Source organism: Caretta caretta, chromosome 3 (assembly GCF_965140235.1).
Source record: "Caretta caretta isolate rCarCar2 chromosome 3, rCarCar1.hap1, whole genome shotgun sequence".
In the NCBI taxonomy this organism is placed as follows: domain Eukaryota; kingdom Metazoa; phylum Chordata; order Testudines; family Cheloniidae; genus Caretta; species Caretta caretta.
The window spans coordinates 69822570-70399285 of record NC_134208.1 but is presented as its reverse complement, the minus strand read 5'-3'; the positions used below and the strand labels follow the sequence as shown (position 1 = coordinate 70399285).

The window sequence follows — 576716 nt, the reverse complement described above, 5'->3', positions numbered from 1 at the left end:
AGGACTATAACAGGGTTTAAAAGAGAACTGGATAAATTCATGGAGGTTAAGTCCATTAATGGGTATTAGCCAGGATGAGTAAGGAATGGTATCCCTAGCCTTTGTTTGTCAGAGGGTTGAGATGGATGGCAGGAGAGAGATCATTTGATCATTACCTGTTAGGTTCACTCCCTCTGGGGCAGCTGGTATTGGCCACTGTCGGTAGACAGGATACTGAGCTGGATGGATCTTTGGTCTGACCCAGTATGGCCATTCTTATGTGCTTATGTTCTTATGTACTATGAAAATCAGAGTTGATTAAGGGATCAAGAATGGATCGGGCCAATCAAATTTGCATGTTGGGATTTCTAGTTGCAGTATATGTGTGTGAAGTGTGAGAGAGTTCTCTGAAAACCATAGAACTGATTCTTTCCCTTGGTTTAGAGTCAGGTTGGAGGTGAGTCAGTCGTGCTTGAAGTAGAAAATGATCTGGTTCAAATATTCTCCCTTAAATCATCATAAAAGTTCTGTGAGTCACCAAGTGGTTGGCATCCTTGGAAATGTTTAACCACAGAGATCACAATACAATGTTCATCTGGAGACAAGGTTAATGTATTAACTTTTCTTCTTAATAAACACTTTTAAGTTTTTTTTCTTGCTCTTCTCCAAATTCTGTCCAGTTTGTTGTTCACTTTCTGGTGTTGAGTGGCCCATAAATGTACACAGAATTCTAGGTTCTTTTTCACCAGTGTCCTACAGAGAGGCATTTTTGTGATGTGATGCCTCCAAAGCTCTAGGTGGTACATTTTATATGAGAGAACTTCACCTGGAAGACTGGACTTTTATTGAACTGAGTATTTAAATCAACTTTTTCAGTGGAACAAAAATACATAGCCATATGAAGTGTCTGACAATAACTGGTGATGTTAAGGCTAATAATTCTTTTGTGCCTTATCAGCGATTTTTAAATTAGTTCTCTGTTTTTACACATCAGGTTAAAATAAAATTGCCTGACATTGTTCATGCCAAGATCAGGGCTTGGGTTTGATAGCAACCTGAGGACTACACTTTTTCATCCTTTAAAAACCCAAACACTTTACCAAAGCTGGAGGATTTTAATTAGGTTTGAACACTGCAGGCACAAATTCAACACGAGGCTGGGCGGATTCAATAGACCAACAAGGATAGCTTTTTCTCTGGATTCTTATGGCCAGCTTCATCACTGATATGTCCTACATCATAATTAAAGCTACATATAAATATAATCCTTCATTAGTATTAGTTATATTCTACGGGATGCATCTATATTCCATATAAATGATCCATATAAAAGTTAAAAGAAAAGGAGTACTTGTGGCACCTTAGAGACTAACCAATTTATTTGAGCATAAGCTTTCGTGAGCTACAGCTCACTTCATCGGATGCATACTGTGGAAAGTATAGAAGATCTTTTTATACACACAAAGCATGAAAAAAATGGGTGTTTACCACTACAAAAGGTTTTCTCTCAAACACCCATTTTTTTCATGGTTTGTGTGTATAAAAAGATCTTCTATACTTTCCACAGTATGCATCCGATGAAGTGACCTGTAGCTCATGAAAGCTTATGCTCAGATAAATTGGTTAGTCTCTAAGGTGCCACAAGTACTCCTTTCTTTTTGCGAATACAGACTAAAATGGCTGTTACTCTGAAACCTGTCATAAAAGTTAAAGTTAACAAAATATTGGAAGATACATTGAATCTTATGCTTTAGTTTAAATCAATTTCTAACTGTAAATGTTTGGAAGGAGACCTGATGTGGGGGGAGCAGGTTATCCCACATCTTTCTGCTGCATGGTTCTTAAACCATCCCCTGAAGCATCTGCTGGTGGGCGCTGTCAGAGACAGGATACTGGATTAGATGGACCATGGGTCTGATCCAGCATGGCTATTCCTGTGTTTCCCATCAGCAAACATAGAGCTCATCTGGAGGTTTTGATAGAGCCCCCCATGACGGGAAAATAAGCCATTGGCTTTCAACCAAATGAAGGTTTCACAAACCTGTTTAGTTTCTTCAACTTTAAAGGGACTGATGTTCAAGGTAGGCTGAACAGAAACTTGAACCAAAACTTGTTTTCCACCCCCAGCCCTTCATGCACAGGGACCCAACCTTCCCTTCATTTAAGTGTTTTCTCTGTAGCAGAAAGCCACTTCAGAATCATGGAGGTGGAGGGGGTGATTTTTTTTTTTTAGGCCCTTCCCAGTGATTTCCACATGTGACGCCATACAGGTTAAGGTTCAGTTTTGGTTCAGCCCAGCTTGAGCATCTTACAGTCCTTTTAAAGGTTAAGAAATGAAAGAGGGTTTTGAAGCCTCCACTCAGTTGAAAACAAAGAGTTTTTCCCCTCTCAAGTGCCAGAGGACAGCTCTATCAGAGTGTCCCAAATTAACTGCTTTCCTGTTTGCTGGTGGGTGGAACGTCTCTCCACGGTACCACTGATGACAGTGGTGACCTTTAAATAACATGAAGATAATTATACAGCATAAATAGGGAAATTACTCACTTTCTTTATAGTCATTGATATCATTTGTCTTGGGAGTGAGGAAACTTTGATAAAACTGATCAGCATTGCAGTGTTTGGGTTATAGTAGAACACTAATTCCTGTAAGGCTGAAAAAATGATACACAATAATGCTGAATTCTATTCACTCGTCTCAACTATAGGGCTTCTGATTTTCAATATAAATGTCAAATCTAGGTAATGTTTCACTGTATGTTTCACAGTATATTATCTGGTATGTTATCACCTTAAATATGAGTGTCATGAGGAATGCAGAATATGATCCAAATGTTCCCTTCTGATTCTGGGATCCAGGGCGTGGGGCTACAGAAGTGAATGTGTTCTTCGGGGGGTACTCCTGACCCTGTGGAAACTGTTCTGAACATTGGGAGGATGTGTGGCTATGGGGTCAACCAACTTTCTACCAGATTCCCTCCTTCCCTCCATCCCTCAACCTGCAGGCAAAGCAGCAGAGTTAATTCATACTTAGTCCCTAGTAATTTACTTGGTCTCCACTCCCATGCTGATGAACCCCTGACCCCATCACAAGCTTTAGTGACAGGCATCCCCTCCTCCTGTAGAAGTTGAGCTGTCAGAGGTGTGTGGTACAAACAAGGGAACTATCCATGTAAGCACCTGGCTTCCAGTGGATCCCTCAGTACTCATAGGTAGAGTTGAGTAAAAACAAAAATTAGATTTCAAAATCTTTTGACAAAAACCGGAGACAAACATTCCACTAAAAATGTATTCAAAAATTCATCCCATTTGGAGTTTATCTTCCACCCCTCCCCCACAGTGGCAATAAAGTGCACAGGAAAGAAGAGGCCCATAATTTGGATAATTCAGGTAATTTTTGATGTAATAATTTAGATATTTAGTTTTCTTGTAGTATGAAGAAAATTAATGTTACCATCTGTGTAGAAGAAAAGAAAGTCCCAGCAAACTGATGAAGCAGACTAGTTAATACTTGGACTGTCTTCTGTTTCAGCCTCACAGCCTGAAGGATTGGGCCCAGCGGTATAGTATATTCATGTGATGCATTCTAAGCATATATAACTGTTTGGCAGTTGCTTTTTTTTTCACTTGATTGCTTTATGTTTAGAGAAGCAATCTAAGCTAATTGAGCATGGATTATATCATTTCAGTCAGCAGCACAGATAATGTCCAGCTTGCCCGCATGACGTAAATGTGTAATGCTGAGTAGTAGTCTCAGTGTCTCTGTTTCCATTAGATTTAGAAGAGTAATCAATTTCATTTGTCAGAATAAGGTCTCAGGTGGTGCAGAAATTCTTTACTGGAGCATATACAGGTTGTGTGCAAGTAGGAGTGGCTGTGTGTGTGCAAATCAACTTTATGCATGCAATGCAATACTAGGATTTTGTGCAGTGCCAACCTGAAATCAAGTCTCAAAAATCAGGAGTTAGAGCTTCTACTACATTGCTAAAATAGTTTGGTATGTAAGATAACGTTAACTTAAATAAGGTTTACATTTTTCAAGAAAAATGGGTATAGGCAAACTGTTTATGCAATGTGACCAAGTTAACAGGTCATCAGAAATCTCATTCCACTTAACGTTTTATTAGTATGTAGTAGCAGTAGTTTGGACTCAAGATTGCACAGGCATCAGCTTTTGAAGAAATCTTACACAGATCACTACTGCTGCTGTTCAGCCATATGTTGAGCAAGCCATTGCGGCAGGGGTGTGCAGTTACTTACATTAACCACTTAAATATATTGTGAGCTGTCCATATGAATACTTGAAAGCAAAAATGAAACAGTGTACATACTGGCCTGATGTTGAAAATTTAACTTTTGAATTCTTAAATTCCCCCATAGCACATCCAGATTACTTCCAGAAAATGTGGAACATCTTGCATTTTGAAAATTATCTTTTGCATTTATGTATGAGTAGACTGGTGGAGGTGATTTGGCTAATGAACAGAATGATCACTTACCTATGTTATACTCTGGGGTTAACTTCTTTTGCCATCATGGTTTTTTCTGCACTCAGTACCCACCCTGAGCTTTTGGTTTGTTTGCTGCTTTAGGCTTTTGGCTTTTTTTGCATTTATTTTTGCGTGTGGTGAGGAGCAGAGCTAAAAGTACTTAACCCTCAACTAAAGAAATCCATGTATTTAGTTCTCTTGTTTCTCCTATCTTCTTTTTGATGGCTTACCTTATTCTTCATTGGAGCAAGTTTAGGGCTTGTCTCCACTACCGGTAGGATCGACGCTGCGGCGATAGATCCACCGCGGGTTGATTTAGTGGGTTTAGTGAAGACCTGCTAAATCGACTGCCGATCGCTCTCCAGTCAACTCCGGTACTCCACCTGAACAAGAAGAGTAAGGGGAGTTGACGGGAGAGTTTCTCCCGTCGACCCAGCGTGGTGTGGGCCCTGCGGTAAGTAGATCTAAGCTACATCGACTTGAGTTACGCTACTGATGTAACTCAAATTGAGTAGCTTAGATTGATTCCCCCCCCGCCCCGTAGTGTAGACCTACCCTTAGTTAGCATTTCAGCAGGCGAACACTTCTCACATTTCAATGAGGAGCAGTGTTGCCTTGTTACTGAATCAAATGTGTAAACAAGACAGATTTATCCAGACATAAACAAGACACATTATTTATAATCTGCTACAGTGTGCTAGGTACTGATAAACAATAAACATCTTAAATACTGATGAATCAGTTTTGACCATAATCTTTTTTTACACATGGAACCTTACAGAAGTATTCTCAGTAAGAAAATGTATTCACTTGTGATATCACGTACGAGCTAGACTGTGATTAGAAACAACAAAAGCGTCTGTTGTAAGATTTATCTTTCCCTTTAAAGTGGGTGGTTGGTTGGTTTCCATGGCCATGAACAGTTAATATAGAATATTTTTCACTGGTCAGGTCTAAATGTGCTTGGAGGTAGGAGAGCATGAGCATCATGCGAGGTTATTTTTCATAGCATTCTTCATTGTTTACATAGCACAGGCTTCTTGGAAGGTAGTAAAGAATTTTTTAAAAATTGAATCTTCATGAAAATAAGCACAAGTTTAACTGACAGGGAAATAAGTGTCACAGGTCAACATGTTTTGTGAAGCCCAAATATTTGTGAAACTTGCACACCCTCAAACTTCGCAAGTTTGAGGGTTTGCACCCATCCCTAGTGTTAACTGTGAGGTGGCTGAAGAGACACAGTGTAACTTTTTTTTAACTAACAATTTATGTCTCTGTCAACACATGACACAGTTTGTCAAAGCTCTCTGCAGCTGCTGCTGCTGCTGTGAATTAATTTTGAACATCAGTTGTGAGTCACAAACATTTTCTGCAGTGTGAGCAACTTTTGGTATGGTGTGAGTTGTCAGACGCTTGATGTCTGTCTTAAGAAAAAAAAAAAAGGCAGAACAACTCATTGACTATAACAAAATGTATTCGAGATAGAACGGCAGAAATATGAAGTGCTTTTATTTCTTCCAGCCCAATCAGTTAAGCCCTGACACTTGGGATTTGGGTTTTCCTCACACAGTCAGCTAGTGTTTCATGTTAAGTAAGCAGGTGTGGCTAGTGTCGGGGAACCTTGACTTTCAGACCCATAGCCCTAAAAATGTCTGATAGTAAACTTTGTTTCTACACACACAAGACAGTTAGATTAGATGGGGGTCAGCTTTAGTCTTTTTGGAATCTGGAATGTATCTGTATTTATTGATTGCTTGTTTTCAGTGCTATAGAAATGAAGGCTGTTGTGTCTGATTCAGCTAAAGGAGTAAGGAATCTTAATAAAAGTTCCTAGATCATCAGATTCAGCTGCAAAAGTTAGAAAATACGTTTTGAACTAGGACATCACCTTCCCTCTTTTAAATGAGTATGGTAACTAAAGGTGGTCACTAAGCCCCCTTTTTTAGAACTCTTACATAGGGTTAAAACTTCCAAAAATTCATCTGAAGTCATATGCCCTTAGACCAGTATCTGCATGTGGATGGGGATCTAGTCATTTATTTTTAAAAAGGACTTAAAGCATTTAAGGAGTTGCAGCCACAGACAAAATGGATGGGTGAAAATCTAATATGGACTGTGTGGTATTGTCTCCTCTTTCCTGGGCTCATTATGGCAGTAGTATTGGCAGTAGCAGTTCAGCAATAGGAGGTGATATGTTGCAGATGGAATAAGGGGTTCACTACAGTCCAAGAAGGTCAGGGAACAAGAGGATGCCTGCCTGGTCCTGGACTTGACTAGCCACATTAAGTCTGAGCAAGGAACAGTTTCACTTCTTGGCCATCAGGAAGGAGGAACTGCGCAGAATATAGTGCTAGATATAGGCCAAGCTGCAGAAAGAAAGAAGGACAAGCATGCTGTGCATGGCTCAGTAGCTGAAATGAGAGCTGAGGAGCCAGGGATTCCCTAGGGGGGGCCACATCTTACACAGCAGCAAAAGTCCCAGTGTTAGGCAAACATTTTATCCTGTATATAGAATTAAAAGTCTCAGATGCATTTGAGCAAAATATTGCTGTATCAATGTAGCAAAGCCTCTTTTAAATCTTGGTGTGAGTAGAAGTTCAGTTTAAGTTCACATCTGCTGAATCTTGTTCAGGATTTTCTGTTTGAAATGCCTGATAAAATCATCCTTTGCTGCCTGCAACAGATTAGCACCCACTTTTAGCATTTTTCTGCTGAGTCATGAAGCATCTCGGTATCACTTGAATTCTTGAGTTTCTACGGAAACAGCTTCAAGGACTATGATGCACCTCATGAATGAATACTGTGTCACTTCATGTTATTAATCACTGTAACTACCAGAAATTTGGTCTGTACCTGCTTTTCCAAAATTACAGGAAGAATGTCATGACTGACAGATGGCCATGGGTTTTTTAATTTTCTATTTTTTTGGCTTCTCAGTTTGAAAGTAGATTTGTTTTTGTAAATGTCAGTTTGATTGGTAATTCCATAGCAAGTCCCTTTTGTAAGAATTCACATTAATTTCACAAATAAGACCGAAAGCGATTATTCAGACATAAACTGACAGATTTAAATAAACCAAGCAACAGTAACCTCCCAACACGGCGAGTATACATATTTGCATTAATTTGCCTAATCGCTGAATTGCTAACACGAATAACAATTAAAGAACATAGCTGTAAAAAAACCCCCAACTTTCTGCCTTTTATCAACAATGGTACCTCTTTTTTCATAGAATATCAGGGTTGGAAGGGACCTCAGGAGGTCATCTAGTCCAACCCCTTGCTCAAAGCAGGACCAATCCCCAGCTCAATCATCCTAGCCAGGGCTTTGTCAAGCCTGATTTTAAAAACTTCAAAGGAAGGAGATTCCACCACCTCCCTAGGTAAAGCATTCCAGTGCTTCACCACTCTCCTAGTGAAAAAGATTTTCCTAATATCCAAGCTAAACTCCCCCACTGTAACTTGAGACCATTACTCCTCGTTCTGTCATCTGCTACCACTGAGAACAGTCTAGATCTATCCTGTTTGGAACCCCCTTTCAGGTAGTTGAAAGCAGCTATCAAATCCCCCCTCATTCTTCTCTTCTACAGACTAAACAATCCCAGTTCCCTCAGCCTCTCCTCATAAGTTATGTGTTCCAGTCCCCTAATCATTTTTCAGAGTAACAGCCGTGTTAGTCTGTATTCGCAAAAAGAAAAGGAGTACTTGTGGCACCTTAGAGACTAACCAATTTATTTGAGCATGAGCTTTCGTGAGCTACAGCTCACTTCATCGGATGCATACCGTGGAAACTGCAGAAGACATTATATACACACAGAGACCATGAAACAATACCTCCTCCCACCCCACTGTCCTGCTGGTAATAGCTTATCTAAAGTGATCATCAAGTTGGGCCATTTCCAGCACAAATCCAGGTTTTCTCACTCTCCACCCCCACCCCACCCCCACACACAAACTCACTCTCCTGCTGGTAATAGCCCATCCAAAGTGACCACACTCTTCACAATGTGTATGATAATCAAGGTGGGCCATTTCCTGCACAAATCCAGGTTCTCTCACCCCCTCACCCCCCTCCAAAAACCACACACACAAACTCACTCTCCTGCTGGTAATAGCTTATCCAAAGTGACCACTCTCCCTACAATGTGCATGATAATCAAGGTGGGCCATTTCCAGCACAAATACAGGTTTTCTCACCCCCCCACCCCAATACACACACAAACTCACTCTCCTGCTGGTAATAGCTCATCCAAAGTGACCACTCTCCCTACAACGTGCATGGTAATCAAGGTGGGCCATTTCCAGCACAAATCCAGGCTCTCTCACCCGCCCCCCCACCCCCCCGAAACACACACACACACACACACACACACACACACACACACACACGAACTCACTCTCCTGCTGGCAATAGCTCATCCAAACTGACCACTCTCCAAGGTTAAATCCAAGTTTAACCAGAACGTCTGGGGGGGGGGGGGGTTAGGAAAAAACAAGGGGAAATAGGCTACCTTGCATAATGACTTAGCCACTCCCAGTCTCTATTTAAGCCTAAATTAATAGTATCCAATTTGCAAATGAATCATTTTTGTTGCCCTCTGCTGGACTCTTTCCAATTTTTCCACATCCTTCTTGTAGTGTGGGGCCTAAAATTGGACACAGTACTCCAGATGAGGCCTCACCAATGTCAAATAGAGGGGAACGATCACGTCCCTCGATCTGCTGGCAATGCCCCTACTTATACATCCCAAAATGCCGTTAACCTTCTTGGCAACAAGGACACACTGTTGACTCATATCCAGCTTCTTGTCCACTGTAACCCCTAGGTCCTTTTCTGCAGAACTGCTGCCTAGCCATTTGGTCCCTAGTCTTTAGCAGTCCATGGCATTCTTCCGTCCTAAGTGCAGGACTCTGCACTTGTCCTTGTTGAACCTCATCAGATTTCTTTTGGCCCAATCCTCTAATTTGTCTAGCTCCCTCTGTATCCTATCCCTACCCTCCAGCGTATCTACCTCTCCTCCCAGTTTAGTATTCTCTGCAAACTCGCTGAGGGTGCAATCCACGCCATCCTCCAGATCATTAATGAAGTTATTGAACAAAACCGGCCTGAGGACCGACCCTTGGGGCACTCCACTTGATACCGCTTGCCAACTAGACATGGAGCTATTGATCACTACCCGTTGAGCCCGACGATCTAGCCACCTTTCTATCCACCTTATAGTCCATTCATCTGGCACATACTACTTTAACTTGCTGGCAAGAATACTGTGGGAATCTTTTTCTCTTTGTTTAGTATATTTTAATCTAAACACAAGTCATGAAATCCTGGCCCCACTGAAGTCAGTAGGAGTTTTGCCATTGACTGTAATGAAGTTTGCATTTCATCTCACTATTATTTCAGAACATTCTAGGCTAAGCTGGCTGAAAAACAGTAAAAATGTCTTGCTAATTTTCAACATCATTTTTATTTAAATTCTTAATGTTGGAAAAAATTTCAACTTGGTCTACATGCAATGGTTAGAAAATCGCAAATATTTTTCACAAAAAATTCATCCGTTTTTGAAATTCAAAGAATTTCAACTATCTCCAATTCTAAGCAACCCTCCTGCACTTTCTCTATAAGCATTTATGTTCTTTACAACAGCAGATGTGAGGCTTGGTAGCTTGCTGGCTTCTTTGATGCATAAAATCCTTTATTCTTTGTTCCTGGGTGTAGTTAGATTTTGTAGTGTTTGTTGTAAAAGGAGGCTTGAGAATTTTATAAATTTCCCCATCAAGCTGCTTTTGGCCCAATGTGGTGAACAAAAAGACAACTAAATTTGAATATTTCTCACAAAAGATTTTGGTTTTGTTTCTGTTTCTAGGTATAACTATAGGTGTTTCTTAACGGCAAAAGAGTTGAGCCACACAACATCCAGTTGGAGATTGTAAACTGCCTAAAGGAGCAATTTGCTTGCCTGAAAAGAGTTGCCAGGGACTGTATGTTAGGTAAGTAGTTTTGCACAAGTAGTGTAAAGAGGTTTGTTTTTTGGAATCTCTCCTTATAATTTAATATGCTATCTATTTAACTGTAGCAATGAATATTAAAAAACTGCATCTAGGGCACTTACCTAAGACTCATCCCTTGGAAGCATTTCCAGAACGTTGCTGGCTAATTTTGAAGCTCCTGGAGACCATACATTTAAAACACTGTTCTAGGAACAAGTGCCCCTACACTTAAATCTAAAAAGAAATCTTAAAAAAAAGATCCATGTGGATCTCTTTGCCCCTTGCAGTTCACGTTTTCACCTCAGTGTGTTTGTCAGATAAATGACGATGTTGTTGTCCTCAATGGGTTGATCTTTTTGTATTTGTTTTTGCACCAGTATATTACAGTATTCTCCACTGCAAACCCCTAATACAGACGTGCTCCACAGGAGTAGATGGTGATTTGCTTTCCCATACAGTTTCTTCACTGGTAGATTTTTAAGTCCAGAAGGGACCATTAGATCATCTAGTCTGACCCCCTGTATATTAGAGGCCAGAGTATTTCACCCAGTTATAAACGAGGGTTCTCCATTACTGATGCTGATGATGCATGAACCAAAAAGAACATCGTTCCCCTTTCAGGTTTCAGGCTGAGTGTATGGGTGTGGCAGTTACAAGCATATTTTGTTTTATAAACTCAGCAAAATTGCTCTGGAAATCCATTAAGGCACACAAAAAAATGAAATCACTTCCCAGTGCCATTTTTAAAGTCACTTTCCAAAGTAGAACCAATTTTGATGTGGTTATGAGTTCAATTAAAAAAATACTTTCTCCTTTCCTATTTACATTGTCCCCCATTTTGTGATTATTGTGCATACAACAAATATTCATAACACTTCTACTACTTCTTAGACTGTAAGTTTCTCAAAATGGTCTTGTAACAACAATTGTCTCATCTCAGCTGAAGGGCGCGGCGGTAAAGTGTCCTAAGACTCAATCCTACCAAGTGTGACTCTCACATTTGAAGTTAAGCATGTGTTTTAAGTGCTTTGCTGGATTGGGCTGGAGCACTCAGCCCTTACAAGGTAGAGTCTTACATCAAAAGTTTTGAATCCCAGAACAGTTCACTGGGTCGTTCATCCTCCTGAGGTAAATACATTGGATCAGTTCAGTCTATTTTTTCTGGACTAGGTCTTTTAAAAAAAATCCCTTCTGCTCTGTGTAGACACTGGACACTTCATGTAAGAATAGAGCTTGTCCTGATGAGCTTGACTAGAATTTCCCCTCTCTCCAGTTCTGCATTGGGCTGTGTCTGCCAGCTGTCCCTCAGGCAGCCATTTCATTGGCGCTGTACATCTATAGAGCACTTTGGCAAAGCTATGCCAAGCCTGATTCTATATCTGTGTGGAGGCAAGGTAGAAGAAGGACCCATTCATTGGTGTGATGGTGCAATATGTTGGCTGAGGCACCTTGACAGTGGAATAGAGTGGGGAAATTCTTTGTGGAAAATTATATTTAAAATAAAAACCTACCAAGATATGTACCTTTTGACATTTGCTTATAATTTTTCTTGTCTGTTTGAAGTGTAAGCTCTTCTGTCTTGTCCTGTGTGTTGCTAAAGCACTTAGCAAAAGGATGCCTTGATCCTAAATGGCCCTGTGGGGTTTACTGCAATCGAAATACTAAATAGCTGTTATGATCGATTTTAAATAGAAGTTGGTTTAATGCTATTTTATATTTTTATTCTTGTAGTTCAGGCTTATTGGCATTCATAGTAAAAAGCTGGATTGTATTTTTGATCCAGTTGTGTATATAACTCACCTTGCAGTAGTCACAGCTCAATCCTAAACCAGATTCAGACTAGGTATCCCAGAAGAAGTACTGCTGTAGCAATTATAATGATTCGTTAAATCTCAGCTTTCCGAAGACCTTGATTCTCAATTCCAATACAGCCTTAGATCTCATGTCTTTGAGTTGGACTATATGTCCATTCAAGAATATGAAAAGGTTGCTTGTCCAGCCTCTGAGAGGTCTGAAATGTTACAGACCTCCAATATTTTTCGGAAGCTAAGTAAATGTTAATTGTTTCACAAGTAGCTTTTTCCAATTATTGAATAATGTTGAGTGTTTTCTATAAGCAATTGTTTTTTCAGCTGCAGCGTGGTATTAAATATTTTAGAAGGTTATTTTTGCGCTGTTCAGTTGCTTTATACATTTTAAGTTTCATGTTATTTTGTTATTTGATGGCTCTGCACACACAAGCTAGTGAAAGGCTGTGGTAGCAGAAAAGCACATGTGTTTTCCTGATGCCTTTATACGTTGTGGATATTTTAGCTGTAGCCCAATAAGCAGTTATGTAGTACATGGAATTCGTGCAAGTTTGTGGTATTATAGCATTTTTTCCTCAACTGTTTAGAACTTTCTTACAGAGTTGCATGTTGCATGCAGGCCACAATGACCTATTTTCTTTCCTCCCAAAAGCAAGAGCAGAGGGATTCATTCTGTGGGAATTGTTTCTTTGAGTATTGTCAGCTCATCATGAGCAATCTTTTCGTTATGAACTATGACATGTTAACATAGCACTGTGCACATTTATAATAATAGTGCCTTTCACCAAAGGCTCTCAAAACATGTTCAGATGTCAGTTAAACCACAGAACACCATTATAAAGAGAGATAAGTAAGTGTTCTTACCCACTGGGAAGTTTAATAAACTGAGGCACAGGGAGGTTAAGTGACTTGCCTAAAGTCATAGAGCCAGGAGAATACATTCTAGGTGTTCTGTCTCCTTGGTCTAATCCCTGTACTTTCTCCAGCTTGTTGCACATGCATAGAAATCCTAACCCTACTTACATGGACTGCAGCTTGGAAGTCTGTTTAAAAATTCAAGACTCTGGGCCTGATTCAGAAAAGGATTGCTGTTCAGAACAGAAGTTAAGCACTTCCTAGGTCCCACTGAAGTCAATGCACATGCATAAAATTAAATAAACCACTTGCACTTGCTTAATTGAGGCCTCTATGTGCAGTTTATAGTTCTGTTTTTCCTCCATTTATCCATTCTTATTCCATTTATTGCCTTATGAATGTTTCTACCTTTATAATTATTTTTACTGTAGGTCTGTGAAACTGCAAATGTAACTACTTTTAAATGTCCCTAAAATGTTTAAATGGAGTTATGGCTGTACAAGAAGGGAGAGATGCTGATAAAAGTAAATGTGAAACTGACGGCAAAAGAGGCTGATTAGAGGCTAATGTAAGCAGAAGAAAATAAATAGCAAAGGTTAAATTTTGATTAATATTACATTTCTTGGGTTTTTTTCCTTATTCTTTAGTATTTTCCTTTATTAATAATTATTTTACTGATTTTGTCCGTTGTTTAGCACAGCTTGTGCGGGGAAGGGGCGCTCCCCCTTCTCTTCTTTCTTTTCCCGATCTGGGCCTTTGTTTGTTTTTCTTGGGCCTCAGTCCCCAGCTTTGAGTACAGGTTATGCTTAAGACCTTGGGCTTCAAAACCTGCCAGATCTGCCATCTGTCTTTTCCTTGAAGCAATGGACATTCAAGCTGCCTCGGTTGCCTGGAGACTCCCATCCCCTCCAAATGTAAGATCTGTTCAGGATTTAAGAGCAGATCTAAGAAGTTGAGAATGAGCTTAAACTCCTCTTGATGGAGCACTCTCTGAGACCCTCAGGATTCAAGTCAACCCCTATACATTGGATCTGCCAACAACGTTTGCTTTGGTTGTAAGCAAAGATCCTGAGGGGCCCTATCGTACCATTCAGACCATAAAAGAAAAGATTCTGTTCTCCAGAATGGGACAAGAGAAGGGGAAAGTCACCCCCCTGGTGTTGAGCTTAGGAGACTTTGCATCTCAATATGGGTACTGCTGAGGGTTTCATTCCTTCTGGTACGGACACCACAGCACCAGCTAAGAAGCCGTGTACTGAGAAGTCACTTAAAATAGCACCGGCATCGGCACCAGAATTCAGTGCCTTTGAAACATAAGTACTCCAGAGCTGAGTCAAAAATCATCATCACACAATGATAGTACTTCAATACTGTCCCCAGTTACATCCAACATATTGACTCCTGAGGATTCTGTCCAGAATTCTCAGTGTTTTCCAGGCTCCTATTCCAAAAAGACCTAACACTGGAAGAGCCTGGATCATGGCTACTGACAGTTACCGAGAGACACTCTCCACCAGTACTAACTCACTTTCCGGAGCCTCGGTCCCTATCATCTTCAGTGGTGACTCATCCTCTGGTATCAACACACTCTCCACGCAGGCTCTTTGTAGGTAGCGAGAGAGATTTTCAGCCAGTACTGACTCATCTTCCAGAACCACTTCACCAGCCAACCAGCTTTTGGGTCCTGCTGCACAGCAGGATCCTACAGAAGAGCAAGAACCCCCTGAAGAAGATGAAACCCCACCTTTCCACAAATCCTGCTCCCCAGATGAAGTTGTCAGGCTTCCCCAACCATCTTACCCCGATGATTTTAAAGTCTTCCAAGACCTTATGTAACGTGTAGCAGACACTTTACAGCTTCAACTGGAGGAAATAAAGAAACCCCAGCGTTCCCTGGTGGACATCCTTCATATGTCTCCTCGGAGCAAGTTCGTCTTGCCCATTAATGATGCTCTGCTGGCTCCAGCATGCGCAGCATGGCAAACTCCAGCTACTATCCTGCCTACATGTAAACAAAGCGACAAAAATATTTTATTCTACCCAAAGGCTCAGAGTATTTTTTCTCCCACCCTACACCAAGTTCTCTGGTGGTCAAGGCCATTAATGAATAAAACAGGTAACATCAGTTATATTCAACACTGTCGGACAAAGAGCTAAAATGACTGGACCTTCTGGGCTGTATGAACTACTCCTCGTCCTCTTTGCAGTTTAGAGAAGCCAGTGACCAAGCTCTGATGGCAAAATATGATTTCACAAACCATTCTAAGTTCTTGTCTTTTACTGAACACTTCCCTAGGGATCAGAGGGAACAATTTCAGGCACTCATTACAGAAGGCCAGACAGTTGCCAGTGCGTCTCTCTAGGCCTTGCTTGATGCAACTGACACAGCTGCACGTTCCATGGCTATGACAGTAATCGTGCTCCAAGCTTCCTGGCTCTCTGATCTCCCACAGGCAGTACAAAATGCTGTCGAGGACCTTCCTTTTGAGGGTCCCGAGTTTAACAATGCCATGGATGGGTTCTTCCATTCTCTCAGACTCCCAGGTGACATAAACTCTGGGCATCTATACACCTGTGAGAAAAAGAAGACACAGCAGATTGCAGACTTTCAGCCTACAAGGCCAGCTGAACCACCCAGGAAAAAGCCCAGATTCACTAAGAAAGGGCTGTCTTCGACAGCAACTTCGCAGTCAGTGAGATTCTCAACATCTCTCTTGACCCATTGGTCATGGGTCAGGAACTATTTCCTGTTCCAGATCCTACATTTCACCCTTCCCCTCTCAACCCTTATGGGGATCGTCTTTCCCATTTTCTACCTTTTGGGAGCTCATCGTCTCAGATAGATGGATCCTGGAGGTGATTTCCACAGGCTATTCCATCCGGTTCAGCTCCTTAACACCCGCTCATCCCCTGTCCCTGTTCCTCTTCAGGAATCTTTCTCACAAGGAGCTCCTGAAGCAGTAGGCACAATCCCTCCTAACCCTAGGGGAAATCAAACCTGTTCCACCGATCTTCATTGGCAAAGGGTTCCGTTCTTGGTACTTTCCAGTCCTGAAGAAAAATGGAGGAAGAAGACCAATTCTAGACCTCAAGACTTAAACATGCTTGTCTGTGCTCAGTGGCTCAGAATGGTAATCCTAGCAATGATAATTCCTTCTCTGGATCCAGGAGATTGGTTTGTCTCCATCAAGCTTCAGGACTCCTTTATTTTCATATTACCATACATCCCTCACGCAAACAATTCATAAGTTTCGTGGTAGGCAGGGAGCACTACCAGTATCATGTCCTACCTTTCGACCTCTCCGCTGCCCGAAGGGTCTTTACCAAGGTCCTGTCAGCCGCCCCAGCCAGTCTTCGCTAGGTGGGGATAATTGCCTTTCCCTACCTGGACAATTGGCTCTTGAAAGGTTGCTCGTTTCTAAAGGCACAGACAGCAACCAGCAAAGCCCTAGCTCTGTTCCACTCACTAAGCCTCGCTTCACTGTTCTACTCTCATGCCCACTCAACACACAGGCTTCATCAGGATCACTCTTCTGCTACCAAGGTGTACTTGTCTAAGGACAGTTTTGCCACAATGTCTAACTTTGTTTCAACAATACAGCAAAGCCCATGAAATGCAGCAAGGGCTTGCATACAACTTCTGGGCCATATGGGAGCCTGTACAGTTGTGACACCCTTAGCAAGACTACGCACTTGATGTCAAGCCTGGCTGAGAACGGTCTACATCCCCAGCAAGCACAATCTATCCAAACAGCTGTCCGTACTTCAGAAAGTCCTTGATTCTTTAGATTGGTGGAGAAATGCAAAAAAACGTGCGTGGGAGTTCCATTCCTTTAGCCTCTTCTTATGAGGATCATCATCACCATCAATACTTCCCTGATAAACTGGGTCTCTCATTCCCATAACCTCACAGCTCAGGGCAAATGGGCACCTGAGGAGGTGATCCTCTATATCAACATGCTAGAGCTCAAAGCAGTTCACTACACTTGCCAGCACTTCCTACCCCATACCAGGGGCCACCCAATCAGAGTAGTGCTGGATAACGGAGCAGCAATGTATTATATCAGTTGACAAGGAAGAGCAAGATCCTAGTCCTGTTGCACCAAATCTGTAAAACTATGGAATTGGGGCATATCACGCTGCATAGAGATCTCAGTGGTTTATCTAACAGGATGACAGAACATAGTGGTGGACTCCCTTAGCAGGCACTTCTGCACTGACCAAAAGTGGAAGCTGAATAACGAGGTATTCAGAAAGAAATGTCTGTCTTGGGTTCATCTAGCGATAGATGTCTTTGCAACTCCATCCAGTCTGAAGTGCAGATGATTCTTCTCGAGGGAAAGGAGCAGCCACAAATCAATGAAAGACACCCTGATCATTCTTTAGCCTTGTATATTGTTATATACTTATTCCCCTCATGCTTCTCCTGCACAAGGTCCTGAACAAATTGAAACAAGAGATATTCATAGCCATCATAGCACCAGCATGCCCAAGCCAAGTGTCATTTGCAGAGCTGTAGTTCGTATGCCCCTGTAACCAGTCCTCTGTCTTCCCCTGATAGCAAATCTCCTCATCCAGGAGTCAAGATCCATCACCCACCCCAATCTCTCAGTGCTTCACCTCAAAGCGTGGCTCCTAGTTGGCTCTCTGGTGGGAGTGTTTTATCCCAAGCTTCATTCTTCAAAGGAAGAAACAAGCCTCCATGCACTAGATGTTAAAAGATCCTTTGCCTGTTACCTCAACTGGACTCGGCCCTTTAGGACTTTCCCTACACTCTTCATCTCAATTGTAGGACAAATGAAAGGGCATCTGATTTCCTCCCAAAGACTGTCTAAATGGGTTGCAGGATGCATCTTGTCCTGTTAAAAGTCTCAGGGGTTCATCCCCCACTGATAGTAATTGTTCACTCCATCAGGGCTCAGTCTACCTCTGTTGCCTTCCTGAAAAATATACTTGTTTCAGATATCTGCAGGGCAGCCACCTGGTCTTTGTTGCACACATTTTCCCAGCATTATGCTCTCTTGACTGTTTCCAGAGATGATGTGGCTTTGGTGATGCTATAAATTATACTGAATCCGCCACTTCAACACCTTCCTCTGTAATGGAGGTACTGCTCGGGAATCTCCTGACATGGTAAAGGACACTACTCAAAGAAGTAGAGGTTACTTACCTTGTACAGTAACTGGAGTCCTTCAAGATGTGTATCTGTATGCATGCTCCATTGCCCCCTCTCCTTCACCCCTGCCTCAGTCTCTCACTGGACTTTCGTGGGTGAGAAGGAACTGGAGTGGCAGTAGTCTGCCCCCCCATATACCTCATACCAGAGCATGAGGGTGTCTAGGGTGTAGACCATGGATAAATATCTTTGAACAAGAGTGTACAGATGCATGCACATGCTGATATGGAGCACCCATAGTGGGACACATCTCGAAAAACTCCAGTTACTGTACAAGGTAAGTAACCTCTTCCTCCTGAATTTCAATATTTTAGGGGTGGAGGAGGTGATTCTCCAAATAACTTGTACATAAATTCCCACCATTTGACCAGATTTCTAGTAACACAAATTCTTTTTTTAAAAAGAACTAGATGCTACCATGTAGCAACAGCCATTTTAAGCGTCAGCTGCTCTCAGCCCTCTTCTTCCCATTGCCCTGCTTTGCTTCCGCCATCACCTTCTCTCCATAGTTTTCTGAGTCATCTGTATCCATTGGATACTCACATACTTGCATGTGCACACATGCCAAAAACGTAGCCATTCACAGTATTTGGATTGCACATGGATATCTCTGTGTATTAAGACAGTAGTAAGTCTGGCAGAGGTGAAGACAGCTTTGAAACTGAATGATCTCTCAAAGATGAACTCCAGTAATTCAGGAAGGAAACAAAAAAGGATGCTAGGTCATCATCTTCAAGACCTTCTGGCAGGCCACACATTTGCAGTAGTGTCCTTTTAGTAGCAATCATAAGAGCTTAAACTTATCTTGAATAAAAATTAAGTGGGTCAGCTGGCCTTTCAACCTCTCTGTTCCCCTTTTCAGCCTCTGCTAAGCAAATACTCATTTTGGAGATTTTGATATGAATGTAACACAGTTCTCATGCTAATTCTGATTAAGGAGTCAGAAATTATATGTAAAGTGCCTTTGATATGCAATTTTACCTGTTAGTGACAGTTCTCCCCCAAGTGCTTGAGTACTTTTTCTTTTAGAAGAGAGTACAGAATGTTTAGAGTGCTTCATTCTCCAAAATACTAGGAAGGCTACTTTACAGGCAGGCTCATGCTCAGCTTGGAGGGACATTTTTGTTTGACCTCTGATTACAGCACAGCAGCTCTTTCCCTTCTTACATGCTCCTTTATCCTTTTTTTCCATCTCCTCTTCTTCTGTTCTTTTCCAATCTCCATGTCTACATCTTTCCCATCCATCACCCAGTCACTGCTCTTATTAACTAGATTTATTTCTTCCTGTTCTCCCACATTTCTACTGCTTTCCTCTCTTCACTTTCACAAATCTTCTATTCACCTGCTCTTCTGAAACTTCCTTTTAGCTGCTGATGATATCCGTCGTCCTAATCCTGGTTCCTGGCACAGACCCACACTGCCCTCCCATCTCTGCCACACCTCCTTACTTTTCTACCACAAGTCTTTTTTAAATTCCTATCTCCTGCTACTCCTCCATCCCTCATTCTGCTCCTTCATGAGCTCCTCCTCTGCCTCTATTAAGCTGTCTACCATTTATGGTTTTACATCTCTATATTCTCATCCTCACTGACCTCCAGCTGCCTCCTATTGACTATGTCTATCACTTCCCTTTCCTTCAGAGATCTCTCCTTTCCACACACATCATGCTCTGTAGCCTGCAGGCATGGTAGCCTGGGACTCATCCCTTGTGTCTTGCCATTTTCAGCTCCTCCTTCCTCGTATTTATCCCCTGTCTCTGAACTGCATTCAGTCTGGCTCTTCCTGCCTCGCTGTGTTACTATGATGCATGGACATTTTTCTCATCAAGTCACTTCGCTGTCTTTTCCTTCAGCCTCCTAAAGCTCTGCCCCACCTAATAGGCCAGCACTCCTCTATAATTGCTCCACACTTTGTTCCTAGCACCATGTTACTTTTTTGCTTTATTACTCAGTTGGGCCCCAATTCAGTAGAGCACTTCCGCAAATGCTTATATACCACTGAAGGAGAAGGAAAGGGAAACCTTGTCCATTTCTCTTTAATCAGAATGATCCAGCGAACCTAATTCTGAACTTTGACACTGGTGCAATTCCATTGACTTCAATTGGGCAACTCCTGATTTACACTAATAAAGATTCAGCATGAGACCCAGGGAGGGGAGAGGTGGAGGTTTGGAGCAGGCACCTGGATCTAATCCATTTGTTTTCTTCCAAACCTCCAAGTCTGAAGAAAGAGAATTCTCAAATAAGAGAAAAGACATGTTTCTATTCAATAAATTCAGTTTGTAGCTATCTTAGGGATTCCCCACCGCTTGAATTTAGTTGGGGATTGGTCCTGCTTTGAGCAGAGGTTTGGACTAGATGACCTCCTGAGGTCCCTTCCAACCCTGATATTCTATGATTCTGTTGGTGACTTAAGAATATTAAGCAACATGCTTCAGTCACCAGTCTCTACCTCCATGTAAAATGGTTAAATTTTAAAAAAAACAGTAACTCTCCCACTTGGAGGCATGATGAGCAAGTTGTGGCTATCTAGCCAAAAATTCGCAGGCATCAGATGAAACACAGTAAATTCGTTACTGAAAAAAGCAGGAAACAACTGTCGTCATCCCCAGACACTTCTCCTATTCTTCTTGCTCTCCAGCAAGATGAAACTTTATTGATCTCCAATCCTGGATAAATATGTCGAGTCTTGGCTATCAGTTATTCCATGTTAAATAGTACCCTTCCTGATTTACAGAGGAAAATTACTTTTTCAGTGTGCAGATCAGGGCTTGTATACACAGCGGGGTAATGTGCCTAACAGGAATGTGATTTCTGAGTGAATTCATACGTTGTGCATTAATTGGTCCGTGTAGACCCTGCTGGTGTGCTCTAAAGGTTCTCAAGTGCCCTTTAGCATAGTACTGTCTCAAACAGCACCACATTAAAGCGCACTAGTGCGCACTACCAGGGTCTACATGGACCAATTAATGCACAACACATCTGTGCACTTCAGAAATCAAACCCTTATAGTACATGTTGCTGCTCCACGTAGACAAGCCTTAAATGACTTTAATAACTGGTTACTTCCAGTAAGTGTGTGGTACTAAAACAGCAATGGACAACTAATCTAGCACCAAGTTTTTTGAGCTTTACTCGACTAAGATCTCTACTTTCCCTCTAACTCTCCACTACTTCCCACTCAGTTGTTCACACTGTAATACAGGCTGCTCCAAAACCCCACTCCTGTGAAGACTGGCAGCACTGATTCACAGAGGCCAGACAAATGACTCATAACTAAGACAGAGGGAGGATGAGAGAACAAACAACACGTGAAAGAAGTGTAGTCACACTGTGTAATGTGCTGTTGGAAGGTGCTCAGATACAAGGTGATGAGCATGCTTTAAGACTCAATATAGAGCAGAACAGAAGAAAGCTAATGACAAAAGTGTCAGTGCTGGTAGGTCATCCCATCCAGGGCTCTGTCAAGCCCGACCTTAAAAACCTCCAAGGAAGGAGAGTCCACCACCTCCCTAGGCAACGCATTCCAGTGCTTCACCACCCTCCTAGTGAAAACGTTTTTCCTAATATCCAACCTAAACCTCCCCCACTGCAACTTGAGACCATTACTCCTTGTCCTGTCCTCTTCCACCACTGAGAACAGTCTAGAACCATCCTCTCTGGAACCACCTCTCAGGTAGTTGAAAGCAGCTATCAAATCCCCCCTCATTCTTCTCTTCTGCAGACTAAACAATCCCAGTTCCCTCAGCCTCGCCTCATAAGCCATGTGTTCCAGTCCCCTAATCATTTTTGTTGCCCTTCGCTGGACGCTTTCCAATTTATCCACATCCTTCTTGTAGTGTGGGGCCCAAAATTGGACACGGTACTCCAGATGAGGCCTCACCAATGTCGAATAGAGGGGAATGATCACGTCCCTCGATCAGCTGGCAATGCCCCTACCTATACATCCCAAAATGCTATTAGTCTTCCTGGCAACAAGGACACACTGTTGACTCATATCCAGCTTCTTGTTCACTGTAACCCCTAGGTCCTTTTCTGCAGAACTGCTGCCGAGCCAGTCGGTCCCTAGTCTGTAGTGGTGCATGGGATTCTTCCGTCCTAAGTGCAGGACTCTGCACTTGTCCTTATTGAACCTCATCAGATTTCTTTTGGCCCAATCCTCTAATTGTCTAGCTCCCTCTGTATCCTATCCCTACCCTCCAGCGTATCTACCTGTCCTCCCAGTTTAGTGTCATCTGCAGACTTGCTGAGGGTGCAATGCACACCATCCTCCAGATCATTAAAGAAGATATTGAACAAAACCGGCCCCAGGGCCGATCCTTGGGGCACTCCACTTGATACCGGCTGCCAACTAGACATGGAGCCATTGATCACTACACATTGAGCCCGACGATCTGGCCAGCTTTCTATCCACCTTATAGTCCATTCATCCAGCCCATACTTCTTTAACTTGCTGGCAAGAATACTGTAGGAGGCCGTGTCAAAAACTTTGCTAAAGTCAAGGAATAACACGTCCCCTGCTTTCCCCTCATCCACAGAGCCAGTTATGTCGTCATAGAAGGCAATTAGATTAGTTAAGCATGACTTGCCCTTGGTGAATCCATGCTGACTGTTCCTAATCACTTTCCTCTCCTCTAAATGCTTCAGAATTGATTCCTTGAGGACCTGCTCCATGATTTTTCCAGGGACTGAGGTCAAGCTGACTGGCCTGTAGTTCCCTGGATCCTCCTCCTTCCCTTTTTTAAAGATGGGCACTACATTAGCCTTTTTCCAGTCGTCCGGGACCTCCCCCCGATTACCATTAGTTCTTAGAGATAATGGCCATTGGCTCTGCAATCTCATCTGCCAACTCCTTTAGCACTCTCAGATGCAGTGCATCCGGCCCCATGGACTTGTGCTTGTCCATCTTTTCTAAATAGTCCCAAACCACTTCTTTTTGCACAGAGGGCTGATCACCTCCTCCCCATGCTGTGCTGCCCAGTGCAGTAGTCTGGGAGCTGACCTTGTTCGTGAAGACAGAGGCAAAAAAAGCATTGAGTACATTAGCTTTTTCCACATCCTCTGTCACTAGGTTACCTCCCTCATTCAGTAGGGGGCCCACACTTTCCTTGACTTTCTTCTTGTTGCTAACATACCTGAAGAAACCCTTCTTGTTATTCTTAACATCTCTTGCTAGCTGCAACTCCAAGTGTGATTTGGCCTTCCTGATTTCACTCCTGCATGCCTGAGCAATAATTTTATACTCCTCCCTGGTCATTTGTCCAATCTTCCACTTCTTGTAAGTTTCCTTTTTGTGTTTAAGATCAGCAAGGATTTCACTTTAAGCCTGCCATATTTAGTATTCTTTCTACACATGGGATGGTTTGTCCCTGAAACCTCAATAAGGATTCTTTAAAATACATGACTAACTCTGCCATTACAATACGTCCTTCAGGTGATTGTAAAATAAAAGGAGAAGTGAACTGGTTTGTCTGGTTTATTTATGATGGCAATAGAATCCATAGTGCATCTCTGAGACCAGAAGCCCTGTTATGTTATGGACCAAATTATATAGACTGGATAAACTCTGAGATCAGCTTACTCATAAAACATCCTCTTGTCTTACCTAAACCTGAGTAGAAAAAATAAATGTGGGGAAACAAATATTTATTGAGAACTTCCTCTTACTATTTACCAAATAGGAAGCTGTCTTATGCCAGTTTTTGCATAGAAACATTTGTTGGCAGGTTTACACCTGCTTTTATACCCATGTGTACAATAATCAAGGAGGGCTTCTTTACCTAAGTACTCATTAGTTTTCCATTAGTGTACACAGATGTCCAGCATCGGATACAGTAGGATTTTGTTTATCTGAAAGTCAAAGGGAGCACTGAATAAGTGTTCGGCTTGCAGAACTTAAGGAGAAGCGATGGAATTTTCTGTCTGAAATACTATTTGGCAAAGAGAAAGAGAGAGACTTTTGTGCCTAGTGATGTGGTATTTTTGGGTCCTGCCCACTGGCTCCATGAACAATAATACACTACAATATTGCATTGTACAACATCCACCATACAAATTCTACCCTAAACACCTTCATGTAATTAAAAAACACAGCTACAATGATAAGTAATAGTAGAATGAGAAGAAAATTAATGGGTAGGTTTTTCAGGTGGGATTTGAGAAGAGATTGAGAGTTGAAAAGGGAGAGAGAAACCCTCAGGTTTTTCCATGTGGCCAATGTAAACTTTTTGGGTCAGGGAACAGCTTTTTGGTGTGTGTGGCAGGGGGGTATCACAATAATAGGCGCTATCACAATAATAAACAATTATTTAAAATACAAAGAAAAGGGCTCTTTCACCAACAGTAGTGAGGTTGTGTGATTCTTTACTTGAGAATTTCAAGTGAAAAAAATTAAACTATTTCAGAATGCATTTTGATACAAGATTAATCCATATTGATAATTACTGAGCAACTTGAAAGTAATAGAAGACTTCATCACTGTGGCACAGTTGGTATGTATATATTTTTTAAAATCTTCACATTTTCCTTTTCCATGTAGGAGGAAGCGGGATGGGGAGAGAGAATACTGTACTGTTGTTTTTTGTTTGAATTACATTGATATGGAGAAGCAGAGGGAGATTACAAGGTAGCATTAATTATTTTTAACTGCCTGTATCTGTTCTTGTCTTTATAAGGAATGATTTTGTTTTGTTCTCCAGTGCCCTTACTTTTTTTTATCATGATATTTAGGAGTTGTTGCAAAATAAACTAAACAGGAACCACAACAGACACAATTACTCACCTCAAATTTTGCCTACCTATCCTACAGCAAAGTTAACATTTACATATGTTTGTACACCACCCACTGGTATGCAGCACTAGACTGGAAAGGTTTTGTTAGTGTTGGCAATGCTTTCTTGAAGCCCGCTGCTAAGTCTATGTTGCATGCCTGCTTGAATTCCAAAATCATTGTACCTCCTCCTTAATCCCTGTTCCTTTTTTACTCTTGCTTTCTTTTTAGTTTACTTTGTATCTTGGGGCAATAAACTTCAAACACTTTATGGAAGTCAGGGTCAAAAAGCCCTGTTGTTTTGTGTTTTGCTAAACCTGGTTGTCCATACTGATACAGGGAACTAATTAGATGCACAGGCCATTTTCGGATCTGGCCAGCATGATCTGTCTCCTACCTCCAGTATGGGAATATCTCCATCCATTTCCTTCCAAATTTAGTTGAAAGTAAGTGAACTATTGTAATGTCCTCAGGTAAAATATGAAAGATCCCCTTTAGGAATCCCTAAATGAAAGTTTGAAGATTGAAGCTACCCACTGGATTTTAAGTTTGTCTAAATAAATGTGTGGTTATAAACATGATTTTTAAAATAGAGTTTATATGAGAAGCCATCTTATAGTCTCGTCATAGCTTTCTTTCATTAACCAGCTTTAGTCTCCAGTTATCTGCTATGTTAAAGGGCTCGAATAAGAGCATGCATTAAGATGTTTTCCCATCATACATACTCATTACATGTTTCTATTGAAATACCCTTGTGTTCCCATCCAAGCATTTTTCAAAAAGAGAAACTACACTTTTCGGACGCATTTTATTAGTTTCCAGCCAACAAGTCACCTGTCTTTTTCCTCTTTGCTTTGTTCATCTCTGCCTTCTCCTTTCCCACACCTACTCCTTTTGAATTTTGTGTATTTTCTCTACCTGCTCCAGCACCCTCCTTGTTCCTGCCTTTGCTTCTCCTCTTATTTCTATGCACTGTCTCTTCCTTTCCCCTCTTAATTTCAGTGCCACCCCTTTTTTGTTTCATGCTCATTTTTCTTTTCACAGGCTCTTAATATTATGTTGTTCTCATCCCTCAAAGCCTTACTATGAAGTGCTGGAAATGGCTCCCTCTATAGCCCATCAATACTGATTCCTTCCATCATCCATTTGAGGATATGTTACTATAGAGAATGTAAAGTGCAACCTCTTAAAGGCTCAGTGTACACTCTCATTAATACTCCTAGATCTTACTGGCCTTAGGAGCGACAAAGACTGCATTTAGTCCTGAGTTAATATGTGGTGCCTGTAGGCACTGGTGCACCACCCAGTATCCTCCCCCTCTCCTCACTGTTGGTGTCTCTTCCCCGTAGGTTCCCCCCCCCGCCCCAGTCTGGTTCTTTCTTTCTCCTTGATTGATCATGTACCTCTGCTGTTCCTACATGCAGCTGTCCTGGCAGGAGAAAAAGAAAGAAGCTGACTAGAATCAGAGATTAGGATGATTTGGTTCAGTTCTGCTACTGCCACTAGGAAAATACATGCAGGCTTCACCACAAATGTTTCTCCCACTGGAGAATTTCTAAAGTGCAGGTTGGCATAGCAAAATGGAGGGGTCCTTTGCTATGTTGGAACCTTGTATTTAGAAAATGAGTCATAGTATTGTCCCTCTTTTGTTGTATAGATGATTACCTAGGTATGACATTGCACCAAATGTAATTGTTACAAATACATTCCTGGTATAGGAATTCACATTTCCTGAATTATCCCACTTATCCTGTCAGTAGTCTAATTCATTTCTCCTAAGTTAGCCAAGAACATGTCTTTGTATGAAAGTGCTACTCCATGGATGCTAGATGATGTAGTTTGAGCAGAGTGCCTGTGCTTCCTCCATCAACAATAGCCACAGAAAGGCCATTACACCAGCTCCCAGCACGAGCACCATGGTGTTCCCATGCTTGCTTGGGACAAAGGTACTTTCCTAGAAAGCATCACAAATGGAACAAAAGAATTTTAAGCCCAAAGCAGATTGCGAAGAGTTACAAAGGGATCTGACAAAACTGGGTGACCGGGCCACAGAATGGCAGGTGGAATTCAGTGTTGATAAGTGCAAAGTAATGCACATTGGAAAACATAATCCCAACTATACATACAAAATCATGGGGTCTAAATTAGCTGTTACCACTCAAGAAAAAGATCTTGGAATCATCGTGGATAGTTTTCTGAAAACATCTGCCCAAGGTGCAATGGCAGTCAGGAAAGCTCACAGAACGTTAGGAACCACTCGGAAAGGGATAGATAATAAGACAGAAAATATGATGCCGCTATATAAGTCCATGTTGTGCCCACACCTGGAATACTGCCTGCAATTCTGGTAGCCCTATCTCAAAAAAGATAATTAGAACTGGAAAAAGTACAGAGAAGCAATAAAAAATGATAAAGGGTCTTGAACAGGTTCCATTTGAGGGCAAATTAAAATGAATGGGACTGTTCAATTTAGAAAAGAGACGACTAAAGGGGGATATGATAGAAGTCTATAAAATCATGACTAGTGTGGAGAAAGTGACTAAAAGAAGTGTTATTTTGCCCTTCAAATAACACAAGAACCAGGGTTCACTCAGTGAAATAGGCAGCAGGTTTAAAACAAACAAAAGGAAGTACTTCTTCACATAACGTACCGTCAACCTGTGGCACTTGTTGCCAGGGGATGTTGTGAAGCCAAAAGTATAACTGGGTTTAAAAAAAACAACCCTAGATAGGTTTATGGAGGATAGGTCCATCAATGGCTATTAGCCAGGATGGTCAGGGATGTAATCTCCTGCTCTGGGTATCCTTAAATTTCTGACTGCCAGAAGCTGGGACTGGATGGCGGGTTGGATCACTCGATAAATTGCCCTGTTCTGTTCATTCCCTCTGAAGCATCTGGCACTGGCCGCTGTCAGAAGGGAGAATACTGGGCTGGAAATACTATTGCTCTGACCCATGTAAGACCATTCCTATGTTCTTATGAACAACTGCTACTACCCTATAGAGCTGCTCCTTATGTTAACAGGTGAGAGTCCAGTCCCTCCCTGCTCTAAAATGTGTTAAATAATTTTCTTTTTCTTTCCTTGTCTTTTGCTAGCAGAACTGGTTTCACTGTGGGGCTGAAGGGAACAGAGGTCCTTCCACACTCCCATGAGCTATTTTCCAGAGGAGTTCCTGCATGGAGACTTTAAATTTAATATTAATAGCACACTGTCCAAGGAAAGTACAGTAAGATCATGCTGATAACACTTAGAGGTGGTGGTATAATCTTGCCATGATAATAGACCTGTTTTGGGCTACCTTTTTTGTACCACAATTAAAGTGATTCAGAATATGCTAGGTTGACTAAAGAGAGCGATATCTGTTTCTGACAGATGTTCCCCATGATTCCACAAATGTAACCCTGTCTGCAAGATGACAGAGCGCTTGTTTACATAGGGAAGCTCTTAAAAATACAAACACAAAGTAGCATTTAGATCAGTCATTCTGATCAAAGTGCCGACGATTATTAGGGTGTAAAGGGAACTGATGACTCAACTTAGACACAACACTGCGGCGGTCTCCGAATTTCAGTTTCGTAGCAAATTCTTTTCAGGAATGTTTTTCGTTCCTCCGTGATTCAGATTTGTTTCTGGAGTGTACATTTTGTTTTATATTTCTTAACCAGGAGAGTGAAAGCAGCTTTTAGGAAAAGGCTACCAAACATTTCTGAATAACACTAGACACTGCCCTATACTTCCAATGGAAAGCTCGACTTTTTTGTGGAAGATGGTTTTATCTTTTATCTTTGTTTTCCCCACGGTTGTATCTGCCCAAAAATAATTTCTCTGTCCAGTCATCACTTAAAAAGTTCCTGTGTTGCAATTTAAAAGAACTTTCTGAATCAAATTGCAATATTTTGATCAGCTCCTATTCTTAGTAATTCCAGGCAGTGCACTTGCTGAAATTGGTGACTCAGAAACTGAAATGCAAAATATTTCTCTGAACGGTGGCCGGAAGTCAGCTTTGAAACCTGAAACAAAGTGCAGACCGCAATTTTATCTATTTATTATATGTGTAAATACGCTTTGTCTTCAGCAGTCATTTAGATTCCTTTTGGTAGAGCCCGTGTGATCCTCAGGCTGTACAATAAACCATGTCAGAACTGTCTGGCACATCTAATTTTTGGATTAAAAAATGAATTCCTAGTGAATGATTTCATTGCCTGTAGTGCTGTCTGATTCTGTCACGGCATTTGATAGAACTTGTTAGAAGTATTAGGTAAGACAGGATGTTGGTACGTTTGAGGTCATCTAATATTAAAAAAAAGTAGAATGGTGTGTGGTCTACACCAGTGGAATTGTACTAAATGGCATGGTTGCTTTTACACAATACACTGACATATTTAGAATGCTCTGTGACACCAGTAGGTCACATTTTAAGTGTGGAGAGTCTCATCATTTTGTAACAGGGTGCTCCATCTGCCAATGGAAAAAAAGGACAAGTATTAACCTTTTTTTTGCTGCGGCTCCTAGAGGCATGATGGGGTGTGGATAAACTGAGCAATATGGCTGTAAGAAGCTTCAAATTAGCATTTAAGCAAATGATACAAAAGGTACAGAAAGCTCTTTCGAGGCTAACTTTTGAAAGGAGCAGCTGTACATGCTCTAGAGGTGCTGGGAGATAAGACTTGCGTTCTCTTACTGCTTCTCTCACGCTTATGTATTTGTGCTGCTCTCATCACCATGGTATCCAAGGGTCTTGTATTAGTCAAGCCAAGCCACTCTACTCTATTTTCACTGCATGACTGTGGGCAAGTCTCTGTTGGTTTAACATGTGCGTAATATGGGACTTTTATAGACTTTGTAAAGCACTTTGAGATCCAGGTATGGAAATCACTATATAAGAGCAAAGTAGGCTATTGATTGATTTATTTAAAGAGCATTCAGTTCCCTTTGAAAGACTGGTGCACCAATAGTAAATATTCTACAAAGGAAGTAATCAAGATCCAGAGCTTTTTATTAAATACAGTTTACAATAAAATCAAATAAAAGCAATGCATATTCATAACGCTTGTTAAAGTAATTCCTGGTGGAATGTTTACTGCTCCAAAGGATATTTATTTTGGCGACGTGTGAGTGGGTGATATATAAAGCATTTATAATAAAATATCTAAAGAATTAGAATAGTAAGTTAATAAACGCAGATGTAATAGAACAGGAGTGGCCAAATTTACTGACCCTCCAAGATGTATACAATAATCTTCGGAAGTTTGAGAGCCACAAGACATGCACAACCTGCCCCGGGGCTAAAGTCCTTACCGTCTCTGCAGGACTACACCACCCCACCACTGGGTAGAAGCCCCTAGTCCTACCACCCACCGTAGGGCAGAAGCCCCAAGCTCCCTACCCCCGACCAGTTTTGTAGGTGGAGAATTGGGGTGTACATGGGAGCTCCAGGAGCCAGACTGTAAAAGAGCTGCATTCGGCTCACGAGCGACCGTTTGGCCACGCCTGCTATAGAAGTAGAATATTGTTAAATAAAAAAATACTGTACAGAGAACCTGCTGAACTGAAGTGTTTGGTAGAAAGATTTGTTATTTTGTTATACAAAATAGATCCAGATACCTTCCTTGAACCTGGATTTGGATGTGGATTTTACATTTAGTGGTATGGTCAGTATCTTTGTAGGTTCTCCCTGAGCTCAGGATTGGAAATACATATGTTGGCACACTCATAGATTTGTCTGGCAGCTGTAGAACCCATTACCACTGTTTAATCTACTGCATGTTGCTACTTAAGCCAAATGACAAAATTTAGAAGAATTTTTGTCTGTCTGTTGAAAGAGTAAAACAAAACCTTTGTTTGTATTGTAGCTTTTCATTTGGTCCAGTACTTTGAATGAGATTTCGCACTCTGTTCCATACAGGTTAAATTTGGACCCATCTTCATGTCTTTGACCATGGTCATTTATCCAGTTAATCAACTCAGTGGGAGCCAGTGATGTGTTTAAAGATTCACCACATATCACTAGGCTGAATGTTTAAAGAATCATAATTGCAGTTTAACACTGTACATTGAGATTGGCCCTGGAGTTTAGCGATTGCTAGTAGGGCATCTGCGTTTTGGACTCGAGCATTACCTCTAAACCCTGTGCTGGCCGGAGCTGACAAACATTGTGGAGTCAGCATGTTGTGTATTTCTCCAGTGATCTCTCAGGCCAACAGGGGAGTGTGATTTGACTGAGCCGCCATGATAGTTGGCCTTGCATGGGGTTGAAGCAGAATGAGTGGAAAGCAGGGAGAAAGCAGTAAGCACAATCAGTATACTTCATTGGGGCCATAGCTAGCAGAAAGCAGCCTCCATTGCTGCTAGTCTACAGCAGCTCCTCTGGACTCCTGAGCTGCATAGCAACAAAGCTGACCATATTTTAAGAAGTTGGTTCCCCATTAGCCATGACTGTGCACTGCCTAAAGGAAAATTTTGCTACTGCTTATGACTGCTTCTTTCCCACTTAGAGAGCCTGTGACTTACCCAGATGCTCAGGGAACTGGGAATGACCTTGAGCCAAGTTCATTCTCAAATATCCAGGTGAGAGGGGTGGATTCTCCTTGGTTGACTAGACTTCTGTCAGCCAGGGAATAGTTTTAAAGGGAGCAAGTTGCTGCCTTGACAGTTCTGTTCTTGACTTCAGCTGGGAGGGAGAGAGTCCTTTTGGGCTGAGGATTTCCAGATCTGCCATACCTCAATATCAAACCACTATCTTTACACAAAATGCCAGTGTCCTGGAGGCTTTCAGAGAGATGGCGCTATGAGGGATACTCTAATCCAGCGTTTCTCGAATGCCTCCACTGTGGCCGCATGCGGCCACCAGGGGCTTTTCTTGCTGCCACAGCCTCCTGGGCAGTAATGGGGGTGGGGAGGGGCAAAGCAGTGGTCCCTCCCCTGAGGCTGCCAGGAGGGATTGGGTCCCGCCCCCCTCTGGAGACACAAATGCTGAAGGAGCAGGCTGCTAATGAGTTCCCCACCTTCCCAGGGTGGAGGACAGCAGGCTCCAGGCCTGGGCTCACCCACTGCCTCCCCTGACCTCCCATCCATTCTCCACATCGCCTCTGGTCACCACTGCCTCCCTACCCACCTTCCCATCCAGGGCTTAATTTGTCCCTGGGCTTGCCAGGGCTGAATAAATCTGCTGCTGTGAAAAGTGATATTTGTATGTTTGTTAATAATACTTTTCACAGCAGCAGACTTACTAGCTAGCAAGTCTTTTAAAAAAGCAAAATAAACAACAAAAAGGACAAGAACATGCAAAGCATGTGTTATTTGTGTTCTTATTTGTGTTCTGTTTAGGTCCATAAAGAATAGAGACAAGTGTACATTATTTTTATTAGAGTCTGCAAAAAATCCCAACATAAATAAATTGCAATGATTTGGACATGTATATCTGCATATTTATGTGTCTTTCCTAAACTTAATTAGGAATTTTAGTTAAAATTGTAACAGTGGCCACCAGCAATAGTTGGTGGCTTCACTCTGAGGCCACCAAAAATTTTGTTGTGAGAACCCCTGCTAATCAACAGGTACTGCTATAGAATACTGTATGCAATGACTGGGAACAGATTTTTCAAACTATCACCCCTTTCTAGCTATTCGGGTTAGTAGAGTCCCTCTCACATCCACCAACAACTGAGATATTTGTCATTTTAAAACAAAATCAGAGGCTATCCAAGCACAGGACCTGGCAGACTCCCTTCTTGAGACCATGTGGAAAACCGTTGACATGATTTCTCTTCCCTCTAGGCAGCTCTGCAACTTGTAGCTGCCGAACTGTTTCTCATGTTCCTGTTTGGGCTTGTTCAGGAGGCCGACCTTTCCCCTTGATAAGCCAGCCTGCTACACATCCAGTGTCTGCATCCTTTGGTGGTTTGCACATCTAGTGAGGCATGGCTATTTTCTTCTGGATTAGGCCTGTAAACCCATCTTCTGTTTTATCCATTCCTCCTCATGGCAGAAATGGATTATGAACACAGTGCTGCCAGGGCATTTTCTGCTTTGAAAATCTTTCTCAGTTCTTCTTGGAAGAATTTTATTATTGGCTTTATGTGTAGCAAAAATATCCATCTGAGATAAGTCATTTTTATAGCAGTGGGAGTTTCAGCCACGCATCTCCCAGTCAAGTCAGTGGTAATCAATGCTAAAACCTCACACAATACTTTGAACATTTGGGAAACAACGTACAGTCAGCGCTACCAGACACAAAATACACAGTACAGTAAACCCGATCTCAGCTCAGAACTAATTATCTGTTTATAAAAATTCCCCTGCTTGCCATTTTGCCGTTAGAATCTGGCCTGTAAGATTTATGACTTTGGCTGAAATGAAGTACCATTTCCTTTTTCTCAGCATTAGTGTGCATGGCCTTATTGGCTTTTCTTTTTAAGTTCACACAAGTTCACACAACAGAGAATTATTGTTGAGCCCCTTTCCTCTTATGATTCTACTTTTCATTGCAACAGAATGAGAAATAACCCATAAACTGACATCTTAATTTTTTTTAAAACTTCCCCAGCTTAATCTGAGAGTAAAGGTGGAGAGATTTGGCCTGATTCTGAATTTGCATCTATTTTTACACATGGATAACTCCACTGACTTCAGGTAGAGTTACTTTTGATTAGCACTGAAATCAGAATCCAGCCCATTGGGCAAAATCTACTCTTTAGTTACATTCATTGCAACCAGTTGACATTACTGGCTTTCCATTAAAGAAAAGAGCAGCATTTGGATGATAACAGAAAAGATGACCTGAACTGGCATGATTAACAGATGAGTCCAGCAATATAAAAATATTATCTTTTGGTCTCCTTTAGTACAGTATCTATCCAATTAAACTGCATTCATCACTGTAGTCGTTTGGGACCTAAAGTATCTCTGTACTATACTTTGCCGCACATCTACTTCCTTAGGTGTATTCCTAAACTAAAACATAATTCCTTAACAATGTTATAGTCAGATGTGAGCAAGGCGGCAGAATTTCACTTCAGATAAAACGTTGCAAAATTTTACAACTTTTTGTTTCAGTCTGTTTTTCCCTTAGTTTTACCTACCCTAATTTTAAGTACATCTATAGGCATTCAACTGATAAGTCAATGGAAGCTATGGTCAGCCGATTGTGTAACTTTTTTGGATTCTCAAATGTTTATCTGACTTGAAAACTATCAGGTTTCAGCCAAATTTGAAATTGTCTGAAATTCAGCTCTGCTTTTGTTATAAACTGCTGGGCCACAGCCATATTTCCCGCTTGTGTTTAAACAGTTATTTTTGTAGTCGAATTATGGCTTTATAGAAGATTGACAAAAATGTCCTAGAAAACCCTTTTTAAAAACAAAACGTGAAAGGGGACATGGTTTATACTTATACTTACCTTTTTAGGTTTTTCATCTTCCATGGCATTTACAGTGCCTCTTTCATGTGTTAAAGTTTATTGGGGAAAGTGGCTTCTTGAGTGGTCCATTCCTTTTTGGGACTGTTTATTTTATGTAGACTACTTTTAAAAGAAATAGTTGTAAATGATCAGTTAGATTATGACAAGCATTGAAAATATTCAGCCTGCAATAGGACTTCAAGTAAATCCATGTGGTCTACATGTGCCATGGAATGAATCCCAAAGCATAAGCCCAGTGGGCTGTCATGAAAAGTGTAGAGTCCTAATTGAAGAGATTGAAAATACTGTCAAATCCCACATCAGACCTGGGACTCCAGTTTTGATAACAAGATTCTGTGGTAGTTTTTGTGATTTCAGTCTAGTCTCCAATCCATCTTACTTTGGCATGTTAGCTTTTTCATTAACTGAACTCTCTAGCCCTTCTGGAGAAATATATCTCACAACTGAATCATTTGTCAAATTTAACATGATTTTCTGTTTATCATTTGGAGGGGTTACTTACAGAATATATTCATTCCCCTTTTCAATCTAGTAATTACTTCTCTCATAGATCATGCTGCTGAGGGGGTGTAGTGTTACAATGGAAGTGTTTGTTTTATTTCAAATATATTCCTACATTAAAATATTCAAGGTTATATATCAAGTCTTACAAGTTTTGAGTCATGTTCACCAAAGGTAAATTCCACCTCTATTGCCCTGTCTGGCTGGTGTATCCTGGGAGGAATTTACTCCAGAAGAGGACAGATGGTGGAAAACCTGCTTCCCTGCCTTAGAATTTTCCACTTGGGACTGCTGTGTGCTGTTGAACACAGTTCTGACTGAAGAAATCCAGTTAGCTGACATAATACTAAAAACAATTTAGCAGTCAATGTAGACCAGGACCAATTGTGTTTCAGGATCAGGTCAGCTGACAACTGTTCTGAGCAGTTTAATCATGGTTAGATGGTTAGCTGGATTGGTCCTAAAACACAGTTTTCCCTGGTCTGCACTGACAGCTAATCATGCTTGGCATCATCTTTACTAACTCGATCGTTTGTAACAGTTGTCCAGATAGGGTAACATTGTACAGTGTGGAACAGGTCTGAGTGTGGGGAGCTTTAATTTGTGGTCAGTGCTCCCTACCTGCTGAGACTGTTGAGGTGATGCACTGAATCAGTGCGTCTCCTGGCTGACCTGCACATGCTGTCTGCCCAAGCTCCTTGGGTGTCCTACCTGCTGGAGAGGAAGTTGCAGCCATTCTCTGATCTTGAAAGCTCCCACCATTCAGACTTTCAGCCTGGGGTGCCCTCTTCCAGGTGCTACTATACACAAAATGTAAGTTTTGGTTGAATTTGTCCCTTTGAATCTAAATATAATGAGACTCTAGTAGATTGTTATATGTACGTGAAAATTTTTTTAACCAAAAAAAGTACGATTATTTATCTCCTCTAAAATGGGATGTCCAAGCTATCTCAGATTTTCCTATAGGTTTCAGGGTGGGCTATGAACTTGCTAGAAATGAGAGTAATTAATTTTTGGAACAGTTTACTAAGGGTAGTGCCAGATTTTCTTCCAGCACTGGATATTGTTAAATCAAGATTGGAAGTTTTTCTAAAACATGCTCTAGGAATTATTTTGGGGAAGTCTTATGGCTTGCGTTATACAGGAGGGCAAACTAGATGATCACAGTGGTCCCTTCTGGTCTTGGAATCTGTGATAAAAACCAACACCGTTACAGATGTCTTCTGAACCCCAAATAACCCTTTCTTCAGTAAAAAAAAAAACTTTTTAAAGAAAAGTTACAATAAAGCCATTTCAACCAAAAAGAAATATTCTGCACTTTTCCACAAAAGTCGCATAGAATGTGTTAACAATGTTTTCTTGTGTCTGTACAGCACTGAACAGATTGGGGCCCCAATCTCAACAGAGACAACTAGATGCTAGTGTTATAAATATTAAATAATATAAATTGAAATGCAGACCTTTAGAATCCTCTGCTTTTCTTCACACCTCTGTGATCATTGCTGCCCCTCCCTGTCCCAGTCTTTGGTCTCTTCCCTCTGCCAAGCCATTCACCTAACCATGCCTATTAGAAACTTGTTGATACCGTTGACATAGGTTTACTTGTCTTGCTTGATGTTATATTTATATGTAAACACAACTGTATATTTATTGCTGTACTTCCCTTTACTCACTGTATGTCTAGAAGCCACTCTAATTATGGGCAAACTAGGCAGCTGCTTAGGGCAGCTTAGGGGTGGCTATGCCAAACCTGAGCAGTGCATGACCCCATGTGGCACATCACAACACCATTATCGCACAAATAGGGCCTTGTTGCCCATCCCTCATGAATGAGTAGCGCTGCAATCTCCTGGCCCTTGACCCACCCAATCTTTACCATAACTACCAAATCATCAGAAGGCTCAACACCCCCATCCCCTTGAAAGTCTGATGTGTACCCCCCAGTTGAGAACCCCACCTGAGGGGGGGAGCATACTGAAGTTTTGCCTTGGGTGGCAGAATGTCTTGAGCAGTCAGTCAGTCTGTCTTCAAACTGATCAGATTGGGACAAGGATCACACTAGCTCCTATGTTTGGAAAAGTGTCTAGCAAACTCTGGATACTACCAGAGTATATACAGAGGTGAGAAAACTATGGCCCATGGGTAGTGTCCAGCCCATCAGACCTTTTAATCTGGCCCTCGAGCTTCTGCTATGGAGGACTTGCTCTGCTCCAGCTAGGGAGCAGGGTTGAGAGCTTGCCCTGCTCTGCAAGTGCCGTGGCTCAGTGCGGCTCGTGGAAGCAGTGGCATGTCCCCCTCTGGCTCCTACATATGGGGCAAGCAGGGGGCTCTCCATGCTGCGCCCCACCCCGAGCGCCACCCCCTGCAGCTCCCATTGGCCAGGAACCGGGACAGCACGCAGAGCCGCCTGGCCACACCTCCGCATAGGAGTCAGAAGGGGGACATGCTGCTGCTTCTGGGAGCTACTTGAGGTAAGCGCTGCCCCGAGCCTGCACCCCTGGACCTCCCCCCGACCCCCCCCCCCCAGCACTCTAATCCCCTGTCCTAGCCCTGATCCTCCTCCTACCCTCCAAACCCCTTGATCCCCGCCCGGAGCACCCTCCTGCACCTCAAACCCCTCATCCCCAGCCCCACCCCAGAGCCTGCACCCCCAGCCAGAGCCCTCCCCCTCCCGCAACCCAACCCCAATTTCATGAGCACTCATGGCCTGCCATACAATTTTGATACCCAGATGTGGCCCTCAGGTGAAAATGTTTGCCCACCCTGATACAATATAATAATAATACAATATAGTGAAAGTCTAACTCAGAAATAAATCTTTTTAAAACACCGTTTTAGCCTGATGCTTTATCCTGCCAGCTGAGGTGTTATGGTGTGTTGTTATTTTACTGTATTGTTCAGTACAAACTCAAGCCCCAAGCAGTATTGTCAGCCTGACGTGTTCAAAACAATTACAAGTCAGGCTCCAAAACTCATGAGATTGTCTTAAAAAATTATATTTTTTTTCAGTAATAAATGTAAGTTTCTTTTCATTTGCTTTCTGAGCCTGTAAAATACACCTAGGGCCTACATTCAAGCTTTCCTCTGCACCTATGAGAATCAGAAACTTTGTTTTTTATGAAAGTTGAGGTTCTCTTGTACATACATGACTCCAGTACTTGGGTCTTTAAGAAAAACTCCAAATACTATCAGAGTTGGCAACACTGCCCAGTCTTGTAATTGGATCCCCACAGGAATCAAGGACTGCCCATGCAGATCTGATTGCAGGATTGAGGCCACTTGGTAAGACCCCTGGAGGCATGGACTGCATCCTCCTCTGGGGGTGGTACAGCACTGAGCACCCTGATTTAACTCAGGAAAAAACAGAAAATGAGTGGAAAGTTTTGTTCACTAGATCATTTTTGGTCCTGATTCTCCATTTCGTGTATGCTCTGCTTTTTCGTATCTTATGTTTGAGTTGTGTGTTTTCAGGAAAACTTTGCTTTAATCATTCCCTACTTTCACAAAGAAAAAGCCTATATAAAATGGAAACATGCAACAGAATATACATTGAAGAAACCATAGTGTAGGGGCTTAGTTTCATCCTCCCCTCGTCTGACCCCTGGGCAGAGAGATTCCTGCTTTCATGTTGTAGATCATGTGTAAAACCTGATGCTTTCTGGCTCACCCTGTGTAATATAAGGCTATCTCAGAACACAGAGAGAAACAGAGTGAGACATTTGCAGAAAGGAATGAAATGTTTGGGATGTGGTCTCATGCTTTTTACAGCAGTGAACATCAATCACACCTTCCAAGAACAGGGTAGCACTGAAAGTCTCTTTTTTTCGTTTCACCTTCCCTCCCTCCATCTCCTCCTCCTGCTTTCCCAACATACCCGTAGCAAGTGTAATTTTAGAGTGAAAGTGTCATTTTCCCTTGAAAAAGCAGAGACCTCCATTAAATTTTCTAGTTTTATTGTTTCTTGCACTGAGACAACGACAGTTTCTTTTTTGTTTTACAAATGATTGATTTGTGATTTGACAGAGTTAATATTTGTATTATATTTCCATAGTTTTAGAGTCCATTTGTGATCAGAGATTTCCCCCTCTTCCACTGCTTTCCTAGTCTGTCAAGTTGTCCTCCCTACAATGAAATTAGAGGAAAATTTTATAAATTAAAGGGGCACTGTCATTTTATTTTTACGCTTTTTTAGAATATATGTGTTCAAAAATAGCAGGTATGAGCATCAGCTGACAAATCATTCAGCAAGTCACTATCCAGAAGATTTAACCTGTTTCCCATGAGCACTTGTGTACAAGGTTTGCATTTGTGGTGTTCAATATTTTTCAAATTTTGTGTTACCAAAAATAATTATCCAGTTTTTGTCCAACTCTGACAAATTTTCATTGATTTTTGAGACCAGCTTAGAGAGCTAGTCAAATCTTTTCCCCAAATTTCTGACGCATAGATTTAAAAAAAAAAAACCTTCTTGTAAAATTGTTTTTTTGTTTGGATATTTGTTGTTTTTAAGAGCTCTAGTTTGGGATGAGTACACATGCTACCAATGGTGAATGATAGGAACATGCCCTTATTATCCTGTTGAGGTCTCCTTCAATCCAGTAGCAAGTCTTGTGAATTTTCACTTGTATGCTCTCCACAACTTTATTCATGCAGTTGTTTTTATGGGCAGATGGGATGGAGACAGTTGAAACCTCTAACTGTAGAACATAAGATGAGGATTTGGAGAAAAGCTAGTTGCTTTTTCAAATTTCTAATTATGATGAGCTTTCTAAATTTGAAATTTCAAAGTCAGATTTTTTTAAGTGAATTGTCCCTCCCTCCTGTTTTTTCAGCCCGTTCTACTTCAGAGATAACTCCCCCTTCAGAGTCAATTCACATGTCCTTTATGGGTAAATCCTGCTTACTCCACTGTGGAGCACAGTGTAGGGTGGGGCTTGGGGAGGCAGTGCAAGCTATGTGCACGCTACTCACCACAGGACCCAGCTCCATGAGGATTCCTTGCACACAGATGTGCAACTGTTCATGTGTGGCAATTGATCAACCTTTACGTGTACCTATCTGTCATTCTTACCCCACCTAGTGGAGGAGCCAATGGTACAGTGGCTACCCTAGCTATAAAGTTGGTGTAGTGGGGACAGAGTGGCTTACGGGAAGGATTTCTTCTTCCTCCCAGCCTAATTGTTTGGCCTGGTCTCTAAGGCCAAGATATGGGCTGTAGCTCTCTTTCATTTCATTGACTATGTTCATCTGTGTTCTCAGAAAGCAGTGCTGCATTGGTTTACATACCATTCACATTCATAAAGATCAAAATCTGTAGAAATTAGTGAGCCCCTTGCTCATCAGTGAAAGTTTTCTATTGCCACTGACCAAGTAGATTTGTCGAAGCCTCTCCTATAAAATCACTTTTTGTTAGATACTGACTTGCATAGTACAGTTTATTTTTTATTTTTTTGGCCATACTCCTTGATCAACCTTAATATTTGTTGTCTCAGATGAAAAGGAATAAAATAATAATTTAACTTTCCTTCCCTGAAGCCTTCTAGAATAATGCTTAAACAAAAGAACAAACTTCAGGCGGCAGTTTAAAAATCCTAGATGAAATCTAAGCTAAATTTTGGCAAACTTCAATATTAACAGTTCTTTAAATCCTCTACAATCTGCATATTATAAAGATTTTTTAAATACTCCTGCATGTGTGATATGCACAGTTCTCTCATTGGATATAAAACTGACCTCTCAACAGAATCACAGAAGATGGAGATATCAGTCACTTTATAGTTTGTAACTCGCCTTGTGCTTATAATGACAGAGGAAAAGTTTGTTGATTTTGCAAATGACCTTACTCCCATCACCAAGATTACAGAAAACAAATTCATTATTTGTATTGCTGTGGAACAGAGGTGCCCAAGTCATAAACCATAGTGGGCTAGGTGCTGTACAAACACAGAACAAAAAGATGGTCTCTGCCTCCAAGAGCTTATAATCTAAATGTAAGACAAGAGGCTATAGCAGGGGTTGGTGCTTCTCGCAGCTCCCATTGGCCAGGAACAGCGATCCACAGCCACTAGGAGCTGTGGTTGGGCTGAGAGGCGTGCCTCCGGATGGTCAATATAAACAAAATGTCTCGCGGCCCACCAGCAGATTATCCTGATGGGCCATGTGCCAAAGGTTGCTGACCCGTGGGCTACAGAATAGGCATAAAGTCTGATGGAGCCACAATGAATTGAGAAATATGCCAATAATTCTGGCCTACATAAACACCTTGAAAATACTTGGTTCCTTCATCTACTTCTGATAGTCAACAGGCAAGAACCCTATAGCCTGATTTGTGAAGATTCTCCAGGCAAAAGAATGAAAACGTATAAGCCAAAAGTAACATCTAATGTAAATTTGATGTCTGAATTTTAATTATTGTCTTCATTTTGGTTTAGGTTTATATCAACTGAGCTGTCAGAAATTTGCCTCATCAAGCTTTGGTGGTTCACGTCTTAATGGATTGCTGTAGCCTCTTAATTTCTCCACTCATCCAGTTCCCGGCATCGTGAGAAGATTAGCCAGCACAGAACCTAGAAAAATTACATGTAAGTCTTGATTCAAACTCCTCTTCCATAAAAAAAGTGTAAAAAGAATGAAAATGTTTCAGACAAAAAAGCAAATAAGTCATAAGTCAAGCAAATTTTAAATGTCATAAAACATTAGGTTGTGAATAGATGGATATGAAGTCCTATGACTGGCTTTGTAAACTGAGCTGTGACTGTAATTTTGTCATTTTGAAGGATTTCTAAGTTTTCTGCGAAGAACTATAATAGCTAATAAAATACATTGTCCACTTTAGTAATCAACTGAAGACATTTTGGGGTCTTTCATACCTGTTAAGATGCTCCCCACTTTTGCCCATTCTCACTTTTGGGAGCAACAATGCAGCTCCCTTTTGATAAGACTGGATCTTGCATTGCTTATGATCCACACTCTCTCTGCACAAACATGTGACAACTAGCAGCTGGTCAAATAACTCTACCAGAAAAACCTTAAGGGAATCCATGGAATGAAAAGTCATACTGGCCCAAGGTCTGGGAGTTGCTGTAGTCTGTATAAGGACATCTGCCATCCGCGCTACTCGTGTCCCCATCAGGAGACTTTAAATCTTACTCTGTTCTTGGCAGTATTCATGCTGTTATGGCACTGAATGTTTCAACATACTAGGTATAAAGTAAGCTAAAGGCACAAGTATGAATTTTACCATACTCATGGGGAGATGGGGATATCTGCAAAAAATCTCCCTAAGGGACCAAGAGTATAGTATAGTTTTAATAAAAACAGGCTATCACAGGAGTCATTGGAAGCAGGAAAAACAACCTGCTTATGTCAGTGAAACGTGTAAATACAGCTGAATACTTTCCTACGGCAGCACTCTTAAAAAACTATCCGTTGTCAAAAGAAAATTTTCAAATATGTAACTATTATTGTAAGAAAGAGAAGTGTGGGAGGTGAGTTGGTGTGTAGAGAGACACATAATACGTGTTTGTCAGTGTATTCCCAAGATCTAGAAGGAGAGCGGTTGGTCAAAATAAATGATTGTACAAAAAAAACCACAGAATTAGGAAAATGAAAAGATGCTGGCTGGCTGAAAGGGTCGATAAATAGAGCATTTACCTCTAGGTAAGTCACAGAATTCTAGCCGAGGCTGGTAGTGAATGAAAGTCATTATCATCAGAGAGATGCTGAGTGGCCTGTGTGACATGAGGTGTGACTTTTGTTCGTTTTCTAGTGGATGCAAACTACTTGCAGACTTTTGCAATTCTGTTATGAGTCTCGCAATATTTGGTGTTTTTCATAAAGCCCCCATACTTGGAGCATGTGATTGTGAGCATCTCAGCTTTCATTTTTTAAAAAAAGTATGCTTCTAGCCCTTACTGCTGCAGGGAAAAACCTTGGAAACTTGAATACTGGAGGCTTAAAAACCACAAGGCAAACAGAAATAACCCAGATTTTGTTATTTTTAAATTTCTTAAACTTTTGGGGCCTTGCTCATGATTGTTGAATGCTCATGGTTAGCAATACTGCAAATCCGTGACAGAGAAATTAACTTAAAAATGGCACCTTAAGTGGCAGATTTAAAAGAGCAGTCAGGACTGAATGGACATAACTGAAAAACTCTTTCATCCCCTGGTCATAGCTGACGTACACAGGAATGCTTATAATGCTGCTGCTAGTTCCATGGTTAATCAGTATTGTCCATTCTGACAGTGTAGCAGTGTTAGAGTACAAACGTAACTTGAAAAATGGGACATGGATTTGAAAAATGTTGTAAAATCCTTTCATATTTTTTTCTTGCCAACGATGTGCTCATGACCATGCAAAACTTGGAAGAAGACACAGGCCGTCCCAAGGAGTATGGCTAATTGCAATGTCATAAAGCAGCTGGTTACTGGCTTACGCTCAAACCTGCATCTGGATCCACACTAGTAGATTCTGATGCAGAGTCAAAGCTTTAGTTGATTGATTAATGTCACACCATCATTCACAAACCTACATACAGTGATGGAGGTTGGGAAGGGCTGTTTTCATCCCTAAACAGCTCATACTTCGTTGCATTGCGCTATCTAATGGCACAAAACAAATGTATAACATAAAAGGGCTTTGATCAGATGCTACTGGAATTGCAATGTTAGGATGTGGCTATGCAGCTGTCCTGTTGACATCACCATGGAACTATGCTGCATTCTGAGCTGCAATTTAAATGCTAAGTTTAAATTTTTTTGTTTTGATTTTTCATTATTTCTTTTTAAAAGAAGCAAAAATAACATACCAAGCAATAAGAAAAGGAGTATTTGTGGCACCTTAGAGACTAACCAATTTATTTGAGCATAAGCTTTCGTGAGCTACAGCGAGCTTATGCTCGAAAGCTTATGCTCAAATAAATTGTTTCAGAGTAACAGCCGTGTTAGTCTGTATTCGCAAAAAGAAAAGGAGTACTTGTAGCATCTTAGAGACTAACCAATTTATTTGAGCATGAGCTTGAAGTGAGCTGTAGCTCACGAAAGCTCATGCTCAAATAAATTGGTTAGTCTCTAAGGTGCCACAAGTACTCCTTTTCTTTTTGCGAATAACACGGATGTTACTCTGAAACATACCAAGCAATGGCATTCTGAGGAATAATGGACTGCCTGAATTTATACTACTTATGCAAATTCTTGTCTTGACAGTTCGGTAAGACTCTTAAAGGGTTTGAGCTAAACAAAATCAAATAGAAAGTCATTTCTATAATATGTAGGTAATAAGAGTTCTCATAAATAAAGTATTTTTTTTAAATCTAATTTTTAGGTTTCTAAAACCTGCCCGTCAGCAGTCTGTGGGCAGATGTAAATTAATTTAAAAATTTGAAATGCGCCATTTGATGATTAAATGTCTGTCACACATCTACCATCACCCAAATAATGAGAAAACAGATAGGCTTTAATGTCTATCTACAGGTAAAAAAACACATGCTTCGTTGGACCAACAGGGAAATCAGATTTCCAAAGGTGACAACTCAACCATTGGAACGCTTGGGTGGTAGACATTCATATCCTCTCTGTACTGTTATCAAGAGCAGCCCAGCTGATCTCAACTGTCATGATAGTAGGTAAGAAGAGATGTGGTCTTTGTGCCACTGGGCATCCAGGACCAGATTCTAATTTCAGATGTGCCACATATTCCATGAAATATTTCATGGGGAAAAAATCCTCTCCTTCAGTGCTTGTATTTTACATGACTATAGAACTATTATATTCACATCAGGCCAGGGGCTTCAGAGCACCATTTAAAGCGTGTGGAGGAGAGGGATGAGGGGCAGGCATAGATTTGAAGTCCTTATCCCCCACCTCATCATCCTCTTCCCCTCTCCGGCACCGTCCCCTTCCAGAAGCCCTTGCTTCCCCGCCCCCTCCTTAATTTACCTTTCTCTGCTGGTGAGTCTTACCTTTGGGTGACAGGTCTTGCTGTTTCCCAGTGCTGAGAGGAGCTGGCGGGTGAGGGGGACCCAGGTATCAGCCATGGTGCGCTCCTAGCCATAATATGTGCGGGCACTACATACAAGATCACTGCTCATGCGTGCAGCAAAAAAACCTGGGCAAATTGCATCTGTTGACCAGCAAGAGAGTAGAAAAACTGTCCAGGCCAGTCAAAAACTAGCCAGGTGGCAATGCTATTTTCTACCTGCATGCTTAAAAATGGTCAGGCCATGGTCTGGGTGGGCCTCCCACCGCAGATCACCCCCCCCCCCCAAACCTCTACACCCTATGCATCAGGCTCACTTCTTCAAAAGTGCACATCTGACTTGCATGTAAGTAACACTCAGTGTGTGAATGAGAGCTATGGGTTTGTGCACTTACATAGCTGTACATACATGTAACCCCAATTTGGGCACACAGATCAGGTGTTGTCCATGCACAAATCAGGCACACACGCAAGTGTTCATGCACTTCTGAAAATTTGGGCCTTCGTATGTGGAGAAGACGGCCACATATTCACGCACATTTACTTTCATGGGCAGTCTTGTCTGAAGGAGAGTACTGTACTCTCACTCGCTCTCACTCTCCGTTTTATACTGTTGCCCATCACCAGTATCTGAACACCTTCCACAGAAAATCATTAGGAAAGTCCCTAGTGGATTCCATGGAGTCTCTGGTATAGCTGCCTTTTTGGGGTCAAAACTCTGCTGGGTGGGGGGAGAGGTAAGAGTTTATTTATTTATTTATTTATTCATTTGTTAGATTTTATTAACTTCCTTTTTGGGGGTGGGGATGATTTGAGGATTAAGGTTAGAAGCAGATGTCAGTGTTGAGAGCCTTTCTTAAGACAGAAGGGCTTTTTCCACTGCTTTTCCTTACAGCTTGTCCGTTACACAGCAGTGATACAGGAACCAGCATGTCACTAGCTAGCCATTCTGATAAAGCTGGAAATATTGGCTATACATTTGTTTTTGTTTAGAAAAATTACATAAATTTGCAGCAAATATGTCCTATTCCATAATATAATCTGGAAAATATTAAGTGTACACCCACCAGGCAGCAATTATACATTAAAGTATAAGGTACATAGGCATCTATGTGTGAGAACATCTTCTAAAATAGAATGTGGAGAGGGAGTGAACCAAAAACCCCTGGTACAATGCTGGTTGGAACAGCTTCACTGTTGAAAATATGGCAGGATAGTTGGAAGAAACAGCCATCTCCCTTTTCATTTGATGACTGTGTTAAAAGTACTACTATGGAGCCATTAAATTAAGGCAAATATCGCTTATACTCTTTCTAGAGGTAATTGCTAGGCTTGAGAAGAGCTGAGTTCGTATGACACACCAAAGTTGAATTATTTTGACTCCTCTTCCCCGTCTGCCATTAATTAATGTTTGTGTCTCGCTTCCAAGGTGTGAAGTGCTGCATACGTGCGAAATATCATTGATTTATTTACTTTCTATTCACGTGGCAATGATGTTGTGACAAAGTTTTTCTCCGTGGTGTTGCAGGTGGAAGTCTGTGTGTCAGCCTGCCTGAGTCAGAGCTCTCACTTCAGCCCTGGTAAAGCTTCATTTTACCACAGGGACTCTGATAACTAGCATTTCCCCATAGGTGGGACAGTACCTTTGCCAACTCTCCAGTGTCCCACAGAGTATCATACCTGCCAGTGCTTGTCATTTATTTTAAGAAAATACTAAAAGACGGTGACAGTGAAATCAACTTTCTCTAACCTAAACCAGTAAAAACTAAAATACATCTCACCACATAAAAGTTTTGTTTTCACTGCTGCTGAAATCCATCCCTCCCTTTTTGCAGCACAGTGTACAGTCATCTAGTGCCCGACATGGGGGTGGTGTGGTTGAGACTCAGTGGCGTATGACCCACTTTTCATAATACTTAGATATCTGTGCTTTTACAACACATTACAGAAGTTCATACGACATAAAATCACCAGAAAAGCATGTCTCTGATTTAAACAGTATTGTGTAAACTGCGGTATGTTCAGAGCAGCTGGCTGTGCATTAGGTTCCATGTTAATTACTAGAAGATGACAGGCAGTTTTGTGCAGTAGGTTGTTAATGAGAATGCTTAGGTAGTCACATTTTCTGGAGTTGACGCTTTGTGTCTTAATATTATTTTGTTGAAATAATACTTTCACACGTTTTCTGTTATGATTTGCAGAGAGTTCGGGCAAGAGTATTGTAATTGATGCTTTAGTAGCCATAATACTTTGCATTTTCAAGAAGTGAGGTAGTTAATGAAAACGTACTGTCAGCTTTCATTCCCACATCCCCAAACCTCCTTGACTGATCCTCTTCTGCAGTCTGCTCTGCGTGGTCTTTTTATTTTATTTTATTTTACTTTATTATTTAAACAGATCAAATCAGTCAGTGTGGGTTAGTCCTGTGCAAGTTTTCATGTGATAATTATGCTCATACTTGTATCTGTTCAAATGTGTGCAGGGTAAACAGAAAAATGTCAGGTATGGAGAAGACTGGTGAATGGAACCAGTGTACTGCTAGGTTATGATTTGTGCCATGTATGAAATTACAAAGTAATTTGCAAAGCAAGTTTAAGTAAAGTGGAATTTTTTAAGCATGATGAAATCATTCTTGACAGCAGGCTCTCTCATTCTTCTAATACTACTATTCTGAGTATAAAGGGATTTTTTTTAAAAAAATTACCACTCTCTGAAGTAAAATAATTAGGATAATTTCCCACTGATAAACCCATCAGTAACCCCTTTATAAATCACTGGTTTGAAAAAGCTAGTAAAGGAATTGTGCCTTTGTTATCCGATTGCATCCTCATTAATGACTTTAAAATTGGTCAGTGGTTAGCCATCCTGAATTTGAGACCTGTTTGCCAGACAGTGAATAAGATCAAAGAATGGAAGATGAATGCATGAAAGCCCCATTTATGTCCTATTGCAGTTTATCTACATTATAATCTCTGTCCTCGCTGTTAAAATAGCACGATGAAACCATAAATATAAACTGGAAAAATATGCAATAGGTTTTTAGCTACTTTGCATCCCTTGTTAAGATGAGCCATCAGTACTGGGTTTTTTGCATTTGTATACTTGCGCTGTAGGTGTTGGAAGTGTGGGTGGCCAAGAAAAAGCAGTGGTTACAATAAGATTTTCCATTTATTGCCCTTTGTGTACAACTAAAAATAAGACTCAGACGATTCAGAATCTGTAGAGCAAGCAGAATCATTCTGCTAGCTCTGATGACTGGCTTGCATGCAGCTTTGCCTCTGTCTGGTAAGTTCTACATTTGAGTACTTGTAAATGTGTCTTTGTTGAAATAAGAGAGAGACAGACAAGTTACTTACACTGTTAGTCTTCATGTAATACCCTATCAGCATTTTCTCATTCTAAAAAGCAAAGTATGGCTGATAAGAGATGGTGATGAAAGTATTTTGGAAGCAGAATTCTCCCTGTATCTGAAAAAAGTAGCTGTGAAGTGCTCACAGATTTTTAAAATCAGCCATCCAAGAGTACAATTGTATAACTTAAACTGTTGATCTATAACTTAATCTTTTTGATATAAATGCTCTTTGCCAGCCTTCTGAACAGCAAGTAAGGGAATGCCTAATGTTGACCATTGGCATGTAAAACCCCTTTGTTTGCACTATAAGGTAATAGCATGGGTAACTGCTGACTTGGTAGCTTTTCCAGGTAGCCACAGCTGTTAAAGAGTCTGCTAAACTAGTTAAAATGTACCTTTATTGAGTTGCTAAATCTATTGTGGCCACATTAATTAATAGCATGTCAGCTTGTGGCCAAGAAAAACACAAAAGAGAAATGTCGGCATTTACAGGGAAATTCAGAACTTTATGGTCCCTTCTCTGGTGCTGTCCCTGTTTCACTCATTAAGTAGCTGTGGCATTTCCAAAGAATGAGTGTGTCTGTGTATTTTTAGCTTTTCAGTTTGATATGATTCTTGAAATGGGTGAGTAAAGATGCTCCTGAATTGTTTGCCTCTTTATGAAGCCAGCTTCTCCTTCATAGCCTTTTCTCACTTAAGAAGCTATGTAACTCCATGAAGTAAAGAGGATGTGGTATAGTGCAAGCACTTAGAGCCACACACAGTTGTTCCATGGATTATTGATGCTGTCTGTGGTGGGGGTTTTTATTATGTAATATTAAATCCCATTTAAATTAGCTCAGTGTAAACCCTCACCCTTCTCTCAGGAGCAGAACTGTGTTGTGTGTCATTATTATTCTACACTTATCTCCTCATCTCTGCCTTTTTATTTAAATGCATATTTCTGTTCTAGCACTGGCTGATATATAGTACAAAAGGCAAGAGAGTTGATGATGTAATCAAGGTTTTAAATATTTGAGGTGGGAATGAGCAAAACTTCAGGAGTAATTAGCTACTGTGGTGGTAGTGTTTTCTGCAGGGAATTATGTTACATCTGTTATAATTATCTACGTGTCTTAATCCTGTAGGTGACCAGATGCTGACAAGCAGTGAAACATTTGTTCTCTTTTTTGTTATGGATTCTCCCTATTTGATACAGATGTAGAAATGTTTTCTTTCTGCTGCTAAGCCTGATATGGATGAGGTCATATCTAATTGCTTTGAAGAAAATGCCAGGAGAGTCTGTATCATACACTGAGAACTCTCACTTGATTCAGTGCTTTCCGATGAGCATGATACAATATTTACTTTTCTGTGGATATCTCTCAGATGATATTTTTAGTAATGGCAGGTAGGATGCATTGTACAAGAGTCAGTAAACAATGTAGTTGTCTTAATTTTTTTAAAAAGTAATAATACTGTATTTTCTCCTAGGAAATAGGAAGGATCCTTTCTAGTTTTACCACTTCCTTGTTTAATTTGCCCACATTTTGTTGTATAGACTGTCCAAACTGAACAGTCGCAGGTGAAGGAGTTGAATTGAAATTGCTGTCAGAGAAAGTGGTAGAGTTCTTCCGTTGGAGGTCAGTAACCTGTTAGGATGTACTGCAGGTCATCTAATCTGGAAATCAGCAAGACTTGCTATTTAAATCTCCCTTTCCTTCCCATGGCAAACACACCTGCAATCAGGAACTTTTTCAAGCATAATTTTTCATAAATTCATAAAATTTGTGCTTCAGTTCCTAGCATGCCAAGCCAAGCTGAAATGCCCAAGAATGATCTTCTAGCACACAAAGATTTACTTAATATAACCATCCCTGCCTTGTTGCACCTTGTCATGGCCTGGAGCTGCTGTGAAAAGGTGCAAAATGAGGTGGTGGCAGATCATACTGAGGCTGTGATGCCCCTCCCACACGTCCGTACGGAATGGCAAAGGCTTAGAAATGCTACCCAGTGATACAGTATAAACAGACTCCGACTTAACAGTTGATTATTAGCTCACGCCTTTTATGTGCTGGAAGTATAGAATTGGCCAGTCATGTGCTCATTATTACATTACTTGAATAATGCAAAACATTAGCAATGGAGATTTACTATAATGATGTATCTCTGCTCTGTTGGTTTTGCTTTTAAAGCATTCAGTTAAGGAATGCTTTAGAGGTTATTGCTAATGGATGAATCTTCAGGAAAATTGGAATTTTCAAATAAGATTGACATTTGGAGTGAGAAATATAAATCTAAGGAGAGTATTTCAGCAGAGGTTTGTAATTAGGGATGAATGGAGTAAATTTGTACATGCACTCTACAAAAGGACACAATGGAAGGTGAAATTGCACACTCTGCAGTGAATGAGGGATGAAAGCCAATGTATCAGTGTCATAGCATGACAGTGTGGAGTATAAATGATACTGTCACTGAGTGCTGCAGAAGGTATCAAGGGAATTCCACTCCAGTAAATTACATTACTTAGACAGACCTGAAGGCATTGTGTCTGAATGAGTGCAGGGAAAAAAGGTTGTCAGCACAAAGCAGAAGATATTACAGAACAACTGGCTTCAGGGTTAGAAATAAGTGTTTTTCTGAGGTTTATTGTGTAAAGCTCTTTAGCTGCTTTTTTGTTAATATTTTTAATTTTAATTACAGTTTATTGATGAGGCAATAACATTTTCCGGATATTTCCTTAATACACAGTGCATAAGTGCATAACACATCTGACTTTCAGAGGTGCTGAACATCCACAGCTCCCATTAACTTAGGTGGGAATTGTGAGTTCCCCGCACTTCTGAAAGTCTGACCCAAAATTGGTGTGGTGGTCTTTTAAAATATCTTTATTTGGGGGAGGGGGAGGCCCTCTGGATTCTATAGTTTCAGATGCTAGGAACTGGAATGCCTGAGCTTTTATTTCTCCATTCTAGTTTTTAGGCATTCAGATATTGTGGTGATTAATAGTGGAAGTACCAGGATGGATTATTTCGTGATGGCAGTCCAGCAAAAATGCTAAGGTTTCATCCATCCAAATGTATACTGTACAGGCTACTTTCCCTCTTTAATCTTTTTGCTGAACGTAACTCCATGTCCGCACAAATGTCTACTAGCTGCTGCTGTTTCATTGCCTTATCTAAGGCTGAGAAAACATACTTCCAAACTTTCTCCAAAACTGTTTCTAAATGCCATTTCTTGAATAAGTTGACAGAGCTACTTTAAAATAAGGCCAGCACTTCCCCCAAAGATCATGTGCATCATTTCTGTGGCACTGAAGTCTACTTGGGTCTTCTAGTAAAAGGTTAACAGTTTTGTATTACTTAATTACATCTTTTCCACCCACGTGCTCATTAAAACTCTCATTGAATGTATCTCGGTAAACAGTAACGTGGGAGTACACTCAGTAGCTTCTCTCCAGCATTCTGATGCGCACATTACCTCTGAGGTGAAGCTAGCCTCCCAAATAGCAGAATAGTGTCCACACAGCACAACTCAGCTAACAGTTTTCTATTTGTTACTATATTATTTTAGTCATTCTTCACCTGTAATTATGGTTTTAAGCTGTGTAAATATTAGTGCAGTTCAGTTTTGCCAAATTACTTGGCTGTCTATAAGAACCGAGTTTGAAAGGGGATGACAGAGAAAGGAATAAGCATTTAAGTTTAATAATATATTTTTAAAATGGCATGAAAACACCCACTGAGTCATTTATAACATGGCACAATTAAGCAGACGTGAGTGCATTACTTAAAACAAATCAAACAACAAACAGTTTGTATAATAAATGTGTCAAGCATTATTTGACCAGGTCTAATAATAACGATCAAATTCCTCATTTGCATTCATTTAACTCCCATTGGCTTCTGTGGAGGTTGTATGGCTATGACTGAAAAGCAGAATTCTGCCCTAAAAATTCATCCAGGTGAGAGGGAGGGGGCAAAGCATAAGTACATCTAATCTGAGTGTTTTTCTTATTTGAATTCCATTTTTTATTTTATGCTAATATGTATTGCTTTGTGTAGGTGTATCTCTGTATCTGCATGGATAGATGTATACAGTTGTACATGCGGCATAGGTGCTGGGACTAGGGGTATAGGGGGTGCCAGAGCACCCCTGGGCTTGAAGTGGTTTCCATTATACACGGTTTGGTTCAATGGCTCTCAGCATCCCCACTATAAAAATTGTTCCAGCACCTCTGACATGCAGTCTGTGTTGTTCTGTACGTCTATAAAAATGTTGTACTTTAACATGCCTTACATATGGTATTTTAGCTCCAGAAAACTGCCATTTTTGGATACTGTACATATTTGTATTTTTGCAGAGCTCCATAAGAAGTACGCTTCCAAATAAAACATTTTTCTATCATGCAATTTCAATCTCATGAAGTAATCCTTCCACATTTTAAAATGTGGCTTATACCCAACGTAGTCTCTGCATTCTGTTATGCAAAGCCATCCTCATCCTTCATTCTCTCTAAAATCCTTTGTTCCTGCCTCCATAGCTACGTATGCTGTGGTGTTTTCCTCTTTCTGGAGCTGATCCTGAAGCCCTTACTCACATGAGCAGTCCCACAGAAGTCCTCAAGGTGAGTAAGGGCTACGAGATTGGACTCTAAATACTACTGTTGCGGAGGGTGGGGTAGAGAGAGAACTAAAGTGAACGTGTGTGCCTTAAGAAGAAAGAGACTAACAAGTATTCCTCTGACTTAAGAAAACGTTCACTTCCTGAGAGAAATTGAGCATGTTGAATCATCTTTGGATCTCACGCTAAATTATTTTGTTCTGTAAATGGCTCCATTCCCTTCCTCCCTCTCTCAAAAAGGCTGCTGCTATTGTATCTTGTGTAAAGGATTTATAAATAAATATGCCTGTGGAAGAAAGTGTCTGTAATTAATTGAACTCAGCCCTCTAACAGTTCAATACTGTAATCTTATTACAAACACTTTTGGTAATGCTGTACCATGAAATTTGCCTTAACAGAAACTTGTCTGTAAGCTTTGATTCGTTTTTTAAAAAGTCAACCCGTAATATTAGTGTTACTCTTACATATATCATATGTTGTTATACTGACAATTGATGTGTAAAAACTGACATTTGCATGAAGTTCCCAAAACTGCAGTAAAAGAAACTTTTGTTCTGACTTGGTAGGAAAAAAATGCAAAATAACACTAGTCCTAACAGCAGAGATGTTCGTATAAAGACATGTTCTAAACAATAAGGTCATTTATTCATGTATGACATAAGTACGTAGGAATTTAAATAATGAGAAATCTTGTGAAATGCAGTAAAATGCACACCACTGGCATTGTGAAGTTCCCCATCTATAAAGCCCTATTCTCAGGAAAAGCAGCTTTACTTTTGCTTTGAAAATCCATTATCATAAGCCACTCTTTTTAAAACACTTTTCTCACTGCAATATTGAAGTAATTTTATATCCCAAGAGCAGCTCTTTTGTAGGACAAAGTGGGTGGGAGGGCTGTATTTTAATTGTGGTTTATAATGCTTCTCACAATCCCGGCTTCCCCAAAATCTGGAAAACCATCTCACTCTTTGGCTTTCCTCTTCTCAATTAATTTTACTCCCCTCCAAGAAGACCCTTTTTAGAATGTCCATCTGTTTAAATGGCTTATTCGTTCTCCGGGCACCCTTTCTGGATTCCACAAAAAATATTGTTTGGAGGGGAAATTATTAAAGGCTTAAGTAAAATTTTCTCTTTTTCAGATTGTAAGGGAGATATTACTACTTCAGGAGGCAGTGTTGTCTACTGATAAAACAGGGGATCTGGCCTTTACTCTCAGTTCTACCACAGCCTTTCTGTATGATCTCACACAAGGTTCCTAACTACTCTCTGCATCCGTTTCCCCATCTGTAAAATGGGGATAATAATGCCCACCAACCTTAAAGGAGCATTTTGAGCCAAAAGGAAAATGTGCTATATAAGGGCCTAGTAGCACGATTATACAGGACAGGACCTTCACAAGGCACTTAACAGTAGATAAAGCATGCCATATAGTGAACAAATTCCCCAGTCTGAGAAGTCCACAACCTAGAGAGTCACAAGCAAGGAAAATAGGGTGTGAGGCAGTGTCTCTCTAGTGGTCACTACAGCTGGATTGCTTAATGGAACAGATGGGTTTTCAGGAGGTTTTTTGAAGTAAGAAAGCGAGGGTTCTTGGCACGTGGCAGTTGGCAGTCTGTTGAAGCATTAGGCCTAGCACAGAAGGATGCATAAAGTCAAGAGTTACAGAAGAGGACAATGAGAACAGATTGGAAGAAGGGCAGGGGATAGGGAGTGCCTAGGGAATGTAGGAGGTGGTAAGGCCATAGACTTAATCAGGGACAGGGGAATGGGTATATAGAAGGTACCTCCGTTCTTTGGAAATGGCATGGGAGAGCACTGAAAAGATTTTTGAAGTCTTGGACCATTTCTCAAGCACTGATTGCTGTGCTTGTTCTGCAAATGTAAGCCTTCATCGAAGTAAGGCAAGGTACTGTAGTTGCCTGGAAGTGATGAAGATCTTTCTCAGAGATGACTGAGATTTAATCTATAATGGTGTTAAAGTATTTGCAATTGCGTTCGCAGCACTGTTACAAAATCTTCATGACCAGAGAAATGTTTCATCCCTATCTCTGTTGACACAAAAGATTGCCTACTGATAATTGCTTTGCTTAAGTGTCTGATTATATGCCAGAAATGAGAGCATTCTATGTTAGGTCATCTTTAATTATGCATGTACCACCTGTCAGCTCTAAATCAGGAGAAGATTAGTTTTCTCTTTGGATTAGTTTAGGGAAAAGAAGAGATCTTTCAGACAGAGGAATAGACTGTTGTAAACAATATCTATATACTGGAGTTTTAAAGGAATCTTCTTGATCCTCCCTGGTCATTAATAAGCTATTGGCCCATCCAAAAATATTTGAAATGTTTGCCTGAGCTAGATGGTGATGATTCTCAGGGAGAGAGGATTTGGGTCCATCTGTTGCATTTCCTAATTTTTCCTTTTCACCATTTCATATGCACAGGGTAGGCAGAGATATGGGGTGAGTAGGAAACGTATTGGTGAACTGGTGATACTGTAGTTAAGATTTCATTTATCATTTGATTGTAAGCCTCTACCTTCCAGTTGTATTATTTATTTAGCTCCAACAACGTGATGCTAAAATAATGCTATAAAGACAAGGCCTGCCTAACAAAGTTTACCATCTAGAAGACAGAAAAATTAGGAGGGGACGTGAGGCTTCGCAGTAGAAGTGACAATTGAAGAGGAACTTGAGTGAAGAGACAGAAGAGGCCTGGGAGACTGAGATTGGGAGGATGTTTGATGTATAAATGGTATGGCATTACAGTACCTACTTATAACCTTCTCTTAAAAATACGTTGGGGCTGAAACTTTTTATAGTTTGTGTCAGGGAAACATGAATTCTCTGGGAAGTTCGAAGGCATTTTTGGTTAGCAGGAAGTTTGGTTAGTTAGTTTTTGGGGGTTGGTTTTTTATGTTATAGAAATATAAATAATGCATCTGCCATTTTATGTTCAGTACATACTGAGGTGGGTTCTGGGCAGAAATGGAGAGAAGGTTGGTTGTTCTCTGCTCTTAGTTTCAAATACCAAGAGTTTAGTTACATTATATAGTTTTAAGCAGGTAGAGTTCTCACCCTTCTCAAACACAGTACATCAATTTATGTATAGAATCATAGAGTCGTAGGACTGGAAGGGACCTCAAGAGGTCTTCTAGTCCAGTTTCCTGCACTCCAGGCAGGACTAAGTATTATCTAGACCATTCCTGTCAGGTGTTTGTCTACAAATCTACAATGACGAAGATTCAACAACCTCTTTAAGCAATTTATTCCAGTGCTTAATCACTCTGACAGGAAAGTTTTTCCTGATGTCCAAACTAAACTGCCATTGCTGCAATTTAAGCCCATTGCTTCTTGTCTTATCCTCAGAGGTTAAAGAGAACAATTTTTCTCCCTCCTCCTTGAAACAACCTTTTATGTACTTGAAAATTGTTATCCTGTCTCCCCTCAGTCGTCTCTTCTCCAAACTAAACAAACCCAATTTTTTTCGATCTTCCCTCATAGATCATGTTTACTAGGCCTTTAATCATTTTTGTTGCTCTTCGGTGGCCTTTCTCAAATTCGTCCACATCTTTCTTGAAATATGGCACTGAGAACTGGACACAATACTCCAGTTGAGGCCTAATCAGCACGGAGTAGAGTGGAAGAATTACTTCTTGTGTTTTGTGTACAACAATCCTGCTAACACATCCCAGAATGATGTTTGCCTTTTTTGCAACAGTATTACACTGTTGATTTATATTTGGTTGTGATCCACTATGACCCCTAGATCCCTTTCCACAGTACTCCTTCCTATGCAGTCATTTCCCATTTTGTACGTGTGCAACTGATTGTTCCTTCCTCAGTGGTGTACTTTGTATTTGTCCTTACTGAATTTCATCCTATTTACTTCAGACCATTTCTTCAGTTTGTCCACATCACTTTGAATTTTAATTCTATCCTCTAAAGCACTTGCAGCCTCTCTCAGCTTGGTATCGTCCACAAACTTTATAAGTGTACTCTCTGATTTATGAAGATATTGAATAGAACCAAACTCTGAATAGACAGATCTCTGTGGGACCCCACTTAATACGCTCTGCCAGCACTGATAACTACTCTCTCGTAATGGTTTCCCAACCAGTTATGCACCCATATTATAGTAGCTCCATCTAGGTTGTATTTCCCTAGTTTGTTTGAGAAGGTCATGCGAGACGGTATCAAAAGCCTTATTAAAGTCATGATATACCACATAGGTTATCATACAGTTTTGTACTGCTGCTCATCACCACAGTAGCTAAGCACCTTCTACATGAGAAATTGGCAGTAGCAGAGTCTCTAGTGGACTTTGTGGAATCTGTGGTAGTATACATACATAGATAGATAGGTAATCTATAAATTATATAATCTAAATTTAACCCTTTTTCTGGGATTTGGCTTTACTGCTGCTCCAATTACCTCCTCAGGCTTCGGAAAGTAATATTTCAGTACCAGAGAGATTGATTTACTAATGCTGAAATATTTTCAGCAGTAATGCTGTGAGAAGGTATTATCTGGAGAAGTGCAGTAAAACAACTAGCAAATGTGGGCAGTGGACGTTTGATGATGGTTATTACAGCATTACTGTTCAGATCACATTAGGCTTTGACTGGTGCATCTCAGTTGCACAGGTATTTTAGGCTGTCATTTTGCATTTGTTAAATGGTAGTGTTCTCTCTTTTTGAGACATAGGGTTGGATTCATCCGCACTGGCATAGGGAAGTGCAAATTGCCACCTTGGTACTACTGGGGAATGGAAGCTATAATCGTTACACAGAGCTCCACAGCTGGTGTGCACTTCAAGCTGCCCTAATAACTTTTGGGGATATGCTTGTGGGCTCTACCTTCCAGCAGATGGGATACTGTAAGCACCTTATGCCGCTGCATTTCTCCTACCTCCTGCAGGAGGACATTTTACCACTAGGGGGCTGTGCTAGTGACTGCATTGGTGGACACTTAGCTAGCTGTTGTTTCCTTGTTTAGTATGAGTGTGCCATAGCTACATTATTTCTTTTTCTTAATGAGATAAACTACACCTGAATTCTGTTCCTGTTTGGTGGTGGTGGTCTCAGGTTTTATAGGGTTGTTCAGGTTGGCAAAGTTTTGGCTGACTCCTTTCTAATTTTCTCCTGGACAGCCAGTGGTCCTAGTGGTAATGCTGTATGTAACTTGTTCTGTTTCACTGAATTTGCTTTGCACATATCTGGAAAGTTTATTTTCCTTTGTGTTCAGAGTTTGAGATAATTAGCTTTGCTGTGTATGTAGATTTGACCTGTTGATGATGTGCATTTTTCTGAGTTGGTTTGAATTTGCTAGTGACCGCCAATTGTTACAAGAGTTCATTGTGCTATTCATAGTTCATGTGCATTATATAACTTAAATTAAATGGATTAACAACTGGCTAACTTATAGGTCTCAAAGTGTAACTGGATTCTTCATCATTGGCAATTTTTAAGCCATGATTAGTTGTTTTTCTAAAGATACGCTCTAGAAATTATTTTGGGAGAGGTCTGTGGCCTGTATTATATAGGAGGACAGATGAGGTGGTTTCCAATAGTCCTATCTGGCGTTGGAAACTAGGAATCTGTAAAAGGAGTGAATCCACTGATGATTAAAGAAGGCAGAAAAATGATAACCCTTTTATTAGTGCCCAACAGGGTGAAGCTTTTGAATAATAGATATGTGCCAAATACTTCAGCATTTTGGGTACCTGCCTAAACCACAGGTAGAGTGAATGTTTTCCTGCCTCTTCACTGATTACTCTGCCTCCAGACACAATACTGGAATCTTTACTCTTCAGTTTCTTAAAAGAACCTTCTTTTAAAAAGAAGAGTTTTTTACATTTTTATGTTACTTTCATGCTGGTGAAATCTGCTATGCTATGTTCTTTGTCTCTCATCTGTTCTAAATTATGCATATTTTTCAGATTGTCTTGTACTATGTGTTTATATAGCACCTTGCATCTTGGCTTGGGCTTCTAGGCACTACTGTATTACAAATAAATAATAAGCCCTCTATTATTCACAGTATGGGTCACCTCTTTTTTTGTCTATTAACAACATGGATACTGGTCATGTCTTTTTTCAAAGAACAAAAGTGTTCTCCATCATTTGTTCACATACTACTTTATTGTAGGATTGTTCACATATCCTGGACTGTTAGCGATGACTTTTTTTTTTTTATTAAGCTCATTGACAAATTACATATATTTTGTAAACAGTTACAAGAGAATTAACCGTATCTTGGATTTTGGGCCTTCCTAATCATAACAGTATCTCTTTAAGAATTGTGGTACGTTTTGTTTTTCTAATGATGGAATTAGTATTACATTTTTAGATCGATTCCACCATGAGAAGGGCATAGCTTCTGGAGCTAGGTGTGTTGCCACCCCCACCCTGTATTATACACAGGGTTTGCAGTTTAGTTCAGTGGCTCTCAGCATCCCCACTTTTCAAATTGTTCCAGCACCCCTGAAGAGGGGTAGTCCAGACTTGTGCTCTAAACCAGGGATGGCCAACCTGTGGTTTCGGACCCACATGCGGCTGTTCAGAGGTTAATGTGCGGCTCCTTGCATAGGCACCGACTCTGGGACTGGAGCTACAGGTGCCAACTTTCCAGTGGGCTTCAGGGTGCTCACTGCTCACCCCCTGGCTCTGCCCCAGGCCCCAGCCCCACTCCACTCCTTCCCCCAAGGTCCCCACCTTTTCCCCTGAGTCTGCCATGATCTTGCTCCTCCTCCTCCCCCCACAAAACAGCTGATCACGGCGGGTGGGAGGTGCAGGGATGGCGGGTTAGATGCTGATCGGTGGTGGGAGCGGGTGGGGGAGCTGACCGGGGGCTGCTGATGTGTTACTGTGGCTCTTTGGCAATGCACATTGGTAAATTCTGGCTCCTCCTCAGGCTCAAGTTGGCCACCCCTGCTCTAAACACTGGAACTGCGGAGAACTGAGTTCAGTTCTTTATTGTGCCGCAGACTTCCTGTGTGACCTTGGGAGAGTCATTCTTTATGCCTCAGTTCCCCATTTGTGAAATGGGGATTTAGTAATTCTCTACCTCAGACTGTTATGAGAATTAAGCCATTAAAGATAGTGAGGTTCTCAGATATTGCAATGATGGGAGCCATATAAGAACCTCAGATAGACTTTGCAATCTCTCCAGGACAGGACAGTTGTCAAAAGAACACCGTTGAAGCAATGGTAAGTAAATGCAATCTTCTTGAAAAGTGCAAGTGGGCAATCAGAGCAGGAAACGTCATTTCTTTTGCACGGTGGATGCAATGCAGTTGTGGAGTGATTTCAAGGAAATCTCTCAGTAACAGGAAACTGTTACTGCAGGCATTCAATGAATAAACTGTGTAGCTTTGCTTTGTGCCTTGTGCCTCATTCAAAAGAGTACTTAGTAAATACAAGAATATGTCCATAATTAGTCAGATTTAGTTTCTTTTCCCAATGGTAATGTGTTAGTAATTTGTATCATAAAAAATGGGAAGGGAAAGCAGAAATACACTTTTTTCACCTAAACAGGATGGATTGCCAGAGTTTAACTGCATTAATAAAACCAGACATTTGACTTAGTAGTGACACACCCTGAAATGTTCAGTAGCAAATCTGTTTGTTTTAAAAACAACCCGTCTTATTTTTAGGACAGTTGTTCTAATCACAAATACTACCAGCTGGCTCTAATTGGTATCTAAAGAAAATAAATGCCTTTGGAGACATAGCTACCTTATTACCCTTGTTGGTCCATCCATGCAGGCTTGAAGTACACCTGCAGCACAATGTGGGGAAGCTTGCAGTGCTTAGGCTGTTCAGCCTCCAGGATTCTTGATCTCAGTGCAGTATCTAAGGGGAGCAGTGAAAATTCTCATGCTTTTATATGCAAGTGGTTGCCAGTTCATATCACATCTCACTTGTCTGAGGCAGTGCATACTTCTTTAAATGCAGTAGCTTAGTGGGGCAGTAGAAATTCTCCTGTGCAAGTGGTCATAGGTTTGAATTCTGTCTTATCTATCACACAAGAGGTGACTGCTCCCTGACAACTTCCATAAACACTGCTTACACTTAAATGTATCATCAGCCAAACCCTCTGTTGCTACAACATTATCTTTCCCCCCTCAAAACTTTGTGCAAATCAGTTAGTTTTAATTTCTTTTCCCAGCTACTTAGTTTTGTCACATTACTTGAGTAGCATCCTGTTGTTTCACATGATGTATGAGATAATGTGAGTTATATGCCACTCTACTTAGCAAAATGTTAGAATGGCTGTTGGCAACCTTAGTTTTCTGAAAGAGTAATTAGCAAGTTGAATTACTTATATGGACCTACTAGCCTGAGTCAGCATTTTCTAGCTATCTGTAAATTAGCAACTAGTACAGGCTTTTCAAAATCTAGCATATTATTAATTACTTACTACGCCAAAAAAATAACATTCATAAAAATATGTACAATGAAATTTGGGCTACAGTGTCTCGCTTTTTAACTTAGATATCAATTTCTCTGTCAAATACCATAGTTCGTGAAGAAGTAAATAAATATTAATTTTCATGAGAGGGCGGGCACTTTTAGTATGGAAGATGGCAAGCTGATACTTAATAAGTATACTAATCACTTTTTCATGCCTCCATATCCATTAATCCTCATACTGCTGGATATAAGGAAAGCATACCTTTCCATACCTTGCAGGAAAATAGAACCATGAAAGCATTTTATGTTAGGTGTTCAAATTATGATCCTTTATGCACCTCCTTATATAGACCAGTACATTGCAGTTTTCTTCATATCTTTCTAGTATGCTGGAATTTCAGTCAGTCCCTTCTGTAGCAGGTCATTTAAAAGTGCTGTGCCCCCATGGATTTTGCAATCAAGCATGGCCACACGTGTATTAAATGCTCCACCTTGCTCTCCACAGGCAGCTAGTGCCTCCAACCCCTTTTCTTCCCCACTTTTTGTTAATTGAGAATTAGCTGGAGTTGTTTTCCTGGCTGTTAGGTCTTGTACTCTATTCTAACTTGGTCCTGCCCAGAGATGTGTTAGGCACTTGACAGAACAAACACCTACCCAGCCAGGGTTGTGAGAGCAAACGAGAGACATGAAAAGAAACCAAGCTGGAGACATTGGTTAGTGCTGAGCAACATCGGGCCTCAAGGGTGAGATCTGGTTGGCCTTATATTTGGGCTGCTTGACCTTTTATTTTGAAGCTTATTCTTTTGTGTTCTTCTGTTCCTTCACCTCTTCTCTCTCTGCCTCTGCCTCCCACTTGTCACCCACCATGCTTCCTTTTCTTGTTGGTTTTATCTGTTGCCATTGCCTCCTCACCCACTTTTCACCTTTCTGCAAAGATGATCTCTGTCGCATCTTACCTCTCCAGCCTGGCACTTTTTTGACCCCCACAGCCTCCTTTTGCCTACCCATCTCATTTGGTGCTTCTCTTTCTCCCCCATCTACCCCTTCTCTGCCTTTTCCTCCTCATCTCTGACAACATTTCTCTCAACATTATCTCCTCACTGTCTGTCTCCCAAACCCTCCATCACTGGCATCACTCTAAGCAACATTAGTTTTCTCTGCTGCCTACCCTTCACCCCCTCTCTACTCTCTCCTGCTCCGCTCCTAATAAACTGGCTGAAGTATGTAATTTATTATCTCCTGGTCTTTTCTTTCATTGGAAATAGGTTTTCTGTTCTGATTCAACTTCCATAGCTGCTCTCACCCTCAGCTCTGTCTCCTCTCGCACCTTACACCCCGGCCCTGGAGGCTACAATGGCAGAATTTGGCTCCTGTTCTCAATCTCCTATCACATCCAACCTTCCTTTCTACCTACACCCTTCTCTTTTGAAATACACTCCAAGCATCTCTTCTCCCTTTCCCTTCACTTTGGCTGTCACCTGCTATTTCCCAGATTCCTCATTCTCCTTCCTGTGTCTGGCTTAGAGCTTGGTTCTCCTCCTACCTCTGGTCTCTGCTGACTTTAGACTCCATGTTGATGTCCCCTCTGGCTTTTCCCCCTCGCTTTTTCCCTTTTGATGGTCAGCTCTGGACCAACTCTTTATCATATCTTTTTTTCCCCCTGTATTTCTCTCCCCTTTATTTTTTGTTACTGAAGACATTTGCGAAACATTGGCTCATTTTTTTCAGGTCTTTCATTTCTCTTCTGTTTATTACCCACTTGAAATCATAATGTTTTCACAAGCAGGGAATATTTTTTCACTTCTTGTGAGGAATAAACGGAAGGGTAATTCTTATAGGTAATAATGAGAATGTTAACATGTAAATTCCTAAGAAACAAAGGGCCATATCCCCAGGTCATATTAATTCGTGTTGCTCTACTGATAGATATGGCCCAAAGAGCCTATTTCCAGAGACCATACCTTTCTTATGTCTGAAAAACTTATGCCAGACGCTGTGGGCAGTACTGGAAACAAATAGTAATACATATCTCCCAAGTTATTAAAACAAAGGAAAAAGCACAGGTTCTTTTCAAGTCCGTATTACTAATCGAATAGAATATAGTATGTTATGATTATGGTGGAAAAAATGTCATACAGATTAGTAAATATCTCCCTTACTTTACCATTCAGAAGCTTTTTTTAAAAGTTATGCCTAAGAGTATATTTAAAAACTATTTATTTCTATTAGAATTCTTGAAATAACCATATGGATATATGGATATGCTGACTTGATCTTGACTTCAGATAAATATGAATTAACTGACTCTGTCTCTACAAAACGTGAATTGTGCTAATGGCAAAGTCTATATTGAATCTGACTGGAAAACTGTCTTTTCACAAAGATAATATGTTGCATGTATAGTAAAGTTTATCAAAAGATATTGTATTTGTAACTTTTTTCACTTTTTTTTTTTTTTTTTTTTGTCTTATGCAACAGTACTATCTTTCTTGTTACAGTCCTAGCAACATGGTACATCGAAGATGTAGTCACGGGGAAATATTTGTATTACAGCCTGCCTTGGGTTTGTTTGGGATGCACATTTTTCATACATGTGGAGGAAAAAAGCAGATTTTAAACCTTTATACTTCAGACTGCTCTCTCTCTCTCTTTACATTTACACAGAGAGACAAAATTGTTGTTGATCACTCGAAGTTGCCATCTGGGGGTTGGTCCGAGTGGCAAGAGAAATGCTTTAGAGCTCTACCATCTGTGGGATGTATTGATTGCCCCTTTATCTGCTTTTTTTATTATATTGTGTAGTTGTTAATAATTAGGAATATACTTCGATTAGCTTCATCTGAAATCCAAATCAGAGAGCATCCTCACTTTGCACATAAACATGTCAGTCACTAATGGAACAACAGAGATCTATTTAACCCCAAATTATTTATATTGTAGAATTATGAATCCACTTGTCTCCATACTTGTAGAGATTGATCCTGGTGGATGTTGAGCTCCCTCAATTTCCATTGAAGTCAGTGGAAGTTGAAGGCACTCAGCATCTTTCCAAATCAGGTCCATAATGTGCCAGTGTAAATCAGCACACAGTATAAATCTCTCAGCACTTTGTACTGTACAGCCAGCATGTAGTGTATTAGACTTCAGCATATCTTAACATGAGATCAAAAACTGTTTTTTATTTAGTACCAACCATGTGCTCTGTGTTGAACAATGCATGAAAAATACTATATTTTTAAATTGTATGGACATGAATGAGAGTATTTTCCGTGGTGTAAGCATGTGAATTCAGTTTTTAAATATAATTACTAGAAGTTGTAAGTAGGGCTGTCAAGGGATTAAAAAAATTAATCGCGATTAATCGTGCAATTTATTGCACTGTTAATAATAGAATACCATTTCTTTAAATATTTTTGGATGTTTTCTACATTCTCAAATATTTGATTTCAATTATAACACAGGATACAAAGTGCACAGTGCTCACTTTATATTGATTTTTGATTACAAATATTTGCACTCTAAAAAAACAAAAGAAATAGTATTTTTCAATTAACCTAATACAAGTACTGTAGTTCAGTCTCTTTATCATGAAAGTTGAACTTACAAATGTAGCATTATGTACAAAAAAATAACTTCATTCAAAAGTAAAACAATGTAAAACTTTAGAGCCTACAGGTCCACTCAGTTCTACTTTTCGTTCAGCCAATCGCTAAGAGAAACAAGTTTGTTTACATTGACAGGAGATGGTGCTGCCCGCTTCTTGTTTACAATGTCACCTGAAAGTGAGAATAGGTGTTCTCCTGGCACTGTTGTAGCTGGCGTTGCAAGATATTTATGTGCCAGTTGCGCTAAAGATTCATATGTCCCTTCATGCGTCAACCACCATTCCAGAGGACGTGTTCATGCTGATGGCGGGTTCTGCTCGATAACCATCCAAAGCAGTGCAGACCGATGCATTTTCGTTTTTATTAATTGAGTCAGATGCCACCAGCAAAGGGTTGATTTTCTTTTTTGGTGATTTGGGTTCTGCAGTTTCCGCATCGAAGTGTTGCTCTTCTAAGACATCTGAAAGCATGTTCCACATTTCATCCCTCTCAGATTTTGGAAGGCACATCAGATTCTTAAACCTTGGGTCGAGTGCTGTTGCTATCTATAGAAATCTCACATTGGTACCTTCTTTGTGTTTTGTCAAATCTGCAGTGAAAGTGTCTTTAAAATGAACAACATGTGCTGAATCATCATCCAAGACTGCTATAATATGAAATATATGGCAGAGTGCAGGTAAACCAGAGCAGGGGACATACAATTCTCCTCTAAGGAGTTCAGTCACAAATTTAATTAACTCATTATTTTTTTAACAAGCGTCCTCAACATGGAAGCACATCCTCTGGAGTGCTGGCCAAAGCATGAAGAGGCATATGAATCTTTAGCACATCTCGCACGTATATATCTTGCAATGCCAGCTACAACAGTGCCATGTGAACCCCTGTTCTCACTTTCAGGTGACATTGTAATTAAGAAGTGGGCAGCATTATTTCCTGTAAATGTAAACAAACTTGTTTCTCTTAGCGATTGGCTGAGTGGACTTCGTAGGCTCTAAAGTTTTTAATTGTTTTGTTTTTGAGTGCACTTATAAAACAAAAAAAATCGACACTTGTAAGTTGTACTTTCATGATAAAGAGATTGAACTATAGTACTTGTATGAAGTGAATTGAAAAATACTGTTTCTTTTGTTTATCATTTTTACAGTGCAAATATTTCTGATCAAAAATAATAATATAAAGTGAGCAGTGTATACTTTGCATTCTGTTTTGTAATTGAAATCAGTATATTTGAAAAAGTAGAAAAACATCCAAAATATTTAATAAATTTCAATATTCTGTTGTTTAACAATGCGATTAAAATTGCAATTAATTGTGATTAATTTTTCTGAGTTAATTGCATGAGTTAACTGTGATAAATCAACAGCCCTAATTGTAACAAAAGGAAAACAAAGGTTCTACAGTTAAATTTAACGAGGTTGGTGATAAGGGTACGCTTTGAAACAAAAGACCCCACTATAGGATCCAATAAGTCAAATGACTAGTCTCAGTGAATGTCAAATTTTTAACCTTTTGATGGTCCAATAGGCACTTCCTAAATAATAATAATGGGCAAAGGCACATGTATTTGTACTTTACAATGTAGAATTCTTTTTAAAAAATTTCACTTTCATTCTCCTGTTATTACCCACTAATCACATGGCTTCTCCATTCAAGAAAGAGTAGGCACATGGACCTTTCCCTGTTTAGAAACCAGTGATTTTTCCTTATTAGAACTAATACTGCTTAAACTCCTAGCTCTTTACCATTGCACAGAAGCTCACATGTGCCCCTCAGGATCTTACCCATTTTTTTTATCTCTGTCAATGCCTTCTGGTTTTTTCCCCACACAGTTCTCTACCACATGTGTAGGTACTAAACCGGCAGACTTATCCTCAGGACAGGAACAAGCAGAGTTGGACCCTCCTAAATACACAATATCCACCCCTTTCTTTGCTTCTTGACTTCATTTAAATTTCTGTAGTTCATCTTTGTTTATTATTTGTGTTACTGTAGCACCTAGGAGCCCTGGCTATGTCCCTTGTTACAGTCTTGTTCAAGGTGCACAAGCAGAATGAAAATCTGGCTGTTGTGACAAATTCAGGGCTGGTCTATACTACAAAGTTGAGTTGACTTAAGTACATTGCTCTGGGCTGTCAAAATGCTCAGATTTTTGTCCTCCTCCTGCACCTTGAACAAGAATGTAAGCATCTGCTGAGTCATGGAGAAAATGAAAAACTTACAGAGCTGTCCAAAGCATGCTAACAAGGAAAGGTTTATTCTAAGTAATGCAGATCTTCTCACGGGAGAAAATCTAGCAGAAAAAGCAAAGAATTCTGATTAACTTAACAGCCCTGGTTGCATCATCTGAAGATTTACTCTTAAGGCCGGTCTCCAGAAATTCTACCAGTTTAACAAAACACTAGCTGGAGTCCTAGTAGACCAGGTTTAAGGGGCCTGAATAATTTATATTGAACCAGTTACCATCTTAAGATTTTAAAGCCAGTTGGAATTTTTGGCAAAATCTACCTACTATTGACAGACATTGTGAGATTCAGCCCCCTAATCTATGGCCACTACCTTATTTATGAAAAAAACAAACATACATTTTTTTCAAGTGGGTAGATAAAATAATCTTATCCACTTAGGCTCTATGTGCAAAGGAAATGTCATCAGCACATGGACAATCTAAATAGAACTTCAGTCATGAAGCCTTCCACTCATTTTGGAAAGTGCTGATCAAGCAAATAGTGACTTTGTATCCATGGGGAATGAGACACCTCTGTTCATTTTCAGAAGGAGAAACCAGGAAGCCATCGCTTTAGAAACTCTACCACATATATGACCCTACAAACAACTGTATGCCTTCCCTTTCTTCACATTAATGAGAACAGATAGGCAGGACTCAAGAGAATCCATAGACATAGGGAGTATGTACAATTTTCTAAATGCCTGCAAGGTTACAGTGAAGATAAAAAGCTTGTGAAATAGTCTAGAAAATATTTATTCTAAGTGATGCAGATTCTTTTCAAAAGAACTATATAATATGTCAAAAAGGAGCAAGACATGGTCATCCTCGTAGCTCCCTAACAGTTGAGGTTGTTGTAACTAATGAACATGTTCTTGGGGCCTGTATGCTCCTACCATGCAGGACCTCCTCAACCAGGGGCCCAGTTTTGCATACAGATCTGGAAAGCAATATTTGATTAACTGTATAGTAAAAACTGAAAATTAACCTGGAAAAGGAGGTAAAAGCCCAGTAGTTTCTTCAGAAGGAGTCTGCCAACAAGAACTATTATAGAAGTTGGTTCAGTTTTAAGCACTGATAATATCTAAAATATTAAAGTACAATTCTTCAAAGTTTAACCCTACTGGAGTTAGTACAAGCCGGGCTTAATCTGGAGCTAAAACCCAAGGAAACAGTAATCGAGTTTATCTAGGTAATCTGTTGTCCTTAATTTGTCATGTGAAAAGATTGCTGAAAGCAACACAACAAACCTGTCTGCCACCTGCTCATAATATCCAGCATGAACCGTAAACTTAGTATTGTCAGCTTTATACTTAGTATTGTCTGCTCTTTCAACCTTTGGACTGTTTATATCTACTCACAATCAAATTGGCCTTCCTCATTGTAGTCTGCCCATCCAACCTACCCAGTGAAATAAGTCAACAAAGTGCCATGTGATCTCTCCCCAGTGCACTGAAACTTTTGGCCATTTAAAAATACATATTTATATTGTTTTGTCTAACTGTCATCCTGACACTATTACTGCTTTGGACATACCCCACTTTGGACAGTTTCTGAGTAGGCAATACTTAGCAGTAGTGTGATGGATCTGGTTCAGCCCCCAGTTGTCATAATCAGTGCACTGTAAGGAGTAGCCGAAATGGGAACCAAGAGAGGAGACATTATAAGTAATAAAAATTTTCTTCCCAAGTTTCAGAGTAACAGCCATGTTAGTCTGTATTTGCAAAAAGAAAAGGAGTACTTGTGGCACCTTAGAGACTAACCAATTTATTTGAGCATAAGCTTTCGTGAGCTACAGTATGCATCCAATGAAGTGAGCTGTAGCTCACGAAAGCTTATGCTCAAATAAATTGGTTAGTCTTAGTCTCTAAGGTGCCACAAGTACTCCTTTTCTTCCCAAGTTTGTCACTTTCTACAAAAATATTGGAATATTCGCTTATAGAATCAAAGGGATTTATTGAATATTGCAAGTATCAACCCCAACGCACACAGGCAGGAATGAACTTCCCGCTGAAACCCACAGATCATATACAACAAAATATCACAGGCAACAACTTGATAGTAAAATAAAAAATACAGCACCATCTACTGCTAGACATGCTGTCTGCACTGATCGTTACAATTTCTTCCCTCCATTTAAATAATAACTTGAAACAGTAACTCCTAGGAATCCAGATAGTCTGCCACCCATATAGTTACCATGTTGGTCTGCCTGCTTATATTCAGTCATGGAGACATCACTTAGAGCTGGATCTAGATTATCAGTGCATGCAGGGTTCATGTTCTCTAAGTCAGGCCTATCTGTTGTAGACCAACAGTTTCAGACTGCAGAGTGCTGAAGTCCCAAGAACAGCCTGGCAATTCTCCCCCACAACCAGTCTCCTATTAAAAGGCACAGGAACCTGCTGGGGTAACTTCAGATCCTCTTCTCCATCCACCTGAGATGATCAGCATGCTCAGTATTTGCCCTGCCCTTTCTTTTAATGAACCTGCGCATGAGTTATCGATGCACTACAAGGGACTTGCTTTTTGTGTCAGCACAGATACATTGTTTAATTTTTTTAATTATCATGTAAGGTCCCCTCCTAAAAGGAGTAAGTTTGGCATTTTTTCCAGGCTGCTTTTTCCAGTTGCATAGCCACACCTTCTCTCCCTCCTGGATGGGACTGTAATTCTCTTTTTTTTCCTGGCGTGTTGTGCCTGGCATGCTTGCTTCCGGCTCATTATTCGTCCCCTTCTGGAACATTCATATAAGACTTTGTTCTGTCTCCTATCTGTGTAGGTGCAGGGGGTCTTGCCTGTTCTTACTGCCTGAATATCAAGTCTGAGGGAAACATGGGTTTACTGAGTCCAAAAATAATCTCAGAAGGAGAGTAATGAGTAGTTGAATGCTGGCTGCTGTTACATGCAAATACAAAAGGTATCTTCATATCACAGTCTTGTTGGTCTTCACTGACTAAGATTATAAGCACAGAACTAGTGGTGCGGTTTAGTCATTCCACTCCTGCTTCTCCATTACTCAAAGGGTTGGTGACACTGTTATTCACCTTGGTTATCTGGAGTTATCAACAAACCTTATATAATAACCACAATTCAAATTTCTTCCTCCGATCACTGCAGATGCAGCTTGTTTCGTACGTGTTTCATCAATGCAGCCATGGCTGTCTGTCCTTTTATCCTTTAGTAACTATATCACCATATAGTCTGAGAGGATGTCATGCACTACATGCAAATAATGACAGGTTTCAGAGTACCAGCCGTGTTAGTCTGTATCTGCAAAAAGAAAAGGAGTACTTGTGGCACCTTGAGACTAACAAATTTATTTGAGCATAAGCTTTCATGAGCTACAGCATCTGACGAAGTGAGCTGTAGCTCACGAAAGCTTATGCTCAAATTGGTTAGTCTCTAAGGTGCCAAAGTACTCCTTTTCTTTTTACATGCAAATACTAATTTCTAGCTGGTATTTCTGCTAGTGGATCTTTCAAGTCAATCTGTATGAACTCTCACAGTTTACTAGATTGGGGCATTTTTCCTGAAGAGTACTGCCTCTCCTTGCTTGTGCTTTCCTTTCTGGATGAGTAAGACAGGAAAGTAACCAGTTCTTAACATTTGCAGCCATGCCCACCCAAAAAAAATGTCGACCTCAGCTGGCCTGCCACTTCGTTGTCATGAAAATACTTTAGTACTGTTTTCTGTAAGCTTGCTGGCGAGACAATCCTGTTACCTTCGTACACCAGCGAGTTGGTAGCTGGATCAATGGATAATTGTTCCTGAATTATGTTGAACCTCCCAATCTGGGAGGCAGGGTCTTAGATTGTTCTTGCCAGATGTGCTCATACGACTAGGCTCTCACTGCCCTCATGTGGCTGAAAGCATCTGCAACCACGCTCAGGTTTCCAGGTTTGTGGTGAACTGTGGCTATATAGTCAGACAGTTTGTGAATCCATCTCCACAGGTGTCCTGGATTGTACTTCATAAGGAGCCATTGCAGGGCACTATGGTCTGTGAAAACCATCTACTGTATATAGAGACAATAGGCCTTGAGGGCCTCCACAATAACCAAACACTCCAGTTCTGCAGCCAAATACTGGTTTACCTGTCATTTTATTTGCAGGTAAGCGCCTACTAAGGTCATCAGTTTGTTCAAAGGCAAATCCAACAGCAACTGTTGAAGCATCACAGGTTACCAATAATGGATGGGGTGAATCCAGGAATTTAAGCACAGCATGGCTTAGAACTCCTTCTTTCCATCACTGATATGCTTTTTGGTGTTGCTCTGTCCAGACAGAATTGCTTTTCGTTTGCAGAATGGGCAGTGCCCTTATACCAGCTAAATGTCATACAAACCACCGTAGAATCCGCAAAGGCCCACAAACCACTGTATTGCCTATACATTTGTCGGAACCTTCTAGTCCATTATAAGTTCAGTTTCTGGGATGGGAGCTCCAACCCATCCTCACTTACTGTGTCCTGGGAAGGTGATGCAACTCCTCACATGCTGACATTTGTTGCCTGAAAGTTTAAATCCTGTCTCTTTAAAAAGCTTTAGAATCATTTTCACTCCCTAGCAGATGTTTCTCCCATGTTTTGTGGAAACAAATGAGGTCATCTAAGTATATGAGGGTGTCTCCGTTTCACAACTTAGGTTAGATCATTTACTACCCTCTGAAATGTCCCTGGTGCATTCATGAGTCTAAAAGGCATTCTGTGAAATTGAAACAACACACAGGGTGTCAGAGAGGCAATTTTTTCTCGCTCCAGATGTCCCACTTTAATCTGATGGTATCTTGGTACCGGATCAAAGCTAGTAAAATACTTTGTTCCTGACACTTTACCCAGATTTTCTCTCTTCCGCACATGACAGACACCATCTCGACCTATCTGCCGCTCAAGTCTCCTGTAGTCAAGTCTTATCCTCAAGTCTCTGTTAGGTTTTTCACAACTACAACTGGGGATGCCCCACGTGATGTAGATTACTCAATCAGGCCATCCTCCAGCATGGGATTTAGCTTCTCTTTCACTGCGACCTGGTACACCAGAGGAATCTAGTGTGGGGGCTGCCTCACAGGAACAGTCCCTGGTTTAAGCGCAATTCATTGTTGCATCTGATCATATCTCCCAAGCTCTTCATTATTTTTGGAGAACGCATTAGCATATCGTAAGAGCTGCTGTTCTGATTGCTTCCATCTATTGCCTTGTGTGGATGCTTCTGTCAGGTCCACCCCTCGCTCTTTCACTGACTGGGCTGCTTCCCAGCCCTCAACCTCAGCCCCGTGAGAGGCTTTGAGACATCCGCTACGTTAAACACTATCCGTATAATCTGATTTTTCGCTGGCAGCATTTCCTAGTCAATCACATTACTTACTCTTACACAGAAACCGCCCCATTCCCCAATACACTCGTATATGTGTTTGCGTAACTGTCTGTAAGATCTATGATCCACACTGGGGAAGCTGCTAGTAAAATGTTTTGTCATGTGAGGAGGTATACAGACCTCACATTGGGCCTGACTGAGTTAAAAGGGACTACTGGACCCAGGTAGCCTTGCCCCATTGGGCCTGCCAAACATGCTCCAACTGGAGGAGTGGATTAAAAGGAGCTCAGAAGCCCAGGCAAAGAGTGGGTGGACAGACTGCAGGAGAGATGAATCTTTCTCTGAGAAGCCAGACAGAAGGTTGAGCCTGAGATGGGATTGCAGAGCAGGTAAGGCTCCCTGGCAGCACCTTCCCCAACCACCACCCTCTTTGAGAATCTGCAGGGCCCTGCTCATTTGGATTTTTTACTTTCGTTTTGTTGTTGTTTAGTGATTGACTGGACTACAGGGGCGACATCCCAAACTGAAGGGACATATAAGTAGGAAGTAGCCCAGGTCAGCAGCCTTAGACTGCCTGCAGTGAGGACCCGGCCAGTGTTACTTCCCAAAAGGCCCTGGGCTGGGACCCAGAGGAGAGAGAGGGCCTTGGTCCCCCATCCCAGCCTCTAAAGAGCCACGGTCCAGGTGCAGATGGAGGCCAGAAGATTCCTGGCTTAGGGTCAGGAACCAGGCACCTCTACCGCCCTGAGAGAGTGTCCAGGGACCAGAAGCCAGATATGCTAACCGTTAGGCCACCTTGCCCTCCAAGCACACTATCCCATATGGTGGAGAACGCAGGCACCTTAGTATCCCAAGCCTGAAAGTAGGGTGGGGTGGGGAGAAGCAGAAATGGATTTTGAGACGCTGCTGAAGTGGGTCCTGGAAAATCAGCAACAGCAGATGGCCCAGCAAAAGCAGAACCATGAGGAGAGTGCCCCAGAGGAAGACATGGGAAAGACAGTCATCAAGTGAATGACTATGCACCCGGGCCTAACCAGAGCACAAAGGGCCTACCACCGCCCCTCAACGTGGACATGCTGTCTAGTGAGGCAGACTTCTTTTAAGAACAAAGGAATGATCCAACCTTGGGTTGGCTTTATGAACAGCTTACTCTCACAAATTATACGATACTAGAACCTCAGCATTTGAAACAGAGGCCTCATTTTGAGCTGGTCGAGGAGAGGGCATGTAGGAATATGAAGGATCCCAAGACAGGCGTGGTGAGAATGCAGGTGCTAGTACCAAGAAAGTTCTGAAGGAGTGTGCCTATGCAATACTGTGCAGCGGCTACCTGGGGAGAAAAAGTTACTCCGCAGAGTGACTACTACTGGCTGAGTGCCAACTCAGAGGTGCAGAACTTTTGTGTGTCAGGTCCAGAGTGTCAATAGACAGGTCAGAAAAAAGGTCCCAAAGGCCCCCCGGTACCACTGTCCATCATAAGAGTGCTTTTTGAAAGGAGAGCCATGGACCTGGTGGGCCCATTAGAAAAGTCCACAGCCGAGTAAAAATACTACTAGTGATCCTGAACTATGCCACCTGATACCACAAGGCTGTCCCCTCTCTGATCGGCTACAGCGGCCGTCATCGCCAGTGAGCTCCTGAAGGTGTTTTCCTGGGTGGGGATCCCTAAAGAGATGCTAATAGATCAGGGAACCAGCTTCACTTCACAATTATTGAAGGAGCTATGCAACCTGCTAAGAGTCAGGTTCTTGATAATATCTGTATACCATCCTCAAACTGAAAGATCTGTGGAACAGTTTAACAAGACATTGAAGAACATGTTGAAGTTCATAGCTGCTGATCTATGACACTGGGACTGGCTGCATGGAAAATAAAAATTCTGATTTCCTTTCACAGGATGGGGGAGAGCTGCATCAGCCCCATTACACCAAATGCTCAGGGGCTTAGGGAGAGGGTATGATGGGGTGTAAAAACCCCACATTGGGCCCAAAGGGGTTAAAAGGCAATACTGGGCCCAGGTAGCTCTGCCCCTCCGGGCCTGCCAAGCATGCTCCAACTGCAGGAGTGGGTTCAAAGGAGCTCAGAAGTCCAGGCAAAGGGTAGTGGACAGACCGCAGAAGAGAGAAATCCTTCTCTGAGAAGCCAGTCAGAAGGTTGAACCTGAGCAGGGACCACGGAGTGGGTAAGGCCCATAGGCAGTGTCTTCTCTAACCACCCACCGAGAACTGCAGGGTCCTGCTCGGTTGGACCTTTCGTTAAGCGATTGACTGTTTGGACTATAGGAGCCGCGCTCCAAACTGAAGTGACATAGAATCATAGAAATGTATGGCTGGAAAGGACCTTGAGAAATCGTCAAGTTCAGCCTGCTGCATTGTGACAGGAGCAAGTAAACCTAGCCCATCCCTGACAGGTGTTCGTCCAACTTGTTTTAAAAGCTTCCAATGATGGGGACTCCATGACCTCCCTTGGCAGCCTATTCCAGAGCTTAACTACCCTTATAGTTACAAAGTTTTTCTTAATATCTAACCTGAATCTCCCTTGCTGCAGATTAAGCCCATTACTTCTTGGCCTACTTTCAGTGGACATGGAGAACAATTGATCACAATCCTTTTTATAACAGCCCATAGCATATTGGAACACTATTGTCAGGCCTCCCCTCAGTCTTCTTTTCTCAAGACTAAACATGCCCGGGTTTTTTAACCTTTCCTCATAGGTCAGGTTTTCTAAGCTTTGTCATTTTTGTTGCTCTCCTCTGGACTCTTTCCAGTTTGTCCACATCTTTCCTAAATTGTGGTGCCCAGAACAGGACACAATATTCCAGCTGGGCCTCACCAATGCTGAATAGAGTGGAACAATTATGTCTTGGATTTTACAGCACTCCTGTTAATATATCCCAGAATCATATTAACCTTTTTTGTAGCTGCATCACATTGACGAATCATATTCAGTTTGTGGTCCATTATAACCCCCAGATCCTTTTCAGAAGTACTACCACCTAGACAGTTATTTCCCATTTTGTAGTTGTTCATTTGATTTTTTTCCCTCCTTTCTTTATTGAATTGCATCTTGTTTAATTCAGATCAATTCTTCAATTTGTCAAGTTGTTTTTAATTTTAAACCTGTCCTCCAAAATGCTTGCAGCTTGGTGTCATCTTCAGCTTTTATAAGCACACACTACTCCACTATCCAGGTTACTAATGAAAATATTGAATAGTACCAGAACAGCAAACCATTGTTAACTATTCTTTGAGTACAGTCTTTCAACCGGTTGTGCACCCACCCTATAGTAATTTAATCTAGTCTGCTTATTGGAATGTCGTGCTGAACTGTGTCAAAAGCCTTCCTAAAATCAAGGTATATCACATCTGCTGTTTCCCCCCATCCACTGGATTGGTAATCCTATCAAAGAAGGAAAATAAATTGGTTTGGCATGATTTGTTCTTGACAAATCCATGCTGACTATTTCTTATAGCCCTCGTATTCGCCAGGTGCTTACAAATTGATTGTTTAATAATTTGCTCTAGTATTTTTCGGGGTTTTGAAGTTAAGCTGACTGGTCTATAATTCCTCGGGTCCTCCTTGTTCCTATTTTTAAAGATAGATGCTATATTTGTCCTTCTCCAGTCTTCTGGGACCTCTCCCGTCCTCCAGGAGTTCGCAAAGATAATTGCTAGCAGCTCTTGAGATTGTTTCAACTAGTTCCTTAAGTACCCAACGTTGAATTTTATCAGGCTCTGCTGACTTGACTATATGTAACTTATGTAAATATTCTTTAACCTTTTCTTTCCCTATTTTGGCTTGCATTCCTTCCCCATGAAAGTTAATATTAGTTGTGTTGAGTATCTAGTCATCGTTAACTTTTTTTAGTGTAGACTGAAGCAAAATGGGCATTAAGTACCTCAGCTTCCTTGATGTCATCAATTATTAGATCTCTTTCCAAACTAAGTGGAGGATCTATACTTTCCTTTATCCTTTATCTGTCTCATGCTGCTAATGTATTTAAAGAACCTCCTCTTACTGCCTTTTATATCCCTTGCCAGGTGTAACTCATATTGTGCCTTTCTGATTTTGTCCCTTCATATTTGGGTTGTTCTTTTGTACTTATCAATTTGACCATGTTTCCTCTCTTTGTAGGATTCCTTTTTGATTTTCAGGTTATTAAAGAGCTCTTATTATTATTCCTGTCTTTCCCTTTGCATCGGAATAGTTTGCAGCTGTGCCTTTAATATTGTCTCCTTAAGGAACTGCAAGCTCTCCTGAACTCCTTTTCTCCTTAGATTTTGTTCCCAAAGGACCTTACCTACCAGTTATCTGGGTTTGTTAAAGTCTGCTTTTTTGAAGTCCCATTTTCCTTGCTCTGTTGCTCTTACTCCTGCCTTTCCTTAGAATAATAAAATCTATCATTTCGTAATCACTGTCACCCAAATTGCCTTTCACCATCAGATTCATTACCAATTCCTCCCTGTTGGCCAGTCAAGTCTACAATGGCTGTCCCCCTGGTTACTTCCTCCACTTTCTGAAGAAAAAAAACATTGTCCCTGATACATTCCAGAACGTACTGGAAATGTTGTGTTTTGCCATATTACTTTTCCACCATTAAAGTACCCCATTACTACCAGGTCTTGTGCTCTGGATATTTCTGTTTGTTGTAGAAATGCCTGATTCACCTCCTCTTCCCAATTTAGTGGTCTGTAGTAGCTCTCCTATGATGTCACCACTATTTTTAAATTCTTTATTCTTTACCCAGAGACTCTCTTGACTGGTCTGCCTCCCACCTCCTTCTGGACCTAAGAACAAGTGTATATATCCTTTATGCATAATGTAACCTCTCCTCCCTTTTTCCCCTGCCTGTCCTTCCTGAACAAGTTTTACCCCTATATACCATATTCCAGTTATAAGACTTATCCCACCAATTAAATAATAATTTAGTTTAATTACTAATACTTCCAGTTCTTCCTGTTTATTCCCCATACTCCTTGCATTTATGTACAGACATCTAAAATGTTGATCGTATTTCCCCAATGATTTCCTTCTTCTTGCTCCTTTGACCCTTTTGTAATTTTCCATGTTCTCTCCTCCACCACAACATCTAACCCTCTGTTAAGGTCACCTTTTTTATACTTATCTGTGAGCTTTTGTCACCTGCCCCCTTTGAACCTAGTTTAAAGCCTTCCTCACTAGGCTTGCAAATCAGCGTGAAGATGCTCTTCCCCTTCTTGATCAGATGGACCCCATCTCTTCCCAGCAGCCCACCTTCCCAGAACAGCAGCTCATGTAGGGAGTAGCCCAGGGCAGCACACTTGGACTCTATGCAGGAGGACCCTTCTGGTGTTCTTTCCTCAGGACGGTGGGCTGGGAACCAGTGAAGAGGGAGGGCCTGGGTCCCTCTTCCATGCCCTCTTAAGGGCCAAGGCCCAGTTATGGGTGGTGCCCACAAGATTTGCAGTTTAGGATTAGGAACCAGGCACCTCTACCACTGTAAGAGGGTGGCCAGTGTCCAGGTGTGCTATCCACTAGGCTGGTCAGCCCTCCAAGTACCTTATTACATGGCATCATCATCATCCAAAAATACTGCCACCTATTGTGCTGCTTTTTCATCAGGCCTGGTCTTAAAAACTTCCAGAGACGGAGATTCCACAGCATCCCTAAGTAAGTTGTTCCAGTGCTTAACTACCCTTACAGTTGCAAAGGTTTTTCCGAAGTCTAACCTAAATCTCCCTTTCTGCAGTTTAAGCCCATTACTTCTTGTCCTGTCCTCAGTGGTTAAGGAGAACAATTTATCACCCTCCTCTTTATAACCACCTTTTCTATTTGAAGACTGTTATCATGTCCCCTCTCAGTCTTCTCTTCTCCAGACTAAACAAACCCAATTTTTTTCAATCGTTCCTCATAGGTCATGTTTTCCTGACCTTTAATCATTTTTGTTGCTTTCCTCTGGACTTTCTCCAGTTTGTCCACATCTTTCCAAAAGTGTGCTACCCAGGACAAGAGACACTAGCTGAGGCCTTATCAGTGCTGAGTAGAGTGGAAGAATTATTTCTTGTGTCTTGCTTACAACACTCCTGCCACTACATCTCAGAATGTTGTTTGCTTTTTTTTTTTTTTTTTTGCAAGACTATGACGTTAACTCATATTTAGTTTGTGATCCACTATATGTCCCTAAACTTTTTCTGCAGCACTTCTTCCTAGGCAGTCATTTCCCATTTTATGTTTGAACAATTGATTGTTCATTCCTAAAATTTACTACTTTGCATTTGTCCGTATTGAATTTCATTCTGTTTGTTTCAGACCATTTCTCCAGTTTGTCAAGATCATTTTAAATTCTAAATCCTGTCCTACAAAGAGCTTGCAAACCCTCCCAGCTTGGAATTGTCCGCAAACCATAAGTGTACTCTCTGTGCCATTATCCAAGTTATTTATTAAGATATTGAATAGAACCGAATCCAAGACAGATCCCTGCAGATTCCCACTTGATATGCCCTTCCAGCTTGAATGTGAACTATCGATCGCTACTCTTTGGCTAGTTTTCCAACCAGTTATGCACCCACATTATAGTAGGTTAATCTAGGCCTGGGGTGGGCAAACTTTTTGGCCCGAGGGACACATCTGGGAATAGATGTATGGCATGGTGGGCCATGCATGCTCACAAAATTGGGGTTGGGGAGCAGGTGAGGGCTCTGGTTGGGGGTGCAGGCTCTGGGGTGGGGCCAGAAATGAGGAGTGCAGGGTGCAGGAGAGGGCTCTGGGCTAGGGCGGGAGAGTGAGGGTGCCGTCTGGGGGTGTGGGCTCTGGGGTGGGGCTGGGGATGAGGAGTTTGGGTGTAGGGGGGTGCTCTGGGCTGGGATCAAGGGGTTTGAAGGGCAGGAGGGAATCAGGGCTGGGGTTGGGGCGTGGGGGGAGGCTCAGAGGCGCAGGATCTGGGCAGCGCTTATCTCAAGCAGTTTCTGGAAGCAGTGGCATGTCCCTTCTCCAGCTCCTATGCAGAGGTGCGGCCAGGTTGTGTGCTTCCCCGTCCTCAGGAACCGCCCCTGCAGTTCCCATTGGTGTGCTGGAGGGGGCCATTGGAGCGCTTAGGAGCTGGAGGGGGAGGCCATGCTGTGGCTTCGGGGAGCCGCGTGGAACAGCCCCCGACCCTGCTTCCTGGCTGGAGCGCTGGAGGGGATGCCCCATGCCGCTGCTTCCAGGAGCCACATGGAGCGGCCCCTGACCCTGGTCCCCGGCTGAAGTGCCAGAACAGGGCCATGCAACTGCTTCTGGGAGCCATGTGGAGCATCCCCCAACCCTGCACCCTGGCTGGAGTGCTGGAGAGGAGCATCATCTTCTGCCGAGCAGCCATGAGATGTGGATGGCATGCAGTCCTTCTGCACCGTCTGCTGCCAGCCAAAGATGTAAAAGATAGATGGAGTGGATCAAAACAAGAAATAGACCAGATTTGTTTTGTACTCATTTGCCTCCTCCCCCGTCTAGGGGACTCATTCCTCTAGGTCACACTGCAGTCACTCACAGGGAAGGTGCAGCGAGGTAAATCTAGCCATGTATCAATCAGAGGCCAGACTAACCTCCTTGTTCCAATAAGAACAATAACTTAGGTGCACCATTTCTTATTGGAACCCTCCGTGAAGTCCTGCCTGAAATACTCCTTGATGTAAAGCCACCCCCTTTGTTGATTTTAGCTCCCTGAAGCCAACCCTGTAAGCCGTGTCGTCAGTCGCCCCTCCCTCTGTCAGAGCAACGGCAAACAATCGTTCCGTGCCTTTTTTCTGTGTGGACGCCATACCAAGGCAAGCATGGAGGCCGCTCAGCTCACTTTGGCAAGTAGGAGCACATTCAACACCACACGCATTATCCAGCAGTATATGCAGCACCAGAGCTAAGCGATACCGGGCGAGGAGGTGACGTCAGCGCGGTCACGTGAGTGATCAGGACATGGACACAGATTTCTCTGAAAGCATGGGCCCTGCCAATGCATGCATCATGGTGCTAATGGGGCAGGTTCATGCTGTGGAACGCCAATTCTGGGCTCGGGAAACAAGCACAGACTGGTGGGACCGCATAGTGTTGCAGGTCTGGGATGATTCCCAGTGGCTGCGAAACTTTCGCATGCGTAAGGGCACTTTCATGGAATTTTGTGACTTGCTTTCTCCTGCCCTGAAGCGCATGAATACCAAGATGAGAGCAGCCCTCACAGTTGAGAAGCGAGTGGCGATAGCCCTGTGGAAGCTTGCAACGCCAGACAGCTACCGGTCAGTTGGGAATCAATTTGGAGTGGGCAAATCTACTGTTGGGGCTGCTGTGATGCAAGTAGCCCATGCAATCAAAGATCTGCTGATATCAAGGGTAGTGATCCTGGGAAATGTGCAGGTCATAGTGGATGGCTTTGCTGCAATGGGATTCCCTAACTGTGGTGGGGCCATAGACGGAACCCATATCCCTATCTTGGCACCAGAGCACCAAGCCGCCGAGTACATAAACCACAAGGGGTACTTTTCAATAGTGCTGCAAGCTCTGGTGGATCACAAGGGACGTTTCACCAACATCAACGTGGGATGGCCGGGAAAGGTACATGACGCTCGCATCTTCAGGAACTCTGGTCTGTTTCAAAAGCTGCAGGAAGGGACTTTATTCCCAGACCAGAAAATAACTGTTGGGGATGTTGAAATGCCTATATGTATCCTTGGGGACCCAGCCTACCCCTTAATGCCATGGCTCATGAAGCCGTACACAGGCAGCCTGGACAGTAGTCAGGAGCTGTTCAACTACAGGCTGAGCAAGTGCAGAATGGTGGTAGAATGTGCATTTGGACATTTAAAGGCGCGCTGGCGCAGTTTACTGACTCGCTTAGACCTCAGCGAAACCAATATTCCCACTGTTGTTACTGCTTGCTGTGTGCTCCACAATATCTGTGAGAGTAAGGGGGAGACGTTTATGGCGGGGTGGGAGGTTGAGGCAAATCGCCTGGCTGCTGGTTACGCACAGCCAGACACCAGGGCGGTTAGAAGAGCACAGGAGGGCGCAGTACGCATCAGAGAAGCTTTTGAAAACCAGTTTCATGACTGGCCAGGCTACGGTGTGAAAGTTCTGTTTGTTTCTCCTTGATGAAACCCCCCACCCCTTGGTTCACTCTACTTCCCTGTAAGCTAACCACCCTCCCCTCCTCCCTTCGATCACCGCTTGCAGAGGCAATAAAGTCATTGTTGCTTCACATTCATGCATTCTTTATTCATTCATCACACAAATAGGGGGATGACTACCAAGGTAGCCCAGGAGGGGTGGTGGAGGGAAGGAAAATGCCACACAGCACTTTAAAAGTTTACAACTTTAAAATTTATTGAATGACAGCCTTCTTTTTTTTGGGCAGTCCTCTGTGGCGGAGTGGCTGGTTGGCCGGTGGCCCCCCCACCACGTTCTTGGGTGTCTGGGTGTGGAGGCTATGGAACTTGGGGAGGAGGGCGGTTGGTTACACAGGGGCTGTAGTGGCAGTCTGTGCTCCAGCTGCCTTTGCTGCAGCTCAACCATACACTGGAGCATACTGGTTGGTCCTCCAGCAGCCTCAGCATTGAATCCTGCCTCCTCTCATCACGCTGCCGCCACATTTGAGCTTCAGCCCTGTCTTCAGCCCGCCACTTACTCTCTTCAGCCCGCCACCTCTCCTCCCGGTCATTTTGTGCTTTCCTGCACTCTGACATTTGCCTCCACGCATTTGTCTGTGCTTTGTCAGTGCGGGAGGACAGCACGAGCTCAGAACATTTCATCTCGAGTGCTTTTTTTTTTTTCTAATCTTCACTAGCCTCTGGGAAGGAGAAGATCCTGTGATCATTGAAACACATGCAGCTGGTGGAGAAAAAAAAAGGGACAGCTGTATTTAAAAAGACACATTTTATAAAACAGTGGCTACACTCTTTCAGGGTAAACGTTGCTGTTAACAAAAAGAAAAGGAGTACTTGTGGCACCTTAGAGACTAACCAATTTATTTGAGCATAAGCTTTTGTGAGCTACAGCTCACTTCATCGGCTGCATACTGTGGAAACTGCAGAAGACATTATATACACAGAGACCATGAAACAATACCTCCTCCCACCCCACTCTCCTGCTGGTAATAGCTTATCTAAAGTGATCACTCTCCTTACAATGTGTATGATAATCAAGTTGGGCCATTTCCAGCACAAATCCAGGTTTTTCTCAGCCCCCCCCCCCTTTTTTTTTCAAAAACCACACACACAAACTCACTCTTTGTGTGTGTGGTTTTTGGGAAAAAAAAGGGGGGGTGAGAAAACTGTTTCAATGAATCAGCATTTACCGACCAAAAAAATATTCTTTCAAAATTCCCAGCTAGCTCTATTATTCAACCTGCATAGGCAATAGTGATATGGGATATAAAACCTTTGCTTCTATTCATTGTCCTCTAGTATAGTCCATGATCTCGTTTCTTAAGTATTGAAGAATATTTTTTTATTTTGTGAGGTTTTTTCCACTTGGCAATTTACTTTGTGCTTTGCAGCATAGGTTATTTAAACAATACAAGAAGCTAATCACTATGGACTCAGTTACAAAGGATCTAAGGCCCAGGTACAGTATATTTGGCAGTAGGCAGGCCCCATGCAGTCTTGATTGGTCCATTGTTGTATTTTCAATTATCTTTGGTGCTGAAAGAAAAAGACATTAATGTATCTGAAGATGACCTAGCAAATTACTCCTGCTCTCTAACCTTTTTGAATTGCTAACACGGTTGTAATCTGTAATTACAAAAATCAGTGTGAGAATTGTGGCACTGTATAATTATCTTTCCTGATACATTATTGCTGTATGAATTATTAATCCAAATCACTCTTGTATAGTATTTGTGGCAACTAAGAAGAATAATGTATAATTAAATTTCATTATTTCTATTTTTGTGCTGATATTTTATGATGTTGTAATTGATAATTAATTGGTTAAAACACAATACTTGGGAGTTTCATATGACTCTGAACTGTTTGGTGTTCAACATTTATTAATTAAATAATGAGTTCACTGAAGAGACCTTTGTGTATAGTCTACTGTTGTTAGTGAGCTCTCGAAACTGCTGAATTAATCATTAAGTTTTTCAATAGTTTCTTTTAAGGGAATGCAGCAAATATATAAATGGTTTTATTGATTATAAATGATTCCTTTGTTGTTATGGGAATGTAAATAATTAAGAGCTCACAATAATAGATTTTAACGCTGGTCATTTTTCACAGCTCTAAGGAACTTGTTAACTGATGGGTCAAACTTTGATAGGTTTCCTCTAAGACCAAACTTCTGCTATTATTAAGCAAGTAATCCTCATGGAGCAAGATATTTAGGAGAAAGCGTGGGGATGGGACCTGTTAAACAGTTTCCCTTATTTCCACTTTAGAACTACAGTGCATATTGTCTGAGGCACTAAATGGCTTCCCTCTACAAAGATGTGTGGGATTTTTAATCCTGAAAGGAGTATTAAATATTTCTTGACTAGCACTTGAAATAGCTATTTTCGCATGAATTCCCTGTGGTATCTTTTGCAGTCAGTGTAACAGCAGAAAAGCTCAGAATACTGTCTGCATCCTGTTGGATAAGAAATACTGTCAGGCAGTTTCTGTGCACTTCTGCTGTGTAGTCTAACTAAGTCTAACCCTATTCTTACTTGTGCTCAAGCAGTTCTTTTAACAGTTATTCATAAGACCCTTATTCTAAGTGATTAGTTTTTGAAAAAATTAATTAGAGAATGTAATTTATTAAATGGAGCTAAAAAATACAACACTTCATCAATCCTCTTAACTTGATCAAGAGAAAACTGAGAGGAACCTTTTTACAGGGCTTAATGCAGTCTCTGTAGTATGTTTGCGAGCATTTCATTGTATTCATTTTGCACTGGATCCAGTGCTGTGATTCTAAATGGTAAATTACACAGTTTCACTTGCTGGCTTTCATGCTTAAATTGAATGTTGTAGTCAAATTGAGGCAACACCCAATAAACCTTTTCTGGCATATTACAGCAGATGTGTTTAGACCAGCGGTTCTCAAACTGTGGGTCGCTACCCCCTTTGAATGGGATCACCAGGGCTGATTTAGACTTGCTGAGGCCCGAGATTGAAGCCCGAGCCCCACTACCCAGGGCCGAAGCCAAAGACCGAGAGCTTCAGCCCTGGATGGCAGGACTCAGGTTGCAGGCTCACTGCATGGAGCTGAATCCCTTGAGCTTCAGCTTTGGCCCCCCAGCCCGGAGCTGTGGGGCTCGGGGCTTTGGCAAGGCTTAGGAGGGCTCAGGTTTCAGTCCCCCGCTCCTGGGGTTGTGAAGTAATTTTTGTTATCAGAAGGGGGTTGCGGTGCAATGAAGTTTGAGAACCCCTGGTTTAGAGTGTCTGTCTCTCTCACTGACATATCCCTGACCTAATGCGTGCGCATCATTGTGTAAATAGTCATCTTTGTCTTCATATGGGCCAGATGATGCCCTCACACAATACTTGAATTAATAAGAGCCTTTTCTGCCTCCCCTCTCCAACATGGTGGTTTGGTATAGAAAGGCTGCCTGGGCCCTCCACTTCCACTGCTATAGGACATGGCAACAAATAACTGTCTGGAGTACAAGAAACTATGCTTAGACCCCAAATTCTTTTCACCTACTAGCCACTGGCTGCAGTGGAAATGGCTGGTGGTGACAATCAGTACAGGTCGCATTCAAATCAGGGACCTCCGTAGGCCAACACTTTTCCTATCAGTTAAAGGCTTGCTGAGTAACCAGTGGGGAAACACATGGTGGTGATCTCACCATTCCACTAGCTTTATCATAAATATTTTTTAAAAATTTGATAAGAGCAATAGTTAAAGAAGGAAATTACTAACTAGTAACCAAAGAATTCAGTGTTTGATTCACACAAATATTTGCTTATTGTGCTATTACTGTACTAAACGGATTGCAACTTAAGGCAAAGTGTCTTTTTTTTTTTAAAAAAAATACTGAAAATATAGTTGATTCTTTTTATCTGCCAGGTTTCAAGTTTCTGGTACAGTTTCAGAATCATCTCAGACATTACTGACATGAGATTTGCCTGAAAAAATATGCATTCTCCATTTAATTGTCATTTGCAACTTTCAGATTTTCCCACTAGATTTTTCTTGTAAAATCTTACATTTCACACCACTTATGAGTGACCACTTAAAACATTATTTTACGTTATCATGAGTATCTAAGATCAGTTATACAGAAAGCTGTGAGTGGGCTGAGCTAAGTATCATTTTCTCTTTTACATTACCATAATCCTAATAAAATGATTGCAATCATTTCTGATCATTAATCTCACTTCATGAGAATTTTTGAGTGTAAATTTTCTCAATTTAAGAACACAAACCCATAAGAAAAAGTAAAACTGCAGAAAACCAAAATGACACCCCTCAACTGTAGATAGATAGTTGTGTGTATGCCTATAAAAAGACACAATCAAATGAGAGGACGATGACTGGTATTTAGCACTTCTGAAAATCTAGCCACTTATTTAGGAGCTTAACCTTAGGCACCTACTGTTGAAAATCTTGGCCTTCATCAGTAAGTGTAAAATAGTCATAAGCATTTCGTTAGGAATTCCCACAGTAGTTCTGAGATTCCAGAGTCAACAATCTGGATGTCTGTATTGAAGCAAGATCTCAGTCATGGTCTCTCTGCTTTACAGAAGTCTAAAACTTTATTTTTATTAATCCATTGCTGCTGTCCCTAATCAGACAGAATATCATCTATGTATATGGTCTAGAATTACTTTGGGGAAGTTCTAGGGACTGTGTTATACAGGAGAATCAGAGTAGATTATCACAATGATCCCTTCTGAACTTGGAATTTATGAATTCCTAAAATTAGTTGAGTTGAGGAATATTCTTTGATTGAAAATGTGAGTATACATTTACGTGTAGAAAACAGGTCCATTCTGAAGCCTTTTCCTGCTAGATTTTTGAATGCATAGGATCTTTTGCAGCATGATGATTGTTAGGAAAAATACATAGATTTCAATCTGGAGCAACAGAAATAGCACTGAATTGAGTTTACCAAGTACAAGTGCCCACAAAACTATAATTATTCAAGTAAAAATTGTCTAAAAGACCCGCTTTTAACAAATGAGGAATTTTGCATCAGTTTCCTACTGTAGATTCAAGTATTTGTAATGTAAACTATATTGTATCAACAATTGGTTTGTAACCATTACCTGTAATGACTCTGAATCTTCCCTGATAGGTAGGCTTGGAAGGATTAGATTTTTGTCATTAAATGTTGATTTCACTGTACACACAAACCAACAACAACAACAAAATTTCAATGATAATTGAAATTTACAGATAGGCAAAGTTAAAAAAAAAATTTGCTTCTTGAGAACTTATTAGAGTTTGATTTAAGGATATATACTTTGTGTATTTTGATATGTGATGTTGACAATGTGTGTTGTATTGGTTATAAAGCTTTAACTTTTTGAATCTTTATGTCTAATGTCAGTAAATTATTCTTGTCTGGATCCTCCCTCTCCCCTATAATTTCCTACAACTAATTTGTAATTCATTAATTTAACTAATTTGTTAATTTGATAATCTAAAAAAATGCTTAACAATAAAGATCAATATTATCCATTGAAATTATCAAAAAATTAAAATTAAAATTAAATTCTGCCTGCCAAGGCTAAATATAGCATAGAATACATTTCCATTGTTTTTCTTGCCACAAAAATTAGAACAAGAAAGCAAAGCAAACAATAAGATTGACTTCAGTACTAAACAGAACTCTCCATAAAGCTATGGAAGGGTGGGGAATAAATTGTTTTAATTATTCAGCTACACATGGGGTCCCTCAAGTGATGATGATGATGAAAGTAAGTGAAGAAAAAATAATTTTGTTCAAATGTGCAGGGAGTTGTATGTCAGGAACAGATCAGGAATCTCCCTGTTTGCACTCTTGCAGTGGATATTGTGCATCATATAAATAGAAATTATTTAACCCATGGTTCTACAAATTTCTAGACAGGGGCAAACTCTTCTGCACCCACATGATACCTTGGTCTTGTCTTCGCTACTGGGGAGATTGACACTGCTGCAATTGATGCAGCGGGTGTTGATTTAGCGGGTCTAATGTAGACCCGCTAAATCGACAGCAGAGCGCGCTCTGGTGGACTACAGCTCCCCCAGAAGAGTAAGGTAAGTCGACTGGAGAGCATCTCCCGTGATTGCAGTGCAGTGAAGACACCACGGTAAGTCAACCTAAGCTGCGTCTACTCCAGCTATGTTATTTATATAGCTGGAGTAGCGTAACTTCAGTCAACTTATCCTGGTAGTGAAGACAAGCCCCCTCAGTGACTTCACTGCTGCTTTGCCCTGGCTCAGAATTTCTCCCACACATGAGCTTGAAAGACTAGGACCTTGGATTCTTAATTTGGAAAGATAAGAAATAGAAACTACTTTTGCTTTCTCCATAAATGTCTTAAACAGCGAATGAATTTTTATTGCTTCAGCCATGGAACCTGGTAAATAAAATTAATTCAACCTGGTAATAAATTAATTCTAAATTCTCTGAAAGTCTTTCACACACCCCCATTGATCTTTAAAAATAACTAGATCTGTTATTGAGACAATAAGAAATGAGATCATCATAGTTAGGTGGTTCTTTCTGTCACGTACAGCTCCCGGCTCCTTCTCAGTTAAGCCTGGGTTTTCAGTGTAAATTCCAAAAGCACTGCCCAGCTGAATGTATACATCTCAACTTAAATGTCAGGCTTCTTGGCATAACACAACAACAGAAGGACAAGGGTCAAAACCTGCTGTCTCTGTGGAAGACCCAATATTCTCATGTTTTTATTTTTCCTCTAATTTTCCAAAGTTTTATGTGTAATTACTTAAACAATTAAAGAATTAAGTATTTATTTGTAGTCTTTTATTTGTACACATTTTGTGGACTAATCTGAAGTCTAGTTTGATTTTATATTGGGTGGGGGGAGCCTACAAAGTGGGGTAGAATAAAGGCTTGTAATGTAAACGTCTTTCCAAGTAACTTTTCTGAGTTCTTTGTTCAGACTAAGAATTAATGTGCTGATCAGCAGTTCAGCAGTTTGCTGCCTAGATCTTGCAGGACGCAAATTATGATGTTGTCTCGCTCTTGCTGTTAAAATTGTGATCGCTGTAATAACTCTTCAGCAATATATCTCCTTATTGTTGCTATTTCTATTTTAGGGTGTGAACGGAATGTCTGTGGATGAGAAGACTGAATCCCCCATGTATGTGTATGAGTCAACAGTCCATTGTACCAATATCCTCCTGTGCCTAAATGACCAGCGGAAGCAGGATATTCTCTGTGATGTGACTTTGATTGTGGAGGGGAAAGAGTTTCGAGCCCACCGGGCTGTGCTGGCTGCTTGCAGTGAATACTTCTTGCAGGCACTGGTTGGGCAGACGGAAAATGACCTGGTTGTCAGCCTGCCAGAGGAGGTACAGTATGTCATTATTCCTCTGTTATAAAAACAAACCCATCTTACATGGCAGTAATGGTGTACTCGCTACTAGTCAGCTAACCCATCAAGGTCTTAAAAGATAAATTCAAATGTAGCACAGATTCTAGGATCTGACTGTACGTGACTGTTGCTTTTTACTGTTTTGGTTGGTTAAGAGTTGTTGGATGCCCCTTGAGAGTTAAAGAATGAACGTATTCACAGAGCCATCTCTGCTGGAAAAAAGCAGCCAGCATTTCAAACCAGTTACTATAGCAAAGCTTTAAAATGTTTGAGCTTCCTTTTCTCGCCACTGCTGAAAGAGTAGTACCCAAACAGAGGTCACTTAATGACTATAGCACCATTCAGTACTTTATGTGGACCCTGATATTCTTCTGGTTTTCTAGACAGGAAATTTAAAAGGGCCATTTGGCTCTGAGAAAGTGGGTTACTGTTTAAAAATCATTTGTATTGTCGCATTATTTTGGGTCTCATTGCCACCCTCCCCGTTTCAGCAGTGAGTATTTTGGTTCTTGTTCCTTTCTCTGTATTTCTCGCTGAGCATTGTTTCCTTTTCCTTCCGCTCATCACTGGTATGATATTTTACTGCCTCAAGCCACGTGATTTATGCTGAAAAAATGTGCTGAACAAATTATTTCAGAAAATAATTTAGTAGGTGTTAAAGATACAGAATGTCCCAAATAGCAATGGACAGAGGGCATTAAAGACCAAACTCACTGCAAAGCTTACCTTTTGTTGTTTTCCCATGAAATAACACCTGCTGGCTCCCACTACATTGTGATTCCCTAGCATGCATCAGTCTGACTTAACAGCTACACAGGGCTTACTTGTGGCTTTGCCATGAGGATATGTTATGTTGGACTGAAACCCCTGGACACATCAGAGTCACAAAATACTTTGCTTCCCACTACTTTGTGGTGAACATACACTATGCCAGGTAACTCACCTGGTGCACTGGGGCTGCTATGTCCTCTTGCTCTCTTGTACAGGCATGCAATGGTAGTAAAGATGTTATCTGTGGAGTGTCAGAGGAGCATGAAGCTACCTGATCGGTAGGTAAATGGTGTTCTAGGGTCTGATAAGAGACTAATAAATTGTTTCAACATTAATTACTTTATACCCATTGGAATTAAAATAACATTTTTAAAATAAGGCCATTTACATAAAATTTCTACATACCTGATTCCCTGTGGGCTGGCTCTACTGAGGCACCATTTATTGTTGATATTAAAACAATTATTAACAACAATAATACTGTAGCTTTGATGTTACATCATGGTACAAATTAATGAATAACAGTGGAAGTCAGTGAATGTGAGTCCTGAAACTAAAACAGTAAACTTCAGTCAGTTATGTGTTGAATGCCCCTTTGCCTCTGGCTCCTTCAGATAATTTTGTGTCTAACTTCTTAGCTCTTGTCTTTAAAATATATTTTTTAGGTTGTCTCTAAATTTCTTGGCTTTTGAAGGTTTAAATTGACCTTAAAGCATGTTTAGTTGTACATCACCTTTGTGTTTTAAGGCAGTCAAAAAGCTGCACCTTGAGCAGTACAGTTGTCACTTAAACCATGTCAGAGATTAGAATAGTCTTGCTATTCATTATATTTCTATACCATATTATTGCCGGTTATGCTGATTTACACACAGCTTGATTGAAATAGATGATGCAAGTACCCGATTAATTTCAACGTGACTTTGCAAACTAAAAATAAAACAGGGTAAAAAATAATTAATCATAAATAAGCTGTAGTCCAGTGCCATTTCGTTAAGATTTCATTCATATCATATAGGACACACTAGTACCTGCATTATGTTTCTACACAATGTTAGTTAATAATCTTACTACAGAAAAATCTATTTAACTTAGTGATGTATGCAGTCTCTTTATTGCAAAGCAACTTTTGGTAGTTTTTTACAAAAGAGAGAATATGAAACATACCTAGTGACACGGCTGTTAAAATATAAAGACTATTCCTTCCACATAAGTAACATCATTCTAGCCATACATGATTTCTATTATGTACAATCACCATTAAAATAAATAGTATAAGCATTATTTTCAGTTTAATATGAGACAGTTACTTAAAAAAAATAAGCAAAATGCAAAACAGCTGTAGCGATTTAGGACTAAATTCTCTGCTACCGTACTCCATTGAAGTCAGTGGAATTATACCAGCAGAGAATCTGGCTTTTAATATTTTTCAGCGGTCTGAAAATATAAAGTACTATGTAAGGGATAAGTGGTGTTAGTTTTTCATTGACGTAGATTTATTACATGGCAACAGGATTTTACTTCTTTTAGATGGACTGAGATAATGCTATTTCAGTCAGAGCAGGGATACGGTATAGGTACTTGTTTCTTACATATGTAAATCCCTGTGCTGACAGGCTAAGAAGTCTGATTTGTTCAATCACTGGTTTATTTGAATAAATATATGTATGTAAATTCTTTAATTGTCTAACAACCATTTTTAACCAATTGGAGCACAAGGATATGCATAATCACAGTACAGTAATTTCTCAGTTACTATAGGGTGCATATGCAGATTTCTCTACTTTTGTTGGCTGTTCTAATCTGGCTGTTTTGATAGACTCCTATACTTTATATGTTTGAAGCTGTATGCCATCATCAAAGATGGCTGCCTGGGCTTCTTGCTTCCTTTAGCAGAATCAAAAAACCTTCAGATTTTGCAAGAGGGGTCAGGAAAATACGACAAAGCATTTAATTACGCATTTATTATGATAATTTTGTAGTCCTTCTAGTTCACTAGGTAATACCTGTATCCTAGGCAAAGAAACTTTTCAGACTCAGAGGTTTTCTATAAACACTTAATGCTGTAGTGTTTTTAGAAAAGGCTAATTTACTTTGAGATATAGTTGATACCACAAGAACAAAAGTACCCTTAAGTTATCCTTTTTAAATAGCCCTGATGGCTCAAAAACTCACTAAAGGGTAAGAAGCACTTGTAATATAACAAAAATATTTCTAAACCAGCCACACAAGCATCAAGTTTTAGGTTCTCTTTGTGCTATCATAAATGTGAAATCATAAAAATAGGAGTTAGTGTCCAGTGAAGGCTTAAATGTGGCACTGGTGTACAGAAAAGCATAAAATCAGTTGCCAACATACTTACCTAATGTTAATTCTTAGCTCATCTGAGTTGCGTTGTTTGGTTTTGTTTTATTAAACAGAAGCTTATTTTTAACTATCCAAAAAATAAATCTTCCTTTGAAGACTAAGTTGCAGATTTGTTTTCTGTTTAGAAGCTGGAATTAGGTCATCTGGACCCTTCTCAAATTTATAATGGTTGTCTAGTTTAAACAATGGATGGACTGATTTAAAATCATTTGTGTTTTTTAAAAAATCCATTCATTTCTACAATATTGAAATTAATGAAATATCATACCTTGCCTACCCACAGAAAGTGGAACTGGTTTAATTGAAATTGTTTTTTAAACCAGTGCAAACCATTGTGTTAGATGCTCTTATGTTGCTTTAAGAGTAGCTTATTTTGGTTTAGTTTAAACCTTTTCCTAATCAACTTAAGCCAAATTAGTACAGGCTATTTTTATATCAACTCAAGAGTGTCCACACAGCCTTTTACATTGGTCCAACTAAATTGATTTCAGATAACACCATTAGTTAATTTGCATATAGACAACCCTTAGAAAAATGAGCATGTAATAAATCCATAGATTGTTGCAAAGTAGAATTATTAAGAACCACGTCTATGAATGTTAATTTTATAAAAGTTTTCCTCTCACTTGATTTTATTTGTTCTCCAAAAATTGTACATTTATTTTTTACTGTCCTATTTTTCAGTAGTTTTCTGTTAGGTTCTTATCCTAGCAGCTCTTGTTAAAAGGGAACCTAATTAATTCTTTTCTTGGAAAATATTAAGTTTCTGAAATTATTCATATCCCTAACTGTTGTGTTTTATTTAATCACAGGAACTGGTCTTCGTTCCTTTAACAAGGCACTTAATTAAGCTTTTAATTCATGATAAGAAGTTAAATATCACTTGGGAGTTTTTTTTAATGGCTTCCACTTCCCATCCAGATTACAAAAAATAAGGTGTGATAGAGAGACATACGTGGCTGTCAGCCAAGGGTATTGTAGGTCATGCCAATATTAGCTGGCAGCAGGCCATTATCCAATTAACATTGCTTCATCACTGCAAGTAATAGCTCTTCAGTAGATGATTGAGTCATTCATGCTGTAGTGGTACTTTACTTGAGAAAGAGCCAGTACTTCTAAGAATAGGTTTCTTATTCACGGTTATTACCTGCCTTGCTTTGCCAATAAAAGTGCAGGGGCATTTAGTCCCATCTAGAAGCCAAAAGGTGAACAGAAGAAAAGCATTGATTATATATCTCGTTTCTCTTTGCTTCCTGAAAATTGAGACTTCACTTAAACTCTGAAAGCATTTAAAAACAACTGTCACAAGAAAATAAGAATCCCAAGCTAACATAACCAAAGCCAGAATCCACAGGTCTGCTTTCAGTTTTGTCTTTTCTTTTAGATTTTAGTGTTTGGAACAAATTTTAGGAACTCAAGAAGGCAAATCCATTAAGAGTCTTAGGTAACTTTTTGAACGCTACGGAATTCTCTCTGGCATTTTTGACTTGTAAGTGTTAGATGCAAGAACCTGGAATGGCAGGTTTGTCGCTCTACCAACTGACCAACAGGTACGACTGGCATTATAAGAATGATTTTCTCCTTCTCAATTAACTTTTCTATCTGCATCCTTTTCCTCCCTTGAATCTGTTTGATCTTGTGGTTCCCAGTGCCTCTACTGTCTGAAGTGGACTTTAATGTCAGAAAAAATCCACAGGTGATGCTGAGTGGTTAAATAAGCGTTTCTACGGCTAATAAGCACCACCAGGAGAGAGAAAGAAATGTCATTTTCTTTTGTTTTTTGTTTTTCACTATTTGGAGAATGATGTTTAGAAGTGAGATAACTCACACTACGTAGTAAATGCCTTTGCCTTCATAAAGGCTTTTGCCCTTAACCTGGGGCCCATTGTAAAATTTGCCATTTTTCCATGATGACCAGTCTCTAAAATCTGTCATCTGTTTCTTTAATTTTCATGGACTCGCTCCTGGGGTAGTTAATCTTTCCAAGGAGAAATGCAAAGGAGAAATGCAGGCTGAGAGAGAGATTCAGACTGCCAAAGGCTGAGTATGCTGGAAAGTTAATGTATTCAGCACCTAGGGTGGGATGGAACCAGGCATCTAACCTTAGTGTGTTTCTTAACCAATAGCAATGAGAAATACTGGCAGCTGTTAGTTATCCATGCCAGCGTGCCGGCCTGAGGAAAAAATGCTTGGAATTAGCCAACAAAAGATGAATAGATGAATTGGGTTCAGGAGAAAATCAAAGGCAGGATGCAGGAGGTGAACTATTACAGTACCCTGATGGCTGAAGGAGATTACTATTCCTTTTTATCTTTATAGAAATAAACAGTATTCTCTTACTGTGCCTCCTTTCTCTCTGTGTACACTGTGTGTACATATGAATATAATATTTTTAAGGAATTCATTGACTGGCCTTTGGAGGAAGCTCCTCGGGAGCTTGGAATGGAAGGGTTCTGTATAAATGTGGAAGGGGAAAGACAATGTGAGGATAAAATAATCTGCATGAATCCTTGTTCCTCAGTTGGGGAGATACTGTCCAGTGATGGACAACTACAAAAGCTCCTCTTCCCTTGGTGCTCCAAAAAGCAGCATTAGGAATATCTAATGTTAACTCTCAGAGAGTAATAGGCTTTAAAGCAGTAGTCCCTTTTCATGTCTGCATCAGCTATTAATGTTCTTTGCAAATCACAGTCGCTGGCTGGAATAATTTCTGTCATTGACTCAGCAGACTACACTAATCTGACTTGCATCCGCTACCCCGACCCCTCTGTTTGCAGAGCTGTCTGTGGAATGACAAGAGTTACAGCCATCAAACCCTCAAAGCTACTAATAAAGCCAAGCCCTGTACACATTTATATTTCATGAGCCTGAGACCACCAGTGCCATTCTCATTAATGCTCAAGCATGGAAACCACTTCTCTTAAGGATTTTTACTTTGCATTCAGTTTTATAGATTCATTGTGTGGAATATGTACCATTGTTTAGATTCATTCACTGCACACACATCAGTGAATCCAGAAGAACGACTGCAGTGTGCACTGGAGAGGTATATTGGGAATAATGTTTAGTATACATATAAATCTAGATGGGTTTAGTAGCATGACTCTGGGTCAGGAGAAGTGACAAGGACATAGCAATATATATAATTTAATACAGAAAATTAAATCATAACTCCCTCTCTACCTCCTTCCCTGAAAACTGCAAGAAAGTACATATTTAAATCTGAAATTCCAGCCATATCCCACCCATTTGTGGCTGGGCATTGTAGAGCACTCGAGCATTGTGTGATTTCACATATCCTGCATGATGCTATAGCTGTCCACAGTGGAATGGAACCTGAATGCTTTGATATTGGCTGATATATAGCCACTTCGTGGATGTCATGACTGCCTCTACTTTTGTATGTGCAACTTCAGTGTCAGTAGTTAGCTTCTGATCTCTTCTGATGAAGAAAAATGAAATGTGTTCCTGTTCTGATCCACTGCATTATGAAGAGAACTAGGTAAAAACACATACTAAGGAAAACATTTCGAAGCTTGGAAGTAATTGCTTTCCCTCCCCCTGGTGGTGGTATGTGCTTTTTTTTTTTTTTTTTTTTTTTTTTTCCTTTTCAATGACATAAAAATTCACTACTGAAATAAAAATGAAAAATAAACACATAATGCCAGTTCACCACTAGTGTCAGTGGGCGCAACCCCATTGCCTTTGTTAGAGTTGAACCCCTTGTGCCAGTGGTGAATTTGGCCGATGGGATTTAACATACTGTTGGAAAGACACCATGTAAAATGCAGGCTCTCTTGCTTGTAAATCACAAACACAATTTAAAAGGAGCCCTGCCAAGTATTGCTACTTGAAGAGAATGCTAAATGCATGGGTAGTGATAGGTATGTATTCTTGTATAACAGTAGGGATGTCCTATTTTATTTACATTAAACATTTGGGAATGGATAGCATGCATGAAAATAAGATGGCTGTAAAATGATGTTGCTTTCCTTCTTCAGTACAGTATTGTTTAACTCGCTTCCCTTGCAACTCTAAAGGTCTTCTCCATTTCCCCCCCTTATACACCTGCTTCCTTCCTTCCCTTTCTAAAAGGCATTGCCTTTGTTGTGGTGCAGCAGGACTGACTATCAGCTCTTCATAGAGCCCACAAACACCATTCTTTTTGTGTGCCAGAAGGAATTTATAGAGGGCTAATCATGTGGCGGCCTGATCTAAAGTCCATGGAAAGATTCCCATTGACTTCCACTGGGCTTAGACTCAATCCTGTAGGGGGACCTTCCCTCCCAGTGCTGAGCACACCACCTCATCAGCATGCCTAGAAACTCAGGATAAGAGTATCTTACCCTTATATAGCACCTTTTGTCACAAGGGATCCCTGAGTGCATTTCAAACTGCATTGGCTAATCATCTCAGCTACCACTGAAATGCAGCCCCTTCTGGGATTAAACATGACAGGTTCTGGGGTTAAACATGACATAGCAGCAGTCCACAAAAGTTAAGAATGGGAAGTGAAGAACATCATATCCAGTCTGAAACTGAAGTGCAATGTGTAGGTGGGCAGAATACAACTTACCCGTATTGGAATTTGCAAAGGACACTGAGGTAAATGCACCTCTTATGAATAATACAATAGGGTTTTTAATGATTGCAAGTAGACAACTGCTCGGTTTTTTGCATTGTGCTGCATAGTGCCCCATTCCACCATGCTGGGGCTTTGGGCCAGTACTAAATCATCATCACTGCTTCTTGCAATATCTATGGGTTTTTTGAGGTCTCCTATCCAAATACTGACTCAACCTAACTGCTGAAAGCTGTGTTGCGAGACTTCAGTTTGGGAGATACATGCTAGAGGTCTTATGCAGTCAGTAGTAAAACATCCAATTTTCTAAAACTTATAGATGATGATTTTTCAACACAAAAGGTATTGCACTCAACACAAGGTAACTGATCTGGAACTCATCATGATAAAGATGGATTAATCACTAAACTGAAAGTTGGTGGTTTCCTAGGGATCAGTCATCGGGATAAACAGTCCCAACCAGTAAAATATATATATATAAGTGCTTTGTGCTTCAAAAGGGTTAATTTCCCAAATCTGAGGAAACTTATGTGTTACATCAATAGGGGAGGACTAAGTTAGATGGAAAAGGGGAACAAAAATTAGAGTTTTTACAAGCTTACCAAAAAGATACAATTCTACAATCAAGAAAGAGGACAAGTGTGGGTAAAAGCCCCGTCCTGGTTTAGTGGCAATGTGAAGGCCACAGTTAGAATAAAAAAGCAACATATAACAAATGGGAAAAAGGCAAAATAGATAGCAATCAATATCAATTAGAAGTTACAAAGTGTGGAAAATTGATAAGGGAAGTGAAGGTCATTAGGGAAAAATGCATGGCTGGCCAGGCTAAGGACAATAATATCATGACTGGGGCTTGAGCAATTATATCTAGTGGTTGGAGCAAGAGACAGCATAGGAAATTAGTAACCCAAGCCAAGAGTCAGAGCCTGAGTCAGAGTCAGGAGTCATGCCAAGGGTCAGAGTTGGAGTTGGGAGGCAAACCAAGAGTCAGGCAAGAACCAGGAACAGGTCAGGAAAGCAGGAACCAGGAGCAAGGTAGGGAAGCCGGAATCAGAGATGAGTTGGGAAAGCAGGGCTCAGGAGTCAGGTGAGAAGGCAGGGTCCAGTGTATCAGCCAGCCTAGAATTCACCCAGTTGCATGGACAACTTCCTGTGCCTGCTTCTGACTAAAATAGCTCAGCTGGACCAGTCGTGGGGCCGGGCGCTCCTCGACTCAGAACTTCTGTGCGTGGTACCTTTGGTGGGTCTGGAGTTCCAGTAGCCACTCAACCCACCAGTTACTCATGGGCTCCTGTACAACACCTAGGATATGGAGGTTGCCTGGGGAGCCATGGATCCTCACAAATGAAAATGATTTGTTTTAAAGTATATTAGGAACAAAACAAATCCTAGCAATGGTACAGGCTCATTATTAAATGGAAATATGAAATACTTCTGCCTTTCCTGCATCAGTCTTATCAATTTTAATAAGTATTTCTGCTGTGCATTGGATATACAGGATGATATACTCGTATCATGAGAGGATGAAGAAGAACCTCTAGTCCATTAGTAACTGAGGAGGATGTTGAAAAACATCTACAAGGGATAATCATTTTTAAATCAGCAGGCCTGGTTAACTTGCACACAGGAGTCCTAAGGAGTTGGCTGAGGAGATCTCTGGCACTAATGTTAATATTTAATAATGGAAGACTAGGGAAAAGTGCTAATGTTGTGCCAAGATTCAAAAAGGGCAAGCATAATGACCTAGCTGTGGGCTGGTTAGCCTGACTTCAATCCATATAAAATAAGAAACCCCTTTTGCCATTCCCTGCCTAAATTTCCTCACCACTCCTGAGCATTCTTTGGAATTTAGGTCTGTGCCTTTTCTAGGTTCCCGGTACCTTCTGCTGGGATGCACTTCTCCAGCTCTGGGCTTCTGTTCTGAATCAGTGTCTCTCTGACCTCTGCAGTCAGCTTCCTTCAGCTTTGACTGGTCCCACAATTCCTGGTTCCCTCTCCCTCCTAAAGCCTGCTTCGTTATGTGCCTCTCTCTCTGAGTCCCTTCTACATTTTTAAATGGAAGTTAGGAGCCTGGGTACCTTTGTGGACCTGGACCTTTTTCGCCTGCTGCAGAAATTCCATAGTTCCTCTCCCCATCCATGCAGACAAGCTGGATCAAACTAGATCTCCTAGCCATCAGCCAGCCCATTGGTCTAGGGTGCTCTCATTTGAACAGGAACCATTCAGGTTACCGACTCTCCATTGTCCTTGGTCCAGGGGCAGTGAAACTGTGAGGGGTGGAGGAAGATGTGAGACAGTGGGGCTTGATCTGTTTCTGCCCCCACATGTTGTTCTGCTACATATTCTGGGAACCAGTATTCTCTGTAAAAAAGACATGGAGGCGAGAGCAGGACCCACAGGACTGGCCTGGGGATCATAGGCACTGACTCCACGGGTACTCTGGGTCTGAAGCACCCATGGGGAAAAATTGGTGGGTGCTTTGCACCCACCAGCAGCTCCCCACCCCGCCCCCCTGCCCAACTTGCCTCTACCTCCGCTCTGTCTGTCTCCTCCCGTGAGCGCGCCATGTGCCCGCTTTTTCCCCCTAGTTCCCAGCGCTTGTGCCGCAAAACCACTTTTTTGCACGGCTGGGGAGGAGGGGGATCACAGCGCACTTGGGGAAGAAGCGGGGCCAGGGCAGGGATTTGGGGAAGGGGTCCAATAGGGGGCGGAGTTGGGGCAGGTACTTTGGGGAAGGGGTGGGGAAGGGGTAGAGTTGGGGCCGAGACTGGGGGGGGGGCACAAGCACCCACCGGCGTCAGGGAAAGTTGACACCCATGCTGGGGAGTAGAAAGGAAAAAGGGTGATGGGGCTGGGAGCAGCTTTCCCCTTTTGGTCGGCGAGAGAGAGACAAACCACTGGAACCACCCCTTCCCAGCTTAGAGTTGGCTGCCCACCCCCCGCCAATTCTTAGTAGCTCCCTCACTCCAGTTGTATTAATTTAGATGGAATATATGGGCTAAAGGTGCTAACATAACCCAGTCACTGTCCAGCATTAAACAGCATAAAACAAGGTATACAAAGATTTCAACCTGCTTAGTACTACGGCAAACACACCATTAAAAATCCTTTTAACTTTTGATTAAAGATACAAAAAAGAAGGAAAAACAGATGAAGCATTTGAAATGTAAAATATTATATAAGAGTTTCATTTTAACAGTATCCCTTGTTCCCTTTTCCTTTAGCTGTAGACAGTTTTTAAAAAGAAAACCCTCCTGTTTGACAGTCAAAGATGATAATAATTGTCCTTTTTGGGGAAAAGAGGAGACGTTAATTGAGATAGGCTGGACATATCATTGCTTCTGCTGTTAAAGTCCAGTGTTGTTTCATCCCAGGTGGTGTTTAGGAGCGGGTAGGGGTAGTGATGTCATCAAGATCCCTCTCTCTAACCTGGTTTAGTCAGGACTCCTCTCAGGATCAGGATGGCGAAGGCCCTGGTCCCAGGAGACAGTGTTAGTGGCAGCCGTGATGGTGAAGCTCTTTCCATAAGCCTCCATCTGTTTTCTTTGTTTGTTTGCATACTTACCCCACAAAATATGACCTCCCAATTTTAGCTCATCGACTTCAGGTTCACATCTACTGTTTTTAACAAGTATAATTTCAACACAGTCGTTGAATCATATTAGCTTGGATTTTTTTGGTTTAGACTAATCTAGCTGCATTGTCTGGTTCTCTTGCACTTGATACAGTGTTCAGCTTTGTAAGCAACTTGACCTTTTTTCAGGTTTATTGTAACATCTTATGAACTTTCGCATATTTTTTTTTAACAGTTGAGCTCGCAATAGGGATAAATTTGTAGGCACAGTTGTCACAACACTCCTCGTGGAGAGGACCCACTCATATCACCCTCCTATCCCTCCGCCGCTGCATTCAAAGCAAGCTTCCATCACCCATGCCCTGGTCTGGAAGAGATGCGACACCAGCCTAGGGTAACCAATCTACAGGGACAGTCCCGATATTTGGGGCTTTGTGTTATATAGGCACCTATTACCTCCCACCCCCTGTTCCGATTTTTCATACTTGCTGTCTGGTCACCCTACACCAGCCCTGATAGCAGATGGCTGATTCCATGTCCACTGAGGCATTCAGTGGTACAGCAATTTCAAAATCAACTAGAATTCATAATTGGTCCATATACAGGTTCCCCAAACGGTCACACCTGGATTGCCAAATTCTTTGTCAAATCCAGGCTCAGAAAGAAACTTGATTTGTTTGAATCCAGCTGTGTTCTTAGGAATACATTTTAGAATGTAGATGCTTAACTGTAAGCATCTAAGTTAATTTTTTAAATTGTTTTTATTATTCATTTGTATTGCAGTAGTGCCTGGGAGTCCCATGTATGGTCAGGAGCCCCATTGTTCTAGGCACTGTACAAACACAGGACAAAAAGCCAAAGAGATTAGCAATAGAAATAAATGAAGGTTGTGGGAGTTCAACACCTCTTCAGATCAGCCCACTTTTAGTAAGGGGCCTAACTGTAGGCATCAAGTTGTGATAAATTTGTGCTTGGTGTGTTCCTAATCAGCTTTACTCTAGCCTCAGTATTTTCTTTCAGCAGCTACTGATCCTACCAGGCACTGTCTAGCAAGAAAACATCTTCCTCATCAGAGACTGAGGAACAGGGTAGGATGTCTTTGTCTCATTCACAGAACTCTGTAGTCCCTTATGCAGATAATTCCATGGAGATTAAGGTTTAATAAATTAAATGATCTATATCACACTTCACAAACTTCAGTCTCCATCTAGGGTAAAAGCCCCTTACGGCTAGTGCTCTTTGTAACAACCGGGCAAAGGAGAGCATTGCCTCTCTATCCATCCTCTTTGTTAGTCAAAGGATCTGAGATGCCTCTGAAGCACAGTTAACCAGAACCTGTAAGTCAGTAAGAAACACTGAAGTGTATGAAGGGGACTGGACTAGAAGACCTCTCGAGGGCCCTTCCAGTCGTATGATTCTATGAGCTTACTGCTAAGAGCATAGAGGTTTGGCAGGTATTCCCCAAGGCAGTCAGTCTGTACCTCCTCTTTTTCCCTGTTGTCCAGTTTATTTTGATGGTCCCCTCTGTGTTTTGCTAAAGACAGCTCAGTGTAGGATTCAGGAAATACTCTTCTAGCTAGGATGGCCATTATACTATTCTAATATTATCAAGGCTGAAGGTATAGTAGATGTCCATTCTGCTCTCCAATGAGCAATTTCAAATCCATGCTTTCTAAAAGTGCCCATAAGGCCCTGGTTGGTGCTTAGTTGTTTTAGAATTGTTATTACCAAATTTTCCAAACTGGCTCCCTAAATAATGCACAGACCCATAGTGTTTATATGCACAAAATGGGTAAGCATGTGACCTTTGTTTCATGTTCAAATGTAAATATGGTGCCCATGCAAATTTTGTAAATGAAACTTCAACAATCAGTTTTGGAAATGTTGGCTCCTGATGACTTGATCAAGGACTTTCTCAGACTGGCAGCTAGCAATGTGGAGATATGTTTTGTCCAGCAATGCTTCTGGCAGTATATATGGGGAGGTAATTTTATTTTTAAAATTTAGACTTGTGGTCTGCAAGGGGCCCAGACTATACGGGGACAGCTCTGAAAGAAGATTGAAAACAAAACATCCCTTCCATCTAAGACAGACAGCAACAGAACATCCTTGTGAGTGCTTGGACTATGTCCCCTTACCACCACCCACACTCTTCTGAGAAAATTTTCCAGTCCAGAGGCTCCTGATCAAGTAAAAACAGAGTAAGCTAAGTTATTTCCTGTTCTTTCAAAGGTCAGGGCTCATGCCAAAGGCCTTTCATGAGAGGTCAGAATTTGTCTTCTCACAGCTTTTTCAACTTCCCTTCCACATCCAGGGAGGAGTAAAGCATACTTTCAGCTTCCAGAAGGACTGAGAGTGAGCCCCATTAGGTAAATAGATCCTTTAGATTGTTTAATCTGGCTATTTAATTAAACTAGTCTTTATCTTCCCTATCTCACCCAGTGGCGTCTAAGTAAGGCCTTCTTCATTCACACATAAGGGATTTCTGAATGAGCTGTTTAATCTTGTGGACATACAACCAAATCAGCCAGTTCCTAATCCTGGAACATGTCTGTTTGCAGAAGACTGTGTATGTTAAGCCAATGCTAGATTTAAAATGTCTGAATAAGCCTGTCACACCCAAGAAACTAGAAATGGAGATTCTGCAGTCCACTGTAGGTACTGTCTATCAATTGTACTTTCTCATCTGTTAACACTGAAGATACATGCTTTCATTTGCCCAGTTTATGTAGTCACTGGCCAATGAGTAGAAATGATATCTAGACAAATGTCCAAACAAGTGAAGAATAAAAGAGGAGCTGTCCCTGAAGAATAGGGGACAAGGAAGGGGAATATGGGACATGCTCCAAATGGACATGTTCACACATACAAACCCATCAGAACATTCAGTAGCAGGAAAAAGAGTAGCTTGCAAAGGTTGCAGAAGTGTTTACCTTCAAGTATGGCTCCAATCTAAACTAGACTTTCTGCCCCACTCTCACTAAACCTGCTCATGTGAAAGATTCTGAACAAATAACTGAGTGACAGTTATTTTTGTTCCAATTCTTCTTTTGCTGGGTTTTCTACACTCTGATCTAGGAACCCTCAAACTGAAGACCTAGCATGTGAAGGGATAGCCAAGTGGACTGTCAAAGACAAGAAGTTCCAGTCTCATTCTCTTTCTTTGTTTTCATCTTGTTCACAGCCAAAGAGATTCTGGCTAGAACCTCTGATATTCTCACTATCCTGGACTTCATCCAAGAAGATCTGTAGAACAGGCTGGCTCTACACTTCTTAAGCAGCTATTAGTGCTCTTCACAACAGGCTTGCAAGGGCTTAGACTAGATCCCATCGTCTTATGCTCAGATACTTTGAGATATCTGCTATTCGAGTAACAATTTAGTTTTAAAGCAGATTTCTGTTTTCTTGAAATGGGATGAGGTCTCAGATCCTTTGAAACTGTTTTTCCTGATAGCAGTTGCTTTGGCCAAGAAGGTGGGAAAACTTTATAGTCATTTCTTATCATTGCACCTCATCCCTCTTCTCAGAAAGTTAAATTGGTCTCAGTCTCTTCACCTGTCTCAATCTCTTCCTTTAAGGAAGGTTTTCAGATTTCACTGTAACTAGAATTTGGGAGAAGAAAAGACCTACTCTCACTTGCAATTGGAGAAGAAGAAAAGGTGATTGCATCTTGGATGTCTGCAGAACACTTCCAGGATATCTTCAAAGACCTAAAGAATTAAAGAAATCAGATGCCTCTATATTATTATTGTCTTAAATTTACTTATTAAAAATTTTAAAAGGAAAAAATATTCCATATTCAACCCATAATCTAAGTATATTTTGTGTGTATGTATATTTACTTGTAGTGTACACAGTTCTGTCTAGTTGGATTCTAACTTCTTCAGAGCAGGCTCCATTGTAGTCTGTTTGTTATTTATTGAGCTTCAACGTGGTGCTCGGCATAGTACAAAAAAACAATCAGAAGAACTAGACGAAATTTTCAGTCTTTGATATTTGCCCAGGTCACACAGATGAAATCTTCAGCAAACCCCAAAGTGCTTTGTTTGAGATTGCTTTAGAGAGCTCTCATGAGCAGGACTCCACTTTATGAAGGGTATGTGCATCCTCTGGTCAACTCCCCTCCATCTCTGATGAAATTGAACTGCACTTATTCCACTGTGCGTGGGAAGGGCTCCCCAGCCTAGAGCTGTGTACAGGATTTGTACTTCACTGCTCATGTGGGAAGCAGCAAGTCCCTACCCACTGCATGGTCTCAACATTCTCATCCTGTTTATGCCCATAACACTGGTACTCAAAATCTGTTCAACAACACTAGCATCAACAGTCACATAAAAATATGTTATGGGGTGGGAAGCAGGGGTTGGGTTTGAAATTATGCAGCCCCAAATGTATTAAAGTTGCTTTTTTATTAACGATTGGTTTTATTTATTGCCTTAATTCCTCCACCTCAGAGTGGTGGTACTGTATAGACCTATGTGTTATCAACTAGGCATCCTCCCCCTTTTAGAAGCAGACTGCAGTCAGCAACGCCTTGGGTGACAATGAAGTGAATTATCAGTCATTTGATGTTTAGGGGGCTTATTCCTTCACCCACTCACTTCCCTGGTACTTCTCGCATGAACAGACAGCAACAATACCCAAAATCCAAAGGTGCAAACAATTTGATGTTTATTGGGGTGAACTTCCAGCAAGCATGAATACAGTTTCCTTCCTTAGTATCCTCCTTCCCAGCTCTGACACCACAGAGCCTTACACCTGTGTCCCTGTTCCCATTCCTGCCCTTAGCCAAACATTATTCCAATTTCCCCAGCCCCATTCCCTGTTCCCATTTCCCCTTTTAGCAAAACTTGATTCCAGTTTCCTTACCCCTATTCCCATCTCCCTCACCCACACGCCCACCCCCTCCCACCCACACCCACTCACTTCCTCATTGACTACAGATTATATAGTAAAACTTGAGTTCTGCTTAGCTATACCTTAACCAATCATTTTCCTGAAATTTAACTAACCAATCCTAACATATTGTAACATGATTATGTAACCAATTATATCCCACCACCTTAATTAGTTTACACCCAGCAAAATTAATTATACAGCAGACAGGAACAATCACAGAACCAGACAGAGATTATACAGACAAACAATAGCAAAGTGGGAACTATAATGACAAGACAATACAGAAATGAGGATTTCACATCCCAGCTATTGATAAGTGAGTTCTTGCCAGACAGGATGCTATCAAACTAAGTTTCCTTTTACATTTTCTAGGCACTTCCCTTTCTCTGGAGGTGATAGGAATACAATCCTGTCCTGATAGTGCCTAACAGCCCAATAGCACCTTATTTCAATGTGACTAGTTTGGAATGTGAGGATGTGACTGTTTGCTTCCCAGCTTATGGCTGCCTCTGCTGCTTAGCCAAAGGCCTTAGCTAAGAACAGGGCCTCAGACTGTCACAGTAAGAGAAGGCCCTTACACCAGCAGACAGTGATTTTGATTCTTTCATACCTCTATAATTAGCCAAGTGATAAGAATACACCTAAATTCTTAGAGTATAGGCCTTTACAGACAGGCCTGAATATCTATATCCTAACACAGACTGCAGTCAGCAACGCCTTGGGTGACAATGAAGTGAATTATCAGTCATTTGATGTTTACGTGGATGATTAGCTCTACACACTTCACTAGTGCTTGGTTTTGACAGTGATTTTTCAAGGTCCTTAAGAGGCCTCTATGGCAAACAAAGTAACCTTGGCAAGATCTTCTACTACACACTGCCCTTCCCAGCATTCCTTTAGTTCTTGCCATTTCCTGCTTTTCACAAGACATCTTTGTGGCTTTGGACAGCAAGTGGCTATGCATGCCCAATAGAATGACTTTAAAATGCTTTTATTTGCCATCTTTCTAATTGTGTGTTTTTTGGATTTGCTTTCTTGTGTGGGGATTTTTGCTTTGTTGAGGGGTGCTGCTACCATTTTTATTTCTGCTTTTATTCCTCCCCTTTATACATTAAATTAAATTTAACAACAACATGGCAGTAGATTTAGGCAGAGATTGCACTTGGCCAGGTTAATTCCCCAGTGGCTTTAAACTGCTGGCTGCAATACTGCTAACAAATTTAGAATCTGACATGGCCAGCTATTCTCCCAGCTATCTGCATGTTAGCTCTCCAGGCTTTATTTTACCTATGGTATTTGAGACTGTGGAGTCACAGCCTATGTCTAATTGTTATGCATGAATGGGAAATATTCCTGTACTTATTTGCATTCATTAGCTGTTGGTAGTTCCTCTGTTGGGGTCTCTAGCCTTGTTTTTACAGTGCTTTTGCCTGTGTTTTTGTGCTCAGTGTGTGAATTTTTATGATCTGTTGCATGTTGTTCATGCAATTTCCTGCCCTGTAATGGTATCAGTTTTCCAGACACAGAGGAATACACACTAAAACCCAGGAGCCCACATTAGCATAAAATGTCCCAGTTCTGTCAGTTTGATTAATTTGTCTCTTTGTCTCCACTCTATATGATAAGTGCTATTAATGGTTGCAACACTTCATATGTCAAAGTCTTTCTTCCTAATGACTTGAAAATGTGGTTTATTTCCCCCCTTTTTGTGTTATTTTTCTCATTTAGCATTCCACTCAAGTATAGATTTATGCCATGCTCTTTCATTATCTTACTGGTTGCAGCACTGGAGTGATTACATATGGTGTAGGGTATGAGTAAAGATGTGATCCCAGGGGCAGCAGCTGCTGATGCAAGCTGAAAATAGACCCAGCGTACGCTCAGCACTTTTCCCAGAGGTCTTTTATTTATTAGTAACAGTCTTGGTACAGGACAGCTTGGATCCTCATATAGCAAGATGACTTTTTGCCTTTCAGAACAGTGCAATGACTTTGCTCTATTTACTGATTGCTGTGTAATTTTTTTTTTGCCGCCTTGTATCTAAGCAATGACTTAACCTAACATAAATTGTAATATAATCCTGATTTATAATGAAGCCAAGAAATGACAGGCTCCATTTGAAGCTTGACAGATCTATGGTTTAAATTAAATAATCCTGTTTGTAAGACAGCATTTGTACATGGTCCACTGATTTAAAATGAACTTCAGTTCTTCTCCAGTGATTCCTGTACCACTTTCTGTATTTTGCCTTCCAAAGGGGCTTTTTCAGTAATTCATTTGAAGAGAGTTCATTCGTCTTTGTAAATATGCAGATGAAACAATGCAAAGGAACTCTTTTTAATGAGGGGAAAGTAAACACAGGTGGCTTGTGCAGGACAAGCAATGCCTATCCTGCTTAGACTGCCAAATGTGACCAACGATTGAGACTTAGGGAGAGGAAAATGAAAAGTTTGAGAGGGATGCTGAAGACTTGACACAACTCTCCTCTAAGAAAACAGTGGTGCATTTAGTAGTGGTATTTAGGAAACACAGTAGGGGCATGTCTCCTCCTAAGCACCCACTCCCCTTGAACCTACCAACCAGGGTAGGCAAGTCTGCTCTAAAGCAGCTCTGTCTTTGCTACCCTGCCTCCTGCTTTGCATCACATTTTTCTTGCCCTGTCCTGCCCTGCCCTGCCCCAAACAGTGTGAAATTGGTAAGGGAAAGAAGAGCTATTGGTTTGTGGAGGGAAGGAGGCAGGGTGTGAAGGGAGATGCAGTCTGGCAATGAAGCCCACTTTGGAATTTAGGGTGAAGGGGCCAGGGAGGAAAAAAGGGGGGACATATTCTCTTTAGGTGGGGTCAGAGAAACAAAAGGCAGATGGATACAGACAGGAGAGCAAGAAACACAGGAGAAAAGAGGAGGAGGGAGTGAAGGAACAAAGGTGAAGAGGAGAGAGAAGGCAGATGTAGCTATAGAAGACAAATGTGTAAAGAGGAGCTGATGTAGTGGGCATCTATTTATTTTGCTATGTTTTTGTAGCACAGAAGGAAGAAGAAGGTATCTTAGACAATTCCTTCCTCTCTCTCTCGCCAGCTGCTGCTTTTTGCTCTGGTTTTTTGTTTCATCCATCTCCTGCTCTTCTCCCTTTCCCCCCACCCTGCCATCTCCATCTGATCTTTCCTCCTTCCTTCAGAGCTGCCTGAGATGTGGCCCTTCCCTGAGTGCCTGGCAAACTTTTGCACCCTGGGGCCGATCTTGTCCTCTCATGCAGAAACTTGCATAAAACAGTCAAGCTTGTACTTAAACTTACAGCATGGCTAGTGGACATCAGATTGCATCAATACTATCCAAAATAGCCAATATTTTTGCAAGGACCTCTGGAGGCACATGTCCGTTTTACCACTTTCTTCTCAGATGTCACCAGCCTTCACTGAAACAAAGGGCTTGATCTTGCAAACGCTACAGAGCATATGCTTACTGCTCTGAGTAGTCCCCATTGACTTCAAAGGGGCTTCTACTCCGTCTCTATCCCCACTGGTGGTCAGATACTACCATGGTGGGCTCGGTCTGAGAACCTGAATAAACAAAGTGTTTTTATTCAGTCCTTTTTTGGAACCTTCAAGTGAGAATATATCGCTGTTAATCTGTTCAGTTAGACTTGAAAGGGTGCAGTGTCTCTTTAATCGGGATAATGTGTCGACAAAAATGGAATGATGACTTGACTCAAGGTTTAACGTAATTACTGCTCTGTAGTACGTGGTCTTGAACCCAGATAGCTTATTTTCATAAATTTAACAGCTCCAGTAATGAATGTGCTATTGCTTTCCAAATTAAACCCAAAAGGGTACCTTTAGAAGAAGAAAACAGCTTAGCACCTTTCTGAGAGACAGTGTCATGGAGTTATGCAGGTTAACAGATTATAGACCAATATCAGGATAACAACACTGTGTGGCTGCTTGGCAACACTGTGCGTGTTAGTTCTTCAGTCACTCTCCGGCTGCCTTGCTAAATATTAAATAAAAAATTGGACATTTGTAGTGAAATGATAAATTATGTTAATAAAACCCAAACTGAGTTTCCTAACACTGTCAAGGAAAGACACTGCTTGAGTATATCATTCAGAATCTAACGGTGCGGTGGGGAAGCATCAAGAAAAATGAGCGTGCAAAGAGAACAGGCTTTGGTTGGAGAAGAAGGGGAAAGAAAGGACTATCATCTTAGAAGCAGGTTTTAGAGTGGTAGCTGTGTTAGTCGGTATCAGCAAAAATAACGAGGAGTCCTTGTCGCACCTTAGAGGCTAACAAATTTATTTTAAATTTTTTAGCCTCTAAGGTGCCACAAGGACTCCTCGTTACCTTAGAAGCAGTTTACTGGCTTTGCTCCATTTTGACCATTTCCCTTGCTTGGAGCCAGTGAGAAAATGGCAGATGGACAAAAGGTGATGTCTAACTCCCCTTTGGTCTCTGAGAGCACAAGAATGTTGTATACGTTCTGCTTTCCTATAGGTATCTTTAGTTGATATTTCTCCACTGGTGGTTGTTCGTATAGTTCACCAATTTCTTCCTGTGTCAAAGCTGTATGTTGTTATGTGCATGATTTTCTTGTTGAGTTGTGTTGGGAATTAATGGCATTTTATGTGACAGGAAAGGAAATGGAGCACATTGAATTCAGCAAATGAAGGGTCTTATCTTATGAGTTGAAAGACACTAACTCAAAATATCTTTTGTTTAAAAAAAGAACACATTTTAGGATGATTGTGTGCAAAGAAACTGTTTTTCATCATACACAGCAGTAAATGCACACTTGTAGAGGAGATAGCAGAACGACGCTTTTTACTGTTCATTATTTTATCAGACAGCGATAATTGTAGTGAATATTTTTTTACCAGTGTCTCTGAGTTTATTTATTCTGTTAATAAGCTGAGCAGCTGTAATGATGTTGGCTGACAGAACTGTAGCCTTTTAGATGCACTGTAGTGTAGCAATAATATGATGGTAATAGAAATCCAAGGAGAACACAATCCTTTCAGAATAGATGGGAGTTTCTCACTCTCTCTCTCATATATATATATATATATATATGCACGTGCATATTCTCTCTCTTTTTCCATACATGTGCAGATACACACTTATCAGATGTCACTGTGTGTGTGTGTGTGTGTGTACATACTCTCTCTCTCAAGCACATACACTCAGTCAAAATAGCATTAAAATGTCTCACTTGAACCCACACAGGACAAGAAAGAATTAAAACTGCATTACATTGGGTCATATTCCAGTTGGAATTTTCTATATATTTCACTTTCTCTATAGATCATTTCGGAACCTAAATGAAACAATATGTATCATTGCTTACTATTATACTGTATGTCCATTGCTGGTATTGAAGGCCTCGAGGAAAGATGGAAAGACTTTAAAAAGAATCTTTTTCCCTGATTCTCCACTACTTTGCATCATATACTTTGTCCTTTACACATGTGCACAGTGGGTATCAAATGCTTCCATTCTGACTTGGTAGCATCTTACACTAACTATGCACTAGAGTTGCCAACTTTGTAATATTTAAAAACCAGGCACTCCAGGAGGAGTGCCGGAACTCCCCTTCCCTGCCTCTTCACGTCCGAGGCCTGGCCTGGCCTGACCCAACCCCATCTTTTTCCCCAAGGTCTTGCCCCTGAGGGCCATGCCCCTGAGGCCTTGCTTCACCTCTCCCACCATGGCCCCACCCCTGTTCACTCCTCTTTCCCCCGCCCCCTATCGCTCGCTGCTTTTTCCCCCTCTGTTGAATCTGGGCTGACTAAGACACTAGGATCTCCATTTTTCTGGTGGTTGTATAGATCAGAGTAGTAGTTTGTCCACCTATTGATGATGTCCCTTTCTTCTGTAAGACTGTTCCCTTCTTTGTCTTGAATTGCATTAGCTTTGGTCCATTTTTCCTTCATCAGATGTTACAACCCAGAAGGCTCATGAGCTATTTTTATTATTATATACTCTTCAATTTTAGAGCATTGTTTTTCAATCCATATCTCCTTGGCCCCTTCATTCCTTTCTTGATCTTTCTGCCAATCACTCTGTATTTATCAGCTCCCTCAGTGCTGTTCCTGTCTCTCTTAAGTTCTCTTCTAGTGTCAAACATTTGTAGTATGTCATTTGTGACTCATGGTTTTGTCTTCTTATGATGTTTCCCAAGGATGTCCATTGCTACCTCATTCATTACAGTGTTGAAATTGTTGGTCATTGTTTTTACGTCTTCCGCTAGAGCAAGCAGCGGGACAAATTTTCCGCCAAATTTGGAATGACTCTGCAATGTTTCGGTCTCTGAGTCTTTTTAAGTCAAACTTGGTTCTGGTGAACTTTGGCCTGATTATTTTCCTTAGCCGCAACCAAAAATTTAGCATCACAAGGCTGTGATTACTCCCAGTATCAGCACCAGGGAAACTCCTTGTTTTAGCTCTGTTAATCCCAGAATGAAATCGGTTTTGCACCATGATGTAGTTGATCTGGCTGTGATGTAGACTATTAGGTGGGTGCCATGTTGATCGTCTGGATACTTTGTGCTCCTAATGTGTTTGCAAGAATCAGATTGTTGTAGTTGGCGAACTCCAAAAGTCTCAATCCTCTCTCGTTGGTTACCGCATTACAGAAAGGACCACAATAATCTCACCAATCTGCCTGTGCGTTAGTACCCACTTTAGCACTCCAACCTCCTTGTATAATCAGGATATCTTTCTTGTGTACCTTATCGATGATGTCTTAGAGCTGATTGTAAAAATCTTCAATTTGCTCATCATCATAGACTGTTGTAGGGGTGTAGACTTGTACCACTGTGATATTAAACGGTACTGCCTTTAGACAGATGGAAATAAGCCTTCTGGACATTGGGCGGCATCCTAATACTGAATTCTTGATATCTTTATGCACAAGAAATCCTACGCCATTGACATGTTTGTCCTCTCTACTGTAATAGAGTACATGGCCGCCTTCCGTTAGTACCTCTCCAAAGTTCTTCCATCTGACCTCAGAAATTCCTAGGAGGTGCCAGGTGTATTGTTCCATTTTGTACGTGAGTTCTTTCAACCTCCCTATTTGTTTCAATGTCCTTACATTCCATGTGGCTATGGTGATGTTATCTCTTCCACGGATCCTCTTTGTTGGGGTTACACCAGTAGTATACTTGTCGCTTCTGCCCTGGTGGGAGATGGATGGCGCGGTCATTATTAATTTGGGCTGTGATCAATCCGGTATGGACATCATTGACTTGCTCATCATATGGTGTGTCTTGGGCAAATTTCTAACCTGGCAGAGCCCATCCTTCTCCAGGCAGCCCCTTTTTAGTCGCCTCTTATAACATGCAGGAGGAGCAGTGGTCCTGTTCTGTCCCCATACCCACAGTGCCTGGAGAGGGATGGGCTCCACCAGGTTAGAAATTTGCCCAAGACACACCATATGAAAGAATCCTTTAACAACACCATTTTCATCTGTCCCTATTTTTGCAGTCTTATCCCGCAATAGCCCTGTTGTCTCCTTCCTTCTCGGTTTGCTTCTTATAGTATAACTTTGCTAATTAGCATTTCACTGAACCATATGCAATAATGTACATGTCTTTGCCTTGCCTGCACTCAGCAAAATGTAATAGCAGATGCTGTAGTGAGATGTCTTGCTGTGAAGATTCTATTGTATTTACAAAATATATTAGTGTATTTATCAGAACACTATGAAGAATTCACATAAATAACTGAAACTTAACTCCACTTGCAAAAAGAGAGACACAAATAAAGTGTCATTTGTGGTGCATTGCTAATTTTTCCTTGTATGTTTCCTTACTTGCAGCTTCCAAAAACTCAGTCCTCCAAATCAGCTCTCCTAGTCACCACTCAGAACGGCCAAGTTTCTTCTGTGTGTCTTTACTTTTCCTGTTTTTATTCTGTTTGCTCGTGTAACCTGACAGCTTTTGCATGTTCCCTTTTCATCCTAGATATTTTAAATGTCCAAAGCTGCTTTTGGTTTTCCTCCCAGGAGGCCTTTGAACATGTCATGCTCGCAAACAAGTCTTTTACGTACTTTCACCTATAATCTTTATTTTGTGACCACTTAATTTCCCCCCTCTTTAGGACTGTTCCCCTCCCCTTCCTCATCCCATTTTATTTTATCTACTGTGTCTTACACACTGCTTAATTTTCCCCTTTCAAAATGTGGCTTGTTTCTCTTGAATCTGAATTTGAGTTTCTATTTTGGTCTTGACATTCTTGCATTAAACTCTTTCTCTTTGTGGGTGTATGTGTCTCACCCACTGATTTCAATGTGAATTTTGTATGTGCATCCAAGGATGGAATGCTGCATGCACCTGCTGACCAAGTTGTCCTTTGTCTTTCTGTATTGCTCCATTCCATGTCTGTTAAGGCAAATATTGTATTGAAAAATAAGTTTTGAATCAGATGATCTGTAACATCCTTGTGACTGATTTTCTCTTTGCATCATCTCCACCCTTGATTTGTAAGGACTATAACAATCAATAACAACTTTACACTTCAATTTCTTCAGCCATTCTTCTACACAGGTATTCTCCTGACTGTCCTTTATGAACCTTCTGTATCTTTTGATTATTATACCCTAGTCACCTAACAGGGGAAATACATTGGTCCAGATCCTCAGCTGGTGCAAGTTGGTCTAGCTCAATGGAGCTGAGCCCAGTTTCTCTGAATGCAGAATGAATGTTTTCATCAGATCACAGGCATCATTATTACACCTGTTATACAGCATCCTTTACTTTTTATTAAACTAAGGTCAAGTTTATGGTTTTCCGTTTTCAGGGTTCTGAGTGCACAGAAAAGCACCAGATTTTCCAATTCAGTAGTGTTCCCATATTTTTTTTAAAGATATGTTTCCTAACTGAAAATTGTAAGTGGCAAAGTATTCGGGACCAACATGTTTAAGAATACTTCAAAGGTACACATTGCTATGGCAGTAAACTTGATTTTGAGGGACCCAAACATATGTATGTCTTAAGTTTTGCACTCTAACGTGTATGTCAGACTATTGAAATCTGACAAGACCAATAATGTAAATATTGATTAACTTATCATTTATGCCATCTCAGCACTTGGCAATCATTTCTGAGCCATGTGTGCTTGTCAGGGTTCCCTCCCCACTCTGAACTCTGGGATACAGATGTGGGGACCCACATGAAAGACCCCCTAAGCTTATTTCTACCAGCTTAGGTGAAAAACTTCCCCAAGGCACTAATTTCTTCCTTTCCTTTGGTATTGCTGCCACCACCAAGTAATTTAAACAAACATTCAGGGAAGGCCACTTGGAGCCCTATGTCCCCCAAAATATCCCCCCAAACCCCTACACCCCCTTTCCTGGGGAGGCTTTAGAATAATATCCTAACCAATTGGTTACAAAGTGAGCACAGACCCAAACCTCTGGGTCTTTAGGACACTGAAAATCAATCAGGTTCTTAAAAGAAGAATTTTACTTAAAAAAAAAAAAAAAAGTAAAAGAATCACCTCTGTAAAATCAGGATGGAAGGTAACTTTACAGGGTAACAAAAGATTTAAAACACAGAGGAATTCCTCTCTATGTTTAACTTCGAAGATACAAAAAACAGGAATACACCTCCCTCTAGCAAAGGGAAAATTCACAAGCTAAAACAAAAGATAACTGAACACACCTTGCCTTGTTTACTTACACTTTTTCTAATATCAGAGACTCGTTTCAGGATTGTTTGGAGGAGATATATTTCCCTGACCTGGTGCCTCTCTGCCTCCTGAGAGAACACACGGAAACACAAATCAGAAACCTTCCCCCACAGATTTGAAAGTATCTTCTCCCCTTATTGGTCCTTTTGGTCAGGTGCCAACCAGGTTATCTGAGCTTCTTAACCCTTTACAGGTAAAGGAGGGATTTTATGCTACCCTTAGCTGTATGTTTATGACAGTCCTGCTGCCAGTAATGACACTGTTTTCACAAAGCAATGTCCATAGTTTACGATTTTTTTTGTCCTTGGGGAAAGGCAGCTTCTGTTCGGAAAGGTGTTTTAAGTGAGTCAGCCTTTCCTTCTTATCATTCTAGTACTTCGTGCTAGTGAAGCACCTGCCATCCAGGGATCTCTGTGTTTTACAAACATTTAAAGAATTAAGTCTCCATCTCCCTGTAAAGTAGGGAAATATTATTATCCCTATTTTACATGGCATGAAACTGAGGTACAGAATGGCTGAGGCTTAGGCGGTGTCACGTAGAGTTGCCCGGTGTCCAGTTTTCAGCTGGAATGCCTGATTGAAAAGGGATCCTGGTGGCTCTGGTCAGCACCGCTGACTGGGTCGCTAAAAGTCCGGTCGGTGGCACAGTGGGGCTGAGGCAGGCTCCCTGCATGTAGTGGCTCCCAGAAGTGGCCAGCATGTTCCTGCAGCCCCTGGGCGCAGCGGTGGGCAGGAAGGTTCCGCGCTCTGCCCCTGCCCCAAGCATCAGCGCCACAGCTCCTATTGGCCAGGAACCACGGCCAACGGGAGCTGCGGGGCTGGTACCTGCAGGCAGGAGCAGCGCACTGAGCCACCACGCTGCCCCTGTGCCTAGGAGCCAGAGAGATATATTGTCGCTTACGGGAGCCGCCCGAGGTGAGCGCTGCCAGGAGCCCGTGCTCAAGCTCGGAACCCCCTCCTGTACCCAAACTCCCTCCTGGAGCCCACACCCCCTCCCACACCCTAACTGCCTGCCCCAGCCCTGAGCCCCCTCCTGCACTCTGAACCCCTCGGTGCCAGCCTGGAGTCCCCTCCTGCATCCCAAACTCCTCATTCCCGGCCCCACCCCAGAGCCCATGCATGCAGCTGGAGCCCTCACATCCCAACCACCTACCCCAGCCCTGAGCTCTCTCCCACACTCTGGACCCTTCATTTCTGGCCCCACCCCGGAGCCCTCACCCCCTCCCGCACCCCAATCACCAGGCTGGGGCAGGGGGACTTGAGTGAGGTGGAGGGAGAGTGAGTCACAGAGGGAGGGGAGATGGAGTGAGTGGGGGCAGGGCCTTGGAGGAGGGAGGCAAGGGTGTTCAAATTTGTGCAATGAGAAAGTTGGCAACCCTAGTATCGCACAGGGAGTCTGTGTCTGAGCCAGAACCTAAATCTCCTCACTTTCAGGCTTAGCTTCAGCCCCATGACGATCCTTCCACCTTTGAATATTAATTTCAGTCCTGTTGCTGAAACCTTTCATTTGCATTTACTTTTGGCAAGATCCTTATAAACCATAAATAAGGTGTTCATTTCACTTGACAGGAATGAATCTTTAAAAACACTAAATGTTAGTTTTGACTCCTGAAAATCGCAATCCTCATTTGCATAAACAAATACCCAGACTCCAGAGACCCCAGTTATAACAAAGTTTCAGACCCTGACTGCTCAAAGCTGTGGCTCCAGTCCTGAAATCTGAACCCACAACTGGTCCAGTTGAATTCAGCTGGCTGGCTGCCAGGTTCCACCAGTGAAGATCAAAATGCAGGATCAAAAAGCCTGAGTTCAGACTTGCCAGTCAGGTTTTATTTTTAGTGAGGTTTTTTAAATACCCCATCCTCAGTAAGCATGAGCAGCTGGAATTTGTGCTTGAGTACTAGATAACTTTGCAAACTAGCATTTAAACAGCCAGTGATCTGCTAACAAGTGTGCAAGTGGGTGCCTCTGTGAAATGTTGGCCCACTACATCTTCATTATGTCAAGGAGATGAAGAAAATGGAAATAGATTTTTTTCCTTCTCCAATTTATAAATACTACTGCATAGGTAATCAAAGGCTGTAACAGACCTCTCTCCTTCCTGATCAGAAGCTTGAGCTTGCAAGAGGGGCTACTATACTTAAAACTTCTACAGTAAAAGCAAAGTTGGATGCCATAAAAGTGCTCCCATTTGGCCTCTTAAGTAAAAGTAAAACAACAAAGGGAGTTAAGGCACCTGAAGCACTGTAGCCTGACCTCTTAAGAGGCATTTGAAGTGGATGTACTTCAAAGAGAAGCAGCCCTCAGCCTGGCTGCAGTGCTGCTTTGCAGGTGGTTAGGCTTTGCTTTTTTAGTTTTTATTTTCACTAAAAAAGATAAATCAGCATTTTGGAGAAAAGAGCTTTATGGTCTGGGTCCTTCCCTTTCATTAGGATGCATGGATGCAGAGATGTTTTCATTGTGATGCTGTCACTCACACTTTCGAGTTGATGTCAAAAAGTTGTCAGACTATCAATTTGACGTTAGATCAGTCTTGTATCAAAGTTTGTGATCACCAGCCTGAGTGGGTAGAAAGTAAAACTCAAGATAAAAATACGCTGAGCACAGAAGGCGTTTTTCAAGCAAAACTGCAGGCCTTGCCTAGAGCTTTCATTACTTCAGTACCAGCACGGGAACTGCTTTTAACGTTGTATTTAAAAGTCCAGATACAGATTCATGTAGCCTCCCTGCTTCTGAACCAAACTGGATTTTAAAGAGTGATTGCTGATTCCTTATATGAAATGAAATTAGATTAATGGATCTAACCCAGTGGCCTCTTGATAAGGATCAGACAGGGGAAATGTGCACTGTTGTGATTGCAGGGCTACCATTCTTTAAACTTTAGGGATTGGAGGATACTTAAGCCACACAATTAAGCCAAAAAAGTCAATATAAGGTTGGCATATTTGTCTCTGGCTTAAAAAATAAATACTGTATTATTTTATTTGTATCCTATTCGTCTTCATCTTTGGGTCTCTTTTCCTGCCTACTGTGCATTGCTGTATTATCGTAAAAGATTGCAATCTGCAAAGCAACGTCTAATCTTGCACACACCAATCTTATGCATGCTGATAGGCATTTGTATATGCAAAGCATGAAAATCTGCAACTGTCTATTTTACACATGCAACAGAGAGTTTGCCTGTGCAAATATAGTAGGATGTTGGGCAAACTGTCTGAAAAGATTTACAAACAAGCAAACAAAAAACTCCAGGCTGGGAAAAACAGAATCTGCCAAGAAACCCCATTCCAAGTAAAAATAACTAAGTAAATAATCAGAAAGTCACTTAACTCTTAATGAAATAATATCCTGGTTACTGATCTTAGTTATTAAATTACACTCTGAAAATAATGCACATGCTATGCATACACAATGCCTGCAAAAGAAAAAGAATAAAGTGCATGTTAATTATAGCAAATAAGATTAGAGGTGTTGTTTAATCCCTGAGACCTTCTTCGGGCTGCAGAAAAAAATAGGAAGGGTTAATTGTCACTAATCTGATCTTCTATTTTTAGGGTGTGCTTGATTATATAAATTGTAGCTTTAGGAACTTATTGGCCTAGGAGACACTTACTAATTTGACTAATAAGGCTGAGGATTTAGGAAACAATCTTCAACTCTGAAGTTGATTAAAGTCTTTACACATGCCTCTAAATTAGTGTTGGGTATTATATCAACTACCACCATATAGCAATAAAATAATGAATAGATGGTTTCTGATTTCTCTTTAAAACAAAAACACACCTTCCTATGTTTATTACTCAGTATTTTTAATTAATAGTTAAGTTTAGAATTTGATATTCAAAGTGTCAGCCTCGATCTGCATTTTCTTTTTCCCTTGCCTTGCAAAAAATGCTTTAAATTAGTTAAATCACTTTTTGGAGATAGAGATGAAGGGAAACTATTTGTACTGTTTTTAGATGCTTTTGTGATGCCCTCAGATTACAAATTCTGAATATTATAACCTTAAACTGTGGTCCTGCAAGCACTTTATATGCATGCTTTATCTTTCCACATGAGAGTGTAAAGTTAATTGTCTGCATAAGTGCTTTCAGAATGAAGGCCTTCAGCTGTTCTTATACCTATCCCTAATTCTCAAAGCATTGCAAAGTTCTGACCTAGCAATTTACACTACTGCTAAAGGCAATGAGAGTTATGTGGCTAACACTCCAGAGAACTTTTTGCATCCAGTGGAGCAAGTTAATGCCTCTTGCTGGTTTTTAAAGAATTATTATTTTAAATACCCAAGACATTTTTACTAATGAATCAGCTGCTTTTGGTTATTCTCTGATAAGTTATGAATGAAGTCACTCACACAGTCCTAGAAATTAGAGCTGGAAAAGACCCACCAAATCATCTAGTCCATCCCTGCCAGGACAAGATTTTTTTCTCGGCAGTATATTCTTCACTGCTTTGTCAAGTTTCAAGGAACAAGGTATTCATCACTTTGCTTGGGAAGCCATTCCACAATCTTAAAACAATTAACAACTAGCTTGAGTATAAAAGGAATTGTCTACATTTTCCCTTTTTCAGTTTTATCCCATTGCACCCAGCAGTACCTCCTTTTAATATCTTCTCTCTCCTCAGCGTTTACACCCTTCAGACTATTGTAAATGGAATCTCATTCCATTTTAGCTATCACTTAGCTAATTTTTACATATTAAGTTATTTCACTGTTTCCTCATAAATTAGTCTCTCCCAGCCCCTTAATCGCTTCTCTCATTCTTCTTTGAGTTTAGCTCCCATTTATTGACATTTTGGTAGTACTGCTATGGAGCATTTCCAGTGAAGTGTCACAAATGCATTTAGAGAATGGCTACTCCTAGAATACTGCAGGCAATTCTGAACATTTCTATACAAGAACGATACCTCACTCCCTTTGCATGTGCAGCCACAATGGGATTGGTCTTTTTTGCTAACATTTTTGCATTGCCAGCTCAGGCCTAATCTGCTTCCCATTCTCACCTCCGAATGTCCCAGAGTACCATTATTTTCCAAATATTTCCCTTAGATTATCTAGTTTTTGGTTTATTGAGCATTTAATACCAAGTAAGGACAAGTGGAAGGTAGGGAATATGGTAATTCTGCAAGTATTTGAAATGTCTAAATGCCCAGGAGGGAGAGGAATTATTTAGAGTGAGCCAAGGAGATAAAACAAAAAATAGTGTGACTGAAAATAAGGGAAGCAAAATTTCCTAGCAGTGAGGTCTTAAGTAGGTTCTAGTAACAGTCTCCTAAAGGAAGTAGTGGAAGTCCAGTCACTCAAGCCAATTAAAATTAGATAGAACAAAACACTCATTACTCTCTATGTAACAAAGGGAGAGACAGAATAATCTAAAATGGGGTTTGCATCCTTGGTTTCCGAGAGTCTATAAATTTATGGTCTTGTCAGTAAACGTATTTTCTAATGCTAATCTTTCTAAAAGATATGCTGTAGTTCAAACAGGAATTAATTTAGTGAAGGTCCTATGGCCTGTGTTATGTAGAAGGTCAGACTAGATCACAGTGGACCTTTACAGCCTTATAATCTCAGAATCTTTTGATAATCATCTCCCCACTATACACAGTTTCTAGAATGCTCCTGATGATCAGCATCACACTCCTCCATTCCATCGCTAGCCAGGTCTCATGTTGCTTCATAAGACAAAATTGGCTTAGAGTTCCACATTAAATTTTGATCATTGGGAGCAAGCGTGACAACTGCCATTATGGCCAACATGGGAGCCGAACCAGGGACCTCCTGAGCTAAAAACAGGAGTGTCTGTAACTTGAGCTAAAGAGCCAGTCTCTGTGGGTGGGGCTGTGACAGTCTGGTATCCAATGTGGCTGGGGCACAGAGTGAGATATTTAATGCCCACAGACCAGGGGGTTACACAAGAAAATCAAAAATAAAATTCTTCATTACTTAGGTTGTGGTAGAGCCCACAGTGTGCTAGGCACATTTCAAATATATAGGAGGACAAAGCCCAGCTTACAATCAAAAAGACAGCAAAGGAATGAAGGGTAAAAGAAAGGGATACAGCAAACGGTCAGAGAGCTGGCACACATATATTGTTCCAGAGCTTGTTTGTTTCCTAGGTTAGGGTTTTGTACACACAAACTTTTAACTACTCTGTCTAGCAATGGTTGTGGTTAATTTGATAGAAGTGGGTATTCAGAAGAGCTGTGTATGATGAGAAACTAGTGGTGTAGTGACCTGGCATATCAGTTTGGAGAGGATACTCCATACTTATTCCCACAAACTGAGCTGTCTCATTTAATGCTTATTTTTATTGAAAACACCTCTCAAATTTGGTAGCAAATAAATCCTGGAAATCGGACATCTTATTTGTAACATCAAAAATAAAGTTTGATTGTGGTGTTGGTCTGTGAGTAGCATTGAATCCATCTACCCAAAGTTTCTCTAAAATATAAATGGGGAGCATTATTTTGGGTTAATAAACCCCAGTTCCATTAGTAAAACGTATCACCTTGGATTCACTAATTGTACTGTGACATATCTGTAGTGTGATCTTTTTAAAGGACCATTCCTGCTGTAAAAACCCAACCCACAGATACAGAAATGCCTGGGTAGCTGTAATATATGCAGCTTTTAAATCTTCCTTTTCAAAATGTGCAGTATGTATAACCATACTCCAGTGCCTGAATATCTGCTTTCTTGTCACAGTGAATTAAATATAAGTAGTTCCAAAGGCAGTAAGATGGTGGACCCACAATAGAGGCCAAATCAGTATTTAGACAGCTTCAGGCTACTGAGATTCTGCTAGTTTTAACACTAACCAGCAAGTGTTTGAACACATTTATTATCGAAGTTGTTGTTTGTATAGTTTAAAACATTAGCTCTGAATTGAAACATTTCAGAGACCCCTCCCTGAGGGCGTCTATTAGAGCTGAAAGTATGATCGTTCTGGTACGTTAATGGTAAATTTACTTCTCTCTGGCTGTAAATGACTTAGGACAGTGATAGTTACAAAATTTCTATGTCCGATCAAAATTAATTCAAGGTGCAGGCCTGACCATCTCTCTCATCTGCCGTTCATTCCAAGTTTTTTCCACATATCTTAAAGGGGTCTCTTCCATATTTCCTCCTTAGCCTGGCAAGAGCTCTGCTTCTGACATTTTCTGCATTAAACGGGTGTAACAGATGTCCTGGATGCTGTGTATTTATCATCTGGAGTTATTAGGAGTGAAAGACAGAGTCAGCCTGGAAGATAGCTTTATTGTGGAATGTTATAAGTCAGTTAAGGTTCTTTAGACTATCTACACTATAGCAAACATCACAAGTGAAAACATAGTAGAGCCACCCAGTGCCTCAATTTGTTTTGCAGTCATTCCCCCTAGTGGTTATGTTAGATAACTACTATGAGAACCTTTTTATTCCACGGAGTCTCTTCTGATCTCAAATACACTATCATCTACTGCTCTTACAGACGCAGGTTGTAGCTGATTTTTACAAGATATGCAGTGATACAAAAACCCATTTATTGAAGATCTTATCAAGAAAAAATTGGCTTCTGAGTGGCTCATTTAAATCATCTAAATCATCTTCTGTACCAGATGACTGGAGGATAGCTAATGTGATGCCAATTTTTAAAAAAGGCTCCAGAGGTGATCCCAGCAATTACAAGCCGGTAAGACTAACTTCAGTACCAGGAAAACTGGTTGAAATATAGTAAAGAACAGAATTATCAGACACGTAGATGAACATGATTTGTTGGAAGAGTCAACATGGTTTTGTAAAGGCAAATCATGCCTCAATCTACTAGAATTTTTTAAGGGGTTGTCAAGGCTGACTCTCTCTCTAGCACTTTGAGTGCAGAAGATGGGGACCCACAAGGATTCTAAAAAAATTAATACCTGCCACTCCACGCTGGTATTAAACTCCAAAGGTCACAGCTTCTCTCTGACCTTGGAGGGGTAGGTGGTGCCACCACCCAAGTGCAAACCTTCCCCCTGTCCCCCCGCTTTTGAGAACCCAGGAAGAAATACTTGGGAATTCCTTCCTGTGGGGTACCCCCAAGCCCTTTCACCCCCCTTCCCGTGAAGAGCTGAGAAAAAAACAAAGGAAATCAACTGTTGCCACCAGCTAATTAAAGAACATATGCACAAACCTCTTTAAAAAGGTAAATTTTATTAAACCCAAAAAGAAAGGAAATACATTTGGAACTTAGGCTTTTTGCTAGATCTTAAAAGAAACAATTATAAAAATTAAGCACCAAGATAACTCTTGAGGTTCAGCTTAAATGTTACAAGCAAAATAAAAGCAGCTGGGGTTAGCATAGAGGAGACCACAAGCCAATAAGAAATAAAAGAAATAACCCTAATCATGTCTTTCTAGACATTTTCTGATTTACTTACATATCTGAGGCTTCAGATAAGCAGATTCAAGGTATGAATTGATGATCTATGATCATACCTGGTGTGATAGACCCAGGCCAGTTGGGTACAGCAGAGTAGTCGAAGGCAGATATACTGGCCACGGGACAAGCAGTTTTCTGTTCCCTGACTAACCAGAGCAAAGGCTGCTCCAGGCTAGGGTGGACACCTGACTCCAATTAGCCTGCGAAGAGTCAGTTGAAGCTGTTAAGCTAATGAGAACACCTGACTCTAATTAAGGTCCCTCTGATACTCTAAAAGGGCTCACTCCAGTCAGGTCCAGGAGAGTCAGGGAGCCAGAGGCGAGGAAGTGTGGCTGAAGGGCTGGGTAATGAAGACACCCTCAAACCACTGGAAGGGGAGCCCTAAGGTAAGGGTGAAGGAGTCTTTAAGAGAGAGAACCGGGGGAGCTGTGGGGAAGTGGCCTAGGGAAATGTAGCAACTCTGGCAGTAAAAGGTCGGCTGCCAACAGCTGCTGCCATTAAGGTCCCTGGGCCAGAATCCAGAGTAGAGGGTAGGCCTGGGTTCCCCCCAACCTGCCACTACAGAAACATCTCCTGGGAGGGGAAGACAGGCCCCTGTCAGGACAGGAGGCTAAACTGTTCTTGAATAAGCCCTTAGGGACAACAGAGACTGTGCGAGTTCTCTCACCGACCTTCTTGTTGGCTTATGATGAAAAGGGCTCAGTAGACTGTAACCCTGGCCCTAGAGAGAGAAGGGCTACATGTAGGGTCACAGTGAGCCTTTGAGGCTAGCATAAACTGCCTGGAAGCACGGGACCCACAGGGATACAGTCAGCGCTCTGCCACACTGGCTTAAAGCTGCTTACAGCATTGCTGCTCTGTATCTCTGCTCTCCGGAGAACCACAACAGACAGACAAAGGGAAGTTTTTTCCCAATTTTAAAAAGTTCTAGCCCTCCCATTGGCTCTTTTGGTCAGATGCCCACTCCTTGTCCTTTACCTGGGGGACTTTGTTAACCCTTTACAGGCAAAGCAAACAGAGAACAGCCACCAAGAGGGACTTTATAGCTAACTGCTTGGCTGGGTGTCCATAAAAGGGAGCTACCCCCGCCTTCATTTATCACAGGGGTCAACAAGCATGTGGACAAGGGTGATCCAGTGGACATAATATGCTTAGATTTTCAGAAAGCCTTTGACAAGGTCCCTCACCAAAGGCTCTTAAGCAAAGTAAGCTGTCATGGGTTAAAAGGGAAGGTCCTCTCGTGGCTTGGTAACTGGTTAAAAGATAGGAAACAAAGGGTAGGAATAAATGGTCAGTATTCATAATGGAGAGAGGTAAACAGTGGTGTCCTCCAAGGGTCTGTACTGGGACCAGTACTGTTCAACATATTCATAAATGATCTGGAAAAGCGGGTAAACAGTGAGGTGGCAAAATTTGCAGATGATAAAAAAACTACTCAAAATAGTTAAGTCCAAAGCAGACTGCAAAGAGTTACAAAGGGATCTCACAAAACTGGGTGCGGGGCAATAAAATGGCAGATGAAATTCAATGTTGATAGATGCAAAGAAATGCACATTGGAAAACATAATCCCAACTATACATACAAAATGATGGGATCTAAATTAGCTGTTACCTCTCAAGAAAGAGATCTTGGAATCATTGTGGATAGTTCTCTGAAAACATCCACTCAATGTGCAGCGGCAGTCAAAAAAGCAAACAGAATATTGGGGATCATTAAGAAAGGGATAGATAATAAGACAGAAAATATCATATTGCCTCTCTAAATCCATGGTATGGCCACATCTTGAATACTGAATGCAGATGTGGTCACCCTATCTTAAAAATGATGTATTGAATTGGAAAAGGTACAGAAAAGGGCAACAAAAATAATTAGGGGTATGTAACGGCTTCCGTATGAGGAGAGATTAATAAGACTGGGACTTTTCAGCTGGGAAAAGAGACGACTAAGGGGGGATATGATTGAGGTTTATAAAGTCATGACTAGTGTGGAGAAAGTAAATAAGGAAATGTTATTTACTCCTTCTCATGACACAAGAACTTGGGGTAACCAAATGAAATTAATAGGCAGCAGGTTTAAAACAAACAAAAGAAAGTATTTATTCACACACCACACAGTCAACTGGTGGAACTCTTTACCAGAGGATGTTGTGAAGGCCAGGACTATAAACAGGGTTCAAAAAGAACTAGGTAAGTTGGAGGATAGGTCCATCAATGGCTATTAGCCAGGATGGGCAGGGATGGTGTCCCTCGCCTCTGTTTGCCAGAGGCTGGGAGTGGGTGACAGGGGATGGTGATCACTTGGTGATTCCATGTTCTGTTCGTTCTCTCTGGAGACCTGCCGTTGGCCACTGTTGGAAAACAGGATTCTGGGCTAGATGGACCTTTGGTCTGACCCACTATAGCCATTCTTATGTTTAAAGTTTACGGGCAATCTTGCTAATCAAGCTGCGTGTAGATAAAATGCAGATATGCTTTCAATGAACTGACAATCTAGCAGGCAAAAAATGTAACACTGACTGTCATGAATATAAAGGGAAGGGTAACCACCTTTCTGTATACAGTGGTATCAAATCCATCCTGGCCAGAGGCAAAATCCTTTCACCAGTAAAGGGTTAAGAAGCTAAAATAACCTTGCTGGCAACTGACCCAAAATGGCCAATGAGGGGACAAGATTCTTTCAAAACTGGAGGGGGGGGAAAGGCTTTTGTCTGTCTCTGTGTGATACCTTTGCTGGGAACAGATCAACGATGCAAGCCTTCCAATTCCTGTAAAAGTTAGTAAGTAATCTAGCTAGAAAATGCATTAGATTTTCTTTTGTTTTTTGGCTTGTGAAATTTGCTGTGCTGGAGGGAATGTGTATTCCTGTTTTTGTGTCTTTTTGTAACTTAAGGTTTTGCCTAGAGGGATTCTCTGTGTTTTGAATCTGATTACCCTGTAAAGTATTTACTATCCTGATTTTACAGAGGTGATTCTTTTACCTTTTCTTTGAATAAAATTCTTCTTTTAAGAACCTGATTGATTTTTCATTATTCTTAAGATCCAAGGGTTTGGGTCTCTGTTCACCTGTACCAATTGGTGAGAATTTTATTATCAAGCCTTCCCTAGGAAAGGGGGTGTAGGGCTTGGGGGGATATTTTGCGGGAAGACGTCTCCAAGTGGTCTCTTTCCCTGTTCTTTGTTTAAATCGCTTGGTGGTAGCGTATCAGGTTTTTAACCTAAGCTGGTTCCCAAGGCAAGAAAGAAATCTGTGCCTTGGGGAAGTTTTAACCTAAGCTGGTAAGAATAAGCTTAGGGGGTCTTTCATGCAGGTCCCCACATCTGTACCCTAGAGTTCAAAGTGGGGAAGGAACCTTGACACTGACACTGGAGGCAACTGACACAAAGATCAGTTCAATAGCCAACTCCTAAATCTAGGCAATTTTCCACTAGAGGCATATTGTAAAGGGGGAATGTATAGGCTTTGTTGCAAGAATTGTGTAAGAAATAAGCAGTCAAGTTAGAAGTTTTCTAAAATACCATTTATTGCAGTACTGTTAATATAGAAAATCTATTGGGAGCAATTTTAAGAAGTGTCTAAAAAAATAGTTGTTTTCCTCTCCTTCCAAGGTTTATATAGTAGGGCTCTTGACAACCTGGCTTTACAATGGTTTCTTAAAATTCTCTCTCTCTGGTTTTTACTCTTAAAATATGTGGCCTGTACAAAGTACCTGATGGTGCTGTGTGGCCAAGGATTTATAAGCACTTCTTTGGAATGACCTGCACGACTCATTCATGGCTTTAGCATTATGAGTGAGTGGATTCCAAACATACATAATTATTCCCATAGGGGGAAGCAGTAGGCATGATATATCTTGATTTTAGTAAGGCTTTTGACACAGCCACACAACATTCTTATAAGCAAACTAGGGAACTGTGGGCTAGATGAATTAATGTTAGATAAGTGCACAAGTGGTTGAAAGATCTTACTCAAAGAGTAGTGTGACGGGGCAAGGCCAGATGGCTATAGAAAAGTAGTGGGAGATAGATATATTAACTCCAGGCTAAACAAATCCCTGGTACCAGGATAAGTGAAATGGCAACTGCTCCAGGTCAATTAAGACACCTAGGGCCAGTTAAGAACTTTCCAGAAGACAGGGAGAAGGCTAGGTTGATTGGGGCACCTGAAGCCAATCAGGGGCTGGCTGAAACTAGTTAAAAACCTCCCAGTTAGTCAGGTGGGTGTGCATGTCAGGAGCTGGGGGAGGAAGTTGCGCTGTTGGAGAGGCTGAGTAGTACACACCATATCAGGCACAAGGAAGGAGGTCCTGAGGTAAGGGTGAAGTGGAGCTTGAGGAATTGAGGGCTGCTATGGGGGAAGTAGCCCAGGGAATTGTACATGTCATGTTTCTAAAAGGTCAGCTACCATAGCTGATACTATTAGGGTCCCTGGGCTGGAGCCCGGAGTAGAGGGTGGGCCCGGGCTCCACCCCCCCTTTGCCCCCTGATTAATCACTGAGACTGGGAGACGACAAAGACTGTCCAAGGAAGGATAACTTCTCCTCACCTCCCTCGCTGGCTTATGATGAAAATGGCTCAGTAGACTGTGACCCTTGTCTCTAGAGAGAGAGAAGGGTTACGCGGAGGGTCACAGTGAGCCTCTGAGGCTAGCAAAATCTGCCAGGAAACGCGGGACCTACGGAGGCAAGGACAGAGCTTTGTCACAGTAGTTATCAGTGGTTGCCGCTGGGGTCTATCCTGGGTCCAGTACTAGTCAATATTTTATTAATGACTTGGATAATGGAGAATATGCTTATAACATTTATGGAAGCTGGGAAGGGTTGCAAGCACTTTGGAGGACAGGATTAGAATTCAAAAGGATCTTGACAAATTGGAGAATTGGTCTGAATTCAATAAAATTAAATACAATAAAGACAAGTGCAAAGTACTTCACTTAGAAAGGAAAAATCAAATGTATAACTACAAAATAGAGAATAACTGGCTTAGTGGTAGTACCACTGAAAAGGATCTGGGGGCTGTAGTGGATCACAAATTGAATATGAGTCAGCAATATGATGCAGTTGTGAAAAAGTCTGTCATTCTGGGGTATATTAACAGGACACAAAAGGTGATTGTTCTGGTCTACTTGGTATTGGTGAGACCTCAACTGGAGTACTGTGTCCAATTTTTCATGCCACACTTTAGGAAAGATGTGGACAAATTGGAGAGAGTGCAAAGAAGAGCAACAGAAATGATGAAAGGTTTAAAAAACGTGACCTATGAGGAAAAGGTTAAAAAAAAAAACAACAAAAAAAGAACTGGTCATGTTTAGTCTTGAGCAAAGACTGAGAGGGGACCCGATAAATCTTCAGTTATATTAAGGGCTGTTACAAAGAGGACTATGATCAACTGTTCTCCATGTCTGCTGAAGGTCAGACAAGAAGTAAGGGGCTTAATCTACAGCAAGGGAGATTTAGGTTAGATGTTAGGAAAAACTTTCTAACATAAGGATAATTACACACTGGAACAGGTTACTAAGGGAGATTTTTGTCATTGGAGATTTTTAAGAAGAGGTTAGATAAACACCTGTCAGGGATGATCTAGGTTTACTTGGTTCTGCCTCAGCACAAGAGACTAGATAATCTCTCAAAGTCCCTTCTAGCTCTACATATCTATGATTACTATCCTAACTTTTCAGAGTTAAAATTTGATTTATCAGAACACTGCACGGATAAAACAGGTGCTGTGTAACTCACTGGAAAGCTATCTGCCTATCTTAGAGTACTTATCTGTCTCCTGTTATCATCCTATCGGTGTGCCTCGTGATCTTTAATGTATTTATCTTCACAACACCCCTGTGTGATAGGAACCAGCTTCCCTATTTTACAAATGGGGACCTAAGGTACAGAGAGGCTAAGCAGCTTGCCCAGTGTCATACAGGAAGACTTAGGTGCTGCAAGGAATTTAATGCTGTTTTTTTGAGTCCCATCTTAGTGCCCTAACCACTGGACAGTCCTTCCTGTCTTAGAAATCTTGTTCCTTGAGCCACAGCTTTGGACTGGTCTGTCAGCCAAAATTTGGGCAAGTCTGTTTTTCCGAATACAAAGGATGGGGACCAGAAAAAGCTAGAAATCTCCCTTTCCCATTAGGATAAAGCTTCCATTTCTAGTCCTGGATTAGTCAGGACACATCAGATCTTAAACCTCGCTCCAGGAACGAGTAGTACTTGTGCTGCGCTTCAGTCCAGAATAACTTGTGGGGGCGGGCAGATGGGGAAAGCCTTTAGTCGAAGTCGATGGCAGTGGCTTAATGGGCAGGATGCAGGCGGGGTACAGTAGTCAAAAGTGCATGATAGATGCAATTTATCACACGGCTATGTATATGGATCTCACCACAACATATCTGAGGAAGCGGGGGTTGGGGGGAAGTGTGCATGTACACATGTGGGGGTATGTATTCCTTATATACAATATGTGTGTGGTGTATATGTATAATACGATCCAGGAAATAACTATAATTAATTCTCAAAGAAAAATAGAGTAAAATTGTGTGCCAGGCTAGGGCTCTGTGTGGCTTGTAGCAGTTGAATATGAATGCAAACCTATTCTCTGTGTGCTGTAATTCGTATTCACTGAAACCATAAATAATGCAATTCCTCTGATTGAGGAGAACCCAAGTGCAGTACAAATTCAAAATCTTCCATTATTTGTGAAATAGAAACTTGATAAATGGTGGCTAGCAGAGATTTGAGGAAACATTAGCCTGGTTGCCTTTCAAACTAGGAGGAAAAGTTTTTATCTGAATTTTCATATAATATTCAGCGTACACGTTTCCCTCCCAAAACACTGTTCAGATTAAATGACACCTTTATCCTCCAACCCATTCTGCACCAGGGTTAGAAGAATCATGCTTTCATTTGTATCTTTATGTTGCAATGTATCATGTTAACGGAGAACTGTGAATTCATTCATTGACGGATTAACAGTGTGTATGCTAATAGATATTTTTAGATCTTTTAAATGCCTTGTTCATAGCTCTTTAAGTCGCTCAGGCTAAGTAATATTTAGTTCAGCCTGTAATACAAGGTATAAAAGCAACACAGAGCAAACAGCATTAATTATTGGAAGTAGCATCATTGCTGACCTGATAAAAGATTAACTGGTACTTTACAGTATTTATTTATGGACAGTAGAGCTGTCAGGTTATCTAACTACACTTGAAAGGCTTGGGACAATAGCTGTGCTGATGGTAATGATGTCAATTTCCCTGTTGGTTTTTTTTGCAGGTCACTGCCAGAGGATTTGGTCCATTGTTACAGTTTGCCTACACTGCTAAGCTGTTACTCAGCAGAGAAAACATCCAGGAGGTCATCCACTGTGCTGAATTCCTGCGCATGCACAACCTGGAGGACTCCTGCTTCAGCTTCCTTCAGACTCAGCTGCTGAACAATGAAGATGGCCTGTTCCTGTGCAAAAAGGATACCACCTGTCAGAGAATGCATGATGAAGAGAACTCTGATGGAGAAGAGGAGGAAACTATGGAATCAGAAACTTCAAAGATATCTTGCCCAAGGGAAAGAATGCATCAGGAACCCTTTAACTTTGAATCCGCTAGTTCTGGAGCAGACAAGGAAGAAGGGATGCTGCCTGACTCTGACATGCTGAGAGATAGCAAGGACAGTTTGGACAAAGACACAGTAACACGGTACCCCAAATATAAGAAATACCAGCTTGCTTGTACCAAGAATGTCTACAACACATCACCCATCAGTACCTCAGGTTTTGCAAGCACATTCAGTGAAGAGAGTCCTGGAAATGGCCTCAAATCAGGACTTGCTGTGGGGCAGATAAAAAGCGAGCCTCAGAATGAGGAAAACGATGAAGAAAGCATCACACTTTGCCTGTCTGGAGATGAGCCTGACATCAGGGATAAAGAAGGGGATGTCGAAATGGACAGGAAACAGCCAAGTCCCACTTGTGTTGACAGGTCTAAAAGTGTGTCTTCTCCTTCTTGCTTAAGGTCTTTTTTCAACAGAACAAAAAGTGTAGATTTGGTTGGCTTCCCCAGTACTTCCCAACAGCACTTTGCCAGGAGTCCAGCATGCCCTTTTGACAAAGGGACAACTCAGGGTGACCAGAAAACTGACTACAGCCCTTTCACAGGGAATTATGGACAGTCCCATGCCATTCAGAAGGATACTTCCAACTTCACAATGGGATCGCCACTCAGAGGGCCTGGTTTTGAAGCACTCTGTAAACAGGAAGGTGAACTGGACAGGAGGAGTGTTATATTCTCTTCAAGTGCTTGTGACCAAGTAAACACTTCAGTGCATTCATATTCTGGTGTGAGCAGCTTGGACAAAGACCTCACTGAGACTGTGCCAAAGGGTCTGTGGGCTGGAGGCAGCCAATCCCTTCCTAGTTCACAGACCTATTCCCACAGTGGACTGACAGCTGATCACTTGCCAGGAAGGATGCGGCCTAACACCAGCTGCCCGGTGCCAATTAAAGTTTGCCCTCGCTCTCCTCCTTTGGAAACCAGAACCAGGACCTCTAGCTCATGTTCCTCCTACTCATATGCAGAGGATGGCAGTGTTGGTTCTCCCTGTAGCCTCCCTCTGTGTGAGTTTTCATCTTCCCCCTGTTCCCAAGGAGCTCGATTCCTGGCCCCTGAACATCAGGAGCCAGGCATGATGGGAGATGGAATGTACAACCAAGTCAGACCCCAGATTAAATGTGAGCCATCCTATGGAACAAACTCCAGTGATGAGTCTGGGTCGTTCTCAGAAGCAGACAGTGAATCATGTCCTGTGCAAGACAGAGGACATGAGGTAGGGAATTAAGATAAGTACACATGTAACAGTCATTGTGACCCATTGAATAAATCCTTTATTCTCTCAGATAACTTTTGGCATTTGCCCAGCACTTTCTAATTTACAGAGGCAAAGGGTAATATGTATTCATCTCCTCATCAGCTGAATCTGCATGGTTAACAGAGGAGAGATCATGAATAGCTGTGTTGAGTTCCTAGAGACTTGGCACTTACTGAAATTTCAGTATTAAGCAAGCAGCAGCAAACAGGTGAATGATGAGAGTAAATTCATGTTCATAGAAAGTCTGCCACCTCTCTTTTTCCTTCTCGCACCTAGCAAAAAGTATATCTATTCTAAGGAATTAAAGTATATTTTCACTCTTAAACTGTACTGTTTCCTCCAGCTTGGTTTATAAAGTATAATATTATGGTAGCACTTCAGGGCCCAGCCAAGATTATGTCCTTGTAGAGGTAGGCACTGCACTGTATAAACAGAGGGTCCCTGCTCCAAATCTCTTGCAATCTGTATGAGACAGACAAAGGGTGGGAGGGGAAACAGTGTCACAAAGAGGTGAAATAACTAACCTAAAGTCACACAGCTGGTCAGTGACAGAACCAGGAATAGAACCAGGTTTGCTTCCTCACAGTCTCATGGCCTATCCTCTAAACCAGTAGTGGGCAACCTGCGGCCCATCAGGGTAATCTAATTGCGGGCTGTGAGACGTTTTGCTAACATTGACTGTCCGCAGGTATGGCCCTCCACAGCTCTCAGTGGTCGCAGTTTGCCATTCGTAGCCAATGGTAGCTGTGGGAAGCAGCAGGCCACAGGGACATGCTGGCTGCAGCTTCCCACAGCTCCCATTGGTCAGGAATGGCCAACCGCCGCCACTGGGAGTTGCAGGAGGCAGTGCCTGCGGGCGGTCAACGTCAGCAAAATGTTGCATGCCCCATGGGCCACAGGTTGCCCACCACTGCTCTAAACTGTGCAGCCTCCCTATGTGTTGTCTTTATTTGCAACCAGTGGGCTTTGCTTCTCATCAAATTGATTATTTGGATTGTACTTTCTGCCTAGGACCACACTTTCCTTGTTACTGAAGAATTCTAGCAGACAGTTGCATAAAACATTGAGGAATGTTATTCATGAATTTACAGGATCGATTGAGAGAAGTAGGGAAAGTGTATGGGACCAAGAAACAAGCTGTGAGTTTCAATGCAGCACTGACAAATGTTCTTCCATCAGTGAGAGAGAAATAGGGTCATTTTACAAAGGCAAAAAGGCCAGGTATAAATGCTGTGGTGGCAGTTCACTAACTAGGAGTGAGTATTTCAATGTAAATTTATAAGCTTGGGAGAATGAAGGTGCAGTGCATAGCTTGAGAGCTGAAAAGAGAATGGATGTTTTTACAGAATTCCATTAGGGAATTGAGGCGAGTGTACTAGAGTAATTTCTGTACAGAACTGCACATCTGCTGTCCTGTGTCGGAACAATAAAATGTTGCCTTGAGACCTACTGCTCTAGCATGGAAAGCAGGTAAGTTCATAGCATGTGTTGTGAGAGCCTAGGATAGAACGGACTGGACTCGGGCTCATAGGAGTAAAAAGAGAGAGGGAGGGACACAAAAAACCCTGTTTTATTTTATCCCCCACATTTTGTAGAAAGTCAATTAATTTTTCAAAACTTCAACCAATTGCTGCTATGTATTATTCCTACATTCTTCCTGAGGTGTGGTTCATAGAATCATAGAAGATTAGGAAGAGACTTCAGGAGGTCATCTAGTTCAATCCCCTGCTCAAAGCAGGACCAACCCCAACTAAATCATCCCAGCCAAGGCTTTGTCAAGCTGGACCTTAAAAACCGCTAAGGATGGAGATTCCATCACCTCCCTAGGTAACCCATTCCAGTGGTTCACCACCCTCTTAGTGAAATAGTTTTTCCTAATATCCAACCTAGACCTCCCCAACTATAACTTGAGACCATTGCTCCTTGTTCTGTCATCTGCCACAACTGAGAACAGCCGAGCTCCATCCTCTTTGGAATCCCACCCCCACACCTTCAGGAAGTTGAAGGCTGCTATCAAATCCCCCCCTCACTCTTCTCTTCTGCAGACCAAACAAGCCCAGTTCCCTCAGCCTCTCCTCATAAGTCATGTGTCCCAGCCCCCTAATCATTTTTGTTGCCCTCCGCTGGACTCTCTCCAATTTGTCCACGTCCCTTCTGTAGTGGGGGGCCCAAAACTGGACACAGTACTCCAGATGTGGTCTCACCCATGCTGAATAGAGGGGAATAATCATTTGCTTCGATCTGCTGGCAATGCTCCTACTAATACAGCCCAATATGCTGTTAGCCTTCTTGGCAACAAGAGCCTTCTTGCTCTCCCAGCAGATATCAAGGTGACTGTTGACTCAAATCCAGCTTCTCGTCCACTGTAATCCCTAGGTCCTTTTCTGCAGAGCTGCCGCTTAGCCAGTCGATCCCTAGCCTGTAGCGGTGCCTGGGATTCTTCCGTCCTTAAGTGCAGGTCTCTGCACTTGTCCTTGTTGAACCTCATCAGATTTCTTTTGGCTCATTCCTCCAATTTGTCTAGGTCACTCTGGACCCTATCCCTACCCTCCAGCATATCTATCTCTCACCCCAGTTTAGTGTCATCCACAAACTTGCTGAGGGTGCAATCTATCCCATCACCCAGATAATTAATGAAGATGCTGAACAAAACTGGTCCCAGCACCAACCACTAGGGCACTCCGCTTGATACCAGCTGCCAACCGGACATCAAGCTGTTGATCACTACCCGTCGAGCCCGATGATCTAGCCAGCTTTCTGTCCACCTTATAGTCCATTCATCTAATCCATACTTCTTTAACTTGCTGACAAGAATACTATGGGAGACTGTATCCAAAGCTTTGCTGAAGTAAAGATATCACGTCCACCACTTTCCCCATATCCACAGAGCCAGTTATCTCCTCATAGAAGGCAATCAGGTTCATCAGACCTGACTTGCCCTTGGTGAATCCATGTTGACTGTTCCTGATCACCTTCCTTTCCTCCAAGTGCTTCAAAATGGATTCTTTGAGGACCTCCTTTATGATTTTTCCAGGGACTGAAGTGAGACTGCCCGGTCTCTAGTTCCCGGGTTCTCCTTTTTTCCATTTTTAAAGATGGACACTATATTTGCCTTTTTCCGGTCGGCCGGGACCTCCCCCGATCGCCATGAGTTTTCAAAGATAATGGCCAATGGCTCTGCAATCACATCAGCCAACTCCCTCAGCATCCTCGGATGCATTAGATGCAGCCCCATGGACTTGTGCATGTCCAGCTTTTCTAAATAGTCCTTAACCTGTTCTTTCAGCACTGAGGGCTGCTCACCTCCTCCCCATACTGTGTTGCCCAATGCAGCAATGTGGGAGCTGACCTTTTCTGTGGCAAAAAAAGCATTGAGTACTTCAGCTTTTTCCACATCATCTGTCACTGGGTTGCCTCCCCCATTTAGTAAGGGTCCCGCACTTTCCCTGACCTCCTTCTTGTTGCTAACATACCTGTAGAAACCCTTCTTGTTACCCTTCACATCCCTTGCTAGCTTCAACTCCAATTGTGCTTTGGCCTGCCTGATTACCCCACATACTCGAGCAATATTTTTATACTCCTCCCTAGTCATCTGTCCAAGTTTCCACTTCTTGTAAACTTCTTTTTTGTGTTTAAGCTCACCAAAGATTTCTCTGTTAAGCCAAGCTGGTCACCTGCCATATTTGCTATTCTTTCTGCACATTGGGATGGTTATTCCTGCGCCCTCAAAAAGACGTCTTTAAAATAGACCCGGCTCTCCTGGATTCCTTTCCCCCTCATAGTAGCCACCGAGGGGATCCTACCCATCAGTTCCCTGAGGGAGTCAGAGTCTGCTTTTCTGAAGTCCAGAAAGTTCTGAAGTCCAGCAGTTTCTGCTGCTCTCCTTTCTTCCTTTTGTCAGGATCCTGAACTTGACCGTCTCATAGTCACTGCTGCCTAGGTTGCCACCCACTTCTACTTCCTCTATCAATTCTTCTCTTTTTGTGAGCAGCAGGTCAAGAAGAGCATGGCCCCTAGTTGGTTCCTCCAGCACTTGCACCAGGAAGTTGTCCCCAACACTCTCCAAAAACTTCCTGGATTGTCTGTGCACTGCTGTATTGTTCTCCCAGCAGATATCAAGGTGATTGAAATCCCTGATGAGAACTTGGGCCTGTGATCTAGAAAATTCTGTTAGTTGTCCGAAGAAAGCCTTGTCTACCTCATCCTTCTGGTCTGGTGGTCTATACCAGAGTGCCCACCACGAACAGACCCAGGAGGCATCGTGACTGACCCAGGAGTCACAATTTGTGGCAGTGAAGTAGTTTTGAAAGTGTACATCTTATTTCCCACGTCTGTGATGGGAGCAGAGGTGTGTTGTAGTGGAGACAGTGTTCCTCCTCCTCTTGCCCCTTTGCTTCCTGTGGGGTGGGATATCCAGATCATTGAACTGGACCCAGATCTGAGATCCAGGTTCTAAAGCAGCCACATAGGAGTGGGTGAGGCCTCATGCCCCTGCATGGCCACGTCACAAGCCCTATATTAGATGTCACATTTACAAGGGGAGAACAAGACAGCAGGGAGAAGGTGGAGGAGGGAATACAGCAATAGCACAAAATCATTCCTTTACTTGGTGAGGGCAAATGCATAGCATGGTGTAGTAAAGAGAATGGGAGGTTGGGATTTTTGTTTGTTTTAAATGACTCATTAGCTGTCTTTGTTGCTGTGTGTAGATGCTGCAGCAGAACTGGGTCTGAAGGAGTTGAATGAGGAGGATGGGGGGGGTCTTGTGGATAGTCTTAGAGAGAGCTTTGTATGCATACAGGGTGGCGAGGACAAAAGGAGGAAGACATTCATGGGAGAAACAGACAGATGGGGTACTGAAACTGGCTTCAGAATGCCCCTGGCTACAAGTTGTGGTCTAGTGGACTGAGCACAGGGCTGGGCATTAAGATGGTTGACTTCTATTTCTGATTCTGCCATTGACTTTCTATGTAATGCTGGGCAAGTCAACTCTCTGTGCCTCATGTACAAGACAGGAATTATGCTCATGCTTGTCCACTTTTGCAGGACACTTTGAGATGTATTGATGAAAAGTATTGCTAGTGGGAGTAAATTAATACTCCATGGTGTGGTATTGATCTCTGAACCCAGATAAACAATCGAAGGTAACAGGAAATGAGACTCTGTGAGCACTAAGTCTCAGTTCAGATCTTAGATTGAAAAGAGAATTTGGGAAGGCCATTCAACAGAACATCTGATAGAAATACAATGTAATCTCATTTAAGAAGAGTTTTATCATATAGACATCTTAAGAAACTCTATAATATCCATGTCCCTGGAAATTAGCTTCCGCCAGCCTTGAAAATGTGATTTTTTGCCCCTTGCCATCTTTATTACTTTGCAGGCTGGTCTGTAGTTCCTCAGTCTCCATGCATCATGAGATAAAATTATTCATGGGTTACTTGTTTGTATTTTAAAGTGTAGCTGATGAAATAGTCGAGTGAGTATAATTAATCCCTACTACCTAAAGGGCCATATTCTGCATCCTCATTCACACTGAGCAGTACCTTGCTCCTTGAGTAATCCCATTGATTGCAATGGGACTGCTCAGGGTAAGTATGGCTGACGGACTCTGACCCTCAGTTATCAGACAAAGTATCTAATGTCATTTGGATTTTAAACCGGTCATTCTTGATTTGGGTCCCAACATGTCATCAGTGCCCAGACTTCAGTGACTGCTCTCTTGGGGATTGTGGGCCATGCAAAAGCACATGTACTCAAATCAGTTAATTCAGAAAATAGGTGGTGGTGGGAGGGGAATGCCTCTGTGTTGTATGTTTTCTTCCTTTGGAAAGAATCGTGTGGGTATGATGGGATTACTGAGATTTTTGTCTTCCATTACCTTTGAGAGATAAAATAGCAGGTGCAAGCAGAAATATCCCTGTTACAATGCAGTACAGTTATAGGAGCAGGAAGGAGAAACTATCTGCACCAGAGTCCTTTGAGCTGGATTTTATGGAATTGGCATATTGTTTAATATAATGGCCAATTTCATACAAATCCTTCTCTTCACTCGTTTCTCTCAGCCTCTGGAGAGTACTTAAAGTCAATTATTGGAATGTAATACCACTGACAAGAATACAGCTGTTTTTGCTTCATGACCAATTTCCAACAGTCTTGCTTAAAACAGCAAAAAAATAAGACCGTCCAGAACAGAAACGTTCTCCCCAATGGTACTTTGCTTTCGTAAAATGTATATTCCTAAATATCCTTTTGCTGCTATAAAACAATATGGGTGCAACCTGTCTCTAAACATCATTTGTAATGAAATCTATGTATTTGTTGCACCAGATTCTTCTGCATTAGGTAAAAATAAAATCTAAAATCAGGTCACTGAGATACAGTTTTCCTGAAAAGAATAAACAAGGGCAGAAGGAGTTAGGAGGCTGTTTTCCAAGAACTATTAATATCTAAGGAATCCTATTCAATATGTCTTTCTTTTATATTTAAGAATTTCCCACTTGGATTTAGGGATTCACATTTCAAAGGAAATTTTCACAAAAGCAGTGCTGGTACAATTGAAGATGTTAAAGGCAAATTCTCTTCAATGAGAGTCCAGAAGCCTTCATGTCAAGTGACAGATGAAACAGTTCTCTGCTCCTCTGGTGACCAAAAACTAAATATTAAAGTTTTTGAAGGGAATCAGCAGTTTGAGAGGGGAGAAATATATTTGCTCCTATGTTTGGGAGTGTTAATGGATTCCAGTCTGTGCCATGTAAGGTCAGCCCAGACAACCCGGTACTGAGTCCCTATTAATAAATGCAATAGTAATCTGTGATTTCTGGAGAGTTGTCACCCTTGTATCCAGTCTGATGGTCACATGTCCTGAGCAGCAGTGCTGACTAGGAGCTGATCAGCTTCACTAGTCCACTGAAGTAGCACCCACATAGTGAATGGTGGAAAGACTGGCTGCAGAGGGAGGGAGAAATGGCAGACAAGTGAAAACTGTTGTCTATAGAGGAACTGTGGATGGGTGATAGTGACTGGCAGGATCCAGGTGGGAGAAGGACTGTGGCTGGTGGGGGGAAAAAAAGAGAGAAGAGTATACTGAAGGGCAAGACAGAGTGAGCAGTCCCTTCCAAAACTCTGTTATGCATTATTATCCCACAGATGGCTTGGCTTTCATCTTGTTAGGTTTGTTTGCCATAGGCTAGAAGGCCCCTTGTAGAGAAAATCCTTCCTGTTTTTGTTCTTTGTTCTTTAGGCTTTGGCTTCTCATGGGTTTTCCACTGGGTGAGGAGGGGAGATTATGGTCAGAAAAAGCAGTTTCTGTTTCTGAACGCTTTCACCACAGTGTACACTCACAAATCACAGTGTTTGTGCAGGGGAGGCAGGGTTTTCAAAAGCCCCATTGTTGGCCTGACGCTGCTCCCACTGGGGGTCAACAGTATGATTTCAGTGGCAGTCGAGTTGGGCCAGTCGAGTTGAGCGCTTTTGAAAATTCCCCTCTAAATGCATTTTAGGAAAACAGTATCAGAAATAACAGCAGTGATTGTATGCTCAGGATATAACAAACAATTCTCACTCCCCACAAAAAGTCACTCCTAGGATACAATCCATACTTTAGATCAGGGATTGGCAACCTTTGGCACGCGGCCCGTCAGGCGGCCCAGGACACTAGCGGGCTGGGATGGTTTGTTTACCTGCAATGGCCAATCGCAGCTCCCACTGGCCGCAGTTCACCGTTCCAGGCCAATGGGGGCCTTAGGAAGTGGCGGCCAGCACATCCCTCAGTGGCCCATGCCACTTCCCGCAGCCCCCATTGGCCTGGGATGGCAAACCACGGCCAGTGGGAGCGGATGCGGCAGGTAAACAAACCATCCTGGCCCGCCAGTGGCTTTCCCTGATGGGCCGCGTCCCAAAGGTTGCCAGTCCCTGCTTTAGATGCCCTCACCAGGAGCTGCAAGCTGTGTCAGGGCCAAGCTATTTAAGTACCACAGGCTGTCACTATGCTGCTGCTCTCCGTTTAAAAGGAACGCGGTAGCAATTTTTACGTTGTTGTGCAAACAAAGCAAATACCAAAAGAGCAAGATTTTTTGGGCCCGTGTTTAAAGGTGCTGTCCGTGTCTAGGGGTCCCTGCTTTATTACACACCTTTCCCTGTGGGCTCCTTCAATTGTTTTAATGTTGCTGCTAGGGCCAAGGAGGTTCAGCCACCTTTCTAGTATTTTGTTAAAGAGATTTGGCAGCCCAAGTAAGATGCTGTGAAAATTCAATTAGAAATAAAAAGTGAAAAGCTAAAGATGTTCACGTCTCTCATGTGGATTGTACTGTGCTTGATTCTGTCCATTTATTCAGAAGAAAAGCAATTATTAGTACAGTACATGAGCAGTGCAGTAGTAAATGGCACACTGTCCAAGCTGGCATTAGCTAGTGAAGCTTGAAAGAATTAATTGGTTATGTATGCGCCTTTCACTTGCTGAGTCAATGGCTGTCCTTGTTTATCTAGGTCACTACTAAATTGCTTAGCCATTCGATGTAATGACATTTATACTGACATTGTCGTGGTAATGATGAAGGAAAAAGTCCCCAAAATCATAGGCAGAGTTTAGTTTTCACAAGCATTGTTTGGCCATCTTTCCTGTGAATGTATCATCCATAATTTAGGGGATTTAGGGATCTGCAGCGATAGCAGAATGGGTTGGTATGCTTAGTGATGTAGGCTGCAGTATTTATGAGGTATCTTTGGTGAAGAACAGGGCCTCTGCTGTGATGTAAAAATCCAGCAGAAGTAATTGTACAGATAGTTACTTATATAGCTCCCTTCTCCAGCGGTATAGCTTCTGCTGTAATAACTCGCTGAGAGAATGGGGCTTCTGTGGATGTTTCTGACTTGAAATATCCCAAACTGGGGCTAGAAAATTCCTTACTCTCTGAAAGGCCGAGTTCAGAAAAGTTTCCTTTTTCTTTCAGAAGCAGCTCTGTTTTGTTTTATACAGCAGGCTACTCACCTTTGAGAGATTGCTAGAGACATGACCAGATCCTCAACTTGTGGAAATCCACATAGCTCCATTGCAGTTTATATCAGTTGAGAATCTGGCCCACAATCAGCATAAAATATCACTAGCTTTGTTTCAGAGGAACAGCCGTGTTAGTCTGTATTCGCAAAAAGAAAAGGAGTACTTGTGGCACCTTAGAGACTAACCAATTTATTTGAGCATGAGCTTTCGTGAGCTACAGCTCACTTCATCAGATGTATACCGTGGAAACTGCAGCAGACTTTATATACACACAGAGAATATGAAACAGATTGTTTCATATTCTCTGTGTGTATATAAAGTCTGCTGCAGTTTCCACGGTATACATCTGATGAAGTGAGCTGTAGCTCACGAAAGCTCATGCTCAAATAAATTGGTTAGTCTCTAAGGTGCCACAAGTACTCCTTCACTAGCTTTGTATAACTACACTATAGAATAGTTACCCACAGCAGCCACTCCCCAGAAGCCTTTTTTTAGCTGAGAAATAGTTTCACCATTTAAAGGTGAAGAAAGTGGCATTACATTAAAAATAATGTGTAAAATGAAGGAGGATGAGACTGATGTTCTCCCACTGTCTTCCTTTTACTTTTTTTAATCTCATGTGACTCTGCATGTTGAAGTCAATGGAATCACTCTAGTTTTCCTGATGGAGAGCAAAGTTGGGCCCAGTACGTCCAGGTTTGCACATTCAACCCACATCATTTCTGAATCTTTCTCTTTATTTTCCTGTCTCCTTGCCCTGCTTCTCGCTGGAGTTTACAAGTAGATTCCAATGTATTGCCACATGAACTTTTCCCTGTGACATTATGTGCAGACAGGAAATTTGCCTGCATTTCAACAACTTTTTGAGCAAAACAATTAAAACTTGTTTTCACTCTTGGTGTCAAAACTTGAATGTAAAAGCCTTATTTTTACTGGTTAAACTGTGGTGTTTTCCAAAGGAATGCACAGACAGGTTTTTTTGTTTTGTTTTCCAGGCACTGGCTGAGGCTTAAGAGCAAACCAAATGACACTAAGTTTATGTTTACTGTCCAAAGGGTATGAAAGGGAAATCAAACATTCTTCATATCAGTAGGTAGTCATTCGCAAACAAGGTAGTCCACATCACCATGTCTAAGGTCAATCTCTGTGTATATACGCTTAGTATTGTTTTCCTTGGCAGCACCGGCTTAGTATTTCTTCTTCCATTAAACTGATCTGCAGTGTGATCTGTTACAATATTAAGCAGTTTCTGAGCCATAGTTTCACAGGGACAGGGGGAAAAATTCATTCCATGAAACCTGTGTGAAAGGATACAGTAGGTGCTTGTGCCAAGTTTCACGTGGCTGGGGCTGAGTGAAAAATGGAGCAATGACATTAGAGTGCATGGAAATTCAAGGCAACAATAAAGAAGTGACGAAATTGCTGGCATGTTTGCCGACGTGAAGAGATTAAATTATCAAGAATGTCAAAGTATGTTTTGTTATGTGTGTGTCCCTAGCATACTATTGGATGTAAACAAACCGGAAAAAGGTGTTTTCATTTTAGAGTTATCTGTGCACTTAATCTCTTTATCTCTACATACTTTAAGGGCACTGGTTGAGGGTAGTAATTGCATGTTTGAATATCAGAGGAGCCTTTTCACCAGAATCTTTTGGTTGGCTAGAGAAACTAAATGTATTTTCTCTGATAGCCAATTATTAAGTACTGTATAGTCTGCTTCTTTAAATAGGAGTTGAACTGTATAATCACAGTAGAAATTAAATGTTTACTGCCATCTTTTGGTCCATGTAGATACGACACTAAAAAGACAGCATAGCCTTGTAGGTCCCAGAATATTAGAGAGAGAGAAGGTGGGTGAGGTAATATCTTTGATTGGACCAACTTCTGTTAGTGAGAAAGAAAGAGAAGCTTTTGAGCTAACAGAGTTCTTCTTCAGGTCCTGACATGTGTAGCTTGAAAGCTTGTCTTTCTCACCCGCAGAAGTTGGTCCAATCAAAGATATTACCTCACCCACCTTGTCTCACTAAAAGGGAAGTAAGGCTCCAGTTTACAGTTGTTTGGTCTTTCTGCACACAACTCTCATTTGTTCACACAATTTGTGAAACAGTTTTTATGCCAGAAATTGATTGTGTTTAATTCATCCAGCAACATTTCGGTTTGCACAGACATATTAGCTGTCTCAAAGACTGTGTTTACAGCTTTAACTTGCATTAGAACATAAGAACAGCCATACTGGGTCAGACCAAGGTCCATCTAGCCCAGTATCCTCTCTTCCGACAGTGACCAATGCCAAGTGCTTCAGAGGTAATGAACAGAACATGTAATTATCAAGTGATCCATCCCGTCTTGTGTGTTTGGGGTTGTGTTTTTTTGTTTTGTTTTTTTCTTTTTGCGAGAACTGTGGGAGAAAGGGTTAGAATCTCCGAAATCAAGAGATGACTGATGTGTTTGCATTCAGCTATGACATCAGAGCAGAAGTACAAGAGCTTAGAATAAATGTTTCAATTTCAATAAATGAGGTTTTAGATTTTTTTTCTAGTAAATGTGACTTTGTCATACTTTTTTTAAATGGAATATTAGTAAATGTCTTTTTTTTTTACATATTTTAGTAAAGAAAGAATAAGGATTGTTTTCAGTTACTCTGACCCTTCCAAATGACATGGTGCGCTGTTAATTTGGACTGCTTGTAAAACCAATCCTAGCTGCTGTTATATATAACTTTGTGATCCCATTGATGTTTTCAGGTTGCATTTTTAACATGGCAGCTCGTCTGGGACTTAGTCCCATAGTTCATTTGCAGATAAAACTCCCACTGCAAAATTGGATCTGATCCTGTGTGGAGTTTGGCATCCTCTACCCCCATTGAAATCAGTAGCAATTAACTGCTCCCATAACACATTTCCCACTTGAGAGGATTAGGCTCCATGTTTGTGTAAGAGATTCTATGAGAATTGTTTTGAAGTACTAGTTTCATAGGGCCAGATTTTTAGCAGGTGTAAATCAGAAAAGCATTGTTGATTTCAGTGGAACTACATGGGTTTACAACAGTTGAGAATCTGGCCCAAATAATTTATTTGCCCCACAAAATCAATCACATGGCAGCAGTAAGCTTTGGTGGATGGGTGGGTTGGTTGGTTTGTTGGCTTTGATGGGGTGTTTGTTACAAAAGAGATTATGAAACTTTTGCTGCTCCATTTGTTTGGGGAAAAACAATTAAGTGACTTTTACAGCATTGTTCCTACTGTATTAACCAAGCAAATTGTAACTTTATTGGTTGTTTTTGTTTTAGGTGAAGCTTCCTTTTCCTGTAGATCAAATCACAGATCTTCCACGGAATGATTTCCAGATGATGATAAAGATGCACAAGTTAACCTCAGAACAGTTAGAGTTCATCCATGATGTTCGCCGGCGCAGTAAGAACCGGATTGCAGCTCAGCGCTGCCGCAAAAGAAAACTGGACTGTATCCAGAACTTAGAATGTGAAATCCGCAAATTGGTGAGTTACTTGTTGTTGCATCAATAAATCTGATAATAGGGCTGTCGGCTGAATGATGGACAAATATTCAAAACAATTCCAGTGCAGTTTTTAGTTAATTTAAGTTCAATGAGGTAAATCTCAATAACCAACTTACTTTTATTTCACAAAGGCAGGTAGCTGAGTGGGGTTTTTTGTTATTGTTTTGGTTTTGAATCAAAGCAATTACACTTCACCCAGATTCATGCTTGCATGTATATGTCACTAGTTATGTCAATCAAAATACCTTATGATAATCTCAAGGCAATGCTGTGCATAATGGCAGGGAGGAATATGTTCTTAATTTTATTTAATTTCAGTACACAAACTAATTTTTCAGTGATACTTGATTTAGAGTGTCAAGCACTGGACTCGAAATCCAAAATACCAGTCTCACTGCCTCAAACCAACCCTCTATGTGGCCTTGTACAAGTCACTTCATCTTTCTGCCTCACACAATTGGGTAGTAACAGGACGATGTCTTTAAAATACTTCAAACATGCGAAGTATTTGTAGACCATGATTATTATTACTATGATGGAGTGGAGCACTCAGGTGTATGAAATAATCTCCATGTTGAGATTATTTTCTTGCGTTTAGTGCAGGGTGGTTGTTTTTTTCTGAATGTTTCAGCTCACCACACATTATTTTCAACAACTTAATTTAGCAAGTAGACTGAAAATATAGAAAAGAAACCGAAAAAGCCTCGAGACAAAGAATCTAAATATCCAAAGAAATGAGAGCTACCCAGCAATAACACTAGAAAATCTCGGAAACCAAAGTAATGTAGTCCCAAACTCATTGCCAGAGTTTCATTTCATGGCTATGACCTGATCAGAAAGCCTTGTCTTTTGGTCGCAATAGCACTGGCCTGAAAGATAACTTCAGAAAACATCCTCTGTTCTAACACTGCTACCTTTTTCCATAACGCATTCCATGACATTTTTTGCCATACAGAATACATTAAAATAAGAAAATGAAGTACAAAGGTTAGGAAATGCCAGAATTAAGGTAGCTCATGCAACCTTAACTCTGCCCTTTTGCATATACACATTGTAAGACAGTGTTCAATTTCAGGATCACATACTAATTTTTGTATAAGAAAACCAATAGCAAAACTCCCATTGACTTAAAGACTCAAGGCCTTTATTTGAAATTAATTTGTCACACTGTGTACCCCAATGTGACCAGTAAGTCTCCATTTTTTCATGTATATAATATCACCTGGAGTGCTTTATTTTTTATTAAGGATGGAATTTTTTTCATTATCCTTATTTCGCAGACCTCAGCAACCTCCTTTACACTGGTGATCTAAGGATGGGCAATGTGTGAAATGCTATTCCCTGCTCATGACATTACATGCTTCTCACAGACCCATCCATCCATCCACTTACATTCTGCCTTGTCTGCACACACATAATATACATTTTCTTACATGATTTATTCATCTCAAGATACACTTGGGCATCTGTTTATTTTTGTTTTCTTGGTGGATTTATCAATATTTTGGCAGGTGGTGTTTTTTCACGTAAACTGTTCTCTTTGTCTCTTTCCCATTCTCATAGCTGTGTGGAAACGATATAGACTCATAGACATTAAAGTCAGAAGGGACCATTATGATCATCTAGTCTGACCTGCAAAATGCAGGCCACAGAATCTCATCCACCCATTCCTGTGATAAACCTCTCACCTATGTCTGAGCTATTGAAGTCCTCAAATCATGGTTTAAAGACTTCAAGGTGCAAAGCATCCTCCAGCAAGTGATCCGTGCCCCATGCTACAAAGGAAGGCGAAAAACCCCCAGGGCCTCTTCCAATCTGTCCTGGAGGAAAATTCCTTCCTGACCCCAAATATGGCGATCAGCTGAACCCTGAGCATGTGGGCAAGATTCACTAGTCAGATACCCAGGAAAGAATTCTCTGTAGTAACTCAGATCCCACCCCATCTAACATCCCATCACAGGCCACTGGGCCTATTTACCATGAATAGTTAAAGATCAGTTAATTGCCAAAATCATGTTATCCCATCATACCATCTCCTCCATAAATTTATCGAGTTTAATCTTGACGCCAGATAGGTCTTTTGCCCCCTCTGCTTCCCTTGGAAGGCTATTCCAGAACTTCACTCCTCTGATGGTTAGAAACCTTCATCTAATTTCAAGCCTAAACTTCCTGATGGCCAATTTATATCCATTTGTTCTTGTGTCCACATTAGTACTGAGCTTAAATAATTCCTCTCCCTCTGGTGTTTATGCCTCTGATATATTTATAGAGAGCAATCATATTTCCCCTCAACCTTCTTTTGGTTAGGCTAAACAAGCCAAGCTCCTTGAGTCTCCTTTCATCAGACAGGTTTTCCATTCCACAGATCATCCTAGTAGCCCTTCTCTGTACCTGTTCCAGTTTGAATTCCAGTTTGATATGCTCTTCTTTGAGTGATTGCTCATGTGTTTTCCACAATAGGTGTGCATGCTCACCACGTGCACTGGTGCCAGAAGTGTCTCCCCTAGTAGTACCATTAGGGGGTGATTGACTCCTGGAGTGGTGCAGGCCTGGCGTGGTGTAAGGGGATCCGCGCGCTGCCCCAACCCTCAGCTCCTTCTTGCCACCAGTGAGGGTGCGTCGGAACTGCTCTGCTCCAGCTTTGCTGTAGCTCATCTCCAGAACCGTCTGTTCGTTCGTTTGTTCAGTGTTAGTACCTGCAGTTAGCTGTTTAGTTAGTTTAGTTAGTCAGTGAGCCTGGGCCGGGACATGCCCAGCACCCTGCGGTTTAAGTCATGCCACTCTTCTAGCGTTCTGTGCCAAGCAGTGACCCGCACACAGACTGTTTGCGCTGCTTTGGAGAAACCCATGTCAGCGAAAGGTGCAAGATTTGCAAGTCGTTAAAGCCTTGGACCAAAAGAGAAAGGGACATTAGGCTCTGGGCCATGCTGATGGAGTTGGAGCTGACCCCGACCCCGGGACACCTCTCCGAATCGTTATCCAGCGCTGCTCCGAACCAGTCGGTACATGGCGACCCTCCAGTGCCATCGACCTGTTGGCACCGCTCCCTGTCCACGGAGCATGCCAAGAGGGCCAGGAAGACTCTCCCTTTCGCAGCGGCACTGAGAGAAGTCTGGGACAGAGGCTAGGCCCATGTCAGGCAGTCCTCGATCCCCACCACAGGATCTCCCATTCAAAAGGAAAGCTCTGTTTCTGGAGGAAACAGATACAAGGCTGCAGGGCATGAAAGACTCCCGCACGACCCTCCAGACTCTGAGCCCCTATGTCCCGGCTCCAGCAAAACCTAAGTTCAAGCCTCAGCAGACTCCCGCCCAGGCTGCCCTCCCGAAGTATGAGGCCTCCCATAAGAAGCAGCAGGACTACAAGAGACACCCTCACAGGCAGTCTCGGCCTGCCCCCGCCAGCATGGGTCCTCCAAGGGCAAGCAGGCGGGGAAAAGGCGTTTTTGACAGGACGCTTGGGGGCACCGCACCAGTCCTCATCAGGGATCCACCCCCAATAAAGCTTCCCTTCTCCAACTGATTGTGTGCTTTCCTCCCAGAATGCTCATGGCTAACCTCGGACTGATGGGTCCTCAACACCATCTCCCAGGATTACACCCTCCAGTTTACTTCCTCCCCACCTAACCACCCCCCACCCCAGTCCCCCTTGGGGGACCCCTCGCATGAAGCTCTGCTCGAGAAGGAGGGGGGGTGGCTCCTAGGTCTGGGAGCGATAGAGGTGGTGCCCAAGAAGTTCATGGGCAAGGGGTATTACTCCTGTTATTTCCTTATCCCAAAGGCCAAAGGGGGGCTCAGGCCCATCCTGGACCTCCGAGGTCTGAACCAGTACATGGTGAAGCTCAAGTTCTGCATGGTCTCCCTGGCCTCCAACATCCCCTCCCTGGATCCTGGGGACTGGTATGCTGCCCTCGATCTACAAGACGCATACTTCCACATCCACATATTTGAGGGACACAGCACTTCCTCTGTTTCGTGGTGGGACAGAATCATTACAATTCCTCCCGTTTGGTCTGTCCACTGCCCCCAGGGTGTTTACAAAATGCATGTCGGTGGTAACGGCCTACCTCAGATGGCGGGGGGTCCAGATATTTCCCTATCTGGACGATTGGCTTGTCAAGAGCACCTCCTGGTCGCATGTGAGGGATCACGTGGCGCTCCTCCTGTCCACGTGCACCGCCTTGGGCCTGTTGGTAAAAAACACCAAGTCCCATTAGTCCCAGTCCAACACATAGAGTTTATCAGGGCGCTCCTGGATGCAGTGTCAGCCAGGGCCTCTCTCCTGGCAGACAGATTCAAGATCCTGAAAGTCTCATTGACTCCGTCGCAGGGTTCCTGGTGACAACAGCCAGGGTTTGCCTACAACTCTTGGGTCACATGTCAGTGTGCATGTACATGGTCTGTCACGCCAGACTCAGGATGAGGCCCCTCCAGCTCTGGTTCACCTCAAAGTTCTCCCAGGCCACGGACAGGATGGGCAAGCTCCTCACTGTGCTGGACTCTGTGATCACCTCCCTACGGTGGTGGTCCGCCCCAAACAACATGCTCCAAGGGGTCTCATTCAGGGACAGGGCCCTGTTGTTGGAGCTGGTGTCCGATGCGTCGGAGGGCCCATGTGGGGAACAGTCTTTCATAAAGACAAGGTCCAGTTCCACCCACATCCGGCGTTCTTCCCGAAGGTGGCCTCCGCCTACCACATGGGTCAGGACATTTTTCTACCAGTCCTCTGCCCCAAGCCTCACGCGTCCAGTGAGGAACACAGTCTCCACACGCTTGATGTGTGGCGGGCTCTGACTTTCTACCTCAAGCAGACCAGGCCATTCAGAAAGTCCTCGCAACTGTTCATCGCCTCAGCTGAGCATGCGAGGGGCCAGCCGATTTCCACTCAACGGCTTTCCAATTGGATCACATTATGAATCCGTTCCTGTTATGAGCTGGTGGTTGTCCCCCCGCCACCCATTGTGAGGGCACATTCCACTTGGGCGCAGGCCTCATCGGCTGCCTTCATGGCCCACATCCCTATCCAGGACATTTGTAGGGCCACCACGTGGTCTTCAGTTCACACGTTCACCTCGCACTATGCGATCGTCCGCCAAACCAGGGATGATGCCGGCTTCGGCAGGGCTATCCTCCATCCTGGGAACTTGTGAACTCCTACCCACCTCCAACAGATATAGCTTGTAATCACCAATTGTGGAATACATATGAGCAATCACTCAAAGAAAAGACAGTTACCTTTTCCGTAGCTGGTGTTCTTCGAGATGTGTTGCTCATGTCTATTCCACATCCTGCCCTCTTTCCCCTCTGTCGGAGTTGTCTCTCAAGAAGGACCTGAGGGTGGGGGGAGCGTACAGCTCCCCTTATACCACGCCAGGCAGGCACCACTCCAGGGGTCGCTGGGGGGTGCTCCCCCCTACGGGTACTGCTAGGGGAAAAACTTTCGGCACCAGTGCACGTGGCGAGCACACACACCTGCTGTGGAATAGACATGAGCAACACATCCTGAAGAACACCAGTTATGGAAAAGGTAACTCTTATTCCGATAATGGGTCTGAAGCTGACATAACAAATTGATGCCCATTGTTGTCTTGCAGCTAACTTTCATACATGCACTTTTTTTAAACGATCAAGAGCATCTTCAATATATAGCATGAATTACTGGGTGAAATGCAACACCTTGTTTAATGGAGGCGGTCAGATTAGATGATCATAATGGTCCCTTCTGGACTGAATCTGCTTTTTTTTAAACTTTGTAATTTCAGGCCTTTTCTTTACATTTTAGCAGCTTTTTGTATTTTTGACAGTATTTTTAATTAAGATAAACCCTGTGGTCTCCTTTAGAGTGTGTATGTGTATGTGCACTGTCTGCCTACTCAGCAATACAAATTGTCAGAAATGTATCACCCTGGTTCGCCACTCTCTCTATTGAACACAGAGTTCAGTCCCAGATCTTTGTCCTGATTTTCATAGCTCTGCGTGAACTGGTCCTGGCTACTTGAAATTGTGTCTCTAGCCCTGGCTACAGCCACCCAGAAGAGCTTTGTTCCGCTGGAATAATGAAACTATTGTCTAATGAGAAGAGACTTATGAGGACAGGAGACAGCTTTCACCTGAGCCTCTAGAACTTGCTGCCAAACAAAAGAACCATGACCATTAACTTTGCTGCACTCAGAGCAAATTATAAAACCCAGCTATCCTTATTCTTGCTTATACCTTAATATTTTTCTATGTTAATTAAAAAAACAAAGCAAACCTGTAAGCATGTCCTTGCCAGCAGGGAAAGGAGAGAGATCTCACTGGTGTGTTTACTTGTGGGACACATACTGGTACGATAGTGATAGGTGCCAATATAAGATCCTAAGTGGAGGGATCTTAGATAAATAATGCAGAGGTCAAGTGTGACCACAGTTCACTAGTTCCTAATGGCTAATGTAGAAGAATTGCTCATCTAATTCACGTATAATGAAATTCACTCGTGGTGCATGAGGGCAGCATGAGATCTTCTGCATCACATAAGGCTCACTTAAAAGATTTGCCTGAGAGAGCACAGCGTACCCCGTTTGCTACAATCTCCCTGGAAGTCACACATGCCAGCTGCACACAGGCAGGAACAGAAGCCCGCAAAAGGAGCAGGCTCTGGCAGGGACCACGGGATCACTTTTCCATTAGAGCCTGTGGTCCCAACAACCTGTCCAACTCGTGCAGAAGGGTGTAGTTATTTGTAGGCTGGAATGTAAACCACAGAGGGAATGCACAGTTGTCCCACGGACTGATCTTGGGTTTTAGGGTAAATTTTACTTCCCCAGCCCTTCCTCATTCCATCTGCTTAGAACCCAATTTCTCTGACTTTATGCAGCTAGTGGATTTCTCTCATAGAAAGTAGTCATCTTCCAAAAGTGTGTGTCCTGTGACCACAGTATGACTGAGGAAAACAACGGCCTTCCAAGAATTAGTGGCTTTATTCTCTTCAAACCAAACATCTTGCAGATGGTAGCATGCAATTAACAAGTCCATGCAGAGCAGGTGGAGGATGAAGTATTGCATGTGTCTGTGACTTACTCTGTGCCATACAAAATCAGAATGTTGTCTGTAATTTTACACAGTGGATAAAGCAACATGTAAAACTGGAATAGAGCCTTAACTGCAGTCAGTGGCCTTTTGTGAAGCTAAGATGCCTTCTTTCTCTTTCAGGTGTGTGAGAAAGAGAAATTACTGTCTGAAAGGAACCAGCTGAAAGCATGCATGGGAGAATTGTTAGATAACTTCTCATGTCTTTCCCAAGAAGTGTGTAGGGATATGCAGAGCCCTGAACAGATCCAAGCCCTGCACCGATATTGCCCTGTTCTCAGGCCTATGGATCTACCAACAGCCACCAATATCAACCCTTCACCAGCTGGAGTAGAGCAAAACCTAGTGACATCCCAGTGTGTTGGGGAAGGCATGCAGTGCTGCTCAGAGCAAGACTCTGTGCAAATAGGAGCTCACTGGCTACCTAACAATGTCTCAGAAAATTGTACAGCTGAAAGAGGGCTTGATGGAGCTGCCCAAGGTACTTACTCAGAAAGAGAGCTTCCTCTAGAACAGAGTAGCCAAACAGTGACAGTAGACTTCTGTCAGGAAATGACTGATAAATGTACAACAGACGAGCAGCCTAGGAAAGATTACACCTAGTGACTTGTAACCTTACATTACACCTGGTCAGGTGTTCTTCAGTCAGCCAGTGGCAGCATTCATTTGTTGTCTAGAAGAACGTATTTGGTGCACACTACAGTGGTCTTAGCAGCAATACTGTTTTTAAGTATTCCCTCCTCTCTACAAGCAGGAGTTATCTTCACAATGGTGCTATCCCTTGCTCAGGCAGGGAATTAAACAGTGGCAACACTGTCTGTTTTTGTATGTTAATTTCAATCTTAACAGGGATGGACATAACACCTCTGAGGACCCCACTGCAGCTTTTTTCTCGGTGACCCATGTCACAAAACCCTAACTCAGGAATTTCCTCTGAATGTTCAATTTTTCATTGAAGACAGCTTCTTTACACATCAAAGTTTTATAGCGAAACTGTACATATTATATATAATATATATATAAAATATATATATCCATATGCAAAAGTCCCTGCATGCCTCAATTTTTCTCATCCTACAACTGGAAACTTTCATTTATATTGTATAAACAAGTTCCAACATTCCTTTTTTGTCTTTAATGCTAGAAACTAGTTTGGTAACTTGTTACATGATTTGTTTGGGTTTTTTTTTCTTGGTTCACAGTTCAGCAATATCATTCAGTTTGTACTTATTTATAAAATTTTAATATTGGAAGCTTATCTGAGATTTTTATTATAGCCAGGTTTTTGTTTTTGGCACAGCCATTTTGTGCCGTTTGAGCAATGTGGATTTATTTTATTTTCTTGCAGATACTGTACAGTAATGGTCAACTTTGCCACTTGCACTGAGTTTCTGGTCAAACCTCTTTTCATAATGAAGTTGTGACTTCAGTATAACTTGAGTATACTGTATTCTTTACTTTATAGTTGAAAGAAAATTATAAAGTTTTAGCTAATAGAAAAAACACTCAGGAGATGATTATGTAGGAAGAACAATCTTGCCAAATACTGAATTCACCAGATAATGTGTAAAAGAAAATCTGCTTGAATATTTTTATATTCTTTTTCTTTCCCAAACAAAATTTAAACGCTGTTAATGATGCTTTTGGACTATATGGTAAGCTGTATTTTGCTCTTTAATCAAATATAAAAAGCAGCTCAGTCAAGCATATGTTCCTAAATTGGGGTCCAAGGTCCTCAAAGCCCATCGAAATAAATGGAAACACACGCATCAATTTCAGTGGGTTTTGGATCAGACCCCGAATCTGCACCCCTTCCCAGGCAAGTAGTCACTACTCGTACATATAGTCTAGTGGCTCTCAACCTACTTACCATTGTGGGCCACATGTGCAGCTCTCTTGTGTGTTTTGTGGCCCACATCCACACAATATATATACTACCTGTATGGACCTGAGGATGTCACATGGGTTGCAGCTGTATGCTGAGTGGGCCACAAGCAGGCCGCAGGTTCAGAACCACTGGTATAGTCCCATTGGCCCTGATTTTGATCTCCCACCAGTTTTACCCAGTTGTTACTCCATTTACTTCAGGAGACTTACTCTTGATTCTCACGGGTGTGAGATCAGAATCAGGCCTATTGAAATCTATCTGACTAGTCATGTAGGAAAGAATTGCACGATCAGGCCCATTACTGAGACTTGCAGATGTTTGCTTACAGAAGTCAAGTGAACGCTGTATCCCCTAAGGAGCAAAACATTACCTGATTTGGTTGCTTACCCTTTGAAATGTTGTGTTATAGAATCCTCTTACTCTACAGCGTTGTCATCAGCACAAGTCAGCTTCTAAAACAGCGCTGTCTCACGGGAGACTGCTCAGAGAATTGGCTTAGTTGTAACTGTATTGAATTTGTATCTCAAGTGATCCGGTGAAACAGGTAATGAATGAATTACGTTATGATAGCGTGGGACAGCAGCTTTCCGAGCATGACATCGATGTACGGCATAGACGACAAGTTCTCGGAACCGTTTTATTATTAAGTAGTAGTAGTAGTATCAGTATTAGCATTCTGATAAGTGTATTGAATTTTATTTTGTGATCCTTTGCCCTATCTGCGCCAGGGTGTGTGACTAGTACTGAGGCTTTATCCTGGACAACACCACCCATGCTCTACAGTTGACATTGTTCACTCTTGCTGCAAAATTGACCAGCTGGGCACACCTGTTTGAAAAAGCAGCTTTTCACAAGCACTAAGTGACAGTAGGTTCTGTTGTGCTAATGTTTACACTACGGGTGTGTCCTGGTGCTTTTTTGAGGCACTCAGTAAATCAGCATCTTTTCCTGGAGGAGGAATCAGCTCCCTCTCTCCTCTATTTTTGTGTTTTGAGATTGTGCTCATGGGCCATCACGGACTTGCCAGTCTTGCTTCTGCTCTCTTCTCCCAAACGACGGTAGCCTAGCTACAGAGGAGGAAATGCATATAGCATGTGCCATGTTTGTTGAAAAATGTTTTTTTTTCTGCATGTACAAAGAAATTAGTATATAATGTAGGATATGTGATTTTTTTTAAAAAAAATCATAATTTATGTTTAAGTATTAACCGTTTCTGTGCAAAATCCTTATCTTTAAATGTTCAGAGATATCCAAATGCCACAAATTCCTAATTCACACAGTTGAAGAAGGGGGGACGTCATCCTTTCTTCTAAAATATAGAGATCTAAATATATTTGGAACACTTCCCACCCCTCCAGCCATGTTGTGCAGGAAACTGATCTAGAAGCTCTTTCTGAGGAATTTGATTTTCCTTTGAATTCATTGACATTGCAGAGCAGCTCTGTGTTTTGCAGAGTTGTCTTGTTTCTGTGAGACCATAGTGAAAGCTAGAGTTTAAAACTAAATGTGAATCACATTCTAGCGTCATAGCTATTTTTTTGGTCAACTGACAGTATTTTAAAGACTTTCTGTCGCCTTTTTTTTTTTAAGTGACCTCCTATATATAGATAGATAGATACAAAGTTTGAATTAGCTTCCTGGCATGAAGATTTACCCTGCTAACGACTCATGTGCAACTGGTACTCTTGACCTCATTCCAACTGTTAAAAACAAACAAACAAAGCCACCACAGAACGTGTGCTGCAGCTCTTGGGATCGACCCGGCTCACTCTGGTGCTGGGCCTCCTGGTTTTCTTTTTCATGGGAACTGATATTTAAAACCACTGCTCAAATAAGTGTGTGTGTGTGTGTGTGTCTCTCTCTCTCTCTCTCTCTCTCTCTCTTTTTTCAAGCTTTTCGTGATGTTTGATTTCATTCTTCGCCATTAGAAGTGACTGATTTGTCATTGCTTCCTTGACCTATATATTTACACACATATGTTTTTGCTCTTCTGAACCATGTGGCTCTCAAAACTGTTACTGGGTTAACTTTAAAGGGAAACATCTGGGAGAATTAGCTTCAGAACTGGACACGAGTCGAAATAAACAATCTGTGGTGAGATATTAAAACAGTTGACCAAAAAATGCAATTTTTAAAAAGTTAACTACAATATTTAGCAAATGAAGGGGTTTAGCCAACAAAAATGCATCTTTTAAAATAAGGGTCATGCAGTTATTCATGAAGAAAGCTGCAGTTTCTGGTCTCTAATGTAGTGCTTTGAAATTTTGTGCTAGGGTTGTCATGTTGAATGCTGCACCAATATAGCATGAGTGTGAATTCTTGAGCATCTAGCTTTGTCCAGTCTACATCTAGTTCTCCTTTTTATTTACCTTTGCTATACTTGTATTGCCAGAAAACCTCATTTCATTTAGGCTTATTATACTTGTGTCAAATGAATACTACATTATATAATGTATTTGTTTCTCTGCGTTATCTGGAGGTGCCTTGGAAGTAATTAAAGTTCATTAAAAGCTGATTCTGGAACAAAGAGGTAGCGATGAAAAAAAGTCAGCCATGTTATCAGGACATCGCAGTATTTATATCACAGACTTCCTAACATATGATGACTCAGGCGTCAGAGTTTGATGCTGCAGTATAAAACTATTATTTTATATATTGTATGTGTAATTTATTATGTCTTTCTAAGGATATATGCTGCTTATAAGATGCACTATATTTTTGGATCTAATCCTTGTATTTTTCCCCCCCAAGGAAGTAAAAAAACGTTGTGTTGCAAAGGCAAACCACAGTGATTAGTATGCCAACTGCTGCCTCTCTTTAAAAGGGAGAGTGGGAACTAGGTAAAAAGAACTTTGTCAAACAGAATAACTGGCTGCCAGAGAAGTTATTAATGCTGATAGTATGGTTGTTAATCCTAACTTCAACACTTTGTCGAGTCTTTATTTTAAAAAGCTTAAATAGAAATACATATTTGTATAGTTAGATTTTTAACATTTAACCTTATGATTGCCAATGAAAGAAAACAACAAACCTGTATGCTGGAGTTGGCATAATCCTAGAAGAGAAAATTTGACCCTTTAAGGAAAACATGACGAAACACTCTAATTCCAGAAGTTAGATCACTTCCTCATTGGTGTCATATATTCCATTGCTGTTCATGTTAAAATAGAAATAAGTCTGGGATTAGAGAACAGAACTGTAGTGTGTTTTACCATAAAACATAGGGAATATTAGTCAAGCCTACAGAAGCTTGTATTCTAATCTACTTCAAATCCTCCACAGTTAAGCTGATTACCTTGATTTAAATGAGGAGCAATCTTTTCATCTCCTGCCAATTTGAAATATGTTTTGTGGTGATTTGTTAGCAGGTTCCATTGTCTACATTTTCATCATTTTAAATGTTTTAAATCTTTTAGGTTCTGTCTAGGGAAGGTTTAGCTTCAGTAAGAGCAATGGAGTTGATGATGTAGCCAAGAGGATCTGCTGAGTATGGCATGTCTTAATGTTTCTAGTTATACCTTACTTTAGATAAAAATAACACAAAGAATTTATATTCTGTTGCCTCCTACAACATATAATGTGTTTTCTCTACCCATCAAAGTTGTATTGTAGTTTGTCTCTGCCAAGGCAATCCAAAACTTAGTTATATATGTAGTTACAGTTCGAGTGTGTCTGTTCACCTGTTTATAATACATATATGTAGATTTATAATACTGTTTGGAATATTTCATGACACAGGCATCAGAGTTGATGCTGCAGAATACAATAGATGTGTATATACATGTGCATTCAAAAAGTGTCTTTATATAAAAAAATCTATTGTTGGTGGATTGTAGAATAATAAATTATTCTCTTTAGTGTGAAAGATATAATGGCATTACTTACAATGACAAAGTGTACAGTATTTTCCTACACTCCACCAAGATAGGTAGTATTTATGTCAAATTTTTTACTGTAATACACATATAATGCTGCCATTGGGCAAATAAAATCCCCTTTTTTGGCAGTGAGGAATCCTTAAAACGCTTTTTAAAACTGTGACATAATAATTAGCCAAATCAAACAATAGGAAAAATAACAGTTGGGTAAATCCCATTCTTATTCCAGTTTTGTTAACTTTATATGAAATAGGCATTCATGTAGGTGTAATCCACCCACATGATTAAAAAACACACATGCAATGCAGAAACTGTCCCTTTGGGCTGATTAGGGGCATACAGAAAATAACTGACTCTGAAAAAGTAGATATGACAGAATTGTCAGTATTTGATTTCATCTGCTTCTTAGAACTGGAGATGGCTCCAAAATCAAACAGGAGGATGCTTGGATCCACAGACTTTTGGGAGAGTCCAGAATCTGAACTCAAGGCCTAGGTTTCACACCTGGGCCCATCTCTATAACAGGGCCAACCCAACAATCCTAAAGTTTATGGTGTGATGGGGGAGCAATTTCATTATCTGGATTGTTATTCTCTCTTGGACCCATCATACTTAGACCACCGCATTTTCCTGAGACAATGTTACCTTGCATTTGTACTATAACCGAGAGAATTGTATGTGTGTAGATACTGTACCAGCTACTCATGCTCTGACCGAAAGTATCTGGATCCTTCAGACTAGCAGAAATTATACTAAACACTTTGGTGATCTTTGATGCTTGTTGTTTGCTATTAATTTCAAGCATCACCTTCTGATTTCAAGAGTGGAATTGCCCTAAGAGTTTGTTCCAGAACCAGTTGGATACAAGTGCACCTCTAATATATGCCTTACAGATTTCAGAGGCCATATTCAAAACAGGGTTTTATCCGTGTATGCAAGGGGGTGCAACCTCTCTTCTCTTCCTCCACAGGTCAAACAGTATATGGACAGTTTTCACACATATCTACCTGTATAATCCTCTGTACCTCTCATAACTGGTCAATGACTGTAACAGGTTACATCAGGTGTTTTTCTACTTTTTACACAGATTCTATGCGATTAATGTAACTTAATTCAATGCATCATTTTATTGTACTAGTTCTTAAGCTTGTCTTTATTTTTTTCTAGGTGACTGTGGTTTCTTGTGATTTTTATTGTATAAACGAGATGGCTGTTGATGCTTATTCTCTGTTACTAAGAATTTTTACCTTTTTGGAAAAAAAAGCATTGTTATGAACTAATGAATTTAAAACTCATTTACTCATTGTAAATACAGTATTGTGCGCAAAAAAAAACCTTTCCATTCATTTGAATTGCTAGTGTTAACTGAATTTTGTCTAGACACCATTTCTGTTGATGAAATAAAGACATATCATTATGTATGATATATCAACTTTTCTTGCCTCTGAAATTAATGTCCTATTTATTAATGCAAGAGTAATGGTTTAATTTCTGGAGGATATATGAAACGTGGTTAATCCTTGACCACATGACAACCTCCACCTATGTAGGCCCAGTACAGCACGACTGGTTATCTGTGCTCCAGGCAGGTCCATTGCATGACTACCAGAGGTGTGTTGCTGTATGACTGAGTGCACAGAGTAACTCACATAACTATATCCCCATAATACTGATTCAAGCTAGTTCTGCTCATCCTTCGTTCTCAACATCACTTAAGTAACCACTGTATTTTTTAACAAAACCTAAGAGAAAATAGAATTGTTTCTATGGAAATGCAAAACAAAGCAAAAATTCCAACCCAGAACAAACAAGCAAACAAAAATCCTTGCAGCATTTGCAACCCAAACATTGCAGCATTCCACGAATGAATGGAAATCTGGAAATGAGACTGGCTGACGTGTTAGCATTGTTCAAGCTGAGAGGAATGCAAAAAATAAAGAGCGTAAACAAAAGAAAGTACGTTATATTGTTTTAATAATGTTAAAGGTGGTGGTAACTCAGACAAGTTTACTGCGGTTTTTTAAAGTCTCTTAAGCTGCAAGCCCCCCATCACATTAAGATTGCCAGGAAGAAGGAGACAGCAATGTGAGCTGCCTGCAATCCCAAGTCCAGCTGGAGGCCAGGAGCTGGCCAGCACAACCCACAAAGGCATTGATTCAGTTTGACTTAAGAGCTTGCTCAGTGCTTTGCTGAATCAGGGCCAAAGTGGGCGTGACCTTGCCAGGCCTGCTGGGAGATGCACACTAATGCAGCGCACTGCCCAGGAAGGCTCCATCGGGGGAGAGCTCCTATAAAGCCTTTGTCTTTTTATAGACAAAAAAGTATACCACAGACTGCCCGGCTTTGAGGATAAATGCCTCTGCCAGTGCTGCTGTCCCTGGAGATGTAACTTACACCCTTTTGCTTCTACAGTAGTAAACCTGGCCTGTGATGTTTAAACCAGCAGTGTCCTTTAGAAAAAAAGAGCGGTGATGCTACGCTCCAGAATCTTCCTGGAAAAGCTGGCATATATATCAGCAAAGGCCCCTTTCCTTTCAAGTTTGTCAGAAGATACTTCATCATTTATATCTCCATACAGCACAGACTCTACTCCCGGTCTGTAGTCAAGCTTTGTTTATCCGTCCGTAAGAGGTCATGGCTGCTTCTTTAGTGGCTGGGATTTTTGGTTTCATTTTTCAGTTTAAAAAACAAAACAAAAACAAAAAAAACCCAAGCAATAGCTTAACCAAACAGTGTGTAACTGAGGCATACATCCTTGAGGAGTATGGATGGAAGTAATTAAAACTAGGATAAAAGCACTATGCAAGCTCAGTGAGCAGTCTAACGCTTTTTACACTCAGTGCTTTTTTTTTTTCTTTATTTTTTGTGCTTTTTACTACTATTTCTGTGCAGCTGTCAGAGCCACAAAGGTGTTGCATGATTAGGAAGACTGACATACCAACCACCTAGCTTGCTTAAAAATGTGATTCTTCACTGGAACAAATGGAGCATTGATAACAAAGGCAAGAGATGAGAGTGTGTCGTTGAATAATGAATTGGAGGAGTTGATGAGCACGTGAGCGGGGACTGATATGGATAGTTTGGGAGAGGGTGCCTTATTTTTAAGGTACATGGGTTGGAAGTGCGATTGTCCTGGGTCATGCACATATTAGAAATCTAATTATCCAAAGCAGCTATTTCCTATCAAACAGTGAGGCCACGTTTTTTTTCTTTTTTACAGCCCATATAGGAACTGATGGAATGAACAAAAGAATGCGATCTTTATGATCCTGGGCAGATGTTTTGGGATCTCTCATTTAGCAAACTGAAGAAGAATGCATAAGCTTCACATTAAAAAGCAATCAGCCAATTTGATTTTGTGTATTGTTTTGCAGTGAGGGTGTTGGCAACGCAGGAGACAATGTCAGAGTGGAAATTAATCCCTAAAAGAATGTGAGCTTCACCTTAGCCCAGGTTGCTGAGCAGCAGCGTGGATTTAGATCTCTCTTTGTTCAACCTGGAGGACGGTGCTACAAAGTCCTGGTGTGCTGCTTTCATCTTTTATTCACTGGCTGGTGGGCCCCAGGGAGTGAAATGTAAAAGAATCCTTCAGAAAACCTTCATATCTAACTAAGGTTTCCTTGCAAACGTCTTCGGTCTCACCACTCCTTTGAAAGTATAGAGCTTGCATCTTACAGAGATAAACACTACAGGCCTAAACAACAAGTTGTGCCTCCCAAATATTCTCCAAGGAGACAATGCCATTTCTGCAGTAACTGCACACACAAAGCAGCTGCTGCTTGGTATATATGAGTGAAATCTTGAGTTTTGAAGCAGGTTGTCGGCCCACAGCGGCAGTCAGGCTACGTTGCTACATGTGATGTCATAAAACTTGGCGGTGTGTGGAGCAAGGGCTTTCTTCCATGAACTGCATCATGCTTTTTAGCTTCAGAAAAAATGGAGAGGCTGGTTTTTTGCTTCCTGCTGAGGATTGGTTCGTACACGATTCCTTGGTTTGTTTCTTGTCCCCAGAGTGGCATTATTTTTTCATGATAGATGATAGTTCTAGGAGCATGCTCTGAAAGATGACAAGAGAAAGAGAAAGTGAGACTGAGTGGTCTTAAAGAACACAGAGAGGTGTTTTTTTAAAAAAAAAAACAAAAAACACCGTTATTAACCCAGGTTCCATCAAAATATAGTTGGAATTTTTAAAAAATCTGTTTACGTTTTAATACATTTACATTATACTGCCTTTTGCGGTCGTAACAGAAAGGTCCCTCTTGCATTTATACATTAATCACTGCTGTAACTCCACTGAAGGGCCCAATCCTGTAGTCCCGATGCTGGAAACATACAAGCAAATGAACGCACAGCTTTTTTGTAGCTTTGCTAGAAATGCATGGACAAAGCTACATTCAGCAGAGCTCCAGTTTCTAAAAATCAGCCTGATCTGTATTAACGTACACATTCCTCAGACAGGAGATCCCTGAGTGCCAATTTCTTATCAGCCCACAAGTTTGTCATTTTGAGTCTGGATGGTCTGTGAACCTGCTGGATGGCTAGTTTAGTGGATCAAGTAAACTGTACAGGCCCTTGGTACTTCGGGTGTCTTCATCACAAACTACATTGGAGCACTCCTGGGCAGAGTTCAGTTTGCAGCATAGCAATAATCCAGAGCATTCAAGAATTAGGACAGTCATGTAGAAACAAACTGCACGAAAACAACCAGCAAGAACTGATGGAGGAACACAACCATAAAAAATTAATGTTTAAAGCTTTTCCAACATCTGAGTAGAACAGAGCAACTTTGCTCAGTTTGTCATCACAATGCTCTGTTTTGATGGGGCTTAGCTGGCATATTCCATGTTGTTCTGAGTATCAAACAGACACAAAACATTATTTTAATATACAGTCGTTTCCATTGGCTGGTTTAGCGCCTTAGGTTGTGGCAGGTTTCAGTTTAAACTAATGGCTGTTTATTCCATAGGTGCTCCCACAAGGCTGGTGACCATTTGTGTGTACTGAAAAGATTGTAAGAGCCCAAGCTGAATAGCAGGCTCTGCAGCTGTCTGCATTATCTCCAGTCACTACTAGCCATTTGCCCAGTGGGAAAATAACTCAAAGCTAAATGGAGAAGTAAGCAGGAGGGGGGGAAAAACAACTCTCACTGACTTCAGTAGGGCCAGGATTTCACCCATTGATACCTTCTCCCTGGCAAACGAAAATCAGAAATCCAATTTGGGCCTGATTGTGTGAGGTTCTGAGCACGTGCAACTCCCATTATCTTCACTGAGGATTGAGGACACTCAGGCCTGGTCTAAACTACAGCGTGAGGCAGCTTACGTCAACCTGATTATGTCAGTGTATCTACTACAGCCTTGCTCCCACTGATGTAAGTGCCCTACTATACCAACGTGATAACTCCACTTTCACAAGAGGTGTAGGGCTTATGTCGGTGTAGTTAGGGCAGCACAGTGTCCCTGTAAAACAGTGTTACTTACATCTATTGCCTGTCATTCTTCTCAGTTTCCAAATTTCGAGTCTCCGCTTCAAGCCGGACTGCTGCCCAGGCTCCCTGTGGGGAGCTTTGCTTCCCCCTGGGATCCTGACTCCCTGCTCCGAGCCGGCCTGCTGACCAGGCTCCCCACTCCAATCTGCACTGCCAGCTCCCCGCTCCCCATTGGGAGCACAGCAGCTGACCGGATTCCAAGCACGGATCTCCCTGCCGGAAGCCTGGCTGTCTCCCCCCACTCCGCTCCTGGGCTCTCCAGCCCCTTCCAGGAATGGGGCAGCTGCACCAGGCTTCTCAGCTCCTTCTTCCCCAGCGGGAATGGGGCAGCTGACTGGACACCACATGCAGATCTCCCAGCCAGGAGCCCAGCTGCCCCACCAGGCTCTCCGCTCCCCACTGGGTAATTACTGCGATGGCTGTAAATCGACCTAACATAGTTTATAAACATAAGTTTATAATGTAGACATACCCTCAGCAACTAATGGGATCAAGCTCAAATAGGGTGTGTCTACACTATAAACACTATTCCATGCATTAGCTCCACTTTTCTTTATTTTTGTTCTTGCTGTATCCCAGTCAGCAAGGGTAAGTGATCTTGTCCTTCCACTCATGGTTGCTTGGAAAGTAAATTTCTCCTCTCTCCCCTTCTTCACTGTTTCAAGGGAGAATTCTGATACCTCATTTTCTGCTCCCCATTGAGAAGTTTCAGGTAACTCCTACGCCATGAACCAAATAGCTCCAGGTTGCCTGGCATTCGGTGTAGACAAGCACATTGCACTCGCTTGCTCCTGGACACAGACATGGGAGAAGTTCTACTGAAATCAGTAGGCCTCCTCATGAGAGTAAAGTTACAGGCATAAAGGTGTGCAGGATCAGATCCTTCACTGGCCCACTTTGTGTCTGATCTAGTTAATATCACAATGAACCCAAAGGTTAAAATATCACTAGTGTAGAAAGTAAGGACTCAAGCCTCAGTAAACCCTCACTCATGAACATAATTGTGTTGAAGTCAATGGGTCTTCGCACTGACATCAATGTGACTACTTGTCCAAGGGCGGTCTACTGATCTTAGGAAGACTTGCAGGATCAGGCCCTGAGGCAGGATTCCATTTTCCCCTCAGTTACATGGCTGCAATCCCCCTTGATTAAAATGGGGATGGGGGGTTATAGCTGTGTAGCTGAGGGCAGATCGGGCCCAGAAAAGCTAGGTGTAATCTTCCATGTGAGTCCTGGGCAGCGGTTAAGATGGAGCCATATCGATGTCCCGATTTCCCTGCTGCACTGCAAAGGTTCTGTGGGAGCTGATGAAATTCCCCACTACTGTGGTTTTGGAACCTCTGCGGCTGATCATTCTTGTTGATGTCAGCATCCACGTAGATGACGAACTCCCTGAGTCAGCTGAGGACTTCATGACAACAATGATAGCCATGAGACTATCCTAGCTTGTTGCAAGCTCACTCATACAGCAGGTCATACTGTAGTTGTTGTGTTTGGATTAGGTGAAGGCAACTGAAAATTATACAAAAAGAAAAGGAGGACTTGTGGCACCTTAGAGAGTAACCAATTTATTTGAGCATAAGCTTACTGAATACATCCGATGAAGTGAGCTGTAGCTCACGAAAGCTTATGCTGAAATAAATTGGTTAGTCTCTACGGTGCCACAAGTCCTCCTTTTCTTTTTGCGAATACAGACTAACACGGCTGCGACTCTGAAACCTGAAAATTATACCTGTATCATGGACTGAATATTCTCTCCCAACTTTGTGGCTGTGGTACTTCTCTCCTGTCAGAATGAAGGGCCCATTTTGGTGGACTGGCCTTATAGGGTAATGGAACTAAAGGATTTTCAGGGAACTGTGAAGGAAAATGTTGTTTCTCCAAAGGATTGCTCTGTCCAGAGGATATTTTAACAATCTTTTGACCTCCCCTACCGAAGTGTCCCCTTGATGTTCTCTTTCCCAGGTTCAGTCTTCCAGGTTTATGAATCACCTCTGACAAATGAAGTATATAGGCTGCTCATGGTAAAAGTCTTGGATAAAAGCTGTGTAAAGATTTTTAAAATTCTTATGACATGGCTGTGCGTGAAGCAAAGGAATGGCTCTTAATCTCTACCAAGTTTCAGACAGGGGTTCTTTAGACAGCTTGACTAATCAGGACTGTCTCTGCTCAATGACTGGTCTGAGTCCCACATCTGGTGATGAAATTCATTGTTTTGCAAATATAATCTATCTGATCCAGAGCAATGCATTAGCATTCATGAGAACAGAGCTGTATCCCAAGTGGCAAACTCAGTTTAGGACAGCATTGCTTAGAGGTACTCCAGATGTTGAAGAACTTTGTGCTAGATCTATGTTTAGGGTCCAATTTTTTCCTGACTGGTGAGGGCCAGTTGGGAAGTACTAGGAAGATGCTGCTAGTCTCCTTGACCGTTGTCAATCTGCGTAGAAATTTGTGTTTGGCCAGGAGGCTGCACTGGTTATATTGGTCAATGATCTCCTGGTAATGGATAATATCAAGCATCTATGATGATATTGTTAGTTCTGCCAGCTGCCTTCAATATCCCTAATCATGGGATGTTGTTGACTCACATTCAGGCCCTAGCAGCAGTGGATGGCATTGATTTTTTGTAAATTCAAACTTTTTTATCTGAGAGAGAGATTGGACAGCAGTTGTAGGCAATTGATTTGCTTCTCCTAGGAATCTCAAATATGGGGTGCAACAGGGTTCTATCTATAATGAGGAGGAGTACTTGTGGCACCTTAGAGACTAACAAATTTATTTGAGCATAAGCTTTAGTGAGCTACAGCTCACTTCATCGGATGCATTCAGTGGAAAATACAGTGGGGAGATGTTATATACACAGAGCACATGAAACAATGGGTGTTACCATATACACTGTAACAAGAGTGATCAGATAAGGTGAGCTATTACCAGCAGGAGAGTGATTACAGACCTAAAAGTGATAATTCTTCAACAAAAAAACTTCAAAAACAGACTCCAGTGAAAGACTGCTGAATTGGAATTAATTTGCAAACTGGATACAATTAATTTAGGCTTGAATAAAGACTGGGAGTGGATGTGTCATTACACAAAGTAAAACTATTTCCCCATGTTTATTTCCACACACACACACACTGTTCACACATTTTTGTCAACTGCTGGAAAGGGCCCACCTTGATTATCACAACAAAAGGTTCCCTTCTCCCCTCCCCCTCCCCCCCCCAGCTCTCCTGCTGGTAATAGCTCACCTTACCTGATCACTCTTGTTACAGTGTGTATGGTAACACCCATTGTTTCATGTTTTCTGTGTATATAAAATCTCCCCACTGTATTTTCCACTGCATGCATCCAATGAAGTGAGCTGTAGCTCACGAAAGCTTATGCTCAAATAAATTGGTTAGTCTCTACGGTGCCACAAGTACTCCTTTTCTTTGTGTGGATTCAGACTAACACGGCTGCTACTCTGAAATCTATAATGAGGGGCTCATGGAAGGATTAACGGGGCAGAGACTGTGATATTTTCAGATGCAGATGATAACCAGCTTGGCTCTATCTCATCCAATTGAGGTTGATGTGCCTTAATCAAAATCTGGTAGAGATTAGGGCATAGATGAAAGGAAAAAAAATCTATCTGAGACCTATTCTAGCCAAGATAGAGGTGATGGTGGTAGTTTGGGGAAGTAATCAAAAAAGACAGAAGAGATAATATCAACCCCTTTGTCTGAGGGTGTTTTCCCTCCATTGGTTGCCCAAATTAGAAATTTTTTTGATCAATGGCAATGCAGAGTGGAGAAGTATATTTCTGGCTGTTTAAATTGTTGTTTGAAAATGTATTTAGGTTTTGTGCTGTGCAGATTTATCAGGTTTCAGGGTGGCAATTCTTTGTCTGAATTATTATTTTAAGTCATTATTAAACAGAAGTAGAAATAGCCGTTTTTGTACTTCAGTTTAAATTTTTTGATTTTTTTCATTTTTGTTGCCTTATATTAAGATCAAATAATTTAATCTTCTCAATGCTCCTGACAGGGAAGTAGGTAAATAATACCATTTTTAAAAAATCTAAACCTTATTGTATGGTAAAACTCCCACTGATGTAAATGGGAACAAAATTTGGCCAATACTAAGTACTTTTTACAATTCCAACCATAATGTATAGAAATCATAAGGATAGGGAGGCATTAGACACATTATGGTATAGTTTTTTTGATTTCCTAGGGCAACAGTTTTTTGTGGTGCATTGGAAAATTTTTATTGTTCTTCATCAAGTCTCTTAGCAATATTTGTACCAAATAGCATTTGCTGCAATAGTGATCAAATTGTATGTAACAGCATGTCTGCCTTGCGATCTCATGGACACATTGTAGGCAGGTAGTGACAGATTAGCTGATGTGTGTATACAAATTTCAAAATGCTGGTGACATTCACACAGATAGTGATCCATGAAGGGTGTTTACCACAAACACTTGCATGCTGAGCAAGGTGTGCTGCTTTCAAGAACATTGAAATTGTTTAGTTTTGCAAGTTGAATATAATTCTTTCGAAGACCTGACCCAAAAGGCAAAATAGCAGCTATTGTCATGCCCTGTATTTAAGAATGGCAGGCAAGGCTGTCATTAATTTTCATTAAGATGCTGCTTAAATTCTGTCTTGTTTGTTCTGGTTTTACTGTTTACCTTTTAAATAATCCCATTCTATTATATTCCAGTCCTTATGCTGCACTTATCATCATAGTATCTGAATGCCTACCAGTAGTGCATTAAGCATCATGACTAACATCTATCATGTGTTTTTTCTCTCATCCTCTCTCCATGGGAGAAGCATGTGCAGTGGAGTGTCTTGTTTTGGTAGGGGTTTTGGTTTGTTTTTTAGAAATATGCCTGTTGCTATGTATTTATATAGCACAGTCAAAGAAAATGAACTTTGTACGTGTAATGGGAGGTTTGTCTAGTTCCTGAGGGAGTTCATTCCACAGACAGATTGCCCCTGAAAAAGCTCTGACTCCTGCACAGATGAGCTTTACCCTTATCATAGAGAGTCCCACTGTGCGAGAGGATCATAGTTGTTATCCAGTGTTTTCATCCTGGAGCACTATGCAGTTTTTCAGATATTCTGGGCCCAGGCCATAGAGCTCCTTGAAGATAAGGACCCAGACCTTGAACTTGATTCGGAATTCTATGACAAGTCACTGTAGGGAGCAGAGGACAGGTATGATTTGCTTGTGATAGCCTGTGTTGCTGAGGAGAAAAGAGACCTCAGACTCAAGCAGACACAGAAAACCAGCAAGATGGACTCTGATCCCTCTCTCCCTCCAGTATTGGAAACAACAAAGGGGAAAATGATGACACTGTATTTAAGAGAATGAGAATTTTCTTCTGTATGGTATTTGCTGATTGTCTATACGTTATAGAGACTATGGCACAATTGAAACTGGCGAATACAAATGGTAATGTGCTGAATAATGTACAAATATACTTTCTGCTCATTAGGCAGAGGTTCAGACATACATTTTTAATGTGTAAAAAGGTTAGTTATTAAAGAATGGGGGAAATGGAATGACATGTATTCAAGGGCCCACAGTGTTTTGAGAGTAAGCTTGTTTTCTTTTAAAATCATTTTTACCTCAGATGGTATAAGATAATATCTGAAGGTCTGCAGATCCATACTTACTGTGCCCCCACCCCCAAGCCAGTGAGCCTGACGAAGGGTTTGCAACTGCTGGGCTTAAGCTATTTTAAAATTCAACTTTGTTGGCATCTGGATCCAAACTACAATTGTTTATTAAAATCAAAAGTAAACAAGCTAGTTTCAGACAGATTGTGTGGTTACGGAATATGAACAGGTGCTAAATATGAAATTACCCACTTGCGGTATTATTCAGTGTTTTATGGCAAAAAAAACAACCCTAATCTAGCAGAAATTTTACATTTTTGATAAAGATTTAACAATCTAATTTAGGCAATGGTTTAACCCAAAGTTACAGTCCAAGAGAAATCCTGCCCCCTGAAGCTGAGGGGAATTTTCTCATTGATTTCAGTGGGGGCCAGGATTTTAATTTCTTGTATTGTAAAGAAACCCAGAGTGGAATGAACCTCTACTAGGATATGGTAAAATCCTTTAAAGATCAATTGGGGGATATATTTATATTGTTTAAATATATAAGAAACCTCAGTGACCGAAGCCAATAAAGTGATGAATGATCTGTTACTGGTAATATTCACTTTAGAGGCAAAAGACAATCCCATTTAAGCAGAGAGAGAGGTTGATTTGAAACCTTCAAGGATTGTGAGGGATGTGGTCATGTGAGGCATGAGGCCAGGTATGTTGTTTGTTACTGTATCGGAACAACTTCCCAGCCACATCCTGGCCATCCTGAGGCCTCGCCTAAGGCTCAGACGCCCTCCGAAGAGCAGTAAGTCACACTAGCGGCTATAGAGGGCAGGACACTTGGCTCTACTTACCATGGACATTCTACGTCCCGTTGCACAAGGGGGTGGTGGGGTGATGGGCGGGCTGCTCTCCTCTCTGCATTTGGCTTCAGAGCTGGAGCCATTCCTGGAGTCAGAGCTCTCCGAGTCACTGGCCAGCTGGCTCTCAGACAGCACCCTAGACAGGAAGCTGGCCTTGCGATTGCCCTGATAATGCCCGCTGTCCGGAGAGTCACCGCGATCGTCCCCATAGTCTTTGCAGCTGCCCACCCGGCTGTGTTTGCGGAGTATATTGCGGGGGGCTTGGGGGATCTCCAGCGGACCGGCACGAGTGGGTGTCTTGGCTGGCTGCACGGGATTCCTGGGCAGCTCTGGGATGTGCTGTTCATTCCCTGGGCAGCTCTCCATGTCCTGCTGGGGCTGCTTGTGGGTCTCCTCGCTGCTGGAGGAAGGGTGACGGGATGGCTGTCCCAGGTGCTGGTTGGAGAGCTGTCTATAGTGCTGCTCCCTCTCGCAGGGGTTTTCCGGGTGCTTGTAGAGGCAAGGGACCTGTCCATGGTGCTGCTCACTTCTAGACCTATCTGTGCTGCACCGGCGCTGCTCAGCACCCATCCCTACTGCCTGCTGGCATTGATCAGCAGGTGCCTGGAGCACTTTGTATCCTTGCACTGGGGGCAGATAAACAGGCAGCCCACCCTGCTGGTTTGGCAAAAGTTTATAGCTGCTCTGGGGGGAGGAATTGCTCATGATGCAAACTTGCTGCACCACCGAGTTCTTCTTCAAGGTGCAAATGCTTGTCTCCTCTGCCATCACTGCCTCTCTTCTCTGCCTCCCATGCAGGGTCTTCTTTATCTTCCTTATCCCCAGGTGGATAATCTCTAGGATGTTCAGGAACAGGGAGACAGCTGCGATGCTATGCATGAAAATCATAAAGATGGTCTTCTCTGTGGGTCTGGACACAAAACAATCAACCGTGTTGGGGCAGGGAGGACGAGTACATTTGTAAAGGGGATACATTTGAAGCCCATATAAAAGATACTGACCTATCATAAAGCCCACTTCCACCGCTGAGCGGGTCAAGATATGCAGGATGTAGGTGCGCAATAGGGACCCTCTCAAGGGCGCTTTGTTCACTTTCTTCTGTTCTTCTAACTTCCTCAACTCCCTCTCCATTCTCTTGTGCTCCTCTGGGACAGGTTCCAGTTCTTCCAGCTGGGCTCTAAGATGGGTTTTCTTCTTCTGCCTCTCTTTCTCAAGGGCCCTAAGTCTATAAAGTGCATGTCCCATGTACACTAGGGATGGGGAAGAGACAAAGATGATCTGTAGCACCCAGTATCTGATTAAAGAGATGGGGAAGGCTTTGTCATAACAAACGTTGCTGCAGCCAGGTTGCTCTGTGTTACAAATGAACTCAGACTGCTCGTCATCCCAAACATCTTCAGCAGCCACTCCCAGCACCAGCATCCGGAATATGAAAAGGATAGTGAGCCAGATTTTTCCCACGATGGTGGAGTGGATGTGCACTTCCTCAAGGATGCTGCCTAGCAAGTTCCAATCCCCCATCATCAGAGGCTCATGTCTGAAATGGAAAATCCCATGTCATTAAAGCATCCCACATTAAGCTGGATTTCTATAGGAACTGGAGCTTTTCAGCTATGTTCAATAACGCTTTTTCATATTTCCTTATGACACACCCATGAGGGAAGAGATTTTAAAAGTTCCTGAGTTTTCCAATAAATGGCTCATTACTACACGCACCAAATTAACATCATATTAAGGATGTGGGTGAGAGATACAAAGGCAAGATCATACTTCGACCTTAGAGGCTGATTTCAGTGATAAACTTTTGAAGCTTTCCTCACTTACTGGTTTACATCACATCCTTACTATTACGGAAGCAGTTGGTTTTCTTTTTCATCATCATTGTTCATATAATCGTGCTATAGCTGGCAGCAGCTTCACCCACTCAATTTCTGTGGCAGTGGTTCTGCCTTTGGCTTTGAATGCGAGACAGCCACAGCAGTGTGGCGATAACTCAAGCCGGCAAACTAAGCCCATTGACGGTACTTTGAAAAGTAGGCCTGACATGAGACTTTTATTGCTAATACCTTACATCCATAATAGAGCCTTTCATTCATTGGCTTCCTACCAACTATGGGCACAAACCTGAAGTTTTCATGAAGGCTCCAACCCTGCAAACATTTGAGCACATATCTAACTTTACACCTCTGGGTAGTCTCATTCAGTTCAACAGGAATACTCACATAATCACATGCAGGATGGGGGGCCTTAGATTTTATTAGGGCAAAGTCTTACTGCAGTCAGTGGGGCTTTGGCTTGATCACTAATTTTAGGATTTGTGAGTATCTTTACAGATAGAATGGGGAACACAACTGAGTGGTATAAAGACTTTTATCAGTGAGTGTGGGAAAGTCCATTAATTAGCTGAAGTCCAAAGGCCCTTGTGCTCTTCACCAAATGGGACCTAAATTCTGCAACAAGAGCCCTTGGTTTCTGGGGCACCTCAGTGCAGCTGATTATGGAAATTCTGTGGGAGCTTCATATAAGTTCCCAAATTGATATTTTAAAAAAATGTAATGTGAACATGGATGTTATATTCAGTATCACTTCCCTTATATTTTACTAACATGGTAAAATACTGGAAGCTACTGGAACCTCATTTACACTAGGGCTCTCACTTGTGCTTATACCAGTTTAGCTGAACTGGTCCTAGCACTGGTGGGAATTTTTTTGCTAAAATTCCTTAGTGTAGGCAGTGGAAGATGTACAAGTGTGGCTTTTACTAGCCTGAGACTTTGAGAGTATGTTCAAATGTTTTTTCTTTGTGTTTCTTCTCTCTCATACAAACAGTGTTTAAATGAAGTTATAAATTGTTCTTCACTGCTAATGTTGAAGAACAAATTCCAATAGAACATCCTAGGAGTAGAGAACATCTTGACCTTTGGAGGAGGAAAAAACAGGTGGGTTTATCTGTGTAGGGAACCTAAGCCATATTTGGATTTAGACTTGAGTAACTTTAGTTGGCCAAATGTTTAATGAAAGTTCGATTACTAGGAGATGTTTGAAGCAGCTTTCTGGTTCGTAGGCAAAAGGTTATTAGAATAAGGTCATCCACTTGCCATAGACTTTGCCCCACCTCTTAGAGTTCTTTTCCCAGCGTCTTAACTCACTGTCACGAGGATGTGTGGGAATGTGTGGATAAGTAAACACTGACAAGTTATCAATTATATTTAAACAATGAAGACAGTGATGTCTTTGGCCTAAGTGAAAGTCTGTCTATCCTCAACACATGGTACTTTCTTGTATCCTGTTTTCAAGAGACATTCATTTGTGGTTATTGTTAAAGACATGCACACGCTAACCTGGAATCTTTGATGTGACTTCAAGATCAAGATGACAGGTCATTGGCTCACATCAAATTACAACTACCAGCCTCTAACATCTAATTGGCCTGTGAAGATATTGACGTATCCCCTGAGGCGGAGCAAGGACATTGATCACTACAAAAGACTAAACTTTGTAGACAGAAAGGGAGGGAGGTGATCTATTGCATCAACAAGGACACCCAGAGTTGTTATATCCTGTTTTCTTCCCTAGACTGGCCATCCAAAGAACAAGAGGTGAAAGACTGACCATCTGCTAAGCCAAGCCTGAAGTCTACAACTGAGAGAGAGGAGAGACCAAACTCTCCCTCCCCCACATGCAAAAAATCTTCATTTCATCCTAATGATACCAGTAAATATCAACTTAGTTCCAAACTAATACCAATCATATGAACTGAAGACTTTTAGTATGTGTGAAAATCCTTCTGCAGAGCAATTGAAGAACACTAGAATAGCTCCAAGTTCCATTAGTACAAGTGTGTGTGTGTGTCTTTCTTTCTCTTTGTTTGCCACTAACTGTTCCCCAAAGTAGACACTACACCCCTTAGTCTGTTACCTACTCAGCAAGAGATCTCTGGGTTAAATGCGTGTCGTTCTAAGGAGTATGGGATTCTAGAAATAATTTTGTATTTGTGCCAGACTGCCAGAAAGATATGAACATTGTCTTCAAGTGGGGTGGGGAAACAGATTAAATAAACCACAGTTTGATGTAGTTTCTGTGAACAGTAAAACTCAACAAGAGAAGGCCAAAGGAGGAAGTTACTAGGAAATCAGCAAAATTGCTGAAATCAAGGGGAACAGTTTATCCCCTTATCCTTCCTGTGACATACTAAGATAATTGTTTTCCTTAATTTATCATTTGATTTAGTTACTTACTGTAGTAATTGACAAGCCAGATAAATTAAACCATCAATGTATTGCTTATACTTTAATTATAATCTTGATTTGATTATTGCATTTTTATTGTAAACTTGGTGATAAGTTAAATTAGCTAGTGACATTTTGCTTAAACTCACATTTGTTTGCTAACTGCATGCTTAATCTTTTAATAAATGGATAAAAGATCTGCTGGAATGGTTTATCTCCCAAAACTTCAACACAAACAAAGTAATGTATGTAGAGATAAAAGGTGAAGCTATTAAAATAATTCCTGAACCATCATAAATTTTAATTATTTAAAATAACACCCAATTATCCCTCCAACTGGGTCTTTAAAGAAAGCAAGAGGCAGTTGGGAGGGGGGAGGTCTTGAGAGTGGTATCTGTCTCTAACCATAGAGATAACACAACCAGTAGATGGTAGAAGTGGTTTTGTGCTGACAAAAAATGAGAATTCTGACAATGGCTCATTGTTACAGTACTTATAGTCTTGGCTGAAAACTCTCAGTAACATGCACTATACTAATAAGCCACATTCTTTCGGTCTTTCTAGCCATCTTCACATTTCTGATCCTCTTTGGGCCACTCTCTCAGCATTTCAAGGTGCTCTGGACTTTTCTTTTCTTTCTACATCTTTTATGGTTAGGGATGACTGGAAAACAAGAATTCCATTTTCATGGAAAATGTTTGAGATGTTGGGATTTGTTTTCATTCCAATGTGGAATGAAACAGACATTTCAGAAATGTTGAATGAAAAGTTGAGGGGGAGAGGCTAACTACCCTCACCCTCCAAGATTGGAACAGGGACTTCAACATTGGTATCTCACATTTCAGGTGAGTACCTTACCTACTCAGAGCCTTGGCTATTCTGGTCCTTTCCTCTAGCTCTCTGATTTAGAACAGAAATTCTGTCCTGAACTTGAGAAAGTTTCTGTTTCCTGACTATTTGAATCCTCACTTGAACTTTCCTTTTGACACTGAGAATTTGTTCAGAAAACCTAATTATTCTGGGTATTCTATTAGCTTTCCTGACGTATCTGGGATACCTTCTCTGCTCCACTCCACCAGAGACATGGGAAATCTTCAGAAGAAAATAGTAATGAATTTTCCCTCTCTTTGTGGAATATTGTCTGGGTATTTCTTATGCTATATAACATATTTCTATTAAATTAAATATATTATTATATAATGTCAGAATCCACAGAAATCTAGGGAGAGAAAAGGTTTGCCAAATTCTAGAAAATGTTACATCACAAGCTTTTTTAATGACCTATTTTTCAGATCTTGCAAATGAGATGCATAATCTGTGAATTCAACAAGAACAGTAATGCCATGTTAGCAAACTCCCCTAGACATCAGTGAATTCAATCAAATTATAAAATATCCAGCAGTAAAGCGGAAGATCCAGTGATACACCTAATCACAAGCTTCCACTCCTAAGGCATTCAAGGGGCTGTGTATTCCATAGTGGTGTTTGCTGATGCATCGGATTTTGTTACTGCACAGCTTCCCTGGAAAGGTGATTCACCCTATGGAAGGTGCAGCAGTGAAACTAAGAAATTTCATGTAACATTTGCTGGGTTGCAAGAGCCTGATCTAATGCTTGTTGAAGTCAGTGGGCTTGGATCAGGCCCTAAGTGAGATGCTGGCTTTTAAATGCAACAGCAAAGGGGAGACAAGGCCTTCTTTTAATGCCAAGAAAGCAGCAGTAGGGGAAACCTAGTATCTTTCGAGCAGAGGGAGAATGGCAATAGTGTCCTTTGGCTAATGGAATGCCAAAGCATCCATTTTGGGGAGGACATAGAGGGGCATGAACATACTGCCTTGTCTCTGGCAAAGTATTTATTTTTTAGTTTGCCTTTGCCAATATTTAAATAGCTGTATCCTAGACTCTCTGGTATAGTTCACACTTTTACTGCTGATATTATTTGAAGACCATTTACTTAAATGGCTGGGTTGGCAGAACAACAATTCAGTTTATATGGTGAAGGCTCTCCCTGCAATGGAAAATCCAGTCTGTTTATGAAAGCCATCATTCTGGAGAAAAAGCTAAAACTGCGTTAAGACCTAAAATGAAAGGATCAGCAATATTGTTGCAATAGTAATTTTCCAGTGTCCCTAACACACTCGCTTTCAGTGATATTATCTGGGCACCTTTTAACAATCTGATCTTCAGTATCAGTCTCAGAGTCAAAGTATCTGGGTGCAAAGGGAAAAAACACACATTTAAAAATATCCCCTTACAATACACTGGTGAGATTTTTTTTTAATTATGAAAAGTACAATAGTAGTTATATATCTTGGACATTTCTAATTACACTTTTTGAAATACCAAAAAGGCTCACGTGACATTCAGGCTGTCCAAATGTGATTTTTGTTTTTATATTAAACTTTTAAAAGTCATGCACAAATATGACTGACATTGGGGAAAATCAATTTGTCTTGTGGGGAAAAGTGAGTTTGTTTGGCATTTTTTATTGATTTATTTTCTAATTAAATTTTAGTCTCAGTCAAATGTGTGTCAGAGTTTTGTCCACTATGATTTGCAAAGGCTGGTTACAAACCGGTTAAATGCTAACAGATTTTTTAAAGATATAAGTATTACCATGGACTACTGTTATAACCTATCACTAAACTATTTACAAGATCCCAGCTTTTCTGAAGGATAATTTCTATGCAAAAAGTGAAATATTAATTTACAAATTCTTTTTCTGTATTATTTCTACATGTTTTAATTTAGATCTCTTCATTTCAAGCACATACACATATCTATCTGCTCCACACTTTCCCCATACATGAGTTAAGATGTTTTTCTGCTGCTTACCTTGTGAGAAATTTCTTGGTTATTAGTAGCTTAGAACATTACAGATGGATTCTAGACTGTTGTTGAATGTTATAGCCCAGAGAGCTTCCTTTGAAATTGATATTCTTTTCGTTTGTTTGTTTTTGAAGACCAAAAACATAGATGTGGAACAGCTGGCACTCTGAACACAATTCATAGTTCTGTGAATGTGAATGCTGGGATCACTGAGCCCAAACTATATATGAAGAGTTTGGTCAGCTGGTGATGGAATGGTGCCCCTAGCCAGAATTATCATGCAATTATTTTAGTCATTGGCTTCTAACAAAGCCATGTCCCAAGGCTCAGGATGTACTTCAATGCTTTATAATGTCCCTGCTAATTATTTTCTTCAAATCCACAAAGGCTATGCCTCCTTGCTGATCCGATTCATAAATGAAAGTTTATTTTGTAAAATGCATAAATAACCTCCCTTTACTGTGCTAAAGATTCATATGTTTTCTTTACATTCCATTAGTTTCCATGAGAATCAATGGTGAGTGATCAATCGGTCATGTCCGATTTCACAGTCTGTTGCCTACTGAGTTAAGGGCAACAAAAATGATTAGGGGTCTGGAACACATGACTTATGAGGAGAGGCTGAGGGAACTGGGATTGTTTAGTCTACAGAAGAGAAGAATGAGGGGGGATTTGATAGCTGCTTTTAACTACCTGAAAGGTGGATCCAAAGAGGATGGATCTAGACTATTCTCAGTGATAGCAGATGACAGAACAAGGAGTAATGGTCTCAGGTTGCAGTGGGGGAGGTTTAGGTTGGATATTAGGAAAAACTTTTTCACTAGGAGGGTTGTGAAACACAGGAATGCGTTACCTAGGGAGGTGGTGGAATCCCCTTCCTTAAAAGTTAAGGTCCCCCAGGCTTTACAAAGCCCTGGCTGGGATGATTTAGTTAGGGATTGGTCCTGCTCTGAGCAGGGGGTTGGACTAGATGACCTCCAGAGGTCCCTTCCAACTCTGATATTCTATGATTCTAAATTGGCATCTGGTAGGGGGATACTTTGAAACTATAGGCGGTTGAACGTGGATATATATGAAAGTGGAAACTTGTAAAAGACTACATTTTCCCTGAAAGTTAACAAATTCTGATGCTGTGTTTGTGATCCAAAGAGACCCAGATTTTCAAAGATGCAGTGTAAGGTGCAAAGTTCACAATGGTTTTCTGTAGCATAGTATATTTGCTTTAGCACAGGGCTTCTCTTTTTTTTACCCCCCCCCATAGAGTGGAATATTTCTTGAGAGAGATTCTTATGTGGATCACTTCCCACTTCACTTTCACAATCTCAGTTCCACAATGTCAGTAAGATTTTCCATGTATTTTTTTCTAACTGTGCTCTCTGTCACCATGACTGACTGTAAATGTTAATTAAATTCCTCACCTTTTGTCTTTAACTCCATTATCTCTTGTTTATTCCATTTCCTCTCCCCTCTCCAGCAGACGTAATATGACAGCCTTTCCCTACAATTACCCTGGACATAGATGCTGCATTTTTCAGCCATTCCTCATGAAGATACATTGGGCTTTTCTTGTTTTATTTAGTTGTACTACAGTAGCACCTAGAGGCCCCAACTCAGATCTAGGCTCCATTTCACTAGACATTATACAAACACATTATAAATCCCAAAGAGCTTGCAGTCTAAATAGCACTTCCTTTCTTCCATCATTTTTTTATCTGATATAGACACATGGAGAACTGAGCCAGAGCATATGTTTTCATGGCAGAGTTAACTCGAGTGATTGGCATCTAGGTTAGCCTAGCCTGGGTGTGACCAGCCACACTGTAAGGCCATACCCGGGTTACTACATCCTCATTGGTATGGGGGACTTCTGGGAGTGTATCCCATGGTTCCTTGTGTTCTGGTAAACTGAGCAGCAATATGATTTTTTCCTAATGAATCGTGGGAGAACTTGGCAGGACTTCTGAGCACATGGGGAAATTGTGAGAAGCCACTGGAGGACTGTCAGCATTCAAGTGATTTAGCCTGCATCCTCACTCCAAAGGGAGCAGTTTACCAACCCGCAAGGGAAAGCAGCACCTAAACTCTAGCCCAGGGGTCAGCAACCTTCAGCATGTAGCCCATCAGGGTAATCCTCTGGTGGGCTGTGAGACATTTTGTTTACGTTTACATCCCTGCTGCCCATGGCTTCCTGCAGCTCCCATTGGCTGGGAACTGCGAACCATGGCCACTGGGAGCTGCGGGGGGCCATGCCTGTGGATGCTCAACATAAACAAAATGGCTCACTGCCTGTCAGCGGATTACCCTAATGGGCCATGTGCTGAAGGTTGCCAACCCCTGGTCTAGCCCATAATCCCAGCCAGACCAGATAACCCAAGTTTAAAGCACCATCAAACTTGGGTGAGGGGGGGTTGTGTGTGAATGGGAGGAGGTTTAAGATTTAGTGATTGGCCCAAGGAAATCTGTGGTTGAGCTGGGGACTGAACCCCGATTTCCTGACTGAATTTCAGTAGCTTGTGGTCATTAGTGCTGAACTTCCTTGTTGTGATGATTTGGGGAATCTGTTTATGTACAACTGATGAATTCTCTGTAGGATTATGAATTCTCTGGATGTTTCTTTATCAAGCTACAAACCACATTTTGAATGTGCAGCTTGTTTGTCCTCTGTTGTCCTTTTACTTCCCCATGAGACTGGAATTCCAAGGAGTAGTGATACACAAGGCTAACAACAGAAGGTTGTTAAATCTGGATGGTCCTCTATTTAAAAGAAGCATTCTAGACAAAAAACTAGCTTCCACCCAGGAGAACTGGTTCATCAGAGGAGAGTTCACCTGGCAACAAAGTCACCTGGTAGGTTCTGTGATCACGTGATTAGGCAGCTCATGGCGTCACCTGACAAAAGGGGATGGAGAGTATAAAAAAGAGGGTCTCTGAGAAGCCACACGCTCTCTGTTTTGGAGGAGAAGCCTGACTCTGTCCTGAAGATCCAATACCTGAAGAACTTTCCAGAGTAGTGAGGAAACCAAGGCAGGGAAAATGCATGTAGGTATGTTTATTTTGCCTAAATCTCTTTCTTTCAGGCTTAGCAAAGAGCAATGAGGTTTTTAGACTCCTGTGCAAAGTACAGCCATGTGTATGTTTTGCTGGAGTTTATCATGTACCCAATAACAGGTGAACTGTAAACCAGAAGGCTCATGCCTACGGTGGGATTCTGGGGAATGTGTAATAGCTGCTGGGGAGGCTTGGGGGAGATGGCATGAGCTTCAAGACCTAGGCAATTGGACCACTGGGAGTCCTCATTGCCAAGAGGAAGAATCAGGCATGAGGTCTGTACCTAGCATGCCTGCCTAGAGGGCCAAAGCCAGGAACAATGCCTAAATTCTTCCCAGCTTCAGCAGGCTCAGGGCACATGTGATTCAGCATTAGGATCCCCTTAGAGCACTCTGGTGAGTGTCAAGCAGGGGAGCTTGACCAGATCTTTGATTGTTATCAATCAGAAAGAAGTGGATCCTGGATAGTTTCTTCCCTGGTTGGCCCACTACTTTATGGATTGTGAAACTGTCCCCTATGAAACAAAACATTTACAAAGAAGGTGCAGGAGTTGCAAGAGAATATTTTAAATGAGACAAACGCATCCTGAACATCTCTACTGCTGATCGTACTACCCAAAGTGTTGTACCAATAAAATAAAAACCAGCAGGATCTTATTAAAGGGAAAAAGGCAAAATACCACATTTATTGTGAATACAGAAAGAATCATAGTAAGCAGTTAGTTCTAGTTATAACATTCCATTCAATCTCATATTTATTCACACATTCATTCATACAAACTCACACACACACACACACACAGGTTCTGCAAGGTTGTTATCATAGTTACCAGCCTTAGAGTTGCTCATGCCAAGCCACTGGCCAGGTGGCCTGGACATGAGGAGGGAGCAGGGCCTTGTCAGATGCTCATCTGTTGCTCCTGGAAGTTGGTTTGCAGAATCAGACCCCCAAAGTTCTCACTTTTTAGAGTCTATTTTTATAGGAATTTCTTCCTATGCCAGTCTATGGGAATTGCTTCATCATGCTGTTGCTGAATCAATCAGCAGATAGCACATTCCTGACGGCTCCAAGATGTTATCTTGTTCTTTGGTTCTCCCATTCTTGAGGCTGTTGGGTGGATTCCAGTCTGCCCTCCGGGTGGGGTCCTCTGGTTATTTCCACTTGACGCCTTCTTCAGCCGATGGACACTGGATTCTTAGGCTGGCACCTCCCTGATCATTCAGTTATTATCCACACCAAGCATCCATCCACATACATCCTCTATCTCTATTTTAATCACAATTGTTAATACAATTAAATTAATATTAAAATGTTAAATTGTTAAATATTAACAAAAGGGCGGGGAGTCTCTGGGTGCTGTTTCTGTTGTTAGAGTATTGCTTTGAGTCTCTCTCTCTGTGAATTGCTTTGAGAATAGACTCTGTCTTAGAATGTACTAACACAATTAGCAGCTTGCAAGTTTCACACATAGAGGGAGAGAAACAGTACCAAAACCCAAGAGACCTCTTAATTAGTAATACCCTGGAATTTAAACTCTGGGGAATCAAACTCATTTGTGATTTTAATACAGAACTTCTTTAATATGATCCAACAAAAGCAGAATCCTGTAACTAAGCCACAATACACTAAGAAACAGTGTTCTGACTCTGATGCTCATCTTCCTGGGTGAAGACAACTTCCCTTTCCATAGAGCTGTGGAAATGTAAACATCTGTAAAGGGGCAACTTATTTACACTGATCTTTTTCTTCCTGCCCCATCTGTAGTTCCACTGGCAACCTTGTGGGATCTCTTCCATCTATAGCCTGCTAATATCCAGAAACAAAGGAACCTGTAGTTTCGCTGTGCCCCACCTTGGCACCTCCACCACCTGTAACTCTGACCACATCAAGGAGGGTGAGAGTCGCTACTCATGGCTGATATCCTATTTAGGAAGTAATTTTGTGACTGAGGTTGGTGGTGTCTAGAAGGTGAGAGTTTCACTTGGCAAAAATAACTTCATCAAAGTCCCCAGACCCAGCTCTTCTGTGACAGCACTGGGATGTGCCTTTAAAAATAGTGCTCCCAGAAAATATATCATTGTTTGGTTCAGGACTTAAGGATGATGATGATGATGATATAGGGACGTGGCTCTCCACAGTTCCAGACTACTGTACCCCTTTCAGGAGTCTGATTTGTCTTGTGTACCCGCAAGTTTCACCTCACTTAAAAACTACTTGTTTACAAAATCAGACATAAAAATACAAAAGTGTCATAGCACACTATTACTGAAAAATTGCTAACTTTCTCACTTTCACCATATAATTATAAAATAAATCAATTGGAATATAAACTGTACTTGCATTTCAGTGTACAGTATATAGAGCAGTATGAACAGGTCATTGTATGAAATTTTAGTTTGTACTGACTTCACTATTGTTTTTATGTAGCTTGTTGTAAAACTAGGCAAATATCTAACTGAGTTACTGTAACCCCTGGAAGACCTCTGCATGCTCCTGGTTGAGAATCACTGCATAGGGTAGTTTTGTTTGGGGGTAGAAGGAAGCCGGGTTTGACTGTAGGACAGACAGAGATGTTAGCATATTTCTCTCTCTCTGTCATTAGGCTTTTCTGGGTTTATTTTTTGTGAAAGGTTTCCTGGGTTATAAGGGATAAAGTTTCATCTTGGGATTTGTAGCGTGTGTGTGGCAAAATGATAGAAAATCACCTCCACTTACATTATGATAGAAAATCATAACCACTTAGATGACTATTCAAGGTCAGGAATGGGTGATAAGCAGGAGGTGGCAGAGTTGGGCACATCTACAGCTTCTTCACCATCTCACTGAATGAGTCTGTCTGGGGGAATCTGTTCAAGGAAATAGGAGTCTCATTGTCTTTAGAGCTTGTACTGAGAGAGCAAAATAAAGGTTATATGCCCTTCACAACTATAAAAAGTGAAGAATTTGTTGATGTGGGGAAATTATGTACCAGTTAGTCAGGCCTGGTCTACACTAGGAAATTAGGGCGGTAAAACTATGGTGCTCAGGGATGTGAAAAATCCACATCCCTGGGTGACCAGTTAAACCGACTTAACCCCTGGTGTAGACAGCACTAGGTTGATGAGAGAATTCTCCCATCGTCCTAACTACGGCCTCTCGGAGGATTGGAGTATGCTGGTGGGAGAAGCCCCCCTGTTCACATAGGTAGCAACTGCACTGAAGAACTACAGCGGCACAGCTGTAGCACTTTTAGTGTAGGCAAGCGCTCAATCTCTTCTTCCCTGTTCTACAGTAGAAGCTGCTGCATTTTATACAATACCCGGCAGCAAGTGATAAGGGAGTTGCTAATCACTCTTTCTTTTATATAATATGTCCATGCTCTACCCACCTCCCTTAGAGTACTTTGGGGCCATTTGATCACCAAAAAAACAAACAAACGTGTAATGGACTGATAAAACTATACTAAACCCAGCACTTGGAAGAGAAGACGGTGATCAGAGCAGTCAGCATGGATTCACCAAGGGCAAGTGTCAAGGTTCCTCCCCCACGCTGAACTCTAGGGTACAGATGTGGGGACCTGCATGAAAAAAACCTCCTAAGCTTATCTTTACCAGCTTAGGTCAAAACTTCCCCAAGGTACAAAATATTCCCCCCGTTGTCCTTGGACTGGCCGCTACCACCACCAAACTAATACTGGTTACTGGGGAAGAGCTGTTTGGACGCGTCTTTCCCCCCAAAATACTTCCCAAAACCCTGCACCCCACTTCCTGGACAAGGTTTGGTAAAAAGCCTCACCAATTTGCCTAGGTGACTACAGACCCAGACCCTTGGATCTTAAGAACAATGAACAATCCTCCCAACACTTGCACCCCCCCTTTCCTGGGAAATGTTGGATAAAAAGCCTCACCAATTTGCATAGGCGACCACAGACCCAAACCCTTGGATCTGAGAACAATGAAAAAGCATTCAGTTTTTTACAAGAAGACTTTTAATAAAAAATAGAAGTAAATAGAAATAAAGAAATCCCCCCTGTAAAATCAGGATGGTAGATATCTTACAGGGTAATTAGATTCAAAAACATAGAGAACCCCTCTAGGCAAAACCTTAAGTTACAAAAAAGATACACAGACAGAAATAGTTATTCTATTCAGCACAATGCTTTTCTCAGCCATTTAAAGAAATCATAATCTAACACATACCTAGCTAGATTACTTACTAAAAGTTCTAAGACTCCATTCCTGGTCTATCCCCGGCCAAGACGACTACAGATAGACACAGACCCTTTGTTTCTCTCCCTCCTCCCAGCTTTTGAAAGTATCTTGTCTCCTCATTGGTCATTTTGGTCAGGTGCCAGCGAGGTTACCTTTAGCGTCTTAACCCTTTACAGGTGAGAGGAGCTTTCCCCTGGCCAGGAGGGATTTCAAAGGGGTTTACCCTTCCCTTTATATTTATGACAGCAAGTCATGCTGGACTAACCTGATTGCCTTCTATGATGAGATAACTGGATGCGGGGAAAGCGGTGGCTATGATATACCTTGACTTTAGCAAAGTTTTTCATACGGTCTCCCACAGTATTCTTGCCAGCAAGTTAAAGAAGTATGGGCTGGATGAATGGACTATAAGGTGGATAGAAAGCTGGCTAGATCATCGGGCTCAACGGGTAGTGCTGAATGGCTCAACATCTAGTTGGCAGCTGGTACCAAGTGGAGTGCCTCAGGGGTCAGTCCTGGGACCGGTTTTGTTCAACATCTTCATTAATGATCTGGATGATGGGCTGGATTGCACCCTCAATAAGTTTACAGATGGCACTAATCTGGGAGGAGAGGTAGATACACTGGAAGGTAGGGATAGGGTCCAGAGTTTCCCTTGTCTTTCTCTTTCCCAGCTTTCACCTGAACATCTGTACCTGGTGCAGTTGTAGCAAACTGTAAAACTAAGGCAGTGGGTGTACATTAAATAGCAGACTGGCACAAACATCTACTGTAGTCTTCTTCAGCAACAGTTAGAAGGTCCAACTGCTAGTGGTAAATGAATGTTAGACTACTTACATCCATTTGCTGCTGTTGTCTGTAGATGCCAGCCCACTCTGTCAAAGATAAACACCCCCTCTACCAAGACTGCCTGATAGGTGGCCTGTGTAAAATTCATGTCCACACAAGAGTGCCAGTGGAGGGGGGTAAAGTATGGGGCTTTGTTGTGGGGCCCTGATAGTGTCTTGGCAACTGAGAGACGGGAAAATAGAGAACCAGGGTTGCAAGATATGAGTTAGGGGGCTTGATTTTTATCTAGGGTGGAGGCTTGGGAGATGTTTTGGGGAACGTGTCATTGTGGCGTTGTTATCTCACCCACTCTTCCAAACCCCTATTTAAACCACCGTCCTGAGGCTTCTCTATTGAGTGCTGCCTCAACACATCATCAGCGCCATAGCCGCCGCCAATCAAGAGATAAGGTAAGGTTGCAAAACAAGAGCTATGCTTTAAACCACCAGGTAGGAATATATATATAATATTTTAATATCACAATGGGTGTTCTATAGTTTAGTCTTACAGCCACTATAGCTTTAAATTTAACTTGAGGTAATGTGTACTAAAATTCTGACTTGAAGCTGTTGTAACAGATTGGCCAGCTAATGCCGACAAGGGCAAATAGTACTAAAACCTTTTTGTTTTTGTTTTTTTGGAGCCAGGAATGACCTGGATTAGGTGCCTACTTCTCTCTGAGGGATGAGGCTTAGGCCATACCCCTTTCCTGGCATTTCCTCCTGGCTAACACAGCCAACTCCCTGCCTCAGCATGAGTCTTCTGTGAATCCCCTTTGTAGGTGCCTAACTCTTTCCATGCAATGTATGGCACCTGCCACTTGGTGGCAGGGCCTCTTAAATTTAGGCATTGGAATTCTCCTCCTAAATTCCCCCTGTGCTTAACTCACTGAACCCATCTTGACTCTGGTGGCCACTGAGAAAGGAACAGAGAGCTGGATTGGGAAGGAGAGGCACCACGACTATACTCTTACAACAAAAAATATATAAAGCTTTCTCAAGGGCTGTGACGGAGGCTGACAACCTCTCCACCTGAGCCTTTTTAAATAAGGACAACAAATTACTGTGGACAGCCTTCATCTGCTACTAGTCCCTTCATTTGCATGCTGTGATAGTTTTGCAATAGCCTTTGCAAATAAATAGATCAGTACCAGTCCTTTATGATTATGAGCACTGCCTTCTCCTGCAGACTGCTATCCATTGGCCACATTTGATTTGTTTTCTGCTGAGATGTTGATACCATCTTGAGTTCCTTGAATCCCATCACTTATGGCTCTAGCCTGCAGTTGACTGTGGTTGCTTACAGTAGTGACTTTATGGACAGGAATGGTCAGTGCTACATTTAGAGAAGACTACCAACCATTCTTAAACAGGTGGAGGTCTAATCTCAAGAAAACCACTTCTGCTGCTGAACTGCGTGTTCCTTGCTGCTCAATTTCATATCTATATATAGGGAAGCTGAGAATTCCCTAAATTTAATTCCAGGTGCCTTGGACCCTACAGTAGGTTCCAAGTTTCCTTTATAAGGAAGACTGCATTTTAATCATGATCCATCTCAAGCTGGCTTTAGGTTGTCAGCTGTCTAGAAGTTTTTGATACAAATGATCATGGGTTGTTGGTTTGGTAACTAACTAGTAGCTGAAGAAGTGCCTTCTACGTCCAGTCATAACTTCCAAATGACAAACTATTACATTCCACATCCACTGCTGATGCTATCTATCTCTCAAGGTTCTGTCCTATCTCCACTTATAGTAATAGGGAAGGTTTCTTAATGAGATCATTACTACACATTAGAGCATCACAATGATATACAACTAACTTTGCTACAGAGCCCATGAGACACATTGGGGAAATGCCTGAATTTTTTATTTTCACTGTTCAAGTCTGTATTACTGCCTACCTAAATGCAGTGTGTTAAATCAAAAGAGGCTGTAAAGCAGTGGGTAAGGAGCCAAGCAGGAAGTGTTGAATAATGACATTGGCTGATCACCTATCAGTAACCCAGCTTCAAGGGCACTAAGACAACAATGTCTTGGCCAGCAGCTGGTAGGTTAGGATGTTTTACTCTACCCAAGGCTAAGCCTGAGATCAGAAGACCCTCACTATTTTTTGAAAAAAGCTCCTGGCAGAAAGGGAGAGGGGTAAGTGGTCAGAATGGTGAGCCAGGCTGTATCAGTGAAAAAGCAGACTGACTGAGCTACTCTATAAATGATGTAGACTGGGGAATAAGCCAACTCCACCTAAACTATTGCTGAAGAGGTTAAGCTTAGTTAAATGAATATGGATGTAGGTGGGATTTTTTTGTTTATTTGAAAAACACCTCTGAGCTGTGTACACCTCTTGGGAAAAATAAATCATACTTTGTTTTAAAGAAGCTGTTTCTATAACACTACAAATATGTTGCCTCTGACTTCCAAAGGGAACTCCTTGCAGACGCCGACCCCAATTGGACCTGCTCTATTAGTCCCGATTGGTACACAGGAGGTTGCAACCCAGAGACTTGATCAGAGTGTGGATGGACTGTGCAATCTCACCCCAAAGAAAAGTGGAGGCACAGACCTGCCACGTGAAAGGAGTACACTTAGGGTATGTCTACACTGCAATTCAACACCCACAGCTGGCCTGTGTTCACTGACTAGGACCCAAGGGGAGAAGGTCCCTTCAGCTTGAGCATCTACACCACAGTTAAACAGCTCCTTAGCCCAAGACCCATGTGACTGAGCTGAGTAGGCTGACAGGCATTTAATTGCAACGTAGACCTCCCTTAGAGGACAAGGGCTTCAGTATGGGCAACCTACCCAGAGACCATGCCTACAAGTGGAATTTCTGATTTGGAAAACTCCTTAATGCTATTGCCAACTAAATGTATTCGTTTCTACCCAACAGAATGGTTCAGCTCTGTCTATATGAGGTGGCTTGTGTCTCCATGCTCCTACCTGCTGGAAGGATTTACTCCTAAATAGCAAGTTAGGTTAAGATTTTTTTTTTTTTTTTTGGAGAGGAGGGAGGGAGGGAAGTTACTAGATTATCTGCTTTCCATGGAAAACCATCTTCCTCATGTGGTACTAAGTCTAGATGTTAATCTCACAGCAGCAACACACACACTTTGGAAAGAGGGAGGGGAACTATGTAATTCTCAAATATTTTAAGAAACACTTGAGTTTGTTTTTAAGGAGGGTCCAGTTTCCCATCTATTTGTTTTGTAGACACAAATGTTTAATACATTAATAGTTCACTTCAAAATAAGCCAATACATAATTCAAGTAACCAGAGTGCTGGCTAAGCACTTTCATGTTTATTGTTCATGTGGAGGAAAGAGAAGAACTTTCCCAACATCCTCATTATTTATAGAAGCAACTTTAATGCTGCTGCACAGCAGTTGCCACACCATTAACCAATAGTTATTCAGAGAAGTTGTTTTCATTTACATGAGGTTTTACAAGTTAGACTGTAGGTTTATATACAGTACATTTTGCATATATGGTATCAAAATTCTTAATGAAGAAATAAATTACAAACAATGGTACAAAATACTTCAAGCCAACATTTGATCAACAAGAACGTAAGTGTGAACTTTACAAAGTTTTATTATTTTTTGCATTGCTCTTTAGTAAGCAAACTAATAGTTTATACAAAATAAACTTGGAGTTTTACATAGTTAAAAATCTTTGGCTAAACAAAGCTATATATACACATATATACATAAGATATTTTACATAGCCATACGGGAACCTGTACACATACTTACAATAGGTAACATTTAAAAAAATAGTTTAACAATTTACAAAAAAAGGAATTCAAGTCAGAACTAAACCAATCATTTTTTAGTTATGAATGTAGAGCAACAGAAAGAGGGGCCAAGTGTGCTTTATAATAATATTTATTGCTTGCCTTTGTAAGGGGGAAGAGGAGGGTCAAGCACTGAAAGCCATTAGCTTTTCTTTAGTGCCTTTGATACTGTACACATTTTGTTCTATAAAGAGAATTTTTTTTTTAAACCATGCCCCAGCAGTAATTTCTAATTATTCCAATAGAACAAGCAAATGCAACTCTGCAAACTGAATATACAGAGAATAGGCTTGTTAATCAGTTTACTTATAGTTTTAACAATTGGCACAAATAATGTTTAGGGACAAATATGGATACACATACAAAAACTCACTGAAATCACTGGGAGCAGCCTTGTGTGCCTTAGGACAGAATTTGATCATTAAAAGCAATCAAGTTTTAGCAGCAAGTATCTCTAAGAGGGATCAGGAACCTTTGGCACACGGCCAGTCAGGGAAATCCACTGGTGGGCTGGGACGGTTTGTTTACCTGCAGCGTCCACACGTTCGGCTGATCGCAGCTCCCACAGGCTGCGGTTTGCCGTTCCAGGCCATTGGGGGCTTGTGGAAGCGGCAGCCAGCACACCCCTTGGCTTCCTGCAGCCCCCATTGGCCTGGAACGGGGCACCACAGCCAGTGGGAGCTGCGATCAGCCTAACGTACAGACACTGCAGGTAAACAAACGGTCCCGGCCCGCCAGCGGATTTCCCTGACGGGCCGTATGCCAAAGGTTGCCAATCCCTGATGTATAAGATGGAAAACTGCCAATTGCAAAGCCACAACCTATGTTTAAATAATTCACTACTTCTAACGTTGTATAGGGTGCTGCTATCTAACACATAGGTTACATACTTTCCGGCAATGTAACAGTCATGACTCCATAGGTAATATTTGCAAAACAGAAAACATAACAGCACAATTGTCAAGGAATAATCAATCCAACAGTCTATTGGGCTTCTAGTTCTAATATGTTTGTTACTGTTCCTCTTAGGATGTATGTGGCAGGGGAATAACATATGACATGCTGATGGTATAATAAGGGTTCACTGGCTTTTGGAAAAATGTAAGCCAACCTAAATTGTAGCACTAAACTGAAGTTAGTAAACCACGGTGAGGTTCTTATTCAGGCAAAAGTCCAGGTAATTTCAATTTATGTTTTGATGCAGTAAAGACCACAGAATCTGGTCCTGAACCTTGACATCTATTTATTCAAATTACAAATTTGTCCAGTGCATAATTAGCAGACTGTGACCAAAATAGGCATCTGTAAACTTATTAGAAATCTATGATAAAATGGTAATGTGTATTTTAAAGAGAGTATACTAATATTTAAAGATAACAATTTCTAAGATTTTAAAGAGTTAAACACATGCACTTAGACATCTGATGCAAGGAAACTTTTGAACATTGACATGATGCTGCCCAAGTATATTAAATGGACGTAGGCTTTCAGTGGCTGTTTAGGAAAGGATTTTCCCTCTGGCAATCAAATATGATATTGCCTTTTACAAGGCAATTACAAAGAAGTCCATGTTTCTAAACCATTTAAACTAATGTGATTAATGCATATTAAATTTTAGTGCCAAAACCCTACACATATTGAAGGATGCTATTTAAATAAATGGCTATTTCTAAGATGCACGTTAGAGAGGATAAACTTTTGGCAAAATGACATGAACTTTTTGTAAATTTGTATTACTTAAACATTTCTTCTGAAGGAAAAATTCAGCTGTTCAACATTTAACAGACAAGGCTTTTTGAAACAGAATCCGAACAGCCACTTTTTCACCTTCAAAATACCCCTTAATAAAGGAATACTCCACAGCAGTCAATCTCAGAAGGTAAGCACTGGCCATTGAATTAATGACTAGTTTAACTCCTTGACACAGTGTCCGATTTTCCCCCAACATGAATTCCACTGTTAGCAATTCATGCAGTAGGAAAGGACCAACTATGTCATTATGTGATAATCCAGCTACTAGAACAATTGACTTCAGGATTATTCCTATTAAGAACTGTATTTTAAAGTCACATTGGAAAAAAAACCCAAAACCAACTAAAACAGTATTTTGATGTTTTACACACCCAAGATTTCCTAGCAGTTGGACACCAGGCAATTATGTAGGTTTATAAAACCCATGTTTCACATTGTCACGCAAAGTCTGTTTACAGCACCTTTAACAGGCTTCACTAGTTTCATCAGACTGAGCAGGTTTCCTCAGTTATGTAACAAGTTTAACTAACAACTGAGTCTCCGCAGTTTTGAATTCACACTGTTCTATTGTACAGGAATTTTCTTCCTTCATTCAGCCTGCTGGTTTTGTTTGGCTTTTGTTTTCCCCACATATGGCTGACATACTATTGAGAGGCTATAAGAATGAATGCTTGTTGCTATTTGAGCCAAGATAAAGTATATGTCAACTATATGGAGAAGAGTGGGCTAATAAATGACAGTTAACCAGTTTACTGAACTAGGTGTTCTGACTTGGATACTTCCCAAAGTATCCATAAGTGTGTACTTGGAGTGGTCAGTCATTGCTGACATCAGCAAAACCCTGTACCACAACAGCAACTTGCTTAATAGCTACTTGCACTTTGACTTTTTGAACAACTTCATTAACTGCTTGAATCTTTCTGAAACCTAAGGAGAGAAAAAACAAAACACCACACATTATTAGCACTCTGGATTTCAACATCTACCAGTTCAGATTAATCCACCAATATTAGAATTTCTAGATGTAAATCTGACTGTCTCTCTCAACTGCTCGTTAGTTCTGTGAATTTTAGGGGGAGATTTTTCAGAAGTACCCAAAGGATTTAGGAATGTGACAGCAAATGGGTCTTCTGCTCCACTTTACACTTTCAGTGATTGAAATCTTCATTCTCCATCATAATTACTGAGATTCAAAACAGCTGGAGTCCAGTACTACTTTATTTTCCAACATAGTATTCCTGCCTAAGGACTTGAGACATACAAAAGATGAATGCTTATAATTCAAAATAATAAAACCCAAAAGAGTCTGAAAGATTTCCCCTTCTTCCAATCCCCAGCTACATGTGGTTACAGGTTATCTCAAGTGCTTATATACAAATGCACAAAGCCTTGGAAACAAGCAGGGAGAACTGGAGGTCCTGGTGATGTCAAGGAACTATGACGTGATCGGAATAACAGAGACTTGGTGGGATAACTCACATGACTGGAGTACTGTCATGGATGGGTATAAACTGTTCAGGAAGGACAGGCAGGGCAGAAAAGGTGGGGGAGTAGCACTGTATGTAAGGGAGCAGTATGACTGCTCAGAGCTCCGGTACGAAACTGCAGAAAAACCTGAGTGTCTCTGGATTAAGTTTAGAAGTGTGTGCAACAAGAGTGATGTAGTGGTGGGAGTCTGCTATAGACCACCGGACCAGGGGGATGAGGTAGATGAGGCTTTCTTCCGGCAGCTCACGGAAGCTACTAGATCGCATGCCCTGATTCTCATGGGTGACTTTAATTTTCCTGATATCTGCTGGGAGAGCAATACAGCGGTGCATAGACAATCCAGGAAGTTTTTGGAAAGCGTAGGGGACAATTTCCTGGCGCAAGTGCTAGAGGAGCCAACTGGGGGGGCGCTTTTCTTGACCTGCTGCTCACAAACCGGGTAGAATTAGTGGGGGAAGCAAAAGTGGATGGGAATCTGGGAGGCAGTGACCATGAGTTGGTTGAGTTCAGGATCCTGACGCAGGGAAGAAAGGTAAGCAGCAGGATACGGACCCTGGACTTCAGGAAAGCAGACTTCGACTCCCTCAGGGAACGGATGGCCAGGATCCCCTGGGGGACTAACTTGAAGGGGAAAGGAGTCCAGGAGAGCTGGCTGTATTTCAAGGAATCCCTGTTGAGGTTACAGGGACAAACCATCCCAATGAGTCGAAAGAATAGCAAATATGGCAGGCGACCAGCTTGGCTTAATGGTGAAATCCTAGCGGATCTTAAACATAAAAAAGAAGCTTACAAGAAGTGGAAGGTTGGACATATGACCAGGGACGAGTATAAAAATATTGCTCGGGCATGTAGGAATGTTATCAGGAGGGCCAAATCGCACCTGGAGCTGCAGCTAGCGAGAGATGTCAAGAGTAACAAGAAGGGTTTCTTCAGGTATGTTGGCAACAAGAAGAAAGCCAAGGAATGTGTGGGCCCCTTACTGAATGAGGGAGGCAACCTAGTGACAGAGGATGTGGAAAAAGCTAATGTACTCAATGCTTTTCTTGCCTCTGTCTTCACTAACAAGGTCAGCTCCCAGACTGCTGCGCTGGGCATCACAAAATGGGGAAGAGATGGCCAGCCCTCTGTGGAGATAGAGGTGGTTAGGGACTATTTAGAAAAGCTGGACGTGCACAAGTCCATGGGGCCGGACGAGTTGCATCCGAGAGTGCTGAAGGAATTGGCGGCTGTGATTGCAGAGCCATTGGCCATTATCTTTGAAAACTCGTGGCGAACCGGGGAAGTCCCGGATGACTGGAAAAAGGCTAATGTAGTGCCAATCTTTAAAAAAGGGAAGAAGGAGGATCCTGGGAACTACAGGCCAGTCAGCCTCACTTCAGTCCCTGGAAAAATCATGGAGCAAGTCCTCAAAGAATCAATCCTGAAGCGCTTGCATGAGAAGAAAGTGATCAGGAACAGCCAGCATGGATTCACCAAGGGAAGGTCATGCCTGACTAATCTAATCGCCTTTTATGATGAGATTACTGGTTCTGTGGATGAAGGGAAAGCAGTGGATGTATTGTTTCTTGACTTTAGCAAAGCTTTTGACACGGTCTCCCACAGTATTCTTGTCAGCAAGTTAAGGAAGTATGGGCTGGATGAATGCACTACAAGGTGGGTAGAAAGCTGGCTAGATTGTCGGGCTCAACGGGTAGTGATCAATGGCTCCATATCTAGTTGGCAGCCGGTATCAAGTGGAGTACCCCAAGGGTTGGTCCTGGGGCCGGTTTTGTTCAATATCTTCATAAATGATCTGGAGGATGGTGTGGATTGCACTCTCAGCAAATTTGCGGATGATACTAAACTGGGAGGAGTGGTAGATACGCTGGAGGGGAGGGATAGGATACAGAAAGACCTAGACAAATTGGAGGATTGGGCCAAAAGAAATCTGATGAGGTTCAATAAGGATAAGTGCAGGGTCCTGCACTTAGGACGGAAGAACCCAATACACAGCTACAGACTAGGGACCGAATGGCTAGGCAGCAGTTCTGCGGAAAAGGACCTAGGGGTGACAGTGGACGAGAAGCTGGATATGAGTCAGCAGTGTGCCCTTGTTGCCAAGAAGGCCAATGGCATTTTGGGATGTATAAGTAGGGGCATAGCGAGCAGATCGAGGGACATGATCGTTCCCCTCTATTCGACATTGGTGAGGCCTCATCTGGAGTACTGTGTCCAGTTTTGGGCCCCACACTTCAAGAAGGATGTGGATAAATTGGAGAGAGTCCAGCGAAGGGCAACAAAAATGATTAGGGGACTGGAACACATGAGTTATGAGGAGAGGCTGAGGGAGCTGGGATTGTTTAGCCTGCAGAAGAGAAGAATGAGGGGGGATTTGATAGCTGCTTTCAACTACCTGAAAGGGGGTTCCAAAGAGGATGGCTCTAGACTGTTCTCAATGGTAGCAGATGACAGAACGAGGAGTAATGGTCTCAAGTTGCAGTGGGGGAGGTTTAGATTGGATATTAGGAAAAACTTTTTCACTAAGAGGGTGGTGAAACACTGGAATGCGTTACCTAGGGAGGTGGTAGAATCTCCTTCCTTAGAGGTTTTTAAGGTCAGGCTTGACAAAGCCCTGGCTGGGATGATTTAACTGGGAATTGGTCCTGCTTTGAGCAGGGGGTTGGACTAGATGACCTTCTGGGGTCCCTTCCAACCCTGATATTCTATGATTCTATGTGCAAGAACAATAATAATTCCTAATTTGTGAAGCCTAACATCTCTGTCCTTAAGTGCTTTGAAGAAAAATATTGTTCCAGGACTATGGAATCAGAAATGTAACAATACAGGAGCTTGTCCAACTAGAATAAATATACATACCTGATCTGGGCTTTTGTTTAGCCTGGCAGCTATGGAAACAAATGTTTTTCCTGATGGTCCGTTTTTTTGACACGCCAATAGAATTTCTCGGTCATCATTTCTAAGAAAAAATTCCAAGATTAATTTAATTTTTAAACATTACTTTGACACACAAAACCCCACTATTCCCAAACTATGAAGCATTAATTAAAACAGTGATATGAAACTGATAACTTTACATCAGCAAAAGGAAATGTCTGCTATCAGCAGTGTTGTTGCATACAAGCACATGTTAATGTAGATATATAGGCAGACTAAATTTTTGGAATAAAAGATTCTCACTCTGCCCCTATATTTGTACAATAAAAAGGGCAATCAAGTTTACTCAGCCTAGAGACCTAGAACGTAGGACAGCATTCAAAACCATGGTCTTCTCATTTCATAGGGCACTGTACTACCATGTTAACCTCTAGTGTTCTACCATTTGTGCAAAACTCAGAGATCCCACATTTTGAAGTTTTGAATGTTCCAGACTCAAAAAGTCAAACAAACACGCTACTCTTAAGAATACCAGTTGTTTCATTTCTCTACACTCCTATTATCTACATAGAAGTTTAGTGATCAAAGTAGAAAAGAGTTAGGATTCTATTCCCAAATTTGCCATTGATTCACTATGTGACCTTTGGATAGCTCATAACCTCTTTGTGCCTCAGTGTAGCCATCTGTAAAATGGGCATATATACCACCTTCACAAATCGGCTAAGAGGAGTCATTTGTTTGTGAAATCTTTGGATGAAACGTGCTACATACACCAATAAGTGCAAAGTATGTTATTTAGAAATTCCACAAGAGTTCAAAGTATATAAAATTAAACGTATGTGATGACTAGCTATTTAAAATGAACTCTTCATTATCCTTTAGGAGGTAGTTCAGCAGGAGGAGAAAACTTCAGGCATTTGAATTAGAACAGATTTCATAAGTCAGAAATTGTAGCGCACTCTCAATATCTTAACTGATTTGCTTGTTTCTAGCAACAGTTATGATGCATTAGATTTTAAAAATCACACTCTTGTAGGAATAATTAACTTTCTGAAGAAATCAATGAGAACTTCAAAATAAAACATATGGTTAGGTCAAAAGGTTTCATGTTAAAAATTTAGGAGTGTTATATAAGAACATAAAAAGGGCAATATTTGGTCAGACTAATGGTCCATCTATCCCAGTATACTGTCTTTTGACAGTGGCCACTGTCAGATGCTTCAAAGTTGTATGCAGTGCAGCTGCATCTGTGTCAATACCCAGATATTAGAGATGCAAGGTGGGTAATCTCTTTTTTGGACCAAAAGCCACACAAACCCAGACCTGAAGAAGAGCTCTGTGTGGCTCAAAAGCTTGTCACTCTCACCAACAGAAGTTGGTCCAATAATAAAAGATATTACCTGACCTAACTTGTCTCTCTGAGATGCTTCGAAGGGAACAAACAGAAAAGGACAATTATCAAGTGAGCCATCTCCTGCTGTCCAGTTCCAGCATCTGGCAGTCAGATGTTTAGGGACACTCAGAGCACCAGGTTGCATCCCTGACCATCCTGGTTAATAGGTCCATCGATGGACCTATCCTCCATGAACATATCTAATTCTATTTTGAACCAAGTTATACCTTTGGCCTTAACAATATCCCCTGGCACTGACTGCCATAGATTGTGTGTGTGTTGTGTGAGATAGTATTTCCTTTTGTTTGTTTTAAGCTTGCTGCCTATTAATTTCATGGGCTGACCTCTTGTTATGAGGAGTAAATAACACTTTCTTATTCACTTTCTCCACACCATTCCCGATTTTATAGACCATCATATCGTTGTCTCCTTTCCAAGGTGAACAATCCTGGTGTTTTTAATCTCTCCTCATATGGAAGCTGTTCCACACCCTTAATCATTTTTGTTGAACTTCACTGTATCTTTTTCATTTCTACTATATCTTTTTTGAGATGTGGTGACCAGAACTGCATGCAATATTCAAGGTGTGTGCATACCATTGATTTATATAAAGGCATTATCTATCCCTTTCCTAATGGTTCTTAACATTGTTAGCTTTTTTGACTGCTGCTACACATTGATAGGATATTTTCAGAGAACTATCCATAATGGCTCCAAGATCTCTTTCTTGAGTGGCAACAGCTAATTTAGACCCCATCATTTTTATGTATAGTTGGGATTGTGGTTTCTAATATGCCCTACTTTGCATTTATCAACAGTGAATTTCATTTGCTCAACACTGAATTTCATCTGTAATTCCAGACATTTTAAAAAGAAAAATCACTACTGGGAGGCTAGATAAATCAGAAATTATGAGATCTGAAACCTTTCTCCGTTAGCACACCTGTCTGACTCCAACCCACATAAAGTGACTGAAAAACACTATCTTCCAATAGCTGTTCAGTGGATTGTGAAATGAGTTAGTGTCTCAGACCTGTTTCCAGTGAACAGATGTCAATATGGTTAAAAAAAAACAAAAACAAAAAACAACCCACGCAACCACTAGCGCCATTAAGTGGCACCCCCAGAAAAGAGATCAAGAACTAAATGGATATGGAGACTAGATCACTCTCACAATCTAGGAGGTCTTTTCTGAACAAGGCTGAGGGAGGGTCAACTTATAGCAGCAAATGGGGAGGCTTGCACTGCTGTGGCCATTACTGTGTTTATTCTGTAGAAATATGGAACTTCAGTCACCAACTAAATTAATTTTTAACCCCATACTTCAAACATGTCCCCTGACCCCACCCCCCACCAAAATAGTATACTGTCAATACTCTTACCTTGTCCAAGAAACAACTACTTCTCCTTTCTTTTTAATGATGTTTTTGGCATATAGACTACGTGGCAATGTGGAGGAAGTTGAAGGATCTTTTTTCTCGGGCAATTCAGTCCTCTCACCGGAAGACGATCTTTTGAGAGCTAAACCTTTCTCCTCAGACTTCTTACTACTTTTATTATTTCTTTCACTAGCTGATTCAGTTTCCTTTTTTGGTTTTTTTGACTTGGAGTTGTCTGTTACAGACTCCTTTTTTCTCTTTTTGCTAGTTTTATCAAGACTTGTCTGGCATCCCAAATCAACATTTAAAGTGGATTTTGTTTTAGAGTTGCATTCATCTGCTTTAATCTCACTGGAAAGCTCTTCTGTTAAATCGATATATGCATTGATACTGCACTCTAATGGTTCTTCCTTTGTATCACCTTTATCTAAGTTTCCTGTATGAATTTCCTGTTCTGTAACTTTTAAAGTAGATTCCACTGCAAGACTACATAAATCTGCTTCACTTTCATTGACAATATCTTCTGTCAAATCTATATATGCATCAACACTACATTCAGAAGGAAAAGCAACTTCAGCTTTAACAGGACTTTCTACTGAAGTATTAGATATTTCTTTCTTGTTTTCAGGCACTTTCAATTCATGCATCTGAGACAGCTTAAAGTCTTCACTTGTGTTTTCACTACCATGGCTATTTTTGTTTGATGTTTCTGAAAAGGGTTCATACAAGTTAGGAGCTTCGTCTTTTCCAGTGGCACTATGGGGCTCCTTAAGAGGCTCAAGCAAATCATGAGCTTGTTCTTGTCTAGCACTGACATTACACAGCTCATCAGTGGAATCAATGGCATTCATATTGCTCTTAGAATCATTTTCTTCAACAGTCGTGCCTGTAGCAGCCTGATTATCTTTTCTTATTTTGGCAGATATTATTTCTTCCTTTTCTTTCTTGGTTAAGGATACCAGTGACTCCTCTACCAGGGTAGTCTGACAAAGGGTCGGTGATGTAGATGGCACTGCACGCCTTATCTTAACAATGAAGTGATCATTGGATTTCTCCATTATTACTGCTTGCATTGGTAGGCTGGGGTCACAAGGGAAACCTGGAACAATAGGCCGACTTGTCCATGAAGAGCAACTTGATCTGCTGCTTGAGTTATCAGATTCTAAAGCCAAATGAATGTCTTGTTCGGTGGCATCCTCTTCTTCAAGAAGAGCATCTTCACTGTAATGTGCACTAAGAACTCCCTCAGGAGTTGAACCGGATGTGTTTTCAGGTTTCAGAAAGCTAAGATGAGCATCCGATTTCAAAGGTGATGGAATAGTTAAAGAAACTGCTAGATCTTCAAGGAGTATAGAAGAAACAAATGACTTATTCCTTTGAAAACTGCATTCATCATCTTTGCTAGAAGCTGCACTTGGGGGAACTTCAAACATACAGCTTTCATCCAACACATCTGGATCAACTGGCATCTGAAGTCTAGATGATAAAGATGAGGCTCTTTCAGGTGAAACTGCAGGCCAATTAATACCCTCTACTGGTCTAGATTTCACACCGGATGCTATTGGAACTGCCTCTTCTATAACAGAAGCAGGATTATTTCTGCATTTCTGACTTTCCAGGATCTGTTTTTCTGGTGTCCTGAACTCCCACTGATCTGCATCAATGCTGCTGATGCTTTTTTCTAAAAGATCAGAGCCTTGTAACAAACTTTTGAATATTTCACCCATTTGTGCATCACTCACTAGGTTGAATGTGAGGCTAGAAGTTTGCTGTTCTGTGAGAAGTTCATAATTAAAATCAGACTTGTGAGCATCTCTGACCATGTGAAACCCTTCCTTTTCGTATCTTGCACTTTTCAGTGGAGTTAGGGTGCCTTGTAAATTATTTTCCTTAGAGGGCAGCACTTGGGTTTGGGAGTTCCTTGTATTATCAATGGAATTTAGACATTTTGTAATCACATTTTTTGGTGCAGCTATTTTATTTTTGTCATGGTGACACTTGTTAAATGGTTGATAACTTACCACTGGTTTAGGAAGGACATATTCTTCAGACTTTTGAGATTTTACTTTTAGGGACTTTTTCCTGGATTTCTGTATGTCGTTTTTATGACCTGTTATGCATTTCTGTTTTTGTGTAGTTACAATTTCAAGCTTTCCCTCATCACTCTCATTTCTGATGCTTACTAAATCACACAGTTTTACTAAAATTCTCTTTATTTTTTCAAATAAGTAATCAAGCCGTTCATCCACAAATTTCCATAACTGTTTTTTCATATCTGACAGCTGTTGTTCAAAAAGTTGTTCCACTGTTGCATTCTTTTTAACATGCCTAAGTTTAGACTCTATAGTTTCACAGAGAGTCAGTTTTAAAGTCTCGCCTAATTTAGACATCTTGGAAAAGTTTAGGTACTTTATCAATGATGTAAAATTCAAAATGGCTGATTCTATAATTCTGTGAAAATGCTGAACTGGGAAATGCATCTTGAACTTCATATAATTTTTCCTTATCTGTTTTCGTATAGCTTTTAACATCTGCATAATTTCTTGTACTGTAGAAGGTTCAAGAATAATTTGAACTATTTTTTCAAGGCAAGCAATGCTCACAGTTTTATTTTTCTTTCTTTCCTTTGACGATCGGGTAGCTCCAGTTTTATGTCTTTCTCTACTTTTGTTTGCATTTACTTTTATGTAAACTAATTTTCCACTATCTTCATTGCAAGATGCAGTTTTATTCATTTGGTTATGTGGACTGCTGCTCAAATTGTGTGTTTCAGGAGAAGCTCTTCCCCTTGATATTTTACTATTCTCAGAGTTTCTTTCTGATTTGGATTTTTCATCATCACTTACAATTTCTCCTTCTTCTAATTCATCAGAGGATATACTCAGCTGGGACTCCATCTCTAAGTGTTTGTCAGGTGAGCAAACTGGCTTTTGATTTTCTTTATTTACTTCATTTGACAGAGTCTTTGAGGGACAGGCAACTGTGCTTTCAGGAGTTAAATCTATAAAGAGAGAATAGTTTGTTAAGCATCTATAAAACAAAAATTCCACACAGAGCAAACATTTTAGGAAAAACCCACAAGACTCAGTGGTTTACCTTTTATTAGAACTGGGTGCTTAACTGTTTAGAATTGTCAGCTTCTACTCAGTATACTTGATCTTAAACTCTGGTAGCTATGAACAACACTGAGAAAGCAGATTAAAGATAAAAAATAAGTACCTCATTCTGCTCCCATTGATGTTAGTGGGATTTTTTCAGTCTTTATAAACAAATATGGATTATGCAAGTTTTGTTTGGTGAAAATATTATGATCGGCACTGAATTTTTTGGTTGAAGAAAAATAAAATACTTGAAAATTTTCACTATTTTACTCTTTACACAAATAAAGTTATTTGTTATGCTAATATTGTGCAAGGCTGTGTCTTTAGAGTCCAACTATGAAACCACAAAGCATATCAAGATTTACACCTGAATTCTGGTTTTCCTTTACTGGTTTCATAATAAGGTCAAAATATGTAACATAAATCACTTATTTACTTTGGCATTCATTTCTCTGAATCAGGGCCACTAAAAGGGATGTAACTGTCCTTTCAGTATTTAAAAATCTATGAATCTACTAACTAAGGGTTGGGTCCCATCACACTAGGCACTATAGACACAATAAGTTAATTTCAGTTGCGGATAACTTTAAGATAAAGATTAGTCCAGAGGTTAAACCAAATGCTACAGCATAAGAGACTGTTCCTCCTATTAATTTTTGATAAACAAGTATTTACTTTAGCTGTTTGAATTACAGAAATGTGGGAGACAAGGGGAAAGGTCAGGATTTTTTTTTTTTAATACTGCTTTCTCAAAAATTACTTATTTTTTCCCCCTCACAATCAAGTTTACCAATTGTTTGATCTTTCAATTTTTAATACCTTATTGTAAAACCAATCCATTGGGCGTTTTTTTTAAAAGGCTTCTGGTTAGAGTTAGTGCAATATCAAGCTATTAGAGACAAATTTTGGCTCCCCATTATAAAAAAAAAAATCAAAAAAATCATCTACATACGTGTAATTAAGTGGTAAATACTATTCGATTAAGATTTGTAGCTGTTTGGGTTTGTTTGTTGGGCACCCATATTTATTAAATTCTTTTATATTTTTAATTACATAGGTATTAAATATCCTTTTTCTCACTGAGATCTCACAACATTTCGTGTCAAACACAAAAGAAAATATGAATTCAAAATAATTGCTTTCCACAAACAAACATTCTCCTGTGGCCACCTCTTTGAAGTCAGTGTTCTTGGACATTCATTTTGTATAGCTTCCAGAGCAGTAAAACTGTTATTCCATTAATGATTTTTGGAAAGGAATGGAGACAAAGATATTTGACAGTTACATAACAATTAATTACCTTCTACAAGTTTTGCAACTTTTACTGTTATTAAACAATGTTTTTCAGCTTTCTTTATGCAAAAACTCCTGAACTTTCTACCTAACCAAACTTTTAACAAACTAAAGCAGCAGCATATGCATAAAGTGTATCCTGGGACACCTAAGCAGGAATTATAATAGAGAGGAGTACTGAATTTCAGGACTAAGGGAGACTATAACTTCTTGCCTGTCAAAAACAGATGAAATGGCTATTACTATTAGAGAGTCTAACTTAAAGATAAAAATTACTACTTTGAGGTATGTGCAGTGTTGCTATAAACGTGCTGGTCCTGTGATATTAGAGAAACATGGTTGGTGGGGTACTGTAATATCTTTTATTGGACCAACTTCTGTTGGTGAAAGAGACAAGTTTACACAGAGCTCTTCTTTAGGTCTGGGAAAGGTACTAGTACAGAGGTGGACAAACTACGGCCCATGGGACTGTCCTGCCCAATCCCTGAGCTCCCAGCCGGGGAGGCTTGCTCCCAGCCCCTCCCTCTTAGCGGCCTGCCGCTCCTTCCGGGGAGCGCAGCTGGCTCTGGCCTGGCAGCGTGCTCCTGCTGCTCTGAGCAGCATGGTAAGGGGGTGGGAGGTCCCAGGGGGCAGTCAGGGAGCAGAGGGTGGTTGGATGGGGTGGAGGTTCTGGAAGGGGGGGCAGTCAGGGAACAGGGAGGGTTGGGAGTGGGAGTCCCGGAGGGCCTGTCAGGGGGCAGGGGGTGTGGATAGGGGTGGGGGTCAGTCAGGGGACAAGGAGCAGGGGGGGTTGGATGGGTTGGGGGTTCTGAGGGGGGCAGTCAGGGGGTGGGAGCCAGGCTGTTTGGGGGAGGCACAGCCTTCCCTATCCGGCGCTCCGTACAGTTTTGCAACCCCAATGTGGCCGTCGGGCCAAAAAGTTTGCCCACCCCTGTACTAATAGTTTGAAATATGGCAGCTCCAGTCCTGGACCAGATGGATACTTTTTTTTTTTTTTTAATAAACGACTCTAGGGATATGCTATAGAATGATAATCCTTCATTTGGCATTTATCTACTTGGGTTCTAATCTCCTCAGGTCCCCTATTTCTATTTTCTTATCAACTAGTATCAGCTATATTTGCTGTTATGTTAAATATCACGTTTGCAAATTTATGAATGGCGGTTCAGATGAAAAGATTTAAGAATTGCTGGTCAAGTGTGATAGAGTTCCACCAGTACACTGAGTTTTGCAGAAAGTAATGATTATACAAGTGTAGTAAAGTATGTGAAAAAGGATTTAAAAACTCTTCACCCTCTCCCATTTCTCCTCTGTGAATACACTAAAAGCTCCATTAAATCCCCCATTATAGTAATGGAAAGTGAAAGCTGAGATTTAACTACACAGGAGTCAGGAAATTCAGAAACAGGGTTACTGACTTTTCCCTAACTTCTCATGTTATTGTATCTCACGTGTACTTGATAGGACAGCTCTTCTGTCAATTTATGGTACACTCTAATGATTATTTGTATGTGAAATTTTCTGCTACTTTCATCCTGACTGTCTCATATTTGTAAAACATATTTAGACATTCAAATTCATTTAACTGAGGGGAAAAATAGTTTGGTGGCTAATGCACACCCCTGGAATTTCGGAGATTCAGCTCCAATTCCCATCTTTCCCACAGATAAGTCATTTAGGGCCAAATTTTTTAAGGTATATAGGCACCTAAAGAGGAGATAGACATCTAGTAGGGTTTTCAAAAAGCATGTAGGCACCTGACTTCCATTGCAATCACTGGAGTTAGGCATTAACCTGCCTCTTTAGGCCCCTCAGTACCTTTAAAAATTTGCCCCCTTTGATCCCAGTCTCCCATCTGTAACTAGGGATATCACTAGAGGTGATCAGAAAGCGTGTGCATATTCCCCCACCCCAATGGAAAATTTTAAATTTTAGGCAAGAATTTTAATATTTTGGTTTTCTGCTGAAATACTGCAATTCTGAAATGCTGCTGTGGTGCCTTGTCCTACCAGAAAGGTCAGTCTGTAGAGGAGAATGGGAGTACATCTCCCATAATGCACCAGTCTCCTTTCTTGGAAAGAAGCCAAGGTGCATCATGGGAGATAAAGTCCAGCTGCAGATCCTAGCTCATAAGAGAGAACGGGAGCATGAGGCACCAGAACTGCAACTCCCATGAGACACTGCAGCAGCATTTCATAATAATTTATTAAATATTTTAGTTTGTGAGCATTGTGTATTTCAACAAAAATCTAAATTTTCCACAGAAAACCAAACACTTTTTGCAAAACAATTAATTTAAACAAAACCCCAATCTTCTGTTGAAAAACAATGTTGATGGAAAACTTTCAATCAGACCTAGCCCCTTCTACTTTCTACTCTACTTGGATGTTGGAAAGCTTAATTCACTAATGTTTGTAGAGCAGTGAGATCGTTTGCCACAGAAGTGCAAAATATTTTGGAGATCTCAATAGTTTGGGTTACTATCAATTTTTCTATGTAAGATAGGGTTTAAATCCTTTTGAAAAACAGGTATATAGAAGCCAACAAATAAAATTATTGCTGTGTATGTTGGAAGAGTTTATGCATTCATTATGGATCAAAGTTATGTTTGTCAATGGATTGTAGAAAATGAATTTTCATGAATCAATCCTAATTGAATGTATAAACTAACATAACAGATGCTTACATGAGATCCCTTCATTGGTCTGTCCATCCCTTTAATGACTATGTTTTATGTTTACGCAATGTTGTGTGTTTATTTTGCATAAGGTTAATACAAATTCCTTCACTCCTTAACTCCAACGTATTGTGTGTGAATCGTAAACACTGAAGTCCAATTGCCCACTGCAATCAGGCAATCAGATTCCCCACTATAAAGTGTGCATACAAAGGGGAATATGAAAGAGAAAGCAATGGCATAGACAAAGCCATTCTCTGGGTTTAAAAATCTCAAAAAGACAATCATCTTTACTTCCCACTAATGCAGGGGTGGCTAACCTGAGCCTGAGAATTTACCAATGTACATTGCCAAAGAGCCACAGTAATAAATCAGCAGCCCCCCATAAGCTCCCCCACCACTCACAGGGCCTCCCACCCACTGGCAGCCCGACAGATCAGGACCTCCCTCTCCCCCCCATTCAGCTGTTTCCTGGCGAAAAGGGGAGAGGAGCAAGGGCATGGCAGGCTCAGGAGAAGGTGGAGTGGGGGCAGGGCCTGTGGCAGAGCCAGGGGTTGAGCAGTGAGCACCCCCTGACACATTGGAAATTTGGTGCCTATAGCTCCAGCCCAGGAGTCACTGCCTATACAAGAAGCCAGATATTAACTTCTGAAGAGCCACAGGTTGGCCACCCCTGCACTAATGCATAGTTTGGAGAGATATCTAAAATTGAAAACAAAACTAGGATAAAATATAGATGAATACCTTTGTTATAACTCTTCACAAGTCCTTTGCAAGGGCTCTCCATCCTAAGTACTTTAGCCAAGGGTCGCATTGGACTATTCAGTGGGCTGATAACCTTTGGAATGTACCTCAAGTGATTGAGATCAATGCTTAATATTGAATTATCATCAGCAGGAACTGGGTTAGTTTCTCTTGCTTTAGTTCTAGGATCTATTTTATCACTATGAGAAGATGTTACTATACTGATTTCTGGTTCTGGCAAGTTTTGCTCCAAATTACAAGTGTTTTCATCAACTACTGGTATGCCTCCATCAGCTGGTATATCCCTGTCAGTTGGCTCAGACGTAGTCACGCCCTCCTTGTAAGGTACAGTTTTCGAAACACTGTTTTCCTTGGCAGGATACTGAAAACTTTCTCCAGATGCACCATCATTGGTATCTACCACTTGCATTAATGAGTCTGACTTCATTTGTCTGATATCATCTGTGACACTATGGGACTCAAAATCATCAGAACTAATGGTCTCCAAGTCATCATAATCAATGTTCCGAGCTTCATGATTCATAGGGCTTGCTAACTCAGAAACTCTGCATGTTGTGTCTGCCTCTTCCATCTCTTGTCCAGCCTCAGGAAGGGACACAGTGTTATCATTAGTCAGTTCAGGTTGCAGTGCATCCACTGTTTTTGTCAAAGCTTCAGGCTGCAGTAGGTCTAGAGTTTCTGCCAAAGCTTCATTTTCAGTTTTCCTTTTGATCTCAGAAACAGGTGTCTCTGGTTCCAAGTCTGTTTGAACTGGAACCTGGGTTTGCTCTACTGAACCAATACTAATAGGTTGGGCAGGTGTTAACATTTCTGTATGCCCTGGGGTCTCTGTACTACCTTCACTACTGGCTTTTTTGGAATCTGTTTCAATTCCATTATTTTGACAGAGAGGCTGTGTTTTAGCAGGAGAAAGAGTTAAATTTAGCTTTTCCATAAAGCTTAGTTTTAGATCTTTCTTTTTTGTTCCATTTTTATCATCTTTAGCCTTTCCAGCTTTGTGCTCTTTTAAACCATCTGCTACTCTGGGTGTTCCTTCTGGTTTAGATGATTTGTTTCTCTCATTTTTTGTAGCATCTGTATTCTTGGATTCTTTTGTAGTCTGGTGTGTAATTTCTTTTGTTACTTTTCTTTCATTTCTAGGATGCCTACTTTCTTCCTGGTTTTCTCTCTCTCTTTTCCTTTTTTCTTCAGTTCTGTGTCTCTCTGATTTTGAATATGTAGTTTCCCATTCATATCTGCTGCTACTTTCCTTGGAGCGTGTATGTTTGTGCTCTCTGTTGCTGGAAGTGGAAGGTGAAGATCTTGCCTCTCGGGAACTATGATCATTTGCTCCCCCATCCCTCTTGCAATCTCCATCTGTTCCTCTTCTACAGTCTTCCATGGGGAACTTATGTGATTTGTGTGGGCTCCTTGCAGTTTCATTCTTTGAATGTGGACTATTCACTCGGCAAGACCTTCTTGGTTGTTCTTGTTGCTTTTCAGTTGATTTGTTTTTCTGTTCAAAATTTCTCTCATCTTTATCATGTGTTTCAAGGTCCTGTTTGTTTATGTATTGTGACCTTTCAACCTTTTCATCACCTTGAGATTCAATTGTTTGTGATCTCTCCTTAATGGTTGTTTGTTTCTCCCAGGTAGAAATGCACCTATCAGTTCTATTTTCCACAGGTGGGCTACATTTCAGCATTTTGCTCTTACTTTCTTGCTGCAGCTCACTTTTACCAGATTTTTCTGAATATATTTGCAACTTTTGATGAGAGTCTGTGTTTCCCTGTTCACTATCTGTACTATTGCCAGTGCTCTGGTATGTATCTCTTTTGTACCTGTTGTCATTAGCCCTGCTATACTGCTCACCATTTTTCATTTCTCTTTCCTTCCTATTACCCTTATTGGAGTAGTAGTCAAAGTTTTGGAAACAGATAAGAGAACTGTCATTACAAAGCTCTTTAGGAGGATATCTGAGTAAATATGGAGAGTTTCTTCTTTCTGTATGTGATTTTCCATCCTCCATATTGTGAGATGAATAACTGTGATGTATATCTTTGGAACAGTCAGTTTTCAATCTATGATCTGTCTTTGTATTGTCTACTAAAGAAGCAGCTCTGAATTTAGGATCTTTTGTTTTAGGTATCTTGGAGCACCTGGTGTTAGTTGATCCTGGAAGATACGTTCTAGCGTAGTTATTTCGATGACTGGAAAATTCTGATAACCTATTTGTAAACAGAGAGAAGAATCATATTAAGTCTTGGTGTTTGTTTTTTTTATAAATTTAACTAAAGCCAAAATTCTATGAACACCTTGGTTCTTTCTTAAACTGTTATTCAGTGGTACTGATTAAAGGACAGCAAAGCTCACAATACAAGGCATTTATCTTAAAATTTCTAAGTTTGCAGCTTTTATACGTGAAATTCTATAGAGTAAGAATTGCAGCTTAAGGGTCTATGTAGCTTGATCTTTCACAATTTACAGTGAATGTTTTTCGTATTTATTTTTCTAAATTCTCAGTTTGAAGGAAGAATTGGGTAAAACTACGACATTAATAAAAAAACATTTTTAAAGTACACCTAGAATTTTAAAAGCTGACAATCAATTCACTTGGCCTCAAAAAGCAACTCATTTGAAAAAAAGACTTGTGGTGAAATATCCCAAAAACAAATGCACAAGGAACCACAAGGCAAGAAAGATAGAATTGCATATTCTACATATTAGTTTTATTATTTGAAATTACTGTTTCATTGCCAAGCAGTGAAAAAGCTATAACCATCAGCACAAGACTCAGAGGTGGTCTCAAATATAATCAGGGCTTATGCCATTCGGAATCATAAAAATCAACCACGCTAACTCAGACAGCAAACCTGCCAGTATGTAGACAGGCAGTAAGAATAGGTGTAATATGATCAAACCAATAAGCAAATAAACTATTGTGTTGAACTTGCTGCACGCAAAAGAAAACAAGTAAATTATGATAATCAAGCCTCATCAAGGTCATGTGCAACTGCTGCAAGGTCATCACGGGGGGGGGGGGGCGAGGGGAGGGGGAAGAAGCACAGCCTATGCAAATAGTGAGGGGCATGCAAAAACTACATAGGTAGAACAGAAAAGACTCACTTTTGTGCCAGGTCCAGCATATGGCACTCCACATAAAGGGCCTGGTTAAAAACAACGCCATGTTTCTTACACTCTCATGACTAATTCTAAATGAATGCCAGTCCATAATCCAGAAAACGAAGTAAGAGCATAGTGATAACATATAGAAGTCATACTTGTAGGTGTTTTCAGAGTCACGGATGAGATAGCTCTGATACCTACAACTTCTAAACTGAATCCAAGTATACCTTCAAAACTAAGAACAAACATGTAAGGAACTACAGGGCAAAAAAAAAAAAAAAGAATCTCATGTCAGTCCCAAGTAGAGAAACATTATTTGCTGACCACTTAGCAGCCAAAAAATGGAATTTGCCTATGGATGAAAAAACGTGGTTGTCCCTATTTTTGGTCTTATGCTTTCCAGTCAATAAAATTTTGTTGCTGCTGTGATTGCCTAAAGCCATTTCCCTGTACTTGGAATAAAAATGAGAGAGTGTTCAAAACAAGCCTTTTTTCGTATGCCTAATTTTCATTTAGTGCTAATGTTTAATTTTGCCCTTAATTTAATGCACACTAAAAAACCTACTGGTCCTTATTAGGCTGAGACTAAGTCACATTGGAGATTATGTAATAACTCATTTTAAAGTAAGTAAAAATTCTAATCCTTAGTATTATTTAGGTATTATGTTAATTAGGTTTGAAATCTAGATCTGATCAGACAGAACAGCTCACCTTTACCAGTTCAGCTTGCTACTGTTGTTAAGTGTTCACTGTGACTGCGTCCACCAAGATTTTTTAATCCTGGTCCTCTTTCACACTAGTAGGGAGTAGCCTGATCTGGCTAGAAAGTATCTACACTGGGGCCATTCACCAGTATTTGCATCAAATCCTCTGGGCTTTGCTGAATACGTGTATGAGCTTGTTTTGATTATGCTAATTTTGGAAAACCTATGTTCTGGCATCATAGTGCAACAATACAAGGAGAACAGTATTTCCATCAAGAGCAACAGACCCTGAAAGGCATGTAACCTGACAGTTAAAAGCATATGGGTACTTACATTTGTTGTGAACTTGATGGTATCGAAGTATTTTTTTAAATAACCCTTTTATTTCCCTCTCACTCAACCTCTATGTAAAGTGGCTTAAACAGATTAACAATCTGTATATTGTCACAATGTGCCAATTCTTCTTTATCACTAGGGCACTGTGTGGACTTAAAACATCAAAACTGAAATACATGGGTCCGATTTTTCTACAGATTTGTCTCTTAAGACCCAGAGATGTTTACTTTTTCACAAATTTGCCATTGCTATAGATAAGTTTTTGGACATAAGGGCCAAGACTTGGTTTCATTGTTTGAGTTCCAGTACATTGTATTCTATTCAGGTTCTTGTACTGTACCCATCACCACAGTATCTAAGAATATAACACTTTGTAGCTTTTTCAAAGCCTCAAACAAGGCATCTTTTCCTTATAAAGAGATTTCAGTCACAATGGTGATGAAGTCTGTCATGAAATATGTGCCCAAAATTTGTCTGTTGGGATTGCCATAAGAATGCCCGTAACACTGACTAAATCAGACCTTGACCAGTCATTTCCTACAACATATCCTAATGGGATGACAGATAGATGGGGACGACAGTGTGTTATGACCTGACTAGTAGCCTAGAGTGCATGATGGACACCTCTGAAGTAGCTAATAATTGCTTCATTATCTTTTGGGGACTTATAGAAGTATAGTTTGAAGATGTTTTTCAAAATAAATAAAGATTTTGAAAGAAAATAATAGTTTTGAGATCTAGAATGCTGAACTCAAGGTTGTGAAGAAAACAGCTAGCATGTCTCAGCCATCAATTGAAAGAACTAATAGAACAAGGCAGTGTGTGTTTATCAGACTGTATACTATTCAAATACATTCATGTGGACAATACCTCATGACAACTACGAATAAAGACAAACAAATATTTTTTGATCTCAGTCATAGCACTTCTCATAACCATCTCTAAAAGAACTTCATACAGTTTAGGTGCCAATGACCTCCAGCACTGCAACATCTGATTATCTCACAAACAATGGTTTTATCCTCACAATACCCTTTAATAAGGTAGGGAAATTTTTATTTCCATTTTACTGATGGATAAACTGAGGCACAAATAAACTAAGGGACTTGCCTGAGGTCATAGAGGTAGTAAGTGACAGAGCTGGGAATGGAACCAGCTCTCTGGAGTCCCAGTCCTACGCTTAGCCTCAGAGTCCAAGACCCAGACAGTCAACTCTTTTCTAGTCTACACACTAGTGCTTTGAACTCCCTGGCCTAGGACAGCCAGAGTATGACAAGTTGCTAATATAGACAGCCCCCTCATAACTAACAGTGGAGGTAGAGCTCTTCAACATCTGGCTAGAAAGGCCAGCAAGAAGTATCCAAAAAAAAAAAATCTATGGGGTTTATCAATCTGAGACTTTTAGAGTAGACTAGCTCTGGAACAAAAATATGGATGAGATAGTCTACATCAGTGGTCACCAACCTGTCGATCCGGGAGCCTCTGCCAGTTGATTGCGATCTCCAGGCCGCTAAAAGTCTGGCAGCGCAGCGGGGCTCCCCAACTGGGAATCAGCCAGTGGGAGCTGCAGGGATGGCGCTTGTGGGCATGGGCAGTGCGTGGAGACCTGCTGCCCCCCTCCCGCCAGGGGTCACAGAGACATGCCATCAGGGAGACACTTCCGGGAGTGACATGGGGCCGAGGCAGGCAGGCAGCCTGCCTGCCTGAGCCACGCTGCACTGCGGGCCAGGAGCTGCCTGTGGTAAGCACGTCCCGGCCAGAGTCTGCACCTCGCACCCCCTCCTGCACCGCACTCCCCCTGCCCCAGCTCGGTGCCCCCTCCTGCACCAAACTCCCTCTCAGAGGCTGCACCCCTCACTCTTTCCTGCACCCCAACACTCTGCCCCAGCCAGGAGCACCCTCCTGCACTAAACTCCCTCCCAGAGCTTGCACCCCTCACTCCTACAGCCCAACCCCCTGCCCCAGACTCAGCCAATGCACACCCCACAGTTGAGAATATTATACTGATTTGTGACAATCCCTAAAGGATTTTGAATCTATAAACCACAAATGACACTTAATAAAAAGTAAAATTCATAAAACATCCAGTGGATTCTATAAGATCAGATGCAGTGTGACCATATGACCCCTGCACCCAAACTCCCTCCCAGAGCTTGCACCACAATCCCCTACCCCAGGTTCAGCCCTTGAGCCGCCTCCACACGCCAAACCCCTCAGCCCCAGCCCGGTGAAAATGAGTGAGGGTGGGGGAGAAGGAGCGACAAGGGAGGGGGGAAATGGAGTGAGCGGGGCGGGGCCTCAGTGAAGGGGCAGGGTAAATCCTGGGTTGATCTTGAATTCAAGAAGTGATCTTTTGTGTAAAAAGGTTGGAGACCACGAGCCTACATTGAAACACATACAATGGGATGATTAAAGTCCCTAGTTCAAACCTGTCCCAAAGATAAGGTTAAGCATATGGTCAGGCCGTAAGAAATTCTCAATGATTCCTGGGTAGAACCCAGAGAGTTCAGATCAGCACTTCTGACAAAAAAAAGAAAAAAAAAAAAAAGGACTAAGATTAGCTATAGACAACCATTTACTAAACAGCGATTTTTCATGTGTTCGTTTCCACTTAAAATGCATAAAAAGTTTTTAATCGAAGGCTATAAACCTATGTTCAAACAAAAAGTAAATAATAAATTAGACTTGTCTACTTGTACCTTTGGTGGAGGTTACTAATTTCCTCATCTTTGCGATTAATTTCCACTCTAGCAGTTTTGATAAGTGCTGAAATATTCTTTTTAAGTGCCTGATTTTCATTTTGTAGAATGGAGTTCTATTTAAAAAAATGCATGGAGAATTAGCTTCAAATATTTACCCTCACACATGCATTAAAACATCATTAGACACATAGGATAGCAATTAGAAAAACAGACATTCCTATTAAAACAGACTACAAAATGTATGGCAATAGTTATGTAAAAGGCAGTGAATGAATGGTCTCTACACGAGTCAAAAGTCTTCATTCTTACTGATGTTCTTTGTGTTTTTGATATATTAAAAAAAAATATATATATATATATATATATATATATATATATCTCACCAAGATGTAACCATGTTTTATACTGAGTGCCCATAGAATTGTACTGATGTAATCCACATCCTTCCTTGCTCCAGGCCTTCTACTATTTGTTGCTCTCACTGTCATTGTGTCAAGTGTACAATTTAGCTTGGAAGCTGTACAATTCTCTCCTGGCAACATTAGTCTACAGCAGGGTCTACTGGGGTTGATAGTGGGCATCAGATTGTTCTCAGTAAAGCATGACAAAATACAATTATGTAGGAACAAATTCAGAGGCATTGAGCATTTTCAGCTCTCACTGCCATCAGTGGGAGTTGAAGGTGGTTCAGCATCAGGTCTTTATTTTTTGCTTTCAATTCCCTAATCTTCAGGATTAACTACTCTGAAGGGCTGTGGAGACCCTGACAAATTATACATTAAATAGACAATATCAACAAAAGAACTGAACATCTTTCCAGAAGCAGCCATCCAGCTCGCTCTCTCTTTTTTTAAATTTTTTAGAAGTATAGAGTTAGGGTTCCTAACAGGCTAGCTTACATTATTGTGTGTCATTTTAGAAACACAAGTTTATCTATCTAGTAATCTACTAAAGGCACTGTCACATTTTGAATATATCCTACAGAGGCGCAACAAGTGACTGTCTTTTGCTTTAAAGATTCCTGGGAAAGTTCTTGCAGTAGATACCTACCAGAAAGATATGATATTTAATTAGTTGTATTATCTCTTAAAGCAATATACTTCGGATGCCTTATTAGCGTATTTAAAGCAAACTGAATTCTCATTGATAAAAGTTTTAAAGATACCCTTTAGCACACAGTACCTGTGCCTGTATTTCCTTAAAATTCTTCATCAACTCTTTAATCTGCTGCTGACATTTTCCATACTCTGCCTTCAACTGTAAAATAAAGGAGTTTTCACTTTATAGAGGATGACTATTTTGCAAAAGTTGGTTAAGTTAACGGTTCTAAGATTTGTATCTGGAAACTGTTCTTTAGTTAAGGACATAGCTGATAAAATGACATTTCTTCCCAATACCATTCTCATTTTAAAATATTAACTGGTCTAAAAAGCTGTCAGATTTAAAAAAAAAAAATCATGTTAGCTTATTTATGTGAGTGTATAAAATAACTTCCCCAGTTTGGGTGTTAAAAAAGGTATGAAAAAGCTCACTGACTTTCACATGAGCAGAGTAAACTTACATGTGCATATATGTACAACAGTAGTAAGCTAGGGAGGTACAGGGAGCCAAGCCACTAGGAGATGAAGATGAGCTTATCTGGAGTCACAAAACAAGCTTCTGCAGAAGTGGAACTTCTGATGAGTTCAAAAACTGTGCTAAGCAGCAACTCTGCATGCATTCCTTTTCTTACAACCTTTAAGAGCTATATGGGCAGAGCATGTATAGCTCTCTCTGGTTTTGTAAAGTACCAGTCCCCATCAGGGACCCTGTGGACTTTATGTAATACAGAGGACTCATATTTTAAACTAAATATAATGAAAAATGCCAAATCCCAACCTTTCCAAAAACAGTCAAGGAACAAGTTCTTGTTGAGGTAAAAAAAAATAAAGAAAGTTTTAGAGTTTCTAATTTAAGATATTTTTTGAATCATACAGAAGTTAGGAAACTTTTATAAAAATGAACATGCAATTTTCCAAACAGTCATACTTATATCACAGTTTAGCCAACTGCCTCCAAATTTTCAAAACATTTTTTTCTTTTTATTCAGGAACTACAATTCAGAGGTTTAAGGTAAAGTAGTTTAAGTTTTGCAGTTTCAAGATTAATTTTCTGAGAAGCCCAATCACACCCTTAAGTATACAGACCATTTCTCCATAATCAGTGCAAGAGTTTTTTCATAATATAACTGGGAGGAGGACTGAAATGTCAAAGGGTATAATCTCATCATGACACTTCATATATTAACATGAGAATAGACAATGCCATAATTAGAACATAAGCCCAATTCTCTTACATAACCTTTGAAATTAAGATAAAATTGTTTAGTACATAGTTCTGTTATATTAAAGTTTTTCTTCTTCTATGATTTGACCACCAGTGTTGTTTTAAAAACAATTTTTGCAGTCTGCTAGCATGTGACATAGCTGTAATCATATTAATACACACATCATTGTAAGTTGCTTCCTTTGCAGTTCCTTCTTCAATCAGGATCTCATCAAATAGGTTTAAACAGTTTCTTGTGGGTGTAGAGTTTTGAGCAGGATTGTCTGAAATAAGAAATACTCATTAGGAAAAGGAAAAAAATATGATCAAAGTAGTTTGTGTTATGCAGTGAGCAGACTTCTGTCAGAGGAGAGGCCTTTTAAACAAGACAGTTCACATTCTTCAGTGAGAAAGTCACAACAGTAAGAAGATTCTCCCTGCCCCACTTTAATATTTGTGCTACTTTTATTTTATTTGAAAATGTAAGGGCCTAATTTGCAGTCTAATGTAAACGTAAATGAAATTTACTTTTAAAGTCTGCTTGCAAATATTTTGTTTACATTTTTTTATTGTTGTTACTGACTCATAGGACAGCTACCCTCACTGAGGTGCATTTTACATGATTGGTTAATACTGTTTTCAATTAAAACAGGGAGCAAATGCATAGCAAGCCCTTTAATTTAAAAGTGCTGAGAAGGGGTAAATCTAGATGGTAGGCCAAGTTTCCAGGATTTTAAAAGTCAGTAATTAATGGATAGCCAGAACAAAGTATGTCTTGCAATGCATTCTGCATCTGGCTGGGTTCAGTCTCAGAAACATTTCGAGTGGGAGAAGATTCCTGGGGCAGAGACCAGCTACCAAGAAAGCCCAGCCTGTGACTCCTGTGAGTTACAGGTAGCAGGCAGGTCAGTCAGAAAGAGAAGGGGCAGTCTCACACTCAACCCAGTTACCAAGAATGTTCCAAAATGAAGGGCACTTAGAATATAACTGGCAAACTTTCCTCTTTGTTGTTTTATGTCCCCTTTCATGTCTTGACTCACATGCTTTAGCTCCACTGTAATGCAAAAGCATAGACCACAGACGTCAAACACTCTCCCTCATCCTATCTGTATGTTTTGTTCATCAGTCACCTCCTATTCAGGCACCTAGACTTCAAAATCTCTGTGACAGGGATGTTATTTGGCTACACAGTACCTACCACAATGGGGCCCCAATCCTTGACTGAAATTCTTAGATGCTACCATAATACAAATAGATATTATTAACATAATTCACCCAGTCAGGCAGGTGACACTTTATTTGTGTGTAGCATCAAGAATCCTCACATAGTAGATCAAACTGAATAAGACAATGCAGCAGTTTATTGTCAACACACCTGAAACAACTGAAGTGCTGTCCAAACCATCATAAATATCCACTGAGCTCTCATCATCATCCCTAAAAGAGGAAGCTGCAAATAAAGCAAGATCAAAAGCAAAATTTTTAAACTTTTAAGCTTTACTCTTTCTATGCGAGTGTGCATTTCACAGAACTACAATTAACACTAATGTATTAACGAACAACGTTTTACATTTGTATAGCACCTATCATCACCAACTACTTTATAACTAAGCATATGTACTGCTAATGGAATTCAGCTACCTCTGGGATAACAAAAAATAGGCAAAGGCTACACACTGGTGGGAAATAGGGACATTTTGGCCAATGACACTAAGGTAAGTTTCCACTCCTATGAAAAAAAAAGTCTTTAGTGTCAATGAGGAAAAGACAGACCCTTGGTTCCCAAAGTCTTAGACAGAAGATCTACACATAAATAAATTTGTAAGCAGTAAGTCATCCATATTGAAATTTGAAACCCTAGTCCAATGGCACTTCACAGCCAAAGCTTGGATCACTCTGGAAATTAGATAAAAGTATCATAACACCAAATGATGGAAAACTACTGCTATTTTTAAAATCTCCTCATTGTACATAGATAAGAAATTTAATATAGCAATCTGTTTATGTAATCTGTGTTTCAATTCAAATAGCTTATTCATATGATTAAAGTTTACTGATACTTTAATAATATAACTAGAGCTCATTGGAAAAAGCTGGTTCATCAAGACTGAAATTTCCCATGAAAGCAAGCTCGGGGTCCCTACCAACTCACTTGGCAGGCTTTGGGGGAGCCCCACCATGTGGACTGCCTTTGGCCAGGGACTGCAGGGCTTCCAGGCTTCCTGCAGCAGAGCAGGGAGCCTGGAAGCCCTGATTCTGCAGCAAGGAGCCTAGAAGCCCTGAAAACTCTGGCTTGAGCTAGGAGTCAGGAATCACTGGGAGCCACAGCTGTCAGGGCTTTCAGGTTCCCTGCCATGCAGCTGAGAGCCTGGCAGACTTGGTTCTCAGTGTTTAAGCTCCTAGCACTGCAGCAGAGATTTTGAAAGCCCCATATGAATCTGGAGCTGTCAGGCTCCCGGCCACTGAACCAGACTCCTTGGCCAGTTGGCTCCCTGGCCTGAGCCAGACTCTTGAAGCAGCTAGCTCCACAGGCTGTGGGAGTCAGCCAGCTGGCCTGGGAGTTTGCAAGTCCTAAAATCGCAGCCGCGGGGCAATCTGCATGGCAGGGCTGCCCCACAAGTGCAGCCCCCTGGATCTCTGGCAGCTGTTGACACAATTCACACCAGTTTCACTGCAGCTATTCAATGATGGGCAGGAATGAAACTGATATAATCATGTCTATTTCACTCAGCTGCTGCTGGATATCAAGGAGTCTATTTTATTTTAGAATCACCGTGTTTCAGTGTTCCAAAAGAAATTTTTTTCCAAATCCCCCATTTCACAAGAAATTTTGAATACTGAGATTTCTTGCAAACTTGGGAAATTCTGAACATCTTTTGTTTGTCTTATTTTTCAGGTTAACAATCCCAGTCTTTTCATATCAGAATTCTTATGCCTCTACTCATTCTCACTGGCGTTCTTCCAACCCCTTATAGCATTTTAGTACTTGCAGTACCAGATTAGATTTAAATGATTTTTAAAGACACATTCTATTATTTTTACTCATCATAGTATTACTATACATATGGTGTGGAGGATTTGTCTTCATCTTGCAAAGTAAAAAATTAACAACCTATTTAATAAAGGTCTTACCACCATAAGGGATATCACACAATGTCAGTCCATCATCATCTGTTTCCATTATATTAACTCCCTACAGCTTCCCCATCTGCGTGTACAATAAAAAAGCAGAACAGTTAGATTAACCAATATTTGAAAACTATATCATGAACTAAAAGCATCTTAAAGTATCACTCACAACAGGTTTGAATGTGGCACTCATTCTTTAATGAGATCCAACAACAAGCGAAGTAGATCGAGGTGGATTTTTGATGCCAGGTTACAGAATATAGCTCTGTAGTCTGGCAAAATAAACAAGCCTTTATCATATAAATGAAGGACAACTTCATGCAGAATTACAAGTGTTTTTAAGCAAGACAAAATTATATTAACCTCTATTTTATTTAGTATTGCTAAATAATCTTCTTAGGAAAAAGCTTTCCTAGGCAGCCAGTTCAGTTTACACTGCATAAAGATAATAGGTCTACCAAGTGTATTCCTAAACCAATTAATGAAAATAATCCAATTCCACTCCTGCCTACACTTAAAAAGTAAATTCCTGTTACAGTTAAAAACCAAAGCAGCAACCTGTATGACACTGCACATCTATGTGACATTTTTCCTGCCAATGGATCCAATAGCACTTAGCCCAAGACATTGTACACCAACTGGAAACTATCATTTAATCCTTCCCACCACCATTGACATGCGACCACCGCAGAAGTGAGGGTGGCAGCCTGGTGAACATAGAATAATACAATTGGGGGGGGGGGGCAGGGAGACTAAGATATCTGGATACCAGCACAAGTAACTATGCTATGAAATCTTTACCAGGGCATACACAAAGGGCAGCATCAAGAGTCTCAGTGGGTGGAGGTGTTGCTCTCCTCTAGACTTTCTCCAGTTTGTCCACATCTCTCCTGAAGTGTGGTGCTCAGAACTGGACACAATACTCCAGTTAAGGACTTGTCAGTGTTGAACAGAGTGGCAGAATTACTTCTTCTTGCTTACACCACTACTGCTAATACATCCCAGAATAGTGTCTGCTTTTTTTTGCAACAGTATTGTACTGTTAGCTCATAGTTTGTGATCCACTATAACCCCCAGATCCTTTTCTGCAGCAATCCTTCCTAGGTAGTCATTTCCCATTTAGTAAGTTATGCCATGCCAGGGATGGCAATAGGGAAAATAGGGGTTATGCCATGCCGGGAGGTGAGGGAAGAACAGGGATTGGGTTTATGACTGGCCAGGGATGCTGTGGGCTATGCCAAGGTGGTGATGACAATGACTGGGCAATGGGGCAAGGGCAGACAGGAGCTATTCCAGGCTGGGGGAAAGGGGGCCAGCTGGGAGAGGGCATGTCAGGCTGGGGATGGGCAACAGCTGGGCAGGGGGTAGGGGGCCATGCCAGTCGGGGCAGCTCATACTGGGTGGGGTGGCAGCAGCTAGGGAGGTGTCGCTGTGCCAGGCTGGGTGGGGAAGGTGATGGTGGGGGCTGTGCCAGGCAGGGAGTGGCCGTGGCAGCAGCGGGGGGGGGGATGGCGGGGTTGTTCCAGGCTAGGGATGGTGGTGGCTGGTGGGGGGGCTATGCCAGGCTAGTAGCTGTGGGGGGGAGGCTGTGCCAGTCCCGAGGGGGCTATGCCGGGCGGGGGGCGGAGATTGGGTCTCTCTCTTCCAACCCCTCCCCCTGGCTGCGAGTATCCGCCTGGCGCCCCCTGTCCCGCTCCCTTCACCAACCGGTTGGCGTCTCTCCCCCGCCGCGGCAGCTTCCCAGAAACCCGGGATCCCCCCAGGGCCGCCGCCGTTGTCGCCGCCGCAGGTCCCGCAGGCCGGGCCAAGGGGAGGAGGGGCGGGATTCGGGCAACTGCCAGCCACTCAACAGGGACGCACAGCACGTAACCTTATTGACGTCACTAGTTCCCGCCTCTAGGCAAAAACAGTTGGCGCGAAAGTGAACCGTCTGGGGCGGCCCCGCCCCCAAGAGCCTGGCCTCACCCCCTCCACTCGAGCTCCACCCCCTTTCCCCTGCGCCCAGAGCTCCGCTCCCAGACCCTAGCGCTGTACTCTGCTTCCGGGGCGCCCGCCCCAGCGCCCCGCCCGCCCGGAGCAGATGTAGCTGCCGGGAGGGAGGGGTAATGCCTCGCGTCCTGGGGCAATGGGCAAACGAGGAGGTTCATTTTTAAGTCTCTATTTTCACGCCGCAGCTAAAAATACAGCTGCACAATCCTCGTGCTCCGCCCGTGGGCAATACTCGGGGCGGCCAAGGGGGAGCGAAACAGCGCCGCGAATTGCCTTTGCCTGTGTTAGTGGCACTGTTTGCATGACATTATTCGTTTTTCACCACCACCACCCCCTCCAGCGGCGTGTTGGGTACAATGAGCTGGACAAGGTCTCCGTCATGAAGCATTTGCAGCTTGAGACCCTTATTCAGTGAAATCAAATCGACTCGGTGTGGGTATAAATGGATCCCCTTGTAGGATCAGAGTCTAAAACAGGAGGCCCCGATCCTGCTGTCACTGTATCAACGTCAAAACTCCTTGAAAATATTGTCAGGCGACCAGCTTCTCATCCAGATTCCCCCACCAGGCTCCAGTGTGCCCTGGTGTCTACAGACCACCGCCAACACGCGAGGAGACAGCAACGGTGCATGCGCCGCGCCGCTAGTCAGTATCAAAACACGACCATGTTCTAGTTACCTCGTCGCCCTTCTCCCCGAGCCCGACCTGTTCGCCTCATACGCCTGCTGTCTCCTCGCTGCCCATGTAGCTGCAGTGTCATATCAGTAGTTCAGTGGGCACTGAGGAGCCTTGGCAGCCGGCAGGACCGAACGCTGAACCCGGGCAGGAACGAGCAGTAGCATCCGAGATCACAGCGAAGGGACAGGGTAAGACTCGCCCCAGCTCCCGATGCTGTGAGTAGAACTGCACCTGCTCCCGGGGAGCCCCTTGGAAAACTACAGATCCCAATATGCAGCGCTCGATCTTCCCAGTGGCCGCTCGGGCTCACGGGGGGAGTGATGCATGCTGGGACACGTAGTTTTCCACCGGCCCCGCGGCTGGGGTCGCGAGGCTTCTTCCTTTCCCTCAACGGCGCTGCTTGGTGACGTTTTGCCAGAAACGGAAGCTTGTCCAGCGCGAGCTGCGCGTCTCTGCTTGTCCCCCACGTGTCGCGGAGTATCGGAGCTTCCGAAGGGAAGCGCGCCCCCCCCCTCCACGAGAGACCCCGGAGCTCGCGGCGGCAGTGGCGGCGGGGGCTGTGGCGCGGGGACATGGAGGCCCTGCGGCTCCACCTAGCCGGTGCGCTGCAGCTGGTGGCGCAGCGGAACGAGAAGAGCAGCAGCGAGCTGGGCAGGTTCCTGGCCAAGCAGGTGAGCTAGTGGCCGCGCAGCGCCAGCGCAGCTCCCGGGGGCACGGGGCAGCTCCCTGGGCAGCCCTCCCACCCCGCGCCTCCCCCCGCTGCCGCCTGCTGCGTCACCCGGCTATCGCTGTGGGGCTGGGGAGGAGAACAAGGGCACCCCCTTCTTCTGAAACACCCTCACCCCTCGTCTGCTTCGCCAGAGCTGCCCTCCCCAAAGACACGACCCCTCCCGCCCTCCATCTCCCTTCGGGCAGCGTCTGCTACGGAGAGCAAAGGACAGCTGCATCCTGTGCAGGGAACACCATGCACCCCCATCGCCCCTCCGTCTTTGTTTCCTGCTGGCTCTCACCCTGCAATGCTTGTCCAGCCCTATCTTCTCACCCAGGTGTTTTCGTAATGGGGAAAGGACAAAACACCTTTTCTACTGTTCTGCGTAGTTAGATATTTTCTTCTTCTGGTCTCTGTAGTTGGAGCCACGGGAGCTCCCCTTCTGACATCTCTGTACTCTATCCCCATCGACAGCAAACTGTTCCTCCTTGGTTTTAACCTCCACTGTCTTCCAGGGCTATGGAGATGAATCTGCCCTACAGTGAGAGCTAGAGGGAGCTAGGCATTGAGATACCTTTCATGCTCTGGGCCTCAGTTTCTCTGCTTCAGTTCCCTACACTTCAGGATGTATTTTTCCTCTCACTCTTCTTTGTAAATATTAGAGGGAATATGGCCTAGTAAAGTAATGAGTTCTGTTCTTAGCTTTACCACTTGCTATGTGATCTGGAGAAGATCTCTGACTTCTATGTGCTTTAGTTTCTTTAGTTAAAAAGTAGGGCTACTTATCTATGTTGTGTTGATGTTGAGATCTAATTCTTTTATGTCTGTGAAGCATTTGGCAGTCTTCAGTTGGAAGGTGTTGGAAGAGGAGATAAAAGTGCAAAAATTTTGTATTATAGCATCTTTCGTGAATGACGTTTCAAAGCACTTAAACGGCATATCTGTATACATAGGGCTCAAAATACACTTTCCCATTTGAGTGTTCCTGATGTCCGAGAGTGAGGGAGCCTAAACCATCAAACTTTTTCAGATGTAAACTTTCATTTCAAAATGATTTTCTCTCTGCTAAAGTTAGGAAAAACCTTCCTACTGTGAAGCAGTAATTTGCAGTCTTATTTATTTTTAGACAGTGCTATTCATTGGTGGTTACAGTTTTCTCAAGCACTAGTAGGAGCAAAGTGAAACTGATATGCAAGGATTTAGCCAACTCTATAAGCGAACATGTATGTGGGAGATCAGATGGATGTGAGAACTGCAAACATCATTGCACGTGGAACTGAGTAATTGTCCGTGACTACTGTAGGCTGTTGTCTCCTTGCTTTGCGCTGTTTATTTTTTTCACATAAGGTGTTGATGCACTTTGCTTCAAAATAGTTAATGGTAACATGACAAACCTGCCACCACCTTGCTCTGTCATGGGCTGTTTCTTCCCAGTTACTGGGCTCGACCTCACATGTTTTCAGATTTGACTTCAGTGTATCTTTATACCATTTGTGCCAACAACCATGAGAGTGACTGCCTTGTTGTAACTGACCACAAAATATGGCCTTGAGTGTTCTTGAGTCAGCCGTACAAACAAGGTGCCCAGACCAATGCAGCTGAGCCATTATGAACATGTTTTGAGTGCCGGACGTCTGTCAGCAATTAAGGATTTTGGTATTAGGAATCTTGATCAACTATTTGACCCTGCAAACAGACTGAAGGCAAATGGGACTGATCAAGTTTCCTGGAATGAGGCAATGTGTTGTTCATGTCTCACAACCATACAGAAGTGTCGTTAGATATTTTGATTATCGCTTATTTTGGTGCCCTTATCATTCTGTAGGTGGTGTGGCAACTTCCCAAATGCAGAGTTCGCCTTAGACAGCATGCTCTCCAGGTATCAAGAGGAGCGTTGAGAGGAGTGGTGTTGATCTTAATAAATGGGTAGACATGCACATCTCCCTGCACCGGTTCATACAGTATTTCAGGGGGTTTTTTTTAGACTAATTGTGAAACTAAAGCAATTAACTGCATGAACGAAGTGATCAGTTATAAATTGAATGTCATTAATCTGGTGAACAACTAGTGCACAAAGAAAAGGAGTACTTGTGTCACCTTAGAGACTAACAAATTTATTTGAGTTTCTAAGGTGCCACAAGTACTCCTTTTCTTTTTGCGAATACAGACCAACACGGCTGCTACTCGGAAACCTGTAGCTAGTGCACAGTCATCAGCAAATAAAAGTAAAAAGTAAATAATAAGTAAAGCTGCCACTTTTGTATGAGCACAGAAGGGTTGCAGATTAAACAATTTCCCATCGGTGCAGAACTGAATAAATATTCCTCTGTCAGTGTTATGAAATGCATGCATAAGCATAGCCAAAAAAAGGATGGAAAAGAGTATGGGAGCAAGCACAGAGCCTTGTTTGGGGCCATTAGTGACAGTGGTCTGCTATCTTTCCATTTTCCATCACTCTGACCATTATCCCATTATGGAAGGACCAGATGACAGAAATAAACTTTGCACAGCATCCAAAGATGAACAGAAGTTTCCGGAGTCCCTCATGATTTACAGAATCAAAAACCTTGGCTAAGTTGATTAACACCATATGAAAGCCACAGTTTTGTTCCTGGAATTTTTCCTGGAGCTGAGGGGCTGCAAAGATCATGTGTGTAGTGCCCCATTCAGACCGAAATCCCCACTGAGACTCAAGGAAAATGGTTTCCAAAAATAGTTGTTAGGTCTATTCAGTATAACCCAGGAGCAGAAGGTAGGGAAATGCTGAGAGATGATCACCTTAAAGGTGATAGGGCAAATTGATAAAGGTGAACAATATTGACATCCTCAAAATCCTGTGACACTGACTCTTGCTCCCATATAATTTGGAAGAGCCTTGTAAGGTGCCTTGCAATATGGTAGCCAGCCTGCTTGTACAGTTCTGCTGGAATGGCATCTAGTCCAGGTGATTTCTCTTGTGATATCTGCTTGACTGTAGTCTTGTATGAGGTAGGGGCTGGTGCAGGCCCTTCTTCTAAAGGGAGTTGCGGAAGGGCATTCATTGCTTCCTCAGGGATGTCTGAAGGGTAGTTGAGAAGTGAACTGAAATGTTCCATCCATCAAGCATTTATTTTTTGTCAATTAAAAGTTGATTGCCATCCAGAGTGCGTACAAGGGTTATCCCGTTTCACCTGGGAGCATACCCAGCATGGAGACCAGGAAAAAAGCTTTTGGTGTGTTTGCGGTCTGCTATTGGTTGTAATTTTGCCACTTTGTTTTCTGCCACTGCTTTATCATTTGCTGAAGTCTGGTCTGAACCATCTGATTTGCTCAATGATATTCAGCCCTCCTAGCAGCTGAACTTTATCTGCTTTGTAGGCTTGGAGCAAAAGCATGCAGCGAGTTCAAAAGCTGACATAGTTGAGAGTCATTCTCATCAAACCAGTCCGGATATTTCCTCTTAATAAAGTCAGAAACTTCAGCTGCCAAGTTATATGTTGTAGGAAATTGACAAGACTGTCAGAATGATACATTTGGGAGCTGAATCTGACAGACGAGAAGCAGCGGAGTCAGGTATTGAAGTTATTCATGAGGGAGAAAGACCTGAGAAATGGAAGCGGGGAAGGGTAGAGTAGCAAGAAGAGGCAGAGAAGTCCATCTCTCTCTGACTGGAGCCAGGAGGGAGAATGTATGAGAAATAGTTTGAGAGAGAGAATGTCCTTCCCCTTTCCTGTAGCTTTAGGAGAAGGTGAGCTTCAATTGTATTACTCTTGCTTGCTGGAAACTGATAGAAAGATGGATTGTAGAATAGGGGCCAGTGGTAGAACCTTGGTGGATAGTAGTTAATTCTTTTGGCGAGATGAAAGGCTGTTGTGGTATTGCCAGGCTTTGGACCTTCAGCTTTCGAGAACTTAGTACCTTATATATTAGGCTGGGGTCACTCAACAGCAATCATCTCCAGCCATCCTTTCTGTTCATCATTTTAATTTGCTAAATATATTGTATCTTTATGGCTTTATATACAGGATACATTCTGCTTGTATTGTTCTGCAACTTCAGTACTTTTGTTTGGCTCCCTTTCCTTGTCTCTTTAGTGTTTCATAAATCATTGTCAAAGGGACTTGTCCAAAATCTATTTGGTACTCCTGGGGGAATTCTGTGCCACTGCACAATGTAGAATTTTGCAGAATTCCCCGTTTTCCCCCCACAGAATTGGGCTGCAGAGCTGCTGGCCACCACCAGGGGCCGCTGGACTTTGCAGTGCCCAGCTCTCAGTGAGCAGAGCATCCAGCCTGGCTGGGCTGGAGGCTGCACGATCTGCTTGATCCTCATTCTCCCAGGGAGAGGAGAGGGCCCGGGAGACCCAGCTCTGGCAAAGGGTAAGGAATGGCAGGGCTGCACCGCACCACGTCCCCTGGCAGGACAGTAAAGAAGCTGGGGGGAGTAAAGCCTCTTGGGGTGCTGGTGTCTGGGCTGGGGGGTATCCTGCAGCTGAGCTCTGGGGGAATGGGAATGCAGGGGTCTAGGCTCTGGAGGCCCCACATAGCCTCCACCAGCACCATCCAACTGGAAATGGGTTGTCGTAGGGGTTTCTTTAACTCTCTACTCCTGGGGGAATCTTTTTTGCTGCTGACTGTATTGTTGACATACTTGTTGACAGGTATTTTGAAATAAATTACAAAAGTAATTGAAACTGGAATGATTATATTGTGTTATTTTGACAACTAAAATATGCAGAATTTTGCAAAATTTTAAAATATTGTGCGCAGAATTTTTTAAATTTTGGAACAGAATTCCTGCAGGAGTAATTTGGGGAAGAGAATCCTGCTTTTGGGATTCATTTTAAATAAGCATTTAAAGCTTCTCCCTCTGGTTGTAAGGGATGTTGCTGTTCATGCTTAAATGAGTCATATAAATAGTGTCTCAGCTAAAGAAAAATAATCATGCCAAAATTTCAACCACTCTTAATTTCCTGACCCTGCATTTCTGGGTAATGCAAGCACCCTTGTGAGGGGCAGCAATTAATTTGAGTCTAAAATGAGAGGTATTGGTGTGATTATGGGCACGTGGTATTTATTTGGACTAGATGAAATGAGTTTGGCTTAGTACAGTTTTCACTTGCGGGGGATCCATATCATGCAGCACCCACACAATTGGCACCCTTGTTGGCAACTCTGTGAGAAGCTAAGTATTGAATTGTCATGGTAACAGAATGACCCTTCTCACATTTAGAGGGATTTTTCTATCTAGAGTAGGTTCAAGAAAGGCTGGTAAGGAAAAGTAGGGGGAAGTTTTCACTGCTGCTAGTTATGCCTTATTTACTCTATGAACAGAGGATTTCCAGTTTTCAGTGGTGTCAAGGAGATATATTTCACAAGCACTAGCCTTACCTATTAAAACTATGTCTGCACTGCACAGTCCATGCTGGCATAGCCCCCTTGTGTAGATGCAGCCTACCACCAGAAAAAGAATTTTTCTATCTGCTTGTAGGAACACCACCTCGAATGATATTAGATAGGTTGAGAGCAGCACACTTCTGTCGATAGAGCTGCATCTATGTTTTTTTCCACATCTAGTGATCGATATAGCTAAGCCGATATAACTTTTAAGTGTAGACCCAGAGTTGTGCTGCATCCATGTGAGAATGTATCTTCAATTTCTGTGTTTAAAAATAATCAAACTCAATTGTTCTAGTAATGTTTACAGACACCCTGGTCCAGTAGCAATGTAAATGTGAGTTAGCATAATAGGCATTATCACCAGTATTTGGGCATCTGCCACAATAAAATACTCAGCCTGAATGTTCATACCGTATGGGAAAAGGTACTGTCACAACTAACATACATTTTCTATTGTCCTTAATGTGCAGCAAATATTTGGACTGCAAACTCTTTTGAATCAGAATGTTGCATTTTCATGGGTGCAGTCTCATATGCTGGTTTTATTAGAGAAAGTCGTTTTGGCTCCTTGTGGCAGTGTGGGGTTTTGTGGCCACAGTTCAGAAATGTGAAGGTCAAACTACAAGCAGGAGGGTAACACAACATCCTTCTTTTTTTCTCCGTCTTTCATCACTCTGTGAACTGAGAAACTTGAATTGAAAGTTCTGAGTCTTTGGGCAATATCTCTATGTAGTTATGGCTTAAGCAGCAGGTAGGAGAGAACATTTGAGAGAGTCTTAAGGGACATCTGGGACACTAGATTCTGGTTCTCAAATTGGTTGATTCTTTGGGATTACTTTACGTTTATGCTAGTTTATCTTGCATTATGACTTTCACTTCTCAGATGTATATGAACTGAGGGATTTTTTAATAAAATAATAATTTGCAGCTCTCCATCATTTTACCAAGGAGTTATTGTCATTACTCCCTTCACAGATGGGGAAACTGAAGAACAGAGAGGTGAACTCACTCCCCGAAGGTCACCCAGCAAGCCAAAGCAGAGCAAGAATAGGCTCTATGCTTCCGGAGACCCAGTCTAGTACCCTAACAACTGGGGCAAACTGCCTCCTCCTTAAAATGTTAAGCTTTAAAACAAACAAAAAGATTTAGCTACCAGATATGCAGTCACATAACATGTAGCAAAGGCATGGTTTGTGCTCAGTGCTGAGCTCTTTCTGCCTCTCTGGCTCTGAAGAGCTGTGGTTTCTGTGAATGATTCTATTAATAAAGAAGCTTCTCCTGCAGAGGTGGAAATCCTCCATCCCTGAGATGGGTGGTTTACAACAGTCTCTTCAAACACTAGCAATCTGAAGATATTTGGTCTTTACTGGGCTTTAACAAGCCTTGCATTTACACATACCATTCAGGGTATTGCCTGGATGTAGTTGCACATATTGTTTTATCTCACTCTTTTTGGCCATTTCTTGGTAGTATTTAGCTTTTTCCCATTTACCGTGCAGGAGGATGTGTATGTTAGACAGGTGTGGTTCTGTCTGACTTTGTAGATGGCTCTAGCTACTACGTGTAAAGCCACTAAAACTTTAGTCACAAAAAAATTAATGATCCTTTTTTAAAAAGGATCAAATATGGTGATCTACCATGACATGCATGTTCTAACCTTCAGTGCAGAAATAAAAATAACTCGCTAGATACATGTTCAGAATTGGGAGAGAAATATCTCTAACAATTTATTATATGTGTTATCATAACATCAGATTGGCTTGTGATTGCTGCTCTCTAGTGTTATGAACCTAGTCTGCCGATGCTTTCCAAATCAAACTCTACACTGGAAATAAACTTTTGATACTTAACTTGCGCACCATTCATCTTAATGCCCTTCACCTCAGGATGATATGGGATCTGTGCACAGACAGAGTGAGCAGTGTGTACATGTTCTCTTTTCATGTGGGACAACACAAACCTGCAGTTGAATCTCCAGATCAGATGAAAGTCTAGCATTCAAATTAAATGATAGAACTTAACACTGCACAAAACATTTAGAACAAGGAAATAGTGTTTTGAATAAAACCCGACAGGAGCGCCATTTGGCTGTCAATACTTCCTCGCATGAAGGCAACTGAAGATTATTTTCATCTGCCCTTGGTGCAGTTATGCTTGTTCATCCCCTGACCCTCTCCTTTTCAATACATTTGTGATTAGTTTAAATTAGGCACAAGCCTTTACAGCTAGAAAATGGCAGTTGTTGCATTTGTATCTAGCCCACAGTAGTGACCATGTTATCTGTTATCCTTGATATTAGTTTAGGTGGGACTGTTATCCTCCCCAATCTTTGTCCTCATATTAAATAGTTTATTGCCTATTAGGAAGTTTCCTGTTCCAAGGCAGTAGAATGTACTGTTTGTTCTCTATAGCAGTGGTTCTCAAACTAGGGCTGCCGCTTGTTCAGGGAAAGCCTCTAACGGGTCGGGCCAGTTTGTTTACCTGCTGCGTCTGCAGGTTCGGCCGATCGCAGCTCCCACTGGCTGTGGTTCGCCGCTCCAGGCCAATGGGGGCTGCGGGAAGCGATGCCGGCCAAGGGATGTGCTGGCCGCCCTTCCTGGCCCGCCAGGGGCTTTTCCCTGAACAAGCGGCGGCCCTAGTTTGAGAACCACTGCTCTGTAGGTTTGTCTTGATTAGGAAATGTGGTTGAGCCTAGGCCAGGCTTAGGCTGTGTCTACACTACTCACCTTACAGCTGTACTGCTGCAGCTACACCGCTGTAAAGTCTCCTGGGTAGCCGCTGTGTGCCGGTGGGGGAGAGCTCTCTTGCCAGCATAATTAAACCACCCCCAATGAGTGGCGGTAGGTATGTTGACAAAAGAGCATCTCCCACCGACATAGCGCTGTCCACACTGACACATTTGTTGGTGAAACTTGTGTTGGTCTGGAGGGTGTTTTTTTCACACCCCTGACTGACAAAAGTGCTAGTGGAGACAAAGCCTTAGTTGACACATGCTAGCTAAGCCTGACCTCTTCCATAGGTATGTAGGTTACCACCTCAGCTTATTTTATCTGTCTTGAGCTTAGAAGGTGACGAGCTAAAGATGTTACCCTATATCTACATGAGGAAAAAGGTCAATTTCAGTCCAGCTTAGCGTAGTTTGGCTAACTTAATTTAAACTCAACGTCTTCCTACTGTAACTCTAAGGGTAAGTCTAGACTATAGTTTGTGCTTCCATTTTAACTTGAGTTAAATGATCATCAGTTAATTTAAAACAGCATATTTTTAAATGCTAACCTAGACACTCCACAGATGTTTGTTTCAGAACACAAATTTTTAAACCAAACCACACTCATTTGTGGAGTGTCTCTGATCATCTTGGCAAATATCAAATGGTAGACCTATCTTCCATGAATGTATCTAATTCTTTTTTGAACCCAGTTGTACTTTTGACCTTCAGGACGCCCCTTGGCAATGAGCTCCACAAGTTGACTACATTGAGTGAAGAAGTACTTGCTTATGTTTGTTTTTAAACCTGCTACCTATTCTGTCATCAGGTGACCCCTATTTCTTTTGTTATGTGAAGGGGTAAATAATACTTCCCTATTCACTTTCTGCATACCATTCATGATTTTGTGGATCTCTAACATATCCTCTCTTAGTCGTCTCTTCTAAGATGAACAGTCCCAATCTTTTTAATGGGTTTCAGAGTAGCAGCCGTGTTAGTCTGTATTCGCAAAAAGAAAAGGAGTACTTGTGGCACCTTAGAGACTAACCAATTTATTTGAGCATAAGCTTTCATGAACTACAGCTCACTTCATCAGATGCATTCAGTGGAGAAAAAATATATATATGTTTTTAATTTCTACTTGAATGGAATTTGTTCCATACCCCTAATAGTTTTTGCTGCTCTTTTCAGCATCTTTTCAAATTCTACTATATCTTCTTTTGAAATGGGGGCCATCAGAACTGCATGTATTATTCAGTGTGTGGGTGTACCATCGATTTATGTAGAGGGATTATGATATTTTCTGTCTTCTTATCAATCTCTTTCCAGTTAGCTTTTATGATTGAAGCTGCACATTGAGCAGATGTTTTCAAAGACCTACCCACAGTGACTCCAAGATCTTTCTTGAGTGGTAACAGCTAGTTTAGACCCTGTGGTTCTGTATGTATAGTTGGGATTATGCTTTCCAATATGAATTGCTTTGCACTTATCGACAATGAATTTCATTGATCATTTTGTCATCCACTCAGCCTGTTCAGTGAGATCCCTTTGTAACACTTTGCAGTCTGCTTTGGACTTAACTATCTTGAGTAATTTTGTGTTGTCTGAAAATTTTGCCACCTCACTGTTCACCCCCTTTTCCAGATCATCTATGAATAGGATGAACAGTACAGTCCCAGGACCGATCCTTCTGGGACCTTGTTATTGATCTTTCTCCACTGTGAAAACTGACTGTTTATTCCTATCCTTTGTTTCCTGTCTTTTGACCTGTTGTTGATTCATGAGAGGGCCTTCACTCTTATTCCGTGACTGCTTAGTTTGCTTAAGAGCTTTTGGTGAGGGACCTGGGGTGGATTTGATTTACATCAAATTGATTTAAATCATAATTTAAATGGTTGGTTATTTCATTTACCAAAGGTAATTGAAGCAGATATTTATGAAGTCATTGGGAGGTGAACTATCTCCAGTTCATTAGGTTAATCATTAATATTTGAAAGATTTTCTTGCCATGCTGTATTAGGAGGAGAACATCGCCAGACAGACATTTAAATTGTTTTATTTAACTAAAACAATGTTATGTATTCTGGATTTTTTTCTTCAACAGCAAACATATAATATTTTAACAAAACAAGCATATGAATTTTTGAATGTAGTTAAACATTCAAGTTTTTTAAAATCAGGTTTGTTTTTGTTAACATTGTTTTTAACTAAAATAGTTAATGAAATATATTTTTTTAAAAACAGAAATTAAATCGACTATGTTAGCCAGGTCAACATGAGAAACTTAAAATATTGGCTTCTGCAGCTAACTCAGTTGTCCTCACCTTCGTTTTCCTGTTTGTTCATAATCTGGAAAAGAAAAACAAGCTTTCCTGCTTTTTCAGGTCCCAAACGATTTCTCAATTTGGAATGAATTAGTCCAAAGGAAGAAAATATTCTTTCTACACCGTCAGAAGAAGCTACTGCTGTTAAAAATTAGATTATCACTTCAACAGTCTCTGAATCCAAGTGCTTAAGTGACTTCCACCAGTTCACTGGTGTGACTTTCTTTAAAACATCATCAGCAAACATATTTCTTGAATGGTTCACCCTTAGCTCTGAAGTTTATTATAGTTGGCATTATTGAGGGATGATTGATGGATGTCCATGTCATTGCCAACTCCTCTTCTTCAGCAGTTAAGGTTTGACCCTGGTACTGAGTATTGAGAATATTTGCAAGAAAATGAGCTGGAGATAGTGCTTGTCCTATTCATTTTTTTTAATGCTTGTAATTTAACTCTGTCATTGCATATGTCTCTTTCTAAGATCTCACTCAGTTCCTTCCAATTTTCAACAGTGTCAGCAATAAAACGGCTGTTTCCCTGCATTTTGTTCAAGGCTACAGAAATAGGCTTCAGGGTACTCAGCATGTGTTCAACATTTCTCTTAAGCCCAATGCTGAGAACTTTGGCTGCTACCATGGGGGCCCTGGACTTTATTCTCTTAGTTGGCAGCCTAAATTTTACCTCGTTGCCTGTAGAACCAAAGGACTGTCTCAGAAACAAAATAAGCATCCCTGTTAGCTGTCTTATTGGAGTAGCTAAGGATTGAGTAGACTTGGAGACTAAATTACTCTTCCACCCTAGATGTGATCCCTCCATGCCGGTACTGAGGTATGTGAGCGGTATAGGGAAATTATGCTGGTGCTGTTTGTGTATTGGCTCCATGTCTAGTTGGCAGCCGGTGTCAAGTGGAGTGCCCCAGGGGTCGGTCCTGGGGCCGGTTTTGTTCAATATCTTCATAAATGATCTGGAGGATGGTGTGGATTGCACTCTCAGCAAATTTGCGGATGATACTAAACTGGGAGGAGTGGTAGATACGCTGGAGGGCAGGGATAGGATACAGAGGGACCTAGACAAATTGGAGGATTGGGCCAAAAGAAAACTGATGAGGTTCAATAAGGATAAGTGCAGGGTCCTGCACTTAGGACGGAAGAACCCAATGCACAGCTACAGACTAGGGACCGAATGGCTAGGCAGCAGTTCTGCGGAAAAGGACCTAGGGGTGACAGTGGACGAGAAGCTGGATATGAGTCAGCAGTGTGCCCTTGTTGCCAAGAAGGCCAATGGCATTTTGGGATGTATAAGTAGGGGCATAGCGAGCAGATCGAGGGATGTGATCGTCCCCCTCTATTCGACATTGGTGAGGCCTCATCTGGAGTACTGTGTCCAGTTTTGGGCCCCACACTACAAGAAGGACGTGGATAAATTGGAGAGAGTCCAGCGAAGGGCAACAAAAATGATTAGGGGTCTGGAACACATGACTTATGAGGAGAGGCTGAGAGAACTGGGATTGTTTAGTCTGCAGAAGAGAAGAATGAGGGGGGATTTGATAGCTGCTTTCAACTACCTGAGAGGTGGTTCCAGAGAGGATGGTTCTAGACTATTCTCAGTGGTAGAAGAGGACAGGACAAGTAGTAATGGTCTCAAGTTGCAGTGGGGGAGGTTTAGGTTGGATATTAGGAAAAACTTTTTCACTAGGAGGGTGGTGAAACACTGGAATGCGTTGCCTAGGGAGGTGGTAGAATCTCCTTCCTTAGAAGTTTTTAAGGTCAGGCTTGACAAAGCCCTGGCTGGGATGATTTAATTGGGGATTGGTTCTGCTTTGAGCAGGGGGTTGGACTAGATGACCTCCTGAGGTCCCTTCCAACCCTGATATTCTATGATTCTATTGCCTGACTTATAAAGCCTCAGCTTCTCATCTTCCACAAGTGATAAAATTAATACCCAATTTGCCTGCTTGGCTTTGTGTATTTTCATTGTTACCTTTTGATTTTACTATGCAGACTCATCTCTATACTGATCTATATTGTCTTTGTACAACTTATCAATTGTTACAGCAGTTAAAAATAATAGAATAGTTTTTGCTACTCAAAATTGAGCACCTGTTCTAAATTCTGTAATGAACAGACTCTTCCATGTCCCTGATGAACATAAAACAATTGGTTCAAACCACCTATAAAATAAAAATAGTAGACTCTTAGCTGGTGTCAGAGAAAAGTATGTTGTCTCTGGGTTTATTCTCCTCTGAGAGCTGAGAGGAAGTGAGGGAAACTCAGTGTTCGGTTTCACAAGAACAAAACTAATGGTAAATGAGGAGCTGGTCAAGACAATTTATGTTGTTTGGAGCGAGGGATAAGAATGTTGTATGAATGTATTTATACTGCTTTATGTTTTGCTACACAGAACCTTGAACAAGAAGGGAGATAAGTTTCCACAAGAACTGTTTTATGACTGGGAGATAATAGCAGTAGGCTGCAAAACAAAGACTTGAGAAAAGACTAGTTGTTTTTTTACATAAAGAGAATGGGAATGAACTGGTGTTGATAACCAGTCTGGGTCTTATTTGTTCTCTTTTGCAGAATTTGTGATGCATTTTCTTGTATAAATGGTCCCTTGGACATGACCGTTGAAAATATTCTTCAAAACTGCAAATAAAAAATTCCTTCTCTCAGAAGTGTTGTGTACCTTAAACACTATCAGAAACGTGGAAAGAAAGTCATTTATAGCATGACTGATTTAAGGTTTGGTGTCTTAAACAGAAATAATAAACAGGCATGTTACCCGAGGTTGTAATGGTGTTTCTTTATAACTGCTATAAATGCTTTTCAGACTGCGTAGTGGACTACGCTCCTTACTGATTTCCAGTGACAGTGGTGTGACTGCAGAGGGTGCCCTGGAGTACAAGTATTTATGTATATATAATCAGTTGTGGAGCCCAGGTTCTGGAATGGGGTTCAGGGGGAGTAAATGACATACGATTGGCTATTGGTGGGCAGCCCTGCACTCACCCAGCAGTGGCGGCTCCTGTCCCATAGCGTTGGGTCTGGCTCCCCACTCTCAATGTTGCAAGTTGGCACATGGGATCTTAGAGTCATTTAGTTTTGTCCCTGGCTCTCTGTTCCATTATGATGCTCTCCAGCCTGGTGTGAAAATTTGTGTCATTATACCTCCTTTTGCCAGTTGATTGAAAAGACACCACACACATTTCTAAAGGCTGCTGTGAGGAGTAAGGGAAGTTGGCCTCCTATCCTTCCCCACCTCCTATTACCTCTGCCTTTGCTACTTATCTGATGTGCTGCCTGATTTCTGTTTAAAATTTCTGGTTGAGTCTTAAACTGACTGGTGACGTAAGTAGCTGAAACGTGATTTGGAATGATAACTCATTTTTGATGTGATCGTGACTGTTAATTGTCCTTTTCCACTTTCTTCTCCTCCAGATCTGGACTCGGCAGGATCGCCAGTGTATTCTCAATGCCTTAGCACAGTTATTAGTGGATAAAGAATGTACTCTACTGATTGGTCGTCAGTTTCGACCAATCCTGCTGGATTTACTGGAAAGAAATGCAGAAGCCATTAATGCTGGTGGCCAAATCAACCACGATCTGCATGAAAGGCTTTGTGTAGCAATGAGCAAGCTCATTGGTGACCACCCTGATGTGCTTCCGTAAGTGATGTGATGTCTGCTTGTGTGATGTTTGAACTTGTTCGCTGTATACTAGGTAGTGCTGACTAGTCAGTAGATGGATCTTCTGGCTATGGGAGAATGGGTATTTTCATATATTTTTATTGCCTTGGTAATGGACATTTCTTGAATTGAAACTCTGACTGAGAAAACCCAAGCTTTTAAATTAAAGGACATGTTTAAATGAATGTCTGGCAATGTCTAACATGATATGCATCTTTTTCAATGATTGAAATAAAATAGAAAAATGTCTGACGTGCATGGTAGAGAGTTATGTGAAAATTATTCATTGGCTAAAATTTTCAAAACTATGCATCTAAAATTAGGCTACTAAATCCAAATTTGACCTAAATAAAAGTGGTCAGTACTGGTTCAGCAAATTGGAATTAAACCATTAAACCTCTCTTGACAAGATCTTAACACTGGTTAGTGGAAATGGTGCTGACCACTGTTTGTCCTTGTAATCTGTATAATCAGCACTAGTCAGTTAAACTGACTGTTGACAAATGACTGCTAACATGGTTGTTTGCAGTGTGGTGGTAGTAGTAAGTGGTGGTCTCGGGTTACAGTAGAATCTCATAGTTACGAACGCTTCGGGAATGTAGGTTGTTCATAATTCTGGAATGTTGGTAACTCTGAACAAAACATTATGGTTGTTTCTTTCAAAAGTTTACAACTGAACATTGACTTAATACAGCCTTGAACTATGCAGAAGAAAAATGCTGCTTTCTCTTTATTTTTTTAGTAGTTGACATTTAACACAGCACTGTACTCTATTGTCTGTCTGTCTGTCTGATTGTGTACTTGAGGTTCCAGATGAGGGGTGTGGTTGACCGTTCAGTTCATACTCTGGTGTTTGTGACTCTGAGGTTCTACTGTATTAGAGAGACGAGGTGGGTGAGGTAATATCTTTTTTATTGAACCAACTTCTGTTAGTGAGAAAAAACAAACTTTTGAGCTACAAGAACTCTTCTTCGGGTCTGGGAAGGGGAGTCAAGGCTGGTCTACACTGGAAACTTACACCAGCGTAGCTACTACATCTGTCAGGTGTGTGAAAAATCTACCCCCCTGAGAGATGCAGCTATGCTGACCTAACCCTCTGTGCAGACAGTGATAGGTGGATGGAAGAAGTCTTCCTTTGACCTAGCTACCATCTCTTGGGGAGGTGGATTAGCTACAGCGATGGGAGAATCCCTCCTGTTTCTGTGGTAAGTGTCTACACTGAAGTGCTACAGCAGCGCATATGTGTCTCTCTAACGTTTTAAGTGTGTGTATATATAGGCTTCAGAGTGTCATAGGTAAATACAAGATGGAACAGATACAAGGTGGAATATGTTAACTACTTATGCTAAACAGTCTATTCCACCTTGTGTTTAGCTGTGATGCTCTGAGTACCTTTCCCAGACTTGAAGAAGAGCTCTGTTGGTGAAACAAATTTTCAGGCTACGCAGAAATTGGTTCAGTAAAGGATATTACATCACCCACCTTGTCTCAGATAAAATGGTACTATTTCCAATTGTAAACAAGGCTTCAATTTACATTTGGTTTGCATTGTATAGTACCAACAATTACTGTTTCAGGACTTTTGTGGATTAGAATTCTTTTGTAGATTGTTTTCTGTGCTATTACCTGGATATACACGTTTGCCTATCGTAATGTCTCCACTTATCTCTCTCTAAGGTTTGCTCTCAGATATTTTAAGGATACATCACCAGTGTTCCAAAGACTCTTCTTGGAAAGTTCTGATGCAAACACAGTCCGATATGGGCGCAGACGGATGAAGTTACGTGATCTCATGGAAGCTGCATACCTATTCCTCCAACAAGAGCAGTCTGTATTCCGGGAATTGTGGGACTGGAGTGTGTGTGTTCCGCTGCTAAGGAGTCATGATACTTTGGTCCGCTGGTAAGTTTAAATCCAAAAATCTTTTCCATTCATGGACAAATGTTCTGAATTTCTCCTAGCAGCCTTCACTTTTAAGGAGAAAGATGAGAGCAACCTTCAGCAATACCAGACAAAGAATGTGCCACTCCTGGGGGAATTCTGCACCACTGCGCAATGCAGAATTTGCCCAGAAATCCATGTTTCCCCTACAGAATTGGGGCTGCTGGCTGTCACTAGGGGCTGCTGGACTCTGCAGAGCCCAGCTCGCAGCGGGGTTGAAGGCTCTGCACACTCTGCCCAGCTTGGTCTCATTCTCCTGGGAATGGGAGAGGTCCTGGGAGACCCAGCTCTGGCCAATGGTGAGGAAGGGCAGGGCCACACCGCAATACATCCCCCAGTGGGACAGTAAAGAATCTAGGGGGAGTAAAGGCACTGGGGGTGGAGGTTTGTGGGGCTGGGGGGTGCCCCGTGGCTGGGCTCTGGGGGAAAGAGGGTGTGGGTATGTGTGTGGGGGTGCCCAGTGGCTGGGTTTTGGGGAGAGGGGGGTATGAATGTCTGGGCTGGGGGGTGCCCAGCAGCTGAGCACTGGGCGGCAGGGAATGCAGGTGTCTTGGTTCTGGTGGCCCCCACCACACCCCTCCACCCCCTCCCCCAACTGGAACTGGTTGTCATAGGACAGGGTAGTCAATAGGTGCACCATGGGCCAAATCCGGACCACCAGACGCTTTTGAATGGACCCCAAAATCTTTTTATTTACTTATTATTTTCATTATTGTTATTATTTTTTTACTTATTTACTCTGGTGTCTGGACCTTGACTAGACCTTGACCAAGAAATTTGGACTTTGACAAAAAATAATTGACTACCCCTGTCGTAGGACTTTCTTTCACTCTCTTCTCCCGGGGGAACTTTTTTTTTTTTTTTTTTTGGTGTTTTCTGTATTGTTGACAGGTATTTTGAAATAAATTACCAAAATATTTCAAACTGGAGTGATTGTGTTGTTTTGACAACTAAAATATGCAGAATTTAAAAATATTGTGTGCAGAATTTTTAATTTTTTTGGCCCAGAATTCCCCTAGGAGTAATGTGTTAAATTGGGGTTCAGATTTCATACATGTCTACCAATGTCTCCTAAGAAAAAGGTCTTAAGTTTCAGTTAAAATAAAAACTGTAAACATTTAAAAACATTAAAGTTTCTACCGCAAAATGGAGGGAAAAACCCCCACCCACCTACCTAACTTTCTAAATTATGATAAAGCACATAAAAGACAGCTCCTCTAAGCCTGGTGCATCACCCAGAATAGAAAGTGCACTCAGTGGGTGATGCACCAGGCTTAGAGAGCTGTCGTTTGTGTGCTTGTACTCCTGCCTCAGTTCCTTTTCCTTCTGATGGCACTGCTGTTCAATAACCCAGAGCTGCCACTTTTTCCAACGAGTGCTTATAGATCATCTTGTTCTGGCTTGAATTTCTGAGTTGTGCCTGCACATGCTCCTCACACCAGAGCCCAAGGAAATCCGTGAGCTCTCTTTGGGTCCAGGAAGATACACAAAACATTTATAGCACCTTTTGCTAAGATCCAAAATGATCTGAAAGGTTGGGAGCTTGCTTACAATGGTGGTAGTTCACAGATGGGGTCTGTATGGGTTTCAATAGCTCTTCATCATGACTTCTGGTCAAACTAACTCCTGGGCAATGGAGTGAAGAAAGGTTAACTGTCTCGATTTTTAAAAATACACCAGTACTCTAAATTCACTTGACAGTAAGGCATGAGATAAGGTTATCATTTTAGAGTTACTGGTTCATTTACCGGAGTAGGTTTATATGGCTTTTTTACAGTAATTTTGGAAGGGAGAAACTAGCTGACTTTAAATTTTGTGCTGAGCCACTCTTCTTCTGGGGGCTTTCCTCTTTCAGCCTCACTGCACATTGATGGTGGTCAGAAAATGAGAACTGACTAAACCTGATGAAAAATGTATTTGCCTGTCAGATTTTGTACTAAACATTTTTTAAGTTATATATTCATTATTTGAAGAGGCAGCTGTATCGAGTAGTGAAGTCAAAAGATTTGAAGTGGTTTTAGGATTCTGTTGGCACTGAGCCTTGAGCTAATGTCTTGATCTGTTGATACTACGGTCAATCTAACTGCTGAATTAGAGGAAAGCCAGATCTTCTAGAAAGCCAGATTCTCCATTTAAGGTGAAGATATCCAAGAGATGCTTCTATTTAAAAAGTGCACCTAATTGTTGTGTTTGCCGCAATATACCCTACTTATAGAAAGGCTTGTTACATTGTGAGGCACATTGTTTCAATATGTCAAGACTTGAGTCAGTTTTCTCTAGAGAAATATTTCAGATTATTATACTGTAAATAAAGACACTTAAAGAGCATTCACTGAAATGAAGCAATAAAATATGAAACAGGACACAGCAAATCATTTTAAAATGGTACTACACTTTTGCCTTGGGTAGCAAACTTTTATAGCTTACAATACAAAATTCATTGCCTCTATCAGTTGTATGCCAAAAGGTGAGTCTTTTTTCTACTAAGAGTCGGACGACACATTCTTGATCTATAGCCCAGCTGTAGCTATGGGGAGGCCAATTCTTTCTCTCTACCGACCCCTCTGGGGGAAAAAGATGTACAAGATTCTTCTTCTAAAATTTTGTGTCTTTGTTTATGAATCAGAAAAATTGGTTTCTGAAGAATCTTTTGAAATCTATTTTGTTCAAAATGTTCTTTGCAGGTACACTTCAAATTGCCTTGCTTTGGTTACATGTATGAATGATGAGCACAAATTATCTTTCCTTAAGAAGATCTTCAATCCAGATGAATTAATACGTTTCAGACTAAAGTAAGATGCATTTTCACATTGAATACATTGCATGATTAAGTATATTTTGTGTAAATTACATCCAACTGCAATAATGAATGTGGATACTAATTTGACAGGCAACTGGAAGAATCACAGATGTGGAATGTGGAGAGAGCCCTTGTTTTGGCCAATCCAGACACCTCTCTTTGGCACAGAGAGAAAGGGCTGCAGTACACACAAGGAGACATCATATCAGGTGACCTCTCTGCAAATGTAATAGCAGTATGTGGAGTTGTGCTACCAAGGCAACAACTTGTGCCTAAAGAACAGGTAGGTACAGCCTTAATTGTCTCCTAATTATTAAAATGTGAATGCTACGAATTGACCTACATTGGTTAATTTCTTAAGTGAGGTTGAATGTATGTAGTACTGGCGGCAAATTTTATTTCACGCTGTGCCATTCACTAAGGCACTGTGAAGTGGAATGTTGGTACTTCAGAGAAGCTGTATGTTGGAATGAAGCAGTGTAAGGGTTAACACGGCGATTTGTTCGGTTTCTACATATCAGCTCTTGTAAACTGGCTCTGAGAGAATGTTCAGCAGTTACTTTTCCAACTCTGTATAGTATCTCTTTGCCAAATCCAGAGGCTTTCTCAAGAACATGGGGTCATGGCCTAGCTAGCAAGGGGGTCTGAAACAGTCATTTGTACCTTCATGGAAATGTTTTTTTATGCCATATGAGTTTATACCCTCTCTTTGCCAGCAGTTGCTCCCCAAAATAAGACATTCTTTAACATTTATTTTTTAAATAAATTAAAACTTACTCTGTGGAGGCTGCCACTTTCCTGCTAATAGGCAGGAAAAGAAAACAAATAGGAAAATATTTCTACACTTACATTGATAGGAAAGGCACTGGACTCTGCACATTTTGGATAGGTTTTAATATGCATATTTTAAACGTGTTCACCTAAACAGTTTTTTAAAAACTTTTATTTCTTTTTGTAAACTGTTAAGGCAAATGAAGTACAGATTGACAAACTGAGAAACATGTCCATGTTCTGCAGAAAGGATCTGCCTCTAACCTGTTCTCCCCATTCCCACCCTCTGTACTTCCTGTAGCTTCAGCCAGTACTCTCAGACTAGACCACTCCCCAAACCGCCTTTCTTGCTTTCGCTCTAACCTGACCTCAACTCCTGACTCTGTTCAGCCTTAGCACAAGTTGTTTAATCTAAAAGTACTGACCTGGAGAAGTGTGTGGAGAGCATCAGTTTTTCAGCACTTCTCAAACAGTGTGGTAATCAAGGAGACAGGATTTTCAACTTCTGAATTTCCCAGACTCTGTCTAGTAATAAAATTACAAGCAAAATAAAACTGTATTGACCATCTACCAATTCTTATAAGTAATTGAAACTTGTTTAAAATAGGAGTTCAAAATACTAGGCTCTTCATATTTTCAATGAAGGATAAGTTTGATTTTCTGTTCTAGCTCCTCTCTCCTTGCATGTCAGGAAAATGGCAATTTCTGTGGAATAAACTGAAGTTTTCACATCTGTAGAAAAGTTAAGATATGTTAAGAATGTGTTGATGATTCATTTTACACCCTGATTGGAAAATATAACTTCCCATTAAAAAGTCTAAATGCACTAAAATAATCTGAGTAAAAGATGACGTATAATATTTAGTATATTTTTGTTAATGTTCGTACATCAGTGAGTTTAGTGGCTCCACATTGTTGTCTATGCAAATATGAATAGATTCAGCACTTTAATCTCATGAGTAAGGTTATCAGTAAACAACTGCTGTTGGATTATGGTAAGGCTTTGTTCTGTAATAGGGAGCTGCTCTAATGACTTAATTTGCTGTATACATCAAAGGATTTTTTTTTTAATAGGTAAATCTGATAAACATTGGTGGAACATTAAAATAATCACTCTACCATTATGGCATCTGTAGTATGACTGTTTTTTGAGAGCAAATTAGTTCATGCATACACTTTATAAATTGTATATTTTTATTGTATGTTTTTGGTGGATTGAATCTGTATTTTAATACTAACCATTAAGTATTGTTTGTTCAATCTGCATTCTCAATGATCCATTATATCATTTGGCATAAGCTCCTAGTAAGAGCTATATAGCTGGCATTTTCTAGTATTCAGACTCATTTTTATGAATGCTGCATTGGAGCATTCCAGTAATACTGTGCACAACTCATCTATGAATAAACACTTCAGTATGGTAACTTAAGTTCTCTACCCTAACAGGAAAGTACCATTCAGAATTTTGTGCTGGTTGAATCTACCTGCATGAATCTTCAAAACCTTGCAATGGCAGTAGCTTTCCAGAATCCTGTATTATTAGAGGGACCAATAGGATGTGGCAAAACTTCTTTAATTGAGTATTTAGCAGTCATTACAGGAAGAATGAAGCCCCCTCATATTCTGAAAGTTCAACTTGGAGATCAGACAGACAGTAAGGTAATGGAAAAATATTCCTGCTATTGGGGGAAGGGTAAACTCATTTATGCTTGACACTCAAAACCCCATCCTTATACATGAATTTACATTACTTAAGTTTTTTGAAATGTGAAATATTGATCTGCAGCAAGTCCAAATCCCTAATGGGAATTGAAGAATTTGAAAATGAGAAACTTCAAGATACGGGCTTAGTAAGCTTTAAATTCTTCACAAAAACTGCATCACATCAATTCTTTTTTTTTTATTTTAAAGTTACTACATTTTTTAAGACTTGTGTATATGAGAGAGCTGCTCTGATTAATTAAAGGGGTGATTTTAAAATGATTTAGTAACTGGTGTAAAAGGCTGCGTGGACACTCTTATTTCAGTTTTATACCAGGCTTTTTTCTATTTACCTTAAGGCACTTGAGAGCAGGTTTAAGTTACATTGAAACAAGTTACTTTTAAACTGATGAATGTCTACACAGGGTTTGCACTGGTGTAACTATATAGATTTTAAAACTGTTTTAAGTTAAACTGGTGCAGCTCTGTCATGTAGACAAGGCCCTAGTGAAAATTGCACAGTTCAAATATTTCATGCATATCCTAGTGAGTTTGAGCTGATGCATTTTCTGGCTTTACACTGTGGCTGGGAGGGCACTAAGAATTTCATTTAACTTTGTTAAACACCTACAGTTTTGTGAGCAGGCTAACATTCACAAACAATGTTGACTTTGGGGATTTTGTTGCCAGATGCAGCAGCCTATACCGCTTGTATGGAAGAGCTAGTCCTTTTCATCGAGTCTTTGAAATATTTAGAAAGGTAGAAATAAAACTGCCTCTCGGAGCTTAGTTGTAAGATCACCATTTCAGGAGAGTGTGATGGGACTGGAAATAAATAGCAAAGTATAAAGGTTTAAAAAAAAAATTAAATATATAACTGAACTATCCAAGAAATGCTTAGAAGAGGAGTGTATCTTTATGGCACCGATGAAGTGAGCTGTAGCTCACGAAAGCTTATGCTCAAATAAATTTGTTAGTCTCTAAGGTGCCACAAGTACTCCTTTTCTTTTTGTGGATACAGACTAACATGGCTGCTACTTTGAAAAGAATTTCTAGTGTGTTTCTAGAAAGAGCTTTTTATTTTAAAATGTATCTTATTTTTGCTTTATATATTTGACTGTATTCCAGTTTAATTGTTTCTCCTATATAGTTTGGTATTCTCTTTGTTGTGGGTTTTTCACACAGGGATGGGGAGGTAGAAAACATTTTTAGAAGTAGGAAAATATGATGTGAAACTACAGTCTATTGGGGTATCCAGGGACAGGTGGAATACCTGTCTGTTTTATCTTTTTTTTTAAATGGGCTGCATTTCAAGTTGGTAATCTCCCTTTTAAGATAAAAGTTATGTTTTAATAAAGATACGGAAGACCCTAGCTATGAGTGGATGCATTTAGCTGTTGTAAATTATTTCTAAAACTTCATTTTTTTTTCTATTTTATAAGTACCTTGAATAGTAACTTCATGTTTCATCTTGATGTAAAAGGCACAAAGAGTTGGGATGTGTTACATTAGCGGGATGTCAGATCAAGCCATGGAAAGTAATTGATTTAATAAAAATTGTGTATATACTCCTGACATTTCCAGTGTTAACTACTTTTCCTAAGAAGGCTGAGTCTAGCTGTAGATCACTTTGGATTGTAGCTAATATCTGTTAAGAGAATAATAGGAGTGTTTCAAGAATGCTGTTGCTTACATTTTTCTTTGAACACTAAAATTAGTATCCTACTGAAAAAAACTATCTGAGGATGGTGTTGATATTTATAGAGCCATGCAAATCCACGGATACCTGCTTTGTATCCGCAGATATCTGCGGGCCATTTTTGTGGATCAGCTGTGGATACAAATTTTGTATCTGCACAGAGCTCTAGAGACATTGCATCCACACAGGGCTCTAGGCAGGTTATGTGTATGACTTACATACTGGGGTTAGATATATTATGTAAGTTATTTGAGTTTATCAAGACATATAATAAACCAGTTTTTATTTATTTCTACTGGTTTTTTTTTTTTTTTTAACAGACATTACTGGGTATGTATCGTTGTACAGATGTGCCAGGGGAGTTTGTGTGGCAGCCTGGAACTTTGACACAAGCTGTCACCAAAGGGCACTGGATTCTGCTGGAGGATATTGACTATGCTCCTCTGGATGTGGTATGCAATTTACTTTCTCCTATAGGCAACATTGTAAAATAAATGGGTGATGGCATACTGATAGTTGGTTTTAAAGGCTAATGCCCAATCAGCGGTAGTGTGTGCACCTTGGATCTGTTGAGTTGGGGCAGGGGGTGGAAGGGGGAGGAGAGGGGAAAAAATGATCATTAATTAGGTAATCTGAATTGACCAATTGGTACATTCATTCTTTTTCACTCACCTCTCCTTTCCCCAGCTGAGACAGTGTAAAAGATTATACCATATTATGCTCTGGAACAAGTACTGTGACATTTATCTTAATTGATTCCTAATAGTCAGTTATAGAACTAGTGTTCATTAGAGAGAGCTTTTCCTTATATCAGTGACTGGAATTCTACACTGCCTTCTACAAAGAGGTATCTCATATAAATATTATATTGGACGTTCTGCAAAAATTCAAATTCTTTCTTGCATCCAGTTATTTTTTCATAGCTCTGTAAAGAATCCTTTATGGCACTAACTCTGCTGCCAGTTTTACTTTTATTGGGATGCAGACTTTCAAACCATAGGGACCCTATAACAAAGCCAATATATAGCCTCCTTATGAATTTAGGTCTTAAGCAGTTTTATGGGGCTACTTGAAATATTCTGAAGTGTCTTATTTTAAAAGGTAAATTACAGTTTAATGTAGCCTGGATTTTTTTATGATATCTGTATTTTTACTTTATAATTCCGTGCTTTTCTATAAACACCTTCTCTATATTTGAGTATTTTACCACTAGAGGGTTGTATACTTCCTCACTTTTGTAGGCTGAGCTTATTATATGCACCAGACTCCTTGCATCCTGCCATCCTCTCTGCCGCCCCCAAGCCCCACCCCAGCAAGCTTCTTGTATGGCAATTTCCTCGTAACCCCAGCCCTTCCTCCAACCCATTATTTCTTTTCTTTCTGTTTGGGATGTAAGTCATTCAGGGGAATCGACATTTTATACTCTAGTGGGGTGATGGGCAGAGTTGGGATGTGGGGATATTTTTGTGATAGAAGGTACTGATGGCTGCCATAAATGAGGTCTTTGATTTAGAGAGACACTTTCCTTGGCCAATTGAAAAGAGGACGTTTCAAACATGCAAGGGTGAAACTACCTTTTAGTCTATTGGGCTATCAAAAGGCAAGATTTCTGACTTGTGTAATGCAGTGTAAAAATTGGGATACCACAGTGGTCAGGGTGAAGAAAGATGAAAAGGAAAATGCTGATGGTCATTTTTCTACTAAAATGTGAATGCCAGCAGAAAGAGTGTAGTAATGTACTCTCATTATGGAACTTGCTGCTGAGTGATGTTAACTGGGACTGTTCAATCCTTGTCAGTGTCACTTAGAAACACGTACCTATGAGAGGAACTGCTGTTTCTGGCTGACTGGCATATTAAGGTAGCTCAGTATAAGTGGGCTGGTGACTCATGAAAGAAATGCAGTCTGGGTGGTTGAGCTTCTCCCAAAAGAAGTAGGAGTATTGCTTTTTGTTTCCAAGGTAGGAGTTCTTTCTCTTTTTTCAGATCTCAGTGCTGATTCCTCTTCTGGAAAATGAAGAATTACTGATTCCTGGTCGTGGAGACTGTTTAAAAGTGTCTCCTGGATTCCAGTTCTTTGCAACCAGAAGGTAGGCATGTAAGGTAAAATAAACATGAGCGTTAATTGGCTGCTTTTAAGCTGAAGGCAGCAAGAGTAAGGAATTCAGACCAACATAAAGTTCAGAGGGCTAGAATGCGATACACAGACTTTATTAGTCATAAAACATGTAAAAGAAATGCATTAAATATCGAACAGCCTTGCAGTAGGACTGGATCTATACTGTAGCATCTTATGCAATCATTACTTCAGCAAGATTGAAGGCTTTGTAGGTTAAAAGTAAGAAAGTCAACAAATATTCAGATTGGATGGTCCTTCATTTTCCTTTATGGAGAGTTTTTGGCTCAGAATGATATGTTCTGATTTTCATGTTGTTAAAACTAATATGTAAAATATTTGATTCTCACATTTTTGTAGTGCTTATGAAAGTTGGAAGAATACCGAAGTATATATAGTGCACCATTTAAAAGAATATTGTTGAGCAATATTTTTGCTATACTTTTTAAAACTTAAACAACTTTTTCCTACTGCTTATGTTTTCCTTCGAGAAAACATTTTCCTCCTGTTGATCATTGTTCAGGCTACGATTTACTCACGGGTATTTTTAGTAAAAGTCATAGGTCACAAGCAATAAAGAAAAATTCATGATCCCTGACCTGTCCATGACTTTTACTAAAAATACCCCTGACTAAATCCTGGGGGCTCTGGCCGCTCTGTGACTGCTGCTGGGGCAGTCCCCAGGGCCAGTCACACTGGCTGTTGTTCGGGCGGTCCCTGGGGCCGCCCCAGCAGCAGCTGATGTGGCTGGCCCTGGGGCCACCAGAGCAGCTGGCCTCTGAGCCAGCTGCTTGGGTGGCCCTGAGGTCAGCCACACTGGCCTCTGCAGAAGTCACGGAGCCTTAATTATTGTTTTTTATTTGGGAGCTTAACCCAATGTGCATATGTCTTGATATAGTAGAATTGTAAGCTCTGTTGATGTTACTCTGGTGCTTCACACCTCTTTGGCGGAGCTGTGTCAAAGTATTATTGGGACAGTCTCTAAATAGTCATGAGTGGGTTTCGTTTTCTTTAAATTGAAGGAGTGAATTTAAAAAAACAAGGATAGAATTTCAAGATGTGTAAGTAAAAGGCTGATAATCAGTTGCATGCACAGGACTGCTGCCATGGCGGGCATGGCATGGGCTTTGAAGGTGTGGGAGGTGTCTTAATGTGCAGCAGTAGGTTTTGCTGGTGCGACTTCCTGCTGCTATGGGAAGCCAGTAGATGGTGAGTTCAGAGAAAACTCTGTCAGGGAATTGAGTCAGGTGAGAAGATCCATGGGCAGCTCCTTGTTCATTCTTACACTGCTGCAAAGGAAAGTGGAAAAACAGGGCAAAAATGAGCGGTGTCTGGCAAGGAAGAAGGAGCAAAACAGGAGGCGGTAAAGATGGGGAGCAGTGAAAACTGGAGTAACAAGGGCGGAGAGAGTGACGAGAAAAGTGAGACCAAGACGGGGCGAGAAACAACTGGTGACAGTAATACAGTGGCAAACAAGCAGGGATCGGAGGACAAGGGCAGTGCCCTTTCTTGTATGTGTGAAATGTGATCTCTGCAACAGGAAATTCTCACTGATGCTATGTCTGAAGGAGCTCTTATGGATATTGGATATCTATGGATATTGAGGTCTGGAGCCATGGGGAAGAGCAATGTCCTCCCAGGCACTGTCTTGTCCAGACCTGACAGACTTTGCAGTTCACAGTTATAATTTCCCCTAGTCCACCTCTGCAGCTGCTTTGAGCCTAGACAGTGAAAGCACGGATCCTGCAGGAGCAATGGGAGTCAGCACAGAACTCGGAGTTAGGACAGATGCAGCAGCTATGTGTGTGGAGTTGAGAACTGGAGAGGATCTGGGAAGTGAGGAGATATAACTCCCCTCCTCATTCCAAGCCCCTCCCCTAGATAGGGCAGCAAACTTGGTAAGGGAAATCTCCAGGGTAGTTTGCTGCTGCTCTGGCTCTCTCCCTTCTGCATGTTTCTCTGTGGGAATAGGCAGTTTGGGCCAAAAGGAGAAATATACACCAGTAAGGGGTGGGTAATATGGAAAAGAGACAGGATGACATGCAGCTTCTGCTATGGACCCTAGAAGCCCTGTGCATTCAGATTAGACCAAGACAAATGTGCTAAACTTACTAGTTCTTTGAGGCATTGGAATAGTCCTATGGTAGAATATGGAATTTTAAATTCTTCAGTTAAACTATATGTAATAAGCTATATGACTCCATTGGGTGTGTTTGTTTAATTTAGAGTCTTCAGCTGTGGTGGTGGTTGGTACCGACAACAAAACAGTCATGCTACTCTTCTGGACAAGCATTGGACCAAAATTCGGATGGATAACATGAATAAAGCAGAACTCAAAGAGGTAGGTGGAGTAATGTTGTTATAGAGCACCAGACGTTGTTCCAGAGTTAAGGTTTACAACAGAGATTCCATAATAAGCCTGATTCTTGTTTTTGTTGTTCAAAATCCACAAAATAGTCATATTGGCTTCAAAATGGATAGGTTACATCTGGGGCAAAGGAATACTTATTCTACAAAGCTTGGAAGTGAATCAGAGAGAGATTTTGGGCAACCTCAAAATAGAACTGTTCAGCACAATTCTTAACATCTCTAGGGAATGTCTACTTTGGTTGAGCTTAGTATAGTACATCAAATGACTGCTGGAGAAGAAAGCTTCCATTTAAAAAGTAATTCTCTAGCCCTTTTCTTTGCAGATATAGACCTCAAAGTGCAATCTGAGTGTGAAGAAGGCTTGTCAATGGGAGGAAGACTTTTTTGGTTCTTTTTGTGCCCCTGCCCCTCCTCCCCGGCCCCCAATCAAAAGACTTGAGGGGAATTTTAACCCTTCTAATTCTCATGGAGGTGTAGAAGGGATCCACAAGCCTCTTAGGGTACATTTACGCTACAGTTAAACATCCATGACTGGCCCGTGTCAGCTGATTCATGCTTGCAGGGCTGTAAAATTGTGGTGCAGGCATTTGGGTTTGGGCTGGAGCCCAGGTTCTGGGACCCTCCCCATCGCGTTTCACAACATGACCTGGGGTTATGCCCTAATTTATCTCTAACTTGCCTCTGAATTGTCTCACTTCACTTGACCCATCTTCTACCAGGCCTTGCTTGACTGTTGTCAAGCCTGGTTTTAGGAAACCGATTTTTGGGCCTAGAGTAGATTCCGTTTGTTAGCAACCTCTTGGTTGCCAGCAAAAAGTTGCTATTGTCCAACAATTGCTAATAAGCAGAAAGTAGCTTTCTGAGGCAGCAGCCAGAGAAGGAAATGCTGGGATGTGCCTTCCCTGGGTGCAGCCCACAAACCTGCTTGTGGGCAGACAGCAACAAGGAGGGGGGCAGCAGCCCGAATACCAGGGTTTTCCAGGGAATAGGTGTACTGGGGGCTCATGGAGCTGCACGGTACCTCTCTCTGCATCCTTTGGCTCAGCATGTCCCAGCACTTTCTTCCCTATATGGAGTGCCCTGACAGGGTGCAGTCGGGAGAGTGCAGGTACCGGGAGAGATACCATGCAGCTCTGGCATCTGGGCTGCAGCAGCTTCCTCCCACTCTGCCTACAGCCTCCTCTCCCAGCCCACAGCCTGTTATCTCCTGTGTGGTCCCTGTGTGCAGGTTTGCAAGCTGCCATCCCAGAAGGAAGCTCTGGGACCAGCTGAGCACCAGCCACAGGCTCATTTGCACCGCTGCAGCCAGGGAAGGCAGGTCTCAGTACTTGATTCCCTATCTGCAGCTCTGCAAACCTGCATGCAGAGTGTGCTCGGCCCATCCCAGTGCTTCCTTGTGGGGCTGCATCCCTACAAACTTGCCTGAAGGTGGATCCTTTTTTCTCAAAAATACGGCTAATAAGCAGCATGCTGTTGCCAATATCCAAACCCCATTTACATTAAAATCAATTGGACGGGATTGGTTCCTGGCAAAACATTGTTATTAACTGGAAGTTGTTAATATCCAAGTTTCTATTAAGCAGAATCTACTGTACTTACATTTCAACACAGTTCTGTATAACATAAGCAAGCACCATAGAATCATAGAACTGAAAGGGACCTCGAGAGGTCATCCCCTGCACTCAAGGCAGGACTAAGTATTATCTAGACCACCCCGACAGATGTTTGTCCAACCTGCTCTTAAAAATCCCCAATGATGGAGATTCCACAGCCTCCTTAGGCAATTTATTCCAGTGCTTAACCACTTAGACAGTTCGGAAGTTTTTCCTAATGTCCAACCTTAACCTCCCTTGCTGCAATTTTAGCCCATTGCTTCTTGTCCTATCCTCAGAGGTTAAGAAGAACAATTTTTCTCCCTCCTCCTTGTAACAATCTTTTATGCACTTGAAAACTGTTACGTCCCCTCTCAATCTTCTCTTCTCCAGACTAAACAAATCCAATTTTTTCAATCTTCCCTCATAGGTCATATTTTCTAGACCTTTTAATAATTTTTGTTGCTTTTCTCTGGACTTTCTCCAATTTGTCTACATCTTTCCTGAAATGTGGTGCCCAGAACTGGACACAATGCTCCAGTTGAGGCCTAATCACCATGGAGTAGAGCGGAAGAATTATTTCTCGTGTCTTGTTTACCATATTCCTGCTAATACATCCCAGAAGTATGTTTGCTTTTTTTTTTTTTTTTTGCAACAGCGTTACACTGTTGACTCATATTTAGCTTGTGATCCACTATGAGCCCCAGATCCCTTTCCGCAGTACTCCTTCCTAGGTAGTCATTTCCCATTTTGTATGTGTGCAACTGATTGTTCCTTCCTAAGTGAAGTACTTTGCATTTGTCCTTATTGAATTTCATCCTATTTACTTAAGATCATTTCTCCAGTTTTTCCAGATCATTTTGAGTTTTAATTCTATCCTCCAAAGCAGTTGCAACCCCTCCCAGCTTGGTATCACCTGCAGATTTTATAAGTGTACTCTCTATGCCATTATCTAAATCACTGATGAAGATACTGAATAGAACCGGACCCAGAACAGATCCCTGCGGGATCCCACTCGTTATGCCCTTCCAGCATGACCGTGAACCACTGATGATTATTCTCTGGGAACAATTTTCCAACCAGTTATGCACCCATCTTATAGTAGCTCCATCTAGGTTGTATTTCCCTAGTTTGTTTATGAGAAGGTCATTCGAGACAGCATCGAAAGCCTTACTAAAGTCAAGATATACCACATCTACCCCTTCCCCCCCAATCCACAAGGCTTGTTACCCTGTCTAAGAAAGCTATCAGGTTGGTTTGACACAATGTGTTCTTGACAAATCCATGCTGAATGTTATTTATTACCTTATTATCTTCTAGGTGTTTGCAAATTGGTTGCTTAATTATTTGCTCCATTATCTTTCCGTTACAGAAGTTAAGCTGACTGGTCTGTAATTCCCCAGGTTGTCCTTATTTCCCATTTTATAGATGGGCACTATATTTGCCCTTTTCCAGTCTTCGGAATGTCTCCTGTCTTCCATGACTTTTCAAAGATAATTGCTATTGGCTCAGATATCTCCTCAGTCAGCTCCTTGAGTATTCTAGGATGCATTTCATCAGGCCCATGTGATTTGAAGACCTCTAACTTGTCTAAGTAATTTTTGACTTGGTCTTTCCCTATTTTAGACTCTGATCCTACCTCATTTTCACTGGCATTCACTATATTAGACGTCCAATCGCCACCAACCTTGGTGAAAACCGAAACAAAGGAGTCATTAAGCACCTCTGCCATTTCCACATGTTCTGTTGTTCACTTTCCCCCCTCGTTGAATAACAGGCCTACTCTGTCCTTGGTCTTCCTCTTGCTTCATCATTTTTATAGGCTACAAAAGTACTTAGCTTCTTTTTAAGACTGGATCCCCCCTTGCTAGTCTTTGTAACTTGGCCTCTTGGGGAGTGATTATCTGAGTATATCCTAATAAAACTTGCATGACCACTAGTTGGCTTTTGAGTTTATACAGATTGCAATTTCTGTTTCTCAGATTCTTCAGGGCAGATACCCCAACCTTGCTGCTGTGACTGATCGTCTACTAGACATTTATATTCAGCTGACTGGAGACAAGCATCAGACAACAGAAATCAGTTTTCCTGCCTGTGAGCAGGGAGTGGAAGATACATCAGAAATGAGAAAAGAAAACAAAAGGCCAAATCTGGAGGGAAGAGAACTCTCTCTGAGGTAGGTTTGTCCCTTACACATTTATTCAGAGAATATTTAGCCAGCGAGTGAAAGTTTACAGTAAACCTTGGCTTGGTTTGTGGTTTTTTCCTTGGGGAAAAACAATTAACATTATGAAACATAAGTTAAAAAATTAATAGTCTTGGAAAATTCTGTCATTCTTTTGTTTGTTTTAAAGTCATTTTTAATGCTTCGTAGCCCTCTGGAACTCTGAATCCAAAGGATGTAGAACTTCACTTTCTTGTGTAGTGTGGAATATAACTACTATGCAAGACTGACTGCATAATTTTGATTAAATGTAAAATGTCCTGAATGATTTGAACATCTTGGGATCAAGGGGTCAGAAATAAGAATTTAATATAAAGCCACAGGGATATTTCTCAATGCCTTTTTTAGCAAAATGTATACGGTCTAGTACAGGGGTGGGCAAACTTTTTGACTCGAGGACCACATTGGGGTTGCAAAACTCTATGGAGGGCTGGGTAGAGAAGGCTGTGCCTCTCCAAACAGCCTGGCCCCGCCCCCTATCCACCGTCTCCCACTTCCCATCCCCTGACTGCTCCCCGAGGAACCACTGACCCATTCAACCCCCCTGCTTCTTGTCCCCTGACTGCCACCTCCTGGGACCCCCCGCTCCTAACCGCCCCCCCCCCTGCTTCTTGTCCCCTGACTGCCACCTCCTGGGACCCCCCGCTCCTAACCGCCCCCCTGGGACCCTACCCCCTATTCAACCCCCCCTGCTCCCTGTCCCCTGACTGCCCCGACCCCTATCCACACCCCTGCTCTCTGACAGGCCCCCTGGGACTTCCACGCCTTTCCAGCCTGCCCCAGAACCTCTGCCCCATCCAACCATCAGCTGACAGGCTCCCCGGGACTCCCACACCTATCCAACTGCACCCTGTCCCTTGACTGCCCCCTGGCAGCTCCGGTCCCCTTACCATGGCGCTCAGAGCATTATATCTGGCAGCCGTGCCGCCCAGCCGGAGCCAGACATGCTGCTGCACTGCCCTGCAAGAGCATGCAGCCCCACCGCCCAGAGTGCTGCCCGCGTGGCGCTGTAGCTGTGGGGGACGGGGAACAGCCTGCCCGGCGGGGAGCTCAAGGACCGGGCAGGATGGGCCCATGGGCCGGATGTGGCCTGCGGGCCGTTGTTGCCCACCTCTGGTCTAGTAGGTAAGATTTGCTAATTACTACTAAAATTTCTTGTTGAAAAGGGACACAAATGAGATTAAGGGGTAACTAATGAATATTTTTTCAGCTGTATTCTTTATTTGCACATGAGATTAGTGCATCTTGGTGTTAAGCAATTGTTTATGGCATTCTAATCTATAGTTTGCTCAAAGAAGCCAATCCTGTAGCATACAATTATTTTATGGCTTTTTGTGACATAAGAACAGCCTTAGTGAGTCAGACCAATGGTTCATCTAGCTCAGTATCCTGTCTTCTGACAGTGGCCAATGCCAGGTGCTTCAGAGGGAATGAATAGAACAGGCAGTCATCAAGTAATCCCTCCCCTGTTGTCCACTTCCAGCTCTGGCAAACAGAGGGTAGGAACACTCAGAGCATAGGGTTGCATCCCTGACCATCCTGGCTAATAGCCATTGATGGACCTATCCATGAACTTATCTAGTTCTTTTTTGAACCCTGTTATAGTTTTAGCCTTCACAGCATCCCCTGGCAATGAGTTGACTGTGCGTTGTGTGAAGAAGTACTTCCCTTTGTTTGTTTTAAACCTGCTGCCTATTTTCATTTGGTGACCCCCTGGTTCTTCTGTTATGTGAAGGGGTAAATAACACTTCCTTATTCACTTTCTCCACACCAGTCATGATTTTATAGACCACTATCATATCCCCTCTTAGTTGTCTCTTTTCCAAATTTGAAAATTCCAGTCTTTTTAATCTCTCCTGACATGGAAGCTGTTCCATACTCCTAATCATTTTTTTTGCCCTTTTCTATGCCTTTTCCATTTCTGATATATCCTTTTTTTAAGATGGAGGAACCACATCTGCACACAGTATTTAAGGTGTGGCCTACCATGGATTTATATAGAGACATTATGATATTTTCTTTCTTATTATCTATCCCTTTCCTAATGGTTCCTAACATTCTGGTCACTTTTTTGACTGCCACTGTGCGTTGAGCAAATGTTTTTGGAGAACTATCCAAAATGACTCCAAGATCTCTTTCTTGGGTGGTAACAGCTAATTTAGACCCCATGATTTTGTATGCATAGTTGAAATTTCCAAAATGCGTTACTTTGCTTATATCAACATTGAATTTTATCTGCCATTTTATTGTTCAGTCACCCAGTTTTGTGAGATCCCTTTGTGAGATCTTTGCAGTCTGCTTTGGACTTAACTATCTTGAGTAATTTTGTATCATCTTCAAATTTTGCCACCTCACTGTTTACCCCCTTTTCCAGATCATTTATAAATATGTTGAACAGCACTGGTTCTAGTACAGACCCCTGGGGACACCACTATTTACCTCTCTCCATTGCAAAAACTAACCATTTATTTCTACCCTTTGTTTCTTTTCTTTTAAATGGTTACTGATCCATGAGCGAGCCTTCCCTCTTATTCCATGACTGCTTAGTTTACTTAAGAGCCTTTGGTGAGGGACCTTGTCAAAGGCTTTCTGAAAGTTTTAAATACATTAAATCCACACAACCCTCTTTGTCCGCATGTTTGTGTGACTCCCTTGAAGAATTCTGATAGATTGTTGAGGCATAATTTCCATTTACAAAAGCCATGTTGACTCTTCCCCAACAAATTGTATTCATCTGTGTTTCTGATAATTCTGTTCTTTAATATAGTTTCAACTAATTTGCCTCTTACTGAGTTAGGCTTACTGGCCTTTAATAGCCAGAATCGCCTCAAAAAATTGGCGTCACATTAGCTGTCCTCCAGTCATCTGCTACAGAAGCTGATTTAAATGATAGATTACATACCACAGTTAGTAGTTCTGCAGTTTCATATATGGGTTCCTTCAGAACTCTTTTGTGAATACCATCTGGTCCTGGTGACTTATTACTGTTTATCAATTTGCTCCAAAACCTCCTCTAATGACACCTCAATCTGGGACAGTTCATCAGATTTGTCATCTTAAAAAGAATGGCTCAGGTTTGGGAATCTCCCTCACATCCTCTGTAGTGAAGACTGATGCAAAGAATTAATTCAGTTTTTCTCCAATGGCCTTATCTTCCTGGAGCACTCCTTTAGCACTCAATCATCCAGTGGCCCCACTGATTGTTTAGAAGGCTTTCTGCTTCTGATGTACACTTTTTTTTTCTGTTAGTATTTGAGTCTTTGGCTAGTTGCGCTTCAAATTCTTTTTTGGCCTGTCTAATGATTGTTGGATTTTCCTCTTTCTTCTCACATCAAGCACCCAAAATAGTTGTACTGAGTTATATAATCAGTATTATTTCATGAAAAAATATGCAAATACTAGATATATGGTAGTGCAGAGTAGCCTTGGAGTGTGATAGAAATGGCCTTTATTAAAAACATAGCCATTTGCGCGCTTAATATTAGTCATGAACATTGTCATCAGAAACATGTTTGCTTTATTCTGAAGTTCAGAAGGAATGAGGTTTTGGCAAGCAACTTGAGCTTTGAAAAGATTTTTCTTATAAATTACTCAATTGCAAAATCAAGCTTTTTGTAATAACTTTGTTTATCTAGAATTGTTAATGTGGTATGTATGTCTGGCTGTTTCTGATAGTTTGCTAGTACTTTGCCAAAATAGACATTGTGGCTCTTTAAGTACAGTAGAACCGCACAGCTACAAAAACCGAAGTTATGAACTGACCAGTAAACCACAGGCCTCATTTGGAACTGACAGTACGGAATCAGGCAGCAGCAGAGACCAAAACAAAGAAAGGAAAAAAAAAAAGACAAATACAGTACAGTACTGTGTTAAAGGTAAACTGCTAAAAAAAGGGAAAGCATCGTTTTTCTTCTGCATAGTAAAGTTTCAAAGCTGTATTAAGTCAATGTTCAGTAGTAAACTTCTGAAAGAACAACCATAACATTTTGTTCAGAGTTACGAACATTTCAGAGGCCTTGTCTACACTACGGGGATAAATCGACCTAAATTATGCTACTCCAGCTACGTAGATTAGGTCGATTTACTGTGGTGTGTACACCACACTGCATCAATGGGAGATGCTCTCCCGTCAATTTAACTTACTCCTCTCATTCCAGTGGAGTACCGGAGTTGACCAGAGAGCTCTCTGCAGTTGATTTAGCGGGTCTTCACTAGACCCGGTAAATCAGTGGTGGGCCGCCTGTGGCCCATGGGCCACAGGTTGCCCACCACTGCACTAAATCAACCCCCACTGCATTGATCACAGCAGCGTTGATGTAGACATGGCCAGAGTTATGAACAATCTCCATTCCCGAGGTGTTCGTAACTCTGAGGTTCTACTGTAGTCATTTGCACTTTGGAGTACACATCCCACTTCTGTGATACCTTCATGTGTACATTTAAAAAGTAAAATGAAATCTGAATGAAAATAAAATCTAGTTACCAGCAGGGAGAGTAATTGGACTGAATTGAGGAAAGAAGAGCTGTGTATTACTGTTCAGCTGTATCCAACATATGGCTTCCTCTCTCTCTTGTCTTAGAGATTTATTGAATTGGTGCGGCAGGATTGCCTACAACTTTGACAGCTCTTCCTCAACTACTGCAGTGAATATTTTTCAGGAGGTACAGTAAGACTCAATCCATTTTACAGTTGTTCACTAAGGATGTTGGTGTTGGCCCTTAAGGCATAAAGCAAGACTCATTTTAAAAAAATAGTGCTGCCTTGAACAGATTCTAGTTGGAGTGATGGATGCAGTAACAGAGCCCATAGGCAACTCTATGGTCTTAGACATCTTGGACCTGGAAAAGGTCTTTGTGTAGTAACGTACTGAATTTCTCTCTGATCAACTTACTGGAATATAAAATATATGATGGTGTGGTGTGACGTAAGTTTTAGTGGTGTGAGTTTGGGATGGCACATTGCTGGTGAGTGGCAAAGTTATGTGTTATGCATATCATCTCAAATGCGTGCCAGTAGTGCATCCTATGTGCTACAAAAACACAACTTTAGGAATATTTTAATGTCTTTTCTTTAAAAAAATATAAGTTTCTATATCCCCCACCTATGACCCAGAGGCCTTTAGCTACTCTAAATCCAACTTATGCAGGACTCAAAGGAAGGGAGAAATTAAAACGAATACATGTAAAACACCTCTCAAAGCAGCCTGTTTTTTAAACAAAAAAATGTTGTTTTAAAGTCTGATAGCCTGGGGCACCTCCAGGGCTATATGCAAACACTGAGCTCATCAGGAAGAGGCAGACCTTCCCTCTCCCATGATGACAAGATTCTGTTTTTGGCATTGCTGAGACTTTAAGGCTGTGATGCTTATATTTAGAATTGCTTACTGGGCAGCTCAGGACAGGTTTTTTACCCTTGGCCTGGGGTGGTGATGGGTTACATGTTTTGGTATAGTAAAGATGCATTTCCTGGCTCATTTAAAAAAGTAAAGATTGGTTGCTCTTTGAAGTTGCCAAGAGATTTGCAATGTTAGAATAAGTCCTTGGGAGATGAATTTGTGGGCAAGTGATACAGTGGTAGCCTGTTGTAACTTTATTTCACAGGTCTATTAAATTTTAAATTTAAATTTAAATATTAAATTTATCACATGCTTCTGTGTGTATCCATAGAAGCAGGTATGTGGAGGTGATGCCATGTGTAACACACCTTTGAACCTCACCTGTGCTTTTCCATTACAAGACTTACTCTAACATTTCAAATTCCTCAGCCATTTCAAATGTCATTTGTTCTTTTTGGCAAGTGATTAAAAATGGTTTCCTTTCTCCAAATGTGGAATTTTCCCTATGTATTAACCTGGCTTGTTATGTAGAACTGGTATTGTCCAGTCATGCCTCGGGGTAGCTTTAAGGTGTGGTATCTTGTGACCCATGAGGAGATGCTTATCACCCAAGAAGATTCTAAAGGTGTGACACTCCCAGGTATAGAAATGTTATTTTAAGTAATTACAGGGTTTTTAGGGTTCTTTCTGAACTTTGTGTAGTTGGACTCATGGGGTCAGATCCAAAGTCCACTAAAATCAATAAAAAGAATCCTACTGACTTCAGTGAGCTCTTGATAAGGCCCAGGGTACGTGAAGTGTAGTGATTACTGTCAAGTTACAACATATTAATTGAAAATGTGGTGGTGTTTTTTTCCTTTGACAGGCATTAGACTGTTTCACAGCTATGCTGTCCAAGCAAGGGAGCAGGCAGAAAATGGCAGAAATTATTGGAAGCAAACTAAACATTTCCAAGAAAAAGGTATATTGAGAAATGGTTAGCGTGGCCTTTATTTAAAATATTCTAAATTGTTCAATAAATGAATGGTAAAAGATGACTTTTTGCCTGGATGAAACTATTTAATTTCATAGTTACAGGCATAAGTAAAACTGGTTATTCATGTGCAACAAAATGCTGACGCTGATGCTGTTTTAGCTTTTTAGGATAGATACAGTTTGAAAAAATGTATGTATAAGAATGCTTCTCAGTCTAGGTATTAAAGTAATATTAGTCTTAGAGACCCTCCTTAAAAGGACAGATAGTGTATTTGAATTTTTTGGAAATGACTAATTTAAGAATATCCAGGCTTTACACTTCTTAGACTAAATTTTTAAAAATTCTTTTTTTCCCTGCTGTTCAGCTGATGTTTAGAATCGTCTTTGAACAGGGCCCAAGAGCAGCAGCACATACTTGGGCTCCCTCTTCCCCTTCCTGTCTGTGCTCATGACTGCTTTTTGACTCTCCAGTTATAGTTTCAGCCTTGCCACTAAAGCCTCTTTTAAAGGGCCTGGGGACAGTGGCGCTTAAATGCTTTTTATGGGGGGGGTTGAAAGCCAGCAGAACTATCCCCAAACTTTTTACCTCGTGCCGACACCCCCCTCCCTCCCCGCCTCCCCCAGGCTGAGGCTGGGAGCAGGGTTGTGTCTCCAGGAGTAGGGGACAAGGACATGGATGAGGGGGCCGAGGCTGGGTCCATGGCTGGGGGCAGGTGCAGGGCCAGTAGCAGAGTCCCGTGTGTGGCACTGGCAGCTGGGACCCCACATGCACGGCTGGGAGGGGGGCCGGCAGCTGGGACCCCTGGGCATGGGGCCAGCAGCCATGATGCGGGACCCCGCATGCATGGCCAGGAGTGGGGCTGGCAGCTGGGACCCCGCGTGCGCAGCTGGGACCCTGCATAAAACCTGGGGGTACTGCAGCACCCCCGCGCCTCTACTTCCCATGCCTGTGCCTGGGGAAGAGTATAAATGTGAACTCCCTCCAGATCAGTGTGCAGGTGTTCTCATCATGCTAATGAATGAGAAACAAAGGCCAACTGACAATCTATAAAACAGTGAAGTTGATTAGCACTGTCAGATGCACAAAGCAAACAGAAAGTGTGTTTCCTCTAGTCTTTCACTGATGATTTACTTGGATAACTTACAACATTTTCAGATAAAAGTGTGATCTTCCTCTCTTCCTATCTCCATCCTTTACCCCAAAGTTGACAGTATCCCTCCTTTGCAGCCTTCTTTAGTGAATGAAAACTTTAGAAGATCTTTGAGAAGAATTCAAAATGTCAAATATATATATACAGATTTTTCTGTTCACTTCCCTCATTCCCCATTGTTTAAGTATAGGAACAGAAGAATCTGTAACTGCCATGAATATCCTATTGAGACAGACATCCCACTCAGTGCCTCTATACACAAATAATATTATGCCTCACCCAAAAAGCTGTTTGCTTTCCTGCTTCAGCAGAGCACACGTTAAACTAATTAGATTCTGATACAGGTTTAAGTAATTGATTAGCAAAGAGATTGACAAAATAGACCCATAATGACATAGGTTCCATAAGAAGTACAGAGAGAAATCAATACTTGTCCAATGGGAGGAAGGAGTGGAACTTGGAAGATTCTTAAGTCTTCTAAGTGATGAGGATTCAAAATGTGTTCATGAGCAAATGAGCTTGTTACACAATGATACTAGATGAACAGAAAATGTACAGGCTGTGTTCTTTGCATAAAGTACCAGGCAGAATTATGATATACCGTGGAAATAATGGTGCTTTCTATTTAGGCAGAGTTCTATTGTCAGCTTCATAAACCAGAAATTCTAATAAGGGAACATGAAGTCGCTGTGGGAAGAGTGCGGCTCTTGCGGAAGCAAACTCAGGCACTTCTTATACAAAGGTAAAGATGACTGTAGTTCACCCTTCCTGTACCTTTTTCCCTGGGAGCTATACATTTTATGTTGGAGTCGAACGTATTGAAAGCTAAAGTATAAAAGTTGCATGTTAAGGGAGTCTGACAACATCATTTTAAGCAAAAGAAGAAGGCTGTTTGTTTTGATATCAGAATCTTATATCAGGACTGAGATGTCAGCATGGCATCTCTAACAAACGAAGGATGGAGATTCTCTGTATCTTTTAAATTAAAATATCCTGAAATCAGGCTAGAGCTGGAAATGTCTGGGAAGGTGTTGAGTGGTGACAACAGCAAATCTGACTTGGTGAAGGGAGCATTTGAAGGATGTAGCAATGAAAGCTGTTTTGGTGGCAGTAACTCAGGTGGTAGGGAAGAGGGAAGTGTAAAAACCAAGGATTCTTGTGAGAAGCCCAAATTTCTTTAATATAATCAATAAAAAGTTGTTAACGAAAAAGTCTAGATTTCTGAGTTGTAAATAGAGAAAACAAACACTGGTGTGTCTAATCTGGTATTTAAACGCACATCTTGGAACTGTTTTTGTTAGACATATTTTCTTATTTAAAAGTCAAAACTTTAGTTGCAACCCTAAGGGGAAAAAAATTAAAATTGAAGTGAGAGTTTCTTGAGGTACCTTGTCCTTAACAGCTGCTTTCTCTGGCTTGGCAGGGAGAAGCAAAACTTTGCTGCCACACGCCCATCTTCGGTACTGATTGAACAGCTTGCGATGTGTGTTGACAAAGGAGAGCCTGTGCTATTGGTGGGTGAAACAGGAACTGGCAAAACCTCGACTGTCCAATACCTTGCTCATATTACAGGTATAATAAAGTATAAATATTCCACTTTGTACAGAGGCAATAGAAAATACACAAATGATGACTTTTTCTTTTGTTTCAAGGACACCATTTGAGGGTTATCAATATGAACCAACAGAGTGACACTGCAGATCTGCTTGGGGGGTGAGTCGTTGAATTAGTTGATATAGCATGGACTGAAAATGTATTAAAGCAAGCTTTCATTCAAGCATATTTGATTATAAACACAACTGAACTATAGTGTAACTTATAAAAATGGGTAACCAAGTAGGTGTTTCAGTGAGCAGGAATCCTGCTATCACCACTCGCATTCAAGAGCTTGTGCTCTTAAATGGCTTAATTTAGTTCTGTGGACAAGTGTGCAAGCCACAGCTGCTAAAATAAAAAGCCAAAGTTGCCTAGTATATATAGTTATCGAAATATCTACTAGGTATTTTGGCTGATAGTAGCGAGGGTGGATTGCCTATTAGAGCCGTACGGTTAGTATAAAATCGCTTTCTAAGGAGCATGTATGCATTTGCCATTTCAAATCTAATAAACCTTAGTTTATAATTGTTTGTTCTGAATTTCTATGTGACCTCATAACATCTGCAGTTCAGGGACACAAATTTTGTCAAATTTCACAGGAGCAGAGGGGAGCTGGCATTTGGCCATGAAACAAGTAACTAATTTCTCTCTTGGTCCTGCACAGCTATAAGCCAGTGGATAACAAATTGATTTGGCTGCCCTTACGAGAGTCTTTTGAGGAACTCTTCTCTCAGACGTTTTCCAGGAAGCAAAATCAAACTTTCTTGGGTCATATCCAGACGTGTTACAGACAGAAACGTTGGCATGATCTACTCAAATTAATGCAGCATGTTCACAAATCAGCTATTAATAAGGAAGCAAAAGAAAACACATCAGGTAAGAATTCAACCTAAGCAAGCACTCATCATCAACAGTTAACTGTTGCAGAAGGTAAAAGTTGTGGTGGTCAGTTCCTTGTCTGCTGATTTGCACAACTTCATCTTCTCTGGCCTTGTAAATGCAATCTTGGCCCTCTCTTCTTATCTATTTAAAATGCTGCTGTAGTGATCATTTTCCAAGCCTGTCGCTTTGATCAGGTCACTCCTCTCTTTGCATCCCTCCACCGGCTTCCCCTTCTCTAGCGCATCAAACATAAACTGCTTGTCTTCACTTCCAAGGCCTGTCACAGCCTCTCACCACCTTACCTATCATCTCTCAGTAGCTATCGAAATCGAGACATCCACTACTTATCAGGCCGTGATGCCAGCCTCCATCACCCACTTGTTCAATTTTCAAACAAGCTCTTCCATGCTTCTTCCTATGCTGCCCTCATACTTAGGAGGAGCTTCTCATAAACATCTGCAAGGCTACCTCATTGTCCTCGAACAGATCCTTCCTTAAAACTTCCCTGTGCTGTCATGCCTACAGAAAACTTGACAACCGATAGGCCACTGGTGTGCTGAGACCACTGCCTATCATGCTGAAAAATGTCTTGTAGTTCTCTTGCTCTGCCCCGTCTGTTAGTTTGTCTGTCCATCTATTGGCTTTTGTCTTGCACTTAAATTGTAAGCTGTCTGGGATGTGGACCATTTTTTGTTCTATTTTTGAACAGCGCCTAGCACTATGGGGTCCTGGTTCATGACTGGAGCTGCTGCACACTATAGTAATACATATAATTAATAATAATAATTTTAACTTTCATTTGGTGCGGGCCAAACTGAATTAATTATGTACATTTTCTTGCCCTTCCTTTAGCTGGTTCTCCTCAGCTATGCAGGTACTAAAGAAAGCACTAGCCTAAACGGGGGTGAGCATTCTTCAGGGGAGTGTTAAAGACCTTTCCTGCTTCAGCAGAGCACAGATTAAACTAACTAGATTCTGATATAGGTTTAAATAATTGATTGGCTTTCAGGGGAGTGTTAATAATCCTCAAAGACAAAAAAAAACAAAACGTGATTGAAGTCCCAATGCAAATGAAAAGTAATGCACAATAGAAAATAAAACTTACAAAGCTAACCACGTCTGACATTGTGATGAACACTCTTACCTCAGGCAGTGACTTGATCAAAAACCAGACATTATGACGGATGAGTAACAGTATTAGAATATCATCAAGAAACCTAGTTTGTGGACCCCATTCAGTTACAAGAGTGTTTATTCTCAATTTCCTCCCTCCCCAAATAGGTTTTGCAGATTACATCATTTCCTGCAGCACCACTTACTGTCTCACTGGATTGGAAAGTACATTATTTCTGATACTATTGAATGTGTCAGCAAGAGGCAGTGGTGAGCTGGAGCCAGTTTGCACCGGTTCACATGAACCGGTTGTTAAATTTTGAAGCCTGTTTAGAACCGGTTGTTTAAGGGGTGGGGAAGCTCAGGCGGGACGGACAGGATGTGGCCCGCGGGACCGTCCTGTCTGTCCCGCCTGAGCTCTCGGCTGGGGAGGTTCCCATGTGAATTTTTACTGACCCGACGGCACTCCGAGTCTTCGGCGGCACTTCAGCGGCGGGTCCTTCACTCGCTCCGGGTCTTTGGCGGCATTTTGGCGGCGGGTCCTTCAGTGCCGCCGAAGACCCGGAGGGACTGAAGGACGTGCTGCCGAAGTGCTGCTGAAGACCCGAAGCGAGTGAAGGAACCGGTTCTTGAGCTTCTGGCAGCTCATCACTGGCAAGAGGCTGCTCCTAAGCTGGGAGACTTTTGCATGAATAGCAGGTTGATTATACTCATGAAATACAATTTTAAGCTCTTAGAACATTTTAAAAATGCATTTGAACAAAACTATAACAGTTCCTTGTTTTAATTCATGGGATCTAAACTGCAAAACTTGAGTATTTTCTTCTCCTTATGAGTTCAGCTAAGCTCCATCTTATTGCATTATATTCCATGGCTGCAGTGGCTTCACAAAATCCAGTGTTATAGCAATGTGTTTTATGCCATCATTCTGATGTTACAAAAATCAAATTTGTTTTTCTTGTAGGCTCACCACTGAAAGAAAAGTGGGAAGCATTTGGTCTTAGACTTAACCATGCCCATCAACAGATGAAAATGACAGAAAATTTTCTGGTGTTTGCATTTGTAGAGGTATTTAGATATTTCAATATGACATTGGGCTAGGAAAGTGGGGGGCAGTATTTACAGTTACAATTAACCAATATTATAAGATAATTAGGTGTACTGACAAGTCTTTTTATGAAGCAAAAACTTTACAAACAGTGGTGGTGTGGACTTGGATGCACTATTTTTCCTTGAGGCTGGGATGGCTAGAAAGAGTTTGTTTGGTTGTAAAGCAACATATTGATGGTCTGATGAAAGCTATACTTGCTTTGACACGAGAATATCAATAATGCTCATATCGTCAATTCTGGTACACCATGTTAGAAAAGCAACTTTGGGAAAACTTGAGCTGAAAATCAGGTTTAGCGGGATAAATGGCTGCACTAAATTTTCCAACAGAATATCTAGATAATCATAATTTTGTATTTTTAGCTTCAAGTATCTACAAAGACTTTTATAAATGGTTCAAGTGAACTGCATTAGATTTTTAGTTGTTATCATTTCCCAAATTCTTGTTGATGTTGTAAATTATTGTTCCTTGTAATTTTATTAACTTGATTAATAGTGTACATTCAAAGTATATTTGAGTTGTCTAAATTCTTGACAAGTCATTTAATTAAAAAAAAAAAAAATCTTACTGAAAAACGTACCACTTGGTCTAAGTAGGTTTTCAATTAGCAGTGCGTAGTTTTGGCTGAGAAACAAATGACCATAGTTTTCACAAGGTTGGCATCACAAAAACGGCAAATTGGTTTATTCCTATAGTAGTGCTGACACTGGTGCTTAGACAGCACCGTAATGAGTACACTGAAAAATAACTAATCCCGGTGCACAAACCAGAACATTTAACTCTGCTAGAAATGAGTGTGCAAGAACAAATGAGGGAACTTTTTGAAAGCATGAGGATAACATGATCTCTAATATTGGAGAGTGAAAAAACAGTTCTCTGATTTTTCCCTCCCTCTCCCCTCCCTCCTGCTTGCATACGAACTGCTGGCCAAGAGAGAGGGAGGTACAGCTCTCACTGAAGTGGAATTTGATTTTTCCATTCATCTAGACAATCCACAGATTACAAGATAGGGTGTAATTCGTGTTCACAGCTTCACCAGATGTTTCATATATCCTCAACGTTAAATAGCTAACATTGAATGGGTCCCACTTTTTAGGGTACTCTGGCACAAGCGGTGAAGAAAGGAGAGTGGATTTTACTGGATGAGATTAATTTGGCTTCAGCAGAGACTTTAGAATGCCTGAGTGGCTTGCTAGAAGGATCATCTGGCTCACTGGTGTTACTAGACAGAGGAGACACAGGTACTATTAGTATGTTTGTTTGTGCTGTACTTTGGTGTCTGGCAACAATGTACTTTATAAGTGTGTATGTAAGGCAAATTGTGGGACATATGAGATGGTTTGGATTGCAGTGGCACCAGAATGCTGATGACATTCAGCTCTGTCATACTTGGTGGGTAGTGAAGCTTGACTGCAAGTGTCTAGCTAAGATCAGGACTTGAATAAGATGATGTGGCAGAAGTGATCCTGAAGTAGTGGAAGTAATCTGTAGGGTAATGCCCATGTGTTTTGTTACTTTGATGTGCAACGTTGGGATCCTGTTCCGTTATTGACTGGTTCAGAATATCCACCTAGTAGCTGAGGCCACAAATGCTTTTTTCCATCTGTTTTACTGGAAGGCTGATACTGACTGTTTAAGAGAAAAGTATGTATCCTCTTGTCACCATTACAAACATTAATAGAACCATAAAATTTATAATTGGAAGGGATGTCATCAAATCCAGCCCCTGCTCTGAGGCTAGACCAGCTCTGACATGTGTTTGTCCAACCTGTTCTTAAAAACCTCCAATGATGGGGAGTCCATTACCTCCCTTAGAAGTCTATTCTAGAGCTTAACTTCCCTTATAGGTGGAAAGCTTTTCCTAATATCTAACCTAAATTTCTCTTTCTGAGGATTAAGCCCATTACTAGTCCTACTATGGTATGTATCTCTTAAATCAGTTTCTGTACCAGGTGGCTGGAGGATAGCTAATGTGACACCATTTTTTTAGGCTGATAAGCCTAACTTGAGTACCACACAAATTGGTTGAAACTATATTAAAGAATAGAATTATCAGACACACAGATGAATACAGTTTGTTGGAAAAGAGTCAATATGGGTTTTGTAAAGGGAACATGCCTCACCAATCTATTAGAATTCTTTGAGGGGCTCAACAAACATGTGGACAAGGGTGATCCAGTTGATATAGTGTATTTGGACTTTCAGAAAGCCTTTGGCAAGGTCCCTCACCTAAGGCTCTTAAGCAAAGTAAGCAGTCATGGAGTAAGAGGGAAGGTCCTCTCTTGGATCAGTAACTGGTTAAAAGGCAGGAAATAAAGGATAGGAATAAATGGTCAGTTTTCAGAATGGAGAGAGGTAAATAGTGGTGTCCCCCAAGGATCTGTACTGGGACCAGTGCTGTTCAACATATTCATAAATGATCTGGAAAAAAGGGGTAAACAGTGAGATGGCAAATTTGCAGATGATACAAAACTACTCAAGATAGTTAAGTCCAAAGCAGAATGTGAAGAGTTACAAAGGGATCTCACAAAACTGAGTGACCGGACAACAAAATGGCAGATGAAACTTAGCGTTGAAAAATGCAAAGTAATGCATTTTGGAAAACACAGTCCCAACTGTATGTACAGAATGATGTGGTCTAAATTAGCTGTTACCACTCAAGAAAGATCTTGGCGTCACTGTGCATAGTTCTCTGAAAACATCTGCTCAATGTGCAATGGCAGTCAAAAAAGCTAACAGAATGTTAGGAACCATTAGGTAAGGGATAGATAATAAGACAGTAAATATCATAATGCCCGTATATAAATCCATGATACGCCCCTATCTTGAATATTGCATGCAGATCTGGTCACCAGAATCCTCCATGAATTTTATCTTTTTTTTTTTTTTTTGCTCTTTTCTGGACTCTTTCCAGTTTGTCCACATCTTTCCTAGTATAGAGCCCGGTTAAAGTTATTTCACTTCTGGATTAGATTACAGCTGTGTGCTGTTCTTGTGGTTTAGCTTGAAGACCATGCAAACATCAACTCATGCAGAATGCAGCTGCCAGTTTACATAACAGTGCTTCTCACTGTTCTGTAGCAACAAAGTCATCTGAATTGGCCAACTCCCCCTCCCATATAGCTTAAAATAATCATTGCAGAATTTTTCCTCCATAAGGAGTGAAAGGCAAATGCACTGGCAGTATGACTTCACCTCTTTATGTGAGAGGAGAAGTAGTACTTACATGAAGGCCCCAGTGTCTTCAGTCTTCAGAAATTGCTGTTGCTCTTGCTCTTAGCCTCTCTTTTTGAACAGATGTCTGGAGCATCCCTGAATAAGAATTTCATGTCTCTAGAGGTGATGCAGAAGGAACTCCGTACGTTGGGCAGACAGTATAGTGTATAGCATACTGGTCTGAGACTGTGATGACCTGGCTACAGTTCCCAGCTCTGCCTCTGGCTTGCTAGGTGATCCTTCCCTAACTGTGGACCCTACTGGTGTGCACTAAAAGTACTAGATTAAAGTGCTAGTACTAGGGAACTTTCAGTGTACACCTACAGGGTCTACATGGACTAATTAATGCACAACATGCCAGTGCACTTTAGAAATCACATCCCCTGTAGTGGTCATTACCCCAAGGTTGTAGATATGTCCTAACTCACCAGACCAGGTGAATCGCTAAAGTCTTAAACAGTGGCATTGTAGTTAAAAGAGGATGCAGGATAGCAATGAGTGGTAGAGAGGAGGGGGACTTAAACTGTTTTGGATTAACCAAGAAATGTCTTTGATTTACATTATAGAGTTTTGGTTTGCATTTTTGTGTTTGTGAATAGAAGGGAAACATCTTTATTTTTCTTTTTAGAACCTCTGGTGCGTCACCCTGGTTTTCGTTTGTTTGCCTGTATGAATCCAGCTACGGATGTTGGAAAGAGAAATCTACCCCCAGGAATAAGAAACAGGTTAAAAAAAATGAATGGATTGTAAAATAGTTAAAGTTGCTGTCTGTTTTGGAATTTGACTAGTTTCATGAGTCAACATGAATGGTACAACACCTGTGTTTGAAGCCCCAGGAGACAGACATTCTGAGAGATGCCTTAGAGAGTAACAAAAATAAAGTAAGAAGAATATATATCATAGCACATAAAATAATATATATTCTTCTTACTGTATTTTTCACTCCGTGCATCTGCTGAAGTGGGTTTTACCCCACGAAAGCTTATGCCCAAATAAATTTGTTAGTCTCTAAGGTGCCACAAGGACTCCTCGTTATTTTTGCTGATACAGACTAACATGGTGCGAGGCAGTAGGGTGGGGGGGAGTGTTGACTTGAGAATGTGGCTGGGGAGTTTCATTGGGGATGGGATACCTGAGAGCCTGTAACCTGAGCTAGGAGGGGGCAGGGGAAGGTAACACCTCTGCCCGGGAAACTGGACAAAGGCTGGAGGAGAGAGCCTGCTGGAGGGGTTTTAGTTTCAGTTTTGTGCTGGGTGGTGGAACTCAGGGAACCCCCAAGGCTGGGGTCTAAGCTCCCTGCCCCCCAGAGGGACTTGACTGAGGGGTCCTGGTTGTACCCACAAGCTCTGTTTTAGACTCTGTTCCTATTGTCCAATAAACCTTCTGTTTTACTGGCTGGCTGAGAGTCATGGTGAACCCAGGAAGAGGGGGTGCAAGGCCTGGACTCCCCCACACTCCGTGACACACGGCTACCATTCTGAAACCTGTCATTCTGAGAGGTGTTTGTTATCAGACAGTTGAGGAATGTTGATTGAATAGCAGGAGGAAACTACTGTTCTGCTGATGCAGAACCTAAAGAGCAGGTCTCGAAATAGTATAGAATGTTACTCTTTAGGAGTCCTTCCTTAAATGTAAGTTGTCAAGAGGCTGTAGCAGCATGCTCTGTGCCTCTTGGGAATAATAAAGGCAAGTGCTTCACAGTCCTCTAGTAATCATTCTTGTTAACTTAGCAGTGTTGATGGGCTGTACAAAGAGCTATATATTTAGTCTTCAAAAGTTGGAGGAAGGTTAGTTGGACATGGGAGTGGATGTGTGATACCTGGAATATTTGGGACTCAAAGGACCACTGGGGCTGGGGAAAAGTGGGTCTGAGAGAATTTCTTTCTCTAGTGTAACACACCTGACATCACCTGGTGAGTGCTAAGTTCTGGACCTGCTGTGTCTTTCTCATGCAATTTCCCTGCTGATTGTCAGGAAACTTATACAAAATTTATACCACTCTGAAAAGTGACCACGTGAAAATCTTCACTGCTTACTCAGGAGATCTGTTCACTGTGTGTAGTTAATCATCTGCTGTCACTAGTGACAAAAATAAGGTTTTGTTGCTATTAGCTTTGCAGAGCTAATAGCAATAAGAGAGAGAGAGAGAGCTGGAGTAAATTTCACCTTTTGCATTATAGTCAGAATTACTTATTTTAAGTTCCAGTAAATTACATTTTTCCCAAATCACTAAAGGCAATGGAATTTTACAAATGTAGCAGGCCTACTTTGGCCTGCAGAACCATTGTTAGCAGTGATGTATGAGATGCAAAGAACCCAACTTGATTCTCAGATCCCAGGATGAGTTTCCAGGACTAAACAATCAGAAATGCTATTTTTATACTTGGTAAGCACAATTAATGCACAGTCAGTGAGACAATGAACATGAAATCCCATTACTGCCATTTTTGGAGTGGCTTAGAACTCCACTTCAGTAGCTAAATTTAAAGTAGATACTTTGCTGCTGATGCAGCTGCTTTGTTTCCTTTTTATCTTGATGAGTTGTTTTTCTCTATTTAAATGGTTGCTCCATTATGAAAAGAGGGAATATGCGAGGTAAGCTTGACAGCACAAAAATTGGATGTGTGGTATATTTCACAGCAGTTGAGTGATTAATATAGAGAATCAGTTTTCAAAAGCCCTCTTGCTGTGCCAATACTTTAATATTCAGTAACTGCTGTCTGGAGCTCTGTACCACAAACTCCTTTTAAAAGCATGTTTCTCGTATTGTGAGTTGAACTTGGTAGACTGTATAAAACAATACAGATATTGATACTTTGTCCTTAAGCAATGTAGTACTTAGCCTGTAGTTACATATTATTCTCTGCTTCAGTTCAGTTGGTATTTGTATATCAAGTCAATAAATCTTTATGTTGACAAACAAATCAATATTTGATTTGCTGCTTATGCTATATTTTGAGCATTATATGTTCTGTGAGAGATTAACTGGGCCATAATGAAATTTCAGAGTGTCTGTTTTATCATCAGCAGGCAGATGTCTAAGTGTTATAGCTTAATTTTTCTCGTAGGTTTACTGAACTTTATGTAGAAGAACTGCAGAATGAAGGAGACTTGCTAATTCTTATCATGGACTATCTGAAAGGCTTGAATGTGAGCAAAAACACAGTACAAGGAATCATGAAGTAGGTTTTATTTACATTTTTATGAAGCCTCAGTGGAATAAGCTGCAAATGAAAATACATAATTACAGCCTACAATTTTTTATATTAGTCTCTCCCACCCTAGGTTTTTGAAGAATGACACCCAACCTCCTTATTCTAGGACTACTTGTATGTTACCTTTTATTGCTGTTTGTCTTCCTTTCTTCCATCCTCATTCCAAAAAGTAGTTTATTGACATTACCAGTTAGAGAGAATTATTGCTTTAATCCTTTCCTCCATCTGAGAGGTTAGAAGGGGCGGCTACTTCAGAATATCATTATGTGTCAGTTGTGGGGATGGTTTGCTTGCCTGCCACAGAACCTCTTTCCTTTAGAGCAGGCATGTTGCCTCCAACGTGCTAAATTTCTGCAGTTCAGTTTTTTGGGGCAATCTAAAGTATCTGTTCAAAGGACTTTGTGAATACCTAGTGATACATGGCAAACCAGGTTATCTCCCTGAAACACAAAATATTGTCATTTAAAACATTAATAGTTCTTTCTTGACTTTTTGGGCTTCATTGCCTGCCAGAGTAGGCCCTATTGCAACACTGCGTGCTGACTTCAATTTAGACCTTCCAAGGAAAGTGGTGAATGAAGAGGCTATTTTGAATATTCCTATACAGGGATTAAATCCCTTAGAGAGATGTTTTGATGCTAGAGATTATCAACTCTTCAGTAACGATGAAATACAAACTGGCCTGCCAACGGGGGCCGGGGTCAGGGCAAGGAAAGGGATCGCCAGGGGTCTGGTGATTTAAAAGGGCCCAGGCGGATGGGATAGATACGTACTTTTTAATAAAAATTAAGATAGAAATCCTGCTGTGCTATACAGAGCGCCATCCCTCGTTGTGACAGTAACAGTTTGCCAGAGCACTGCCGCACCCAGCTAGTCTGGCAGAGCCTCAGCAACAGCAGCCTGGGAACTGGGGAGCTTGCTGCCTCCTCTGGCTGCTGTGCCTGCCATGCTGTCTCTACAGCTGCGGGTCTGAGGACAGGGATACTTTAAAGAGGAACAAGCTCCTTCTGTGCTACCAGATTTCCTCCCCCGGGGCTGCAGCTCCTCACCAGACACAAGCCAGCAAGTTCAGCCACCCAATGGAGCCTCTCTGTTTGCCGAGAGGCAGCTGGGATTAGCGCCCACCCTCCCCCTTCTGCTGCTGCTAGCACTGGCTGACGAGCTAGCCGCTGTCTCGAGCACAGGATGAGGGGCCACCTCCACCGCTCAGCCAGGGAACGAGGTGCAGGTTTTCCCTCTCCTTGGAGATCTCCTGGTTGATGTGGCGCACAATGTCTGCTGTCTCCTCATTGCTCTGGGTGTTGATGTCCCACAGCATCAGCAGCACAAGTATTGAATTGTATATTTTAACTTTGTTAGTCATATTCAGTTTCAGTTTCTTTCCTGGTCTTTAGATTGCACATGAATCACGATTAGGTGTTTAATTAGCCTACTTGATACTTCAGGTGTTTTCTTACTTTGTGCTTCTTTAAATGTTTTATATATTAATTAATTTCATAATGTATTTATTTAATTTAACTGTATCATTCAAAATAACAAATTCTATAGCTTATATTTAGGCTCACAATTTGTTTAATACTGGTGCTGTAACTGGGGAAAAAAAAGTTAACTAGATCAAGCAATGCCACAATTTATGCATATTGAGTCCTAATGTGTTATCAATAGGATAAAAAGTAGTGTCGTAAACCTCAGCCATCACTTTCTCGGCAGGCCATTGACTGTTCTGCCCTGGGGCCCGGAATTGTTGTCCGCTGGCCTGAATACAAATAAGTAACTGGTTTAACTCTTTATTTTGCAGCTTCTATTTATCTGTGAGAAAAGAGACAGAAGCAAAATTGGTGGATGGGACTGGCCATAGACCTCACTACAGCCTTCGAACACTTTGCAGGGCTTTGAGATTTGCAGCATCTAATCCATGTAAAAACATACAGCGCTCACTGTATGAGGTAATGATCTTTCTGTGTGATTTTGTTCCTAAGTGTGTGTTCAATACACAATCTACTTGGGTAAAGGAATACAAGGAAAATCATATTTTCTAAGGGCATCAGATATCAAACAAATGCCTTAAAAAATAAAGCTTAAAGAAATTTTCACTTCACAATAGAAAATAACTTTATTTTTGTAGGGCTTTTGCTTGGGCTTCCTGACACAGCTTGACAGAGTTTCTCACCCGATAGTTCAGAAGCTAATTTGCCAGCATATTGTCTCTGGCAACATCAAAAGCCTCCTTAAGCAGGTAGGAACTTCTGAATATTTTGGGATGTTTAATGTTATCAGGAAGATTGTTTTTAAATACATTTTCCCTTGTTGATCATGCTTTAGTAATTTTAAAAGTTCTCAAACATTTAAACTTTATCCTATTGGTCGTTTCTGATAGAATGTTATTTCATTTAACTTGAACTATATGGTTTAAGCATGGTATTTTCTTAGCTGACTTATTCTTTCGTCTGAAAACATTGAAAGGATGTGGAGAACTTGCATATGACTGAATCTTGCCAAATTTCAGAGAATGACCAGACCAACTTTAATAGTGATGACTCTAATTCTGAAGTAGAGGTTGGGGAGGAACTTGCTGGGTTTTTTTTGTTTTCTTTTGTTTTAACATAAGGGGTAATACACATTGGTCTGGAAAAGGCTTGTGCTCTAATGAAGCAAAAATCTGAGCTTCATCTTGAAGAGGGAGAATCCAGGTTGATTCTTGGAGCACAGAGTGAACTTGCAGGGCTGAAATACAAAATATTGTCATTTAAAACATTAATAGTTCTTTCTTGACTTTGTGGGCTTCATTGCTTGCCAGAGTAGGCCCTATTGCAACACTACATAGTGACTTCAATTTAGACTTTCTGAAGAAAGTGGTGAATGAAGAGCTATTTTGAATGTTCGTATACAGGGATTAAATTCCTTAGAGAGATGTTTTGATGCTAGAAATTAACAACTCTCCAGTAACGATGAAATAAAAATAAGTAACCCCCTCAGTTCAAGAAATTCCTACAAGTCACTTTTCAGAATAGCATGTCACATTAAAGTCCAGAACTGGGAGTCAGAGGACCTGGGGTTCTGTTCACAGCTCTGCACAGATTCTTGACTTTAGACGAGTCACCTTCTCTTCCTTGGATTCAACATCTGTAAAATGGGGATAATACATACCCCACAGGAGTGCTGAGGATTAAGCTAATGTCTGTAAATTGCTTTTTATGGATGATGCTATGGTAGTGCAAAAATAGCTGCTGCTGTTAGAAAACAATATGAAACACATTTGTATAATCTGTTATTTCTATCCTGTTTTTCAGCCACTACCAGAGCCCCAAGGAGGGAGAGCTGTACAAATAGAAGGTTACTGGATTTCAGTGGGGGATAAGGAACCTGTGATAGATGAGACTTATGTACTAACTTCTTCTGTTAAACTTAATCTGAAAGACATTGTCAGAGTTGTGTCTGCAGGGTATGTTTGTTTAAATTTTTGTGTCAGAATACAAAATTAAAAAGATAATATACAATTCTGTAATTGAGGTTACCTACCTCTATTATAGTTCTACCTCTATTATATTTCTATACTTAATGTTGCCCCTTAAATCTTAATAGATTAAAATATGCGTTAACATTAAAAAATGATGAGACGCTTCTTCTGAGAGGAATAATTCTCCTTCATGACTGACCTGCAGAAAGCCTACTGTAGGAATTGCATGCCGAGCTACAAGAATGACCTTTGACCAGTAGCTAGCAGTTGTGGGGGGCGTGTGCACGTCACTTGTTCTTAGTATTCTAAGACAAGAGCATAAGTACAGTAGAACCTCAAAGTTACAAACACCAGAGTTACGAACTGACCGGTTAACTACACACCTCATTTGGAACCAGAAGTACGCAATCAGGCAGCAGCAGAGACCAAAAAAAGCAAATACAGTACAGTACTGTGTTAAATGTAAACTACTAAAAAGTAGAGGGAAAGCGGCATTTTTCTTCTGCATAGTAAAGTTTCAAATCTGTATTAAGTCAATGTTCAGTTGTAAACTTTTGAAATAACCCCCATAACGTTTTGTTCAGTTTTACAAACGGTGTTCGTAACTCTGAGGTTCTACTGTAGTCCAGTTATCTGCATGCTTGAGAGGATATGAAACCAGCTTTTCTTTCGTTGTCCTTAAACAGCCTAAATTTTGTCATGTACAGTCCCACCTAAGCCCTATAAAGCTTGGTATAAAAATAGTTTCAGTGCTGATATCGACCAGCCTCTGATTTCACAAGTGATGACGGAGGCAGCATGGTATAGTAGTTAGCATATGGGAATAAAGGTATTTGAGATTATGTCCTGGCTTTGACACTGACTGGCTCTGTGACTTGGGTGAGGAACATAAATGAGACCTTGAGAGGCTAAATTGTAGTCTCTTGATAATCTGTTACACAAGGCTCTGAAAATTTCAAACAGTACAGATGCATTACTTCCTTTTCATATACACCCAGGATATTTTACTGTCAACCTAAAATACTGCTTCTAAAATATTGTCTTTGCTAATCCCTGAAGGACTCATCCAGTGCTGATTCAAGGAGAGACATCAGTTGGTAAAACTAGTTTAATTCGCTGGTTGGCTGCAGCTAGTGGGAACCGCTGTGTGCGGATTAACAATCACGAACATACTGACATCCAGGAGTATATTGGCTGTTATGCGTCAGACGCTTCTGGGAAGCTGATGTTTAAGGAAGGTAAGGTTATCGCTTATCACATTTACCTCTAATTCCCTTCCATTTTACATATTACGCAGAGATGAAAAAAGCTCTGGTCACGGTTGTGTCAATGCAAATATGAGCTTTCATGCAGTTAGTTCAGTTGTGCAGGTCTCTGGTTATTGTGTTAAAGGGGTTCCTTTAGGTGTTCTTCCATCTCTTGTTCTTTGGTCCATTGCACTGACAGAGGGGAGAGCTAAAGGGTTTAACAGCTTCAGTGCTGTTGCACATCTTGCTGTGGGTTAACTTATTTTATTCTGAAGTAAAACTGGCTGCAAGGATTATTTGTGTTTGCTGGGTTTTTTGTATATTTTCATGCAGATTACCTTAAAGTTTTAACCAGAACCTTTTGTATTCCAACACAGGTGTCCTTATTGATGCTATGAGAAAGGGCTACTGGATTATCCTCGATGAACTGAATTTGGCTCCTACAGATGTTCTGGAGGCACTCAACAGACTGCTGGATGATAACAGAGAGCTGTTCATAACAGAGACACAAGAAGTTGTCAGGGCACACCCTCGATTTATGCTGTTTGCTACACAGAATCCACCAGGACTGTATGGGGGCAGGAAGGTTTGTCGATCTCTCCTCTTGCTTTCGGTTATTCTTACATTAGGAAGAAAGCTTCACCATATTATTCTTTCAGGGGTGCAGAGACCTGTGGCACAGAAACTTTCTCACACATATCAGATAACAATATGAAAGTGTAAAGGAGTAGCGGAAGGGAAGATGGTCTTCTAGCCAAGGCACTGGACTGCCTGCCTATGTGAGCTTGGGCAAGTCACACTGCAACTTGGGAGGTGATTCCCGGGACCCATAGACAGATGCGCACTAGCTCAGCTTGAACTAGTGTGCTAAAAATCATAGTGTGGACAATTGCAGCATGGGCAGTGGGTTGAGGTAGCCACCAGAATCCAAGCCCTCCTGACCCCCTGGGTCCAAGCTGGGGCAGCTAGCTCAAGTTGAGCTGGTATGAGTCTGTCTGTCTACCTGCACTGGGAATCTCACTTTCCAGCTGCAGTGTAGACATACCCTTAGTCTCTCAGTGCCTAAATTGCCATCTGTAAAATGTTGTGAAGATACATTAATGTTTATAAGGTGCTCAAATGCTAGGGCTGTGAATGCCATAGAAAAGCCCGTGTGTAAATAAAACAGATATGTATTCTAGAGCAGTGGTTCTCCAACTTATTTTATCGCGGGCCCCCTTCTTTGTGTCTGTAATAGTAAGCTCCCCACCTCCCCTGGGTGCACAGCCAGCAGCCACATCTCTCCGGCCACCCAGCTCTGAAAGTGCGCAGAAAGTATTTTTTTTCCCTAACATTTCTCACGCACTCCCGCCCAAATATATTCTGCACCCCCCAGGTGAATGCTCTCCCACCCAGTTGGAGAACCCCTGTTCAAGAAAGAGATCTAGGTTGCCAGCCTAGGTAGAAGGAACCTTTCTGAGTTTTGAAGTTTCCTCAACAAGAATATATAGTAGTTCCAATAGTTTCAAAATTAATCTAGCATGTCTGTTGCAGTGACCAAATGCTGATACGATCTACACTTAAAAATTCTGTGTGTCTTGACTGACTAGCACATCACACTTGTGGATGAATATGAGAAAACTGGCTTCCTTTCTCTTCCTTGTAAATGAAGCTTAAGAACTACTGCATTTCATGAACAGCACACACATGCACTTTTTTTGAAGTTCAGTATTGGATGCAACTGGCTGTGAGGTGCCAGAGAAGAATTTGGCAAAGAAGCAGAGTGGGTAGGCAAATAATCTAATTCTTCTGCTATTTGGTGGCCTTTACAAGAGAAGTGAAGTTGGAGAGCAGTGTTCAGTTTAAGCCTTTATTCAGACTTGCCAGTCAGAGAACACACCAAGAATTTTTAAGGGCAGGTCAGTAGCTTCTCTGGTGGACGCTAAAGCTCCAGTTCAGCAGAGATGTTAAGCACACTTTTAAGCACTTTGCTGAATCAGAGCCTAAGTAATTAAATGTAATTTGCCCTGACTGATTATTTGGTTGTCTCAGACTGCTGGAGAATAGACCTTTTGCATCTTTAATGTCCATTTTGTAAGTTTAAGCACGATCCTATCTATTCCTTGTCCCATTGGATTTTAATCACTAAACCTTCAGGGTAGCTCAGCTTCCTTTGGCTGTATGTGCAGGATGTAGTTTACAAGGATTAAAGGGAAAAAGCAAAGTTCAGAAGTACCATTCCCAAACGTACATTTTAGGTGTTGTCCAGAGCCTTCAGGAATCGTTTTGTGGAGCTGCATTTTGATGAGCTGCCAAGTGCTGAGCTAGAAACAATCCTTCACAAGCGATGCAGTCTGCCACCTTCTTACTGCAGTAAACTCGTCAAAATCATGCTGAATCTGCAGGTATTGGTATCTTTTTTTTTTTTCTTCCCCCTTTTAATATAGAAGTAAAACTAAGGCCTTTAAAAAAATATTGTATGACTAAACAACGGAGAAATCTCTAATTTAAAATAACCAAGTTTGCTGGCTTAAGTGAACCCTTTCAGTTTGAGTTTTTGTTTAAAAGCAAAAACAAGTCCAGTAGCTACCAGTGCCTCATTTTTGGATTTTTGTTTAAATACTTTAAAAAATATTGTGCTCCCACATTTTTCTAGATCCTAGGTGCTGAAATAGATTGTTGTGAACAACCACTTAGCTCTGGCTACTTACCAAAATATGTGTTTTCTTTAAAAACAAATGCAATAATAAAACTGGAGGTACCTCTTTCTTCCTTCTGTCCTTTCTTCCTTCTAGAATTGAATGTGCTTAGACCTTTTTACTGTATTGCAAGAAAGTGAAAACTATATTCCAGTTATTAAATGAGAGGAAGTCTTAGGCTGGGATTACGAATTTATTACGCTTTCATTTCACTGACGTTTGTTTGAATGAGGAATACATATTAAATTTTAACCGTCCTCTTTGCTCACTTGGTAGTCTTATCGCAGAGGTTCAACAGTGTTTGCTGGGAAGCATGGTTTCATTACTCTTCGAGATCTGTTTCGTTGGGCTGAAAGATACAGATTGGCAGAACAGACAGAGAAGGATTATGACTGGCTTCAGCATTTAGCAAACGATGGTGGGTCTTTGCTCCTGTTCTTCATGATACTTCATTTTTTTAAAGAATTAATGTAAACATTTTTAACCCCACTTTTCAAATACAAACCTTTGTCCCTTGTTACTGAGCAGTAATAATCTCTGATGGAATACACTCCTGTATTCACACCCTGCACACTATTGTAATAATCTCTGTACAAAGTATGCCTTGTAAGATGTCATTTGAAAACTCAGAATTTTCTGGTCAGTATTGTCCTGGCAAAATATGTGTGGAAACATTGTATGTGTCATTATAAGATTCTACTTTTTGATGTTATGAACACATATTCCAAACCCCACAGCCCTGCCCAGGCAGAAATCAGGTCTGTCCTTAACAAAGGAAGGAGTGTGCACCTGACTTAATTTGCATTTAAGCAGTAAACAGAATCCTCACGTAGGCAGACAAAACAAAGGAAGTTCAAACAGGTGGAAAAAAACCCAGCAGGGAATAGCCTTCTACATAGATTCTTTGTCCCCTGGGTCTCAGCTGCAAATGTTTTTCAAGAGGGGGACCGATAATATAAAAAGGAGGGACAAACACCCCCCTCTCTCTCTCCCTGTCTATTGCATCCACTGCACCTGAAGAGACAAAGGAAGTAGCCATTGGACTTTGGGGGAAGGGTCTGGACTGACTGAGTTTGGGTCAGTAACACTGCTGAAAGCATGTGGTGAGAAAACTGCTTTGAATCTAATGTAGTTTGTTAAATTAGGTACCGGTAAGTGTTTTATCTTTATTTTTCTTGTAACCATTTCTGACTTTTATGCCCCATTACTTGTACTCACTTAAATTCTCTCTCTTTGTAGTTAATAAACTCATTTTATTGTTTTATCTAATCCAGTGTGTTCAAGTTTAAGTGCCTGGATAACTGTTTGGGGTAACAAGTTGTGACCATATTATTACCTTAAAGGAATAATGGACTCAGTATATTGGTACTGTCCATGAGAAGGCATACATGCAGTATGTAGAGGACATACATTTCTGGGTAGAAATCTGGGAGTGTGTTGGGGTCACCCTGTAGCATAACCCAGGCTGGTAAGAGCCAGGGTGCTGCTGGCTGGCTGGCTGCAGCACATACACAGACATAGTTGGGAGTGATTTATATGCTGGAGGCTGTGAGCAGTCCAGGCTGGAGACTACAGCAGCCAGGCATTGTAAAGGTCACCCCAGGTTACTGGGCAGGGGTGACACAGCTGCTCATTAGTCTGGATTGTATCCTGACATGTCACAGTGGTGCAGCAAACTAGGGTTTATGCACAGCTTTTTTAGTTTAAATGAGGCTTACACTTTAAGCACCGGTCTAGCAATTTTAAGGGAGTCTCAAGTATGGTGGCTGGAAACAATCAAAGAGAGGTTACAGTTTGTTGTTTTCTGTTTGCTTATTTCCGGTAAGGGAAATATAAACAGTAAAGCATAAGTATGAACACCAGCGAAACAACTGAAAAGCTAGAACTGGCCAGGTTGGAGAAAGAAGAAAGAGATAAAGAATGTGAGCACCAAAGGTGGCAAGGAGAGTGAAGAGCCAAAGACAGGCAAGCGGAAGAGCAGCAGCACGAAGCTGCCCACTGGTGAGCCATGGAGCTGAAGGAAAAAGAAACAGCTGCCCTCCAACAAGCCCTGGAAGCTCAGAAGGAAAACGAAGAGAGAGAAAAGCTACCCATAAATGACCCAGGGAGCTGAAAGAGAAAAAGGCCCTAGAGAAGGAGAGGAAATATAATCTTGGCATGATGGCAAAACATGGACAGATCCCAGAGTCACCAATCTTTTGCTCCCTTCAAGGAGCCCTCAGCTGTAACAAATTGTGTCCTGCATAAGAACGTAAGAGCAGCCATACTAGGTCAGACCAAAGGTCCATCTAGCCCAGTATCCTGTCTTCCAACAGTGTCCAATGCCAGGTGCCGCAGAGGGAATTAATAGAACAGGCAATCATCAAGTGATCCATCCCCTGTCGCTCATTCCAACTTTGGGCAAACAGAGGCTAGGCCATTGATGGACCTATCCTCCATGCATACAAGGCAACAGACTTCACTGAAGAATATCTACCACTTTTGAAAGGCTATCTGAGGTTCATAATATTCCTGAGGACAAAAAAGTACCCACACTGATTGCAAAGCTTTGAATGTATTTAATGAAATGCTTATTGAGGTAGCCTTGAGATAGTCTGAATTTTGAAACATTTGAAAAGCTGCTTTTTAAATTATTCCTGGAGTGAATAGGTTGAAATTTAGAAATTTCAAGAAAAGTGATGGTACAAGTCATAGCGAATATGCCTATAAGATGTGTGACCTAATAAGAAAATGGGGAAAGGGAAGGGGGGCGGGGCATAAGGATTTTAGCCAATTGCTTGATCTCTTTGCTCAAGAACATTTCCTCAGTATATGCACTGATGAGATTTGGAATAGTTTATGGGATAAATCTTTAAAATTTGCAAGAAGTGGCCACCGTGGCTCATTCCTTTGTGCAAACCCAGATGTCCAATGAGAGCAGTCCAGAGAAGGAGGGATGCAAAGCCAGTGTAAAGCGTGATCCTGTTTTACGCCTCAGAAAAAAGGAGAGTATTTGGGAGCCCAGGCAGTCTGCCCCCTGCCCCCAAATTGTTCCCCTCCTGGAAATTTGCATCACAAACCTCCTGAGAAGGAGGAGAGTCCAAGAAGATGTTTCTAGTGTAATTCTACTGAGCACCTGAGAAATCAATGTCCCAGCTAAAAGAAACTAAGCCCCATCCAATCTATTTTAAACTCACCTGATGAGTTTTGTGAGAACTGACCTTGAGGGGGTCGATGTGGAAGTTGTTAAGGTTGCCAGAGTAAATAGCAAGGAGTACCCGGGGTGGGAAGGGGGGGAGACACTGGAGCCCAGATCTCTCTGGTCAAGGGACGCAAGGTCCAAAAGACTGAAATGTTACCTGATGAGAAAGTGGAGCTTCTAGTAGTGCGAGGACATATAATTCCTGTGCTTTTAGCCAAGGTGCATGGGCTAGGTGGAATGGGAAGGTTTAGAAAGTGTCTTTGCAATAGTTGTGCTGGGTAGTATCCCCATTGAAATACTTGTTGGGAATGCTATTTTGCATATGATTAAGGCTATTAATTTGGTAACAGAAAGATGTCAAAGGGAATATTGTGTTGGATCCTAGAGGGGAGTGGTAACGTCCCAGAAACTGCTGGGGGGGAGGTCTCTCTAACTCAGTGGTTTTCAAAATTTCTGTATTAGTGACCCCTTTCACTCAGCAAGCCTCTGAGTGTGACCCTCCTTATGAATTAAAAACTGGGGGAGGGATTTTACAGCTTCTGACCCCCCCGTAACCACCATGAGATCCCCGAGGGGTCATGACCTCCAGATTGAGAATTCCTGCTCTAACTCTTCTGCAGCAGAAGGAAACTGTTTCCAGGTGTGAGAGGGGCTGAGGCTGGCGCCTGCATGGCAGAGAAAAACAGCATGCCGTCAGGGCCAGCTGGGGCGGAGATAACCCCTGTGACTGAAGGAGTGGTCCCAGATATCAGCTGCTAGCATTTTGCAGTTGAATAAGGGATAGATCCCACTCTAGAGAGCGTCAGAGGGTGCCCCAGGAAAGAAAAATGGGGAGAGGTTTTTTGAAGAAGATGGGAGATTGTATAGGGAGGCTCCTATGGGTAAAAACCAAAGCCCTGGGCAACCCTGTAAGCAGTTGGTTGTGCCCACATAGCACCATGCTATGTGCTAGCACATGATTGTCCTTTTGCTGGTCACTTGGGGGCACAGAGAACCGATGACAGGTTAAAGAAAAAATAATACAGGCCAGGAATACAGAGTGATGTGAGGAATTATTGCAGGTTTTGTGAATTAAGTCAAAAGTACCCGAGAAAGTTCCTCTATGCCCCTTGCTTGTAATATAAGAGGCATTTTTGAGGGTAACAATGGACATCGTGGGCCCTACCCAAAGGGGAAAGAACTGTATCTTGGTGGTAGTGGATTAGCTCTGACTAAGACTGAGGCAGAATCTGTGGCAAGAGCCATTTTCACTATCTTTAGCAGAGTGCATTTCCCTAAAGAGATTTTTATCTGACCTTGGGTCAAATTTTATGTCTCAGCTATTCAGTGAGCTATGGAAGTTGTGGAGTGACACAACTAAAAGCTACCTCATATCACCCAGAAACAAATGGTTTGGTGGAAAGATTCAGTGGGACCCTAAAATCTTTGTTGGGAGTGACTTATATGCTGGAGGCTGTCTGTGAGCCGTCCAGGCTGGAGGCAACAGCGGCAAGGCATTATAAAGGGCATCCCAGGTTACAGGGCAGGGGTCACAGCTATTCATTGGTCTGGATTGTACTGCTCATATGTCACACATTCCACTTTAAGAATCAAAGAAAACACTCTGATTTCTCTTGCCTTATTTACAGGTTTCATGCTTCTGGCAGGCAGAGTCAGGAAGCAGGAGGAGGTTGATGTTATTCAAAGTGTCCTTGAAAAGCATTTTAAGAAGAAATTGTATCCTCACTCTCTCTTCTCAGAGGAAAGTGTTAGAAAGTTATTGGGTGAGTTTGCAAAAAGGACTAAATCAAAAACCTGATGCGTGTGATTAAAGCTAATCAACTTGTTCTTTGTTGGGCAGTTAAATCATCTACGCAGATGTCGGTGATGGACAGCGAGTTTAGTCATGTTGTCTGGACTCAAGGGATGAGGAGGCTTGCAGTTCTGGTAGGACGAGCCCTGGAGTTTGGCGAACCAGTACTGCTGGTGGGAGACACTGGGTAACTTGTTTTTCTATTACAGTAATGAATTGTTCTGTTTAGCCCTGTTCAGCAAGGTCCTTAACTGCATACCAACATTTAAACATGAGTGACCTCACTGAAGTTGGGAAAACTACTTATCCTTAAAGAGGAGCCTTGCTTAAATGCCTTGCTGTTTCACAGCCTTTGTGAATCTAAAACTGTCTCAAATGTCAAGTCAGGTTTGTAGCTGCTGTAATACAGAGTTAACTTTTTAGAGTGCTGTGTGGGAGTGCACCTGTTTTAGCAAACTACATTAAAAGTATCTCTTGTGGTTTTGCTTTATCTAATTTGTACAACAGTGTTATATAAACCTGTTAGGGATGTATTGAAACTGAACTGGAGAGGAGGGGGGTTGAGTGTCGTTCATGAACTGTCTGTTAGAATCTCAGTATAAGAATTACATACCTTTCTCTTGAAACCTGGAAAAGTTAGTAATAAATCTGGTGGATAGTGGTGAATACATTTACATATGTTCCAGGATCTGACTGCATAAGGCCCAGCCCATCCTTTTTATTTTTTTCCTGCCTGCAAAAAAGAGGTCATGGAAGCAGATCTCTCATGCTGGTTATAAATTTAGTATTAAGTAATTCTGTTAGTCTTTGTCTACACTGACACGTCGTCGACCAATCTTTTGTCGTTCAGGGGCGTTAAAAAAACACCCCCCTGAACGACAAAGGTTTTACCGATGAAAAGCGCCGGTGTGAACAGTGCTTTGTCAGCAGGAGTGCTCTCTTTCCGACAAAGCTGCTGCTGCTCATGGGGTGTGGAAGTTTTTTGTCCCTAAAAGCCTCGTAGTGTAGTCATAGCCTTAGAGAGTAAGAAGAGGCTGAAGTTGGGAAAGAAGAGACACAAGTAATTAGATGCTAAAAGGGAACTTGGATGCTACTTGGAAAAGAATAAATCTTATGTAAGTATTTCAATTTAACAGTCAAGACCTTTCATTTCTTAGGAGTCCGGTGGCACCTTAAAGACTAACAGCCACTGGACTCCTTGTTTTTTTTTTGTGGATACAGACTAACACTGTTACCCCCTGATATTTGACTTTCATTTCTTAGTCTTTCAAAATGGATGATTGCTTGTGTTCAAGCCTGTAAGGAGAACTTGTTCTACACTAGGAATGGGTACATTGGCTGCTTGTCAAAGGTTTATTGTCTTGGTATTTAAACTGCTGCTTGAAGTTCAATTACTTCATTCACAAAATGTTAATCTGTTAATGGGGCTAGGTGTAGTCCTCTGTGTGGGTGGGCAGTGTTGCTTCAATTTCGGCATTCTCCTCAGATGACCTCCTGGATTATATTTAGTTTCCTGCAGTGGAGCTCTGTAGAGACAATTCATGAAAGGACAAAGAGAGGTCAAAATCCGTCAGTCTCCACTTACTGAATACTGCCTCTGAATGTATGGCCAGTACAGATCTAGATTGGATTACCACTTCCTTCCTAGGAGTCCTTTCTGGGACAATTGGAGGTGGAAAGGAAGGAAGGATGGGTAAGGCCTTGTGTAGCCTTAAGCCTGGTTCAAACACATAGGCTATGACTACACTTGTAGAGTTTTTGTGCTGTCAGTTTAAATGGTGATAGTGAACTGGTGAAAGAAAAACACTGGTTTGTGTATTCACTTACTTCCACAGGCGTCAGAGAGTGTTTACATTTGCAGCACTTCCATCAACGTGAGAGCAGCACACTGAGGACAGCAATCCCGCAGTGCAGCTCTCTTCATTTGGTGATAGGTCTTGTGGGAAGTCGGGGGTGTGATCGTTGGGCATCCTGGGTCCCTGCACAGCCTCCTCTCCCCAAACACTGATCAGCTCCAGTAGGTCAGCATTGCTTCAAGCAGGGGATTGTTGCTCCGTGGAGCAGGCATTGTCACCTGGCCAGATAAGTGAGCACTTGCCAAGAAAACAGGAAGGGGAATTTCAAAGTTCCCATGGCTTTACAGGGGGAGGGGTGGATGTCTATTTACCTGGCGTCAGAGCAGCAGAGCTGCTGGCCAGAATGGTCATCTAGCACTGTGGGATGTCCTGTGGAGGCTAAAAGCTCTGTAAACTGGAAGAACATGTCTTCACTTGCACATCACCGCAAAAGCATCACCGGTAAGACCTCATGGAGGTGGTTTTCTTTTTGCAGTGAAACTTCTGAGTTTCACTGGAAAAAGTCATTGGCAAGTGTAGACATTCCCATGGAGTTTGTGCAAAAAAAGAGTCTTTTTTCACTTTAAATGGCAAGTGTAGACATGCTCTTAGTTGCACCCGTTTAATTGTGATGTTAAACCAGTGAAACATCTGTGTGGATAGGTGCAAACTACACTAATATAAGCTTGCTCTAAACCTAGATAAAAGCATCAATGATGTCTCATGACTCCTATAGTATGGATCTTCAAAAGGCAATACATTTGGAGAATTTAATTTACTGATAAGTTTTTTTTTTCTTCGTATAGTGAGAGGCTAACATTTTTCTCCTTGGCCCTTCTGATATTTTATGATGCCTTAATCACTGATGCATTATGCATCATTCAGAGGCGATTTGGAGATGTGAAATTTGTTACCTTTCTAAAGTCCAAATCAAATCTGAGGGTGCAGGTCCCTCACTATTAATGTTTTAATTAATAATAGTGGCAATTCAGCAATGTTTTGCGTGCCAAAAGTGGATGCAATTCATTTAATTTTTGTAAGGTGGGTCAGCTTTCAGAGAAAGGAATACGTGGGAGTAAGAGAAACAGCATGGTGGGGCCATTACCCTGCAGAGCTTTGAGGAAATCCAACTGGAACGGCTTTGTTGCTGAAGTGGGCCATTAAGTGGTTGTGGACCCCTTCTGTTTTTGTTCTAAGTTGACTTCATTGGTTTTCTTTGTTCATGTTATAGGTGTGGCAAAACTACTATTTGTCAGATATTTGCAGCCTTGGCAAATCAGAAATTACATTCTGTGAACTGCCACTTGCATATGGAGACATCAGACTTCCTGGGAGGACTACGGCCAGTCAGACAGAGATCAAAGGACAAGGTCTGTCTCATGACAAGGGGTGACTGGTATCACTGAGCTTTAGTGTGGTCAAGAGAGCAGAGAATGACAAATCCCTGCTGACTCTTCTTTTTCTTCCCCATTACCTAGGAGGAATTTGACAGTTCTAGACTCTTTGAATGGCACGATGGACCCCTTGTTTTAGCAATGAAGGAGGACGGCTTTTTTCTCCTGGATGAGATTTCATTAGCTGATGATTCTGTGTTGGAAAGACTTAATAGGTATGCATTCTAAAAGTGTGTAATGTTAAGCAGCCCTTCACCAGGCTACATTTATCACACAAATGAGTTAGATAATCTAGCTTCTAATTGTTAATCTTAGCCAGCGTCCCTTTTTCTTAGTTGCTAATTCCTGTTTAAATAAAAAAGATCCAAAGTAACTCAGTGGCGCATTCACTGTTAAGCTGCTGTACCAGATCACTTAGTTTGTGAACTGATCGGTCTCCAGCAGAAAGACGCTGACTGCACCCATATTAGTCCTGTATTTTTAGACAATTGCTTGCTATTGGGGAGGCTGCTGGCAACAGAGAAGGAGAAGGGATGGTAAGGTAGACCTATGAAAAGGACAGGATGAAAATTTGCTCTTGCACCTCAATAGTGATTTATCTGAACTTATTAGAAGAACTTAGAAGTATCCTGATCCAAAAGCAAAGGAGTCCAAATTTGTTCAAGATTATTGTGGCAATGATTTGTGTCCTTGGGTTGTTTATATCCATAGCTGTGTGCTAAGCGTTACTATGAGGTTTGCTCTTTGTCAGTGGTTTTCAACCAGGAGTCCAGGGGCTGCGAGCAGATTTCAGGACGTCTGCCAAAATAAACCAGAGAGCAGGGCTGGCATTAGAGTCACTGGGGCCCAGGAAAGAAAGCCGAAGCCTGAGCCCCGCTGCCTGGGGCCAAAGCTGAAGCCTGTACGCTGCCGTATGGGGATGAATCCAACTTAGCTTTGCGGAGCCCCGGTGGCATGGGACCTTGGACAGTTGCCCTGCTTGCTATCTCCTAATGCTGGCCCTGGCTTTTAATTTACTGGATATGCAGGAAAAAACATTTTTTGTGGCACATGTAGGCCCGGAGTTTTCATAGCACATTGGGGGGCGGGGCGGACTCGGAAAGAAAAAGGTTGAGAACCCCTGTTCTGTGGCACTGCTCCAGACTGAAGACCACCTTCATGTGCTTAACCTGTGCTCAAAATGTTATAGTCACCTTACTGTGCATAGACTGACAGGACAAGAGAGTCCATTTGTTTTAACAGCTGGTTAATTTCCCCAGGTAAAATAGTTAAAACACAGTTCTCCTTAAAGGATAGCATGTGGGGACAGTTAACAACACAATAGAACAAAAACAAAATAAGTATATGTGATTAAAATGGAATCTACAATGAGACCTGTAGCTAGAGCTACAACCTTTCCTTATATAGAAAGACAGATGAAAGCCTTATTTTCTGCCAGTTCCTGTAAAAAAAACATTTCTCAGTCTGTCATTACGTTCATGGGAAGTAACATGCCTTGTCCAAGAACAGGGAAGGTGCCTAGCAAATTGGTGTCTTTCAATACCTTCCCAAATTTTTTTATGTAAAGGTGTTACAACTGACACTATATACTACTGTTAGATTACAGCACCCTTCATTTTAAAGTCCGTCTTTTCTCTTACCAAATATATTGAGATGACCAGCAATGACTTTCTTTGATGTCTCAATAGTTTCTTTATTTCAAGTAGATTTTTCATAGCTCATGTGCACCTTGCAAACTAATCTTCTTCAGTTAACTTTATTGTTTTGTTAATGATTCCAGGCAACATCTTCCTGACCACTTTTGCTAACATGCACAGTAATGGGTCACGCTTTTAGCTCCTTCACACAGTTCACTAGTGAGAGTATATTAGGGGGTGGGGTATGCAACTAAAAATATTAAATAGATATTTTAAGTTGCACTGATAGTGAATTTGTTGTAACTTGTCAGTTTTGTATTCCATAAACTTGAAAACTAATTCAGTGTGCTCTTCATCAAGCTTCAGCTGTGAATGTTACTTTTGGCATTGTATTTATAAGAGAGAGCTTTTGAAAGGTCCATGCTACAATGTAAATCTTTTGACCAACCACTTTACACAGACTTTCACATCAAGGTGTAGATGAGCTTTCCACATCTGTGTATTCAGAAATATTGTCAGTTGGAAAGGATAAGCAGAATTTATCATTTACTTTTGCTGAAACCCATTATATTGAGCTTTGTGACTTAAGCTATGTTGACACTGGCATTTGAACGAGAAAATTTTTGTCTTCTGCTGCCCCTCGGAAAGACAAAAGTTTTGCCGCGAGAAGCACCAGTGTGAACAGCGCGTTGTCGGCAGGAGATGCCGCTCGTTGCGGGTGGAAATTTTTTGTTGTCAGGAGAGGCGACAAACAGCAGCTACGCTGCCTGTCATCTAGCGGCACGGCTTTAGTGACACAGCCATGTCGCTAAAAGCTGTGTAGTGTAGACATAGCCTTAGAAATCAAGCTAAGCAAAGCTACCTCACGTTTATGTATTTTTAAAAAGACTGGTGACTTTCTAAAGTGCAAGCTATGGGATTTAAATAAAACAATTTTTATAACACAGTTTTTTTAAAACCTGGTTTGTAGTGTTCTTGAAGTTGAGAAGACGCTGGTGCTTGCTGAAAAAGGTAGTCAAGAAGATGAGGATAATGAAGTAGAACTTCTGATTGCGGGAAAGAAATTTCGCATCCTAGCAACCATGAACCCAGGAGGTGACTTTGGAAAAAAAGAGGTAAATTCTGAGAGGCCATTGGAATTATGACTTGAATGTGCAGCATGCACATGGTATAGGTCCCAGCATGCAGTATTGCATATTGGAGTCTGTCTCCTGGCTCTAAAGGAGGACTAAGGTGTGTCTTTCTTCTCCCACCCGTGTACTGGGATTAGGGGTCTAGAACACATGAGTTATGAGGAGAGGCTGAGGGAGCTGGGATTGTTTAGCCTGCAGAAGAGAAGAATGAGGGGGGATTTGATAGCTGCTTTCAACTACCTGAAAGGGGGTTCCAAAGAGGATGGCTCTAGACTGTTCTCAATGGTAGCAGATGACAGAACGAGGAGTAATGGTCTCAAGTTGCAGTGGGGGAGGTTTAGATTGGATATTAGGAAAAACTTTTTCACTAAGAGGGTGGTGAAACACTGGAATGCGTTACCTAGGGAGGTGGTGGAATCTCCTTCCTTTGAGGTTTTTAAGGTCAGGCTTGACAAAGCCCTGGCTGGGATGATTTAACTGGGAATTGGTCCTGCTTCAAGCAGGGGGTTGGACTAGATGACCTTCAGGGGTCCCTTCCAACCCTGATATTCTATGATTCTACTGTTATTTTGACAATGTAAACAAGCACTCAACAAAATATCAACAAAGAAAAATGTGGATACTGAATCACATAAGTAGACTTGGTATGCAGAACATTTTAAGTAAATGAAGTGTAACTCGCAAAGGAAACTACATCCAAATCCAGTTCTTGCTGTGGAGTCTTTATGATGTGGTGTGGGGATGCAATGACAGATTGTGCTCCTGGAACAGACGAAAACTGGCAACTAGAAGTTGTCACCTAGGGTCTCCAAAAAATGGGCAAATGCCAGTAGGGCAAGATTTCCCACAAAATAAGAACAACAGTTCTAAAGTAACCCCTTACGTTGTTTTAAAAGGAACTTAATAACCGTCTAAGGAATGACAGACATTTGAACTCAAAGCTTCAGCTTTTTTACCCCTAGAGAGGGGGTGCCCATTTAAAAAAAAAAAAAAATCAGTCATTTTTAGCATGCTAACAAATCTACCAGAAAGCCCCGGGTTCAGTAATCAAAGGGAAATTGCTTCTTTATTGCATATGTACTGGTTGATGATTGCTCTTTATAATCCAGCGCAAAGGAGCAATTAAGGAAAGGCATTCCAATTCAACCCTTTACCTGTATGGTGGTCTTTCTTTCAAAGGCCGAGAGGCAGATGAGATTATACAGCCCTTGTTTGATAGACTGTATCTCTGAAGTTCCATCTCACTCTGATTCTTGCAATCTATCTCATTTTCTCCCCTATTCTCTTTCAGTATTTCAGATGAACAGTTGGTGTGTTCTCTTGGTCTTGCACTAAAAGAGCCACATTTTCTCCTACTAGTGATAGCTATAAACACCCTGTCATTATTAGAAGGAATACTACATGATTTCGAAAAGGAGTCAGTTTATTTACTGTTCTAATAATTCACACGCACTAGAACTACTAGCCTATGATAGTTTAAATGCAAGCTTAAGTAATGTAGGTCTGTAGTAGCTATGATGTATGCTGGTAGTGGCTATATAGTTATATTTTATTGCCTGCAGCTTTCTCCTGCACTGCGCAACAGATTTACAGAGATATGGTGTCCACAGAGTAACAGTCGTGAGGATTTAATACAGATCGTAAAGCACAATCTTCATCCAGGACTGTCTCTGGACAGGATAAACCACCAAGGTAAGTATAATTTAGTTTTGTGTCAAATTTAAACTCTGCATTGGAGAGAGAACTGCATTTGCAGATTGAGATGGTTTTGGCAAGGATTCACACTAATGCTTCTTCCATCCATAAATACAACTATCTCTGCAAACAGACTCTGATACACTGGCCTCTGTTCCTCCCTTCATAGCATTCCATTGCCATGTGACTGACCAAAAGTTGATAGCTTTCAGCAAAGCAATGCAAAGGTCCCCTCCCCACCTGAACTCTTCCCTCCTCTTCAATATCTTATCCTATTTCTCAGGTATTGGGGAGGAACAAAAGACCAGGACCATATCTCTCATTTCCTTTGCTACTGACAGCTTGGCTGTTGGTTTAATTTACTGAGCTCTCTCTTGTGTTCCCTTACATTTTAACTTTTGGGTGGTTCAGTCTTTGACAGTGCAGACGCTGGGTTCCTCCTCCTCTGTTGGTCTGGCACAATTTCCCCGCTGAAGTACTCCTTCCTCTGCTGCAGTTAGATACCCGCTTTACTCAAAGCGGCATACAGGAAAGTGACTTCTGTGTGCAAATCTGGCATCTACCAGAGAAGGCTAAAGAAAAGGATTGGGTTGGGGGGGAAGAGCAATGAACAAACCATCTGTGTCTCCTGCAGTACTTATGTGCTGTGGGGAGCCTTAAGAGTCCTCCTCTGAGAGCGAAACCTTTGCAATTGGCTCAAAGGCTGGATACATTTCTGGAAATCAGATGAAACTAGCCCCTCAGCTTCTCTAAAGGGGGAGAGAAGTGCCCATGTTGGGAGTCGAGGCTTTCCCAGAGGCATCAATGAAAGCAGTTTTCTGGGGCTTTGAAAGGCCTGTAAAATAGGGCAAGGAGCTCACTTGTGGGGAACAGCAACTTTTTCCATGATAGCCTCAGACTCTGAAAAGATTTTTCAGATTTCCACAAGGTAAAGGGCTTTCATTGGCAAACACCACCCCACTCCTTTGCCTAGCCTGTGGATTACATGAGTGGCTCAATGAGTTATTTCTGCCTGCTAAACCTTTCCAGGAGCCTTTAACCTCCGCTCCCAGGGGGTACTCTCAGAATTCTTCCATGTTTCCAGATTCTCTGCTAAGTTGCTGGTGCTTGCCCTTCCCCTTGAGTTTTCATGACTGCTCTAGTAGGTCACAGTTCAAAAGAGGGAGAGGTGTCCTTAGAGCTGAGCCCCAGGCTCCAATACAAGGAGCTCAAGCAGCTTGATAACTCTTGCTGTGGCACGTTTTTTTGCAGAATTCCTTCCCAGTCCCATCTCTCTCTCCAACAGATCATGTAGACAGCCTGCATCGCTCCTGATGTCAGTCAGGGTTTTTTGCCAGATCTTTCTGGGGTGGGGTTGGGGGTTCGGCAGTCGCTCATTTGTCAGGAATTTCCCTCTGAAGCATTAGACTAATTTCGTTTTAGGAATACCTGGAAGTGAACCCAAACATTCCTCCTCAGTCCCTAAGCAGAGGCACAAAGATTTGGTACTGTCAACCTTTTTCCTCCATGCTTTCCTTGTGGGGGAGGGTCTTTTTCTTTTCATCCCAGTGGATAATCCTTCATCTTCCAAGGGTATTTTCTCTTTCTTTGTTTTTTCCAAGATCAGGGAGGCCTTTTTATTCTGAAAATTATCTGGGGGATGGGAACAAATTTTGAAGGTTACTTCATATTCTTTGTAGCCCCAAGAAAGAAGAAATCAGATTTATTTTGGGTCCTTTAGTGTGTTGAACCATTTGCTAATCTCAGATTCAAAGTGGAATCTTCCATGTCTACCTTGTTTGCTATGGATGAGGACATTTTCAGGCAACCTGTTAAGCTACTATAAACTGGTGCTTCTGCTGAAATGCTTATAGCAAATACTTGATTTAAAAAAAAAAAAAAGCAATACCCAATAACCAATTCATCTGTTGCTCACAATTCTGTATCTGGGAACCATTCTCAAAGAAAGGAGTTTCTGTATTTTGCTGAAAAAACTTTGATTTCAGGAACTAAATTTCATTAGTTCCTCATATCAGTATCACTTTTTTTTTTGACCTATGCTATATATAAAATGCATGTGATGAATTTTGTGGATGTATTAGTTTTTAAAGTGTGTTGTAGAGGATTATAAATCTGTTCTTCACTCTTCTCCTCTCCCCCTTTCATTGAGCACTTTTTGAAGATTGAAAGCACCACACTTCAATGCAAATATTTTTTTAAAACAAATCTGAAGAACTTGATTGATTTTCTGTATTTCAGGGTTCTAGTTATACAGCTTTGTGCTGGAAATGACCTATATAATTCAGTTTATAATTGCAACATCTCCTTTTTTTTTTATGTTTTAGGGACAGACATAGCTGAGTTGATGATGGACTTTATTGAATGGCTAACCAACCAAGAATTTGGGCGTCAGTGTATTCTCAGTGTCCGGGACGTCTTATCGTGGGTTAACTTTATGAATGTCATGGTAGAAGATGAGGAGTACAGCCTCTTTTACATCTCTACTGTGACGTCTTTTGTCCATGCTGCGTGCCTGGTGTACATTGATGGAATAGGTTCAGGTAGGTCATCAGTGCTTATCAGAGAAAAGGTGAATATATTTAACTTTTTACATTTTTTTCTTATTTTGCTCTTCATATTTGATTGATATCCCAGTGTTTAGTTTGGTTAAAATGAAGGCATGATGAAAATATTTGCTTCCATTTGTCAGTATCTTTAACTTAGCGTGTTTTTGCTTGCCATTTTTAACAGCAAGGACTTCTTGAATGGTTCAGCAAGCTACACACTGCACATATACAAAACTACATTAAAGTTGCAAAGTCAAGCACCATCCCCTTACGTGTATTTCTGGTGATACAGTTTTTAATTACTTGTTCACATACTATATTTCCATAGGATGCCTGCCTCATTCAGTGCCCAGTATGGACAGTGCTCAATAAATCAGTATCTAATTTGATATTATTTTATCCATCTCATTCAATGTGTGGCCTGAGGCCTTATTTACTGCAGTGTATTCAAGCCCTGCTCTGAAGACAGAATTTTTAATTTCCTCTTGGGCTCTTCTCTGGGACTCCTCATTGTAGTACCTCAGCGTTTCAGAAATATTAACTTACCTTCACAACACTCCTGTGAGATGAGCGGGTATTATCAGATGGGGTGCTGAGGCAGAGAGAATAAGGACAAAAATATCCAAAAAAGTTGGGTGCCCAATTTGAGGCCCTTAGGACCTGGTTTTTCAGCATACTTAGCATTATATAGCACTTCATATGTTCAAAGCACAGCTCCCATTAACCTCAGCTGCAGTTGTGGATGCTCAGATCTTCTGTAAATCAGACCTCAGGGTTTCAAGTCAGGTGCCCAGAAAATGAGAAACAAACAATTAATGACCACATCTGACAAGTTTAGTTAAGCGATTTGCCTAGCATCACACAGGAGCTCCTTTGGCAGAGGCAGGGATGGAATTCAACTGCCTTAATCAAGAGAGCGTCCCTTCTCTTTTTGCAATCCCCTCCCTCCTTCCCTACATACTTTCCAACTTCTGCAACAAATGAGGCCAGGGTCCTACAGACAGTAGCTTCCTCCTTCCCTACACAACCCTGATTCATCCCCAGAGCAGGTCTGTCCTGTCCACTGATTAAGGGAGGGGTCCAGTGGAAAAACTATATTATCATGTAAATAAAGACTGTATCATGATGTATACACATAAGCGGGCTGAATTAAGGTTGCACAGGCAAACTTAATTCTGGCATTTCCTAACTTTTGAGTGCTTGAGTTTGCAACCTTAATGTTCTTTCATTGTAGTGTTTTTGAGTGTAACTTCCTAGGCTTTTAAAATAGTAAATTGGAAAAAACAGAAATTCTATTGTGGCCTCATATTGACACCCACATGGGTCATTAGCAGGGTTGGGACCTTTAGATCCGCAGCAGAGACCTTTGCCACTTGGATTCACAGAAGAACTGATAGCAATTAGTAGGTGCTCATCCTCTGTCGACCACCTCTAAAGGGGATGAGACACTCACTTTCCAGTGGGTTTCCACAGATATTTGCTGACAGCAGAAGAGTTGTAAGAGTCAGCAATCATGGGTTCTGTTCCAGGCTCTAGAGGGGAGTGTACTCTAGTGGGTACAGACTCTTCTGCCTGTCTCCACCCTTCACGAAGCTTGATCCCTTTTTGCCCTGCTCCCTCCAACCTGTCTGGCCTGTGTCTGGTCCAGTCCTGTCTCTTCCTCACCCCTTGCCCCACCCACTCTGTTTCCATTTCTCAGGCTTCTCTTTCCAGTCCCAGTCTCCTTGCCCAGCCAATCCCAGTTCCTACCCTCCCAGCTCCTTATCCAATTCGTCTCTCTTTCCTCCTCCTGCCCCCACCCCCATGCTCCCAGGTTTCTCAACCAATTTGTCTCCCCATTCCGGTAACTTTGCCTAATCAGTCCCAGTTCTTCCTGTGGACCCAGTTCCTTGTCGGATCTGTTTCTTCTCCCCCTGCTTCTCAACCTCTGGTTCCTACTCCCAATCTTCTTGTCCAGTCAGTACCCCCTCCTCCTATCTCCTTGTCTGTTGTAGGGTGTTTCCCTTCTTCCCTCAGACTTGAAAACTGACAAACATAAGCATGTGAATTTCTCCAAAAAATCTGCCTTAAGCAGACATCTGGCCTGGAAAATTTCAGCCCAAACTGTTGAAGTTTTGCGTAGTTATAAGCAGCTATAAACAGGATCTTTTAATGGGAAGTGTGAGGCAACTTTAATAATAGGCAGTGTTACCCTGCCCCACCTATAGTACAGTAGGTTGATTAACCTTCACCTTTTTGATTTTTAATTCAAGGCAGCAATACAGTTGTGATGTGACATCAAGCACCTTGTGCCTTCTGGAAAACAATGCTACTGTATCTGTAGATCTATATTTCATACATGTGTGTCTCTTTGTTGAATTCACTAACAGTATTTGGTTGAGCTCAGCACTGTGCATTCACTGTAATTTACTGCACTGCAGTTTCTATACTGTTGGCTGTCCATGTGTTTCTGAATTTTGAAATGAAAACAACTGGCTGCAGTTGGAAATCTTATTTTACTTCCTTCTGTTTTCTTTAATATAGGTACAACATCTTGCTCTGCTGATACTGCTTTATCCGCTCGTGAAAAATGTCTGAAATTCTTATGTGAGAAACTTTGCACTATTGTTGAGCTTACGGAATATCAGAAGGATGAACTGAGGATTTACTACAGAACAAAGGAGAGAGAATTTATATGGATGGAAAACTTCATCGGAGTCCATCCATTTTTTATACCAAGAGGCAAGTGTTTTTTGTGGGGTGGGGAACATTCATCCCATGTTTTGTTTTTAATGACTTATCAAGTACTAGCCTTAGCCCCAAGATATGTGGGGAACTACGCTGTAATTCATGTGTTCTAAAAATAAAGACACAACCTCTTTTCTTTTTATAAAAGCGCTGCAGAGTATTTCCAAGCATATCTAATATAATTGTTCCACCCTTTTTAGAAAGCCATATCTGTAAGCAACCATTTTTTTTTTACTTTGAGTGGCTGCTTCAGGCATATTACACTTCATCTGACCTCAATTTTGGTGTGTAATGATATCTCAGTTTTCATGGTCAGATCAGCTGCTAGCTTTGGGCCATGGGCAGTGCTCATCCATCCACTTCTCAAGGAATGGGAACCTATCTTATTGCTCCACTGTTAGAGACTTACTGACTGACCCATTGCAGCCTTAGAATTCCAAGGGAGAGTATGTGGGTACCACAGGACTGAGTATGATATGCGAACCTAGATATTCTTATTGTGTAATATTTGGACCATTCTGCTTGTGGACTGGCTAGGACAATAAGATCTCTTTTCCTCTTAAACACTGATATAGGGCAGTCAAACTTCCCCTCTCCTCCCATTGTTGTCATTGTGCCCCGTTAGTACACAGGTGAATTGGAGGGACACTATAGTACTGGTGACGTTCATGGCTCTGAGTTTGATTGTGGCATAGTTTCTGCAATCTTGTGCTGCAGCTATAATGAAGTCTAAAAGTTTTATTTTTATCTGCCTCTTCTTCTCCCACCATAGCATCTAGGGAATCTAGACCAACAGAACTGTGTTTTAGCATTGGACAACCTGGTGTATTGTATTTTACTTTGTTTGGATACAGGAAGCTGATATTTAAGATTCCATCCACAAAGTAGATGGAAAATGTGCTGTATTGGGGATCATTAGTGTCTGCTTATGGAGGAACTAGGTGAGTTGTGGCCTACAGCCTATGAGATACCAAGACCACATAAGTTCACCAGGTGTCTTGTTGCTGCTGCAAGCTAGCAGTTTGGGTCAGTTGTTGAGTGAAACTGTTTTCTCTAGTTTCAGAGTAACAGCCGTGTTAGTCTGTATTCGCAAAAAGAAAAGGAGTACTTGTGGCACCTTAGAGACTAACCAATTTATTTGAGCATAAGCTTTCGTGAGCTACAGCTCACTTCATCGGATGCATGCATCTAGGCAGCTTCTGTCAGACAAGTGGTCATGGGCCCTTATATAAGAAACCATTTCTTGACAATGGTAGTCCTACAAATTACCTTTGGGTTTTGAGCCTTTTTTGTAGGTAAAGCTAGCTGAGAAGGTTTTGAGGAAGCGGCTCTAATGTTGTTTTGAAACTTCTGATTTCCTTGTCCCGGAGGGTTTTATTTCAGTGAATGATAGTGTCTATCTGCATGGGTTTTCTTGGCCGATGGATCTCTTGGTGACCGACTAAGTTCTGCTGTCTGTTCGATGACTTTATTAGACCTACTAGTTCCTTTTCCTGCTGTTTACTGTGGGGTGATACTGATCTGTCTATGGACTGTGGAATGAGTGGATGGGGTTATTTAGCATCTCTTCCCTCCTTTCTGAGAAGTCCAACAACAGCAGTGTTGGGGAAATTGCATGTCATTCCGCGAAGTTTTCATAAGAGATCTTGTAGGGTTTCATCTTGTTGTCTTCTCTTCTCTCTCTTGTCTCTTCAGACTTGCTCAGGGAAGAGGGCTGGATTCCATATTTAATTCTGCAGGACATGATATGAATTCGGGATTTCATGATCCCAGCATTCCACAGCATTGGGGGTGCCATTAAGATCAGTGGGATGTTTGCAGAGAGATCAAGGGAGAAACACAGCCATTATGTAGTAACTGAACTGTTTACTCAGCATGTCATTGGCATATTTTGTATCACTTACAAAGGAAAATCTGCTCCTGTTTAGGCCACAACTACTTCTGTCCTTTGTTTCTCTTTTTCGTTCTCTTCTTTTCTCTTTTTCACTCTCCGTCTTCCCTCTGTGTATCTCCTCTGTTCTCTCTGCATTTTCTTCTCTGAAGCAACTCCTAATTCCCTTTCCCCGTAGGGCTTTACACCCATCCTTTTGCTGTTCCATTTGCTAAAATAATCAGCAATGGAATAATTAATATTGACATTGAAGTGTGGTCATTGTGCGTTAAAGTTGACAACTCTAGACTGGTCAAAAGTGGACAATAAAGTTCATACCCCTGAGTCTTTGTTTCAGGATGTTTTTTTCTGACTTGGCAGATATCATGGCATCAGTTACATTCAGTTCATGTTTGGAAGATTATCTCTGTTGCCATGAGGACTAGAAACCCTATTAAAAAAAAAAAAAAAAGATGAGATTCTGCACAATCTGAATGTGTCATGCAGGCCACATACATCATGTGGGCTGTGCATTTTGATGCCACTGATAAAACCACATTAATGGATTGGTACTATAGTACCCATTGTGCTGATAGCTAAAAGCTAGGTCTTTCATCAAAGCCAGGCAGTACAGTCTCTCTGCTTATCCAGTGTCTGCTTGAGAGGCATGGATCAAGGTGAAATGCCTGAAGTTCAACCCAGAAAAAAGAGAGGTGATGCTGGTGGGGAATGGGAGAACTGATCTGTGGTGGTGAGGGGTTCTATGCTATGAAGTGTTGTGCCTTCCCTTAATCCAAGGTGTGCAGCACAGGGGTTATTTTGGACCCTTATCTGCTACAATGTCTGATCTAAGTGTCAAAATTTTTTTCTATCTGCGCCTGGTCAGGATGTTGTGACCTGTGTTCCCTCATGCAATCCTTGTCACTCTCTAGATTGGGTGACTCTGATGCACCTCTGAAGTCCACCAGAGATATTAGGGTAGTGCAGGACACAGTAGCCGACCTGTTTAGCTATGCTGAGCATGCTGCACCTGTGCTCTTTATGCTGCAAGGGCTTATCTATGTCCAGACAAACTGGAGATTGCTGGCTTCTCTGAAGCTCTGTATATGGTCTGGCTATGTAAGAGCTCACTCTCCCTTCATACTTTCATTACTGATGAGATTAAAGATAGTGTTTCTGTAACTAGATTTGCAGACCAGGGGAATAAGGAAGGGTGTTTCACTCGGCGCCACTTAACAAGAAGTTGCTGCCAGCTCTTTGGGGGAAGCCTCTGTCTGAGTTAAATTTGTGTATGCTTTTAATGACTGAGAAGAGAAGTGGATGGAGGTGTTACCTTAGCCTGTGTGCTCTTTAGTGTGACATCATGGGAGTTGTAAATTTGGAGACTGTCCTTTTGGTGGAGCCAGTTATTGGCAGGATAATATATTTTGATTGTGACTTTACTGATGTAAAGTCTCTCTTTTTTAGGCAGCAGGCATGTCGATTTTATTTAAACAAAAATAAATGTGTAGACAAATGGAGAGGTCTAATATAAAGAAAAATGGAAGAGTTCTAAATAAGAAGTTTGTCATATAACGCACACTCTTTTGGAAGGATGGAATGTTTTCAGGTGTTTATAAGTAAGGAGAAATGTGCTGGGATGGAAAAGAGTGGTGGGAGTAAGAGTGCTGACTCATAATTCATTTGGCTAACTTTTATTTTATAACATTGCACAATTCAGAGCAGTAGTACTCAGTCTAATTATGGAGGAAGGTCACATAAGCCTAACCCTAAATGTGTGTGGGCCAAACAGATTCTACATATTTGAATAAGTTTAAAGTCACCTGTATTGAGTTATATTTTAAGTTCAGCTTGTTTCATAAGTATTTAGATAGGTTGTTTCTCAATTGTACGGTATTGTCTATTTGCACACTTGTGCAAACTAAAATGATGTAATCATGACGACAAAATACTAATGAATCAGTTAGTGTATTGTGTTGAAGCAGGCCTTATGAAATGCCCTGGTGGGCCTTAGATTGGACATCCCTGTTTAGAGCATGTCTCTGTTGTATTATAGACAGTGCCTAACTTAAAACATTCAAAAACATGGTGACGGGCAATGTTCCCTCTAATTTTTCCCATGCATGTGCAGAATGAATTTTGTTATGTGCACCAGTATGGAGGTGATGTGTGGTGGGAGTGGGGCTGGGGCAGAGGGGTTCTGAGTGTGGGAGTGGGCTCAGGGCTGGGGCAGAGGGTTGAGGTGAGGGCTCCAACTGGGGGTGCGGGCTCTGGGGTGGGGCCGGGGATGAGGGACTGGGGGTGCGGGCTCTGGGGTGGGGCCGGGGATGAGGGACTTGGGGTGCAGGCTGCCCCCTGGCCACGTGGGGGAGAGAACTACCCCCAGCCCTCTCCCCGCAGCAGTACCTGTGCTGGGGCCAGGGGAGAGGCGCCTCTCCCTGGCCACGGCAACGCTGGGGCTGGGGCTGGGGAAGGGGCGCCTATCCCCGCCTCTACCCAGCCATGGCAGTTCCGGGGCTGGGGAATAATCTCTCTCCCTGGCCGTGGCAGCTCTGGGGCTAGAGCTGCGTGGGAGGCACCTCTTCCCACTGTAGCCCTGAGCTCATGTGTGGCCCTTGATAAGCTGCTGCAAAGCCACACAGCTTAGAGGGAACTTAGGTGACTGGCTCTTATAAATACATCTAATCACAGAATCTTATACAAAGTTATACATGGTTTACTTTCTAACAGGATAACTGGCACCCAAAAGGGGAGAATACCTCTTTCCTAGGAAACAAATATCGAAATCTTTAAAGAAGGATAGTGACTAACACCTTGCATACGTGAGAAATGGTGATTTACTATTGAAATTACAGTGAGCTCTAAAGGTGAAGGTTTCTGGTGGGCAAGAAGATCAATGTTTTCTCCAGGATGTGTTCTATAACCAGAGTAAAGTAAATGCTTGCATGAGAGGGCACTTAACTTTGGCTCACAAAACTGGCAATGTGTGAACAGATTCATAAACTTTCCCTCCACTTTGGTTCATGAACACCTACAGGTTTTAAAATTCCATGTCCAAAACGCATTGCAAAAAGTGCATGTGCAGGTGTGTGTGTGTGTATGCACAAAATTATGCATGAACAAATGGAGACTGCGCTGAGGTCAAACCGAATATCAAACACTAAATATGTCTGCCAGATTTCTGAGGATAACTGCTTGATACATTATTTAGTTACTGGTCTATCTTCCATCACGCGCTGTAGTAGGGTGAAAAAGCAGTTGGCAAGTTAATAGGTCTTTAGAAAACGTGATCTAAAATATTCTAAATATCTGTAATATTTAGTCTGTGGTTTAATTTTGTTTTGCTTTCTCTTCATCTTAGGCCCTGTTTTTCAGAGGAACAGTGTTTCAGATTATGCTTTAAATGCAGGAACTACAGCAGTGAATGCACAAAGGCTGTTAAGAGCCTTACAGCTTAACAAACCCATTCTGCTGGAGGGGTCTCCAGGCGTGGGCAAGACCAGTCTAGTAGCAGCATTGGCAAAGGCTTCAGGAAATTGCCTTGTTCGAATCAACCTGTCTGAGCAAACGGTAGGGTAAAATATTACCCGGTAATTGACTTTTTTAAAAAAAATGTGTAGATCCATATGTAAAATATTATTTTGGTTTCTTATTTTATGAAGCATGAGTGGTTACACTTGTAAACTCAGATGTTGAGTCGTAATTGTCCGGCTTCCCTCATCAGTCTTGAGATTAGACTAATGAGGAGTGGAGTGTCATGACAGAGCAGAGAGCCGCTGTTGTTTCCAGAAACTGTGCTCTGTGCTGATTACAATGTGCAGATCATCACGTATGCTGCATATAGTTTGAGTGCTGCAAACTTGTTTGAAAGACTTAAGCTGTAGTGTAGCCATAGCCGAAGTCAATATAAATTATATTGCTCAGGGGTATGAATTCGCCACCCCCTTGAGCAACATAATTTATGTCAATTTTAAGGCCGGCGTGGACAGTGCTATGTCAGCAGGAGAGCTTCTCCGCCGGCATAGCCACTGCCACTTGTTGGGGGTGGATTAATTAAGTTGATGGGAGATCTCTCTCCCATTGACTGTGGCCATGTCTACGCTACCTGCCGGGTTGGCGGGTAGTGATCAATCTATCGGGGATCGATTTATCGCATCTAGTGTAGACGCGATAAATCGATCCCCGATTGCTCTGCCGTCGACTCTGGAACTCCACCACGGTGAGAGGGGGAAGCGGAGTCGACGGGGGAGCGGTGAACATGGATCCCGCGCTGCGAGGACGCGAAGTAAGTGATTCTAAGTCGATCTAAAGATACGTCAACTTCAGCTACGCTATTCTCGTAGCTGAAGTTGCGTTATCTTAGATCAATTTCCCCCCCCCGAGTGTAGACCAGGCCTTAGAGTGGCTACACAGGGATCTTACAGCAATGCAGCTGCATCAGTGCAGCTGTGCTGCTGTAAGCTCTCTAGGGTAGTCATAGCCTTTGCTGGAGGCTGACATTCATGTTCTTGCATTGTTCTGCATACTGTATTTGGTGACTGAAGTCCCAATATGGAAAATGTAGAATATCTTCTTTTAACTATCGTCAATTTTAAATGCATAACTAGATCTTAGCTTTTAAAAAATAAGCAAAAATGCAAAGCAAGCTCGAAATCTGGTAACCTTTTATCTAGTTTTAAATCTTTGCTTTCTTCCTCTGTTTCCCCAAGGATGTGACAGATTTATTTGGGACAGACTTGCCTGTGGAAGGTGGAAAGGGAGGAGAATTTGCCTGGCGTGATGGACCCCTGCTTGCAGCATTAAAGGGTGGACACTGGATTGTATTAGATGAGGTGAATGCAAGTCTGGCAAACCGATAAAATGGGAATATTTAGGAGAAGAGAAGTGGTGATTTATGGGTGTTTGGGGTAAAATTTTCACAACCAGCTAAATGACATGGTTGGAAGTGCCTAAATCATCTTTGAAAATGAGACGTAGGCCCCTAATTCCACTGACTTTCAATGAAAGTTAAGCTCCTAAAAGTCTGCAGTCACTTTTGAAAATGGATTTAGACTCCTAAGTTGCTTAAAGCACTTTTGCAAATGTTACCCTTAAACTGACTGCAAGTTATTTCTTTTTAAAAATGTTTTGTATGTAGCAAAGTATGCATTCCTCATGGAGACCTGGACTACAGTTATACTAAGTATGATGTTTTGAAAAGAAATTGTCTCTTTAGCTATTTGTGTATATTAAAAAACAAACCCACCCTAATTTCCTCTGTTGTGCGAAACACAATTTTTAAGCATTTGTGTAACATAAATATCTCAACTAACTTTATTAACTTGATAAAACATTTAATCTGTGGATTTAGGAGTAGCATGAAAATAGTTCAAAAGGAAAAATGAATGCTTGAAAATAGACATCTATAATGCAATCATGCTCAGATACCTTGGTGAGGGCATTGTAAAAGAATGTAAATAGAACAGAAAAACCTTACCTTACCCACTAGTGCAGTGCCATAATGTGGGATTTGTTAGCTGTGGATAGTCATGTATGATCATGTTTGGACAGGCAAGAAAAGTTGAATCACATTTGTATTTAAATTATAGCCTGCTAAAGTGGAGGCCACTTTTGAACAACATTATTTCATCTTATTTCTTTTTTCAAATAGTTGAATCTGGCTTCTCAGTCTGTATTAGAAGGACTAAATGCCTGCTTTGATCACCGAGCAGAGATTTACATCCCAGAATTAGGGATGAGTTTTCATGTGCAACATAAGAAGACGAAGATCTTTGGATGCCAGAATCCCTACAGACAAGGAGGTGGAAGAAAGGGGCTGCCCAAGTCCTTTCTTAATAGATTTACACAGGCAAGTCATGCATTCATTTCAGGTTATGCCTATGATTCTTTTTTGTGTCCTTCTTGTGATGTAACCCACATGCACACTGCATAAATTCCTCCATGTGTTCTTGGTCCTGCAGGTATATGTTGATCCACTTACAGCTGCAGATATGGAGTTCATTGGGAATACCCTGTTTCCTGCCATCGACAAAAATATTATTGCTAAAATGGTTGCTTTCAATAACAAGGTAAAATATGTTTACTTTTCAGATTTGTACTGATGAAAACAGTTGTCTGAGGTAGGCAGAATGAGTGAGAAACGTTTAAAAAAATATAGAGGGTAGTTTTGGGGTGACAATGCTGACAGGTGAATTTGAAAAATAATTGTTCTCACTGAGTGTGGGCTATTCTAGAAACATGAGGGAAAACCAAAGCTTTGTTTTTACAAAACTGAGTTACATTTCTGTTTCTGGATTTAAGGCTGTTATTTATCATAGAATGCTGTGAAAAGGACTATACTCTAGGAAAAGTAGAAATTGAAGTATTTTGAGCAATAGAGGCTTTTGTGGGTATGCAGGGTATTTTTAGTATATTTGCGGGATGATCAGTTACAATCACAAGAGAAGACCATAATGGATAAATCCTTTTAGCAATAGATACAGAGATAACCAACATCCAGAATTTAGTCTATTTTAACAGGCATTCAATAGCTTCTAATTTATGGTGCCTCAAGACATAGAAGTGCTCTGTTTAGGGCTTAAGGCCTGTTGTTCTGCACATTAGTGTCCTAAACGTTTTCAAACTTACTTTTTCTAAATCCACAGTACATTGTAAAAGTTTAATTCAAATGAGTCTAATTTCAAAGACTTTTATTGCAGAAAAATCCCCTCCACTGAGTCATTGGGGTTGGACTGGTTTACAAACAAAGATAAGATTTTTGGCGTGCTTATCGAGTTGCTTCTAAAACAGATAGTTATCCCTGTTTGGCCATATCTGAGGAGACTGGGGGAAGGAGCACATCTACTCTCCAAGCTGTCAATTCTACTAAACTTGGCATTGTGATAAAGTCCACTGAAAGAATTTTATCTGAGGGGGCTTTTCTTTTGTAAGTGTGTGTGTGTGTGAGAGAGAGATAAAATAGCTGACCTTTAAAGCCAAGAAAAGTATGAAGAGATAAAAGAATATATATTATATGTGCACTTGGCTGCATTAAATTTTTTTTTTATTATTTCAACAGACAATATTGATGTTTAGTTTAAACACTTTTTCAATTTTTATCAATTTAAATTTTCACAGTTGCACAAAATTATAGGTTTTAACCATTATTTTTATTTTTATCAAATTTTCACAGTTGAGGGAATTTATTGGGATATTGATTGGGTACACAATAATTAGTAAATGACAGTAAATGTTGTGATTCAAAAAGCTAAACCTTTATAACCATTAAAACACAAATTGTCAACATCACATATCAAAATATCCGAAGTAAATATCCTTAAATCCAACTCTTAAGTTCTCAAGCAGCATTTTTCTTTCTTTGCCTATCTGTAAATTTTGATTATTGATGGAAATATTTTTTCATTAGTTTGTGTGTGTACAGTTAAATCAATGTTTACTGGCATTACTGATTAAAATTTAATCCTTCCATGCCTAATTATATGCCTTATGTAGAATTATTATGTGGTGGAATATCACTGAAAGGATATTGGCAGATTGCAAAAGAAATGTGAGTTCATGCAATGACTAAGATGTTAGGTCATTAGGAGATAAAAGACCACCTTCATTTTGGGTGGGCTGAATCTGGTGGCAACAGACCCCAGATGGCTCCTGACAGTGACAATGAAGTGAGCAGGGCTCCTACCTCCTATTGGCAATGTTCTCTACATCAGGTGAGCAGAGCCTAATGACACAGGTCTACTTGGCTTTTAAAAATATTTCTAAGATGACTGCATATGTGAGTGAAATAAAAAGATTTTGAACTGCTGCTTTCTCCAGATTGATCAAGAGGTTAATGCTCTCAAGAAGTGGGGACAGAAAGGAGGACCCTGGGAATTTAACCTGCGTGATCTTTTCCGCTGGTGTCAGCTGATACTTGTTGATCAGTCACCAGGATGCTATGATCCAGGCCAACATGTATTTTTGGTCTATGGTGAAAGAATGAGAACCAGAGAAGACCAAGAGAAGGTGAGCTGTACATCCTTGCTCTCTGTTCCTTGATTGTTACATGTTTCCAGTAATGCCTATGTAAATGCAGGTTTCAGAGTAACAGCCATGTTAGTCTGTATTCGCAAAAAGAAAAGGAGTACTTGTGGCACCTTAGAGACTAACCAATTTATTTGAGCATAAGCTTTCGTGAGCTAAGTGAGCTATAGCTCACGAAAGCTTATGCTCAAATAAATTGGTTAGTTTCTAAGGTGCCACAAGTACTCCTTTTCTTTTTATGTAAATGCAATGATATTTGACAGTTTTCCTGTAGAAATTACTGTTGCACACAAAGGAAAATTTTCAGACATCCTTCATGTACCTTTTCCTAATTTCCTTTTGAAATACCTATTGTTTCTAAAGCTATTCGTGTAAGACAGTGGTTCTCAAACGTTGATCACGCCGCCCGTCCCCCCGCTTTGTATCTGTAATTGTTTATGCCCCTCGCTCCCACCATACAAGCACATATATGGATGCCCAGCTCTGAAAGCAGTGCCGCTGCCAGCAACAGCACAGAAGTAAGGGTGGCATAGTATGGCATTGCCACCCTTACTTCTCTGCTACTGGCAGCAGCAAAATACTTTTACAAGGGCAAAACAATATAAAACATTTCTCAGGTCATCTATTAAATATCAGTATTTATGCAAAAATACCTTACACGTTCTTATGGAATGACCTGAATTTCATGAGTGGATGGGGACCGAAGGTTGTGAAGTTGGGAAGAAAATTAGTAATGATATGTGGAAGGATCTAGGAATTGAGTAGCAATTGGTCGACAGCTGTGGGAGGGAGGGTGAGTAGTGTAATCTACTTAGTTAATGTTGCAAGGTTGTTGTTTTTTCCTCCACTGGCTTTGTTTCGTTTCTGCATCCTTCAAAGCCATTATCTGTAACGTGAATGTGTTGTACAGTGTCACCCTACTTACATTTTGTCGCCATCTACCACCACCCTTCTGTATTATATTCTGCCAGCTTCTTTGGCTTTATTGAACCCTATGTCTTCTCCCATTTGACAGTGCCTTTTTTCACGCCACTCCCCAGGCTTGAAACTGTCTCCCTTGTTCAGTATGCCAAGCAAACCCACTTACTTACTTTAAGTCCCCCCTAAAATTCATTTATTTGGGTTAGCTTTATACCACTCAGACTCCTCCTGCTCTCTAATACTCCTTTCATTTTCCTCATTACAGTTTAAATAAAAATAACCAAACAACCTAGACTGAAAATTTATCAAACCATAAGACTAAACTTTTGTGCCAAATAGCTGCTTGGTCATTTTTCCCTTATGTTTCATTCTTTCCCCTTTCCTTGATCCGCATTGTCTCTTTCTATATGCTATTTCAGAAGCTTTACTGGCTGGCTTCTCTGCCTGTACTCAGTTAAAGAAAAGAGGTACTGGTAGTATAAAATTGTGTTCCATGTTCTGTGATAAGAAGCCATGATTTGCTAAGTCTGAAGGACTTGTGGAATTGCTGATGAGTGCTGCAAAACAGTTGCAGCATTTCATTGCTGGATGAAATGATCCCTTTGAATAAACCGTGAATAAGTTGGTAAAGCGCTTTGGGGTAGCTCACAGTGAAAATTTCTATGGAAATAAAACATAATCCCTACACTGTAGAAATCTAGGCTGATTCATCTTTTTTTAACCTTTCTTTTGGCTATTTTAGGTCATTTCCATATTCAGGGATGTTTTTGGCCAGAATTCTAATCCATATAGGGGAACCAGACAGTTTCTCATCACTCCTTATAATGTTCAGGTAAGATAAATTAAAAAGAGGTGATTTTTTTTATCACCGTAAACTTGAGCTTCCATTTTCCCTTCTCTTGCCTTCATCGCCCCCCATCAACATACTTAAGTGTTTTTATTAATTCTTTTTAGATTGGCTACTCAGTTCTTGCTCGTGGCAACTATATTCCTCCCCCTTGCAGACGTCTGTCTCTTTTACATCATTCCCTGCAGTCCCTTGAGTCCATAATGAAATGTGTGCATATGGGCTGGATGGTAATATTGGTGGGTCCTGCAGCTGTTGGGAAGACCAGCCTTGTTGAACTTCTGGCTCACCTGACAGGTCATCGATTAAAGGTTATGGCAATGAACAGTGCTATGGATACAACTGAACTCTTAGGTGGATTTGAACAGGTAAATATTATTTTTGGGGATGGGAGGTAATTTCACAGAATCATAGAATATTAGGGTTGGAAGGGACCTCTGGAGGTCATCTAGTCCAACCCCCTGCTCAAAGCAGGACCAACACCAACTAAAGTTTATCCAACTATATATAGTAGTTGTGACATTAGAGTTAAAGCACTGAATAGAATCTATATACTATGGATGTCTGGATATAGTAACCGCTTAATGTTGCAGGTTGATGTCATTCGGCCATGGCAGTGCCTACTAGAGAAAGTGGAGAGTGCTGTGAGGACACTAATAAGGGACAGTCTCCTTCTGACTGAAATCTGTCCCGATGATGCTGAAGTTGTGTTGCGTGCTTGGAGCAGTTTCATCCTTAACTTTAAACCCAAATCTCTGGGTGAAGGGAGTAGAAGTGTCACAAGTGAACTGGTGAACAAACTAGAGGGAATACTTTCACTTATCCAGCGACTAAACAACAAAATAAACTCTTATTCAAAAGCAGGTATGTACAGAGCTTATTTGAAATCAAAGCACTGAAAATTAAATATTCCAGGTACGGACATCTCTGTGCCAAGTTTTAGATCTAATGAAATGTTGAAAATGATTCCTGGTTTTTCATTGCTTATCTCTGAAGCTACTATGAACTCTGCATATGTAACACACAGTTCATCTGTTTGGTTCTTTATTAGTGGTTTCTTCAGATTTGTTTTATTATACAAATGTACTATGGTACTGCGCAGCAGCCAAAATCAGGGTCTTGTTGTACTGGATATTTTACAAATATGTAATGAGGGACAGCTCATGCCTCAAAGAGCTTATAATCGAGAACCCCAGAACTTCAGTGAGTTTGGTGTGGGTGGACTCCTGTGCCTGTGGGGAGTTCATGGCATGCAAAATATATGCATGTAACAAACAAATGGAGGGAAAGGGAACTGTTGGATTAAATTGACAATAGTAAATCCTCCCAGTTCAACTTTATAGCCAATTATAAGGCCAAATTGAGAGATGTTCGATAGCAGTTGTATTGATATCTGCATCTTGATTTTAATAGTAGAATATTGTTGCATATAAGATTTATTTTATGGTCTTCCTCTTCACAAATTTTTACCACTGTCTTTCTAATTCCAATGGCTGGATTTCCAAAGCTAAAGGAAATGGTTATGGAGGTAGTTGGCATCCTTGTCTTGCCCCTCTGAAGAGGGGAACTTGGGGATGTTTGTTCTTGCAGTTAATGTCTAGAATAAAAAGTGGACACATTTTCATCAATTTCAGGAGGGTGATGCATTTCTAATTAAATCCTGTCAACTGCCCTTTTCAGCATTTAATAAAAATGCACCATGAGTATCTATTAACCTCGCCCCCTGTGTTAGATGTAGTAGACTCTAAGTTCCAAATTTTGCAGCTGTATCCACCCTGCCAAGACCCTGTATCCATGTAGATCTTGGGCACATGGATCCAGTTGCATAAGGGCCTAAATTACATAGTTCTCTAATGTGGAGGAAATGTGAAATCCAGCAGTGGCTCATTTAGTTTACTCAGTAAACTACTAGCTTGTCACTCCACTGGAAATGAAGGCTGTCTTGGCCAGTAATAGAAGTAGTGATTACAAGATGTGTTCTGTTTCAGAGTTTTCGAGACTGATGGAAGAATTTCGACATTTCAGGCTGCAGCTTGTTCAGTCTGTGGATGGTAACAGTCATGGCACTTTTGAATGGGTTGATGGAATGTTGATTCAGGCGTTGCAATCTGGGGACTGGCTTTTAATGGACAATGTAAACTTCTGCAAGTAAGAGCATACAGTAATTTCATTTCTTCAGTCAATAAACCTCTTTCTACCTCCCTTGTTCACTTGGCCCTTCAGTCGTTCATAAAAATTTTCTAAAGCTGAAAAAGTTAGTCTGATGGCACAGTATCTAGTTAGTAAAAGTTCTTTTCCAACTGCTTTGATTATCACTTCAGCTCTTCATTTTTGGATTATAGTGTTTTGATTAACTGTGGGATTGATGATGAAAGATAATTTGCAACTCATGTAAACTTTCTTTTGAATGTAGTCCATCAGTGCTGGACCGCTTGAATGCTCTACTCGAACCTGGGGGCGTCCTTACCATGAGTGAGAGAGGTGTGATAGATGGCACCACCCCTACTGTTGCCCCTCATCCGAATTTCAGGTGCTCCATTTCTTTACTTCTGTGAAGTTACTTTATATTTTTGTTGGGTTTTGACTGAAAAAACAACTTACACTGGTAGTGGCAATTTAAATGCTCTGAGGGCACATAGCAACTCCAGCATTGTTACAATTGGATGGTTTTCTACTGTCCTCCAAAATCTCTTCACATCTAAATAGCCTTCTGCAGCAAGAATGTCTTGTTAGGGGGTGACCACAGAAGAATTTGCCTGTGTTTTTGGGTTTTTGCTGAATGAGTTTAACACCTCTTTCTGTCCAAATAGAGAGGCAGAACAGAGGCAGAGGGTGCTTTATATAATTGATTTAAATAACTTTAAAGGGAAGTTAACATAAATTTGTGTCCTAATGCTAAGGTGAACTTACATAAACTGAACTCACATTGAGTTCACTGGGAATCTGCCTGAGTAAGTTCCGCGCATGCTGGTCCACTGTGGGATTGGAAGATTCTTGTTAGTAATGTCCGTTTTGGTCCACACCTAAGTACTGTGTCTCCTCGTGTTCTGAACCAAGGCTATAAGGGACAGTACAGACTGGGCACTTCTCCAATTCCTTCTTACTGCTGCACGGTGTGGGATGGAACACTCCAGTGTCCTCAAAACTCGTCCTTCAACTTTATGTGTAAATAGTTCAAAAACACATCTTGTTAGATAGTTTTAGTATAGTTAGGGTCTTGGGAGTCTGTTTTTCCCCTTTGGGGGTTTTCCTCTTCACTGCACTGCTCTCCCTTCTTCCTGGCATGGAAATCTTGTCACGAGGTAATCTCATCAACTTCATCCTTGCTTACGTTCCTAACAGCGTTAGAAATCTGTATAAATGTAGAAAAGTCCACTTTGGCACCAAGGCGGATGAGGTAATACCTTTTTTTGGACCAGCTTCCGTTGGTGAGAGAGAGAGAAGATTTCAAGCCACACAGAGCTGAAAGGCTTTTCTCTCTCTCTCTCCAACAGCAGCTGGTCCAGTAAAAGATATTACCTCACCCCTCTTGTGTCTCTAGTATCTGGGACTGACATGGCTACAACTACACTTCAGCACCATCACAGGCTATAGATTTCATGGGAGCATCTCTGGACTCACTCAGAGCCAGCCTTTCCGGAGACAGATTCCAATCCACGAGCATTCTGATCCGCCTTCTCAGAAAGAGTGCACAAACATTGGTTTGGACGTACCTCATCTGTCTAGGTCACATGGTGTCTTACGCCGAAATTACCCTGTTTTCCAGACTCTGACTCCAGTGCCTACAAGCCTGGCTTTGCATGGTTTATGTGCTAAGCAAGCACAGTATGGACAATCCCTAACAGTGTGTGGGGTGCTCTAACTTGGTGGCAAGACAAAGAACAGGTGTGGGTGGGAGTTCCTTTCACTCCACCGCCTCCCCAGAAGACGTTAATCACGGACATGTCTCTGTTAAGTTGTAGTGCATGTCTAGATGAACGTAGAGCTGAGGGGACATGGACCCTCCTGTGAGCCAAGAATGTGTATAAATCTACTAGAACAGAAATTAGTCTCGGAGGCCTGCAAAAGATGCTTACTACTTATTCACTCCCAACATGTCCAGTGATGTTGGACAATATGACCAATATATTATACACCTCTACCCCGATATAACACGGTCCTCGGGAGCCAAAAAATCTTACTGTGTTATATGTGAAACCGCGTTATATCGAACTTGCTATGGAGGGCTGGGTAGGGAAGGCTGTGCCTCCCCAAACAGCCTGGCCCCGCCTCCTATCCGATTCCCACCTACTTCCTGCCCCCGACGGACCCCTCAGAACCCCTGACCCATCCAACCCCCCCTGCTCCCTGTTCCCTGGCCGCCCCCCGAGACCCTCTGCCCCTTATCCAACCCCCTGGCCCGGCCCCCTTAACACGATGCTCAGAGCAGCGTGTCGGAGCCAGACATGCTGCTGCCATAGGTGCCAACTGCGTGGGTGCTCTGGGACTGGAGCACCCATGGAGAAAAATTGGTGGGTGCAGAGCACCCACTGGCAGCTCCCCACCCCAGCTCATCTCTGCCTCTTCCCCGAGCATGCCGCCGCGCCGCTTCTCCCCTCCTTCCCTCTTTCCCTTCGAGGCTTGCCACGAATCAGCTGTTTGGCACGGCAAGCCTGGGAGGGAGGGAGGGAGGGAGCGGGGAGAAGCGGAGCAGCGGTGCGCTTGGGGGAGGAGGTGAGCTGGGGCGGGGAGCGGTTCCTCTGCGCCCCACCTCCCCAGTTACTTGCTGCGGCCCTCCCCGTGCGCCCCCCGCCCCGCTCGATCTCACCTCCACTCCGCCTCCTCGCCTGAGCGTGCCGCCGCTCCGCTTCTCCCCCCTCCCTCCCAGGCTTGTGCAAGCCTGGGAGGTACAGGGGAGGAGGGGAAATGCTTTACCGCGTTGTTATATACGAATTCGGGTTATATCGGATCGCCTTATATCGGGGTAGAGTTGTGTATCAACAAGAGGGTGGGGGGGAGAGGAAGAGGAGCAAGATCTACACCTCTTTGTATAGAGTCAGTTCACCTGTGGGATCAGTGCATCCATCATCAAATTACACTGTCAGCAGTACACCACCCTGGAATCCACAACACTTCGGTAGGCAGCTTCAGCCGTCACTTCTTGATGGATCGTGACTGGGAGGCTCACAATATGTAAGAGAGATGTTCCATCAATGGGGATCTCCGACTTTGGACCTGTTGCAGGACAACAAGAAGTGCGTGATGAACTGCTCCAATGGAGCACAGGGTCCAAACTCCAGAGGAGATGCCCTTCTGATTCCATTGTTGGGAAATCTGATGTACACCTTCCCCCCCATCCCTCCTAATTCGAGTTCTCAGAAAGATCCAGCAGGATAAAGTGGTGATCATCCTCATTACTCCCAAATGGTTGCTGCTGTTTTGGTTCCCTGTTCTCCTTTGACTGTAATCCTGTCCATTGATCAGTACTTTATCCTTCCCAGACCTCCTGACGCAGAACGCAGGCAGGATCAGATATCTGAAGACACTTAGCCTGGCAGTGTAATATTTGGATGGGCATTGAACCTAGAGCAGCAATGTTTGGCAGCTCTTAGTCATCCGTAGCAACAGCAGAAAAGAATCTACCCGGAAATGTTAATTAGCTAAGTGGAAATGATATTCTATTTGGGCTGGATGTCACTATGGTCCCCGCAGGAAACAGGCATCCCTACCCTCTTGGATTGTTCTTTCCCCTAGCTCGCTTTGGTTTCACTTAGCAACAGTCAGCACCTTCTACCCTCTGACTGACAACTATTCCATCTTCATGAATCCAGCAACTGCAGTTTCTGAAGGGTTTACTCAGAACCTTTCCTCCAGTAATTAAACCTGCTCCTACTTGGGATCTGAACTTTGGTCCTTTCAACAGTAACTAAGTAAGCCACCTTTTGAACTGCTAGCACTATGCTCACTATCCCATTTAGCTGTGAAAGTTGCTTTCCTTGTGGCCCTCACTTTGGACAAAAGGGTGGGAGAAATGGGAACCCTAATGGCTGACCCACCTTACACCATATTCCATAAAGATAAGGTTTCCTCATAACTCCACCCTAAATTTGTCCCCAAAGTAGTCTTCAATTTGCAAGTAAATCAGTTCATAACTTTATGTATATTTTCCTGAGCCTCACACTACCAAGGAGGAACAGAGACTCCATTCCATCTACAAAGCAAAAAAAAAAAAACCCTTTAGGAATTCACTCAGACTCTTGGTTGCCTTTGCAGAATGCATGAGAGGGAAAGCTGTCTCATCGTAAAGACTAAGTGGATTTTGGGTTGTGTCTTTCTCTGTTGTTGTCTGAGATTCCTCCACTACACCATGTGTGGTCCCACTTTGTCAGCTTCACTTCGGGGAGTACCTCTTGTTTACATATGCCAAGCAGCCACATGGAGTTCCATTCCATACCCTCACAAGACACTATTCCCTGGTGCATGCCTCCTCAACTGATGCATCCTTTACCCTCCTCCTTCATGAGTCCTGTTTTGATAGTCATCCAAAATGAAATACCCATAGGGACCAGCACTTGAAGAAGAAAGAGAGGTTACCTACCTTCCATAACCAGAGTTTCTCGAGATGAGACATCCCTGTCTGTTTTCTGTTACCAGCTCTCCTTCCCCTATGCTTTGGATCGTAGTAGAGAAGAAACTTGAGAGGTGGGTGGTCTGCACTGCCTCTTATACCCTCAGTCTTCAAATCATGATTTGAGGACTTCAGTAAAACAGCCAAAGGTTATGGGTCTATTACAGGCATGCTACGAGGGTGGGTGAGTTTCTGTGGCCTGCAATGTGCAGGAGGTCAGACTAGATGATCATGATGGTCCCTTCTGGCCTTAAAGTCTATGAGTCTTTAACTTCAGAGTACAAAGAGAGAGTGCACAGGTATGCTACTAGAAAGAATCTTCCAGTTTCAGGCATGTGAAGTGCATGCATAGCCACTGTGGAATACAGATAGGGATCACACACCTCTGAGAACTCTGGTTATGGAAGAGAGGTAACCTCTCTTTCCTCAGTATTTAACACTTTATTAGCATTATTTAATTGATTATTTTATTTGCTGTGGCATTCTCTGCAGAGCAAACTTAGTGGTTCTAAAGTGAATCTTAATTATTTTATTAATCTGTTCTGCATATTTAATAGGCTTTTCCTTTCAATGGATCCTTTTCATGGGGAAATATCCAGAGCCATGAGGAACCGTGGGATTGAGATTTACATTCCTGGGGAAAGTGATGGGAATTTATTGGACAATCTGGACATGAAGGTGTTGCTGCATGGACTGGGCTTACAAGGAGACAGTGTATGCAATGCACTCATGGCTGTACATTCAGAAGCTAAAGAAACTATAGCAGGTGAGACAAGCCGCCTTAACAGTTCAGTAAATACTCCCTGTCTGGGCATTATATATCTTGTGTGGCCCTAGGCTTGGCACTGAATGTTAAGACTGGAATATTCTGGTCCCTCCAATGTGCGTTATGTCCAGTTAAAGTAGAGAGGCAGATGCTTTTAGTATAATTAGGTTTTTTCTTTCATTTCTGCTCTTCAAGGACTAGGTGTGAATTATAAAGCTCAAGAGATCCCACCACACACTTATGATTTCTCTTTACATTGCTATGAATTGTGCAAGAGTCCGCAGAATGCAGAGAGGGGCAGCCGGGGGGGAAGGTGGGTTGTGAATGACAATAAACTTATTCTGGCTGAAAATCAGCACAGGAGAAAAGACTTGCACAAGGCTCTTGTATCACTCAAGCCCCATGGTAAAGGCTAAAGTGGTGTGGTGGTCCTTAGTACTACTTTAAATTTCCTTCTGCGTGATCAGTATCTCATGTCTGCAACACATCTGTCTCCTTTGTCAGTGCAGTCTTTTATAAGAACTATAAGTATAATTTAATAAAGAATGAGTTATATTTACATTCTGTCTAGGCTGGGATTAATTCAGTTAGCATGGAAAAATTTCTCTCAGTGGGTGGCTCTGTGGAAAGAGATCATCTGAAAGAGAAGAACTGGGAATCTGGAAATTTGGTTTCTATTCCCAAATCTGCCACTTGATGTTTGACCTTGGCCAAGTCACTTAAAATGACACAATCATCTTAAAATTTAGACAATTTTTTTAAAAAGGTAAGGTTTAGATAGGCCTGGGATTTGAAGCAGGTGTGCTTTTGTAGTTTTATAATCACATTTTTAAAAGTCTTTTTCCCATGTGGCTGCATGATAGACCCATGGGAAACTTGAGTGTGACCATATAGCCGAGGCAGAGAGACTGGCTGTGCACTGAATAGCTAGGAAAAAATAGACATTTCTCTACTGTTTCAGATAATGTAATTTTAGGTCTTACTTGTAACAGATATAATCATTTACAGGCAAAAAGTGATTTTTGAGTTAGTGATGCTCCATTTAACTTCTGTTGGTCTCATTTTCTCTGCTTGTAAAATGGGGATATTTGCTACCTTGCCTGGGGGTAATGCAAGGCATATTTCATTAATGTTGGGTGCTCTGCTTCAAGGCACTATAGAATGATAGTGTGTGCCCCCAGCAGGTGAGCATGGTCAGAAGGGAGGGTGTTGGCAAATTAAAGTATCTGGAATGTTCTACAGAAATGGTTGGCTGATATTAATATTCAGTGCTTTTTCAGGTTCTGTGTTGACATTGTCATCTTTGATTCATGCTACTACACTAATTGTACAACAGTTGCATCGAGGCCTTGGTTTAGTGAAGAGTTTTTACAGAGCTTGCTGGGAAGTGTACGTCCGCTCACAGCAGTCCCAGATGAACCAAAAGGTAAATGTTTCATTCTCCTTAAAACTGTGTTGTGTTTTTTCACAAATGAACAACAATATCGAAATTCCTAGAAAAGACTGCTGCCAGAAGGAGGGTTGGTGATTCTGAAAGCAGCACTCTGTCCTGTGAAGGGCCCTAGCATGCTGTTGGAGAGCATTGTGCTCTTGGCAGTTTCAGGCCCCAGTTTTGAGCTGCACTTGTCAAGAGTCGCAGCCTGATGGAGAGCAGAGAAAAGGTAGTTTTAAACTGCTTTCACACTTCCGGGGTTCAGCGGGTTCTAGGGGCTTCTTTGGCCCAGTGTAATCTGGAGTACCCCTGGGAATTCTCTGACTTAACCCGTACTGCAGTGGTTTCCCAAGAGGCCTTTCTGTGCCACAGAATAAGTGTACAGTGTACTTCAGCTACATCTTCGCCTTCCGTGACACGTTCTCCATGCCCCCAGGCATTCCCCTAAAACTGGTCATGGAGGTCATGGGAGTATGCAGTAGGATAGGGCATTTAATCTGAACCCGTGTGCTAGGTAATTCCCCAGCTGGGAAATCCAGCTGGTTCTAGCCTCCTTACTCCACTTCTGCCGTGTGAACCATTGTCTCTTAAGATGAGACTTAAAGATGAGATCTGTTAATTTATTATTTACATTCCATGTCTCCTCAAGCAATAGTTAGAGGCGGTAGCTCTGGCCGATTTACAGCCTGGAGAAATTGTTCTGTCAGCCTGAAGTTCCACCTGAATATGGTGGTATTGGCTTCCTATCTTACTGTTCACTATTATGTGCTGTTACAAGCAGCTGAGTATCATATGTTTTGGTTGTGGTTGAAGTGCTTTGAGATCTTTTGATATGAAATCAGTAATAAAGTAAGATTATGTATATTCTTAATTAAAACCCTGCCTGAGTAGTAGTATCTGAATGCATGTTTGAATACATAATGCTGAATTGCTCTATGCTGTTCTGTTTTAGCTTGTGCTGGAGTTGGTAATGAAGCATGTTTCAGCTCTGACTTCCCATGCAACTTGGGGTGACTCCCTGCTAGCAATGGGATTGTGGCCAGACTCTCTACCTGCAGGTCTGTTTTTAGCTGAAGACTCACTTCTTTCTACAGTCCAGAGTGACGGACAGGTCCTTGCATATTGTCTGAACAGACTGAGCCTGAAAAACAGCAGGTGGGCAAGAGACACTTTTTTTGGTTAAAGAATGAGCAACAAATAATACAGGTTTAACACTCTGTTACTGTACCCACTATCAGTAAATGGTGTCACCATGATGCTGTTCAATCAGGGATGTGTGGCTAACTTTTTACGTTTACTCTGAACCCTCAATATCTGTTTTGTTTTGTTCTGATTTTCAAATGAATAAACATTCTCAGTCTACATTAACCTGGATTAAGGTATTCAGAATTATATAGAAATGGGCAAGGCAAGGCATCTTAGATTTTAAGTATCTTTTTATTCTCTTCCCCAGCCCTGCCCCAGTTTTCTTACAAATTAATTGAATTAAGGTCCAATAGTGTACACAGTTCTTTCTGCCCTTACTGAGTAATCTACCTTACAGTTTAAGTAGTCTAACAAATATATTGAATACCCTGACACTCTGAAGAAGGTGGGTGCCCACTTTCTTACTCTGAAGTGTTAGTTGCTGGGCATATTGGAAAAGAGAGCCATAAGAAAAGGTTTGAATGAAGAGTAGAAACTTCCTGTGTCAGAATGGAGGAGGCGTTCCAGGTCTAAAGCATAGAGTAAATGTTAACGTTGGAGATACACAAATAAGTCCAATCAAGAACTGGCCCAAAACTTTTTGGATCCAAACCCTTTGAAGTTCAAAATCGTGTGGCTAATACTTCAGAATATACTAGCACTGCTCTGTACTCCGTGGTTTCATCCAGAAACAGAAATAACCACAAAAGGACCTGTTCTTATGCTCCTTTTTGAACTGGCAGAAAGAGGATTACTTGATATTTGAGAACATTTCCTTACGAGATTTTGGTCCAGTAGCTTCAGATGAACAGCCAAACTTTGAGCTCCTTATCCAAATAGAGCTGCCAGATCTGAGTCCTGCATGTGGTGGTCAGACGAAAGAGCTCCTCTTGTCAGTTTCATGCCGAATTTTTCAAACTTTCACAACATTGAAGCAAAACCTCAGTTAGTGTTCACTTATATTGTAAACTCCTGGTGGCAGACCGGTGTCTTCCTGTGCAAATCTTTAAGTGCACTGATGCACAATGTCATGTGACAAGTCAGTGGCAGAGCAAGGCGTAGAAGTTCATACTGAAGTTAAATATTTATCTGAAAATAAGAAAGGAACATTGTTTTTCTCCTGTGCCTTCTCTTCCTTCCCTCCTCTCCCCTCATCCATACCTGTATTCTCATGCTGTGGACTCTTTGGTGCAGGAACTGAGTTGTAATTTGTCCTGTAAAGCTCCATGCTTTGTCATTTGTGTGTATGAAGTAACCGTAATACTGAGTTGCTGGTAGCAGACATCTTAAACTCAGTTAAAAATGGTAAAGTGGATTTAAAAATCTACTGAAAACAAAAGCTAAGTGAATTTGGAAAATAGGGGTATTTTCAAATAGTTATCTACCTGGGGCAAAAAGACTGTTCGCATAAATTGTGGAGGTTATTTGGTGATACTTTACATAGTAATTATCAGTAATTTCACTTTGAGAATTGACTCATTTTGGAATTAGGGTGTTTTTTTCCTAGCCTTCACGTATTTAACCCTAATTATTTTCATTCATTTCAGAACACTGCCACTTACTCTGCAAGATTTGCAGAAAGTTATGCAATCCACTAATGCAGAGAGTCTCCGATTCAGTGCTGTTCAGATGGATGCCTATTGGACAGATGAAATTGAAGTCCTATCTACTTCTGTTGAATTGTTCATAGAAAAGGCATCCAATCAGGATTGGATGTTGAGAGTTAGATGGCTTAATCACTTAACCAAGAATCTACCACAAGTGCTTGGTAGGTATTATTCTTAATTATTATAGTTACCACAGACTGATTTAGTTCTCTCCATTGTTTTTCCTTCACAGCAGCAGTAAAAACTGTAAAAATTATGCAATTATGTTTACAGATTGCCTAGTCTTAAATAAATTAGCTGGACAGCCAGAGAAACTCTGCGAAACTGGGATTTTCCTGAGATTGTGTGATGTCTAACCACTCAGAATAATGAGTGTTAGATTGCAGGCTAAAAAGCATTAAAGATTTGATAGACCAGTTTAATTATCGTAGGATTGGAAATGCTTTTTGTAAATTAATTTGTTATATTTGCTTAATTGAAACAGATAATTTAGAGTGTTTCTAGCAACAGACAAGCTGTGTCACTTGCCTGCAGAAGCCACCCGAGACTGAAAATGCTACTATGCGGCCAACCCCTGCTAGATTAAAACAAACTATTGTAGAGTATTTGGATATTTATACCTTGCAGCTCTATTTGTTTGGGACATCCTTTCACAGGAATGGAACGTACAACCACAGGGGAAAGCTACATAACTGTGCGTGCTTGCAAATTCTATCACTGGTGTAATAGTTCACAATGCTGGCATTTAAATGATCATCATAATTAAAGACTTAGGCTCCTTTGAAAATCCCAGTGGAAGGGAATTAAATGCCCAGTAGGATTTGGGAATCTAACTCCCTTAAGCGCCTTTGAAAATCCCAGTATTCGTTATATCACATTGCAGTGGATGAGATTCACGCTCTCGATGCTATTGTTTTTCTCCCAACAGCCGTGTGTGTATTAATTATCTGAAATTGTAACCAGAAAATATTGCAAATGGCTAGAAAATTATTTGACTGAAAGTTAGATTCTGTAGAAAAAATCAGTGATAGATAATAAATAAATCCATGGGAGTTAGATACGTAACTTGCATTGACTTTTGAAAACCAGACCCTAAAAATCATAGAAGCACATGGAAATTCCCATGTGTTAATTTCTTGTGTCGTGACTGTCATGTACACTGTTTACTGCTTTATCTGTTTGACAATCAATCCCAAAGTACCTTCTGAAGCCTATGTAATACTGAGATCAGATTGCTGCAGTGCATGCTGTTACGGGCCTTCTGAAAGGCTGATCTGCTATCTGTAATTAGTGTAGAAAGAGGGCAGCCATGAAGTGGGCAGATGAGATTTTGGCTGGCACATCTTGAGTGTTTTTGTTGACTAAATATGCTTTGTACCTTCAAAGCTAAACACTCCTAACTATTATTCTCACCTACAGATTCAGTGCGCACTCAACTAGAAGCTGGTGCCGCATCGCTGAACAGTTTCTACTCCAGTCCCCTCTCTGCTGGAATCAGTAGTGTGATCAAGTTGCTACAGCCAAACATAACAGGTACCTTTACATTTCCCCCCCCCTCCTTTCTAGTCATTTGTGCATCCTGTTTTTCTTTTAAGGAGTGAAGACTGTAGGCAGATTGAGTTCTGAATGTGTCACTGCTTCTCTGGGAAAATCTGCTTAACAAAAATAGTTATGCATTATGACTCTGAAAGTGGAACTTGCAAGTTGGGTGGATTGGTGATATGCAAAATATTGCGAAGTTCACTGGAATTAACCTTAAATTGGAGTGTGGTTCCCTCTGAAATATATTGGAAGTGGTTATACAGCACATGTGTGGCACCATGGAGAATGCTACTCTTGTACTATTTTCTTGGTTGGAAGTAGGTAATGTTGAAAAATATGGGTAGTGTGTTAGGGTAACAGGCAACTCCACCTTGAATGGTCCTCTAGAATATGTGCTACCTACCTATGCTAAACAGTCTGCTCCACCTTGTGTTTAGCTGTGACGCTCAGAGTACCTGTCCCAGACCTGAAGAAGAGCTGTGTGTGGTTCGAAAGCTTTTATCTGTCATCAACAGAAGTTGGTCCAATAAAAGATATTCCCTCACCCACCTTGCATCTCGGGTTAACATTTGGCATTTACAGGAATTCACGGACAAAGGAATGAATAGATTTCAAAAGAATGATAAGGAAATGGCTTTAATCTAGAGCTGTGCAGGGTAGGGCCGAGAAGTGCACCTTCTTAGAAGTATTGTGCCCTAGTAAGGCATGCCTGTTGGGATGGCAGAAACTTTCTGGAGCATTGAAAATGGCTGTTATCCCTAGTTTGTAGATGGGGACTGGGGCACAGACACTAAGTGACTTGCCCAAGGTCACACAGGAAGTCTGTGGTGAAGTAGGGACCTGAACCTGTATCTGAAGTGCCTTCCTAGTGCCTTAACCAGTGACCACCTCACACTTATCACTGTGCTTCCAGGGCCTACAGTCAAATTACTGCTGCCTTCTACTTGGGTGTTCTGTGGGGAGGAGCTTTCCTGCTCTACCTGTCTTCCTCTCACATGCCTGCACTGGAGCATTGTCCCATCCCCAAAATAAAGAAATAGTTGAAAGAATAGCTGACCTCATGAGTCTTCTTTGCATGCTGAAATTGACCATTGCACTCGGTGATACCCCAGTTCTGCTAGTGATCTCTCTCATTACATTTATGGAAATCCCATACCATTTCTTGGAGGGCTGGAGAAAGAAAAGCAATACCATTTTTATTTGGCAAAACACTGTCTTTCTCTGTAACTGCTTGCCTTACCAGATGAACACGTGATGCCGCTGGATCCAAGATGGAATATGCAGTTTTTGAATATCATTAGAAATTCAATGAACTTTGATACAGAAGTGGAACACACAGATCAGCTTTTTGTCCTTCTGATGTCTGTAGCAAACCGGTGGGTTAAGACAAATGCAGAGTGGAAGCCTGGTGGCTTGTGAAGTTTACATTGCAATTCTAGCCAATGCTGTTGTGATTATTGCCAATGTTCCTGCTGAACATTTTGCTTAAAGTTTGACAGATAAGGTCTAAAACCCTAGGCTTGGTTTTTTTGGCTATAACATATGAAAATCTAAATCTTCAGCCCCTGCTTTTGGGTTATAGACAGGCTGGAGCCTGTCACTCTGCTGATGGCGTAGGGAAAGAGCACATGGTAGTTTAGCAGATATTGTGCTGGAATACATCCCCAAAAAAACAGAACCAGGGGAAGAAGCAGAAAGCATGGGAGTGGTGCTGTGATGCTACTGACTTCAGACTCAAAACACCTTTTTGTAGGGAGGGAAGGAACTAGGCTGCCTTTCCCACTATTACTCTTCGCTTAAATAAAAAGGGGGGAATGGGCAAGTTATAAAGTAAAACTCTTGAGTTCAGAGTAAAAAGGTGGTTCTTGCCACCTGGCAAATGCTAACTTCCCACATAATCACCTGTAGTTGCATGGATTCTGCAGCATAATTGCCGAGTACCTTTCCTTTTGAGGTGTCCAGTCAAAGCTGTTAATAGAGAAATCATTTTGTGTGTTCCAGGAAAAGTTTTAAAAATTGAAGATTTAATTTAACATCCTTTACAGGCCAAATTTAAGCTATCTGACGTGTCACTGTTCAGACCTTTGATTCTCGCTTCAAATAGTTAGTTCTGAGATATCAAATCTCCTAATATGCTCTACCCTCCCTGATATAGTATAGAGGCTTTTCAGATGGTCAGTCTGACTTCTCCTAACACCCTTATGTTGTTTTTATTCAGGGCAATATTATTTCTTGACCGGGAAAAAAGGAGCTATACTGAGAAGAACTTGATTACTAGCAAAAAGTTGAGAACTAGTGCCTTAAGAATGTCTCTAGAGTTCCATAAAGGTAGGAGTGATTATCTCATTGTTTCTTTTACTGCATAATCTGTTTAATGAATAAGAAAAGAATAGTTATGTTGGATAGGATTCTGTTATAAAAGCTCAGTTACCCCAAGCATGATTTTATACTGCCCATCATATGTGTGAACGTTTTATATGTTTATGAAACACATGCAGACCAGAGCTATAGCAATATAAAATATTACTCTAGTAGAGTAGGTACGCCCCTCCAGTAGAGTATGTGTGGATAATTTCTCTCTCCTAAATAAATATGTATGTGTGTAGAGAGAGAGTGAGATTGCATGCCTTCATTGGTAACGACTATAAAAAAGGTGTTTAGTGGAAATCGGAGAGGAGTAAAGCTTCAGACTTTTCACTTCCTTTTGGTGTGCAACTGGAGCAATGTTTGTTTATAGTTTAAGTGGAAAGACTTGATGACAAACACCAATTAGTGTCTCATATAGCAACTTTTTGGCACTAGTATTGTGGTTTTATTTTAAACAGAGTTCTAAGTTGATATTAAAATTATTTTATTAAATACAGCATCATTTTGTAAAATCGGAATGGTAGAGATTGGCATTTACTCTGCCTAGTAGATATTTTAATCATGTATTCTGTATGTTTGCTGAGCCAACTGCATTGAGCAGGTTTAATGTAATTTTGTTTGTCCTTTTCCAGAGAATGCATGGGCAAAAACTGACTAAATATCAAAGCTTACATTTGTTCTGTGGTCTAAAGACCATTGTCCTTCTGGATCACTGAGAGACTGCAATAAGTTGAATTGATAGCCAGATGAGAAGTAGAATGACAAATGAAAAGAGAGGAGGGTCTATGTAACTCAAATCTGCTAGGTCTTACCTTTTTGATCTATGAGGCTGTCACTTCCCCAATTGACAATTTATTTCTTGCCATGGTATCGTTGATTATATATGAAGAATTCCCCTTTCTAATGCTATCCCAGTGTAACATACACACAAACCGTTACACCGCTGGTGGAACTTGATCTCACTGGCTGTATTTAACTCCCCAAGCAGAGAAGAAATTAAATTGCATGTAATAAAGGGAAAGAGAGGAGGTCTGTGGCTAGTGGTTTTTTATATCAGGAAAAACTTAGTTTCAGTCCTGCAATTTTATGCATTTACAGTTTGAATTCCGCCTCAGAAGAAAGTCGGTAACAACATGACTTTCACTTCACAGTTGCCTTTAGTTGACTGACCAGTGTTGCCTCCATATTTGCAGTATTCCCTATCCTTCCTACTTAGAAGTAATAGGGAATGCTGCAAATACCAAGGAAATATGTAGTATTTAATATTTAACATAGTATTTAAATATGTAGTACCAAGGAAGTATGTAGTAATATATTGTAACTTTTACCCCCTTTTTTTTGTTCTGTTCTTTAAATCAAGATCCAGGGAGTTATAACTCTCTTCCACATGCTATTGTGGCCAATCTTGCTGCTTTCTTTGAACTTTGGGATGCCTTTATGTTGCACTGGGTGAAGTCTTCTCAAGTGACCTTAACAGATGACAATGTGCATGAGGTGAGTAGAGTTTTTAAATTGCTCTTGCTACAGTTATTTAGGATCCAGAATTCTGGAGGAGCTTCTCTATTTTTAGTCCCATGGACACTGAAATAAATGGCAGGGTTTTGGTTAGAATGTGGAATGTGATTGTTTGTATAGTGTCAGGTATAAGGGGTTAAGCTGATCTGCAGATTTATAGTAAACTGTTGTGTCCATTTTCCACCACTCTTTATTCTAAGACAGTGGTTTTCAACCTTTTTTCATTTGTGGACCCCTAAAAAGTTTCAAATGGAGGTGCGGACGACTTTGGAATTCGTAAGCATGGTCTGTGGACTCCTAGGGATCTGAAGGCCACAGGTTAAACACCACTGTTCTAAGATAACATGTAGGTTTTCAACATACTTTCATTACTTCCTTTTATATCATCTCTTCCTATCACCTCAAACAGTTCAAAATGCTTTTGTTAAAATCTCCCACCACATCGATCATGCCACTCTTCAAATCCCTTCACTGGCTTCTTCTCACTTTCTACATCAAGTTCAGGTTTCTCATCCTCCTCTCATACCTGAACAAATCTATTTCTTCTTACATCTCTGCTCTCATTTCTACCTACCTGACACCCCCAAACTCCCTTTTAACATAACCTTTGTGTCTTTCATTCTCTCTTGCCCTCTCTCCTTTTTCCGTGCCACTTTGTATGCTTGGAATTCCTTCCCCCATGACGTACCAAACAGTTTCCCCCTCCATCTAGAGTCTGTTTTAAAGCCTCTTGCAACAAAGCCTTTTAAAGGCAATCCCCAGCACTAATTGTGTTGCTTTAACGCTATATCTTCTTCATCTGGTGTGTTGTCTGAATTGAATTGTCCATATCTAATTTAGATTGTAAAATCCTTGAAGGAGGTCCATCTTGCTTTGTGCTCTGTTTCCTACACTGGTGGGGATCAGTTAACAATGGATTCTACAGTTGCTAATATTTTTAGAACACATAGGTAAACCAGTTGAGGACAGATCTCTTGATTTAAAACATAATATTGTCTAATTATGAGAGTAGCAGAGTTAGGAACATCAGTGCCCCAACTACAATGCAAGATGTACTGTAATATGCCAGGCTTCAGCGATGGGAAGGCTATAACTTTCCTGACTTGCCTATAGATCTTCTACTGCTTGCTGTGGCGTGACCGGTTTTGGGCAGCATCTGACACACTGACGGTGGATTCTCCAGGCTTGGCACTCCTATCGCTTCACTGGCACTGGGTTGTGAAGCATTTAATTAACAGAATTCCTCAGATGCTGGCTGGACACGAGCAGCACAAGTAGGTTGTTTAGCTCACGCATAATGCAACTAATTGAAAGGGTTGCTTCCCACCCCCGGCCCCTTTGCTACATATGTGGCCATATTAAACAGTTACGTTAGCATTCTTTTTAAAATACACCAGCTAAAACTGATGAGCTTCATTTACTCTGTAAGCACAAGTATTGATGTTTGTTATGTTCCACTCTCACTGCAAATACAAGTGTATTAGCTGAATGCGTTTGTTTTGGAACTTCTGATGTTTCTTAACATTGGCCCCATCCTCAGTGAAGATGTGCCTGTATGTAATTTTGTCCAGCACCCATTTTTTAGTGGAGTATAGGAGAAAAAAATAAGTCTCTTGTTCTCCTTGTTGCATGTCCTTTTGCCTTTACCCACTTGAACTTTTTTGAAAACTTTTTTCCTTTCTACTTGAAGGGTTTCCAAGGAAATTCAGTCTGTTTCACAGCAGATTCATAGCTGTTTGGCCAATCCTGCTGGTATTTCTATTGGTGTAAAGAAGCTGCAGAAGTCTCTTGGGAGACCTCTTCCTTTCAAGGTACATTATTCCATTTATGACGGAATGTTTTGGACAACTATAGCACCTTGCTTCCAAGTATATCTAAGTACATTACAAACATTCCTTAATGCTCGCAGCAAATCTCTGTAGGGTTCTTGTACTATTATACTCATTTCCCAAGCCAGCAAATGGACATTCCTATCTCCCTGGATTCATAAGAATGACTAATGCTAATTTTAACATTTTTTTTAATATGAGTTTCTTTCTGAAATGTATCGGCTGTCTAAATTAGTAACAACATTGTTGATGGATTGTCCAGAGTAGCAGTTCTTTAACGAATAGTTTAGGGTGTTGCATGAGTATGGAGATATTTCTGCTGTAAAGTAGTCCTGGATATTTGTTTCAGAGTAACAGCCGTGTTAGTCTGTATTCGCAAAAAGAAAAGGAGTACTTGTGGCACCTTCAGACCAGGCAGAACAAGGGAGGTACACCCCCCGTGTGAACCGCACCATGCCTTTGCAAACCAAACCAGTGTTGGTAGATTTCAGTGTTCAGCCTAGTTGAGAATTTTACCTCCAGGTCTTCTATAAAAGGATAAACTTCTGAAAGAATTAACTTAAAAAGTAAAGTTAAATCCCCTTTTCAGAAGTGACGTAGGCACTTGGGAGCCTAACTTTACTGAAAGTCAGTAGGTCTTAGCTTTCTAAAGGCAAGAAGGTATTTAGGCACAAAGGCACCTAAAGATTCAAGTAGGTGCTTGGTGGGATTTTCAGAAGTACCTAATGTGCCTAACTCCCATTGATTTCAATCCCGGTAGGCACCTGTCTATATCTTTAGGTTTACAATCTGGCCCTTGGGCCCAGATTTTTAAAGGTAGTTAGGCACTGCTGTGCTCCTCTGTGCCATGTGTAACTGATTTAGGCACCTAAATCCCATTTGAAAATGGGACTTAGGATCCCAAATAAGTTACACATTACAACATTGTGCACAGCAATGCCTAAGTACTTCTAAAAATTTGGGCCTTGGGGCCAACATCATATTTGAAAGCGGGATTTGAAAGTCGGGTACTTTTAAAAAATTTACCCCAGGTTCCTACTTGGCTGCCTTCATCCAATCTAATTTCTGCCTCATCCTCACTTCCCTTGAAGCTAAATGGCTCATATACCCAAACTATTCACACTGATAGTACTCAATGATCAGGATACTTGCAGTGGCTTTCAATGTTTTTGGGTTCAGGCCTTGTAAACCTTGATGACCTGTTGCAACCCTATAAATATCTTTAGTACAAAAAACATGTGGATTACCAAATATTTCTTAATCACAATATATAATATACACAGTAATGTAATAAGAAGTAAATAAGTATTAAATAAATACTCTCGGTGTACCAGATTGGTGGCTCCTGCTGCATCTGTCCCTGGGGCTGGCTAGGCTCGGCTCTGTTGTGACTTCCAGGATCACAGTACTGCTCAGATTGGCCCAGCCCTTGTGACAGGGGGCTGGGCCAAATTTGTGAAAGTGACATTGCATCTTGGCGCATAGGGTTGCAGCACCACTGCCCAAAATTGGGCTGGCCAGCCCCTTGTCATAATGATGAAGGGGCAACTGGGCCAATCCTGAGCAGCACTGGGATCCCATGCACCAGGTTACAGTGCCTGGAACGGAAAGCTGAGTCCAGCCAGCCCCAGGGGACTGGAGCTGCAGGAACTGCCCCTGCGGGGTGAGCATGGGATGGGCTCTGCAATCCATCCACCAGGGACAGGATCTAACCCCTGCCCTCCTTCCCCCTCACTGAGCATCCTATGAGACCCTTTGACACATTCTGGCAACCCAATTTAAGAAACCCTGATTCAGAGAACTGCCATTTAAAATTGCCTACAGCCTTCTCAAATGTTCCCCACCCCGCCTCTTTAGAGAGAGATGGCAGCACTTAACCATCCAACAGGTGATGCTACCTCTTCAATTGTTAGATTACGAGGCATATTCTGCATTCCATTGACTAGTATTCAGTTGCTTGAGGAAGGAGAGTCCATCCTTCCAAACTTCCATAAGCAGCTAATGCATTATTGCATTGAGCTAATATGAAAAGCACCACGGTACATTTTCAAAGCAGGGTGTAGAGAGACTTAACCGTGTAAACTAGTTAATGTCAATGCAGCGTAGATGGTTCCAGGCATGACTTTGTAAACCCACTGTCATACAATTGTTAACACATGGTACATGCCTCACTATCAGTGAGAGATGAACGTGTTAAATAAAAGTATTAAAATTTTGTGAAAATTATTTTACCTTTTCCAGTTTACACAAACTGAATCTTAAATACTAATCGATTGGTCACTTATCTCAGCATATCCATCTTCTTAATGTTGGATTGAACACATAAGGGAGATGAAGCATTAAGAATTGGTGTTAAGTTTTGCATAAAGTTGCACACCTTTTGCATGTGTAAGTACTCTTAATTTAGAAAGCATGAGCACGATGTTAGTGGGCCACTGATTATGTTCATTATGTCATTATAACCTTTGAAACAAAAACTAATGATTGTTTAAATATCTTTTCTTGGGTTTTTTTACGTTTGCAGGATAAACTGGTGATGGAGTCTGTTGCTCAGTTGAAAGAACTCAGCAAAGCACTCAACATCCTGGAGATGAGACCTACCTTTGGAGAAAGCAGATGGCAGGACGAAATCTGTTGTCTGAAAACTGCTGCCACTGGATGGGAAATAAAGAAAGCACTGCTGCAGGCCACGGGTCTGGTTCTCAGAGCTAATCATTTAGAAGATGTTAATCCAGGTAAATAATTTGACATATATGTGACAATCAAATACAGTCAGAAGCACAGTGTCAGAACATCTAGCGTATGTTTATTTCATCCAGAAATATTTCTCTTTCTCATTTGTATCTGTGTGAATGAGCACTTCCTTTCAGATTTGCTGCTTGGACTGTTAATTGATAAATAAATGTTTATGTGCATTCATGTGCTTTTTATCCCCCATTGTACAGGTGAATTAAGGACGTTCGTGAATTTACAGTGTTCACACCTGAAAGCAGAAGGAGTTAAGCTTGGTCATTCAGAAGAGATTCATACTGAAGACACGGTCTCCAGTCAGTTGGATTCTGCCTCATTAATCCAGCTCTGTAGTAGGATTCAGTTGTGGCCCGCAATGGAGTATTTGGCAGTGCTCTGGCAGTACAAACTGACAGCAGATTGTGTAACTAAGGCTTGCCTAAGCAGGTGAGGCAAGAGCAGGTTTTTTGAATGAAATTTAGAATCTGTTGTGCAAAGTTATGAGGATCAGTGTGCTACATCCCTCTGCATGCAAATCAACATATATCATTCTTATCTTTATGCAAAACCACATTTCTTGGGACCTAGAGCCAAAGTGAAATGTCGAAGGAGTTGTTTAAACTTGAATATTTACTAGCTTTCTTCCCATCAGCTCTTGGGCAGACAGGGGATTTTTATTGACGTGATTATACTAAGGCTATGGCAACATTATGAGCGGGGGCGGTGTGGGGGGAATGCCCTCCTCCGGTACAGTGCTGGCTGTCATTGAGCTGGCGCGAGTAGAAATAGCAGCGTAGAGGTGGTAGTGCTGTAGCAGCAACAGAGGCATGGCTGAGCAGTGCCAAGTACCTACCCACTGGTTCAGCGGAGCCTCCGAGCTACGCTGCTATTTATTTTTGCACTAGTTTGATGAGAGCTGGCAAAAGTATGTGTGCGCAAGCAGGGGAATCACCCCCTTAGTTTACCGTGTAGGCATAGCATAACTGTGCTATTCAAGCCTCCTGGAATAATGTATTTAGACTATGAAAAGAAATCTTTATTGACAGTCGAATGGATTGTGACAGCACCAGAAAAAAGCCCACGGTTTTATAGAGAGTCCTACTAGGAAGTAATTTTTTTTCTAAGTCTGCTCATTAGTCCCTTAATTCTCAATCCTCTGTCAAGCCTTCATGGTAATATTCTTGAGCTCCTGCAAAAAGTTCAATAAGAGCTTGAGAAACCAGAGATCTACAGTCCAAAATGAGCATCACCATATGCTCATTGGATGGTGTAGATGGACATATCTACAAGTGCAATTTGTGCAAAGAGAATATAGAAAAAAACAAGCCATTTGAATTAAATTAAATATTTTCATTGTTTCAAGTGGCTAAATGTAGGTGTGCTTTATGACTGATTACCAGTTCTTCGAAGAAAGCAAGTCTGTATTATTGCATTGCAGAGAAAATGAGGTTTATAGAGTAGCTTCCCTCATGGAGCTTCTAAAAAATCTGGTGCACTCAATACAGCATTAGGATTTCAGTGAAGGTCATGTTTTTATAAAAGAACAGTAAAACGAGATGGGTGAAATTGCCTCTAAATGACTTGTTTATGGTCTCACTGAAAAAGTTTCACATAGTTGATTTTGAACCTAGCAATATCCTGTTTCACACCCCTTTGCTACAGTCAAGACATTACTTTTTCTCATTCAGTTGTGCATTCAAGTTGCATACTATGTAGCATAGTTTTTTGTTGATAGCCTTTTCTTCAGCTACAGGGAGAACAGCAATCAACAGCTACACAAGTGTTCAGAGCTAAGTCAGTATGTAGCTTTTTGCCTTAAACTGACGCCAGCTGCCTCTCAACATCTGTATGGACTGTGGCACTTGTTACATCTTAATAAGGTAAGAACAAGTTTTAGTTTAATTTAGGCTTGCAGAAGTTTGTGTTCAAACTTCCATGAATGAGTGTTAATATCTGTAACACTAGTATTTTTTCTGTGTCTAGTTCACAGGTTTACAAAGTAATAATTCCAACACGTTTTATTACTTGGGAGAAAGGGTAGGCTAAATAAAAGTTAGAATTTAACAGTGGCGTGAGTTCGTAGCTCCCACGGGCTTCAATACACCAGCAAGTTCTCAACAAGTATTTTTGGTGAGATTGTCACAGGGCTTTATCTGTTCACAGGGCTTTATCTGTTCTCTAGGCTTGTGGAACTCTGCGCACCATTGTGCAAAGTTGCAGAGTCACAGAACAGAGATTATGTTCGGAAAACTTGGCCTGTGAAGTTATCCCTCACAACAGTGTGTGTGTGTGTGCGCGCACGCAGGGAAGGGAGAGAACGGAAGCTGTTGCTGGGCACAGACACCTGATGAGGAAGCTATTGTTTAGGAGTATAATTTTTTTCAGAGGAGATGTAAACCACACTCTATGGTGCTATAAAAGACTAAAGGTGATAATATCTCCATCCAGGGCCGGCTCCAGACACCAGTGTTCCAAGCAGGTGCTTAGGGCGGCAGTTAGAAAGGCGCGGTAGTTCCTCCGGCCGTGGCGGCAATTCGGCGGCAGCTGCTCTGTTCCGCCCACCACAGCGGCAAATCAGCGGCAGCTTCTTCCTTTTGCCGTCAGCGGTGGCAGTTTGTTTTCACTGCTTGGGGCGGCAAAAACTGTAGAGCCAGCCCTGTCTCCATCAGAAAAGAATGTCACACATACATTCTATTCAGTGTTTTTTCTTGTTTCTAGCATAATAATTTTCTTTCGCTGCCAGTAAATTATCCTAGGAGACTTAAATTTTTTTTCTCTCTCACTTTTAGGTATCCCATGAAGAAATGTCTCTTCTGTGGTCAGAACTGATCAGTAGCGTATTAGAATTCTTCTGGCACAGTACTGTAACCACAGATCCGGAGTACTGGTTAACCTGGAAGCCGCTACCTGGTGCAGAGGAAAGGAAAATGCCTAAATCCCCTATGTACCGTTTTATGAAGGTTTGTGTTTTGTGACATAATTGGATAGCTAAACTAAAATAAAATGTCTATTTTTAAAATAGTTTTGCTAACAAGTTTTAGAAATGAACATGTTTTAAAACTCTAGTGTAGACAAGACAAGCTGTTCCACTGCCGACATTTGTTAGCTGGTAGAGGTGAATGTGAGCACGTGCTGCGTGTGTGTTAAAATCTGGAGTTGCTCCACCATTAGATTTTTTTCTAATAGTTTTGCTGAAGTGAGCAATTATCTTGTAGTTTTGGTAAAAAGCCTTTCATAAAGCTTATCTTTGTGTAACGTTAAAATAAATGAGGAAATGCTATTAACACTGCATATCTTGTAATCTTTTAATTTAGGGCCCAGGTGTTTTGAACCAAGCAGTTTTCTCAAAGTGCCTCTTTGAAATTCTAACTAGCAGCATCAAGACAAGCCAGTGGGATGCGAGTGGCCTTCCTGTTCTGTCCTCATCCCATGTGATACTGGGAGAGTGGATGGAGAGAGCACAACAGCTTCAAGAAATCAACACAGTTTTGTGGACCAACATGTCTGTTTCTTCCATGGCAGAATTTAGGTACTATTGAGGTCCTTCCTTTACACATCTTTTACCTAAACCAGCAATATTACAGAATCTTATACTCACCAGGCTGCCAATATCTTTTTATTCTTATTCCTTCAGGTGTACGGATTCCAGAATCCAGGATGTAATGTTATGTCGGCAGCTCTTGGCTCTGAAGGATCTGATTCCAGTAGACCTGCAAGAGGAATATTCACAGCGCTGTGATAAACTCTCCTCCAAGGACCCTGTGGCTTTTCAGTACATTCTCAAAGTACTTAAGGATGTCACTGGTCAGGAGGTACTGCCAAAAGAAGTCCTCTGTCTCTTGCTGACCTGCTTGCAGCAATTCTTTGGGGAAGGAGAAGGAATTCAGGACCTATCAGAGACAGCTCGGCGAGGTAGCCTCTGGGTGAATATGGGTTTGGTGCAGATCCAGGTGTGGCTTCCACAGACTAGATTTGATCCTGCAGTGAAAAGAGAATACAAACTCAAGTACGCCAAGGAGGAGGTGAGTGTGGATTTTCTATCCCTTTTTTAAAGCTGACTCCTACTTTGGAATACATCGCATTTGTTCATGAAATTAATTTTAATTATGCACAGGTGAATGATGCAAAAGCATGAGCTCCATATTAGAGTACCATTATTAGATTACTCAGTCATATTTTCTTAAATCTCCTGGAAGGTGTGCTTTGTGTGCTACCTAAAAGAAAACCATAAAATTGTTTAATTTGTTCTTTACTAGTTACACCACCTGCAGTGTAAATGGAAGACACTGAATCTGTCAGCACAGTTACATACAGGAAAAGATCTTGAAGATGAAGCAATTACCAGTTTCACGCATCCGCATATCAGGTAATGGGAGAAGCACTTAACTAGTTTGTTGATGATTGGGAGAGGCCAGCGATATTCTTTGGGAGTCGCACCTGCTTACGTGGTCTGGATTTCTTCCGTTGCATTGTAATGTTGTTTGTATTGCTTTTTTGTAAATAATTTTTGTTTATATAGTTCAGTGGTCCCTTAACTTTCGAGGGTGGTGTCCTGCCTCACCCCATCTGTGCTGCCTGCTGAGCTGGAGCCAGGAGTGGGGCTGTTGCTCACAGGGGACTGGACGTGGACAGGGGTAGGGGGCTTGAGGCTGGGGCCATAGCGGGGGGTGGTTCTGGGGCCAGGAGCAAGGCTAGGAACAAAGCCACGGCCAGGGGTTGAGCCTGGGGGAGAGATCAGAGCCACAGCTGGGCCGTGGTGGGGGCTGGCAGCTGGCCGGGTGTGGAGCTGGGGCCACCGCTGTGGCCGGGGCCAGGCATGGCGCTGGGGGTGGGGCTGGAGCAGAGCTGGGAGCTGGGTGGCGCTCCCTCCCTGCCCCCCAGGGTGCTGCCCCAGGCCCTCTTTGCCCCTTCCCCCAACATTCTTCCGTGCCCCCCAAGGGGGGCATGCCCCACAGTTTGGAGATCTCTGATATAGTTGATTCTGGAACAAAGACTTGCATATCAGGATAGTAAAGGCACGTATAGGAACTATTTAGTGGAGCACAAATGCCTGACTTAGGCTGGTGATCACTCATGATGGGTCACTGTGTCTGGAAGGTATGATTCCCAGCAGGCTTGCACTAGCTCAGTTCAAACTAGCATGCTAACAATAAGCGTCTGAGCCCATCCAACCCCCCCAGGGGCCAAGCTCAGACGGCTGGCCCAAGCTGCCACCCATATCGCAATGTCCACACTGCAAGCTAGCACAAGTCTTGTCTACCCACACTAGGAATCACACTTCCCAGCTGCAGTGCAGACATACCCTAAGGGCTGGTCTAGATATAAGTTGTATGGTTTTAACTACACTGGTATAATTTAAGTAGTACAACCCCTGAGGGTTGCAGTTATACCAATATAAAGATGCCGTATACCTCTATATGGGAAGAGGAATAAGCTATGCCAGTGTGAGGAACCTTTATACTGGTGTGAAGTACTCTGATACTCCTAGAATTTGTGTTTCTTAAGCAGAGGAACTGGGGAAGAAATTTTAATGGGCAAGAGGCAACTCTCCTTCTGTACGCAAGAGATGGGCTCAAACTCCAGCATGCAATCATTGTTCACAATTTTCCCAAGTTAACAAAAGTCCCTGATCTCATTTCAGCACATGCAAACTGCTTTGACAATTCGTTACTAGAAGTTAGAATTAGAGCCAGTTCTAAATGGCTAAGCTTCATAAGGCACTTTCACTAGAGCTGCACTTTTTACTGTCTCTTAGGAAATACCACATAGCCTAGGTGATTCATATACTGTAGTCATATTGTGCACCCTAATGGAATAGTTAAGTTTATAATATGCTTCTAAAATTGGTCAATATCTTTATTTCCTAATAGACTTCTACCCCAAAGAATGCAACAGCTGAAGGAACAAATAGACAATCTTTCCAGAAAACAGGCCTTCAGACCCCAAGTCCCGCCATATGACTGCTTATACCAGGAGGTTCACCAGTATGTCACCAGCATTGCACAAATTTCCACAGTCCAGGATCTCTTAGCCCGTCTTCTACAGTTCCTTCGTGGAAATAGACCTAAGTCGCTCCAGGCAGTACAGAACCTGCTAAACGAAGAAGCATCCTGGCAGGAATCTCACCATCAATTTAGAAAACACTTGGCAGAAGAATATACTTTGTACCCTGATGCTATCACCCCACTGCAAGCTGCCATTTTACAGCTGCAGCATGGCATGAGACTAGTGTCCTCTGAAGTTTATGCAACACTCAATAGTATGGTCTGTCCAGCCAAACTTGACACCCTTGTTACCTCTTTGTTGGCATTTCCTTCTGTTGGTCCCACCTTCCCCAGTTACCTTTCACATGCGGATACTTTATGCTCAGTGCAATCTATGAACATCCTCTGTGGCCTTAAAAAGTTATCTCTGAAACGCTCTGAAGGAGAGTCTGATGAAAGGATTCAGAGTTCATACCCAACTCAGGAACAGCTGCTAGTGAATGCCTTATTGTATCTTCGATGCCATGTATTGTCTAAGGGAGAGCTGGACCAGAAATCTCTGCAGCTTTTCAGGCATCTGTGTCAGGTAAAGTCTTCTGAGTAAATGGAACAAATACTTCTAAAAGCCAAATGCCAGAGGTACAGTGTAACTTTGCTTTCAACAGTGATGCCTAGATATGGGTCTCACCTGCTGAACCAGCTGGGTAATCTTCCAAAGTAACACAACATTCCATACCATGTCTAACAGTAGCAATTTTTTCATAGAATTAAAAATGGTAATTACGTTTAATGCGCTATGATAATATGATTCATATATTCAGACATAAAACCAAATCCTACCGTACTTACTTCATGAAAACCTACCTTTCATTTCAGTGGGGGGTTTTCTCTGATAAGGGATTCAGTAAGGACTATAGGTAGGAGGCTACCAAATTCAGGTCTATTCTGGTCAATTTCATAGCCATAGGATTTGAAAATAAGTCAATTTCATGTTTTCAGATGTTTACATTTGAAATTTCATTGTGTTGTAATCATGGGAGTCCTGATCCAAAATGGGGTTGGAGTGGGGGGCTTGCAAAACTGTTGTAGGGGAGTCATGCTACCCTCACTGCTGTGCTGCCTTCAGAGCCGCAGAGCTTCCTGCAGCTAGAGGAGGCTTGTGGAGGTGGGTCTGATCTCCCGCATGCTGCTGGGAGTGCTCTGGCTGGAGGTTCCTAGTTGCTAGTCCCGGCCAGTGGGGGATTAACGCATGGGCCCACGGACCCTGGCCAATTTGGGGCACCCCTGGAAAAATGGGTGCCCCAAGCCCTGGCAGAAGCTATGAGGCAGAAGTCCTGAGCCCAGGCAGCCCAGGCCTGGCAGAAGCCACAGGGTGGAAGCCCTGAGAGCAGAAGCTGCAGGGTGGGAGCCCTGGCGGGAGTTACTGGCATTTAAGCCCGGAGCCTGGGCGCCCTGAGCCCCAACAGGAGCCGTGGGGCAGAAGCCCCAAGCCCGACTCCCAGCTGGGCTGGGGAGGAACAGGACTTGCGTTTCTCCTGTAAGGCTGCTCTCCGGGGAGGATCAGACCCACCTTCAGGTACGGCTGCAGGAAGCTCCAGGGCTGCTTCAGTACAGGAGTGAGGGTGGTACAGCCTCACTTCTGCACTGCCTCCAGAGGTGGGTCTGATCTCCCCACCAAGAGTGGCTGTGCAAGGGAAGAGTAAATTCTATCCCTCCCCAGCCCAGCTGGGACTAGCAGCTGGAGTCCAGTGCAGGGTAGGAGCCCCCAGCTGGGGCACCCCAACCCTCCCCTTCCCCTCCAATAGTTATATTTCATGGGGGAGGTTTGATTTGTATGGCTTGTGACATGTTTTTCACGGCCATGAATTTGGTAGGGCCCTATCTGTAGGATTTGGCCCATATTTGCATGATCTTTTTCATACAGTAGTCATAGGTGTGGTGTTCCAGGAATTTACAAGTGAAATGTTACTACAGTATTCACTCAGCATGGTTTGGACACTTGTAATAATATTGCATACTGTGAAAAACAAAGACATTGCCTCACTGCTGAGGCAAGTGTGGTTTGTGTGTGTTATAATTTCTGAAGAATTTTCACAGTGTTCTGGTTTTTCAGGCAATTATAAACGAATGGGATGAACAGGAGCGCTGCATCCAGGAGCAGGAGGAGCAAGAAAGTCGTCTGTACAGATACAGGAGTAAGAGCTATGGAACGGGGCGAAGTGAGGAAGAGGAGGAAGAGAGAGAATTTAGGAGGAGATTCCCTCTCTATGAGAAGGTAGAAGAATATTACTTTATGGAAAGATGCATTGTACAGTTTTAAAAAACTAACTTTGTTCTTACGTAGGGAGAAATGAATCAGTTTCTCTCTTCTCCAGGAGAAGAATGTGGGAAGGATTTTGAGATAATGGCGCACTCTATGTGTACTGTTAAAATATTTTGTTCTTTTGAGTTTGTGGACAGTCATCTGTGGATTTAAAGGCCATGTCTACACTTTCAGCTGCGCTGCTGCAGTGTGTCTTGTGAAGACGCTCTATGCCGACAGGAGAGAGCTCTCCTGTCAACATAATAAAACCACCTCCACAAACAACAAAAGCTCTGTTGGCTGGAGAAGCTTATGTCAGTGTAACTTATGTTGCTCCAGGGACTGATTTATTCACATAATCCTAAGTGACATAAATTATGCCGACATAGGCTGTAATATAGACTTAGCCATATTGCGGATACAGAGTAACATGGCTGCTACTCTGAAACCAAAGTCTACTGTTCAGATGAATAAAGTACAGCAGAGGTGGGCAAACTATGGCCCGCAGGACCATCCTGCCCGGCTCCTAAGCTCCCGGCCGGGGAGGCTAGCCTCTGGCCCCTGCCCTGCTGTCTCCCCCTCCCCCACAGTCTCAGCTTGCCGCGCTGCCAGTGCTCTGGCCCACCGTTCCTGCCACGCAGCGCAGTGGTGTGGCTGGCTCTGGCTGGGCAGCGGGGTTGCAAGCTCCTGCTGCTCTAGGCGGCATGGTAAGGAGGGTGGGGGTGTTGGATAGGGGGCAGTCAGGGGACAGGGAGCAGTTGGATGGGCGGAGGTTCGAGGGGGGTGGTCAGGAGATGGGGAACGGGGGGGTTGGATAGAAGTGGGAATCCCGGGGCGGGAGGGGCCTGTCAGAGGGCGGGAGTGTGGATAGGGAGCGGGGGGGTTGGATGCGGGGTGGGATTCTGAGGGGGGCGGTTAGGGGCGGGGGGGGGTCCCGGGAGGGGGCGGTCAGGGGACAAGGAGCGGGGGGGGGTTGGATGGGTAGGGGATTCTGAGGCAGGGCAGTCAGGGGGCAGGAAGTGGGAGGGGGCGAATAGGGGGAGGGGTCCAGGCTGTTTGGAGAGGCACAGCCTTCCCTACTCAGCCCTCCATACAGTTTTGCAACCCCAATGTGGCCCTTGGGCCAAATAGTTTGCGCACCCCTGAACTATAGGCAGTTCCTAAATGTAGTGAGAACACTTATTATGCAATAGTAAGATGATAGAACTTGATGGTGATCTGGCAAGACTTGCTGATCCTAAAGAGTCTGCCAAAGAGAGTACTTCTGCTTTCTATTTCCTTTCCCTTAAATTGCTTGAAGCCACCAGATTATGCATGTAGCTAGCCTGTGTAACTATGTTCTCACTGTTTCTCTCTTCCCCTTCTCTCTCATTGGGCTTGTCTTCATGCTGGAGTCGATATAGCATAAGTCAGCTTACCCCAGTGTCTTCACTGTGCTGCGTCAACAGGAGATGCTCTCCAGTTGACTTTTCTTACTCTTCTCAGAGAGCAGGAGTACTGGGGTTGACCAGAGAGCGCTCTGCCATCAATTTAGCGGGTCTTCATTAGACCTGCTCAATCGACCCCTGCTGCCCCTGTGAAGAAAAGCCCATTGTTAAGGTCACTTGTCTTTTTTTCAGATTGGATAGTAAACATTGCTACCTGTGCCTAGCACAGGGGGCCTTTGGTCACTAGTGCAATACAAATAGTAAATGTAGCATAAAGGCAGGGTAAAGTTAACTATTATTTTAATGTAACTTACAGGACTTTGAAGATATCACAGCTCAGGCAAGTCTAGAAGAAAAAATGGAAAATGAAGATGATTCCGAGGATTCAGTAGCCACTGAAATAACTCTCTTATCCCAGAGTTCAATGCGAACAGTGATGATGATTCATCAGCAGTTGTGCCTAAACTTCGCACGATCCCTGTGGTATCAACAGAGCCTGCCCCCACATCAAGCTAAACATTATTTCAGTGCGTTTCTTTCCTGCTATCAGACTGGTGCTTCTCTAGTGGCACACTGCTATCCCTTGATCGGTAAGGCTGTTAGTCGTACTTCAGGCATACCGTTTTAATGCTTAAGGTTGTTGATAATGCCTAAGCTTTACCTGCAGTTGTTTCAGATTAAGTATACTTTGTCTTAGACCAGTGTTTTCCTGGCATTGTATAAGATACTAACCATGACTCTGCCCTGAAAAGTGATCTCTCAAAAATGATACCTTTTAACAAACCTGTTCCCTGTGTGTATTCAGAATCCTATCTTCTGAATTCTGTGTCAGATTTTTACAGCCTTTATTCATTCCACATTTCAGCCACGTGGAGCCAACTAGAAAGAGTGAGCTGGATCTTACTCCTTCTGTGGTTCATCAGCTGAACTGATGACATTCCAGTCTCTTGCATCTGTGCAGCCCTGTTAAAGACAGTGGGGTTGCACCTATTTCCCTGTGGGTTTAATTTGGATTGGAAAGGCTTTAATTACCAGAGGGAGGAGGAAAGAAAACCTAGCTTGATTTTTCCTTTCCTAAACTGGGTTTGTGGGGCTAGAAATGGGGGGGGGAAGAGGGGGAGGATAACATGGTCTTTACTTGGAAATTGAATATGTTTGATATGGAAATAATTATAACAATAATATATTGTTATATCCAGGATATGATATTAATCACTTCTCAGAGTAGAACTTCTTAGTTACCTGTCACTCTGTCCATTCAACCTCAAACCATTTTTGGGAGCGTGCTGTGTATCAGGCTAACTTATTGCTGTTCAAAGATCTGGTAAAACAACAGACCTGAATTTTTAAGCCTTTTCCTTCTGCATTCACGCTTCGTTGCTTCATACTTTAAACATTCTCATACCTGAAAAATACACAATGTCCTAAGGTTTTGGATAATGCTCTAGGCATACAAAGAAACATGTAGGTTTCTGGTGAATGAAAAAGTGATCAGAGAATGTATGAGTTCTTCCTTTTTGGCTTCTTAGGTGCTGAAATGAATGATTATCTTCTTGGCAGCCAGCTTTTAGTTGGCACACTTCTCCAAAATACACTTTTTGAGGAAGTGACTTCAGATCTCGTCATACAACAAGATGCCCCGTATGACTTTTACCAGCACCCTAATATTCAGCAAGTTCGACAATGCCAGCCTGTACTTGATAACTTCACTAAAGAAGTAAACAGGTTACTGCAAGAATGGCCTGAACACCCTGCACTTATGCAGGTGAGAGCATTACAGTAAACTTTCAAGGTAAATAGGGGTGTGGGCAGGGGTGTCTGTGTAGTGCACCCCAGTGTGTGTGTTTGTATATACACATCAGAATCTAATTACTTAGCTATTATGAAATAATGAATGTTTTACAGTAAAAATATAGTTATATCCTTGTAAATTATGATAATTTTGTAGCTTGTTAGCTACCTGTCAGCAACATGATCCAGTTACGTAACATTGATAAGTTTGTTCATGTAAACACGTGCTATCTTTAATTCAAGTATAAAAGTAATATGCTGTGTTTTACAGATCCTAAAGCCTCAAAGTTCATACTAATGACTTGTAAGACAATGTTTGTTCAGTATAAGTTCATTTAAGGCTCCAGATTTTCCAGAGTAACTTCTATTCAACAGTGAGGGTCTTCTCCTTTCTCTAACCCTTCACTTTGGTAGGATTTGGTGCGACTCCCTCTGGAGCTAGTCCATTCCTCTTCAGTGAGCATAATGCAAAGTGCCATAAGCCTGATGTTGGCTGAAGCTCTTATCGTTGGGCCATGTGTGATGCTTTTATGTGTTGTGTAATATTGGCTTTCACTGGTCTAAATCCTAAAATGGAGAGGCCATTTTAAAATAAAAAGTTTTTCTCTTTTTCAAAGACGGGGAGCACTGACGTCGTTTGAATGTAGATTAGCTCAAACTCAAGTGTTGCATATGGGTTGACCAACTATTCTGAGCTGGGAACTTCATCTGTCACTTACGTCTTTCTTGTTGCAGCTATTGGTTGTGATGGACAGAATCCGTAGCTTCCCACTCTCCAGTCCTCTCTCAAAGTTCCTGAATGGCTTAGAGATTCTGCTTGCAAAGTCACAGGTAAGAGGGGAAAGAAAACCATTTTAATTTCTCAATTTAATAGCTCACCTGCAGGTAAAATCATTGGTTGTGGCAAGAGACAGTGACCTAGGTGTTGGTACTATAATAAAACCAACTTAGAGCTTTTTGTGAAATCCAATGCTGGTCACAAATACGTGGGACACGAGCCTGTGTGGTTATGGAGGGGGAATGTTCTGTCGTGCTTAATGCCTCTTTCTCCAGTGTGAGTTCTCGTCTTCCATAAAGAGGAATTTCTCTCTTTCAGGACTGGGAGGAGAATGCAAGTCGAACTTTATCTTTGCGGAAACATCTTGATTTGGTCACTCAGTTGATCATCCAGTGGCGTAGACTGGAGTTAAAGTAAGAATTGTCAGTTCCCTACTGTTCGTCATTTCTTTCTTGAGTGTCATGCACCATTGTCTCCATATCTTAAGCTCTTAATTTTAATGCAGTATCTTCAGAACTACATCTCACCCTGAATAAAAACTTTGAGGAGTCCCTTGTGGCACCTTAGAGACTAACAAATTTATTTGGGCATAAGCTTTCGTGGGCTAGAATCCACTTCATCAGATGCATCGATTGGAAAATACAGGAGCAGGTATAAATACAGGAAAAAATGCCAAGGCAACGCCCATATTTTCATATATTTATACCTGCTCCTGTATTTTCCACTCCATGCATCTGAGGAAGTGGGTTCTAGCCCACGAAAGCTTATACCCAAATAAATTTGTTAGTCTCTGAGGTGCCACAAGGACTCCTCGTTGTTTTTGCTGATACAGACTAACATGGCTACCACTCTGAAACCTCTCACCCTGAATGTAGAGCATGTTTTCCTATTGTCTGCCACCATGATAGTCAGGGTTGTTGCCCTGAGTGCCACATTTGTATGTTTGGTGTTTGTTAGCTCAGCCATTCTGGGTGGCAGGGCGGTCAAAAAATATTTTCAGCTCTGACTGGCAAAATACCTAAGCCCTGATGCTAGTGGTGGAATTGGATGTGCTTCTTCAGGTGGTAGTGACAAAGTTGTGAACTTGAGTGGTTAGTTGTGCCTGTTACGTAATCTCTTACACACTCAGTTTTCTGCCTGAAAATAATAATTATCTTGGTTTCCCTCCCCCATCTATGTTTCCAGCTGCTGGTCGGTTAGTCTGGACAATAGTATGAAGCAGCACACAGAAAGATCCACAAAGCACTGGTTCTCAATCCATCAGATGATCGAGAAGTACATGCAAGAACAAACTGAGGGGAGCACAGAAGGTAACTATTGTCCTGCTACAAATGTATAATACAGCTCCATCAATTAATGGTGCACAGTTAAGCACTTAGGCAGAAAATACCACACAACCTTAATTCGTGCTCCTTTGGGTGAATGTGCTATTTTAATGTACATGTTCACATACTATTACTCAAATACAATGTATATTGCAGATTTTTTTTCTGCCACTTAAATACACATCTAATAGGAATGTGTACTCCTCTCTCTAGTACAGGCACCTTCCTAGTTTTGCTTTTCCTAAAATGCCTGTGATATATGACCAGTTAGAAGTAGAACTTCAGCAATCATGCATCACACTAAGTGGTATTTTTAAGCTGGGGGGTCTGCGAGAGGGAGTCTTTCTCTGCAGCCACAGAAGGCATGTTGAGCTCATAACTTGAGCTCTCTTCTGCACACCATACAAAGTGCCCTCTGGCTCTGCACACTTTACAGTTATTTCATCACATAGCGTGCACAGCAACTGTCCTCTGATGTCCACTTTACAGGCTTAGTGTAAAACAGCTGCACATGCTCAGCATGCAATTCTCTAAAGCTGCAAAATCAACTTCCTCTGCAGCAGGGAAGGACTCCCCTCCTTAAAAAGGGATATTTTCATGCCAAATTTACCATTCAAGCTCAGCTATATTGATTCTAGGACTGTTCAAAACAACCCTTGTTTTGTTTTGTTTTTTCAACTGGAAAAGTGGTTTTGCTTCTCCACACCACCACCCCACATACTGTCCAGGTGCTGGTTCCATTAAGCCACTATCCTTAGGACTTTCAAATTTTTCTGAGACCCTCCTCTGCTATGAAGCCTAAAAGGAACTAAACAACTGATGATCTCTAGATTGTGAGGTAGTCTGGGATGGTTGAGAATTCTTTTATTCATAGAGATTGAAAATAAAAAAAATGATTTGGAACCATCAAGTTGTGCATGTACCTGACCTCTGCAATCATATGATCTTATTATCACTTATCTTCCTCTTTCCTTTCTATTGTTGTGGCTTGTTTCAAATTAGAATGCAAGTTTTTTCAGGACAGAGAATATCTCTCCCTGGGTTCATACAGAAACTAGGACTGTCAAGCAATTTAAAAGGTTAATCACGATTAATCCATTGTTAAACAATAATAAAATACTATTTATTTAAATATTTTTGGGTGTTTTCTACATTTTCAAATATATTAATTTCAATTACAACACAGAATACAAAGTGTACAGTGCTCACATCATATTTATTTTTTTATTACAAATATTTGCACTGTAAAGAAAAAAAAGAAATCGTATTTTTCAATTCACCAGTACAAGTACTGTAATGCAATCTCTTTACAGTGAAAGTTGAATTTACAAATGTAGAATTATGTAAAAAAAAAATTGCATTCAAAAATAAAACAATGTAAAATTTAGAGTCTGCAAGTCCAATCAGCCCTACTTTTTGTTCAGCCAATCGCTCAGACAAGGTTGTTTACATTTTCAGGAGATAGTGCTACCCGCTTCTTATTTACAACGTCACCTGAAAGTGAGAACACATGTTCACATGGCACTGTTGTAGCTGGCGTTGCAAGATATTTACGTGCCATATGCGCTAAAGATTCATATGTCCCTTCATGCTTCAACCACCATTCCAGAGGACATGTGTTAATGCTGATGGCAGGTTGTGCTCGATAACAATCCAAAGCAGTGCAGACTGACGCATGTTCATTTTCATTATCTGAGTCAGATGCCGCCAGCAGAAGATGGATTTTCTTTTTTGGTGGTTTCGGTTCTGTAGTTTCCGCATGGGAGTGTTGCTTTTTTAAGACTTCTGAAAGCATGCTGCACACCTCGTCCCTCTCAGATTTTGGAAGGCACTTCAGATTCTTAAACCTTGGGTTGAGTGCTGTAGCTATCTTTAGAAATCTCACATTGGTACCTTATTTGCGTTTTGTCAGATCTGCAGTGAAAGTGTTCTTAAAATGAACAACTTGTGCTGACTCATCATCCGAGACTGCTATACCATGAAATATATGGCAGAATGCAGGTAAAACAGAGCAGGGACATAGAATTCTTCCCCAAGGAGTTCAGTCACAAATTTAATTAACGCTTATTTTTTTAATGAGTGTCATCAGCATGGAAGCATGTCTTCTGGAATGGTGGCTTTGTAATGAATACCTTGTAATGTCAGCTACAAAAGTGCCATCCAAATGCCTGTTCTTGCTTTTTGGTGACATTGTAAATACAAGGGCAGCATTATCTCTCATAAATGTAAACAAACTTGTTTGTCGTAGCGATTGGCTGAACAAGAAGTAGGACTGAGTGGACTTGTAGGCTCTGAAGTTGTACATTTTGGTTTTGAGTGTGGTTATGTAACAAAAAAGAAATCTACATTTTATGAGTTGCTCTTTCATGACAGAGATCATACTACAGTACTTGTATGAGGTGAAGTGAAAAAACTTTCTTTTGTTTATCATTTTTACAGTGCAAATATTTATAATAAAAAATAATATACACTTAGATTTCAATTACAACACAGAATACAATATATACGAAAATGTAGAAAAACAACCAAAATATTTAATAAATTTCAATTGGTATACTATTGTTTAAAAGTGCGGATTAAAACTGCAATTAATCACGACTGATTTTTTTAATCGTGATTAATTTTTTTGAGTTAATTGCGTGAGTTAACTGCGATTAATCAACAGCCCTAACAGAAACTAGCCTGAGGGAGCCAGATCCTGATTTGGACTCTCACAATACAGATTATAGCAGCCAAATGAAAATGTGCATTAGGAATTTTCTCTTTTCTTCCTTAAAATCCCACCCTGATGAAATCACAGAAACCAATGAGCAGCTGAGCTTAACAGTGCTGGTCCACACACTGCAAGCTTTTATTGAAGGATCTACCTTGGGGGAATTTCATACACGACTTCAAGCACTGTTGGTTTTCCACTGTCATGTCCTGCTAATGCCTCAAGTAGAAGGAAAGGGTAAGTACTTCTTTATCATTTGTAAATGGGGTCATAACTTGTCCTTTAGAGCAATAAACTATCCTTGATTCCAGGAAACTGATTACAAGAGTCCACAGGTGCAACATACAGCTCACTTACTGTAGTGGCTGCTGCCCTGCTTTTCATAGTGTTTCTATCAGTATTGCTGGGTTTCCTGAACCTAAAGAGATGGATGTTGATATTGAAGAAAATGTTATCTTTGAAAGAAGCTTGTTGTTACAGCTCTGTTCTCTTCCAGACATGCTGTGCAGCATTCTGTGGAACCTATACAATTATTACAAGCAGTTTGCAGAATGTGTACAAGCCAGGATTACTGAACTTCGTCAGCCTATAGAAAAAGAACTTAAGGTAAGAATAGAAGCTTTCCTCAGACAATGTGCTGAATTCTGCAAAGGAGCAGTGAAGCAGATATTCTTGTTTGAACTGTACTGAATAGTTCTACTGGTTACTGAAATTCCTATTGAAATCTTCCTCACACTCTACCTTGTGTGAAAATTAGCTGAGTGGGAGGGTTGGCTGCAGTTTTTGTCTGGAGTTAGTCAGTTCCACTTAACCAGAGAGATTACTGCAGAGTGATGAGGCCCCCATGGATCGAACCACGTTGTCTGTGCAACGCTTCCAGCTCAAATGTGTACACTAGCAGAAGGTGAACATGAATGCCTTGCTATTTGGGGCTGTCAGCTCATCTTAATGCATCCTTTTTTTGTGATCGCTTTTAAAAGCAAATACTGCATTGTATTTTTAAGGAATATTTCATTAGCAGTTTCTCTTCTATTACAGGAATTTGTGAAAATTTCTAAGTGGAATGATGTCAGCTTCTGGGCTATAAAACAGTCTGTGGAGAAGACACACAGGTATCATGGAAATTTTGGAAGAAAGGGACCATTTTGCGATCCGATGTGATAGACTGTATATGCACATACTGTATTTTTAACTTCCTACTAGTTGGATTCTGTGCAGCACTGAGCTTGTTATGTCACTGGGGTTTCATTTGTACCATAGAACATTTGATAATCCTGTGTTTTTCTGTGGTGATTAGGACCCTCTTTAAATTCATGAAGAAGTTTGAATCTGTTCTGAAGGAGCCCTGTCGACCTGCCCTGGTTGAGAGTGATAAAGAGGAAGGGCTAGACTGCTTGGAGAGGCAGGAAGAGTCTGAGAACAAAGAGACAAAAGTTCAGAGGTTAAACAGCATATTAAGAAAAACTTTGTCTGCTAGAACAGATGCTGCCAAGGTATCTGCACTTCTTTTCTAATTACAAGCAGTATATGTTCTGCATTCTGATTTGAATGTTGATTTTGTTTTTATATGACTTTCTGCACAAGTCAGTGCCAAAAACCTCTTCTTTGAGTGTTGTCAAAGTTTTTTAAAGTATGAGTTTTGTCTTTCAATTGTGATTTGTGTGATAAAATGCTCGGTCAAGAGGGAGGGAATGCGATGAATATGCTTAGCGTCAGTACTGCACAGTAAGCTTTGCCATGCAGAGTAATCTGTATTCCAGATTACTGGATCTGTTAGTGGATGACATTGTCTCCAGGTATTTAGGCATTGGCTGTGGTGGTCTTTTACCTAGCTAGTCAGTACAATAACAGTGACAGGGAAGACTGCTTATTTTGCCTTTTTGTCTGAAAGGGCTATGATGTTTCTGATTCAAATAAATTGATAACTCTTAGCCTTCCTGGATTCAGCTCTAGCATGTAGTCCAGCCCAGAGGGGAAGTTATCCAGTTTACATTCTGAAACAGATTCATGTTCCTGTTGAAGTATTAGTGTTTTAAGTGTTAATAAACTTAAATAATAAATAAAGTTAATAAATAAAGTTTCACTGAGAATATTAGTGAGGATCAAATTGGCTCGGATATTCCCATCTGGCAGTTTCCTGGATTCTGTTCAATTTTTTCATGCTGGGAGTGTTTTGATTTTTTATTTATTTATTTTTTCTCCCTCTCTGTCCTTGCATTGTTACTTCAGTATGGCAGTCTGAGAGGGGATCTGATATAATTCTAATGTAGTCACTTTTATGTTATTGTATTCCTCTCAATAGAAGCATATACTGTTGCTGATTATCAACTATTAGCTTGTTTTTACTAGTTTAATGATGTAGATAATTCTCTCGTGGAGAGAATGAAACAACCGCAGCAAGTGATAAGCGAGTTGAGAAAGCCCTGAGGAATAACTGTTAACCAGCCCTGGGGATAACTCCTGACACTCTCAGTGGTTTATAATTATGCTACTTTGTAGTTAACTCTTAGCTTCCATCTGAGTATCTTTAAAGCTGTTTGCAGATACCAACTAAATCTCTCAGCCCTTCAGAGTGGGGGTAAATAAGTATGGTTATCCCTGTCTTGTGGATTGGGAAACAGGTATTAAACTGATAAGAACAGATTTAATAATTTTATTAAGTGATCTTGAAGTAGAAAGAAAACGGTACAGAGTTTAAGCATAGAAGTTTCTGGTTATCAGGGAATAAAGTACAGGTTATCAAGGGGTGCGAAATTCAGTTTAGGAAGGGTGGCGTAAGGAATACATAATCTGCAATCTCCCCAACTGGGGGTAAAAGTTTAACGGATCAAAGTACAGACATTGAGATATGGTATTTATATTGCAACTTACCCCAAGTGTTGGTGTGGACAAAATGTGGAATTGAACTTAGTATTTTGATTAAGCCACAACACTTTTGAATTATATGCTGACTAGATATAAAATGTTTTGGGTTTCAGCTGTATATGGAGCTTTAGTGTTGGCTTACAGCAAGTTGCTATGATTAAGGCTAAGATTTTGTCATGAATATTTTTAGTAAAAGTCACAGACGGGTCACAGGCAATAAACAAAAATTCATGGAAGCCCATGACCTGTCCTGACTTTTACTAAAAGTAACTGACACAATGGGGCTGAGCTGAGGGAGGAGGGCCCTAGGGGCCCTGGCTCTCCCAGTTTTGAAAGTGGATGGCCATGGCCTGTGTCCTGGGCCCCCTTCCAGGGCAGGTGGAGGGCCCGCGGCTCCTCACAGCTGCCTGGGCGGGTCTTACTTCGGCCCCTGAGGTCCTGCCCCCAGACCAAGCTGGAGCCAGGTCAGGTTAAGAGCTGTGTGGGCAGCTGTGAGGAGCCGCAGACCCTGTACCTGCCCTGGGCGGAGTACACGGGTGGCGGGGACATGGGCCGGGGGCTACTCTCTGGCCTCCAACCCAGGGCAGGTGGAGGGGCCCAGGCTCCCCGGCCCAGCTCTAGCCTGGGTGGGGCTTTGAGGGGAAGAGGTGGGGCTATGGAGGGTGGGAGCCTAGTGGCCCCCCCACTTTTAGAAGAATCCATCGCTCCTGGAACTCTGGGGAAGGAAGGGTGGGTCCAGCACCCACTGCGGCTGACAGCTTCAGGGTCCCCCTCAGCACTCATGGTGGCTGGGAGCAGCGGGGGCCCCCACCCGCTCTGGTGGCTCGGAGCTCCAGGACCTGTGGCTCAGAACTCAGGGTCCCACCTGCGACAGCTGAGAGTTCTTGGAGCTCTGGGTCTCTGGCCACCTGCGGTGGCTGAAAGCTTCAAGTTTCCCCACCGCCCACAATGGCTCTGAGCTCTGTGCCCCCCCCCCCCATGGCAGCTGGGAGCTGCGGGGGCCCCTACCACCCTCAGGGCTCCATGGCCCCGCTGGCTGACAGCTTAGATTCCGTGACATAATCTTAGCCTTAGCTATGATCCACGTGGAGCTGTCTGTTGATATGGATGCTGATTTCTTCCATTTTCACAGACCGTGCTCTTAGAAGAATGCTATGGTGGAGTTATGTTTGATACAGAATCTCTTCAGTGTCGTTTGCCCAAGCTTACAAAGCGAATGAAGATGTTATGTGCAACTCTTATGAAGAAGAACTCATTTCTAGACCTGGTGGAGAGTCTTGAGCAGTTTACAGGGGAGTATTGGAAATACATAACTACCTGATCAAAAAAATCTAAGAGCATTTTCTTAATCAGCTATGTATATAGATCCTTTCCATAATTAGTTTATGCATGTTGAGGTTTCAAGTCTCTCTCCTACTGTCTCCCATACAGGTGATATCATTGTCTCTGTGGTTGAACTGCAGAACTTAACAATTAATCAGGCTGCAGATAAGGAAAAGCAGAAGTCAGAGGTCAAACATATTCTTATGCAGAAACAACGGGCCTTATCAGATCTCTTTAAAAGCCTTACTACAACAGGTGAGATTTAGTTTAAATGTGATTGAGTTAAAAATTCAGAAGATGTAGGATGAATACTTTTGCTAATAAACACACACATTGAGTGATACCAGTTTCTTTCTCCAAATTGAGGCATCATTGTGCATAATGTTTTCATGAGCATGTAAACCTGTATTGAACTGGTTTGGATTTGTGTATCAAAGCTTCATGTAGGTCAATATTTTGGTGTCAGTCAGGATTATTAGAACAGACCTTCCATTCAATTGTGTTGGATTACATTGTATGCAATATGATTTCTGTTTCAAAGAATTTATTCAGAATATTTAGTCAGTGGCCACTGTCCTACTTTAGAAGTGGGAGGGGACTCTATAGCTCATACCCATTTACTGATTCAAAGCTAATGTGAAATGAGTTGGTGATTCCAGTCTCATCCCTAGTGAACAAGGGCCTACGTTTCAGTGGCTGATATTGGAAGAGAAGCTAAGGAACAAATGGACATTAAGGCTGAACTGTTTGCCCTTAAGAACAAGCTAAGGCATGTTAGAAAGGCAGTGCAGGAAGTTCTAAAGATAAATGGAGAGCTCCAAAGCTACTGGTCCAGCATCGTTTCCATTCTTGTCACATTGACTCATTTTCACAAGCTGTCCTGGGTCACTGAAATTAACAAAATGTGGAATCTCCACACAAGCAAATACTTCTCAGTGTTTCTCTGTGGCGTCTCTTAGCTTGGTAATTGTTTTACTGGCCCTCAGACCCCAGCAGCCTTCTCAACAGCTTCCTGAAGTTTTTTTTTAAACCTCAGCTTTTCCCCAGCCTTACATCCTACCCAAGTCTCTCTTGCCTATCTCTTGGCTGAGTAACTGTGTTTACAGTAAGTGACCTTATAGACTGACTGATTGACTGGTAGAAGCTGAATGCCCAATTTAATGCCCTGACACTTTAGGCTTTTTTTGTCTTACACGTTTGTGTGGTAAACTTTAAATACTTTGTAATAGGCCACAATGGATGGCTGTTATCAACATTTTCTTTAAACCTTTTCTTTTTCCCTTATCCCTATTCTACCAATCTCTAGCCAGAAACATAGGTTCGCAAGTCACAGTGTGGCTAACTCTTGTGATTTTTATCATGAGTCTTATATTATTTGATGTCTCTTTTTAAAGCCCCAGCTTCTGGAGGCGTGTGGTTAGGTGAGATTCTCAACTTTCATTAAAAATAAGTTAAGTTCCTAGGTCTTATAGTTGCAGAGAAAACCTTGGAAGTGTGATCCAAGCGAGTCACTAAAGTGCGCCCTAAAGGCTCAGACCAGAAGGCAAGTGAAAAGCATTAAATGTATTATTTTTAAAATCTCATGATTTTTAAGCCAATTTCATTACTTCTGAGGGGCTTGGCTCATGATTTTTGTGTGCTGGCAATACTTGAAAGAGAACATTTCTCAGGGCATGCTGTATAAGTAGTTCCCAGAATACCAAGATCTATTTTATTTAGATGGCCATATACATGAATGGCTCTAAGTGGAATCTGTCCCCATAGATGGACTTCGTGCCTTTGATAGTGGTCTGTGATAACTCTAGTGAAATAAATACTTTGCGTGAAGGTTGCTGGTCAATGGATGTAATGTTGTAGGCAGGTGGTGGTTTCTGGTAGCTAGGGCACTGGACTGGATATCACATGTGGGTTCTATTTCTACCCCTACCACTGCAACACCATGGGAATTTAACCTTTCTGTGCTTCAGTTTCCTCGTGTAAGATGGGGAAAGTGCTGTGTGCTTGCTGCCGTGGTTATTCTCCATTTTGTTTGAGAACTTGGTATATGATGTTGTGACTTGAAATAATTTGATGCTATTATATAATACTTATTTGACTATAAAAATTATATTCACAAGTGCTTTGAAAGTACTATTTAAGTTGGCTTGTGTGAAAGCAACATTACACTTAATCCAGTTCAAAACAACTGCAAGAATAACAGGGTGAAGACTGATTGTCTTTGTCCCTGGTTTTATTTGACACTTCAGTTTTTGCCTTTCAGATGCAGGTTTTTTGGTTTGCTTCTGCCACGTCTTACTACTCTCCATTTTTAAATCACCCGTAAGCTAACTGTCTACTTGTCTTCATTCAGTGCTTTCCTGTGTGTTTCTCCATCATAATCCTGAATTAGCTACTAACGTATGGTTGCCTAAAGGGCAATTGGCCTCAGAAATATCTGAAACCTTTTGTGTGTGTTAGCGTAATTGGTACTGACTAGATCTCATACTGTATATCAAAGTACCAGAGCATGAAGACATGGTATAAGTGGTTTGTTTTTTTTTAATGTCTTTCTAGGTTTGTCATATCGAAAGGGCCTTGCTTGGTCTCGTTCAAAAGACCCTCAGGATATGCTTTGCCTGCACCCCTTGGATTTACACAGTGCACTAGCCCTAGTCAACTGCACACATGAATTGGATGCCAAGTATGTACTTAGCATTTTATACTTTTGGATTGTAATATTAACCGTCAACATAAGTTACAAAATGAAGTGCATCTGAAATGACTTGTTCTGCCTAGTCTTTTCGGATTATTTTTAGGGTTTTGGTTTTTTTTACATCTATGAATTACTTTTACTTTAAATATATGGTCAGTAAACACTGAAAATGTTACTCCTATTGTTGTAGCACCTATGATTTTACTATAACTAAAAACGCTTAAGGGGGAAATATTTTTCAATCAAAATGGAAGCAGAAAAACACTTTACTTCTTTAAACGAATGTTTAGAAATCTGGAACCACAGGAATTCCTTTTCAAGATCAAACCAGTGGTCCATCTAGTCTAGTTTCCTGTCTCCAACAAATGTTTGAGAGGAAGATGCAAGGTCTCCAAAGCAGGGAGTTATGGATTAACCTACCCCTAGGGAAGCATTTTTTGTAAACCCCTCAATCAGATTTGGTCTTATGCCCTGAAGCATGAGGGTTTATAGCCCTTCCAAATGTAGGGGTTTGTTTATAATATTACTTTCTCAACAACAAAATAAGGACAAAGAATTCTGTACTGGAATCTAGACTAAGGATATGTCTACGCTGACACTTCATCGGCAAAACTTTTGTCGTTCAGGGGTGTTTAAAACCTCTCTCCTGCCCTGCCGAACAACAAAAGTTTTACTGACAAAAAGCACCGGTGTGAACAGCGCTTTGTCAGCAGGAGCGCTCTCTTGCTTATAAAGCCACTGCCACTGGTGGGGGATGGAAGTTTTTTGTCGGCAGGAGCGCCCTCTTCTGCCAACAAACAGCAGCTACACTGTGCGGCTTTTAGCAGCACGGCTGTTACTGCACAGCCATGTGTAGTGTAGCCATAACCGTAGTCATTTAAAAAAATTCCAACTTAGTGTCCCTTTAAATTGTAGAGTGATTTTGGAATGTCACATAGGGATGAGTTGGGTCACCCAAGTCTCAGTTATAATTGCTACTCAGATTCTTCAGTAGCTTCAATTTTTTAGTATTTTTTTCCCCTAAAACAGGCGTAGAGGAACCAAAAAACGTTGTTTACTTATGTGATCGTTCACTTATTTAATAAACTTGCAAAAAAATTACTGGCTAAATGCACAAATAAATCCAGCTTCTCTAAGCTTGGTGATACCAGGCCTGCTGTTACACTTTCCAGGATCCTAACGTTGTATATCTTTAAAGTCAGACTTATCCATATTCTTTCAGGTTGCTGACAGAGATCTCTTCTGTCTGGGATGGATGCCAGAAGTACTTCTATCGATCTCTTGCACGCCACTCTAGGCTTCAGACAGCATTATTAGCACCTGCCAAGGTAAAGGAGTAACAGCAAGCAAAAATGGAGAATGCTTTTTATCTGAATTTTATTTTACAACTTTGAACTTGGGAGTTGGGATTTTCTGATTCTGAAGGGTGGCATGACTTGAGTCACAGTCATAGAAGATCTATGTTTCTTTAAAATCTGGTTTGGGGACCGCATTCCAACTTAGTGATTTAAAACTATTGAGAGTCTCTGGTTTTGTGAATATATAACTTAAAAAATAACCAAAGATGTTATTTAATAATCTATATTGTATGTACAGCATCTTTCATCCCGAATTGCTTATTGCGTTGTACATATACATGAATCCCATTAGCCTCTTTTGCACTGTGGAAAATATTTAGGTAGACAAAATTCAAATTATCCAGTGTGGAATTTGGTCAGTACAATAGCATTGGTATCTCTGCTTTCATGAAACATGCTCTGGGATTTATAATGATCAGACTTGGTCAGAGCCTCCATTATGTGTCTCATGCAAAAGATAACACCTTCAACAGCAAAGTGCCTATACCTTTTCTGGGCTTTAGTTTAGTATTGAAAGGGGAAAGAATGGTTATTCTGCACTTTCTGCAGTACCTGAGGCTTTCCAGGTATTCCCTCATCCAATCACTGACTAAGCCTGATGCTGTTTTGCACGTGATCTTGTTAGATCTCACAGTCCAAGGCAGTGTGATGTAATTGAACACAGTTTTAGTCACTTTTGCTTGCTCTCCCACCTCTCTTCAGGAAATTGGACTAGGTAGCATTGATAGATGTAAAGGATTCACTGCACACCTTATGAAGACACTTGTTAAGCAGAGGAGCTCACTCACTGCCTTGACAGAACAGTGGATTATACTGAGGTATCTCACATTTTATTAATATAGCCTTATTTTAAAATGGTGAAGAGGAGGTTGACTATAAATATTTATAAAAGGATGGAAAATTGCATGATAAAAGGAACAGATTTCTCTTCTGTGTTTTGTATTTTTTGCCTATACATCTGATGTCTCAAATAAAAGGAAAAGAATTGTGATTAGATCACATTTGTCTCCACTCTTGGTGCAAACATCAATTTCAAACCAACATTCTGGACTCTAATACTAATGTGTTTAATTCAGTAGACTAACAGCTCCACCTTCTGGAATTAAAATGTGGAGCAAGAGTCACAGCTGAGCTCAAATCTGGGCAAGCAGATTGAAAATTTAGTAAACAAATAGCCTACCAAGAATCAAAACATTTAAGAGAAATGAGAGAGCTACACAACTGAAGACCAGACAAGAATCACAATATAAAATTATATCAACATCCTTCGATTGTCAAACATAAGCCATTTGATAGTGATAGTGCCTTGTGATCTGACTTAAGTTGGTTTAATTTATATCTTAGCTTGTCAAGTTTTTGGGAGAATTAGTTGGCTAGCAAGTGGCTGACACACGTTTACTCCTGGGGAAATTCTGTGCCAAAAAATTAAAAATTCTGCATATTTTATTTGTCAAAATAACAATACAATCATGCCAGTTTCAATTATTGTGGTAATTTATTTCAAAATATCTGTCAGCAAGTATGTCTGTAACAATACAGACCAAAAAAAAAAGATTCTAATCATATTTTTTGACAAATAGATTCATATTAATATGAAACTTTGAGTAATTCATTTAAATTACAATACAAAACTATATTTCCTGCACTTGTCAGAAGTAGTGTGAATGCTTGGGGGGTGAGGGGTAATGGGGGAGCTGAGTGAGAGGGAAAGAGCCTGGGAGTGAACTTGGAGGAGGTATTGGGGGGGTGGGAGAGGATTGTTAGGGAGTTGGGAAGCATTCCTCATGCAGACCCTGGCTGACCCCAAGCCTCTCCCATTCAGTCAGGCACATCGGCCCCACACTCCCCATCCCCATGTTTCCCTGCAGTCCCCCTCCCCCAGGCTCAACGCTGTCACACCACTAGTTCCTGAGCAATGTTCTCTCTCAATTTTTTTCCATCCATGTGCGGGATAAATTTTGTTATGTGCACCGAGGTAATGTGTGGATGTGCGCCATGAGTAGAAACAAAAAGCCTAGATATAATATATATTTTTTAAAAGTTACCAATAGGGATAATTACTCTAGCCAGGACAGGTTAGGCATTTTAGAACTCACTACTCAAAGAATTAAATTTAAGTGTAAGAGAGAAATAAAAATTATTAAATGCATGGACCAGTCAAAAAACTAAAATAACGCACTTAGAAAGAATAAAATTACAGAGAATATATGTGCATTGCAGGAAGTACTACTTCTCAGAACACAAGAACTAGGGGTCACCAAATGAAATTAAGAGGCAACAGGTTTAAAACAAACAAAAGGAAGTATTTCTTCACACAACGCACAGTCAACCTGTGGAACTCCTTGCCAGAGAATGTTGTGAAGGCCAAGACTATAACAGGGTTCAAAAAAGAACTAAATAAATTCATGGAGGATAGGTCCTTCCATGGCTATTAGCCAGGATGGGCAGGAATGGTGTCCCTAGCCTCTGTTTGCCAGAGGCTGGGAATGAGTGACAGGAGATGGATCACTTGATGATTTTCTGTTCATTTCCTCTGGGGCCCCTGGCATTGTCCACTGTCGGAAGACAGGATACTGGGCTAGATGTACCTTTGGTCTGACCCGGTATGGCCGTTCTTATGAAGTACCAAGAAGTAACAACAATAATAATACAAGTATGTGTTGGGAGGTGAGTGTGAAAGACTGTGTGTGTGAGTGAGACACAGAGACTCTGTGTGTGTGTGTGTGTGTGTGTGTGTGTGTGTGTGCGCGTGTGTGTGTGCTGTTTGCTGGGGAGGTTTCTGAGAGACGCTGTGCACTGTCTTTTTAAGGCGCTCACTGAAAGCTCTCCTGCTCTGTCCTGAGCCCTGTCTCCCCTCCCCCACTCTGCAGAGATGGGGTACATGGGCAGGGGGGAGGGGGAGAGACAGAATATGTGGGGGTGTGAGTGTGACAAAGAGAGAAGTTGTGTGAGCTGGCTGCTGGGGAAGTCTCAGGGCGTGTCTATACTTACCGGTAGATTGGCACGGCTGCAAGCAGCGAGTGTCGATTTACTGGGTCCGCTGAAGACACGCTAAATCGATGGGAGAGCACTCTGGGGGAATTCTGCAGCACTTGGCATGCATAGAATTTTCTTTTCCCCACAGAAAATACATGCTGCCCCAGAAGTGCTGTGTGGCTGGCTGTTCTGGGGCAACAGCAGCCTCTGGTGGGCAAAAGGTGGAACTGCAGCACTTCTTGGGCAGAACGCATTTTATGCACGGGGGGGAATATTATGTGGGACAGATGAATTCTGTGCATCTGCAGATGTGCAGGATTCCCCCAGGAGTAACACATGACTCTCCAAGTGAAAATACAGAAATTTCAGCAGAGTTTAAAAGAAAAATCATGTATAGTTGGATGTTATTTTGTAGGGGTTTGCAGCTCTTGGGCTGAAAAAAATTATCACCAGTGCAAAATAAATACCTTGACTTTAGGCATTTTATTCCACTCTCAATCACTTCTGGATGAGTTATTGATATCCCTGCCAATTCCACTCTCTTGCTCATGCGCCCACAAACTCTTTCTGTACCACTATAGAACTGTCTATGATGTTAAGTTAGGGACTGTTCTCTTAGGTTTTTGTATGACTCCCAATCTGAATTAGAGCCTTTTGGTGCTACTGTAATGTAAATATTTATTGATATTTTTCTGTACTTCACATAATTCCTTGCAATAGTCTGACTGCATAAAGTATGCAGAGATATTTAGCTGCATTGCTGTCACTTGAAATTTATGGCAGATTCATGTGATCATTTTTCATGAGTTCTCTAACATACAGCATTTGGAAAATGCTGTCTTGGTAGGATTTATCCACTCTAAATAGTGGAAGAAAGTGAAGAATAATTGAATGTAGGCTAGGGAGTTTGTTAATCTTCCTTGTTTTTAATAAACCTGCAGTATTTTGATGGGGGAGGATCTCAACGAACTCTTGTGTACAAAGTGTGGGGGGGAGTCATTAAACAAAGCTTCATTTTCTAGCTTTCAAGAGATTATTGCAAATCAATCAGAAAATCTATTGAAATAATTAAAAATATCCTAAATGTCCTTTAATAAAAGTTATTTGTATCTGGATGGGAAAAGTGGTATTATAACAATATTTTACTACTTCTAATTTTATAGTGTCTTGTTTCTAAGATTCTACTTTAAGGAAATGTGATTCAATATTTGAATACAAACTGTCTTTTTAACCTTTCTTCTTGTATGACTCTTCTAAACAGGAATCTCCTGAGTTGTATACAGGAAATTGATTCAAGGATGAATGTTACTAGAGAATATAATGTAGCCTTTCCTCCTCAAGATAGTATTCAGCAGTGGACTGAGAGACTGCAACATCTTGCCATGCAATGTATGATGATCCTTGAGCAGCTGTCTTGGTTTGTACAGTGCTGCCCAAGAGAACAGTCTTTAATCTGTAGTCATGATGTAAGGACGGATATGAAAACAAACATTCCTCAGTGTAAAGGAACTGAAAAGAATCTGGAAAATGCCCAGATGGGAATACCTGATCTAATCCAATCAGAGCTAAAATACCTATCTCCAGTGACTGCAGAACAACTGCCCTCCGGATGCAGGATGCGAAAACAGGATCAGCTGTGGCAGCAATTGTCTGCAAGAGTGACTGAGATGCTCACAGAGATTAAGACCGTGAAAGCAGATATAGACAGACTAAGACAACAGTCTTGTGAGACCTTATTTTATTCCTGGTGAGTTGTGTGCATGCATAGAATCAAAATACTTTCTGTGCATTTTGGAATTCGTAAGATTTAACAATACACCTGGGAAGTAAATTAAAAAGCTTGCCAATATTGCTGCATTTTGAAATATTTTTTTTAAGAATCTGAAAGATATACTTTTTTCCTGCTTATTTTTAACCTCAGAAATATTTGGGATGTCAAGTCTGGCCTTTCCTGATTTTGCTGGAGTACTTGTTGGTAATCTCAGATAGAAATTGGGATGTCCCACATCCTTAACTGAAAGAGGCAGGCTTGTTGAGTCTTTAATGAAGATTTCCTCTCCCGCTAAGTGTTTCTCTGTTGTTTGAGTTAAATAGTTATTAACAAAAACAAACAAATTCTTTTTAATAAACCAACCAAAAATTCCTTGCCCTCTGTTGCTCAGCGTTTGTCTCTGGTTTCCAGTGATATCATCCCACTGGTTCCCCTGTTATTCCTATAGTTCCAGTTTAGACAAGGCATGAATTTCTAATGTAAAAATAAAAGTAGAATTTTTTTTTAGTTAAAAAAAACAACACCCCAAACCACCACCATCTCGAGCTTTTTTTATACATCACAAAGAAGCAAAGCAGTACATACTCCATCTGTTCTTTTCAGGTACCCTTTAAGCAATATTATACTTCGTATGGGTGGCATCAGTGCTTGTTTCCATGACTTTTATTCCATTAGGAAATAAAGTAATCTCCATCTTAAAGAGTAAAGGCATAATTTTAAATGTATGTTTCTTTCAGTATTATGCCATTTCTTTCTTCTTCCAGGAAAGATTTTGAATTTTGCAGTTCAGGGCTGAGCTGTTTGTTGAAAGTCTCAGCTCAGTTGCAGAGCATAGAGTCCTTATATGTTCTTCAAGGGATGGAAGGTAGGCAGTCCACAAAGCAGATGGCATTAATCAAGAGCCTAGAATACATCCAAGGGGAAGTTAATAAAACTGCCGCAGACTTCACTACCTGGAAAACCCAGCTTCTCAGTTTGACGTCAGACTGTGATGGTAAGGACTGCTCCTCTAAATCTTGAAATTTAAATGAGAATTCAGGACATCTGAAAATGTGCCTAGGGCACAGTAAAACTAGTTTGGTCTCGTCTGAAGTTTTTGTCCGTTGCAAAGTCATCACACAACTTGTGTAGTCTATAGTGTCTGCTTAATTTTGTAGCTGTAGTTCAGGATTAAGAAAAAAAACTTAGGGAGGGATGTATGAGGAAACTTGCATGGTGCCTGTCTGCACTATGTGCACCATAATTCCATGAGTGTAAACATTCACCCACACTGTGTGGGAGAAAATTAACAAGACTATTTTGTTGGCTGTTGTCTTCCATGAGCTTGCTTTGAGCAAGTATATTTTAAGCCAAAGAATTGTCAATGTCTTGTGTGATCTTTAAGAGTATCTCTTTTAATGATGGGCAAACCTTCCACATTTCATTTTGGCTAACCCCTGAAAGGTTGGAATGCTTTGCTAAAAATTTTGAGGTTCCCTGCTACACAATCCCCCACCACCTTTTTAGAGATCTCTGGTTGGTCCCAGATGCACCAGTCCTTTTAAACTTCCTATGCTTTTGGATTCTCCCGGTCAATGTGCAGTGGACACCAAAGTCTTAACCCAGATGCTGGGGCTGGAACTGCTGGACCACTGCAGGGTTGATTAAATGCCTCCTTGCCCAAACTTTTAAGTCTGAGTGCTCTGCTTCTCTTTGTTTAATTAAGCTTTCAGCACATCCCTAATAACATCCATTGCCTATCCCTGGAAAAAGTGTAACTCTCCCAGTTTAAATAGGTGCCAGTCAGTGTATCATGTAGAGCAATGTGTGCTGTATATGAGGAAAATATGACGACTACTAATGCACTTAAATTTAATGCATTCCCATGTTAAGATGGCTATTTTATGTTTCAAAAGGGAACCAAGAATCAGATGATGGGTTTGTAGAACATTTCTCAGTGCAAGTAGAAACTGCCATCCATGTTGTCCTGTATGCTATCCAGTGTTTAACGGAGAGAAAACAGGAAGAAGGAAAGGAGGAAGAAAAATGCTCGGAGGAAGATGGTAAGTCTGTGAGTGTAAATTATGCACACCTAGGTTACACCTGTATTTAAGTAGCATCTGTTACTGAATATCACAGATTTCATGTTAATTGGAACTACCTATGAAAACTTAATAAGGATAGGAATTGGTGGATTTCTTACTTTGAGAGTGTAGAGACTGTTTTTGGTAACTTGGTGTTTCTGTATTTCTGTCAAAGAGGAGGAGGCCTCAGCCGACAGACTCAAGTCAGGGCTTTTAACTCAGCTCTTGGATGAAGACCTCTATGCTGATGTGAGTTCTCTGCATGTGCAGAAAATAATTTCAGCCATTTCAGAACTCCTGGAAAGACTGAAATCTTATGGAGAGGATTGCACAGCAGACAAACACAAGGTAAATTCATTCTTCCCTTTCTCTTTGTATTGTGGTCCCAAAGGGAGGAAGATTTGAACATGGGTTCATAAATATTCACTGTCTCTGCCTCGCCACCTATCCCATCTGCATTTATCCTTAGAATTGGAAAGATGTGTGAAAACAGGGTGGATCAAAGTGCACTGTAGAACTTCCATTGCATGGAAGCAGGGTCCACATGGACAGTTAATGTCTGGCAGACTAGTGCGAGATAGATTTATATCCCAGCTTGCCACCGACTAACTGTTCTTATAGACAAGCCTTTGCTTTTTATAGGGAAAGAAAGGTTTGGCTTTTGTGAAATGCAAAAGATAGAAAAAGCACCAGAAACCGAAGGAATTTAAGTAAAATATGTCCAATGGCTGTGTATCTGAAAAAATATTTTCATGTATTTTTCTAGGCTTAAAATTGAGTTCTTTAATACAAAAGAAGTCACTTCACTCCACACAGTTATTTCTTGAGAACAGATAGTTACAATACATTTTTCAGGATGGAGAGTTTCTAAAAGGCACCTGTTAAACTAAACTGGATTTATGGTGCAGACACATTAGTTAGTCAAGGCAGCACATGATTTAAGGATTTATGTTTTCAGTATTGTTACCCTGACTGAGGACTCATTTTAACGTAGATGGAGTTATATGACTGGAATCTCGTTTTCCCTTATCTTTAATTTGCAGTTCTTCAATCAATCCTGCTACTTACTTGTGCGCCTAATGCCCATGCTTTCCAAGTATTCAGATCTTATCCTGTTCTATCTCATTGTTTCCTTGGCATCTCACAGAAGTACTGGGAAATTGCTTTCTGTTCTAACTAGTATATTTACAGAGCTCACCCAAAAGGTAAGAACCTTTAGAGAAATTATTAGATTGATATTAATTGTACATAATGTAGACAAAAGTCTACAATGGTTTAAATGTAAATATATACATTGTGTAAGTACAGTTTGAATTTACTTACAAATGTCTAAAATTTGCTTTCTCCATTGATTTTTCAAGAGATTTCAGGGATTTTCTGGTTCATTTCTTGGTTGCATGTAGCGGCAGCGTGGTAGAGTTACAGTGTGCCAGATGGGATGCAAACAAGAAATGTGAGACTGCTTCGAGATTTTGAGTCTTTTTTTACGCTTTTCATTGCTAATGAAACAATTGATTTCTATTCAGGTTTATTCAAATTTGCACAAATATATATTTCTAGGAAGAAATACTGTAGAAGTAGGGCCAATATAAGGAAATGGATCTCAAAGTATAACACTTTTTGTTCTTATTGTTTAAAATACTGTCACTTATACTGTCTTTACTTGTCAGTACTAATTTTTGACTATTTATCAGTAAATATGTTTCCCTTTCGTAGGGATTTTGTCTGCCAAAAGAATTAATGGAGGATGCAGCTGGAGAGGGAGCAACAGAGTTCCACGATTATGAGGGAGGTGGTATTGGAGATGGGGAAGGCAAGAAGGATGTGAGTGACAAAATAGAAAACGAAGACCAGGTATGTGTGTGGGGTTTGGTTCAAGGATAACTAGGAATGAATCGCTGGTCAGTTATTTGAAATCAAGATTTATTTTGAGGATTAGCATGAGCCACAGCAAACCAAATTTGTAGTATAACCCTAACATTGGTTACTGTGAGTGGAATTTGTTGTAAATTTGGTCTTTCAGAGTAAATTGCCTTTTCCTTCTAAATTCCAGCGGGGTAAGATTCGATGTTTAAGCAGCATTCTTGGCTCCTGTAAATTGCTGAACACTGCAAAATAGTTTCTGTTAGGTTCAAGTTCTTTTTTTGGGACATTTTTACCAATGAAAAGGACGGTAGAAAGTAGAAATGTTCAGACCTTCAATCCTGTAAATGTTATACTTTTTAAAAATGACAAAAGGCAGCAATACTAATATAACCATTGATTAGGTTATAATTCTGGTACTGGTATGTTTTGAGGGATTCAGTAAGCAATTTTGATTTATATGAAACTTCCTAAACTCAAAGGATAGGAATATGTTGGTTATTCTTTTTTAATACAACCATGGAAAGAGAAAATCTGTGTTTTTTTTTTTTCTTTAATTTCAAGTTCTAAAAAATAGAATACACAGATTGTATTTAGGTGAAAGAAACAAATGGAGATGCTTTACTGTTCAACGAAGAAGTTAGGTTTTATATCAAGATAAAAATAGTTACAATGAGTTAGTTATCAAGGTAATGTTAAACCAAGCATTAATCTTGAAAACAAACCCATTGTAACTGTTGATTTAATAATCCAGGTGGAAGACACTTATCAAAAAGGTCAAGAAAAGGAGAAAGAGGATCCAGACTCCAAACCAGACATTGAAGGAGAGGACAATGCAATTGAAATGTCAGAGGACTTTGAAGGGAAAATGCATGATGGGGAACAGGACAAAAAAGGTTTGTTTCTTTCATTAAGGCAGTCTGGTAAGATATCACTCTTGTAGTTTCTAGAAATGCAATTGACTAATTCAGTAACAGTTCCTGCTTTCACATAGCAAAGCATACAGACACTCTTAAACCAACTCTAAGAATAGAATAGAAAAAAATAAAGTATAAATAGTAACAAGTCAGAGTTACAAAACACAAACTACAGCCAACTTCACAATCCTCAGTTGTAACAGATGCGTGGAACTGGAACAAATGAATGGGTTGTCCTTCCTATTGTCAAATGACCTATCACAGTGCTACAGATGGGTTAATGACTTCAGATGTCTTTCAAAGTAATGAGTGTTTCAGTAAATGCCAATATTCAGCAAAGCTATAATATATTTGTACAAAAGAAATAGGCTGTTACTGACTTTTGACTGTCACTTAGGAAAATAGAGCAAACTTTTTAGGGGGAAAATTTTGATTTTACAGTGCTTTATAATAAATTCATAACAAATTTCACTTAACTAAAAATCCTGCAGCAAAACACACATGCTTGCTGTGCAGCAGCATATTGTAATAGAACTTGTACAGGATAGACTTGGCAAAATTATTTCTTGCCTTAGTAGATTGTGTGTGCATAGAATCACCAGCTGCTTCTAAACAGGCTTCATGTTTGAATTGCAAGAGACTATCTTTTAATGCTTTTCAGAGTAAAGTGACATTTTGGAAAAGTCCAGAGTCAATGCATTTTCTCATCAGTGTACTTTAAATAAAAAAATATATATGTATATATAGCACTTTGAAAGAATTAGTGTTGCGACATGTTCCATTGAGTTGTGGTATTGTACACAGAAGACAGTGAGAAATCAGATGAAGATGAAGAGCTGGATAAACAGATGGGAAATCTTGGTGACGCTGAAGCTGATAAACTGGATGAGAGGCTCTGGGGTGATGACAATGACGATGATGATGAAGAGGACAATGACAATGATGACAGTAAAACAGAAGAATCCGGACCAGGAATGGATGAGGTAAAAAAACAAAAGGAGATCAAAAGAAATAAAAAATAGTACAATGTTATTACCATGTGTACAACTGTTTCCTCCTGGGTGAATTCTGCGCTACTTCGCATGTGCAGAATTCATGTCCCCCGCAGATTTCGTTGCTTCCCCGCAGAAAAATGACTTTCTGACAGGGAAGCCACAAGACAAGTCATATGACCCTCCCCAGCAGTATGTTTTGGGTGCCCAGGACAGCCAGTAGAGAGGTAAATCACTCTGGGACAGAGGGCGGGACTGGGGAAGACCCAACTGGTGGCTCCTACCCTGTGCTGGACTCAGCTCCTAGTCCTGGCTGGGCTGGGGAGGACTGGACTTCCTCTTCCCCTGCATGGCATCTGGGGCCGGTCAGACCCATCCCCCAGATTTCTCCACAGGCTACAGGAAGCTCTGAAAACTCCCATCTCATCGCTCCTCAGCTGCAGGGGGAGGAGAGCTGCTCCTCCATCCGCCCAACCCCCATTCATCCAGACCTCTTCATACCCAGCCTCTCTCACTGAGCCTCACCCCTCCACGCCAAGCCCCACTGCACTTGCACCACCCTGACGAGCCACCTGCACCCAGATCCCCACTCCACCAAGCCCCAACCAGCTGCACCTGGATCCCCGCCCCACTGAGCCTCACCCTCCCACTGAACCCCCCCTTCCAGACTCTCCTGCTGAACTCTGTCCCCCCCCTACACCCAGACTCTGCCTCGCTGAGCTCCAACCATCTTCACCTGGACCCCCCGCCCCCCAGAGTCCCATTACCATTGAACCCAGAATCCCCCAACAAGCCACTGTGCATCCAGATTGCCTCCCGCACCCAGATTGCCCCACAAAGAACCCTCTCAACCCACACCTGGATCTCCCCACACTAAGCCCCTCCACACTTGGATCCTGCCGGACTGAGCCTGCCTGCATTTGGTGAACCTGGCACAGAGGGGCAGGGCCCTGGGGTGTTTCTGAGGCAGGCTCAGTCTTTGCGGTGTGTCAGGATTGGGTGCAGCCCCACTGTTGAGCCATGTCCCGGCGTGGGAGCTGCAGAGTGATCTCCTACCTCTGTGCAGCCAGTGGCCTGTGCTCCCCAGTGCCATGCTGGAGCCTCCACATATTTGACAAATAAAATTTGAACAATTGTAAAATACTGTGCACAGAATTTTTAATTTTTTGGCACAGAATGCCCTCAGGAGTAACAACCTCACTAACTCAGTGTGACCTAGAGTATGAGACCTGTCATAAAGGGGGAGAGTAGTTAAATTCTCCCTTCAAAAGAGGGGGTATGTAAAATGGAAGCAGTAAGGGTTTGGCTCTTGTCCCTAATTCAGCAAACCCAGATTTCTCCAGAGTTGATCTTCAAGAGTTTGGACTTTCCTGACCAGCCTTAGGAAAGCATCTGATCCTCATAGTTATAGCATGATATGGAGAGTTTCAAACTCACAATGCAATCACATGTCCAACTGAATTAAATCACCCTGAACCAAATATGTCCCCTGTGAACCTTTTGCCTTGCCCTGATGTAAGGTTGTCCATGCTTGCTGAGTATGGGTAAGTCAGTCATGACTGTAGTAGTTGCACATTAATTGAAGAAGGTAACCACTTCTGTAGTGGCCTCAGAAGGGGGCAATTTGAATATATCCTAAATGTGTTTGGTTTGTTTCCTTTGGGAACTGCGGCCCTGTAATTACACAGACTTTTTAGCATTTTGCATAATCACTTTCTGGATTTTTTTTGTCCATACTCAGGGTGATTCTGAGCTTGTTGCAAAAGATGACAACTTGGATGCAGGCAATAAAAATGATAAAAAGAAGCCATCCAAGGATGAAGAAAAAGAGGAACAAGCAGAGGATGGTGAAAACAAAGAGAAAATTCACGAACAAATAGATGAGGTAAAAAGGTTTTAAAACAGAACTAAGAATACTGTACTTTAAAGGGTCTTCAGAAGCGTGTAATGTTGTACTACTTATGCTAAGGGTTGTAATGGCATATTACTGGCTGATTAAAATATATATATATATATATTTTTATAAATTAAAAATGGCTAGCCTAGTTTAAAAGAAAAATCAAGATTGTTACAAGCCATTTATTATTTCAGTGGGAATACTGATCTGCTGTTAAAATACCTCTAGTCCATTATGTATTGCTGAGAACTTGAATTGTTTTTATCTTGTAACTGAAGAACCTTGCCAAAAACTATACTGTATCTTAGTGACAAAAATAACACATTCAATATACTATATATATTCTATTGCTCCAAAAGTCAGAGATTCCTTACATTTACTTTACCTAAAAATACTAATTGATCGGCAGAGTGCCTCTCCATTCTGTGCTATTCTGAAGTTTTGCTCTCACAATTCAGTGATATTTATTCAAACTGCTGCCTATTTTGTCCTTGGTGCATTTGTCATAAGGTTTTAAAAATAAAGAATTAAGTACACAGACTTAGTTGCATCCTAAACTGAGTAGTCTTTAGTTTTTGTGACTTTCTATGTCTGTAAATTGCTAGTCCTCAGAAACCCATCTATGCCAGCCCAAACAATGGCTATGCAACCTAGAAGAAAAGGAGTACTTCTGGCACCTTAGAGACTAACCAATTTATTTGAGCATGAGCTTTCGTGAGCTACAGCTCACTTCATCAGATGTATACCGTGGAAACTGCAGCACATCTGATGAAGTGAGCTGTAGCTCACGAAAGCTCATGCTCAAATAAATTGGTTAGTCTCTAAGGTGCCACAAGTACTCCTTTTCTTTTTGCGAATACAGACTAACACGGCTGTTCCTCTGAAACCTATGCAACCTAGGGATGTGAAATAGAGCTGGCTGCTCTAAGACTTTGGACAATAAAAATTATATTCTAAACACAGCAGCATGATGTTTGGGGACAGAAAGGATTGATTGGCACAGCAAGGCTTAAAGAAAAAGCCAGAGTAGTGGGTAAGAAATACTTTTCTTTAGCATCCCTCTCTGCTATTCAGGCAGCTCTAGAACAGACAGCAGGGTGCATACTTTAGAAAAGATGTTGCAGGCAGCACCTGTTAATTGAGGATGGCAGCTATACAGCCTAACCCCACTGAGTCTTTGAAAAGGTATGAAAGGCTTCCCGGGGGCAGCTTTGTACAGTTCTTGAGGAGAAGCATCACCTTATTCAGCACAAAAGGTAAAGATGACTGCTGGAATTAATCTTGATAGAGAGCAGGGTGTCTTCACCAAAAAGAATATGCTGCTTTAATAGAATTTCAAACCCACCGTTCAGGCTGGCCTAGGGACTTGGAGAAACTAATTAGTAGAAATTACTATTTACCATTTTTGAATGCAAAATTTAATGTGCCATATATGTATCTCCATTTCCCAGAGAAATTGCTTCTGAACCCGTTTCCCCTTCCCCTGTACTTACAATATGTTGCTTCCTTCTCCTGCTTATCAGCGTGAATATGATGAGAATGAGGCAGATCCCTATCATGGTAAGCAAGAGAAGCAGCTTGAAGCTGAAGCTTTGGACCTTCCTGATGACCTGAACTTAGAGAATGAAGAGAGGAGTGATGAGGACAAGGAAGGAGAAGGTACCAACTAAGAAATTGTCTCTACAACTACGCAGTGGAGAACTATTTGAGAACCTCAAATAGTGAGGAGCTTGAGGGAAGAGTCAGATAAGATCCCTTGTAAGAAAATCTGTTGCACAACAACCCAAATGTACCATTAAGACCAGAAGATAAAAATTGCTAGTTTTACATACTGGTTAGTTCACAGTATGTTTTGGCATCAAGAATTGGACAGTAGGGCTGGATGAGAGTCTATTTGTTACAGTCACCTGTATGGAATACATTTTATCTCATAATTCAAGTATTTCATCTAACATATTCCGAGGGGTTATCTAGTAGTGATGATTCAACAGCCTCCCCAGGCAGAATGTTTTATTGCCCAGTTGCTGCATTCTCTGTACTTTCTATAGTACCTCCAAGTATTTGCAGTTAATAAAGTCTACTTAAAGCTGAGAAAATTTAGATCAGGGCTAGTTAATAGGAATAGACCCTGATGGGCCCTTATATACATACCTGAGAGGAGGCAAATGGCTATTATGAGAAATCATAGATTCTGCACACAAGGGACTGCTGTATTTTTTTTCTGTTATGATTTTGAAACACTAGGCTTTTTTCTTCCAGTTAGGCTTTCTCTGTTTCCTGAAAGTTTTATATCACTTCTTTATCCTTTAACTCAGAAGAAGAAAATCCTTTTGAGATAGAAGAGAAGCCAGTGGATTTAGATGAGGCTGAAAATGGAGAAGATAAGGATGGAGAAGATACTCAAGATACAGGCAGAGATCCAGAGCCAGCTGAAGGAAGCACCTCTGAAGATAAAGCAGAGGGTGAAGGTGAAGTGGGGGAAGAAGCTGATGACCAAGAAGAAGGAAATACAGAAAACTCTGAGGAAAATGAAGAGGAGAAAACACAACCACTGACAGAAGATAAAGAATCTGCTGAAGAGGAGAGAGAGAAAGGGATCCCAGCTGCTGACCAAGGCCTTCAACCTCAGGTTAAAAAACATGTTTTTACTCTATATGGATAATCGGGGTTTCTTTTAATAAAATTTAGCAGAGGAATTCTCCCTTATTTGAAGAATAACAACTTTTACTTCTCCATTAAGAGGCTTATGATATTTTTTTTCCTGTGGCAGTAGTAGCAGAAACACCTGAAGAAAATTCCAGTGATATTGTGGGAGAAATACGGATTCCCCACTTAGATAAAATAGACACTGCTTATTTCTAAACTATCTTATGTCACCACGATGACCATGCCCCTACATTTTTAGAGTGCTAGACCTGTATTTGATATCACTTCAGGAAGAAGAGGATGAAGATAGTCTGGAGAAGGATGAGCAGTTACCTGAATCTGTAGAGAGAATGGAACATGAAGCTCATGGGTCGACAGGAGAAGAAAATCTGCAGAGTGACAGTGCTGTTGAGCTGGCTGGAGCAGCTTCAGAAAAGGACCAGGCTAAAGAGGTGAAATAAATGGAAATATCTTAGTTGAACTTCTATGGATTTTTTGTTTTGTCTTGTTAAATGCTTTTTAAATAAGCAGTTTGGGCATTATATCTTTGAAGTGTTTTGTCCTTATTAATACTTAGGGAATCTAACTTCAAATTTATCTGTGTGCTTCCTTTCGTACGTCTAGAACAGAGTGAATACTCTTTAAAGGGTTATCTGAATGTGGAAAGCGCTTGTGTATATACTAAGTTTAAATACAGTTAGGGACAAATTACAAGCAAGAAACAATATTAGTTTTCTCAAATTTGAGTCTGAGTGTATCTATATGAATTTATCTGCAGTTTCTTCAGATAACTCCCAGGCACTCAGAAGTGTTTGTTTTTGCTAATTCTTCAGCCATGGAATTGTGTATTATCTGCACACTACAAAAATAGCACATATACGCAAGCTCTTACTTTTATTCCCCAGAACTCAGTTCAGCTCAGCCATAGCTCAGTTGTATAAGATGAAAAGCCATAGTCCCATTTAGTTTCTAGAATTTTTGTATAGTAAGTGCTAAAGCATTTATGCCTAGTCTTGCGACGACAGTTTTCTTACAAGCCAGCAGAACAGCAGGTGAATATTTTTTCCTTTTGGCCTTTTGTCTTTTAGGAACATGGGAGTGGAGCTGCAGATGCAAATCAAACAGAAGGCCATGAATCCAACTTAATGGCACGACTGGCTTCTCAGAAACAAAGCAGAAAAAATACACAGGTTGCGTTTTCTTTTTCTTGTACATTATAGTAGTAAGAATTAATTTCTAACATGCAATACCAAATAAATAAATTACTTCTTGTTTACTCTGGTTCATAACCTTTTGGTCGGATTCCAACTTCCTTATCAGAAATGCCTGGTGTTTATTTGCCATTTTCAGAGTTTTAAGAGGAAACCTGGTCAGGCTGACAATGAGCGCTCAATGGGGGACCACAGTGAACATGTCCACAAGCGACTGAGAACCATAGAATCCAGCAGTGAAGCCAAACAGAATACAACTCAGCCTGAACAAAATGTGGAAGAAGCTGATGCGTTTGAACACATTAAACAAGGCACTGAATCCTACGATGCACAAACTTATGGTATGGCAGTGTTTACAAGGCTTCGGAGATTAACTTCAGATTTAAAGAATGAACATTGCAGAATTGAGGGCAAGGCTCCTATTATCTGAAGAGTTTCTTACTAATTACACCATTTTGGCTCAGTGTATAGGAACAAAATAGTTTAAAGATTTTTAGCAAACTTTTGTTTTTAATAAATTTCTTGATTTTTTTTTAATTTTTCAGATTTTTAAGTAATTGCTTTTTGCTCTTCTTTCATAATAAAATCACTGTTTCATTGGTACTGGTAAAGTTGGACACAATAGATCAAGCTTAAAGTTTTTAGAAGTACCTAAATCCCATTTTCAAAAGTGCCTTAGGTACTTAGGACCTGAACTGCCATTGATTTTGAGTGAAACTTAGGGTTCTAAGTGTCAGTCACTTTTAAAAATGGGACTTAGGCACCTACATAAGTTTGAAACTTTTAAAAACTTTACCTTAAATCTCACTTTGTTTGCCTTGCAGTCTTCATTGTTAACACTCCTGTGAAATATTCAGGTTAACCAAGTACATTTTTTATGTTTACTCCATATGAAGTAAGTTGCTGGCTTTTTTAACGCATTGGAGTATTTTTTTTTATTATTATTATTTTTTGGTTTTTTTGGGGCAGAGAGGATGCGGGGTTTGAAAAAGCAATAACTTAAAACCATTATTAATTTAAGTAGATTAACACCATTAGTTTCCTAGCATAGCACAGCTCACATTGTACAGTTATTGAGACAATAGCTCAGACTGATTTTTCCACCCATTCAACGGCTTCACAGATTTAAGTTTTACTTAAGTGAAACCTTGAGAGAAAACAAAATAGAGGTTTCAGGTATTTGAAATATGATATGTGTTTTTCTGTTAGAGTGCTGATATGGAAGAACCTCAAAATGCAAAGTAGTTGTTTTTTTTCCTTTAATGTGTGTCCTGTTCCCTTTGTTCAGATGTAGCTAGCAAGGAGCAGCAGAAACCTACTATGCCTCTTGGTGAAGAGAAGGAAGAGGTGGTTTCTGAAGAAGCAGCCATGGAGACAGAAATGCAGAACAATGAAGACCTCAATGCTGTAGACACAGAGGAGCTGAAGCCAGAAGTAAAGAAGTATAGTGCCACTAAAACCCTTGGTAAACTCTCCTTAAATAGCCCCCTCACTTCCTTTAAAGAAGTTCTATATAGATATTTCTGAAACGCCTGCTTTTAATGGGCTTGTCTGAAGCTGCGACTGTAAGTCCCAGTCAGCAACCAGCATTAACTATTAAATTGGTTGAGAGGCAGAGTACCTTGCTACTCCCTTTCAAGGCAATGGTCTCCTTAATCTTTTTTCACTTCCATAAAGAAGGCAAATGGTTTCCGTTTAGGTGGGCAGATGTCAATTCTTTTCATTCTTAACTGGCTTATAGATGCATTTCAATCTGAGTGACAGGAGCACACAGATGCATGCAAGAAAACCCAATTTTAACAAGACAATAGGGGTCTGAGGGGTGGGCTGAGTGGTCTCCTCAGGCGCAGCAGCATAGAAGTGCCAATTGGAGAAGAAAATGGTTAGATGGGCTGAGTGGGAATGGAATAAAGAGAAGTGAACTGTCTCAAAGGAAAAGGGAAAAGGGGCAATAGAACTGAGCTGCTCTCAGCTGGCAGGAAGATGGGCCTGACTGTTGTCAACCATAACTGCCCAAAACAGGAAAAGCTCCAAAGCACATTATAGACTTGGGAATTCTCTGCCCATGGGAGCCAAGATATAGTAGCCATAATTTAATTTAGTGGACACGATGTTTAGTAACTGTGCATTATGTAACTATAGGGTCTGATGAAATGGAGTTGGAAATCCAGGCTTTCAACTCCGAGGAGGTCAAAGATGCTAACGCAGACAAACAACCAAAGGTGCCAGAGGAGGAACCAGAAAGAAACCAAGACTCTACTATACATACGGCCCATCAATTTTTGATGGACACTACAGTCCTGGTACTGTACCAAAAGCATCCCACTGCTGTTTTACATAAGGATATGAAATAGTGAGAGAGAGAGAGAGAGAAGCTATCTAATGTAATTTACAGCTGAGAAGTGCTCATTTAGAATGTAAACTCTTATTTCCCCCACTACTTGGTTACATCTGGGGTGTCCCCCGCTGGTTAAACACCTATGCAGAGGAGGAAGGGTGGGCAGGAGTGTGTGGCCTGCACTGATGGGTTGTGGGAGCTGTGCATCAGTGGCATTGGAATAGCCTTAGTGGCAGGGAAGATTTGGGGGAGAATTGTGGTATCGGTTGTGGGGTTGAGCAGTCTATAGATAGCAATTTGGGTATAGACATGTGCTATGTGGAGGGCCAGTTTATGAAAGAGGAACCTTTTCAGTGTGATATTGCCAAAACCCTTTCATCTTAATTTGTTGTCTTACTATATCACAATTTCAGATATTTTGGGATAGAGGGAGTGTATTTTGAAGTTCCTGTACATATTGGTAGTGTCAAATGACCTACCAGTAAGAATGAAACAACATTATGAGAAGTGCTACTGACTGCAAAGATGTATATAATTGTGGTCCGAATAGTCTAGCTCTTCCATGTACAGGTGAAACAAGAGGAAACATACAGGTAGATCAAGTGATTAAAATAGACTAAAACAGGATGGGGAGCTCCTGTTGCACCAGATGAGGAGGGGAGGCATCACTTACCTACGCCATGGGGAAAAGGGTTGAGGTCTCCCTTCGCTTTTAGCGAGGGAGAGGGAGCTGGGTCCTATACATACACACTCCCATTCCCCCCTACGCTTAACCTGCAGTAGATTACAAGAGAGATTTACAGTTCCTTGTGGGATCAGAAATTATCAGCACTTTTCTGATTCTCCAGTGATGTGCTGAATATTTTGTTTAAAACAAAACCCAATAAAGAAAAATATTTTTAAACTTTCTAATATGCAGGTTTTAGAGATTATTTAATACCAATTATGTGGCTCATTTACTGTAGTCCTGTTAAGTTACTCTCTAAGATTAGATGTCTGAGGTCCTGTTACCATCAGTGAAGACTGAAGAAATATAATTTAAGTTATTTTAACAAAGCGTGCACAAGCTATCAAACAGTAATATATTAGCCTGATAGGTGAGTTGCCATACTATGTTAATACATTAAATAGAAAAAATTATTTGAGTCTACCACTAGCTGCTGAGTGAACTTTTTCTTTTGGGAAATTTAAATAAATTGAAATAGACTGATTTTTCTTTTTACTGTCATTATTAAAATCAACAGTTTGATGCAAGGCAACTTAAATCAATCATCTTGAAATTCAGTACTTCTAATACATATTCAAAATACATGTAACAACCAAAATTATGTGTCCGTACAGAAGAACAAGAAGAGATAATAGCAATCATGGAAATTTAAAATGAAAGCTAAACTTGGTTTTCTAGGTATCTTAGCCATTATTATAATTCTCAATGGCTCTTAATAATTTTTTTATGATGCTGTAAAGATTGGAGGTTACTGATATATGGACTATCTCCGTTTCTCATAAATCTACCTTTAGCATATAATTAAAGATCCTGAAGAGTTGAGACAGGAACTGGAAAAGCAACTGGAAGCTTGGCAAACTCAGCAATCTGGAAACCCAGATGAGGTTAGTGATCTTAACCTGCAATAGGAATCCTTAATGTGCGCTCTTTCATATTGTATTGTATTGAAGTTATGGATGAAGACTTACAGTCTGGAATCTAATTTTCAGACTAAGCCATTTGAATCTCCCTCTGTCTTGTGGTCTTTAGCTTGTCCTTTAAACTTCTTAACACAAACCTTACACCTGGGCAAAGATTCAAATCATGTTTCCAAAGCATTATCTGCAGTTTAGAGAAAGCTGCTCTGAACTTGCTCTGGTAATGACCTCTAACCTGTCAAGTTAGTGAGACACTTCTCTCTCAAACCTGTCGAGTCCTTACACATTGAGTAGGTGACACCTGCAATTTACCAGGGTTACATGCCACTGTACCTGTACCAGTCTGTAGACATTACTACTGGAAGCTGCCCCCTTTGTCTGCAGTGTTACAATATCTGTTTTTAGATTGTCTAATGCCAGAACTTCCTTCAACTTGGCTGCGATTACCACAGCTATAAACTAAATTGTATTGAAAATTACTCTCGATTAAAATTGTCATTATGGAGACTCCTCTTATTGGCAGTCACCCTGCTAAAAAGTGATGTCATTTTTAACACCCAGTCTCAGAGACCATGGGCCAGCAGCCATCTTGTTGTGGTGCTAGTTTAACTATCAAAACATTACTGTTTATAAAGTGGCAATTGTAGTGGAAATGTTAAAACCGTTTGGTGTAGGCTTGGAGGCAAGAACGGCCATTGAACATTAGAATACTGTGACGTTTAAAGGGAGGTTTTTAAAATCTAATGCTAATAAAGTCTTCTCTTTACAGCTGAGTTGACTAAAATAATAGGTATCTGTGCACCATTTTCTGCTGTCTTATGATGTAAGGACCCTGTCCAGCAAATGAAACTGCACAGGCAGACTCTCATGCCCGGGCAGGTCCATTTGCAGGAGAGGTACACAGATATCATCCTTACTAATCAAAGAGAAGCTAGTATTCGAGCCCTTAGTCGACATTTTTCCGTACACGTTACAAGTTTAGTAAGATTAATTTTAAAGGAGAAGACACTTTTCTGTTTATTAAGATTGTAAAAATTGCTCTTTAAAACAATGTATTTTGCAAATTCATAGTGAGAGATAAGATACTGCTTGGTTCTCTAGCTCAAACCAGTTCAGAGTAACATGTTTCAGTAGCACTTTCCTTGGCATGGTAGGAGTCATTGGAAAAAATAAATACATCGACTGCCCCTTTCTAGATAGCAACAAGGCCTGATGGTATGGGCCTCTTTCCAGGAAATCTATTCAAAATTTCTTTTCCTTCTTTCAGGTCACTAGCAAGTCAGCTGCATGGAAAAGCCACTTAGCTCCATTCCATATAAATTCTTTCTTTATGGAGAGTGATATATTGGTTATTTATCCACCCACCAGTACTTCTCATTACCTCTGTCAAGGACTTTTCCAACTCCAGGATGGATTCCTCCAATAGTGCCAGTATACTACACAGCACTAGTTATACCTCCAATAACAGTATTATCAGCTGCTCAGCCTGCTGAATTGATTTAATTATTTTTTTTAGCCTTTAAAACTTCAGCTGCACATAAGTACACTGTTCTGCCTTTAGAAGGCTTTCTTTTGAACATTCCACTGGAGCCCAGAAATAAGTCCTTCGTCAAGCATTTCCCACTAACTTCACCAGAAGGACTTACTTTGTCCTGTTAATGTTGTCCTCAGACTTGTGCTCTCTCCTTCCAGCTTTTCGCAGCTTTTCATTTGTCCGTAATGAATGTAGTGAGTTTTGTCTCGTCTGGTACTGTTACAGGAAAAGACGGCAGCTGAGATGTGGCAGAGGTATTTAGCACTGACCGCTCCTCTTTCACAACAGCTTTGTGAGCAGCTACGACTCATACTTGAACCCACTCAGGCAGCTAAGTTGAAGTAAGTCTTTTCTGTGTAAGGCTTCTAGCCTCTTAACCTCTCATTTTGTGGGCCAAGCGTCTTTACAGCCACAGCTTGTTGCTTTTGGGCCTCAGCAGTATCCTCTAATATTTGTAGTAACTGTTTCCTATATGCATGCACATTCATTTTATTTTTTAATTGGAACTCTTAGAACTCTCAAATCTGATGACTTGCAAATGTGATTTGGTAGTGAAGAATTGTAAGACTTCACTGTCTTGAGTCTGTGTAGTTTTTTTGGTGGTTTTTTTATACAATGATCGAACTGATTTCAGTGGAAGCTCTAGTGAGTCAAAATGATGTTAGAAGTCAAAATCTTCTCCGCATTATTCACCGTTTAGCTCCAAGTGATTGTGAACAAGATTTAAGTCAAACAATTTTTTACCAAAATTTTCAACACTGGGTACCTAAAGTCAGGCTCCTAATTCCATATTTAGGCACCTACATTAAAAATCTGTTTTCAAAAGTGCTGAGCATCCAACTCCCCATAAAGCTGAAAATCAGACCAATTTGTAGGGGCCTAAATATTGACATAAGAGCCTAATTTTAGACATCCAGTTCTGAAAATCTCGGCCTTTGTTGCTGTGCATAATTACCAAATTGTATAAACTATTATCAATAAAATGACTCTCCCCACTAATATTTTTGTTGGCTCCTTAACTCTCAGAGGTGATTACAGAACAGGAAAAAGACTGAATATGCGCAAAGTGATTCCATATATTGCCAGTCAGTTCCGAAAGGATAAAATCTGGTTGCGAAGAACCAAGCCCAGCAAACGTCAGTACCAGATTTGCTTGGCCATTGATGACTCGTCTAGTATGATAGACAACCACTCCAAACAGGTAGGGCAAATAAAACCTTGGAAGGAACCTATTCCACAAAATAATGATCAAGCAGTACAGTAAACAAGGTCTTTTTTTATAATTGTATATCAGAAGAAGAGCTGATTTATATCAAGAATTGTTCTGCATGGAAGGTGCTGTTATTGAGTAGACAGGGATTGGTGACTCTGATAGAGGATTGAATTTACAGGAGAGTCCACTATTAATTGAATATGTCTCACATAAAATATGAAGATAGTTTAAGCAGTTTCTAATCCTTAGTCAAACTCTACTATTAAAATATTTTAAATTGCAGTATAGAATGCATATTTTGTGCTTCACTGGTAAATGAGTGACACATTTATATATCTATAAAGTACAGAATTTGTATTGAGTAAAAATGTTTACTCCCCTCAGTCTGATTATTGCAGCATTTTAATTTACATTCATCAGCCTAAACTGTTAGTGTGTATATCCTATCTCAGGATTTCAGTTGACTGCAAATAGCAGCAACATAATCTTTCTGTAATTCATTAATACCTCAAATCAGATTTTTTCGAATGTTTTGCTTGTAATATCTCTAGGTTTGTATTTGATATACACAGATACACAATTATATAAGGAAACAAATACTTAACGGGCGGTATTTAAATTTGATTTTCCTGGATTATGAAAATGAACTTTGATATGCTTTTAATTCAGCACCAAAAGATTGAAAGATTGAACTGGCAACACTTCACCACAAAATGTGGTGTACCTCATCCAGGATACTAAATGCCCCAATAACAACTATGTAAGTGAAACCAGACAATCACTACGCTCGCGAATGAACTCACACAGGAAAATGATAAATGACAAAACCACCATATCACCTGTGGGCGAACACTTTTCACAAAGCGATCACTCTATATCTGACCTATCAGTCCTCATCCTCAAAGGGAAACTGCAAAACACTTTCAAAAGATGAGTCTGGGCGCTTAAATTCATAACTTTGGTAGACACTAAAAATCGTGGTCTTAATAAAGACACTGGACTTCTGGCTTATTTCAGCAATCTGTAACCCACTAACCCTCCTTTTCATCCTATGACTACAGGGATGTTAACTGGCCACTTCATCTCAAATGGTCCATTAGAATATGTGCCAACTGCCTATGCTAAACTATCTGTTCCACCTTGTATTTAGCTGTGATACTGAGTACCTTTCCCAGCCCTGTGGAAGAGCTCTGTGTAGCTCCATAGCTTATATCTGTCACCAACAGAAGTTATTCCAATAAAAGATATGACCTTACCAACCTTATATCTCTCACATCCTGAGACTGACATGGCTACAACAACCCTGCATATAGAAATACTTTTGAACATTTTGCTTCATCTTGATTAACTTCATTTTTCCTAGCTTGCATATGAATCCCTGGCAGTGATTGGAAATGCATTGACCCTTCTGGAAGTGGGGCAGATTGCTGTATGTAGGTGAGAATATTTTAAGCATGGATTTATTTTAAGATTTTTAGAGCAAATTAGCAATATAGAATTCTTATTAAACATATTTTTAACACACACATATGACACTTAATTTCAGCTTTGGAGAGACAGTTCAACTTCTGCACCCATTCCATGAACCATTCAGTGACCAGTCAGGAACACGGATATTACGCCTCTGCAAATTTCAACAAAAGAAAACTAAGATAGCTCAGGTATGCAGAAGTACCTCTTGGACTGCAGGGTTGCAGAATTTTTGTTCCAGACAAGACATTCACAATCATGGCTTTAGGCACTGTTCATGTTTACATAAAAACAAAATACATGAATGGCATGGCTGTTCCACTGTACATCAATTTAACCTTCAGTAGATAAGGGATAGGAGAGCTTAGCATCTTGTTGCAATAGTTAATCCTCAGCAGTGTCAATTTTGTTTGTGCTCTTCTCCCCTGATAGTCCGCCAGCTCAGGCTGTACTGTATTTTTGGTACAGGTGCTAATCCTACATTTGGATTTACTAGTATAAATTCTGCACTAATGCAGGATCCCATTTAAGTGCGTAGGGGAAGAGTCCCATTTTAAGTCCAGCAGGAATTTATTTTAGTGGATCCCAATTAAGGCTAAGATTTTGTCATGGGTATTTTTAGTAGAAGTCACAGACAGGACGTGGCAATAAAGAATAAATCACAGAAGCCCGAGTAGGCTGGAGCCAGAGCACCACCACCCATAGGCGCCGACTCCGTGGCTCTGGGGCTGGAGCACCCACGGGGAAAAATTAATGGGTGCTCTGCACCCACCGGCAGCCAAGTTGCCCTCACCTCTGTCTCCTCCCCTGAGCGCGCTGCGTCCCCGGTCCTCTGCCTACCTCCCAGCACTTGCCGCCGCCAAACAGCTGTTTGGCAGCATAGCAAGCTCCGGGAGGGACAGGGGAGGAGTGGGAACATGGCTCACTCAGGGGAAGAGGTGTGCCTGGGTTGGGGATTTGGGGAAGGAGTCGGAATAGGGGCGGAGTTGGGGCAGAGATTTTGGGGAAGGGGTTGGAATGGGGGCAGGAGGGGTGGGGCAGGGTGGAGTCGGGGCGGGATCAGAGGTGGGGGGGGTCAAGCACCCCCTGCTGCGAGTAGAAGTTGGTGCCTATGCCATCACGCGGGGCTGACAGCTGGAGTCCTGCTGCTCAGGCTGAAATTGTGGAGGTCATGTGAAATCACGGAATCCGTGACCTCTCTGACCGACTCATAGCCTTAATCCTAATTCAGGATTATGGCCACAGGGAGAAAGAGAACTCCGGACGTGATTACTGGTATCTTTTAATTGACCAAGCACCAGGACTTGCTCTGAAGAGGATCAGTTTACCAAAGTCATTCTTTTGCTTTTGGCTGGTTCTTGAAAAAAATCTTGTAGCGGTACCTTTTGGACCTTGCCTGAGTTTTCTCCTTTGTTGGACTGTCTTGTGGTTCTGGCATCCCTAATATGCCCATACTGCCATCAAGAACAGCAGCCATTGATAGGCACCCAGACAACTCCAGCGATCTTCCACATTCAGTAGCAACTTGTAGGAGATGTAGAAAAGTCTGATGAACTCTCTTAACCAGTGCAATTGTTTTAAAAATCTTTCCAGCATTAATGCATCGGCTTATAATTAGCTTGCTTTTCTCTTGTTTGTCTTCGCTGCAGTTTCTAGAATCATCAGCAAATATGTTTGCTGCAGCACAGCAGTTGTCTCAAAATATCAATCCAGGTAAGCACTTTTTAAATGCTAATTATACTTGTTACCATCGCAACATAGCTCACTACAGTCTTAATGCAATATCTTTCCTATGCTGTCATAGAGAAAAACTGTGAAGACTTGCAGCATTGAGATGACACTTACTTTTCAGCACCATGGTCTTCAATGTTCAAACGGAATGTTTGGTTAAGAGGCTCTTTCGGCACTTCCATTTTAAAAGCTGAAACTTTGAATACCATTTGCAGGACTAAGTAGCAAATTAAGCAAAACAAAAAAGATCCATTTGATGATCTTTCAAATAAAGCAAAAAAAAAGATGTGTTCAAGACCATGTTTTGTGCTTCATTATCTCAAAAAATATTTTAATAGACATTCTGTATAGACTTTTTGGGTATTTAGCCAAAAAAAAAAGCAACTAAGTTGTGTTTAGAAATAGTTTATTGCACTAAAGTTGTAACATATTTTATTCAAACACCTTTGAAATCATTGACCTTCAGAAAGGCTCCCACTGATTTTAGTGAAAGTTGGATAAACCCCTTAGCAGATATGTGCAGTAGTCAAGTCTGCAGAGCTGGTGCCTAATCTTTGAATTCCTTGTGCACCCAAAATTCCTATCTAACTGACAAGTGTGGTGAGCAAGGAATGCAATACCAGACCTTTATTCACTAGTTTAGTTTTCCTGCCTGTTATCTTTCCTTATGGAGGTAATGGCCATTTAAAAATTGCCTAAGGCTATGTCTGCACTACAGCAGCACAGCAGTACCCCTGCAGCTGCGCTGCTGTGAGGTCTCCTATGTAGCCGCTCTATGCTGGTGGGAGAGCGTTTCCTGCTGACATATCACTGTCCACACCGACACTTTTGTCGGTGAAACTTATGACGGTCAGGGCGGTATTTTTTTCACACCCCGATCGACAAAAGTGCTCGTGTAGACAAAGCCTAACTCATATCTCTAGGAGAGAAATTCTCTTTCCTGATCTGCTTGGGGCTGTAATTTAATTTTTAAAAGTCACAGAATAATAATTGACCAAACTTTGTTTTCTTATGGAGGTTATTGAGGTTTTCCATTGTGCATACAACAAAAATAAATTGTGATAAAATGCAATGTTTTTGTTTTCAATTTAAATGAGTTAGAAGTTCTTATTTATTGGAACTGAAAATATTGTTTTCCCTGTGCTTAGAAACCGCTCAGCTGCTCTTGATAGTATCTGATGGAAGAGGCCTTTTCCTAGAAGGCAAGGAACGAGTCACAGCAGCAGTTCAGGCTGCTCAAAATGCCAATATCTTTGTCATTTTTGTCGTATTAGATAATCCTAATTCCCGGGTGAGTGAGTGAACAATCAAACAGCATTCTGGGCAGTGAAAGGAAAGCTACACACAGTATTCTTAATGGTTGCCTTATAAAATTAGCTGGGAATTTATACCAAGATCATTTTTTTAGCCGTCGTACATTTGCAACTACAGTTGGGTTATGCCTTTTGTAGGAGTCAACAAAGATATTTTGTTTAATATAAAATAATTCTTTGGTTCACTTTGCTGTTCATTATCCTTTAGTGAAGTCATTAAAATTTAATTAATGTGCAACATCTGTCAGTGCTCCCTCAACCTCTCTCTACTGTGACTCCTTATGTCATATTTGAAATTAGATTTTAAACTCTTTGGGTTTGGAACCGTGTCATTTTATTTGTACTGGGAGGCAACCAGCACAATACTGTGTGCTGTAAAGTATTTTCTGTTGGCTGTGCTGTTGAATTGCCTAAATCTACCATAAATTGGTTTATAGAAAAATATTTGCTGTAGTTTTCTGGTAGATAGTAAGAATGTATTTGTATTCTGATCGTATGCAAGGGCCCTGATCAGAATCAGGTCCCATTGTTCTGGGTGCTGTACACAAATATAGTACCATACCATTGCATTATGTGTAACCATTTCCTAGTTATGAACAGTGTGCCCCCAACTATTCAGAAAGGTTCTGTCTGACAGAAAAGCACCCAGTTTTCATCCCACAAAAGCCTACGCAAGGACTCTTCCTTGTCCTGGGCTAGTTTGTCACTTCCTTGGCAGACAAGGTGTTGGGACCCTAAAAGTAATTCCAGGGTGTTTCGAACTCCATTGATAAAATTGTGAGCATGATTGTGCCTCAAGATGTGGGCAGGAGAGGTGCGAACTGGGACTTTCCAATACAGTTGGTACTCACGTACTTTACAAGTTTCAGAGTAGCAGCTGTGTTAGTCTGTATCCACAAAAAGAAAAGGAGTACTTGTGGCACCTTAGAGACTAACCAATTTATTTGAGCATAAGCTTTCGTGCTTTCAGGGCTGCTACTCTGAAATATATTTGAGCGTAAGCTTCATCGGATGCATCCGATGAAGTGAGCTGTGGTAGTTCACGAAAGCTTATGCTCAAATAAATTTGTTAGTTTCTAAGGTGCCACAAGTCCTCCTTTTCTTTTTGCGGGTACTTTACAAGGAATTACTTCCTTCATTTGCACTTCTTGCATCCACAGTGATGGATACACTAAAAACTTTGAGGTGATTTATAATTATTTAGGGACTGTCATCATAAATTTTGGCTAGAACAGAAATAGCTACTAGATTTCTAAATTTAAAAAGTTGAAAGCAAAAGGAATTTGAAAGAGCTGATTTATTCCCTCTCAATTGTGATTTAAAATGATAGTTTCTGGCAGCTACCTCTATTTGACATGAAGGTGATAGGGATCCAATATCAGACAAAGTAAAACTGCTGAGAGAGTGAGCTGCTAACTAGGAGAGTTTTGCAGCTTTTTAGTGTTTGGATTGGGCAACTTGCAAAGAGTGTTTGGTAGCTGGGTGTGTGACATGTGCTGGGTTTGGAAGCTGAGATGTGGGAGGGTTTCAGGAGGGTTCCATAGTGGAGTAGAAAGCGGAATTTCAGTATATTTAGCATTACTGCAGTGCACCTTTATTGAGGAAGAATCAACTCAAGTGCAATGCTCTAAGGATGAAAGTAGGAAGAAAAGGTTGCCAACAGGATAACTCTAAGATAGTTAAATAAACCCTTCCTGATTTGTTATTAAAACCTTTTCCTGATTAATAGTAGTTTGTCAAAGTTCTGATTAAACATGGTTTTAATGTCAAACTTAAATTTGAGGTGGTAAAATTTGCTTCTCACTATGGGAACTTTTAGATCTGCTACACAGAGCAATCTAGGCTCTATTTTCCTTTACAAGAAGCAGGGGTAGGGTTAATCTGAGTTTGTAATTTAACATTTGTTACGAAAGCACCAACTCAGGAACAGGGCCCCATTGTGCTATCCATTGTACAAATGTGAATAGAAACAATTTCTACCCAAAGAACTTTACAGTCTTAAAAGTCAAAGGAAGGGCATACTCAGGGAATGACACAACATAAAAGCAAATTGATCCAGGTGATAGCAGGTTCATGTCATGTTAGTCTCTTGTCTTTCCTTAGCATTTATTTATATGTTTGTTTAATATTACAAAAGCTTGGAGTTTAGTCTATTTCATTCTGTAACTCTCTGCTCAGTACAGTTTTAGGACTAAGCATATGAGAAAAAAGGCACTTTTTTTTTTTAATTTTCAGCTTGTCATGCTTGTCCCTATTTGACTTCCCTGAGGGGGTTGCATTTAGGGTTTTATTTTAAAATATTTTTGCCTTTAATTGTCCAATGTTGGGGAAATGTGTTTGAAAAATTGGATAAATGGTACCTACAGTCCAGTCATCCCTTCAACTCTTTTACAGGATTCCATCTTGGACATTAAAGTACCTATATTCAAAGACCCCGGAGAAATGCCTGAAATCAGATCCTACATGGAAGAGTTCCCATTCCCATTCTACATAATCCTCAGAGATGTGAATGCCCTCCCAGAGACTCTCAGTGATGCACTGCGACAGTGGTTTGAACTGGTGACTGCCTCGGAGAGTCTATAGAATTTACAAAGCAAGTAAACATCTGATTGCTGCTAAATTACTTAAGTGTGACTGCATTTCATCAGTGGTTTGATGAGATCTCTCTATCCAGGATTTACATGCAGGAACTGCCTTCTGATATTCAGACAGCCTAGAAAAGCAATGCTTTAGGTGTGCTCTCCCCCATTTGCTAGTGCAGGAGACTATGCAATGGTGAAAGACTCTGTACTCACTTATTTGCCTATCCCTATAACAATGCAAACCTTCCACCACCACTGTTGTAATTTATTATTTTTAAATTTTATTTGGAATGTTCATGTAATTGAAGGGGGAAGTAGTCTTTTTTCTAGGAAGTAACTTCTTGTATTGGAAGAACTTGAACAGCCTTGGAACTGTTTTAGCTAAACACATGGTGGTACATGTGGGTGGGGAAGGATGGGTTTATACAACCAAAATATAAGTACTTGAATACTTAAAACTGTGTTTTGTGGTTAAACACATCCTATTTAACAATTGTCGCTGGTTGTTGGATAATGCCTTCAGGGTATTTTTATGAAACATGCCATGATATGATCTTCCTTGCATTATCACTTTACACTGTGAAGTTTGCCCCCTGTCCAAGGCAGACATTAAAGACGCATTTAGTCAAGTGTCTTAAAGATTGTACATGATTTTTTTCATTGCAAAAGCTATGCATCTTACTGTCTGTACTAATAAAAAGATGTACCACTGTTTGTAATTATGGTGTCCATTCTTTGTCATTTGATGAAGCAAAAATAGCTATGCCACAGGAATAGTACTTGGCGCACATATAATGCTTTACATTTTCAGAAAATTATACAAACAGTCCTCAAATCAGATGGGTTCCAAGCTTGCATAACTTCACAGGTTTCACTTGTTCTGTACTGCAAGGGGTTGCCAGATATGTGAGTTTTTATTGGTGGTCTCATCTTCCTAAACATTCTGGCAGATTTGTTCTACTTGGCCAATGCAAATCTGCTGGCAAGCTATATTAACTGGCCCCATCAGGATTCTCAGTGGAAACTCTGAATATTGAAGTGCTGGCTCTTCTTCACAACCAGGTATAGCTGGGAGGGTGTGATGATCTGGGGAATCTGACTATAACTTAGAAAATTCTGGTTGATTTTATGAAATTGTATCACTAAATGCCTCAGGGGATACGGAGTCAGCCACATGTTATCAGGGTCTGTAGGAATAGTTATGAAATTAAAGTTAGATTAAGTTTAAGAAAATAATGTATTTGCTTTATGGTTTGTGGCTAGTAACACCCCAATCAGCAGGTAAAAGAAGGTCGTGAAAATAATTAGTGGCATTATTTTTACTTGTTGTGTGGGAAGGATGTATGGTTCAAAAAAAATAAAAGGCTGCAGTAACAAGACAGGTTTCAGACTAGCAGCCGTGTTAGTCTGTATTCGCAAAAAGAAAAGGAGTAGTTGTGGCACCTTAGAGACGAACCAGTTTATTTGAGCATAAGCTTTCGTGAGCTACAGCTCACTTCATCAGATGCATATCCTCAAATAAATTTAAGGTGCCACAAGTACTACTTTTCTTTCTAGTAACAAGACAAACTGTGTCTTAAAAGAAACAAACATGAACCTTCCCACTGTTCTGCTGGTAAGCAAGGAGTGGGGAAGAGAGAAGAAAGGAAGACCTTGTTGGAAGGAAAGTAGCAAGGATAAACTTTTTCAGACTGGGCTTTTGCTAAAGCTAGCAAGTTTAACTGAAGGGTATAAAGAGAGCCATGAAGCTGAAGGTTATCAGATCCTACTTGATTATGCCAGGATGAGAGTTTTCACTCAGTCTGGCCTATATGTAAGTATACTGATCACATGCTTATGGATACTTTATTACTGTATTGGGTGTTTTTAGGCTTAGGAATGTTTAGGGCAATTGATTAAAATATCATTTAGCCTTTGGGCTTAATAAAAGAATTTATGGTTAAATTAGTGTCTAATGGTCTCCTATTTTTAATAATTTCAGTTAATTCCAGCAGGGCTGGTATCACATCCCTACCTGACCAGAGACACTGGCGAGTCATCATAAAGCTCCCATTCAAATGGGAGGGCCACATCCTAGGTGAAACCAGTTTTCTCCATCTTCTATGCAAGGGAACAGGATTTGAAGCAGTGAAAATTCTCCAGAAAGGGGGAAACAGAGAAAGTAGGAGTCAGTGCTAGGTGCTAAAATCACAGAGATGGAGAGAAATGAAGGGACATGCTTTTGTAGCAGAGAGGACCTTTTTGTACTGCAGGCCCAGCCAATGTCAAAAGAAGCTGGCTGTAGAGAAGACACTCAATGATTCAGAGAAGCAGCTGTGTGCAGGAGAGGGGATCCTGCACACCCTAAAGGATTCTGACCAAACCCCCAAACTACTGCCTTGAGTGGTGAGGAAACTGAGGCAGGGAAAAGCACATAGGCATTTAATTGTTTTGTCTAGATGTGTATGTCTCTTGTCCTATGGTGGTTTGGGTCAGAAATCTTTACTAAGCCTGCATGTTATGTGCTTGAAATCTCACCTGTCCCTGAAGAAGTAAACTAAACCAGAGAATGCCTGCAGGGTTGGCGCTCTGGGAAGGTGCTTAAGCTACTGGGATTTTTAGAGAGGTCTTTGGAGGGGGGGAGGGTCCACATTTAGCTTGGGGACTGTGGCCAGCTGGATTGCAGGTCCCAACTCTCAAGGGGTAACAGAATCTGTGCCCACAAAGTGTGCTAAAGAGGCCAAAGAGATACTGCTTGATCCTAGAGCCTCTTTACACCAAGGAGAACTTAACAGTGTTATGGGACTTAAATGCATCAGCCTTGTGTGCATCCAGTTGGGGGCTCTTTAATAGGGCTGTGATGGTGTGGTTAAGGGGGAAAAGTGTGTGGCTGGAGTTTTGCTGTATTCCTGCAATTCCCAGATGTCTGATTATCCTCAACCCCAAGAGTATAGCCAGGCATAATTTAAAACAGCCTCAGGACTGCTGGGGAGGAAAGTCCTTGGGATTCCCTCTGGGATCAGTTTCTATGATGCTTCCCAAGAACGTAGTTAGACTCCAGCCTTTGTCACTGAGATATCTTTATTTAGTATACAGCAGTGCTATACTGAGTTGATTAGACTCAAATGCAGGTGGGACCGATGTAGGGTGACCAAACAGCAAATGTGAAAAATCGGGACTGTCCCTATAAAATCAGGACATCTGGTCACCCTAGATGCATGCAAAGTATATTACAGCTCCAAAAGTACATGACAACTCTCTCCCTTTATAGACATTACACATCTCATTACATTTACTATACATTGCCTCACCCATTTTTAGATGGGCTTGGTTAATTTGCAGGAACCAACCCCTCCTGTGCAGCAAGCTCTGTGCTCACTTGCTGTACTCAGCCTCATCTTTACATTCCTAATAATAGTGCCCTTTTATCTTAGCTAGCTCAGGCATTGTCTTTCTAATGTACTGCCTTTACTGATTTTACAATATCAGGGTTGGAAGGGACCTCAGGAAGTCACCTAGTCTAAGCCCCTGCTTAAAGCAGGACTAATCCCCATTTTTTGCCCCAGTTCCCTAAACGGCCCCCTCAAGGATTGAGCTCGCAGCCCTGGGTTCCGCAGGCCAATGCTCAAACCACTGAGCTATCCTGTTTGTAGCCTGCTGGGTTATTTACCTCCCTAATCCCATCGTCCAGGGAAAGGAGGCCTCCCCCCAGGCGTTCACAGTCCCAGCCTCTCAGACCCCCTCCCAGCTCGCCGGCTGCCCACGCGGGGCGGGCTTGGGTCCCGCTGGCACAAACACGCAGCTGCAGCGCTGGGGCAGGCGGACGCCGGGGGGCGCTGTGCGGCTCCTCCCTCGGGGGCGCCCACAGGAGCTGGCGCCGGCTCTGCGGCCCGGGGCGGGGCACGGCCCTGGGCGGCCCGGAACCCGCAGGTTTCCCGCCCACGCCGCGGCCAGGCCTTAAAATCCCTTCCCCGCCCCTGGCTGAGCCTCACGCCCTCGGGGGTGTCCGCCCCTGCCTGAGCAGCGGGACCCGCCGCTCCCCGCGAGCAGGAAGGGGACCAGGGGCCCCGCGAGGGCGGGAGGCGGAGGCGGGGCTGCGGCGCGCACGCAGGGCCTGGTCGGTGTCATGGCCGCGTCCCGGCTGCCTCCGGCGGCGCTGACACTGAAGCAGGTAGCGGCCCGGGGGGTCCCGTCTCGCCGCCGGCCAGAGCCCCTCCTTCCTCAGGGCCGCCCAGCTGGGGGGTCGCGGTGGCGGCTGAGGGAGTCGCTGCTGCCGCAGCGGGGGGGCTTCAGCCCCTGCTGTTAGGGGCCCGGGCGCAGCCAGCGGCCGGCCTGACCCGGGGCCGCTGCCGGGTTACAGGGTGCAGGGGTCCCCGCTCGGGGGGCTGGGCTCAGAGGCTGCCCCTGTTACCTGCCACCTGGGCGCGGCCGGGTGACTGGCACAAGCCCCGGCGTTTTTCAGAACCGGAGCGAGGGGGGGGGGCAGCTGGCAGCGCCAGAGACTCTGTTCAGCCGCTTGCGGGGGGACTTGGGGTGAGTGGCTTGGACCAATTTTCAGTCGGGCTAAGCACCCACAACTCCAGCTGGACGTCAGTAGCCTCCCCTCCGTTTCCCTCCTAAACCCCTGCCGAGCCTGCTGCCCTGCCCTGAAACAGTTCTTGCCAAAGGCTTGTCTCCACCCTAAGCCTGTGTCGGCAAAATTTATGTTGCTCAGAGGTGTCAAAAAGCCACCCCCAAGCAACATCAACATCAACATAAACATTACATCAACATAAGCACTCCTGTGCACAGCGTTATGTCGGCAGGAGAGCATGTACCGCCAGCATAGCTTCTGCCTCTTGTGGAGGTGCTTTTATTATACTGACGGGAGAGCTCTCTGTACGTATAGACATTGGCCAAATCTCTGATGCCCCCCTCCGTGGCCAAAGCTCAGAAACAGTGCTGCATCCCCTCCTCCACCTCACAACGGTTTTTGACATGGTCAGCTGTGCTCTTCCTCTGGTAATCTGACCTGGCTTGGCTTTCATGACTGAGTCCTTTCCTGATTCTTTCATCTCTCTAATTGCTCCTTCAGCATGTTGTTTGAAGAATCCTTCTAATCCCCCCTCCCAATTTTCTGTGTGGGTTCCACAGAGCTCCCTTTCCTTCTCCAATACAGCTATAATTTCTATGCTAACAACTCTGATATTTAGAGCTTGTCTGTGCAAATGTTATACTAGTATAGTTAAAGTAGTATAACCCCCCCTAAGTAAGAGTGGACACTGTAGTACTGATATAAAGGTGCTTATACTGGTATACCTATTCCACATGTGATGGGGAATAAGATGTACCAGTGTAATATACTGGTACAACCCTAGTGTGGATGAAGTTTTACCAGTATAAAAGTATAACTAGGCTTGGTAGAATTTGATTTTTTTTTAAATAATTTTGATTGATAACATCAATGTTTATTTTTACGCATTTTTTATAAATTTTAGGCTATTTCAATTTTCACAGTTGTGGGGAATTATGAGGGGTTCAGACAATGATTATTTAAAGACAGGAGACATTGATATTCAAAAAGTTAATGCTTTATAATCTTTAAAACCTCAATTGTCAAAATATACAAAGTAAATAACTTTAAATCAACTTCTGATAAGTTCTCAAGCAGTATTTTTCTTACTTTGCCTATCCATACATTTTGATTATCAGTGGAAATATTTATTTATTTGTGCATGTATAGTGAAATTTACATTTACCAATACACATCTGATCCTCCCAAGCCTAAATATAGTGATGTCAGTAAAAAAAAAATCACATCTCTAACTGAAATAATTATATTGGTGCAAAAGCTATATGTAGACCAGGCTGTAGATCGTAAGATGTGTGGGGCAGGGACCATCTTTCTGTTGTGTTTATAGAGGCTCAGTGGGGCCCTGGTCTATGACTAAGCACTTTGCAATATACAGTAGCTAATCATGGGAGTTTCTAGTCCTTTTTATAGATTTCCTTCTATTCCAGCAGTTCTCAAACTGTAAGTCAGGACCCCATTTTAATGGGGTCCCCAGGGTGACTTACACTTGCTGGGGCCCAGAGCTGAAGCCTGAGCCCCATCGCTCGGGACCAAAGTCCCAGGGCTTTAGCCCTGTGCGGCAGGGCTCAGGTTACATGCCCTGGGGTTTCAGCTTTGGCCCTCCTGCCCAGGGTGGTGGGGCTTGGGTGGACTCAGGCTTCAGTACCTCCTCCTGGGCTCGTGTAGTAATTTTTGTTGTCAGGGGTCCCGGTGCAATGAAGTTTGAGAACCCCTGCTCTATTCCAATAGCCCAGCTCAGATTAGATCATTCAAATTTAAAATTTACTCTGTTTTTCTTCTCAATTTTAAGCTTATTATAGACTAAACTTGCATAGCAGGTACTTTCTCTTGGTTCATTTAATTTCCAGGTGGTATTTGGCTTAAATCTCTACAAAGGTTTTAAAAAAACCTTTCTTTGATAATATAACTGACTGGAAACCACTGGAGTAGCAAACATAACTGGCAGTTCCCCTCTTCTTTGCAGTTCTTGAGACGGCAGCAGGTTCTTCAGTTATACAGAAGAATTCTCCAGGCTATTCGTCAGGTACCTACCGAAACTGATCGGCACTATCTAAAGGAGTGGGCAAGGGAAGAATTCAAAAGAAATAAAGATGCAACAGATGAGGTGAGCAATCGGAGGCAGAAGCCTCATAGCAATGTCTTTTATATCATAGAATCATAGAATATCAGGGTTGGAAGGGACCCCAGAAGGTCATCTAGTCCAACCCACTGCTCGAAGCAGGACCAATTCCCAGTTAAATCATCCCAGCCAGGGCTTTGTCAAGCCTGACCTTAAAAACTTCTAAGGAAGGAGATTCTACCACCTCCCTAGGTAACGCATTCCAGTGTTTCACCACCCTCTTAGTGAAAAAGTTTTTCCTAATATCCAATCTAAACCTCCCCCACTGCAACTTGAGACCATTACTCCTCGTTCTGTCATCTGCTACCATTGAGAACAGTCTAGAGCCATCCTCTTTGGAACCCCCTTTCAGGTAGTTGAAAGCAGCTATCAAATCCCCCCTCATTCTTCTCTTCTGCAGGCTAAACAATCCCAGCTCCCTCAGCCTCTCCTCATAAGTCATGTGTGCTAGACCCCTAATCATTTTTGTTGCCCTTCGCTGGACTCTCCAATTTATCCACATCCTTCTTGTAGTGTGGGGCCCAAAACTGGACACAGTACTCCAGATGAGGCCTCACCAATGTCGAATAGAGGGGAACGATCATGTCCCTCGATCTGCTCGCTATGCCCCTACTTATACATCCCAAAATGCCATTGGCCTTCTTGGCAACAAGGGCACACTGCTGACTCATATCCAGCTTCTCGTCCACTGTCACCCCTAGGTCCTTTTCCGCAGAACTGCTGCCTAGCCATTCGGTCCCTAGTCTGTAGCGGTGCATTGGATTCTTCCATCCTAAGTGTAGGACCCTGCACTTATCCTTATTGAACCTCATCAGATTTCTTTTGACCCAATCCTCCAATTTGTCTAGGTCCTTCTGTATCCTATCCCTCCCCTCCAGCGTATCTACCACTCCTCCCAGTTTAGTATCATCCGCAAATTTGCTGAGAGTGTAATCCACACCATCCTCCAGATCATTTATGAAGATATTGAACAAAACCGGCCCCGGGACCGACCCTTGGGGCATTCCACTTGATACCGGCTGCCAACTAGACATGGAGCCATTGATCACTACCCGTTGAGCCCGACAATCTAGCCAGCTTTCTACCCACCTTATAGTGCATTCATCCAGCCCATACTTCCTTAACTTGCTGACAAGAATACTGTGGGAGACCGTGTCAAAAGCTTTGCTAAAGTCAAGAAACAATACATCCACTGCTTTCCCTTCATCCACAGAACCAGTAATCTCATCATAAAAGGCGATTAGATTAGTCAGGCATGACCTTCCCTTGGTGAATCCATGCTGGCTGTTCCTGATCACTTTCCTCTCATGCAACTTTGTTAGGGGTGACTTGATTAGTCTGTTAGTATATACACAGGAAACAAATATTTAATAATGGGCTCTTTAACCTAGCAAAGAAAGGTATAACACAATCCAATGGCTGAAAGTTCAAGCTAGACAAATTCAGACTGGAACTGAAGCGTAAATTTTTGACAGTGAGGGTAATTAGCTATTGGAATAATTTAAGAAGGCTCAGAGTGGATTCTCCCATCACCAACAATTTTTAAATCAAGATTGGATATTTTTTCTAAAATATATGCTCTAGGAATTATTTTGGGGAAGTTTTATGGCCTGTGTTGTACAGGAGGTTGGACTAGATGATCACAATGGTCCCTTTCTGGCCTTGGAATCTATGAAAACTATCAACACTATCTCTCCTTTTCTTTCTTGCTTGTAAATAAAGTTTTTCTGATTATTTTTTTCTGATTTCTTAAATAAACAAAACAAAAACTGCTTGCTTGAAATAAGAATCAGACAAAACTTTTAATTTTACAACTTTTGTATTGAATAGTGGAGAGCAAGTTTAAGTTTACTAATGCTGGACCTGCCTTTTATGATATTTGTTGGGGTTATGTTTAAATTAGTATTTATTAATTTTGGCTGAACAAAACAGACTTGACTTGATATCTGTATAGGAAGCAGCAATGGGTGGGGAAAACTTCACCTTTTCTCAAACATTTCTACACCCCGTCTTGCCAGTTGTGCACCTTTCCTAGTCAGTAGTAAAGAATTACTGGCTGGAATTATGCAGACTAAAGAATTTCAGAAGAATGTCCACACCATTTATCTCTTAAAAATCCCTCTCTACAATGCACATCTGTGGTTCTTACCATTTATTCACAGAAACATTGGAAAGGACATGGATGTATAAAGAAAATACTAATGTAGTTAGATTTTTGAATCAAAGAAACTTTTCCACTTACTTTTAAGCCACAGGAATAACCCCCAATGGCACTATTAAGAACTTAAGGAAAAATGAATGGCAAATTAATATACGCAGTGTTGTAGCCGTGTCGGTCCCAGTATGTTAGAGAGACAAGGTGAGTGAGGTAATGTCTTTTATTGGACCAACTTCTGTTGGTGAGAGACAGTTGCTTCACCTATCATATTGAACATATTGTCTTCATTGTTTTAGAGGCTGAATGCTTTATTGTGTGCCGTTGACTCAGGCAAAGAAATTGAGTGAAAAATGCAGCAACTCTGGCAAAAATCTGTGTACTCTAGTGTGTTATACGTGTTCAGCCCAACAGATTCCATTTCACTTTACAGGATGCAATTAGGATGATGATTACTCAGGGCAACATGCAGCTTCAGGAGCTTGAGAGAACACTTCAGCTGGCAAACTCCTAACCTTAATTCTGAGAGCCAATGGACTTTCATCCACTGTGAGAAGTACAGTACTTTCTCCAGGATGCAGCACCTCATCTTATGCAAAGATACCGGTAATGTTTCAAGGTGGAATACAGTACAATTCCATTATTTCCTTTCTCTTTTTGAGTCTGTTACCTGAATATTTGGCATAGACAAATTACTTACGCCATATTTGTTCAAATAATCGAAAGTGTGGCATAATACCTGCTGAGAGAAGAGCAGCATTGCCAAAGAAAAAAAAGAAATTCAAACCAGATTTTTGTTTGTTTTTTCCTACGTTAGTACTTCTAAATGTTACAATCTTATGGGAGTCTTCTCTAGAGTCCCAAACTCCTGAAGTTTGTTTCATAATAAACTTGTTCAAAATACTAAGAAAATTCCCCATGTGTAGGTGATAATTTGATCCTGTTTGTTTGAAGTAGTGTCTTTAATCATAATCATGATTGATTAAACCTTAACAGTGTGAGAGAATTTAACCTAGGATATGGTTATTGCCAAATTAAGAAATAGCTCTTGTGATTATACTGACAAGTGTTCATCTCTTACATAAAGAAGAACAAACAGAAAAGGTATATTAATGTTGTGGCCCTTCCTCATGTTGTATTCCCCACATGAATGGCAACATATTTTGTTTATATCAATTTCAAAAGTAAAGGAGGTTGAGTTTCTCTGAATGTAAATAGCTATATATCCAAACAACAGATGTACACAGCTGCCAGCTAGTATGTCTTGGTTCAGCTCTAACAAGCAGCAGACCAAGTTTCTTCAAAGCTATACCTGCAGTCTTGGTTGAAAGACTTCACAAGGCTGGTTAGCCAACCACTGACTGACGGGCTGTTAGAAAGAAATTTCTCCTGTAGTTAGGCTATATTCCAAAATTGTTGTCTGTGGGGTTTCTTGAGCTTCTCTCTGAAGCATCTGGTTCTGGCCACTACCGAAGACGAGACTCTGGATTAGACAGCTCTCTGGTTTGTGTTGAGAGAGGTTGCTCCTGTGGATTTTTTAAACAGACACTGACAAGATGATTTTAAAAAAATGGAATTCAAAGGAAAATCAATATTCTGGTAGTAGGCTCTTTATTAGTATGTCCTGATTTCTTTTCTTCAGTGCTTTAAAAAACAATCTGCTTCCTTGATGATTAGAAGGGCCTTTTTGAGCAGAGCCTGAGTATATCACCATCAAAGGCCAAGTCTTCCCACCCCTCCCACTCCCCTTTCTCTATCTCTATCTGCACACTGCTGCAGGGTTACAGTTTCTTGCAGATCATGCTGACCAGTATTGTCTAATTGTTTCCTTGTCTTTTTCTGTCTGTATCACCTAATGTTTTTATATTGTACATAACACTGTAGGCTCTTTGGGGCTGGGACCATCCTTGTTGAGGCTGTGGGGCTTCTAGGAGCTACCACAATACAAAAAATAACTTGCACTCTCAACACACTAGTGAACTTGAGTAAGATAAGATTTTTTTTCTTCATTTTAACTTGTCTTCAATTATAGTAACCTTAAGGGATAAGAAAGTGTGATTTTTTTTTTTCAAGTTGGTGTCTCTTTAATTTCTGCCAACTAGTTGAGCTTGTCATTAACACTCTGTCCCTTTTACAGTGTTGAGCTCAGGATTTAAAATGTACTAGAACCCTTTTATTGTAACATTAAATTAATTGTGCTTTATATAAACTTATGCTGGCCTACTCCCACAGTAACACAAACCTTTTAACAAATTCACAAAAAACAGTTAAAACATTTGAAACTTTGTTTTGAAAACTTCCCTTTTTCTATCTAGAGAGAAACTTTGCTTGGTAGTCTTAAGGTTATAGTAGAAGTCTTTGCTGGAAAAGTCAGATTTAGCTGGCAACTTCTGAGGGTTAGTGGGTGAAGTTCAACCAACATACTTTTAAAATAAACACACCCAGTGGGAGATATAAGCTTCATGGATCTTTTCTAAATTGCAGCTTCAGTTTGTTCCTTGCTTGCACTTTAGCTGCTAGAAACAATCACTGGCAAAGCACACAAACTTATTAGCTATTCTAGTACTTAGCAGTCTCGATCAATCTTGTTTTTAGCTTGCCTCTTTGGTCACAGGCTTACAGCAATATTGCAAGGGTAGATTACTCCTCGCGGGCTAAGCTGGTCTCTTAGAAGGCAAAAGAGGAAGAAGAAATAAGGAGGCACTGACACATAGGTAGGGAGTAATATTAGGAACATCAGGTTCATATCCCAGCTGTTGCTCAGGATTTAGCTGACCCTCTAAAGGTGATGTCATCTGGCTCCTTCTACTTGTCTGATCAGATTAGGACATCATTCAGATGCAGGAAAATGATGTCGAGGTCCCAACAGGTGGTGAGAGCGGTGACAACCATGATTAGTGAAGCTCTGACTCACAGTAAGGCCTTTCTCCTCCTCTCTCCCTTCAACAAGCTGCCAGCTGCCCCCAGAAAAACATAGTACAGAAAGAGATGACCCCCTTAATCAAAACCAACATCTAGCAATCCTAATGGGCATTTCCTTTCACTTGTATTCTAGCAATTGTGATTTTACCAGAGTCTTGAAACTGTGTAATCACAGTTTTTAGTTCAAACATTCAGATTGTAAATTTCGTTAACTCAGCTTGTGCTTAGTTTTTATAAGCAATTTTATATAACAAATTGTACAGGTCAAAATGAACTTTGTCACTCCTTACCCACTTTGGGCAATATAAGACTTCCAACCAGGGTACAGTCCTTGACTGAGAATGTCCCATGAAGCAACTAACCCAGTTGGTTCCATAAGTCTGTAGGAGCACAATGTGCGGACTCCATCAGAGTCCATGTGAGTCTCTCTGCCAGAAGCCTTTTAGGGGTTATGAGATCTGCTGCAGGAGTCCATGCAGGAATTAGAAACTCTCATGGAATAATGGGATTAATTTTGGTTGTGTATGTAAAAGGGCAGGGTGGATTATGTGGGTAGTAGCCAAGAATCACTTCAATTTTGCCTAATGTGTAGAGTGTGGGGTAGGGGAGAATGCCAGAAAAGGCTCCCTTTCCCTGTGTCCCATGGTAAACGTTGTGTTGAATGAATAATACCTGTCACTAAATTAGTTAATCCTTATAGAACCTCTGTAAGATAATTTTTGTACCTAAGTATTATCTGCATTTTATAGATAGTAAATTAATGGGAAAACTGGGATTAGAATTCAGGGGCTTAGTTCCCACTAGGGCTGTCAATTAATCGCAGTTAAAAAAAATTAATTGCAATTAATTGCAGCTTTAATCGCACTGTCAAACAATAGAATACCAATTGTAATTTATTAAATATTTTGGATGTTTTTCTACATTTTTCATCTATATTGTATTCCATGTTGTAATTGAAATCAAAGTGTATATTTTTATTACAAATATTTGCACTGTAAAAATGATAAACAAGAAATAGTATTTTTCAGTTCACCTCATACAAGTACTGTAGTGCAATCTTTGTCATTAAAGTGCAACTTGCAAATGTAGATTTTTTTTTGTTACATAACTGCACTCAAAACCAAAACAGTGTAAAACTTTAGAGCCTACAATCCACTCAGTCCTACTTCTTGTTCAGCCAATTGCTAAGACAAACAAGTTAGTTTACATTTACAGAAGATAATGCTGCCCTCGTCTTCTGCCCACCAGAAAGTGAGAACAGGCATTTGCATGGCACTTTTGTAGCCAGCATTGCAAGGTATTTACATGCCAGATATACTAAACATTCTATGCCCCTTCATGCTTCGGCCATCATTCCAGAGGACATGCTGATGATGCTTGTTAAAAAAAAAAATGCATTAATTAAATTTGTAACTGTACTCCTTAGGGGGAGAATTGTATGTCTCCTGCTCTGTTTTACCTGCATATATATTTCATGTTATAGCAGTCTCGGATGATGACCCAGCACATGTTGCTCATTTTAAGAACACTTTCACTGCAGATTTGACAAAACGCAAAGAAGGTACAAATGTGAGATTTCTAAAGATAGCTACAGCACTCAACCCAAGGTTTAAGAATCTGAAGTGCCTTCCAAAATCTGCAAGGGATGAGGTATGGAGCATGCTTTCAGAAGTCTTAAAAGAGCAACACTTTGATGCAGAAACTACAGAACCCGCACCACCAAAAAAAGAGAATCCACCTTCTGCTGGTGGCATCTGACTCAGATAATGAAAATCAACATGCGTAGGTCTGCACTGCTTTGGATTGCTAGTGAGCAGAACCCATCATCAACATGGACGCATGCCCGCTGGAACGGTGGTTGAAGCATGAAGGGACATATGAATCTTTAGTGCATCTGGCATGTAAATATCTTGCGATGCTGGCTACAACAGTGCCATGCGAATATCTGTTCTCAGTTTCAGCTGACATTGTAAACAAGAAGGGACAGCATTAGCTCCTGCAAATGTAAACAATCTTCTGTGTCTGAGCAATTGGCTGAACAAGAAGTAGGACTGAGTGGACTTGCAGGCTCTAAAATTTTACATTTTTATTTTTGAATGCATTTTTTTTGTACGTAACTCTACATTTGAAAGTTCAACTTTCATGATAGAGTCTGCACTACAGTACTTAGGTGAATTGAAAAATACTATTTTTACAGTGCAAATACTTGTAATCAAAAATAAATATGAAGTGAGCACTGTACACTTTGTATTCTGTGTTGTAATTGAAATCAATATATTTGAAAATGTAGAAAACATCCAAAAATATTAAATAAATGGTATTCTATTATTAACAGTGCAATTAATTGCGATTCATTTTTTTAATTGCTTGACAGCCCTGGTTCCTTTGAATTTATTATTACTGCTTCTCATTTCCCACTCTGTATCTGCAGTTTTCAATGTGATCAACTCTGTAAAGCTAGAAAACACATGAAAAATAGCTTTCTGAGCAACATTTATGTTTAATTACTAGGCAAAAACATTCACTTTTTATCAAGATGATACAAAAATTAAATAGATAACATGCCTCTGCATTCCTACAGTAGCTTAAACAATTGACTTAAAAAAGTTGTAAACATATGAAAATGTCTAATTCTTTATTTTTGACTACTGAAGTCAAAGCATTAGCATTAACAAATATCTCCATTACTACAGATATACTGTACTTGTCTTAATAGTGCATTAATAAGAATTAAAAATACTGTAATATAATACAATTTTCTTTGCTTTATACATGTACTAAAAAGATATGAGCTCGATTTCTAAAGAGTTAATGTTTACAATACTGTAAAGTACGTTTTGTTCATCTGGATTTCCAGTGTCAAGAGATTGCTTGTTTGGTTTTTTTTTCCTTGGCATAATATTGCAGTTTTTTTTTAAGTGGAATGATTTAGGATAGCTGTTCCTGGGCTATCGTGATCTCTGTTAAATAACCTTGTCTCTATTGTCAGTATCTTATGGAGTCTCCTACTAGATTAAAGCACAAAGCCCTAGATGGATAGAGCTGCAACTATCTATGGTAACTTATGTTTGTACATTACTGAGCAGAATTGGGGCCCAACACGGTTGAGGCTTTTAGACACTACTGCAATATAAACGATAAATAATAAGCTCAAAGATTCTCAATAGCAGTTCACAAAGGGGAATTTTCTGTCCATCAAAGTTGAACATTTTCATTTATGGCAAACGATGTGGCCAAACTGCTATCAGAATTTTCTGTTCAGTACAGTCAGCCTTGGTGTTCTGCTAGTCAGTTTGCAGTTGTCTAATTATTAAGCTTGGTGGTCTGGAATGGATTTTCCTTTAGAAAACAATGGACATATAGGGTCCCTAATTCTTCTTTTTTTCACTTAAAGGGAAATGGATGTGGGAAAACAAAAGAAAGAGGGGGTTACTTAAGAGGTGCTAGGCAAGTCATTTGGAGTGAAATTTTGGCCTTACTGAAGATAATGGGAGTTTTGCCATTTACTTTAGTGGAGCCAGGAATTCACACTGGGTCTGTGTGTTTCATGCTCCTATAGAAAATTGGAATTTAGGCATCTCAGAGGAAGAGTCTTGCCTATGAACGTACTGCTGCTCATAAAACATAGTGAGGACTTGGTAAAATATTTGCCATTCATCTGATATAAGAAATTACAACTTTTCAATAAGGTTACTTGAATAGATACCGTCACTAATCATGTAACCTGTAATAATTATTCAAACAATAATTAAGGAGAAGTCAAAGTTACAGTATGCTTGAACAACGCAAACCCAAGGCAGAGGAAAGTATCAGTGGGAAGCTTCTGTAAACAAAACTTATTTCTAACAAAACCATTTCCATTAGGTGTTTTTTGTGACCTACAAGGAAATGGGAAAACTCTCTCTTTAGAATGACAGGTTTCAGAGTAACAGCCGTGTTAGTCTGTATTCGCAAAAAGAAAAGGAGTACTTGTAGCACCTTAGAGACTAACCAATTTATTTGAGCATGAGCTTTCGTGAGCTACAGCTCACTTCATCAGATGTATACCGTGGAAACTGCAGCAGACTTTATATACACACAGAGATCATGAAACAATACCTCCTCCCACCCCACTGTCCTGCTGGTAATAGCTTATCTAAAGTGATCATCAGAGAAAAGGAGTACTTGTAGCACCACCTGATGATCACTTTAGATAAGCTATTACCAGCAGGACAGTGGGGTGGGAGGAGGTATTGTTTCATGATCTCTGTGTGTATATAAAGTCTGCTGCAGTTTCCACGGTATACATCTGATGAAGTGAGCTGTAGCTCACGAAAGCTCATGCTCAAATAAATTGGTTAGTCTCTACGGTGCTACAAGTACTCCTTTTCTTTCTTCTCTTTAGAATGTGATTTGGGTTATTGGTACCTGGTGATGAAGTACCTGGTAATTCTTATCTCTGACTGTAAAATTTTATGGGCTCATAGTATCATGAGTGTGTCCCATGTGCAGAGACTTACTGTTTTATGACTACATAAACAGTCTTTTTGGATATTTACTCCCGGTATTTCTGGAACTTCTAATTTCTAAAATTACATCTCATTAAAAGGGGCAGTTCTTATATTTGTATGTATTGGGTTCAATACTCTACATACTAATAGATCTCAAAATCAGCCACACTGCAGTTCATATAAAAAACAATTCCTCAGTTTCCATGCCTGCACCTGTTTTCTTGATGCTAGCTTTCTTTTTGCACCTTAGTCCTTAATTTATTGAGCTCCTCTTCTAAACTTTTAATATGCTCCTTGAGTGCAGCTTTGTCTTGCTGTGCTTTTTGATTAGCTTGGCACTGGGCTTCGTCAATCTTCCGCTCATACCACTTTTCCATTTGAGTGGAAACAGCCTCAAAAAAGTACTGAGTAATCTCCAGAGCTTGTGAAGTGTCTTTGATCTGAGGGGCTGGTTGATCTCCAGGCAGAGCGGATGGTTGCTGTGGCTGGGTATGTGTTACTGTGTGTTGCTGGGGCCTGTGTCTTGACTGCCCACTTTTGCCAGACTTCTTTGTTTGAGTTCCTTTGTCTATGAAGTAGCCACTCTGTTGCTCAGTCTTTGCAAATTCAGTCAAGGGCTGCAAAGCAGTTTGTACCTTAACATGTCTTAATTTGGAACCTGAATGCTCTGACAATGGCACTTCCTGTTGGAACCTGTCAAAAGCACTGGAGCTAAAAGCTTTGTCTTTAGGCCTAACAACTTGAGGGACTGCAGAAGGAGCTGGACAAGCAGATATCATTTGTTGCTCTGCACCTATAAATTAAAAAAAGAATGAGAGTTCTGAGCAGACATTTATGCAAATATTAAGAGAATCTCCCGTTCTGAGAATTGGGAAGGCCAAGGTTTCCTATATACCATGCTATACATTTTGTAGACATTTATAATATATTGTCTTATATCTAGGGCTGTCAATTAATCGCGAATAATCACACTTATAACAATAGACTACCACTTGAAATATATTAAATATTTTGAATGTTTTTCTACATTTTCAATATTGATTTCAATTACAACACAATACAAAGTGCACAGTGCTCACTTTATCATTTTTACAGTGCCTATATTTGTAATCAAAAATATAAACAAAAGAAACAGTATTTTTCAGTTCCTCATAAAAGTACAGAAGTGCAATCTCTTTATCGTGAAAGTGTAACTTACAAATGCAGATTTTTTTTTGGTTACATAACTGCACTCAAAAACAAAACAGTGTAAAACTTTAGAGTCTACAAGTCCACTCAGTCCTACTACTTATTCTGCCAATTGCTAAGACAAAGAAGTTTCTTTACACTGCCTGGTTCTTATTTACAATGTCACCTGAAAGTGAGAACAGGTGTTCACAGGGCACTTTTGTAGCTGGCGTTGCAAGGTATTTACTTGCCAGATATGCTAAACATTCCTATACCCCTTCATGCTTCCGGCACCATTCCAGAGTACATGTTTCCATGCTGATGATGCTCATTAAAAAAAAAAAGGCGTCAATTAAATTTGTGACTGTACTCCTTAAGGGGAGAATTGTATGTCTGCTGCTCTGTTTTACCCACATTCTGCATGTATTTCATGTTCTAGCAGTCTCGGCTGATGACCGAGCACATGTTTTTTAAAAACACTTTCGCAGCAGATTTGACAAAACACAAAGAAGATACTGATGTGAGATTTCTAAAAATAGCTACAGCACTCTCCTCTCAGATTCTTCAACTGTGGGTTATGAGGTGTGGAGCATGCTTTTAGAAATCTTAAAAGAGCAACACTCTTATGATGGTTTGGGTTCTGTAGTTTCCACGTTAAAGAAAATCAACCTTCTACTGGTGGCATCTGACTCATGATGATGAAAATGAACATGTCAGTCCACACTGCTTTGGATCATTATCAAGCAGAACCCATCATCTCCTGCAAATTGTAACCAACCTTGTTTGTCTGAGTGACTGGCTGACCAAGAAGTAGGACTGAGTGGACTGGTAGGCTCTAAAGTTTTACATTTTTATATGCAGTTTTTTTGTACATAATTCTACAGTTGTAAGTTCAACTTTCATGATAAAGAGATTGCACTACAGTACTTGTATGAGGTAGAATTGAATTTTTTTTGTTTACAGTGCAAATATTTGTAATAAAAAAAATAAAGTGAGCCCTGTACACTTTGTATTCTGTTGTAATTTAAATTAATAATTTGAAAATGTAGTAAACATCCAAAAATAATTAAAATAAATGGTGTTCTAGTGTTAACAGTGCAATTAATTTTTTTAATCGCTTGACAGCCCTACATATATCACTTCTTCCTATTGATAAATTCACAGGCTAGTGACTTGACTTACACACATTTGTTCAAAGAAAATGCAGCCTACTTGCCCGAGAACGTAAATTGAGGCATGATCACAGGATGCCTTTTCTGTAGGCCAGCAAGATCAGACATCACAGAGATCAGGCTTTTGGTCTTTAGGTTAGTGTGTGCTAGAAGAACTACACTTAGCAAGCTGTTCATTCAGTAATATTAGAATCAGAAAACCATATGTTCAAGAATGGAATGTACTCCTATGGTGATCATCAAGGGAGAAAAAAGGAAGAATGAACAAAAAGGGTGTGTGGAGTTAGGATAGATAAACCATAAAAGAATAGTTTATACATATGGGGATACGGTCCATGCACCAATAAAACAAATATAATATAGCCGCTTCAATGGAAACTTGACAGTTTAGTGCACTCTTACATGGAAGACCCTGGGTTGGGAGAAAACCCAGCCCTCCACTGTCCCTGAAAGTGGTAGAAACTACATCTATTTTCACCAGCTGAGGATTTGCCAAGAAAAATATAATAAGGTAAATTCCTGCCAACTAAGCCCTGAAACTTTAGTGGTTGCCTTGAAGGAGGCAACATGTTTTAACCAGAATGTGTGGAGATGGGGGAAGAGAGGTATTGATGACTGGAAGGAAAGCATACCACTGAAGTTAAGTAATCTTGGCATTTTTATTCCCTTGTGAATCAGCACATGCCTTTGAAAACTACAGCTAAATGTCTAACAAGATTATACCTGATACAGTGTCTTGTTCAACAGCAAAATAATGTGTTCCAAAGCTTTGTTCTGATGTCTGGACTCCACTCCTTCCCATGTCTTCTGAGAGACTATTTTGAAGTGTGATATAGGAATGCTGCTGTGAGTCCTCTGACTGTAGTGGGCTCTGGTTGGTTTTACAGTCCTTGGCACTATGGAGGTTCTCTGTAGCCAGGGTCTCGGTGAGGGACTCACAAGTGGACAGAGTTGATTTTGGTCTTGAAGATCTAGAATCTCCAGAAAGCTTCATCTCCAGATTCTGAATCTTTAACATGCACCAGGTTTTCAATTCATCCACCAAGGAAATCTGTGAAAGAAAAATGTTTTGCCAGATTTTAAGTCAGTATGTATTACTCCAGGTACAATCTTCAGTCCATCTACGATGGAGCTCACTATAATGTGCCTGTGCCATAGTAAAGTTACTGTTTACAACAGCAGCCCTCGCTGACAATCACTACACATCACAGTAAATGGTAATTTTCTAGTGGCATAAACAACATTTATACACAGATGTTACAGCTATGCAAGACGGTGATTAGAGCTAACAGATTTTAGGAGAAAAAAGTCCAGATCAAACACTATTGGGTTTTTGGGGACAATGGTGCCACCTCTGATTTCTGTGCTTCTCTTGTTTTTGTGCTAGAAGAACAGATAACACAGTCACTTACAATCAAACGCTGGTTTTCAGGTTACAAAAATGCTTAGTATTAGAGGGCATTTGCTGATGAACATTTTAAAAATTCAGTAAGAACTGAATTATATAGAAAGAACAGTCCCTGTATACTTCAGTTTGCCTGTTATTTATGTGGCACTGTGACTTTGTGCCATGCAAATAACATGTCCTTACCCAAACAGTTTACTACGGGTCTAAGCCAAAATCTATTGAATTCAGTGGGAGTCTTTCCACTGATTGAATCAGGCCCTAATAGAACAAGAATATATATTATGCTTCTTAAGTATAATTCAGATAGGAGATTGTCTGTTATGGATCACTCTTTCTTTTGGAGTATTAGAAGACTGAGGTTTCTTCAGTCTTCCTGGAGAAGGCTCAGAGACCAGCAGGTAGAGAAGACAGTTTGATACCCAGGCCTCTTGCTATAAAACTTTGGGCAGCTCTAATTGTTGTTTCTGCCTCAGAAGTATGTCCTCTGGATAAAGTGGTTTTGGCGATGAGAGAGAGATCAACGGATTAAATGATCATCCCTGTCTCCATAGGCATATCTGGGCAGTAGTTATTTTAATATTACGCCCCTATTCTTGTTTATGGCAGCTTTGCAAAGTTGTGTCATGAAAATCTACCAGTACAGGTATGAAATGTATTTCTCTACTCTTACTGGGATTTTCATAATGAAAATACCTAGTTTTTACTTCCCTATCAAAAGAGAGTTACTAGCCCTCGGTGAGTGGGCAAGTAGAACTTTACTAGCATGTTTGTGGGGAGTTTGTACCCAAGAGATGGATTCAAAACAGCAGATGGGTATCTGCTAGAGGACAATAATATCTGTTCCAGTATTCTGTTAAAGAAATAAATCTAAGTAATAGTGGCTTATTTGCAGCAATGCTCAATTTGGGAAAAGTGTCGTATTGCCATAATGCTACAGGGAAGGGACTGCAGTCTTCTGCCTCTCTCCATGAAAGTGTTTTTCAGAGGAAGAGGGCAGGAAAAGATCAAGGAAAAGAGTGTTTGAGGAAGGGGATCGTCTCAGCGTACAGTGAAAAGATCACCTAAGGAGGAAAAAGTAGAGTATCCTTTTTAGGTTGTAGAAAGCAGGTTTAAAATTCCTTTAAAAAAAATTGTACATTTAAAAAATCATGCTTGGTCTATCTAAAAGACACTCTGGTGACAGAAGAACTAATAAAATGACCACCAGGATCAAGAGAGTAAAAGTTGAAAGGGATGTTCTTGAGTCAAATTTTCAAAATGTTGTGTGTTGTTAAAACTTCTAGTGATTATTTTAAGGAAAAGAATTCTTTGTTAAAAGTTTCCATACGCCCAACCCTAAGTTGTCAGAGCTCAGACCAGATTTTACCTTCCTGACTTCTGGAAACTCCCCAGCCCCACCAAAATAACCTTTTAAAGTCCACTTCAAATATTTCAGAGGGCCAGATAAGCATCCAGACATTTCACTGCTTACTGGCACCAAACTTTCAACTAATCCATCCCTTACTGCTATTTATTTATGTTAATTGTGTGGAACCGTTGTTCCTCCCATACCTGCCGTTTCTCTCCCTCAGTTTTTTCGAGTTCAGCGTGCTGCTGAAGGCGATGAAGGCACTCTCTTCTCTCTGCAGACAGCCTCTCAGCCATTAACTTATCTAAAACACGGAGCTGTGGTAGAACACAAAAGCTCAGTTCAAAAGACCATGTTAGGAAAAAATCAGTGTACATCTGATAAATTATCATGAATCTTTTGACTCTCACCCTTCATTTCTAGGAACAGTATCAACTAGTATTAGAACTTGCTTACAAGAAGGGGGATGGGGAACGGGCACTCACGAAGCTGTACAATTAAAAGTAATTAAAAACTTGTTTTCACTGAAATTTTAAAGCATGATAATTTTAAACATTCCCTTCATTGAATCCCAACAGCTGCAGCATTGTCTTTAGTCTATCAGACCCTAAAAGTGAAGCTAACCAGTTCTGATTCACTATGCAAAGTGAGCACAGAAGGTCACCTGTACAGTTTATTTTAACTATTATTCTTCTCAGGACTCTGGCTTGTAACAATAGATCTCCCGGTGGAACATCATAGTTTAAAGGTCACAGGTGTGAATTAGATTTATTTATATACACATATACACACACACACACACACAATGAAAATGAAAATATTTACTGAGACTTAACCATGTTTCTAACATTAATAGCATATCCCTGGACCATTTTCTTACTTGATGTTGAGTTTTGTTTTCCATCTGTCCCAGCTTGATATTCATCTTATCCTGCACTGTCCCAAACTCAGCTTTTATCTCCTCCACGGTTGCCTCCAGCTGATTCTCCAGTTTATTAATCAGTGGCTCACAACGACATCCATTTATTGGGGCCTGAGAGCACAAGGAATAGCAAAATAGCTTGATTTTATCCCTCTGTGCTATTAACACTCAAACAGTCAGTAAATTTTCACTACTTCTTCTATAATTGAACTTCCTGCCACCCTAGCTAATCTGCTTTGGTACTGTATTACTGTCCTGATAACCTCTCATGGCCTGCATGAAGAAGGAAACAAATATATGAAGTATATTTTGTTTGGGAATGATTTAGACTGGGGTTCTGCAATCTGATCTGCATGGAGCACTGTTGACTTCACTGAGACTCCAGATGGGTAACAAGGATCCATCTTGCAAATCCAATTACAGGATTGGGGCCTGAGACCTAACGTTATGATTCTTATCGATGCTGTAAAATTGGGGAGGGGAGTTGTTGGTTTTGGGGTGTTCTTTTGCTTTTGATGCTATAAAACTGATTTGTTTTGGCTTCTGACTTTTCTTTAACCTGAACATTTTGCTCAGTTTCCTTCAATTGCAATTTAAAATCCCATATATATCATTGCATAACCCCCTTCGCTGCACTAGCATTCCTCTCATCCTCACCTGTCTGCTGGCAACTTCTCTCACACACATCTCTTTGCCTTCTTCCTTGCAGCCTCCCTGAGCTCATCGGCAAGAACCCTGCTATGTCCAAATGTAAGTCTCTCAAAGCCCCACTCATGCCATGCTGCCTATAAGTAAATGTAACTGACATGTATGCAGATCCTTACTTCTTGTTCCTTTCCCTACCTCTGTCCTTAGACTGAGGGATTCTTGGAGCAGCAGAAACCATCCCTCATTGAACGTATAGAAATTGCCCAGCTCTTCCTGGGCACTACCATAGAAATAATTAAATAAATAAAATAACTCTGCCTCAGGTTTCTTTCTTGAATCCCACATCTAACATCAGAATAGTCCTCATTGTGCTCAGCTCTGGAATTTTCCAATCCTTCCTCCAAAGTTTCTACTTCTTGAGGCCTCTGGCCATCATGGCAACAGAGTATATGAGGTCTGCAATAGATGCTCTTCAATAGTTTCTGTTAAATTCCATCCTACCTTCTGATATACACGATTCCCCAAGTGCAGCAAGGGAGAATAAAGGTTTATGTTCAGAGTCAGAGATGGGAAGCACTGCTTTCCTGAATGTGTCTTGGTACAAAATGCATAAAAGCAGCAGTAGTTAGATGGAATAGACCCATCAGATCAAAGTCACTTACATTTCAATAGGGGAATCACTTGATAATTTATTGCATGCTTTTGTGTTGTTCTAAAAAGGGCTTTAAGTGAATATTTGCAGATTCACATTTAGGGGAACTATACTAAGTCAAACAAATGGGTGGAATATCCATTGCATATTCACGAGGTTAGCAAATTACAGTGTCTGAAGTGCAGTGAGTTTATGTGGTTTGGTATTTCCTGTTCACTAACCACTCTGCTCTATTTCATAAATCTCAGTGAAATTGGGGAGGGGCATAACCATTACCCTTCATTTAAGATAGTTGTAAAGAAGCTATTAAAGCATCTTTATGGAACCAAGTAGCTGAAACAATAGGAGCTTCTACCCAACACAAAAGCACATAGGAGGCTGTTCAGGAATTAGAACTAGATGGGTTCAGGGGCTTTGCTGCATATTGTTTTAGTACAGGGACATGTCTGAGAAAAAGTAGGAGAAACACCACAGAAGGAGACACAAGCAAGCAGCAAGCCTGTTTAATTCTTCTTGTGTTCACAGAGAAAGGTCTTTGTTCATTATTTGTAAGTAAGCAGGATTGTATCAAAGAAATACCTGACATCAATTTCTTCTTAGGGAAACAGCTTGCAAGACCCTGAATTTTGGCTAACCTTACAAGTCAAAAAGGGGCAACAGTATGTTAAACCCAGCCTCTAGTAATTCTTGAACTCCAATAGACACAATTTAGTAAAGAGAAGAAACTGAAACATAAAGGTATTGCACATATTCAGGCTTTCTGTTTGGACTGTAAACTCTTCAGGGCAGAGACTGTGCATTTCTTTTCATTTATAAAGCTTCTAGCTTTTCCTACTGGAAATAGGTAATAACATTCCAAAGTGGAAACTTGCAAGATTCTAGTGTCATTTTCAATCATTGTGTGCACCTTGTCTACAAATAGAAAATGCTTCATTTATCAAAACCTCTTAAACATACACCACATGGTATGCATAAAACCACCTTACTGTTGCCAGGCTTCATTCTAAAATACTGGTGAATCCCATACAACAAACTGAAGAATTAACAACATAATACATAGTCAGAGGCCATCTCTGTTTCATTTCCTAACTGTGCTCAAATCCAGTTGGCACTTGTACTTCACTGATTTTTGATTGTGATAGCTTGTTTACCTGCATTACTTTACCATCCTTTCCACGATACAGTGTGTAAAGCTGGTAGGCTCTGAACTCATGTGGGGGTGGTGGAGATGAGCAACGATGTTTACTTCTACGATGCTTAGGTAAGCTCTGCTGCGGACCAAGGAGTGTCTGCTGGTCAGCTGGTGAAGCAGGGTCTGAGAGTGCTGAAATCTGAAACACACACAACATTCCCCAATTTACAAAAAAAAAAACCAACCCAATAAATGACTGCTGCTTGGAATCTGAGAAAATTAGCTGACTCCTGTCTCAGACCGGAAGGCTGGAGAGATGGTGTACTTACCCCTTTGCTAGGAGATGGGAACTCTGTATTGTTTAACAGTAGTCCCTCTCTGTTACTTTAAATTTATTGGTACCTTTTCTCTGGGCTTTTTCTTTTTGTTATTCTTTCCTTTGGGCTCTGGTGAAGTTGACCGTGGTTCATCTTTCAGATCTCCTTTCTTCTGAGGCACCTGGTCACTGCTGTGAGTATCCTCAGCAGCTGACACACTGCCCTATTTAAAACAGAGACAGGGAGTTGTGAGGGCTTGTCTTTGCTACATCCCTAATTTTAAGTTGTTTTGCACAGTAGTGCATAGAGAATCACCACCAGAGGGTCTTCAACAGCAATGCAAGATGCACTGCGCTGGCCAGGGTTAACAGTATACCTTGCTCTGAGCATCCCTAAGAATTATAAAGCTGGAAACTTATATAGGATTGGTTGCAGTCAGGGACCTGTGTGTTTCTCCAGGTGCCTGCTGCACAGCTACACAAAAGGTGAATTCAGTGCTGAAGGATTTTATTGTAATCACTAGGTCAGACTTCCCTGCCTTTTAACACATTAAACTGGAAATGCTTGGCTGTACCTTACTCTGTACCACCTCATCTCTTGGTACAGACTGAGCTCGTCTTTCCTCCTTGAGTTTTTCTCTCTTCTTTCTAAGGCTTCTTCCACGGTTAAAGCGTAAGACCTGAAGCAAGGAGGCATTTCCAATCAATAACATCATCACTTTTTCCACTGTCTTATTACAAAAACTGGGTAATGAGACAAGCTTATTTATTTGCTATCCCACAGAGCCTTTTTAGGGGGACACACTCTTCTAATTTGCCCTGCACATCAGTGCACAAGTGGGCATTTAAGGCGGTGGAACCCTAGCAACACTGGAACCCAACTGCCGCTGTGTGCGCGCTCCAGGAGCTATCCAAGAACATTCCTGCCAAAGGGTGCTCTGGGGTTTGTTACTAATAAAGACATTTATAATGTACCTGTGGTGCCTTAGCAAGGAGAAGAGCAACGTCAGGATTATCATGCTGTCTAGCAACTTCTAGAGGAGTCTGACCTGCCTGAAAAGAAAAAAAAATACATTATTTCCTTCAACTAGCATCAAAAAAATAAATTTCTGAAATATCTCCCCTAAAGTCAAAGAGTTGTGTGTGTGTTTGTATAAAATAATCAAGCATTTTAATTTACTTAACAGCTAATGTCTACATATTATCAGCCAACATTTGAAAAATCTGCAGAAAATATCTTTGAAACATTATCATAAAGAATCAAAGTAATTCTGCCTGTACTTACATTGTTGACAATTGACCCATCAGCCCCTGCTTCCAGTAAGAGTTTGACCACCTTTTTATGATTTAAAGCAGCAGCTACATGAAGTGCAGTATCTCCAGTCTGAAATTTACAAAGTAGAATACAACATGCTAGCAGACATCTTTGATTTGTATGTACTGCATTTCCAGTTTCTTTGTGCCCCTTTATGGTTCAGTAGGTCCAAATGTAGTTACATGAACTGAACTTTAATAAGGACTGATCAACAGAGAGGCAGACTAAGATTTGGGCTAAATCACATCATTTTGAGGAAGGCAGCTAGGGTTGGGATTAGCCATATTCCTATTAAATTAACTGATCCATGTGAATATGCTCACAGAGGAAAATTATGTTGGAGACCCAAAAGCGCTTGACCCAAATCTGTCCTCAAATGCAGGGGTGCAGCAACATTGCTGAGGGCAGAATGTTATAGTGTATCCTCATCTCTGTGACAGTTTTATAGGTTTGATTATCTGGACTTCGATGCCCTGGTGTTATGAACATACGAGCCACTTCTTGAGCTTGACAAGCTGGAAAATGATCTTGGATAAACTGCAATAAGACAGTTTGTTTTTTACTTGATATGTTGATGTTTCTTAAAACAACTCTTAGAACATAGCAACCTAAGTGATTACACAATATATACGTGGTCAGAGCACTAGAGCATTCACTTCACCTTTGGACATGTATTGCAAGTACAAATGAAAAACAACTTTGGTACCACTGAACACATGCAACACAGATAACATATGCTTGCCAGCAACAATTTAGGAGAATCTGGCACTGAAGACAGATATGTTACAGGTCAGCTTTAGGCTGTCTGGGTAATATTGTGGAGTACAGGCAGAATGGTTTCTGCTTGTACCATGCTAATCCTAGTCAATATCATCACTCAGTAACTCACAAGCAACTAAATTCATCCCCCTAAACAATACTGCATATTAATGTATGAAATTGCATAGCCAATTTAAATTGGCTGAAACCCATTCAATTTGCTGTAATATTTTCCATTTGAAAAACAACATTGTACATACAAATCAGAAAACATAAGTATGATCCTGCACTATGCCTATACGGAAAGTGTCTCAGTAACATTAGTTTGTAAAGTACCATATAAATTATTTTTCTTAGCAGATTTAGTACATTTTTTTAAATGCACTAATCCATTCTGTTGTACCACCCAGCTAAGCTGTTCAGTTGGGGCAGCATTTGCTTGTTTCTCCTGTAAAATAAACCTGGATGGTTAATCCTCATGTAGCTTAATCATTCCGTTGTACTTAACACAAGTTTTCCTTGAATTTTCCATGTTTTTGCTTCCCACTAAAGCAATAAGGACTGGACAAATAGAGAATATACTACAAAATGTTAATAAAAATGTAATTTATGTAGCATCATAAATCGCCTTACAAACATTAATCAGTTCTGCCTCTCTACACTTCTGTGAGGCAGGTAATATTATGATCCCTCCTTTACCGGGGAGTAAACTGAGGCACAAAGAGGTGAAGTGTCTTGCCCAGTGTGATCACACCTAGTGATCACAATCTGCTCTAACCACCAGTTCACTCCTGTTTCCCATTTAAAAAAAAAACCAGAAATATATTTCTATATAGCATAATAAATAGAAAATGTTATAAATTAGAAATGTAAATGCAGCAACATGTTCTGAAATGATAACAAACCACAGGCACCCCATTTCTTTAAGGCTATTCTTAGAAGCCCAGGTATCTTTAGATTACAGTGAAATGAACATTAAAAGGGAGTATTTACAGTGGGCCCCATATGTGATCAATGGTCCCTCATTTCAGTTATTAGCCTTATAAAAAGGGTGCCTGGCTGCAGTGAATAGTTCATGCACTGACCTGGTTCTTTTCATGGACAGAACAGAAAGCACTGAGGAGTACCCTAATGATGGGCAAGTGATTATAACGAGCAGCAACGTGCAAACAGGTATCTCCTGCCTGCAAACAGAAATAAAGCTCTAAGCATGTAGTCACAATAGAAAAGCTAATGCTTGTCAGGGTGTTTGGGGATGAAGTAAGCTATTTAACACTGAACTGGAGATGTGGTGAATGACATAGAAGCATCTTTATTTAATTGTTTTTTGGGATCAAATGGCTTAGCTGCTTTATATTTTTACCTCTGAATTTGTATGGAAAGCCAGTGAAACCAAGCAACTGTTTCTGTTATTGTACAATGGGGAAGTGCAGAGGATGTATCTCAAGGAAGCTATGGACTAGATTTTCAGCTGGTATAAACTGTCATAGCTCCATTGAGGTTCTGGCCCTATGTTCCTTATATATAGCCAGCACTGTTAACTTCTTCTTAGCATATGTGCAATATGCCTCAGGTGGCATGTGACCAGGATTCATCACCGAATTTGGTCCACTGGTTGAATCATTAGCTTCTCTGGCTCAGGCTGGGTACTGATGGGGAGTGCGACATAAATGCTGATCCACTCCCCCCAGCACTGTTAACTTGGAAAGGGTATTGACTGCCCTAGACCTTCAACACATCTCAAGCATTACACCATTATCAACCTGAAACAAATGGGGAAAACATTTGCTTCAAACAATGCTAAAATTACTTAGTAGAGGAAGTGGATGGAGAGGTGGTGGAGAAATTATGCCTGGTAGGAGGGGTCAGGAAGTAGCATATCCTAGGGACTTTTTTGAAAAGCCAGTTCTAATACACCACATGCTATTTGGTAAAGAATGAATAATCATGGCTGGAAAGATTTAGCAATATCCAGAGCGCGGGTGTGAATTCCAGTCAAGGCAAGGAAATGCCCCTTTCTATTTCTGTGTTGCCTTTTTATTGCATGTGTGCTAGATGAGTTGGTTGGTTCTACTGAAATCAAAACTAATGTGAACTTTTTATAGTATCTCAACATAATTAAAATGGGACTCGTATGACCTTCTACAACAGGGTCACCAATATAGACACACACAATTCACAAAGTTCTTGGACATGGGCTGGAAATTCTATAATGAATGCAAAACGCAAGGCCTCAAGCAGTTAGAGTACAGTGCTCTTTTGCAAGCTTTGCTATGTTTAAACTCAGGTATATCTGGCTCCAATTTTTGTTTTGTTTTGTTCCTGTTTTATGCCAGATCCCCAATAAAGGGAGGAAAGCAGTTTGAAAATTCAAAACCAAGTGAAGTTCTTTGGTTTGATAGATGAGCCCCTCCCAAGGAGTGTCTCTGAAGAATTTCCTTGGACTCTTACAGAACCCTCTAAAGATTTCCACTTTTCAAACACAGGGGAGGACTCCACCTGCAGACTTCTATTACAGTATTCGGGTGGGGCAAAGAGGATGGATCTAGACTATTCTCAGTGGTAGCGGATGACAGGACAAGGAGTAATGGTCTCAAGTTGCAGTGGGGGAGATTTAGATTGGATATTAGAAAAAACTTTTTCACTAGGAGGGTGGTGAAACACTGGAATGCGTTACCTAGGGAGGTGGTGGAATCTCCTTCCTTAGAAGTTTTTAAGGTCAGGCTTGACAAAGCCCTGGCTGGGATGATTTAATTGGGGATCGGTCCTGCTTTGAGCAGGGGGTTGGACTAGATGACCTCCTGAGGTCCCTTCCAACCCTGATATTCTATGATTCTCTGTCTTAAAAATGAGCAACCAAGGATAGCTTGCGTTCAGGTGCATGTAACAGCAGAAAACAATGCATACATCTTTAATTTTTCTGTCCCCCTCCCACTTCAAAACGGTTATAAGTAACACCTTCATTAGTCTTATCACAAAACATTTTTAAACCCCACTGTTTAGTCACTTAGTTGTTATTTTCCTCCCAGCCCTCATAACAAACAGAAAGGCAAAGTTTGATATTTTGAAAGCTGTATTTCCACAAGCTGAAGAAGAATAATCATTTTAAAAAATTTATTTTTTTAAGCTTACATTATTTTTGAGATCTGCCTGAGATCCTCCAAGTAACAAAACACGAGTACTTTGGGAATGGCTATTTTGGCAGGCCAAGTGCAGAGGTGTGTTACCTGCCTTAGGAAAGAGACAGAAAAATACAAAAGCCATCTTTAGAAAATGGACATAAGTCAAAAAACAAAGCAAGCAAACACTACCACCCCATCTCAATAAACGTGTGTCTCATTGAAGGTCTCCACATTTGTGCTCTGACAAAACAAAGGTGGAAGTGAATTCTAGACCCCGGGATCCCTCATGGAATGCCCGGCTCTCCTGTTTACACCTGGAGGGGCTGTCAGCTCACATATGCATATATGTGCGTGTTTGTGGGCACAGTGTGAGTAAATATGCACATGGTTACATTTGTCTTATAAATGTAATTCCTGTTTCTTTGCACAAAGAAACATGCTGCTCCATGGCTTTGTACTTTCATTCCTGAATGAAAGTATGTTTGAATTCCTGTGGTCTGTTAGGTAATCAAGGGTCAAAGCTATTTCCAGTCTATTAGGGTAGTTATGGAAATCAGCACATGTATAGATAATGGGGGCAGAGTGATGGTTTTAGGCTGTAGAGAGCTTGTATATTTACAATGCATGAAAGTCTTCAGGCAGAAATAGGAAAAGAACTTGGTGAGTTACTAAGGGTCCAGAGAAAAGCAAAGATGAGTTTTGTTACAGGTGGAAGTTCACATGTGGAAAAGTTTGTGTGTTTATTCTTCTGAAGGGCTGAGGGGTTTTGTTGGCCTGAGAGTTTAGGGCTTGTCTACACCAGTGAGGCAGGATTATTTTATACTAACTGCAATTTTTTGCTTGTTTTTTCAATAAAATGGGCTCTGTCCACATGACACAATTCTTCTTTCAAATTAACTGGCCAGTTAGTGTAAATTGGACAATCCACTTTGAAAATGGCTTGAGTTCATTTTGAAGTAAGTTAGTGCAGAAGAAGGTTTGCGTGGACACATCTGCATTCTAGATTAATTTTTCAGTCCCTCCGATGGTATCCCTGACTGCATTGTTTCACTCCATGCTGGCTGACAGCAGTTTGAAAATGGGCTGACTTGCAAAAGACATGAACCATGGGAGATGAGGAAAGGAATCCTGGAAATCTGCTGCTGTGAACCCCAAGTCACAGAATTCTAGTGGCTTCAGGTAGGGTATCCTATAGTGCACCATCAGAAAAATCCCAGAATACATAGAGACCAGCAGCGGGGAAAAGCACCATGGGATACCTGCCTGATATGTTGAGAGCTTATTTCAAAAGAAGTCAGTGCTGCGTGTGCACACTGATTAAGAGGGAAGTATGTAGTAAAAGCTGTATGGATACAATTATTTCGGAATAGTTATTCCACAGCTGTTAATGTGCACAAACTTAATCCACACACACATGTAGACAAGTCCTTAGAATATTTGTTTTGTTGATCTTTGTCGTTGAGCCTGCAATAGGTTTGCTTGGATCTGAAAATGTGATCAGCTCAAGTAAAAGGGTTTTAGGCATTATCAGGCTCCCTGCTTCTTTTTCATTCTCCTCCCAATTATCCTCCTTTTCATGTCTCACCTACTGCTCAAACACCAGTCATCGCTTGCACATTTTGAATTGGAAGAACTCTTAGAGGAGTCTTAAGTCTTTGATTCAACATTACTGTGTAGTGCAGTTCTGAATACAAGTCTCTGAACTGTAGCAGGCATTACAGATTTTTTTTTCTCTGAACAAAGTTAAATGAAGAGATTTTTTCCCTTGGGTTATTCTCTGAAGAGCCTGTACAGTTCTTTCATTATTATCTGTTAGAAGTGTAAATTCGAGCAGCAAGGCAGAGAAATGAGGCTGCAGCACTTTGGTAGAAATTCACAAAAATTACAGAGGAAGCACAGGGAACTTAGAGCTCAAAGAGTGGACCTGGCTCCTGCTCCTACTGAATGGCAAAACTCCCATTGACTTTAGTGACAGGAACTGGACTCAAGTTGTACTGATTTGGAAAAAGACACCTCTGATTTCCCAGCCTCCTAAATATGACCGGAAAGCTACAGACTGTTCACGGATGTAAAAACGCTAGTACTGATCTCACAGAATAATGTTTGCCATAATGATGCATCCAATGAAGTGAGCTGTAGCTCACGAAAGCTTATGCTCAAATAAATTGGTTAGTCTCTAAGGTGCCACAAGTACTCCTTTTCTTTTTGCGAATACAGACTAACACGGCTGTTACTCTGAAACCATTCATTGTATAGTTTAGTTTTACCAACTGTAGTTCTTTTGAACTGTTGGCTTATTTCATAGTTTTATAGACATGTTTACTGAAATTGTATGGAACGTTTTTTAAAGGAAAATTACGAGGTAAAATAAGATTTCAGAGTAGCAGCCGTGTTAATCTGTATTCGCAAAAAGAAAAGGAGGACTTGTGGCACCAAGTATAGAAGCTCTACATTCCTGTTGCCTGTAACAACACATAGTGATGTCCATGAAATCTGACTGCTCAACTGGCTGAACATTCCCAACCTTAATTTAGCATATATTGCCCCTTGCTGGTTTTCAGATTATTCCATTAACCTTTTGACTAGTGAGTGGGGAAAAAAATCTCCCAAGGGTATTTCATTTTGATCTTAGCAAAATTGTTTATGTCACGGTATATTGCACCAATTTATGATATAATTTTACAGTCCTCACTTGGTACTCTATGTTTGTGTTATAAAATATCTTGTTTGCAGTTCTGGTGGGTCATATATTCAGTTCTCCTGAATTGCTCATAAGATATTATAATAGAAAGAGAGACACACTTGGAGTTCCTCACAAATTTTTAACAAGACTAAATCCTGGTACATTAATGGAAACATTGTAACAAAAGATATACGGTTTTCCTTGTTTTGTGGTTTATGCATTCATTTGACTGTAACTTCTGATAAATTGGATTTTAATGCTATTTCCCTATTAGTTCAATTAATATTCATTTTAATCATGCCCATCACAATGAATCCACTCAATATAAATTAGGACACAGCAGAGGTTTCTCTAAGAATTCCAGTGTTCTTCAGCCATAATTAATGTATCATTCAAAGGATTACTGAGCTCCTCCTGTTTCAGCTGTCACAATACAAAATTTCCTCATGGTTGCAGTGGAATCATCCAGGCATAATTAATTCAAAGAGAATGAGAAATCCCACGAGGAACTAGACCACCACCTGTTGAGAAATGCCATTACCAGAGATCACCACCAATGAGAAACAGCCATTTTACATCGGAACTGAAAGCTCTTTCTACATGCATCTCACCTTGTTTCTGGCAAGAACATTAGCGCCTGCTTTAACGAGCAGTTTGGCAGACTGACTGAATCCATGCCAACATGCTTCATGAAGCGCTGTATTCCCATCCTGAAGAGCACACACACAAGAGCAGCAGTTTAGGGTGTTGTGTCCACACATACAGGAATGTTACATTCAGAATGTAAGTGCTGTACCCCTCTTTGGGCATTAAAAATCATTTCCCTTTTCTTGCTATCTAATTCTGTTTGGGGATAGGCATATGTATGCTAGACCTAGGCTTAAACAACTTCCATGGGCATCCTCCTACTTTCAACCCTCCCTGCCTCTACTTCACCAACCTCTGAGTTCCTAACCAAGCATAACATTATACTGACATGTGTGGAGTATGTGCTCCATTGCTTTTCTTTGTTGGCATCCTTTCGTCTGCAAGAGATGGTGGGAATTGCAGCCTATGATGTAGATGGTTTCCTTTTCAACAGTTAGAATTAGACCTGTTCATGTGTTTGTGATTGACTTGTCTTCCAGTGGCTGTCGCAGAAAGACTATAAGCCCTAAAGATAGTAACAGCTAATCAAGAATTGTCCTTTAGTGACCTGTATTTGGAACAAAAGGTGATGGGAATTCTCTATGAAGTTCCATACAGTGTGATTTAACTGATGACTGTGGTGGTGTTTATATAGAATCATAGAAATGCTGGGCTGGAAGGGACCTTGAGACGTTCTCTAGTCCAACCCACTACACTGAGACAGGACCAAGAAAGCCTAGACCATCCCTGACAGGTTGTGCAATCTGTTAAAAGCCTTCAATGATGGAAATTACACAACCTCCCTTGGAAGCCTGTTCCAGCACTTTGTAGTTAGAACGTTTTTCCTAATATCTAAGCTAAATCATCCTTGCTGCATACTAAGTCCATTACTTCTTGTCCTCCCTTCAGTGCAGACTGAGAACAATTGATCACCTTCATTTCTATACCAGCCCTTAAAATATCTGAAGACTGTTATTAGGTCCCCCCCTCAGTCTTTTCTCAAGGCTAAACATGCCCAGTTTTTTTAACCTTTCCTCATAGGTCAGGTTGCTAAACCTTTTATCATTTTTCTTGTTCTCTAGATTCTCTCCAGTTTGTCCACATCTTTCTTAAAGTATGGCACACAGTACTCCACATGAGGCCTCACCAGTGCTGAGTAGAGTAGGACTGTTATCTCCCATGTCTTACATACAACACTCTTGTTAATACACCCTAGAATGATTTTAGCCTCTTTTTTGCAACTGCATCACACTGTTGACTCATATTGAATTTGTGATCCACTGTAACCCCCTAGGTCCTTTTCAGGCAGTACTGCTGCTTAGCCAGTTATTCCCCATTTTGTAGTTGTTTTTCATTCTTATGTGTAGTACTTTGCACTTGTCTTTATTTAATTTAATCTTGTTGAATTCAGACCAATTCTCCAATTTGTCAAGGTTGTTTTCAATTCTAATCCTCTGCTCCAAAATGCTTTCTACCCCTCCCATCTTGGTCTCATCTGCAGATTTTATAAGCACACTCTCTCCTTCATTATTCAAGACATTAATGAAAATATTGATTAGTACCAGACCCAGAACAGGCCCCTATGCACCCCAATAGATACACTCTCCCAGTCTGACAGCAAACCAGATAACTGTTCCTTAAACCCTATTATCCTCTATCCTTTGCTTTCAAATTGGTTAACAATTTTTTTCAGTATCTTTCCAGGTATCAAAGCTAGGCTGACTGGTCTGTAATTCCTTGGGTCCTCTTTGTTTCCCTTTTAAATGCTAGGGGAACTTAGGTACTATGTTTCCTCTTCTCCAGTCCTCTGGGACCTCAGATGTCCTCCATGAGTTCTCAAAGATAATCGCTAGTGGTTCTGAGATTGCCTCAGCTATTTCCTTAAGTACCTTAGGATGAATTTCATCAGGCCTGCTGACTTGAATATATACAATTTATCTAAATATTCTTTAACCCATTCTTTCCCTATTTTGGCTTGCTTTCCTTCCCCATACGTACATGGCAACGGGTTTTTACACTGTGCATAGTTGAGAAATGCAGTGAATTCTCACCAGGGCACATACATTTGTGCCACAGGACTGAAGGCAAAAAATAAGATCTGGGGGTGAAAAGGGTATCCAAATACCATCCCGGAGAGGGGTAAGGGTCCTATCAGACTTTTTGCTTTCATTTTGGTGCTGGGTCTGCAGACACCAAGGAAGTTCAAGGGCTGGGGAGAAGACTCTCCTGAAACCTCATACAGGTGGCTAGTAAAGCAAACCCCATAGAAGGCTTTTGCTTTATAGTTTTGGATGTCTCCCTCTGCCTAGAACTCAGCTTCTGACCTAAGCAGAGAAAGAGAGAGAGAATGTGTGTGTGTCTGAGTGTGTGGTTAGTAGATACTGGCTTTTATGAATAGCCTTATCTAAAATGTGGATTAAATAAAATCTGAAGTAGAATATGAGCTTTCACGTATAGACCTACTTAGCTCATGTTTTCTCTACAGTCCAAAGCACTTCCTAGAGAATCAATATTGCAGCACTACCCTATGTATTGTTGCCCCCAGGGTACTATTTAACTTGATTCTCTATCTGATTAGTCTAGAAATATATTGGGAGTCAACTTGACGGGGTAGTGGTACATTATGTTGCTAAGCAACCAGCACTTTTTATTGCCCTGTCTGGCCACATATATATTACTTAGTTGGGCAGAAGCATCTCTGATTATATCAGGTAAATGACTTCCAGTTGCAAATGACAAAGAAATGATTCCCTCCCTAACTAATGATACCTCTGAAGAGGTATCAACATGGTTCCTTCACAGACATTCAGTTCGTATCTTTGCTTAACAAACAGCACTGCTCAGCCTCCACTGAACTAAGTTTTCTTAGTAGCACTACACGCTGCCTCACTAGCTGGCTGATTCCCAATGTTTCCTTTGAAGCCTGTGGTCTTTATCATATTGCCAACAATCAGCATCATGAGGAGAAAGTCAGACTCCTGGCTCAGAGATGATCTACTTATGTCAAATGTAAGTAAAACAGGAGTATATTTCCAAAGGGAAGTGGGGTTTCTTATCTGCATAATTGCTATTAAATTCAAATTAAATGGTTTACTCCAGAGTATAAATTCTAAACAGCATATTCCAAAGAATGATAATATTACAGTCTAGTGCAGTTATTATCCAACAGGTCTTCTCATTACCTTGTCTTGTCTGTCCAAAGCGCAACCCTCTTGAATGAGAGTTGCTATTACATCTGTATTTCCTACAACAGTAGCTCGGTGCAAGGCTGTCTGATCACCCTGTAAAAAGAAGCAATTTATTTTAATCAGTGCCTGTCCCATCTAATTTTGAATCCATATAAATATACACATACACATACTTTATACAGATATCATACACACATTCCATATACTGTAACTATATTTACATCACACATACCATTCAAATACTGGCTGTTGTTGAAAGCAATACCAATAAACTACAATCATCAAGGTTTCCAAGAGTAATGGAACCATTATATGGTTTACTATTGCAGACTAACAGTTTAGTATCTTTAATTCCTGAAAACACCTACAGCTCATTGTTACAACTTCTCACCAGAAGACTATCCCAGATGCAATATGGGGGTTACTTAGCACCTAGTTTAAAAATTATTACAGCATTACTAGATAGCCAGTTTAACATTAATTTTGGTTCCATACTTCCAAGGACCAACAATATCTAGGGAAGAAAAGGGCATAGAATTAAGATCTCTTAGTTGTATCTCATTACATCAGTCTTACAAGATCTTATCTTTGTGCTGGTTTGTTCATTCTCTGCAGCTATTTTGAGTCTGTGGTGCTGAAACAAATTCCATGATCTCAGCCACACAGTGAGAGAGAAAAGACGTTCCACAGTACCATACAGGAGACCTGGTTCTGATTACCAGTCAGAGCCTTTCGCTTCCCAGACTGGGAATCCTGTACAGTCCAGCTCACCTACATGGTGTTTGCCAAAATAAATGAATAGAAGAAATGTGGAATGTGTACAGAAAAGGAAAGTCTGGAGACAGCGAGAAGTAATAATCACAAAAATGACTTGTCTGATACAATCAGTAACCAGATAATGACAAACTATAATAAAACACTAAAAAGTGAAGATTGCCATGTTTTTGTCATACTTGACTGCAAGTATTTAGATCCAGATAACTGAATATAATTGGGGTAGTTGAATAATTGAATAGTTTGCTCCCGTACAGAGGGTGCTAGACAACTGGCAGGTGAGTTATAAATTGTTCTTAAGGGGGCTGTTTTTTTCTAGTGAGATTGAAGACATTATTAATTTTTACAGCAGTATTGCCAACCCTAAGCATTCAAAAATGCCGCCAATAAATGATGAAATTGGTTTAAAATCATGAGGCTGATTTTTAAAATAATACATTTTGGGTTAATTGTATTTCTTTTCTGTGTTTTGTGCCTTCAGGGCTCATGTTTTCAAGCTTTTCTCCACTACTGTGAAAGCTAGAATTTTTTTTAAACAAAAGCTAAGATTCTCATATATTTACATGGCTCCAGGATCTGAGACCTTAAGAAAAACACCAAGTATTGCAAGAGTTGGTAATACTGAGTATTTTAAATATGTCTGAACTCTTCCATATTTCCTTAAATTAAAGCCAAAATAAAAAAAAAAGTAATCAAAAACCCCTAAACTGAAATAACCCTAAGAGACTATATCTCATTACAATTTTATGGGTCATGTATTTATTGACAACTATTATTATGCGGCAACCACATGTTCAGGGTCTAACTGACTGCCACATTTGTGATCGGAAAGGAATTTTCCCAAGGTCAGATTGGCAAAGACCCTGGGGGTTTTCGCCTTCCTCTGCAGCATGGGGAATGGATCACTTGCTGGTTTGAACTAGAGTAAATGGTGAATTCTCTGTAACTTGGTCTTTAAGTCAAGATTTGAGGACTTCAGTAACTCAGCCAGAGATTATGGGTCTATTTCAGGAGTGGGTGGGTGAGGTTCTGTGGCCTGCAATGTGCAGGTGGTCAGACTAGATGATCATGATGGTCCCTTCTGGCCTTGAAGGCTGTGAGAAGATCCAACAATGTCACAGCATTCTAGGCTGCCACCGATATTGCTAATGCAGCATAATATTAGCTTGAGTAGTATGAATGATGCACAGACCAGTTTATTCTATCATTAAAATAGAAAGAAATTCATCATTTACTATTGCTATGACACATTTACAAGGCCCAAACTGTGAAAGACATGATAATAAAGTATACAGTGAAGTATATAGTGAAACAGCATTTGCCTTAAAGGTCTGAAACATTCTGTGTGACAGAGTTCAAATGGGAGACAAGAATGGAGTGGACCCATTGTAGCTTTAAATAAGGATCTTCTCATAGTGCTAACTCAATTCATTTTTGTTGTTACATTATTTTTTCTTATTTCTCTTCTGACCCAATTAAAGTAATTGCAGTTAATTAAACAGACATTTAACTTACTGGCTTTTGGGAGATAACAGCTACTCCTGTGAACATTTCACTTTAATTAAAAAGAAACCAATAGCTGAAAAGCAGATAAGCTCACTTTTCACGGCTGCAGCAGCTGATCCAGCTTGGGACCAAGCCATTCTCCAAGCACCCCACTCTGCCACCAGGCAACATGGGCCAGCTTGCTTAGATTGTCTCCAGGTAGTGAAAGCATTCTCCAAACACAGAGTGCTCACTGATTGAAGGTTGGATCACGGAAATGTAAGTGCCACGTGTGCTCAGATTTGAATTAAGCTGTGTTACCACTTTGATCCTAATCATATTCTACTCAAAGGCACAAAGAGACTAATTTTACTCAAAGGTTCTCAGTCATTTGCAGGACCCTTGATATTATAGAAGACTTTTCTCCTTAAGTTATAGAGCACCTAAAAGATATATATATTATACTGAATACATATATTGTTTTAACCTGCCTTTCCCCCCATTTGTAGAATTCTAGTGAAACTATTTTGTCTTTTAGGACAAAGCTAATATCAGGATGCCTTTATGTGGTCAACTGAAAATTTTTGTTTGGTTGCTTTTATTTTGTGCATCAGCTTCTCTCTGCAAGTGCAGAGTCTGAGCTTTCAAAGCAGTGTAATCACTGACTCACATTTCTCTTTCTGCATTTACATTTTTCACATTGCCTATCTCTTTCTTTTATTAAAAAATATCTCGTCTCCAAAGAGCACTTGCCCGAGCCCTGTCTTTAACAGTGAGCATTCTAGAATGCGTGACAGGATACTGTTCTGGAAATTGTTAGAAAAACAATACCTATAGTGCATATTGATTTTGTAGACAATCAGTTAAGTGTATAAATCTGAAGCAAACACTTTATGATCTTGTTTATAAGTGACTTGCTTACAAGGGACAGTTTGCAGACTGCAAGATCAGTAAAAATGAAAAAAAGAGAATTATAGTGCTGTTGTACAGGTGCGACCTTTACCACGATGATGGAGGAGATTTGCCTGAACTGAAACATTTAGGAGCTAGATTCACAAGGGGACTGAGCATTGTACCACCTAAGGCCTGGTCTACACCTAAAAATTATATTGACCTTTCTACATTACTCAGGGCTGTGAAAAATTTCACACTCTGTGTGACATCGGTCAACCTATACCTGTAGGTGCAGGTAGGTCAGAGGAACAATTCTTCCATTAACCTAGCTACTGCCTCTCAGAGAGGTGGATTAACTACATCAATGGAGAAATCCCTTCTGACAGTGTAGGAAACATCTACATTACAGTGCTACAATAGCACATCATAGCTGTGCCGCTTTTGCATAGACATGGCCTAACTTTTAGGCATCTTGCCATAGGGGCCCCAGAACAGGGGGGGCCAAGAGGCCATGGCCTTCCCACTTTTGAAAGTGGACGGATGGGCCTGGCCCCCTGCTCCTCCTCTTCCCCCTGAGGCCCTGCCCAGGCTGGAAGCTGGAGCCTGGCTTGGGTCAGAGGCACAGGGAGCCTGGGCAGCTGTGGACCCTCCACCTGCCTGGGATGGGGGGGGGGGCCCGAAAGCAGCCGCTGGCCCATGTCCCCACTCCTTGGGCCCCTGCCCAGGGCAGGTGGAGGGTCCGCGGCTCCCCAAAGCTGCCCGGGTGACTCTTACTATGGCCCAGCTGTGACTCTTCAGCTCCTGAGGCCTTGCCCCCAGGTCAGAAGCCAGAGCCGGGTCAGGCTAAGAGCTGCGCTGGCAGCTGTGGACCCTCCATGTGCCCTGGATGGGGGGCCTGGGAGCAGGGAAACGGGCCAGGGGCTGCTCTCAGGCCCCTTCACCCAGGGCAAGTGGAGGGGCCCGGGCTCCCTGACCCAGCTTCTGCTTAGCTGGTGGATGGGGTATCAGGGGAAAGAGGAGGGGCGGGGGCAGGGCCATGGAGAGGGTGGGGCCTCATGGCCCCCTCTCGCTTTTAGGAAGAATCCATCACCCCTGCCTCATTTCCTAGTAGAATTCATAACCTTGAGTTTGGGACCCAGGCTCCCTATACAATGCAAGAGGAGAGTTAGGCACCTAAGAATGGGATTCAGAACAGCCAGCATGCTGAGAGGTTTGTGAATTCACCTAGTTTGTGAATCCCACTGGTGCTTCAGCATGATCTAATCAAGGCACTTCACTTCTTCCATTATCTACCAGAACCCCAACAGTCACATTCTCTTCTTTACTGCTTCCATCAATGCTATCATCTCCTGTAAGGGTGAAAGATTGGATACTCCTTCCAATCTCACTTGTTGCCTCCTCCCACCACTCTATCTTGCTGTTTACACCATTCACTGCCCAAGTTGGTCAAATTATTTGTTGTGAACAAAATATCCTGCCCCAGGAGTGTTGAATTAAAAAAAAAAAAAAATCAATAGAAAGATAATTATCTTCACTTCTGAGACAAAACTGCTAAGTTTGGAAAATTTTAACCTTTGAAATCAAAGAGTGAACGGCAATGTTTCTTTAGCATATTGCTAATTAAAATCGGAAGGTTTAAAATAGGGAAAATTATATCAGTAAGAGTACAGTACTCCGAATAGCATCTGAATATTTCAATATTCTAAAGTAGTTGAATCAACCATTCATGGCTTTCAAGCATTTGATGTGAACTTACTATTCTCTTCTCCCTTGCTAAACAGAGAGAATCATCATGAAATCACAATAATAAGCATATTACTCTTGGACAATAGTGATAAAAGGCCAGCAGAAATGATCAAGGCAAGAAAGTATAAACATAACTAAAGGAAATTAAAAAGTCAGTTATTGGAACTACAGAAGGCATTTTGCATATTTACATTTTGGTTGAAATAATTTTAAACTTTGGGTTATGGCCCATTTGTGTTAGTTTCTTCAACTTAGATTTTCACATGGGACTCCCAGAAGTAAAATTTCATTTTTTTTTTAAATGACATACTTTCCATTGAGATAGTCAGAAAGCTTTCAGTGGGATGTCAAACGAGGGGTAGATAATTTTATGCAAAGCATCAAGAATGAAACCCAGCCATGCAACCATGCACCATTTTAGGAACTCTAACATGCCAAACTGCCAATCCAAGATTTTACATGCAGCCATGTCAGAGGGAAGCTCAAGGCAAGATTGATGCACAAGATTTCTAACCTCCTTCTCTCTTTCTGATCTTCTAGGTTCCTTTCTAGCCTTTCTCCTCTGGTTTTTCTCATCTTTTTCTTCCTTGATTCCTTTCACCAGGGCAACTTTCTCCTTGACTATTTCTGAAGTATGTGCTGTATGAATACTCATTGACCAATCAGAGTTTGCATTAGCATTCCAGTAAGAGTTTGCAGGATTGGCAGGGAGAAGGAAAGAATTAGTTCCTGGAGTTGCATACTCTACAGAGCTGGTTTCCACAGGTTGAAATTCATAATAATCCCACTCCAGGCCACTGGAGGTCATTCTTCAACTAATTCTCATGTCTCTTAGTGTTTTAAAGTACTTCATCTGCATAACATGAAGTTAGTATTTTAGTCTCTCCACAACATTTAGAATTATCCTCTTCTATTCGCCATGCGGCAGATGGAAAGTTAGTCCTTGCATTTATGAATTAGCTATAGATATTCAACTCAAAATTAAAATTTTGTTATTGGATTACCCCTGTCTTTTTAAAAAATGAAATAGAACATGGATCCGATTTTTAAAGTTGCAGGAGGATAATTTGCACATGTAATCACAATAATTCTGCATAAAAATGGAAAATTAGACATTTTAAAAAATATTTTTTAAATAAATTATCTGATTATTTCCCCAATGTATAATTTAAAAATCTGGACCCAACTGCATATTTATGAATAATATTAACGAAATGGATGTTAATAGACAATATTTGATGCTGAAATCCATCAATGCCAACAGAATAAAGGGTTTCTTCCTCAGTTTCTGACACTCAGTAACAGTGACTGAAAAGCAATAGAAGCATCTCTGTGTGATGCATGTAAAAAGTGTGCAAATATGGATTGTAAAACAGGAATTTATAGGCAGGAGTCTTTTTTTACCATCTGAAAGCAAAACAGACATATTTTAGCTAACACATTTCATCTCAGGCAGTCCTGTGATAATCCCCAAGTTGGGAGTTTTATTCTCCTTCCCTCTTTTCCCTAAGAAACAAATCAAAACGGCACTTCTCAGAATGTGCAACAATTCTTGATGCTCTCATTATATCCAGAGGAGATATCCAGTATAATATAAGGGGATCCAAAAATGGAATTCAATTCTATGAACATAGGCTTTACAACATAACCACATTTCTAGTTTGTTATTAAAATTAGTTACAGTGCTTGGTACAGCAACACACTGTGGTGAACTAGGACTTGGAGAAAGTTACAGGAAAAGTGAATGAACTGAATATATCTGCAGAGGAGTAAGACTCACTCTTTGGCTGATGTAATGATAAATTCCGATTTACAATTTTCCCAGCATGCCTACTTTTATCAGTTTCTTCAGAATGCAATGTTAGATGTACATATAGCACAGATTTTGTGATAACAGCATTCAAAAAATGCAAGTCCCACTGAGAAAATAGTTCATTTTCTTTTTTCCCCCCAAAAATCCCACCTGGTAAACAAATAATTGGCATAACTTGGATTCTCAGAGTAGTTACTTTACTTACAGGAAAGCTGACTGTACTTATATACTTTCTGTAATTTTGTTATAACAACAATACTCTGCACTTACTGTGCACATCACCATTCATGGGGAGGATCTAAAAACACTTGACAAATATGAATTAATCAAGCCTCCCTATACATCCGTATAGCAGGTATTAGCCCTATTTTACAGAGATGCAAACTGTAGCAATGAGAGGTTAGGAAATGGAATTACTGACTCAAGAGCAACTCCCTTAGTACAAGAGCGGTTGCAGAAAAATCAAGGTTACAAGCCTACCAGAGACTATCCTAAGTTTCACTGTCAAGTGACAGCTGGAAATAGAACCCAGCTGTTTAATAGTGAGATTTTTGAAGATATTTAGGCACCTAAAGATTCAAATAGGTGCGTAGCGGGAGTTTCAAAAGCACCCAATGGGAATTAGAGGCACCTAGGTGCTTTTGAAAAAAATCACACTAGGTACCTATCTGCATATTCAGGCACCTAACACCTTTAAATATCTGGCCCTTAATGCCTAGTCCTGAATTCTAAGCACCATAGCACATGGCCTTGCTGACCACTAAATAGTGACCTAAATAGTGCAACTATGCGGACATCACTCAGGTCAGGTCTACACTACACACTTACTTCAGTATAACCACATTGATCAGGGGTATGAAAAATCCACACCCCGAGCAACATGGTTACGCTGACATTAAATTCCGCCCTCCCCCGCACCCTGTAGATAGCACTATGTCAGTGGGAGAGATTCCCTCACCGATGTAGCTACTGCCTCTCATAGAGGTGGAGTAACTAAACTGATAGGAAAGCTCTCTCCCATCAGCTTAGAGCATCTTCATCAAAGTGCTGCAGCATTTGTAGAATAGACCTCTTGGGTCAGAGACACAAGTAACAATGTTAAGACTCCTGGGAGCAGGGTCATTACTCCAATCCTGAGTTGGAGCACCACAGAAGAAATTAGAGGCAAAATTACAGTCTGTGAACGGGAGTCAACAATGAATCTGGACAAATTTATTTCAATCTGTTAAAAACAATTCAGCCTAACTCCTTGTTTGTTAGATAATGCAAATTGATAATGCAAATAATTCCAATGTCTCATCATCTAAGCAACGTTTTCTCTAGCATTCATCTCTAGCATTATCACTGTTTTTATAGAAAAACTGAGAAATACCAATGATTTACTTTTTGAAAACTATCATTTGCTAATTGTAAGGATGATCACAAATAACTTACACTATTCATTTATCATCCCAGGTTATGAGACACAGGGAATAACTCATACCGCAAGCATTACACTGGTAGCCAATTTGCTGTGGTACTGTACAGTACTTCAAGCCAATTGCTCATTTTCCTATGCTCTCTGGAGAAGAGCTTCTGCCTTTTGAAGTCCTCTCTGTTGCAAATATTTCTGGCAGATTATATCACGTAAAGTGTTTCAATGGGACTCCCGTGTGACACAAATGAGCTCATATTTCCATGTATGTACCAAATGGCAGGCAACATCCTCTATTGCTACTCACTCAGGCCTGGAGTAGAAAGGCATCTTTTAATGCTCTGCTACAGCTTGAAAGTAAGGACCAAGCTACTCATCTAAAACTCTAAATTTTACTATGACTCTGATACAGTTTTACTTGTTATGCTTCAAAGTTAGAATAGGTGGGAGACTGATTCTGTTCTAATTTCATCCCCACCTTTAAGAAGCAAAACTCTAGCTCTGTTCAGAATTTGAATCATTGATTGGAAGAGCAGGCCCCTTGGTAGAACAGTGGTTGCATCTACTTACATCATCCTGAATGTCCAGGTCACAGCCTGCCTTCAGCAAAATCTGCACAACACGGAGATGCCCCTTATAGGCAGCAAGATGTAGAGGGGTACGGCCATGCTGTGAATGAAGAGAAAATACTGATTTTTGTAGATCACTGGTTAATACATAGTGTTCATTAAAACTTACGCCCGGCATTTCTTTTCTTCATATTGGTCTGTCCACACCTCTGTCTGGGAAGCCTACTGTTTAAAGCTGCAAACTACTATAAACCTTTACATGTTCATTTTATAACAGGACTTCCCTTATTGTGTGTGTGTGTGTTGCAACTGCCTACTTCCTCTCCTGCTTTCTGCTTCATTTGGATTTATTGGCACCAGCCTTGAGACAACACCTTGTTGCAATAATATAAGTCTACAATAAACTTTTTTTTTTTTTTTTTTGCTTCTTGCAAACTCTGATCCAGCTCTGCATTACAATTCTACAGTAGAACTTAATCAGTTTTTTGCTTCTGTCTTTTCCACTGGACAACCATTGAGGACTTTCAATTCCACTACTAACACATCCCCTTAAACACCCTTCCAAAAACACACAGTATGGCAAATGTGCTATAAATCATTATAAAGACAGTGGTAAAGTCTTGCAAAAGAAATAAGCACTAGAAGACTGATGTTTATGTCAGCAGCTCCCCTTTGAAAGAATGACAGATATGTCACATCTAGTGTTGCCACCTTTCTAATGACTGTAACTAGACCCCTGAGGCCCTGTCCCTGCCCTGCCTCTTCCCTTGAGGCCTCATTCCTTCTCCACCTCTTCCCCCAAGGCCCCACCCCTGCATGCCATGTGCCACCACGAGCCACACAAGCAGCCTGGTCCTGGAGGCAGGGATGGCTGCTGCTGCTACACTGTCTCCTTCCTTCTGCTTAGGGTTGCCACAGATTAAAAAAATGGACATTGTGGCTTGTCCAATGGCACCCGGACACACAAGCAGAAATCTGAACTGCCTGATTGAAAATCGGATGGGTGGCAACCCTAGTCACGACAAGTAACTCGAGTTAACATATGTGATAGCCAATCCCTTACTGCCTATAAACTAGGAACAAATGTCTCAGTCTTTCAGATATCACTTATTTTACTACCTTACTAATCCCTAACCCATATAATCAGTGTTTAACACAGTATCTATCAGAAGCCAATCCACAGTTCAACTGGGGTCAGGTCCCTTGATGGCTACACGGAACAGGAAAGTTTTAATTAGGAAGATGCAGAAATGATGTACAGTTTCCGGGGATAGGAGAAAAGGAAAGTAAGAGCTGACTTTAAAATAAGATTTTTTTTAATTAGGAAAATAGCTTTTCCCAGTAAGTGGGTAATAAAAGTCTACATTAAAATGACAAGAGAGGAACGTTGTTCAGTTTTAATTGCACCCAACTGGATTATCATTTGACAGACTTTAAAATGAGAACACGACAGAAAAAATGGGAGCAGCTGCTGCTCCTAAGGAAGGCACTGGGATATGTGTTTTAAAAGAAGGTTCAAAGTGAAATCATACATTAATAGGTTCATCAGTACAATAAAGAAGAGCGAAAATAACGAAAAAGAAAAGGAGTACTTGTGGCGTACTCCTTTTCTTTTTGCAAATACAGACTAACACGGCTGCTACTCTGAAACCTGAAAATAAGGAAGTTTGCTAAGATTGTAACCCTAATAAATTAAATTAGAAAATATCAGCATAAAAGGAATTGAGTGTGTAAGTAAAATAATTAGTGTCAGGAATGTGAGGAGTAAGTGAAAGACCTTAAAGAACTGTAAAACAAGAATGTTGGAAGACTGTCCAACATACGTTTTATTTCATCACAATTCCAAAAGACAAGTAATTAACAACCCAATCATGTACTAGACCACCCACTCTTCCACTGAGAATCACAATTCCTCCACCCAAAAGCCACCAGTAGTTAATAAGTACAAACTGATGTTTTAGCCTGGCCTGGATATTCTTTTTTTCAGGAATCCATCAGGTTTATTTTACTGTGACGGAGCAGATTAAACTGCACTGGTAAATCTAGCAACAGAAGAAGTGAACACTTCTAGCACTGAGTGACTACTGGTGGCCTTCAGTAACTGGAAAGGAATAAGCCAACGATTAATCATTATTTATTATTTGTATTGACGTAATGCCTACAAGTCCTAGTCATGGACCACAGTCCAATTGTGCTAGGTCCTGTACAAACAGAACAAAAAGGGAGTTCCTACCTCAAGGATCTTACAATCTAAGTACATTCTTGGGGTTAGTAAGAAACTTCCCCAATGGGAATGTTACTCCATGTAACTGAAACATTGGTTGGAGGCAGGATACTTTACTAGATGCACCATTGGTCTGGTCTGGTCTGGTATGACAATTCCTATGTTCCTAAGAAGGTGGTTAAGGCCTTGGAAACAGCCTCCATGTAATGAAAAAAGTTGAAACCTTCTTCTCCCACAGAACTGCTGGAGGGAGAACCCAATCGCAAATTAATTAGTTAATGATTATACAGCACTTCAAAGATGTGGAGAGTGCTAGTTAATTGTTATTTCCCCTTTTTAAACTCAAACGAAGGAAAAGTTCATACCCACTCCGGAACTCAAATATTTCAAAGTGCAAATGTTTTCTCTGGTATTTTTCCCCAAATAAAAGTGAATGGCTCATTCCCATCCAGTACATTTTGGTTTCACAGCTCTGAAGCTTTGAACACAGCTTGATTTCTTCTTTCACAGTCTGCCTTTGAAAGCACTTGAGGTGCTTAGGCAAACTCAGTAAACAAAACAGCCACAAAAAAAAAGTCAGTGAGAACACTGCCATAAATTTAAAAACTCCACAAACAAAAAAGTTGTAGCTTTGTTTAAACAATGAATAACCTGCTGCTTTTACAAGTCCAACCTGATCTAAAGACGGCCTTTATTAAGACTGTAGGTAAAGTAATGGCTGGCCCTACTGCCTGGAGTACATTTCCTTTTATTACAGCTTGGAGGAGATCCAGAGCTTAGTGTCGGTTTCAGGTAACTTAATAGCAAAAGAAATAAGAGAGTCTCTAGGCAACATAAAAAAAAGGCCAGATTGACAAATGATTCTGGGGCATGAATTGAATGCTTCGATTATGAATATGGATTCAAACAAGTTTAGGCTTATAGGTTCTTTCTCCATTACTTAATTACAATAAATAAATCACATAATCAGTTGTCTCACTTCCCAGTAAGCTACTGATATATCACAATAACATTTTATTGTAGTCTGTGCATGGAGTGGAACAAAAGCCTGCTTGAAGCCAGCTCACAAGGGAGAGAGCAGGGCTAACTATGTGAATATGTTCGGGGGGGGAACTTCCTGATACGATAACCATCTCCAACCAGTGCAACAATGCTGGGGTGCAGCCAAAGATATTTTGTTAAAAATAAACTCTGAAAGGAAGATGAAGCATTTATTTTAATGCGAGATGTTTACCCCTTGGATCATTTCCCTCACTCAGCGTACCTCCCCCCCCCACACACACAGCACACACATACCTCTATGCGTTATCTGAAGACCTGTGAAACGTACAAATACAACTCAGGAAATTCACATTGGGGGGCATGCCATTGTTAAACTGTCCACTGTGCACACGTACTGTGACATATTATGGTACGTGCTGCATCATTCAATGACCTCAGGCATATAAAATATAGTGGCTCCAAAGATTATACTAATCTTTAGGATACTAGCTAATCCCTAGGGCCCACGTTCCTCCCTGGTGTAACTCCATTGACTTTACTGGGGATGTATTTGGTCTCAGGTTTTTAACTCTTTGGACTAGCTAGTTTCTTACTGTTTGGAAGTGGACAATGCAGGAAAGGGAGAGGGGATCTCAGGCTGCTGGGAGGTCGAACAAATCACAACTTTTAGGACAGTAAGTCTGTCTGCCTGGGGCTTTTCTGAAGTATGCAGAATATGCAGTCCTGATTTACCCTGTCTCCCCTACCAGTTACCTCTCCCATCGTCTTCTCCCTCTCTGTATTCCTGCCTCATCTCCCCCCTTACCTGTTCTTGACTCCTTTGTCAGGCTGCAACTAAGGAGTAAGGTGGTCAGATCAGGAGCTGAGGCACACACATGGGAAAACTGGCATGGAGCCAACTAGCAGCGTGACACCAGGCAGGTGGGGCTGGCAGATCAGAGGAAGCAAAAGAATCGCTTATGGTTGGTTGTAGGCCTGCAGTGCCTGATAGGGAAGGCTAGTTCCAGTGCTGGGAGATACTCATGTCCTTCATGCTCTAGGCCTAAGGAAGCAAGTTCAGGGCAACTTAAAATGTCGCAGTTTTTTCCTGGGTGTCTGGCTGATGAGTCTTGCCCACATGCTCAGGGTTTAGCTGATTGCCATATTTGAGATTGGGAAGGAATTTTCCTCCAGGGCACACTGGCAGAGGCCCTGGGAGTTTTTTGCCTTCCTTTGCAGCGTGGGGCATGGGTCACTTGCTGGAGGATTCTCTGCACCTTGAAGTCTTTAAACCACGATTTGAGGACTTCAGTAGCTCAGACATAAGTTAGGGGTTTGTTACAAGGGTGGGTGGGTGAGATTCTTTGGCCTGCGTTGTGCAGGAGGTCAGATTAGATGATCATAATGATCCCTTCTGATCTTAAAGTCTATGATTCTCTGATTCTATGTCCTTGCTTTGGTTCATCTGTGTCACTAATGTACGATACATACCACATAACTTTGTGCATTTCATTTCCAGTACCAGCAACCCCTAACATTTGAATATCATGAACGAGGCCCCAAAAACTCCTGAGATTAACTTAAAATTCGTAAGGTTTACAAATAATAAATTTGGAGTTCTTTTTATTTGCATGATGGCTTTTCAACTTTTAGCGTTCATGTTTCCAAGCTTATCTCTGCAACTTTGAGGGCTAGAAACATTTTTTTTAATGAAAGCAGAAATTCTAGTGTTTCCATATGACTTCAGTGCCCAAAGTTTTAAGAAAAATACCAGATATCATGTGTCTCATGATAAAAACTGATACTCATGATAAAAAGTTGGAAACTGCATCTCCTTTTTATACCCAATGGCATTAAAACTGGAGGTGCAGAAGGGAGTTGGGAGATCTAGCAATGGTACAACCTGGAGAATTAAGAAAACTGAGTTTAGGTCCAGAGATCAAGCTCATGCTCCTTAGGCCAGCAGAGTCTGGGGCTATGTGGAAAAAAAACTCTCAGCAAACTCAGTGTGGGAGAGAGCTTGGGAGTCACTCTCCAGCAGCCCCTCTCTGGCTAACACAAGTAGCAGGGCTGACAGACTTTGGGGAGAGAGTTATCCAGCCCTATTCACTGGATAAAAGGTTAATGCCATGTCTGCAGACCCTGGCAGCAATAGAGATGTGCTTGCATGGTTCTGTTCTGGTCTTCTACAATTCCATGTCAGAATGGTGGCACTAGAGTGCCAGCTGTAATGGGGGGTACTGACAACACAATCTCACTTGGCTCAAATTTGTATTTTTTTCTTTTTAAAAGGGTGCACCCTACCCACAATGCTTGGGGAGAGAGGGGTAAGAAGATGAGTCTCCCTTTTGAAAGTAGTGTGTCTTTCCTCCCGCAGCATCATTTGCCATCCTCCACCATGACACCAGAGAAGGTCTTGTGTGAAGGCATATATGGGTGCTAGTGAAGGTGGAAATACAAGCTAACAACAGGCTTTCACAGCAGCTCACTGCAAGGAAGGCTTGGTCATGGAGGTGATTGTGAAAACAGACACAGGCTTTTTAATATGCAGATCACTGACCTAATAGTTTTTAAACAGCTCACAAATATTTAATATGATAGATAGATAATTTCAAATCCGATTACTAATGCTGGCTTGATAAACTTTGGAGTTGTCATGGTCTACGATGCAGATATGAACTGGGGACTTTAACAACTTAGATTAATGAGCCAATAAAATGGTTTGTTATATGTGTGTAGGAACTTTTATTCAAATGTGAATTGTTGCCTCAGGTGGCCACAAGTCATGTAAATCCTCCTTAGCTGCTAGTTTATTGACCAAATAATTCCTAAAAGTACTGATTTTTATTTTATTTTGGTACCTTTCTAGCTTAATAATAGAGCATTATTTTCAAGATCTGTTAATAATGTGTGCTCAAGATGAAACCTTGTTGACAGCTCTATGTCTATCATACTATATGAAGTGTCACCAATGACAGACTAGCCATAATGCAACGAGTTCCAGGATTTAAAAAAAAAAAAATCAGTGAGTTAGCTACAAAGCAAAATGATTATAACCATTCCATTATGCAATTCAATTTTATAGATATGATTTTAACTTTACGATCTGCAGAAAAGCTATGCTCTGTTTTACCTGAAAAATATACTTTATAAACCCAAGATACTGGAGAGTTATGTCAAAATAGACTGCACTATGCTAGCAGTGCCTCTCGTCAATCTGGTTTGGGTAAAACAGATAAATTACACACGTGTTTAATACTACACACATTTTTCCTTTGTCACATTTATTCTCACTATTAAGTTCAATGAGACCATCTGGAACATGTTCTGCAGTCCCCGTGAATCCCAGTATCAAACTACACATTACATTGTGATGAGCGACAAAGCAAACACTGTCCTGCTTTGTCTCAGGGCTTGTCTTCATTACCAGGGTAAGTCAATCTAAGTTACGCTACTCCAGCTATCTGCTTAATGTAGCTGGAGTAGATATAACTTAGGTCGACTTACCCCAGTGTCTTCACTGCACTGCACTGACAGGAGACACTCTCTGGTTGACTTACCTTACTCTTCTCGGGGCTCATCTTCACCACTGGGAGATAGATGCTGCTGCAATCAATGCAGCAGAGGTCGATTTAGCCGGTCTAGTCAAGACCCACTAAATCGATGGCAGAGCACTCTCCGGTCGACCCGCTAAATCTACTCCTGCTGCAGCGTCAATCTCCCTGTAGTGAAGACAAGCCCTCACTGTGCTTACCTCCTGGAATTGCCTCTTGGGTGAGTCTTCCTCATTTTAACAGAATGATTATTAAGTTTAGCAGATTTCTCCTGTGATGTTTTGTCAAACAGAGAATGACAACAACAAAAAAGCATTTGTAACCAGGGTCCTAGTGAGGAGCCAGCTGTGGTCACTCAATTAGGGTGAACTGCAAAGAATAGGGCAGACAATTTCCAAAAAGCTGGTGGATATTCCAATACTTAGATTTACCAAGTCAGCATTAAAACAGCTTCTTTATTACCTCACTGGTTACTCAGACGTCCAAACAACACAGTTCCCTTAAAGTAATCCAGCCTCAGACTTCCATCCAGATACCAACGTCAAATATGATGATGTCTGAAAATTTTATTTCATCATATAAAAGAAAAGGTTCTACCAATCCCAAAGGATCGGACACATTACCTCCCAGGTTAATGAATGTTTCAGATCTTACTCAAATACACGCTATAGCCAATTCTTATTAACTAAACTAAAATTTATTAAAAAACAAAAGAGAGTATGGTTAAAAGATCAATATACATACAGACATGAATTCAGTTCTTAAGATTCAGATTCATAGCAGAGATGGTGAGCTTTGTAGTTACAAAGAGTTCTTTTAGCAATAGTTCATAGGTTATAGTCCAATGTCCAAATATCATATTCAGGGTGTACCATCATAACTGGGACCTCAGTCTTGTGACTCAAAACTACCCTGATGAAGCCTAAGCAGATCTGAGATGACAGAATCAGGACCCAAGGATCTTTTATACAATGTCATGTCTTTTGAAAAGTTGGGAGTTGAAAAGGTAATTAGCATGACTTTGAAGGAGGTCCATCTCCATTATTTAGCTACAGAATTAACATAAGGCAATTTGCTTGTTCCTCCACAATTCACAGATTATTTGCTATCACGATGGATTTGATTTAAATCAAATTGATTTAAATCATGATTTAACTCATTAGTCAGGAAGACTCGATTTAATCATGGATTTCTACATGAAAGTGCATTCTTGTTGGTTGTTATAACCTTAATACATATTCTTCACAACTCAGAGATAGATGTAGGTTTCATTTTTAGAAGGTACACACTATACATTTTTTAATTTTGAAAACTTTTCAGATTAGTTTTACAGCTATATCAGAAAATGAATGATTCTTTGGTTATTTCATTTACCAAAGGTAATTGAAGCAGATATTTATGAAGTCATCTGGAGGTGAACTATCTCCAATTCAACAGGTTAATCAGTAATATTTGGAGGATTTTCTTGCCACGCTGTAATAGAAAAGAACATCATCAGACAGACATTTAAATTGTTTTATTTAACTAAAACAACAACGTTATGTATTCTGGATTTTTTTTTCAATAACAAACAATATTTTAACAAAACAAGCATATGAATTCTTGAATTTAGTTAAACATTCAAGTTTTTAAAATCAGGTTTGTTTTTGTTCAAATTGTTTTTAACAAATAGTTAAATGAAATATTTTTAAAAAAAATTAAATCAACTATGTGAGCCAGGTCAACATGAGAAACTTAAAATATTGACTTCTGCAACTAACTCGGTCATCTTCACCTTCATTTTCCTGTTTCTTCATAATCTGGAAAAGAAAAAGCAGCATTCCTGCTTTTTCAGGTCCCAAACGATTTCTCAATTTGGAATGAATTAGTCCAAAGGAAGAAAATATTCTTTTTACACCGGCAGAAGAAGCTACTGCTGTTAAAAGTGAGATTATCACTTCAACAGTCTCTGAATCCAAGTGCTTAAGTGACTTCCACCAAGTCACTGGTGTGACTTTCTTTAAAACATCATCAGCAAACATAGATTTCTTGAATGGTTCACCCTTAGCTCTGAAGTTTATTATAGTTGGCATTCTGGAGGGATGATTGCTGGATGTCCATGTCATAGCCAACTCCTTGTCTTCAGCAGTTAAGGTTTAACCCTGTTACTGAGTATTGAGAGTATTTGCAAGAAAATGAGTTGGAGATAGTGCTCGTCCCATTCGTTTTTTAAATGCTTGTAATTTAACTCTGTCCTTGCATATTTCTCTTTTTAGATCTCACTCAGTGCCTTCCAAATTTCAACAGCGTCAGCAATAAAACAGCGATTTCCCTGCATTTTGTTCAAGGCTACAGAAATAGGCTTCAGGGGACTCAGCATGTGTTCAACATGTCTCTTAAGCCCAATGTTGAGAACCCTGGCTGTGACAGTGCCATCTATTTTTCAGGATTTTGTTCACAAACTGTCATCAGATTAGGCCAGTTCTTGATCTAGTGCTCAGAACAGTCCACTGCTGAGTTCCATCTCACGTCTTCTGGGAGAGTTAGCTTGGTTCCTCCCACTTTTTTCAGAGCAGCTGCTGAAAAGTGGTTGTTATGGAAGTATTTTGCAATTTCAACAACATTCGCCTTTATTTCTGGAACACTGAAGTCTTTGGCTAGGAGGTGCATCAAATGAGCACTGCAACCGTATGTTATTAGCTTGGCAATGTCTTCACTCTCTTCTAAATAATTTCTTCACATCGTGGATACATTTGCAGCATTGTCTGACCAAGCTGTGTACTAGACATTTGAACTTTTTTTCACAGTTTGTTATAGCTTTTACTGCTACTTTTTGTAAGTGCTCTGCTGTGTGTGAATTTCCTGATCTATAAATTGTTTCTGTAAGGAAGACATTCCCTTCTTCTGTTGTCACACAAGCACATACAACAGGATCATTGTGGAGACTGCTCCACCCATCAAGACTCGGGTTTACAATTTCACCCTCTAGACCTTTTGCAACACTGCTCAATTTCTCTTTCATACACTTTATCCAGCAATTTGCCTGAGACATTTGTTCCATTGGGTGACTGTATCCTGGTCTTAATGACTGAACCATGTTAATGAAGTGTGGGTTCTCAATCAAATGAAAAGGAGAGTTTGTTCCATAAACAAACTGGGTAATTTTTTCATCAATTACCTTTTTTTGTCATCTGCTGGTTCTTATCACAAACTTATCTATGGTTGTTTCTGAATGATGGAGGGTTTTTTTCTTTTTGCTACAGGTGATATACTGTGGCTATGTGACATACATGATGTGACTGAAACACTATCATTGGCAGATAACTCTGAAACTATAGAAAACAATGGTCATCTTGAAGGTGGATAGTCTTCAGAATTGTATGTTGCGGATGGTTTCTCCTAAACAAAATAAGTCAATGCAGTTATTTATTAATACCATACTGCTCATTTAGTATTACTCATTGCATTCATTGACACTCAATACTACTTTAAAGGTGAAATTATAAAAGGAAGATCTGCTTATTTCAGCTATTTATTTTTTATCACAACTGCATCTAAACAGATAGTACCATAGAGTAACAACTATATTTTTTGCTCAAACATGAGAATTCAAGAATAGCCCAGAAGGAAGACAGGCAGTCCTTAAGGATAAATTATGAAATAAAAAAGTTTACCAACCTGAAGATCCTGCATATTCTGACACGTTCCTTTCATCATCTTCAAGGCAGCATCCTCCTGAGAAGGAACACTTCTCATGATGTTGTTTCATTTGGGTAACCAGGCCTTGCATTTCTTTGCTGCACTGTTTGCATTTTGCATGCATGCCTGTCTTATCCACAGGTAGAGGAACTTCATTAAAATATTCCCGAACTGGGTCTCTTTTACAGCCTGCTGGCATTATAGGTTTTCCCTTCTAGTGAGAGGATGGTATGGTAGATCTCAAATCAATGAAGGCTACCCTCAGAAAGACCTCAAGACTTCTGGAATATGCTGCTCAAACAGTTTCCCTTTTGTTTCTACTGCCTGTCCCTCACTTCTCACATTTATCTCCAGACTTCTTCTCCTTGTCCAGATCTCTTCCGCCCCCAACAATCTTCTATTCATTGAACTTTTTGAAACTTTGCACTTTTAGAAAGAGATAAGGGATTGACTTTGTGTACACAAATTTGCAGAGGAACAATAGGTTTGAGGTCTGTTATTTCTCACCTCTATATATTATTTATTTATTGAAAAACATTTTTGCTGTTAACAAGCATTTTATCTCTGGAGACACAAATCCACACTTTGAGAACTGCAAAACTAAGCATCTCTCATGGTATCTTCCAGACTGAGCACTGAGTCCCATTGGGTAGATAGAAAGATGAACTTAAATAATCTATACAGTAGCCCCTGGAACCCCATCAGATTGGGTCCCTAATCCATGAACTATTGTAACTCATTTACAAAATTTTTTTTAAACATTACATGAATATATTGTCTCATACTATGGAATTAGAATTTATAATCCCTATTCCATAATGAGATATCTTTGAGCTATAATGTATCTTAATTAAAACTATCTTTAGGATTGTTTTTTTTTTCATAAAAATGCTTTTTGAGGAAAAAACCTATTTAAATAAAAAAATTGATTATATCCACCCTGTTTGCTATACATTTCAAAGAGAGATGAATACTGAGATATCCCGTGTTTACAATTCATTTAAATGATAGGATGTTCTTTTGACCTCTGAATTATCAGAATTACAGCATATACAGGGACTGTTGATTATATTGTCGGACCCTACTCATATATATGTAAATACACAAAAACACAATCATTACCTCCTCACATGTCTTTTGAGGGTTATTTATTTAGCGGGATGCTTAACCCTTTCTAGTCATGCATCACAGCATGACAAACAACTACTCTTTTTTTGCAATACAACCAGTGAAAACAAGCCACCTCAAAAGTTTAGAAGTACATCTCCCTGATGTCATGTCTCAGCTAACGCTGGGCCTCATCCTCCAAACACTTATTACACAGCATAGTCCCAACTATTGTGATTAGTCACACTGGCATAAAAAAGAATATTTCCGTGACTTCAATGGGCTCACAGTCATAGGAACTACACTTAATAGTTAGAATTTGCAGAATTGTAAACTGTAAACTCTCAGAGTTAGCAGTATGTCTCTCCTCTTTCTGAGGAGCATCCAAGTTACCCATGACACCAGCTACAAATGCTAAATAGTAATTATTACTATTAATAAAAGTAAAAAAAATGTTAGAACAGCATTAAGGTTGCTATGGAAAGCACTCAAGTCAGAAAATGCCAACGTTAGGGTTGACTGCATATCCTTCCCTTTGCCCTAGGTGCACATTCACTACGACACATTCTTTAATTACAAGACAATATATTATTATTTCTGCCAGTTCACTGTCTCATTCAGTGAGCAGGTCACATGGTGCTCCACAGAGGGGAGAGCTGTTCAATATTTATTTGTATCCTCAGTGTTCAATAAGGAAAGGTCATCTCATGCACTGTACAAGACAGGCTGTCTCTAGACACCTACACAGCCAAGCTTCCTTCACTACACAATGTCCATCCAAAGCTGAACATAGTTGCAAACAAAAAAGGCCTTTGAAAGTGATACTCTAGCTGTTGCTCCATGCGGCAGCTATAACAGCAGCAATCATAAGTGGACACAGAACACTAATTAAATCATAGCAAGAATTAAATATACTTACAGAATTCACTCATGCCTAATCAAAGAGAAATAAAACTTCAATTTAAAACATTCATCCATTAGTAACTTTCCCAAAAGAAAGTTGTGTCACAAACTGAGAAAAAGGCAGGAAATTTAAAATGAAGGTGAATACTACTCCCTAACTCTGGGGAGAAAAGGCAGAATATAGTATCATTTAAGAGTTTAACTGAGCAGGGTTGGGGTTTTTTTTTCAATTTTGGCAGCCAATTATTTTTAAATGACCCAGTCTATTGGATCAAACAGCCCACATTTTCAGATTGATGGATTTATTTTTTAAACTCAAAAAGTAGCTCATGAAAAGACTGAAGGTCCTGAAGGCTGAAGTCTTGTATTTATTCCCAGAGCAGGTGACGCACACTCAGTGGCATTCCCCATGCTGCCACACAAATATACCTAAACCCGTCCTACAGGGGCGATGGAGTTGGATTGCTGAGCAAGGAAACTGCCTGCTGCTGTTTGTTTCTATTGTGTTCAAGGAATCAGGGCTTTGTGTACATTTTTGTAGATACACAGGATTGAATTACAGAAGTACCTGACTTGCATCATCAGTTTCTCCTGCTAACAGAAACAACCCGTCACGGCCCAGAATATTGGCTAATCACTCAGGCCAAAAAGGGCAACAATACAAATAGAATCTTATGAGGGTCAAGGGGAAAGAATTGTCATGAAGTAAGTGCTGGCTGGGACCAGGGGTGGGGCTATTGATGTGTACCTGTAAAAGAGGGGTATTTTTGTTCCCTTATGAACTCAGAGACTGTTTGAACTATTGATTCCTAGCTCTACCCTGTTCCAGCCGGTTCTCTGATTTTTGCTCTGTGGTAGCAGCTCACCATTTGTGGTGACTGCTCCTTTGCAGGATTAGCATAATTGGTATGTGTACTTCCCAGCAGCACAATAATAATTGTAATGTAAAGTGGGAATGGTAGTGACACACTTCACTCCATATTCTTTATGAAAATATACTTATGATATGAATATGACATAACTGAGATATATTTTATGCAAGATGGCTCATGTGAGATATCATTGGAAAGGTTATGATTTACTGAATGTGATTATCCAATCTGTATTCCTTTATCATTTCTGTATCTGAAATTAGGAATACTGACTATGTATCTGTATTTCAACTATGCTGCTTTGGGTGATGCCCACTGCTAACACTTCAAGTACTACAATGGAAAAGCCAGACAGGGCGGCTGGCCCATCAGCGAGGACAATGGACTGTGAAAAGGCTTGGCCTTCCTGCCAATGCTCCATACTGCCACTGACTCATGGATGCTGTGACACTACTAGGTCAGGTGGTCTTGTCACCTGATACTAAACATTACCTAGGACTTCTTGTAACTTTCCACTGGAAGGGAAGGGGGGGGGGTCAAGTTTGGGAAACAAATCCTATTTAACGGGGGAGGGGGAATAAGGCAAAGGGAGCTCCTCCTCTTCATGGCCTGTCTGCCCAAGAAGAGAGACTGCTAAAGCAACCTGAAGGGAAGGCAAGGGGGGAGTCCAGACTGAGATAGGTGTCCAGTCTGAAAATATAACTGGAACTCTGAACCACAGAAACTTTGCAACCTGCCTAAAATAATATTTAGGATAAGAAATTACATTTTGTAAGCTGTTTCTTAAGTATATTGAGCTTAGCTTGCGGATTTTGCTTTAGTTGGTCAGTAATCTGCTTTGTTCTGTCTATTATCTCTTATATTCACTTTTGTAGTTAATAAAATTTGTTTTGTTTATTATCAGAACCAGTTTCTGTAATTTCTAATGGGGGGGGGGGGGGGGCTGCAAGAAGTTGTGCATATCTCCTTCCACACTGAGGGAGGGGGCAAATTTATAAAACCTTTTGGTTTGTACCCCTTAAAGGGAATGGACAGCAGGGTGTTGGGGCAAGCCCCTGAGGCTGAATCATTCCAAAGCAGATCTCTGTTTCTCTGTGCAGCTGGGTGTGGCCCTGCCTGTGTGCTTGGTTGGAAAAGGCTTGTGAGCCTCACCCAGCAAGGCCAGGTAAAGGGGACCCAGGCTGGCAGAACAGTCTGACTCAATTAAATCCCAGCACATGAGGTGACACCCCAAAGGGCCCAAACCCATTACAGGTAGGTTTTACAATTTAATAATTACTGCACAATAGCTGCAGAAATATCCAAACCATGGCACTTGGAAAGCACCATTTACAGTGCTTCAGTGAAGAGCCAGAGTAACAGGTAATGAAGCCCAGGGAAGTAGAAAAAGGGGAGGAACATATGGCTCAGGGCTGTCCTATTATATTTTAAATATAAAACCTGAAAAGATTCTGAGTGCCCTCAACTCTTATTGACTTCAGTGGAGGTGCTGTATGCATGCAACTCCTATGGACTTCAATGGAAGTTGACAGTCTCAGCTGAACACAATTACTAATCTGACTAAAACAAACAATAAAAAAATCTTTGAGCAAACACTGAAGTGGGCATTTCAGCGTTAATGAAAATTATATTGAATTTTCTTTCTTTAGTTTTATTCATACTATGCAAACATCTAGCCAATGCAAACAGCACTTTACATATAGACATAGCAGTCTAAACTAAAACAGCATTTTGCAATAAAACTCTTGTTTATTGAAGCAGCGATGAACACATCATGTGACCTTTCATTTTTAGGATAAGAGAATTGGATTGGATTGCCAGCATTTTAAATGACTTGGTTTTGAAAGGTAAACAAGTCTCACTTTTACTTGACTGGTGCCCAATAAATCAACTGAGGATAAAGAACTATAAAGAATTTCTAGACAAATAGCTTGCTCTAGAGCCCAGCTACTTCAGGCATGCATAGTTCTGTATAGTGTTTTGTGAAGCCAGCTACACTTCCCAGCACACATTTGCAATCGATTTGGTGTCCTAAAGTACAACAGAACTTTTCCTTTTCCTCCAAACTGAGGGTCTGCTTCTGCACTTCTTACTCCAAGAAAACTCTTGTTGACTTCAAGAGGAATTTTTCCTGGGTAAGAGGACAAGATCAGGGCCCCTGATTGTAATTTCCTTTAAGGGTAAATCTTATAGAATGTAATGTCAACTCTGACAGCAAAAACTGACAAATGTAAATCATAGAATCATAGAATATAAGGGTTGGAAGGGACCCCAGAAGGCCATCTAGTCCAACCCCCTGCTCGAAGCAGGACCAATTCCCAGTTAAATCATCCCAGCCAGGGCTTTGTCAAGCCTGACCTTAAAAACCTCTAAGGAAGGAGATTCTACCACCTCCCTAGGTAACGCATTCCCGTGTTTTACCACCCTCTTAGTGAAAAAGTTTTTCCTAATATCCAATCTAAACCTCCCCCACTGCAACTTGAGACCATTACTCCTCATTCTGTCATCTGTTACCATTGAGAACAGTCTAGAGCCATCCTCTTTGGAACCCCCTTTCAGGTAGTTGAAAGCAGCTATCAAATCCCCCCTCATTCTTCTCTTCTGCAGGCTAAACAATCCCAGCTCCCTCAGCCTCTCCTCATAACTCATGTGTTCCAGACCCCTAATCATTTTTGTTGCCCTTCGCTGGACTCTCTCCAATTTATCCACATCCTTCTTGAAGTGTGGGGCCCAAAACTGGACACAGTACTCCAGATGAGGCCTCACCAATGTCGAATAGAGGGGAACGATCATGTCCCTCGATCTGCTCGCTATGCCCCTACTTATACATCCCAAAATGCCATTGGCCTTCTTGGCAACAAGGGCACACTGCTGACTCATATCCAGCTTCTCGTCCACTGTCACCCCTAGGTCCTTTTCCGCAGAACTGCTGCCTAGCCATTCGGTCCCTAGTCTGTAGCTGTGCATTGGGTTCTTCCGTCCTAAGTGCAGGACCCTGCACTTATCCTTATTGAACCTCATCAGATTTCTTTTGGCCCAATCCTCCAATTTGTCTAGGTCCTTCTGTATCCTATCCCTCCCCTCCAGCGTATCTACTACTCCTCCCAGTTTAGTATCATCCGCAAATTTGCTGAGAGTGCAATCCACACCATCCTCCAGATCATTTATGAAGATATAAGATATAAAGATATATCTTGATATCATATATCATATATATATGAAGATATAAATAAAAGATGTAGAGTACAGATCAGGCATAAAATACAGATCTGAATAAACAGATCTTTATTTATGGTTAGTTTTGTAAAGACTTTTCTGTTAGGGAGGAAGAAGAGAGAATCTGTGTTTCAGTCATACTAGAACAATCAGCTATTAAATTTTATTATTTTTATTACGCAGGTTTGAAAAATTTAAATCAGTAATAGTCATGGAGTGATGTGCCACTTGGGATAAACAGTAAGCACCAACTAAAGTTCACATTGTAACTCATGCCATGTGAAACTCACCATGCTTCATAATTTGTTATGAACTCCAAACTCATACTAAGTTCACAGAAAAGTTCACAGACCTTTCTTGTGAACCTGGGCTGATATAGAAGTTTGCACCTTGGGATAGTTTTGTTGCAAAATCAACAGTTCGTGGTTGACTGACTTTTGCTTTGAGATTGTTGGCCCATTCAAATGTGGAAAACAAATAAAATGGGGAGGATATGAAGCCACATGGATCTAAAATATATATGATCCTCTGCAAATGAAATTTGCTGAATTTTACTTAGCTCTAGAATCAACCTGAACTTGTACTCCAAAACAAATTGAATTTTTTTGGTGGACTGAGACATCCAACAGATTTTATCACCATCATGAACATTCAGTAATAAATCAAACATATATTCAGGGTCAGGTCATAATTTGCACTTCCATTGCACTCATTGTAACAAACGGAAGTTGTCAATAATTCAAAGTTAGACTATATCGGTACCAAGTCATTATCTACTGATCTCACATTAGAACCATAGTTTACATTAACTAATTTGATGGAGTAGTTAAATCAGCTCCATGGTTACACTGGAATCTATAATGCAGAGCACTGGATTTTTCAGTTGACACTATGTGGAACCTGCATTCAAAATTATAGTGGGGATGAGAGTGTGTAGTGTGCCTGCTGTTCCTTTAATACTTTCCTTACCATCAGGGCACACTACAGATCCAAAGTTGAGTCCTCTTATTAAAAATCCCACCACCATTCAAATATCTTTCTTTAGACAGATCATGACAAGCAGAGATGCTTGGACAACAGAGTCAAAGGAAGAATTTTACTACAGCTTTTTACATTTGTTATGACTATGGCCTATGCACTGAGTGTCACCATATCAACAAGAGGCCATCTGGTTGTGGTCAATAAACAGGAAAAAACCCTGTAAAACTGATTTTCCCACAGGGCACTCTGGCTTTAAAAATAAATAACTATGATCCAAACACGGCAAAGGGAGCATCTCAAAAAGCAGGTGTCATTGATAGATCATTCCAATCCATTTCTGCACCTTATCTAATGTATTCACATTTTCTGTTTAAAACCTACCGACAGCCCTTAGAGCTGTGTTGTGGAGGCTAATATTCACAGTCAAATTTTGTGTTCTCAATTGATCCATGAACGTAATTAAAACTAAATATGCCTCTGGGCAGCATTTTGCCAAATACTAAGCTTTTCCCAGATCTGATAGACCTTGCAGGTCTAACCTCACCCACTTCCACCTCCCCAACTAATTTGTATAGTTTTAAAATTCTGTAGCAGACCACAGACCAGCCTTTCCATCTCTCACTCTGTCACATTCTCTCTCCCACCCACCCACTCCCTCTCTCTCCCTCTCTCATGGCTCCTGCCTTACACGCAGTCCTGCAACATCCTAACTAGCTTTGTGAATAGGCAGTAGAAAGCTAGGGGCAAGCCTCATTAGCAAGCAAAGCAGGTTCCAGTGACAACCAACTGTATGCAAAATTAGTTGCTGGGGTGGGAGATGCAGTCAGCTCCTTCACAGGCAGCCACTGACCTATTCAAATAAAACATCTCCTCACACATCACTAAGTGTGAGGTAAAAACCCCTGAAGGGCTGGTTGTATGTCTTCTCTTCAGCTCCTAGAAATGTTTTTCTTTTAAATGTTAATGACACTTTTTCACAGAGAATCTTGGCTTGTGATTTATATGGTGACCACTAGGAAACTTCAGAGGAGGATGGGAGTACTCCAAGTTTTTGGGGAACAGCCGTGTTAGTCTGTATTCACAAAAAGAAAAGGAGTACTTGTGGCACCTTAGAGACTAACCAATTTATTTGAGCATGAGCTTTCGTGATGAAGTGAGCTGTAGCTCACGAAAGCTCATGCTCAAATAAATTGGTTAGTCTCTAAGGTGCCACAAGTACTCCTTTTCTTTTCTCCAAGTTTTTGTGGTTTAAAATAAAATAAAAAAAGAGGGAGCGAGGGAGAAAACACCATTTTCCATTCGTATTCCTCTCACATTCAGATTTGATTAACAAATATTGAGAAAAATCATTTCAGGCCTATTTGTGTTCAGATTCAAACTCTTCTATATTTAGCTCTCAGACTGAGCAATTTTTCATAGGTCACCTGCACTATTTGCAAATATTATTTATAACATGGTTAGAGCTGGCAGTCGGTTCATTTCAATTGCATTCTTTTTTAAATCTCATTATAAGTGTTGTTATAAGTCCTTTGATACAATGGGCCAAATCCTGACTTTCCAACCCTGGAATAGAAAATGAAGTTTATAATCCTCAACCTTGGAATTGCACTGAGATTGCACATTAAGTGCAGCCAGAGTTTAGCCCATACTATCAAAGGACCTTTCTCTTAAGGAACAGTACATGATTACAGCTCAGGTACCTTTATCTTACAAGAATAGGTAGCTTTTATTCCTTCCTCTCTGAAGGATACCCTGAACTTTTTGCAGAGCCTCAAGATTTCCCTTCCCCACCAATTTTCTCCTCTATGGTGATGAATTTTAAAAGCAAAAAGAAAAGGAGGACTTGTGGCACCTTAGAGACTAACAACTTTATTTGAGCATAAGCTTTTGTGAGCTACAGCTCACTTCATCGGATGCTTAGCTCACAACAGCTTCTGCTCAAATAAAGTTGTTAGTCTCTAAGTTGCCACAAGTCCTCCTTTTCTTTCTGCGGCTACTCTGAAACCTGTCATTATTTAAAAGCATGTTCATTCCTCAAAAGTCAAAGCACATTTTAAAAATGTCATTGCACAGGCATCCAGCACAGCACATTTTTCAAGGTCCAGTATGCAGTGATGCTCTGTATTTTCCCCTTCTTGGAAGCAGAGAAGGAAAATAAATGTATTATTTCATGTTAATGCTGGCTAATAAATGCAGATTTAAAGAAAAATCAAAACACTTCTAATCCCCCCCCCCCCCGCATATGTTTAAATTTGTAAAGTAACAAGAACATTATCACAGACAATGGTTTCGGAGTTACACTAGTTCCCAAGGAATTTGTAAAGAGTTTTTCTCTTGTTACCTTGGTAACTGCTACCTTGGCACCCTTGTTGATAAGCTGCACCACATTATCCACTTGGCCTTTGTACGCAGCTATGAGAAGGCGTTCTGAAAGCACGGCGACCGCATCCTGCTGGCTCATGAATTAGGAGAGAAAGGTTTCCAGGGCAAGCAGTGGACAAGTCCCTTCAGTCCAAAACGAAAGCTTCAGATCAGTCCAAACATTTCATGCAGAGGCAAAAAAGGACCCCAGCTCGCTGGATGGGGAAATTACTATTCCATCTTCTGGACCTAGTGATTAGAAAACAAAACTGCCATCAGCAACATTTTACAAACTGAAACACTACAGCCACTCATCACCGAACCTCTGAAATGCTCTTGAATTTTCTTCAGATCAGAGAGCTACGGAAAAAACGATCGCGCATCCTACCGGTGTAACTTGCATTTCTACATGCGACATACAGGATTTGGATACAAAACACTTTAATTGTATCCTCCCACCTTCCCTCTTGTTTCCGCTTCAACCACATTGGCATCAAGGCTACAGATAGAATTATGGTCTCATATAGGTACCATCTTCATACCACAGTGAGGCTAGAAAGAATCCAGAGACAATGCACTGTAGAGAATGCATCCTTTTTTAAAGTACTCCAGGGAGGTTATTTGTGAGTCAGATCTTCCCCAGCATTCCCACTCATTCACAAAAGTACTCTGTCTACTGCCTCCTTGATTGACATGCTCACTTTGTTTCTCATAATTTAACCACAAAGTATATTTAAATAAATTCTCCCCTGAAAATTTCTTCCATCTCCAAATTCATCAAGTGTTACACATATCGTAAATTTGCCTTTGCCCAGAATTCCTTGCACTCATCTATCTGTCCACACTTGCAGCCATTGCTAACACAGCGTGCAGCACTGTGCAGATCCTAAGGCAGACAAAGAGCACCGGCACAGAAGTTAGACAGCCAACAATGAAGTATATTCAGGACCTCTCATTCAAATTCAAAACTCACAGAATCCATAGGGCTATTTAAAGCCAATACCAGGTGTAGTGTGTATTTCAAATCTTTTTGTTTTTAGGTTACAAGGGAGGAGGATAATAATTCAGTTAACTGAAAAGCATGTCTCTTACAAAGAACCACAGGCTATTCATCGGGAGCAAAGACAGAGTCGTAATAACGCAAGCTACTGAAATAGAAACCACCAGTCTCTAAGTGTATGGCTAACTTTCTGTCAGGCAGCTAGCACATCCACATAAACATAATTTGCACGCCTTATAATCGGCAGTCTTAATACTCAAAACCATATTCCACTGCGTTTCCCTAATGCTGGGGAGAGTCCACAGTCACATGGGTAACCTAGGGCCCTATTGCAAGACAAAATATGCCAGTTTTCATTAATATCACAAACTAATATCTAGGGTCAAAGTACTGTAAATTTTATTATTCATAAGCCAGAAACTTCTCCTTAGATAGAAGACTTTTACAAAATTATTGTTTATAGAAGTCTAGTTGGGGCGGGTGGTGGTGGTGCGGATAGAACTTCACAGAACATAGGTAAGACAGCTCCACACCTCAAGGAAATTATAGTCTATCTTGGACAGACACAATACAAGCCAGGAAGGGATCAGGCATTTAGCTGGTCAGCCGAGATTGGGAAAAGGTGACAACTGGGGGCAGTAAAGGAAGATTATAGCTGCAGCTTTTTTTAATAGACTGGAGAGGTAAAAGGCCCAAAAGGCCAGAAAGTGGGAGATTACAGCAGTCAAGACAAGAGATAACTTAGGTGTGGTTTAGGGTTTTAGGTTGTTGAAATGAAGGAGGAATAGATTTTAGCAATATCAAGAAGGGGGATGGTGGAGCGGTATCCACAGTGAATCAGTTGAAAGGCAGGTAGACATGCAAGATTAGACAGAGTTCGAGAGGTCAGAAATGAAGCGGCACAGTTGATTTGCAAGATGTCATCATAAAGGTGGTAGCACAAACTGTGGGAGCAGCTGAGATTAGCAAGGGGCAGAGCATACAAAAATGTGCAGTGGGGAAACCTACCTATCCCCGTGGAGTCTGGGTAACTAAAGGTGGAAGTCATGCAAATGGTTGTAATAAATAGGCTGGTCTATAAGATCTATCAAATTTATATCTTACCCCCAAGTATTTGCTTTTCAAAGCTTAAACAAGATGAACCAGCCAGAGCTGTAGCTGTATTGTTAATAACATGTCATTGATGCTTCCACGTTCCTTCATTACTGTTTCTCCTCATTCCCTGTCCTTCATGACCACCTATTTGCTTGCTTGTTAGAATTCCCCCTCAGTTTTACAGTCACTTATTTGTTCCTATCTTTACCTCTAATTTGGCTGCTCATGCGTTTGAGAAAGTTGCACATGTACAACTGTAACTGGTTTTGATCATCTTAAAATATTTATGGCCAGACAATTTATTTTTTCTCCTTTCATAAAAATCAGTGACATCAGTGAGATTTTGAGAGTTTTACAGTGAATCTCTAAGGAAGGCACAATGTGAACATTTTCCCGACAGATGTTTCAAAGGAGATTTACAAAGAAATTCCATGTAGGCATTATGCAAGCTTTAACCACACAGTTAGAAGCCATAGAAATGTTCACAAACACTCAAATGATTTGTGGCTCAGCAGACACTTAGCACCATCACTTAGTGCAAAGGATCTCACGTTAGTTACCCTACTAGCAAGTAAAACATGAGAGATTGTACTCACTTTTTGGTCTTAGGGTTTTTTCTTATCTTGCTCTCTTTTCTGATTACTGTAGTAAATTCTTTCTGGAAGACACCATTAGCCTTCTCAGCTTGTCATGCTCTGTGATTCTGAAGTGATTTACAGTTTTAGCACTGCTGCTATATTGCATTTTCCTTCTTTCCTCTTCCACTGATTGAATCACGTATAAAAGCATATTAAGGAATGGATCCAGCCATTAATTTTTATGTCTTTCTACTGTGCTATTTACATCTCCTAAAGTCATCCTCTCATCTTCCTCCTTTTCAGAAATGTATTGACCTATGAGCTGCATTCCCATGTTCAGACCCTTTATATTTCTTTAGCTGCTATGGACTGCGGATTACTCACAATTCAGAAAAGTATGTTTGATGTAAATAAAGCTTGGATGATCAAGAGACCAACTTTTTGTCTCTCCTGAGGAGAGTCAAAAGAAGCAAAAAGATGGTGAGAAAGGGAAGGGGAACAACCCTCTTATACTTACTCTGACAAGTGACCCTTTCCCAGTGCAACAGATACATGGAAACTCCACCTCAACAAATCCACCCCAGCTGGGAGTTACTGCACTAGGGCAGGGAGACATCAGTATATGCCCCTCCCAGTAATATTTAACTCTCTGTCCACCTCTTTAAAATGTTCATATATGCTGTAAATAGAAAGACAACTGCCTAAGTGCTACACTAAAACCCATTATATGCTGTGTTCTCACTCTCAAATTGTGCACAAAGAATTCTGCAATGTGGTTTGTGCTTCATACCAATTCCCTGGTGTCAGTGACCAGGCTCCGAACAGTGCTTCCTCATTAAAGAACTGAAGCATGAAATAATTCAAACTTATTGCATCACAAGCTAAAGAAAGTATATGAGAACTTATTTTGGTTTTACATATTTTACATTCAGATTCGTCCTCGCTGCATCATTGTATCTAGTATCAGAATACTTACCTTGGGAAGGTAAGCAAAGCAATACCCACTTTTTGCATCAAAGAAAGCCTGCCAGATGTGATGACCACAGATCCAGTAATAACATAGCTCCATAGAGTACTCAGTTCTGAGAACAGTCTTTCCCCTCAGCATCCCTCTCGTCACTGCAGCATCAAAGACGACGGTCCTACTAACATCATGAATTAGTAATTCAGACCCGTAGCAATGACTCAGTGCTATGAATCTTGACAAGGTCTGATATTGATATCCGCAACATGTCCTCAGATTCTACCAAATGGATGACTCAGTCAGTACTGAATGTGCCTTAGGACATTTTTGTATCTGGAAGTGACAAAACAAGGTGCATGGTTGCTCAGTGACAAAGTCAGAAAGCTCTTTGGATTCTGTTTCTCCTATACATAGCCCAAAGAACTGACAAAAATATAGGTTTCTCTGAACCTGTATAGGCCCTCCTCTGTGATCATTACTAGACTAGTTGGTCAGTAACATTACCTACACAAAGACTCAAGTAGCAAAAGGCATAAGAATGATTATTTTAAAAAAATAGGCCAAATAAGTTTGGAAATTTGTAGAAATATCAAATCTCAGGGATGTTCAAAGGCCTGAAGGGAACTGGTGATGACATCATTCCATACATACAGCTCACTATCGTGGCACTTCCAGGACATATTGCAAAGATAAACCATTGCTTGATTAATGCTGTTCTAATGTCACCCTAGAGAAGAAGAATCTTTTAGTAGCAATATTGTTCGTAAGAAAATGACAAAAATCACAGGATTTCCTTGCTTTACATTCAGTAGATTATTGAAAAGCTTCCAAAGGAATCAACATATATAAATCCATCAAATATATAAACCCCACAAACACTAAATAAAACAACAAAATAGAAAGGATATAACACATGACAACAGGTCATTAATAACGGCGGTCAAGTTAAGTTGCTGTCTAGATAAAAGAAAAATTGCATCTCTAACAAGGAATTTCCGTCGTGCCCATCACCATGATATCAAGGCACATATACTATAAATAAAGAATCACAATTTTTTTTTCCTGCAATGAACAATCTCCATTCCTCACCTGCCCACCAAAAATGTTCCCAAGTCTTTCAAGAAAAACACCCATCACAACTTCTTGCTATACAGTATAATGAACAAAAAAAGGAGGATTTTAATGCTGCTTTACGTGCAAATCACTACATAACCCAAATTATGGACTCACTACTGACACTTCCATAATAAAGACCATGCATTTTGCAGCAATATTTTACATTATTAATATTTAATAATCATAATTAGCTCTTAAATGACACTTTACATGCTCATATTGCAATTCTCTTCTTTTGCTCCAATCACTTTCAGTGCAGCATGTTTCCTTTCCTATTAATATGCACATCAGCGCATTAAAATCTGTACAAAGGTCTCTCTACTCGCTCTCTCACTGTAAATGATTTGATCATATTTTGAACAAAGGATGCAACATAAATAATATTTTGCATTCTGCATATTTATCTGCTACGAAGAATTTGATTTTTTCCCAGCTTACTCATGGGCCGTTCACTCCCCGGTCTCCTGGATGCAGGTATAGCTTTTCAGAGGAGCCAACTTTCTAATTTCCCCAGGGGGTACTCCACCCCTGCTCTGCTCCAAGCCCCACCCCACTACCCCCTTTCCCCCAAGGCCCCACCTCTACCCCGCTTCTTCCCCCAAGTGTGCCCTGCCCTTGCTCTGTCCCCTCCGCCCCCAGCACCTCCTGCCCCGCCGCCCCCAGCACAGCTGATCCGTGGCAGGCAGGAGGAGCTGGGAAGGAGGGAAGGAGCTGATCGGCAGGGCCCACTGGCTGGCGGGAGGCGCTGGGGGAAGGTGGAGGAGCTGATCAGCGTGGCCACTGGTGGGTGCTGAGCATCCACTGTTTTTTTCCTATGGGTGCTACAGTCCCAGAGCACTCACGGAGTCAGTGCCTATGTGGCTTTTATTTCTTTCTAACAACCATCAAACTTTTGATATTTTAAGGATTCTCCAGGATGTCACATCTTTTCTTCCTTTAACTGCTCTTTTCAGATTCTCAAATGTCTCCAATACAAACTGATCCTGAATGCGTTTTGCAAAAAAAGAGAATACTCTTTCCAAAGGAGGACTTGGTCAACAAAAAGTACTATAATGGAAAAATCAAAGTGTAGCAGTGCTATCTGGAAAAAGGCGAAGTGATATGAATTATGGGACAATATACATTTGATTCATATTTTTCTTCACAAGTAGATATATTAATATAATTTATTTGCAGCACACTTCTTACATTGGTGAACATTTTTAAACTAAAGAAAGATGGTGACTAATAAAAATGATTACTCTGGAAAACTAGAGTATTGATCTTATAGCTATTTTCCTCTGTTGTATAAAGTCCACATTTTGAAATGTTACTGTATTGAACAGGATTCCTGTTTTTTATATATACACTGGATTTGGGATTCATCATCTTCTTACAAGTCTAGGACAATCTGGAACATCTGAGACTATTTTTTGTTTTTATTAATTCTTATTAGTTACCCTGGTTGCCAGTCAGTCAGTCTCCCAAAGTGTTCACAACTCTTGTTAGGCAAAGTAAATTAAACTGATTTGTGCTACCCTTCTCTCACATCTGACAATTGCTTGCTTCCAAATCAACAGTTAGGCATGCCAGCCACAAACATAAGGAGCCAGCCAAGGCAGCTTCTCCTGCTGCTAGCTGAACTCTTCATCAAATAAGGTGCTGTCATCCTAGCACCACTGTCAGCTTCGTTAAATTTAAGCTCATCTGACTGACAGTTCTCAAATCACACCTTGTTACCACCCACCCCAAAATTGTGAAGTGGTGTCAGCCAAGTCTGAGGGCTTGGCTCCACTTACTTTTTATAGCGCTCTAACTTGCTGGCTCAGGGGGGTGAAAAATTACCCCCCTGAGCGCAGCAAGCCAGAGTGCTTTAAAGCGCTAGTGTAAACAGTGCCCCAGCGCTGGGAGCCATGCTCCCAGCACTTGGAGCTAATCCCCTCATGGAGGTGGATTACCAGGAGCGCTGGGAGACTTCTCTCCCAGCACTCGTGCTCAACCACACTCGCACTTCAAAGCGCTGCCGTGGGAGCACTCCCGCAGCAGCGCTTCGAAGTTTCCAGTGTAGCCATGCCCTAAACTTTTAAACAGAGGCAGACACACATTCAGATGGGATTATATGGGGATCAAGGTTGCAATTTAGGCTATGGCTACACTTGCAGCTGTAGAGTGCTTTGGGTTAAACTAGCCTTCAGAGAGTGTACTAGGGAAAGTGCCGCAGTCTGTCCACATTGACAGCTTCAAGCGCACTGGCATGGCCACAGTTGCAGCACTTGCAGCGGCACTGGGAGAGGTGCATTGTGGGCAGCTATCCCGGCGTTCAAGTGGCTGCAATGTGCTTTTCAAACGAGGGGGGTCGGGTGGAGTGTGTTGTGTGTATGTGGGGGGAGAGAGAGTGGGTTTTTGGAGTGCTGAGAGTGTGTCGGCATGCTGTCTTGTAAGTTCAGACTCAGACCCCCCCACCACCACCACCCCTGCCTCTCACTCACTCACTCAAAGCAAACAGTAAACGTTTGTCTGATCAGATAAGCAGCCGCTGTCTGAAATGGAGCTTTGAAAGGACACTTCCTATTCCTGCAGCAATTTCACAACAAAGGGAAGAATGACCACTTGGCTTAATTACAGGTTTCAGAGTAGCAGCCATGTTAGTCTGTATCCGCAAAAAGAAAAGGAGGACTTGTGGCACCTTAGAGACTAACCAATTTATTTGAGCATAAGCTTTCGTGAGCTACAGCACACCTCATCCAATGAAGCTGTAGCTCACGAAAGCTTATGCTCAAATAAATTGGTTAGTCTCTAAAGTGCCACAAGTCCTCCTTTTCTTTTCACTTTGCTTAAGGGGATTATGGGAAGTTTCCGGAGGTCAATCAGAGCACAGTAACTTAACTCCTTGTTCACACTGACCCTGGGGCATCTCAGCCAATACGCAACAGCTGTTATCCCTCTCAGGGAGGTGGAGTACCAGGAGCGCTCCAGCCAGGGAGTCAAAGTGCTCTACGTGCCTTGCCAGTGTGGACAGGGAGTAAGGTAGAGCGCTCTGGGCGGCTTTACTGCGGTATAATGTGCAAGTGTGGCCAAGCCCTTAAACTCATCACTGAAATGCCATTGATCTTCTTGTACAGACAGCTGCTTCCTCCTCCTCCCCTCACTCCCACCCCCACACACACTTTATGTATTTTCTTTCTTACCAACCTGACGCCCTGACTTTCATTGCCCTTGGGAAAAACCTGTGTAAGGGCAACATACTCCACATTGATTCAAGAGCATATTTGTTTATAAATGCTCTGACTGCTGTGCTGCACCTTCCATAATATTCAACATTATTAGTATTTTATATGTAGCGTTCATCAGGTTATCTTCTTACTATAATTAAGTTTCAAAACTTTGTTTCCCCTCAGCTCCTTCAAAACACACACACCAGTGCGCGCATACGCTCTTCAAAGACAGTCTATAAAAGCAAGCTTACCTCTCAGTGAGCATTTTCTAGCCAAACAATACTGATATAACAAAACAAAATACGTTATTTAATACGAAACAGTATGTGTGTGTAAACACACATGTTAGACATTTGGGTGTTCATTTGCGTATTAACAGCCAGAATGTTCTTCCAGCTCACTGCTATTTCACAGAAGTGTTGGGGTCTGAGCCCTGGGAACTGACCCAGACATTTGGTTGAGTGAGAACAGAGCTCTTTGTGCTTTGCATGCATGCAGAAATTCAAGCACAGTGGGATTACTAGATGTTGAGAAATCTCCCTTACTGCCATCATCTTCTGCATTAGATTCGGCTACTGCAAAATTAGGACCTTATCCAACTGCCACTGAAGTCAATGGCAAAACTCCCACAGAATTTAAAGGGAGCAGGATTGGGCCTACATTTTAAAATCCTTTCCAAAATTCATTTCTCTTCCTCTTGCGCCTGCTATTTTGCCCCTGCTTTGTTATTCACAGATTCTTCTCCATGGCAAATTCTCTCATTTGAGTTCTTTGCTTTGCTTTCCTCCAGATGACAAAAATGGTTCTGAAATGAATGAGTTTTATTTCTGGATAAAGTCTCCTTCTGGGAGTGGGTAGTGTGTTGGATTAAAGCAATGCTGGTATCAACCTTTCACCTTCAAGAGTCTGCGTTCCAATGTCAAAGTGAAAATGACCACAGTGGTCTTATTCTCTTCCCACTCACTAGTGGACAATAACCCCCACTGAAAAGCTACCTTACAAGTTGATGTAACTCTTCACCTTCTGCAGCCCGCACTTAAGAGAGACCCAGGACAGAAACAGAGGAATGTTGCAGGTCAGGACTGAGGAGCACTGAAAGAGATATGTGGGGAAGCTTGCAAAGCAGTGGTCTGCACCAGCACTATCAATCTTTCACTTTCAAAAGGCCTATCTTTAGCCAATGGTAAAGAAAAAAATAGTAAATTTTGTGAACATTTTAAAAAGTAATGACATACTGGAAAAGATCAGGAGAGAAATATGATCATAGAGGCGTAGATTTTAAGGCCAGAAGGGATCATTATGATAATCTAGTCTAATTTACTATATAACACATGCCATAGAAACTCACCCAGTAAATCCAACATTAAGACCATAATTTCTGGATGAATGAGAACAGATGTGCATCAGTGCAGCATCAGGAGACATTTGACTGTCAGAACAGGAAGAAAGGCTATATCTGCATTCACATTCTTTGAAAGATCTTCCTGATGCCAAAATAGCACTGAGTATAATCTCCATGCCACTGACCTTCTCAAGATCCTATCAGTATCTTGTAAATGGTGGTGGGACAGCCCCAAGAATCCAGCCACAATTAACATCCTTTGATTTCACGTAAAGATGCAATGAATGGGCTATGCCAGCTTAGCGATCCAGGAGTAATTCACTGAATAAACATGAACATCTGAGCTGGTGATTCTAGCCTGGTTCTTTGATGCTAAATCAGATGCAGGTGGAAGTAGTGCTGAGGCAATGCTCACAAGTCCTAGGAAGTGGGCAGATGATTTGCTTTACGGCATCAGCAATTCCTGCCAGTGTTTTCTCGGGGAAATAGAGGTGTTAATATTTATATTAGTACAGTGCCCAAAATGTGCTAGGCACCGTATAAAGATAGTAGCAAGAACCTAAGAGTTCTGAAGGGAGCTCTGCCTGTATCCGCAACATGCTGTAGAACTGCAATAGGTTACATAGGCTCTGAGTTGTATTTGTAAACAAGGTGGCAAGAAACTTACTGGAAGGACACAACTGCATCTCATCAGAGAAAAGTTGTTTCACACTGAAAGGACAGGAATATGTGTAGAGAGAGAAAATTAGTGATTTTTTCATTGGCACTCTTTCCTGGGACTAAAGATATTTGTTGAATGATGCTTGCTCCATGACCCAGACTGCTCTCTGGATTGGTCACATTTGTCAGATGATCAACTTTAGATGAGAATACACCTCACCGGTTGTAAACTAGTGACTGAAATTCAGAGGGGAAGTGTCTCTAATATATTTTACAAGTGGACAGTTTTGCATTAGGTGTGGCTCATGGTGTTAGATTTAAAAAAGAAAAGTGCTGAAATGCACTTCTAGTACTTCCAGAAGTGATAGTACTGGAAGTGCTGGAACACCGTTACAGTTCCCAAAAGAGTGCCGGAATGGTGTTCTGGAGCATTCCAGCATGACTCAAGCCCTGATCATATCCAACACACAGCATTTCTAGTGGTGTCACAGTGTATGATGTCATGATCAAGATAAGAGAAAGCACAAACATTCAGCGAGCTGCCACACCTTGGGAAATTCTGAAATGAGAGAGCAAGAAACCGAATGTGTGTCAGTGTGGAAAGTTTTCAGAGTAACAGCCGTGTTAGTTTGTATTCGCAAAAAGAAAAGGAGTACTAGTGGCACCTTAGAGACTAACCAATTTATTTGAGCATAAGCCATCCGATGAAGTGAGCTGTAGCTCACAAAAGCTTATGCTCAAATAAATTGGTTAGTCTCTAAGGTGCCACAAGTCCTCCTTTTCTTTTAGTGTGGAAAGTGTATGTACACTTTTCTGTCCAAAGCAGCAGTTATATTAGAAGTCAATGTAATAATAATTCTCACTGATGGAACTGGATGTGCTCATTCTCCCTCACCTTCACTTTTCACTGAGCAGCTGTCTGTCACTGCTGAACAGAAAAACTGTGTAGATAATTCAAATGATCGTCTGTTTTAGGGCCCTATTAGATGTTCATTGATGTCAATGTATTTTGGATTAGGCCCCTAAGCAGTAGGTGACCTACTGGCAAGTGAACTAAAATCTTCTCTGAATTGATCCTAATATAACAACATCCAACCCTCATTTCTGGAAACAGAGCTTGGCTATTACATTATACAGTTCATGTGATGCCCAGTGTCTTGGATTATACTGTAGGAGGGAATACTGAAGGAATACTGGATGGCTCAGGGGGTTTGCTCATCTATTATAGAATCATTTGCCCCTAGGTCACAGGTTCAAGTCCAGGCCAGGTTAATAGCAATCCAAAATTATCATCTCATGGCTGCGTAGGGTCCTAAGCCAAAATAATTGAAGGTCTCCATTCAGCTCCAAGTAAAGAAGTGACCATAAGTCAAAATACAGCACCACAACATACATTAATTGATACCCTTGTAAGTAGTTTCAGCAGACAATCAAAGAAGCCAGCCTTGAGGCTAGACTAGTTTATCACCCTTACCTGTTGCCCTGTGGGTCAGGGCTGAGGTACATTGGCATGGAAATGAGGTTGATAGAGGATTTGAAGATTGCAGTGCTGTACAGTAGACATTCACTTAATTCTTTTCCCTAAAATAACACATAAGATCATGACTACCCTTGATGTGTTTATGCTGTGTACCACACTCAGTAAATACATTAACACAAAGCATTAAGAGGTGATGTAAACAACAGGATGTCCATGACATTGCAAACTATCTGTACCAAAATTACTTTTAAGTAACACCTCTGTTATAAATGTTAATTGGAAACCATTACTATCTGTTGTTCTCTCATTAAATGTTCCAAAGAAATTCTAAATCTTTGAGCCTTAACCAATCTTTTATAAAAGCAGCATGATAAATTCTTATTGTCTTTTTTCCTGGACTTATATCTTTGATCTGAAAATCTGGGTATCCCCTTTACCTTGTGATGTTCACCTCAGATCATGCAGCGCCTGAGGCAAAATTCACAATGCTTGAGAAGTACTATCTTAACACTAAAAAAAGAACAGAAGTACTTGTGGCACCCTAGAGACTAACACATTTATTAGATATGTTAGTCTCTAAGGTGCCACAAATACTCCTGTTCTTTTTGCGGATACAGACTAACAGGGCTGCTACTCTGAAACCTATCTTAACACTGCATTTCCTGGATTTCTAACTTTTTATATTTTTTTGACTAGATTGTCTGAGAGGTAATATTTCTGCAAATCATTGATATATGCCTGCAACTTTAACTTCAACTTTATTAAGTTTGTGTGTGGGAATGTAGGTATACTATTAAGTGAGGTGACGTTAACAGTAACTACTGCCAAAAATAAAACTTCTGCTCTTCTGTGATTTGACTTTCATTGTCACTGTGGCAAGTTGTCTGTCATGTCTTTGTGACAAGCTATAATATGATCCTTTTGGCTTGTCATTCACTGCTACTACACTATAACTCACCAAACAGAAGATTTCGTAAAAGTAATATTTCAGAATTGTGTACGGGTTATTCTATAATTATCTAACGTCTTAGGACGATTTACTCATGGTACAAGGTGTTTACAGTCATTAATAATCCTTGTGATGTTTTCTCCCTCTGACTGCCAGTCACTTTATTATCTCTTTCTAATTTAGGCCTTTCCAGTGGAAAGCTAGTAGTTACTGGATCTTTAGACAATGGAAAACACTAGGAGCTGTCTCCACAGATTATATTAATGTCTTACCTTGGGCAGATACTCATTATTCATTAGTACATACTGGAGGCTCAGAGTCAGGGATGTACCAGTGCAAACTGGATTGGGGGCTTATTTCGCTGACAGACACTCCTGTTGCACCACAGAGCAAATTACATTTTCCATCTAATTTTTTATTTTCAAAGCAATTCTCTACTCTGCTAACCTCAGGATGAGGTATCTCAAGCACTACTTCTTTTGGCGTTGCTGCTCTTTACTCTAACACACGCAACCGTCCAGCCAGTACTCAAGAAATCTGCATTCATCACTAGTGTCCCAGTACTGTCAACCTGAAGCATTCAAATATCGTAAGTCAGGCCCTAAAAACATGAGAAAAGGAGTACTTGTGGCACCTTAGAGACTAACCAATTTATTTGAGCATAAGCTTTCGTGAGCTAAAAATCAAGAGATATTGGAAAAAATAAATTTGGAGTTATTTCTATTTGCCCTCTGTTTGCCCTTCAAGTTGCACTTGCTTAATGTTTTCAAGTTTTTCTCCACCCCCACGAGGACTTGAAACGTAATTTCAGCTTTCATTTAAAAAAGAAAGTATCATGCAATGACTTTCATTCCAGGAGCTGGGGCATTCAGAACAAACACCAAACACTGTGATACTTACAATACATTCACAAGAGCTGGCAACACGGAATTCTTGCAAATTACCACCCAGTTTCTGACCTTCCTTTCCTCAGCAAACTAACTTGAGAAGATATATAAGAACTGGTTACCTCCCTGACTGCCAACATCCTGAATGCCTCCCAGTCATTCCATTGCACATACTCAGCATTTGATGCTATACTGGATGGCTTCCTCCTGTCTTTCAACAACATTACTCCCATCCTCATCCTACAGGACTTGGTCACAGCATTTGATACTGTAGACACTCCTGCCCTGCTTCCAAGAGGCTGCAGGAGTGAATAACAATGTGTTGCAATAGCTTGGTCTTTCCTTGATGACTAAAATGAAAGAATTCTTACAGACAGTTGTTCATCCATGACCAGGCCCTCACCTGCATCCTGCATGGTTCAAATCTCTCTCCCTCCCCATTCAATATTTACATGAAGCCACTGGGAGAAATTAGTGAGACATGACGGGCTGATGTGCCAGCCAATAGCATGTGAATGACACCCAGCTCTACACCCCCCTTTTATCCAACGTTAACAGCAGCCTCCCCCAGCTTTCCAAATGCCTGGCTCAGGCCAGCACTTGGTTGAAGGGCAGCTGGCTGAAACTGAACTCCGACAAAACTGAGGTGATGCTGGTAAGAAAAGAAGTGTGTTTTGAAAAGCTCCCCTTCACTACTACAGGTCCCACCAGAAGGGATCTGCCCTCAGACTGTTAGCCCAGTTCATAGCCGTGCGGGTCATTTTGGATTTTGCACTGCACTTAGACACTCAAATAGCAATGGTGGCAAAGAACACCCATTTCCACCCATGGCTAGCTAGAACATTATCCCTGATTCTTTCAGGCACAGATTGGCCATGGTTGTCCAATAGCTCGTTACCTCCAGGCTCAACTACTGTTCCTTAGAATGAGGAATGAAACTCAATGTCCTGAGGAAACTACAGCTAATCCATAATGCAGTGTCTCATCCACTCATGAATACAGGCTACTGGGAACACATCATCAAAATCCACTACTCCCTACACTAGCTACCCATTGAACACAGAATCCAGTTCAAGGCTGCAGTATTGATTTTCAAAGTCCTGCATGATATTGACCTTGGTTATCCAAGAGATTGCCTCTCTTTCTGTGATGACCACCTCATATGATAGCTTCACTCCACTAGAAAATTAAGCTTTCAACAAAAGAGGGGAATACTCATATCCTCAGGAGAGAGAACTTTTAGATTAGCTGGGCCAAGACTCGAACTCATTTCCAGATGAAATATCACAATCTTGTCTGCGTACAGAATTACATGAACTCTCTCAAAACACATCAGTATTTCTCAAACTATGCATTGTGCGTGTATATAGGCGTGCATGCACACACATATACCCTACCAATAACCTTTAAACTTGTTACTGTCGGTTGGGCTGGAAAAAGGAGATCTTTCTGTATACAAGTTCATTTTTCACAGAAGGCACTCAGAAACCAGCATGATGGGACACCGTATAAAAATGAAGAAAACTAAAGATAGATAACAAATGCTTAATATCGAAATCTTGTCAAAGATTTTTGACTGTTCTATGTATTTTACTCTGCCATTATTCCTGGCTGCTTATGAGTTTTTTGTATTAAGTTCCTGAATTAAGAGTCACCCTATGGAAGAGCCTTTTCAATACAGTCATTTTTTGCATATTTAAATTAGCAAGGCAAAACAATATCATGGCAAAGGAATAACGATCACCATGTCAGCTATCAGCCATATAACAGGGACCACGTCGTAGTTTTCTTTTCAACACAGTAATAAGAACATTTATTTTACATTTCACGGATATCATCCTTCCAAAACAGAGTGAGATTTATTAACTCTTTTCTGCCCTGGATACAGGAAGAATGCCCATGCCCGTCAAGTAAGCGAATGGCTCCGGTAAAAACTTTTTCCTTTACTTCACTGGATATTTCATACTCCTCAAGAAAAAGGCTTTATATGTTGGTCCAAATCTAACCACCACAAAATGTGTTCTCATTATTTTTTCTCCGATGTCCATGAAATGATCAGATACAATTGTTATTTGGAGAATCAAATCTAACTATGAAGAAAATCTGCCATTCCAAGCAGAACTAAAGAGCATGGCTATCCCAGAATTTTAAATGTACTAGACTTCTAGAGAAAGGAGTTTTCTCAGATGAGTGACGTTATGTATAGAATCACACTGAACCTCAGAAGATCTCAGATCGTGGACACCTCACAGTCCAAAATAACTATTTTAAAAATATGTTGGTGGGGGGTGTGATACTTTTTAGCTCCCCACCACTACATAACAGCAGCATCAGTGAAACACCATTGCAATGTCCTTTTTAGAAACGTCACCTCTCAGAGGCCATATGTACATAAAGTCAGAAACATGACATTCTTCCACACTCCTGAGTGCAAATATGTAGTAATACACCATGTGTTTAGCCCAAAAACCTCAATATTTGAAAGGTATGGGTAACCTTGCTCTCACGGCATCTTGCAGGGATCATAGTTGAGACATATGCCTCATGTAGAGGTCCCGTCCAAACCAAGCATGGACATCCCCATTAGAAAGTGATACTATAACCCATTCAATAGAAGCATAGCTTCATTTTTAACAACAGTGATTGGGGGGTTAGGAAATTTTATTGCGGAATAGCACACTTTTCTTGAAGCTAGAAAGTCCTGCATAGACGAGACTATGGATCAAAGCTTTTGACCAACTTTTAGACAATTTGAAGAAAGGGTCACAACACTTAAGAATAAGCCACATACAGCAAGGCAAAAGTTACAGGAAGTTGGCATGCCTGCCACCCCTTCTCCCATCCTTAGCTCTCTGCAATAAACTATAAATTATGAGGACGCATATTTCTTAAATCAAACTTGTATCTGACTGGCTCCCATTACCACTTCCCAGCCACAGCCTTCATCAGTCATATCTCCCCCTCCATTTTGTACTGATTTAAGTACACAATCCTGCTTCAAATGTGTAGCTAGCAGGCCTATCCACTGCAATGCACTCACCATCTGAGTAGTCAGGATTATTAGTGGGGGCTGTGATGCTCTGTACCTCGGGGGAACACACAGCACCCCCATGTTCATCCTTCTAAAATGATTGTGTGGTATCCAATGCAAAGTTTGTCATGTTGGGTGTCTTCGGAAGGCTCACAATGCACTGAGCATTGTTGTTACAATGATGTTATAGTAATTGTTGTTACAGTAATGTTATAGGTTATAATTTCATGTATATAGTTATGAGGCTGAAAAGGTATCCTCATGGCTTAAAGCAAGTCCAGGCAAAAACTCTCCAAGAGCAGAGCAGCAGTTCGCACCTCATCAGGGCATGTATGGGACAAACCCAGCCCAGCCTCACAGGAAGAAAGGACACTGGCCTAGGCAACAACAAAGGATCGGTTGGACTCTCGAGTGAGTCACCCCCCTTCCTTTGGTCAGTTTGGGACTGCGATGAGGTAATGCTCATCTGACTCTGAAGGGGGGTGGGGGGAGGTGGAAAAGCCAGGAGGGAAGAAAGGACATGATGGAAGGGAGAGACATTTGCCATGCTCTCTCTTCCACCTCCATCTACAGACGACACCACCAAGCGACTGAAGCGCTGATCAAAGGGGCAAGCCTGCCTGAAGGGCAACCAGCCAGCCTGTGATGAGAAGCATCTAAGTTTGTAAGGGCATTGAAAGCATTAAGATCAGCTTAGAATGCGTTTTGTTTTAATTTCATTTGACTAAATCTGACTTGTTATGCTTTGATTTATAATCACTTAATATTTATCTTTGTAGTTAATACATCTGTTTGTTTATTCTATCTTAAGCAGTGCGTTTGGTTTGAAGTGTGTCAGAGACTCCCCTTGGGATAACAAGCCTGGTACATATTAATTTCTTTGTTAAATTGACGAACTCATATAAGCCTGCAGCATCCAGTGGGCATACCTGGACACTGCAAGACAGAGGTTCCTAAGGTTGTGTCTGGAACCAGAGATATTGGCTAGTGTCATTCGGTTACACAATCCAAGGGGCAGCTTACATGCTAGAGGCTGTGTGTGAACAGCCCAGGAGTGGGAGTTCTCACAGCAGAGCAGGGTAAGGCTGGCTCCCAGAGTCAAGGATTGGAGTGACCTAGCAGATCACCGGTCCAGATAACACCAGAGGGGAACGTCACAGGGGCATATCTAGGGCTGCAAACTTTCTAATTTCAGAAAACTGAACACCCTTGCCCTGCCCAGTGCCCCGCCCCTTCCTCGAGGCCCTGCAAGGCCTGAGGCCCCACCTCCGTTCACTCCATCCCCCTTCCCTCTGTCGCTTGCTCTCCCCAACCCCCTCTCACGTGCTCATTTTCACTGCAAGGCCCAAACAGGTATATTTATTGTTTTGACAGCCGTATTATGCGAAGTTCAGGTTTTATTTATTACAGGGTGCTAGAGCTGGAAGCAAAATTGTCAAAAAGGGTAACTTAAAAAAAAATGAAATTTCACAAAGGTTTTCACGATTCTTTCCCTCCCCTCTTCCCCATTTTTCATAACCAGCTCCATGTTTTTTGTTCACTAAAGTTATTGTAATTTTATGTGTGGAATTAGGACCACATGTTATCACAGCTGCAATGGGTCCAATAAAGGCCCACTCCCGAAGCCCAAATACAAATCCATAGAGCACAACCACAGAAAGGCACACCTGGTCAGTGTGCTGACCGGAGCCATCAGGATTCTTTTTCGACTGGGTGTTCACCTAGTCACCCTAGGCATATCTGCAGGACACAGTTACTTATCAGGTAACAATTTCTTTTTAGTATCTGAAAGTTAGTAGAATAGGCAAGTTCTGTAGGTGATTCTGGGGATTCATCTTCTTGGGAATCATGGGGCTCTGACGTTTTGCACATTTTCAAACACTAGGAAGCTCAGGGGAAGGGATTATAGGTTTGCCTACTTGCTTTCAGATGACATCTGCCCAGTGGCTAAGATCGAGAAATTTGTTGTGCAACTTAGGTAATAAAATACTGATCTCAGCTTCCAGGACTCACACATACTCCTCAGAGGAGGCTTCACTAATGTTTCTAGTCTCTACCTTACTCATTATATTTGCATTCCCCTCGCCCCATTTCCCCCAAAAAGTTTACAGTAAAGAGACACAGTAAAGATTACATTTATCTTTCCATAAACACCCTTCAAACAATAAACAGAGCTGGTGGATGAGAAAAACCAAAAGAAAACACAGATAAAACAAAACTAGTAGGTATTCCACAGCTCATTCTGTAGCTAATGCCCTGTACTATCAGCAATAAATCAATTTCTAGCCTGACAAGTCTTCTAGATCTTGAACAAAAAAATCCTATTTCTTACCTCTCTTTAAATGAAATGAAGTATGCAGCTTTACACACTGCTTTAAAAGAAACGGTTTCCAAGGAAATACAGGCCAATAGTGGCTTTTATATGCAAGGACTAAGCAAATTAAATGGACAAAGTGGTTTACAGCTTCTTGTAACATGTGAGTGTGTGTATACACACACACACATATATACATACACACACACATACTGAATATGCCACAACTGATAGGAATCTTCTCCAGCCTTTCATTGTTCTTGGTAAAAATACTCTACCTCTACCCCTAGGAGTGCAGCATCTATTAGGGAAACCATGCTGGCCAAACTGATCATTTATATTTGTTACTTTTGTGTATTGCTGTGTCTGTTTTCAATGGTCCAACACCTCCCACTTCCTTTATCATGAATGTTGGTACACCCATCAAAACTTAATATACAGCTAGACTCCTAATTGGATCAGCATAAATAATATGTTATTTAAAGAGCTGCTTTTCTAGGAACAGTACTTCTTTTTGGCAGGGTGCATAAAAATCTATGATTTTTTTTAAACAAAAAAAATTGGATTTTTTTTGATAAAATGCTTTTTGAGGAAAAAAACCTATCTCAAGATAGTTTTAATTAAGATACATTATAGCTCAAAGATATCCCATTATGGAATAGGGATTATAAATTCTAATTCTATAGTATGAGACAATATATTCATGTAATGTTTAAAAAAAGTTTTGTAAATGAGTTACAATAGTTCATGGATTAGGGACCCAATCTGATGGGGTTCCAGGGGCTTCTGTATAGATTATTTAAGTTCATCTTTCTATCTACCCACTGGGATAGAAGTCTTCAGTCTAGAAGATACCATCACAGATGCTTAGTTTTGCAGTTCTCAAAGTGTGGATTTGTGTCTCCAGAGATAAAATGCTTGTTAACAGCAAAAATGGTTTTCAATAAATAAATAAATAATATATAGCGGTGACAAATAACAGACCTCAACCATATTGGCCCTTTGCAAATTTGTGTACACAGTCTCAATCCCTTACCTCTCTTTAAGTGCAAAGTTTCAAAAAGTTCAATGGATAGAAGATTGTTGGGGGCGGAATAGATCTGGACAAGCAGAACAAGTCAGGAGATAAATGTGAGAAGGGCGGGACAGGAAGTAGAAACAAAAGGGAAACTGTTTGAGCAGCATATTCCAGAAGTCTTGAGGTCTTTCTGAGTATAGCCTTCATTGATTTGAGATCTACCATACCATTCTCTCATGAGAAGGGAAAACCTATAATGGCAGCAGGCTGTAAGAGAGACCCAGTTCGGGAATATTTTAATGAAGTTCCTCTACCTGTGGATAAGACAGGGATGCAAAAAATGCAAGGCCTGGTTGCTCGAATGAAACAACATCATGAGACGTGTTCCTTCCCAGGAGGAAGCTGTGCTGAAGATGATAAAAGGAACATGTCTGAACATGCAGGATCTTCAAGTTGATAAACTTTTTTATTTCATAATTCTTTCTTAAGGACTGCCTGTCTTCCTTCTGGACTATTCTTGAAGTCTCATGTTTGAGCAACAAATATAGTCGTTACTCTATGATACTATCTGTTTAGATGCAGTTGTGATAAAAAATAAATAGCTGAAATAAGCAGATCTTCCTTTTATAATTTCACCTTTGAAGTAGTACCAAGTGTCAGTGAATGCAATGAGTAATACTAAATGAGCAGTATGGTAATAATAATTAAATAACTGCATTGACTTATTTTGTTTAGGAGAATCCATCCTCAACATATAGGATTCTGAAGACTATCCACCTTGAAGATGACCATCATTTTCCATAGTTTCAGAGTTATCTGCCAATGATAGTGTTTCAGTCACATCATGTATGTCAAATAGCCACACTGTATCACCTGTAGCAAAAAGAAAATAAGATCTCCATCATTCAGAAACAACCATAGATAAGTTTGTGATAAGAACCAGCAGATGACAAAAAAAAGGTAATTGATGAAAAAATTGCCCGGTTTGTTTATGGAACAAACTCTCCTTTCCATTTGATTAAGAACCCACACTTCATTAACATGGTTCAGTCATTAAGACCAGGATACCGGCACCCAATGGAACAGATGTCTCAGGCAAATTGCTGGATAAAGTGTATGAAAGAGAAATTGAGCAGTGTTGCAAAAGGTCTAGAGGGTGAAATTGCAAACCTGAGTCTTGATGGGTGGAGCAGTCTCCACAATGATCCTGTTGTATGTGCTTGTGTGACAACAGAAGAAGGGAATGTCTTCCTTACAGAAACAACTGATAGATCAGGAAATGCACACACAGCAGAGCACTTACAAGAAGTAGCAGTAAAAGCTATAACAAACTGTGAAAAAAAAATTCAAATATCCAGTACACAGGTCAGATAATGCTGCAAATGCATCCAAGATGAGAAGAAATTATTTAGAAGAGAGTGAAGACATTGCCAAGCTAATAACATACGGTTGCAGTGCTCATTTGATGCATCTCCTAGCCAAAGACTTCAGTGTTCCAGAAATAAAGGTTAATGTTGTTGAAATTGCAAAATGCTTCCGTAAAAGCACTTTGCGGCAGCTGCTCTGAAAAAAGTGGGAGGAACCAAGCTAACTCTCCCACTAGACGTGCGATGGAACTCAACAGTGGACTGTTTTGAGCACTACATCAAGAACTGGCCTAATCTGATGACAGTTTGTGAACAAAATCCTGAAAAAATAGAATGCAGCACAGTCTGAGGGAGGAGATTGGCTGCTGGGGTCTCTGGGAAGGGGAGAGGGTAGGGAAGGGGGAAAGAGAAACTCACCTGCGAGTGTAACTCTCTCCCCCGGTGTGAGGTGAGGCAGGCTCGGCGGCTGCAGTATCCTTTGTTGCCCCCCATAACATCCATTCTTCTCCCCCACCCACATGAAGCGCCCCTCCCCCCCCATGGAGCACCCCTCTCTCCCCCCTCCTCTCTGGCAGGCCTGGGTTGGGTGAGGGGAAAGGGGGGGGGCTGACTGGCTGTGTGCTGAGGAATGAAAGTGAAAGTAACTCACTTCCTTGGCAGCCAGCCAGGATTGGAATGGTCACAGTCAGCTGGCTAAGCCAGATAGCATCATTAGCATGTGTGAAAAATCAGGATGGGGGTTGGGGTAGAGTGACCAGATGTCCCACTTGTATAGGGACAGTCCCAATTTTTGGGTCTTTTTCTTATATAGGCTCCCATTACCCCTCTCCCCATCCTGATTTTTCACACTTGCTACCCGGTCACCCTAGGTGGGGATAATTGGTGCCTATATAAGACAAAGCCCCAAATATCGGGACTGGCCCTATAAAAACAGAACATCTGGTCGCCCTAGCTGGGGAGCGCGTCTCTCCCCCGGGGCTGGCAGCGATCCATCTCATCCGGGGGGGGGGAAGCTGCACAGGGCAGGATGAGCTGCTGAGGCTCCGTGGGTGCCCCGTCCCTGAGATCAGATGCTGTGCTAACTTCACCATGGTCCGTTGGACTGGCGGTGGTGCCCATTGGTGTGTGATCAGACCTGAGGGTTTGCTGCTGCTGTTGCCACTCTGCACCCCAAGAGGTGGATTTTGGGGTACTGCAGTTTTCCATCTATCTCCTCCTCTACTACAGCTGTTGGACCAGCAGGCTGGGGGGGGTGAGTGAGCCAAGTATGAAAGCAGTACTGTGTTGCCATTTAGATTGTCATTTAACAACTTTGTTTGCCAAAAATGCTTGCTAACAATCCTGAATCCAATTTCAATTTAAAAAAAAAAAATCAGTATTTTAGCCAAAAACAGAAAATTAAGTTGTTGACAATTATTTGTGACAAGTTTGGTTTGGGGCAGGAAGTGAGCCAGTTTTCATCAGAGAAACAAAAAATGTTGAGTTTCAGAGGAACAGCCGTGTTAGTCTGTATTCGCAAAAAGAAAAGGAGTTCTTGTGGCACCTTAGAGACTAACCAATTTATTTGAGCATGAGCTTTCGTGAGCTACAGCTCACTTCATCAGATGTATACCGTGGAAACTGCAGCAGACTTTATATACACACAGAGAATATGAAACAATACCTCCTCCCACCCCACTGTCCTGCTGGTAATAGCTTATCTAAAGTGATCAACAGGTGGGCCATTTCCAGCACAAATCCAGGTTTTCTCACCCTCCACCCCCCCACACACAAATTCACTCTCCTGCTGGTGCTAGCCCATCCAAAGTGACAACTCTTTACATAATCAAGTCGGGCTATTTCCTGCATAGATCCAGGTTTTCTCACATCCTCCCCCACCCCCATACACACACAAACTCACTCTCCTGCTGGTAATAGCTCATCTAAACTGACCACTCTCCAAGTTTAAATCCAAGTTAAACCAGAACATCTGGGGGGGCGGGGGTAGGAAAAAACAAGAGGAATATACATCTGATGAAGTGAGCTGTAGCTCACGAAAGCTCATGCTCAAATAAATTGGTTAGTCTCTAAGGTGCCACAAGAACTCCTTTTTTTTTTTTTTTTAAATGTTGACTGGCTTTACAATAGCCCTGTTACTGCTAAATAGAGCCCTCCAACAATTATAATATGGTCATCTCCTTACTAGTGTATAGAGTGACCATATGTTGTACTAAGAGTCTCTTGCTTTTTCCCCCCAGTGAGTCAGTATAGCTTTTGCCAGCCCAGAGGTTGGGCAGCCAATGTCTTACATTTTCACAATGTTTTGTCCAACTTTCATAAAGTAAATACACAGTTAATATGAGTTAAAAAGGCCAAGGACACTTCCTTGTGAAGAATCTGTGCAGCAGATCATGCGAGAGCTGTGAAAATGTCAGTTTTTGATGGAACTTTAGAGGCAATGATTTATCATGTATTTCTGGCAGTGCCCAAAATGAGCTGCTATTGCTAATGTCTTTCCAAACAAAAATAAGGCACAATAGGACTTCTGTAACAGTTCTGTGCTGCCTTAATCTAGATGAGATGATTCTGTGCTGACTTCATTTTGGTCACTTTCTGCTTTACCTAGGAGTAAAACTAGGGCTATATTTTGCCACTGTTTGGAAACCCAGCTTATTAAACTGGATAATGCCATTGATCTATTTACAGTATACGGTTGATATAGAGTTGTAACTAACATTAAGACTGATGCCCACTATACATTTAAAACTAAAAAGTGGCTTTGTAAAAATGACATGGGTTTCCAACTCTACTGTGTCTCAGTCAGGGTGGAGCGCCTTGTGAGGTGTCTTCACACTAGCTCATGGTCACAGGCTCATGACTATCCTATATTAACAGGTTTCAGAGGAACAGCCGTGTTAGTCTGTATTCGCAAAAAGAAAAGGAGTACTTGTGGCACCTTAGAGACTAACCAATTTAGTGAGCTGTAGCTCACGAAAGCTCATGCTCAAATAAATTGGTTAGTCTCTAAGGTGCCACAAGTACTCCTATCCTATATTAGTTATTTTAAATAATATTTCTGATAATTTAAACAGTTATTTCTTTAAAAAGCACCCTTATAAGTTATGTCGTGTTGAAAACAACTTTCCAGGTCACAAAAAAGAAAATGGAAAGATGAAAGAGGATTAGCTGTACAAGCACAGAAGGGTTCTATACTTAAGTTTGTAAGTCATGAAAACAACAAAGTTGATGAAGATCATCAAGTAACTGCCGAAGAAAATTTTTATGCAGACGAAGCTCAAGAAACGCAACAACACACAGAACAATCATTTGAAACAGATGCAGTCACAAAACAAGAAATTACAACAGTTGAAACTGTACTAGCATGGGATATAGATGACATTGTCACATAGCCACAATCTTTAAACAACAGATTCTGTGCCATTATACTTGAGAAAGGCCCTGGGAGAATAAAAAGTCTTGAATATCCTAAAGACATTAGAGGTAGGAAATTCACAGAAAACAATTACTATAAAAGACTTTCTAATGGTGAAATTGTCAACAGATGGTGGCTTGTGTACTCTAAATGCAAGGATGCTATATTTTGTTTCCCATGTAAGCTTTTCAATAGTTGCAATTTTAAGATAGCAACCATGGATATTAATGATTGGAAAAATCTTAGTCACATATTACCACAACATGAAAAGGCACAACACCACACTGAAAGTATGCACAAATGGTGTGAGCTGCGTGTAAGGTTAAAAAAAAAATCAGATCAGACAACTCTTGATGCCCAAAATTAAAGATTGTTGGAGTCACAGAAGCAGCATTGGCGTTGTGTTCTTGAACATCTATTATCTATTGTTGAATATCTATCAACAAAACAAACAATCTTGCTTTTAGAGGAAGCACTGAGAAATTATTCCAGCCCCAAAATGGCAATTTTATGGGCCTTGTACAACTGCTTGGAAAATTTGACACAGTGATGAGTGAACATCTCCAAAGAGTAACTAAAATGAAATACATGACCACTATTTGGGACCAAGAATTCAAAATGAACTGATCATGCTAATGAGTGATAAAGTGAGAGACAAAATTGTTTCATTGGTTACTTTGGCAAAATATTTCGCCGTAATTCCAGATTGCACTCTGAACATAAGTCATCAAGAACAGATGTCGTTAGTAGTGAGATTTGTTGACATTAGTGATTCAGCACAGATTACAGTTAAGAAATCATTTATCACATTTTTAGAAGTAGAGGACACTACAGGTTTTGGACTTCTTCAAGCTCTCCTTGATGAACTAAAACAAATGGGATTGTCAGTAATGAACATTAGAGGACAAGACTAGGATATGGTGCCAATATGAGAGGATGCATTTCTGGCATGCAAGCTAGATTGCTGGCAGAAAATCCACTAGCCTTTTTTGTTCCGTGTGCATGCCACAGCCTTAATTTGATTTTGTGTGATATAACCAAGTCTTCCGTAGAAGCTATTTATTTTTTTGGTTTGCTGCAACGCATTTATATGCTCTTTTCAGCTTCCACTCAACAATGGCAAATATTCAAAGCACATGTCAATGGTATTACCGTTAATCCTCTATCTGAGACACGCTGGGAAAGCAGAGTAGAAAGTGCAAAAACACTGAGATATCAATCTCAGGAAAAAGAAAAGGAGTACTTGTGGCACCTTAGAGACTAACAAATTTATTTGAGCATAAACTTTCGTGAGCTACAGCTCACTTCATCGGATGCATGTAGTGGAAAATACAGTGGGCAGATTTTATATACACAGAGAACATGAAACAATGGGTGTTACCAGACACACAGTAACAAGAGTGATCAGGTAAGGTGAGCTATTACCAGCAGGAGGGGGGGGAAGGGGAGAAACCTTTTGTAGTGATAATCAAGGTGGGCCATTTCCAGCAGTTGACAAGAACATGTGAGGAACAGTAGGGGGGGAAATAAACATGGGGGAAAAGTTTCACTTTCTTTGTGTAATGACACATCCACTCCCAGTCTTTATTCAAGCCTAAGTTAATTGTATCCAGTTTGCAAATTAATTCCAATTCAGCAGTCTCTCATTGGAGTCTGTTTCTGACATTTTTTTGTTGAAGAATTGCCACTTTTAGGTCTGTAATCGAGTGACCAAAGAGATTGAAGCGTTCTCCAACTAGTTTTTGAATGTTATAATTCTAGATGTCCAATTTGTGTCCATTTATTATTTTACATAGAGACTGTCCAGTTTGGCCAATGTACATGGCAGAGCGGCATTGCTGGCACATGATGGCATACATCACATTGGTAGATGCGCATATGCCATCATGTAAAAGATGCTTTCCTGCTGGTAATAGCTCACCTTTCCTGATCACTCGTTACAGTCTGTATGGTAACACCCATTGTTTCATATTCTGTGTGTATATAAAATCTCCCCACTATATTTTCCATTGTACGCATCCGATGAAGTGAGCTGTAGCTCACGAAAGCTTATGCTCTAATAAATTTATTACTCTCTAAAGTGCCACGAGTACTCCTTTTCTTTTTACGGATACAGACTAACACGGCTGCTACTCTGAAACCAATCTCAGGAAGTTTACGAAGCACGAGTTGCTATTTCGGAAGAAGCCAGAGATCCAAAAGCTAAAAGTGAAGCACAGTCATTGGCCTCTGAAATATCCAGCTTCAAGTTTCTAATGTCTGTCGTAATCTGGTATGACATTCTTGTTAAAATTTCAAGTGTAAGCAAAATAATGCAGAGTCCAATGATGCAGCTGGATTCAACACTTACCTTACTAAACACCACACAAGACTTTTTAGTGAAATACAGAGGAAATGGATTCAAAGCAGCACAGGTTACAGCAAGACAGCTTGCACAGGCACTCGGTGTAGAACCAAAACTTCCATGTCCGAACGTGAAACGAGTTTCAAGGCAAAAACAGCAAGCGGAATATGAAGGCACAGATGAGCCCATAGACGATCCAGAAAAGAAATTTGAGGTTGAATTTTTTAATGTTGTGATAGATAAAGCAATATTTGCCGTTGAAGAAAGGTTTAATACCTTACAAGCACACCATGAACAGTTTGGATATTTGTATGACATAACTAAATTCAACGAAATAGGAAAACAAGAGCAGCAAATAACGAAGTGCATGAACTACAGAGCCTCCTGAAGCACGGTGATAGTTTTGATTTAAATGGACTTGAACTGTATGAAGAATTGAGTACATTGTCATCAATGTTGCCACATGCAAAATCGGTGATGGACATTGTACAGTTTATTCATATCAGCAAACTTGTTGATATATATCCTAATGTGTACATTGCCACTCGTATTCTACAGACAATTCCTGTAACAGTAGCATCAGGAGAACGATTGACTGGTCTTGCTATTCTCGCAATCGAACAAGACATCACTTTGTCTTTGTCATACAATGACATTATTACTGATTTTGCAGCCAAAAAAGACAGAAAGATCACTTTTAATTAAAAACAAATCCTGGTTTCAATACCTCTTCATAGAAATTTCCAATAAAATGTTGACAAATTTAAAAAAAATATATTTGCATCATTCTGTCAATAAATCAGATTTTTTTTCTATAGCGCTACTTCTTTAGTGCTAAGTCCATCAGCATTACAGTGTCCTTAATTAAGTTAAACTGTTTTTACTAAAGTGCATGTGGCAAGTTTTCCAGTACTGTAAGCTTATGTTTGTGTTGCTAAGAGCAAGTCAGGCATAGGGGCACCAGTTTAATAATCCCGCCTAGGGCACCATAAATCCTAAAAATGGCCCTGACTCCAGGGATCATTTGGCTAGAGCTGCTAGTTCATTAAGCATGGTGAGTAAGCAGCCAGCACATTCACTTAGTCTGTGGCACACCTGAGCTTTAACAGCCACAAGGCAAAAGATCAAAGGCTATTCCCAAACCTAGATCACCAGCGCCTCTCCCTACCATGTTCCATCTAAGCCACCAGGGTTCTCATTCAACAGTTTTCTTTACAAATTACAGTAATTCTCTCAACATCAAAGCCACAATTCTTCGAAGTCTACATTTACATAGAAACTATACCCTCTGAGAACCAAGAATTTTACACATCTGAAAACAAAATAAACATGTCACTTCATTTTTATGAATTAGACAAAAATGACCATATACTAAGTCGCTCTTTACTTATCTCCACTGAGACAACACACAAAGCTTCAGGATCTCTCAGTTTCTGCTTCTGAACATTTTACAAAACATACCTTGCAGCACACCCCATGATCAGAGATGAGTGGGATATACACTGCTGAAATGTATAGCCTGCAAGCTGATTCCTGACTTTAATCTTTTCTTTGCCAACAGCAGTCATAAGTCACTGTACTGTAGCATGACAAACTGCATAAGTATGATCAGGAGCACATTACAAATGGACTGTCACAGCAAACAGAGAAGTAACAGGAAATCTAACACCTGGGCTTTTTGCAGTGTATGACTTGCTGAATATGTATGTGAAAAAACAATCAATCATTTCCTTCTGAGGTTTTTACAACTGCCGCCCACCTAAAAATACAAGTTTGAACCAAGATTTTCCGAAATAGGGAGAGCTGACAGTTAGGTTCCTAAGTAAATAACGACAGGTTTCAGAGTAACAGCCATGTTAGTCTGTCTTCGCAAAAAGAAAAGGAGTACTTGTGGCACCTTAGAGACTAACCAATTTATTTGAGCATGAGCTTTCGTGAGCTACAGCTCACTTCATCAGATGCATACCGTGGAAACTGCAGAAGACATTATATACACACAGAGACCATGAAACAATACCTCCTACCACAGTCAGGGTGGATGTGGCCCATTCCCAACAGTTGACAAGAAGGGGTGAATATCAACAGAGGGAAAATTACTGGGCCACATCCACGCTGATTAAATTGGCCTTATTAGCAATACAAAAAGTAATTTTCCCTCTGTTGATATTCACCCCTTCTTGTCAATAGTTGGGAATGGGCCACATCTACCCTGATTGAATTGGCCTCATTAGCACTGACCCCCCACTTGGTAAGGCAACTCCCATCTTTTCATGTGCTATATATTTATACCTGCCTACTGTATTTTTCACTCCATGCATCTGATGAAGTGGGTTTTAGCCCACGAAAGCTTATGCCCAAATAAATTTGTTAGTCTCTAAGGTGCCACAAAGACTCCTCGTTGTTTTTGCTGGTTTTTGAAAGTGCTAAGTAATGGGAGCTGCTGAGTGCTTGGTTCTTTTACTGTTTACAAATAGAGACACTGGGTCACAGGGCTTAAGTAGCTACAGTTTAGGGAAGATTTGGGTCTTTCTGAACCATTTTTTGGGGGCTATTAAGAAATGCATCTCTTATCTAAGTTATGGCATCATCATGTGTACATGTTGCTGTCCTATTGTCACTTCCACTGTCTTGTGTTTATACTTATTATAACTTTTCGTCTCTCTTAACCTAGATTTTTGTACTCTCTGAGGCAGGGAACAAATCTCTCTGGCTCTTCAAAGAATCCAGCACATTTTTTGGATAAGCATAAAGACTTGCTGCTTACATAGGGCATGCTGCATACTCAGCCAGGCCCCTGACCCCCACCCTGAATGCCCATTTGGTCAGGCAGAATACAGGGGTAGAAGGTGAGGGATCTGCCTGGAGTGGAGCGGGGGTGAAGAGGGGCCTGGCCAGGGGGACACTAGGTGCCTGGCCAGGGTGGACAAAGACATGGCTGGAGGAATTCATCAGAATGAGGGTGAGGGGCTGCCTGGGGAGGCCAGCCAAGTGGGGTGGGGTCAAGTGGCTCCCAGAAGCTTGATTTCCATTAGGATCTGGCCCACAGACTGCCCACTGAGTACTGCAAGCAGAGGAAACTCTCTGGCACCCTAACCTGAACCACTGTATTCTGAATAACCAAATGGTGAGTTAAGTGGAAATCAGTCTTTCCTCATTTTCTGATCTTCACTAAAATCAATTGGGTTCAGTCCACTGATGCCTAGAACATCCCCTGAAAATACTGGAATTGATCAGATGCAGCTTTCAAAAACTGTCACATTCAAACAGACTGAGCAATGTCCTTGAGTTCAGCTTCAGGTGTCACTTCGGTCAGTCAACAATTTTATGGTCTCTCATGCCGGGAGTCGGGACACAACGTTCTGGTTTTTCAAAGGATCCAGCATATCTTTGCGAGAGGTACAAAGAATAAATACAAAGAGTAATGAGGTTTTTGGTTGATTCTTTTCAGATTTATCTCTAGTTCTTTGATGTAATTCTTTTTCTGACACTGGCATATGTATGTCACTTTTAATGACCCAACAAAATATAGGTAAATCCACAAACACTTTCATATTTGAAAAGCTGTTCACCTATTTCATTAAAACAAAGCCAAAAAAAAAAATCAATTAACATATTTAAATACATCATAAAAATATGTAACTTCTTAATACTTTGCCCAAAAGTAATGCTTTTCATTCATGGCCATCAAATAAAGTTGCATCCCTCTGGTAAATATATATGTAATACATATTATGAAAGGAGTCCTAGTGACAGCTATAGTTAATGCTGCCTCACTCTTCCCACTATACTCCCTTGTTTTCAGTTGTTTGTAACATTATGAACCTTTTACCTCTTGGGCTGCAGTTTTGCAGGACTAGTCTTCACTCAAGGATGATTTTTTTTTAAAAAGTTTGTACAAAAGCATTTTTGCATATGAGGAAGGCAGGAAAAAATACTCTTTCCCAATAATGAAAAAAACCTCAAACAGCTCTAGTGCCAAACAACTAGGCCTCAATAGCTAAAATTTGGCAAATGGACAGTCCTTTTTTAAAAATGCCTTTGAATGTCCTAATGAAAATCATTTTAGGTTAGGCCAAGAATTCCTGACTCTGAGACCCATGCTCAATCCCTAGACTACAGTGGCTCTTAGCAAACACTCCATATCTCTATCAGCAGGTTTCATTGTTTTACTTGTTTTGTACAAAGTGTTCTTGGCATCCTGATTGCTGTTACTTCTACAACTACTCTTTTTCTTATAGACAAGTGATGAAGTATGACTGCGTAAGAACCTCACACCACAGCAATGTCTGTCAAATGTCTGTAACAATACCAAAAACATTGCAGTTCCTAATGGAAGCCTATTCATCCAGCAGACATCTCAATTATATTGTTAGATAATGTCTTCCAGTCCCTTCTTACGTGCCCCAATTCAGTCACCAAAGAAGTTATAGATGCAAGGGAAAATGAATCTTCTAGGATATATGCCCATTTCTCTCAATTTTCTGACTCCTGAATTGAAGAAAACACTCAAAGTACTGGCCCAGATCCATAGCTGGTATAAATCAGTGTAGCAGCATGTCTTGCTGATTAACACCAGCTGAGGGTCGGACCCATTGTCCATGAGTTTGTACAATGATGAGAATAATGTTGATGCTAAACAAATACAAAACATGATGGGTAAAAAACCCCAAGTCAGTTAAGTTGCGATAGAACACCATTAAACCAGAATTATTTCTGTTTAATGGTTACCATAAAAATTGTTCCAATTGCCACTTGCAAGTAAGTTGAATCCCCACAGTGTGCCATCTCCTAACTATAGGCAACACCATGGTAACGCTAGTTAACTAAAATTGTAACGCTATTTAAAGTGGACCAGTGTACAGCATTGTAATGTACAGAACACTTTATAATTAGAGAGCTAAATTATGGCTCTTAAAGCCAGCAGAGTGCTTGTAGCAGGGTGGTCACTACCCAAGCACTTCCTCATGGCCAGGGTCACTTTACAGGCATCCTGTTAGCCTCCTCTTGCAGGCCGCTTAAGCACTCCACTCAGGGCATGTCTACACAGCAATGTAAGGCCAACCCCCGCCCCCCTGCATCCACACACCAATTGGGCTAACCTAGGGCTTGGTTAGACCCTGAAGGACTGGAGGGTCTGAGCTCATGTTAAGCTGGGACTTAAGGCATGAGCCCTGTGGCTTTCCTGTGTGCATGTGGTCCTGGCTTCACTCGGGTCCCAGAAGTCCTCCAGACATAGCCCAGAGATCCTGGCAAGAGAGGAGCAACACTGCGGGCAGCCAGCGCAGCAGCCAGAAGCACCATTACCACTGTTCCTGCTTCTCTTGCTGTGGCAGCAGCTCCTACTCCAATGCCTCCTCGCTGCTACATGGAGCTTGCCCAGAGCAGGGAGCAAAGGAGATATGCGGCCACCAGGACGTTGGGGGTCATCACTCCCTCAGCCATGCTGAGCCAGGAGCTCTGCCACTGCCCCTCGCTTCAGGGCAGCTGCTTGGTCTCCACTCCACTTTCTGGCCCTTGCTCGCGCCCCTCCCTGGGGCTGCATAAGCAGAGGCGCCCAGGCTGCGGGCACTGAGGATGGTGAGTGGGAGCCAGCCCCAAAACTTCACCACCGTCTCCTGGGGATCACTTATCCCTGCTTCCCAGGGAGTAGCAGGGGCAGGGATAAGGGATCTCGGGATGGGGAGTGCTGTAACACATTGCACCCCATGCCCTGGGGATGCACTTCACTTCTGCAACCAGCAGCATCCACACTGGGTGGGGGGGGGTCTTTCCTCTAAACCTACCTTTTATGTCAAACTTCAAAACAAACAAACAAAAATAAAATAAAAAACAAACAAAAACATCTTCATTGAACACCCCATTTTAAAAATTAAGAATTGCGAAGTTTCATTTTAATAGTTTGACAGCCCTGGAGACGGATGTCCTAATTATCCTCAGAACAGGTGCACATGGGCATTTTCCTGCCAACGTGACTCAGCCTAGAGGTGGAGAGCCCGATTCTCAGATGAAATGGTAGTTCAGTATAAAGCCTTCTCCAACTGCAGCCATTCTACTGAGACAGCCACCAAAGGAGCTAATTATGCAGTTCATGTATCATGTGCTCCTTATGGGCACCTGAGTCTCACAGACAGTACCATCACAGTTACGTAGAGTTTTTCCATAGTGCAACACATTCATAGGGCTAGAGTGTCAACATTGGGAGGACTGGGGGGTGAGGAGCTGGGCACTCTGAGATAAAGTTACTTTGACTTGGGTCTGTGCACTGCAGTGTGGACAAAGAGCCTTAGGTTTGAGCACAGATCAGAAAATCCTTAACCTAGGGTTAAAATTAGGGCAGTTGATTAATTGCAGTTAATTCACACAATTAACAAAAAAAGTAATAAAAGTAAAGGTACCAATGTGAGATTTATAAAAATAGCGACAGCACTCGACCCAAGGTTTAAGACTCTGAAGTGCCTTCCAAAATCTGAGAGGGACGAGGTGTGGACATGCTTTCAAAAGTCTTAAAAGAGCAACACTCAGAAACTAGAGAACCCAAACAACCAAAAAAGAAAATCAATGTTCTGCTGATTCAGATGATGAAAATGAACATGCGTCAGTCCACACTGCTTTGGATTGTTAACAAGCAGAACCCGTCATCAGCATGGATGCATGGTCCCTGGAATGGTAGTTGAAGCATGAGGGACATATGAATCTTTAGCACATCTGGCATTTAAATTTCTTGCAACACCGGCTACACAGTACCATGAGTACACCTATTCTCACTTTCAGGTGACATTGTAAATAAGAAGTGGGCAGCATTATGTCCTGCAAATGTAAGCAAACTTGTTTGCCTGAGTGATTGGCTGAACAAGAAGTAGGACTGAGTGGACTTGTAGGCTCTAAAATTTTACATTTTATTTTTGAATGCAGGTTTTTTGTACATAATTCTACATTTGTAAAGTCAACTTTCATGATAAAGAGATTGCACTACGATACTTGTATTAGGTGAACTGAAAAATACTATTTCTTTTTTATTTTTACAGTACAAATACTTGTAATCAAAAATATAAAGTGAGCACTGTACACTTTGTATTCTGTGTTGTAACTGAAATCAATATATTTGAAAATGTAGAAAACATCCAAAAATAGTTAAATAAATGATATTCTATTATTGTTTAACAGTGCAATTAATCCCAACTAATTTTTTTAATCGCTTGACAGCCCTAGTTAAAATGCAATGGTCAAGCCCAGGGTTCCCTGACATGGGTCAGCTGACGTGAGTCCCATTAATCCTAGGCTTACATTGCTGTTTAGATATACCCAGTCTGTTGTGCTTCACAGCACCCCTACCGAGCACTAGTTTAATATTAAATAAAGTTCATACAAACCTCAGACTCCTTAATCACATAATCCAAACAATCTTCAATGAGTCCCCAACATAAAGTTCATAATCATAATTCAACAGTCCTCTGTCAGTCTGCTCCACCCAAGGGCACCAGTTCACAACTCTTTCTGGCTGGAGCTCAGCCTTTTGGCCCTGGCTTCTGTCTTCTATCAGCATCTCCCCTGTCCTGAGGGAGAATGCAATTTATATACTGTCTTTCTCCAGAGAGCTCCTTCTGATTGGCTGGAAGAGATGGGTTTTAAAAAACTTCTTGCAACTAATTTGAATATTGGCAGGTTCAGGGGCCTGGAATGGTCACGCTACAAACTCCTGTTCATACGATGTTGGAGGTTTTAAATTAAGCTTCTGGCCCTTTACCATAAAAAATTGCGTATTCCATCTTCATATTACCCATTAAGTATGGTAAGTTATGGAGAACAATATTTAAGAATGGATTTTCTGAATATTGATTTGTTTATGCCATCTACTTTATGGTGCAACATATATTCCTAGTCCTAGTATTATATACTGAGGCCAATGCCAACCACTGGATGTTCAGCACTACTGAAAAATCAAGCCACTTATTTAGGAACCTAAATTCAAACCTACACACCTAACTTCAGGCACTCAACAGGGCCATCCTTAGGCATACGCAGCGGGCACCTGAAAATTTGGGGCACCACTTGGTCTTAGTGTCCCCCCTCCTGGCTTTCCTATCCCTGTTCTGACCCTTCCTGAGACTCCCACAGCTAGCTGCTGCAGCCTGGTGAGTCAGACTAACACGGCTGTTCCTCTGAAACCTACCAGCAGGACAGTGGGGTGGGAGGAGGTATTGTTTCATGATCTCTGTGTGTATATAATGTCTGCTGCAGTTTCCACGGTATGCATCCGATGAAGTGAGCTGTAGCTCACGAAAGCTCATGCTCAAATAAATTGGTTAGTCTCTAAAGTGCCACAAGTACTCCTTTTCTTTTTGCGAATACAGACTAACAGGGCTGTTCCTCTGAAACCTTCCTCAGGAGGGGATCTAGTAGTTAAAAGTGAAAAAGCCTCCAGCCTGCCAGCCCTATTAGCACAACACAAACTGTTAAAGAGCTATTCAAGGGGTAATGAAGCCATTTAACAGGCATTTGCCAAACCCCAGGTATATACTGTCAGTTTCTGAATTTACTGACAAAAACAGTTGTGCATTACTGTAATATTTACTCAAAACATGTCAGTCTACAGGACCTTAGTTTAAAATTTGCTTTAAAAATATTTCATTCGTGTGTTGGTGAAGATTATAAAATCCGGGTATAGATTTTTAGATGCACAATCATCTTTAGCCCTAAATGCTTGAATCTTCAGCCATAGTTTTTTTAAATAAATCCTTCAAAAGACCACCCTTATCTAAAATACACATTTCAATTACTATAGTAAAAAAAAAAACTTGCTTCCAAATGGTCTTTTCTGCCCATCCCTTTCTCCCTTCACCCCCCACCCCCGTCACCCTCCGCTGCCATTGAAGAGGTCCCTTTAAGGGACAACACCCCTTTCCTTCCAGATAGCTGGACAAAGAGTTTCCCTTTCTTTACTTCTGACTATCTGATGAACTAATTTTAAGAGAACCCTGCAGCAAAATCAGTACCTTAGTAAGATATAAAATCCTTTGTTATGCCTAAAATCTTTGGAAACATTCTTTAAAGTTAGTGAAATTTCATAAACCTGTCTATTGTTATGGAGATCACACAAAGTAAATTATTGTTCCCTTTTTCTAAAAGCAATGAACATTGTTATGAACACACTAAATCTCTGTGACTGATTATTTTAAAATAATGTCTTTGTTTCAGTGAGTTAAATATGTAGTAATCTGGAATGATTACGAAGGTTTAAGAGTACATTTAAAACATAAAATCAGCTCGGAAATACTGATTAAAAAATGTAAAACAGAGAAGAGCTGCATCATGTATTCCATAATATTTAATATTGTATTCAGCAAAACAGCTAACTCGCCCTTACTACAAAGTTTTTGCAAATAAATGTCTGACAAACTTCAGGGCATATCAAAAAACCTCTGACTGACCTTTATTATTCCCAGGTTTAGTGCTTTTAATTAGGTACCTTCCCGCACATCCATTCTGCGTGAGGGCGAGGGTACGGGGGTCTCTGAGGGGAACTGTGACTCTCCACCACTGTGAGGCGGGCCGGGGGTTTTGTTATCCTTTGCTGCCTCCCTCCCTCCCCCCTTCCTTCCCCCCCCCGCCCGCAGCCGGGTTGCGAACTAGGGCTGCCTTCAGGCACAGGGGCACAAGTTTAATAATACTGCGTGGGCCCCCATAAATCCTAAGGACGGTTCTGGCACTCAATTTTGAAAATAGTGGCCTATACTATACTGTGCCAGAGTACAGCCCTTCCTAAACCTTCACTTTCCCAAAAATGGCAGTACTGTGGCTTAAAATCATATTACCCTTATGATGCTAATGCAATATTTTGGATCACCTAACACATAAAAATGTATGGTTTCAGAGTAGCAGCCGTGTTAGTCTGTATTCGCAAAAAGAAAAGGAGTACTTGTGGCACCTTAGAGACTAACCAATTTATTTGAGCATAAGCTTTCGTGAGCTACAGCTCACTTCATCGGATGGCTTATGCTCAAATAAATTGGTTAGTCTCTAAGGTGCCACTAGTACTCCTTTTCTTTTTATAAAAATGTATGTGATAGGCATACAAAAAGTAATAGAAATATTTGGGAAAAGGAGATAGAGCTTGGTTTTCCATTTTAAAAAAGTACAAAATATAATTAGCATATCCTGGATATGACCTACATTTCTTTTAACATTTCCCACAGCTTCAGCTTTCCCTGCTAAGAACTAGGCAATTCTTTGTTTAATTGTCTGTCCTGGGAAACACCTAACACTATGAACCTTTGTATGTAACTGATCAGTTTAGTCTCCTGTTGTTATTAACAGAAGTAACACAATGCAATATTTTTCTTCTCCCTCTTCTTTCCTTCACTTATTCTATGTGACAGCACATTACACATGTTCTACTTCAGTAAAAATGACTAGAATACCATTATACAGTAGTTATTTCCCCCCAACAATCTGATTGTATATTGTCATTTTCTACAATTTGAAAAGAAGCAGATTTATCCTTTCAGCAGCCTCCATGCTTTTTGAACACCACCAGGAAGCGTTTAGATACAGTTTGTTTCTGGTTTTGTTTTTCAGCTGAATATCTGCACTATTTCTACTCACTTACACACAATTGGTATGCTGTGAAAACAAAATCCACATAACGCTGATTTCATGGGTGCTATAGAGACCAAGGAATTACGCTTACTGGTTGATGTAACACGACAACCTATAATGAGCCTGTAAAACAATAAAATGCCTTTTTTTAAACAAAAAAACCCCAAAACAATAGTCCTTTAACAGCAAAGTCTTGCAATGTAATAATATACCTTAATTGGAATTGCATTTTATTTTTGTCAGTTTCTTGATTATGTGGCTCCACCCACAGTAGGATTATAGTTAGTATAATTTCCACTGTAGCATATTGATATTCATATCTACCTATTGGAAATCACATACTTTGCCTCCCGAATGAACGTAAGTAAATTTATACACACATAAAAGTGATCAAATGATAATCAGTAGCTAGACTGCTAACTTCAATACATTTAGGAAATTATAACTATACATTGGGAGATATACATTACACACTATATATTAAAAAAGTGTGACTATACTCTGAAATATGACTGTGAAAATATCAGAGTAATATTTATAATATCCCAATTAGTCCTTCTCAAATTCACTCCATTTAAGAGTAAAATGATGGCTTTTCTAATGACTTTCTTAACTGCAAGTGCAAGCTAGAACCTGAAAGTCAACCTGTGTTATTTTGGCTCATACATAACCACCAGTAGCAAATATTCTGTAGGTCAAATCCTTCCCTCAGTTCTACTTCAGCAGCTCTGCTGCTTTTTCATTGGAGTTGAATTTGGCCCTGCAGTTAGAACTTAGCTAACAATTCTGTTGCTGATAAGCCAGAGCAGAACCCAGTTTATTTTTTCACAGCTGTGCTGGTTCTGCAATGGTAACAGGAGTGATGTAAGATAAGACACTGAATATACACAAAGGCAAAAAGCAAGGTCTATGGAAAAAGAAGGCTGGTATTTTTACATTACCACTTCCCAGAACAGAAGTGCATTTTAAATTATTCTTGATCTTAACCTCATTTAAAATGAAAACATCAGTATTTTGCAGTAACAGTTTAATTAAAGTTAATCTTTTTAATTCTTCAATTATAATTACTGAACAGTGCTTGAAGCAGTCATCTTGCTTAAAAGTGAAGTCATTTATGATACTAACAAAATGAGAGCCTGTGGCTGGGTGTACTGGCCTTTAGTATTCATTGTCCTTCTGAGCTGACAAGCTGGGCCGTGGGGGGGGAATACCCTATTTCTACTACAGTGTTTATCCAAGACCAAAAGGAATTAAGTGGGTGGATTCTTCATTAACAAGGCCAACTTGCCAAACAAATCAATTTGTTTAAGCCATGCTAGTCCTAGATAAACCCCTGTTGGTGGAAGCAGGAGTAATAGGGTCTCTTTCCCAGTACCAAACTGAAGGGGTGTTCTGTCAGCTCAAAAAGTTCTTCCTATGAACTGTAAAGACCGAGCACACCCACTCCATCAGCCCAACAGAAGAGAGAGCAAACAACTTTCCAGTTTGTTTGATATCCACATTTGGGAGCTTATATCATTACTTAGATACTCAAAGCAAATATTTGATGCCCAACCACTATTTTGAGTCTCTCTCACAATAACAATTTTTCTATCTCTGTTACTTTGCACACCAGACTGATAGATTCAGACCTGATAGGCTGTTTCAGACCTGATAGGCTGTTTCCATGGACAATTCTGTGTAGGCTGGACAAATATAATGTCTTATCTTAGTGAGTTTCAGCAGTTTTGCTCACTTAAATTCTGGAAGAACTTGGGGAACTTCAAATCATCATACTGATTTGGATCTATGCCCTCCTTCACAAGCTAAATCTATCACAGAAATAATGGTCTAATATTGCAAGAGACTGCTCTCCCAAGAGACACATTAACAAAGTGTCAGCAACTCTTAATCAAGCAACTGATGGGCTCCTGACCCAATAAGTCATCCCTTAATGTTGATAATCTTGCCAATTATATCCTTGTCTCCAACTTTCCTGTTCTAGAATTGAGAACGTAGTGTCCAAGCAGCTCTGGTATTACCTAAATTCTTCAGATTTCCTGCAACCTTTGCCATTTGTTTCCAGACCTGGTGATGGGACGGAGCAGGCACTCATCCTGTTAATCAGTTACCTTCTTTTAGCAATGGACAAAGGTGAACAGCAACTGTGTTGAATTTCCTTTATTTTTTTTTTATGACCTAGGTGGCACTGTTGGGTAATTGGTCTTCTGTTCAAAGGTCACACGTGTGTATGAGAGACTGCTGAAGGATGTTGATGGCTGGGGTTCCATAAACTTCACTTTCCTGATTGGGCATTGCCTAGAAAGTGAAGATTTCTGACATTCAGATGTTCTTCCCCTTGGTCAGAGAAATGTTTTCCAACCTCTTCAATTCTATGCCACCCTAACACATATATAACCATTGAATGAGTGATTACATGACCAACTATACAGAAACCTCTCCAAAGTTATTAATACAGACAAAATAGTTGTAGTGTGTATATTAGCATATGACAGGTTATTGCTGTACAATGAATAAAAAATGCAACATTTAACATTCCAGAAACAAAATAAATTGTAAGAGAACTTGATTTTCTTTACATAACCGATCCCCTTTCTTTCTGCAATTATTCACCTGGACTCTTTAGCATCACCATGATTATTTTCTATTTTTTCCTCATTAACCAAAACATCTCCATAAAGAACACACTGAGGGGCCACATTCAGTCTTTCATGAATGTAAATTTCATAATTCAGATATGTGGGTTCATGATTATGATGTGAATTTGTTTTTCTTTTGCTAATTGCTTCACCTTCCTTTGTTTCACAGTTTGGGACAATAGCAGTAATACTCACTTCCTCTCGGAGAGGTAATTCCATTATATTTGTGTAAAAGCTAATTGACATTTACGTAAAAATCTGTTTTCATCTTAAATTTTATGTATAAGGATCACCTTATGATAGCTGATGCAAGGGAGGCAGACACACTTTGCCCGTTTTCTCCATAATGTTATAGGCTTAATGCACAAACAAGAAAGAATAAGAAGAAAAATTATAGTATCTCCCTGCCTGCCCATGTTGCCTTAACTAAAACTTCTTGTTATATTCCTTTTTAATTTTCTCGCCTCTGCATTATCGTCTACCTACCATACTCCTCAGGGTCTCTTCATTATGGAGACTTTGCCAGTTCTATTATTGTCTTCAGACAACTCTAAGCTCAATTAATGGGACTGAATGAGATACTTTATTCTTGTACCATTTTATCTGTATATGTAAAAAAAATTTTATAAAATGCAGTCAGCTTACAACACACCTAGAATCAGTTGGTGACTCAGAAATGGGTCCTCATCCAATGGTTGGAAACCACTAACATTTTCTGGTCTAACATTTTCTGCTTTGGTTTCATCCAAGGAAATATAAATGATACTTGTATGCCTTTCTGAGGAACACATCTGACACTTCAGCCCTCTGGCTAACCCTGCTGGGGGATCACTTCAAACAGAATAAAAAGAGCCAAAGATAATGATGACAGGGAAGACATTGTAAACATAATCTAGACATAGATACACCCACACAAAAAGAAACAATTTAAAGTATTTAAACTAAACTCAGAGCATTCTTGGTGTAATTAAAAACGTAAGTGCCTGAGAACACAAATCTCTTCCTTCAAGTGCAGCTGCATTTCATCCTTTAAAAACTATTGACTTGAATCTCAGCATCATGATATTTCTCCTTTTGTGGTTCCATCGAAGCAGTCCCCACTATTGTTACCCTTATTAATCCTTTCCATGCTTCTCTTTTACTGTATATACCAATATATTATCCTGTATTGAGCTGTCATTTAACTCTTTGCAAACCCTCCTGAAGTCCAAATAGCACAAGGTACCAATATGAATGGAGGATTTCAAAGTCTAATATCCCAGTATTCATTCTAGAAATTAAATTGTAAACCTCCTTCGTCTAACAGACCTATAAAAATGAAAAATATTTTAAGCTAGTTTTAAACTAGTGATTTCTGGCCCACCTTGAGCTTTTTTCATCCCAATATTTTCAGATGCTTCAGTCTAATTTCTCCTCTGTAATCTTTGGATTCCTCACCCCTTTGCACTGCCCCATTGACTCCATCATTCTCTGCTTTGACACCAACTCCAAATCACTGCAGTGAACAGAATTTATGCAACGTTATGAATAAATCCAAGGACAAATTCCCACCACAAAATATGAACAATTTTGTCTGCTTCACTTTATATAGGGACTGTGAGGTCACTAACATTAGGGAAACCTGAAAGAACATAAGGATCAGAAAAGTATATGATTGTAGTCCATAGGGCAAAATTACAAGACTCCCAAATAAGTAAACACATCATTATTATTGATACAGAGACTACCTAATTCAGCCAGAGTTAAAAAAAAAAGGCATTTGAAAGATAACTTTAAAAAAATTGCACATTCACACAATTTAAATTAATTATGTTGTCATTACCAAAATACCTTGACTTTATTTATTAATTATTAATATTATTATTATTTATATTGTGGTAGGGCTTATTATCTCCTCGTTGATAATCAGAATTCCACTGTGTTAGGCACTGGACAAACAGAACAAAAAGATGGTCCTGACCACAAAGAGTTTACAGTCAAAGTACTAAACAAGAAACAAGAGAGGGCTATAGACCAATAGATAGATGAGGGAGTACAAGGAAACAATAAGGCAACATTGCTCAGTAGGACAGGCAGTAGGCTCAATACACCAGTGGCCTAACTGTTGTCAAGTTTTTGTAGGCATCATGGAAAAGGAGAGTTTTAAGGAAGATAATGTATCAGTTTTGTGGATGTCTACAGGGAGCTCCTCCCAAGTGTGAGGGGTAGCATAGGAGAAAGCATGAAGTTGCTTGTTTGAAAATTTAACAAGTAGATGGAGGCTGGGCTGATAGGAGGCAGCAGTCAACATCTTAATAAAAAGAAAAGGCATATTTGTGGCACCTTAGAAACTAACATCTTAATAGTGAATGAGAGATGATAGGTAGGTGGGAACAGGCTGTGAAGAGCCTTGAAAGCGAAGACAAATAGCTTATGTTTGATGCAATAAAGAAGGCAGGGCCAGTGGGGGGATACAAAGAGACAGATGATATATGGTCAAAGTGACAAGCTAGGAAATTATCTTTGCAGCAGCATTCTGAATAGATATGAGCAGGGCTAGACTACCAAGATTTGTCAAGGCCAAAGAAAAGGATATTGCAGTAATCCAGATGTTTGATAAGAGCTTGGACAAGAGTTTTAGCTATGTGGACAGATAGGAAAGGCCTTATCTTAAAGATATTATGCAAAATAGAATTGGCAAGATATAGACATAACCGGGATTTGCGGACCTAGAGAGGTCTGAGACAAAGATGATGCCCATATTACAGACTGAGTAACAGGCAGGACGGTGGTTTCATCCACATGACCACAAAAGGGGAAAGCTTACGGCGCAAAGATTAAGACCACTGTTTTAGCTGTGACAAGCATGAGCTTATGACTACACGTAAGTGAGGAGATGCCATAGAGACAGGTTGAAATTTTAGTTTGGACAGGAGGAGACAGGTCTGGAGTACAGAGGTAGAGCTGAGTGTCATCAACATAGAGACGGTTGTTGAATTTGTGTTTGTAGAGGAGATAACCTCAGGTGCAAAAGGAGAAGAGAGGGGACAAAGGACAGAGCCCTGTGGAACCCCCCCACAAAGTTGAAAGGGGAAGATGGGGAGGAAGATTCTCTGAAGGACATGCTAAATGGGTGATCAGAGAGGTAAGAGGAGAACCAGGAGAGGAGAGTCACAGAAGCCAAAGGAAGACATTATTTCAAGAAGATAATTGTGGTCAGTGGCATAGGCACCGACTCCGTGTGTGCTCTGGGGCTGGAGCACCCATGGAAAAAAAAATAGTGGGTGCTCAGCCCACCCACCAGCAGCCTCACGGATCAGCTCCTCCCCTTACCCCCCAGCTCTCCCTCCCACCGGCAGGCCCCACCAATCCGCTCCTACCCCTCCCTCCCAGCGCTCCCGGCTGCCACGATCAGCTGTTCAGTGGTGTGCAGAACGTGTTGGGGGGGGGGGAGGAGCGGAAGCAGAAGAGGTGGGGAAGAGACAGGGCAGGGGCAGGAAGAGGCGGGGCCGAGGCTTGGGGGTGGGGCCTGGGGCGGAGCAGGGGTTGAGCTTTGGCCAGAAAGAGATCATTAGAGACTTTGGCAAGAGCAGTTTCAGTGGCAGAAGCCAGACTGCAGGATCTGCAATGGAACCGGAGGGGAGGCGTTCCAGACAACAATTGTAAACAGCACATTCAATGAGCTTAGAGATGGAAGGGAGATGGTGAAGTAGTTGGAGAGGCAAGAGGGATCCAGGGTTGGGTTTTTTTCAAATGGGAGAGAGCAAAGCATGATTGTATTGTGAGGGGAAAGAGCCAAAAGAGAGTGAGCAGTTAAGGACAAGAGTAAGGGAGGGGATGTGAGTGAGCGCAAGAAAGATCAGGAAATGGGATGGGGTCACTGGGGCAAGTGGCGGAGTTAGAGAAGGGCAGATGAGAAACTTCTGTGTCTGTGCTGGAGGAGAGAGTTGTCAGTGGGAAAGGGAGAAAAGAAGGCAACCGAGGGGAGGAGGAAGGTCACATTGTATTCTGTCCATTTTCTCTTGGAAGAAATCAGGGCAATCCTGTGTGGAGAGAGAAGTAGAGGCAGGAGGTGGGGAGAGTTTGAGGAGTGAGGAGACAAAGGTGGCAAAAAGGCAGCTGGGATTGAGGTCACGTGATACAATTAAGTTGGAGAAGTTGAGTTGTTCAGCTAGGAAGATGGCAGAACTGAAGGAGGAGAGAAATTTGTAATGGAGGAAATCAGGCTGGTCATGGAATTTCTGCCAGAGACACTGCAGAACTAGAGCAGGAGTGGAGGATGCAGATGTTGGGGGTGAGCCAGGGCTGGGGATGGCAGGGCAGACCTCAAGCTGCTCAAACAGTGGGATATCCAATGTATTAAAAACTGACCTGAAATATGAAGCACTCAAAAATGCTAGAATCATATTTGGTATGACGTAAGGAAGCAGACAGAAGAAATGTTTTAATCGCTGTCTTTTTAAAGGCATAAGTGAAACCATTTTGATATGTACATCATGTAGCATTCACTGCTGGCTTGACTTTATGAGTTTTCAGTTGTGAGTCAAACACTGTTTGGTTTCCCAGGGCCTTCTGAGATATCTTAACATTTCATTTCACAAAGATTTATGCCACATAATGTCATCTAAATGATACATGAATTATTTGACACCTCTATGAAATTCACTATTCAGATGCTCCCCATTTCTTTAGGACTTAACATTGGGAGATATTAATAAGGTCTGAAAATAAATGAGCACTGAGACATTTCCAGACATGATTAACATGCACAGAATCAGCTTAGTCCACAAAAAGATGTATTTCAAGTCAAAATCATGTTCTTCCATCATGGAAGAGTGAAGAAAAACAATCCCTCCTGTGCATTGTTACCAAATATCTGTTTTGATTCACTAAGGTATTTGGGGGATTTTTGTTTTTGTTTTTTTAATAAAAGTTATACAAAATAACATTTAGTCAGACAACATGTTGGTATAGTGAAATCATTTCTGAAATATTGGCAAAAATCAGACATTTCGGTCTACTGGTTAAAATATTTGCCAGTCATTACAATCCAGGCCAAGCAATTAAATAATATATTTAGTTTATTGCATGTAACAATAAAAAAAGGTTTTTTTAATGCCTATGCATCAGGAAATGCACACAAAATGTCCCCAAATTTGATAGGTGCAAATGGGCCGAGTTACAGTTAGGTATTTTATATTGGAATGTTGCTTTAATTTTCTCCGGTGGGATAGGGGATTGCACTTTCCTGTGGTTATTCTTAGTCAAGCAGTACATTTTTCGGGCAGTTTGATAAAATTCTGTCAGGCTCTTTGAGATAGAACATGAAAATTCAGTATTCTTCAGAAGTTAAGCAAATTTTCAAGCATTTGGGTTCAAACAACAAAAAAATAGCTGCCAAGTAAAAACTTGCCTTGGATTTAGCACTTAAGGATAAGTGCCCTTGCTGTGCTTTGGAAATATGATTTACCAGACCACAACAGTGATCTAAATGGAGGGCCATATGGTACAGTGGCTACGCATGAGATAATGGTGCTGTGCTGGCTTCAACTTTGATTGCCTCTCTTCTTTCTGCCTCCTTTGATATGTCTGATTTTTAAGAATTTCATTTCAATAAAACTAGAGATACATTTACACAATGCTATGCATGTGAGATGGGATTTATGGACCTCCTAATGACCAACGCACAGGGCTGTTTACTTTTGTTCTGTTCCTTCCACGTTTCCCTAGTTCTCCTTCTCTATGCATGTATCTGAGCTCATTACAGAGATTTCTCCATCTACACAAAATAACCCCTGCTGATTGGCAGTAGCTGGAGCAGGTGCAGGCCACTAGTCCGACATCGGCATTGGGTGCTTGCCAACACTTGCTTCAGACCACTTAGCATGAATGGTGAAAACAGATTTTTTTTCCCAGGGGAAAAAAGGCTACACATGAGTATTAGAAACTTGCCTTTGTCACCCCATGTAAGTTCACATTTCTGCCTTTATTGCAGGGACTGTAATTCATGCCTATGTAAATAAATATGCACATCATTGAGTCAGTGCCCTAGCCTACAGGGCATTTCAAATACAGGAAATATCTGATGTGTACCAAACTCCTAGCTAATGGAACAAGATAGACCTTTCCACTAAAAATAACTTCCCATTAGATATTAAGAGAAAAAATGTGGATACAAATATGCAAAATGATTTCAGAGGAATAAGCACTTTTTGCTGCTATCACACTGAGGTTTGAGTGACTGACTCAATAAATAGCCATATCTGTAGGATGGCTAAACACTATTACTGTTCTGAGTACATTCCACAAAACACATTGCACAGTTCAGTACCTGCTTTCTTTCTGTTCTGTGATTCAGAAAATAAAATAAGGATGTAAGCTGGCAATGAATATAAATATTTTAATGTAAAATCTATCTTCTTGGTGTCCATAAATACTGTTTAATTACTCGAGTTGTAATGCACATACAAATCAATTTAAAAGTGCTTCATCATTTACTAAAATAGGAGTAGGATTTGGCCCAATTAATTTAAATTTAAAGACAGTGTGATCCTAAAAGAGTAATAAAAAGCCTGATCTTCATAGTGCTGAGCACTAGGCAATGGATTTCATTTTACGTTTAATAGATTTATAAAATTATATGCACACTGTAGACACAGAATACATATACAAAATGTTTAAATAATTCATGTTTTAAACATTCAACTCTAGCTAACATCACTCTTTACTGTACATAGAACAAAACATTTATTTTAATAGGATGATTATGCTATGTGGGACGAGAACCATTCATTTGTATTGCAGTGGGTTAGATAATATATTCATGTCATCACTTCCATGTAATTGAATGCAAAATATTTGTGTATTTTATTTGTAATATAAATAAAGCTCTGCCCCTCAATCTCAGAATATAACTGATGGCAATCAATATTATGTGCAAATAAAATAAAAAGACTGATAAGCCTGGAAAATGTTGATATGGTTCTGCAACTCAGGCAGTTTTTATCTCTTAACTCCTTAAGTGCTGGAACTAGGTGTGCTGGAGGTGCTGCAGCAACCCCTGGCTTCAAGTGGTTCCCATCATATACAGGGTTTACAATTTGGTTCAATGGCTCTCAGCACCCCTGCCTAACTCCACAATATTAATGTTTATTGCATCTTTAACATCTGACTTGCCAACATAAACACAGCTTAGAAAACCACCTCCGAGAGGAAAGTTGATCTGTATGCTCCCCAGTAACGAAAAAGCACAATGCAATGTGAAGGCTGCATATTTTCTGAACTTTTCAGAAGAGACAGCATTGTTAGTGAAGCCAATCTAGTCGGAGAGCCACAAAAATCCTCATCTTGGGGTTTTTACTTGGTGGTTTTTAAATGGTCAGAGTTTGTGGTTTGCTATACTGTGAATCACATTATCACTTCTTCTAACAGGGAAAGTGATCATAACACACAAAAAGTCCAAACATTCTTAACAATACGTGTGTTGTAGTCCAAATATCTGCAGTGCAACCTGATTGCTTGCAGGTATTTTGATGCTTTGCTATCTGTTCCCATCCCATTGCACCAAAAAAAAAAAAAAAAAAAGTGCACCCCCTGTACTGGTTGTGGGTATCCGAAACTGAAGCAGTGACATGCAATATGGGGAGACAGCATAGCTGCTTTCCCTCAAGTGGATTGGGCAGGTCTTACCAGTTACTAATGTTTTGTTTATACATTTCTGACGTGAAAGTCTAGCTCCATTCATGAGCACGACTAATTACAATGAAAAGTAAAGTGAACTCCTCCACGATGGATTGATTTAAATCAAAGCTGTTTAAATCACAATTTAAATCAGCAAGCTTTTGATTTAAATCTAATTTGTGTTTTTAGTGGTTTTCCTAAGGAGAAGTTGATTTCTTGGTAACAATTAAAACGTTGATTTGCAATAAACATATGCTTTACACTAAATTTGGTGCTTCTTTTTGCTAATCAGGACAATACTCTGTATCTGTACACATTTATCTAAGCAATTATGTAGCTTAATATTTTACTGAATGATGATTAATTTTTGCTTGACTTGTATGAAGCTATATTTGGATGGAAATTCAAATTCAATAAAATGTATAAATACAGCATTATATTTATTGTTAAAAAACTACCTTAAATGTGCTGGATCCATGACAAAAACGTTAATTAAAACATGCTTTGCATTTATTAAACAAAGGAAATGTTATCTGTAGTTAGTCAGTTGAACTGATTGTTTCTCATCTCCATATCCTTGAAGATTTTAAAACTAGTAGATCTCATCCTCTAACACCTAGTTTTTATTAATAAATTGGAAAAGGAAAAAAGCTTTCCTGCTTTTACGAATTCCAACTGGTTTCTTAATTTTGAATGAACTAGTAATTGAACTCATCTAGTTCAGTGGTTCTCAAACTGTGGGTCAGGACACCAAAGTGGGTCGCAACTCTGTTTTAATGGGGTCACCAAGGCTGCCATTAGATTTCTTGGGGCCCGGACCTGAAGCCAAAGGCCTAGCTCCACCACCAGTGGTCAAAACCCAAGCCCACTGCCCGGGGCCAAAGCCAAAGCCTGAGGGCTTCAGGCCTGGGTGGTGGGGCTCAAGTTACAGGGCCCCACACCTGGGGCTGAAGCCCTTGGGCTTTGGGACCCCTGGGGCAGTGGGACTCAGGATTTGGCCCCCAGCCCGGGGTAGCGGGGCTTGGGTGGGCTCAGGCTTCGGTCTTGCCTACTGGGGTCGTGTAGTAATTTTTGTTATCAGAAGGGGGTCATGATGCAATGAAGTTTGAGAACCCCTGATCTAGTTGAAGAAGCTGTAACAAAGAAAATATTCTCTGCACCTGCAGAAGACTACTGCTGTCAAACACTGGTTTAGCTCTTCAAGAAACTCAGATTTCAGGAGCTTAGCCAGTGACTTCAAGCAGTTCAATGGTTTGACTGTTTTTAAAACCTGGCAGCAGACATATACTGTTTAATATTTTTTGTATTAAATTAAATTTTAATAGATTATAAGAAGTTTAGGTCTCAAAGGTTGTCAATTTCAAATTAATTTTAAATAGGTGTATTTTAAAAAATAAACCTGTAATTTAAATAAAAATCCAGTTTTAATTTAAAAAAAAATCAGCAATTTTTATGTACCTGAGATCCTCCATCTAGCCACAGAATATTCTACACACTACCCAGCTGATGTGCCTAAACCTTGCTCTTCTGAGGGAACATATAGTGAAGCAAGATGGTAGTTTAGGCATGGTCTACACTTGAAAGATATATTAGCGTAGCTACATCAAGGCCATGGGCGTGAAAAAAAACACACCTCTGACTAACACAGCTGTGTCGACATAACTGACAGTGTAGACACAGCTATGCTGATGAAAGAGTGCTTCCGCTGACATAGCTACATTGTTTGGGGAGGTGGTGTTCCTATACTAATGGAAAAAACCCTTATGTCATCGTACGCTTAGTCTACATTAGGGGGGCTATGCCAACATAGCTATCCAGTACAGTCTCCAAAGGGGGACATAACCTTAATGTATGTCTACATTGCATGCTTTTTTGGCAGTGTGCAGTGTACATAGCCATATAGCCCTCCCCAGCACAGGTACCAGTGTAGACCAGGGATTCTCAACCTTTTTCTTTCTGAGGTCCTCCCGAAACATGCTATAAAAACTCCATGGCCCACTTGTGCCACAATAACTGGTTTTCTGCATATAAACGCCAGGACCGGCATTAAGGGGCAATTATCCAGGGCCGCATGCCACAGGAGGCACCGTGAAGCTAAGCTGCTCAGGCTTCTGCTTCAGTCCCAGGTGGTGGGGCTCAGAGCCCTGGGCTTCAGCCCCATGCAGTGGGACTCCGGCTTTCTGCCCTGGGCCCCAGCAAGTCTAACATTGGACCTGCTTGGCAGACCCCCTGAAACCTGTTCGCATCCCCCCAGGGGGCCCTGAACCCCTGGTTAAGAACCACTGGTGTAGACCATGAGGCATGGCTTATGGGAATGAAGACATATCTGATGGGTGTGGGCGTGTATGGGAGTACAGTATCTGCAAAGTTATTAATCCCTAGGACCCTGCTTGGATCTCCTCAGTACAATTCTTCAGGAACCTCCCCCATTTATAATGTGGCATCTGGAGGAGCCCAGATAAACCTGTGTCCTTTTCTGCTGGATCCAAAAGGCCTCAAAAAAATGTGTATGTGCTCTTTAGGATGTAAGGGTTCTCTTGCCTTGGGTATAACTCTTGAATGCACAAACTTTAAAAAAAGAGCGACTGTTCTCTTGATTCCTGTGTTTATATGAGATCTAGCAAGCCTCCTTATCTTCATTTCCTTAACTTCTTTAATCCTTTAAAAAAAAATAAAAACCCACAAAACACACCTATGTGAGAAGTTTTAAACACATAAAAGTTAGAGTTTCCAAAAGAACATCCACACGGCACATATACTAAAAAGCATAGGAGTTAAACCCATATATGACACTAGAAAAGAAGTACATACACAATAGGGTTCCAAGTTATGGTTATTGTAGAAAACTTGGATTTATTTGGGTTTCCCCCCCCCCCCTACTTGTGTACTTAAAATCTTAGTGATAACAGTGTTGACACAGCTGGCTACCTTTACCTTTTAGCTAGAGGTTTCAGAGAGACATATGTACCTCCACCATAAAAAGACCCCAAAAAGAGGGCAGGGGAGATAAAGGTTATATGTTAGTATGATGAGGGTAGTGAGGTGCTCTCTACATCAGTTAAAATGGAAAAACCTCTTTCGATAACAAAATTGATAGCCTTTGAAATTCACTTCCTTATGTCTCTCTCAAAATTATGGGGAGTTTTGTGGACAAGAGGTTCAGAAAGTCATTCAAACAACACAGCAACAAGTAGCCAAGTATCTTCCTGACCTGACCCCACAAGATTATGGGGTATTAACAATTTGGTGACTCAGTTTGACTGCTCTTTCTCTTCCCAGCACACTGGAATCAAACGGAATTGAGGGGAAATGTTTCTTTGGTTATCATGCCAGCCCACACGTTTTCAAACATGACTTGCTCTGTCTACACCAGGTGCAAAGTCCTATTTAAAATCATGTTAGTTAAATGTGTTAGCTAACACATTTTATAACATAACTTATTTTCCTAGTCTAGACATGGCTTAAAACAATAAGGTTAATGCAGTCAAATGTCCCTTTCTAATATCAGGTTCAAACATTGACTTTAGGTGCCTTGTGAAAATGAGTTTGTTGGTTTCCTCCTAATCACAATTGGTTCACATCTCAAAACCATCACTGACATAATTTGCAGCCTCTATTTGAGACACGCAAGCCTGCAATGGACGCATGTGTTTTTCTCTCTGCAGATCAGTATGAATGTGCATTGGTAGAGCCTGTGCATGGAAACTTGCACAGTACACTGCCAGCCTTAGACCAGTAGTTCTAGAGAATAGAAGGGAAGAAAGGCTCACAACTGCCACTTGACCCCCCTTTTTTTTTTTTTAATTGCCACTTTCTTGGGAAGATTCACAAAATAAGGATATTTTCTGTTCCTGTCCCTCTCTTCTAGCAATAACCAGCAGGTACTATTCCCAGACTCTGCTGTCATTATCAGTGATGGTTAAGAAATCAGACTAATTTGGTATATAGACGGCTACATATATTGAAATTATTGTGAAATGAAAAAAAGGAATATTAGCATTGGCTCCAGGAGAAATACTGGCAGGAGGAAAGGTAAAATTGTCAAAAGTTAAAGGCAAAATTCAGTAGCTAAAACAAATCTTCAAGCCTCTCTGTGGGCTTTCAGAAAAAAATGGAACAAAATTAAAGCAAATCGAAAACATTTGACAATGTCCTTTTAAATTACCCATGTTCTGAATATATATTTCCATGATACACAATAATGGATGTTAATTTTTAAAAAATGCGTATGTGTGACAGAAAAATTGAGGCTCTTATACAACCCATGCAGTTTTTTGGTTTGGGGGTCTTCAGCTACAGAAATCTTCAAAAGAGATTTATTTCTAAAGAATGTTTAAGCAAGCTTAAGTAGTTCAAAGAAAGTGAGATATTGACTGGTTCCTGAACTCTATCTGAAAGACAGGGGTTTCCCTTTTGCATGCAAATGAGGGATCAGGTCTCTATTGATTTAGCTTTCCAGTTGGATGTGTATGTTTTCATAGAGTAGGAGGGGAAAAAATGTGGCCATTTAGAAGACTTCAGTCTATTGTTTGATAACAATCAGAACAAATCTTCTGCTTGTTTTAAAAATATACACTGTTATACAGTACACAGAATAAAACTATACTGATTAAATGTGCCATTCTCCACTAAGCACTCTAGTACACCGTAGCCAGTCAGTGTTTTGCTGATTCATGGCTGTATAGATAGGTAGTGCTCAGTTAAGAAACCAGGTCCTTTATTCAGAACTAGAATGTACAACAAAATGTAGGTTTCCAATCATAACTAACCTTACTCTTAACAAAAAAATGTTAGAGGTTTTCTTAAAGTGATTCTGTCAAAAAAATTGTTTAATAATGCATAATATATGCACCATGAATAATTTAATGGGCTTTTTTACACCATTAAGGACAAAACAGAGCTATTAGCCTTGTTTGTACTTGGAACTGAATTAAAGAAATTAATTTAGCCCTACAACTTGGTAGGTTAATTTTCATTTTAAAGATAGTATGAGGTTCTACCATATCTACCCTATCATCTCAATAAAAGGAACATGACTCAGTACTCATGGGACCTACACTGGGTTTAGCCCTTCAAACAAGATACAGAAGATGAACATGCACGTGGCAAAGAAGCATGTTCTCAGAGAACCCAACTAAAGATCAAGTAACTTTAAGCTGAGTCTGTCCATAGCCAATTGACATTCATTGACCACTGTGCCCAGTGACAAATGTGATAAGTCCATTTTCAAAAATACAATTAAGAAATACAGTATTTAACTAGATCAGGAAAGGTCCCTGAATGAGAATAAGTCTTTGTATGCTGAAGATTATTATAAGGCAGTAAGGAAGCCCAAAAACAATCAAAGTCTGTAGCATAGTCTTAGGAATGCTAACAGGTTTTTCCAACTTGGATGAGCAGTGAAGTAACCCAATGTCAACTCAGGGGAAGGTATTTTTACTTCAATAATATTGAACTTCAATAACATGTTTTGCCATCAAAAAGGATATATGAATAAATTTACACTTGAGACAATCTTTTAGTATACCAGAGATATTTTGGAGCAAGCATATTTTAGGGGAGGGGAAATTTGTCATGTTAGGGACTGCTGAAATTCCATTCCATAGCTAGATAACCCTGAACAAAGAGCTCAGACATGTTGTTGCCTCTCAGAAAGGATGCCCTTTCACAACCGCTAAGTCTCCAGACCTGGAACAATATAACTGTTCATAAAAGTCACCAAATCTGGCCTTAATTTTTAATGGGTCAGTCACAATCATTCCACCACTACATTCTGTGTGGGAGCTATTACAGAAAGCTTCATCATTACAAAAAGAGCTAAGCCAAAAGTGTCAGTCTTCTGTCACAATGTCAATACCCTGGAATTCTAGCCTGGAGAATAAAGTAATTGCAATATCAAGAGCTTCTAAATTCCATTCAGCTTTAGATTTCCTGAGCGGGGCCCTGACATATATACTGAACCTTCAAGTCTAAAAACGGTATCTGTTAATTCTTTAATAGTAGATTCACTGTCCTCCTTTAAATGCATACAGAATAATTAAACTACCAATGGTGACTTCACAGCCTGCAAAGGCTGAAGCATCAAACTCCTATGGAGTATTTTCAGATGAGGTTTAAAACCACTGTGTGCTAAAAGTGAGGGATACAGCCCTCTTTTAATACTTCTTCTACTACTACTACGTATATTATAGTAGAGCCCAGGGATCCAGTCAAGATCAGGGCCCAATTGTCCTGGACACTGTATAAACATAGGCACCTTGGAAGTGGTTGCAAGCACTTTGGAGGACAGGATTAAAATTCAAAATGATCTTGATAAATTGGAGACTTGGTCTGAAATCAACAAGATGAAACTCAATAAAGACAATATCATTCCGGGGTGTATTAACAAGAGCATCATGTGCCAGATATGGGAGATAATTGTTCTTCTCAATTCAACACTGGTGACACCTAAGCTGGAGTTCTGTATCTAGTTGTGCGCACCACTCTAAGAAAGATGTGGAGAAATCAGTGAGCCTACAAGAGAGCCACAAAAACGATAAAGGGTTAGAAAACATAGCCTATGAGGAAAAGTTAAAAAACTGGGCATGTTTAGTGTTGAGAAAAGAAGACCGAGCGGGAATCTGGTAACAGTCTTCAATTATATTAAAGGCTGCTATAAAAAGGATGGTGATCAATTGTTCTCCGTGTTCACTGAAGGCAGGACAAGAAGTAATGGGCTTAATGTACAGCAAGGGAGATTTAGGTTACATATTAGGAAAAACTTTCTAGCAATAAGGATAGTTAAGCGCTGGAATTGGCTACTGAAGAAAGTTCTGGAATCCAAATCACTAGAATTTTTTAAGAAGAGATTAGACAAACCCCTGTCAGTGATGGTCTAAGTATACCATGTGGCTACATGTGCCAGCTAATACATCTGTGTAAGTGCATATAATCTGTTGGTCATATCAGTACACCTACCCTGCCCCTCTCCAAAATCCCTCCCTGCACTCATGTGGATGGATTTCCTGTGGAGCACAGTTGTGAGGCATAGTGGGGCTTCAGATCCTGCTGTGTAGTATCCTGGCATCCTGCACACCCTTTCCACTGCCTTTTGGGCAGTACATGCCTGCGGAAGGGAGCAGGATTTGGGCCATAGACTGTCACAAAGTAAAGGAAGACATTTCGATCAACTGATTAAATCAATCCCTCCTTGGGGTTCTGCTGGTGATAAGGAGACTTGTACTTGACACCTGAAAAGAATTTTAAAATGGACAAGAACTCCTAAAATTTCAGAATCTTAGCATGGGACATAATGTTTACTGACAATCACAGAGTGCATGCAGTTAAGAGAATTATATTAAAATATTGGACAAATTATAAAGATATAGAAAACACTCCCCTGAGAAAAGTCACTCTTCAAATTTATGGCCAACTAAGCCTCTAGAAATGATAAGACATATGCTGTTAAATCTGTAAGACACTCAACATGCCACTTTACTACTAGACTTCTAAAAGATAGAGACAAGAAATTCAGTTAAGTGTGAAATTCCACCCACAATGCATGCTTATAGTAGCATGCATTTTAAAGGAATCAAAGAAACAGGAGATGGAAGAGAGCTATTCGATCAGAATTGTTCCCTACAATATTTCCTAGTACTTTCTTTAGTCTAGTTTCTCAATGATCCAGGTGATGGGCTGTTACTCTGAGATCTCCTGCATAATCAAGGTACAATGGAGTAGCTCAAAGACAAACTTCAAACCTCAACTTCTGTCATTTTAACTCCAATCCTTTCATGTTATACAATGTTCTCAAAAAGAAAAAATCTACTTGTCTAAAACCCACCTAATGAGCTGGAATATGTTTGCTTTATATATTTTTGACTCTCTTCTTTTTGCAAGATAAGTGATTAAGGGCTTTGAACTAGCACTCAAGCAGAATAAACAGAACTAATATAAACTGAAAGCTATCAATTAATCTACATAACAGGCAGTCTAGAGGGCTTTGTTCATCCAGAAGACTTTGTTGGCTACAAACCAGGAGAAACAAAAACAACTTGAAATATTCGTTCACATCCTCAAGCATTTAATTAAACAATAGCAGCAAATTCTTTATCTCATCAGATGCTGTGATAAAGTACGACAGTCTCAATGAGATAAGGAATTAAACCTATTTTTTATTGTTCAGGTGACATAATAATAGGTTCCTTATCTCATTGAGACTGTTGTAGTTTATCACAGCATCTGATATATATATAAAATTTGCAACATACATACACACACACACACCAGGGACAAAGTAGAATCAAATTCTTGTATAGCTACTAATATATGAGAGCTAGAAATGGAAGGAAATTTGTTTTAATTTGTGATTTCATCTGAGTCTCAGAGTAACAGCCGTGTTAATCTGTATTCGCAAAAAGAAAAGGAGTACTTGTGGCACCTTAGAGACTAACCAATTTGAGCATAAGCTTTCATGAGCTACAGCTCACTTCATCGGATGCATCTGAGTCTGTTATACGTACGTTAAAATCTAATATTATATTCCAAATTCCTCATGTACCTATGTTCCAAATGTGCTTGAATGGGAGATATGGCTGTAACAAAAACAGAATGTGCTTTTTGGTATTAGCTCAACTATTTCAAGATAGAGTACTATGAAAGAGCTAAAACAGAGCTCAGTTGCAGGTTCATATGATTGTAAGTATATTGGTAGTATGGTGCAATGTTTAGTGATTGTAGCTGTTTTGTCAACTTTCTTTTTATATAATTGCCAGTAAAAATAAAGCAGAACACTAGGAGAGCACCTCTTGTTTTTATAGTAAAACATCATAATTTATGTCCTTTTTATGTAAGCAGAACAAAAATATAGTTGTTCTATAACAAAAGATATAGTGCTCCACTTTTAACGATTTTTGTTGTCAAAACCATCACTGATATAAAGTTATTTAGTCTTGTCTTTTAATCACTGTGAAACAAATGACCAAAACAAAACTGTTTATCAAAAACCATGGCAAATAAATTAATCTTTGTCCATCTGGCCTTTCTTAAGTAATGAGGTGGAAAGCAGGACAAAAAAATAGACATGACTGTTTAAAAATGTTTCCTGTATTCAGATGATGACAACTCTGGAGCAGACACGTTACCCTTTCATTCTACCATGGAAGTTAAATGGAGTTAAATCTAAACTCCACCGAGACAATTCTAAGTAGCAGGTCATGTAATTGGGAAGGTAGTTTTCCCTAGATCTAATTTTAGAGCTCAGATTGGGTTTCACTTTTAATTTATGATGCTGAAGACACAGTACTCATTAATTATTATTAATAAGCATTTATAGGGTGCTCATCACCATAAGGCCTCCATGTCACTGACCAAATTTAGAAGAATGTAAAATCCTTTTTGAAAAGAACCAAACTTTCTTCTCTTCCTCTTTGGATTAAAGATAGTTTAAAAAGTTACATCTAAATGGTCACTAACATGGCCATGGGCATTTTAGAGCTCATTTGCCAAGGCTGCAAGAATCAAGGCTCAGCATGGTCTGTGATGGCAGTGAATTTCTTGGCAGAGGAATATCAGGCAAACCCAGGCCCCAATACCCATGAGTTCAGATTTGGGCTCCTTTATCTATAGTAGTGGTTCTCAGCCAGGGGTACACATATCCCTGGGGAGTACTTATGGCACCTTAAGACACTAACCAATTTATTTGAGCATAAGCTTTCGTGAGCTACAGCTCACTTCATCGGATGCATCGGATCCCATTGGTCAGGAACAGGTTACCGCGGCCAATGGGAGCTTTGGGGGAGGTACCCACAGGTGAGGGAAACACGCAGAGCCCTGTGCCCCTCCTCCCCCAGAGGCTGTGCAGGGACGTAGTTCCGGCCGCTTCCCGGAGTGGCGGGGCGTGGGGCCAGGGCAGACATGTAGGGAGCCTGCCCTGGCCCCAGTGTGCGCTGCTGCCACCCCAGAGCTGCCCTAGGTAAGTGGCGCCGGGCTGGAGTCTGAACCCCTCCTGTACCCTGCCCCCCAACACCCTGCCTTAAGCCCCCTGCCTGCACCTTGCACCTCTGCTGCACTCCAACTCCCTGCCCTGAACCCTCTCCTGCACCCCACACCCCTCCTGAACCCCAATCACTTGCCCAAGCCCCCTCCTGCACCCCACACCCCTCCTGCACCCCAACCCCGACCTGAGCCCCCTCCTGCACTCCACACCCCTCCTGCACCCTAACCCCCTTCCGTGAGTCCCCTCATGCACCCCGCACCCCTCCTCTGCCCCAACCCCTTGCCCTGAAGCCCCCCCCCCCCCCACACACACACACTCCGCCTCCACACCCCAACCCCCTGCCCTGCAAGCAATTTCCCCACCTGGATGTGGCCCTCGGGCCAAAAAGTTTGCGCACCCTTGCACTAAAATGTAAGTACAATATTTATATTCCAATTGATTTATAATTATATGGTAAAAATGAGAAAGTTAGAAATTTTTCAGTAATAATGTGCTGTGACACTTTTGTATTTTTATGTCTGATTTTGTAAGCAAGTAGTTTTTAAGTGAGGTGAAACTTTGGGGTATGCAAGACAAATCAGACTCCTGAAAGGGGTACAGTAGTCCGGAAAGGTTGGGAGTCACTGATGTATAGCACCACCACTGACTGAAGCTTTCAGAGAGGGGTGGAGAAAGTGATTGTAGCCATTTATGGGCTTTTAGATAAAAAACACATTTTGAATTGGACATGGAATTGGATTGTTAACCAAAATAGCATGTGGAGGAATAGTGTAACACGCTCTCATCTGTCCATTCTAAAAAGCTAGATGTTGGATCACATGTAGTTCCTAAGTAGCTTTCTGTGTTCATTTTAAAAGCTAAATATGCTTTACAATGGACAGAATAGCTCTTCATCTTAGGATAATAGTAAAAGGTGATGAAATATTTATTTATTTGAGTTTTGTTAGACTGGCACAATTCCCTTGAATACTCCCTCCAGGGCAGTTCATGAGAGAGGGGGCTGGTGTGGGTGCTACTACTTCTGTTTTTTTAAAAAACTTTTCTTTTCACTTTTAGAGAGACAGACTCTTGCTGATATGTAGAAATGGGGCCCAGAATGCTGTGCCATGAGTTGTTACACGTGCAGTGATGCCATTTTAAAAACATGCAGTGCTTTTTTAAAAGCATACACCATGAATATTAAACACGCACTTGAGGTTCCTGGCTTCACTTCCTATGAAGCTGCACCACATTCATAGGCAGTGACTTTTAAAAACAGAGACTTTGAAACTTGACAGAAAACAAGACTCCATGCAAGTAAAATGAGTGAGAGCCCATCAATGAGGGCAGGTCACCTTAATCTAAACAGAGCACTGGTTGCATTAGTCTGGGTGTGTGTCCTAAAATGAAATTATACATGGTCTGATTACCGTAGAAGATTCTTGTGGCTGTATTAGTAAGGATGCTTTACATTTATATAACATTTTTCACCTGACGTTTTCAAAGCACTTATAAAGATAAGTATTATCCAATCTGTAAAATGGAATAATAAAGATAAGAGTGTCAAAAGAGTTTAATTAACTTGTCCAAGGTTACACTGAAAGACAATGGTAGTTATGAATAGAATTTGAGTTGCCTGCCTCCAAGTACTGTTCTCTAATCTCTAGGTAATGATGCCTCCCATCAATTGATATTTTTGGCTAAATTCACTACTGCGACACAGAGGCCCATTTGTGGCTCATCTCAGCAGGCCTGACATACTCACTACACCTCACACACACGATATTTATTGAAAAGGGGGAAGACAGAAAATAAGCCTGTAATCATCATTAAGTAGTTCAACCAGTGCATCTTGCCTTATCTGTATCTGTTACTTAACTTAGTTTGTAAACTCCCAGGAGCAGGATCTATATTAGTGTCTTTTACAGTGGGAAGCACATCAGTACTTGACAAAATTAACAGTATTAACAGTAGCATAAATTGTTTCTGTTGGGCTAGTTTCTACTGATGTCACATTGATGTGAGAACCATCACAACACACTTCAGGTTATTATTGTAACTGACCTCACTGCAATGTGTCGCTGTGGTACAACACCAGATTCTTCTAGATGCTTGGTAGCGTGTTCTGTGTACCAGAAACTTGGAAGCAAGCACTGAAAGCATCCCACACGCTACGCTCTTTAGGCTCTAGCCCTTGGAGAGTTCCCATAAACGCTCACATGCTCTGAGTAGGAGAGGACTGTTTTACTGGGGCTGCCAGAAACCAAAAGGTGCTCTAAGATATACAATGGAAGATTAAAACTGTAGTTCCTAATTCAATAAATTACATGGCTCATTTAAGAGATTAAGTAACATGGCAGGGATTAAGAGCTTTAATTAAAATGGCTATTTTAAAGACATAGCCCCATTGCCAAAACACACACACCCACACACACCTCTGCCTCTTTAATTCATAACTGTACAAACCACAGCACACAAAAATAATAATCTCCCTGCAAAAGTACTGCCAACCAACTACAGAAAACCTTTGGGAGGTCGGAAAAGGAAAACCACTACAATTAAATCTGCTGAGATAAAATATTCCAAACACCCAAGACACTTTCAAAAAAAAATGTGAAAGCAAAACAAAAACTATAAATTAAAAATAATGTTCACTTGTCAAAAAAAATCAATGAGGTGCATCAGAGGCTTCCCTTAGCAATGTCAGAAAGTGAATGTGCAGCTCACTTAATCTCCTTCCCACCTACTGGGAAAATAGCTTGCTTTTTCTAGCTGTGTGCATTTGTCATTTCTAGCATGTTCAACTTTACTATTAAGCATTCTTTTCTCAGTATTGTGAATTAATCCTCCCAATAGCTGACGAAAATTCTGATTTCTAAAAAGAAGAGGGTGGAAAAAGTTGCAGGAAAGGAGACTGTAACAATTAAACATCCACCAATGTCTATTTTACCAAGGACTTAACCTGAGACTGGAAGAAGCGTACGTTAAAGCTTTCCACTCAAAAGAAAAACAGATCACCATTTTACATGGCAGATGTTCCATTTGTTGTCAAAGTGGAAAAACTCCTCATTATGCCAGACATTTGAGGATTATAAAAAATAGGAAACAATACAGACAGCATTCTGCAGAATAGAAAGGGCAGATGGAGGCAATATGTTTTTGCTAAACTCTCTTATTATGAATAAACAAAACTAATAGGGCTAGGTAGTTTGATGGGATAATGCACTTGCTCTTCTACTTGGAATAACTGGGTTGAAATCAGATTAGGTTAAATATTAGTCTCATCCTAATCCTCACAGAACATTTGCCCCAAATTATATATGTTGGCACAATTCTGTATGACTGGCAGTTTCTCAAGAGACACTCAGTGCTGAGATAACATTAATATATTGGGTTAGAAAAGAGGTGCATTGGCAGAGTTCTGTGATGAAGCTTTCACGGTGCTTGCCCAACTATTACTAGCTCTAACTAAAGCTATGAGCACATCAGCCCATCAACCACATCCTTAAACAACTCAATTGGATCCTTATATTTCAGGACCTAGTTCAATATTTGCTTTCTCTGTGCCTAATATCCACAATGGATTTGCTCCAGCCTGCTTCACAGACCATGTCATCTAGTGCTGGCCTCTTCTCTATCCTTCGACATAATCTCATCACTGTTAACGTGAAAGCCTTCTCATTTGCTGCTCCTGTCATCTAGGACAGTCTTGTATCATTTCTCTGCCTCATCAACTTTCCAACTCATTTCAAATCCTAGATAAAAATGTATCTTTCCCCCCTTTCTTATACTACTTAATTTCTCTGTTATTATTTCTGTAATAGTATTATTTAAATCAGTGAGATATTCTGGATTAAAGTTTGTGTTAACGACTGTTAAAGTGACCTGCAGAAGAAAAACAACTGTTCTGTACCTTTTTCTCCTTTTTTTTTTTTAATATAGCATATACAAAAAGCCTAAGAAGTTTTCTGTTTATTTGTTTTGTTTTGTATGAGGTTCTGCCTTTTTTTTTTTTTAAATTAGAAACTTGGATCAGGTTTTGTCTTTCCTTCTTTTCCTGGAAGACTAAATGACTGACTAAAGAACTGGAAAGATTATGCCATCACAAAAGTACAAAGGTAGAGAAACTTGAGCAGTTGAGGAGAAGGAACATTTAGTCAGACATATCCTGTTTGTTTTGTTGGTGAAATACCTAATTGCTGTGGAGAAGGATCAGTTTGCTAAAGGTTCCAAATCCCTCCTTTCACCCTGCAAACCCTCAGTTTAGAACTGAATAAGGCCAGGCCTACACTACAGACCTATATCTGCATAACTACATCACTCAGGAGTGTGGAAAAAAATCCACACCACTGAGCAAAGTAATTAGAACGACCTAAACCCCACACATAGACAGCTCTGTGTCGATGGAAGAGCTTCTCCCATCGACACAGTTATCACCTCTTAGGGAGGTGGATTATCTATGCTGATGGGAGGAGGTCAACGTAGTATAGGGTGGCCAGATGTCCTGATTTTATAGGGACAGTCCCGATTTTTGGGTCTCTCTTATATAGGCTCCTATTACCCCTTACCCTATGTCCCGATTTTTCACACTTGCTATCTGGTCACCCTAGCATAGTAACAGGTTTCAGAGTAGCAGCCGTGTTAGTCTGTATCCACAAAAAGAAAAGGAGGACTTGTTAGTCTCTAAGGTGCCACAAGTCCTCCTTTTCTCCTAGCATAGTAGCATCTTCACTAAAGCATGACAGCAGTGCAGCTGCGCCGCTATATGTGAAGACAAACCCTAAATTTCCATTCCAGTCATGCTGGTTCCTCCCAGGGGATCTCCAGCAAAATCAGGAAACACAAGCTCTGATACTTCAGCCATTTCTAAAGTGAAAATCAAGCAGAAATTAACACTCTTTCAGGATTACTTCCTGCATCATAAAGAAATACAAAAAATACTCACCTCCCTTTTATTCCTCCTTTTCAGGTAAACTTTAACCAAATAAAGTTGTACACTATATTATGTTGTATCCGTTCCTAACCTTCATGAGCACCATTATATACAGCGTGTACTAAAAAAAACAGATAAAACATTTATATTTAACTTTCACAGACAACAGCTGAGACATGCACACGTTTAGGGCTATGATTCTAGGACAGCAATAAATCAGTATATGCACGGAAACGGCTTGTTTATTCACTGTATATATATTGCCTTTCTTTCTCTTCTTTTCCTTCCCCTCAAACCACAATATTTTATCCTTTTTTATACTCCTCCTCCTCCTCAAAAATAAGATTTTTTTAACTACTGATTATTTAAAATACCAGCACTGGTTCTGAATCTCTTTATCAAAAGGGTTTTGAAATAATCTTTGTTTTACAGAAATAATTTTGCATTTGTTTGGTTCATGTAAGAATACATACTCCTGCCTCAATTCTCTGTCTGATGGCCCTCAGCAACTAATGCCAAGTTTAGCTATAACAGAGACAAGGTGAGGTAATATCTTTTATTGAACCAACAAGCTTTTGAGCTTCACAGAGCTCTTTCTCAAGTCTGTGAAGCTCAGAAGCTTGTTGGACCAGCTTCTGTTGGTGCAGGGGACAATAAAAGATATTAACTCACCCACCGTGTCTCTCTCATATTCTGAGACGAATACAGCTACAACAACATTGCAAACAAACTTATCTCCTTCTATAGCAGTGATAGTATAACAGACAAAGGACACGTTCTGATAAAAATGTATAAAATTATAATACAAATTATTTTCTGTCAGAACATTTGCAGCAACAACAACATTGTGGTGAAAGAACAATTTCACCTTAATTGCATATATAGTCGAAACCTTTTTTTTTTTAAATGAAAAAATATATGTTTACAAAATACTGCAAATAAATACTGGGCCATACTCAGCTGTCAATTATCCTAATTTAAATCCAGAAAAAAACTAAGAAGAGAATATGGCCCATTGTTTGAAGAACAAAAATACGTTCAATTACTTCTTAATTCTTTTAATGGTTCCTTCTGAAGGGTAAAGAACAAAGTATTTCAGCTATCCAAATAAAAGTACTGTCGTCTTGTCTGTTTGTGGCAGGAGCAGTACCACAGTACCTGTATTATTACACTTGTACAAACAAAAACCTAGTAGTTTTCAGCATACTACTCACAGGGATGTACTGTGACACTGAACGAGGCCAGATAAGCAGCAGTGAATCCTCACAAAGACAAGTGTTTGCAAAACATCCTCTGGTCTTGGACACTGAGCATGAAATGAATGACACTCACAATACAGGGGCAGCTGAGACAACCGCCCCTGTGCCCATTCTCACTCAGGAAGACCAATTTACATGTCAATAGCTGAATCCCCAGGGCCCATTAGGTTAAAGAATTAAGGACTCTCCAGCTGATCTGGTCAAGCAAAACTGGCTCAGTTGCTCCTGCAGCACGTCGTTTGCTCAAGCTTCAGGGAAGGGGGCTAGAATCAAGTTGTTTCTACAGCATGTCTAACAGACTACTTAGAGATATTAACAGCTTGCTTTATCACATCAGAATTTGTAAATAATTTCTTAATTTGGTGTACCTAATCTTTAGCATATACCATATATAACATGAGTATCTGCTTCAAAAGTAACAAAATGTCAATACATTGAGAAAAAGAGAGATGTAAAGGTTAAAAAGGTGATGTTTCTTTCTTACACAACAATTTTTGTAAACGGGAACAGCGTCATGAGTAGGATGACCAAATTTTCAAAGTGAAAAACCAAGACAGTTATAGAAAGGTGAAAAGAACGTGGGCAACCAGACAGGAGACTATTTTGGTGAAGGGCCAGGGAGGTGTGAATAGGAAAGCTTTGGCTGTTGGGAGTGTACGGGGGGGGGGCCGAGGAGGGGAAGTGGGGAGGGTGAAGAAGCAGGAGGCAGCATCTAGACACTTTGTGGAGAAGATAGAATGGCAGCACACAGCAATGAAAAGCTTGATGGGGAGTGGTCCTTGAGGAACACGTGTGTTTAACCAGCCTGTCATAAATTATAACTGCCAATAGGCTCTTTTAGGTGTCCACAGCTTACAGCTGGATGCTTTACAAAAACAAGGTAGAACACCCTTTCCATAAAACTAGTACACACTACAAGATTGGCCCTGTTTTCAGAGCCTATTCCCAGTTTTCTGAGACACTTGCTCACCCAACTCATAAAATAAACTATACAATTATAGGTGCTGGAACTAGGGGAGCTGCACCCCCTGGCTTGAAGTGGATTCCATCATATACAGGGTTTACAGTTTGGTTCAATGGTTCTTAGCACCCTCACGATACAAATTGTTTCAGCACCCCTGCTATACATCCCACTGATTAAAACATTAGTCCACGCCAGGACTCTGAGCTGGATTTCACTATTGTACTTGTAAGGTGTCAGTTGAGCTGGCAAATTATCATAGGAATGGCCAAGGCTTTTTTTGTTTTGTTTTTTCAAATGAAAACTGGAAGTTGAACAGATCATTATTCATCTGTAAATTAACACAATTAGTTGCAGAGGCTGGGGTGAATTGGAGAGCTAAAGTAAGCATGTTTTCTTATTGTTGCAGCAGCTCTTTTCAACTATCATCCTGTCTCTAATCTCTCTTTCCTTGGCAAAATCATTGGAAAGGTAGTGAAAACAAATATCCAATATCCAAATATCCACTGGCACCTACCAATATCCTGTGTCATTTGTAATTGGGCTTCAGACCCATTGCAAGTCTCCTTTCTACCCTTTGCTGCTTCCATATATTTCTCTGTACTAGGGTAGAAAAGAGAAGGTTCTCACCGCTATCAGGAAAGACAATTACATCAAATAGTAAATGCTAGTGATTGTAGAGGATAGAGAAGTGTGGATTTTAATGAGCAGATGAAACAAACATAGGGGGTTTATCTCCATGAGAAAGATGCACTGGTTTAAGTTAAGGTGTGACTTTAAACTGATTTAGTTAAACTGACGCAAAAGGCTGCATGGACACTCTTGCTTTGGGTTAAGCCAGGGTTATTCTGGTTTAACTTAAATTGATTAAGCATAGGTTTAAGATAAACTGAAAAAAAAGACATTTTGAAAATGAAATAAGTGTTGGCATATGGATTTGCACCAATTTAATTAAACCCCGGGTAAAATTACTATTTAAGTAAATTCAGTGCAGCTTTCTTACATAGACAAGGCCAATATAACAAAATTTTCTCATTTCCAGGAAAAAATATCTGTGTATGCAAATGGGATCTTATAATTTTGTTTCCTGTGCTTCATCTTTTACATGTGATGACAGCAAGCACTCATTTGCTGCTCTCTCCTTATGATAATGCAGGGTCCCAGGGCTGCCACTTTCCCTCTTTGTGAGTTTTGGGGCTTTTCCACCCCTCCTCCTCCTCCTTTGTTTTCCTCTTAGCAAGGAGCAAATTAAAGTACTGGGACATTATTATTTCCATAGTCATTTAAGCTCATGGGTAGGGCCCTACCAAATTCATGGTCCATTTTTGTCAATTTTAGGGTCATAGGATTTTTTAAATTGAAAATTTCACAGTTTCAGCTATTTAAATCGGAAATTTCACCGTGTTGTAATTGTAGGGGTCCTGACCCAAAACAAGAAGTTGTAGGGGGTCTTAAGGTTATTGTAAGTGGGCGTGGTACTGCTCCCCTTACTTCTGTGCTGCTGCTGGTGGCGGCGCTGCCTTCAGAGCTGGGCTGCTGGAGAGCAGCAGCTGCTGGTTGGGAGCCCAGCTCTGAAGGCAGAGCCACCACCAGCAGCAGCCCAGAAGTTGTGCCACCCTTACGTCTGTGCTGCTGCCTGCAGAGATGGGCCCTCAGTCAGCCGCCGCCACTCTCCGGCTGCCCAGCTCTGAAAGCAGCAACGCAGAAGTTAGGGAGGCAGGGTATGGTGTTGCCACCCTTACTTCTGTGCTGCTGGTGAGGTGCTGCCTTCAGAGCTGGGAGCCTGGCCAACAGCCGCCACTCTCCAGCTGCCCAGTTCTGAAGGCAGTGCAGAAGCAAGGGTGGCAATACCACGACCCCCCTAAAACAACATTGTGACCCTCCTACAACACTCTTTTGGGTCAGGACCATCCAAGTTGAGAAATGTTGGTCTCCCTCCTGAAATCTGTACAGTATAGGATAAAAGCACACAAAAGACCAGATTTCAGAGTCCGTGATGTGTTTTTCATAACTATGAATTTGGTAGGTCCCTACTCATGGGAAAAAATAATTGTGATTAGGGCTGTCAATTAATTGCAGTTAACTCATGTGATTAACTCAAAAAAATTAATCACGGTTTTAATCGCATTTCACCTTTAAAGTAGTACTGGCAGTGAATGCAATGAGTAATACTAAATGAGCAGTATGGTAATAATAATTAAATAACTGCAGTGACTTATTTTGTTTAGGAGAATCCATCCTCAACATACAGGATTCTGAAGACTATCCACTTTCAAGATCACCATCATTTTCTATAGTTTCAGAGTTATCTGCCAATGTTAGTGTTTCAGTCACATCATGTATGTCACACAGCCACAGTGTATCATCTGTAGCAAAAAGAAAAACGACCTCCATTATCCAGAAACAACCATAGAGAAGTTTGTGATAAGAACCAGCAGATTACAAAAAAAGGCAACTGATTAAAAAAATTGCCTGGTTTGTTTATGCAACTGTCATAAAAATAAAGGGAAGGGTAACCACCTGTCTGTATACAGTGCTATAAAATCCCTCCTGGCCAGAGGCAAAACCCTTTCACCTGTAAAGGGTTAAGAAGCTAAGATAACCTCGCTGGCACCTGACCAAAATGACCAATGAGGAGACAAGATACTTTTAAATCTGGATGGGGGGAACAAAGGGTCTGTCTGTTTGTGTGATGCTTTTGCCAGGAACAGATCAGGAATGCAGTCTCAGAACTTCTGTTAGTTAGTAAGTAATCTAGCTGGAAATGCGTTAGATTTCCTTTTGTTTAATGGCTGGTAAAATAAGCTGTGCTGGGTGGAATGTATATTCCTGTTTGTGTGTCTTTTTGTAACTTAAGGTTTTGCCTAGAGGGATTCTTTATGTTTTGAATTTGATTACCCCGTAAGGTATTTACCATCCTGATTTTACAGAAGTGATTCTTTTACCTTTTCTTTAATTAAAATTCTTCTTTTAAGAACCTGATTGATTTTTTTCATTGTTCTTAAGATCCAAGGGTTTGGGTCTGTGTTCACCTGTACAAATTGGTGAGGATTTTTATCAAGCCTTCCCCAGGAAAGGGGGTGTAGGGCTTGGGGAGATATTTTGGGGGAAGACGTCTTCAAGTGGGATCTTTCCCTGTTCCTTGTTTAACATGCTTGGTGGTGGCAGCATACGGTTCAAGGATAAGGCAAAGTTTATACCTTGGGGAAGTTTTTAATCTAAGCTGGTAAGAATAAGCGTAGAGGGTCTTTCATGCAGGTCCCCACATCTGTACCCTAGAGTTCAGAGTGGGGAAGGAAACTTTGTGTATGATTGAGAACCCACACTTCATTAACATGGTTCAGTCATTAAGACCAGGACACAGTCCACACAACACAGCAGATGAAGCAGGCAAATAGCTCGATAAAGTGTATGAAAGAGAAATTGAGCAACATGCAAAAGGTCTAGAGGGTAAAACTGTTAACCTGAGTCTGGATGGGTGGAGCAATGTCCACAATGATCCTGTTGTATGTGCTTGTGTGACAACAGAAGAAGGGAATGTCTTCCTTACAGAAACAATTGGTACATCAGGAAATGCACACACAGCAGAACACTTACAAGAAGTAGCAGTAAAAGCTATAACAAACTGTGAAAAAAAAATTTCAAATGTCTAGCACGCAACTTGGTCACAGACAATGCTGCAAATCCAGGATGAGAAGAAATTATTTAGAAGAGAGTCCCAAGCTAATAACATACGGTTGCAGTGCTCATTTGATGCACCTCCTAGCCAAAGACTTCAGTGTTCCAGAAATAAAGGCTAATGTTGTTGAAATTGCAAAATTCTTCCATAAACCACTTTGCAGCAGCTGCTCTGAAAAAAATGGGAGGAACCAAGCTAACTGTCCCACCAGACACGCAATGGAACTCAGGAGTGGACTGTTTTGGCACTATATCAAGAACTGGCCTAATCTGATGACAGTTTGTGAACAAAATCATGAAAAAATAGATGGCACCGTCAGACAAAGTTCTCAATCTTGGGCTTAAGAGACATGTTGAACACATGCTGAGTACCCTGAAGCCTATTTCTGTAGCCTCGAACAAAATGCAGGGAAATAGCTGTTTTATTGCTGACGCTGTTGAAATTTGGAAGGAACTGAGTGAGATCTTAAAAAGAGAAATATGCAAGGACAGAGTTAAATTACAAGCATTAAAAAAACGAATGGGACAAGCACTACCTCGAGCTCATTTTCTTGCAAATATTCTCACTACTCAGAACCTTAATTATTTGTTAAAAACAATTAACAAAAACAAACCTGATTTTAAAAAACTTGAATGTTTAACTACATTCAAAAACTCATATGCTTATTTTGTTAAAATAGTATATGTTTGCTGTTGAATACATAACATTGTTGTTTTAGTTAAATAAAACAATTTAAATGTCTGTCTGGTGATGTTCTCCTCCTAATACAGCATGGCAAGAAAATCCTCCAAAAATTAATGATTGACCTGTTGAATGGGAGATAATTCACCTCCCAGTGACTTCATAAATATCTGCTTCAGTTACCTTTGATAAATGAAATAACCAAACAATCATTCATTTTCTGAAAGAGCTGTAAAACTAATCTGAAAAGTTTTCATAATAAATCACTTTAAAATTGTATAGTGTGTACTTTCTGAAAATGAAACCTACATCTCTGAGTTGTGAAGAATATGTATTAAGATTATAATCTACAAGAATGCACTTTTATGTAGAAATCCATGATTAAATTGAGTCTTCCTGACTAGTCAGAGAAACGGGGTGTGGAGCATGCTTTCAGAAGTCTTAAAAGAGTAATACTCCCATGTGGAAACTACAGAACCCAAACCACCGAAAAAAGAAAATCAACCTCCTGCTGGTGGCATCTGACCCAGAGGATGAAAATGAACATGCACTGGTCTACAATGGTTTGGACTGTTATCGAGCAGAACCCATCATTACCATGGATGCGTGTCCTCTGGAATCATGGTTGAAGCATGAAGGGACATATGAATCTTTAGCGCATCTGACACAAATATCTTGCAATGCCGGCTACAACAGTGGCATGTGAATGCCTGTTCTCACTTTCAGGTGACATTGTAAACAAGAAGTGGGCAGCATTATCTCCTGTAAATGTAAACAAACTTGTTTCTCTTAGCGATTGGCTCAACAAGAAGTATGACTGAGTAGATTTGTAGGCTCTAAAGTTTTACATTGTTTTACTTTTGAATGCAGTTATTTTTTGTACACAATTCTACATTTGTAAGTTCAACTTTCTTTCAAGAGACTGCACTACAGTATGTGTATTAAGAGAATTGAAAAATACTATTTATTTTTACAGTGCATATTTTATAATAAAAATATAAAATGAGCACTGTACACTTTGTAATCTGTGTTGTAATTGAAATCAATATATGTGAAAATGTGGAAAACATCCAAAAATATTTCTATAAATAGTATTCTATCTTTTTAATCACACAATTAATCACGAGGATTTTTAATCACTTGATATCCCTAATTGTGATGAACCTCCATGGTTCCGCAAGCAATGGTCACTCCCTATATTACCAGGTCTGATTTGTATTTTTAATCAGGCTTTGACACATAGCATTGGAACTGGTAAAATCCTTCAAGGCTTATAGACTTTAACAAAGGATGCTATTTCACCTTATGGCACCTTAAGGTATTTTTTGTTCTGATTTTTCAACATATAGCTATTGAAAAACTTAACACAACAAACTGCTTTACCAATAACAAAGGGAGTATCTTTGAGGCACCTGTGTATCCTGATTCCACTGTAAATGTGATGGATACATTGAAAACAAACTGGATAAGAGGATTAGTTTCAAGAAATCCAATTCCCTTGGTGGTGATAGGAAGTTTTGCCACAAAACATCTTTCAGATGCAAGTCAGGATGCAATGCATATCAGCTGTTAGAAGCACATGTATTGGAATACTAATGTGTTTTCAATAACAATGTAGCAGATGTACCGGTTGCATTATATTAGAATTGGTTTACCAGTGCATGATATTTAAGACAATCTAATGGGTTAAAAAAAAAAAAAAAACAACTTATGAACTGCTCAAGTTAAATGCACTTTATTTTCTAGTTTTTTTTTAAAAGTTACTCCAATCCAGAACACTGCCCACAATATTGCTGTGTTATGAAACTGAATTTGGATGTGCAAAAATAAAAGTGCACTATGCTAGGTATGTCACACCCAAAGCAACAACATTGGGAAATTGGTAACACATCCTGGCTAGAAAGGAGCAATTTTAATCCAGAACATGTCAATGATTAAAAAACAGCAGTTGTCAGAAGAGAATTCTAGGGGTTCTAACCCTGAAGAAAAAGTATCTTCTCACACTCAACTATGCACATTGAGCGGGTCTCAAGGATATTCAATAGGAAACCAAAAGTGGCAAAGCTCAGTAAAAAAAAATTTTACTTCTGATTGTAGATAATTGTATTAATCTCTGTGGCATCAGTTACTCTGTATTAAGGTTTGGCTGATGGAGGAGTATAAATTTGGAAAAGTAATTACCATTCATTTAGAAAAAAATGATGTTTATTTTCACATCTGGTATGCCCCTAACTTGGCCTCCCTTTCCCCTTACATGACAGAATCCCCTTATGTGAAGCACATGACTTGGTACAAGAAGTCACTCCCCCTTGAGAGTTGAAAAAAAATAAGTAATCTGGACTAGCCTGTATCATCTCTCAGGATGTGACTATCTCTGTGTCGGTGCATGGTTAAGGCATCAGAGATGTTTATATGTTCTTGAAGAAAGGCTAGGGAATTGACTACCACGCTGAAGTAATATGACGAATGCATGTAATGTTAAAACCAGCACTGTAAAAAATATCACACAGCTAATGCAAGAGGAAATAATGTTTTAAATTGACTAACACTCTTTCCTCTGTTCAGGCATTTCAAGTATGTGTAAGATTTTATCCCATTCCCCACTTTCGAAACGAGCTCAACGTGGGTCTTATTTAAGGGTAAACTTTTCACAATGTTTATATAAAAACAATGTTTTTGATAAGGAGTTTCTGTTACAGAATTAGAAGCATGTCCTGTACATGATAATGCAGTTAACCATACTAGCAACTCACTTCATTAAAAAAAAATCTCAAGTGATTTTTGAAACCCTTCTTGTATCAAATTGCCTACATTCTTCCCTCATTACAAAATATATTACTCTTGATCTTGCACACTGAATCAAAGTATGTCTTTTATATTTAAAATATTCTCTACTCACAACACACACCTTCTGAGAGTCATCCTCTTTCGTAACACCATCTGATCAGTAATATATTGGGGGAAATTTTCAGTGAGCTGCAGTAGCTCTTTTACTTCACTCTGAAGAAGCACTAGTTCTACAAAAGTAATTTAGACATTCTGGTTAAATGGTGCATATAATTTTATAACCAGAAGCCACCTCTGTGAACAGCAGAAGCTATGTTGATGGGAGAAGCTCTCCCTCCAACATTGCGCTGTGCACACAAGCATTTATGCCTGCCTAACTTATGTTGCTTAAGGAGGTGGTTTATTCACACCTCTGAGTGACATATATTATGCTGGCATAAGCTGTAGTGTAGACACAGCCTGAATGTCACTCTCCAAAGAAATCTCTCTCTCCTATCTTGAGGGAGCCAGAAAAAGGGGGCAGTGACAGCTTTTATTTCGGCCAAAGGGACAGAGAAGACTAAGATCTTCCAAAGCATTGTCACAAAGCCATGTGTGTTCCAAGGTGGGCACAAAGGCCCAAACAACTTAATGGCACAAGGTATTGTCAGAATCTATCAACCATGACAGGGCTCCTTCAATACTTAAGACAATTCTCAGGTGATTAAGGGGATGCTATCAGAGGGGAAGGTGCCTGGGACTGGGACAGAGGTGAGAAGATTAATTGAAACAACAGGGAGGGAGCAGGAGCAAAGAGATCTACCAGCTCCTGCTAGTTGAAGGACAAGAGAAGACTCCAGTCCCTCAGTAAAAACCACTAGAGATGAGCTTTTGATGTGGTAAGAGTGAAACTACTCACTTCTAGTGGATTATAAGAGCGCAACTCCATTCCCCAACTGACAAACTTTTTTTTAAAAGTGTAAAAAAAGCTATTTTCTCTAGTAGCTGAGACTCTGTGCCATATTTCCAATCAGATAATATTACGGATGAGTTAAATCCTTCTATACACATGGATTTGTAACAGAAAGGCTGTCAGACTCAAGTGTAGCAACAAGCAAAGCAGTATAAATTGGTTTTAGATAATAGTATGTTCAGTGTTAAAATGTGTTTGCTTTACTGTTAATAACAATTTGAACTAGGAAGGAACTTACACTTTAAATAGCCTAACAAGGGAAACACTTTGTATACAATCTTGCAGTGCAACTACACTGATTTCAGTACTTAGGCAGATTAGAGTACGGTTCCTTCCGCAAGAGACAAATCCACTGTTCAAATGATCTTTAGTCGAGAACACACAAGACATGTTGGATCATATTAAAGAAGTTCTGTATTAAAATCACAAATGAGTTTGATTCCCCATAGTTTAAATTCCAGGGTATTACTAATTAAGAGGTCTCTTGGGTTTTGGTACTGTTTCTCTCCCTCTATGTGTGAAACTTGCAAGCTGCTAATTGTGTTAGTACATTCTAAGACAGAGTCTGTTCTCAAAGCAATTCACAGAGAGAGAGAGACTCAAAGCAATACTCTAACAACAGAAACAGCACCCAGAGACTCCCAGCCCTTTTGTTGTATTAACAATTGTGATTAAAATAGAGATAGAGGATGTATGTGGATGGATGCTTGGTATGGATAATAACTGAATGATCAGGGAGGTGCCAGCCTAAGAATCCAGTGTCCATCGGCTGAAGAAAGCGTCCAGTGGAAATAACCAGAGGACCCCCGGAGGGCAGACTGGAATCCACCCAACAGCCTCAAGAATGGGAGAACCAAAGAACAACATAACATCTAGCAGCACAGACCCGTCAGGAATGTGCCATCTGCTGATTGATTCAGCAACAGCATGATGAAGCAATTCCCATAGACTGGCATAGGAAGAAATTCCTATAAAAATAGACTCTAAAAAGTGAGAACTTTGGGGTCTCATTCTGCAAACCAACTTCCAGGAGCATCAGATGAGCATCTGACAAGGCCCTGCTCCCTCCTCATGTCCAGGCCACCTGGCCAGTGGCTTGGCATGAGCAACTCTAAGGCTGGTAACTATGATAACAACCTTGCTGAACCTGTGTGTGTGTGTGTGTGTGTGTGTGTGAATAAATATGAGATTGAATGGAATGTTATAGCTATAACTGCTTACTATGATTCTTTCTGTATTCACAATAAATGTGGTATTTTGCCTTTTTCCCTTTAATAAGATCCTGCTGGTTTTTGTTTTTATTGGTATAACAGACAAACTACCAGCAGGTATTATAAACACTAGAAAAAAGGCACATCAATGACTGGAGTAAATGAGAGGTCTAGCAACATGCAGCGACCTTCCTTCCTCCCATACTTTCCGTTGTTCCTCAGAATGGTGCACATTAGCATGAGAAACAATTTGTCATATATTGAGGCAGAAAGTTTTAAAAGACAGCAATATCCTTCAAATTCGTCAACTGAAGTTGGAAACATGGCTCTTCATTTCTAAAGAAAATCTATTTGAAAACAGTACAATTGTTGTTCTGTAGTATCAAGAAGAACATTAACTCCTTAACACAAAGGCTGCATTTGTATTCGTTTGTACAGTGCTAGTACAATGTGACCCAATCCTCATTTATACGTTGTGATTACTTTATAAATATTTATAACAACCACAAGCTTTCAAGGATCATAGGAGGAAACCAGACTATCAAAAGTACTTATTTCAATTTTCACATCCACTGAGCATAGATGAATATGTAATCGGACAAGTCTCTCAACACTGTAAAACTGATTCAGTGTATTTATCTCCGGATGCTCAGTAGTACCATTACAGTGTACCTATATGCACACAACTAATAAAATATCTTTTTAGCATATGAACATCTGGATCCACATGAGCTTAGAATATAGTAGATAAAGAATTACATAGAACAGGCTGTAAAATCATTGGGAGGTGACAACAACTTGCATGCATAATTACTGGAAAGGAACTGGCTCTCACAGGTCTCAAGTCACTTGCATAGTAAGTATCTGTGCAAGGAGGATAGAAGACTGAGGTCTGGGCTCGGCCTATGATAACCTGGGGCTGGTGGGGAGGCAGAGAGATTCCTCCCCAGTAACCAGGGAATTTGCTCTTCCCCAGAGGGAAACCCCACCCTGCTATGCCTAGTGCTTAGCTGGTTCAGTGTGGAGCTAGCTGAGCCAGTCCAGAGGGGAAAGGACAGGAATCTTTGAAGAAAATTCTCCCCATATGGACCAGGGAGCAGTAGCTTCTTTTGAGTGCCCCCTCACCCACAAACACAAAAGATGGGGGAGTGGGCCAGCCGGTTATCCCCAGAATCTTGGGAGAAAGGAAGTGAATCAAGATCCCCAGGCCACCCAATAGTAGACTCCAAGACACAGAGGTCTGTCCACTTGGGGCCTAAAAATAAAAACAAGTATGTATCCAGTCTCCCCAAAAGGATGCTCCTAATGGACTTTGATGTACATTCAGAAGACAGAACTGTCCATCATCATGGGCCAACAATACAGAAAACCTTGCCTCCTGTCCTCTCAACCACCATGGGATGTTCAGCAGGTCCAATCTTGTTCTCAAAAACTGCACTGTGAACTAGTGTAATAAAAAGCTTTAGAACATCTAATGTTATTGCAGTATTCAAACCAGACAATATGGAGTAAGAAAGTATAATTTTGTCCTTGTATCATTGGAACTACTGAAACCTAACTCTTCAAGAATCAAGGAAGTATTTTATGGAGATGTGCCAAAGTGTGGTGTTACCCATGCACAAGGCACTCTTGAATCAAACCAGCTTCATCAAGGACAGCTGCTCAGAAAGGCAAGAAAGAGCAATGAAAATAATTAAGAAACATAAATATGTGTTGGGATGACTCTTATTTAATAGATGATGAATTGAAGCATTCCAAGACAGCCAGGCTCTCTACTAAATCTTTTGGTCTTTACACTTACCTCTAATCTGAGGGAAAACATTAATACATGAGCAATCTTCACAATGTTCCATGATAACGAAAACAGAATGTAACTGTAATAGAACCTATGAAGAAAGTCCAGAATCTTTAAAACCTTAGCCAAAGTTAAGGAAGACAGGAGAGTAGCAAAATATGGACCCTGGACCTCAGAAAAGCAGACTGACTCCCTTAGGGAACTGACGGGCAGGATCCCCTAGAAAGCTAATATGAAGGGAAAAGGAGTCCAGGAAAGCTGGCTGTATTTTAAAGAAGCCTTATTGAGGGTACAGGAACAAACCATCCCAATGTGAGGAAAGAATATCAAATGTGTCAGGCAACCAGCTTGGCTTAACAGTGAAATCTTTGGTGAGCTTAAACACAAAAAGGAAGCTTACAAGAAGCGGAAACTTGGTCAGATGAGGAGGAGTATAAAAATATTGCTCAAGCATGCAGGGGTGTAATTAGGAAGGCCAAAACACAACTGGAGTTGCAGCTAGCAAGGGATGTGAAGGGTAACAAGAAGGGTTTATATTAGTATGTTAGCAACAAGAAAAAGGTCAGGGAAAGTGTGGGACCCTTAATGAATGGAGGAGGCAACCTAGTGATGGATGATGTGGAAAAAGCTGAAGTACTCAATGCTTTTTTTGCCTCGGTCTTCACAGAAAAGGTCAGTTCCCACACTGCTGTCCTGGGCAACACAGTATGGGGAGGAGGTGAGCAGCCCTCAGTGCTGAAAGAACAGGTTAAGGACTATTTAGAATAGCTGGACATGCACAAGTCCAGATCTCATGCATCCAAGGGTGCTGAGGGAATTGGCTGATATGATTGCAGAGCCATTGGCCATTATCTTTGAAAACTCGTGGTGATCAGGGGAGGTCCCGGACGACTGGAAAATGGCAAATATAGTACCCATCTTTAAAAAAGGGAAGAAGGAGAACCCGGGGAACTAAAGACCAGTCAGGCTCACCTCAGTCCCTGGAAAAATCATAGAGCAGGTCCTCAGGGAAACCATTTTGAAGCACTTGGAGGAGAGAAAGATGATCAGGAACAGTCAACATGGATTCACCAAGGGCAAGTCATGCCTGATCAACCTGATTGCCTTCTATGATGAGATAACTGGCTCTATAGATACCGGGAAAGCAGTGGACGTGATATATCTTGACTTTAGCAAAGTCTCCCACAGTATAGTCTCCCACAATATTCTTGCCAGCAAGTTAAAAAAGTATGGATTGGATGAATGGACTATAAGGTGGATAGAAAGCTGGCTAGATTGTCGGGCTCAATGGGTAGTGATCAATGGCTCCATGTCTAGTTGGCAGCTGGTATCAAGCAGAGTGCCCTAGGCATAGATCCTGGGGCCAGTTTTGTTCAACATCTTTATTAATGATCTGGATGATGGGATGGATTGCACCCTCAGTAAATTCATAGATGACATAAAAGTCCTGTTGGTGCGGGACCAGCAGGCTCCAGACCTGGCTCCGCATGGCTCCCTGCCAGTGGCAACATATTTCTGCTGCTCCTAGGCGGAGGCCTGGCTGGGTGGCTCTGCACGCTGCCTCCACCTACAGGTGCCACCCCTGCAGCTCACATTAGCTGCAGTTCCTGGCCAATGAGAGCTGCGGAGCCAGCGCTCGGGGCAGGGTGGGGTGCTGGGAGGGCGGCACGCAGAACCGCCTAGCTGTGCCTCCACCTAGGAGCAGCAGAGACAGGTCTCCACTTGTGGGGAGCCACCCAAGGTGAGCACCCACCGGATCGGGCACCCCAAAACCCCTCCCGTGCCCCAACCCCTTCCCCGAGCCCCCTCTTACACCCAAACTCCCTCCCAGAGCCCTCACCCCACACTGCCTCTTGCATCCAAACATCGCACCCAAACTCCCTCCCTCTTAGTTAACCGGAATTTTTCCCTTACCAGCACCTCCCATTCCCCCAACATGGCGAAAGAAAAGCTTTTACTGTACATATTTTCCAACCTTCTCAAGTCCACCATCAGGTGGTGCCTTCATAGTAGGAGTTTACCATTAGACTTATGGCCAAATCACTTTTAAAAGGTGATCTGCAAACAAAAACAAAGACCTGAATTTCTGCTCATTTTTGATATCTTAAGTTGTATACAGAAGGCTTGAAATTTTGGTTTTGTTTCAATTTAAAATACAAAGTATTCCTGTTTATGTTTTCCTAGACATATTAGGAAAGTGAAATCTTTTCTTCCTTTCTCATTATTGGGGGTGTGAGAGAGGAAGGGAAAATTAGGAAAATGTATCTGTACTTACCCGAAAATTTCCTCTCTTTGAACAAGGTCCACATATTTATTACGAGTACTTCAGCATGCTTACAAGCCTGGGGGTAGAACCAGACCTGTCAGTCACTGGCAGCAGGAGATTACTCTGCCTCCTGTTCTCTCCAGCTGAGAATTTCCACAGCAGGCATAATTCAAATCTACTTTCCTAATTTAGATTGTGTTAAATATACTTTGAGGAAAAAAGAACAATTTCTTTTACCGCAGAACATGGTAAACCCTCATGACAACAAACCCAAATGCTTGTATGTTGTCAATTTCCATCTCTGTTCTGGATTATCCACTTGTCCCCAGGATGGGCCAGATCTATTGATTTTACTGCTTGAAAGGAAATTTTCAGGTAAGCACAGATAACTTTTCATGTTCTTCTTAGTGCTGAGGTCTACAGTGCTGTTATAATAGGATTTTCGTAGCAGTGTGCCTCCAGGTTTGGAAGCAGGATCATCCTTTACATACAGATAACCAAAACAAGACAAATTATATATAAATATCTCCTCCATCTTCCCAAGTGCACTAAAGCATGGAGAAGACCTCTGTGAAAAGAAAAGAAACGGCGGTGGCTAAGATTGGATGATCAGTAGGCAGAATTTGGTGAACGAATAGCCATGTAGCTGACATGACTAAACTGTGTTGCAATTATCAGTGCTCCTGAAGACCAGACTTTGATGCTTCAGTGAAGGAAGAATATTTCTTGAATTAATTTAAGGAACAAATGTCATGATAGTTGTGAAGACTACCTGTCTGAATTAAAAATACTATCACCCCTTTTGACCAGAACCATTAGGCACAAATTGTCTTGTAGGTTGCGCCAATTAGGAGGAGAAATTGGTGATGATGGACTCAGGTGTTTCTTTGATGCAATCATGTTTATTTACAAAAAATATACATAAAAGTCCTGTTTCCGTGAACACTACAGGAAATGAACAAGAAGAGACCGTTTCTTTGCGCACAGTTTCAATCCCCTTTTCCAGTTTGCACTTAGCCCAAAAATCACTCTCAGATTTTCTCAAGAACACATTCCCAGTGCTCGTTCTGAAAGCATCCTTAGCTTTACTGTGCCCCTTCTCTGTCAGCTTGTCTGGTGTTTTTCCTGCTTCTCTCTCACAGACATGCAAACCTTCACAAAACAATAGACAGAGGAACTCCTCTGCTCACATGTGCATTGCGGGTGCCTTTGTCTTGGGCAGTGATGTGTGCCTGTGTTTGGGGTACAGTCCACTATTATTTCAGCTCTCTGGTTCCATAAAGGAACTTATGCGTTTCTTACAACTATCTTAAATGAAGGGCAGCAGTTACTCCCAACCTACATCACAGACACCCTGTCATAAATATAAAGGGAAGGGTAAACCCCTTTGAAATCCCTCCTGGCCAGGGGAAAGCTCCTCTCACCTGTAAAGGGTTAAGAAGCTAAAGGTAACCTCGCTGGCACCTGACCAAAATGACCAATGAGGAGACAAGATACTTTCAAAAGCTGGGAGGAGGGAGAGGGACAAAGGGTCTGTGTCTGTCTGTGTGCTGCTCTTGCCAGAGACAGAACAGGAATGGAGTCTTAGAACTTTTAGTAAGTAATCTAGCTAGGTATGTGTTAGATTATGATTTCTTTAAATGGCTGAGAAAAGAATTGTGCTGAATAGAATAACTATTTCTGTCTGTATATCTTTTTTGTAACTTAAGGTTTTGCCTAGAGGAGTTCTCTATGTTTTGAATCTAATTACCCTGTAAGATATCTACCATCCTGATTTTACAGGGGGGATTTCTTTATTTCTATTTACTTCTATTTTTTATTAAAAATCTTCTTGTAAAAACTGAATGCTTTTTCATTGTTCTCAGATCCAAGGGTTTGGGTCTGTGGTCACCTATGCAAATTGGTGAGGCTTTTTATCCAACATTTCCGTGCAAGTGTTGGGAGGATTGTTCATTGTTCTTAAGATCCAAGGGTCTGGGTCTGTAGTCACCTAGGCAAATTGGTGAGGCTTTTTACCAAACCTTGTCCAGGAAGTGGGGTGCAAGGTTTTGGGAAGTATTTTGGGGGGACAGACGCGTCCAAACAGCTCTTCCCCAGTAACCAGTAATTGTTTGGTGGTGGTAGCGGCCATTCCAAGGATAACGGGTGTAATATTTTGTACCTTGGGGAAGTTTTGACCTAAGCTGGTAAAGATAAGCTTAGGAGGTTTTTCATGCAGGTCCCCACATCTGTACCCTAGAGTTCAGAGTGGGGGAGGAACCTTGACATGGTGTTAGCGGTGGGATTAACCTGAAATCATTTGAGATCCAGTTGAGATTTTTTGAACTAGAAATACAGATTTTAAAAAGGAAATTTTTTTTTTCTTTGGAAAGAAAGTCCAGAAAGCAGCTTTGAAACTGAAAGCAGCTTGGTTTCTCTCTGCTTTGTGGCCAAGCAGAGACAAAAGGGGATTATCTTGTGAATTGCAGGTTTTCTTTGCCTGGAGGCAGGGTACTTAACTCCTGCAGGGAAATTCACAGTCTTCCAACCCAGAGGTTTTTTTTTTCTTTTCTTCCTAAAAGTAAATAGGGGGTGTGTGTTCTACCCATTTGCTTTTTCTTTGGGCTGGGTAAGCAGGTTTCCAAGCAGTTGGAGGTTTTTTGCTTTAATTTGGGCCCAGAGCAGGGACAAGGGAATTGTCTTTTTCTGTAGGCTGACAATCACTATCAGAGAATAGGTATTCTATTCCAGCACAGCAAAATTTTACAGCCAAGTTTTGTTTGTTTATTTCTAAACCTCGGGTGTAAAGTTAGTAAAAACAGAGAGGTTAGAATGGCAAAATCCGCGGCTCGACTACAGCTCGAATTAGCCAAATTTCAGGCTGAGGAAAGACAAAGGGAACATGAAAGACAGATAGAACTCATGCAGCTGAAGAAGGAACAAGAAATGGAGGCAAGGAAGCATGTGGAGGAGGAGAGGGAAAAAGAGAGGAAGCATGTGGAGGAGATGGAGAGGATAAAGGCCCAGCAGAATATACCAACAAACCCTAGCAATCCTTCTCCAGGTACCACTTCCCATCCCAGAAAGTTCCCCACCTACAAGGCAGGTGATGATACTGAGGCCTTCTTAGAAAACTTCGAAAGGGCCTGCCTTGGGTACAACATCTCTACTGACCAATACATGGTAGAGCTGAGGCCGCAGCTCAGTGGACCCTTAGCTGAGGTGGCAGCTGAAATGCCTAAAGAACACATGAACAAGTATGAACTGTTTAAATCCAAGGCGAGAGTCAGAATGGGGATAACACCCGAGCAGTCTCGTCGGAGGTTCAGAGCCCTAAGGTGGAAACCAGACATGTCATTTACCTGACATGCTTACCACATTGTGAAACATTGGGATGCCTGGATATCAGGAGCAAGTGTTGAATCTCCAGTAAATTTGCCCTTCCTAATGCAAATGGAACAATTCTTAGAGGGTGTTCCTGAGGAAATAGAAAGATACATCCTAGATGGGAAACCCAAAACTGTAATCGAGGCAGGAGAGATTGGAGCCAGATGGGTGGAGGTGGCAGAGAAGAAGAAAACTGGTCGCAGTTGGAGCGGAGACCAGAAGGGACCACCCCAGACCACACCCTATTACCGGGGGCCGCCCAAAGCCCCACCTACCTCCCAAAGAGCCCTCCAGACCCCTTATCGTCCCACCACCCCGTTCTCCAGCAGCCCTCCTCGCCCCAGTGACCCGTCAGCTGGACGATGTTTTAAATGTAACGAGCTGGGGCATGTAAAGGCCAACTGCCCCAAGAACCCCAACAGATTACAGTTCATTGCACCGGAATCACACCAGAGGTCCACAGGCCCAGATACCTCCCAGATACCCTTGGAGCGGAGGGAAACTGTGAGTGTGGGCGGGAAGAAGGTCACCGCGTGGAGGGACACCGGAGCACAAGTGTCAGCTATCCATGCTTCCTTAGTGGACCCCAATTTAATCAACCCAGAGATCCAAGTGACGATTCAACCCTTCAAGTCCAACTCTTTCAATTTGCCTACAGCCAAGTTGCCTGTCCAGTACAAGGGCTGGTCAGGAATGTGGACTTTTGCAGTCTATGATGATTATCCCATCCCCATGCTGTTGGGGGAAGACTTGGCCAATCATGTGAAGCAGGCCAAGAGGGTGGGAATGGTCACCCGCAGCCAGGCTAAACAAGCCGTGAGGCCTAGCTCTGTTCCGGAAACTTCTATCAGGACCCAGTCAGAGGTGATGGACCTGGACCCCAGGCCAATGTCTGCAACAGCAGTAGTGGATCCAGTCCCAGAGACCCAGACGGAACCAGTCCCAGAACCGGAACCAGCCGAACAACCAACACCAGACCCCGTGTCAGCACTGAATCCAGTACTTGCAACCTCAACACCAGAGGGCCCCACCGAACCTGAACTGGCAGCAGCCGATAACCCGACCCAAGAGGCTCAGCCGGAGCCTGAATCCCAACATAGTGCACCAGCGGAGAGCGGTTCACAGTCAACAGAAACAGCTCCATCCCCTATATCGCTTCCAGAGGGACCAAGCCTAGGTCCACAATCCCATGAGGAACTGATGTCTCCAGCATCAAGGGAACAGTTCCAGACCGAACAGGAAGCAGATGAAAGCCTCCAGAGAGCTTGGACGGCGGCACGGAGCAACCCACCGCCTCTCAGCTCTTCTAATCGATCCAGGTTTGTTGTAGAAAGAGGACTTTTATACAAGGAAACTCTTTCTGGTGGACACCAGGAAGACTGGCATCCTCAGAGACAGTTGGTAGTTCCAACTAAATACCGGGCCAAGCTCTTGAGCTTAGCCCATGATCACCCTAGTGGCCATGCTGGGGTGAACAGGACCAAAGACCGTTTGGGGGGGTCATTCCACTGGGAGGGAATGGGCAAGGATGTTTCTACCTATGTCCAGTCTTGTGAGGTGTGCCAAAGAGTGGGAAAACCCCAAGACCAGGTCAAAGCCCCTCTCCAGCCACTCCCCATCATTGAAGTTCCATTTCAGCGAGTAGCTGTGGATATTCTGGGTCCTTTTCCGAAAAAGACACCCAGAGGAAAGCAGTACATACTGACTTTCATGGATTTTGCCACCCGATGGCCGGAAGCAGTAGCTCTAAGCAACACCAGGGCTAAAAGTGTGTGCCAGGCACTAGCAGACATTTTTGCCAGGGTAGGTTGGCCCTCCGACATCCTCACCGATGCAGGGACTAATTTCCTGGCAGGAACTATGAAAAACCTTTGGGAAGCTCATGGGGTAAATCACTTGGTTGCCACTCCTTACCACCATCAAACAAATGGCATGGTGGAGAAGTTTAATGGAACTTTGGGGGCCATGATACGTAAATTTGTAAATGAGCACTCCAATGATTGGGACCTAGTGTTGCAGCAGTTGCTCTTTGCCTACAGAGCTGTACCACATCCCAGTTTAGGGTTTTCCCCATTTGAACTTGTATATGGCCGTGAGGTTAAGGGGCCATTGCAGTTGGTGAAGCAGCAATGGGAGGGATTTACACCTTCTCCAGGAACTAACATTCTGGACTTTCTAACCAACCTACAAAACAGCCTCCGAACCTCTTTAGCCCTTGCTAGAGAAAACTTACAGGATGCTCAAAAAGAGCAAAAAGCCTGGTATGATAAACATGCCAGAGAGCGTTCCTTCAAAGTAGGAGACCAGGTCATGGTCTTAAGGGCGCTCCAGGCCCATAAAATGGAAGCATCGTGGGAAGGGCCATTCACGGTCCAGGAGCGCCTGGGAGCTGTTAATTATCTCATAGCATTCCCCACCTCCAACCGGAAGCCTAAGGTGTACCATATTAATTCTCTAAAGCCCTTTTATTCCAGAGAATTAAAGGTTTGTCAGTTTACAGCCCAGGGAGGAGACGACGCTGAGTGGCCTGAAGGTGTTTACTACGAAGGGAAATGTGCTGGTGGTGTGGAAGAGGTGAACCTCTCCATGACCCTTGGGCGTATGCAGCGACAGCAGATCCAGGAGCTGTGCACTAGCTACGCGCCAACGTTCTCAGCCACCCCAGGACTGACTGAACGGGCATACCACTCCATTGACACAGTGTTTCTCAGCAAAAAACTGTCTGAGAGGGAAAGCAACTGGTCAGTCACCGAAAAAGAATGTTACGCCATTGGCTACGCTCTGGAAAAGCTACGCCCATATGTTTGGGGACGGCGTTTCCACCTGCAAACCGACCATGTTGCACTGAAGTGGCTTCACACCGTCAAGGAAACTAACAAAAAACTTCTTCGGTGGAGTTTAGCTCTCCAAGATTTTGATTTCGACGTCCAACACATCTCAGGAGCTTCTAACAAAGTGGCTGATGCACTCTCCCGTGAAAGTTTCCCAGAATCAACTGGTTAAAATCGTCCTTGAGATGTGGAAAATATTGTTAGTCTTTATGTACTTGGTAGTATATTTAGAGATGCATGTGTCTTATTAACTCTGTTTTCCTAGAGCTCCAGGAAGAAATCCCAGCCAGTGTTTCACCCTAGCTGAGATTTGGGGGGCGTGTCATAAATATAAAGGGAAGGGTAAACCCCTTTGAAATCCCTCCTGGCCAGGGGAAAGCTCCTCTCACCTGTAAAGGGTTAAGAAGCTAAAGGTAACCTCGCTGGCACCTGACCAAAATGACCAATGAGGAGACAAGATACTTTCAAAAGCTGGGAGGAGGGAGAGGGACAAAGGGTCTGTGTCTGTCTGTGTGCTGCTCTTGCCAGAGACAGAACAGGAATGGAGTCTTAGAACTTTTAGTAAGTAATCTAGCTAGGTATGTGTTAGATTATGATTTCTTTAAATGGCTGAGAAAAGAATTGTGCTGAATAGAATAACTATTTCTGTCTGTATATCTTTTTTGTAACTTAAGGTTTTGCCTAGAGGGGTTCTCTATGTTTTGAATCTAATTACCCTGTAAGATATCTACCATCCTGATTTTACAGGGGGGATTTCTTTATTTCTATTTACTTCTATTTTTTATTAAAAATCTTCTTGTAAAAACTGAATGCTTTTTCATTGTTCTCAGATCCAAGGGTTTGGGTCTGTGGTCACCTATGCAAATTGGTGAGGCTTTTTATCCAACATTTCCGTGCAAGTGTTGGGAGGATTGTTCATTGTTCTTAAGATCCAAGGGTCTGGGTCTGTAGTCACCTAGGCAAATTGGTGAGGCTTTTTACCAAACCTTGTCCAGGAAGTGGGGTGCAAGGTTTTGGGAAGTATTTTGGGGGGACAGACGCGTCCAAACAGCTCTTCCCCAGTAACCAGTAATTGTTTGGTGGTGGTAGCGGCCATTCCAAGGATAACGGGTGTAATATTTTGTACCTTGGGGAAGTTTTGACCTAAGCTGGTAAAGATAAGCTTAGGAGGTTTTTCATGCAGGTCCCCACATCTGTACCCTAGAGTTCAGAGTGGGGGAGGAACCTTGACACACCCCCTCTCAGCTTTGCCCACTGCCCTGGTGGAGCTTACAGTGGTGACACCCTAAAGAGGAAACAAACTGACAAATTACTATTGATGCAGTCTTAACTATTTACATATCCACTGTGTGTGTTGGAATATATTCACATCATCAACCCAAGTTTTTCTTTCCCTGCCCCAAATGCCTAATAGGGACCTTCTTTCAATGACCCCTGAAGAACATCTATTATTTCCATGGAATCTGCTCTGTGGAGCATGGCCCACCTTGTGATATTACACCCCATATACTTCATAGAAATATTGTTATGACATGAACATGGCATAACTAAGATATGTTTTATGCAAATTGGGTCATGTGAGGTATCATTGAAAAGGTTATGATCTACTGAATGTGTTTATCCAATTTTTATACATGTATCATTTCTGTATCTGAGGTTAGGATTATTGACTTTGTTACAATTACAACTGTGTCTGTATTTGGGGGTTTCAGAGTAGCAGCTGTGTTAGTCTGTATCCGCAAAAAGAAAAGGAGGACTTGTGGCACCTTAGAGACTAACAAATTTATTTGAGCATAAGCTTTCTTGAGCTACTCACGAAAGCTTATGCTCAAATAAATTTGTTAGTCTCTAAGGTCCCACAAGTCCTCCTTTTCTTTTTGTGTATTTGGGGGAACGCCCACCAGACAGTAGGCAGTCAGCCTGAATGAGCTATTTAAGAAGGACAATAGAACTTTGAACGGTTTCAGAGTAACAGCCGTGTTAGTCTGTATTTGCAAAAAGAAAAGGAGTACTTGTGGCACCTTAGACTAACCAATTTATTTGAGCATGAGCTTTCGTGAGCTACAGCTCACTTCATCGGATGCATCATGCTCACAGCTCACGAAAGCTCATGCTCAAATAAATTGGTTAGTCTCTAAGGTGCCACAAGTACTCCTTTTCTTTTTGTTAATAGAACTTTGAAGACACTAATCTCCCACTGTCCTGAGGAACTTCCTGGGATGTTGCTTTGACACTGCAGGGTCATTTGATGATGTCACCTGGTACAGAGTACCACCTTGGACACTGCTGGTATTTTTCTACTGGAAACAAAGGTTTCACGCCTTATATAAATTCTATTTAAGGCTGGGGAGTAAGGCCATCAGGACTCTTCTTCATTGTCTCCCCATCCAGGAAGAAAGATTGCTAAAAACATCTGCAGGAAAAGGAACTAAGCTGAGGGAAAGGCAAGGGCTGAGTCCAGGCTGAGAGGGGTCTAGTCTGCAAAGAGAAATAACTGGAAATCTAAACTACAGAAACTCAGCAACCAGCCCAAAAATAACATTAAGGTGAGAGGTTTCAGAGTAGCAGCCGTGTTAGTCTGTATCCGTAAAAAGAAAAGTAGTACTTGTGGCACCTTAGAGTAATAAATTTACTTATTTATTTATTACTTAGAGTAATAAATAGTAACTTAGAGATTTGTTAGTCTCTAAGGTGCCACAAGTACTCCTTTTCTTAAGGTGAGAAATTACATTTTGTAACCTGTTTCTTGAGTGTATTAAGCTTAGTTTGCATGTTTTGTTTTATTTGCTCAGTGATCTGTTTTTTTCTGTTTGCTATCCCTTGTAATCACTTAAAATTTACATTTTGTAGTTAATAAACTTATTACTTGTTTATTTCAAAACCCATTTTATGCAATTCATATCTGGAGGGGGCAAAAAGCTAGAAATATTTCTCTACACATTGAGGGAGAGGTTGAATTTTTATGAGCTTGCACTGTGCAGATCTTTCTATACAGCTCAAGACATTATTATTTTGGGTTTTATACCCCAAAGAAGGTGTGCACGTGAGTGCTGGCCATTCTCCAAGCTAAGTCCTTCCACACAGAACTGATTTCAGTCTGTGTCTGCAGCTGGGTATGTTACCTGTGTGTGTGCTGGAGAAGGCTTGAGGGCCTAGCACAGCAAGAACAGGGTGAGAAAACCCAGGCTGGTGGAAAGGTCAGGCTCAGTGAGACCCCAGAACATCAGGTGGCACCCTGAAAGGGGGGTTCAACCCATCACACACCCATTCTGTTCTAAAGGGGAAACTCATTACTGTCACAAATTTTCCAGCCTCAGTTTCCATAGCTATATTTCTAGTTTCAGGTGGCTGCCATGCTGAAATCTTGTCCACATGATACCTTCTCAGATGGTCCTTATATATAACTCAGAGTTTAGTCTTGGGACTCAATTGTTTACACCAATTCATTTATTTGGGCCAGTATTACCTGGTTAAACCTTGGGAAGACCATGGGTTAAAGCTCTTACTCTTCTTTCCCCTAGGATTGTGGAATCAGACAAGGGACCCTCTTAAAAGTTTCCCCATTACATCATTGAGCCTTTTCATTTTATCAGAGGATATCCTAAAATTTTCTCTAGAAAAGATGTGAACTTTTTCGGTTTTGGACTGTAGGGTTTCTATATAGTCCAAATGGTACAAATTGCTTTGTTCCTTGTCAGGAACTCCCTACCAGAGGTTCACTGGGGTCCTTTTCATCATGCCCAAACATGAGGAGTGCTGGAGTACACTTTGTACTCTCTTTGACAGCTGTTCTATAAGTAATCAAAAGAAAGGGGATATGCTGATCCAAGTCCCTTTTGTGCTGTTCTACAAAGGTAGCCAGCTGAACCCCCCCCAGAATCCAATTGAAACTTTCCACCATCCTATCAGATTGTGGGTGCGCTGGGGTGGTGAGAGTTTTGTGGTTCCTTAGAATCTCAGAAGCCTACTGAAACACTATGGATTCAAAATTGCTCCCTTGATCCATGCGTAAAGCGTTCATGACACCAAATCTGGTGAAGAATTCATTCAGTAGAAACTCTGTTACAATCATACAGTCTTGGTTCCTTACTGGAAATTCAGGCCACTTTGCAAAGTAGACTAGGGCTACCAACAAATATTGATTACCAGACTCCGTCTCAGGCAAAGGCCAAAGCACATCAACAGTAATGCACCCCTGTAAGGATAAGGCCTTTTCCTTTAGCCATATTGTAAGGTCTGAGGCCTTTGTCTGCAGCCATATTAGGAGAGCAGAAACCAGAAAGTCACATTCTCACATTCCATCTAAATCATATTAAAACAATGTAACATTGGGCTGTTAAGAAGGTGATCCTGTCCTAATAGCACCCATCATCACCAGATAAAGAAACAAATCTTAAGATGGTTAAAGAAAACTTTGTTTGATGGCATCCTGTCTGGCAAGAAATCACTTATCAACAAGTTGTGGTTGTGAAAACCCTGCTTCTTTATTGTTTTGTCTTTATGATCTCCATTTCTCTATTTCAGAGTAGCAGCCGTGTTAGTCTGTATCCGCAAAAAGAAAAGGAGGACTTGTGGCACCTTAGAGACTAACAAATTTATGTGAGCAGAAGCTTTGAGATGAAGTGAGCTCTGCTCTATCACAGATGGTCGGGGAGGAGGAACACCCAACTCTCTACCTCAGTATGAAACTCCTTCCGAGGGAACAAAAATATGCAGTGGTGGAGAGAGAGTGCCTCACCGTAAAATGGGCCATGGAAACATTGCGCTACTACCTGCTCGAGCGCAGATTTGTCCTCGTGACCGACCATGCCCCTCTTCAAAGGAGAAGAACGCAAGGGTGACCAAGTGGTTCTTATCCTTCCAACCTTTCCAGTTCCGTGTGCAACATGGAGCAGGGAGCCGTCACGGCAATGCCGATGGCTTGTCACATGTGCACTGTCTGGCGTCCCAAGCTGCCCAACCCTTTGGTGTTGAGCAGGGGGGAGGGATATGTGACAGACCCAGACCAGTGGGGTACAGGAGTCTGGTAGAAGGCAAATATACTGGCCACTGGAATAACAGTTTTCTGTTCCCTGAGTGACCAGGGCAGGGGCTGCACTAGAGCAATCAAGAACCTGATAGAACCAATTAAGACAGGCAAGCTAATTAAGACACCTGGAGCCAATTAAGAACATACTAGAATCAATTATGGCAGGCAGACTAATCAGGACACCTGGTTTAAAAAAGACCTCCCATCAGTTAGGGGAAGATGTGCAAGGAGCAGGGAGTAAGATGGTGTGCTGCTGGAGGACTGAGGAGTACAAGCGTGATCAGGCTTCAGGAGGACGATCCTGCGGTGAGGGTAAAGAAGGTGTTGGGAGGAGGCCCTGGGGAAGTAGCCCAGGGAGTTGTAGCTGTCATGCAGCTGTTACAAGAGACACTGTAGACAGTTGCAATCCACAGGGCCCTGGGCTGGAACCCAGAGTAGAGGGCGGACCTGGGTTCCCCCCATCCCCCTCAATCCCTATTTGAGACAAGAGAAGGTGACCTGGACTGTGGGTCCCACCAGAGGGGAAGGTCCCTGGCCTATCCCCCAACCCACTAGGTGGGTGAGCAGAGACTGCGGGGATTGTTCTCCTCCCTTCCCCCATGCTGGCCAGCGATGAGGTTAGCTGAGTGAACGGCAGGTTTGAGCCACTAGCAAAAGTGGCCAAACTGAGGGTGGCCGTGAATCTCTGAGGCAAGCAAATCCACCAGTAAGCGCAGGACTCACCAAGGCAGAGGAGGAACTTTGTCACAATTGGTAAAAGTGGTGAAAGGTCACTGGTAAAAGGTCCCGCAAACCCACAGAACAGTACACCCTGAGCCCCAAGAATTGGGCAAGGGTGGGTATTTAAATTAACCAGATTACACCCTGGGAAAAGTTAGGTGCCTTTTGCCTGGAGCCCTATGAACTGGGAAAGGGTGGTGGTGCCTAAATTAGCAAGATTACACCTTGAGCCCATGGACGGGTAAAGGTGGATGCCCTAGAGTGTGTGTAACAGAGAATTTTGTATGGGTAACACCTCACTGGTGCCCCCACAAGATACTGCTGTCTTAAACAAACCTCCTTTTCAATGCAAGCATCACACTTCCCCAATAGAATTTTTCTCTAATCTTGAACAAGGTTTTTACAACTTCAAAATGTCCAGCAGTTTTAAAATCATGACAAAATCAAAGGACCTTTTTCAATGAATCTCGTACAACCAACTGATACCTGAACTAATCACCCACTGGTTTTTTCCACATCTCCTACAAAAATCTCTGGAGAAGGAAGATCTGATTGAGCAGTTGGCCACTGTGGAGGCAGAAAAAACTAGTGGGAACTTCAGGAGGTGGGACATTTCCCTGCTGCCAGTGACAGACAGGTCAGGGTCTGCTCGCAAGCTGCCCATTGTAATGAAAATGTGGACCTTAGCATGAAGAACAAACTTTTTGGAGGAGTCAAAAATACATAGCAGCAGCTTTTTCAGCCATTAATTAGGGGGGCAATGATGGTGAATTCTTAACAAAATGAGTTTTTCTCCAAATGTTTCTGTTAAATAGAAGCTAACAGAAACAAACAAAAAAATAGAGTTTAAAATAATGGAATAAAAATCCCTTCTCCTTTTAAGGTTTCATTTCTTTGACCCTTACAATGTAACATAATCCTACTAGTTCTCCAGTTTTCTATAGTCTTCCAGGATACTGTTACACCTTCAAGAATGAAGTTTGAAAGTAAGTTTATTAAATTTAGTTCTGACCTTTGAGGGACTTACCTCCAAAGTGTGGTAGAACTTGCCAGTGTAACAGGCACTCACTTCTCTTAGCTGCCTGAAAACACTTGACACTCAAGTGCCCCGACCTGTTTTTAAAATAACTCCCATTTCTATGCTTACATAATACTTCACACATCTGTGAACAAAAACAAATACATTTACTACATATTACATTTTTCCATTAGCATTTCACATCCATTGCACCATACCCCTTTCTCCCTGGACTAAATCCATTAATCCTTCTGGTTTATCCAGACCAGAGCATAAGGAAGTGTCACAAGACAATAATTAACAACTTCTCCCCCCTACACAAAAGGCGGCAACAAAAGACTCAGTCACAAAGATTTAGTGCCTCAGTGAAAAGCTCTGATTTTACAAGATTCATCACAAACAAAGTCCTTCATTCAGTAACAGTCTAGGCATTTTTGTCTCTCTCTCTCACACACACACACACACACACAGAGAGACACTCTCTGGAATGTGTTGCAGACTACTGAGCGAGAAAGAGGATAATTGGTGACACAGCAGAAAAAAAGGGAAAAAAGCAATTCTGAATCCAATCCTGCACCTAGTGTAGTGAATGGGATTTCTGCTATTGATACCAATGTGGACAAGCATGATATAGTGTACTTAGATTTTCAGAAAGCCTTTGACAAGGTCCCTTACCAAAGGCTCTTAAGCAAAGTAAGCTGTCATGGGATAAGAGGGAAGGTCCTCTCATGGATCAGTAGCTGGTGAGAAGATAGGAAACGAAGGGTAGGAATAAATGGTCGGTTTTCAGAATGGAGAGAGGTAAATAGCGGTGTCCCCTAGGGGTCTGTACTGGGACCAGTACTATTCAACATATTCATAAATGGTCTGGAAAAAGGGGTTAATAATGAGGTGGCAAAATATGAGATGATACAAAACTATTCAAGATAGTTAAGTCCAAAGCAGACTGTAAAGAGTTACAAAGGGATCTCACAAAACTGGGTGACTGGGCAACATAATGGCAGATGAAATTCAATGTTGATAAATGCAGAGTAATGCATATTGGAAAACATAATCCCAACTATACATATGAAATAAATGGGTCTAAATTAGCTGTTACCACTCAAGAAAGATCTTGGAGTCATTGTGTATAGTTCTCTGAAAACATCCACTCAATGTGCAGCAGCAGTCAAAAAAGTTAACAGAATGTGAAGAAAGGGATAGATCGGGGTCTCAAACACTTGGCCCGCGGGGTTATTTTCTGCGGCCCGCCAGCTCCCCGTAGCCCCCTCCAGCCCCCCAGCATTTAACTAGAGTGGCTCCGGCTTGGCGCACACCAGGGGCAGGGCAGGCCCCCGCACTGCTCCAGGAAGCGGCCAGAACCTGTGGGGGGAGGAAGGGGGCGCGGACCGGGGTCTGTGTGTTGCCCAGGCTGCTCCTCTAGGTACCTCTCCCGAAGCTCCCATTGTTTTTCTTTCACCCTTCAAATTTTATCCCTCCCTTTCCTGCAGGGCTCAAATAAAGTTCAGTTAATTTCAGCCTACCTCTTGGGATCATTTCACCTGCGTTTAACAAACCCTCCCTAGACTAGGCAAGAGGGCTTATGGACACAGCTGTTCACATGTTCATGGGATTGCATAACCGTTATGTCCTCAAGCGAGCAGATTCTTCATACTTCTCAAAAATACTTAAAATCCATTACACATAATGGTTTTCCCAAAGCAGTTTTCAATAGATTTGAGGTCTGGGCAGAAATGCACATGCCTTGTTCAGCCTATTGTTGTGAAACCTATTAAAACCACTTAAACATAATGGGTTGTGCAAAAATCTCAACTTTTAGCAAAGTAGGGGGAACAGCTAAAATAAATGGAGTTACAATTTCAGTTCTCACACTACAATTAAAGAAGAGATTGTAAGGAGTGTCATATACCAAAGTCCTTGATATTTTTTTTACTTCCTCTAAATATTTGGAATTAAAATCTCTGCTGGTACATCTCTTTCTATCTATGCATTTATACTGTACTCATCTGCACATTTGCAAAAAAGTCTATATACATGCACATCAAGCAAGCATCAAATTATATAATTAGTGTGCATGCACATGCACTAAAAAAATTAAACATATTATCCTGATACAGAATAAAAATATTTTATAGTTAGAGATCACCATGATTATTTTTTTCTTTTCTTCATAAATCAGGCCAGCTATTTTAATGCATTTGTACATTCAAAATGCCCCTTGGGTTCTATGAAGACACGTACTGACACATGAGCTAGATCTGCACAAATGCAAATTTCTGTCTTGTTGTCTGGGTTTGGGAAAGTTTGTGGCTGGGATGGGATGGATTATGCAACACCGTCCTAGGAATTTAGTTCATTACAAGATTTTTGCTTCATCAAGATGTACTAGAATGATTACATTATATAGGTAACATTTGCCGATTCTGAAAGTATGCCCTAACGAGCCCAGAATTAAGGTTCCACAGTATATGTAATGCACACTTATTTCAGAAGACAATCTTGATACACGGGTGAATAACCTTGTAACAGAAAAAGTTTTGAAGAACTCTGTCTACTAAAGGCCTTAGGCTGCCTTGATCTGCCCCACATTATGTTCGCTCCTGTATCTTTCAAACGGAATTAGTGAAGCTTAAATCATTTGCAGCAGTCTTTTCAAACTCCGTACCTTTCAAATGCCTTGGATGCCAGGCATTATGGGAGGTTCCTAACCACACAAGACACTTTGTGATATTACTGACCTGTCTTTTGACCTCTCAGCAAACATTTTAAATACCCTTAGCACAACTATAAGAGAACAATGTATCATTAAACTGTTAACAATTAAAGGCCTTACGGGGCTTACTTTGGAAAAACCTAGTTTCAGGGAGTTTAAAAAGCAACAACAACAAAAATCAGCTTTAAATGTAAACTGCAAAGCCTAAATGAAAACTCAATTAATCACAGATTTTTGTGCTAAATAATTACACTTTGTACTTACATGGCTCTTCAGAGATCTTGAAGTTCTTTATACAAGTTGGTATTATTATCCCCAACAGATGAGAAAACTGGAGAGAGATTAAGTGACTTGCCTTGTGACTAGTCACAAAGAAAGTCTGTGGTACAGCCTGGAGTACAAACCAAATCTCGGCTCTTAGTTCCATGTTCTAACCACTGCCCCCAGCACTCAGCAGAACACAAAGGGCATTCAACATTTTTAACTTTAAGTCTTAAATTATTATTTCTCCTCCACACTGTCTAATTCTCTAGTATAGCCTGATTTGCTACATGGAGGTCTTAGTACCAGAAGATTTCAAAGTGATGAAAATTAAGTTTTAACTTTTAAAACTTATTTTTCTGCAGAACTCTCCTTGTTTAGGGAGCATTAAGTGCATAAATCAGTGCTGAATTAATTTTTCATCTTGGTTTTGTAGTTCACCTTTAAGAGATCATGCTGGGATAAGACATACATGGTCTTCGGCTAGGACCAACAACTATTTTGAAAGCTCACTTTCTACACATGCAAAAATCAATTTAACTGAGTTGCCCTCCTGCAAATAGCTCTATGATTCTCTGATGAGAGACTAAATTCCCCCATTCCTTTTATCTTTTTGACACTATTTATTAAACCAATCTTTCCCCCATTCAGAATGGCCATCTGTGGACCTAATATTTGCAGTTTTCTAGGACTGCATATCGGTGAAGCCCACATATAATTTTGCCTAACGGAACTCTGCTTAGTTCAAAAAACAACCACCACCACAACACACAAAATACCCTCATGTTAAGCATTCAAAAACCTTCAGATATGGGCACTTGAATCCATTTCAAAATGATTTGTGATATACAACATATTCAAAAGCTCCTTTTGAATAAATAGGTTATGGATAACAAGCTGTCAGCACACTCCATATAAACTTGTGATTACTTGACCATGCATATGCATGTCAGACTCACTACATGAGGTGGCTGTTGAGATATAAATCGTAAAATTCAGAGATGGAAAAAATAATTAAATCATCTAGTCTATTCTTCTGACAATGTTGGATATACTCCTCAGACAGACACACAGAAAACTTAAGAGTTTTGGATTGGAAATCTGAACTACCCCAAATTTATGAATAAGTGGCAAAGTTAATTTGTAATGGGACAGAAAAACCCCAGTATGATGCGGGTTTTTTTTTGTTTGTTTTATAGAAAAACATTATAAAAACAAAAAGACTACATTAAAACAAAATTAAGTGTGCCAGAAAACTAATTTTAACATGAATGGCACACGTCCGGCTTCTGATCCTAAGCAATTATCTGACTATTGTATGTAAAAGCTAGCAGATTCACAATAAGAGTGAGAAATTCACCATATTTCAATCGCTGTGTAAGTGAGTACTGTATATACTATTGTCTACTTCCTTAATTCATTCTGGTGCCTTTAGACATTGGAGAAGTGGGAAAATTCACTGAATTGTAAATTTTTAGGTTTTTTTCCCCCCCTTGGTCCACTGTAAATAATGTTACAATCTCTCATAGTGACAGGGCCTAGATACAACTCTAATAGGCACACTATAAATGCCTAAGTTAGATACACCTTAAACACCATGTGCTTTGCATGTATCATGTGACAATCCTGCCAGCTGTACAAACAAAAGGTTAGGTAGATGTTACAAAAGGTCAAATCTTACTTCAAATGAGATATAATGAGTGTTGCATAGGGGTTACCTGCAGGTAATGTTACAGAGACCCAAAGAAAACACTGTTACTAATGCGAATTCTACAAAAGCACGCCATCTGCTATGCTGCAATATGACACCTAATCAGGTAGAATGAAAATCCGCTGTGCCAACAGGAACTTAGCATAGATAAAACATCATCACTAATGGGCAATCATTTTGGAGATAATGGCTAAACTTTTTCCTCAGAAACTGAGATTCTTTTCCAGACTGCTGTCCCAAAAAAACAGTGGTCTCATATCAGTCCTGGTTTAAGAACATGTCCTAATAGCAACATACACAGGGCCTCATGCCAAGACACACATGGAAGTGACAGAACAATAAGTAATGGTCTCAAGTTGCAGTGGGGGAGGTTTAGGTTGGATATTAGGAAAAACTTTTTCACTAGGAGGGTGGTGAAACATTGGAATGGGTTACCTAGGGAGGTGGTGGAATCTCATTCCTGTGAGGTTTTTAAGGTCAGGCTTGACAAAGCCCTGGTTGGGATGATTTAGTTGGGGATTGGTCCTGCTTGGGGGGCGGAGGGGGTTGGACTAGATGACCGCCTGAGGTTCCTTCCAACCCTGATATTCTATGAAGTGGAAACTCAGCAAATTTATACTCATGAATTTTCCTTCTAATTCTTCCATTGTATAAGGAGATGGTTCTGGAAGTGGCAAGAAATTCAGCGCAGTCCTATGGGATCTGTCAAAGGCAAGGGGTATCTGTGTTGGTCCCCATGCCTCACATTACCACCCAACTCCTTCACCTCCTTTATCATCCCTTGAAGATACCTTGGCTCCAACAGAATCCAAGCTGCCAGGGTCTCCATAGCCTGTCATTACCCTGAAACCCCCACCTTGGGGACTGGGGTCTCCTCCAGAGCACAGGATGAATCTGTACCAAATTTGCTGATCAAGTCTGCTATAACATCATGCTTTGCCACACACATTTGGGAGAAAGAAGAATCTGGAAGAAAGGAGCTCTGATAGGCAGGCCGCATTATCACAGTTCTTGTAAAGTCAGCAACACTGACTGTAAACACTGCATAGAGCAGCCAATTTTAAGATATGCAGTTTGTGCCCCAGTACCATTGCACCCTAATGTATCTCCATGTAGTCCTAGTCCCACTACACGAGGAAGGAGTGTTACAACTGGTCATGAGTACCTGTGCTATGTGCTAACACATAAATGCCCTGAGATTTCAGCATTCCTTGCCCCTTTATCTCTACTATTGGAAGGAACCAGATCAAGGCGAGAGCTTATCTACACTGTAAAAATCGAGAATGGTGTTACACCTCCCCAATATCCCAACATGGCTAAAACACAGTTGGTATTGTGGTATAAAGAAGATTAAATCATATACCTGAACTGTGCCTCAGCTTTGGATCTTTGCACACTGTAACATGATTCAGGAACATTTTGGTTTTGACCTATCAATCGTAGAAGACTGAATTATGTTTTACCTGTATTGGTACAATACTGCTTTATCACCAGCTCCTACCAAAATAGTAGATTTCATAATACATAGATGGGACATTGGGGAGAGGAAGTATGGAGAAAGGAAAGGGACTTCTGGGTTCTCCTTTGCTTTGCTTCCAACTGTCTCCTTTCTGCTTGGCTGGCTATAGGCCTGATAAGGGGAGGACAGCAGGTTAAAAAAGAAAATAATAAATAGTTCCTTTGTGTTACTCTTGTTTTCCATCCCTACATTTGACAGAATCAGTAATCAAATGAGAGCTTAGATTTTGTTGTTATCCTGTCAACTAATCCAGTTATTGTAATGTATTGTGCACAGTTTATAGGTATGTCTCTGTTAAACATTTCTATTCAACAAGAAAGCTCATTAAGATTGTTTACCATGCAAAGCTATTTTAGTCAGGCTCTCCTGAACAGGCCTTGAATAACATTACCATTAAAACCAAGTACCCTCTCCTGCTGATTAATGAACTTCTGGAACAAGTCAGCTCAGCTAAATTTTTCACCAAGCTCGACCTGTGCAATGCATACAACCTGGTTCACATCCAGGAGGTAAGACAATGTTCCACACCCACTACAGGCACTATGAATACCTTTGACCTTTCCATCACCCTGGCTACATTCCAGCACTTTGTGAATGGCATCTTTAAGGACATTCTAGACCAGTTTGCTGTAATCTACTAGGATGATATTCTCAGTTTCTCCAAAAGCCTCACACTGGACAACCACACATCCAACAGGTACTGGAGTGCCTCAGGGCAAATGACTTATGTGCAAAACCTGAAAAGAATGAGTTTGACTACACCACCAACTTCCTGGGTTATGTCATCTTGCCTGATGGAATTAGCACCTAACCTCTAGCTAAATTACTGAAGTCCTCAAATTATGGTTTAAAGACTTCAGGTTACAAAGAATCCACCATTTACACTAGTTTAAACCTGCAAGTGACCAGTGTCCCATTCTGCAGAGGAAGGTGAAAACCTCCAGGGTCTCTGCCAATCTAACCCATGGGGAAATGCCTTCCTGACCCCAAATATGACAATCTGTTAGACTGAGTGTGTGGGCGAGAATCCCCACCCCCAGATACGGACTCGGTAGTAAGGCTGCACCCAACCCTAATACAGTGCAAGGGCTGGGCCTACCCCAGAAACAACCAAGGGCCCTGCCCCTCCACACCAGGTGCGGGCAAGCAGGCTCAGCCCAGCAGGATGGTAGTAGTCATCATCCCAGGTGATGTTGGTGATTCAGCTGGAGCTGATGGGGTGAAAAGACCCCTGGCCCCAGGGCATCATCATCATCCTGATCCTGAGAAAAGGCCCTGTGTCCAGAACACAGCAGGCATGGCAGTCATGATGGGGAAACCTAAGTAGCCCAAGTCTGTTCTTCATTTTGTTCTTTTGAGGTTTTCCACTGTGACACTGCACCCCATATTCTTCATAGTGATATTATATCGTTATAGCGTAATTATGATGCATTTTATGCAAGATAATGCATTTGAGATGTCATTGGAAAAGTTATGATTTGCTGAATATGATTATCCTATCTGCATGCATGTATCACTTTATCTGAAGTTATGAATATTGACTATGTATCTGTATTTCAAACATAGTTACACCTGGGTAAGGCCCACTGGACAAGACATTTCCAGGCTAGACAGTGGGTGGGTAAGGACCTATTCAGGGGAATGGGCCATTAGGAAAAAAAATAGGCCTCAGAGAAAGCTTATCTCCCACTTGGTAATGAGACATCTTGAGAACACTCCAAACAGCCTGGGAGTAATGGCTGCTATGACTCTACAAGGACATGTGATCAAACCACGTATCTCTGGACTCCATCTTGGGATGTCAGTATTCTTCCACAGACTGCTCTGGGAACCGAGCTTTGAAACAGAGGGTTTCCGCCATATGAAAAAGCTACATAAGGCCAGGAGTGACATCTGGGGTTCTTCACTCCCTATACAAGCCAACTCCTGGAAACACTTGAGGAACAAAGGCTGAACTGGGGGAAGTGCTGGACCCAGGCTAAAGGGATTTCTAGCCTGTGAATGAAACACCTGGGGAATCCAAGCTGTAAAGCAAGTGCAGCTTGCCCCTGAAGAATCTTCAGCCTGCTTGTATCATCTCTTAGGGTGAGAATCTGCTAATTCATATCCAATCTATTAAGCGTAGTTTGTGTTTTTTGTTTATTTGCTATGTAATCTGTTTTGATAGGTTTGCTATGCCATATAATCACTTAAAATCTAATCTTTTATAGTTAATAAATTTGTTTTTTCTTTATCTAAAGCAGTGAGCAGGAGTGAAGTGTATGGGAATCACAGCTCAGGGGCAAAGGTTGTTGCATATTCCTCTCCACATTGAGGGAGCGGGTGAACTTTATGAGCTTATGCTGTACAGTTCCCTGTGCAGCGCAAGACAGTATAATTCTGGGTTTATACTTCAGAGGGGGTGCACGCCTGGGGAGCTGCCTTAGCTGTAGCCTTCTTATGCAGGAGCTGGTCAGAGAGTCTGCATTTAACTGCAGCTTGGTGTGTCCTATACCTGTACGTATGCTGGTGAAAGTGCAGGCTGGACGGCTCTGCAATTTGTTACAGCAGTACAGTGTAAGAGGGAGCCCAGGCTGGTGGGTCAGGGGACCCAGTGGTACCCCAGTTCCAAGTGGCACCCCAGGGGGAACCTGTCACATCCCTACAAAATTTTTCTTTCCAAAAAGGGAGTGGAACAGCCCATCCCCTTATTATTTTCTCCACTAATTATGCTTAATATCCAACATATCAATTTTGGCTCATTAACTTCTGGCTCCACATCTCCTGTTTTGAAATAAGCATAATTTCAACACAGTCCTTGAATCGTATCAGTGGACCTTTTCAGTTTAGACTAATTCAATTTTTGTGTCTCTCTTTTACACTTTCTCCCGTCAACATTGGTTATTATAGGTTATTGTAATATCTTATGAACTTTTTCATACTTCTTACAATTAAGGTCACAATTTGGGTAAATTTGAGACCCAACTGTCACAACATCTCCCCCTTCTGCCAAGAGCTATTCCTGGTCTTGGATGTCTACCTGCAACCAGTGCTCCCTCTAATTTTTCCCACCCACATGCGGAATGAATTTCATTATGTGCACCAATATGGAGGTGGTGTGTGACACATCACCTCCATATTGGTGCACATAACAAAATTCATTTGGTGGGGGTCGGGCCGAGGGGTTCAGAGTGTGGGAGAGGGCTCAGGGTTGGGGCAGAGGGTTAGGGTGCCGGGGTGAGAGAGCTCCAGCTAGGGGTGCGAGCTGTGAGGTGGGGCTGGGGATGAAGGGTTTGGGGTGCAGGAGGGTGCTCCAAGGCTATAGCAGGACAAGAGGACTCCCCCCAGCTCTCTCTCCCTGCAGCAGCACCTGGGCTGGGGCAGGGGGGAGAAGAGCTTCTCCCCGCCGCAGCAGCTCCAGGTCTAGGGCTGCAGGATAGGCGCTCCTCCTCCGGCAGGTCCGGGCTGCCCTGGCAGATTTGGGGCCAGGGGAGGGGTGTCCCAGCCATGGCAAGTTGGGGGCCGGGCTAGGTTGGGGCTGGGAGAGGGGTGCCCTGTCCCCAGGTGGGTTCCCTGAGTGCCTGCGCAGTGCCAAGAAGGCTGCTGCGCAGCCGTGCGGCTTACAGGGAACTGAGCCTGCAACCTCCATAGCATATCGCCCCCAGATGCATGGACAGTCAGGATGTGTGAGTCAAATTTTGGAGCAATATTTGTGTTTTTATTAATTATCACTAAGATGAGTGGGTCCTACTTTTACCCTTTGCAGAATTCACTTGTAACAACTCTGATTACAAATCCACCTGCCAGAGCCCATTCTTTTCCAACTATGGCTTTCATGTATGGTTCCACCCATCCCTACAATGGACTTCCTACATCCCCACAGCCTTCAACCTGCTTTAACACCTCCACCACATCCACGAGGAACTGAAACCCCAGTTGGATGCTGCCAGGAAGAACTATAAGCACTTCGCCAACTGCCATTGTCAAGTCAACGCTCCATTTACTGTGGGAGACAAGGTATAGCTCTTCACACAACACGTGGACACTTTCCATCCCTCCCACAAACTGTACTGGTATGTTGGCCCCTTTCTGGTCTTTCAACAAACCCGGTGGCCTTCTGCCTCCAGCTGCCCCTTCCGTGTTTCATGTGTCCCATTTGAAGAAACGCACCCAACTCTCTCCCCAGATGAACACAGCCTCCTCCTTTTCCTCTGGTCATGTTGCAGGGACAAGAGAACCACCTTGTTTCCAAGATCCTTCAGGGAAAGCTCCTATACCTCAAATTGTAGTTCACCTGGGGCACGCTTTAGTTAAAAAAAAAAAAAAAAAAAAAACAACCACCTGTCCCCCCCACCAAAGCAGTGTACTTGAAATGTACAATAATTCTTTGAGAAATGTAGAAGGGGAAAAAATGTTTCAACACCTTACATCTTAACTCTCACAAGAACTGGGGAAATAGGCAGAGCAGCATATGTGCCTGTGATCAAAAAGAACCCATGCTGTACATGTTTGTACATGAAGATTGTTCTGCCTAGAATAGGAAAACTGATCTGCAATTACCTGAAAATATCCTTTAGATACGCTGATCCACAGATCCATTACAACACAAACTTCAGTCTGCTTGCAGCTTGTGGGGTAAAACCAGACCTGCCAGTCATTGGCAGTAGGGAAATACCCCGCCCCCACCTCCTGAAGTTCCAGCTGAGAATTTCCAAAGGATAATTCAGATCTACTTTTTAAAAATTAGAGATTGTGATAAATATATTTTGAGAAACAGTTTCTACCACCTAATAACAACAACCCCAAATCGTCGGAACTGGACGTCATGTGCCACTAAAATGTTAAATTTCCATCTCTGTGCTAGATGATCACTTTGTCTCCAACGTAGGCCAGATCTGTGTAACTTATTACTTGAAGAAAGGATATTTTCAGGTAAGCATGAATACATTTTCCTATTCTTCTTAGTGTTAAATTCCACAGATTCATTACAATGGAATTTTCATAGCACTATGTCCAGGCTAGAAAGCAGGGCCATCCTTTAAATATAGACATCCAAAACAAGGTAGACAATATAAATATCTCCTCCATCTTCCCTGGCACTAAGGCTTCTCTATGGTGCTCATCACTAGAGCAGCTGAGTGCCTCACAAATACTATGTTCACAAAATCCCTGTTAAGTGAGGTGGTATTTTTTATCCCATTTTACAGAAGGAGAGCTGAGGCAAAGAAAGATTAATGTCAAAAGTATCTACTAATTTTGGGTGCCCACTTTTAGATGCCTATGGCTTGAGTACTCAGAGCACTTAGTATTATATATCTTTGTGTGTTTAAAGTATGGCCCCCAATTATTTCAGTTGCAGCTGGGAGAGCTCCACACTTCAGCAAATCAGCCCCCAGGACCTCAAGCTGTGCTTCCAGAAAGCAAGGAGAAAGTTAGTGGCCACCTGTGAAAAGTTTGGTTTAATTAACTTGACTAGCATCCCAGAGGAACTTTGTGGCAGAGGATACAATCCACTTCTCCAAAGCATCGTTCTATGCCTTAACTACTAGAGCATCCTTCTTCTTGCTAAAAGAAAAGGAGTACTTGTGGCACCTTAGAGACTAACCAATTTATTTGAGCATGAGCTTTCGTGAGCTACAGCTCACTTCATCAGATGTGCAGTTTCCACGGTAAACATCTGATGAAGTGAGCTGTAGCTCACGAAAGCTCATGCTCAAATAAATTGGTTTGTCTCTAAGGTGCCACAAGTACTCCTTTTCTTTTTGCGAATACAGACTAACACGGCTGTTCCTCTGAAACCTGTCCTTCTTCTTGCTGCAAACCACTGCCTCACTCACGTTACCCCTTCCAATTTCTGGAACAAATGAGGCAGTGGTCCTACAAACTTAATTCTGGCACATCTTTACCTTTGAGTGCTTCACTTTGCAATCTTAACGTTCTCGTAACGTAGTTGTTTTGGATGCAGTAACTAGACAGACTGGAGGGGGACAAGAAGAGAAAAGGAGGAGTCTGGAAAGGAGTTTGTTACAGTAATCAAGTGAGAGATTAGGCCCCTAAGAGCTCCTCAGAGTCAACTAGGGTGACCAGACAGCAAGTGTGAAAAATCAGGATGGGGGGTAATAAGCAGCTATATAAGACAAAGCCCCACATATCTGGACTGTCCCTATAAAATCAGGACATCTGGTCACCCTAGAGTCAACTGGCAGAGGGTCCACCATACAGTAACTTGGATGTACTCATATGTATCTAAAGGGTGTCATGTAAGGTATCATATGTAAAGTGGTGACATGCTGGTCCCAAAAAATCAGAGTGTGATTTATGTATGGGTTATGTATAAAAAATTGTGTACTGGAAATATGTTCTTAAAATACACCTTGGAAGCAGTGCATAAATGCAGTCATCCCTAGACAAAGAAGTGTGGGTTTACCTATCTGACTGGCTTGATTACAGGTTGAGGACAATTAAAGTACAATTACATATCAGGTAAACAAAACAATCAAGATAAGAAGCAACAGAGAACAATTTAGTAAACATACCAAGTGTCCAAGTCTACACTCCTTGGAAGTCAAGATAATGGACTTGGGAAAATATGAAGGGGAGGAAAAAGGACATTCCTAGTTATCCATCACCCAGGGGACAAAGAGAACAGTCCCCCCTCTGAGCCTAGGAAGGATGGCCCTCTCAGCCTAAAGGGCAGGAACTGCTGATAATCTGCTATAAGTGATAAATGGCTTTAGGCTATACAACTTGCCAAAATTAAGTTTTATGCACTAGAAAGCATGTTTTGTATGTAAACAAACCTGTCTCTTTTCCATTTGTTTAGTATCACTTAAATCCCTGTTCTTTGTTAATAAAAACTTCTTAGTTTTACTATAAACCACCTCTGTTATATTGACCAAGTGTGAGCTTCAGTTAACTGACAGGCTGGTGTGTGCTGTGTCTTCCTGGAGGCAGGAACTTAATTTCTGTGAGTGTCCTATGAAGGACTGGACACTAGAGAGAGAGAGAGAGAGAGAGATACCTCTGGGGAATTCAGGAACTGGGGTTCATTGATTACCTTGCCCTGCAGGTAACAAACACAGGTAGAGTCTTGAGGAAGTTGTGAGTGAAGCAAAAGGAATGGAGCTGGCACAGAGTCTAATTGTTGGATCATATTAAAGAAGTTCTGTATTAAAATCACAAATGAGTTTGATTCCCCACAGTTTAAATTCTAGGGAGGTTTAAATTTTAATTAAGAGGGAGGTCTCTTGGTTTTTAGCTGCTAATTGTGTTTGTACATCCTAAGACAGAGTCTGTTCTCAAAGCAATACTTTGTAACAACAGAAACACACAGAGACTCCCCACCCTTTTGTTGCATTTATCTGGTTTTGTTAACAATTGTGATTAAAATAGAGATAGAGGATGTATGTGGATGGATGCTTGGTGTGGATAATAAATGAATGATCAGGGAGGTGCCAGCCTAAGAATCCAGTGTCAATCTGATTGGTGGAAGAAGGCGTCAAGTGGAAACAACCAGAGGACCCCTGGAGGGCAGACTGGAATCCACCCAACAGCCTCAAGGATGAGAGAATGGAAGAACAAGATAACATCTGGCAGCATGGAGCGGTCAGGAATGTGCCATCTGCTGATCGATTCAGCAACAGCATGATGAAGCAATTCCCATAGATTGACATAGGAATAAATTCTATGCTACTCTGAAAGCTGTCATTTTCTAAGCAGAGGTCCATTAGTTTAAGACACAAAGTTAATCTGTATTTGTATTCTTTCTATCCCACTGTACTAGGCAACAATAATTAGGAAATACCAATTTTATATGGATAATACTTTTTTTTTATACTATATTACACAAAATTATAAAGCTAGAGCCAAAATTCATGGTCATGCATATTTTCACTGCATGGTACCTAAACTTTCAGTTACTAAATTCATTATATATGAACTTGAATAAAAGTTCTAAGTCATTCTTTGATTACTGCAATATCGATAGCAACTGGCTGATAAGAAATTATACGGATTTCGACAGGCAGAAAGTGAAGTATTTCTTTTCATACTAACATCAAGATAGCTTGGCCTAATCCCAATAAAATATCCAGATTTAATTCCTGTAGAAAACATCAAAGTCATTAGTTGTTTTAACAAGTTTTATTTTTAATTTAACTTGGTGGCTGAAAAAGTATATTTCCCTCAAAGTATTAATTTTAGGGAGGCAAACCAAACTTCAGCTAAGTATTTTACTATAATGTGCAAACCAGCTTCGACGTCAAGGGCTTTCACTATTATTCATTTCTGCCTCAACCACTCCTTAGAATATTATGCCTTTAAACACTAAAGAAGTGAAAACAAAGACTTCAGTGAACAAGCATTTTGTTCCGTATCATTAACTCCTAATAGATTCTGAAGATTTAGAACATTTTAAAGAATTAAACAGATTTCAGCAATAAATGCAGTTGTTTCAGACTTTCTTTCCATCTCATGTCATAACTCATCCTTGGCTTTAAGTTTTAGCTTGCGTTTCACTGGAGCCAAACACAAGAGAGGCACAAAACTAATTTTAATTCCATGTGAATTCCAGCAAATTCTGGCTTGCAATGTAAACTAACTTCACATAACACATACGTATGTCAGTCCTATTTTATTTATTTCACCTTGGCACTAAAGCAGTGGAGGTGTTCAATAAATTAACCCCAGGCAGCTGAGTAGGCTATACTTTTTTGTAATTATTCAAATAGTTCTACACACAGCTTACACAGTATATCTTGTATGAACATATCCACACTATCTAGGAGTTGGTTGTAAAGTGTCTTCAAATAACTCTTGGAGCCAGAGAACATGTATATTTTTGCCTCCTTTAAGGAGAGTTGGCTCACACCTGTGCTTAATCAGCAGCCTCCCAGCTGATGACATGTTTGATATATTGAACTTGTGTTACTTAGAAAAAATAAAACTGAAGCCCTGAAGAAAGAGGGACTTGAATCCTGTGGAGAATATTCTTTGGTGCACATAGTGCACAGTTAGTCCACCAGCATACACCTACTTTGCTACTGCCCACTCTCTTCCAGCTGCAGTTATATTTCTTCTCTTCAGGGCTGGGTGATTTTGGACAAGACACATATATGCCCTCTCCTTCCCCCCCAGTAAATATAGAGAACTAAAATTACTTATTTCCATTTTTATTTGCCCTGAGGAATTACAACCCCTTTATCCTTACAAAGGAAATATCACTAGGCCCATTCCACAAGTGAAATAAGGCATCTCATTTGTAGTTTTAAATAAAGTATTGCCTCTGGTTAGATGTTAATCTGATATACCTCTTAGGAAAGATATAGCTATAGGCTCTCTGGAAGTTCATCTGAAGTCCTCACTGTTGATGGAAAAATGAGAGATTGAAGATTTGAATAGAATGGAAATAAATAAAAATGTATTCAAGTATTTCAAAGTGGTTCAATTAAGTGTCACAACATCCCTACAAAGTCAATAAACATTATTGTTTCTGTTGTACTGAGCAGGCTATGTCCACACACCAGCCTATATCAGCAACTCTTATGTTGCTCAGCGGTGTGAATATTCCAACCCCCAGCAACATAAGTTACACCGACATAAGTGCTCTTGTACACACTGCTGTCAGCAGGAGAGCTTCTCTCCCTGACATAAAGAAAAGGAGTACTTGTGGCACCTTAGAGACTAACCAATTTATTTGAGCATGAGCTTTCGTGAGCTACAGCTCACTTCATCAGATGTTTACCGTGGAAACTGCAGCAGTCTGCTGCAGTTTCCACGGTAAACATCTGATGAAGTGAGCTGTAGCTCACGAAAGCTCATGCTCAAATAAATTGGTTAGTCTCTAAGGTGCCACAAGTACTCCTTTTCTTTTTGCGAATACAGACTAACACGGCTGTTCCTCTGAAATCTCCCTGACATAGCTACTGCCGCTCATTAGGTGGTTTTATAATGTCAATGGGAGAGCTCTCTCCCACCGGCATAGAGCAACTACATAAGTGATCTTGCAGCAGCACAGCTGCACCGATACAGGTGTGCCACTGTAAGTTCACTAAAAAGAAAAGGAGTACTCTGTAAGTTCACTAGTGGCCTAACCTTGAATTTGGCATACTGGGTTCAGACCTTCAGTGTTGCCTGTGTATAGTCTGAAGGAGCTAAGCCATTATCATACATAGAGAAGTACCTAGCAAAGCTTTGTTTGTTTTTGGAACGACCATAATTAGTCTTATGCAGTGTTGTTATAGCAGTGTCAGTGCCAGGTTTTTAGGCAAGATGGGTGAGATAATGTATTTTATTGGACCAACTTCTGCTGGTGAGAGAGACAAGCTTACACATAGATCTTTTTCAGCTCTGGGAAATGTAGTGTCACAGCTAAACAGAAGATGGAATAGATTGTTTAGCATACGTAGTTGACCTTGAATGGCCCTTCAAAATCTGTAGGAGCCTTCATATTCAGTTTGTATTTTATTTTTTTTTCCCAGGATTTATCAGTGTTTATTACCACAAAAACAGGTGAAAATCAGTACAGAAACTAATATATTTATGGGTAGATATTGGGGTTTATTTTGGTGGACTGGAAGATGGGGAAAGAGTACTCAGTAGATTAATGCTTTTAATTCAGTGCATCAGTGTGGTTTGCTGCAGAACTAAAACAGAACTCAAAACACAATGCCACCTCTGAGTTTAAGGAAACAATATCTCTCTAATCCCCAAATAAAACTTTTTATTTGAATAAACAGTTTACTGGTGTAGACTTAGAACTATTAGCCTATAAATATGTACATTTAATAATTGGGACACATCACTTACAGCACATACACTAAAATGAAAATCTGTATCAGAATACATTTCAGAACACAAGGAAGTATTTGAAAGGTTTTTAAAAAAACAAGAAAAAAGGATGAAGTTGAGTATATCAAATCTTTAAACCATGTATGTGGTGGGCGTGAGATTCATCAGTACGTTCAGATGCACAGGCACTTCAGAGCTTGTGTGTGTCTGTTTATTGTGTACATCTTCTAGACTAATACATAGCCTTACTTCAACAGGCAGCTTTGCATATACACACAGACAAATTTATCATAATACATATATCTCATGCAATGTATTGTATTTTCCTAATAAAACAAGTTTCAGAGTAACAGCCGTGTTAGTCTGTATTCGCAAAAAGAAAAGGAGTACTTGTGGCACCTTAGAGACTAACCAATTTATTTGAGCATAAGCTTTCGTGAGCTACAGCTCACTTCATCGGATACATACTGTGGAAAGTGTAGAAGATCTTTTTATACACACAAAGCATGAGAAAATACCTCCCCCCACCCCACTCTCCTGCTGGTAATCATGAAAAAATACCTCCCCCCTCCCCACTCTCCTGCTGGTAATCGCTTATAAGCTATTACCAGCAGGAGAGTGGGGTGGGGGGAGGTATTTTTTCATGCTTGGTGTGTATAAAAAGATCTTCTACACTTTCCACAGTATGCATCTGATGAAATGAGCTGTAGCTCACGAAATCTTATGCTCAAATAAAACAAGTAATTTTTATATATATTTGAATGATACAAAAGTAGGGTAAAGGTCAGAAAAAAATGAATACGTTTTATAAAACTGAAAACGAAGGAGCTTAAATGTGTGTTAAGTGGCCCATTAACACCCCTCCTGTCATAGGGAGGAAAGGAAGGAGTTCTTAGGGGGTTATAGATTGTTGTATAAAGCCATAAATTCAGTCTCTCTCTATTCAGTCCACAATTTTTAGTATCTAGCAAAGTTATGAATTTAAGTGATTAGTCTTGTCAGTACTTGGGCTGTGTCATAAATATAAAGGGAAGGGTAAACCCCTTTGAAATCCCTCCTGGCCAGGGGAAAGCTCCTCTCACCTGTAAAGGGTTAAGAAGCTAAAGGTAACCTCGCTGGCACCTGACCAAAATGACCAATGAGGAGACAAGATACTTTCAAAAGCTGGGAGGAGGGAGAGAAACAAAGGGTCTGTGTCTGTCTGTAGTCGTCTTGGCCAGGGACAGAACAGGAATGGAGGCTTAGAACTTTTAGTAAGTAATCTAGCTAGGTATGTGTTAGATTATGATTTCTTTAAATGGCTGAGAAAAGAATTGTGCTGAATAGAATAACTATTTCTGTCTGTATATCTTTTTTGTAACTTAAGGTTTTGCCTAGAGGGGTTCTCTATGTTTTTGAATCTAATTACCCTGTAAGATATCTACCATCCTGATTTTACAGGGGGGATTTCTTTATTTCTATTTACTTCTATTTTTTATTAAAAGTCTTCTTGTAAAAAACTGAATGCTTTTTCATTGTTCTCAGATCCAAGGGTTTGGGTCTGTGGTCACCTATGCAAATTGGTGAGGCTTTTTATCCAACATTTCCCAGGAAAGGGGGGGTGCAAGTGTTGGGAGGATTGTTCATTGTTCTTAAGATCCAAGGGTCTAGGTCTGTAGTCACCTAGGCAAATTGGTGAGGCTTTTTACCAAACCTTGTCCAGGAAGTGGGGTGCAAGGTTTTGGGAAGTATTTTGGGGGGAAAGACGCGTCCAAACAGCTCTTCCCCAGTAACCAGTATTAGTTTGGTGGTGGTAGCGGCCATTCCAAGGATAACGGGTGTAATATTTTGTACCTTGGGGAAGTTTTGACCTAAGCTGGTAAAGATAAGCTTAGGAGGTTTTTCATGCAGGTCCCCACATCTGTACCCTAGAGTTCAGAGTGGGGGAGGAACCTTGACAGGCTGTGACCTTGTAAAAGGTGATGCCCTGCTGTACTATTATTCCCACACAGAGTCCCATTGAAATCAAGCAATGTATAGCTTTCAGAGGGGTAGCTGTGTTAGTCTGTATCAGCAAAAACAACGAGGAGTCCTTGGGGCACCTGAGAGACTAAGGGCTTGTCTACACTACTGAGCAGCATCGACCTAATATATGCAAGATCAGCTATGTGAATAGCGTAGCTGATGTACTTAGATCTACTTACCATGGTGTCTTCCCTGAAGTTGACAGCTGACACTCTCCCGTCAACTCCGCTTGCGCGTCTCGTTCTGGTAGAGTACCGAAGTCAACGGTAGAGTGCTCAGTGGTCAATTTATCACCTCTATACTAGAGGCAATAAATCGACTCCCACTGGATTGATCGCTGCCTGCCGACCCGGCTGGTAGCGTAGACAAGCCCTAACAAATTTATTTGGGCATAAGCTTTCATGGGCTCTCATTTAATCAGATGCATGGAGTGAAAAATACAGTAGGCAGGTATAAATATACAGCACATGAAAAGATGGGAGTTACTTTACTAAGTGGGGGGGGGGCGCGGGTCAGTGCTAATGAGGCCAATCCAATCAGGGTGGATGTGGCCCATTCCCAACAGTTGCCGACTCCGACTCAAGGAATATTTCCAACACACCTCTGAACAACATACTAACCCAGAGACCTTCCTACCAACACTACAAAAAGAAGGATTCTGGGTGGACTCCTCCTGAAGGTTGAAACAGACGGGACTTCTACATAGAGTGCTTTTGGCAACGTGCACGGCCTGAAATTGTGGAAAAATAGCATCACTTGCCCCATAAACTCAGCCGTGCAGAACACAATGCCATCCACAGCCTCAGAAACAACTCATACACATTGTAAGGAGAGTGATCACTTTAGATAAGCAGGAGAGTGGGGGGGGGGGGAGGGGGAGAAAACCTTTTGTAGTGGTAAACACCCATTTTTTCATGCTTTGTGCATATAAAAAGATCTTCTATACTTTCCACTGTATGCATCCGATGAAGTGAGCTGTAGCTCACAAAAGCTTATGCTCAGATAAATTGGTTAGTCTCTAAGGTGCCACAAGTACTCCTTTTCTTTTTTAGAAACAACTCTGACATCATAATCAAAAAGGCTGACAAAGGAGGTGCTGTCATCATCCTGAATAGGTCGGAATATGAACAAGAGGCTACTAGGCAGCTCTCCAACACCACTTTCTACAAGCCATTACCCTCTGATCCCACTGAGGGTTACCAAAAGAAACTACACCATCTGCTCAAGAAACTCCCTGAAAAAGCACAAGAACAAATCTGCACAGACACACCCTGAGAACCCCAAAACCCAGGGGTATTCTATCTGCTACCTAAGATCCATAAACCTGGAAATCCTGGATGCCCCGTCATCTCGGGCATTGGCACCCTGACAGCAGGATTCTCTGGCTATGTAGACTCCCTCCTCAGGCCCTATGCTACCAACACTCCCAGCTATCTTCGAGACACCACTGACTTCCTGAGGAAACTACAATCCATCGGTGATCTTCCTGAAAACACCATCCTAGCCACTATGGATGTAGAAGCCCTCTACACCAACATTCCACACAAAGATGGACTACAAGCCATCAGGAACACCATCCCCGATAATGTCATGGCAAACCTACTTTGTGACTCTGTCCTCACCCATAACTATTTCACATTTGGGGACAATGTATACCTTCAAATCAGCGGCACTGTCATGGGTTCCTGCATGGCCCCACGCTATGCCAACATTTTTATGGCCGACTTAGAACACTTCCTCAGCTCTCGTCCCCTAATGCCCCTACTCTACTTGTGCTACACTGATGACATCATCATCTGGACCCATGGAAAAGAAGCCCTTGAGGAATTCCAACATGATTTCAACAATTTCCATCCCACCATCAACCTCAGCCTGGACCAGTCCACACAAGAGATCCACTTCCTGGACACTACGGTGCTAATAAGCGATGGTCACATAAACACCACCCTATGCTGGAAACCTACTGACCGCTATTCCTACCTACATGCCTCCAGCTTTCATCCAGACCACACCACACGATCCACTGTCCACAGCCAAGCTCTACGATACAACCGCATTTGCTCCAACCCCTCAGACAAAGACAAACGCCTACAAGATCTCTATCAAGCATTCTTACAACTACAATACCCACCTGCTGAAGTGAAGAAACAGATTGACAGAGCCAGAAGAATACCCAGAAGTTACCTACTACAGGACAGGCCCAACGAAGAAAATAACAGAACACAACTAGCCATCACCTTCAGCCCCCAACTAAAACCTCTCCAATGCATCATCAAGGATCTACAACCTATCCTGAAGGACGACCCATCACTCTCACAGATCTTGGGAGACAGGCCAGTCCTTGCCTACAGACAGACAGTCCCCAAACCTGAAGCAAATACTCACCAGCAACCACACACCACACAACAGAATCACTAACCCAGGAACCTATCCTTGCAACAGAGCCTGTTGCCAACTGTGTCCACATATCTATTCAGGGGACACCATCATAGGGCCTAATCACATCAGCCACACCATCAGGGACTCATTCACCTGCACATCTACCAATGTGATATATGGCATCATGTGCCAGCAATGCCCCTCTGCCATGTACATTGTCCAAACTGGACAGTCTCGACATAAAAGAATAAATGGACACAAATCAGACATCAAAAATTATAACATTCAAAAACCAGTTGGAGAACGCTTCAATTTCTTTGGTCACTCGATTACAGACCTAAAAGTGGCAATTCTTCAACAAAAAAATGTCAAAAACAGACTCCAACGAGAGACTGCTGAATTGGAATTACATTTGCAAACTGGATACAATTAACTTAGGCTTGAATAAAGACTGGGAGTGGATGGGTCATTACACAAAGTAAAACGATTTCCCCATGTTTATTTCTTCCTCCCCCCCCCCCCCATCCCCCAGCTGTTCCTCAGACATTCTTGTCAGCTGCTGGAAATGGCCCACCTTGATTATCACTACAAAAGGTTCCCCCTGCCCCCGCTCTCCCACTAGTAATAGCTCACCTTACTAGCTCACTCTCCTTACAGTGTGTATGGTAACACCCATTGTTTCATTTTCTCTGTGTATATAAATCTCCCCACTGTATTTTCCACTAAATGCATCCGATGAAGTGAGCTGTAGCTCACAAAAGCTTATGCTCAAATAAATTTGTTAGTCTCTAAGATGCCACAAGTCCTCCTTTTCTTTTAACAGAGTGAGAATTACTTTTTGTAGTGCTAACGAAGCCACTACTCACCTGGGGAAGTGAAGAAACAGATTGACAGAGCCAGAAGGGTACCCAGAAGTCACCTACTACAGGACAGGCCCAACAAAGAAAGTAACAGAATGACACTAGCCATCACCTACAGCCCCCAACTAAAAACTTTCCAGCGCATCATCAAGGATCTACAACCTATCCTGGAGGACGATCCCTCACTCTCACAGACCCTGGAATACAGGCCCATCCTCGCTTACGGACAGCCCCCGAACCTGGGGCAAATACTCACCAACAACTACACACCACACAACAGAAATGCTAACCCAAGAACCAATCCCTTCAACAAACCCCGTTGCCAACTCTGTCCGCATATCTATTTAAGGGACACCATCATAGGACCTAATCACATCAGCCACACTATCAGGGACTCATTCACCTGCACATCTACCAATGTGATATATGCCATCATGTGCCGGCAATGCCCCTCTGCCATGTACATTGGCCAAACTGGACAGTCTCGACACAAAAGAATAAATGGATACAAATCAGACATCAAGAATTGTAACATTCAAAAACCAGTAGGAGAGCACTTCAATCTCCCTGGACACTCAACAACAGACTTAAAAGTGGCCAGTCTTCAACAAAAAAAGCCTTCAAAAACAACACTTAAATGAGAAACTGCAGCACTAGAATTAATTTGCAAACTTGATATCATCAAATTAGGCCTGAATAAAGATTGGGAGTGGCTGGGTCACTGCAAAAAGTAATTTCCCCTCGGTTGATACTCACACTTTCTTGTGAAGTGTTAGGAATGGCCCAGATCCACCCTGATTGAATTGGCCTCATTAGCACTGACCTCCCACTTGGTGAGGCAACTTCCATCTTTTCATGTGCTGTATATTTATACCTGCCCACTGTATTTTCTAATGCCTACACTAACTCACAGTATGCTAAATGTTTACTACGTTAGTGTTAGCAATAAAATGAATGCTGCAAGACAATGACACTCCAGATCATCCATTGATGGAAACAGCATATATCCAGTTATAGCTGAACATACTGTAATCACAAGGTGTTACATCAATGGAGGCAGTTAGTACCTGTAATAAACAAATGGAAACATTTGTCAGTTTTTATTTGATGTCAAGAAAAGGAAGGATGACTTTGGGCCAGATTTCCATTTCTGAATAGAAGCCACTATAAAAGCTTGAAATACGGATATTAAAGCCACTTAAGCCCTGATCCTGCAATCAGACCCACGCAGACAGACCTCCTCTATCTCTGTGGAGCCACAATGACTTCATGAGGACTTCACACAGGCATCAAGGTCATCTTCACAGATCCAGTTGCAGGATCAGGCCTTAGTGAGGAAATCACACCTTCTTGTCAACTATTTGAAATGGGCCATCCTGATCATCACTACAAAAGGCTTTTTCCCCCTGCTGACAATAACCCACCTTCATTGATTGGTCTCCTTACAGTTGGTATGGCAACACCCATTTTTTCATGTTCTCTGTGTATATATATCTTCCTACTGTATTTTCCACTGCATGCATCTGATGAAGTGGGTTTTAGCCCACAAAAGTTTATACCCAAATAAATGTGTTAGTCTCTAAGGTGCCACAAGTACTCCTCAGGGGTTTTTTTTTATCCAAAATTATGTTACTGTTTCAACATTGCAGATAGTAAAGCCTTACTCTGTCATGTCCCTGGCATAAAACAAACACTTTAATATTAAACATCAACTGGCTCCAAGCTCACTCCCATCCAAACACTTACTTATAACATCCAGTCGGAAAACCTCCCTCACAGTTCATATCAACCTTTGATTTTGTTCCATGCCTCCAAGCAGCCTAAATCACATCCCAAACCAAACACAGCTATGACTGATGCAAACTCCTGAAAACAAAAAGAAAAGGAGTACTTGTGGCACCTTAGAGACTAACCAATTTATTTGAGCATGAGCTTTCGTGAGCTACAGCTCACTTATGAAGTGAGTTGTAGCTCACGAAAGCTCATGCTCAAATAAATTGGTTAGTCTCTAAGGTGCCACAAGTACTCCTTTTCTTTTTGCGAATACAGACTAACACGGCTGTTCCTCTGAATCCTGAAAACAGGGGCTTTCATAATGAGAGGAGCTGATAAAACATGGTGTAGTAGCCAATACTACATCTACAGCACAGAGTATTTGCCAGAGAAAGAGGATCACTCAACTATGTTCCTGCAAGGCTGGAGGGCGTAGATGGGTGTCTAGCTACGGTGAAGAGACACCTTTCTGTCCTGACTGCCTGTTTACAAGGAGCACCCCGGGGGCTGCAGTCGCAGAGGAAGGAGAGTGGGGCCCAATCCTGCAGTCCTCCTGACTCAACTCCAACTCCCCCTCGAGCCTCTGGGAGCGGAGCTCGAATCACCACTGCGGAACTTGGCCCCCGGGGGAGTCGAGACCGCGTTCTCCCTGCGACACGGAAACTAACTCCCGCCTTCCCCAGGCAGGGACGCGGCTCTCTGGCCGCTCTCCCGGGGAGGGGAAGGAGCCAGCTGCTCCTCACTCTCCAGGTCGGGCTGAGGGAGGGACCGAGCCGCTGCTGCATTAACGCCCAGCGCCCCCACGCCCTCCGCTTGTTTACAAGCGAGGACCAAGTCCCGTGCAAAGGCGGGCGTGGGGGGGAGGAGCGGCGGGATTAGGCTGCAGTCCAGCTCCGTTAGTAGAGGGGTAATTCAGACACCTGCCGAGCTAGCAGGGCCACCACACGCCGGTCTCTCAGCCCAGCCCGTGCTGGGGAAAGGGAGGGTCACTCTTAGCTAGTAAATGGATGGGGGGGCACACACCCACAAAAGCCCTACCTTTTCCTCTGGCTCCCGGGAGCCGGCGGCGCGCTAGCCCCGCCTGCGTGTCCAGTGCGGCCAGGCCGTGCAAGGGGGGGTTCCTGCTGCTCCTCCAGCCTCCCCCCGCCTTCCTCGGGGACCTCTCCGCTTGCTCCTCGCAGCTCCCCCGGGACGGCGTGAAGTTCCTGCGAGCTCTTGCTCAGATTCCCTCCGCAGGTAACTAGCCCGCCCCCCCTTGCTTTCTGCAGCAGCGACACCCGGCGGCCGTAGCGGGCAGGGACAAAGGCTGCCGCAGAGGGTGGGTAGGAGCGAGGCGGCTCTCAATGACTTGTGGGGAAGGAAGAGAGCGGATCCATTCACCACAACCATGGCTGGGGGGGGGGGGGGGAAAGAGAAGTGCCATTTCAACAGAAAAAAGTGTTAAGAAACCCTTCTATTTCCCAACCAGCTAAACCCACCACCCCAGGCTTATAACAGACAATCTGCAGCTATGTCTACACTGGCACACATGGACACAGTTAGCAGACCAGTGTACATGCTCATGCATGCTCCCCATACACACATATGCTGTGCTGGTGTCCTGTAGTGCATTAATCACTCCACGCTGTGGGGATTAGCTCTACCAGGCCAACACCTCTTCCTACAATTGCACTCAGTCACTCTCCTTGGGACTCAACTGCTCCCCCTCCATGGCTTGGCCCACCAGCCAGCTCACTGTAGTTTCCCCTTGGGGGGTGGGGGCAGTGCTTTCTGGTAGTTTCTCAGGACCCACTGTCTCAGGCAGTTGTCTCATTCACTGCTCCTTAAGGGTGCCACTTCCCCAGGGACTGGCAGAGGTACCCAGCCCAGGGATCCTACAACAAGCAATCAAGGTCTGCACAATCCTGAACCTTGCTGGTGTATCTGGGGTGTCCAGATGTCCCAATTTTATAGGGACAGTCCCAATATTTGGGTTTTTTTCTCATATAGGCACCTATTACCCCCCACGTCCATCCCAATTTTTCACACTTGCTATTTGGTCACCCTAGGTGTATCCCTGGGCTGCTTCCTACCTTGTCTTCTCTTCCCCAAAAAACAACTGCTGTAATCTCACACTATGCTGTTCACTGCTACTGTGTTTATACAGGCCCCTCCTATTCCTGTCCAGCTGAGCCTTGTCCCTAATTAGCCCCCACTCCCTGGCTCCTCCCCCCCAGGTGCAGTATAGCTGCCTAATTGGCCCACCGGGCCACCTTAACCCCTTCAGGCCTTGTGTGGGGTGGACACCCCATTGCAGCTGAACACAGGCATAATGCTGTGTACACACATATACCTACATCCACGCTGCACTGTTGTTATGCAACGTTAGCGCTACCATTTCAGGAGTGATATCCCAGGTTTTGTGTGTCACAGGGAGACACTTTAGGAACTAGTTTGTTGTGTATTGTTTGTACTGTCCCCCGCCTTCACACATTGGTCAATGGTAGTTCCTGATCACATCGCCCCTCACTGTTATTCCCTGCCAAACTGGGTGGAAGACATGGAGCAATGGGATGATAATGTGGTTCTGCTCCTGCTCCTTATCATGGGACAAATGGTTATACAGTGGAGTAGGTAATCAGCAAGATGCTGGACAGAATTTGGACAGATTTTTATGACACGTTGAAGATGGCTGACTTGGAGGGTCAATGACAATTCATTCAGCTCATATGGTACAGATATAGTAAATGCTGATATTTCCACAATCTGCTCTTGGATGGATCATCTCTGGATACAAGAGAACCAGTATGGGGTCATGGATCACAGAGTTTTGGAAACCTGGGGTGATCAGCAGTGGCTTCAGAAGTTCCAAATGAGGAAAGAGATCTTCCTGGAGCTGTGTGAGGAGCTTGTGCCAAACTCCCAGTGCCAGAACATTTGATTCAGGGAAGACAAGACATATCTGTGCAGGAGCAGGTTGCTACTGCCCTTTGGAAGCTGGCAATACCAGACAGGTAAATGTCCATTGCAAACCACTTGGGGACTGGAAAATCCACTGTCAGCATTGTGGTTGTGCAGGTTTGTGAGGTAGTTAGCACTGTGATCTACCTATGGGTAGTTGGAATAAGCAAAGTTGCAGAAATAGTACCTGGATTTGAGGAGATGAGGTTTCTGAACTATTCTGGCTTATCAATGGCACACACATCCCAATACTTTGTTCACCAAAAAGGGCAAGTGAGTATGTGAACCGAAAAGGTTACTATTTGCTCATTCTTCAAGTTTAGTGGACAGATTTAGAGGCAGATTCATGAACATTAACGTGAGAAACATTGGAGAGGTTCATGAAGCCAAGATGTTGAAGAGATCAGGATTGTACTTGAAGAAGGGACTTTATTCCACAGAAAGAATATGGTTCTCTACAGTGTGTCTGTACCAATTGTTATTTTTGGGGACACTGCATACCCATTCCTGTCTTGGCTCATTAAACTGTACCCCCAACATCATTTACCCTGGGAAAAGAGACTTCAGTTACAAGCTCAGTAGCTGCAAAATAGTCAAGGAGCATGCTGAAATCTTGTTGGCACTTCCTATTCTGTCTGGCTGCCAGTGTGGACAACGCTGTTTGTATAATCATTGCATGCTCCACATTCCATAACATTTGTGAGAGTAAAGAGGAGTGCTTCTGTCCTGAGTGGGTTTAGAACAAGTCTGGTTTACAAACTCTGTGCACACTGGTCTTGGTCCCCGGTGGGCAAGGGAAATCAGGAATGCCAGATGTGCCATCTTGGCACAGCAAGGAGACAGAAGATGATATATTCCCATGCTGAGGGACATCTTTACACATTGTTCAGCTGCTAGAAAAGCATGTGATGGAACATTGGCATGTACAAAGGGGCTACATACTTTATGTTCAGCAGCATCCTGGGTGGCAGCAGGAGAAGGAAGAGGAGGTGGCGGTTTACAGACAGTGCAGTGGCCTTGGAAGCAGGCAAACCCTGAACTCATTTGGCTACCAGTTCTATGAGCCTCTCCATTAGGGAATGCTCCTGTTCCTTGTGGGCATCATCCTGTTCCTTATGGTGTAGCTCCTGTGCTGTTAATTGGTTCATCAGTGTTTCTTCCTGCTGAAGAGCCCAATCCTCCCATGCCTTGAGAAACTAAGACTGCTCCTAGTTCCTCTTGTCTATCCCTATGAGCAGCTCTTCCAGTGTCCTTCTCCATCTGCCTCCACTGTGTGGGGGGTGCTGCTCCTGTCCTCCTGGCAGAATGGTGGAGCTGGGGTGGGAAGAGATAGGGAGGGGGAAGTGGCTTGGCAAAAGGGGTGGAGTGGGGGCAGGGTCTGGAGCGGAGCAGGGGTCGTGTACCTCCCCAGCAATTCAGTAAGTTGGTGCCTATGAGCTACCATATGTAAGGTGACAGTAATATAAGGGGCGGTGGGGTAGAAGCACCAAAACTGTAATCTTCCAAGGGACAAAAGACAACTGGTACTAACTTTAGACACACAACTATGTTTTCTACTGCTGTTCCATCCTCAACCAGGACCTTTCTAAACCTGACCCTTCCCTTCCCTCTGTGCGGCCCTAGGACCAACACTAATTGGCTGCTGGCCAAAAAATACACCAACACAGGGGCACAATGATTGTTCATTAATAATCTATTTTTCAGACATAGCTTCTACCAAATGCATATTAGTCAATCATCAGAAATCAATAAAATCATTGATATATAAGCCATGTCTTTCTCAGGGACCATTTTGAGGTGGAGAAGAGCAGGAGTTGGGCTTAATATCAGGAATTTATAGCATCATAATTACATAGAATAGTCCATCAACTTCAATGGGACTACTCACATGACTTAAATGCATTTTCAAGATCAGAACTTACATGAATTAAAATACTGAAGTAACACAAACATTAAAAACAAATTTTTGTGATAGTTGATTTCTCTTTTTTATTTATTTTACATATAATTCTGTGTATATATCATTCCAATATAACTAAAATGGTTTACAACAAAATATATACCTTGCTTATATGCACACTACATAGTTCACCCCCAACATGTTTGTTTCTCCCTATTGTTCAGGAAAGATTTCACAACAGAGGTTTTGTATTGTGAAGACTTGTGTTAGTAAGACTTTGTAATTTTACAAAATATACTACAGCACTCTCTGAAGTTCAGTATCATAATTAAATTACAATTGTAAAAATAAAGAACATTTTCTTGTTATTTTTATTTGCCTGTTCACTAAGGCCCCAATTCTTCTTCTTTTGATGGGAATTATATCTTACTCATTAATGTATAAAATTCAGTACTCTTAGGCGCCAACTTAACGGAACTAGAACTATTCACACATCACTAAAAGTTAAGTACTTGTGTCAGTGTTTGCAGGATCAGGCCCATATGTTGGCAGTCCTGGATCATAAGCATAGATGAAATTAACACCTCACAGAAGTAGGTCCTTTTGACCTACTTAGCATCCACTGGAATCAATGGTTTCAGTGAAGTGAACTGTAGCTCACGAAAGCTTATGCTCAAATAAATTGGTTAGTCTCTAAGGTGCCACAAGTACTCCTTTTCTTTTTGGAATCAATGGGAGTTTTGTCACTGAGTTCAACATGAGCAGAATTAGGCTTGTCTCAGTCTTGCAAATTTACATATGTGCATAAGCATGTGCGCTCTCTTAAACTCCATTGACTTGAATGGGACTGTTTGTATTTCATGTTCTGTGTGTATATAAATCTCCTCACTGTATTTTCCACTGAATGCATCCGATGAAGTGAGCTGTAGTTCACAAAAGCTTATGCTCAAATAAATTGGTTAGTCTCTAAGGTGCCACTAGTACTCCTTTTCTTTTTGCTAATACAGACTAACACGGCTGCTACTCTGAAGTCTCTTTCAAGCTCTTTCTCTCAGCTTTTTCTCAGGGTCACGCGATAACTTCTTCCTTGGATATCAATTGGGCTTCCTTTCTGCTTTCTCTGTCTGCATCTGTGTATTTTTTTTGCTCTCTCTACACACACACACACACACACACACACACACACACACACACACACATGCAACAAATTAAGAGTCTTTCTCCTTTTGTATTTAGAGACCTACGTCCAAATTTCCCCATGACTCTGTTCCAAGTGGTGTAGTCATCTCCAATGCAAGCATTGAAGTCACTCAGTAATAAGATTTTGTCATTATTTAGTATGTTTCTTAGAGGGTCACTCAACTGGCTGTAGAACTGAGTCTTCATTTCTTCAGGAGCAAGTAGTGTTGGGGCATAGGTGCTTGTTATTGTCAGAAAGTTGTTGTGGGACAATAGTATCTGCAATGTCATTAGGAGCTCAGATATTGACATAGGTTGCTGTGGTAGTTTATTAGTGATGGAGTTCGCTATTGCAAAACCTACCCTGTGTAGGCTGATGTTTTGATCTGCCTTGTAGCCTGACCAGTAGAAAGTGTATTCTTTTTCTCTAAGTGCACCGCTGTCATTTAATCTAGTCTCAAATAAGGCAGCAATATATATTTGATATCTGTATACCTCTTTTGATACAATTGCAGTTCTTCTACGGGCTCAATTTTCCTTTGAGCCAAGTAGTGTGAGAACGATCCAGCATCCAATTGTCAGTTTCTGTCCATTTTAAAAATTGTTTCTCCCACTTAAAATGGAGATCCTGATGATTGTGGGAAACCAGCCAGGAGTCAGTGAGAGGTGAGCCCTTTTTACCCCCAACTTTTATAGGGGCCTCCTTGGATTGAGGTAGGTGGGGTCTGGTTACCTAAGTAGGACCTCATGTTCCCATCGCAGAGCGAGAATCATGCAACCATCACACCTAGACTGCTCATGTGGAGATTGTTGACTACCAGCTTTTAGCTTCTCAGGCCTAGCAGCACTGCCCAGGAAACTCACGCCATGAGTCTTTTTGTAAGGGTTTGATGAATGATGATGGGAGAACTGTTGGTACCTGTAGATTGTCCACACAGAATAGTTTAACGTGCAACCTGTGGTGCATAGTAGCTGGATGCGCGCTCTCAAATACCGCAACCTTTACCCAGTGGAGAGCCAAGGCTCGAAGGCTGAAGGGTGCTGCGTCTGCCCCGCAGTGCTTGCTAATTCGTCTATATGGCTCCTGCCATTGTCTAAAGAGTGTCCTCTGCCAGGCACCTGAGGTTTGATGGCCGTTAATCCATATTAGAATTCTTCTGCCCATTTGAGCCCTAACTGTTCACCCTGCTGCTGATGAAAGGTGTACACCTAGATTCACCGGTCCCAGATCTAGATACTGGACGATTAGCCCAGATGAGGACCTATAGGAAAGGCAGGCGTGGTCTTGAGGTGGGGCTCTAGGTGGGAGATTTTCCCCTATGCTGCTATGGCACTATGGTACCACTAATTAACATAAGTATGTCCGTGCCTTCATGTTTGAGTGCCCATGTGTATAAATGGGTGAGCCTCTGAATATGCATTGGTGTGCGTGTGTGAATTAGTAGATGTAGATTTTTTTAAAAATATGTGAAAACTAGCTTCCTCTAGTGTGTACATCAATAATTTTGTGTGTGTGTGTTGTGCATGTGTTACAATAGATATCTTTCTCTGTAAGTACAGTCTATAACTGTGTGAGTACACAATATACCAGGGCCTGTATGTGTTCCTGCATATGTGTGAATGCCAAAGTGTATGGGTCTAAGAGCCCATCTGTAAATGACAGAGTGCATGACAGTGGAAACAGAATGGCAAAGACTATGTGGGAACAATGTGGGGTATGCTGGATGGGTGGGTGGCTGGCCTGGGGCATGGCTCCACATGCACAGTACCCGTCTGTAAATGACAGGGGATAAGCTGTGGGTGTGACTGGTCTGCGGAACAGCTTGCTGTGCAGTGTGGCAGTGCCCGTCAGGACTGTGCATACCCATATGCAAACTACGCAGCTGTGTAGGGCACCCCAAATTTCCTGGTGCCCTATGCAGCTGCGTGCTGCTCCAGCGGCCAGCCCGATCCCCCGGCCTGCTGAGCTGCCCAAGAAAGCTGCCCCCACCCCTGCTCTGCCTCTTCCCCAAAGCCCCTGCCCCTGCTCCGCCCCCGTCCTGCCTCTTCCCACCCCTGCTCCACCCCAGCCCCGCCCCACTCCACCCCTTCCCCTGAGCTACATCCCGGGAGACTGCAGCAGGGGTTGGGTGTGCCCTACACTCACCAGGCAGCGGGAAGTGGAGCGACCTGGCCCCAGCCGCTTTGCTGGCGCTCAGCAGTGCCGCAAGTGAATGCTGGAGGGCGGTTCCCCCCTGACCCCCAAGTCCCAAGGCTAGGAGCCAGGGGAGCAGAGTGGAGCAGGTTGGGCCCAGGTCACTCCACTTCCTGCTGCCTTGTGAGTGCAGGGTTGGACCTGCCCTGGAATCACCTGCCAGCAGGAAGTGGAGTGACCTGGCCCCAATCCACTCTGCTGGCTCGTGCTGGAGGGCGGTTCCCCCTTGTCCCCCAAGCCTGCTCCTGCCTCCCTTCCCCCGGCAGAGGCCTGGGGCCAGTAAACCCCCTCCCCCGCAGGGGGACTGCGTAGGGCACCACAATGTCTAGGGATTGTCCTGGTGCCAAGTCTGAATGATGGGGGTAGGCTATGTGAATGGGTGGTCTGGGGCATGACTTGGTGTGCACAGTGTGCCCATGCCTGTCTGTGAGTTCTGATGGGGGGTGGGGGAGAGGCTGTGGGTGTGACTGGCCTGGGGCACAGCTCAGTGTGGCAGTGACTGTGAGTGATGGGGGAGGCTGTGAGTGTGACTGGCCCTGGGGCACAGCTCAGTGTGGCAGTGACTGTGAGTGATGGGGGAGGCTGTGAGTGTGACTGGCCTGGGGCACAGCTCAGTGTGGCAGTGACTGTGAGTGATGGGGGAGGCTGTGAGTGTGACTGGCCTGGGGCACAGCTCAGTGTGGCAGTGACTGTGAGTGATGGGGGAGGCTGTGTGGGTGTGATTGGCCTGGGGCACAGCTCAGTGTGGCAGTGATTGTGAGTGATAGGGGAGGCTGTGGGTGTGACTGGCCTGGGGTACAGCTCAGTGTGGCAGTGACTGTGAGTGATGGGGGAGGCTGTGAGTGTGACTGGCCGGGGGCACAGCTCAGTGTGGCAGTGACTGTGAGTGATGGGGGAGGCTGTGAGTGTGACTGGCCGGGGGCACAACTCAGTGTGGCCGTGACTGTGAGTGATGGGGGAGGCTGTCTGGGTGTGATTGGCCTGGGGCACAGCTCAGTGTGGCAGTGACTGTGAGTGATAGGGGAGGCTGTGGGTGTGACTGGCCTGGGGTACAGCTCAGTGTGGCAGTGACTGTGAGTGATGGGGGAGGCTGTGAGTGTGACTGGCCGGGGGCACAGCTCAGTGTGGCAGTGACTGTGAGTGATGGGGGAGGCTGTGAGTGTGACTGGCCGGGGGCACAACTCAGTGTGGCCGTGACTGTGAGTGATGGGGGAGGCTGTGAGTGTGACTGGCCTGGGGCACAGCTGTGTGTGGCAGTGACTGTGAGTGATGTGGGGAGGCTGTGAGTGTGACTGGCCTGGGGCACAGCTCAGTGTGGCAGTGACTGTGAGTGATGGGGGAGGCTGTGGGTGTGACTGGCCTGGGGCACAGCTCAGTGTGGCAGTGACTGTGAGTGATGTGGGGAGGCTGTGATTGGCCTGGGGCACAGCTCAGTGTGGCAATGACTGTGAGTGATGGCGGAGGCTGTGAGTGTGACTGGCCGGGGGCACAGCTCAGTGTGGCAGTGACTGTGAGTGATGGGGGAGGCTGTGAGTGTGACTGGCCTGGGGCACAGCTGTGTGTGGCAGTGACTGTGAGTGATGTGGGGAGGCTGTGAGTGTGACTGGCCTGGGGCACAGCTCAGTGTGGCAGTGACTGTGAGTGATGGGGGAGGCTGTGGGTGTGACTGGCCTGGGGCACAGCTCAGTGTGGCAGTGACTGTGAGTGATGTGGGGAGGCTGTGTGGGTGTGATTGGCCTGGGGCACAGCTCAGTGTGGCAGTGACTGTGAGTGATGGGGGAGGCTGTGAGTGTGACTGGGCTGGGGCACAGCTCAGTGTGGCAGTGACTGTGAGTGATGGGGGAGGCTGTGGGTGTGACTGGCCTGGGGCACAGCTCAGTGTGGCAGTGACTGTGAGTGATGGGGGAGGCTGTGAGTGTGACTGGCCTGGGGCACAGCTCAGTGTGGCAGTGACTGTGAGTGATGTGGGGAGGCTGTGAGTGTGACTGGCCTGGGGCACAGCTCAGTGTGGCAGTGACTGTGAGTGATGTGGGGAGGCTGTGAGTGTGACTGGCCTGGGGCACAGCTCTGTGTGGCAGTGACTGTGAGTGATGGGGGAGGCTGTGAGTGTGACTGGCCTGGGGCACAGCTCTGTGTGGCAGTGACTGTGAGTGATGGGGGAGGCTGTGGGTGTGACTGGCCTGGGGCACAGTTCAGTGTGGCAGTGACTGTGAGTGATGTGGGGAGGCTGTGGGTGTGACTGGCCTGGGGCACAGCTCAGTGTGGCAGTGACTGTGAGTGATGGCAGAGGCTGTGAGTGTGACTGGCCGGGGGCACAGCTCAGTGTGGCAGTGACTGTGAGTGATGGGGGAGGCTGTGAGTGTGACTGGCCTGGGGCACAGCTGTGTGTGGCAGTGACTGTGAGTGATGTGGGGAGGCTGTGAGTGTGACTGGCCTGGGGCACAGCTCAGTGTGGCAGTGACTGTGAGTGATGGGGGAGGCTGTGGGTGTGACTGGCCTGGGGCACAGCTCAGTGTGGCAGTGACTGTGAGTGATGGGGGAGGCTGTGAGTGTGACTGGCCTGGGGCACAGCTCAGTGTGGCAGTGACTGTGAGTGATGGGGGAGGCTGTGAGTGTGACTGGCCTGGGGCACAGCTGTGTGTGGCAGTGACTGTGAGTGATGTGGGGAGGTTGTGAGTGTGACTGGCCTGGGGCACAGCTCTGTGTGGCAGTGACTGTGAGTGATGGGGGAGGCTGTGAGTGTGACTGGCCTGGGGCACAGCTCTGTGTGGCAGTGACTGTGAGTGATGTGGGGAGGCTGTGAGTGTGACTGGCCTGGGGCACAGCTCAGTGTGGCAGTGACTGTGAGTGATGGGGGAGGCTGTGAGTGTGACTGGCCTGGGGCACAGCTCAGTGTGGCAGTGACTGTGAGTGATGGGGGAGGCTGTGAGTGTGACTGGCCTGGGGCACAGCTCTGTGTGGCAGTGACTGTGAGTGATGTGGGGAGGCTGTGGGTGTGACTGGCCTGGGGCACAGCTCAGTGTGGCAGTGACTGTGAGTGATGGGGGAGGCTGTGAGTGTGACTGGCCTGGGGCACAGCTCAGTGTGGCAGTGACTGTGAGTGATGTGGGGAGGCTGTGAGTGTGACTGGCCTGGGGCACAGCTCAGTGTGGCAGTGACTGTGAGTGATGTGGGGAGGCTGTGAGTGTGACTGGCCTGGGGCACAGCTCTGTGTGGCAGTGACTGTGAGTGATGGGGGAGGCTGTGAGTGTGACTGGCCTGGGGCACAGCTCTGTGTGGCAGTGACTGTGAGTGATGTGGGGAGGCTGTGAGTGTGACTGGCCTGGGGCACAGCTCAGTGTGGCAGTGACTGTGAGTGATGGGGGAGGCTGTGGGTGTGACTGGCCTGGGGCACAGCTCAGTGTGGCAGTGACTGTGAGTGATGGGGGAGGCAGTGAGTGTGACTGGCCTGGGGCACAGCTCAGTGTGGCAGTGACTGTGAGTGATGTGGGGAGGCTGTGAGTGTGACTGGCCTGGGGCACAGCTCAGTGTGGCAGTGACTGTGAGTGATGTGCGGAGGCTGTGAGTGTGACTGGCCTGGGGCACAGCTCAGTGTGGCAGTGACTGTGAGTGATGGGGGAGGCTGTGAGTATGACTGGCCTGGGGCACAACTCAGTGTGGCAGTGACTGTGAGTGATGGGGGAGGCTGTGAGTGTGACTGGCCTGGGGCAGAGCTCTGTGTGGCAGTGACTGTGAGTGATGTGGGGAGGCTGTGAGTGTGACTGGCCTGGGGCACAGCTCAGTGTGGCAGTGACTGTGAGTGATGGGGGAGGCTGTGAGTGTGACTGGCCTGGGGCACAGCTCAGTGTGGCAGTGACTATGAGTGATGGGGGAGGCTGTGAGTGTGACTGGCCTGGGGCACAGCTCTGTGTGGCAGTGACTGTGAGTGATGTGGGGAGGCTGTGGGTGTGACTGGCCTGGGGCACAGCTCAGTGTGGCAGTGACTGTGAGTGATGGGGGAGGCTGTGAGTGTGACTGGCCTGAGGCACAGCTCAGTGTGGCAGTGACTGTGAGTGATGTGGGGAGGCTGTGAGTGTGACTGGCCTGGGGCACAGCTCAGTGTGGCAGTGACTGTGAGTGATGTGGGGAGGCTGTGAGTGTGACTGGCCTGGGGCACAGCTCTGTGTGGCAGTGACTGTGAGTGATGGGGGAGGCTGTGAGTGTGACTGGCCTGGGGCACAGCTCTGTGTGGCAGTGACTGTGAGTGATGTGGGGAGGCTGTGAGTGTGACTGGCCTGGGGCACAGCTCAGTGTGGCAGTGACTGTGAGTGATGGGGGAGGCT

At 41.4% G+C, this 576716-nt stretch overlaps 6 protein-coding genes across 28 annotated transcripts in view; 3 read left to right on the top strand and 3 right to left on the bottom strand.

The window, feature by feature from the left end:
• BACH2 (BACH transcriptional regulator 2) overlaps positions 1-173732 on the top strand; it is a 277018-nt gene extending 103286 nt beyond the window's left edge. For 2 of the 7 annotated variants that reach the window (XM_075126582.1, XM_075126583.1), the window contains 8 exons: positions 10330-10453; positions 41413-41562; positions 52834-52917; positions 88667-88921; positions 122286-122486; positions 130477-132021; positions 144351-144557; positions 151768-158847. In XM_075126582.1, the coding sequence (XP_074982683.1) occupies positions 52840-52917; positions 88667-88921; positions 122286-122486; positions 130477-132021; positions 144351-144557; positions 151768-152247 (2766 nt within the window). In that variant the 5' untranslated portion in view covers positions 10330-10453; positions 41413-41562; positions 52834-52839 and the 3' untranslated portion in view covers positions 152248-158847. Of the gene's footprint in view, positions 1-10329; positions 10454-41412; positions 41563-48185; positions 48245-52833; positions 52918-88666; positions 88922-122285; positions 122487-130476; positions 132022-144350; positions 144558-151767; positions 158848-172197; positions 172308-172944 lie in introns of those variants that run through there. The other 5 variants (XR_012667612.1, XM_048844992.2, XM_075126581.1 and 2 more) reach the window with 5 other exon arrangements.
• On the bottom strand, positions 169321-170889 carry GJA10 (gap junction protein alpha 10). Its single transcript, XM_048846231.2, has one exon. The coding sequence runs from the start codon at positions 170887-170889 to the stop codon at positions 169321-169323; it is 1569 nt and encodes a 522-aa protein (XP_048702188.2).
• A 14017-nt stretch (positions 173733-187749) lies between the features above and the next one.
• On the bottom strand, positions 187750-220203 carry CASP8AP2 (caspase 8 associated protein 2). 3 transcript variants are annotated; one of them, XM_048845006.2, is made up of 10 exons: positions 219949-220203; positions 217286-217361; positions 215529-215603; positions 214337-214437; positions 213032-213106; positions 211847-211962; positions 204982-207209; positions 197170-200167; positions 194377-194476; positions 187750-190959 (listed from the first exon to the last, which is right to left on the bottom strand). In XM_048845006.2, exons 2-10 carry the CDS (start codon positions 217332-217334, stop codon positions 190903-190905), a joined length of 5799 nt encoding a protein of 1932 aa, XP_048700963.2. In that variant the 5' UTR covers positions 217335-217361; positions 219949-220203; the 3' UTR covers positions 187750-190902. The 3 variants fall into 3 exon arrangements, with proteins under 3 accessions (XP_048700963.2, XP_048700964.2, XP_048700965.2); XM_048845007.2 differs by lacking the exon at positions 219949-220203 and adding an exon at positions 218990-219103; XM_048845008.2 differs by lacking the exons at positions 211847-211962; positions 213032-213106; positions 214337-214437; ... (1 more) ...; positions 217286-217361; positions 219949-220203 and adding an exon at positions 208108-209326.
• Positions 220204-220362: 159 nt separating this feature from the next.
• Positions 220363-384556, top strand: MDN1 (midasin AAA ATPase 1). Of its 4 annotated transcripts, none has more exons than XM_075126578.1 (102): positions 220363-220619; positions 234501-234727; positions 236426-236650; positions 239374-239481; positions 239580-239772; positions 241707-241919; positions 243981-244112; positions 245646-245749; positions 248002-248116; positions 251720-251913; positions 256542-256623; positions 258163-258258; positions 260053-260165; positions 260847-260995; positions 261076-261136; positions 261684-261895; positions 263979-264082; positions 265222-265366; positions 267970-268066; positions 270410-270523; positions 272355-272502; positions 272682-272792; positions 273847-273998; positions 275073-275251; positions 275638-275846; positions 277498-277644; positions 278215-278356; positions 282748-282882; positions 282960-283098; positions 285978-286116; positions 286225-286355; positions 288748-288892; positions 290473-290602; positions 292930-293145; positions 295675-295872; positions 301110-301318; positions 302458-302580; positions 303399-303596; positions 303709-303816; positions 305564-305752; positions 307434-307523; positions 307646-307906; positions 308132-308402; positions 309527-309686; positions 309952-310068; positions 314703-314911; positions 316192-316337; positions 317296-317498; positions 319076-319296; positions 320555-320668; positions 321921-322053; positions 322896-323005; positions 324405-324538; positions 325673-325833; positions 326250-326370; positions 328913-329123; positions 329334-329565; positions 330854-330998; positions 331908-332078; positions 332433-332647; positions 332753-333140; positions 333375-333484; positions 334989-335688; positions 337216-337377; positions 339148-339421; positions 340361-340596; positions 341358-341453; positions 341719-341813; positions 342586-342710; positions 345526-345675; positions 345935-346044; positions 346477-346550; positions 346736-346931; positions 349436-349596; positions 349736-349881; positions 352180-352306; positions 353541-353646; positions 354379-354494; positions 357914-358399; positions 359188-359417; positions 360319-360465; positions 360662-360834; positions 361530-361691; positions 362203-362340; positions 363104-363245; positions 364074-364249; positions 366000-366143; positions 367679-367814; positions 368471-368784; positions 369092-369253; positions 369890-369991; positions 370152-370353; positions 371301-371477; positions 372155-372315; positions 373872-373961; positions 375754-375869; positions 376555-376729; positions 378105-378178; positions 378288-378402; positions 379861-379924; positions 381091-381233; positions 383650-384556. In XM_075126578.1, the coding sequence occupies exons 1-102, from the start codon at positions 220521-220523 to the stop codon at positions 383836-383838; spliced, it is 16746 nt and encodes a 5581-aa protein (XP_074982679.1). In that variant the 5' UTR covers positions 220363-220520; the 3' UTR covers positions 383839-384556. The 4 variants fall into 4 exon arrangements, with proteins under 4 accessions (XP_074982679.1, XP_074982681.1, XP_074982680.1 ...); XM_075126580.1 differs by having other exon boundaries at positions 220364-220619; positions 330872-330998; positions 364071-364249; XM_075126579.1 differs by having other exon boundaries at positions 220364-220619; positions 330866-330998; positions 364071-364249.
• A 3142-nt stretch (positions 384557-387698) lies between these two features.
• On the top strand, positions 387699-443062 carry LYRM2 (LYR motif containing 2). Of its 3 annotated transcripts, none has more exons than XR_007355897.2 (4): positions 387699-387987; positions 390353-390493; positions 393097-393269; positions 442812-443062. XR_007355897.2 is itself a non-coding variant. In XM_048845024.2 (3 exons), exons 1-3 carry the CDS (start codon positions 387943-387945, stop codon positions 393175-393177), a joined length of 267 nt encoding a protein of 88 aa, XP_048700981.1. In that variant the 5' UTR covers positions 387699-387942; the 3' UTR covers positions 393178-393577. The 3 variants fall into 3 exon arrangements, 1 of the variants encoding a protein (XP_048700981.1); XR_012667611.1 differs by lacking the exon at positions 442812-443062 and adding an exon at positions 406802-407057; XM_048845024.2 differs by lacking the exon at positions 442812-443062 and having other exon boundaries at positions 393097-393577.
• On the bottom strand, positions 399885-565451 carry ANKRD6 (ankyrin repeat domain 6). 10 transcript variants are annotated; one of them, XM_075126572.1, is made up of 18 exons: positions 439646-440453; positions 439146-439366; positions 437363-437461; positions 429231-429329; positions 425948-426286; positions 420529-420627; positions 417331-417429; positions 414047-414145; positions 412000-412098; positions 410126-410224; positions 409816-409893; positions 409416-409520; positions 408927-409064; positions 408544-408723; positions 406051-406203; positions 405374-405487; positions 403138-403465; positions 399885-400868 (listed from the first exon to the last, which is right to left on the bottom strand). In XM_075126572.1, the coding sequence occupies exons 5-18, from the start codon at positions 426239-426241 to the stop codon at positions 400303-400305; spliced, it is 2451 nt and encodes an 816-aa protein (XP_074982673.1). In that variant the 5' UTR covers positions 426242-426286; positions 429231-429329; positions 437363-437461; positions 439146-439366; positions 439646-440453; the 3' UTR covers positions 399885-400302. The 10 variants fall into 10 exon arrangements, with proteins under 10 accessions (XP_074982673.1, XP_048700974.1, XP_074982674.1 ...); XM_048845017.2 differs by lacking the exons at positions 439146-439366; positions 439646-440453 and adding an exon at positions 449087-449160; XM_075126573.1 differs by lacking the exons at positions 425948-426286; positions 437363-437461; positions 439146-439366; positions 439646-440453 and adding exons at positions 449087-449355; positions 460530-460636; positions 565220-565451 and having other exon boundaries at positions 399886-400868.
• Positions 565452-576716: the final 11265 nt, after the last annotated feature.

Excerpts from the sequence above, each read along its gene's own strand:
- GJA10 (XM_048846231.2), bottom strand. The coding sequence starts at position 170,889 with ATGGGGGATTGGAACTTGCTAGGCAGCATCCTTGAGGAAGTGCACATC.
- CASP8AP2 (XM_048845006.2), bottom strand. The coding sequence starts at position 217,334 with ATGGAAACAGATGATGATGGACTGACATTGTGTGATATCCCTTATGGT. Across the intron at positions 211,963-213,031 it reads TTAAGGAAATACAGGCACAG|AACTCCATTCTACAAAATGA; the intron begins GTACTGTGTGCT and ends TTTTTTAAATAG. Across the intron at positions 207,210-211,846 it reads ATTAGTAACCTCCACCAAAG|GTTATCAGAATTTTCCAGTC; the intron begins GTACAAGTAGAC and ends GTTTACAAATAG.
- MDN1 (XM_075126577.1), top strand. The coding sequence starts at position 220,521 with ATGGAGGCCCTGCGGCTCCACCTAGCCGGTGCGCTGCAGCTGGTGGCG. Across the intron at positions 286,117-286,224 it reads GACAGAGATCAAAGGACAAG|GAGGAATTTGACAGTTCTAG; the intron begins GTCTGTCTCATG and ends CCCATTACCTAG. Across the intron at positions 354,495-357,913 it reads GAACAGTGGATTATACTGAG|GAATCTCCTGAGTTGTATAC; the intron begins GTATCTCACATT and ends TCTTCTAAACAG.
- LYRM2 (XM_048845024.2), top strand. The coding sequence starts at position 387,943 with ATGGCCGCGTCCCGGCTGCCTCCGGCGGCGCTGACACTGAAGCAG. Across the intron at positions 387,988-390,352 it reads CGGCGCTGACACTGAAGCAG|TTCTTGAGACGGCAGCAGGT; the intron begins GTAGCGGCCCGG and ends TCTTCTTTGCAG. Across the intron at positions 390,494-393,096 it reads ATAAAGATGCAACAGATGAG|GATGCAATTAGGATGATGAT; the intron begins GTGAGCAATCGG and ends TTCACTTTACAG.
- ANKRD6 (XM_048845017.2), bottom strand. The coding sequence starts at position 426,241 with ATGACCTCCAGTGGCCTGGAGTGGGATTATTATGAATTTCAACCTGTG. Across the intron at positions 409,894-410,125 it reads ATGGGTCAATTGTCAACAAT|GCAGGTCAGACTCCTCTAGA; the intron begins GTAAGTACAGGC and ends TTTTCTTTTCAG. Across the intron at positions 405,488-406,050 it reads AAAACAAAACTCAACATCAA|CTCCGTGTTTTAGATAAGTT; the intron begins GTAAGAAAATGG and ends GTTCTACCACAG.